At 48.5% G+C, this 487587-nt stretch overlaps 3 protein-coding genes, 2 long non-coding RNA genes, 4 other non-coding genes and 3 pseudogenes across 11 annotated transcripts; 6 read left to right on the plus strand and 6 right to left on the minus strand.

Annotated features, from left to right (window-relative positions):
• Nucleotides 1–15898: 15898 nt before the first annotated feature.
• UTP6 (UTP6 small subunit processome component) lies at nt 15899–60780 on the plus strand. The gene is made up of 19 exons (XM_039476395.2): nt 15899–16089; nt 18275–18359; nt 24953–24994; nt 25568–25660; nt 27862–27909; nt 29331–29394; nt 32593–32711; nt 34671–34748; nt 36605–36686; nt 39102–39183; nt 41194–41375; nt 43912–43991; nt 44378–44455; nt 47196–47375; nt 50300–50380; nt 50576–50685; nt 56493–56559; nt 58309–58381; nt 60428–60780. The coding sequence occupies exons 1-19, from the start codon at nt 15998–16000 to the stop codon at nt 60583–60585; spliced, it is 1794 nt and encodes a 597-aa protein (XP_039332329.1). The 5' UTR covers nt 15899–15997; the 3' UTR covers nt 60586–60780.
• A 6152-nt stretch (nt 60781–66932) lies between these two features.
• On the plus strand, nt 66933–77993 carry COPRS (coordinator of PRMT5 and differentiation stimulator). The gene is made up of 4 exons (XM_039476396.2): nt 66933–67174; nt 69707–69773; nt 76361–76579; nt 77577–77993. Exons 1-4 carry the CDS (start codon nt 67076–67078, stop codon nt 77744–77746), a joined length of 555 nt encoding a protein of 184 aa, XP_039332330.1. The 5' UTR covers nt 66933–67075; the 3' UTR covers nt 77747–77993.
• A 5538-nt stretch (nt 77994–83531) lies between these two features.
• On the minus strand, nt 83532–83718 carry LOC120367092 (U2 spliceosomal RNA). Its single transcript, XR_005581580.1, has one exon. It is a non-coding gene; the product is annotated as a U2 spliceosomal RNA (small nuclear RNA).
• A 2050-nt stretch (nt 83719–85768) lies between these two features.
• Nucleotides 85769–85909, plus strand: LOC120366942 (U4 spliceosomal RNA). The gene has a single exon (XR_005581455.1). It is a non-coding gene; the product is annotated as a U4 spliceosomal RNA (small nuclear RNA).
• A 159468-nt stretch (nt 85910–245377) lies between these two features.
• Nucleotides 245378–245497, plus strand: LOC120366941 (5S ribosomal RNA; annotated as a pseudogene).
• Nucleotides 245498–254661: 9164 nt separating this feature from the next.
• On the minus strand, nt 254662–255047 carry LOC101038352 (large ribosomal subunit protein eL38 pseudogene; annotated as a pseudogene).
• A 6281-nt stretch (nt 255048–261328) lies between these two features.
• On the minus strand, nt 261329–281037 carry LOC141581828 (uncharacterized). Its single transcript, XR_012514597.1, has 3 exons — nt 280033–281037; nt 264027–264197; nt 261329–262859 (listed from the first exon to the last, which is right to left on the minus strand). It is a non-coding gene; the product is annotated as an uncharacterized LOC141581828 (long non-coding RNA).
• A 10915-nt stretch (nt 281038–291952) lies between these two features.
• LOC141581829 (uncharacterized) lies at nt 291953–318504 on the minus strand. Its single transcript, XR_012514598.1, has 2 exons — nt 295292–318504; nt 291953–292848 (listed from the first exon to the last, which is right to left on the minus strand). It is a non-coding gene; the product is annotated as an uncharacterized LOC141581829 (long non-coding RNA).
• Nucleotides 314089–314214, plus strand: LOC120367051 (U6atac minor spliceosomal RNA). Its single transcript, XR_005581551.1, has one exon. It is a non-coding gene; the product is annotated as a U6atac minor spliceosomal RNA (small nuclear RNA).
• A 9961-nt stretch (nt 318505–328465) lies between the features above and the next one.
• On the minus strand, nt 328466–328537 carry TRNAT-CGU (transfer RNA threonine (anticodon CGU)). Its single transcript has one exon. It is a non-coding gene; the product is annotated as a tRNA-Thr (tRNA).
• Nucleotides 328538–334291: 5754 nt separating this feature from the next.
• Nucleotides 334292–334370, plus strand: LOC120366934 (small nucleolar RNA U3; annotated as a pseudogene).
• Nucleotides 334371–339391: 5021 nt separating this feature from the next.
• On the minus strand, nt 339392–475267 carry RAB11FIP4 (RAB11 family interacting protein 4). 3 transcript variants are annotated; one of them, XM_010342141.3, is made up of 15 exons: nt 475053–475267; nt 439336–439423; nt 437188–437276; nt 360538–360764; nt 356752–356946; nt 356079–356213; nt 355750–355785; nt 354492–354591; nt 354115–354218; nt 352917–353057; nt 350276–350357; nt 349652–349789; nt 349417–349575; nt 347352–347495; nt 339392–346202 (listed from the first exon to the last, which is right to left on the minus strand). In XM_010342141.3, the coding sequence occupies exons 1-15, from the start codon at nt 475209–475211 to the stop codon at nt 346086–346088; spliced, it is 1914 nt and encodes a 637-aa protein (XP_010340443.2). In that variant the 5' UTR covers nt 475212–475267; the 3' UTR covers nt 339392–346085. The 3 variants fall into 3 exon arrangements, with proteins under 3 accessions (XP_010340443.2, XP_039332372.1, XP_039332373.1); XM_039476438.2 differs by lacking the exons at nt 437188–437276; nt 439336–439423; nt 475053–475267 and adding an exon at nt 381730–382004; XM_039476439.2 differs by lacking the exons at nt 437188–437276; nt 439336–439423; nt 475053–475267 and adding an exon at nt 373946–374936.
• Between the last annotated feature and the right edge of the window lie 12320 nt (nt 475268–487587).

A 487587-nucleotide genomic window follows, 5' to 3' on the forward strand; every position in this document is an offset into this window, starting at 1 on the left:
CCACCCGCCTCGGCCTCCCAAAGTGCTGGGATTACAGGCTTGAGCCACCGCGCCCGGCTCCTTTGTGCTTTTTAATAAATGTTCAAAGCTTAAAGGGCGAATCACCTTATGCTTCGAAGAGTATCACGAATGTATCATTTGGCAGAAAATATGAAAAAGAAATACTCTCACTCTTCTAGATGTGACAGCAATTATATAAACTAAAAATGGCCTTTTCATTAGGTTTTGGGAGTTGTAAAGAACAGAGACACTCCCTTAAGACACCTCAAGCAATTTGGCATGATTGTAAATTGACACGGAGAATAGTAACAAGAAACACAAGGCTTCAAGAGAATTGGATTCAAAACAGCTCAAATGAGAGCTTAACTGCAGTTTGTGGATCCTCACTCCAGGGTGCTCTTATTAATGTGATTCATTGACTCTCCATTTTCTCTTAAGTACTGTATTCTTTTTTCCTGCACTTGCCCTGTTTTTATAAGCTATAGTTTCTGCTTACTCACACTACTGCTTCCTTACAACTTAGCCTTGTCAAACTCCTCAATCTCCTATCTCTAACGGTAATTCAGAGTCCAGAGAGGGAGGGTTAGATTAGTTCAGTTCATCTTTTTACCAGGTACATTGTAGAATTTTCGCTAACAAGTGGATTGGTTGCCCTTGAGCCAAGAGAGTACTTGTGATCCGATCAGTAGTGGCAAATTGCCCAGGATCACGTGGTCAGAATAAAGTAGCTGTGGGTTGATCAGTTTCCTGTAGGAAGAGTTTTGGGCATATTAGACACTGGAATTCTTATAATAGGTGGCATGCTAAATGTCCAGTAGCTTTTTATCAGAAAATGTTTATTGAGTACATATCTAATGTTTTCCATGCTAGGTTTCAGGGAATTCAAAGATAAATAAAGTACCCATGGAACTCACAGTATCACTAAGTATAGACATATGGATTCAAGAAATGTTATTATTTTTTTTTTTTTGAGACGGAGTTTCGCCCTTGTTACCCAGGCTGGAGTGCAATGGCGCGATCTCGGCTCACCGCAACCTCCGCCTCCTGGGCTCAGGCAATTCTCCTGCCTCAGCCTCCTGAGTAGCTGGGATTACAGGCACGTGCCACCATGCCCAGCTAATTTTTTGCATCAAGAAATGTTATAATCAGCCTGGCCAACATGGTGAAATCCCATCTTTACTAAAAATACAAAAATTAGCTGGGTGTAGTGGCAGGTGCCTGTAATCCTAACTACTCGGGAGACTGAGACAGCAGAATGGCTTGAACCCAGGAGACAGAGGTTGCAGTGAGCCGATATCACACCACTGCACCCCAGCCTGGGCTACTGAGTGAGAGTCCATATCAAAACAAACAAACAAACCACAAATATTATAATAGGCCAGGTGCAGTGACTCATGCCTATAATCCCAGCACTTTGGGAGGCAGAGGCAGGCGGATCACCTCAGGTCAGGAGTTCGAGACTAGCCTGGCCAACATGGTGAAAACTTATATCTATAAAAATACAAAAATTGACAGGCATGGTGGTGCATGCCTATAACCCAGCTACTCAGATGGCTGAGGCAGGAGAATCGCTTGAACCTGGGAGGCAGAGGCTGCAGTGAGCTGAGATCATGCCACTGTACTCCAGCCTGGGCAACAGATAAAGACACCTTCTCAAAACAAACAAAAAGAAATGTTATAATATAAGCTAAGTAGTACTGCACAATTATACAAATGTTTATTCAAAAATTTCAGTTCTGGCCAGGCTTGGTAGCTCAGACTATAATCTCAGCACTTTGGAAGGCTGTGGTGGGTGGATCACCTGAGCTCAGGAGTTTGAGACCAGCCTGGCCAACATGGTGAAACCCTGTTTCTACTAAAAATACAAAAATTAGCCAGGTGTGGTGGCAGGTGCCTGTAATCCCAGCTACTCAGGAGGCTGAGGCAGGAGAATTGCTAGAACCCAGGAGGCGGAGGTTGGAGTGAGCTGAGATCAGGCCATTGCACTCCAGTCAAGATCAGGCCATTGCACTCCAGTCTGGGTGACAGAGCAAGACTCCGTCTCAAAAAAAAAAAAAAAAAAAAATCAGTTCCGTGGAGCTTGTGCTTTAGTGTACCCAGGGAGAGACAATTAACAAACACTATTATAGTATGTTAGATGATCAGTGATATGGAGAAACAAAAAGTAAGAATGTAGAATAAGAATTATTGAGGGGATAGGCCGGGCGCGGTGGCTCAAGCCTGTAATCCCAGCACTTTGGGAGGCCGAGGCGGGTGGATCACGAGGTCGAGAGATTGAGACCAACCTGGTCAACAGGGTGAAACCCCGTCTCTACTAAAAATACCAAAAATTAGCTGGGCATGGTAGCGCGTGCCTGTAATCCCAGCTACTCAGGAGGCTGAGGCAGGAGAATTGCTTGAACCCAGGAGGCGGAGGTTGCGGTGAGCCGAGATCGCGCCGTTGCACTCCAGCCTGGGTAACAAGAGCGACTCCGTCTCAAAAAAAAAAAAAAAAAAAAGAATTATTGAGGGGAGGGGCTGCAATTGGGAATAGCAGAGCCTCCCTGAGAGAGTGACATTGAGAAAAATCTGAAGAAGGTGTGGGAATGTGCCATGAATTTACCTGGGGAAGAGAATTCCAAGCAGGGAACAGCCAGGGCAAAGGCCCTGCATTGCCATGTTGAAGGGATATCAGAGAGGCTAGTGGATCTGGAGTGGAGGGAGTAAGGGAACAGAGTGGGAAATAAGGTCAGATATGGCAGGAGTGTGGTGCTGGGGACCAGATCATATGAGAACCTGTATCCAAACGAAAGGGTTTTAGTTTGGCCAGGCACGGTGGCTCACACCTGTAATCTCAGCACTTTGGGAGGCCGAGGCAGGTGGATCACCTGAGGTCAGTTGTTCAAGACCAGCCTGGCATGGTGAAACTCCACCTCAACTAAAAATACAAAAAAATTAGCTGGGCATGGTGGTGGGTGCCTGTAATCCCAGCTACTTCAGGAGGTGGAGACAGGAGAAGTCTAGAACCTGGGAGGCTGAGGTTTCAGTGAGCCAAGATTGCACCATTGCACTCCAGCCTATGCAATAGGAGCAAAACTCTGTCTCAAAAAAAAAAAAGGAAAAAATGTTTTAGTTTTTGCTTTGAGTGAGTCAACCACAGCAAGGCTTTAAGCAAGAGAATGCTGTCCTCTGACATATTTAATAAAATAATTTTGGCTGCTGTGCTAAGAATAGACTAAAAGGGGCCAGAGCCAAAGCAGGGAGACTGGTTGGAGACTACTGGAATAATTCAGGTGAAAGATAATGGTGGTTTGAACTAGGGTGACAGCAGTAGCTATAATGAGGAGTGATCATATATTGGATATATTTTGTAGAGCAGACAGGATCTCTAAGGAATTAAATATAGAGCCAAGAAAACTCCAAAGGCTTTTGGGCTGAGAAACTGGAAGAACAGAGTTGTCTTTAACTGAGATAAGGAAGATTATGGAACAAGCAGGTTTAGGGGAGAGCATCAGGCACTAGTTTTTAGACATACTAATTTTGGAATGCCTGTAAGATCTCCAAGTGCAGATGTTGAGTGGGCAGTTGGATATACTGGCATGAGTCTGCAGTTCAGGGGACAGTTATGGGTTGGTACTGTTAATAGATTTGGAAGTTATATAGGTCAGTGTTGTCTAACATGGCAGCCATTAGCTCCACGTGACAATTTAAATTCATTAAATGAGGCTGGGCGTGGTGGCTCATGCCTGTAATCCCAGCACTCTGGGAGGCAGAGGTGGGTGTATCAAGAAGTCAGGAGTTCGAGACTAGCCTGACCAATATGGTAAAACCCTGTCTCTATTAAAAACACAAAAATTAGCCGGGCACGGTGGCAGGCTCCTGTAGTCCCAGCTACTTGGGAAGCTGAAGCAAGAGAATCACTTCAACTGGGAGGCAGAGGTGGGTGTATCAAGAAGTCAGGAGTTCGAGACTAGCCTGACCAATATGGTAAAACCCTGTCTCTATTAAAAACACAAAAATTAGCCGGGCACGGTGGCAGGCTCCTGTAGTCCCAGCTACTTGGGAAGCTGAAGCAAGAGAATCACTTCAACTCGGGAGGTAGAGGGTGCTGTGAGCCAAGATCATGTCACTGACTCCAACTTGGGTGACAGAGTAAGGCTCCATCTCCAGTCATAGACTGTGTGGTCACAGTGGAAACAAAAACATAGAGTTTAAAAATAAATAAATAAATTCATTAAATGAAATTAAAAATTCAGTTCTCAGTTGGGTGCAGTGGCTCACACCTGCAATCCTAGGAGGCTGAGGTGAGATTATCACTTGAGGTCAAGAGTTTGAGACAAGCCCAGCCAACATGGTCATGGAAACCCCATCTCCACTAAAATTACAAAAATTAGCTCCTGGTGGTGGTGCGTGACTATAATTCGAGCTACTCAGGAGGCTGGGGCTGGAGAATAGCTTGAACCCTGGAGACAGAGGTTGTAGTAAGAGCCCGGCACTGTACTCCAGCTTAGGCAACAGAGTGAGATTCTGTCTCAAAAAAAAAAAAAAAAAAAAAAGGCAGAGTGCAGTTGCTCAAGCCTTTAATCCCAGCACTTTGGGAGGCCAAGGCAGGCAGTCTACCTGAGGTTGGGAGTTCAAGACCAGCCTGACCAACATAGAGAAATCCCATCTCTACTAAAAATAGAAAAATTAGCTGGCCTTGGTGGCACGCCTGTAGTCCCAGCCAGTTAGGAGGCTGAGGCAGGAGAATTGTTTGAACCCGGGAGTGGGAGGGTGTAGTGAGCCAAGATCGTGCCACCGCACTCCAGCCTGGGCAACAGAGCAAGACTCTGTTTCAAAAAAAAAAAATTAATAAGGGGAAAATGATATTCAAAGACTGAAAGACTGAACCCTTTATGTTCCTGTACTTAAATATACAAATTGGTGGTGAGGATGGAATGATGAGGTGGTAAGGGGATTCTTCCTTTTTCATTTTTGTTTTTTTATTTTTTATTTATTTATTTTTTTTTTTGAGACGGAGTTTCGCTCTTGTTACCCAGGCTGGAGTGCAATGGCGCGATCTCGGCTCACCGCAACCTCCGCCTCCTGGGCTCAGGCAATTCTCCTGCCTCAGCCTCCTAAGTAGCTGGGATTACAGGCACGCACCACCATGCCCAGCTAACTTTTTGTATTTTTAGTAGAGACGGGGTTTCACCTTGTTGACCAGGATGGTCTTGATCTCTCGACCTCGTGATCCACCCGCCTTGGCCTCCCAAAGTGCTGGGATTACAGGCTTGAGCCACTGCGCCCGGCCCATTTTTGTTTTTTTAAATGAACTGTGCTTGCTAAGTGGATAAGGGAGCAAAAGACATTTCAGGCAAAAGGAATAGTGTGTGTTAATAGAGGTATAAAATAGTATGGTTGGGGAACTGTAAGAAAGCTGGCATTTCTGGAGCAAGGCCATATTATTTTAGTATAGTTGTGCGCGCGCGCGCACACACACACACACACACACACACACACACACCCAGCTCCAAACCTCTTCTTTGCTTCAACACTTTGGGATTGAGCATGTGGTGCTGAGGCTAATCAGTTTAGGTCTAATTGGAAGGCAGAATGAGAAGGGGGAAAAGAATTTTCCTTGTCAGTTGTAAATTGTGAATGGAAACAGATGTAAGAATTAAGTTTAGAGAAACGAGTACTGCCTCCTAACAAGTTTTTTCAGTGATAGAAATAAAATGTGATAGTCATTTTTAATTTTAGGAAGTCCTGGTCAAATAAGATCTAAAAGTTATTTAAGCTGGAACTGGATTTCTATCTGGACTGGGGCAAACTGAAGATAAGTTGATGTAGCTAATCAGCTATGGCTTTGATGAGAGGTATTCACACACAAACAATCGCCAGGCCCCATTCTGGAAGGCCAATCATTTCAGAACATGTTTCTTCAAGATGTCACTTTGTTTTAATAGTAGGTTGTTATACCCAAACTACCATATTCTTAGTTTTCTTTTTGTATTTTTTTTCAAGTTTGCAGAACGCAGTAACGTAAGCCACAGGGAAGAAAAGCACAAAACTGCTTCTTTTCACCAATTAGAAGAAACCCTTTCTATTTACGTATGTTTTAAACTACAATAGGCTTTAAAAAGGTAAAGATTTCATTAGAATAAAAAAAATTAAAAGTAGAATCTATTAAAATCCTGCGTTATCATTCAGTGCTCTTTACAGTTAAAGATCATGCCATTATTTCCATTATACTTACCTCCTATTTTTCTGGGCTTATTAGCCTGGCTGTAAAAACTTGCTCCAGTTGAAATTTGGCAAGCTGACAAGGCTGTGTGCCAGAAGTAATTTACTATCCAGTGCGGTTTGCAAAGTAAAAGACGCTATAAATAATATAAAAAGAAATGAAAAGTTACTGGTTCCAAATATTTTAATGTGTGTAATGTGTGTCACTTCAAACTTTTCAGCTTTTGTTGTTGGCAATGCGAGATAACATGAAAGGTTTGAAAAGTACAGATGCTTTGCATTCGCATCAAACTGAGGGCTCTGATGTTCTTAGGCATCAAAGACGGCTCTGTGCCTATCACTTCTGCTCTGACTTTGAAGTCTACCAGGGCTCTCTGTATGGGAGAATCAGGCAGGGGACTTGGAACAAGGCAGCGGGATGGGATTCCAGGTGCCTTGCCTCTTATTATGGCTCAGACTAGGTACTTCCCTTTATCAAATAATAATAATGAAAAAAAAAAAAAGATGATCATCTTTTTCTCTGCTGTTTTTAACCACAGAGCTGTCTGAGAACTTCAAATGTGACAATGTGAATATTCCAAGGAAAAGTTCACATTTATTTTGAAGTGTACATTTAAGAACTTTGAAGTCGGCCGGGCGTGGTGGCTCAAGCCTGTAATCCCAGCACTTTGGGAGGCCGAGGCGGGTGGATCACGAGGTCGAGAGATCGAGACCATTCTGGTCAACATGGTGAAACCCCGTCTCTACTAAAAATACAAAAAACTAGCTGGGCATGGTGGCGCGTGCCTGTAATCCCAGCTACTTAAGAGGCTGAGGCAGGAGAATTGCCTGAGCCCAGGAGGCGGAGGTTGCGGTGAGCCGAGATCGCGCCACTGCACTCCAGCCTGGGTAACAAGAGCGAAACTCCGTCTCAAAAAAAAAAAAAAAAAAAGAACTTTGAAGGCAAGAACTGAAATTTTAACTTAATTTGCAAACATCTGGCTAGTGTTCATCCGGCAAACTTCTTTTTTTTTTTTTTTTTTTTTTTTTAGACAGAGTTTCGCTCTTGTTACCCAGGCTGGAGTGCAATGGCGCGATCTCGGCTCACCGCAACCTCCGCCTCCTGGGTTCAGGCAATTCTCCTGCCTCAGCCTCCTGAGTAGCTGGGATTACAGGCACGCGCCACCATGCCCAGCTGATTTTTTGTATTTTTAGTAGAGATGGGGTTTCACCATGTCGACCAGGATGGTCTCGAACTCTCGACCTCGTGATCCACCCACCTCGGCCTCCCAAAGTGCTGGGATTACAGGCTTGAGCCACCGTGCCCGGCTTTTTTTTTTTTTTTTTTTTTTGAGACGGAATTTTGCCCTTGTTGCCCAGGCTGGAGTGCAATGGCGTGATTTTGGCTCCTTGCAACCTCCACCTCCCAGGTTCAAGCAATTCTGTCTCAGCTTCCTGAGTAGCTGGGACTATAGGCACGTGCCACTGCGCCCAGCCAATTTTTGTATTTTTTTAAATTTTAACATATTATTTTATTGCAGATTTAATTCATAGCCAGTTCAAATAGATGCAGTGTATTATTAAAACCTTTCTCCTTAAGATAATGTTGGTAAGTTGGGTGTTTTTCCTTCTGATAGCTTTTTTGAAAAATTTGAGAATCATTTTATACAGCTTCTTTGCCTTTAGGTTCTTTTTTTTTTTTTTTTTTTTTTTTTTGAGACGGAGTTTCGATCTTGTTACCCAGGCTGGAGTGCAATGGCGCGATCTCGGCTCACCGCAACCTCCGTCTCCTGGGCTCAGGCAATTCTCCTGCCTCAGCCTCCTGAGTAGCTGGGATTACAGGCACGCGCCACCATGCCCAGCTAGTTTTTTGTATTTTTAGTAGAGACGGGGTTTCACCATGTTGACCAGGATGGTCTCGATCTCTTGACCTCGTGATCCACCCGCCTCAGCCTCCCAAAGTGCTGGGATTACAGGCTTGAGCCACTGCGCCCGGCTTGCCTTTAGGTTCTTACTGTCAATTTAACTCTTGATTGGTTGAATTATGCTTTCACTAGATATTTCAACAAAGGACATAGCTATATTCTTTTCTTTTTTTTTTTTTTGAGTCTACCCTAAAATATTTTTTTTTATTGCATTTTAAGTTTTGGGGTTCGTGTGAAGAATATGCAAGATTGTTGCATAGGTACACACATGGCAGTGTGATTTGCTGCCTACCTCCCCATCACCTATATCTGGCATTTCTCCCTGTGCTATCTCTCCCCAACTCCCGACTCCCCGCTGTCCCTTCCCTATTTCCCCTCAACAGACCCCAGTGTGTGATGCTCCCCTCCCCATGTCCATGTGTTCTCATTGTTCAAAACCCACCTATGAGTGAGAACATGCAGTGTTTGATTTTCTGTTTTTAAATTTTTGTATTTTTAGTAGAAACGGGGTTTCACCATGTTGACCAGGATGGTATCGATCAATTGACCTCGTGATCTGCCCATCTTGGCTTCCCAAAGTGCTGAGAGTACAGGCATGAGCCACCGTGTCTGGCCCATCTGGCAAACTTCTTAAACGATTGTCTTAGCATCCTGAGACCCCTCTCATTTTCCAGACTGGCTGGTGAGCACCACAGTGGGGACCAAGTGTTTCTCCAGACCACTGGGTTATCAGGGTACATCTTTCTGTGATTAGTCTTACGATCTTGAAAAAAATCATAATAATTTATATTAAAGCAAATATTAATATATCACAGGCTAGAATGCAAAATTATCATGAACTCTTTTGGAAAGGGAAAAAGACATTGATAATTTGAGTTTCAATATTTCTGGTCTGCCACACACATAAAAATAACAACTGAAGCTCTTGAAGAGAATATGTTCAAAGAGAGAGTGGTAAGTAATTTTTTCTTAAAGTGTAACTTCCATAAAGTGTAGATTTTTATTTATTTATTTATTTTTTATTTTCACCCTCTCAACCCAGCTTTTCCCGACTCCGGGAAGAACCGGGAAGAGAAGGCCGATCCTTTTTTTTTTTTTTTGAGATGGAGTCTCACTCGGTCACCCAGGCTGGAGTACAGTGGTTCAATCTCACCGTTTACTGCAACTTCCTAGGTTCAAGCAATTCTCCAGCCTCAGCCTCCCAAATAGCTGAGATTACAGGTGCCTGCCACCACACTGGGCTAATTTTTGTATTTTTAGTAGAGACAGGGTTTTGCCATGTTGACCAGGCTGGTCTCAAACTTGTGACCTTGGGTGATCTGCCTGCCTCAACCTCCCAAAGTGCTGGGATTATAGGTGTAAGCCACCATGCCTGGCCTAAAGTATAGATCTTAAGTGTATACCTCAGTGAGTGGATTTCAACATATGTATACTCCCATATGGTGTCTACCCAGATTAAATCTAGAATATTTACAGGACCCAGGAGTCTTCCTTGCCTTTGCTGCCAGTTAGCACCTCCTTACTAATCTGGCATCTATGGTGAATTTTAAAGATAAAGTACAATATTTTGAAAAGTCAACTTTTCCAAGGTGCTCTAGAGGTCCAGACTCAAGAACACTTTTCCTCTGACCCTAGGGTTCCTTAATTAGAATGGTAGGCTCAGCTAAGGATTTTGAGACATTGTAGGCTTTACGCAAACAGTTTCTTCTGTCTCAGGCTTTCTCCAGCAGGAACTTTTTTTTTTCTGAAGGGAAGTCTTGCCCTGTTGCCTAGGCAGGAGTACAGTGGTACAATCTCAGCTCACTACAACCTCTGCCTCCTGGGTTCAAGCTATTCTTGTGCCTCAGCCTTCCAAGTAGCTGGGATTACAGGAGCCTGCCACCATGTCTGGCTAATTTTTATATTTTTAGTAGAAAAGGGTTTTCATTATGTTGCCCAGGCTAGCCTTGAAGTCCTGTCTTCTGATGCTCCACTCGCCTCGGCCTCCCAAAATGCTGGGATTACAGGCCTGAGCCGCCGTGCCTGGCCTCCAGTAGGTACTTTATTTTATTTTTTAATTTATTTTTTTTTTTTTTGAGACGGAGTTTCACTCTTGTTACCCAGGCTGGAGTGCCATGGCACGATCTCGGCTCACCGCAACCTCCGCCTCCTGGGCTCAGGCAATTCTCCTGCCTCAGCCTCCTGAGTAGCTGGGATTACAGGCACGCGCCACCACGCCCAGCTAGTGTTTTGTATTTTTAGTAGAGACGGGGTTTCACCATGTTGACCAGGATGGTCTCGATCTCTCGACCTCGTGATCCGCTCACCTCGGCCTCCCAAAGTGCTGGGATTATAGGCTTGAGCCACCGTGCCCAGCCTTATTTTTTAATTTTTTTAAAAATTTAATCCCTGTGCTTTAGGAAAACGTTTTTTGTGTGTATGTGTGTGTGTGTATAGTTTTTGGTGAGACACAGTCTTGCTCCATCACCCAGGCCGGAGTGCAGTGGAGCCATCTCAGCTCACTGCAATCTCTCCCTCCTGGGTTCAAGCAATTCTCCTGCCTCAGCCTCCTGAGTAGTTGGGATTACAGGTGTGTGCACCACCACGCCTGGCTAAATTTTGTATTTTTATTAGAGGTGGGATTTCACTTTGTTGGTTAGGCTGGTGTCGAACTCCTGACCTCCAACGATTCACCCACCTCGGCCTCCCAAAGTGCTGGGATTACAGGCGTAAGCCACCATGCCTGGCCTGGTACTTTCTATCTCTTCAAGGGCTCCTTCTTGAGTTGATATTTCAAAATATTTATGTGATGCTATTTGGTGATTTAATACATAAAGGACTTAGAACAGTGCACAAGTAGCTGGGCACGCAATAAGCTCTACATAATGTCAGCTATTATGATGAAATGAAGTGAAAAAAAGGCTTTGCCATTTCCATCATAATAATTCTTTTTCAGGTCGGGCGCGGTGGCTCACGCCTGTAATCCCAGCATTTTGGGAGGCCGTGGCAGGTGGATCACGAGGTCAAGAGATTGAGACCATCCTGGGTAACATGGTGAAACCCTGTCTCTATTAAAAAAAAAAAAAAGAAAGAAAAATTAAAAAAATAATAATTCTTTTTTCTTTCTTTCTTTCTTTTTTTTTTTTTTTTTGAGACGGAGTTTCGCTCTTGTTACCCAGGCTGGAGTGCAATGGCGCGATCTTGGCTCATCGCAACCTCCGCCTCCTGGGCTCAGGCAATTCTCCTGCCTCAGCCTCCAGAGTAGCTGGGATTACAGGCACGCGCCACCATGCCCAGCTAATTTTTTGTATTTTTAGTAGAGACGGGGTTTCACTATGTTGACCCGGATGGTCTCGATCTCTTGACCTCGTGATCCACCCGCCTCGGCCTCCCAAAGTGCTGGGATTACAGGCTTGAGCCACCGCGCCCGGCCTCTTTTTTTTTTTTTTTTTTTTTGAGATAGATTCTCATTCTGTTGCCCAGGCTGGAATGCAGTGGCATGATCTCAACTCAAAGCAGTCTCAACCTCCTGGGTTCAAGCGGTTCTTGTGCCTCAGCCTCTCAAGTAGATGGGATTACAGGGGGTGCCACCATGCCCGGCTAGTTTTGTTTTGTTTTTTTGAAATGGAGTTTTGCTCTGTCTCCCAGGCTGAAGTGTACTGGCTCAATCTCGGTTCACTGCAACCTCTGCCTCCCAAGTTCAAGCGATTCTCCTACCTCAGCCTCCCGAGCAGCTGGGAATCTCAACACTGTTGTGTATCAGGAAACACCTCACCAAGGGGCAAAAGTGGCTTCAATTATAAGAGTGGACAGCGGGGATCTTCCAAGTCTGGAAAGTTAAAAGGAGATGACCTTCAGGCCATTAAGAAGGCGTTGACCCGGCCAGGTGTGGTGGCTCACGCCTGTAATTCAAGCACTTTGGAGACCAAGGCAGGCGGATCACCTGAGGCTGGGAGTTCAAGACCAGCCCAAACAACATGATGAAACCCCATCTTAAAAAAAAAAAAAAAAAAAAAAAAAGGCCGGGCGCGGTGGCTCAAGCCTGTAATCCCAGCACTTTGGGAGGCCGAGGCGGGTGGATCACTGGGTCAAGAGATAGAGACCATCCTGGTCAACACGGTGAAACCCCGTCTCTACTAAAAATACAAAAAATTAGCTGGGCATGGTGGCGCGTGCCTATAATCCCAGCTACTCAGGAGGCTGAGGCAGGAGAATTGCCTGAACCCAGGAGGCGGAGGTTGTGGTGAGCCGAGATCGTGCCATTGCACTCCAGCCTGGGTAACAAGAGCGAAACTCTGTCTCAAAAAAAAAAAAAAAAAAAAAAAAGAAGGCATTGACCCAGATAAAACAAAAAGCAAATTCTCTCTTGGAAAACCTGGAAAAAATTGAAAAGGAACAGAGCAAACAAGCAGAGATGAAGAATGGTAAGTCAGAAGAGAAGCAGAGCAGCAGCTCCGTGAAGAAAGATGAGACCAATGTGAAGACAGAGTCTGAGGGGGCTGCAGATGACTCTGCTGAGGAGGGGGACCTACTGGATGATGATGATAATGAAGATCAGGGGGATGACCAGCAGGAGTTGATCAAGGATGATGAAAAAGAGGCTGAGGAAGGAGAGGATGACAGAGACAGTGCCAATAGCAAGGATGACTCTAAAGCACATAGTGGGGTTTAGAAATCTTATCCCATTATTTCTTTACCTAGGTGCTTGCCTAAGATCACATTTTTCACCAGATCCTCTCCCCTAGTATCTTCAGCACGTTCTCACTGTCCTCCCCATCCTTGTCCTTCCCATAGTCATCAGTTTCTATTGCCTTGCGCCTAGTCCCATTTTCACTTCCTTTGACGCTCCTAGTGGTTTTAAGTCTTACCCTGTAATTTTTGCTTTTAATTTTGATACCTCTTTATGACTTAATAAAAAGTATGGATGGTTTTTATCAGCTGTCTCCAAAATAATCTCTTGTTATGCAGGGAGAACAGTTCTTTTCACTCATAGTTCAGTAGTTGCTTCCCTAACTGGCAATCTCATTTAGTTAGAGTAGCTCCTAAAAGCAGCTTTGAGTCAGAACTATGTGTGTTACACCCCAAACATTAGTGTGCTGTGTTCAACAAAAATGTAACAATGTATTTTTGTGAATGAGAGTTGGCATGTCAAATGTATCCTCTAGAAAAATAGTGTTGTCTTAAGATTTGTTTTCTTTTTTTTTTTTTTTTTTTTTTTTGAGACAGAGTTTCGCTCTTGTTACCCAGGCTGGAGTGCAATGGCGCGATCTCGGCTCACTGCAACCTCCGCCTCCTGGGTTCAGGCAATTTTCCTGCCTCAGCCTCCTGAGTAGCTGGGATTACAGGCACGCGCCACCATGCCCAGCTAATTTTTTGTATTTTTAGTAGAGACGGGGTTTCACCATGTTGACCAGGATGGTCTCGATCTCTTGACCTCGTGATCCACCCGCCTCGGCCTCCCAAAGTGCTGGGATTACAGGCTTGAGCCACCGCGCCCAGCCGTTAAGATTTGTTTTCTAAAGTTGATACTGTGGGTTATTTTTGTGAACAGCCTGATATTTGGGACCTTTTTTCCTCAAAATAAACAAGTCCTTATTAAACCAGGAATTTGGAGAAAAATTAAAAAAAAAAAAAAAAAGAAAGTTAGCAAGTGCCTTTTGCTAGTGTCATGCGTTTATTAACTGAGTACTTATTATATGGTAGGCACTGGTATAAGCTATCTAGCGAACTAAATGGGAAAAAATTCTCTGCCCATATGGAGTTTACTATTTAGTAACTTACTCTCCACTCTTACTGTTAACATAGCCCAGAGATTTAACTTTTACAGTGAAATTCTATCCTTGTTTTTACATTCATGATTTCCTTCCACTTCTTTCATGTCTTACAGCTGAGGAATTCAAATGAAGCCCAAGCCAACCTTTGTCTCAGTTCTGAGATGAGTGGGGTAAAATGTGAAAGGAAAGAAAGAAACGAAAGGCACAGAGGTGGAACATGGTTAATTGCTGAGCCCATTCTCATTTCATACATGACACACATTATTAAGGAGCTAATGTGAATGTTGAAATAAACAGGTCTAGGCCAGGTGTGGTGGCTCACGCCTGTAATCACAGGACTTTGGAAGACCGAGGCAGGTAGATCACGAAGTCAGGAGATCGAGACCATCCTGGCCAACATGGTGAAACTCTGTCTCTACTAAAATACAAACAATTAGCCAGACGTGGCGGTGTGCGCCTGTAGTCCCAGCTACTCGGGACTCAAAAAAAAAAAAAAAAAAAAAAAAAAAAAAACCAAACAGGTCTAGCAAGAACTGTTGCTTTGGCTTTATGTCATCATCCAGAAATAAAAAAGAACTGAACCATGTAGATATCATGTGAGGTTTAGTAACTATACCAGCAATATTACCTCCAAGCTGGGTTGCCTGGTGGTTCTCTTAGAAATGCTAAGTTGCAATGGTTTAAGGAGGGTGTCTATACCTTAGTGATTTATTTTCATAATTTCCAAACTTTTTAATACAAAAATCTCCTTTTCTAAAAAGAAATTATAGTGTCTGATATTCACCTAGGGACATAAATTTTGAAAGCTCTTGCTTACAAAGCCAGGATATTTATTCAAATAATAATTCTATTTTAAAATTATTCAGCTAATCAGAGATGCTAATCGGCATGTGAAAATTCAGTGTTGTGATACTGGTTTACTAAATGTAATGAAAAGCAAAGACTGTTTTGGGTAGCCTGGTCTGTTTTAGCGCCTCTGTTTTTTTTTTTTTTTTTTTTGAGACAGAGTCGTGCTCTTGCTGCCCAGGCTGGAGAGCAGTGGTGCATTTTTGTTCACTGCAGCCTCTGCCTTCTGGGTTTAAGTGATTCTCCTGCCTCAGCCTCCCAAGTAGCTGGGACTACAGGAACACACCACTATTCCTGGCTAATTTTGTATTTTTAATAGAGGGAGGGTTTCACCATGTTGCCCAGGCTAGTCTCGAACTCCTGAGTTTAGGTACTCCACCTGCCTTATCCTCTCAAAAGTGCTGAGATTACAGGTGTTATCCACCGTGCCCGGGCCCTTTATGAGTTTCATGACTGGCTTTCAAACACATTTTTTTTTTTTTTTTTTTTTTGAGAAGCTGTCTCGCTCTGTCGCCTAGGCTGGAGTGCAGTGGCGCCATCAGAGCTCACTACAACCTCCACCTCACATATTCAAGTGATTCTCCTGGCTTAGCCTCCTGAGTAGCTGGGACTACAGGCACGTGCTACCACGCCCAGGTAATTTTTGTACTTTTAGTAGAGACGGTTTCGCTTTTTGGCTAGGCTGGTCTCGAACTCCTGACTTTAGGCGATCTGTCAGCCTCGGTTTCCCAAAGTGCTGGGATTATAAGCGTGAGCCACCGCGCCTGGCCTTCAAAATGTTTAATTGTACAATATCCTCCTTCGCTTTTTTTGGTTGTTGTTGTTCTTGGTGTTGGGAAGTGAGGACGTGGGATTGGAAGCACAATGGAAGTAAACAATATTCTGCGGAAAATGCATCTCATACCCCTTTTAGGCTCAGGTAGCCCGCCTCACTGTACCTGGAGGCGCCTTTCATGTTCGGGGTCCAATTCCAGCTGCTCGAGCGGACGTAGCCCCCGCCCCGCGTCTAGCCCGGGCTCTCAAATTCAGTCGGCTTAAGTCTCGTCCAGCCCAAGACCAGGAGTGGTTCTCGTTGCAACCCCGCAGTCGGCCACAGGGAGGGAACGGCGGCTGTAGAAGCCAAAGGGGCTTCCCCAGCGGCGGAGGCGGCGGAAGCGGAAGAGGCGGGACCTAGGGCGCATGTTACGTCGGCGCGCCGGGTAGGGCTGGATCTCCGGACTGGAAGCTGGGCACTTCCTGTGGGTGTTCGCTGTTGAGAATCTCTCCACCTGGTTATAGAGTTCGGACCTCATGGCAGAGATAATTCAGGAACGCATAGAAGATCGGCTCCCGGAATTGGAACAGCTGGAGCGCATCGGACTGTTCAGTCATGCGGAGATTAAGTGAGAGAGGGTTGGGGAGAGGGGAAGAGCTGAGGCGAGGCGGGCTGAGGGGAGGTTGGGAGTTTGTAGCAGGGGCCAGGTGTGGGGACGCTCGACCTGTGTTTATTTTTCCTAACGTGGTGGAAGCCCATTTCCTGGTTTCGATGATGTCCAGAATTAATTTCTCATCCGTCGCGAGGTTATACGTCCGTCTACTTACCCATCAGACATACTGACAGCCCTTCATGGAGCCGGGTCTTGGGGCTGTAAAGGTGATAAACTCAGGATTTCTGCTCATTAGGAGCTAATTGGGCAGTGTGTCGTTAGGGAGACAGACAAATATTTTGATGACAGTGTACTGTAAGTTGATTGGAGTAGCGTGTACTGCTCTAGGGATGGGAATAAAGTGCCGTGGGAGCCCGGGGGGAGTGGATAAATTTTCCTAACTACAGTTGAAGGTGAGCACCCTTGAAGTTAGTTTCATATGCTACCCCAGAGCCTAACCACAGCGCCTGGCACAGAGTAGGCATTCAGTAGCCTGGTAAAATTATGTTAAATAGTTTTTAAATGGTTTTCTGTGACTGTTGCTTTGTTTTGCACCCTCTGTGAATCTAATAATGTGACTCCGAGCCTCAATGTAAGCATTCGTTAATAAAGCAGAACATAGCAGTGTGGACCCTTAGAAGGTGCTCAGTAAATCTTATTGTTACTAAAGACACTTTTGCACATCTTGCATTAAAATCTCCTAATATACCCATGTCATGTGTTCACTCCTTAGATAAGGATGCTGAATCTTCTCCCTAAGTCCTTTGTAGTAATAAGCCTTTTTTTTTTTTTTTTTTTTTTTTTTTTTGAGACGGAGTTTCGCTCTTGTTACCCAGGCTGGAGTGCAATGGCGCGATCTCGGCTCACTGCAACCTCCGCCTCCTGGGTTCAGGCAATTTTCCTGCCTCAGCCTCCTGAGTAGCTGGGATTACAGGCACGTGCCACCATGCCCAGCTAATTTTTTGTATTTTTAGTAGAGACGGGGTTTCACCATGTTGACCAGGATGGTCTCTTGATCTCTCGACCTCGTGATCCACCTGCCTCGGCCTCCCAAAGTGCTGGGATTACAGGGTTGAGCCACCGCGCCCAGCCTAGTAATAAGCCTTTTAAGGCAGAGATAATTCAGATTATTTTAGAAAATTTGACATGTTGAGAACTCAGAAATAAGGAGAATTTAGGAAAGAGATTTTTATTTTCTTTTAGAATTGAGAGATTTGTTATTAAAACCTAAGTGAACTGATCTTGGAGTAAAAGAAGTCTTTATTAATACCATACATAAATAAATAGTACTAATTCTTAATTGTATTTGGTTTGCTGGTGAGAATGTCACTGGTTTTGGGAGTTGATTAAGATGATTTTCCTGAAAGTTTAAAAATACATCCTGCCGGGTGCAGTGGCTCACGCCTGTAATCCCAGCACTTTGGGAGGCCGAGGCGAGTGGATCACGAGGTCAAGAGATCGAGACCATTCTGGTCAACATGGTGAAACCCCGTCTCTGCTAAAAATACAAAAATTAGCTGGGTATGGTGGCGCAGGCCTGTAGTCCCAGCTACTCGGGAGGCTGAGGCAGGAGAATTGCCTGAACCCAGGAGGCGGAGGTTGCGGTGAGCCGAGATCGCGCCATTGCACTCCAGCCTGGGTAACAAGAGCGAAACTCTGTCTCAAAAAAAAAAATACATCCTGATACTGGGCCAGGTGAGGCGTCTCATGCCTGTAATCCCAGCACTTTGGGAGGCTGAGAAGGGAGGATCACAAAATCAGGAGATCAAGACCATCCTGGTCAACATGGTGAAACCCCATCTTTACTAAATACAAAAAAATTAGCCAGGTGTGGTGGTGTGGGCATGTAGTCTCAGCTACTCAGCACGCTGAGGCAGGAGAATTGCTTGAACCAGGGCGGCGGAGGTTGCAGTGAGCCAAGATCCTGCTACTTTACTCCAGCCAGGCAACAGAGCAAGACTCCGTCTCAAAAAAAAAAAAAAACAAAAAACATCTAGATATCGTTAAGAACACAAAAGTAATGGTGTAAAATTATGTTTCTTATGAAACATAATTCTAGAAATTTTGTGTTTTGAATAGTATGTTGTAAATATATTAAAAATAAACTCAAACATTTAATTTTTACTGTTTTCAAGTGAAGTTTAAATGGCTTTCTCCTCAGGGCTATCATTAAGAAGGCTGCCGATCTAGAGTACAGAATCCAGCGAAGAACCCTTTTCAAGGAAGACTTTATCAATTATGTTCAAGTAAGTGTGTAATTAATAATTTTCTTTCTTTCTTTCTTTTTTTTTTTTGGTGAGATGGGGGTCTCACTCTTGTCACCCAGGTTGGAGTGCAGTGGTGTGAATGGTGTGATCTCTATATTTTCTACTCATTGCCACCTCTGCCTTCCTGGGTAGCTGGGACTACAGGTGCATGCCACCATGCATGGCTAATTTTTTGTACTTTTTGGTAGAGACTGGGTTTTGCTATGTTGCCCAGGTTGGTCTCGAACTCCTGAGCTCAAGGGATCCACCCACCTTGGCCTCTGAAAGTGCTGGGCTTACAGGTGTGAACCACAATGCCTGGCCAATAATTAATAATTTCATTACTTTGTTTTGAGACAGTGTCTCACCTTTCACACAGACTGAAGTGCAGTGAGGCCATCATGGCTCACTGTAGCTTCCACCTCCTGGGCTGATGCGATCGTTCTACCTCAGTAACTGGGACTATAGATGTTTGCCACCATGGCTGGCTAGTTTTTGTGTTTTTTGTAGAGACAGGGTTTCGCCATGTTGCCCATGCCCAAAATGCTGGGATACAAGTGTTTGTGAGCCACTGGGCACAGCCTTAGTTGATTTTTTTCTTGCTCTGTCACCTGGGATGAAGTGCAGTGGCATGATCTTGGCTCACTGCCATCTCCGCCTCTTGGGTTCTAGTGATTCTTTTGTTACCCAGGCTGGAGTCCAGTGGTGCAATCTTCGCTCATTGCAACCTCCACCTCCTGGGTTCAAGCAATTCTCCTGCCTCAGCCTCCCCAGTAGCTGGGATTATAGGCATGTACCTCCACGCCCAGCTAATTTTAGTAGAGACTGGGTTTTGCCCTGTTGGCCAGGCTGGTATCCAACTCCCGGCCTCAGACAATCCACCTTCATCGACCTTCAAATTGAGTACTATGATTACAGGTGTGAGCCATCATGTCCGGCCTCAGGCTTACTTTTTTTTTTTTTTTTTTTGAGACGAAGTTTCGCTCTTGTTACCCAGGCTGGAGTGCAATGGCGCGATCTCGGCTCACCGCAACCTCCGCCTCCTGGGTTCAAGCAATTCTCCTGCCTCAGCCTCCTGAGTAGATGGAATTACAGGCACGCGCCACCATGCCCAGCTAATTTTTTGTAGTTTTTTTTTTTTTTTAGTAGAGACGGGGTTTCACCATGTTGACCAGGATGGTCTCGATCTCTCGACCTTGTGATCCACCCGCCTCGGCTTCCCAAAGTGCTGGGATTACAGGCTTGAGCCACCGCGCCCGGCCCTCAGCCTTACTTTTTAATCTTTTCACAAACTGATGGATTGATTGAGATGGAGTCTCTCTGTGTAACTCAGGCTGGAGTACTGTGGTGTAGTCTCTGCTCACTGTAACCTCCACCTCCCAGATTCAAGTGATTCTCCTGCCTCAGCCTCCTATCCCTTCACAAATTTAAAATCAGTTTTAGAATGATGAGCTTAACATCAATTTTTTTCAAAATTCCGGAAGTGTTTATTAGATAGATATTTCTGAACAGGAGTACAGATGATCATTGGGAGTAGATTTACTCCACTGAAACTTCAGTTCTTGCCAAACTGAACTTACTTTCCCCCTCCTCTTTCTTTCTTTCTTTCTTTCTTTTTTTTGAGACAGAGTTTCGCTCTTGTTACCCAGGCTGGAGTGCAATGGCGCGATCTCGGCTCACCGCAACCTCCGCCTCCTGGGTTCAGGCAATTCTCCTGCCTCAGCCTCCCGAGTAGCTGGGATTACAGGCACACGCCACCATGCCCAGCTAATTTTTATTTTTAGTAGAGACAGGGTTTCACCATGTTGACCAGGATGGTCTTGATCTCTTGACCTTGTGATCCACCCGCCTCGGCCTCCCAAAGTGCTGGGATTACAGGCTTGAGCCACCACGCCCGGCACTCTTTCTTTTTTTTTTTTTTTTAAATAGAGATGGGGTTTCACCATGTTGGCCAGGCTGATCTCGAACTCCCGACCTCAGGTGATCCACCCGCCTCAGCCTCCCAAAGTGCTGGGATGACAGGTGTGAGCCACTGTGCCCGGCCCTTCTTTCTTTTTGTTTTCTTTTTTTTTCCACTGGGTTAGTAGATCAGAGATTGTCAGAGACACAGTTTGTATCAGGACATCAGCAAGAGATTTGCCTCTTGGTGAACAAGATGAAGGAGAGTGAATTTGATGATAAGAGATAATTGAAAAGTTGCTGCTTGTTTATCTGTTGTCTATCCACTTGCAAAGAGGTGTGCTGCAAAGAGTTTTTCATCTTGTAAATGCATGGATGGTTTGAATAAAGATAAAACTTGGCAGACCAATTTTCTGATAGAGGAAAATAGCTAATATGTTGGATGATGGAATCAGGATTCAAAAAGAACCAATAGGCCGGGCGCGGTGGCTCAAGCCTGTAATCCCAGCACTTTGGGAGGCCGAGGCGGGTGGATCACGAGGTCAAGAGATCGAGACCATCCTGGTCAACATGGTGAAACCCCGTCTCTACTAAAAATACAAAAAATTAGCTGGGCATGGTGGCGTGTGCCTGTAATCCCAGCTACTCAGGAGGCTGAGGTAGGAGAATTGCCTGAACCCAGGAGGCGGAGATCGCGCCATTGCACTCCAGCCTGGGTAACAAGAGTGAAACTCCGTCCCAAAAAAAAAGAACCAATAAGAAGATGAAATGTCTGTAAGACTAGAAGTTTTGGCTGGATGTGGTAGCTCACGCCTGTAATCCCAGCATTTTGGGAGGCTGAGGTGGGCAGATCACCTGAAGTCAGGAGTTCGAGACCAGCCTGGCCAACATGGGGAAACCCTGTCTCTACTAAAAATACAAAAATTAGCTGGGTGTGGTGGTGGGCACCTGTCATCCCAGCTACTGAGGAGGCTGAGGCAGGAGAGTCACTGGAACCTGGGAGGTGGAGGTTGCAGTGAGCCAAGGTCGTGCCATTGCACTCCAGCCTAGGCAACAAGAGCAAAACTCCGTCTCAAAAAATAAAAATAAAAAAAGACTAGAAATTTTGAGCTTAGATTTAAAAAGATAGCTGAATAAACAATATGTGAACCTTGGCTAAGATACTGTTTTTCGAAGAAGTCCTATGAGTAGATTGCTCACTCAAAATGAGCAAAGACCATATTATATATAAATATATATATATATATATTTTTTTTTTTTTCAGATAAAACACTCTTGCCCAGGCTGGAGTGCAATGGTATGACCATCACTCATTGCAGCCTTCAACTTCTCGGCTCAGGTGATCCTCCTGCCTCAACCCCCAAGTAGCTAGGACTACAGGCTTGTGCCAGCACGCCTGGCTAATTTTCTTATTTTTGTAGAGATGGGGTCTTCTTATGTTGCCCAGGCTGGTCTTGAACTTCTGGGCTCAAGCGATCCTCGTGCCGTGACCTACCAGAGTGTTGGGATTATAAGGTTGAGCCACTGTGTTCAGCCCAAAGATTTCTTAAAACTAAATGAGACTATGAAAGCCATGAGAGAAAAGATTGATTTATTTGATTATATTCAAAATACACATTTCTGGAGGGGCGTGGCAGCTCATGCCCATAATCCTAGCACTTTGGTATCTAAGACAGGCAGATCGCTTGAGCCCAGGAGTTTTTTTTTTTGACATGGAGTTTCGCTCTTGTTACCCAGGCTGGAGTGCAATGGCGTGATCTCGGCTCACCGCAACCTCCACATCCTGGGTTCAAGCAATTCTCCTGCCTTAGCCTCCTGAGTAACTGGGATTACAAGCGTGCGCCACCATGCCCAGCTAATGTTTTTTTGTATTTTTAATAGAGACGGGGTTTCACCATGTTGACCAGGATGGTCTTGCTCTCTTGATCTCGTGATCCACCCGCCTCAGTCTCCCAAAGTGCTGGGATTACACGTGTGAGCCACTGCACCCAGCTTGAGCCCAGGAGTTTGAGACTAGTCTAGGCAACGTGGCAAACCCCATCTCTACAAAAAATAAAAAAATTACCTAGGCATGATGGTGCACATCTGTAGTCCCAGCTCTTCAGGAGGCTGAGATGGGAAGATCAGTTGAACCTGGGAGGTGGAAGCTGTAGTGAGCCATGATGGCGCCATTGCACTTTATTTAGTCTTGGTGCTGGAATGAGACCCTGTCTCAAAAAAAAAAAAAAAAAAAAAATTTGTGTGCAAAACAGACACCACAAATAATATGAAAATATAAGCCACAAAATGTGAGAAAATATTTGCAACACATGTAATTAGAACTACATATACACACATATAAAGAACTGTAAGTCGAGAAGAAAATGACAACTGAAAAATGACAGACAACTGAAAAGAAAAATGGGCAAATCATGAGAACATGAAAGTCACAAAGGGGAAACATCACTCATTAAATTTATGAAAAGATGTCAGTAATTAAGTAAAGATTAAAACCAGGTGTACAGGCTGGGCGTGGTGTAATCCCAGCACTTTGGGAGGCCGAGATGGGTGGGTCACTTGAGGTCAGGAGTTGGAGACCAGCTTGGCCAATGTGGTGAAATCTCATCTTTACTAAAAATATAAGAATTAGCCAAGCATGGTAGCACATGCCTGTAATTCCAGCTACTGGGGAGGCTGAGGCAGGAGAATTGCCTGAACCTGGGAGGCAGAGGTTGCAGTGAGCCAAGATTATGCCACTGCACTCCATCTCAAACAAACAAAAAACAAACCAGGTGTAGGACTGCTTTATATTCATCATAAGAGTAACCTTTTATTTATTTATATATTTTTTGACATGGAGTCTTGCTCTGTCACCCAGGCTGGAGTGTATAGTGGCATGATCTTGGCTTACTGCAACCCCCACCTCTGATCAGCCTCCCAAGTAGCTGGGACTGTAGGCACCTACCACCACGTCTGGTTAATAGGGATATAGCTAAAGGGATAATCTTGAGTAAAAATATGGATTGATGGGCCAGGCGTGGTGGCTCAGGCCTATATTCCCAGCACTTTGGGAGGCCATGGCAGGTGGATCACTTTAGGTCAGGAGTTCAAGACCAGCCGGCTAACATGGTGAAACGCTGTCTCTACTAAAAATAATAAAATTAGCTGGATGTGGTGGCAGATGCCTGTAATCCAAGCTACTTGGGAATCTGAGGCAGGAGAATCGCTTAAACCCATGAGGCAGAGGTTGCATTGAGTTGAGATTGCGCCACTGCACTCTAGCCTGGACGACAGCAAGACTCTTTATCTCAAAAAAAAAAAAAAAGAAAAAAAAACAACCAAAAATATGGATTGATGGATGCAGCATGGTACCATTTATGTAAAATTTAAAAGCATTCAAGACATTATTATTTTTTTAGATTTTTAGAAAGAAAGATGGGGTTTCACCATGATGGCCAGGCTGGTCTTGAACTCCTGACCTCAGGTGATCCACCCACTTTAGCCTCCCAAAGTGCTAGGATTACAGGTGTGAGCCACAGCTCCCGGCCTCAAGACATTATTATAACATCCAAAGTCATGTTTGGGAATGATAACAAAGTCCAGGTAATTGCTGTGTCTGGAAGGGAAAAAGAGTAGAATCAGAGATGGATACATAGGAAGCTTCATTCTTGTAAGAACTGTTGTATGGCCAGTTGTGGTGGCTCACGCCTGTAATTCCAGCACTTTGGGAGGCCGAGGTGGGCAGATCACGAGGTCAAGAGATTGAGACCATCCTGGCTAACATGGTGAAACCCTGTCTCTATTTAAAAAAAAACAAAACTTTTATTTCTAAAAAAGATCTGAAGCTAATGTAGTACAGTGTAGGTTTAGATGTAGCTGTATTGTAGCTCTATGGGGTATTCTGTATGCTTAAAATATTTCATGGATTATGTAATCCCAACACTTTGGGAGGCTGAGACGGGTGGATCACTTGAGGTCAGGAGTTCAAGACCAGCCTGACCAACATGGAGAAACCCTGTCTCTACTAAAAATATAAAATTAGCTGGGCGTCGTGGCACATGCCTGTAATCCCAGCTACCTGGGAGGTGGAGGTTTCAGTGAGCTGAAATTGTGCCATTGTACTCCAGTCTGGGCAACAAGAACGAAACTCCATCTCAATTTCATGGGATAATTTTTTTTTTTTTTTTTTTTTGAGATGGAATCTCGCGCTGTCACCCGGGCTGGAGTATAGTGGCGTGATCTCGCCTCACGGCAACCTCTGCCTCCCAGGTTCAAGTGATTCTCCTTGCCTCAGCCTCCCGGGTAGCTGGGATTACAGGGGCTCGACACCACATCTTGCTAATTTTTTTGTATTTTTAGTAGAGATGGTGTTTCACTATGTTGCTTAGGCTAGTCTTGAACTTCTGACTTCATGATCCACCTGCCTTGGCCTCCCAAAGTGCTGAGATTACAGTTGTGAGCCACTGTGCCCAGCCTCATGGAATAATTTTTAAATGAAGCATATAATTTTAAGCTTGTTAATGATTCTGTGTAAGATTTATAGCTAAGTGAATTTTAAGTGAATTCTAGATATTTATTGTAAATTGTACTTATGATAGCATTTTTATTTTATATTCTCAATTTTTGCTTTATGATTTTAACTAAATGTATGTCCTGTATTTACAAGGTTTTAGTTTTTCTATCTTCTTATTTTTTTGTGTGTTTTTCTTTCATAGTATGAAATTAATCTTTTGGAGCTGATCCAGAGAAGAAGAACAGTAAGTAGTAGAAGATTTTCTTTTTTTTTTTTTTTTTTTTTTTTTTTTGAGGCAGAGTTTCGCTCTTGTTGCCCAGTCTGGAGTGCAATGGCGTGATCTCGGCTCACCGCAACCTCCGCCTCCTGGGTTCAGGCGATTCTCCTGCCTCAGCCTTCTGAGTAGCTGGGATTACAGGCACACGCCACCATGCCCAACTAATTTTTAGTATTTTTAGTAGAGACGGGGTTTCACCATGTTGACCAGGATGGTCTCGATCTCTTGACCTCGTGATCCACCCGCCTCAGCCTCCCAAAGTGCTGGGATTACAGGCTTGAGCCACCACGCCTGGCTAAGTAGAAGATTTTCTAGAAGTTGGAAAAAAGTCCACTGCACTAAGAACTAAGCAGTATGGCTGTATAGATAGGACTTGTGTTTGGGAGACATTTAGTGTTGAGAAAACTATGTGGTGATATGCCTGCAATGGATATTTGTAATTATTTGTTTGCTTCATCAGTACTGTTAAGTGGTCAAGTAGGAATGCTGTTTTGGACAAATGTGATTCAGCTGAGGCTTTGTTTTTTTATCCCCCTTTAGCGCATTGGATATTCATTTAAGAAGGATGAGATTGAGAATTCTATTGTACACCGGGTACAAGGTGTTTTCCGACGTGCCTCAGCAAAATGGAAAGTGAGTGATCAAGGAATCTTTAAGAGATGTGAAATATGTATTTATCTTACTGTGTTAGGTATTCAAATGCAATTTTTAATTTTTATCTTGGCTATCTTTATACTTATTCTAATGATTGTATCATTGCTCAAAACATTTTTGAGCCACTTAACAAACCAGTAAGAAAATTAATCTTAATACCCTATAGTTATTCTGTGAAGACAGTGCTGAAAACAGTGTATTTGATACACTTATGGGACATTTGGGAGATATTTATATATATCAGTAAGTACACTGAAGACTTAAAGCTAGAAGATAAATGGTTATGTAGGGGCAATACCTCAGAAACTTGATTTTTCTTCTTTTCTCTTCTTTGAGATGGAGTCTCACTGTGTTGCCCAGGCTAGAGTGATATTGGTTCACTGCAACCACTGCCTCCCAGGCTGAATCGATTCTCTCACCTCAGCCTCCCAAGTAGCTGGGATCACAGGCGTGTGCCACCATGCCTGGCTAATTTTTTTTTTTTTTTTTTTTTTTTTGAGACAGAGCGTCGCTCTTGTTACCCAGGCTGGAGTGCAATGGCGCCATCTCGGCTCACCGCAACTTCCGCCTCCTGGGTTCAAGCAATTCTCCTGCCTCAGCCTCCTGAGTAGCTGGGACTACAGGCACGCGCCACCATGCCCAGCTAATTTTTGTATTTTTAGTAGAGACGGGGTTTCACCACGTTGACCAGGATGGTCTCGATCTATTGACCTCGTGATCCACCCGCCTCGGCCTCCCAAAGTGCTGGGATTACAGGCTTGAGCCACTGCGCCCGGCCTATGCCTGGCTAATTTTTATATTTTTGATAGACATAGGGTTTCGCCATGCTGCTCAGGCTGGTCTCCAACTCCTGGGCTCAAGTGATCTGCCTATCTCAGCCTCCCAAAGTGCTGGAATTACAGGAGTCTTTGGGATTGGATATATTATATGAGAAGTGTTTTGGATTCTTGGGAATGACAAATTTTATATTGATATCCCAGATTGAGATAATTAAGAACTGCATTGAATGAAACTGGATAGATAACAGTTTTTTTGGAGCATTGTGAGTAGAAGTTTGGGGAAAGGTTGAATTATCATAGTTAAAAGACCTGAGGCCTCTGTGAGGAAGAGCCAGATAGGCTGAAGGTTATGGTAACACACTGAATCTTCTGAAATCTGCTTTTTGTTTGTTTGTTTGTTTGTTTTGGGACAGAATCTCTCTCTGTCCCCCAGGCTAGAGTGCAGTGGTGTGATCTTGGCTCACTGCAACCTTTGCCTCCCGGGTTGAAGCAATTCTGCCTCAGCCTCCCCAGTAGTTGGGACTACAGGCGCAAGCCATCACACCTGGCTAATTTTTGTATTTTTAGTAGAGGCAGGGTTTCGATATGTTGGCCAGGCTGGTCTCAAACTCCTGCCCTCAAGTGATCCACCTGCCTCAGCCTCCAAAAGTGCTGGGATTATTGGCCCAAGCCACTGTTCCCGCCTTTTTTTTTTTTTTTTTTTTGAGATGGAGTCTTGCTCTGTCACCCAGGCTGGAGTGCAGTGGCATGATCTTGGCGGCTCACTGCAACCTTTGCCTCCTAGGTTCAAGTGATTCTCCTGCCTCTGTCTCCCTAGTAGCTGGGATTATAGGCACATATCAGCACGCCTCGCTAATTTTTTTTTTTTTGAGATGGAGGCTCACTCTGTTGCCCAGACTGGAGTGCAGTGGCGTGATCTCAGCTCATTGCAACCTCCATCTCCTGGTTTCAAGTGATTCTCCTGTCTCAGCTTTCCAAGTAGCTGGAGTTACTGGCGTCTGCCACCACGCCTGGCTAATTTTTTTATATTTTTAGTAGAGACAGGGTTTCAGTATATTGACCAGGCTGGTTTTGAATTCCTGACCTCAAGTGATCCACCCACCTCGACCTCCCAATAATTTTTGTATTTTTATCAGAGGTGGGGTTTCACTGTGTTGGCCAGGCTGGTCTTGATCTCCTGACCTTAGGTGATCTGCCCACTTCAGCCTCCCAAAGTGCTGGGACTGCAGGTGTGAGCCACTGCACCCAGCTTGAAATCTTTTTTTTCCCTTTTTTCTTTTTTTTTCTTTCCACAGTACTCTGTCATCAAGAAATCTGGGTTTTATCAAAATTAATTAATATAAAGGTATATTATATATAAAGGTCAAATTCAACTAGCTTACTACATTGCTTTTCTTGCAGGATGATGTTCAACTTTGGCTCTCCTATGTGGTTTTTTGTAAGAAGTGGGTGAGTAAAGCCACGTCTTGCTTCCTCTTACCGTCTTTTTGTTAAAGCTTCATGCCAGATTACTGAACCCCATGCTTTTTCCTGAAGTGTAGGGTTAAAATATGAGAAAAGAACCCAAGAAGGCTGAAGGTCAATATAACATTGGATATCTGAATGACTACAAATAGTTTCCAAGTCTTTGGTTCAATTCATTCGCTTCAAAGAACAGAAAAAGAAAAGAAAAGAAACGAAAAAGTTTCCAAGTCAATTGAAAAGAATATAATTATGGCCGGGCGCGGTGGCTCAAGCCTGTAATCCCAGCACTTTGGGAGGCCGAGGTGGGTGGATCACGAGGTCAAGAGATTGAGACCATCCTGGTCAACATGGTGAAACCCCGTCTCTACTAAAAATACAAAACATTAGCTGGGCATGGTGGCACGTGCCTATAATCCCAGCTACTCAGGAGGCTGAGGCAGGAGAATGGCCTGAACCCAGGAGGCGGAGGTTGTGGTGAGCCGAGATCGTGCCATTGCCCTCCAGCCTGGGTAACAAGAGCGAAACTCCGTCTCAAAAAAAAAAAAAAAAAAAAACAACGAAAAGAATATAATTTTTACATATATTTGTTCAATTGAATCTTTTTAAAAATGATATTTATTTATTTTTGAGACGGAGTTTCACTCTTGTTACCCAGGCTGGAGTGCAATGGCGCAGTCTCGGCTCACTGTAACCTCCGCCTCCTGGGTTCAGGCAATTCTCCTGCCTCAACCTCCTGAGTAGCTGGGATTACAGGCATGCGCCACCATGCCCAGCTAATGTTTTGTATTTTTAGTAGAGACGGGGTTTCACCATGTTAACCAGGATGGTCTCGATCTCTTGACCTTGTGATCCACCCACCTCGGCCTCCCAAAGTGCTGGGATTACAGGCTTGAGCCACCGCACCCGGCTAAAATGATATTTAAAGTATTTAGTGGGTTAGTTGAGGTAGAAAATTAGGAGGGTCTGTGTTTTTTTTTTTTTTTTGAGACGGAGTTTCGCTCTTGTTACCCAGGCTGGAGTGCAATGGCACGATCTCGGCTCACCGCAACCTCCGCCTCCTGGGTTCAGGCAATTCTCCTGCCTCAGCCTCCTGAGTAGCTGGGATTACAGGCAAGCACCACCATGCCCAGCTAATTTTTTGTATTTTTAGTAGAGACGGGGTTTCACCATGTTGACCAGGATGGTCTCGATCTCTCGACCTCGTGATCCACCCGCCTCGGCCTCCCAAAGTGCTGGGATTACAGGCATGAGCCACCGCGCCCGGCTGGGTCTGTGTTTATTGATATGTCCCTAGCAATAGCATGTCATGCTCCATTGGATTTTACAGTTCGTAAAGTTAGGCTACATAGAGAGTAAGATCAATGATTTCTCTGTGCTGGAAGTATAAATATTTTCCTTTTTTCCAGGCTACTAAAACTCAACTTAGCAAGGTATTCTCTGCCATGTTGGCCATTCATTCCAACAAGCCAGGTATGGTGAAATCTTTGTCAATTTTTCTGCATTTTATTTAGACTCAAGCCATTTTGGATTTTATTTTGCTTGGTGAACCTAAGATAAATTATTTTGAGGACTTGAGGTTAGGCAGTTGGCCTCAGCAGTTTTTCTTAACTGAGTAACTGCCTAGTAGTTCACCCCTGCCTACTATATACTAGTTACTGTCCTAGGTGTTGTATCTGCAGGCAAGAAGGACTGTATTTCTTTTTAGATGATGACAAAATAAACTTTTGAATCTTTTGAGGGACATATTATTTGGACACAGTTAAATCTGAGGAATTTTAGAAACTTAAAAGGGAAAATATCAATATAAATTTTGGAAGAATGCACTGCAGAGTAGATTCATGTTTTGTAAGAGAAAGACTTTTGTCTCATGAATAATATATAAATGGTCCATTTTATAGTGGAAGGGCTTCAGTACCTATTCTCAGGATATTAGGCTTAATCAGACATCTTATACCACACCAGGCTTAAATAGACTACATTTGGCACCAGTTTACTCAGGAAGATACAGCAGGATAGGATTAGCTATGTTTTTTTCCCTAGAATGCTCTTTGCAGAATGGAAGCAGTTTCTGGTTCCTGAGGTGACTGTTCAGGTGTGAGGGGATGAGATCATATCAGTAGGTAGGAGATCCAATCTGGCTTAGAAGCCCCGTGGATGGCCGTGGCTTCTACAAATCCTAGAAAGGTCATGCTCACTTTTAGGAGTCTCATACTCAGGAAAGCCCAGAGCAATTGCTTGCCACCATTGCTGACCCTCCTATTCCAGGTGTGGTTACCAACCAGGTGTAATTTGTTTTTTTTTGTTTGTTTTTTTTTTGAGTCAGAGTTTCACTCTTGTTGCCCAGGCTGGAGTGCAGTGGTGCGATATCGGCTCACTGCAACCTCTGCCTCCCTGGTTCAAGCGGTTCTCCTTCGTCAGCTTCCTGAGTAGCTGGAATTATAGGCACGTGCTGCCACACCCAGCTAATTTTGTATTTTTAGTAGAGACAGGGTTTCTCCATTGTTGGTCAGGTTGGTCTCGAATTCTCAACCTCAGGTGATCCGCACATCTTGGCCTTCCAAAGTGCTGAGATTACAAGCGTGAGCCACTGTGCCAGGCCCCAGGTGTCATTTTTGACAAAAGCAATGTTGCTTGTTTTGTAAGATAGCTGACATATTTAAAGTTTCTAGGGAAATAGTTAGAATGTTAACTTAGAGTTAATTTCTCATGTAGAAGGGCAGAGTTTTAGAGAAAATTATAAATTAGAATTTAATTTTTAATTTTTTTTTTAGACAAAGTTTGCCCCTGTTGCTTAGGCTGGAGTGCAGTGGTGTGATCTTGGCTCACTGCAACCTCCGTCTCCTGGGTTCAAGTGATTCTCATGCCTCAGCCTCCTGAGTATCTGGGATTACAGACGTGTATCACCATGCTTGGATAATTTTTGTATTTTTTGTAGAGATGGGGTTTTGCCATGTTGGCCAGACTGGTCTTGAACACCTGGCCTGAAACAATCTGCCCACCTCAGCCTCCCAAAGTCCTGGGATTACACGCGTGAGCCACTGTGCCTGGCCCTAGAATTTCTCTAAATATTGAGAAAAGAGCAAAAAATAATTTTATTGTAAGATAAGCAGTTTTTTCTGGCTTTTTTTTTTTTTTTTTTAAATTTTGAAACAGAGAGTCTCACTCTGTCACCAGACACCAGGCTGGAGTGCAGTGGAGCAACCTCAGCTTACCGCAACCTCCGCCTCCTGGGTTCAAGCAATTCTCCTGCCTCAGCCTCCCAAGTAGCTGGTACTACAGGAGCGTGCCACCACGCCCAGCTAATTTTTTTGTATTTTTAGTAGAGACAGAGTTTCACCATGTTGGCCAGGATGCTCTTGATCTCTTGACCTTGTGATCCAGCTGCCTTGGCCTCCCAAAGTGCTGGGATTACAGGCGTGAGCCACCACACCTGGCTTTTTTTTTTTTTTCAGGTGGAGTCTTGCTCTGTCGCCGAGGCTGGGGTGCAGTGGTGCGATCTCAGCTCACTGCAACCTCCACCTCCCAGGTTCAAGCAGTCTCCTGCCTCAGCCTCCCTAATAGCTGGGACTACAGGGAGGTGCCACCATGCCAGGCTAATTTTTTTGTATTTTACAAGTAGAAATGAGGTTTCACCATGTTGGACAGGCTGGTCTCAAACTCCTGACTTCTAGTGATCTGCCTACTTTGGCCTCCCAAAGTGCTAGGATTGCAGGTGTGAGCCACTGTGCCTGGCGTTTTTCTGGCATTTTGCTATCTTTAAAATTTGTATTTAAGCCAAGTGCAGTGACTCATGTGTGTAATACCAGCACTTTGGGAAGCTGAGGCAGGCAGATCACTTGAGGTCAGGAGTTTGAGACCAGCCTGGGCTACATGGTGAAAACCTGTTTCTACAAAAACTACAAAAATCAGCTGGGAGTAATGGCCTGTTCCTGTGGTCCCAGCTAGTTGAGGGGCTAAAGTGGGATCCTGGGAGGTGAAGACTGCAGTGAGTTGTTTATGCCACTGTACTCTAGTCTGGGCAACAGAGCGAGACCATGTCTCAAAAAAAAAAATTTATGTGACTTAAAATAATGTTGTCCTTAGATCAGATTAAATATAGACTGGGTGTGATGGCTCACACCTCTAATCCCAGCACTTTGGGAGGCTGAAGTGGGTGGATCACGAGGTCAGAAGTTCAAGACCAGCCTGGCCAAATGGTGAAACCTCATCTCTACTAAAAATATAAAAATTATCTGGGCACGGTGGCAGGCGCCTGTAATCCCAGCTACTCGGAGGGAGGCTGAGGCAGGAGAATTGATTGAACCCAGGCATCAGAGGTTGCAGTGAGCTGAGATGCGCCACTGCACTCTAGCTGGGGCGGGTGATAGAGTGAGACTCCATCTCAAAAAGAAAAAAAAAAGATCTGATGAAATATAGTTACAGATACTTATGTACTCATCATCTAGATTGAACATTTGCTATCATTTACTCTATTGCTTCAGAATACTGTTTCTAATTTTAGATAATGTAACCAAGCTTTGTAGTTAGAAACTCTCTGTCCGAACCCCTTCCCCTTTTAGTAAGGTTTTAAAAAAAAATTCTTTGAGTATTAAAATTGGTTCATTCGTTCTTTTCTTGCCTGACTTGATAAATTTATTGAAGTGAAATCTGATGTTTTTTCACTTACAGCTTTGTGGATTATGGCAGCCAAATGGGAAATGGAAGATCGATTGTCTTCAGAAAGTGCAAGGCAACTGTTTCTTCGGGCACTGCGCTTTCATCCAGAGTGCTCAAAACTTTATCAAGAAGTGAGTGTGTTTACACATAGGATGAGAGAGTGATGTCTCAGTTTGGTCCTCTGGAGACATATGTTCTTTTTTTTTCCCCCGGGTTCAAGCAATTCTCATGCCTCAGCCTCCCAGGTAACTGGGATTATAGACACCTGCTACCACACCTGGCTGTTTTTTGTATTTTAGTAGAAACAGGGTTTTACCATGTTGGCCAGGCTGGTCTTGCATATAATTCTTTTCTTTTGTATGTGACAGAATTGCGCTTTTGTTGCCTAGAACCTCTGCCTCCCAGGTTCAAGTGATTCTCCTGCCTCAGCCTCCTGAGTAGCTGGGATTACAGGCATGCATCACCACTCCTTGCTATTGTTTTTTGTATTTTTAGTAAGATGGGGTTTTTCCATATTGGTCAGGCTGGTCTCGAACTCCTGACCGCAGGTGATCCGCCTACCTCAGCCTCCCAAAGTGCAGGGATTACAGGCGTGAGCCACTGTACCCGGTCATATATTATTTATTAAATAAAAAAAGGCAGGGCCAGGCATGATGGCTTACGCCTGTAATCCCAGCACTTTGGGAAGCCGAGCTGGGTGGATCATGAGGTCAGGAGTTCGAGACCAGCCTAGGCAATGTGGTAAAACCCCGCTTCTACTTAAAATACAAAAATTAGCTGGGCATGGTGGTGCATGCCTGTAATCCTAGCTACTCAAGAGGCTGAGGCAGGAGAATTGCTTGCACTCGGGATGTGGAGGTTGCAGTGAGCCAAGATTGCACCACTGCACTCTAATCTGGGTGACAGAGGAAGAGTCTGTCTCAAAAAAAAAAAAAGGTTTCAATTTCTGTAGGCTAGGAATAAGTGTGGAGGTATAAGGAGGGAAAGACACTTTTTTTTTGAGACGGAGTTTCTCTCTTGTGGCTGGAATTAGAGGTATGTGCCACCACGTGCTGCTAATTTTTTTTATTTTTTTTTATTTTTGTATTTTTAGTAGAGTCAAGGTTTCACCATGTTGGCCAGGCTGGTCTCAAACTCCTGACCTCAAGAGATCTGCCTGCCTCTGCCTCCCATGGGGTTGGGATTACAGGCATGAGCCACCGAGCCTGGCTTGCTGTTTAATTCTTTAATTCTTTTTTTTCCCCACCCCCTCCCCAACCCTGCCCTGCTATTGAATTTTTTTTTTTTTTTTTTTTTTTTAAAGATGGGGTTTCACCATGATGGCCAGGCTGGTCTTGAACTCCTGACCTCAGGTGATCCACCCACCTCAGCCTCCCAAAGTGCTAGCATTACAGGTGTGAGCCACCGCAAATTCTTTTTTTTTTTTTTTTTTTTTTTTTGAGACAGAGTTTCACTCTTGTTACCCAGGCTGGAGTGCAATGGCACGATCTCGGCTCACCGCAACCTCCGCCTCCTGGGTTCAGGCAATTCTCCTGCCTCAGCCTCCTGAGTAGCTGGGATTACAGGCACGCGCCACCATGCCCAGCTAATTTTTTGTATTTTTAGTAGAGACGGGGTTTCACCATGTTGACCAGGTTGGTCTCGATCTCTCGACCTCGTGATCCACCCGCCCCGGCCTCCCAAAGTGCTGGGATTACAGGCTTGAGCCACCGCGCCCGGCGAGCCACCGCAAATTCTTAAGTGAAAATTAAGGTTGGGAGCATTGACTCATGCCTTTAATCCCAGCACATTCGGAGGCTGAGGCAGGAGGATCACTTGAGGTCAGTTGTTTGAGACCAGGCTAAGTGACATAGCATGCTTCTTTCTCTATTTAAAAAAAAAAAAAAAATTATCTGAGTGTAATGGCATACAACTCTAATCCTAGCTACTCAGGAGGCTGAGGGCAAGGGGATCACTTGAGCCCAGGAATTTGTGGCCGAAATGAGCTGTGATCACCACTGCACTCCAGCCTGGGTGACTGAGGAAGACCCTGTCTTAACGAAATTCAAAAAAGCATCTCCAAAGATTTTCAGTTTATTTCCCTTCTGTAGTACTTTAGGATGGAGCTGATGAATGCTGAAAAAATGAGGAAGGAAAAGGAAGAATTTGAAAAAGCCAGCATGGACATGGTAAGGTCCTAATTATTTTATTCTCACTTGCCAACAATGTATAGCATTTTGAGTCTGCTTAGGAGTAAGATAAAATGTTTGGAATATACTTTTTCTTTTTCTTTTTTTTTGAGACAGAGTCTTGCTCTGTCTCCAGGCTGGAGTGCAGTGACGTGATCTTGGCCCACTGCAACCTCTGACTCCCTGGTTCAAGCAATTCTCCTGCTTCAGCCTCCAGAGTAGCTTTGATTACAGGCATGAGCCACCACACCCAGCTAATTTTATATTTTTAGTAGAAATGGGGTTTCACCATGTTGATCAGGATGGTCTCGATCTCCTGACCTCATAATCTGCCTGCCTCAGCCTTCCAAAGTGCTGGGATTACAGGCGTGAGCCACCTCGCCCAGGACTATATTTTTCTTTTCTTTTTTTTTTTTTTTTTTTTTTGAGATGGAGTTTCGCTCTTGTTACCCAGGCTGGAGTGCAATGGCGCGATCTTGGCTCACCGTAACCTCCGCCTCCTGGGTTCAGGCAATTCTCCTGCCTCAGCCTCCGGAGTAGCTGGGATTACAGGCACGCGCCACCATGCTCAGCTAATTTTTTGCACCATTAGTAGAGACGGGGTTTCACCATGTTGACCAGGATGGTCTCGATCTCTTGACCTTGTGATTCACCCACCTCGGCCTCCCAAAGTGCTGGGATTACAGGCTTGAGCCACTGTGCCCGGCTCTTTTTTTTTTTTTTTTTTTGAGGCAAGTTTCACTCTGTCACCCAGGCTGGAGTGCAGTGGCACAATCTCAGCTCACTGCGACTTCTGCCTCCCGGGTTCAAACTTTAATGTTGTTACATTTCAAAACTTCCAGATGAGTCTAGTGTTAATTATAAATGGACTTAGTTAGGAAAATGAAGTTTTTTTTTAAATTTAATTTAATTTTTTTTTATTTTTGAGACGGAGTTTCACTCTTGTTACCCAGGCTGGAGTGCAATGGCACGATCTCGGCTCACTGCAACCTCTGCCTCCTGGGTTCAGGCAATTCTCCTGCCTTAGCCTCCTGAGTAGCTGGGATTACAGGCACGGGCCACCATGCCTAGCTAATTTTTTGTATTTTTAGTAGAGACGGGGTTTCACCGTGTTGACCAGGATGGTCTCGATCTCTTGACCTTGTGATCCACCCACCTCGGCCTCCCAAAGTGCTGAGATTACAGGCTTGAGCCACGGCGCCCGGTGGAAAATGAAGTTTTAAGCTTTAAAAATAGATATTTGGACTAATTAATGTGGTCCTCAAAATTAGTTACAGAATAACCAGCTGCTATTCTGTAACACTATATGATCATCTCATAAAGTGATATATTAATGAACTGAAGGAGCTGGAGAAAGGTTGTGAAATGTGTGGTTTCCTGGCCTTCTTTCTTTCCCTTTTTACATAATTTTGTATGTGACAGAATAATTAAAAAAGGATTTAGATATTTTTCAAAGATTGAATAAAAATAAAATAAAAGATTTAGAATGTTAGAGCTGAGACGAAGCTTTGCCGTTGTCTGTTACTGTGGCTTCCAGCTTAGAACTTTTTTATTCAAATAAAATGTTACACAGAAGCATGAATAAGACTGCAAAATCTGACCTGTTTTGGTTCAAATGGGGAGTGAGGCCTTAAGCTGTGTGATCTTGCCACCACTCCAGGAGCCTGAGAGAACACAGTTGGAAGATCAGTGATCTTATTCAAGCTGCACACTTTACAAGTGAGGGAACTGGCCCAGAGAGAGACATGCTTTACTGGTAGTCATATGGCACAGGTAGTCTAGGATTGTTAATTTTCATCTTAGTGCTTTTCCTCCTTGTACTCCTGTTAAGTTGCATTTGATATAACACTGTTTAGGAGAATCCTGATTATTCTGAAGAAATTCTTAAGGGCGAATTGGCACGGATCATCTACAAAAATTCTGTAAGCATAATTAAAGGTAGGTATCTTTTGAACATTATTTTTGATAAGAAAGATAAACATTCTTTTCCTAATGAAGAAGGTCTTTAGCTAATTTTGAAATTTTCCATTAGAATGTATATAAAACTCTGTAGGATTAGTGTCCTGTTTTTTCAGAAAATACTTATTTTCTTAGGCTATACTTGAATATTTCAGTTATTTCTTTTTAAAATTTATATTCTACTACCATTTTTTTTGAGATGGAGTCTCACTGTATCGCCCAGGCTGGAGTGCAGCGGCACGATCTCGGCTCACTGCAACCTCTGTCCCCAGGTTCAGGTGATTCTCCTGCCTCAGCCTCCCAAGAAGCTGGTACTCCCATTTTTTCCCCCCTTACATTTCAATAGGTTTGGTTTGGACTTGGTGGATCATGCCTGTCACCCCAGCACTTTGGGAGGCCAAGAGGTGGGTGGATGACCTGAGGTCAGGAGTTCAAGACCAGCCTGGCCAACATGGTGAAACCTGTCTCAATTAAAAATACAAAAATTAGCTGGGTGTGGTGGTAGGCATCTGTAATCCCAACTACTTGGGAGGCTGAGGCAGGAGAATCACTTGAACCAGGGAGGTGGAGGTTGCGGTGACTTGAGATTGTGCCTGGGCAACAGAGCAAGACTCTCAAAAAGAAAAAAATTTCAGTAGATTTTTGGGGAACAGATTTAGTGATGATTTCTGAGATTTTGGTGCACCCATCAACGAGCAGTGTACACTGTACTTAGTATGTAGTCATTTATCCTTCAATTTATTTATTATTTTTTTTGAGACAGAGTCTCACTCTGTTACTCACATAAGAGTGCATTGCTCACTGTAGCCTCAACTGCATGGGCTCAGGTGATTCCCCTACCTTAGCCTCCTGAGTAGCTGGGCATGGACCTCTATGCCTGGCTAGTTTTTGTACTTTTAGTAGAGATGAGGTTTCACCATGTTGCCTAGGCTAGTCTTTAACTCCTGATCTCAAGTGATCCTCCTGTCTTGGCCTCCTAAAGTGCTGGCATTACTGGTATGAGCCATTGCACCCAGCCTCAGTAAGTTCTTTTTTTTTTTTAATGGAGATGGGGTTTCACCATGTTGGTCAGGATGGTCTTGATCTCCTGACCTCGTGATCCACCCACCTTGGCCTCCCAAAGTACTGGGAGGCATTAGCCAACGCACGTGGCCAGTAAGTTTTTTGTTTTTTTAACCCTTCCACTACCAGTAAGTTCTTTTCTTTAGACAGAGTCTAACTCTGTTGCCCAGGCTGGAGTGCAGTGGCTTGATCTCGGCTCACTGCAACCTCTGCCTCCCAGATTCAGGCGATTCTTCTGCCTCAGCCTCCCGGGTAGCTGGGATTATAGGCGCCCACCACCATGCCCAGCTAATTTTTGTATTTTTAGTAGAGACAGGGTTTTATTGTGTTGGCCGTGCTGGTCTTCAACTCCTGACCTCGTGATCTACCCCCCTTGGTCTCCCAAAGTACTGGGATTACAAGCATGAGCTGCTGCACGCAGTCCTCAGTAAGTTCTTATGGAGTAGTTAAATCATGTGGGCAGTTGAAAATTAGTGTTTTTTTTTTTTTTGAGATAGAGTCTTGCTTTGTTGCCAGGCCTGAGGTACAGTGGTACGATTTTGGCTCACTGCAGCCTCCACCTCCCAGTTTCAAGCGATTCTCCTGCCTCAGCCTCCTGAGTAGCTGGGAATACAGCCGTGCGCTACCGTACCCAACTAATTTTTGTATTTTTAGTAGAGATGAGGTTTCACCATGTTGGCCAGGATGGTCTCGGTCTCTTGACCTCATGATCCTACCGCCTCAGCCTCCCAAAGTGCTGGGATTACAGGTGTGAGCCACCACACCCAGCTGAAAATTAGTTTTTTTTTTTTTTTTTGTTTGTTTTTTGAGACGGAGTTTCGCTCTTGTTACCCAGGCTGGAGTGCAATGGCGCGATCTCGGCTCACCGCAACCTCTGCCTCCTGGGTTCAAGCAATTCTCCTGCCTCAGCCTCCTGAGTAGCTGGGATTACAGGCACGCACCACCATGCCCAGCTAATGCTTTGTATTTTTAGTAGAGACGGGGTTTCACCATGTTGACCAGGATGGTCTCGATCTCTCGACCTCGTGATCCGCCCGCCTCAGCCTCCCAAAGTGCTGGGATTACAGGCTTGAGCCACCATGCCCGGCGAAAATTAGTTGTTTTTTAATGAAACTCCAAAAATATTAACAATAGCTTTGCTTGAGTAGGGGGGCGATGGTATGAGAGGACTATGGAATGACTTCTTCTATTTTGTCCTATTTCTCATTTAAAAAAAAACAAAAAACAAAAAGATTAACTCCAGTACATGAAGAGAACGCTACTTTTAAAGTAAAGTGATTCTTAAGAGTCTTATTGGCAATAAACTTCCTCTCCCTTACTTTTTAAATTTAGGTGCAGAATTTCACGTGTCACTGCTTTCAATTGCACAGCTATTTGACTTTGCCAAAGATCTACAAAAAGAAATTTATGATGAGTAAGTAAAGTTAGTAGAAAGGTGAATATATCCATTTCTCATCTTGAGATTAAGGGTTTGATGTTCGATATTTAGTAGAAAAGAGAGAAGATACTACACTAAATCCCTAGAATAAAAGCTAATATCGGTCAGTTGTGGTGGCTCATGCCAGTAATCCCAGCACTTTGGGAGGCAGAGGTGGGTGGATCACGAGGTCGAGAGATTGAGACCATCCTGGTCAACATGGTGAAACCCTGTCTCTACTAAAAATACAAAATTAGCTGGGTGTGGTGGTACGTGCCTGTAATCCCAGGTACTTGGGAGGCTGAGGCAGAAGATTCATTCGAACCTGGGAAGCGGAGCAGTGAGCCAGGATCGCGCCATTGCACTCCAGATTTGGCAACAAGAGCGAAACTCCATCTCAAAAAAAAACACACAAAAAACCTAATTTCATATTATGTTAAATTTTTTTTTTTTTTTCTGGCCAGGTGTGGTAGCTCACACCTGTAATCCCAGCACTTTGAGAGGCCAAGGCAGGTGGATCATTTCAGCTCAGGAGTTTGAGACCAGCCTGGGCAACATAGTAAAACCCTGTCTCTACAAAAAATAAGCTAGGTGTGGTGATGCATGCCTGTGGTCCTAGCTACTCTGGAGGCTGAGGTGGGAACATCACCTGAGTTCGTGAGGCTGAGACTGCAGTGGCATAATCCTGGCTCTCTACAACCTCTGCCTCCTGGATTCAAGCGATTTTCCTGTCTCAGCCTCTCTGGTAGCTCAGACTATAGTCACACCCCACCATGCCTGGCTTATTTTTGTATTTTTAGTAGAGATTTGGTTTCACCATATTGGTCAGGCTGGTCTTGCACTCCTGACCTCAGGTGATCCACCCGCCTTGGCCTCCCAAAGTGCTGGGATTACAGGTGTGAGCCACTGGGCCCGGCCTGGGAAATAGTTTTTTTTTTTGTTTATTTATTTTTTTTTGAGACGGCATTTCGCTCTTGTTACCCAGGCTGGAGTGCAATGGCGCGATCTCGGCTCACTGCAACCTCTGCCTCCTGGGTTCAGGCAATTCTCCTGCCTCAGCCTCCTGAGTAGCTGGGACTACAGGCGTGCGCCACCATGCCTAGCTAATTTTTTTTTTTTTTTTTTTTTTTTTTTGAGACGGCGTTTCGCTCTTGTTACCCAGGCTGGAGTGAGTGCAATGGCGCGATCTCGGCTCACCACAACCTTCGCCTCCTGGGTTCAGGCAATTCTCCTGTTTCAGCCTCCTGAGTAGCTGGGATTACAGGCACGCACCACCATGCCCAGCTAACTTTTTGTATTTTTAGTAGAGATGAGGTTTCACCGTGTTGACCAGGATGGTCTCGATCTCTTGACCTGTGATCCACCTGCCTCGGCCTCCCAAAGTGCTGGGATTACAGGCTTGAGCCAACGCACCCGGCCAATTTTTGTATTTTTAGTAGAGATGGGGTTTCACCATGTTGACCAGAATGGTCTTGATCTCTTGACCTCATGATCCACCCGCCTCGGCCTCCCAGAGTGCTGGGATTACAGGCGTGAGCCACTGCGCCCGGCCTGGGAAATAGTTTTTATGGTACTGCAGTTGTTACAGATATGTCCTGTGTCGATTTTTTTTTTTTTTTTTTTTTGAGACGGAATTTCGCTCTTGTTACCCAGGCTGGAGTGCAATGGCGCGATCTCGGCTCACCGCAACCTCCGCCTCCTGGGTTCAGGCAATTCTCCTGCCTCAGCCTCCTGAGCAGCTGGGATTACAGGCACACACCACCATGCCCAGCTAATTTTTTTTTGTATTTTTAGTAGAGACGGGGTTTCACCATGTTGACCGGGATGGTCTCAATCTCTTGACCTCATGATCCACCTGCCTCGGCCTCCCAAAGTGCTGGGATTAGAGGCTTGAGCCACTGCGTCCGGCCTCCTGTATAGATTTTTAAAGCATAGGTAACTGTTTCTTTGATATTCTGAGTTAGTTTCTTGTTGTTGGGATAGATACCAGTAAGTCGTATTTTTCAGCCTTCAGGCTCTACACACTGATGATCCTCTCACTTGGGATTATGTGGCGAGGCGAGAATTAGAGATTGAGTCACAGACAGAAGAGCAGCCTACGACGAAACAAGCCAAAGCAGTAGAGGTTGGCCAGAAGGAGGAGAGGTGCTGTGCTGTATATGAAGAGGCAGTAAAGACTCTGCCAACAGGTGAACTTCACTGAACCATGGTGTGATATTAGAAGGAATAGTATCCTGAGTGTGAAACTTAAGCTTTTGTTCTCATTGCCAAAATCAATATTGGGGATCTCTCTGTAGTATAGTTTACGATGTGCCTGTTCCTGGCTTGCTTTTTTTTTTGAGACAGAGTCTCACTCTGTCACCCAGACTGGAATGCAATGGTGCGATCTCGGCTCACTGCAACTTTTGCCTCCTGGGTTCAAGTGATTCTCTTGCCTCAGCCTCCCAAATAGCTGGGATTACAGGTTTGTGCCATGACGCCCAGCTAACTTTTGTATTTTTTTTTTTTTTTTTTTTTTTTTTTTTTTTTTTTGAGACGGAGTTTCGCCCTTGTTACCCAGGCTGGAGTGCAATGGCGCGATCTCGGCTCACCGCAACCTCCGCCTCCTGGGTTCAGGCAATTCTCCTGCCTCAGCCTCCTGAGTAGCTGGGATTACAGGCACGTGCCACCATGCCCAGCTAATTTTTTGCACTTTTAGTAGAGACGGGGTTTCACCATGTTGACCAGGATGGTCTCGATCTCTCGACCTCGTGATCCACCCGCCTCGGCCTCCCAAAGTGCTGGGATTACAGGCTTGAGCCACCGCGCCCGGCATCTTTTGTATTTTTAGTAGAGACAGAGTTTCACCATGTTGGCCAGGCTGGTCTCGAACTCCTGACGTCAGGTAGTTCACACATGTTGGCCTTCCAAAATGCTGGGATTATAGGCGTGAGCCACCATGCCTGGCCATGCCTGGTTTTCTAACTTGGACTTTCTCTGATGGTAATGGAGCATTTATGACCTTCCATAGTAGTGGTATGTATATTCATTTATTTAGAGAAAATGATACTTAGGAAATAATTCCTAAGATTCTTTAATTATTATTCCTTAATTATCTTATTATTGTTATTATTTGTTTTTTGAGACAGGGTCCTGCTGTTTCACCCAGGCTGGAGTGCAGTGGTGTGATTGCGGGTCACTGCAACCTCTGCTTCCTGGGTTCAAGTGATCCTCCCGCCTCAGCTCCCTAAGTAGTAGTCATAGTAATAGTAGTAGTAGTAGTAGTAGTAGTAGTAGTAGTAGTAGTAGTAGTGTGTAGTAGTACTGCCACCACGCCAGGTCAATTTTAATATATTTTTTGTAAAGATGGAGTTTCACCATTTTGCCTTGGCTGGTCTTGAACTCCTGGAATCAAGTGATCTTTATGCCTTGGCCTCCCAAAGTGCTGGGATTACAGACATCCTTAATTGTCTTTTTTTTTTTTTTTTTTGAGACGGAGTTTTGCTCTTGTTACCCAGGCTGGAGTGCAATGGCACGATCTCGGCCCACCGCAACCTCCACCTCCTGGGTTCAGGCAATTCTCCTGCCTCAGCCTCCTGAGTAGCTGGGATTACAGGCACGCGCCACCACTCCCAACTAGTTTTTTGTATTTTTAGTAGAGACGGGGTTTCACCATGTTGACCAGGATGGTCTCGATTTCTCGACCTCGTGATCCACCCGCCTCGGCCTCCCAAAGTGCTGGGATTACAGGCTTGAGCCACCGCGCCCGGCCTGTCTTTTTTTTTTTTTTTTTTTTTTTTTTTTTTTTTTGAGGCAGAGTGTCGCTCTGTTGCTTAGGCTGGAGTGCAGTGATATGATCTTGGGTCACTGTAACCTCTGCTTCCCGGGTTTAAGCAATTTTCCTGCCTCAGCATAATGAGTAGCTGGGATTACAGGTGCATGCCACCATGCCCTACTGATTTTTGTCTTTTTATTAGAGATGAAGTTTTACTATGTGGCCAGAATAGTTTTGAACTCCTGACCTCAGGTGAGCCATCTGCCTCAGCTTCCCAAAGTGATGGGATTACAGGCGTGAACCACTGTGCCAGGCCCTTAATTCTCTTTTGATAGAGATTTAACTTTTATTCGGTAATAATGTAGAATAAAGGCAGAGGGTATACATTACCTGGACAAGGCTTTCAATTTTTTTTTTTTTTTTTTTTGAGACGGGAGTTTCGCTCTTGTTACCCAGGCTGGAGTTTCGCTCTTGTTACCCAGGCTGGAGTGCAATGGTGCGATCTCGGCTCATGGCAATCTCCGCCTCCTGGGTTCAGGCAGTTCTCCTGCCTCAGCCTCCTGAGTAGCTGGGATTACAGGCACGTGCCACCATACCCAGCTAATTTTTTGTATTTTTAGTAGAGACAGGGTTTCACCATGTTGACCAGGATGGTTTCGATCTCTTGACCTCGTGATCCACCTGCCTCAGCCTCCCAAAGTGGTGGGATTACAGGCTTGAGCCACCGCGCCCGGCTAAGTCTTTCAATTTTTATATTTAAACTGTTACCCCGTTGTTTTCCCCCAATATTTGAGGTGTTTGATTGGCTGTAATCAGAGTAACACTTTTTAAAATCAGGCTGATTTAAGCTCTTCTTCAGATGAGAGTTTTTCCCCTTGAAGTATGATGATTGTTGTTTTTCCTTCTCTAAAACTTTGATGCGATGAATGTTGAACTAAGTGATCTGATCAACATAATCCTGACTTTTCCAGAGGCCATGTGGAAGTGTTACATCACCTTTTGCTTGGAACGATTTACTAAGAAGACAAATAGTGGATTCCTCAGAGGGAAGGTGAGGATGTTACAAGGTTACATGGTTACATGGTTACAGTGGTTGACTAGATAGTGACTGTCTTCTGAAAGAAGAACAGAAGCACAGGTCTTTGGGTGTCTGGGACAGCTTCTGAGAACTTTTTGCTTAGCCACTCTCTCCTTGTGGGCGACGTGTCATTCTAAAGGTCTGAGTTTGATTTGCCGCCAGGTTAGGAGGGGCTCTCATGTAACTGGGCTCTTTTGGTGCAGCTGCCCAATGCATCTATTCATAAGTGAAACCACCATGCAGGAGCAAGTTAGCTTCTTTGAGTTCTCAGAAATGCGTAAAACTGCTTTTGTTCATGTCAGAGGCCAGAGGCCCCTGCCGGGATCTCTGTAAGAACTGAGGGATTTCTCTGTTTTCAGAGGCTGGAAAGAACCATGACTGCATTCAGAAAGGCACATGAACTCAAGCTTCTGCCAGAATTCCAATACAAGCAGTTGGTAAGGACATGGAAAATATATTATCTGCCACTTACAAATACCTTATTCCAGTTGTTTTGTTTTAAATATTTTTAAATGTTTTAAATATATATAGTCTTATGACAAAGGCCTTTCGGGAGTTTGATATGTAAAGTGTGTTTATATTCGTTTGCCAGTATTTGGCGTATGCTAAAAATGAAATCTGTACTAGCAAAGGGAGGAATATTATATAGTGAAAAAACTCTCAAAACAAGAGTAATGATTTGGGTTTATTTTTTTTGTCTACCCATTCCTTTTTTTATTTTTTGAGATGGAGTCGCCCAGGATGGAGTACAGTGGTGCAATTTCAGCATACTACAACCTCTGCCTCTTGGGTTCAAGTGATTCTCCTGCCTCAGCCTCCCAGGTAGCTGGGATCACAGGCGCATGCCACCATATCCGGCTAATTTTTATATTTTTGGTAGAGATGGGGTTTCACCATCTTGGTCAGGCTGGTTTCTAACTCCTGACCTCAAGTGATTTCACCTGCCTCGTCCTCGCAAAGTATTGGAACTACAGGTGTGAGCCAGCATGGCTGGCCAAATTTTTTACTTTTAGTAGTAACGAAGTTTCACCATGTTGGCCAGGTTGGTCTCAAACTCCTGACCTTAAGTGATCTGCCTGCCTCGTCCTCCCAAAATGCTGGGATTATGAGCATGAGCCACTGTGCCCGGCCTAGATAATCCATCTTTTGTCAGAAGAAACATATCAAACCCTTTCTTCTGTTAGACTGAAGGCTCTATGGGTGGTAGGGAATGCACCCGATTTGTTCACTATCGAATCTAGCATATATAGTGTGCAGGAAGAACACTTTTCTGAATGTACTGATTATATATTGCCATTTACTTTTTCACAAATTTGTACAATTGAAGTGGTTTTAGGATTTTTTTTTTCCTTTTGTTAAAATAAGGTGGGTATAAACATACAAAGTAAGATTTCCTTTCAGTCATGTACTTTTTGGGCCATATTTGTTGAAGTAAAAATCCCAAATTGAAGCGTTTACGTACTTTCATGACTCTTGTTACAAATTGTCAAATTGGCCAGGCGTGTTGGCTCACGCCTGTAATTCTAGCACTTTGGGAGGCTGAGGTGGGAGGATCATAAGATCAGGAGTTCGAGACCAGCCTGGCCAACATGGTGAAACCCCATCTCTACTGAAAATACAAACAAAATTAGCTGGGCATAGTGGCAGGCACCTGTAATCCTAGCTACTTCGGCGGCTGAGGCAGGAGAATCACTTGAACCTGGGAGGTGGAGGTTGCAGTGAGCCAAGATCGCACCACTGCACTTCAGCCTGGGCAACAGAGTGAGGCTACATCTCAAAAAAAAAAATTGTCAAATTGAATTTCAGAAAAATTACATTAGTTTATGTTACGTCCAATTCTGTTTGAATGAGTACACCTATTTCCTTGACACCCCACAAATACTGATTGATTTTTTTTTCTTTTTTGGTGACAGTCTCCTTGCTCTGTCACCAGCCTGGAGAGCAGTGGCGCAATCTCTGCCCACTGCAACTTCCACCTCCCAGGTTTAAGTGGTTCTCCCACCTCATCATCCTGAGTAGCTGGGATAACAGGCGCATGCACCACCATGCTTAGCTAACTTTTTTTTTCGAGACATTTTTGACTCTGTTGCCCAAGCTGGAGTGCAGTGGCATGATCTGGGCTCACTGCAACCTCCACTCCTCAGTTCAAATGATTCTCCTGCTTTAGCCTCCCCAGTAGCTGGGACTACAGGTATGCACCACCACGCCCAGCTTATTTTTTTATTTTTAGTAGAGATGGGGTTTTACCGTATTGGCCAGGCTGGTCTTGAACTCCTGACCTTGGATGATCCACTTGCCTTGGCCTCCCAAAATTTTGGGATTACAGGCGTGAGCCACTGCACCCGGCCTAATTTTTGTACTTTTAGTAGAAATGAGCTTTCACCATGTTGGCCAATCTGGTCTCGAGCTCTTGACTTCAGAGGATCCGCCCCCTTCACCTCCCAAAGTGTTGGGATTTCAGGTGTGAGCCACCACGCCGAGCCTATTTATTGATTTTTCATCTTCTGTTTGGTGAGCATGTGTTCTGGCATAGTGAACTGTTTTATTAAAAACTTAACTTACGGCCGGGCGCGGTGGCTCAAGCCGGTAATCCCAGCACTTTGGAAGGCCGAGGCAGGTGGATCACGAGGTCAAGAGATCGAGACCATCCTGGTCAACATGGTGAAACCCTGTCTCTACTAAAAATACAAAAAATTAGCTGGGCACGGTGGCACGTGCCTGTAAGCCCAGCTACTCAGGAGGCTGAGGCAGGAGAATTGCCTGAACCCAGGAGGCGGAGGTTGCAGTGAGCCGAGATCGCGCCATTGCACTCCAGCCTGGGTAACAAGAGCGAAACTCCCTCTCAAAAAACAAAAAACAAAAAACAAAACTTAACTTACAGCCTAAATTCTTTAGGCTCTCTAGTTTATACCTCTTCTCTGTTTTTGGATAGCCTTCATGGGTAGGAGCAGTGAAAAGAGGAGGAATTCCAAATTGTTCACTTTGCGCCTGTTTAACAGCCATGGAAAATTTGTTTTGATACCTATGATTTATCAAATAGCTCATATCTTTTTTATTTTAAATTGTAATGGAAAGGTTGGTGAAATTCTTTCTTCAAATGAGGTTTTAATTGTCTACATTTACTAGGTTGTTTAGGTTTCAGTAATTAATTTTCCAGTGATCCTTCATCTTATCTAGATTAAGTCCTTGCTGAGTCATAACTTCCTGAGAGAAGCTCTGGAGGTGGCAGTAGCTGGAACTGAATCGTTTAGAGACTCTGGGACAATGTGGCAGATGAAGCTGCAGGTGCTAATTGACTCAAAGAGCCCTGACGTAGCCATGCAATTTGAAGAATCCTTTGTGCACCTGAAACCCCAGGTCTGTGAGTAGGGTCTTTTGTATTCATTATATATGGGAACCCTTTTAAGACTTTAGCCAAAGCTCATTTAGAATGTACTTGTCTATTGAAAGCCAACTCTAGAGAGGCATTTTTAATTAAGTGGTGACGGTTCATAGGTCAAGAGTGGAAGAATTTGCTTCTATTTAATATCTTTTATTTGGAAGTTGACCAAATTATATAAAACTTCCTATTCTATTTAGATATTTTATAAAGTTAGAAATACCAGGCCGGGTGCGGTGGCTCAAGCCTGTAATCCCAGCACTTTGGGAGGCCGAGGCGGATGGATCACGAGGTCAAGAGATCGAGACCATCCTGGTCAACATGGTGAAACCCCGTCTCTACTAAAAATACAAAACATTTAGCTGGGCATGGTGGCGCGTGCCTGTAATCCCAGCTACTCAGGAGGCTGAGGCAGGAGAATTGCCTGAGCCCAGGAGGCGGAGGTTGCGGTGAGCCGAGATCGTGCCATTGCACTCCAGCCTGGGTAACAAGAGCAAAACTCCGTCTCAAAAAAAAAAAAAAAAGGAAATACCAGTAGAATATGTCACTTACTGAACATAAACCCAACTTTTTTTTTTAATTTTCTTTTCTTTTTTTTAAAGATGGGGTTTCACCATGATGGCCAGGCTGGTCTTGAACTCCTGACCTCAGGTGATCCACCCACCTCAGCTTCCCAAAGTGCTAGCATTACAGGCATGAGCCACCACGCCCAGCCAAGCCCAACTTTTAAACACAAACATATTTGTAACTTAAAGTTTTGAATTTTCTCGTTTGTTTGTTTTGAGACAGAGTCTCACTCTGTGGCCCAGGCTGGACTGCAGTGGCACGATCTTGGGTCATTGCAGCCTCTACCTCTGGAGTTCAAGCAATTCTTGCGCCTCAGCCTCCTGAGTAGCTGGGATTACAAGCATGAGCCATGGCACCCAGCCTAATTTTTGTATTTTTAGTAGAGACAGGATTTCTCCTTTTTGGCCAGACTGGTCTGGAACTCCTGGACTCAAGGGATCTGCCCGCCTTGGCCTCCCGAAGTGCTGAGATTACAGGTGTGAGCCACCGTGTATGGCCAGATTTATTTTGCAGTGAATTTTTTATATTAGTAGGAAAAAATGTATTCCAGAAGTTGACGCAGGAAAAAAAACTACTGCTCATTTGGTGGTGTTGCTGTTGTTTTTATTTTTAGACGAAGAATTATTCTGTTGCCGAGGCTGGAGTGCAGTGGCGCAATCTCGGCTCACTGCAACCTCCACCTCCTGGGTTCAAGTGATTCTCCTTGCCTCAGCCTCCCAAGTAGCTGGAATTATAGGCATTCATCACCACACCAGTTAATTTTTGTGTTTTTAGTAGAGATTGGCTTTCATCATGTTGGCCAGGCTGGTCTCAAACTCCTGACCTGAGGTGATCTGCTTGCCTCAGCCTCCCAAATTGCTGGGATTTCAGGCGTGAGCCACCGTGCTGGGCCTTTTTTTTTTTTTTTTCCTTAAAAAAAAGTCTTACTCTTTCACTCAGGCTGGAGTGCAGTGGCACAATCTCAGCTCACTGGAACCTCTGCCTCCTGGGTTCAAGCAGTTCTCATTCTTCAGCTTACGGAGTAGCTGGGATTATAGAGGTATGCCCGAACATGCTTGGCTCATTTTTTGCATTTTTTTTTTTTTTTTTTTTGAGATGGAGTTTCGCTCTCATTGCCTAAGCTGGAGTGCAATGGCATTATCTCGGCGTACCACAATCCCTGCCTCCTGGGTTCAAGCAATTCTCTTGTCTCAGCCTCCCAAGTAGCCAGGATTACAGGCATGTGCCACCATGCCTGGCTACTTTTTTTTTTTTTGGATTTTTTTTTTTTAGTAGAGACAGGGTTTCACCATGTTGGTCAGGCTGGTATCCAACTCCTGACCCCGTGATCCACCTGTCTCGGCCTCTCAAAGTGGTGGGATTACAGGCCTGAGTCACTGTGCCCGGCCCATTTTTTGCATTTTTAGCAGAGATGGGGTTTTGCCATGTTGGTCAGGCTGGTATCGAACTCCTGGCCTCAAGCGGTCCATCTGCCTCCACCTTCAAAGTACTGGGATTACAGGCGTGTGCCACCTGCCTCGCCTTTGCTGCTCATTTGTAGGTACCTCTGGAACATGAATGAAGATCAGATAGTTCAGCCTAGATTAATTAGTTCTTGTGTTATGGGTCTTAGACAGCAAAGACATGACCCGGGTAGTTGTGGGTCTAATTGTGTAGGCTGTTAATTGCTTACTTAACTAAAAGATGATTGATGATGATAACTACAGGAAACATTTTCCAGTAGAAAGGAACTAAAATGGCCAGGCGCAGTGGCTCACTCCTGTAATCCTAGCACTTTGGGAGGCCAAGGTTGGTGGATCACGAGGTCAAGAGATTGAGACCATCCTGGCCAACATGGTGAGACCCTGTCTCTACTAAAAATACAAAAATTAGCCAGGTGTGATGGCATGTGCCTGTAGTCCCAGCTACTCAGGAGGCTGAGGCAGAATTGCTTGAACCCGGGAATCAAAGGTTGCGGTGAGCCAAGATCATGCCACTGCACTCCAGCCTGGGGGTACGAAGTGAGACCCTGTCTCAAGCAAACAAACAAAAAGAACTAAAATTCACAGAAGAGTTAGTGACTTGGTCAGAAGGTTGGCTGTGTTCTCGTGTGCTACTCCTGCTGGGCAATGAGAATTCTGTTAACAATGAGGACAGTTTGGGAATAAATCCATATTTTACATGTTGATTATCTTAGGAGGAACCTACCTTTTTATTTACTTTTCAGAGAATAGGACTAAGCTGTCATTTTATAACATTTAAAAAATTGATACATAATAATTTACGTATTTTTAGGGTATATGCAATGTTTTGTTACATGCTATTTTCTAACTAATATTTTTTAAACTGGGAGTAGGTTTGTCTGTCATTGTGGATTTCTTGGGCAGAGTGGAGTGAAGGTGCTAAAAGCCAAGAAGACACTGAGGCAGTCTTTAAGGTATAGGCTCCGTGTTCTAAGTCTTGTGTCGTGGGGAATGGCAGATGGGTTCCCTGGCTGGCCAGCTCTAGTGTTGTTTCAGCAGCAGGTATGCCTAAAGCACTATGGAGTGGCCTCAGGTGGTTCTGGGAAAATCTGTTTCGATATCTGTAAGTTTTCTCACGTAGCTTATTTCTTTTTTCTTTTAAATTGTAGAAAGCTCTGTTAGCTGTCATTGGTGCCGACTCAGTAACCTTGAAGGATAAGTACCTGGATTGGGCTTATCGAAGTGGTGGCTACAAAAAGGCCAGAGCTGTGTTTAAAAGGTACTCACAAATGTTCACAGTTACTAGTCTCTTCTCCCCATACTCAGCCCTTCATACCCAGATTATTTGTGTCACAAATACTCTCTGAGGGAGTCATCCAATATACACTTTTTCTTTCTTTTTTTTTTTAAAGATGGAGTCTGGCCTTGACCTGGGCTCAAGCAATCCTTCCATCTCAGCCTCCCAAGTGTCTGGGACTACAGGCATTTACCACCATGTCCAGCTAACTTAGAATTTTTTTTTCTTTGTAGATGGTGAGTTTCACTGTGTCGTTCACTCTAGTCTCAAACTCCTGGGCTCTAGCAGTCCTCCTGCCTCAGCCTCTCAAAGTGCTAAGATTATAAGTATGAGCCACCATGCCTGGCCTTCTTTTTATTTTTTTGAACAATAAAAGTGGTTCATTGTGGTGGGGGGAAACATAACAATGATAATTTATTATACCATCAATTATATATTATCATATAGCATAAAATTATGTTAACATATAATTTTAAAATGTGTTTTTATGTAGTTTAGTTGAGATGGTAGTACAATTGTATTTCTCTTTTTGAGATGCTTTTGTTGCCTAGGCTGGAGTGTAATAGTACAATCTCAGCTCACTGCAACCTGTCTCCTGGGTTCAAGAGATTCTACTGCCTCAGCCTCCCGAGTATCTGGGATTACAGGGATGTGCCACCATGCCAGGCTAATTTTGTATTTTTAGTAGAGATGGGGTTTCTCCATTTTGGTCAGGCTAGTCTCGAACTCCCGACCTCAGGTGATCCACCCGCCTTGGCCTCCCAAAGTGCTGGGATTACAGGCGTGAGCCACTGTGCCCGGCCTGTAAGTATAATTATAATTTTATTTATGGTTTAAAAAATTTTTTCTTTCTTTTTTTTTTTTTTTCCTGAAACGGAGTCTTGCTCTGTTGCCCAGGCTGGAGTGGAGTGTTGCAATCTCGGCTCACTGGAACCTCCACCTCCCGGGTTCAAGTGATTCTCCAGCCTCAGCCTCTTGAGTAGCTGGAATTATAGGCTTCTGCCACCACACCTGGCTAATTTTTTACATTTTTGGTAGATATGGAGTTCTGCCGTGTTTTCCAGTCTGGTCTCGAACTCCTGACCTAAGGTGATCAGCCTGCTTCAGCCTCCCAAAGTGTTGGGATTACAGGTGAGAGCCACTGTGCTGGGCCTAAATTTTTTTTTCTCACTCTGTTGCCCAGGCTGAGTGTAGTGGCACCATCTTGGCTCACTGTAATCTTTGCGTCCCTGGTATAAGCGATTCTTGTGCCTTAGTTTCCCATGTAGTTGGGACTACTAGTGTGTGCCACCACACTCAGGTAATTTTTAAATTTTTGGTAGAGATGGGGTTTCACCGTGTTACCCAGGCTGGTCTCCAGCTTCTGGGCTCAAGTGATCTGCCCAGCTCAGCCTTCCAAAGTGCTGGGATTACAGGTGTGAGACACCCCACGCCTGGCCGTGCCCAGATAATTCTTAAATTTTTTGTGTAATTGGGAGTCTTGCTTTGTTGCTTAAACTGATCTTGACCTTGTGGGTTCCAGTGATCTTCCTGCCTTGGCCTCCCAAAGTTCTGGGATTGTAGGTGTGAGACATTGTGCCCAGCCAAAAATTCTTTATAAACATCATTTATTAAACAAAGCTATATGAGCTGGGCACAGTGGGTCAAGATGTGTAATCGTAGCACTTTGGGAGACTGAGCAAGAGGATCGCTTGAGCTCAAGCATTTGAGACCAGCCTAGGCAACACAGCAGGACTTCATTTCTACTAAAAATGCTTAAAACAGCCGGGCGCGGTGGCTCAAGCCTGTAATCCCAGCACTTTGGGAGGCCGAGACGGGTGGATCACGAGGTCGAGAGATCGAGACCATCCTGGTCAACTTGGTGAAACCCCGTCTCTACTAAAAATAAAAAAATTAGCTGGGCATGGTGGCGTGTGCCTGTAATCCCAGCTACTCAGGAGGCTGAGGCAGGAGAATTGCCTGAACCCAGGAGGCGGAGGTTGCGGTGAGCCGAGAACGCGCCATTGCACTCCAGCCTGGGTAACAAGAGTGAAACTCCGTCTCAAAAAAAAAAAAAAAAAAAAAAAAAAAAATGTTGCGTGTCGTAACATGTGCCTGTGATTTCAACTGCTTGGGAGGCTGAAGTGGGAGGATCACTTGAGTCCAGGTGGTTGAGACTGTAGTGAGCTGTGTTTGTACTGCTACACTCCAGCCTTGGTGACAAAGCGAGACCCTATCTCAAAACAAAAACAAAACCCAAAACAAAGCAAACATAATAGCTGTATTAAAGGCAGCCAACATACATATGAAAAAATGCTCAACATGACTAACCCTTAGAGAAATGCAGATCAAAACCTCAATAAGATACCGTCTCACCAGTCAGAATGGCTATTATCAAAAAATCAAAAAATTATAGTTATTGGCAAGGCTGCAGGGAAAATCTTATACATTGTTGGTGGGAATGTAAATTATTCAGCCATGTGGAGATCAGTCTGGAGATTTCTGGTAGAACTTGAACAAATCTGCCATTCATCTCAACAATCCCATTACTAGGTATTTACTCAAAGTAAAATAAACAGTTCTATCAAAGAGACATGTTCTTGTATGTTCATCACAGCACTATGCACAATAGTAAGGGCATGGAATCAACCTAGGTGCTTATCACCAGTTAATTGGATAAATAAAATGCAGTATATATACTCTATGGAATACTATGCAGCCATTAAAAAGAACAAAATCATGTTCTTGGCAGTAGCACGGATGCAGCTAGAGGCCATTGTCCTAAGCAAGTTATCACAGGAATAGAAAACCAAATATCACATGTTCTTACTTATAATTTGGAGGTAAACACTGGGTACACATGAACATCAAGACAGAAATAGTAGACACTGCAGGGTAGGGGAAGGAGGAAAGAGCTGAAAAGCTACCCAACAATTACTATGCTCATTTCCTACGTTACAGGGTCAATCTACCCCAAACCTCAGTGTCACAAAATATACTCGCCTGAATCGAAAATAAAAGTTGAGGCCGGGCGCGGTGGCTCACGCCTATAATCCCAGCACTTTGGGAGGCCTAGGCGGGTGGATCACGAGGTCAAGAGATCGAGACCATCTTGGTCAGCAAGGTGAAACCGCATCTCTACTAAAAATACAAAAATTAGCCGGGCATGGTGGTGCACGCCTGTAGTCCCAGCTACTCGGGAGACTGAGGCAGGAGAATTGCTTGAACCCAGGAGGCGGAGGTTGCGGTGAGCCGAGATTGTGCCATTGCACTCCAGCCTGGGTAACAACAGTGAAACTCCATCTCAAAAAAAAAAAAAAAAAAAAAAGAAAATAAAAGTTGAAATTAAAATAATACATGGCTGCCAGGTGTGGTGGCTCCCACCTGTAATCCCAGCACTTTGGGAGGCTGAGGTGGGAGGATCACGAGGTCAGGAGTTCGAGACCAGCCTGTCCAACATGGCAAAACCCCATCTCTACTAAAAATACAAAAATTAGCTGAGTGTGGTGAAGGGTGCCTGTAATCCAGCTACTCAGGAGGCTGAGGCAGGAAAATTGCTTGAACCAGGGAGGCGGAAGTTGCAGTGAGCTGAGATCACGCCATTGCACTCCAGCCTGGGTGACAAGAGCAAGACTCAAAAAAAAAAAAAAATACCGATGGGTACAGTGGCTCACACCTGTAATCCCAGTGCTTTAGGACGCCAAGGTGGGAGAATTGCTTGAGCCCAGGAGTTGGAGGCTACAGTGAGCTATGATTATGCCTCTACACTCTAACCTGGACAACAAAGGGAGAGCCTGTCTCAAAAAATAAAAACATTAAAAAAATAAAGAGGCCAGGTATGGTGGCTCATGCAATTCCTATAATCCCAGCACTTTAGGTGGCCAGGGCTGAGGTGGGACGATCGCTTGAACCCAGGAGTGGAACACCACCTTGGGCAACATAGCCAGACCCTTTCTCTACTAAAAATGAGAAACAATTAGCCAGACGTGATGGTTTACCCTGTGGTCCCAGCTATTCAGGAGGCTGAGGCAGGAGTATTGCTTGAGCCCAGGAATTCTAGGCCGCAGGGAGTCAGGATCTCAGCACTGTACTCCAGCCTGGGTAATGGGGAGACTTTGCCTAAACGGAAAAAGAAAAAAAAAAGAGAAAACTGTGTGATATATCACTCTGGGGATGCATGCAGTATCACTTTTTTTTTTTTTTTTTGAGACAGTCTTACTCTGTTGCCCAGGCTGGATCTTTGCTCACTGCAACCTCCGTCTCTCGGGTTCAAGGGATTCTCCTGCCTCAGCCTCCTGAGTAGCTGGGATTACAGGCCCCTGCCACCACACCCAGCTAATTTTTGTATTTTTAGTAGAGATGGAGTTTCACTATGTTGGTCAGGCTGGTCTCGAACTTCTGACCTCAGGTGATCCACCCGTCTTGGCTCCCTAAAGTGCTGGGATTATAGATGTAAGCCACCGCACCCGGCAGTGGATGCAGTATAACTTGTTTGACCACAGTGATACTGTTTTGATGAATATTTCAGCACAATTATTTGTCCATATTAGAAATCATTTCCTTAGAACATATTCCTTGAAGTGGAATTACTGATTTTCCAAAAGACTTTGACATGTAGTTGAGGGAACTTGAAAACTCTGCAATTGAGAAAGAAGAGCACAGTAAGAAAATTGAACCAGGTATGGTGGCTCACGCCTGTAATTCTTTTTTTTTTTTTGAGACGGAGTTTCGCTCTTGTTACCCAGGCTGGAGTGCAATGGCGCGATCTCGGCTCACCGCAACCTCCGCCTCCTGGGTTCAGGCAATTCTCCTGCCTCAGCCTCCTGAGTAGCTGGGATTACAGGCACGCGCCACCGTGCCCAGCTGATTTTTTGTATTTTTTTTTTTTTTTTTTTTTAGTAGAAACGGGGTTTCACCATGTTGACCAGGATGGTCTCGATCTCTTGACCTCGCGATCCACCTGCCTCAGCCTCCCAAAGTGCTGGGATTACAGGCTTGAGCCACCGCGCCCGGCTCACGCCTGTAATTCTAACACTTCGGAAGGCCAAAGTGGGAGGATTGCTTGAGCCCAGGAGTTCGAGACTAGCCTGGGTAATCTACTGAGACCTCTTCTCTATAAAAAAATTGAAAAATTAGCCATGTGTGGTTGCGTATGCCTACAGTCACAGCGACTCTAGAGAATAAGGCAGGAGTATTTCTTGAGCCTGGGAATTCAAAACTGCAGTGAGCTATGATTGCAATACTGCCTTCCAGCCTGGGTGACAAAGTGAGACCCTGTCTCAAGAAAAAAAAAGAAGGCCGGTCAAAGTGGCTTATGCCTATAATCCCAGCAATTTGGGAGGCCAAGGTCAAGAGATTGAGACCATCCTTGCCAACATGGCGAAACCTCGTTTCTGCTAAAAAATACAAAAAATTAGCTGGGTGTGGTGGTGAGCGCCTGCAGTCCCAGCTACTCAGGAGGCTGAGGCAGAAGAATTGCTTGAACCTGGGAGGTGGAGGTTGTAGTGAGCTGAGATCGCGCCACTGTACTCCAGCCTGGTGCCTGGCGACAGAGCAAGACTCTGTCTCAAAAAAAAAAAAAAAAAAAAAAAAAAAAAAGAAAGAAAGTAAAAACGGTTATGAAGAGAAAGTCATTAGTGGTCATTGAGTCGTGAGAGTGACTGGCCATCAGGTCAAATCCTTGCATTGATTTGAAGTCAAATCTTTATTAAGCCATGTATTGTGGAGGCACTAGTCTGGGTATTTACATTTATGGGATGTAAAAGGCTTTTTGTCATTGTGGCAGATAACATTTTCTTCTTCCTTTTTAGTTTACAGGAGAGTCGTCCATTTTCAGTTGACTTTTTCAGGAAAATGATTCAGTTTGAAAAGGAGCAAGTAAGTTTTCTGTTTCAGCATTTCTTGTCTGGAAATGGATTAGTGGTTACTAATCTGTGGGAGTGTTTTTTTTTTTTTTTTTTTTTTTAAGACTTGAGTCTTGCTCTGTTGCCAGGCTAGTGTGCAGTGGTGAGATCTTGGTTCACTGCATCCTCCGCCTCCCAGGTTCAAGCCATTTTTCTGCCTCAGCCTCCCAAGTAGCTGGGAATACAGGCACGAGCCACCATACCCAGCTAATTTTTTTAGTTTTAGTAGAGACGGGGTTTCACCATGTTGGCCAGGCTGGTCTCAAACTTCTGACCTCATGATATACCCGCCTTGGCCTCCCAAAGTGGTGGGATCACACGTGTGAGCCACTGTGCCTGGCACGAATACATTTTTTTTTTTTTTTTTTTTGAGACGGAGTTTCGCTCTTGTTACCCAGGCTGGAGTGCAATGGCGCAATCTCGGCTCACCGCAACCTCCGTCTCCTGGGTTCAGGCAATTCTCTTGCCTCAGCCTCCTGAGTAGCTGGGATTACAGGCACGTGCCACCATGCCCAGCTAATTTTTTGTATTTTTAGTAGAGACGGGGTTTCACCATGTTGACCAGGATGGTCTCGATCTCTCGACCTCGTGATCCACCCGCCTCGGCCTCCCAAAGTGCTGGGATTACAGGCTTGAGCCACCGCGCCCGGCCATTTTTTTTTTTTTAAGATGGGGTTTCACCATGTTGGTTTTACCATGTTGGCCAGGCTGGCCTTGAACTCCTGACCTTATGATCCACCTGCCTCAGCCTCCCAAAGTGCTGGGATTACAGGTGTGAGCCACTGAGCCCAGCATGAATATATTTTTAAAAAATAGGTGGAGAATGAGCAGTTATTGGTTGTAACGTTAGTTATAGCTATTCTGCTAGGTACATAATTCATCAGCATTTTAATCTAATACTTGTAGTTGTGTTAAGAGATACTATCCTTGTTTTATAGGTGAGGAAATGTTTAAGGTCAGAGGGTTTAAAAACTTGCTGAAGGTCATATAACTAGTATTTACTTTAAGGTGGATATAACAAGAATCAGGGCCCAGATATTCAAAAGGAAGAAATCCTTACTCAAAACGAGTAGAACCTTCAATGTTTATTTAAATCCCACTAATTCCTCAATGCCTTCAAATACTGTTTTCTGTGAAGCTGTCCATGTCCCCCACTTTTTTCTAATAGCACCTTTCTCCATGTTACTACAGCTTTTGTGTTTGACACTTAATTCACTCTGTTGAGTGGCTTTGATTTTTTTCCTGGAAAAGTTGAGATCCAGGTTGTGTTCATGTTAAACTCTGACTGACCCACCTTCTCCTTCAAATACCTGACAGACAATAGCTGCTTAACAATATGGTTGGAAGCCGGGCACGGTGGCTCAAGCCTGTAATCCCAGCACTTTGGGAGGCCGAGGCAGGTGGATCACAAGGTCAAGAGATCGAGACCATCCTGGTCAACATGGTGAAACCCCGTCTCTACTAAAAATACAAAAAATTAGCTGGGCACGGTGGCACGTGCCTGTAATCCCAGCTACTCGGGAGGCTGAGGCAGGAGAATTGCCTGAACCCAGGAGGCAGAGGTTGCAGTGCGCCGAGACCGTGCCATTGCACTCCAGCCTGGGTAACAAGAGCAAAACTCCATCTCAAAAAAAAAAAAAAACTATTAAAAAAAAATATGGTTGGAATGAATTTGTTATGTTATAAATCAGGCTTTTCAGGTAAGATTGTCTGTCTTTGTCAGGAATCCTGCAATATGGCGAACATAAGAGAATATTATGAGAGAGCTTTGAGAGAGTTTGGATCTGCAGATTCCGGTAAGTAAACCTTAATTTGTGACCAATTAGGATGGTCAGAACAGTGTTTCTTGGCTGGGTGCAGTGGCTGGCACCTGTAATTCCAGCACTTGGGGAGGCTGAGGCAGGCAGATCACCTGAGGTCAGGAGTTCGAGACCAGACTGGCCAAAATGGTGAAAACCCATCTCTACTAAAAACAGAAATTAGCTGGGTGTGGTGGCATGTGCCTGTAATCTCACCTACTCTTGAAGCTGAGGCAGGAGAATTGCTTGAACCTGGGAGGTGGAGGTTGTAGTGAGCTGAGAATTGTGCCATTGCACTCCAGCCTGGACGACAGAACAAAACTCTGTCTCAAAAAAACAGAAAAACTACTTCTTTTTTTTTTTCATCCTAACCCCCTTTTAAAACAAAACATATCCTTCCCCTGCCTCCTCAGTTGCTTTGTGCGTAAATACTTGAGCATATAATTTTGTTTATTATTTCAAGATCATAAGCTCAGGGGTCCATAGGCCTTCTGTTAAGAACTCTGGATTTCTCAGGAATATGAGACAAGCCTGGGCAAGATAGTAAGACCCCTATCTCTACAAACATTAAAAAAAATTAGCTGGGTGTTGTGGTACTTAACTGTGGTCCCAGCTACTCAGGAGGCTGAAGTAGGAGGATTGTTTGGCCCCAGGAAGTTGAGGCTGCAGTGCATTTAGCCTGGGCGATAGAGTGAGACCCTGTTCCAAACACAAAAACCAAAAACACCCCTTCTGGATTAGAGAAAGGTTTGCACGGTTTTGTTCTCTTAAAAAAATGTATTTAGGAAAAAAACAAAACAAAACCAAAAACCACACACACACACACACACACACACACACACACACACAAAAACAAAAAAATGTATTTAAATAAAAAAACAAAAACAAAAATGTATTTAATGCTATATCAAAGGGGTAAATATGAGAGGCTAATTGAGAAAGCATTAGAGAAAGATTTTCATGGTTTTATTCTCTTAAAAAAAATGTATTTGGAGTTACATCAGAGGGGTAAACGTGAGATGCTAATTGACATCTGTTGTTGGCTGTCTCCACATTGCCCTCATTTGTAGGACTTATACAACATACTTCTGGGTATAGGTATGTCATGTAAAATCTGTGGATTTTATTTATGAACTCATAAACATTGATTTGTTTATTTTTATTTTGTTTTGAGATGGAGTCTTACTCTGTTACCCAGGCTGGAGTGCAGTGGCGCAATCTTGGCTCACTGCAACGTCGGTCTCCCAGGTTCAAGCGATTCTTGTGCCTCAGCCTCTCAAGTAGCTGGGATTACAGGCATGCATACCACCATGTCTGGCAAATTTTTGTATTTTCAGTAGAGATGGGGTTTTGCTATGTTGGCTAGGCTGGCCTTGAACTCCTGACCTCAGGTGATCTGCCTGCCTCAGCCTCCCAAAGTGCTGGGATTATAGGTATGAGCCACTGTGCCTAACCAAAACATTTAGTATTTTTGAGTTTATTAATTAATACAGACTCTTATGATTGATGTGAAGGTTTTCTACTGAAAAAGAAAAAAACTGGTAAGGCACAGTGACTCACACTTGTAATCCCAGCACTTTGGAAAGTCAAGGCAGAAGGATTGCTTGATCCCAGGAGTTAAAGACTAGCCTGGGCAATATGGTGAGACCCTGTTTCTATAAAAAATAAAAAGGTAGCCAAACATGGTGGTGTACTGTGGTCCCAGCTGCCCTGGAGGCTGAGGCAGGAGGGTTGCTTGAACCCAGGAGGTTGAGGCTGTAGTAAGTTGTGGTCCCACCACCACACTCCAGCCTGGGCAACACAGTGAGACCCTGTCTCAAAAAACAAAACAAAAAACATACAACCCCAAAACCTGCCACTATGCTTTAACGTTTAAAGAAGCTAAGAGAAGTATTGTTAAACAAAATATTTTAGGGAAATAACAGTGAGAAGTTAAATTTCTTAGAAATCTTGATTTGAATTGATATTTAATAAGGTTACCTAATAATACTCTGTCAGTTATATAATTGTGTGTGGTTTGTTTTTTTGGTTTTTTTTTTAAAGATCTTTGGATGGATTATATCAAAGAAGAATTGAACCACCCCCTTGGTAGACCTGAGAACTGTGGACAGATCTACTGGCGAGCGATGAAAATGTTGCAGGGAGAGTCAGCAGAGGCATTTGTAGCTAAACATGCTATGCATCAGACTGGCCATTTGTGAAGAGGAAGAATACAGCCAGCTTTGTGAAATAGTATTGCAAGCAAGCCCTGTGGGCAAATTTGTATTATAAGTCCATCTGTAATTTGCTCAGTGATGGCAGACAAGATGGCTGTCTGGTTTCGAGATACACTTTAATTTTATGTTAGCTTGTTGGTCTTTTTTAAAAAGTAAAAAAAAAAAAATTTGTGATTGAGACGGGGTCTTGTTCTTTTGTCCCGGCTGGTCTTGAACTCCTGAACTCAAGTGACCCTCTTGCCTCAGACTCCTGAGTAGCTGGGCTTATGGATGCATGACACTGTGCTCAGCTTGATGTGCTAATCTCTAATTCCAGGAAAGAGAACTGCTGATTTAATGTTGAGGCCAGATTTACCACAGGTCCTAAATGTTTTCCAAAATACATGAAAGCATATTACTAGCTTTTATTTATTATCCCAGGTCAAGCATGAGTATCTCTAATCTCAATCTAGGAGCCAGTTAAAATGAAGGAAAGTGTCCAGGCGCAGTGGCTTATGCCTTTAATTCCAGCACTTTAGGAGGCCAGGGTGGGTGGATCACTTGAGGGTAGGAGTTTGAGACCAGCCTGGCCAAAATGGTGAAACCCAGTCTCTGCTAGAAATACGAAAATTAGCTGGGCATGGTGGTGAGTGCCTGTGATACCAGCTAATTGGGAGGCTGAGGCAGGAGAATTGCTTGTACCTGGGAGGTGGAGGTTGCAGTGAGCTGAGGTCACAAAGTGCACTCCAGCCTGGGAAGCAAGAGCAAAACTCCTCAAAAAACAAACAAACAAACAAGAAAAACAACAACCAAAGAAATGAAGGATAAATTACAGTTTTGCTGGTTTATTCTCATTATAAAAGATACATCGTATGCATTTGTTCTGGAAAATAATGGAGGAAATAGAATAGTGTGGTGATAAAAGCAAAAGCATCCTGTACTCTATCTTGAGTTAAACTCAGTAATTTGATTTTCTTTATCGAAATTGGATTTATACTTATTTACCCATTCAAGAACTATTTGAGTGCCCGTGTGTGCAGGAAAGGAGGGAGGCCTTTGGGGATAGAAGTATGGGTTGCAAAACCAGCTGAACGTCCTAAGAAAGCTGATTGGATCAGCAGAAAAGGAAGTGCTGGATATTGCGAAAAGTCCGTCAAGAAGGTTAAAACCATATAAAAGTGTCTTCTGTCTTCTGGGACTGATGATCAGAAAAGTGTTTGCATTGAGGCAACCCAGCAACAAAAGAAGGGAATGGGGTAGGGAATAGATTCAAGTGCAGAGAAGGCTTAGCAGTGAAGAGTGGAAGGCAGGCTTGGAGCAAAAAAATAAGAGAGCATTCCAGGAGCAGGAGGCAACTGTCTGAATTGGACCCTTTAGTTTAACATGATGTCACTGAGAGAAGCATTCAGTGTAGCTTAATGTTACATTTCACTTAATGTTGCTTTTCTGTATCATTAAATAGCCTTAAAAACATTTACTAAATTCTTAACATTACATTGTAAAAATGAGCCATAATTTATTTTGCTAATCTCTGGTTGGACTCCATCATTTCTAATTTTTTTTTTTTTTTTTTTTTTTTGAGACAGAGCGTCGCTCTTGTTACCCAGGCTGGAGTGCAATGGCGCGATCTCGGCTCACCGCAACCTCCGCCTCCTGGGTTCAGGCAATTCTCCTGCCTCAGCCTCCTGAGTAGCTGGGATTACAGGCACGCGCCACCATGCCCAGCTAATGTTTTGTATTTTTAGTAGAGACGGGGTTTCACCATGTTGACCAGGATGGTCTCGATCTCTTGACCTCGTGATCCACCCGCCTCGGCCTCCCAAAGTGCTGGGATTACAGGCGTGAGCCACCGCGCCCGGCATCATTTCTAATTTTTAAAAAAATTATAACTATGCTGTTGATGAAGATTCTTGCCAGTCTTCATTCACATCCCTGGCTATTTCCTTTGGAGACTGACATTTGACAGTGGAATTACTGGATTAAAGGATATCACTTTTAGAGAATATTGATATATATTGCCAATTTGCTCCTTCTTTCAAGCAATAGATGAAAGTATTAATACCATAACCTGTACTGTTATAATTATAGTTTTTATTTTTACCATTTTATAGATGAAATGTGATGTGTCATTGTTTTAACATACTTTTCTTTAATATTAGTAAAGTTAGTATATTTCGTGTTCCTCATCTTTTCGCATCCTTTTTTTTTTTTCTTTGCGATGGAGTCTGTCATTCAGGCTGGAGTGCAGTGGCGAAATCTGGGCTCACTGCAACCTCTGCCTCCTGGGTTCAAGCAGTTCTCTGCCTCAGCTTCCCAAAGTAGCTGGAATTACAGGTGCCACGCTTGGGTAATTTTTGTATTTTTAGTAGAGACCGGGTTTTACCATCTTCGCCAGTCTGGTCTTGAACTCCTGATTTTGTGATCCACCTGCCTCAACTTCCCAAAGTGCTGGGATTACAGGTGTGAACCAACATGCCCAGCTAGCCTATTTTTTTTTGTTTTTTTTTTTTGTTTTTTTTTTTTTGAGACGGAGTTCCGCTCTTGTTACCCAGGCTGGAGTGCAATGGCGCGATCTCGGCTCACCGCAACCTCCGCCTCCTGGGCTCAGGCAGTTCTCCTGCCTCAGCCTCCTAAGTAGCTGGGATTACAGGCACGCGCCACCACGCCCAGCTAGTTTTTTTGTATCTTTAGTAGAGACGGGGTTTCACATGTTGACCAGGATGGTCTCGATCTCTCGACCTCGTGATCCACCCGCCTCGGCCTCCCAAAGTGCTGGGATTACAGGCTTGAGCCACCGTGCCCGGCCGCTAGCCTATTTTTAAAACTTTTTCTTACTAATTTATTTAGAAGAGTTAATTTTTTTTTGTTTTGTTTTTTTAAATGGCAGGGTCTTGCTATATTACCTAGGCTGGAGTGCAGTGGTGTGATCATGGCTCACTAAAGCCTTAACTTCTGGGCTCAAGTGATCCTTCTGCCTCAGCCTCCTGAGTAGTTGGGACTACAGGTACACACCACCATACCTGGTTAATTTTACATTTTTTTGTAGAGACGGGTCTTGCTGAGTTGCTAGGGCTGGTCTCTTAAACTGTTGGACTCAGGCAATCCTACCTCAACCTCCTAGTGCTGGTATTACAGGCATGAGCCATTGTGCCTGGCCAGAGTTTTGGAGATGGAGTCTCACTCTGTCGCCCAGGCTGGAGTGCAGTGGCATCTCGGCTCACTGCAACAACCTCCACCTCCTGGATTCAATTGATTCTCCATCCTCAGGCTCCCAAGTAGCTGGGATTACAGGTGCCTATCACCACGCCTGTCTTAATTTTTTGTATTTTTAGTAGGGTTTCATCATGTTGGCCATACTGGCCTTGAACACCTGACCTTGGAATCTACCCGCCTTGGCCTCCCAAAAGTGCTGGGATTACAGGCAAGAGCCACTGCACCCGACCCAAAGTTAAAAAAAATACTAAGTATATGAATGTCTTATTTTTCATTTGTTGCAAATAATTTTACTCCCAGCTTTTTTTGTGGTCATTTTTTTGTTTTTGAGATGGAGTCTCACCCTGTGGGCTAGGCTGGAGTGCAGTGGATCCAGTGGAGTGCATCTCACTGCAACCTCTGCTTTCGGGGTTCAGGCAGTTCTCCCTCCCTCAGCCTCCCAAGTAGCTGGGATTACAGGTGCCCGCCTTTTGTGGCAATTTTTGATGCCCTGGGGAATTGTGTGTGTGTGTGTGCATATGCGTATGTGCATATGTCTGTGTGCGTGTGCGTGTGGTATCTGTTTTTAAAATGCTCGAAAGTTCTTTTTATTTTTTTAATTTTTATTTATTTATTTATTTTTTGAGATGGAGTTCCACTCGTTACCCAGGCTGGAGTGCAATGGCGCGACCTCAGCTCACCGCAACCTCCGCCTCCTCGGTTCAAGCAATTCTCCTGCCTCAGCCTCCCAAGTAGCTGGGACTACAGGCGCACGCCAGCATACCCAGCTAATTTTTGTATTTTTACTAGAGACGGGGTTTCACCATGTTGACCAGGATGGTCTCGATTTCTTGACCTCGTGATCCACCCGCCTTGGCCTCCAAAAGTGCTGGGATTATAGGTGTGAGCCACTGCGCCTGGCCTCAAAAGTTCTTTCTGGTGCTGATAACAACTGTCTTTTTCGCCAAGCAGTTAATTAATTTTTCCAACACTGGCTGGTTATTTTTCTCTCTGCTGATTTGTAATGTTACCTTTATTTTATTTGTGTGTTTATTTATTTATTTTATTTTATTTTATTTTATTTTATTTTATTTTTTTGAGACGGAGTTTCACTCTTGTTACCCAGGCTGGAGTGCAATGGCGCAATCTCGGCTCACCGCAACCTCCGCCTCCCGGGTTCAGGCAATTCTCCTGTCTCAGCCTCCTGAGTAGCTGGGATTACAGGCACGCACCACCATGCCCAGCTAATATTTATTTATTTATTGAGACGAGAGTCTCTCTCTGTCACCCAGGCTGGCATGCAGGGGCGCCATTTCAGCTTACTGCAACCTCCATCTCCTGGATTCAAGCAGTTCTCTGCCTCAGCCTCCCAAGTAGCTGAGATTACAGGCATGCACTGCCATGCCTGGCTAATTTTTTTGTATTTTTAGTAGACATGAGGTTTCACCATGTTGGCCAGGCTGGTCTTGAACTCCTGACCTTGTGATTCACCTGCCTCGGCCTCCCAAAGTGCTGGGACTACAGGTGTGAACCGACGTGCCCAGCCTACCTTTTTTATAGATTACATTTCTTTGAATATTAGAGTCTATTTTAGAACATTTGTATTTTGAACTTTTGTACTGTTGCCATTTGTTTTAAAATAAGAAAAAAAAAATCCTCTTTTTCCTCTCCCTTAAGTCTTTGGAAGTTTAACATTATAAATCTTTTTTTTTTTTTTTTTTTTTTTTTTTTTTTTTTGGAGACGGAGTTTCGCTCTTGTTGCCCAGGCTGGAGTGCAATGGTGCGATCTCGGCACACCGCAACCTCCGCCTCCTGGGTTCAGGCAATTCTCCTGCCTCAGCCTCCTGAGTAGCTGGGATTACAGGCATGCGCCACCGTGCCCAGCTGATTTTTTGTATTTTTTTTTTTTTTTTTTTTTTTTTAAGTAGAAACGGGATTTCACCATGTTGACCAGGATGGTCTCGATCTCTTGACCTTGTGATCCACCCGCCTCGGCCTCCCAAAGTGCTGGGATTACAGGCTTGAGCCACCGCGCCCGGCCGGCAACATTCTAAATCTTATTCGGCACTTTAATTTTACAAAAGAGATACGTGTTGTACATAGAGGATGTACATAGAGGAGCAAAGAGGATGGTGGTAGTCTCCTTAACACAAGGCTATAAAGGTGGCCACCTGGTGTAATCACATCCCGTTATCTGATTCTAACTATTGCAGGTTATGAAAATACATCTAGTTGGTATACCTAGAGTTGCACTGTTAGAAACAGTAGCTCCTAGGCACATGTAGCAATTTATTAGAATTACTCAGTTTATCATTCACACTAGTCACATTTCAAGTGCTCAGCAGGTATATGGTTACCATATTGGACAGCACAGATAGTATAACTTTTATTTCCACCATTAAAGAGGGTTCTACTGGACATTACTGACCTAGAGGCAGTTAACCTTGGGGACGCTGACTCCTGTGTAGGAACATCTGCATAGAGGAAAAAAAAATAAAATTGAACATTGTGTGTTAGTTTTATGCTAAATTTTTCCAGATGCCGTTTGTGTTGTACAAACATAGTCTTTAAGGGGGAAAAGGAAGAGGGTCTCTCATGTGTTGATGTGATGAGCACACTTTAAGTTGGTTTGTTAGAGGTTAGGCACTGTGGGGAAGGCAGGGAAGGCTGTCTTTCCATTTGGGTTCCCAGCTCAGGCTTTGCCTATCCCCAGAAGCCACCTTTCAAGGCAAAAAGGAAAATAATTAGGTTGTCGTATCAGGCGTTGAGCGTCGAAATACAGGATCCCCGAATGTTCAGGGTTATGAGAAGAGTCGTGGCCTGTATTCTGTGTCCACCGCACATTGTAGTTTGTGTTTTAATCTATCATGGTTTCTGATGGATTAACTTCAAAGACGATCATTAGCTCAAGGCGGAGGTCACTAGGTTGCTGATGTGTCTTATCCACACGGGGTTTTAAAGCTGGAGCACACCCCGAGTGGCCGCGCAGGGCACGCTTGGCGTTTCACTCCCAGCTAGTCGTCCAGCCTTAGGATCTGCACCCGGAGGAGTTGACAAAATCAGTCCCCGAGATTGTTTCACATTTCGCGCGGGAGAGGGAGGGGCAGGCTCTACGAGGCCGCGCGCCCCGCCCCCTGCGCCGCCCCGCCCCCGCTTCCTCTTGACCCTCCCCCCGCGCCCCGCCTTCTCGGCCGGGACCCCCCAGGCTGATTGGCCCCTCTAAGGCGGATCCAACGGGCGGCAGCCGGGGCGGTGCGTCACGTGGCCCACGGTGTCCAGGGCGCCGACCCGTGGCCAGCCGGGCATGGACCCTCAGGCTGCCGGGGCCCAGGCGCAGGGGGCTGCGGAGCCGTCACGGGGCTCGCCGCAGCAGAGCGCGCGGAAGGTGCCCCCGAGCCCGGGGGTGAGCATCGCGTGGGGGCCGGGCGCTACAGCCAGCCGCAGCCTGGGGCTGGGAGTCGCGGGGCTCGCGGGGCCGGGCTGGGCGGGGGCCGCCGGGCGGGGGAACAGCCTCTGGCCGGCCTCGGGCCGCCCCGCGACACCGAGCGCCGTTTGGGCTCGCGCTGGAGCTGAAAACGGCCAGGCCTAGGGGCCGCGGTGTTGCGGGACTGGGAACCCAGAGGCCGTGGGTGGGCGCGCCGGGTCGGGAGGGAAGGCTGTCCGCCCGCTGGGCGCCGCTGCGGATTTAGTAAATGGGAGGGGACGCTAGTGACCGAGAGCCGGAGCCGGCTGCCAGGAGCCTGGGCGAGGGCCAGGTGAGGGCGGTGAGGAGAGGGACTTGAGTTGACGGACCTGTGGACCTCTGTCTGTTGGTGGGAATGCCCGCTAACCCTGAGCCCCAGATGATATCACCTGCGCGCTCGCCCTTCTGCTTACTGAAACCAAAAAGGCCCTGTTTGACGCAGGGTTTCCAGAAACTTGTTTTCATGTACGTTAGACAGCTCTCGGTTTTCCCGAGACCGTTATTACAGTCATCACCTGCCCTTGTTTACAGTCAGTCCCCGGCTAGGTGGTGAGCTTCTGAACAGTAGGAACGCTCTGTTAGGGCTGTTTGTCCAGCCTAGCATAGTGCCTGGCACAGGAGATAGACATACTGACTGGATGAATGATGCCTCAAAGATGGTACTCAGCCAAAGTAAGATATGATAAATGCAGCGACACTTATAAATCAGATTACTTTGGAGTGCGGAACAGAATGGGACTAATTTTGTCGGGCGCAGCAGGAAGGGATAAAGGTGAGAGGCTGGTGGTGTTTGCAGAGACGTGGAGATGAAAAAGTGCAGGGCACATGGCTTGGAGTTGGGTCCCAGAGCATGCAGAGAACTATGCTCAACAGGTTGATGGGAGTGGGGGAGGAGGGGACGTGTGAATGCCATGGCTAATTTTGTGCTCCCTCAGTGGAGGGCTGTTGAAGGTTTTGAGTAGAGTAGTGATTAATTTTGTAACACTAGGCCAGATGGCTGGATGAAAAGATGGTTAGAAGGCCGTGGCAGTGATTTAGGTGAGAGCTCTGACTTCTCCTTGGGCTGCAGTGACCAGCGGTTGTCACTGACTACAGGGGGTGGAATTGAATGATTAAACCCAGACATGACTAGATAATGAATGCTGATTGGAGCAGGTGCCAAGTGCAGTTCAGATGTAGCAGAAAAGGTGAATTTAAATTCAAGAAATGTTACACTCTTGCTACATGCCATATTTTCCTAAACGGTGCCTCATCAGCCCCCTGCAGGGTTACAACAGTCACCCCCAGTTTCTGGAGAAGCAAACTGAGGCACGGTAATTGAAGTCATGTGTTCAAGGCCACACTCTGAATGGGTGGCAGAGCTGTGATCAAAATCAGGTCTTTCTTTCTTTCTTTCTTTCTTTTTTTTTTTTTTTTTGAAACGGAGTCTCACTCTGTTGCCAGGCTGGAGTGCAATGGCACGATCTGGGCTCACTGCAACCTCCGCCTCCCTGGTTCAAGTGATTCCCCTGCCTCAGCCTCCTGAGTAGCTGGGACTACAGGCGTGCACCACCACCCCTGGCTAATTTTTTGTGTTTTAGTAGCGATGGGGTTTCACCACCGTGTAGTCAGGATGGTCTCCATCTTGTGACCTTGGCCTCCCAATGTGCTGGGATTACAGGTGTGAGCCACTGCCCCTGGCTAGAATCAGGTCTTTTTATGCAGGCAGGAATATTTCGTTTTTCTTTAGAAAGAGGTCTTGGAGGTCATCGGGTTTCAAGAACTTCTGAGTGATGGGAGCAGAGAAGCGTTTGGTTGGCTGTGTGGGAAGGTCTTCAATTATATTAGAAATACTGCCTTCAGTGCTCAGCATTGCAGAGGAACTAAAGCTTGCCCCACCTCAATGTGTCAGTGAGGAAGCAGAATTTGATAGAGTTGCTATAAAGTTATTAAGTAACTGAAAAGGTAAAACATGTACATGGAGGTGGCAACTGCAGGGAACAGCTACCAACCCTATGGCTGAAGGAACAAAGAGATGAAGTTGATTAAAATTTAAAAGCTTAGAGTAAAGGCTCTGCAGAGCTGAAATTCCAACCTTTAAGGAGGAGGCACTGCCGCAGCTGGTGTAGGGGTCTCTGAGCTTGGAGGAGAGTCCTGGGACACAGACCTTTAAAGAAAAGGCTCAGTGCTGAGGCTGGCTCTGCAAGAGTTCTCAGAACTGTCTACTGGATTCTGTGGCTGCTATAGGAAGGCATCCCTGCCACCATGGTGAAGTGTCATGAGGTGATGCCTACATGAATAGGAAGCAACAAGGCCCCTCTCCCTCCAGCCTTGCCCAGTTTAACAGGGCAAAGCAGAAAAGTGGGTGGCAGAGTCCCAGCCCTGCATTACCAAGGGGAGTGTGGAAGAGTGGTTGAGGTTGAGAGGCAATAGTGGAATACTGGTCATATCCCAGATACCCAAGTCCTTGATAATCGTTTCTTCTTCCTGCAGGCTGGCTTTGCTACGGTTGACCACTCCAGTCAGGAGAGAGAGACTGAGAAGGCTATGGATCGACTAGGCAAGTAGATGACAGAGACGGTGGAAGTTGGGGAGACCAAGGACGTGAGGAGAGGGATAGTCCTTTGTCTCATTTACCTTCTCTTTTAGCCTGTCTTCTCTGCTGCTTAGTGGCCTTCTCTGCCCTTGTTGAACAGTACCCTCCTTTGGAAGCCTTGCTTGGCACTTCCTTAAGGGAAGTCCTGGACTTTCCTTATGTTCAAACCCATCCTTCTACCGAGAGAAACAGCTTGAAATGGTGAAAATGGTACACCAATTTCCCCTTTTTCCTGGGGGGTACATTCTAAGAACCCCCCCCAGTGGATGCCTGAAACTGCTTTATTTCCCTATATATACTATCTCTGATAAAATTTAACTTATAAATTTTGCATATGTGATTAATAACAATATGAATGTAGAACAATTATGCCAATATACTGTAATATAAGTTAGCTGAGCCGGGCGCGGTGGCTCAAGCCTGTAATCCCAGCACTTTGGGAGGCTGAGGCGGGTGGATCACAAGGTCAAGAGATCGAGACCATCCTGGTCAACGTGGTGAAACCCCGTCTCTACTAAAAATACAAAAAGTTAGCTGGGCATGGTGGTGCGTGCCTGTAATCCCAGCTACTCAGGAGGCTTAGACAGGAGAATTGCCTGAACCCAGGAGGCGGAGGTTGCGGTGAGCCGAGATCGCGCCATTGCACTCCAGCCTGGGTAACAAGAGCGAAACTCCGTCTCAAAAAAAAAAAAAAAAAAAGCTAGCTGAATGTGTTCTCTCTCAAAATATCGTAATTGTACCTTACCGTGGATAATTGAAACCATGGAAAGCAAAACTGAATAAATGGGGGAGATGACTTTATAGGCTTTGGAGCCAGGCAAATTGTTTTTGGTTTCCCTGCTGGGTCAGAGAGTCATGGGCTTGATTTTTATGGCCTGAGATAACTCATTTAGCCTTTTCCCATCTTTAAAATAGGGCTAATATGTGTGCTTCATTGGGGTCATTATGAGGTTTGGGTGAAAGTATCTAGAGCGATACTATCTAATAGAATAGCCACTAGCCACCACTGATGCTATGTTAATTATAACTTAATAAAATGAGAAATTCACTTCTTTTTTTTTTTTTGAGACAGAGTTTCGCTCTTGCTACCCAGGGCGTGATCTCGGCTCATCGCAACCTCCGCCTCCTGGGTTCAGGCAATTCTCCTGCCTCAGCCTCCTGAGTAGCTGGGATTACAGGCACGCGCCACCATGCCCAGCTAATTTTTTGTATTTTTAGTAGAGACGGGGTTTCACCATGTTGACCGGGATGGTCTCGATCTCTCGACCTCGTGATCCGCCCGCCTCAGCCTCCCAAAGTACTGGGATTACAGGCTTGAGCCACCGCGTCCGGCTGAGAAATTCACTTCTTGTTTGCACTATCCACATTTCTGGTGCTCAGTAGCCACATGTGGCTAGCACTGGCCTGCTGGACAGCACAGCTTCTAGAATACTTCCCTCATTGCAGATAGTGCTGGTCTAGATCAAGCACATAATATAGTCACGGGAAATAATGCTTATACAGGACTCACTATGTGCCAGGCATAGTTCTCAGTCTCTCTTTCTTTCTCCTTTTTTTGGAGACAGTCTGTCTCTGTCACCCAGGCTGGAGTGCAGTGGTGTGATCTTGGCTCACTGTAACCTCCACCTCCTGGGTTCAAGTGATTCTCCTGCTTCAGCCTTCTGAGTAGTTGGGACTGCAGGCATGCACCACCATGCCTGGCTAATTTTTGTGTTTTTAGTAGAGACTGGGTTTCACCATGTTGACTTAGGCTGGTCTCAAACTCCTAATCTCGTTATCTGCCCACCTGGGCCTCCCAAAGTATGAGGTTGCAGGCATGAGCCACCATGCCCAGCCCCCTCCCCGGTTTTTTCTTTCTTTCTTTCTTTCTTTTCTTTTTTCTTTTTTTTTTCACCATATTGGTCAGGCTGGTCTTGAACTCCTGACCTCAGGTGATCTGCCCGCCTCAGCCTCCCAGAGTGCTAGGATTACAGGCGTGAGCCACCATGCCCGGTGTTCTTTCTTTTCTTTCTTTCTTTTTTCCTTTTTTTTGTATGGAGTTTTGCTCTTGTTGCCCAGGCTGGAGTGCAGTGGTGCGATCTCGACTGACTGCAACCTCCACCTCCTGGGTTCAAGCATTCTCCTACCTCAGCCTACCAAGTAGCTGGGATTATAGGCATGTGCCACCATGCCCAGCTAATTTTTGTATTTTTAGTAGAAATGGGATTTCACCATGTTGGCGAGGCTGGTTTCGAACTCCTGATCTCACATGATCCTTCTGCCTCAGCCTCCCAAATTGTTAGGATTACAATCGTGAACACCCGGCACCCCACACTTTGTTTTTCTTTTTTTTTTTTGAGATGGAGTCTTACTCTGTCGCCCAAGCTGGAGTGCAGTGGTGTGATCTCGGCTCACTGCAACCTCTGTCTCTTGGGTTCAGGTGATTCTTGTGCCTCAGCCTCCTGAGTAGCTGTGATTACAGGTGTGTAACATGGCACCTGGCTAATTTTTGTATTTTTAGTGGAGAGGGAGTTTCACCATGTTGGCCAGGCTGCTCTCAAAATCCTGACCTCAGGTGATCTGCCTGCCTCGGCCTCCCACCTGTAAAACTCGGCTGGTTTTACAGGTGTGAGCCACTGTGCCCGGCCCTTTTTTTCTTTTAAAGTAACTCTCACAGCAACCAGAATGGTGGCTTATGACTGTAATCCCAGCACTTGGGAAGGCCAAGTCACGAGGTCAAGAGATCGTGATGATCCTGGCCAACATGGTAAAACCCTGTTTCTAATGAAATACAAAAAATTAGCTGGGCGTGGTGGCAGGCACCTGTAGTTCCAGCTACTTGGGAGGCTGAGGCAGAGGAATCACTTGAACCCAGGAGGTGGAGATTGCAGTGAGCGGAGATCGTGTCATTGTACTCCAGCCTGGGCGACAGAGCAAGACTGCTTGTCAAAAAAAAAAAAAAAATTGTGGTAAAAGATACATAGCATACATTTGCCATTTAACCATTTTACAGCATGTAATTCAGTGGCCTTTTAGCACAATGGCAGTGTTGTGCAACCACCACCACTGTCTAGTTCCAGAATCTTCGTCACCCTGAAAGGAAACCCTGTGCTCATCAAGTAGTCATTCTCCATTTCTTCCTTCCCTGAGCTCCCGGCAACCACTAATTTGCTTTCTGTCTCTATGGATTTATCTATTCTGGATAGGCAAATGTGAGTTGCCTGTAAATGGAATCATAACCATATGTGACTTTTTGTGTCTGGCTTCTTTCACTTAGTGTATTTTCAAGGTGCATTATCAGCACTGCATTCCTTTTTATGGCTGAATCATTCCATTGTTCGGATATACCACATTTTGTTTATCTGTTCATCCATTGATGGACATTTGTGTTTTGGTTACTTTTTGGTAATTGTAAATAGTGCTGCCGTGAGTATCCTTGTTTTATTTGAACACCTGTTTTCAGTTCCTTTGGGTATATGTTTAGGACTGGGATTGCTGGGTCATATGGTAATTCTTTTTTTTTTTTTTTTTTTTTTTGAGACAGAGTTTCGCTCTTGTTACCCAGGCTGGAGTGCAATGGCGCAATCTCGGCTCACCGCAACCTCTGCCTCCTGGGTTCAGGCAATTCTCCTGCCTCAGCCTCCTGAGTAGCTGGGACTACAGGCACGTGCCACCATGCCCAGCTAATGATTTGTATTTTTAGTAGAGACGGGGTTTCACCATATTGACCAGGATGGTCTCGATCTCTTGAACTCGTGATCCACCCGCCTCAACCTTCCAAAGTGCTGGGATTACAGGCTTGAGCCACCGCGCCAGGCTGGTAATTCTATATTTATGTTATGGAACTAGTTAAGTAAATTTCAGCTCAGTCACACATTTTTTTTTTTTTTTTGAGACAGGATCTCACTGTCATCCACGCTGGAGTACAGTGGCACGATCTTGGCTCTCTGCAGCCTCTGCCTCCCAGGCTGTGATCCTCCCACTTCAGCCTCTTGAGTAGTTAGGATTACAGGTGTGTGCCACTGCACCCAGCTAATTTTTTTGAATTTTTTGTAGAGACAGGGTTTTGCCGTGTTGTTCAGGCTGGTCTTGAACTCCTGAGCTCAAGCAATCCACTCTCCTCTGCCTCCCAAAGTGCTGGGTTTACCGGTGTGAGCCACTGCACCTGCCCAGTCACATGTTTAGTAATTGACAAAACGGGGATTTGAAACCAGGCAGTCTGTCTCTAGACCCCTTGCTCTGAATGATCACTTTATCGTTTATCACAGTTACTGTTGTTTCAGTATTAAGAGCATGGCCGTTTTCAGGCTGATTGCCTTTTCTCGTGGGACCTGGCATCACCATAGCACTAAGTGCTTAGAAATCCATTATCTTTTCCCAGTCTTTCTTCCATTTTTATTTATTTTATTTTATTTTATTTTATTTATTTTTTTTTTTTTGAGATGGAGTTTCGCTCTTGTTACCCAGGCTGGAGTGCAATGGCGCGATCTCGGCTCATGGCAACCTCCGCCTCCTGGGTTCAGGCAATTGTCCTGCCTCAGCCTCCTGAGTAGCTGGAATTACAGGCACGTGCCACCATGCCCAGCTAATTTTTTGTATTTTTAGTAGAGACGGGGTTTCACCATGTTGACCAGGATGGTCTCGATCTCTTGACCTTGTGATCCACCCGCCTCGGCCTCCCAAAGTGCTGGGACTACAGGCTTGAGCCACCGCGCCCGGCCCTTATTTTATTTTATTTTATTTTATTTTTATTTATTTATTTATTTTTTTTGAGACGGGGTTTCGCTCTTGTTACCCAGGCTGGAGTGCAATGGCACGATCTCGGCTCACCGCAACCTCCACCCCCTGGGTTCAAGCAATTCTCCTGCCTCAGCCTCCCTAGTAGCTGGGACTACAGGCGTGCACCACCATGCCCAGCTAATTTTTTGTATTTTTAGTAGAGACGGGGTTTCACCATGTTGACCAGGATGGTCTCGATCTCTTGACCTTGTGATCCACCCGCCTCGGCCTCCCAAAGTGCTGGGACTACAGGCTTGAGCCACCGCGCCCGGCCCTTATTTTATTTTATTTTTGAGATGGAGTTCCACTTTTGTTATCCAGGCTGGAGTGCAATGGTGTGATGCTCGGCTCACCGCAACCTTCTCCTCCTGGGTTCAGGCAATTCTCCTGCCTCAGCCTCCCGAGTAGCTGGGACTACAGGCACATGCCACCATGCCCAGCTAATTTTTGTACTTTTAGTAGAGACGAGGTTTCACCATATTGACCAGGATGGTCTCGATCTCTTGACCTCGTGATCCACCCGCCTCGGCCTCCCAAAGTGCTGGGATTACAGGCTTGAGCCACCGCGCCCGGCTGGCCTCTTCCATTTTTGTGAGGCCTTTTGAAAATGTACCTTCTGGCCTCCCCAGTGTCAGAAGGAGCCACTAGGTACTGCCATTGTGACTAGATGGTCTCTGGTCTTCTGTCTGCAGTGCCCCTGTTCCCCTTTGTCCCTGTGCTCACCTCTAACATGCTCTTTGTAGCAGAAGGGAAGAATAAAAGAGCAAAAGTTCAATTCAAGCTTGTATTTTGAAAGTGTGTTATTTATCAGAGGCCCTTTGCCCCAGTGACATGCAAACCACTTGAAAACATAAACTGTCCCTGGCTTTCTTTGTAAATTAAAGGACTTGACAATTAATGACCTTGTATAAGACAAAACATCTTTTTTTTTTTTTTTTGAGACAGAGTTTCACTCTTGTTACCCAGGCTGGAGTGCAATGGCGCGATCTCGGCTCACCGCAACCTCCGCCTCCTGGGTTCAGGCAATTCTCCTGCCTCAGCCTCCTGAGTAGCTGGGATTACAGGCACACGCCACCATGCCCAGCTAATTTTTTGTATTTTTAGTAGAGACGGGATTTCACCAAGTTGACCAGGATGGTCTCGATCTCTCGACCTTGTGATCCACCCGCCTCGGCCTCCCAAAGTGCTGGGATTACAAGCTTGAGCCACCGCGCCCGGCCGACAAAACATCTTATTGAAAATAAATTATCAGCTCTTCTAAAAATATATATAGAACAGAATTTTTTTGGGGGGGCGGACAGAATCTGTCCCTGTCACCAGGCTGGAGTGCAGTGGCGCGATCTCGGCTCACTGCAACCTTTGCCTCCTGGGTTCAAGCAATTCTCCTGCCTCAGCCTCCCAAGTAGCTAGGATTACAGGCTCCTGCCACCATGCTCAGCTAATTTTTATATCTTTAGTAGAGATGACGTTTTACTGTGTTGGCCATTCTGGTCTCAAACTCCTGACCTCAGGTGATTCGCCTGCCTTGGCCTCCCAAAGTGCTGGTATCACAGGCATGAGCCACCGTGCCCAGCCCAGAACAGCATTTTTTAAAAAGTGCTCATTCCCGTTGCATTCTAAAGAATTAAAAAAAAAAAACAAAAACCCAACCAAACAAAAGGTACTCATGTGACTAAAGAACACTCTGTACACCTGTTTACTACCTTCTTAGTAAGTTTGCCAAAAATTTACTGAGCACACAGCAGGTCCTCTTTGGTTTGTCACTAAGGCTATCTTCTCTGTGGATTTCTTAGCCCGAGGAGCACAGAGCATCCCTAATGACAGTCCTGCCCAGGGTGAGGGCACCCATTCTGAAGAGGAAGGCTTTGCTGTGGATGAGGAGGACTCTGATGGAGAACTGAGCACCTGGGAGCTGTCAGGAGGAACAAACTGTCCACCCAAGGAACCGCCTGGTGGTCTTTTTCATGAGGACTGGGACTTGGAGTTGAAAGCAGATCAAGGGAATCCATATGGTAGGTGTGGAGTCTCTGGGGTCCTGAAGTGGTCTTCTTAGACACACCTATCAGACTAGCCCTGAAGGCAGACGGTTTGGAACAGGGATCTGTGAGCTTAGGCTGGTATCTGTTACAGGTCTGCAATTTCTGTGAGATCTTATCTTTTGTTTTGAAAACAAACATATATGCAAATTTTGCAATTGATTCTGTGATGTATCGCTGGTTTTTCTTTTCTTTTTTTTTTTTTCTGGATGACATCATTTACTGAGTGAGTTTCTGAATGTAGATATAAAAGGAATCAAGTGGATGATTGGATCAAGTATATAAGATTATTACAGATTTTTTTTTTTTTTTTTATTGCATTTTAGGTTTTGGGGTACATGTGATGAACATGCAAGATTGTTGCATAGGTACACACATGGCAGTGTGCTTTGCTGCCTTCCGTCCCCTCACCTGTATCTGTCATTTCTCCCCTGGTTTTTCTTTTTTGGAGATGGTGTCTCATTCTGTTGCCCAGGCTAGAGTGCAGTGGTGTGATCTCAGGTCACTGTAACCTCTGCATCCCAGGTTCAAGTGATTCTCCTGCTTCAGCTTCCCGAGTAGCTGGGACTACAGGTGTGTGCCACCACGCCCGGCTAACTTTTTGTATTTTTAGTAGAGACGGGGTTTCACCATGTTCGCCAGGATGGTCTCAATCTCCCGGCCTTGTGATCGCTCGCCTCAGTCTCCCAAAGTGCTGGGATTACAGGCATGAGCTACCGCGCCCGGCCATGTATCTCCAAAAATCTCTGCTGTGACTTGAGCAGCTGCAGACAGAAGTGCTGTGTTATCCAGTTTACTTCCTCTCCACTGCTAAGAACCCTTGGCTGAGAAGCACAGCTTCTCAGCTGTTCAGAATGAACGCATTTACAATTCTTCAGGAAAGGAGGACTCTGTGTTTTTAAACAAAGTCTAAGGTTTCGGCTGTCTGTTTTTACCTTCCTTCCCTTAATCTGTCTTTTAAAACTGCCTGCAGATGCGGATGACATCCAGGAGGGCATTTCTCAAGAGCTCAAACCTTGGGTGTGCTGTGCCCCACAAGGAGACATGATCTATGACCCCAGCTGGCACCATCCGCCTCCATTGATACCCCATTATTCCAAGATGGTCTTTGAAACAGGACAGTTTGACGATGCCGAAGACTGAGTGTGGAGCTTTCTGCCTTGTAGATGGGTGGGCCTCCATGTCAGGATCTCTTTTCCTGTCTTGGAGGTGAACAGCTGTATCTGAGAAAATGTTCACGGTGATCCCTAGTCTGGGGTACACAGACCAGTGTTCAGTAAGGCCCATTGTTCTCCTCAGTCTGTTGTTCTTAGTGGGCTCCTTCTTGGAATGTGTGTGTGTTTGTGTCAGAGGAGTTGTGTTCTTTGTAAATAAATGTTAAAAAAAACAACCAGTATGCTTCGTCTGCATTTTTCATTTATTTATTTATGGAGACAGTCTCACTGTGTCTCCCAGTAGCATAATCTTGGCTCACTGTCACCTCTACTTCGTAGGTTTAAGCAATTCTTGTACGTTAGCCTCCCGAGTAGCTGGGACTATAGGTATGTGCCACCATGCCCGGGTAATCTTTTGTATTTTTAGTAGAGACAGGGTTTCACCATGTTGGCCAGGCTGGTCTTAAGCTCCTGGCCTAAAGTGATCCACCCACCTTGACCTCCTAAAGTGCTGGGATCACAGGTGTGAGCTGCTGAGCCTGGCCTGCCTTTTTCCCTTTTAATTAGGTACTTCTGAGTAGTCCCTCCATCCCTCCCCTCCTCCCTTTCTTTCTTCCTCCCTTCTGTCTTGCTCTGTTGCCCAGGCTGGAGTAGTGGTGCAATCTTGGCTCACTGCACCCTCTACTTCCCGGGTTCAAGCAATTCTCCTGCCTCGCCTCCCGAGTAGCTGGGATTACAGGTGCCCACCACCGTGCCTGCCTAATTTTTGTATTTTTAGTGGAGACTGGGTTTTATCATGTTGGCTGTGTTGATCTCGAACTCCTGACCTCAGGTGATCCAGCTGCCTTGGCCTCCTGAAATGCTGGGAGTACAGTGTTAGCCACCTTACCCGGCCTTCACTCCTTCACTTAAAGTCCCTGAATGACATTTTTTTTTTTTTGAGATGGAGTCTCTTATCTTGCCCAGGCTGGAGTGCAGTGGTGTGATCTGGGCTCAATGCAACCTCTGCCTCCTCAGTTCAAGGGATTCTCTTGCCTAAGCCTCCCAAGTAGCTGGGACTACAGGCTCGTGCCACCAGGCCTGGCTTATTTTTTGTATTTTTAGTAGAGATGGGGTTTTACCGTGTTAGCCAGGATGGTCTCAGCCTTCAAAGTGCTGGGATTACAGGTATGCCCTGAATGACATATTAAGAATTCAAATGTTTGGATGCTTAAAACTACTCTGTGAAAGAAAAAATTTTAGTTTTGCTTCTGTAGATCTAGCACTGTTGATCAAGGATTGGAATCTAGGAGACACTGGTGATGTAGCTGGTTTACTTTCCTGTTCATAGAAAATGGAACATATACTTAGTTAACAGGCTTTCCGTAGGCCGATAAACTAAATGGGAAATTAGTTAAACCAGTGGTTGCATAATCCTTAGTTGACATGAAACTCGGTTTTTCATTTAATCTTTTTTTTTTTTTTTTTTTTGAGATGAAGTCTTGCTCTGTCGCCCAGGCTGGAGTACAGTGGTGTGATCTTTGCTCACTGCAACCTCCGCCTCCTGGGTTGAAACAATTATTCTGCCTCAGCCTCCCCAATAGCTGGGACTAAAGGCGTGTGCCACTACACCCAGCTAACTTTTGTATTTTTAGTAGAGATGGGGTTTCACAATTACTTACATGCAGTCCCTCTTAAAAATTTACCTCATTTTAGAGATGGGAATGAAGACAAAATGTTTTGCCAAGGCCAGGCGTGGTGGCTCACACCTGTAATCCCAGCACACTGGGAGGCTGAGGCAGGTGGATCACCTGAGGTCAGGAGATCGAGACCATCCTGGCTAACATAGTGAAACCTTGTCTCTACTAAAACTACCAAAAATTATATGGATGTGGTGGCACGTGCCTGTAGTCCCAGCTACTTAAGAGGCTGAGGCAGGAGAATCGCTTGAACCTGAGATCATGCCACTGCATTCCAGCAGGGGCAACAGAGCAAGACTCTATCTCAAAAAAAAAAAAAAAAAAAAAAAAAAAAAAAGATCACACAGTGAGCAGCAGAAATAGGACCTAGATGCACATGTGACTCAGACTCAGGTCCATTCTTTTTTTTTTTTTTGAGATGGAGTTTCGCTCTTGTTACCCAGGCTGGAGTGCAATGGCGCCATCTTGGCTCACCGCAACCTCCGCCTCCTGGGTTCAGGCAATTCTGCCTTAGCCTCCTGAGTAGCTGGGATTACAGGTATGCGCCACCATGCCCAGCTAATTTTTGTATTTTTAGTAGAGACGGAGTTTCACCATGTTGACCAGGATGGTTTCGATCTTTTGACCTCGTGATCCACCCGCCTCGGCCTCCCAAAGTGCTGGGATTACAGGCATGAGCCACCGCGCCCGGCCTCGGGTCCATTCTTGACACTGCATGTGTGCGAAGATAGCAGCACGGTCTGGGTCACGCCCTGGCTGGTCTGCGATTAAAGTGACTTACTAAAGTAAGTCACTTTTGTGTCTGACGGGCTCAGGAATTGTTTCATATCTTCCTGCCTCCTTATTGACACTGACTCAATAAAAGCTTTCAGATATGAAATTTTAGTATACTCCATAGCATTTAATTGAGCATTTAACCATTTAAACTGTTTTTTCTTTCTTTCTTTCTTTCTTTCTTTTTTTTGAGATAGAGTCTCACTCTTGCCCAGGCTGGAGTGCAAAGGTATAGTCTCAGCTCACTGCAACCTCCATCTCTAGGTTCAAGCGATTCTCCTGCCTCGGCCTCCCAAGTAACTGGGATTACAGGCATCTGCCACCACACCCAGCTAATTTTTTGTATTTTTAGTAGAGATGGGGTTTTACCATGTTGGCGAGGCTGGTCTCGAACTCCTGACCTCGTGATCCGCCCATCTGGGCCTCCCAAAGTGCTGGGATTGCAGGCGTGAGCCACTGCACCCAGCTTCCTTAAACTGTTTTTCAAAGGTCCTACAAGGGGTATGAACAAGGTGGAACCTTGTGAGGGAAGGCAGTGGCTTTGGCGGTGAGGGGAGTCATGGCCAAAGCTGTCCTAGGGAGGAAAAAAAATGTCCCTTCCACTGTCTTTGCTAAAAGGGCAGTTGTAGAACATATCACCATACCTCCCTTTCCTCCTCCTCTCAAGGTCCTAGATGATGAGACCATGAGCATGTCTGGCATGAAAAGGTAAACTTGAGAAATGGAGCCAGGCGATATTAGGGGCTTGAGGAGGATGGCAGAACTGCTGAAATGGAAAGGTAGTGTTGGTCCACGTGTGAGCAGGAGCTGTGAGACGGCTGAAACTGTAAGTAAAGGCGCAAGTTGTGAGTTGGGGTATTACATATATAGGTGGGCGGGAGGGAGAGGAAAAAAATAGTATGAGAAGCATATGTGCATGAGTAGCTAAGCAAAGAAAATTCACACAGTGTTAACTGCTGTGATCCATGGAAGAGTTGTGAATCTAGGACTCTCTTTTGCTTTTTATTTTTTATTTTTATTTACTTTTTTTGAGGAAGCTTCTCTCTTATTGCCCAGGCTGGAGCGCAGTGGTGTGATCTTGGCTCACTACAGCCTCCGCCTCCCAGGTTCAAGCAATTCTCCTGACTCAGCCTCTCTAGTAGCTGGGATTACAGGCATATGCCACTACGCCTGGCTAATTTTTGTATTTTTACTAGAGACAGGGTTTCACCATGCTGGTCAGTCTGGTCTCAAACTCCTGACCTTGTGATCCTCCCATCTTGGCCTCCCAAAGTGCTGGGATTGAAGGCATGAGCCGCCACTCCTGGCCTGTTTTGCTTTTTAAAACTTAATCTTTGCTCTTCCTCCTTCTGGTAGTTTCTGTCAGGGTGGGTAGGAGGGAAATAGGGTTTACTGGAGTAAGAAGGTAGAATTTTTTTTTTTTTAAGATGTAGTCTTGTTCTGTCACCCAGGCTGGAGTGCAGTGGTGCGATCTTGGCTCACTGCAGCCTCTGCCTTCCGGGTTTAAGCTATTTTTCTGCCTCAGCCTCCTGAGTAGCTGGAATTACAGGTGTGTATTACCACACCTGGTTAATTTTTATAATTTTAGTGGAGACGGGGTTTTGCCACATTGGCCAGGCTGTTCTCAAACTCCTGACCTCGAGTGATCCACCTGCCTTGGCCTCCCAAAGTGCTGTGATTACAGGCGTGAGTCGTCAAAAAATTTTCTTAAAAAGGACATTAAGGCTGGACATGGTGGCTCACGCCTGTAATCCCAGCACTTTGGGAGGCCGAGGCAGGTGAATAACCTTAGGTTGGGAGTTAGAGACCAGCCTGACCAACATGGAGAAGCCCCGTCTTTAAAAAAAAAGAAAGACATGTTTTTATGGCTGAAAGTTAAGTATGTTAGGAGAACAAGAAAAGAGGAAAGGAACTAACCAATTGTTCTTTTTTTTTTTTTAGATAGAATCTCACACTGTCACCCAGACTAGAGTGCAGTGGCACCATCTTGGCTCACTGCAACCTCCATCTCCTGGGTTCAAGCAATCCTCCTGCCTCAGCCTCCTAAGTAGTTGGAACTACAGGTGCACACCACCATGCCCAGCTATTTTTTTTTTTTTTTTTTTTTTTTTTGAGACGGAGTTTCGCTCTTGTTACCCAGGCTGGAGTGCAATGGCGCGATCTCGGCTCACCGCAACCTCCGCCTCCTGGGTTCAGGCAATTCTCCTGCCTCAGCCTCCTGAGTAGCTGGGATTACAGGCATGCGCCACCATGCCCAGCTAATTTTTTGTATTTTTAGTAGAGACGGGGTTTCACCATGTTGACCAGGATGGTCTTGATCTCTCGACCTCGTGATCCACCTGCCTCGGCCTCCCAAAGTGCTGGGATTACAGGCTTGAGCCACCGCGCCCGGCTTATTATTATTATTTTTTAAATATTTTTAGTAGGGACAGGGTTTCACTATATTGCCCAAGATGGTCTTGAACTCCTTACCTGAATTGATCTGGCCACCTCAGCCTTCCAAATTGCTGGGATTACAGGCACGATCCACCACGCCTGGCCCAATTGTTCTAATTTGAATATTGTTCTGGTGCCCTACCATTGGGTGACTCAACCAAGAGAAAAATGTAGAGTATGGTTATCTCAAGGGGATGACGTGGGAGTAAGAAAAAAAAGTAGTGAAATGAAAAAATACTAATGATATAAGACATGAAAAGGTGACTATCAAACTATTCTCATAGTATTGCATGTATGAATTAATTGCATGTATATGTATAAAGATTAGAAGTTAAGATGGACGGGTGGAAAAAATTTGATTTGATGAAATTGTGACAAGTTTGCTTTTACCTTTTTGTTATCTTAAAATTTTGCAGCTCAGGCACAGTGGCTCACGACTGTAATCCCACTTTGAGAGGCCGAGCTAGGCAGATCATGAGGTCAGGAGTTCAAGACCAGCCTGGCCAACATGGTGAAACCCCGTCTCTACTAAAAATATAAGAAAAAAATAGGTGTGTGTGGTGGTGCGCACCTGTAATCCCACTGCTCAAAAGGCCGAGGCAGGAGAATTGTCTCAACCCAGAAGGTGGAGGTTGCAGTGAGTTGAGATCACACCACTGCATTCAAGCCTGAGTGACAGGGCGAGACTCCATCTCAAAAAAAAAAAAAAAAAAAAAAAAAAGATTTCGCAATTAAGTATTGTTTTTAAAATTTTCAGTAGTTTTTGGGTGACAGGTGGTTTTCGGTTACATAGATCTTTAGTGGTGATTTCTGAGATTCTGGTGCACCCATCACTGAGCAGTCACTGCACCCAATATGTAGTCTTTTTTTTTTTTTTGTCCCCTGAGGGGTTTCACCATTCCTAGAAGTACTGCAATACGGGGTCGATGCGTGGATTGGACAGAGCAAGCTCCTATTCCATCTCCCTGCTCCAAAAATCCATTTAATAGATTGTCCTCAGATGGAGATATTAGATATTATCTGATAAGAACAAATACTACGCTTGATCTCAGTCAAAAGGCTGAGAAGCGATCATGTCTTTTATTCCTCACCTCTCTGTGCTTAGGTATTTAAACAAGACCTTCTTCTTCTTCTTCTTTTTTTTTTTTTTTGTCTGAGACAGGGTCTTACTCTGTCTCCTAGGCTGGAGTGCAATGATATTAGCTTGGTGGCTCACTGCAACCTCTGCCTCCCGGGTTCAAGTGATTATCATGCCTTAGCCTCCTAAGTAGTTGGGATTACAGACATGTGCCACCACATCCGGCTCATTTTTGAATTTTTTTTTCGAGATGGACTTTCGCTCATGTTGCCCAGGCTGGAGTGCAGTGGCGTGATCTTGGCTCACCACAACCTCTGCCTCCTGGGTTCCAGTGATTCTCCTGCCTCAGCCTCCCAAGTAGCTGGGATTACGGGAGCTCACCACCATGTCTGGCTAATTTTTATATTTTTAGTAGAGACAAGGTTTCTCTATGTTGGTCAGGCTGGTCTGGAACTCCTGACTTCAGATGATCTGCCCGCCTCGACTTCCCAAGGTGCTGGGATTACAGGAGTGAGCCACCACGCTCAGCCAAGACCTTATTCATAAGTGTCCTCTGTCTAGGTTTCCCCGTTCTCGCTGACAAACATTACAATGGTTATCTTACTCTACTGTGATCATTGGCTCATGGGTCTGCCTCCCTCTTTAGGCCAAGAGCTCTTTGAGGACGGACTATGACTTACTCAACATCAGTGTTTCATAGCATGGGGCCCAGCATGAAAATGTTCAGTAAATATTGCCACAAATTCATTTGCCTTCGGTAATGGTGCAGTATTTGCCTTGACTATATTCAGGGTTGCCTGATAACATCCCAGGCTGTTGATGAAAAAAGGGGCCGGGTGCAATGGCTCATGCCTGTAATCTCAGCACTTTGGGAGGCCAAGGAGGGTAGATCACGTGGTCAGGAGATCAAGATCATCCTGGCCAACATGGTGAAACCCTGTCTCTACTAAAAATGCAAAATTAGCTGGATGTGGTGGCTTGTACCTGTAGTCCCAGCTACTTGGGAGGCTGAAGCAGGAGAATTGCTTGAAGCTGGGAAATAGAGGCTGTAGTGAGCCGAGATCACACCACTGCACTCCAGCCTATCGACAGAGTGAGACTCTGTCTCAAAAAAAAAGAACAAGATATTTGAAGAACCTTTAAAAAGTCCTTGTGTTGGCCTGGGGTGGTGGCTCATGCCTGTAATCTCAGCACTTTGGGAGGCCAAGGTGGACAGATCACCTGAGGTCGAGAATTTGAGACCAGCCTGACCCTGACCAACACAGAGAAACTCCATCTCTAAAAAAAATATGAAATTAGCTGGACGTGGTGGCACATGCCTCTAATCCCAGCTGTTTGGGAGGCTGAGGCAGAGGAATTGCTTGAACTCGGAAGGCAGAGGTTGTGGTGAGCCGAGATTGTGCCATTGCACGCCAGTCTGGGCAAGAAGAGCGAAACTTCATCTCAAAAAAAAAAAAAAAAAAAAAAAGTCTTTGTGTTAAATCAGATTTGGATTTAATTAGAATTCCTTATCTGTTACCTCCTTACTATTTTTAAAAACAGTGTTTGGGAATAGAATGGAGAGAAATGTCCAGAAGCAGTTGGTGTGTTTGTAACTGTGCTTTAATCTGAAAGCCTTCAATCAGTGACCAAATAAATTTTGTTCTGTAAAAACTGGGTGTATATATAAGACGAATGAGTTTGTAATGCAAAGTATGGCTGGGTTTGGTGGCTCACGCCTGTAATCTCAGCATTTTGGGAGACGGGGGCAGGTGGATCTCCTGAGCCCGGGAGTTTGAGACCAGCCTGGGCAACATGGTGAAACCCTATCTCTACCAAAAATACAAAAAAAAAAAAAAAAAAATCAGCTGGGTGTGGTGGCACATGCCTGTAGTCCCAGCTACTTGGGAGGCTGAGGTGGGAGGATCGCTTGAGCCCAGGAGGCAGAGGTTGCAGTGACCTATGGTCGTGCCACTGGATTCCAGCCTAGGGGACAGAATGAGACCCCATCTCAAAACAAAACAAAACAAAAGACCCAAAAAACAAAGTATTTGATAAATAAATCAGCTTTGCACATTGGCAGTATTGTAGCCAATGAGGTTTATCCAAGGTGTGATTATTGCTAATTGAAAACTTTTTCTAATACCCCACCATGACGACGTGAAATATAGTTGGCCTTGGCAATTTTTGACAGTCTCTACAAAGACTGAAAAAAAAAAAGACGCATAAATCATGATTATTTTAAAAAATTGAATAAAAAGGAAATACCACAATGATTTCTAACCAGTGTCCTATATTGAAGAATTATAATTTTAGGTGCTCAATGAAATGAAAAAAAAAAATCTTTCAATTATCTGAATCTCTACTGAGCTGAGAAGTCTCAATCTGAGAATAGGGGAAAACATAGATGTTTAATTTGGGCTTGTGCCATCTGCAGAAATCCGCCATGCCTACTTCTAGTTGCAGGGATCTCACTGCTTCAGAAGGAGCCCCTGTGTTGCTGGCTAGCGCTGTTTGTTAGAAAAGTCTTCAGTGGAGGCTGGGCACGGTGGCTCATGCCTGTAATCCCAGCACTTTGGGAGACCGATGTGGATGGATCACCTGAGGTCAGGAGTTCAGGAGCAGCCTGGCCAACACAGCAAAACCCCATCTGTACCAAAAATACAAAAATTAGCTGGGTATGGTGATGTGCACCTGTAATCCCAGGTACTCGGAAGGCTGAGACACGAGAATCGCTAGAACCCGGGAGGCAGAGATTACGCCACTGCACTCCAGGCTAGGTGACAGAACAAGACTCCGTCTCAAAAAGAAAAGTCTTTAGTGTGCTGAGCTGAAATCTACTCATTTGGGCCTGTCTGCTCTGTGGTCCTGACACTCTTTCAAATATTGAAAATTATCCATCTTATCCTCTCCTTGGCTTTTTGTTTTCCAGGCTAAACAGTCAACAGGCATATATGTGTATAGAGTCAGAAAGACAGAGAGATGCTGGTGGTGCGAATTTGGGAATTGTTGAGGTCTCAGTAGGCGTTACAGTATTGAGAGAGGTTGAGGGTGCTCAGTGAGCGCACGTGGTGAGAGAAGGGGCCTGAGGACAGAAACTTGAGGAGCAATGGCAGTGAATGGGTAGCTGGAAGGATCTGGCCACAAAGGCAGGCTGTGGCAGCAGAGGAGGAGCAAGACCAGGTGGGTGGAGGTGCCTTTCAAGCCAAATCTATCAAGAGTAAGATTTTTAAGGAAGCGGGAGTGGCCATCTTTGATAGAGAGAGGCCAAGTAAGATGAAGGCTAAAAGGGGTATTTTGGGATGTGGAAATAAGGAAGTGCTCACATGATGTCATGATTGGGAGTGGGGACAGGGATATTGTGGGCTGAAACATGGGGATGTGTGTGGCCACCTGAGCTGCTGCCTTTGTCATCATTTCTTCTCTGTTTTTTGAGACAGAGTCTTGCTCTGTCACCCAGGCAGGAGTGCAGTGACCCAATATTCGGCTCACTGCAACCTCCACCTCTGGGGTTCAAGTGATTCTCAGTAAATTACTTACTGTAATCCCACCTCCTGAGTAGGTGGGATTACAAGTGTTTGCCACCATGCCCGGCTAATATTTTGTATTTTTAGTAGAGACAGCATTTCACATGTTGGCCAAGCTGGTCTCGAACTCCTGACATCAGGTGGTCCACCTGCCTCGGGTGCTGGGATTACGGGAGTGAACCACCGTGCCAGGCCCATTTCTTTTCTTGACTGGGGCAATGGTGACTTCTGGCCAGCTCCTCTTAGAATGTCAGCCTGAGAAGAGACAGTGATGGGAGAGAAAGGGAAGGAATGGGGAGAAGGTCAAAGGTCGCCAGAGGTGGCTGAGAAATATAGGTACTAGGGGCCTGTTAAGAGGAACAAAAGAGTAACTTTTACTCTAACTTTTCTTTCAAACAATGTTTATCAAGAAAGAAACCACAGCTGACCACCGCCAAAATCTTGAGTGACGGGAGAGGAAATGTGTGCGGATCAAGCGTCTGGGTTGTCATCCGAGATGTATATTTGTTTTCTCTCCCTCATTCCCCTCTCCATGCAAACAGGCAGTTGGCTCTCTGTCATTGCCTGTGTGGAGGCATGTGGCAGAGTTGAAGGCAGCTAAGAAATCTTTCTGGCTTTTGTTTTACAAAATGGATTTACTTATTTGTTTTTTGGTAAGGAGGCAAAGGGGTTTTGGGCTAACAGATTGCATCTTGAAGAAATTTGGAAGGAAACAGTTTTCTCCAGCCCTCCTGCTGCAAAAACAAAAACAAAAACATATCTTGGGTTATGAGATACGGTAGAGAAGACAGAAGAGAGAAGATCGGGCAATGCTAAGGGCAGATGGAACAGAAGCCCTGCTTCTTGGCATGTCCCGGGGGAGCCAGATCCTCAGAGAGTGATAGATGTTAGTGCTTGTAGGCAGTCGGGACTGTCTTGCAAAAGATGCCCCCAGGCCTTGGCTGGGGACAGTGGCTCATGCCTGTAATCCTAGCACTTTGGGAGGCTAAGGCAGGCGGATCACTTGAGGTCAGGAGTTCAAGACCAGCCTGGCCAGCATGGTGAAACCCCCGTCTTTACGAAAAATACAAAAATTAGCTTGGCATGCTGGTGGGTGCCTATAATCCTAGCTACTCAGGAGGCTGAGGCAGGAGAATTGCTTGAACTTGGGAGGCGGAGGTTGCAGTGAGCCGAGATCGCGCCATTGCACTCCAGCCTGGGTAACAAGAGCGAAACTCCGTCTCAAAAAAAAAAAAAAAAAAAAAAAAAAGCCAAGGCCTGAGAAACTGATGGACCGGAAGGGCCCAGGGAAGACCTCTGAAGATGGTTGGCAGATGACCTGATGTCCACCCCCGATTACCTCCCTGGCACAACTTCAGTTGTGAGGAGAACCCAGAAGGCCTGGATGGAAGCCCAGGGTCAGAAATTAGGATAGTTAGGAGGACAGAGTTGCTCCTTGTGGACCCCTAGGATGCAAGAGATGCCAGGTCACAGAAGCGTGGACATGAGTGTTACAGCTGGGGTCCTGGGGGCAGTCCTGGGGGCATCATCAGCTAGGTTGAGATGATGTTATTGAGGTATCATCATTGGTTGATTAATACCAGAATGCTAATACTTTTTCTTTGTTTTTATTTTCTATCTTGATGAAAAGCTTGCAATTTTTGTACTGTAGTGGAACCAACAGAATTGTGCTGTTCACAATTTTTATATGTAGTTTTATGGCTTTTTTTTTTTTTGAAACAGAGTCTCACTCTGTTGCCCAGGCTGGAGTGCAGTGCTGTGATCTCAGCTCAATGCAACCTCTGCCTCCTGGGTTCAAGCAATTCTCCTGCCTCAGCCTCCTAAGTAGCTGGGACTATGGATGCCTGCCATCACACCCGGCTAATTTTTTGTATTTTTAGTAGAGACGGGGTTTTACCACGTTGGCCAGGCTGATCTCGAACTCCTGACCTCAAGTGATCCAGTAGCCTCAGCCTACCAAAGTGCAAGGATTACAGGCGTGAGCCACCATGTTGGACCTTTATTTTTTATTTTACTTTTATTTTTGAGTCGGAGTCTTGCTCTGTCACCCAGGCTGGAGTGCAGTGGCCCAATCTCTCAGCTCATTGCAACCTCTACCTCCTGGATTCAAGCAATTCTCTTGCCTCAGCCTCCCAAGTAGCTGGGATAACAGGTGCCCACCAGCATGCCGTGCTAATTTTTGTATTTTTAGTAGAGACAGACTTTAACCATATTGGCTAGGCTGGTCTTGAACTCCTGAACTCAGCCGATCTGCAGCCTCGGCCTCCCAAAGTGCTGACATTACAGGTGTGAGCCACTGCTCCAAGCCAATTTTTGTATTTTTAGTAGAGACTGGGTTTTACCATGTTGGCCAGGCTGGCCTCGAACATCTGGCCTTAGGTGATCTGCCCACCTTGGCCTCCCAAAGTGCTGGGATTATAGGCGTGAGGCACCTGTTTTATGTATGTCTGATGGCTCCTACTTGTTTCTGTTTTATGGCTTTTTTCCTTTTGGGAAATTCTGGGGTGACACAGCCCTTCATCATGCCCCTAACTGAGCTTGGTGCTGCATTTCCAGTGGGGCTGGTGGTCATGAGAGCCCCGGAGGGTATGGTGAGTGGTGCTTCCTCAAGCTTTACTCTCCACACTTGTGTGCCTGCTAAGACAGGCCTTTCCAGAAAGGTTTTCTTCTTTTTTTTTTTTTCTTTCTTTTTTGAGACAGAGTCTAGTTCTGTCGCCCAGGCTGGAGTGCAGTGGTGTGGTCTCGGCTCACTGCAACCTCCGCCCCCTGTTCAACTCCGCCTGATTCTCCTGCCTCAGCCTCCCGAGTAGCTGGGACCACAGGCACATGCCCCCATACCTGGCTAATTTTTTGTATTTCTAGTAGAGACGGTGTTTCACCGTGTTAGCCAGGATGGTCTCAATCTCCTGACCTCGTGATCCGCCCACCTCAGCCTCCCAAAGTGCTGGGATTACAGGTGTGAGCCACTGTGCCCGGCCTCCAGAGAGGCTTTCTTTGCTTTCTCAGAAGCAGACAGTGTAGAGGCTGCATAGACCACGCTGCGTCCAGAAGCAACTGGCTGGATTCATCAATGCGCTGCTGCCCTGAGGAAATCTGAGACTGCCTTCTCGGGAGATGGAAGTAAACTCACGGGCTAAGTAAATATCTTGGCGCTGCACTGCCCTAGGTTTTCCGGAGTTCGCATTCTTGGGCCCAACTTTTCACAGGATGGTTGGAATATGGAGAAAGAGAAAAAATAACCCTGGTGGTGGCCCATCTGGATTCTGCCTCCCAGTTTTCCCAGAACAGATTTTCCACCCAAATGACTGAAATGGAGGAGTGTGTGTGTGTGTGTGTGTGTGTGTGTTTCTACGTGCAGGCCAAGAAGAACCACCAGGTGGAGGGAAGAGAAGTTGGAGGGTGGAACAGGAAGGCAGGAGGCTGGGCTGGCTCCCACTTTGTTGACTTAGCAAGTCTGGCTGCAAAGCCAAGGCCTTTGGAAAGAAGGGCCTCCCTGCTTCAGGCAGTTTTCCAGGACTGAGCTAGATCCCGCCTTGTTTATGGGCAGGACAGTTCTGTTGGGTTCCTGCGAACCAAGGTTTGGAGAATGTCACCAGGATTTGCCCTTTGTGATGGCCCATGGAGTAAAGCACCACCATGGTTTTAAAAGATGTTCTTCCCACCTCACAGGGTTTTCCAGTCCTTCCAGCCTTTGAATCAGGAAGAGAATTTCCCCTGGAGGCACGCTCCACGTTGTAACCTTTGCAAGGTGCAGTTGGTTTTCTTTCTTTCTTTTTTTTTTTTTCTGATGAGGTAGGCTTGATTTCAAAGGCGATCCCCTCTGACACCCTGTCATTAGCTGTTGAACAAATGTGGCAGATGTAATATTAGAGCCGTGCATTGGGCAGCTCCGGGCAGGCGCCTGAATTTCTCTGGGCTACAGCCTGTGGCTTTATCCTATTTGTCCACCAGGTGGCAGTAAAGACCCACTGACTCCGCTGTCTCCGTGCGAAACACCGACTCCGCAGTCTCCCGGACATCCAAGGGCTTCGGAGGGGAGGCTGAGGCTGACTCATCGTTACCTTCCTGTCAGTTGGCGTCCTGCTGATTGGCAAACCCACCTGTGAATCCTCAGGATTTACTCCGGATTTACAGCTGAGTTTTCTCAGAAGTGGTTACTGTGAAATCTAGGGTCAGGGTCATCATCATTACTCCCAGCACCTGCCTGAATCTGGCACGTGGTGAGCGCTTTACAAGTGCCTGCTGACATCAGCCAAAGTGTGTGCACATGGGAAGGAAGGTGGACGGCATTGTGCCGCGTCCCAGCTGCCAGGTGATTGTTCTTATGAAGTAGGGTTTATCATTCCCACTTCAAAAAGAGAAATCGAAGCTCAGGGAGGTGAAATAACTGACCAAAGGTCACAAAGATAGGATGTGACCCAAGTCATCTGATTCCACGTTTTCAGCCTTATATGCTGGCTGTACTGAGGTGGGAAACGTTTCGATTCAGCAAGGGTGTAGGATAAACTTAGTTTCAGAAAAACAAGGGAGTCTAGTGCAGGTGTGATCTTTATTCATTAACGTTTTTCTCAGCACCTGTCATATGCTGTGTACTCAGGAGGAAGAGGTAGAAGCCGTAGTTCCTGCTTTCACGGAGCTCAGAGTGGAGCGGGAGGCGATGGGACACGGATAGGTCATTACAACACCATCCATCCATGGAAAGGGTAAGCCCGGGGCGTGGGGGGATCCCAGAAGGGGTGGGGGATAAAGGAGACCCCTCAAAGGAAGTGGCCTCTCAGCTGAATTCTTTTTTTTTTTTTTAATTTGATATGGAGTCTTACTCTGTTGCCTAGGCTGGAGTGCAGTGACATTACCTCAGCTCGCTGCGACCTCCGCCTCCCTGGTTCAAGAAATTCTCCTGCCTCAGCCTCCCAAGTAGCTGGGATGACAGGCGTCTGCCCCCATGCTTGGCTAATCTATGTAGTTTTAGTAGAAACAGGGTTTCACCATGTTGGCCAGACTGGTCTCAAACTCCTGATCTCAAGTAATCCGCCTGCCTCGGCCTCCCAAAGTGCTGGGATTACAGGCTTAAGCCACTGCGTCGGCCTCAGCTGAATTCTTTAGGACTTGCTAGACACGTAGCGGTGGGGGTAATCTAGGCAGAGAGCTGTGTGTGCAAAGATCCCAGGAGTGGGAGGACTTGAAGTGTCTGGAGGAGCTGGCAAGGGAGCGGGTGAGCGATGACATCCGGTAATCACGGGGCCTTGGAAGTCATGCTGAGGGGCTTGAAAAGTTTTTTAATAGGCATGTGACATGGGCAGATTTTCATTTTTGGAAGATTCTTCCAGTTTCTGGTAGGGAGTGGCAGGAAAAGGCTGATACTGAAGGTAGGCAGGCCAGGCTGGGGGCTGTAGTCTAGCGAGAGGATGGTGACCTCAACTAGGGTAATGGCTATGGAGATGGAAGGAGGTGGACAGACTGGAACTATTGATAGAAGGCAGAGCTGACAGGAGTAGGGATAGATTGCCTGTGAGGGGAGAGTGAGGGAGAGAGAAGAATTTGGGATGACCTTGAGGTCCTGGGTTGGGCAACCAGGTGGATGGAATAAGCTTTTTTTGTGGCCGGGCGCGGTGGCTCAAGCCTGTAATCCCAGCACTTTGGGAGGCCGAGGCGGGTGAATCACGAGGTCAAGAGATCGAGACCATCTGGTCAACATGGTGAAACCCCGTCTCTACTAAAAATACAAAAAATTAGCTGGGCATGGTGGCGCGTGCCTGTAATCCCAGCTACTCGGGAGGCGGAGGCAGGAGAATTGCCTGAACCCAGGAGGCGGAGGTTGCGGTGAGCCGAGATTGCGCCATTGCACTCCAGCCTGGGTAACAAGAGCGAAACTCCGTCTCAAAAAAAAAAAAAAGCATTTTTGGTTTGTTTTTTATTATTTTATTTTATTTTTTTAAGATGGGGTTTCACCATGATGGCCAGGCTGTTCTTGAACTCCTGACTTCAGGTGATCCACCCACTTCAGCATCCCAAAGTGCTAGGATTACAGGCTTGAGCCACAGCACCTGGCCTGTTTGTTTTTTGAGATGGAGTTTCACTCCTGTTGTCCAGGCTGGAGTACAGTGGCACAATCTTGGCTCACTGCAACCTCTGCTTCCTGGGTTCAAGTGATTTTCCTGCCTCAGTTTCCCGAGTAGCTGGGATCACAGGCATCTGCCACCATACCTGGCTAATTTTTTTGTCTTTTAGTAGAGACGGGGTTTCTCCATGTTGGTCAGGCTGGTCTTGAACTCCTGATCTCAGGTGATCTGCCCGGCTTGGCCTCCCAAAGTGCTGGGATTACGAGCATGAGCTACCACACCCAGCTGGAATAACCTCTTAAGTGTGAATAATCTTTATAATTTATATGCATTTTCATATCCACTTTTTCAAGAGGATGGCACTCCATGTTCCTGCATTCTCAGGGTTTGGAAGACCCGCCCCCACCCTCAGGATGGTGTAGGCCTGCGCTTTGACCTCATGCAAGTCTTGCCTCTAGGGTACTGTTTTTCCTATGCTCTCCTCTCTCTCAGAGCAGAGGCTCAGGGAGTGGCACTTTTCTTGCACAGGGTGCCTGGAGTGGACACTCTGCTTGCCTCTCCCACATCCGTTCCCCTCTCTTTGTGACCATACGTTTCCCATGCAGTCTATGAGCTTTGGGGAAAGTTAATTCCCCCGCCCCCGCACATAGGGGCAGGGCATAGGGCTCAGGACTCAGCTAACTCTCATAATTGTGTCCCTGTCTTCTGCGTTCATTTCCTAGGCCTGCCATAACAAATTGCCACAAATTTAGTGGCTTAAAACAACAGAAATGTATTCCCCATGGTTCTGAAGGGCAAAAATCTGAAATCAGAGTATGGGCAGGGCTGTGCTCCCTCCAGAGGTTCTAGGGGACTTTGTTTCTTGCCTCTTCCAGCTCCTGATGGCTGCTGGCCTCCTTGGCTTATGGCTGCTTCCAATCACTGCTTCCTATTTACATGGCTTTCTCCCCTCTCTTCTCCTCTTCTCTTCTAAGGATACTTGTCACTGGATTTAGGGACCACTTGGGTAATCCAGGACGATCTCATCTTAAGACTCTTAATTATACCTGGAAAGACCATTTTTCCAAATCGGGTCACATTCACAGGTTCCAGGGGTTAGGAAGAAAACATAATTTTGCAAGGGTGTTGTATTAGTCTGTTCTCACACTGCTAAGAACTGTCAGAGACTGGATAGTTTATAAAGGAAAGAGGTTTCATTGATTCCCTGTTCTGCAGGGCTGGGGAGGCCTCAGGAAACTTACAGTCATGGTGGAAGGGGACGCACACATTCCTCCACATGGTGGCAGGGAGGAGAAGTGCCGAGCAAAATGGGGGCAAAGGCCCTTAGAAGACCATCACCAGATCTGGTGAGAACTCACTATCATGAGAACAGCGTGAGGGTAACTGGTGCCCCCATGATTATATCACCTCCCACCGGGCCCCTTTCATGGCATGTGGGGATTATGGGATTTACAATTCCAGATGAGATCCGGGTGGGGACACAGCCAAACCGTATGAGTGCCATCCCACCTACTACAGCCTTTGTGGATGGCAAGATAGGACAAAATTGGGACTGTGATGACACTATTGAGCTCCTGTCAACCAATCCAGAAGACTGCCTGCTTCAGGGCTTCAAGTTAGTTACCAACAAATCCTCCTTAATGCTTTAAGCCACTTTGACACAATCTGCCACACCCCATCACTGGCTGCTGAATGAGCCCCAGTGAAACACAGCGCCCCTCTGGAGTCCTGCTTGCAGGCAGTGGCGTGTGGTGGAGATTGAAATTCTTCTTGGTTGGGCTCTATTATGGACACTCTGTGTGACCTTGGGCAGACCACAGCTTTGCTGACCATCAGTTTGAATATACAAATGGGCCCTTGTCCCTGCAAAAGGCTCTTCAAAATGGAAGCCGCTGTGGTTTCTGTTGTTATAGCTTCTGCATTCCGAGAAAGACGTAATAGGACTGGAGAAGGGCCAGACAATGGAGTGATGAAGGGCTTTTACCGTGAGGGCGAGCTCCACAATTAGAATTCTCCAGCCGGGAAAGAGGGAGGCCGAGCAGGGAGCATAATTAAATCCTTTTCTATGGTACAGCATATCCACAAGGCAGGCCAGACTCATCCAATTCCGGAATCCTTATCATATATATGTATATATATATGTATAGTAGCCAAATACAGCAGCCCAGCCTATATATAGAGAGTGTGTGTGTATGTTTGTATAATCTACATAAGAAGAGGCACTTCAGAAAGTTTGAGGAGTTGTTTCAGGGCACACAATAGAAAGCGTTGTGTTCCATGGTGGGGCTGAAATCTAGGCACCTGGACAGCTTGGTGGAGTGCACCTGGAATCGGGGAGACCTCAGCTCCACTTCTGGCTTCAGCTGTGTGACTGTGAGCAAACCCTTTTCTCCCCGAGTCTGAGATTGTGCGTTGGTAAAATGGGGGTAATAATTCTGGCAACAAACAAGAAGCGAGCTGCCACAGATGTCCACTGTTCTACCCGCCTACCAGCACGGGCAGCCCTGTGCCTCCGCCTCCTGCTGGTCCTCTCGATGCCAGCTGAGGATCTCCCCACTCAGGCGTGAGGTCTCATCCCCTCTCCCTTGCTCCAGGACCACTCAGGCGATCTCCCGTCCTTCCTACACCATCCATTTCCCCCTCTCTGCTAGATTACTTTCACATTTACAAAAACACGATTACTTCTTCCATCTTAAAACCACCCTCCTGGCTGGCCACGGTGGCTCACACATATAATCCCTGCACTTTGGGAGGCCAAGGTGGATGGATCACAAGGTCAGGAGTTTGAGACCAGCCTGGCCAACATAGTGAGACCACGTCTCTACTAAAAATACAAAAATTAGCTGGGTGTGGTGGCAGGTGCCTGTCTGTAATCCAAGCTACTCGGGAGGCTGAGGCAGGAGAATCGCTTGAACCCAGAAGGTGAAGGTTGCAGTAAGCCGAGATCATGCCACTGCACTCCAGCCTGGGTGACAGAGCGAGACTCTGTCTCAAACAAACAAACAAACGAACAAACCACTCTCCCTTGATTCCACTCTCCCTCTAGCTACTGCCCACATTCTCAGCTCCACTCTGCAGCAAAACTCCTTTAATGAATTGTCTCTACTTGTTGTCTCTTACAGCTCAATGAATCTTTACAAAATGAATGTGCCCATGTAAGGCCCACCCAGATTAAAAAAAATGTTACCGGTTCCCCAGAAATCCAGCCCCCTCTCCGTCACTTAAACCTCTTTATACTCTAAGGTAAGAACTATCCTGATTTATTACATTATCCTGATTTATTCATTTTATCTTACTTTATTGTAAAATACACATAAAAGTTACCATTTTAACCATTTTAAAATGCACAACTCAGCAGCATTTAGTACATTCACAGTGTAGTGCACCCGTTACCGTAACTCCCCAGTCGCAGAACATTTTCATCGCTTCAGAAGGGAAGCCCATATCCATTAGCAGTCATGCTCCGTTCCCCATCGGCCTCAGCCCTGGCAACCACTCAACTGCTTTTTATCTCTGTGGACCTGCCGATTCTGAGTATTTCATATAAAAAGAAGCATCTTTTGTGTCTGGCTTCTTTCACTCCACATGATATCTTCAAGGTTCATTCATGTTGTAGCATGCATCAATACTTCATTGTTTTTTTTTTTTTTTTGAGATGGACTCTTGGTCCGTCGCCCAGGCTGGATGGAGTGCGGTGGCGCAATCTCAGCCCACTGTAGCCTCCACCTCCTGGGTTCAAGCAATTCTCTTGCCTCAGCTTCCCCAAGTAGCTGGGATTAAAGGTGCCTGCCACCATGCCTGGTTAATTTTTTTTTTTTTTTATAGTAGAGATGGGGTTTCATCATGTTGGCCAGGCTGCTCTTGAACTCCTGATCTCAAGTGATCCGCCTGCCTTGGCCTCCCAAAGTATTGGGATTACAGGTGTGAACCACTGTGTCCAGCTTCAGTATTTCATTCTTTTTTAATGGCTGAATAATATTCCATCACATGGCTATACCACATTTTGTTTTGTTATTCATTTATTTTTATTTTTTGTAGAGATGGGTTTTTGCCATGATGCTCAGGCTGGTTTCAAACTCCTGAGCTTAAGTGATCCATCTGCCTTGGCCTCCCAAAATGCTGGGATACAGGTGTGAGCCACCATACCTGGCCTCTATTGTGTATTTCAAAGTAGCTAGAAGAGAGGACAATATTATACTCCCAAATATGAGATCATGAGGTCAGGAGTTCGAGGCCAGCCCAGGGCAACATGGCAAAAACTCATCTCTACAAAAAAAAAAAAAAAAATAGCTGGGCGTGGTGGTGCATGCCTGTAGTCCCCATTACTCAGGAGACTGAGGTGGGAGTATTGCTCAAGCCTCGGAGGTTGAGGCTGCAGTGAGCTGTGATCCTGCCACAGTACTCCAGCCTGGATGACAGAGCAAGACCCTGTCTCAAAGAAAAAAAATAGACAATAGATAGTTGTTAACTATAGTCAGGCTACTTCGCTGCCGAACAATAGAACTTACACCTTTTGCCGGGCGCGGTGGCTCAAGCCTGTAATCCCAGCACTTTGGGAGGCCGAGGCAGGTGGATCACGAGGTCGAGAGATCGAGACCATCCTGGTCAACGTGGTGAAACCCTGTCTCTACTAAAAATACAAAAAATTAGCTGGGCATGGTGGCGCGTGCCTGTAGTCCCAGCCACTCAGGAGGTTGAGGCAGGAGAATTGCTTGAACCCAGGAGGCGGAGGTTGCGGTGAGCCAAGATCGCGCCATTGCACTCCAGCCTGGGTAACAAGAGCGACACTCTGTCTCAAAAAAAAAAAAAAAAAAAAGAACTTACACCTTTTACTTAACTGTATGTTTGTACCCATGAGCCTGCTTCTCTTCTCCCCACTTCGATGTTACACTCTCTAATGTGCGACTCATCCACGTTATTGCAGGTAGCAGTAGTTTTCTCACTTTCATTGCAGGGTAATAGGTCATTATGTGAATATATTACCATTTACTAATCTATTTTTGATGGGTTATTTCCAGTTTGCGGTTATTATGAAGAATGCTACGAATGTCTTTGTTCATGTCTTCTGGTGAACATATGTACAGATTGCTATTAGTATATACCTAGGAAGGGAATTGCTGAGTCATAGATTATAAACATGTTCGGCTTTAGTAGGTACTGCCAAAGGGTTCTCTTAAGATTGAGCCAGTTTTCACTCCCATAGTAAGTGTATGGGCAGCCGGGCACGGTGGCTCACGCCTGTAATCCCAGCACTTTGGGAGGCTGAGGAGGGCAGATCACGAGATCAGGAGATCGAGACTGTCCTGGCTAACACGGTGAAACACCGTCTCTACTAAAAATACAAAAAATTAGCCAGGCGTGGTGGCATGTGCCAGCTACTTGAGAGTCCCAGCTACTTGAGAGGCCGAGGCAGGAGAATTGCTTGAACCCAGGAGGCAGAGGTTGCATTGAGCCGAGACCACACCACTGCACTCCAGCCTGGGCAAGAGAGCTAGACTCTGTCTCAAAAAAGAAAGAAAGAAAAAAAAAGAAAGCCTTTCTGGAAAGGCCTGTCATAACAGGCACATAAGTGTGGAGAGTAAAGCTTGAGGAAGCACCGCTCACCATATTCTCTGGGGGTCTGCATCTAAATGAGAGACTCCATCTAAAAAAAAAAATCTGATGGCTGGTAGTTTACTTGAGGCAAACTCTCAACTCTGCCATTCCACTAAGCCTGCTCTTGCCAATGGTCAGTGCTCAGTCGTCGTCTTGTGTGGACCACCACCTTGAGAGTTTCGAGGAGTGCTGGTTAGGTATTTTTTAGGGTAGTCCACTATTGGGATTTCCTCTGCTTTTCTCACGGCACGACTGCATACTTGATGTCTATTACTATGTGCTAAGTAAGATGCTCAGTCCTGATTCACAGATAAAGTCTAGATTCTTTTCTTTCTTTCTTTTTTTTTTAGCTGGAGTCTCGCTCTGTTGCCCAGGCTGGAGTGCAGTGGCACCATCTGGGCTCCTGGGCTCACTGGACTCCCAGTTCCAAGCGATTCTCCTGCCTCAACCTCCTGAGCAGCCAGGACCACAGGTGTGCGCCACCATGGCTGGCTAATTTATATATATATATACATTTTTTTTTTTTTTTTTTTTTTTTTTAGTAGAAACAGGGTTTCACCATGTTGGCCCCATTGGTCTTGAACTCCTGACCCCTCAGGTGATCTGCCTGCTTAGCCTCCCAAAGTGCTGAGCCTATTTCTTTTTCTTTCTTTTTTTTTTTTGAGAGGGAGTTTCACTCTTGTTGCCCAGGCTGGAGTGCAATGGCGCGATCTCGGCTCACCACAACCTCCGCCTCCTGGGTTCAGGCAATTCTCCTGCCTCAGCCTCCTGAGTAGCTGGGATTACAGGCACGAGCCACCATGCCCAGCTAATTTTTTGTATTTTTAGTAGAGACGGGGTTTCACCATGTTGACCAGGATGGTCTCGATCTCTTGACCTCGTGATCCACCCACCTTGGCCTCCCAAAGTGCTGGGATTACAGGCTTGAGCCACCGTGCCCGGCCCGCTGAGCCTAGTTTCTTAGCTTGTGCTCACCCAACAGCCTTGGATACCCACTCCTTGTCTCAATTCCCTCAGTGTGGCTTCCAGGGCCCCAAACTCTCTTGTTTTTCATTTAACCATAGTGGCTGCCCCTCTTCACCCCTGCATTCTGGTTTCTCTTCTCTCTGACCTCAGACTGTTGGTTGTGCTTCAGGACTTAGCCTTTAATTCTCTTCTCTGTATTCACTCTGCTGGTGAGCTCATGCAGCCTCATGGCTTCAAATACCATATGTGTGCTGACATCTCCCAAATTTATATCTATAGCCTGGAATTCTCTCCTTAATTCCTTTTCTTCCTCTCTCTCTCTCTTTCTCTCTCTCTCTATTTTTTTTTGAGACTGGGTTTCAGTGTGTCACCCAGGTTGGAGAGCAGTGTGTTGATCACAGCTCACTGAAGCCTTGACTTCTTAGGCTCAAGCAATCCTCTCACCTCAGCCTTCTGGGTAGCTGGGACTACAGACTCATGTCATCACGCCCTGTTAATTTCTGTATTTTTTTGTAGAGACCCGGTTTTGCCTTGTGGCCCACACTGGTCTTGAACTCCTGAGCTCTAATAATCCTCCTGTCTTGGCCTCCCAAAGTGCTGGCATTACAGGCATATGCCACAGTGCCCAGTCAATCCATATATCTAACTGCTGACTTGGCATTTCCCCTTGTATGTTTAATAGCTTAAATTTGACCGGGTGCGGTGGCTCACGCCTGTAATCGCAGCACTTTGGGAGACCCACGTGGGAGATCAGGAGTTCAAGACCAGCCTGGCCAGGATGGTGAAACCCCATCTTTACTAAAAATACAAAAATTAGCCAGGTGTGGTGGCAGGGGCCTGTAATCCCAGCTACTTGGGAGGCTGAGGCAGGAGAATCACTTGAACCTGGGGTCTGGAGGTTGCAGTGAGCCAGGATCACACCACTGAACTCCAGCCTGAGTAAGACTCTGTCTCAAAAAACAAAACAAAACAAAAACACAAAAAATAGCTCAAATTCAGCAACTCTAAAACGTACCTTCTTTTTTTTTTTGGAGACAGAGTTTTACTCTGTCACCCAGCCTGGAGTGCAGTGGTGCAGTCTCAGCTCACTGTAACCTCCACGTCGTGGGTTCAAGCAATTCTCCTGACTCAGCCTCCAGAGTAGCTGGGACTACAGGTGGCTGCCACCGTGCCTGGCTAATTTTTGTATTTTTAGTAGAGATGGGTTTTCACCATGTTGGCCAGGCTGGTCTCGAATGCCTGACCTGTGATCCACCTGCCTCAGCCTCCCAAAGTGCTGTGCTTACAGGCGTGAGCCGCTGTGCCCAGCCTCCCTTTTTTTATACCTTGCATCCAGTGTCGAGAACCTATTTGGTTTTGCCTTTAACACAGCCAAATATAATCTCATTTTTCTCTTGCTACCATCCTTGCCAGAGCCACTATTAATATTCACCTGGATTACTGGAACAGTTTCCTATTTGGTCTTCTTGCTTCCATTCATGTATTCTTTTTTATTTTGAGTCGGAGTTTTGTTTTTGTTGCCCAGGCTGGAGTGCAATGGTGAAATCTCGGCTCACCGCAACCTCTGCCTCCCTGCTTCAAGATATTCTCCTGCCTCATTCTCCTGAGTAGCTGGGATTACAGGTGCCCGCCACCATGCGTGGCTAATTTTTTGTGCTTTTAGTAGAGATGGGGTTTCTCCATATTGGTTAGGCTGGTCTTGAACTCCCGACCTCAGGTGATCCACCCGCTTTGGCCTCCCCAAGTGCTGGGATTACAGGCATGAGCCACCATGCCCGGCCATTCATTTATTCGTAGCGGAGAAGCCAGGGTGATCATTTTACTATATACGATTGTACCAATGTTCACTCCCACAGGAAGTGTGTGAAAGTTCTTCGTTAGATCTTCTTCCCCTGCTCAGACTCCTCCAGTGGCTTCATATTGCTGAGGAGGATCCACATTTTTACGATGGCACACCAGGCCTTGTACGACCTCTTGTTACGTATGTGACTTCAACTCTTTTGCTTGGCTCGCCACACTCCACACCTTTCTCGTGTTCCTGGAGCAAGCCAGGCATGGCCCTGCTTTGGGGCCTCCTTGTCGGCTGTTGCTGCTGCCTGCCTGAAATGCGCCCCCACAGGCAGTCTTACGGCTGACTCCCTTGCCGCCGTAAAGCCTTGCTCAGCTGGCTCAAGGGTTTCTGCCTGGTGTCTGTGAATTTAAACATAAGGGCTGGCTTGTGGTTTACATAAGGGTAAACATGTTGTTCTTTCTGTATACTTTTTCTTTTTCCTTTTTTTTTTTGAGACGGAGCCTTGCTCTGTTGCCTGGGCTGGAGTACAGTGGTGCAATCTTGGCTCACGACAACCTCCACCTCCTGGGTTCAAGTGATTCTCCTGCCTCAGCCTCCAGAGTAGTTGGGACTACAGGCGCGTGCCACTACACTTGGATAATTTTTTTGTATTTTTAATAGAGACGGTGTTTCATCGTGTTAGCCAGCAAGGTCTCGATCTCCTGACCTGCTGATCCACCCTCCTCAGCCTCCCAAAGTGTTGGGATTACAGGCGTGAGCCACCACACCCAGCCTTTCTATACACTTTCAAAGTTTGACATGGGTCATTTTCCTTGCTCTTTTGTGGGACATGTGTCTATTTCGAGCCTGCCCTTCTATATATTGGAGATGCAGCCCAGCTTTACAAGCAGGCTCTCTTGTTCCATCTCCAGCTCGATAGGCTGGAGTTTGTTTTCTCTTTCGTGCATTCTATGGGGGGATTAAGAATTGAAGCTCATGATCTGCCCTCCTCGGCCTCCCAAAGTGCTGGGATTACAGGTGTGAGCCACTGCGCCCAGCCTCCCCATAGTTCTGTAGCCCTTAATCTCTTTTAGCTTTCATTTGAAATATATGTATATATAAAATACTAATATATATATAAAATGTATGCATTAAAATTATACTCTCATGTAATTTTAATGAATGTGAATATATTTTTAATGAATGAATGAATTATAAAATTATAAAATTATATATATTTTAAATAATTTTTTTCTGAAACTCTAAAATAAAATATATTCATTAAAATTATATATATTAGGCCAGGTATGGTGGCTCGTGCCTGTAATCCCAGCACTTTGGGAGGCTGAGGCAGGCAGATCACTTGAGGTCAGAAGTGTGAGACCAGCCTGGCCAACATGGTGAAACTCCATCTCTACTAAAAATAGAAAAATTACAGGTGCCGCTCGCCTGTAATCTCAGCTGCTTAGGAGGCTGAGGCGGAGATCACCTGCGCCTAGGAGGCGGAGGTTGCAGTGAGCTGAGATTGCGCCACTGCACTCCAGCCTGAGCAACAGAGTGAGACTTTGTTTCCAAAAAAAAATTATATATATCCACATATAATTTTAATGAATAGATTTTATTTTAGATTTTCAGAAAAATTGAGAACATAGCTCCACAACAATGTGAATATGTGAAATGCCACAGAACTGCAGACTGGAAAGTGCTTAAAATAAAAAATTGCATGTTACTTATGTTTTACCATGGTTTTCAAAAATCAAACAAAAAGCCAGGCACAGTGGCTCATGCCTTTAATCCTAACACTTTGGGAGGCTGAGGCAGGAGGATTGCTTGAGCCCAAGAGTTTGAGACTGGCCAGGGCGACATAGTGAGACTCTGTCTCTATAAGAAATAAAAACATTAGCTGGGTGTGATGGCACATACCTGTAGTCCCAGCTACTTGGGAGGCTGTTGTGGGAGGATTGCTTGAGCCTGAGGCTGTAGTGAGCCGTGATTGCTTCCTGCATTCCAGCCTGGGCAACAGACCAAGAGCCTGTCTGAAAAAAACATTGAACAAAACAATGAAGAAAAGTCTGAGAAACTACAGCACAGAGTTCCCATATGCCCTATACCAATTTCCCCTATCATTAGCATCCACATTTGTTATAATTAATGCACCAAGAATGATACACTATGATTAACTGGAGGCCATGGTTTATTTAGATTTCCTTATATCCAATCTGGTCTCTTTTCACTTTCAGGATCCTGTCAGGGATACCTCCTCACAATTAGTTGTTGTACCTCTTTAGGCTCCTGTGGTGGTTTGTCAGACTTTTTTGACTGGTTATTTTGTTTTGTTTGATTTTTAAAATTTAGGCTGGGTGCAGTGGCTCATACCTGTAATCCCAGCACTTTGGGAGGCCGAGGTGGGTGGATCACCTGAGGTCCAGGAGTTAGAGACTAGCCTGACCAACAGGGTGAAACCTCGTTTAATAAAAATACAGGGCCGGGCACGGTGGCTCATGCCTGTAATCCCAGCACTTTGGGAGGCCGAGGCGGGTGGATCACAAGGTCAAGAGATCGAGACCATCCTGGTCAACATGGTGAAACCCCATCTGTACTAAAAATACAAAAAATTAGCTGGGCATGGTGGCGCGTGCCTGTAATCCCAGCTACTCAGGAGGCTGAGGCAGGAGAATTGCCTGAACCCAGGAGGCGGAGGTTGCGGTAAGCCAAGATCGCGCCATTGCACTCCAGCCTGGGTAACAAGAGTGAAACTCCGTCTCAAAAAAAAAAAAAAAAAAAAAAAAAATACAAAAATTAGCCAGGCATGGTGGTGCAGGCTTGTAATCCCAGCTACTTGGGAGGCTGAGACAGGAAAATCGCTTGAACCCAGGAGGCAGAGGTTGCAGTGAGCTGAGATGGCTCCACTGTACTCCAGCCTGGTCAACAGAGTGAGACCCTGTCTCATACAACATAAAATTTACCATTTTAACACTTTTTAAGTGTAGAGTTCGGCAGCATTAATCACATTCACATTGCGTAGAGCCATCACCACATCCATCTCCAGAACTTTTTCATCACTCCCACTGAAGCTCGGTACCCATCAGACACTCCTGGTTCCTCCTGCCCCTCCTGTGGTAAGCACGCCTCTGCTTTCTCTCTCTACAACTCCGACTATTCTAGGTATCCTACAGAGGTGGACTCATTTCAGATTTGTTCCTTTCTTCTTGTGTTTGTTGACCTTGACAGTTTTGAGGAGCGCTGGTCAGGTATTTTGTAGGATTTCCCACTATTGGGATTTGTCTATCTTTCTTGTGACAAGACTGGATGCTCGATGTCTGTTTATTACTGTCTGCCAAGTAAGATGCTAGGTGCTGGGGATTCAGAGGTACAGCCTAGGTTCTTAGCTTGTGCTCGTTTCGCAGATGTGGACTTGACTGTCAGAGAGTTTTCGTTATGTGCTCAGGGTCACACAGCCAATAATGGCAAAGATGAGATTTGAATTTGCCCTTCCAGTTTAGACCTGCACCTTCACTCCCTTTATGCAGGCCAACCAGAGCCAGCATCCCTACCCTCCTCCTGGGCCATTTATAATCAGTGGGGCTGGTTGGAGCTAGCCAGGTGCTGGGTGCCGGGCCACCTCCATGTAGCAGGCAGTAGCTCTCCACTCAGATTTTTCTAATTTTTAAAATACGTATTTATTTATAAGACAGGGTCTACCTCTGTCACCCAGGTTGGAATGCAGTGGCACAATCATGGCTCAATGCAGCCTCAACTTCCTTGGCTCAAGTGATCCTCCTGAGTAGCTGGGACTACAGACACCCACCACCACAGCCAGTTAATTTCTGTATACTTCGTAGAGATGGTGTTTTGTCATGCTGCCCAGGCTGGTCTTTAACTCTTGAGCTCAAGCAATCCTCCCACCTAGGTCTCCCAAAGTGCGGGGATTATAGGCATGAGCCATTGTGCCGGGTCTTCCTTAAAAAAATTAAAAAAAAATTTTTTTCTTATTTTTTTGGTTTGTTTTTTTGAGAAGAGTGTTGCTCTGTCACCAGGTTGGAGTGTGGTGGCGTGATCTCAGCTCACTGCAACCTCTGCCTCCCAGCATCAAGCAATTCTCCTGCCTCAGCCTCCTGAGTAGCTGGGACTACAGCCTTGTGCCACCACGCCCATCTAATTTTTTGTATTTTTAGTAGAGATGGGGTTTCACCATGTTGGTTGGGATGGTCTTGATCTCTTGACTTTGTGATCTGCCTGCCTTGGCCTCCCAAAGTGCCGGGATTACAGGTGTGAGCCACTGTGCCTGGCCAATTTTGTCTTATTTTTAAAAAATTTGAAACATTTTATACATATATGTGTGTGTGTAATGCATGGGGTCAGTTTAAATGATGATAATAAACATAAATGCCCATGTTCTCAGCACCTAACTGAACCATTCTGTTTCCAGGACTTTCTAAGCCTGCCTGGTGCTCCCCTCCCCTTAGGTCCCACCTTTTTCCCTTGCCCCGGCAGGTCGTCACCATCCTGAATTTTGTGTCTGTCATTCTGTTGCTTTTCTCTATGGTTTTACGACACAGGCATACACCCCATATGTCGATATGTCGTCTAGTCTGGAGACATTGTTGGGCGTCTGTTGAATGAGGTCACACTGCATACATTATGTTATGATTTGTCCTTTTCAGTCAACATCGTGTTTGTGAGAGTCACTCATTCAGTTGTAGTTTATTCATTTTCACCACTATATAGTATTTCATTGTATGAATACGATATATATATTTTAATCCATTCTCATGGCCGTGGGGGTTTGGGCTGTTTGTGGTTTTTGTCTTTCTAAGCAGTGCTGCTGAGAACATTCTGCTGCAGCCCATGTGGTGGGAGAATTTCTCCAGCTGTCCTATGAAGAACGGATTTGCTGGCTCGTAGAGCATGTGTGTTCCAGATGACACCAAACTATTTTCCAAAGGCCTGGGTCCACCTCCACTCCCGCCAGCCGTGTATCAGGGTCCTCACCCCTCCATATCCGCAGAGCTGTCTTTGGTGCTGGTCTGTCTTTCACCTCAGCTAAGTCCACATCTCAGAGGCCTTTGGCTATACTCAGCACTGAGGCCTTACTTGGCCTCTGGCCTCTGGTTTAGTCACTTGGACTCCCTGCTTCCCTGAGCGTTTAAGCTCGTGCTTGTACTGTTGGCTCCTGCCCCAGGTCCAGGCACACAGCTCTAGCCCTGGCTCCAGATTCTGGGTCCCGGTAGGGCTCTCTGTCTCCAGAGTGGTCAAGGAGGCTAGATCTCTCCTTCTCTTGCCAAGCAAGGTGGCACTGGAATTTTCCACCATGCAGGAGACAGTGTCTCCCCAACCCCTGGCCTTCTTCCCACCCTGAGAACCAGGAATCCTTAAGAGGGCTTTAATGGTTTTTCTTGAGGCCTTTTGGCAGGTGAACATCAGAACTGTCAGTACTGGCAGGAGGACGTGACATCTGTGCTGGCCCTAGGCCAGGCCACATGGACGTCTCTGCGCACAGAGCCAGATCATCCAGCCCCAGGCCTCAGGTGCGTGGGCATGCACAGAGCCAGGCCCCACCCAGTTCAGGACAGCCCCAGAGCCCACTCCTATTGCCTTCACCTTCCTACCAGATGCTCCTGTTTTGTTTTGTTTTTTTTAAAGACAGGGTTTCAGGCCGGGCGCAGTGGCTCAAACCTGTAATCCCAGCACTTTGGGAGGCCGAGGCGGGTGGATCACGAGGTCGAGAGATCGAGACCATCCTGGTCAACATGGTGAAACCCTGTCTCTACTAAAAATACAAAAATTAGCTGGGCATGGTGGCGCGTGCCTGTAATCCCAGCTACTCAGGAGGTTGAGGCAGGAGAATAGCCTGAACTCAGGAGGCGGAGGTTGTGGTGAGCCGAGATCGCGCCATTGCACTCCAGCCTGGGTAACAAGAGTGAAACTCCGTCTCAAAAAAAAAAAAAAAAAAAAGACAGGGTTTCACCATATTTGTCAGGCTGGTCTTGAACTCCCGACCTCAGGTGATCCGCCCGCCTTAGCCTCCAAAGTGCTTGAATTACAGGCGTGAGCCACCACACCCGGCCTGATGCTCCTGTTTTTTTTAAAAATTATTTATTTATTTGTAGAGCTGAAGGCCTCACTGTGTTTCCTAGGCTGGTCTCAAATTCCTGGCCTTAAGCAATCTCTCCACTTCAACCTTCCAAAGTGCTGGGTTGATAGGTGTGAGCCACTGTGGCTGGCCTAGATGCTCCTTTCCTTAATGGTGGCTGCACCAGGGATGGTGGCTTGTGTCCCAGACTTGTAGTTTCTGGGTTTTCCTTGTCTTGGTAACCGTGACGGCATAGTGGCTACCAGCACAGACCAACCCAGGTTCTAATCCCAGTTCTACTTCTGACTAACTTTGGTATCTAGTACTAGTGACAAGACTTGCCTTAGCTGCCGTTTCCCAATTGTAAAACGAGGATACTATCTAAATCTCCAGGATTATTGAAGGAGGAAATGTGCATGGAGTGTTAGCACCCTTCCTGGCATGCCTGGGACCCCAAGAACCGTTTTGGGTGGTTATTGTGATGTGGTGGACTTGGGTTTCAGTCCTGATGCTATTACCTCTGAGTTGTGTCATTTAGCCTGCCTGAACCTCAGTTTTCCCGTTTGCAAAATGGTAGTAAGGATTTTTACTTCATTTGGCTCATTGATCTAAAATATGTAAAGGGTACAAAGTTGCTCAATAAATATTAGTGACTGTTACTATTATATGAGATGCAAGATCTTACTTTTTTTTCTCAAAGGAAATAGAGGCAGAGTGACATAGGGAAGACTCATTTCCTGTGGAACAGTCCGGACTTCAAATTTTCAAGTATTTATAAACATTATTCTTTTTGAAAAGAATATATGATAAACATTTTGGAAAAGAGAAAAGCGGGGGAGAAGACTCGCTCGTGATCCCACCACCTGAATGCAAGCACTGTTGCAAGTTGCTGTACTTCCTTCCAGGGTTTTCACGTGCATTTTATTAAGTGGTTGTAATTACAGGATCTACGCAGTTTTGTATTCTTTTTCTTCTACTTAGCGGCATATCATAAACATTACCCCATGTGGCTACATGTTATTTGCAATTGTGTGTGTGTGTGTTTTTTTTTTATGGCTGCATACCATCCTTAATTAAGACCTTTATGAATAAAGTTTCCAGTGTTTCACATTTTTCTTTTTCCTGAGGATGGATTCCAGAAGTCAAGTTACTGGGTCAGACGGATGTAAACACTTTTTATAGCTTCAGATTCATATAGCCAAATTGCTTTCCAGAAGGGTGGTATCAATTTGCAATGTAGTAATGCCTGTTAATGCTCATCCAACTGCATGTTTATTGGTATTGGGTACTATAAATCCAGTTTTTTTGGGTGGGGGCTGACTTATATGCTATGTCTTAGCAGCAGCAGTTGCCAAACTGGAAAAAAGTTAAAAGGAGTTAAGAAACTGCAGCAAACTTCATGAGTGCAGAATCATGGCGTTGAAAAAGACCTTGAGCTGTGTATTAATATTTTGTTCCCCCTGACTTTTACTATCTGCAGTTGAACTATGAAGATGTTTGGATATTATATTTTAACTTAACACAATTTTTAAAAGTTTTTTTTTTTTTTTCTATTACAAGAGTAAAATGTGCAAACCTGAGCAATATGGCAAAACTCCTTCTCTACAAAAAATTCAAAAATTAGCTGGGTGTGGTGGCGTGTGCCTGTAGTTTTAGATACTTGGGAGGCTGAGGTGGGAGGTCAGCTTGAGCCCAGGAAGCAGGGGTTGCAGTTCTGTGACTGTACCACTGCACCCCAGCCTGGGTGACAGAGTGAGACCCTGACTCAAAAAAAAAAAAAAAAAAAAAAAAAGAATAAATGTGATTAGTAAAGACGTGTTGGAAACTATAGAAAAAGTTGAAAGATATGTAATCACTGATCATCGCAAGGCTAACATTTTGGTGCATATCCTCATTTTCTTCCAATTTTTTTTTCTTGTTTGTTTTTTGAAACAGAGCCTTGCTCTGTTGCCCAGGCGGGAGTGCAGTGGCTCAATCTCGGCTCACTGCAACCTCCACCTCCTGAGTTCAAGTGATTCTCCTGCCTCAGCCTCCTGAGTAGCTGGGATTACAGGTGCGCCACTACCATGCCTGGCTAACTTTTGTCTTTTTAGTAGAGATGGGGTTTCACCATGTTGGCCAGACTGGTCTCAAACTCCTGGCCTCAATCCGCCCACCTTGGCCTCCCAAAGTGCTGGGATTATAGGTGTGAGCCACCTCATCTAGCTCTCTTCCAACGTTTTTTCTCCAAACATTTTTCTCCTTTTATATAACTGTGACTGTACTACATAAACAATTTAAAATTTATCTTTTTTTTCATTTAACATAACTATACAGGTATTTGTGTAATTATAAGCGTATATAGATATCTTTTTGACAGCCCATGTATTTTGTTATTTTTATTTTCTTTTTAGAAAGAAAATGCCCATGATTTTAAAAAATTCAAATAGTGCCGAGTGAACAATGAAAAGTCTCCTTCCCACCCTTGGCTTCAGTAGTCCTCCCCTAAGGGACCGTTGCCATCATTTCCTTGTGGATCTGGAGGTGTTCCATGCAAATACAAGCAGGAGTGAGCTCTTCTACACGCATAAATACGGGAATACCATTCATCCTGCTTGGCACCTTGCTTTCTTGTCTTTCTCACTGAACATGTTTTGGACACCATCCCACAACCACACATATGGTTTTAACATGGACTTTCTTCTTAATAGTCAATAGTATACATTGTGTGGATATACCATAACGCATCATCCAGTCCTTTCTTTCATTTCTGCAGACCACGTTGCAAGCAACAGTCCTGCCCTTTAGGCACATGTGTGAGTAGTCTCTGTAGGATAAATTCCTAGCCGCGAAATTTTGCTAGGTCAGCAAATGCATTTTTAGATATACCTTTTGTATTTTGGAAGTCACTGTCGGATTGCCTTCTGTAGAAGTGGTACTGATTTAAACTCTACCCAGCAATACGTAAAAGTGCCTGTTTCTCCATACCAACAGAGAGTTAACGTCTTTGATCTTTGACAAAATAAAAGGTAAAAATGGCATTTCCATTTTGTTTTAATATAAGTTTTTCTGATAAGAAAGACTGAATAGGTGGCTCACGCCTGTAATCCCAGCACTTTGGGAGGCCGATGTGGGTGGATCATGAGGTCAGGAGTTCGAGACTAGCCTGGCCAACACTGTGAAACCCCATATCTACAAAAATACAAAAAACTAGCTGAGTGTGGTGGCACATGCCTGTAATCTCAGCTACTTGGGAGGCTGAGGCTGGAGAATTGCTTGAACTCAGGAGGCAGAGGTTGCAGTGAGCTGAGATGGCACCACTGCACTCCAGCCTGGGCGACAGGGCGAGGCTCCGTCTTGAGGCGGGGGAAGATTGAATAATCTTTCAAAGCCACTTACATTTTGTTTCCTGTGAACTCACTAGACATCATTTTTAACTGCTGAAGAATAGCTGTATAGATTTATCAAAATGTATCTAATAATTCTTTTATGTTGTTTCAAAACTTTCACTGTTATCAATAACACCTGGTGTCATCTTTTTTGCATGTATCTTCCATCTTCTTCAGTTTTTTTTTTCTTTTTTTTTTTTAGATGGAGTCTCACTTTGTCTCACTTGAGCTGGAATGCAGTGGCACAATCTCGGCTCAATGCAACCTCTGCCTCCCGGGTTTAAGTGATTCTCCTGTTTCACCCTCCCAAGTAGCTGGGACTCCAGGCATGCACCACCACACCTGGCTAATTTTGTATTTTTAGTAGATACAGGGTTTCACCATGTTTGCCAGGCTGATCTCAAACTCCTGACCTCAGGTGATCCACCCACTTTGGCCTGGATTGTTTTCTTTTTTCTTTTATTATTATTATTATTATTATTATTATTATTATTATTATTATTGGAAATGGAGTCTCACTCTGTCACCAGGCTGGAGTGGAGCGGCACCATCTCAGCTCACTGCAACCTCCATCTCCCAGGTTCAAGCGATTCTCTTGCCTCAGCCTCCCGAGTAGCTGGGACTACAGGCATGTGACACCACACACGGCTCATTTTTGTATTTTTAGTAGAGACAGGGTTTTACTGTGTTAGCCAGGCTGGTCTCAAACTCCTGACCTCAGGCAATCCACCTGCCTTGGCCTCCCAAAGTGCTGGAATTACAGGCGGGAGCCACCATGCCTGGCCCATTTTCTTAGAACAGATTCTTAGAAATGAAATTTGTCCATCAGGTGGTATTGGAATTTTAAAGAGATGATTGCCAGATTGCTGTTGGAAAGGCTTATACTTTTGCAACTCCACCAACGATGTCCATGTCTACTCAATTCTCTTTCCATTGCCAGCATTAACTTACCATATTTAAAAAAAAATCTCCCAAGATGCAGCTTCTATAGATTTATTCTGTCCTCTAATCCAGTATTAATCTAACCTTTAAAGCCAGGAGACTTTTTCCCCTTTGTGTTGCAAACCAAATCCTTCCTGTCAAATCGAGGCCTGACTTGATTCTGGAAGAATTTAAGAGTTCTGCATCAGAGATGCTGATGTCTATTTTCCTTCCTTTGTGAAGTCCCATGGCCAAGTTTGTATGAATCATTACAGAAAAAAAAGATTGCCATTGTTCCAAGAAGTGTTCAAAGGCTTCTCAGCTGCATTACCAATTGGAATAAATAATCCGTGGCCCCGGAGGTGTGGGGGGGTGCAGGGGGCAGGCTCTGCCTATTGTCTGATTCACTCTCCCTGGGATATGGCAAAGTCAGCGAGGGTGACACTGGAGAAGGGTCTTGTGTGTGGGGCTACATCAGAACAGGTGTCACCTGAGAGTAGACACTGTTTACATCTGCTTGACATCTCTTTCCTCCTCTCACAAGAGGGGCTTCTCTCTTCCTTGCAAACCCAAGAATGGCCAGTCACAGTCCTTCCTGACATTCAACATATGAATGCTAGAGAAAGAAACTCAGTTTTCCCAGAAAGCTTGGTAATGGGGGATGATTTAGGCCTAAGCTGTTGGTGGTCTCTCTCTCTCTCTTTTTTTTTTTTTTTGAACCAGGGTCTGGCTCTGCTGCCCAGGCTGGAGTGCGGTGGCACAATCACAGCTCACTGCAACCTCCACCTCCCAGGCTCAAGTGATCCTCCCACCTCAGCCTCCTGAGCAGCTAGGACTACAGGTGTGCACCACCATGCCTGGCTAATTTTTTTTTGTTTTTGTTTTTGTTTTTTTTTTGGTAGAGATGGGGTTTTACCATGTTGTCCAGGCTGATCTCGAACTCCTGAACTCAAGCCATCCACCCACCTTGGCCTCTCAGTGTTGGGATTACAGGCATGAGCCACTGTGCCTGGCTGGTCTCTTTTCCTTTATATGGAAAAAGCTGCCTGCAATAGAAGCCTGGAAATATGAAACTAAAAAAAGGCACAAGGTGAGGCAGGATAGGGGAAACAGGTAGTCTTCACGCCAGTCATTTGAGTGCTCACCGGCCTGGAATTCCTTCTGCACTTACAATGGGAGAATGCTGGTGCACCAGGGGAGGCCAGAGCACTCACGTCTGAGACAAGCACAGTGAGTTCTAGTCACAGGGAACCAACAGTTGGTACTAGGAGAAAATATCCCTTGTCAGATTCAAACATCTCAGATACCTGAGATGACAGGATGAGGCAAGGTAAGAACTGGTGCTGGGACTATGAGAAGCAAGTCAGGAAGTATAAAGGCAGGGAAGAGAAAGGAGTCCATTGTGTTCGTCTGGGCACAAAATGATCTTGAGCCAGGTTGGCAGTGGAACGGTGCGGAATGGTGCGAATACTGCGGAATGGCTGCAAGGAGAATTGCAACGGAAGAACTGATAGGACTTGGTGACTGGTTGGCTAGCTGTATTAGTCTGCTTAGCCTGCCATCACAAAATACCACAGACCGGGTGGCTTAAATCATGGAAATTTACTTTCTCATGGTTCTGGAGGCTTGGAAAGTCCAAGATTAAGGTGCCAGCAGGGCTGGTTTTTGCCAATGCCTCAGCGTGCACACAGTGCCTTCCCACTGTGTCCTCTCATGGCCTTTTCTTTGTGTTTGTGTGGAGAGAGATCTCTGAGGTCTCTTCTTCTTCTTATAAGGACACCAGCTCTGTGGGGTTAGGGTCCCACCCCTATGGCCTCATTTACCCTCATGTACCTCCTTAAAGGCTGTCTCTCCAAATGCAGTTACGTTGGTGGTTGGGGCTTCAACATATAAATTGGTGGGGAGACACAATTCAACCCGACACTAAAAAAGTAGAAATAAATTTTGGGGATAGAATGATTAATTTGTTTTAGTTTATTTTTCCTTGTATCCTTAAAAAGATATTTGTAATCATAGGTACATGAGATTTTAAAAATTCTCTTCTTTTCATTTATCAGTATAAGCATTTCTCCATATTGCTATGTAGTATTTTTATTATTAATTAATTTTTTTTTTGAGATGGAGTCTCGCTTTGTTACCAGGCTGGAGTGCAGTGGCACGATCTTGGCTCACTGCAGCCTCCACCTCCCAGGTTCAAGCGATTCTCCTGCCTCAGCCTCCCAAGTAACTGAGACTGCGGGCGCACGCCACCATGCCCTGCTAATTTTTTTTTGTATTTTTAGTGAAGATGGGGTTTTATCATATTGGCCAGTATGGTCTTGATCTCTTGACCTTGTGATCTGCCCACCTTGGCCTCCCAAAGTGTTGGGATTACAGGCTTGAGCCACTGTGCCTGGCCTGTTTTCTTTCTTTTTTTTTTTTTTTTGAGATGCAGTCTCAAGTCTGTTGCCCAGGCTAGAGTGCAGTGGCATGATTTTGGCTCACTGCAACCTCTGCCTCCCAAATTCAGGTGATTTGCCTGCCTCAGCCTCCCAAGCAGTTGAGATTACAGGTGCACACCACCATGCTTGCTAATTTTTGTATTTTTAGTAGAGATGGGTTTTTACCATGTTGGCCAGGCTGGTCTCGAACTCCTGACCTCAAGTGATCCACCTGCCTCGGCCTCCCAAAGGGCTGGGATTACAGGCATGAGCCACTGTGCCCGGCCATATTGCTATGTAGTTTTTATAACTATCTTTTTTTTTTTTTTTTTTTTTTTTTTTTTTTTTTTTTTTAATAACTGCTCCTTCTGGAGCAGGGCTACCCCATAGGCATTGTGCCCAGGGTAGCCTATAACAATCATCTGTAAAGGCTACAATGCCTTTGTGATGGTGCCCTACATTATTCCTAGTCTCTCTTTCTTTCTTCCCTTCTTTCTTGCTTTTCTTCCTTCCTTCATTTCTCTTTCTTTCTTTTTCTTTCTTTCTTTCTCTTTCTTTCTTCTTTCTTTTTCTTTCTCTTTCTTCCTTTTTCTCTTTCTTCATTTTTTTCTCCTTTCTTTTCTTCTTTTTTCTTTCTCTCTTTCTTCTCTTCCTTCCTTCCTTTCTCTTCTTTCTTTCTTCTCTCTCTCTCTCTCTCTCTCTCTCTCTCTCTCTCTCTCTCTCTCTCTCTCTCTTTCATTTTGAGACAGAGTCTTGCTCTGCCACTCAGGCTGGAGTACAGTGGCACGATCTTGGCTCACTGCAACCTCTGCCTCCTGGTTCAAGTGGTTCTCATGTCTTAGCCTTCCGAGTAGCTGAAATTACAGGTGTGCGCCACCACATCTGGCTAATTTTTGTATTTTTAGTAGAGACAGGGTTTCATCATGTTGGCTGGGCTGGTCTTAAACTCTTGACCTCAAGTGATCTGCCTGCCTCAGCCTCCCAAAGTGCTGGGATTACAGGTGTGAGATACCGTGCTTAGCCTCTAGTCTTTATCTTAACTAGTTTCCCTAGACTAGGTATCCAGCTGTGAGCCCATTCCATCCATCTTTGCCCAGCTCCTGTAACCAGCTTCCCTACCTGACTGCTAGCAGCCTGCCTTAAGGCCAGATCCTTGCATACTGGACCCTTCCTCGCTGGCCCACTGTCAGCCTGCCTTTAGTTGTACCTCCTCCATTCACCTGGCACAGAGGAGCCGAAGGATGCTTAAGGCTGTGCTTTTCATGCTGCTCCTCTGCCCTTAACATGAATGGGATGACGAAGCCCAAGCTCATTAGCTAGGTAGGGTGTAGTGGTGCATGCCTGTAATCCCAGCACTCTGGGAGGCCAATGTAGGCAGATCGCTTTAGCCCAGGAGTTTGAGGCCTGGGCAACATAGTGAGATGAGACCTCATCTCTGCAAAAAATTGAAAAATTAGTTGGGCATGGTGGTGTGCACTTGTGGTCCCAGCTCTTCAGGAGGCGGAGGTGGGAGGACTGCTCGAGCCCAGGAGGTAAGGCTGCAGTGAGCTTTGATCACACCACTGCACTCTATCTAGCCTCTCAGGTCAACTTTTAAGAAATAATGAAGCGTGGCCGGGCGCGGTGGCTCAAGCCTGTAATCCCAGCACTTTGGGAGGCCGAGGCGGGTGGATCACGAGGTCAAGAGATCGAGACCATCCTGGTCAACATGGTGAAACCCCGTCTCTACTAAAAATACAAAAAATTAGCTGGGCATGGTGGTGCGTGCCTGTAATCCCAGCTACTCAGGAGTCTGAGGCAGGAGAATTGCCTGAACCCGGGAGGCGGAGGTTGCGGTGAACCAAGATCGAGCCATTGCACTCCAGCCTGGGTAACAAGAGCGAAACTCCGTCTAAAAAAAAAAAAAAAAAAAAAAAAAAAAAAAAAAAAAGAAAGAAAGAAATAATGAAGCTTTTCCACTCTTTTGTTATCTTTACATTGGCTATAAAGGGGCCCCAGGGAACAGCAGAGCCACAGGAAGGAGCCTATGTCCCTTAAACCCCACATGGAAAAAAGCTGCCTGTCCACCAGGACCACTGAAATTAACAGTAGTGAGAAATACATTTCTATTGTGTTAAGACACTGACATTATGGAGTCTATGTGGAGTCTACGTGGAAACTAAAAACAAATTTCTAGGCTGAGGGCACAATGGCTCAAGCCTGTAATCCCAGCACTTGGGGAGGTTGAGGTGGGTGGATCACTTGAGGCCAGGAGTTCAAAACCAGCCTGGCCAACATGGTGAAACCCCCATCTCTACTAAAAATACAAAAAAAAAAAAAAATAGCTGCGCATGGTGGTGCGTGACTGTAATTCCACCTACTTGGGAGGCTGAGGCAGGAGAAACACTTGAACTCAGGAGGCAGACGTTGCAGTGAGCTAAGATCATGCCACTGCACTCCAGCCTGAGTGGCAGCGTGAGACTCTGTCTCTAAATAAATAAATAAATTTCTAATCACACTGATATATGTGACTTCTGTTCAATACATTTTTGTTTCAAGAGGCCATCTGAAACAATTTCCAGAATTTGTTCTTCTAACCAGGTCAATTTATTTGTTAAGGAATGATGATAATCTGGTTTGGGGAAAGATATATTTAAACATGTTATTAAGTCTTTCAAGTGTTTCTTTGTAAATTTTTTTTTTTTGAGACAGGGTCTTGCTCTGTCATCCAGGCTGGAGTGCAGTAGCATGAACATGGCTTATGGCAGCCTCCACCTCCCGGGCTCAAGTGATTCTCCAGCCTCAGTCTCCTGTGTAGGTGGGACCACAGACATACCACCATGTCTGGCTAATTTTTTTTTTTTTTTTTTTTTTTGAGACGGAGTTTCGCTCTTGTTACCCAGGCTGGAGTGCAATGGCGCGATCTCGGCTCACCGCAACCTCCGCCTCCTGGGTTCAGGCAATTCTCCTGCCTCAGCCTCCTGAGTAGCTGGGATTACAGGCACGTGCCACCATGCCCAGCTAATTTTTTTGTATTTTTTTAGTAGAGACGGGGTTTCACCATGTTGACCAGGATGGTCTCGATCTCTCGACCTCGTGATCCACCCGCCTCGGCCTCCCAAAGTGCTGGGATTACAGGCTTGAGCCACCGCGCCCGGCTGGCTAATTTTTTGATTTTTTCTTTGTAGGTATAGGGTCCCCCTGTGTTGCCCAGGCTGGTCTCGAACTCTTAGGCTCAAGTGATCCTCCTGCTTTGCCTCCCAAAGTGTTAGGATTACAGGTGTGAACCACTGCACCTGCCCTCCTTCATAATGTTAAAATAATTTCAATGAATTCTTTTTCTGTTTTTCTTTTTTTTTTTTTTTTGAGATAAAGTCTTGCTCTGTCACCCAAGCTGGAGTGCAGCGGTGCCATTGCTGCTCACTGCAACCTCCACCTCCCAGGTTCAAGGACTTCTCCTGCCTCAGCCTCCTGAGCAGCTGGGATTACAGGTGCCTCCACAATGCGTGGCTAATTTTTGTATTTTTAGTAGGGATAGGGTTTCACCATGTTGGCCAGGCTGGTCTTGAACTCCTGACCTCAAGCGATCCACCCACCTCGGTCTCCCAAAGTGCTGGGATTACAGGCGTGAGCCACTGCGCCTGGCCCATTTCTGTGAGTTCTTCAAATGAGTTCACAATCAGGTTCACAGTGGAAATGTTTTCAGTATTTGATCATTAGTTGATTCAATGAAGTTGCTTCTGGAGCCTCAGGAGGGTGAGGCTGGTAGAGCCTCCATCTAGTGAGCACACACTCTGTGTTAAGCATTTCATCTAGATTTCTCTTTCTGCTCTTGTCATACCATCAAGAGATAGGAAATAGAATTCCCATTGTAAAGCTAGGGAAATGGAGGCCTAAGAGAACTGAAGTCACTTGCATGAGGCTGTACCAAGACTCAAACCTGGGTGTGTCCCATTCCAGACTTGCCCTCTGCTATCCTGGTGGGAGTGAAACTGAGCTAGAGGCCATAGTTCTGTCTCATTTTCCCTCAGGTACCTGGTTCTGGGCTCCTCGCAGATGGCCTCAGCCATCAGCCAGATGCTTCTCAGGCCATGGGCCTGGAGCTGCCTCAACAATCAGTTCCTTCTTGTGGACTCCAAAGAGCCATAGGGAGGTGTTAGAGCCTCAGCATGGAGGGGCTGTGTATGCGCGCAGGGGTGCACCAATGTCCCCATGCCAGCATAAAGGAAACATAGACAGCCCTTAGCTTTCTCTCTTCCGAGGCTCCTCTCGTGTCACCACCATGCCACGTCTGCTCTGCCTTCACATCTACCAGAGGGTTGGAGGCTTCCCACCCTGGGGGAAGCACAGCTGAGTGTCTGGAGAAGAATCACAGTGTCCATTTTGCTCCTGTGCATTGCCAAGGAGGCGTCTGGATTTTGGGCACTTGTCTTCAGAAGGGATATGGGTCATACGAGATGATTACAAGTAGGTTAAAAAATCTTGTAAGGAAGAAATGAGGTTATGAGGGTCTTCATTCATTTTCAAAAATTTCTGTCATGTGACTTGTATGAGTCAATTTTCATGCTGCTGATAAAGACATACCTGAAACTGAGCAATTTACAAAAGAAAGAGGTTTATTAGCCTTACAGTTCCATGTGGGCTGGGGAAGCCTCAGAGTGATGGCAGAAGGTGAAAGGCACATCTCACACGGCTGCAGATGAGAGAAGAGAACTTGTTCAGGGAAACTCCTTTTTTTATTTTTTTCTTTTTTGAGACAGTCTTGCTCTGTCACCCAGGCTGGAGTGTGGTGGTATGATCTTGGCTCACCAAAACCTCCACCTCCTGGGTTCAAATGATTCTCCTGCCTCAGTCTCCCAAGTAGCTGGGACTACAGGTGTGTGCCACCACACCCTGCTAATTTTAATATTTTTAGTAGAGTTGGGGTTTCACCATATTGGCCAGGCTGGTCTCGAACTCCTGACCTCAGGTGATATGCTCGCCTCGGCCTCCCAAAGTGCTGGGATTATAGGCGTGAGCCACCATGCCCAGCCAATTTTAATGAGTTTTAAGTGTATAGTTCAGTGGCATGAAGTACATTCACATGGTTGTACAACCAACAGCACTGTCCATCTCCAGAAGTTTCTTTCTTTTTTTTTTTTTGAGACGGAGTTTCGCTCTTGTTACCCAGGCTGGAGTGCAATGGCACGATCTCGGCTCACCGCAACCTCCGCCTCCTGGGTTCAGGCAATTCTCCTGCCTCAGCCTCCCGAGTAGCTGGGACTACAGGCACGCGCTGCCATGCCCAGCTAATTTTTTGTATTTTTAGTAGAGACGGGGTTTCACCATGTTGACCAGGATGGCCTCGATCTCTTGACCTCGTGATCCACCCGCCTCGGCCTCCCAAAGTGCTGGGATTACAGGCGTGAGCCACCGCGCCCGGCCTCCAGAAGTTTCTTAATCATCCCAAACTGAAACTTTATACCCATCAGACACTAACTTCCCTTTTCCTCCTCCCCCAGCCCTTGGCAATCTCTATTCTACTGTCTCTATGAATTTGAGTACGCGAGGTCCCTCATGTAAGTGGAATCATACCATTTGTCCTTTTTTGTCTGGCTTATTTCACTTGGCCAGTGTCCTCAAGCTCCATCTATGTTGTAGTGTGTGTCAACATGTGTCCTTTCTTAGCCCAAATCCGATTTCACTGTATGTACAGATCATATTTTGTTTATCCATTCATTTGTCAATGACCATTTGGGTTGTTTCAACCTTTTGGCTACTGGGAATAACGCTGCTAAGAACATGGACACGTGGACATACAAGCATGTTTGAGTCCTTGCTTTAGATTATTTTGGGCATATACCTGCAAGAGGAATTGCTGCCAAAGAGCTTCTTAGAACTCATTTTGGGGACTTTTCCAGGTCATTATTTTGAATTTCCTCAGCTATAGCCACTCTGTCTTTTTTTTTTTTTTTTTTTTTGAGACGGAGTTTCGCTCTTGTTACCCAGGCTGGAGTGCAACGGCGCGATCTCGGCTCACCGCAACCTCCGCCTCCTGGGTTCAGGCAGTTCTCCTGCCTCAGCCTCCTGAGTAGCTGGGATTACAGGCACGCGCCGCCATGCCCAGCTAATTTTTTGTATTTTTAGTAGAGACAGGGTTTCACCTTGTTGACCAGGATGGTCTCGATCTCTTGACCTCGTGATCCACCCGCCTCGGCCTCCCAAAGTGCTGGGATTACAGGCTTGAGCCACCGCGCCCAGCTAGCCACTCTGTCTTTTAAATGTAGATTTGATTCTTAGAAACTCCCAGCACAAAGTGGAATGAGAGGTACGATCCTGGCTCACTGCAACCTCTGCCTCCTGGGTTCAAGTGATTCTCCTGCCTCAGCCTCCTGAGTGGCTGAGATTATAGGCACCCACCATCACGTCTGGCTATCTTTTTTTCTCTTTTTATGGAGACGGTGTTTCACCATGTTGGCCGGGCTGATCTTTCCAAAGACTGCTTTGGATCTTTCCCTCCTAATTCCATCTCAGCTTGACTAAAGCAGTGTGAAGAAGGGAGATCACGTAACTTCCTTTCCAGATGAAGAAACTGAGGCAGAGAGAGGGTCAGGGCCTGCTCAGTGAGCAGGGTTGGAGTAACAGGGCTGGGGTTCAAGCTCAGGTCTGTCTGAACTCAAAGCCTATGCTTGGTCCTTGGCCATGTTCTTTTTTTTTTTTTTTTTTTTTTTTTGAGACAGAGTTTCGCTCTTGTTACCCAGGCTGGAGTGCAATGGCGCGATCTCAGCTCACCGCAACCTCCGCCTCCTGGGTTCAGGCAATTCTCCTGCCTCAGCCTCCTGAGTAGCTGGGATTACAGGCACACGTCACCATGCCCAGCTAATTTTTTTGTATTTTTAGTAGAGACGGGGTTTCACCATGTTGACCAGGATGGTCTCGATCTCTTGACCTTGTGATCCACCCGCCTCAGCCTCCCAAAGTGCTGGGATTACAGGTGTGAGCCACCGCGCCCAGCCTACCTGATTCTTTTTACTTTTTTACTGTGGCTACTAGAAAATTTGCAGTTTTGGAGGTTGCTTGTATTATATTTCTTCTGGACAGTGCTGTTGTAAAGAGGGCATGAGCCTAGCCACCCAGTTGCCAGCCAGCTCTCCGGAGGGTCATAGTCAGTCACCACATGTTAGGACTTAAATGTTCGAGACCTGGGCCTTGCCTTTGAGGGGAATCCAAGTCTCTAGCCCCTGTTGAAGGAGTACCTGCTGGATGCCCAGTTTGCATTCTTTTTTTTTTTTTTTTTTTTCTCTAAATCCCTTTTGCCATCTACCCAGTTTGTATCTTTTTTTTTTTTTGAGATGGAGTCTTACATTGTCACCCAGGCTGGAGTGCAGTGGTGCAACCTCCACCTCCCGGGTTCAAGGAACTCTCCTGCCTCAGCCTCCCAAGTAGCCGGGATTACAGGCTTCCACCACCACACTCGGCTAATTTTTTGTATTTTTAGTAGAGACAGGGTTTCACCATGTTGGTCAAGCTAGTCTTGAACACCTGACCTCAAGTGATTCACCTGCCTCAGCTTCCCAAAGTGCTGGGATTAAAGGCATTGAGCCACTGCACTGGCCTGTATCTTATCTTTATTTGATGACACCCCCTGATTCCTGCTCTTGCCTGTTTACATTTTTGTTGTTTTGGTGGCTGTGATCATTAGCTACTGTCAGACCTCTGACCTCTGCTCTATGGCCTGGTTATTGTTCCTGCCTCCCACTCTCTTGGCTGGGGATTTCACGAACAGACTTCTGGTTCCTTCTCCCAGGCTCTCCTGGGCCCAGGGCTGCCTAATAGGCTCATACCTCACTCCCCCTAGTCTGTCTCTACTAGACTCCATCCAGGACCCCAGGGAGCCAGACCCAGGTCACCTGGGGCTCATTGAGCTCTCGTTCAGGATACGAGATGTTGGCCTCAGCCTGTGGGACTGGGAGAGAAAGCCAGGAAAAAAAGGCAGCTTCCTTCCTTGAAGAAACCTGTGACGTATTTTGAACTAATCCCATAAATAAATGCAGGATCCAGCATCTCCAACAAGACTCTAGTTAGCCACCTCCTGACCCTGCGTACGTAGCCATGTCAAGCTGCTGTTCAACACAGAGAACTCAACTTTCATGTGATGAATTCCTGAGGCCCAGGGGAAATGTTGTAAGTACTGGGAATGTGTGAATTGAGGAAATTGAATTAAGAAATATAATTTGGACTGGTCATGATGGCTCCTTCCTGTAATCCCAGCACTTTGGTAGGCCAAGGCGGATGGATCGCTTGAGGTCAGGAGTTTGAGAGCAGCCCGGCCAAAATGCTGAAACCTTGTCTCTACAAAAATTAGCCAGGTATGGTGGTGGGTGCCTATAGTCCCAGCTACTCAGGAGGCTGAGGCATGAGAATCACTTGAAACTGGGAGGTGGAGGTTGCAGTGAGCCGAGATTGTGCCACCGCACTCCAGCCTGAGCAACAGAGCGAGACTTCATCTTAAAAAGAAAATCAAGACCATGTCTGCTCGTTAAAATATACACATCCTCCCTTTAAGTCCAAGTTCAAACATTACTTCTTGAAGCAGCCCCTGATTAATAACCAGCAATTATGTGCCGGTTATAGGGGACGCCTCGTTTCTGCTTCCCTGGCGTCGGCTCCCTTCCGCTCTTTGGCCTTGTATTGTGGTTGCTGCCCTCCTACTCTCCTCCTAGACGGGATGACTTAGCCTGCGGCAGGTTGGTGCTTGATCCTTGTCTCTGTCCTCGAAGGCAGTGTCTGACCCCAGCGCCTGCACATTCACTGTCAACACTTACCTCTATTATGGCACTTTTCGATCTGCGTATCTGCTTACACGTCTTTCTTTTTTTTCCTTTCTCAGCGGAGAAGGAAGTTAAATCATGAGGCTGCCAAATAAGGAGACAGGAGGAAACCTCAAATCTGCCTGTCCGAGCAATTTAGGTCTCGGTATTTTAAGGGGTTTGCAGTGACCGAGGTGGGAGATCATTGGTTGAAGAATGCAGGATGAAATCACAGGATGGGGAGAGGAAGAAACTACATTTTCATGCTGATTCAGTTCCTCTTGGGGGGAGGGTCTTCAAACTGGTTGGCATTAGCCCTTTTGATGGAATTCAGGATCTGAAAAACATTTGTGTCACTGAAAGTAGACCCGCAGAGCGGCGGCTTCTGCTGCCATTTCCTCCTCCGTTCTCCAAGAGGCCCGGGGTTCCTCCTCTTCCCCGTCATGTTTCTGGAGAGTGCCACACGGCTGTGGAGACCTCACAATCATAGCAGAAGGTAAAAGGCATGTTTTACATGGTGGCAGGCAACAGTGAATGAGCGTATTTGCCCTGATAAACCACAGCCTCCACTGAGGACCTACCAGGTGCTAGTGACTAGGATTGCAAAGATAAACTAACCACAGTCCAGACCTCCGGGACACCTCCGACTGGACGACCAAAGAATTGCCAGCATTATTATAAATGGGCCAGAAGCTGCATGTCCGGGGACAATGAGGAACAAAGGGCAGAGTCAGCTCAGAGCAGGGTCTTGAAAGATGAGTAGAGCTGAGGGCCCAGGGGTTCTTGGGGAGGAACTAGAGATTGTCTGTGGTCAAGTGGACCTGCCCACGTAGTTGGAAAATGCAGGGACTTGTGTCTCACCAACTTCCATCCCAGGTATTAGCAATCTTTGCTGTGGAACAGATGTGCAGAAAATGTTTGTTGACTGACGATGTGACTGACAGAATGAACTCTTTAATTTTTTAAGGGTGGAGAATCATGACTCATTTTACTCCTGGTTAATTTTATTTATTTATTTGAGATGGAGTCTTACTCTGTCACCCAGGCTGGAGTGCAATGGTGCAATCTCGGCTCACTGCAACCTTCGCCTCCTGGGTTCAAGTCATTTTCCAGCCTCAGCTTCTCAAGTAGCTGGGACTACAGGCATGTGCCACCATGTCCTGTATTTTTGTATTTTTAGTAGAGGCCAATTTTTGTATTTTTAGTAGAGACCAGGTTTCACCATTTGGCCAGGCTGGTCTTGAACTCCTGATATCAAGTGATCCACCTGCCTTGGCCTCCAAAAGTGTTGGGATTACAGGCGGGAGCCACCATGCCCGGCCTCTCTGGTTAATTTTAGATGGACTCCCAGGTTTCACAATACCTTAGCTCAATTTTCCCATACGTGCCTTGTCCTAGAATCAACTGGAGAGCTTGTTGGATACGAGGTTCTTAGGTCTCTTTCATACAGATTCAGGTTCAATGGGTCTGGGATGGGATCCAGAATCTCTCTGTTTAACAAATGTCCTAGAAAGTCCTTATGATTGGGCAAGTTTGGGTGACTGCTGCCAGCAGGAAGGTAAGCAGGACCTGGTTGCTTATTAAAAACACAGACTCTTGCCAGGCACAGTGGCTCATGCCTGCCATCCTAGCACATTGGGAGGCTGAGGTGGGAGGATCGTTTGAGCCTAGGAATTCAAGACCAGCTTGGGCAACATAGGGAGATCCCGTTTCTACAAATAATAACAATAAAAACAGCCAGGCGTGGTGGTGTGCCCCTGTGGTCCCAGCTACTCGGGAGGCTGAGGTGGGAGGATCTCCTCAGCCTGGGTAGTCAGGGTTGCAGTGAGCTGCGACTGTGCCACCGCACTCCAGCCTGAGCAACGGAGTGAGACCCTGTCTCAAAAACCCAAACAGAACAAAACAAAACCCCCAAAACAACAACAACAACAAACCCAGTTCTTAAAATTAGCAGAATGTGGTGACTTGCACCTGTAATCTCAGCTACTCAGGAGGCTGAGGTGAGAGGATGGTTTGAACCCGGGAGTTCAAAGCTGCAGTGAGCTGTGATTGTGCACTCTAGCCTGGGTAACATGGCAAGGCCCCGTCTCTTAAAAAAAAAAAAAATGCTCCTGAGATCCACTCAAACCTGTTGAGGACTCTTTAGAGCAGGAGCTGTTGTGTTTAATGGGCTCTCCGTCACACTGGTTGGGTGACGCATTGCTTCAGCCCAGTGAGTTTCAACCCTGGCTGCTCAGATAATTACAGGCTCTCCAGATAATTCTGTGATGTGCTCAGGGCTGAGGACTACTGCGAGTACCTAGGACTCTGGCCCTTCTGGCAGAGGGGCGGGCATTTTAGCCCAGGGATTCCCAGCACCCCACAAGTCGCATGCTGTGGATTACTGCTCCTCACAGCTACCTGTATATGAGAGCCACCTGGGAGCACCTTTAAACTCCCAATACGCAAGTTCCCACCTAGACCAATTAAATTAGAACCTACCTGGGGGATGAAGGGACAGAATGGAGAGGCCTGGCCTCATTCTCTTTAAAAAGCTTCCGTGGTTGGCTGCACATGGTGGTGCGTGCCTGTAATCCCAGCTACTCGGAGGCTGAGGCAGGAGAATTGCTTGAACCTGGGAGGCGGAGGTTGCAGTGAGCCGAGATCACACCATTGCACTCCAGCCTGGGGAACAAGAGCAAAACTCCTTCTCAACAACAAAAAAGTTTCCTAGGTGTCTCTGGAAGGTGGCCAGGGTGGGGTCCCTGGACCATGGCTGCGTGTGGTAGGTAGGATGTTGCAGAAGCGGCCACAGTTGAAATGTGCATAAACCTCACGTGGCAGGCGGGCACAGCCTTTTTCACAGCCCCGGTTCTAAGAGTCAGGATTTAGCACTCCTGCCAGATTCAATAAACCTGCACTTCCGCTTTTAAAAAAGGCTACAAGAGCCCTCCTTGTCAGAGGCCCTCTCCAGGCCATCATTTCATTATTTATTCAGCGTTTCCATAACTGGTCCAGCAGCCCATTGGTAAAAATGCCGAGAAGAAAACTTTGTTTAATGATCGTGCATCTCCATGGCTTCGTTGCCATAATTTCTGGGGAGCGACCATTACCCTTGTGTCTGGCTGTTCTTCCTCTGAGTGCAGCATCCTTCCAGCTGGTTTAGAGGGAACATCAGTCTCCCTCTCTCCTTCCCCAGGACCGTCACTTACTGCATGCTGATGTCCAGCCTCCATGTGGGCTTTGGGACCACAGCCGGAGAGTCAGATTTAGGAATTTGCTCATTCATGCGTTTGTTCATTCAACAAATCTGTCAGCGCCTCCTTTGTGCTGGACGCTGCACCGGGTGTTAAAGTGTAACAGCTGCCACTCTAGAGATATGCACAAAACCCTAAAGGAGAACTGAGAAGTGAGGACTTAATTCTGGGATGTGCGTGTGTGTCTTGGGAAGCCTTCTCCAAGGAGTGACATTTGTCCTGGGTTTTGAAGGGCGAATAGGAGCTGCGCTGAAAACGGAGCATAACTCTCAAGACAACGTTTCTCAGCCTTGCTGAATGAGTAGAAGCACCCAGAGGGCCCAGGCCACACTCCAGCCCATCCAGTAAGGACCTCTGGGGGTGAGACGCAGGCATCAGTGTTTTCTACAGCTTTCCAGGTGATTCCTAAGAGCAGCCATGTTTGGAAACCACGCATTAGGGTAATGGAAGTAGAGGTTCCCGAAGAGTGCACACACACGCATGGTTAGGATAGGCTTGAAGGTCAACTCCCAAAGACTGTCAGTCCATAGCCGTCTCTCCAGCCCCTCCCATGTGTTCCCAGGGAATAAAAGGACATAGGTTTTGGAGGCAGATGGATCTTGTGCTGACTGTGTGTGACCATTCAGGCAGTTGATAATTTGACAAGTGTTTATTGAGTGCCTACTATGTGCTAGGTGCTGGGAACCCAGAAAGGAATATCATCAAGTTCTCGCTCTCTGGGAGCTCACTCTTGACGGCAGGAGACAAACAGACACACGTATCTCAGGCAGTGTTAGAAGGAGGGACATGGCGCTTCGGGAGCTGCAGGAGGAGTGTCTGGGGCAGTCTTGCGGGGTTAGGGAGACTTCCTCCCGGAGGAAGTGACCGGAAGGAGATACTGCCAAGGAGTGGAGGGAAGAGATGGAAACATAGGTAGAGGAAACTGCACGTGCAAAGCCCAGAGGCAGGAGTGGGCATGACGAACTCAGGGATAGCAAGTATTGACTCTATGTGAAATGTGATGGGGGAGAGGGATAAGAGAAGCTGAAACAAACAGGCAGGGCCAGATCATAAGAGGCCTTAAAAGCTGAGGTGTGGAGTCTGTACTTGATCCCGATGACAGTGGGGAGCTTCGGCAGTAGAGCAGTGCCTTCGGGGATGTGTTTATCTGTGCAGTGTGATTAGGCGGAAGGGATGCTGCAGGAATCTGCATGAGAGGTGATGATGGTCTGGGATCAGGTAGTGACAGTGGGGATGGAGAGAAGCAGAGGGAGTCAAGAGATTTCAAGAGATGTAACATCTCTGGAGTTCTCCCTCGCACAGTTCTCTCCCGTCTGGTACTCTGCCCTGTGAAATCCAGCTGCCTTAGTCTCCCTGGACTCTCAGCTCTGACTCCTCAACTTGGGGCTCTGCCTGGGTTTCCTTTGCTCTTGTGGCCTGAAAACCCGAGCTGTAAACTGGACAACTCGGGGGCTTGTCTGCTCTGTTTCCCCCTACTCAGGAATCACTGTCCTTTGTTAAACATGTCCAATGCCTTGGAAACTCTCGTTTCATGTATTTTTGTCTGTTTTTTGGTTGCTTCAGTCAGGAGTGTAAATCTGGTCTCTACTATTTCATCGATTGGAAGCAAAAGTCCTTCTATTTCACTTTTGTATGCTAAGAATTATTTAAGAAAGTTGTGGCTGGACACAGTGGCTCACGCCTGTAATCCCAGCACTTTTGGAGGCTGAAACAGGAGGATTGCTTGAGGCCAGGAGTTTGAGACCAGCCTGGTCAAGGTGATGAAACCCCATCTCCACTAAAAATACAAAAATTAGGCTGGGTGCAGTGGTTCATGCCTGTAATCCCAGCACTTTGGGAGGCTGAGGTGGGCGGATCACCCAAGGTCAGGAGTTCGAGACCAACCTGGCCAACATGGTGAAACCCCATTTCTACTAAAAATACAAAAAATTAGCCAGGCTTTGCTTGGTGGCGTGAGCCTGTAATTCCAGTTACTTGGGAGGCTAAGACAGGAGAATCACTTGAACACAGGAGGAAGAGGTTGGAGTGAGCTGAGATCACACCATTGCACTCTAGCCTGGGCAACTGAGTGAAACTCTGTCTCAGAAAAAAATCAAAACCAAAAGCAAAAAAATACCAACAATTAGCTGGGCATGGTGGCATGCACTTGCAGTTCCAGCTACTCGGGAGGCTGGGCAGGAGAATCGCTTGAACCTAGGAGGCGGACATTACAGTGAGCCAAGATCACTCTCACTGCACTCCAGCCTGGGCGACAGAGCAAGACTCTGTCTAAAAATAAAAATAAAAATAAAGAACTAGGGAAAGAATTCTAGATGGTAGGAACCGGGTAACCAAAGGCTCAGAATCAGAGACGAGAAAATGTAGGCCTTTTTCAGAGAGGTGTATGCTGTCTGATATTGTGGAGGCTTGGCATTCTCAGAAGGGCTAGCAGAGAAGAGTGGAAAGCTACACTGGAACGGATCATGGCAGGTCTCGAAGGAGAGGCAAAAGATACTGTGTTGTAAAGGCAATGGGGAGCCATGGAAGGTTCTAGAGCAGGGGGAACAGCATGGTTTTTTTTTTTGGCTTGCCAGGTAGGTAGTTTTGACAGAAGAGCTAGCCTCAGTGTACTTCAAAGGTCCAGTTTTAAGCCTGGTTCCAGAGGTTGAGAGCTACTGGATACCTTAAAAGAACTGGTATGACAACTTTTTATTATAGGCCAGGTGCAGTGACTCACACCTATAATTCCAATGCTTGGGAAGGCAAAGGTAGGAGGACTGCTTGAGGCAGGAGTTTGAGACCAGTCTGGGCAACCTAGTAAGACCCGTCCTCTACAAGAAACAAAAACAAAACTAACCAGGTGTGGTGGTACACACCTGTAGTCCTAGCTACTCAGGAGGCTGAGGAGGGAGGATTGCATGAGCTCTGGAGGTCTAGGGTTCAGTGAACTATGACTGCACCACTGCACTCCAGCCTGGGCAACAGAGTAAGACCCCGCCTCAAAGAAACAAACAAAACCAAACATAACCACATTATCACACCCGCAAAATATGAACATAGTCTTGAATATCATGAACTCTCTATTAAGATGTTCACATTTTAATTGTGTTATAATTGTGATGACTTTTACACATAAAATTGGTTTGGAAATACTTACGTTTCCTTCTTCCATCTCAGAAGATGTCACACTCATCTAGACCCCAGCTCAAGTTCGGCTCAGGGAATGTGTAGCTCTTCCTACTGTGTGGCAGCTCACTGACTTTGGCAGTTTCACTGACGATGGTGGAAGGAATGAGTTACAGCGCTGGTCCCATCTCCCACTGAGTTGGATTCAAGCACATCTGCTGAACTGGTCGGGGCACCTGGGCACAGCGAATCCATCAAAGGAAGTGTCAGGAACCAGCCTTGACAGCTTGGCCTAGCAAGCGGAGCAAGGAATGATGCTGGGTGCCATGTGGCCGCTGTCCCTCTGATTTGTCCCCTGGCTTTGTCTCATTTTGAGTGAAAGCTGTGAGGACAGATTCTCCTAAAACTTGGGGGGTTTGGCTGGGCACGGTGGCCCACACTTATAATCCCGGCACTTTGGGAGGCTGAAGCATGTGGATCACAAGGTCAAGAGATTGAGATCATTCTGACCAACATGGTGAAACCCTATCTCTACTAAAAATACAAAAATTAGCTGGGCGTGGTGGTGAGCACCTGTAGTCCCAGGTACTTGGGAGGCTGAGGCAGGAGAATTGCTTGAACCTGGGAGGTGGAGGTTGCGGTGAGCTGAGATCACGCCACTGTACTCCAGCCTGGTGACAGAGTGAGATTCTGTCTCAAAAAAAAAAAAAAAAAAAAAAGATCTTGGGGATATGAGCTGAGCAGAGTTGGTACCCCCATAACAGAGAAGCGGAGAGCGGTGTGGTGCTCTCCACCAGACTCCCTTGATCGGAAGCTGGTGAGTTGGGCAGAGGAGGCGCGGGGCTTCTGCAGGTGCAGTGCCATCACAGGGGAATCCCTGCAGCCAGAGGAGGGGAGAGCCCTTCAAACACCCCCCCAGACACTACCCCACTTGTTTGTGAGCACATCTGACATCCGAGATGGCCCCTGGGGACTGCAAGCTCCTTGATGAGGGTAGGGAAGTATAGCACATGACTTAATGTCACAAGCACCCTTGCAAAGCTTCTTGTTATCCCATCTTCCTGTGTGAGAACTGAGTTCAAGTGGAGGAAGGGTCGCACAACCAGGAAGTGAGGTGTCTTTTCCTTTTTCCTTATTTCCTTATTTATCTGTTGAGACAGGGTCTTGCTCTGTTGTCCAGGCTGCAGTGCAATGGCACAGCCTAGGTTCACTGCAACCTCTGCCTCTGGGTTCAAGTGATTCTTGTGCTTCAGCCTCCCAAGTAGCTGGGATTACAGGTGTGCACCACCGCGCCCAGCTTATTTTTGTATTTTTATTGATTGGTTGATTGAGACAGGGTCTTGCTCTGCTGCCCAGGTTGGAGTGCAGTGGTGTAATCTCAGCTCCCTGCAACCTCTGCCTCCCCTGCTCAAGTGATCCACTTACCTCAGCCTCCTTAGTAGCTGGGATTACAGGCATACTCCAACACACCTGGCTAATTTTTTGTATTTTTAGTAGAGATGGGGTTTCACCATGTTGCCCAATGTGGTCTTAAACTGGTGAGCCAGAGGGATCCAAGATGGCTGATCACTAGCAGCTCGGGATTGTAGCCCCCAGTGAAAGTGCAAAGAACGAGAGGATGCCACACCTTCACATGAATTCTTGTTGCTCACGCACCAGGAGATTCCCAGCGGAGGAGCCCCACGGGTCGCCAGCACGACTCTTGTGACCGGTGAGGCGGTTTTGCCGGCACCTCGGAGCTTCGGTTCTTGGTGCAGAGTCAGAAAAGCACCATCAATCTTAACGCCGCTGATTTAGTCCGCGCAGCGGGCTGCTCAGATTTCGGCGCTGAGAATCAGTAAGTTGGACGTCCACTCAGAAACCCAGTTACAAAGATGGTAATTATAAAGACCACAGATGGATAAATCTACAACGAAGGGAAGAAAACAGCCAAAAAAGGCTGAGAATACCCAAGATCAGAACGCCTCTCCCTCAGCAGGGGATCCCAGTTCCTCATCAGCAACGGAACGAGGCTTGATGGAGAACGAGTGTGTTCCAATTACAGAAGCAGGCTTCAAAATGTGGATAATAAGAAACTTCTGTGAATTAAAAGAACTTGTTCTAACCCAATCCAAAGAAACTAAGAACTTTGAAAAAAGATTAGAGAAAAAAGGATAGAAAGGAATGAGCAAAGTCTCCAAGAAATACGGGACTATGTGAAAAGACCTAATCTACGCTTGATAGGTGTACCTCAATGTGACAAATAGAATGAATCCAAGCTGGAAAATATGCTTCAGGATATTATTCAGGAAAATTTTCCCAACCTAGCAAGGCAGGATAATATTCAACTCCAGGTAATACAGAGAACACCACAGAGATATTACTCAAGAAGGGCAACTCCAAGGCACATAATCATCAGATTCACCAGGGTTGAAATGAAGGAGAAAATACTAAGGGCAACCAGAGAGAAAGGTCAGGTTACCCACAAAGGGAAGCCTATCAGACTTGCAGCAGATCTCTCAGCAGAAATCTTACAAGCCAGAAGAGAGTGGGGACCAATATTCAACATCCTTAAAGAAAAGAACTTTCAACCAAGAATTTCACATCCAGCCAAACTAAGCTTCATAAGTGAAGGAAAAATAAAGTTTTTTGTGAACAAGCAAGCACTCAGAGATTTCATCACCACCAGGCTTGCTTTACAAGATCTTCTGAAAGAACCACTACACATAGAAAGGAACAAACAGTATCAGCCTTTCTAAAAAATACCAAAAAGTAAAGAGCATCAATATAATGAAGAATTTACATCAACTAAACGGCAAAATAACCAGCTAATATTAAATGGCAGTATTAAACTCACATATATCATTGTTAATTCTAAATTTAAATTGACTAAATCCCCCAATCCAAAGACAGACAGGCAATTTGGTTAAAAAACTAAAACCCATCAGTATGCTGCATCCAGACCCATCTCACATTCAAGGATACACAAAGACTCAAAACAAGGGATGGAGAAAGATTTACCAACCAAACAGAGAGCTAAAATAAATAAAAAGCAGAAGTTACAATTTTTGCCTTTGATAAAATAGTCATTAAAGCAACAATGATCAAAAGAAGCAAAGAAGGATATTATATAATGATAAAAGGATCAATGCAACAACAAGAAAAGCTAAAGATCCTAAATATATATGCACCCAATACAGGAATACCCAGACATACAAGACTAATAAAGAGACTTAGACTCCTACACAATAATAGTGGGAGACTTTAATATTAATATTAGATCAATGAGACAGAAAATTAACAATGATATCCAGGACTTGAACTCAGATCTGGAACAAGTAAGCATAATTAACATTTATAGAACTCTCCACTTTAAATACACAGAATATACTCTTATCGGTACCACATCATATCAACTTAGAAGTTTAAACGAAATGTTGGTTGGCTCCTTGTTTGTTATTCTCTTCCCTCATTTTCTTTTATGTCTCCATTATTAAGCACAATTATAGGCATACCCATATTTAGACTGCATTCTAGCCCGGGCAATAAAGCAATACCCCCATTCTCTCTCCCTCTTCCTCTTTCTCTTTCTTCCTCCTTTATTCTTTTTCTTAAAAAAAAAAAAAAAAAAAAAAAAAAGTGAAAGCGCCTGTCTGCAATCACCTTGTAATTACCAAAAAAACCAAAAAAACAAACAAAAAAAAAAACTGGTGAGCTTAAGTAATCTGCCTGCCTCGGCCTCCCACAGTGTTGGGATTACAGGCATGAGCCACTGTGCCCGGCCAATTTTTGTATTTTAGGTAAAGACAGGGCTTCTTCATGTTGGCTAGGCTGGTCCTGATCTCCTGGCTTCAAGTGATCCACCTGTCTCAGCCTCCCAAAGTGCTGGGATTACAGGCAGGAGCCACTGTGCCTGGCTACCAGATGTGTTTAAATTCAAAGCCATCCCCTTCTCACTCTAATACTGCCTCCCACACACAAGGGGAATGCTGTTTTTTTTTTTTTTTTTTTTTTGAGACGGAGTTTCGCTCTTGTTACCCAGGCTGGAGTGCAATGGCGCAATCTCGGCTCACCGCAACCTCCGCCTCCTGGGTTCAGGCAGTTCTCCTGCCTCAGCCTCCTGAGTAGCTGGGATTACAGGCACGCGCCACCATGCCCAGCTAATTTTTTGTATTTTTAGTAGAGACGGGGTTTCACCATGTTGACCAGGATGGTCTCGATCTCTTGACCTTGTGATCCACCCACCTCGGCCTCCCAAAGTGCTGGGATTACAGGCGTGAGCCACCGCGCCCGGCCTGGAACCACTTTTTATCAGGTGACTTTCCACGCAGGATGATGTTTCACACACAGGCGACCTGGGTCTGAGCTGGGGCGGGGCTGGGGCGGATGTGCTGTGTCTTCTCTGCCCCTTCCAGTTCCAGGGTGAGGGCTGTGCCAGGAAGTACTTTCTGGCCAGTCTCCCTTAGGCACCTTTAAAGGAACCTTTCCCCACCCTGGTCTGACTCAGAAAGTAGGGAAAAACACAGAGGTGGATGGAGCCAGGCGCAGGCCATGGCAAATGTGGGAGGCTGAGTGTTTCCAACAGCAAGAAACTGACAGTGATGCAAGTGCCCATCAGTCAAGGAGGAGAGGATGAAAACATTCCAGCACCCAGCCTGTGCCTCCACTGGTGTAATTGTGACTCCCTGCCTCCAGTCTGGCAACCCCCCCAGCCATCATTTAGTCATTCAACAAGTATCTATCAAGTACTTATTCTCTGCTGGGAGGGCATGTTGACTACTACTTGCTCAGCCCCCTGCTTCATTCCTCTGAGACCCTCCAAGATTCCTTTAAGTGACCAGGTAAGCCGTCCATGCCACCACTGCCTAAAAGTAGGCTCCATCTTGGGCTGCTGCAGTGTGCAACCTACCCAACTGTACACAGCAGCCCTGCCTCAGGCACCCATATCAATCACAGTCTTACTGCACATATAAGTACTCTGTAAACTGCATGAATGTTAGATTATTCCTCTTCTTACTATGATTGTGTGAGTCGTCTGGGATCCTGTTCTAGAAATGTCCCTGTCATATCTCAACAGACCCCAAGAGTTCTCTCTCCATCTGAAATCTTCTGCAATCAGCAAGCGTTCTCTCTAGGGTTCCAGGAGCTTATAATCCCTCTCTTCCCCAGCCTCTGCCTTCACTTCTTCTATCCACACAGGGAAGGTAAGGGAACCTATGCCCTTTTATATATCAGGCCCATGCTGAGAAATTTACAGAATACTCTATTTAATTTTCAACAACTTCTAGAGAAGTAGATATTACCACCTCCATTGTAGGAGAAATTGAGACTTCTTCTTTTTTTTTTTTTTCTAGGGAGAAACTGAAGCTCAAAGATATGAAATCATTTTCTCTAGGTCATGTGTGTGTGAGGTGTCAGGCCCCGGATTTGAACTTGAATTCCATAAGACTCCAAACCCTAAAAGTGTGTAGCTTCATATCCTGGCTCTTCTGCCTACTCTTGTGTGTACCTGGGGAAATTACTAAATCTCCTGATGCTTCTCTTTCATCCTTGGTAAAATGGGGATGATAATAATTCTTGCCTCTCTGGGCAGTTAAGAGGATCAAAGGAGTTAAAACAAGTAAAACGCTATGTGACCGGCACACTCAATAAATATTGGCTCTTGTTATTATCATCATCATCATAATGATTACTCTTACTTCTCTAAGATACTTATATGACTTGAGATAATTGTTTACATTTATAGAAACAGCCCCAGGATTAAATGCGTCTTTGTCTTAAAAGCTTTGGGCCAGTTTGATAAAAAACCGCCTTTGCATTTTCTTTTTTCTTTTTCTTTTCTTTTCTTTTTTTTTTTTTTTTTTTTTTTTTTGAGATGGAGTTTCACTCTTGTAGCCCAGGCTGGAGTGCAGTGGTGCCATCTTGGCTCACTGCAACCTGTGCCTTCCCGTTTTAAGCAATTCTTCTGCCTCAGCCTCCTGAGTAGCTGAGATTACGGGCATGCGCCACCACACCCAGCTAATTTTTTTTTTTTTTTTTTTTTTTTTTTTTTGAGACAGAGTCTTGCTCTGTCACCTGGACTGGAGTGCAGTGGCATGATCTTGGCTCACTGCAACCTCTACCTCCCGGGTTCAAGCAATTCCCTGCCTCAGCCTTCTGAGTAGCTGAGATTACAGGCACGTGCCACCATGCCCAGCTAACTTTTTTGGTGTATTTTTAGTAGAGATGGGGTTTCACCATCTTGGCCAGGCTGGTCTTGAACTCCTGATCCACCCACCTCAGCCTCCCAAAGTGCTAGGATTACAGGCATGATCCACCACACTCAGCCGCCAATTATTTTATATTATTAGTAGAGACAGGTTTTACCATGTTGGGCAGGGTAATCTCAAACTCCTGACCTCATGTGATCCAACTGCCTTGGCCTCCCAAAGTGCTGGGATTATAGGTATATAATTGCACCCGGCCTGCATTTTCAAATATGAGAAATATCTAGAATAAACCCCCAAATGTCACAGTAGAGACTATTTATCCAGGCCAGTGATGACTTCCAGAGCAGCTCAAGGGGAGATGAGGGTGTTTGCCGGAGATGTGATTGGGTTTTCAAGTCATCTCTGAAAGAAATGAAAGGGAACTTGGATTTCAAAGGACATGGTGAGTCTTAAGAGACCTCTGCTTGTGGTTTAAACATTGTGTCCCGTTTTCATTGCTCCATTGGTTTGTGCTCCTTGGGATTGGCTGGATGAAGTCCTCCTTAGAGGCAGGGGAATGGATTGGATGTTTGGTCCCTGTGACTGCTCTCCTGTATTTTCTTCACACTTTGAAATAATAACCCATTTCATGGCATTGTAGGTTCGGATGGCAGATCCCAAACTCAGGTATTGTGGACAGACCAATCAGGGTGTCCACGGCTTGACCTTGGTGAACGGCTGTAACCCTGATGGCAAAGCCCTGAGTCTCCCAAACCAGTCAGAGGTCCCTGCCTCTTCCCAACTTCTAAAACTTCCCTGGTGACAGGGAATCAGCATCTGTGTAGACACTACAAATGGGCACCAGCGTCCAGCTTTTCTCCCCTTTGGGTTCCCAGAGTACATAATTCAGGATGGTTCTGGCTAATGGGCTGGAAGCAGAAATGACGTGTGTCACTTCTAGGCTGAAATGTACAAGAGCAGGTGCACCACCCTTGGGCTGTGTCTTCTCCAGCCGCAGCAGCTGTGTTAACTGTGGTGCAGCTCCAAGACAGTGCAGCCTCCACCACTCTGGTCTCTGAGTGCTTGAGGGTGGCGAGGCATGTTATTCCCCTAGCCCTCATAAGAAGAATGTGAATGAGAAAGAAATTTGTGTTGCATTAAAGCCACTCAAGTTTTGGGGTTGTTTCCTCAGCATGACCCAGCCTACCCTGAGGGTGGGGTCCTTCCCTACCCCTCTCCTGGGGTTCATCCTAACATGCCTCCAGCTATGCCTGGCCTAAGCATGCCTCTCCCAGGCGTGGCAAGAATTGGGGAGACCATGTGCACTTTGCTAGGCCTGTGTCTCTGGGTTTCTGTTCCACTACCTGTCAGAGCTGATGTTTGTCCTTGACCTTTGCTTGACAGAGAAGCAATGAAATTACTTTCTTTGTTTTTCCGTTTTAAAAAAATGGCTTTTTTTTTTTTAAGGTAAAATGATACCTGGTTGAAAAATTAAAGTATTTCAGTAGTACACCCTACTCCTGATTCCAATTCCCTGGAGTCAACATCTTGAACTCTTCTAAGGTCTCCTTCTGTCATTTTCTGCCACTTTTCTAAATAACCTGTTTATACTGCTGTTTCTTTGTTTAAAATTTTTGTACATTATCTACTGACCTATGAAAAAAGATTTAGCTCTCTTACCCCAACCCTAGCAATCCCCCCCCGCATTCTCTTCATGCTACACAAATAATCATGTCATAACTTTTGGTTGAATCACTATCTAGTGTTGACCTTATTATGACCATGAAAATGTTGTTCATGGTTGGATCACATAATGGGCAATGATTACATTTCATTTCTTATACAGTAAGTTAGAAACAATGCTATATGTTCACCCCACTCTTTTGTAATCCTGGGAACACAGGTGGATGACATTTTTCAGCCTCCTTTGCAGTTCAGCTGGGACCATGTGACTAAGTTCTGGCTAATAGAAATGTAAGTGGAAGGCTGGGCATGGTGGCTCACACGTGTAATCCCAGCACTTTAGGAGGCTGAGGTGGGCAAATTGCAAGGCCAGGAGTTCAAGACCAGCCTGACCAATATGGTAAAACCCCATCTCTACTAAAAATACAAAAATAGCTGGGCTTGGTGGCATGCGCCTGTAATCTGTTATTTGTGAGGCTGAGGCAGGAGAATTGCTTGAACCATGGAGGAGGAGGATGCAGTGAGCTGAGATTGTGCCACTGCATTCCAGCCTGGGTGACAGAGGGAGACTCCATCTCAAAAAAAAAAAAGGAAAAAAGAAATGTAAGTGGAAGTGATATGGTCTTTTCAGTCAAGGCAGTCTTTCATTCCACTCACCTGCAGAGAAGCATTCTTTCTGGTTTTCCCTGCAGGTGAGAGGAATGAAGGACTCTTAAGACGGTGGGATTGCAAGATAGAAGCAGCCTGACAAGGCACAGTGGCTCATGCCTGTAACCCCAGCACTTTGGGAGGCCGAGGCGGGTGAATCACTTGAGACCAGGAGTTCAAGACCAGCCTGGCAACATGGTGAAACCCTTTCTTTACTACAAAGACAAAAAATTAGCTGGATGTGGTAGTGCACACTTGTAATCCCAGCTACTCAGAAGTCTGAGGCATGAAAATCGCTTGAACCCAGGAGGTGGAGGTGGCAGTGAGCTGATATTGTGCCACTGTACTCCAACCTGGGTGACAGGGTGAGACTCTCTCTCTCTCTCTAAAAAAAAAAAAAAAGAAGAAGTAGCCTGGTTTCTGAGTCACCATGTGGAGGAGAGGTGCCAACTAGCATCAGCCTGTGAATGAGACGTGAATGGGACAGAAACCTTTCTGTGTTAAGCTACAGAGATTTCAAGATGTATCTGTTGTGGCAGCTAGCATTAATTACCTAATACCTTCAGCATTTAAAAAACTATTTTTCAGTTTGCTTAATATTCTTTTAATCACCATAGTTCATCCCCAAACTTGCCCATAAAATTATAAACCTCCTGTCAGTCAGCGCAAATACCCAGGATCTTTATCTGTGCTCTCCACCCTTTTCCCTCACTAATCCTTGTGGCTGGTGATAGGACCTTGGGTTTTCTCTGCTTGACAGGGAGGCAGGAAGCTGGTCAGGAGGGGAAATAGGTTATATTTAAGGAAAAGCAGTATAACTTAATGGTTAAGAGCTTAAGCTTTTCAAATGTAGTGACTGGTTGCCTCTGGGCAATTTTTTCAACCTCTCCAAGCCTTAATATCCTCATCTGAAAAAGGAGAATAAGAATAATCCCACCTTTGTAGGGCTGTTGTGAGGATCAAACGGGATGACACAGAATGCTGAGCACGCATTCTGGCATGGAGGATGTGGTGATAAATGTCAGTTCTTGTCATCATTAAGATGACAAAGATGCTCTGGGAATTTAACCTGGGAGTGAGTTCTGCTTTGTTTCCCACTATAAGCAGCCACTCCTCAGTGCTATTGACCAACTAAGTGGGGGCTATGATGGAGGGGTCCGCCATAATGTGACAGCAGGAGCCTCGTCAGAGCCTGGGGCCACATGCCAGGAATCTTCTTTTATCTCTTCAGCTGGGCTGAGCAAGCTGAGTTGGGGCTCCCTGCAGGTCCTGGGGTACCCCCACCCCACTGTTCCCTTCCCCACCTGATATGGTTTGGCTAAGTCCCCACCCAAATCTCATCTTGAATTGTAGGTCCCATAATCCCCATGTGTTGTGGGAGGGACCCAGCGGGAGGTAATTTAATCAAGGGGGCGGTTACCCCCATGCTGCTATTCTCATGATAGTGAGTGAGTTCCCGTGAGACCTGATGGTTTTTTAAGGGGCTTTCTCCCTTTTGCTCAGCACTTCCGCTTCTTGCCACCACGTGAAGAAGGATATGTTTGTTTCTCCTTCCACCATGATTCTAAGTTTCCTGAGGCCTTCCCAGCCCTGTGGAACAGTGAGTCAATTAAACCTCTTTTCTTTATAAATTACCCAGTCTCGTGTATTTTTTTCCCTAGCAGTGTGAGAGCAGAATAATACACTCACCCTTGGGTTACGAGGTGGTGCTGTGTGATCCCCTTCTGACTGGGCTGCCAATTCATTCCATACAAATATTTATTTAGCACATACTCTACTCCCTTCCAGGCACTGTGCTAGGCAATGGGTTATAAAGAGAACAAACAGAAAGACTTTGCCTTTGAAGAGTCCACAATGAAGTGAGAGAGGCAGATGGTAAACAAATATCTAATTATACACTGCCGTGAGTGCCAGAAAGGAAAGCAATCCAGTCCTAGGAGAAGTACCTGGGGTGACTTACTTCATATGGGATGGTCAAGGTGGTCTCCCAGGAGAAGATGAGTCACTTAAGCTGGATACCTAGGATAGTGAGGCACCCGAGGAACAGCACATGCAGACTGTCCTGAGGCGGGAGAGCCCTTGGCTGAATGAAGCACCTGACCAAAGCCAGGGGGATGGTAAATGGTCTCAGCCAACAGGGCAGGTCACGCAGGGCCCAGCAGGCCACCATCAGGATTTTATTTTAAATGGAATGTAGAGGAGCCCCTGCCTGATTTAGAGCAGAGGACTGATGTTACCAGATTTGTGGTTGTTTTTGTTGTTTTGTTTTTGAGACAGTCGCCCAGGCAGGAGGGCAGTGGCATGATCTTGGCTCACTGCAACCCCTGCCTCCTGGCTTCAAGCAATACTTGTGCCTCAGCCCTGTGAGTAGCTGGGATTACAGGCATGAGCCAACATGCCTGGCTAATTTTTTTTTTTTTTTTTTTTTTTTTTGAGACAGAGTTTCGCTCTTGTTACCCAGGCTGGAGTGCAATGGCACGATCTCGGCTCACCGCAACCTCCGCCTCCTGGGTTCAGGCAATTCTCCTGCCTCAGCCTCCTGAGTAGCTGGGATTACAGGCACGCGCCACCATGCCCAGATAATTTTTAGTATTTTTAGTAGAGACGGGGTTTCACCATGTTGACCAGGTTGGTCTCGATCTCTCGACCTTGTGATCCACCCGCCTCGGCCTCCCAAAGTGCTGGGATTACAGGCTTGAGCCACTGCGCCCGGCCCGCCTGGCTAATTTTTATATCTTTAGTAGAGATGAGGTTTCACAATGTTGGCCAGGCTGGTCTAGAACTCTGACCTCAGGTGATCCACCTGCCTGGGCCTTCCAAAGTGCTGGGATTACACTTGTGAGCCACTGTGCTGGCCATTTATTTATTTTTTTGAGATAGAGTCTCACTCTGTGGCCCAGGCTGGGGTGCAGTGGCACAATTTAGGCTCGCTGCAACCTCCATCTCCTGAGTTCAAGCAATTCTTGTGCCTCAGCCTCCCAAGTAGCTGGGACTATAGGCATGTACTACCACACCAGGCTAATTTTTATATTTTTAGTAAAGATGGGGTTTTGCCATGTTGGCCAGGCTGGTCTCGAACTTCTGACCTCAAGTGATCTATCCATCTTGGCCTCCCAAGGGCTGGGACTGCAGGCGGTGAACCACTGTGCCCTGCCCAGATTTGTGTTTTCAAAAGGTCACTTTGGTTACTAACTACTTCCCCTGTGTCTTGTTTATATGAGAAACTAAGGCTGAAGAAGGGGCGGGGGGAAAGGGAAGGACCGCGAGGGAGGATGAGACCTTAGCCACCTGGCTGTGGCCTGTTTTAGCTGCTACATCTTTGGGGCCAATTCTGGATGGTGGGTGTCACTATGGCGACATAAGTGAACAAATGTTTCAGGCTTTAGAGAAAGGTCTATCTATGCCTCACCTGCCATCTATGCAGATCCTTGTTAATGCAGATACAAATGTCTTCCCATCACGCCCCTTCTCCCCACACACCTGGAGGCATTTCTGACTTTGAAGCTTAGCTGGTTTCTATTCATAGGAGAACTATGTTGTCAGAGGGCCAGCAATAATGAAGCCTCACAACTCGTTTTCCACTTCATGCCTGGGAGGATGTCTGCATCGGACTGAGCCACATTGAACACGGTCCATGGATAATAAACAGAGGCACAAGTACAAAGCCAAAGACCCCTTTTCTGCTCACCTGTTCTTCTCTTTTATCAGCGTGACACACACATAGATTGTCAGTAAGAAAAGCCTTCACAGTCCACATCCCAGCGCCTGCAGAGTCCATGCTCCTTCGAGTTCCATGACACTTTGAGCATATCTCATTTATGGCATTTGTTACCCTTTATTCACTTGTTGGTTCATTTACCAAACATCCAGGTGAGGCACAGTGGCTCACACCTGTAATCCCGGCACTTTGGGAGGCCAAGGCGGGCGGATCACTTGAGGTCAGGAGTCCGAGCAACCCGGCCAACATGGTGAAACCCCGTCTCTACTAAAAATACAAAAATTAGATGCACATAGTGGCACATGCCTGTAGTCCCAGCTACTCGGGAGGCTGAAGCAGGAGAATCACTTGAACCCAGGAGGTGGAGGTTGCAGCGAGCCGAGATTGTGCCACTGCACTCCAGCCTGAGCGACAGAGTGAGACTCCATCTCAATTAAAACAAACAAACCCAAACATCTAGTAGCCAGGTATGATGCCAGGCACTGGGGACAGAATGTTGAACAAGACAAGCCTCTGCTCTCATGGAGAGCATGGTAATATGGACAATAATCCAGTGAACATACAGCAGAGCAAGGTAACTGAAGACAGTAATAGGTTCTCCAAGTAAGAGCAGTGACTGGGCCTAGCGGTGGGTTGGTGGTGGAGTGGGCTGCGCCAGCTTGGTTAGTAGGGAAGACTTCTGGCTATTTCTTGAACATGCCACCTTTATTCCCAAATCAGGGCCCTTCAACATGCTGTTCCTTCTGCCTGGAAAACTCTTCTCCTGGATTTTCTCACGGCTGTCTCCTTCGTATCATTTAGGTCTCAGATCAGAAGTCAAACCTTCTCAGCCGGGGCCCTCTGACTACCCTAGCCCAGGTAGCCTTTCTTTATTCCTTTAGAGATACAAACACGAGGACAGGGACTTTGCTTTGCGGGCTGCTGGTTTCAGTCACGGTTTGGTCGGGGGGATAGAAACGACACTATATAACTAACACTCCATACATAAAGGGTTTTCATCTGTGCAATTGGAGGCTTACACAGTTGTCGGGAGGGCTGGGGAGTGCAGATCGGTGCCCTCAGCTTGCTTCAGTGACATGGGGGTTCTCAAGAGCTCATCTGGAGGCCACTGCGGATTTTGAGAAACATGAACTTGTTATCAATTATCTTAACCTGTATCAACAAGAGAGAGCCCCCGCTGAAGCATTGCAAATCTTAAAGAATTTCCAAGAAGCTGAGTTGCTGCAAATGTCACGTCCACCATCTGCCCATGAGTCACCCCACAGCCTCTTGGAGAAAAATGGCTTCTCCTCTTTCGCCTTCCCGAACTTGTTTGAATACTTCTCATTAACAGCCTTTAGCCCGGAAACAAAGGAGGAGGTCCCGGGAATGTGCTCCTCGGCGTTCCTTCGACAGGGAAGGCAGTAGAAGGGGTGGCAACCATACTGAGTTGGTGACACATAATCCAAGAAGCTGCTGTGTCACCATCATCTGTGACGGCGCCTGCCACACAGCAGGTGCTTGAGTAATGGTTGAATAATTGAAAGAGTATGTCCCTGGTTCTTGGTGAGGCCAAGATTTGAACCCTCAGCTGTCTGACTTCAAAGCCCAGGCAATCTCATTCCAACACCAGCTGAACAAGCCATGATCTTAACCCAGGGGCCCAGGCTGGAACAGCTGACCAATGAATCCCAGACAGGGTCTGTGCTGCAAATATGCCAATGCAGCTATGCATACTGGGGACAGACGATATGAGTGAGGCAGGAGTTTTGATAAAAAATCCAAGGAGTTTTGATCTAGAGAGAGTGGGCTGGAGTAGGGGCACCAACCCCCTGTGACCAATTCTCAGAAGCTTCCTGGAGATGGCACTGTGAGAGCACTGGGTGGAGAGAGACAAATGCTGTGGCTGCTCCAGGGTGGCCATGCCAATGGCCAAGGAGGATGATGCCTCCCCCTGTGGGCCTGGGCATTTGACCAGAAGTAACATTTCTTTTTTTTTTTTTTTTGAGACAGAATCTTGCTCTGTCATCCAGGCTGGAGTGCAGTGGCGTGATCTTGGCTCACTGCAACCTCTACCTCCCAGGTTCAAGCAATTCTCTGCCTTAGCCTCTCCTAAATAGCTGGGATTATAGGCACCCACCACCATGCCTGGCTAATTTTTGTACTTTTAGTAGAGCCAGGGTTTCACTGTCTTGGCCAGGCTGGTCTTGAATTCCTGACCTCGTGATCCACCCACCTCAGCCTCCCAAAGTGCTGGAATTACAGGCGAGAGCCACCGCACCTGGCCAGAAGTCAGGGAGAGACCTCCGAGGTGACTGGGGAAGAGGCCTGGGTTTGCTAATCTTTATTTATTTGTTTTTGAGACAGCGTTTTGCTCTTGTTACCCAGGCTGGAGTGCAGTGGCATGATCTCAGCTCACTGCAACCTCCACCTCCTGGGTTCAAGCAATTGTCCTGCCTCAGTCTCCCGAGTAGCTGGGATTACAGACATGTGCCACCAGGCTCAGCTAATTTTGTATTTTTTAGTAGAGACGGGGTTTCCTCCATGTTGGTCAGGCTGGTCTTGAACTCCTGACCTCAGGTGATCCACCCACCTCGGCCCCCAAAGTGCTGGGTTTATGGGCATGAGCTGCCATGCCTGGCCTGGGTTTGCTGATCTTAAGGACAACACCACTCCTTTAAAAGTAGTGCAAAACATTTCCTAGGTATTTGCTAACCGTCCTCCACCCCCCACAAAGATGGGCGGTCCTCCAGCGCTGGGGACTGTGAGCCTTGAGTCATTGTGTGGCCCTCCAAGGGTGGAAAGGCAGCTCCTAAGTGCAGGATGCCAGGCTCTGGGAATAAACACCATGTTTGACTTCCTCTGCAAACACCGCGCATCTGAGAAACTAATTTCCTTTTCTAGCTATATCTTGCCCAGCTGTGCAGGCTCTTGATGGGCTAGGGTTGGACTTAATAGAGGCAGTCAGGGCAGCAGGCCAAGTTAACGGCCCCCAGCGTTGCCCGCCCCCGTCAGAATATCCCTGTGTTCTGTGTAGATGCAGAGCCGAGGGTGTGTGCAAGTTTACTTTCCTGAGATGGACCACAGAGAAACAGACTAAATGGTTCTTGTTCTCCTATTTACAGTATTGCAGAGATTCCAAGATGTCATATAATTGTAAGAAGCATTGTTTTTTCATGTGCCAGCAGCAACAACAAAATGCTGCCAACTGTGATATATTAATTATAAGATGTATCCCAATTTCAGAATTGTTGAATTGTGAAAGGATGGACATCTTACAGCCAATGAAATATGGTATTATTTTCTTTTCTTTTCAGAGTCTCACTCTGCTGCCCAGGCTGGAGTGCAATGGTGCGATCTCGGCTCACTGCAACCTCTACCTCCCAGGTTCAAGCAATTCTCGTGCCTCAGCCTCCCAAGTAGCTGGGACTACAGGCACCTGCCACCACTCCTAGCTAATTTTTGTATTTTTAGTAGAGACAGGGTTTCACTATATTGGCCATGCTGGTCTCAAACTTCTGACCTTGTGATCTGCCCGCCTAAGCCTCCCAAAGGAGAAATTATAGGTGTGAGCCATTGCGCCCAGGCTATTTTCTTTTCTTCTTTCTTTCTTTTTCCTCCTTCTTTCTTTCTTTTCTCTTTCTTTCTCTCTCTTTCTTTCTTCTTTCTTTCTTTCTTTTCTTTTCTTTTTCTTTTTTTTTTTGAGACACAGTCTTTCTCTGTTGCCCAGGCTGGAGTGCAGTGGCCTGATCTTGGCTCACTACAACCTCCGCCTCCCAGCTCAAGTGATTTTCCTGCCTCAGCCGCCTGAGTAGCTGAGATTACAGGTGCCTGCCACCACACCCAGTTAATTTTTGTATTTTTTTGTGGAGACAGGGTTTCGCCATGTGGGCCAGGCTGGTCTCAAACTCCTGACCTCAGGTGATCCGCCTGCCTCAGCCTCCCAAGCTGCTGGGATTATAGGTGTGAGCCACCATGCCCAGTGAAAATTTACCATTTTAAAGTGTATAATTAGGTGGCATTTAGTACATTTCCAATGACTGTAAGGCAATGCGGGGATCTGGCCTTTGACCAAGCACATAATCAGTCCCAGGCCATCTTATGTGTCCTTCCAACTTAATTTTCTGAAACCATGGAGGGTGGAAAATGCTCCCTGAGTAAAGCAATCTGCTTTATTCATTCTACCCATTTAAATGTTAATATCATCCCCAAACACCCAGAATAACGTCTGATTAAATATCTGGGCATCTTGTGGCCCAGTCAAGTTGACACATAAACTTGACTCACAGCCCCTTAGTGAAAAGTTGAGGAGATGGTAAGCTGGTGGCAGGTGAGCTTCTCCTGGCCTGGCACACAGCAGTCTTGGGAGAATAACAGGCACAGTTAGTTATTCACAGCTGTAAGTCATTTGAGCTTCTTGCTGGCCATGCCTGTTCTCACAGGCATCATTAACCACCTTGCCACTCTGTGCTCTGCTTGGCTTATTCTGAGTGGCCCCAGGAGTGAAACGACGCTCAGGCAAAGCTGTCCAGTCAGGGAGGTAAGTGACATTCTCTACTTGCTCCTGGCTTCCCTTCCCGGGTGAGTGTGGTGGGGACACAGCTTGGGAACCAGATCTGAATCTGCCTTTAGAGCTTCTGGGCCAGAGGAGGGTCTTGCTGTGTTCCTGGGTTCTAACTCTCCCACAAAAGGCTGCCCAGGAACAAGGGACTGGAGCCCAGTGTGTGCAGAGGATAGGAGGAGGCCAGGTCCTGCCTGGGCATTGTCTAGAGGGGCACCTCTGCTGTCCAGGGTGATGCAGTGCGGGGAGGATTAGAGCGCACAGGACCCCACTGGCTCCTTCTGTGTTGGGTGTCCCAACTTGCTGACCCCCACCCAGCCATCCCCAGCCCTTAGGCTCTGACTCTGGCCCTGCCACATCTTGCCTCTTGCTGCTACCATCCTGTTGTACTTTTCTGATCATCCGTATGTGACACACTGACATTCAAACTTCCCAGCAAAATCGTTCCTTCTGCCAAAGCAGGGTTGTGTGTCTCTTATGCTTGCTCCCACACTGTTTACCTGGGATTGCAGGCATAGGCCATCGTGCCCAGCCACGCCAAGCTCCTAGATCTTGGTTTCTAAACACTGTTCTCCATTAAAATGAGCCAGGGCCCCTTGGAGAAGCAGCTGCTTCCCGAGATGGAGCAGGAAAAGGACAAGATGAACCTGAAACATCTTGTGCCAGAAAGTGAGGGAGTGCTCAGAAGGATGAAGACTTATGGAAAGGATATAGGGGTCACCTGGAAAGGACTTCCATTGGCCGAATCTGGGCAATTTGAGAATCAATATAAATAATGATAGTAACGGATAAAACACATTGAATAAAATAGGAATCCGTGAGTCCATGTTGAAATAATTAAATTAATGAGTAAGTAAGTGGGGAGAGAAGGGAAAGATTTTTCTTGCAATAGATTGCCAACTAATAAATGTAGAAGGAATGGTGGAAATAAGAAAAAGCAACATGAGGCAGCCATCATGGTGGTGGTTGATTCAGGCTGGAGTTGTCAACCAATGCTGAGACTTGCGGGTGAAGGTTTGAAGAACGAGATATTGCTATAGTACTGTCATATTTCCCCAGATTATACTAATTACAAAGAGAAATAGGGTAACTTTTTGGTAGAGAAATTTGGCAGACAACAGCTTGAGCAGGTGATCAAAGTTAACCTCACTGACAGTGGCATGAGTTGACATCATGTACCTCCTGATAAGCATTGGGTGTGTGTGTGTGCGTGTGTGTTTGTGTGTGTGTGTGTGCGCGTGTTTGTGTGTGTGTGCGCGCACGCGCGTGTGTGTGTGCGTGTGCGTGTGTGTTTGTGTGTGTGCGCGTGTGTGCGTGTGTGTGTGTGCGTGTGTGTGTGTGTGTGTGCGTGTGTGTTTGTGTGTGTGTGTGTGTGTGTGTGTGTGCTATTCCTGCCAAGAATGCATGACCTGGGTCTTCTCATTAGGACATTGAGCAGTTGTCGCCAGTTGAGAGTTATCCTATAAAATTAAAGACCTGTACACTTAAAAATAATAAAGTAAAATCGTGAAAGACACAGAGGGAGAAACTGTTCCAGTTTGAAGTAGGTGTGAGGGCTGTGGCAGCTAAATGCAGTGTGTTCCTAAATGATCAGATCCTGGACCAGAAATGAAAGAAAGACCTGCTGGTAAAATCTGCCTGGGGACTGTGGATTGGATGGTGAGATTGCATCAGTGTTGATTTCCTGATTTCGAAGGCTTGGTCATGTGCCCATGTTTATAGGAAATATGGTTGGGGGATTTAGGCACAATGGGCATCGTATCTGCAGCTTTCTCTCAGAAAAAGACCAGTGATTCCATCCACTGTGTGTCTACGGAGGGAGAGCACACGTGGAAGCAAATGTGCAAAGATACAGCAGTTGGGAAACGTGGGTGACAGAAGTATGACAGTTCTTTGTATTATTCCTTCTTTTTCTGTAAATCTGAAATCATTTCAAAATAAATTATTTTTTATTTTCTTTTTTCTTTTTCTTTCTTTCTTTCTTTTTTTTTTTTTTTTTTTTTTGAGGTAGTCTTGCTCCGTCACCCAGGCTGTAGTACAGTGGTGCGATCTCGGCTCACTGCAAACTGCTTCTTGGGTTCAACCAATTCTCCTGCTTCAGCCTCCCCAGTAGCTGGGATTATAGGTGCACACCACCACACCTGGCTAATTTTGTATTTTCAGGAGAGATGGGATTTCACCATGTTGGCCAGGCTGGTCTGAAACCCCTGACCTTGTGATCTGCTGCCTTGGCCTCCCAAAGTACTGGAATTACAGGCATGAACACCATGCCCGGTCCAATGATCTTTTAAAAGCTACAAAAAGCCCACTCATAATTTGACCAATCCATGGGTAACTGTATAACATTTTAGAGCATTTCTTTGCCGTCATGTATGTGAATTTATATGTAGTTAAAACTGTGCTCTTCATATAATTTTATATGCTACTATATCATTTAACATGGTAAAATACACATTCTCCTGAGTGTTATAACAAACGCTCTATAAATGTTCTTAATGGCTACGTAATGCTCCACAGACAGGCTCTATTAAAACTTACCATCCCAACTATTGTTGGACAGTTTTCAGGTTATTTCATTAAAAAAATTATAAATCATACCGCAGTGAGTATCTTTGATAATAGTTTTATGTTTCTCTGCCTTAGATTTCTAGAAATGGAATTTTAAAAGGATATGAATATCTTAAAGCAGGCGTCCCCAAACTTTTTACACAGGGGGCCAGTTCACTGTCCCTCAGACCGTTGGAGGGCCGCCACATACTGTGCTCCTCTCACTGACCACCAATGAAAGAGATGCCCCTTCCTGAAGTGCGGCGGGGGGCCGGATAAATGGCCTCAGGGGGCCGCATGCGGCCCGCGGCCTGTAGTTTGGGGACGCCTGTCTTAAAGCAATCAGCATAAAAGCACCATGCTGCTTTTCTTTTATTTTCTTTTTCTGAGATGGAGTCTCGCTCTGTCGCCCAGGCTGGAGTGCAGCGGTGCAATCTCGGCTCACTGTAACCTCCACCTCCCGTGTTCAAGCTATTCTTCTGCCTCAGCGTCCCAAGTAGCTAGAATTACGGGAGTGCACCACCATGTCCAGCTAATTTTGTATTTTTAGTAGAGGTGGGGTTTCACTATGTTGGTCAGGCTGGTCTCAAACTTATGACCTCAGGTGATCCACCTGCCTTGGCCTCCCAAAGTGCTGGGATATCAGGTGAGAGCCACTGCGCCCAGCCACCATGCTGCTTTTCAAAAGCACGTTAGCAATGCAATAATTTCCAACAGCGTTGAATAAGCACTAATTCCAGCACACCTTCACCAGCATTTAAAAATTCTTCACCCTTTTTTTTGTTTTGAGATGGAGTCTCTTTTTTTGTTTTGAGATGGAGTCCTGGGCTCTGTTGCCCAGGCTGGAGTGTGGTGGCGTGGCCTTGGCTCACTGCAACCTCTGCCTCCCAGGTTCAAGCAGTTCTCTGCCTCAGCCTCCTGAGTAGCTGGGATTACAGGCACCCACCACCACACCCAGCTAAATTTTTTTTCCTCATTTTTAGTAGAGATGAGCTTTCACTATCTTAGCCAGGCTGGTCTTGAACTCCTGCCCTTTTGATCCAGCCGCCTCAGCCTCCTAAAGTGCTGGGATTACAGGTGGGAGCCACCATGCCCGGCCAATTCTTTACTGTTTTGATAGGTGAATAGGGATGACATTGTTTTATTGTGTGTTCCTTCGATTTCTGGAACTTCAACATTTCACTAGTGGTTTGTGAAACCAGCTGTGGCTCTCTGTTGACATCACCATGGTTTTCATTAGCTTGTCTAGACTGGATACTTCTCCTAGGACTGGGGCCATGTGACCTTTGTGTCTAGTGCAGAGCTCTCCTCTGAGGACCACCAGCATCTGGTGCCCACGCCTGGTTCTTTCTGGAATCATCTGACTTCAAAGTTGCTCATGTGCCTGGCTGCCTTTCCTCCTGTTAGAGACTGTTTAGGGAGCTGGTACCTCACTCAGCCTGGGCCATTTCCCAACTAGTCCTTCTGGTTAGTTCCAGCTCCCTGGCCTGGGAGTAATTCTCATCTACTTTCATTCTCTTAGGCTTTTCCCTCCTTTATTTTCTCTTTTGAAAAATAAAAAATAGGATTATTGATTTTTTCCCTTCGACTATAAAAGAAGTCTATGTTCATGTAAAAAATTCAGATATTATAGAAAGGTGTAAAAAAAGAAAACTCTCTGGCAGTAAAATGAATTTGGCAAAACAATTACATAAAATATTAACAACAGGAGGACCCAGGGGCTCATGCCTGCAATCCCAGCACTTTGGGAGGTCAAGGCAGTTTGAGACCAGACTGGGTAACATGGCAAAACCCTGTCTCTAATACAAATACAAAAATTAGTCAGGTGTGGTGGTGCAAACTTGTAATCCCAGCTACTCAGGAGGCTGAGGCAGGAGAATTGCTTGAACCTGAGAGGCAGAGATTGTGATGAGCCGAGACTGTGCCATTGCACCCCAGCCTGGTCAACAGGGCGAGACTCAGTCTCAAAAACAAAAAAAAATTAACAACAAAAAATAAAACTCGCTCTATAATTATATAATCCAGAGCTATTTGATATTAATATTTGGACTATTTTCTTTCAGATTTTTTCTATGCATACATGTATATATTAATTTTTATAAAAATGGACTTATTTTTAAATTTTTGATTTAAAAGAACTTTTTAAAGTTCATTTTTAAGCATTCACATTAGATCTCAGATTTATATATACAGTTTGCATCCAGTACTTTTTTGGGTAACACAAATATTAATATGGCCAAGTATCAACCGCATTCCACTGCTGTGTTAAAAACAAGTTTCTATTTGTAATGCACCACATTCCTGAACTGTTACAAAAACCTTCTTGGAATTAGTGTGTGCATGTTTTTTAAAAAAACATTGCCTAGGCCAGGCCCGGTGGCTCACGCCTGTAATCGCAGCACTTTGGGAGGCTGAGGAGGGCAGATCACCTGAGGTCAGGAGTTCAAGACCAGCCTGACCAACATGGTAAAAAGCCGTCTTTACTAAAAACACACACACACACACACACACACAAAAATCAGGTTTGGTGGCATGAGCCTGTAATCCCAGCTACTCGAGATGCTGAGGCAGAAGAATCTCTTGAACCCAGGAGGCAGAGGTTGCAGTGAACCCAGATCGCACCACTGCACTCCAGCCTGCGTGACAGAGTGAGACTTTGTCACAAACAAACAAAGAACCTTTGCTTAATAAATAATACTATAGCCCCAAAGACAATTCTGAAAAGGTAAGAAAGCTGCTGATGGAAAACTTCAGTTTATATCTAGTCCTTAAAATCTTTGAGAATCAAGCTTTGAGTCACCACTAGGCTATATCAATATATCAATCCAATCACCTAACTCAGCATTTGCATAAAGCCTGAGCTTTCCTTCTTATCTGCAAAATTATTTTGACTATAATTGTAAGTTTTGATTATTATTGTCATTATTATCATTTTGAGACAGGGTCTCACTCTGTCGCCCAGGCTGGGGTGCAACTGCATAATCATCGCTCACTGTTACCTCAACGACCGGGGTCAGGTGATCCTCCCACCTCAGCCTCTCAGGTAGCTGGGACTACAGGCATGTGCCACCATGCCTGACTAATTTTTTGTAGAGACAGGGTTTTACCATGCTGCCCAGTCTAGTCTTTAACTCCTGGGCTCAAGCGATCTGCCTGCCAACCTCCCAAAGTTTGTGGGTTACAGCTTGAGCCACTGTGCCTGACAAGTTTTGATTAATTTAGCATGGCAACATATGGACAAATCATTACTAATTGATACAGGTTTTTCAGTCGGCTAGATATTACAAATTGTAAGTGGAATGAAGCTGCATTTCATGAACGTCATGTGACCCAGGGACAAATGAATCCATTGGCCACACGATGTCTCTTAAAGTACGCTTGTGATACTTGAACCAGGGAACTGTGGCAATCAGGAAACTGTGGACCATGGCAACCAGTGAAGATCCATCTCAGTACAGGATAGAATCTGTACTTAAGTAAGTGGGTGATTAGTTGAAGGAATACAAATTGTAACCAAGTAAGGATGTTTCCTCAGAGCTCACAGCATAATTAGAATCAGAGTCAGATGAAAAAAGAAGGCATAGAATAGCCTCATTCATGTAGGAAGTTATCCTAATTGCCAGTACCAATGTACTGGTTGAATCACAAAATTACCATTTTCCTAGATCAAAGTTCCAAATTGGAAATTTCGTAGAGTTCAACTTAATATTGAATATTGTCTAACTTCTGAATCTAAATGTATTTCTTCTTATTCTATGCAAGTATCACACTATGACGCGCCCAAGCATTTATATGTTGAAATAATACTTTATTATATCTCTTTTATTTTTCATTTAAGTTGCAGGTAGATCATTATATTGATCATTTTGTGTTGTAAATAAGGTCAAGGAGGCATTTAAAATGCTTATGAGGCTGGGTGTGCTGGCTCATGCCTGTAATCCCAGCATTTTGGAAGGCTGAAGTGGGCAGATCACTTGAGGCTAGGAGTTTGAATACAGCCTGGTCAACATGGTGAAACCCCATCTCTACTAAAAATACAAAAATTTGCCAGGTGTGGTGGTGGGGTGGTTGGTGCCTGTAATCCCAGCTACTTGGGAGGCTGAGGTGGGAGGCTGCTTGGAGCCTGGGAAGTCAAGGGCGCAGTGAGCAGAGATTGCACCACAGCACTCCAGCCTTGGCCACAGAATGAGACTCTGTCTCAAAAAAAAAAAAAAAAAAGCTTATGAAAAGGAAAAGGAAGTTTGGGTCTGAAAAGTTTGCCTTCTTAAGGCAGCACTCACAATACTCTATTCTATATGCTAGAATGCTGGTTGGAAGAACTCGATCACGGTAGTTACCATATTGTCCTACAATTGGCAAGTCACGCTCCCCGGAGCTCCCTAAGGGCCTCTAAAACCAGGGAGGGAAACCTATATAGGGAGTGTCTATCTGCTGTGTGTCCGATACTTAAGAGGTATAATCACGAATCCTTACAGCCACTCAGTGAAGAAGGTGGGGCTGTCCTTCATTTGCAGATGAGAAAAATGAGGGTTACAGTACGTCTTAGTCCATTTGGGCTGCTGTAACAAAATATCATAGATGGAGTAGCTTGTAAGCAACAGAGATTTCTTTCTTACAGTTCTGGGGGCTGGGAAGTCCAAGATCAAAGCATCAGCAGATTTGGTGTCTGGTGAAGACCTGTGATGGTGCCTCCTCACTGTGTCCCCACGTGGTGGAAGGGGCCAGGGAGCTCTCTGGGGTCTCTTTTATAAGGGCACTAATCCCATTCACAAGGGCTCTGTTCTCACGATCCAATCCCTTTTCAAAAGCTCCATCTCTGAATACCATCACGCTGGTGACTGGATTTTCAACATGCGCATTTGAAAACATTCAGACTATGGCAAAGTGGTTAGGATATTTGTCCAAGATTACACAGTAAATAGCAGAGCAGGAATTTGATCTAATTTCTGTGGAACTCCAAAGCAGAGTTTTCAGCTGACATATAAGATGCTCAGTTAAGTTTGAATTTCAGATAAATAATGAATAATGTTTTAGTAAGTATGTGCCCAAGATTGCATGGGATACACTAACACAAAAATATTAATTTGTTTATCTAAATTTCAAAATTAACTTGTGGTCCTGTATTGTTGTTAAGCCTGGCAATCTCTCTGCAAGGTCTACACTCTACTATTTTCCTTGCTGTTCTTTTTTTTGAAACAGAGTCTCACTCTATCACCTAGGCTGGAGTGTGGTGGTCCGATCTCGGCTCACTGCAACCCTGACCTCCCAAGCTCAAGCGATTCTTGTGCCTCAGCCTCCCAAGTAGCTGGGATTACAGGCACCCGCCACCACACCCAGCTAATTTTTTTTTTTTTTTTTGTATTTTTGTGTTTTTGATTGAGACAGGGTTTCACCATGTTGGCCAGGCTGATATCAAACTCCTGGCCTCAAGTGATCTGCCCACCTTGGCTTCCCAAATGCTGGGATTATAGGTGTGAGCCATTGTACCTGGCCTTATTTATTTATTTTTCAAGACAGTCTCACTCTGTCACTCAGGCTGGAGTGCAGTGGCATGATCTCAGCTCACTGCAACCTCTACCTCCCAGGCTCAAGTGATCTCACCTCAGCCTCCTGAGTAGCTGGGACTATGGATGCGCACTACTATGCCTGGCTAATTTTTGTATTTTTAGTAGAGACAGGGTCTTGCTATGTTTCTCAGGCTGATCTCGAACTCCTGGGCTCAAGTGATCCTCCCACCTCAGCCTTCCAAAGTTCTGGGGTTACAGGTGTGAGCTACCATGCCTGGCCTTCTCTTGCTATTCTTATTTAGAACACTGATCCCTTCTCAGGCTGGCGTTGCTGTAAGTGGGGTGGGGGGTGGGGGGGCAGGAAGAAAAACAAGTAGAACATTGATCCCTTAATTTTTTCTTTCTTTTTAAAAATTATTATTATTATTTTTTTTTCAAGACAGAGTCTCACCCTGTTGCCCAGGCTGCAGTGCAGTAGTGAGATCTTGGCTCACTGCAACCTCTGCCTCCTGGATTCAAGTGATTCTCCTACCTCAGCCCCCCGAGTAGCTGGGACTACAGGTGGCTGTCACCACCACACCCAGCTAATTTTTGTATTTTTGTAGAGACAGAGGTTTCACCATGTTGACCAGGCTGGTCTTGAATTCCTGACCTCAGGTGATTTACCTATGTTGGCCTCCCAAAGTACTGGGATTACAGGTGTGAGCCACCATACCTGGCCTGATCTCTTGATTTTTTTACTTCAAAAATCTCTCTTGGGCCCTAGTGTGAATCACCAAAGGAGGCAGCAGGAAGTAGGAGAGAGCTTTCCTCAGGGCTGTTGGGGCCTGGGCCTGTTCAGCACAGTGAGACTGTGGGAAAGACACACCTGTCCAGGTCAGTTTCCTTACCTGTGAATTGATGAGTTAAACAAAACCATCTCAAGGGTCAGAAAATATCTTCCTGGCTCTTACCATATGCCAGGAACCGTTCTTGGCTCTTGGGCTACAGTAAAGAACAAAACTGAAAGAATGCTCTATCCTTGGGGAGCTTACATTTTAATGGGAAAGAGACAGACTATAAGTAATAACGCCAGCTACCATTTATTCAGCACCTACTCTGAGTCAGGAGTCAAGTCCGAGGCAGAGATTTTTTTTTTCCCTGAGAGAAGGTCTCACTCTGTCCACCCAGGTTGGAGTACAGCGGTGTGATTATGGCTCACTATAGCCTCGACCTCCTGGGCTCAAGTGATCCTCCCACCTCAGCTTCTTGCATAACTGGGACTATAGGCATGCGCCACCATGCCTGGCTAATTTTTGTATATTTTGTAGAGACAGGGTTTTGCCATGTTTCCCAGGCTGGTCTCAAACTCCTGGACTCTTGTCTCAGCCTCTCAGAGTTCTGGGATCACAGGTGTGAGCCACCGCACCAGGCCAGGAAACTCCCCTGGCTGTTTTGTTCCTATCTTGTCCTATATCCAGAGCTTGGCATGGCACTGATATACCATTTAGCAGGGGCAGGCCCAGGTTTTATGAGTCGGGGAACTTCTTTAAAGAAAAGAGAGAAGATTGGCTCACGCCTGTAATCCCAGCACTTTGGGAGGCTGAGGTGGGTGGATAATGAAGTCAAGAGACTGAGACCACCCTGGCCAACCTGGTGAAACCCCGTCTCTACTAAAAATACGAAAAAAGTAGTTGGACATGGTGGTGCATGCCTGTAATCTCAGCTACTCGGGAGGCTGAAGCAGGAGAACAGCTTGAACCCAGGAGGTGGTGACAAAGCAGGACTCTGTCTCAAAAAAAAGAAAAAAAAGGGAAAGAAAATCGAGATGATCACTAGGCCCTTTCCTGTGTGGGGGACAGGCCCTGAAACTGAAGCTTCAATAGTTTCACTGTAAGTATGGCTCTGGGCTCAGTCAATGATTGTTGAATGAACAAACAGCCTGGTATGGTAGTTTTCGTGTTTTACAACTGTGGATATGGAGGTTCAGAGAGGTGAAGGCACTCACACAAGTTCGTGTGACCAGTAAGTGACAGAGCTGATGGTGATGTGGTTCAGTAGTGAGGGGGAGAATGTGCAACGGCCAGCTGCTGGGTTGTCACGACTGTTGTTATTTTTGAGACAGAGTCTTGCTCTGTCACCCAGGCTGGAGTGCAGTGACACGATCTCTTCTCACTGCAACCTCTGCCTCCTTGGTTCAAGTGATTCTCATGACTCAGCTTCCCGAGTATGAGATTACAGGCATGCGCCACCATGTCCAACTACTTTTTTTGTATGTTTGGTAGAGACAGGGTTTTGCCATGTTGGCCAGGCTGGTCTCAAACTCGTGACCTCAAGTGATCCGCCCGCCTTAGCCTCCCAAAGTGCTGGGATTACAGGTGTGAGCCACCACAGGCAGCCTAGAAAGACCATGATTTACATTTTTACCCTTGCATTGACTTGCTGGTTAACTTTGGCCAATTGTCTTAACCTCTCTGTGCTTTTGTGTCTTGTAAAATGGGGAAAGTCAATCAATACTGCTCCTGTACGGCGGCTGGAGATGATTAAGTAATGCTCATTTGGAGTAAGGGTCTCTCCCTATTATGTCAGCTCCTCCCTGCCCAGAGGCAAGCTTGGAGGCTCCTCCAGCGCTCTGAGGTTGCTCAGGACCTGGGAACACAGGCTGAGGACAGATGGGGTGGGTTTGGCACAGGCACCCGAGAGGCTGCACGTTGTTGGAGGGACTGTGCTGCAGCCTCTTTTCTGGAGGATGTGGCTTCCTTCTCACTCCTCGGAAGCACCTGCTGGTATCTGGGAGAACGGAAGGGCAGGAAAGGCAAGGGGCTCCTGCCAGCGCTGGCTGTGTCCAACCTGGATATTTAGGGAAAAATCCAGGACAAACACCATTAACAGCTTCTCTGAGCCTCATACAGGAGGAAACAGGTGGCAGGAAAGGAAGGCGGAACTACCCTTTGTGAGTCCCCTACTATGTGCCGGGGTTTATAGATATTTCATCATAGCATAATTTCACGCATATGTATGTATATACATGTGTACACACACACACACACACAGAGTATACTTTCTTGTGTGCATACTTTCTTGTGTGCCAGGCACTGTGCTTGGCATGTTACCTGTATTAACTCAGCCTCCCAAGTAGCTGGGACTACAGTTTCATGCCAGCACAGTTGGCTATTTTTAAAGTTTTTTTTTTTTTTTTTTTTTTAATAGAGATGGAATCTTACCAGTTTGCCCAGGCTGGTCTTGAACTCCTGGACTCAAGTGAACCTCATACTTGGGCCTCCCAAAGTGCTGGCATTATAGGCACACGGCATGATGCCTAGCCAGGATATTTTAGCAAGAAATCAAATCTCTTCTGGGAATTGGGTAAATAGGACCCTCCCCTGTTGCAGCACTCAGTCTCCGTCTCTACCCGAGGACAGCAGGGGACACTCCCCCACAGTGGGGGACAGGCATCTCAGGGCCTCTGGAAGGGCTGCCTGCTGCCTTTTGAGTGTTTTCCAACCCCTGATGCTCACACACACCTGGCTCTGTGTGTGGTGTGTGTGTGTGTGTGTGTGTGTGTGCACGTGCGCAGAGATGCAGAGATGGTGGCAGTGGCTTACCCATCTGTTTTTCATTTTAAGCCCTGCTTTTGTCTTTTTTTTTTTTTTTGGAGACAGAGTCTCGCTCTATTCACCGGCTGGAGTGCAGTGGGGTTATCTTGGCTCATTGCAACCTCTGCCTCCTGGGTTCAAGAGATTGTCTTGCCTCACCTTCCCAAGTAGCTGGGATTACTGGTGCCTGGCACCATGCCTGGCTAATTTTTGTATTTTTAGTAGACAAGGTTTTACCATGTTGGCCAGGCTGGTCTTGAACTCCTGACCTCAGGTGATGACCCCACCTCAGCCTCCCAAAGTGCTGGGTTTACAGGCTTGAGCCACTGTGCCTGGCCATCCACTTTTTCTTGCCAGGGAGTCAGAGATCTCTCTTGGAAAGCATTTCAAGTATAGCGGCTGTTTCAGAAAAGGATCGTGGGTGGAGGGCCAGGGCTGCAGGAGGGTTAACAGTGCCACAAGGCTCCAGAGCACCGGCAGTGCTCCTCAAACTGGAGTGTGCCACATATCACCTGGGATCCCTTACAATGCAGGCTCTAATTCAGTGGGTCTGGGGTGGGGCCTGAGAGTCTAATTTCTGACTAGCTCCCAGGAGGTGCCCGTGCTGCTGGTCTGGGGGCCGCACTTCGGGCAGCAAGGCCAGATCTCCTTGTCCCTCAAAGCGCTGTGACCCCTGGGGTTTGCCATGGGCTGCTTCGCTCGGCCTGGTGCCCACCTCACGCCAGCCCTGGCTCCTTGTTCTGCATTTCCTTCCTGCCCTCGGCCCTTTCCTTCAGGTTAATGTGCAGCCTGATTCAAACTTCTGCAGTAACGACTCCCAAAGCCTGGCCCTGGCCCTCAGCTGTGTTTCTGAACTCAATTACTACATGAGAAATAAGAATTTTAACTTGAATGATAATAGGAGCAATAATCCTCCTTTGCAGGAAACTTGGAAATTATTAAAAAGCATATGGGAGAAAAATGAAAATTATCCAGAGCCCCATAGCCCAGGGAGAACAGCTGAGATTTTGATTCATTCCTTTGTCTTCTTGTATCTTGCATATCTGCATTTTAAAACATAATTGAAATAACAGAATAAAAATGGACATGGCTTCTTCCTATAAAAGAAGCATGTCGCCTCTTGTATCTGCTGTACTATATCCTGCTTTCCTGTTTTATTACTGGATCTTTGAAAACATGAGAAAATGACCATTCCATAGGCAATAATAATTACAAATGTTTATTGAATCCTTAAGATTTGAAGTCCTGGGGTAAACCCATGTTCACTATATCAATTTAACCTCATTCCATCATTTGTTTAACTGGCCTTCTAGATAAATAACCCAGTAATAAACATCTTTTTACAAGCATTTTTATTTTCTTTCTAATTAGTTATTAGACCAGGGGTTGGCAAACGTTTTGTAAAGAGCTAGATAAGGAATATTTTGTTTAGTGGGCCACACAGCCTCTGTCACTACTTGTCTACTCTGCCATAGAAGCACAAAAGCAGCGCAAAACTCTGTCAACAAATGCATGTGGTGAGTTCCAATAAAACTTTATTCGCAAAGACAGGTGGCTGGTTAGATTTGGTCTGTGGGCCATAGTTTGCTGACCCTGCTTTAGCCTAGAATGAGTTCAGGACTGGCAGATTTTTTTCAGTAAAAGACAGGTAGAAAATACTTTAGGCTGTGCCAAATACGACCTCTGCCATTGCGGTGAATGTTCCCTTCGCTCCCCACTCCTTTTCCTCGCCCTCCTTCATCTACCTCTTCCATTTCTTCCCCCTCCTCTTCCATTTCTTCACCCTTATTCCTTTCCTTCCTCCTCCTTTTTAATTTTCCAACCTTTAAAAAATGTAAAAACTGGCCAGGCGCAGTAATCCCAGCACTTTAGGAGGCCGAAGCAGGCGGATCACCTGAGGTCAAAAGTTCGAGACCATTCTGGCCAACATGGCGAAACCACATCTCTACTGAGAAAACAAAAATTAGCCAAGTGTGGTGGTGGGCACCTGTAACTCCAGCTACTCGGGAGGCTGAGGCAGGAGAATCACTTGAACCCGGGAGGCGGAGGCTGCAGTGAGCTGAGATCATGCCACTGCACTCCAACCTGAGTGACAGAGTGAGACTTCGTCTAAAAAAAAAAAAAAAATTAAAAACCATTCTTTGCTTGTAGACCATACAAAAACAGGCCTTTGCTGACCTCTAGATAGGAAAATATGGATTGAATTCCTGATTAAGTCAGTATGAAGTTGTTTAAGTCTCTCCATCCATACGGCTTGATCGTTTTCCTGGAATGGTGATAGTTCAATTCACAGCCCCATCCACAGTGCAGGAAAGTGCCAGCCCTATTCTGTTCTCACCACATGGAGAAGTTTCTTTCTACTCTGTTAATTCAATAGGTGTAAATATTTCTTTTAAGGTCACCTTGCTGGCCTGGCATGGTGGCATATGCCTGTAATCCCAGCACTTTGGGAGATCGAGGCAGGCAGATCATCTGAGGTCAGGAGTTCAAGACCAGCCTGGCCAACAGGGTGAAAACTCATTTCTACTAAAAATACAAAAATTAGCCAGGCGTGATGGTGTGCGTCTGTCGTCTTAGTTACTTGGGAGGCAGAGGCAGGAGAATTGCTTGAACCTGGGAGGTGGAGGTTGCAGTGGGCCGAGATTGTGCCATTCATTGCACTTCATGCTGGGCAACAGAGTGAGACTCCATCTCAAAAAAAAATAAACAAATTCACATTGCTTTGATTACTAACAAGCTGGCCATCATTCTTATTATCCATTTGTATTTCCTATTCTGGATTTTTTGGTGTGTATGTTCTTTGTCTTTTTCTTTGAGATCTTGTTTTATTCTTATTGGTTTTGTATGGCCTTTTAACAAAGAAAGGATTTTATTTTTATTTTTTATTTATTTATTTTTTGAGATGGGGTTTCATTCTTGTTGCCCAGGCTGGAGTGCAATGGCACAATCTCGGCTCACTGCAACCTCCACCTCCCGGATACAAGCGATTCTCCTGTCTCAGTCTCCTGAGTAGCTGGGATTACAGGCATGCACCACCATGCCAAGCTAATTTTGTATTTTTGTAGACATGGGGTTTCTCCATGTTGATCAGGCTGGTCTCAAACTCCCGACCTCAGGTGATCTGCCTGCCTCAGCCTCCCAAAGTGCTAGGATTACAGGTGTGAATCACTGTGCCTGGCCAGCAAAGAAAGGATTTTAAATGTTGTCACATTTGTTGCAATTATTTTCTCTGTCTTTTATTTTGCTATTTGATTGTATTTATGGTTATTCTGATGGATAGAGTTGCTTACTTTATATTTATCTTTTCCTTTGTGGGTTTCATTTCCTCCTTGAACCATTGCTATTTGGGTTTGTGAAGACTGGCTTATTCTGCTTTGCTCTCAGCCTCTTGATATTTCATAAACAGTTCAGAGATACAGTGGAGAAAGGTATAAATTAGAAGTGCTTTCAGCTGCACCTCACAGAAAATCTGATAAAATAGTGGTTTAAGTCAGTGGTTCTCAAACTTAGCACACGTCAGAATTACTTGGGGGCACTTGGTAGAACTCAGTTTTCAGGGTCCCACTTTTTTTTTTTTTTTGAGACAGAGTCTTGCTCTGTCACTCAGGCTGGGGTGCAGTGGCATGATCTCGGCTCACTGAAACCTCTGCCTCAGGGTCCCACCTTAAAGAGTCAAGTTCTATTGGTCTGGGTGGGGCCTGAGAATGTGCATTTCTATTTTTTTTTTTTTTTTGAGTTGGAGCCTTGCTCTGTTGACCAGGCTGGAGTGCAGTGGCATGATCTCAGCTCACTGCAACCTCTGCCTCCCAGGTTCAAACGATGCCTCAGCCTCTTGAGTAGCTGGGATTACAGGTGCCCACCACCACAACTGGCTAATTTTTTTTTTTTTTTTGTATTTTCCGTAGAGACGGGGTTTCACCATATTAACCAGGCTAGTCTCAAACTCCTGACCTCATGATCTGCCCACCTCGGCCTCCCAAAGTGCTGGGATTATAGGCGTGAGCCACTGCGTCCAGCCGAGAATGTGCATTTCTAACTCCCAGATGGTACTGAAGCTGCCGGTCTGAAGATGCACTTGGAGAACCACTGGCTTAAGCAGCTGAAACATTAAATTACCTCATAAGACCAGGTATGGTGGCTCACACCTATAATCCCAGCACTTTGGGAGGCCAAGAGGCCAAGACAGGAGGATTGCTTGAGGCCAGGAATTTGAGACCAGCCTGGGCAACAAAGCAAGCCTTGGTCTCTCCAAAAAAAAAAAAAAAAAAAAAAAAAAAAGCCAGATATGGTGGCACCTGCCTGTAGTCTTGGCCACATGGGAGGCTGAGGTGGGAGGATCGCTTGAGCCCAGGAATTCAAGGTTGCAATGAACTGTGACTGTGTCTCTGCACTCCGGCCGGATATGATATCCTGTCTCAAAAAAAGTACGTACATAAAAATAAATTTCTTCATAGAAGAAGTCCAGATGAGAGCAGTCTCAGGCCTGGTTTAAGAGCTCAGTAATATCAGGATCTGGGTCAAGTCTTTACTGTTCTCTTGGCTTTTTTCCTCAGGACGGCAAGATGGCTGCCATAGCTCTAAGCATTTATAGTTACACCAACACTCCAAGCAGGAAGAAGGGGGATGGTGAAAGAGGCTTATCTTTTAACAGGATTGGGCACATTGCTGCTTTGATGAAAACTTATAAGCAAACATCTGATAAAGAAGAGAGGGTGGGTTTTGGTTCCAGACGGTCTCTGCCCTCAGGGCTTTCCTGCATTATGTGGAAAGGCCGGTGCAGGCCCCGGACTCCCAATGCAGGCCCAGTGATGTCCTCTGTCAGGATGTCCTTCAGAAGAACCCAATATCGAGGTAGCCTGGCCTCCGAGCTGGTTCTGATCTTGGCTCCACTGAAGTGATTGGAGTTCTGCCGTGTTTCCGATACTGAGGCTGGACCGGCCCCCTGTTTTGGTATTTGGACACTTTCTCGCCTGAATTCCCAATGAAGTAATTGGCCGAAGTCTCTCTAAGTTGGGAACTCTGCTTGCTTCTGCCAGTTCTTCTAGTCAGGAGTCCTATCCTCAGAAGTCTAGAGCTGTGGAAACTTCCCACACATTAGCAGCCACGCTGAGTGCCACCTGGCTTCCCTGAGATGTCCCTTGGCTGCTGCCAAAGCCCCCTGAGAGCGGGGCAGGTGAGATGGGGAACCTTTGCAGGGTTGCCTGGGTCAATGGGGTGCTGTACTTTGCCTGCTGATCCAACTTTCTCTTATTGTTTAGATCTGGTGTTTGAATGGCTTACAACCTTCCCCAGAGGCCGGGCTGGCTCAGCTGGCACCATCTGGAGCGGGAGTTGGGAGAAGGAAGTTCCTATCTTGGAAGACAGGAAATACCAAAGGCACAGAAGAACTGGCTAAGGCAGTGCTTGTAATAAAGTTCTGGCATGCGGGTGCAGGGCAGGGTGGGTAACCTAACTCCAGAGGGGTCGAAGGTGCCTTATCTGGTGGGATGCTAGCAGTCCCACGTGAAGAAAACTGGACACAAATAAAAGTGTGAACTGGGCAGTTCAGGGGTAAGCCTGGCTTTATGCATGGCTCATTGCGTTGGTTCAGACGGTTTCGCAAGAATCCAGTGCCTTTCATCTCTCAGTCTGGTGTCCTCTGTGTTCAATTCTTTCTCAAACTGGCTCTGCCCTCATGGCCACAGGATGACTGCCAGCGGCTCTAGGGGCTACATCCTTGTTAGATTCTTTCCAGGGGAGAAAAAGAAAATCCACTTCCCTGATGCCACAAAGCAAAGTCCGACAATTGAGATGCGTTAGCCCTGACCCGGGGGCTCATTGCCCTTCCCTGAAACCAACCACAAGGGCTGGGGAAATGTGAGGTGTGGCTTGGTGAAAGGTTGGGTTACAGGATTCCATCCTAGACTTGGGGGTAGCATCATTCCCCCCGAAACCACGTGGCTGAAAATGAGAAGTGTGCTTCTAAAGGATATTCAGGGGCACTGCCAATGGGAGAAGGAGAGAGTGGCTGTGGGAGGCAGCCCACAAATGTTCATCCCTATTGGAGTTGAACTTGGGAGGCACAGCTGGACATGTATGACAATGGCAGGATCTTACAATCAGGAAAAAGCAAGCAAGGAGCAATGCATGGAGAGGAAGGGGAGCTGATCATTGCCTTGGCCACCAAGGATGTGGCGTGTGACTGGTTGGGCTGACTTAAAAGGCCAGGGACAGCAGGTACCTCGCTCTGGTCCCTTTCCCCTCCTAGCATCTGCCCCAGCCGAGTTTGCAGGTCTAGTTCTAGGTCTCAGGGCCTCCCAGGCCGCCAATCCTGCTGCAGTTAACTCCTCCAGACCTGAGATGAGACTGACATCCTCCTACTCAAGGAACACAGGATTTAATCAACCAGTGTGTTTATTCTCTTGGCAATAAAAATGCTGTTTAGAACATTCATTGCCATTCAGGACAATGCCTCCTTGAAAAGTCCTTTGGGCTGACTGCCCTTGTTATTCTCTGCAACTCAAATATAACTTGTCAGCCCCATGTGATATATTTCAGCTTGAGTTTAGTCCCAGAAAAAAAAAAGCGTGTGGCCACAGCTGCATGCGAATGCTTTCTGTCACCACAGGACAAAACCAATGTAAAGTGAACATTTTTCCACATAGGGCCAAATACAGCATCCAAGATAGAAACTGGCATTCCTCAGGTGTCTGCAGGTGTCCACTCTCTCTGCTACCTTTATGGTCTTTGTTCCTTTTTATCCCTAATAGTCATTGTCACCGTTGTGTTTAGTCTTGCGAGCCTCCTAAATGTTTTTAGAATCAGAGTAAATGCAAGGGAAGCAAGTAAATAACATGTGATTTGTTGATTTGTTTTCCCTTATGTGTTCATTTTCTCAGAATGGAGGAGAAAAATGCATAATTGAAACATAAACTTTGTCTGATTAAGATCAAATGAGATCAAATGAGATTCTCTTACGTGTCCTCCTTTTTTCTCTTCGCTTTCTTTTCTGTCTTTTCTGTGCTCCTCCCTTCCGCCTCCCTCTCCTCTTTCCATTGTGAGAAAGCGTTTGATCCCTTTTCTGAAGGAGAAAGAGAAATGTTGGGAGCTCAGAAGTGGCTGCTGCAACATGCCTGCTTCTCAACTTCCTCTGGGGTGGAAATTCATTTAAAACTTGCAGTTTGCAAAGTGGCTGCCAAAGCCACAGCATTGGGAGGGAGGAGGGGACTCAGGATCTGGGAGGACAAGCTGGAGCCTGGCAGGGGGATGGGGGTGGGCACATCCTGCAGAGCCCATCCCTTGGGAATACGCTGGAGGTCTAAAAGGGAGTGTCCGTCTGAATGGTAAGAGTCTAGACCCTTCGACTGCAGCCTCCAGTGGGTCTTAGCTTCCATCCCATTCCTTTCTCTGTGAAAACCCACAGAGGTTCCCCGCTTCCTTCTTCATTAAGCTCAACCTCTTCCTGGCTTGCAAAACTCTCCATAATCTAGGCGCATGGTGCCAAGAACACCTTTATCATCATTGACACCCAATACAGCACTTAGCTTTCATCCTCCTCTTCCACTCCCCACACAGACACACACACACTCTGTTTCGTGGGGTCTGAGCAGAAGGTCTGAATGTCTCAGCCCACTTCCCATTGCTCTAGATTTAGGGCAAGTCGCATAACCATGCTGAGCCTTGGGTTTTCTTCAGGCAAAGGAACAAGTGGGTATTTACTGACTTCTAGAAGCAGGGCATCTATTTCCATCCATATTCTCTCTTTGGTAACTAGACTCTAATTGTTCTCTGAGAACATCCCCATCTGACTTTTGGTCCATGGACCTCTGGGTGGAGTTAGTCCATTCTCAGCTTCAAGAATAGAATCTGTGATCCGGTCTGAAGCTAAACAGTGCATCCCAAGCCTCCATTCCCCCTGATGGGTTGGTTGGTAGGCAGGTGACCTAAGCTGGTGAGTCTCAGGGCTTGTGGTGGAAAAGCCGGACACAGACACTTGCTCTTTGCAGCAGGATTTGAACCTGGAAGGACGTGGCTGCAGCAGCTGAACTGTAGTGTGGGGTCAGGCCTGAGAAGGCACCATTCCGAGGGAGCAGAGCTGAGCTGGGGAGAAAGAATCAGGTCCCAGCCAGTGTTGGAGCACTGTTTCCCCCAGCTAGAAGGCAGCTGCTGTCTGGCTTCCTTCTCTCCTCCCTCTGTCCAAATCCTTCCTGACCAGCGCAAAGTTGTCCTCTGGGACTCTGATCACTGATCTCCCCAGCCCTTATTGGTACCCATCACCCAGGACACCAGTGACACCATCCAAATCAACTCTTGGTTATATGTGGGCCTCTGTGGCTTCTAGCGGGCTATTTAGGTGTTTTCAGTAGAATGAGTGCTTTCTTGAGGGTAGGCCTCTGTGAATCCTGGGTGTCTGGCATGGTCTAAGGACTCTGGAGGTGCACAATCAATATTTCCTGTTCGATGTCCTTATGGGACTGTTTTTGGCAGAGATTGTGTTTTTGAAGCATCTAACACTGTCTGGCACACAGAAGGCAGGTAGGGCCATGAGAACAGAGTGGGCTTTAGATTCAAATCCCTGTGTTGCCCTATAGAGTTGTGTGACCTTGGGTAAGTCACCTAAGTTCTATCAGCTTCTGTTTCTTCAGTGCAACGTGAAACTACAATATTTCCCGCACAGGCCTTGCATTTTTCGAAATAATTGGTGCAGAGGTGCTAGGTAGATGTGTGTTTCTTCCCCTGCCTTCCCAATGCTGGTGGAGGCAGCTATTCCGCAGATGAGATGCAGAGACAGTTGAGAGACTGACACATTGGGGTTTGGAATATTTGGGGGTAACTGACATTCCTAGACAATCTCCAAGCTTGCTTTGGTCAATGGTACTGACCCAGAGCCCTCCCTACCCAAAGGGGAGCCAGGCTACTAGTAAATGAGTAATGACTAAAGAATAATTCAGCCAGGTTTTGTTAAACACCCACTCTGAATGAAGAGATACCCCAAACAAGCGTTGTGTGAGCAACATGGCTGTTTATTCACCTGGGTGCAGGCGGGCTGTGTCTGAGAAGAGTCAGCACAGGGCAGTGGGGTAGGAGTTGGTTTTACAGGTTTGGGGTAGGCAGTGGAAAGTTACCGAAGTTACAGTTCAGGGTGGTTTTTGCAAGCTGGGAGGGGGTCGTAGGGTCTGGAGTCATGAGGTTGACCAAGGTCGGTTACGAAGTCCAGTTGCCTCATCAGCTGAGGAGGGAATAAAGAACAATAGAAGAATGTGTCACAGTTAATTAGGGGTTGATCATGTCTTCTCCTTTTGTGGTTTTCCAGTTACTTCAGACTTTCTGGTTCCAGGAACTCATCTGGAGTATACGTGCAGGTCACAGAGGTTACCATGCCGTCCATGGCACAGTCAGTTGGCCTAAAAGACCCTACAGTTTTAATTGGACACAATTGATATGCCTAAATCCAACTCAAGTCTCACTTCAAATACTGCCTCTTCCAGGAAGCTCTTCTTAATCCCACAGGACCTGGACATATCTTTCTGTTTAGTTTGATCGCTGTCTTTCCTTGACGGGAAGTGTCAGCCAGCACATAGTAAACTCGTATAATCATTTGTTGAGCAGCTGAATGAATACATTTTCATCCAGTATAGGGAGTCTAAGGAAACAGTGAAGTGCCCTGTAAGACTGCAGCAGGAAACAGACCCAGAGGGGATCACGAAGAGTCCGCAGCAGGCCCTCTGGATAGTGGAAAGAGGTCCTGATTTTGCCATTTTTCTTCCAGCTCCCAATTTTACATAGCATAACCAGTGAGCACTTAAGTTTGCACTTAGATCGGGGTTAAATTCCTAACTCTGCCACTTACTGGCTGAAGGGACATTAAGTAAGTTACTTGTCCTCTCTCAGCCATCGGGATGCAGCCCAGTTAGCTTTCATGATGGCTTTGCAGAAGCAGCTCTCCTTCAAGGCCCCACCTTCCCCTTGTGCCCCTTTGGGGCCGTTCCCTTCCCTCCAGGCTGCCTGCCATTTACACATCTGAGAAATATGCAGGCCAGTGGAAATACACATCCTCCAATCTGCCTGCTCCTCACGCAGGGGATTAAAATCTGTCTCATCTTCCCAGTTTGGAATGCTGAGTATTTGGTCAAGGATTCAGCTTCCCTTTTTTATGAGGCTTTAAGAAAACCCAAATTAAACCCTGATTTGTTTTTAAATATCAGAATTCTTAATCTTTCAGCATTTGGCTCGTTTTCTTTACAGGCTTAGAAAGCAGCATTAAACAGATTCCGTTTCTTAGTACACTCTGCTTTTTCTCTGGTGTGTGCTGGGAGGTGGCGCATGGGGTAACATTTTGTCTCATAAGAGAAACCTTTAGAGACTGCTGTGTGTCTTGCTGTACTATTGTAGCTTGCTCTGTGACCTTAGCCAAGCCCCTTGACTGCTCCGAGACTTCATGTCCTCATCTGTAGAATGAGGAGACTGAGCATCAAGGCCTGTGCACTCCTCAAGGGCAGGAGATCATGTAGTACTCCATATTTCAAGCTGGGGCTCAGAGAGGGGAAGAGTCTTACCTAAGGGCACACAGCCATCTAACGGGCAGAACCAGCTAAGGGCTTCTGGCTTCTAGGAGAGTCCTCTATTCGCTAGAAACCCTACTTTCTCTGAGAAAGAGATACGGGGTCAATATACAATGATTCCTGTATAACTTTCTTTTCTTTCTTTCTTCCCCCACTCTTTTCTCCCAGGCTGGAATGCAATGGCACAATCTCAGCTCACTGCAACCTCCACCTCCGGGGTTCAAGTGATTCTCCTGCCTCAGCCTCCCGAGTTTCTGGGATTACAGGTAGGTACCACCACACATAACTAATTTTTGTATTTTTAGTAGAGATGGAGTTTCACCATGTTAGCCAGGCTGGTCTTGAACTCCTGACCTCAGGTGATCCATCTGCCTCAACCTCCCAAAGTGCTGGGATTACAGGCATAAGCCACCATGCCTGGCTTGATTCCTATATAATTTTCAAACCCTCTTCCTTCATGAGTGGAGTTCAGTAGGACTTCAAGATGAGGTTTGTGTTTTAGATGCTTTTAAAAAGATGGAAGAGAAGGAGAATTAAGAAAATCTAGAAATGGGGAATTAAGCCGTGTTGCCACTATTCTGTGGTGCATTGTTGGATATACCCAGAAGAAAAATCTTTGATTCAAACCAAAATGATGCAAGACGCAGCAGACCTCATGGCATCTTCTCCAGCCTCTGATAATGGCCTATCAGGTAACCAACTATCCCAGTTTGCCCAGAACAATAGTTTCCGGGGACATGGGACTTTCAGTGCTAAAATCTGGAAAGTCCTGGAAAGCCTATGTAAGCTGGGATGAGTTGGTCATTCCCATGGCCAGCTGGTAACTGAAGAGAAATGCCTTCTAGCAGGGTGAGCTTTGACTGGTGTGATTACTGGCTCTGCTACTTATACACCAGCTTTGAGAGGGCCAAGCTGTCTGAACCTTAGTATTCTCATCTGGCCATTGGATTTAAATGAGGTAATTCACTAAAGATGCCTCCTTCAGTGCCTGGCACAGATTAATCATGCAACGAATAAGTATCTTTCCTTCTGGGGAAAAAAAAAATATTTAAAAATTCCAAGCACGTGGAAGAAGAAGTATAGATAATGTGTTTAAAGAAGGATTTTATAAATCATGCAATATTTTTCTCTGGGCTAGGTATGTTGGGATTACCATGTCTTTTTTGTTGTTGAATTCTTTAGGCAAAGCAACCATATTGTCACTACTGTCTCTTTTTCTTAAAAAGTTTAGAGAAGTCATGGGTCAGCTTTGGGGTATGAGAGGGAGGGTGGGGTCCAGCCCTAAGCGGTGTAGCTGGGCGAGTGGAAAAGGAGGGTCATTGTCATGAGACCTCGTTTAAAATCTCCTCTCTGCCACATTCTGACTGTCACTGTGATGTCCGCCTGTAGCAGGTAAATGATCAGACAGAGTCTGTGAGGTTTTCATGTGGCCTAGGTCAGAGTTGATGCTTGGTATCTCATGGGAGCTCAATTTATGTTTTAGTCTTGCCTGTTTGGGTTCATGTCTCAGAGACCTTGGAGGGACTCAGAGTCTTCCCTGTGACATTCAAGGCTGCATTAAAACAGGGTTTGGAGACAGTGTGTTGGCTGGGATGGGAAGCCAGCTTCTTGCTAGGGAACAGATGATTTCCCCACAGAGACCTGGAAATAAAGCCCCAAGCCCTTGGCCCCAGAAACTCAGAACTACCACGCCACTCTGTTGGCAGCTGGGCTCTGTGTTCTTGCCAACCTCCGTAAAGAAAAGGTCAAAGTCCTTCAACCCTGAAGATCAAAGTCCCACCCCACAGACCTCCCTGGCAAGTTAGTCCTGGGATCGTTGCACATTTTAGAGGTCTTTATTTTCATCTCTTCCCTAGTCTGCACTTGGGAGCTGCAGCTGGAATCTGTAGAGCTCTGCAGGCTCTTAGGAGGGCTGAGGGGCTGAAGTTCCAGCCTCCTGTCTTTTCCCAGGGATTTGAGCAGCAGCAGGAAAGCTGATACATGACCCTCATTTACTGAGCAGGTACTATGTGCCTTATCTTGTTTAACTCTCACATAACTCTGGGAAGAAATCAGAACACTTACCACCAGTCGGTGCACTGTATATTTACATGGCAGTGTGGTTGCGTGTTTTTTTCTGTCTCTCTGCCCTGTTTGTAAGCTTCAGGAGGACAGTGACTTTGTCTGTTTCATTTAAGGCTGTATCCTAGCACTTGGGTGTCTGGCATTTACCAGGTACTCAGTAAATATTTGTTGGCTGACTGACCAGAGCTCCAAGGGGTGGAGGAACCTGATTAATTTCACACAGCTGGAGAGGTGGGAGAACCCAGCGTCTCTAACACCAGAATCTTAAACCCTGTCCTATACTCATGATTAACCCAGCAATAAGGCTGAGGCAAGCTAAGGTGTATCTGTTTCTTTCAAAACATTTTGCATAAATCATCCTAAAAATATAGAACATTTGCAAAATGCGAAAAGGTGGAAAACTCACCCATATACTATCACCACCCTAACAGACTACAAATATAATTTTGTTGTAGGTCCTTTTATTTTTTTCTAAATATGTATTTTTAAAACTAATGAGTAATCTTAACAAACACAAATTCACTTCCTACTCTTAATGCTTTATCACGTCACTCCCTGGTCTTCATTATTTTCTTTCTAAATGACTGCATAATAATAAATAGTTCATAGGCAACTATGTCCCTGTTAACGTAGCGGTTCCCTATTGCTGGGGACTTAGGTGGCTTCCATAATAAGTAACATTGTGATGAATATCTTTGATATAAACTTAATCATGTGCGTGTGTGTTTAAATTATTTCTTAAGATAGTTTCTTAAAATGAAATTATTAGGTTAAAAGGGATGTCAGAGAGCCCTGAAATTTCTGGAAGGGTCTTCAGTTCTTGGACATTTATTCTCAGGAATGGGAGCAATAGTCTGTTAAAAGATATATTATGTTCTGAAAATCCCCAGTGAAACTCTCACCCACATGCTGGAATGTCACTATGGCAACGGAGGAGCCTGGGTTTCACTGACAACAGGCTCAAGTAACCTTTAGGGAAGCTGCGCTGTGCCTGCTCTACAGGTGAGGTTTCCTGAGAAGGAACGTTGAGCAACTGAAAGAAAATTTGAAAACCTTTTGAGTAGGTCTTCCTAAAATTTATCCTGCCCTTCTTGGCCTTGGCAAATAGCCTCCTGATTGGACAGACCCCTCCTCGACCATCAGGATCAATTAAACCATGAGTTATTGCCCTACAGTGCCATAATTGCTGCCATTTTTGATATTGAAACAACTTCTGGAGCCAGGGCCAATGACAGAGAAGCAAACAGAACCTTCTGACCTTACCAAGAGGGTGGGGGTGGCATGTCTCACGTAGTTCAGCTGGAGACAGAAATACGTTTCAGCTCTGGCTGGGTGTCAGCTTCCTTACGCAGACCAGGGCGGGACAGGCTACGGTCGGTGCTGGTGGCAGTGTCAGGCCTTCTCCTGGTTGTACTTTCAGCGTAGGAAATTTGGTTATTCCACCAGGTTCTTTTTCAAATCTGCTACATGGCCCATTTTTTCAGGTTTTGACTTTTCCCTCTTTGAAGTAGGCATAGCTGTTTTAGAGTCCTGTCTGACAGTGCCAGGAGCCAGAGTCCCTGTTCGTTTGGGTCTTTTGCCCATTTTTTATGCTGGTTTTCACTCATGATGTCTTGTTTCCTTGTGTACTTGGTAATCTTTGAGTGCAGGATGTTGTGTCTGAAAAAATCTGTGTAGAAATTTGATGTGAGGCCTGGGATGATAATGTCTTCCTTTTTTTTTTTTTTTTGAGACAGAGTCTCACTCTGTGGCTCAGGCTGGAGTGCAGTGGTGCAATCTCGGCTCACTGCAACCTCTGCCTTCTGGGTTCAAGCAATTCTCCTGCCTCAGCCTCCTGAGTAGCTGGGATTACAGGCGTGCGCCACTGCATCCGGCCTGATTTTTCTTTTTTTTTTTAATGAACAAGTATTACTTTTATACTTGGATAATATAATAAAGACATTTTCATTTTGAAAAAATAAGCCTGTTTTAGCAACTGGTTATGGATCCTGTCTTGATATTCCTATGCTCCTCTTCTTCCTTTCTCATCTGTTATTACCCACACACACATACACGTACACACACATACACACACATACACATACATGCACACATGCACACACACATACACATACACACATACACATACATACACACATACACACACATACACACATATACATACACACATATACATACACATACACATACATGCACATACACATACACACATACACACATACACATACATACACATACACACACATACACACATACACATACACGCATACACATACATACACATACACACACATACACACACACACATACACAGATACACACATACATGCACACACATACACAAACACACACACATACACACACAAACACACATACACACATACATACACATACACATACACACATACACACATACACATACACATACATACACATACACATACACACATACATACACATACAAACATACACATACATACACACACATACGCATACATACACACATACACATACACATACACATATACACAACACACATACACACACATATACACACACATACACGTACACACACATATGCATACACACGCATACACACACACACACACACACACACACACACACACACACACATACTCACTTTAAACTCCCAGCCTCTATAGAAAAAGCACCACTTCAGGCATTGATGTCTCTGCGTTGTGTGGCTCCTGGGGATGACAGTGGCATTTAACCCACAACTTCCCTGCAGGTCGGTTGGGAGTGGTTTCGTCTACCCAAGCTGTGTCTCTAATTTTGAAAATAGCTTCTAGATGGGCCTGGGGGAGAAAGCCAGTATATACTGAAGCTCAATTACCCTCATAAGTGTGTAAGGTAGGCATTCTTGATTTGGTATTTTAAGGGGAAACTAATTCTCCAGGGGTCGAATTAACATGGCCAGCAGGGCTCAGAAGCCGTCAGCCCCCAGAGCTGTCAGCTTCACTTCGCAGGAAACTCCAGCAGGGGAAATGAGGCTCCAAGATCCTTCTCTCTGGAGCCACTGTGTATGGAGAAGCGTGGCCTGGTTCTGGCAGGCCCCCTGTGGTTACAAAGCCTACAGACAGTCCAGTCTCCTTCTGTAGTGGAGGGGTATTGTGAATGCATATGCAGAGGGCCCGTGAGCTCCAAGGACTTTACCGTGGGGTTTTGTGGGACTCAGGCCTCCAGCTGCTCTCATGCGTCTTGCTGTTCCTGGCTCCCTGACCTATCCCACTGGCTATGAAAGTGTGGACACTGAGTCCCCTGCATCAGACTCTCCTGGGGTGGGGGGTTTAGACCCATCCCTGGCCACTCTTCTGAATCAGATTTTCTAAGGGTGTGACCCTGGAATCTGCATTTTCAACAAATACCCCTGATGAGTCTTACATCTGTCATTTCAGAATCCCTGCTCCACTTCTCACCTTTTCTTTATCTCAAAGTTTCTTTTTCCTCAGAGCTTGATATAGCCGAGTGGCTTTTTACATTTGGTTTTTCACTGTTTCTCGCTTCAGTCCTTCTGGAAAACATTTCAGTCTTTCTGGAAGGTTCAGATTTTCAGAGAGAAAATCTGACTGGCTCAGTTTACCCCAGGCTTGCCAGCCTATAGATCGGTGGCCAGTCTCTGCACCAATTAGCAGCAGCAGGTAGGGGAGGGGGAGGGGGACAGGGTCACACAGCATAAAACTCACTGCCCACTGGGGTAGACACTGTGATTGACATCTGAGTGTCAGCCTATAGGCTTGAGGTATGTAGGAATGTAATGTTGATTTTCCATTGCACAGCTAGCCCCATGCTGCTGGTACCAGATAGCGAAGGGTATGCACATGCTGCAGGCTCCACATGCAGAGGTCATGCATGCATGGGGCGGGAGCTGAGGTAGGTGGAGGCTGGGGGGAATTGGAGGCTTGGCTGTCCTGGGGGCTCTGGAGGCCGGTCAGCTGGGCTACATCTCCTTAGCCCAACCTACTCACTGGCTCTGGGTCCCCAGATGGCTGTTAACCAAAACTTCCTGAGGGCAGCTTCTCCTTGGCCACATCATTTCCTTTGAATCACTTTTTACCCTGAACTTATGTCTCAGAGCCCTGCCTGAGGGGCTGTGGCATGGCCTGGCCTCTCATGGGCTGCTCTGGGCCCCCACAACCTACTCTCCTGGTAGATGGCTGTTTGGTAGCTGCCTTGGAACCAAAGAAGTTCCAGAAAGTTTCGGTGATTGGTCCCATCCAGGCTCTGGAGCCCAAGCTCTCCTGTCACCCGGGAGTCTGGCTGCCTCAGATCTCGGGCTACAGGGGACAGCCAGAGGCAGCCTGGGAAAGTGGGAAGGACTCCAGTTTTGGCATCAGAAGGCTGAGGTTTGAGCCCTGGCTCTGAATTCCTGGCTGTGTAGGAAAGAGCAGGCTTTGGAGGTGAGCCTGGGACCTGTGGGCTCTACTCTACTCTTTGCCAAGCCAGGGTGCCCCTAACACCTCCCAGGCCATCTCCAGCATGCTTGGCCACCTCCTGCCAGTGGTAGCAGGAGGTCCGGAAGGGCAACTCATTGCAGCCAAGGCTCCAGTCCCCATCCGGTTATGTGTGCAGGAGTCGCTGGTGTGTAGGAGTCCCTGGGTGACGGACCAGCTTAGTTGGTCTTGTTATAGGCTGCAGCTGTTGCTAAGGGGCTGGGTGGATGTTATCCTGGGTGAATTATGCCCCAAGTGTGGGATGCTGGGCACAGTTCCCAGCTCCTGAAGTAGCTGCAGGTGCTGGGGGTGTTAGATGGTCTCCCCAGAAGCCACTCACAGCCCCCTGCTTTCTTGCATTCTTTTTCTTTTTTGAGACAGAATTTCACTCTTGTCACCCAGGCTGGAATGCAGTGGTGCTATCTCAGCTCACTGCAGCCTCTGCTTCCTGGGTTCAAGTGATTCTCTTGCCTCAGCCTCCCATGTAGCTGGAATTACAGGCACTCACCACCACGCCTGGCTTTTTGTATTTTCAGTAGAGATGGGGTTTTACCACATTGGCCAGGCTGCTTACAAACTCCTGACCTCAGGTGATCTGCCCACATTGGCCTCCCAGAGTGCTGGGATTCCAGGCATGAGCCACCGCACCGGCCCTTTCTTGCTTCGTATACACCTTGCTATTCTACGTGTGATAGAAAAACCAGCAGCATTGGTTAGAAATGACGAATTTGGGTCCCCAATCTGTATTTTAACAAGATTCCCCAGACAATTTATTGTCCTCAGGTTAAAGTAGCACTGCTTTACCACAGAAGCAGAAAAGTAAAAATACTGACTTTCCCGGACCCCCTTGCAGCCAGGAGTAGACACGGACCTGGTTCTGGCCAATGAGATGCAACCAAAAGGCATGAGGTGGGAATTCCAAGACGGCTTTTTTTTTTGGGATGGAGTCTCACTATGTCACCCAGACTAGAATGCAGTGGCACGATCTTGGCTCACTGCAACCTCCCCCTCCCGGGTTCAAGTGATTCTCCTGTTTCAGCCTCCTGAGTAGCTGGGACTATAGGCACGAGCCACCATGCTTGACTAATTTTTTGTACTTTTAGTAGAGACGGGGTTTCACTGTGTTAGCCAGGATGGTCTTGATCTCCTGACTTCATGATCCGCTCACCTCAGTCTCCAAAGTGCTGGGATTGAAGGCATGAGCCACTGTGCCCGGCCTGAGCTCTGCCTTTAATTCCGGCCTCAGGTCAATATTGGCTCTAGCTCAGGGTAGTGTAGACTGGCAGATTTGGCCAAGGGGCCCCAGCAGTGGGTGGGGGAAGAGCATGGAATGGTCATAGACTAATTAGGACAGAGGTTCAGAGGAGTGAGATTGCGACCTTTGTATCAAAGAAGGCTTCCTGTAGGAGTCAGACTTGGTCAGGGCCTTGAAGGATGCACCTGGTTTGGTTGGGAGGCGAACACAGCAGCCACCTCACTTTGACACCTCACTTTGGCTTATTCCTCTTTGTGTGCATAGTGAATTCAGCTCAGCTTCCACAGCTTAGTGGGACTCTCTCTACCCCTGTGAAAGCTTCTCTGAGCTTCTCTGCTGTGCTATCCCCAGCCCCGAAAGGCTTTTCTCCTGCTACATTCTGGTTATCCGTTTGTCTGTCTCCTAGCCAGCCTGTGAGCTCTGGGAGGGTAGAGACCGTGCCTTCATCTCTGTAGCCCGGGGTGCAACAGGCGTTTGCTGAATCACTGCTGGGGGAAAGGACAAGACCATAGGGAATGTGAGTCTCCAGGTGCAGAATTGGTGTCTCCAGGCCAGTGGGGAGGCGGTAAGCTGATGTGTCGAGGGGTACAGCCATGTAGAAGGGCCTAGGGGGGCAGGTTGGAAAGGAACGTGCTTCAAGCCCTGCTTCCTGATGACATTTCAGGGAAATTCCAGGGTAAGGTCTCTCCCAAGGCTGAGCCACTGAGAATATCCTGGGGTATTTTCTTTTCCTTTTGGTGCTGGTAGTGACATGCAGGAATGGGGCTTCCACCGACACAAGCCCCCTGCACTTGACCTTGAGCTAGAGCATTTTGGAATGAATTTGCATACTGTTTCCCATTTCCAAGGAGCTCATATCCCCTGATTACAGAGATGCGTAAGCTTGTTCTTCTGAACTTGGCCTCTGGGACTAGAGGAAGCACAGGTGCTAGAGTGGGAAAAACGGCCTGCACGCAGAAGGCCAGAGTTCCTGTCCTGCCTCTGCCGCTGACCACCTGGGCTGCTCGGGGCTGATCTCCGTTCTTCTTGTGGTCCAGTTTCCCTCCTGGTGCTGGATGATCTTCTAGCTCCAACATTCTCACTATGGTGCTCCTGTGATTCCTAATGCTGGCCACCAGAATGGAGGGCCCTGGGGCCATGGGAGTTGCCATCTTACATAGGAGCTTTCAAGGTTCCCACCTCCAGAGATGCTGAAGAGGATGATGGTGTTAATAATCGCTGGATATTGACTGGACACAAGCATTGTGCTTAAGGGTGTTACATACATTACCTCATTTAATTGCCACAAAACCCCACAAAGAAGGGGCTATTACTGTCCCATTTTGCAGATGAGGAAAGAGAAGCAAAGAGTGATGGCCAAGGTCCAGGCAGTCTGTACACAGAGGGACTATCCTATTTGCAGTTATGTGTGTGTCTGTGTTTAATCTTTTTTTGTTTTGTTTTGTTTTGTTTTTAGATAGAGTCTCTCTCTGTCACCCAGGCTGGAGTGCAGTGGCATGATCTCAGCTCTCTGCAACCTCTACCTCCCAGGCTCAGGGAATTCTTCTGCCTCAGAAGAATTAGCTGGGATTACAGGTGTGTGCCACCACACCCAGCTAATTTTTGTATTTTTAGTAGAGTCAGTGTTTCACCATGTTAGCCAGGCTGGTCTCAAACTTCCAACCTCAAGTGATCTGCCAGCCTCAGCCTCCCAAAGTGCTGGGATTATAGGCATGAATCACCACGCCCAGCCTGCAGTATTATAAATTGATTGTCCCCCGACTTTTTGGTTAGGGTGGATGGTTTTGCAGTGACAGGAAGAATAAAGGTCTGGTAAAAGGAGAATGAATTCAAACAGAAGGAGGTGCCTTGAGTGTGTGGGATGAGGAGAGCATGGGTTGTGGGGGGAGTTCTGGAATTGCTGGGTCTCTCGTATCAGGGCATACATACCTAGGTTTCCACCCAGCCTGGGCCCTCAGGTAGATAACCAAGGCCTCTGAGCACATTTCAGGTTTGGGTTTTCCTCCAGGCTGGCTTCCACTGTCCCAGGCCCTGCTGGGGAAACCAGTGGATACTGAACTCAGCCTTAAGGACTGATTTTGGGTCTAGCTTGTGGATGAGCTGTAATTATGTCCATTATACCTGTCTCAGAATGATTCATAGATGGCAAGAGCTTACGTAGGAGCAATGTTCCACTTAGTTGTTTTTTTTTTTTTAATTTACATTTTCCGGTGACTCACTAGATTTGAGAGTAGTCTCATTGACTGGAAAAGAAAAAAGGGAGGAGAAAAAAAAAAAAAAGAAAATGTGATCAGGTACATTGAAGACAAATGATATTGTCTAAATCATGCACAGGTGATTCTGGGTTCATGTTCTTTGGGTTCAAACCTACCTCCTACTCTCTGGACCTCTCGACTCCCCCTCTTCCTGGAAGTGAGAGGCAGCTCTGTAGCTCCATGAAGGCAGTGGAGGGACAACCTCATGCTGGGAAGTTTGTGCTTTAGAAGGAGCTGAGTTCAGGCCAGGTGCAGTGGCTCATAGCTCCATGAAGGCAGTGGAGGGACAACCTCATGCTGGGAAGTTTGTGCTTTAGAAGGAGCTGAGTTCAGGCCAGGTGCAGTGGCTCATCTGTAATCCTAGCACCTTGGGAGGCCAAGGTGGGTGGATCACCTGAAGTCAGGAATTTGAGACCATCCTGGCCAACATGGTGAAACCCTGTCTCTACTAAAAATACAACAATTAGCAGGGCGTCGTGGCGGATGCCTGTAATCCCAGTAACTCAAGAGGCTGAGGCTGGAGAATTGCTTGAACTCAGAAGGTGGAGGTTGCAGTGAGCCCAGATGGTGCCATTCCACTCCAGTCTGGGCGACAGAGTGAGACTCCGTTTCAAAAAAGAAGAAGAAGGATCTGAGTTTAAATTCCTACCCAGATTCCCATCCTTGCTGTGTGACCCTAAGCAATTTCTTTAACCTCTCTGAATCTTCAGTTTTTTCATCTGCAAATTGGGGAAAAAAAACCCAAAACCCAAAACAAAACAGTGCCTGCTTTACAGGTTTCTGGGAGGATTAAATGAGGTGATAATGTATTAAGCATTTTCTTTTTGAAAGAAAGAAAAGAAAAGAAGAAGAAAAGAATAAAGAGGAGGAAGAAAGAGAAAGAGGAAGACGGAGAGAGAACGGGGGTGTTGCTTTATTGCCCGGGCTAGAATGCAGTCTAAAAATGGGTATGCCTATAATTGTGCTTAATAATGGAGACATGAAGAAAATGAGGGAAGAAAATAATAAACAAGCAGCCAACCAATACTTCATTTAAACCTGTAAGTAGATATGATGTGGTACTGATAAGAGTGTATTTTGTGTATTTAAAGTGGAGAGTTCTATAAATGTTAATTAAGTTTACTTGCTCCAGATCTGAGTTCAAATCCTGGATATCGTTGTTAATTTTCTGCCTCATTGATCTGTCTAATATTAATGTTGAAGTCTCCCACTATTATTGTGTGGGAATCTAGGTCTCTTTATAAGTCTTATATATCTGGGTATTTGTGTATGGGGTGCGTATGTATTTAGGATCTTTAGCTCTTCTTGTTGCATTGATCCTTTTATCATTATACAATGTCTTTCTTTGCTTCTTTTGATCTTTGTTGCTTTAAAGACTATTTTCTCAGAGGCAAAAATTGCAACTCCTGCTTTTTGTTTATTTAGTTATTTTTGCTCTCTGTTTGGTTGGTAAATCTTTCTCCATCCCTTTGTTTTGAGTCTTTGTGTATCCTTGCATGTGAGATGGGTCTGGATGCAGCATACTGATGGGTTTTGGCTTTTTATCCAATTTGCCTGTCTGCGTCTTTGGTTTGGAAGATTTAGTTGATTTAAATTTAGAATTAATAATAATATATGTGAGTTTAATACTGCCATTTAATGTTAGCTGGCTGTTTTGCCCATTAGTTAATGTAAATTCTTCATTATGTTGATGCTCTTTACTTTTTGGTATTTTTTAGAAAGGCTGATACTGTTTGTTCCTTTCTATGTGTAGTGGTTCTTTCAGAAGCTCTTGTAAAGCAGGCCTGGTGGTGATGAAATCTCTGAGTGCTTGCTTGTTCACAAAAGATTTTATTTTTCCTTCGCTTATGAAGCTTAGTTTGGCTGGATGTGAAATTCTGGGTTGAAAGTTCTTTTCCTAAAGGATATTTAATATTGGCCCCCACTCTCTTCTGGCTTGTAGGGTTTCTGCTGAGAGATCTGCTGTGAGTCTGATAGGCTTCCCTTTGTGGGTAACCTGACCTTTCTCTCTGGCTGCCCTTAGGATTTTCTCCTTCATTTCAACCCTGGTGAATCTGACGATTATGTGCCTTGAGGTTGGTCTTCTTGAGGAATATCTTTGTGGTGTTCTCTGTATTACCTGGAGTTGAATATTGTCCTGCCTTGCTAGGTTGGGAAAATTTTCCTGAATAATATCCTGAAGCATATTTTCCAACTTGGATTCATTCTCTTCGTCACATTCAGGTACACCTATCAAACGTAGATTAGGTCTTTTCACATAGTCCCATATTTCTTGGAGACTTTGCTCATTCCTTTGTATCCTTTTTTCTCTAATCTTGTCTTCTTGTTTTATTTCATTAAGTTGGTCTTTGACCTCTGATATCCTTTCTTCTGCTTAATCAATTTGGCTGTTAAAACTTGTACATACTTGGTGAAGTTCTCGTGTTGTGTTTTTCAGCTCCATCAATTCACTTATATTCCTCTCTAAATTGTGTATTCTTGTTAACATTTTGTCAAACCTTTTTTCAAAGTTCTTAGTTTCTTTGCATTGGGTTAGAAGAAGTTCTTTTAATTCCCAGAAGTTTCTTATCATCCACCTTTTAAAGCCTGCTTCTGTTAATGGAACACACTCGTTCTCCATCAGGCCTTGATCCGTTGCTGATGAGGAACTGGGATCCCCTGTAGAGGGAGAGGCGTTCTGATTTTGGGTATTCTCAGCCTTTTTAGGCTGGTTTCTTCCTTTCATTTTAGATTTATCCATCTGTGGTGTTTATAATTACCGTCTTTGTAATTGGGTTTCTGAGTGGACGTCTAACTTGTTGATTTGCAGTGTCGGAATCTGAGCAACCCACTGCGCCGGCTAAAACAGCGGTGTTAAGATGGATGGTGCTTTTCTGACTCTGCACCAAGAACCGCCACACCAAGGCAGCGGCAAAACCACCTCGCCGACCACAAGAGTCATGCTGGCGACCCGTGGGGCTCCTCTGCTGGGAATCCCCAGGTACGTGAACAACAAGAACTCATCTGAAAGTGTGGCGTCCTCTCATTCTCTGCGCTTTCGGGAGTTACAATCCTGAGCTGCTAGTGATCAGCCATCTTGGATCTCTCTCCTCTATATTAAGCATTTGGCATAGACTAAGGAAAGCGACAATAAATATTTATTAGTGCTTGTAACACCCTATCTTGGTCATTATGACAACCCTATGGGGGAGTGCAATGATTCCCTACAGTTTACAGGTGAGGAAACTGAGCTTAGAGAGGCTAATGATTTGACTGAGGTTACACAGTGAGTGAATGGCAGAGCCTGGGAAACTAGAGCTCAACTCTAGCTGACTTCAAAGCCCCGTGTAGAACACTGGACCTTACCCCCCAACTGTTCTCCTTTCCATGGGAAATGGGCTTGTGCTTCCCGTCCCTCAAAAGGATCTGCCTGAATTTGAAACCCCTCAACTTGTCTATTTCTGGTAATGACACTGCCAGCCACCCAGTCACCCCGGTAAGAAACTAGGGGTCATCTTTGGCCCCTCCCCTCAGCAGGCCCCACCCTTCCGTGTCAACACTGTTGATACCACCCGCAATCTCTCTCTGCTACTTCAGTGCAGATCTGTTTCCGCCTCTCCTTCCTCCGGGTTCCCCACATGAGTTCTTGCCATATCTCCCCACCATGTAGCCAGTTGGAGCCACCCTGTCGCTGGGGCCTCACCGCTTCCCTGAAACCTTCATGTCAATCATTGCCTCCCTGAAACCTTCAGTGGCTCCCCTGCCTGCCGCGCTTAGCACCCATCCTTTAGTGCAACGGTGATTCCCTGTGTCAGCTTGGCCGGGTCCTTCTGCTCTCTGGTCCTGGTGTTCCCAGCTGTGGAATGAGACGTGGGTGGTGCTGCCTTCTGTCTGGGATGCCTGAGGGGCTGGTGGCTTAAGAGCTCCTTCCCTTCACCCCCACCTGCTTTGGGGCAGTGTTAGAAGGACGTTGGCTGGGAAAGCCCTGCGAGTCAGTGGGTCAGCCAACAGCCTTCGCAAGCTCCAGCCTCTTAGTCATCTGTCCAGGCCAGGGGCCCACTCCCAGGGACTGCCACCTGCTTCTTCCTCTTCCTGCCAAAACAGACTCACCTGGGCTTGGGCTTGTCTGGGCGGCTGGGAGGGATGTGCTTTCCTGCGGACTCATCCGTGATAGCCTCAGGCTGGTGGCCTTTAAAGGGGGCTCCCTCCCTATCCAAGCACTGCACACCCTGGACCCCACACCACAAAAGGAAAGAGGGGCAACCCTGAGCCACAAGCTCCCAGGCAGAGGAGTCTCCCCAAAGGCAAGCTGCACTGAGACCCACAGCCCCAAGATGGGGGAGAACCCTGTGGTTGGTCCTGGTGTGGATGTGGCTGCTTCCGGTTCTGAGGGGCTGCCTTGTCCCGCAGAAAAGCAATACAAGGCATAGCCAAGGCGCCCCCTCTACTGAGAACAGAGGCCTCTGGGTATTGACACTAAGCCTTACTGTGACTGACGCCACTGCAGGCACCAGGGACAGAGGGGATGACATCTCTACCCCTCAAGGAGTTCACAGGCCTCGTGGTGGGAGCAGATACAATAATCCCGTGATCTGTGGTTTATTGCGGAATGTCCATTCGTGGGAGTCTAAACAGGAAATGGTTTTATTTTTCACGTTGCTTTCCATGATGCGATGAGAGTCCTCCCTTTCCTGTACTCTGACACAGTTGGGGCAGATTCCACAGCATCCTGGTCCCTCTCAGGGTGATAGTTTGTGGTGGCTGGGCAGGCCCAGCCTCATCTTTGGGGCACAGAGGTGTCCTTTCGCCCTCGGCTTTGGGCCTTCACTCAGTTCTGGGCAGCTAAGTCCTTTATGGGACCTGTAAGATGGAGTGCAGGGGCCTGTGGGAGCTGAGACAGGACACTCAGCCTGGCTGGGGGCAGGAAAGGCTCTGGGCAACCTCTCTCACCCCAGGTGTGGCTGGACTCAGATTCTCTTGGGGGATAGTGCTTGATGTCTGTGATGTTCTCCTCTTCCAGAAGTTTCCTAAGAGCTCAGGGCCCCTATTTCAAAATCATGATGAATTTAAAGGCAAGGACCTTCTGTGCCCCCAGTGTTCATCAGTGCCTGCACGTGCATGGTGGTGAATAAATGAATGAACGAATGAGCTGATGCCGGTTGGGAATTATATTTTCTTATGCTTTGGTTAATGGAGTTTCTTGAGATCCTAGAAGAGCCGAAATTCTTTGGAAGAATTTCTAGAAGGTGAGTGTTATAGATTGAATTCTGCCCCCCGCCCAAATTCATCTGCTGAAGCCCTAACTTCCCATGGGACTACATCTGCAGACAGGGGCTTTTAGGAGGTAACGAAGGTTAAATGAAGTCATAAGGCTGGGGCCCTCGTCCTATCAGACTGGTGTCCTTCTAAGAAAAGGAAAAGACACCAGAGAACTCTGTTTTCACACGAAGAGATGAGGCCAGGTGGGGACACAGCAAGAAGGTGGCCCACCTGCTAGCCACACACAGAACAGCCCTTGCCAGATACCAACCCTGCCGGCGTCTTCACCCGGGACTGCCTGCCCCCAGAACTGTGAGAAACCAATTTCTGCTGTGGAAGCCCCCAGGTCTCTGGTATTCTGTTACAGCAGCTCAAGTAGATGGAGAAAGTGAGATGGCCCAGCCTGAGCCAGCAGCTGGGCAGCTGAGAGCTGGGCTCCACTGAGCTGTGCAGGAAGCGTGCTCCTGGCCAGTGCTCTGCACTGGCCCCTGCTAGAGCTGGAAGCCCCTTCTTCAGCGTCTGCTTCCTCTCCAGGACAGCCCTCCCAAGCTCTCCCTCTTCCCTCTTGTTGGAACGGGCTCTCCATCCATGCAGCGCCATTTGCTCCCTCCAAGGTTATGCTCGTGGGACCGTGTCCTTTCCGATGACATTCAGTTAGCTGGTCTATTTATAACAATGACTCACACACCGCCGTAACTTCTGCAGGAAGAGTTCGGCTTGGGAGCCAACTCTGCTGGAATGTAAAACAATTTGCCCTTGTAAATTATCACCATTTCATTTCCACAAGATCGTTTATCCTTGGCCTCCTCTTGACCCTCATGCCAAATCACTTCACGAAACCCCTGCACCCACCCACCCCCGGTGCCACCATCCTCTCCTGTTTATCAAGAATCTTGGCCCCATGACCTGCACCACCAAGCAAGTTCCTCCTCAGAGCTGACCTCGGGACCGAGACTTCCTTGCTCTGCAGATGGGAAGACCTCTGCTACATGTTCTCTTGTTTTCATGTGGATAGCTTGGAGTGAGCTCAGGTTGGGACTGGGACAGGGAGTGGAAGAATCTGGAAGAGAGCTCTGAGCCCCCATCCTTGGCCTGAGGCTGCCTTCTTCAACCCCATGTCCCAGCCTTTGACATGTAGTGCCCACAGGACTGCAGGCTGGCTTCTGCATCCACCCCGCCTCGTTCCACCACAACTCTTCCTATCTCCTACGTGACACAAGGAGGCAATCCTTTAAGTCCCAAGCTTCAGTGGTCTCTCTGCGGCTTTTGACACGGTTGAGCTCCATCCTCCCTGGCTTCTGACACGCCACCCTCTCCTGGTTCTGGAACAGTCCTAGGCTCCATAACCTTCTCTTTATACCTCGCTTCAGCTCCATCTCTTCTCCTTTCCGTCACTGCACAGCCACCAGCTGGATGCCCTGCCTTCGGGCTCTCCCTCTTCAATCCACTCCCTGTCATTCAGACGATGTCACGCCCCAGCTTAAGTCCCCACCTTAGTAGAACACAGGCCCCCGTGACCAGATCTGGCTGGCTCTTGGCCTCATATCCCGCCCCTTATTCCCACCAACCCCACTCCACCCGACCGCATTTTCCAGCCTCCTGGATTACTCAGAGGCCTCCAGATTGACTTTCGCTTCTCACATCTCTTTGCCTTAGCACATGGTGCCCTCATTGCACAGAACACGCTCGTCGCCTTCTTCCTTTGTCTAAGCCCTGGCATTTGGAATTCTGCTAGGTCATCCCCTTCAGCAGAAGGCTTCAGGGAGCAGCCCTTCCTCTCCTCTCCCAGCACCTTCCTCACCACCCACTGCTGAACCATCTGTGTGTCTGCTTACCCCACTGGCCCCAACTCCCACTCTCCCTACCGACCTGACACTCCAGCCTGGGTCTAATTCCTTTATTTTAGGCTCCCCTAAAGTGTTTCCATCTTCTTTAGAACACATCTTAGTACTTATATTTCATAAGAACCATTATTTAATTATTGTCTTAATCTCTCTGCACCAGGCTAGAAACTAATGAGAATAGATAAATGTTATTTATTTGTTTGAGACAGAGTCTCGCTCTGTCGCCCGGGCTGGAGTGCAGTGGCACGATCTAACTCACTTCAACCTCCGCCTCCTGGGTTCAAGCAATTCTCCTGCCTCAGCCTCCTGAGTAGCTGGGATTACAGGTGCACGCCACCATGCCCGGCTAATTTTTGTGTTTTTAGTAGAGAAGGGGTTTCTCCATGTTGGTCAGGCTGGTCTCAAACTCCTGACCTCATGATCCGCCCACCTCGGCCTCCCAAAGTGCTGGGATTACAAGAATGAGCCATCATGCCCAGCCTATCTTTATTTATTTTGAGATGGAGTTTCACTCTTGTTGCCCAGGCTGGATTGCAATGGCACGATCTCGGCTCACGGCTACCTCTGCTTCCCAGGTTCAAGCAATTCTCCTGCCTCAGCCTCCAGAGCAGCTGGGACTACAGGCATGCACCACCATGCCCAGCTAATTTTGTATTTTTAGTAGAGATGGGGTTTCACCATGTTAGCCAGGCTGATCTCTCACTCCTGACCTCAGGTGATCAGCCTGCCTCACCCTCCCAAAATGCTGGGATTACAGGCGTGAGCCACCTTGCCTGGCCTCTAGTATATATTTAAAAAGACTAATGAACACCTGTTACTCTCAACCCGACTTTGTCCAACCTTACCACTTGCCATATTTGCTTCAGATGCTTTTTTTAAAGATATGATTATAAACATGATTGAAGGCCTTTAAGTTTCAAGGCACGTCTATAAACCTTGCTGTTATTACATGTTTAAATGTTTAGATATATTCATGAAATATGCTCAGTGTCTATGGATGACCACCACTCAATTTAGGAAAAAGAATATGACCATTCACTTGAAAGTCCCCTTTGGGCCCTCCTCAGCCCCTCCCCTTTCCTCAGTAACCGTTATCCTGAATCGCGTGTGTGATTTTCATGCTTGCTTTATACTTATACCAAATATATTTGTATCCCTAAACAACAGGTTGCTTAGTTTTGCCGTGTTTTCAAACTTTATATAAATGGAAACATACAGTTTGTATTCTGTTGTGACCTGCTTTTCGAAACACTTTGTTCTGACATTGTGTGTACCCTGTAATTCATTCGTCTTCACTGATAATTTTTATCCTGTTACGTGGACACACCATACTGTATCCATTCCCCTGTTGATAGACATGATAGACATTTAGTTTGTCTTTCCCCTAGACCCATCTGTCTTTTCTTTTGTTTTTCTTTTCTTTCTTTCTTTTTTTTTTAGATGGAGTCTCTCTGTTGCCCAGGCTGGAGTATAGTGGTGTGATCTCTGCTCACTGCAACGTCCGCCTGCAGGATTCAAGTGATTCTCCTGCCTCAGCCTCCCAAATAGCTGGGATTACAGGGGCCTGCCACCATGCCTGGCTAATTTTTCTTTTCCCCCTGAGATGGAGTCTTGTTTTGTCACCCAGAGCTGGAGTGCAATGGCGCGATTTTGGTTTACTGCAACCTCTGCCTCCCAGGTTCAAGCAATTCTCCTGCCTCAGCCTCCCGAGCAGCTGGAATTACAGGCACGTGCCACCACACCTGGCCTCTGTCTTTTCTTTTCTGTGTTTCTGTCCATGCTCCATCTTTCTGTTACAAACAATGGTGAAGTGTGGGTTTCCCTTGTGCACATACGAGAGATACAAATGCCCCCCCAGCTAAAGACACACCTTCCAAGAATGGCTGGATCGCAAGCGAGGGGCCTCTTCACTTCTCCTAGGCACTGTCTGTCCGCATTCCCACAACAGAGTATGCTATCTGAATTCCGGTTGCTGCACAGTCTCACCAGTGTTGAGTATCCTCAGATTCCCACAACTTTGTGACTCCAATGGGTACGAAGTGCTATTGTGTTATCTTCCTGATGACTGGTGAGCTTGAGCATCTTTCCAAATGTTTTCTCTTCTGTAAATTGCCTGTTTGTATTCTTTTGCCTATTCTATTTGATGGTTTTTTTTTTTTTTTTCTCAGAATCGATTCGTGGCAGTTCTTTACGGATTTTGCACATGAATCTCTTATGGCAAATGTCTTTTCCCAGGCCATGTTTTTCTTTTGGCGGTGGGTTGGGGTGGGCAACAATTTGAGAGATTTTTAAAATATAGTTCAATACACCAATCTTAATTGCTACAGTTTGATGGCTTTTGACAGATACATACAGCTATGAACCCACTCCTCTGTCATGTTATAGAACTTTCCACCATCCTAGCAAGACCTTTCGTGCTCTTCCCCTGACAACTACTGGCTTGACTTCTTTTACTATTAATATATAGTAATCTTCCCTGATTTAGAACTTAATGTAATAGAGAGCATACAGTAAGTGTGTCTGGCTTCTTGTGCTCAGCATAATGTTTTTAAGATTCATCTATGTTGTTATGTAGATTTCATTTTTATTGTTAAGAAGATGTCCATTGTATAAATATACCCGAATGTGTTTATCCATTCTACTGTTGCTGGACACGTAGGATGTTTCAGGTTTGGGCCACCGTGAAGAAAATAGCTATAAACATCCTTGTACCTGTCTTTTTGCGGACAGTGTTTTCATTTCTCTTGGGTAAATACCTCAAAGTGGAACTGCTGGGTCATAGAGATGGCACATATTTAACTTTATGAGAAACACCGTGCTTCATTGTTTCACCCCCTTAAGGCCACTGTCTCTCATCAGATTTAACAATCTTTCCCTTTCTGCTTTTTTTTTTTTTTTTTTTTTTTTTGAGGCAATGTCTCACTCTGTCACCAGGCACCAGTCTGGAGTGCAGTGGCGTGATCTCGGCTCACTGCAACCTCCACCTCCTGGGTTTAAGCAGTTCTCCTGCCTCAGCCTCCCGAGTAGCTGGGATTACAGGTACACCCCACCACGCCCAGGTAATTTTTGTATTTTTAGTAGAGATGGGGTTTCACCATGTTGGCCAGGATGGTTTTAATCTCTTGACCTCCTGATCCGCCCGCCTCGGCCTCCCAAAGTGCTGGGATTCAGGCATGAGCCACTGCACCCAACCTCCCTTTCTGCTTTATGCTTACTTAAAAAATCTTTTTCTGGCCAGGATCACTTGAGGTCAAGAGTTAGAGAGCAGCCTGGCCCACATGGCAAAATCCCATCTCTACAAAAATTAAACAGCGTAGCAGCGTGTGCCTGTAGTCCCAGCTACTCAGGAGGCTGAGGGAAGAAAATTGCTTGAGTCAGGGAGGTGGAGGTTGTAGTGCAACAAGATTGCACCACTGCACTCCATGGTGGGCGACAGAGTGAGATTCTGTCTCAAAAAAAAAAAAAATCTTTTTCTGAAGTCATACAGACTTTTTTTCCCTATAATTTCTTCTGAAAGTTTTAACCTTTGCTTTTTACATTTGGGTCTTTAATTCACCTGAAATTGCTTTTTGTCTCTTGTACGACATAAGAATCTATTTTTTCCCTCCATTTCTCATTTGAGGAACCAATATTCCCAGTACCATCATTGGCTATCCTATCACTCCTTCCCAGCCTCGATCGTAGTACCGTCTCTGCCATGGATGAGGTTTCCTCAAAGACTTAGACCTGTTTCTGGGCTCAGTCCTGTGCCATCAGTTTATTTTTCTATCCCTACGTGAAGCCACACTGTGCTAATTACTATAATTTATAAAATGTCCTGCTCACTCATAGGGTAAGTCATCCTACTTTCTTCTCCAAAATTGGCTTGTCTATCTAGAGCCTGAGCTCTTTCATCTACATTTAAGATCAGTTTGTGAGATTGTACGCACGCACACACAGAGCGGAAATTTGGTTTGCATTTGCGTCACATTAATCCACTATTTGGAGACAGGATTGCCGTCTTTATGAATCTGGAACTTCCCATGCATAAATATCATTTCTCTATTTTTAATTTTTTTAGTTTTTTAAAAGTCTTAATAAAGTTATGCATCTTTTTCTCTGGAAATATTTTGCATAACTTCTGTCAAATTTATTTTTAGGTATCTTATTGGTTTTCAGCTACATAAATGAAATTTGTTTAAAATTACATTTTAAAATCACTTACATGCTGATGATAGGAGCAGAGTTGATTTTTGTACACTAATAGTTTATCCAGCACTTTTCTCCCTGTGTTTTTGTTTTTGTTTTGAGACAGAGTCTCATTCTGTTTGTAGTTGCACGATCTCCACTCAGTGCAATGTCTGCCTCCCAGGTTCAAGCGATTCTCCTGCCTCAGCCTCCTGAGTAGCTGGGACTACAGCCACATGCCAAGACGCCTGGCTAATTTTTTTTATTTTTAGTAGAGACAGGGTTTCACCAGTTGGCCAGGTTGCTTTCAAACTTTTGGCCTCAAGCCAAATGTGCTCGCCTGACCTCAAGTGATCCACCTGCCTGGGCCTCCCAAAGTGCTAGGATTAGAGACGTGAGTCCCCACACCCAGCCGTGACTCTTTATTTCTAATAATGCTTTGGACTTAAAGTATACTTTGTCAGAGACTGGTTATAACAGCTTTCTTTTGATTAATATTTGCCTAGTTTATCTTTTATCATTAAATAAAAGTTTCAGCTCTTTTGAATCTTTGTGTTTTAGGTGTGTGTCTTTTTTTTTTTTTTTTTTTTTTTGAGACGGAGTTTCGCTCTTGTTACCCAGGCTAGAGTGCAATGGCGCGATCTCGGCTCACCGCAACCTCCGCCTCCTGGGTTCAGGCAATTCTCCTGCCTCAGCCTCCTGAGTAGCTGGGATTACAGGCACGCGCCACCATGCCCAGCTAATTTTTTGTATTTTTAGTAGAGACGGGGTTTCACTATGTTGACCGGGATGGTCTCGATCTCTTGACCTCGTGATCCACCCGCCTCGGCCTCCCAAAGTGCTAGGATTACAGGCTTGAGCCACCGCGCCCGGCTAGGTGTGTGTCTTTTATAAACAGCATAGATCCAGCTTTTATTCCTTAATCTAGTCAAAGAATCCCTATCTTCTGAGTAAATCCTTTAGCATTTTTAAATGTACTGTGATTACTGATATGTTGTATTGATTATCTCATTTTGGTTAATATACATGACATGTAGATCTAATTTATATTACTTTTATTTTGTTCTTTCTAGTGCTCTGTTTTTCCTCTTTTTTTTTTTTTTTGAGATGGAGTTTTGCTCTTGTCACCCAGGCTGGAGTGCAGTGGCACCATCTTGGCTCACTGTAATCTCTGCCTCCCAGGTTCAATGATTCTCCTGCCTCAGCCTCCCAAGCAGCTGGGACCACAGGCACAAGCCACCACACCTGGCTGATTTTGTATTTTTAGTAGAGACAGGGTTTCACCATGCTGGCCAGGCTGGTCTTGAACTCCTGACCTCAGGTGATCCTCCCACCTTGGCCTCCCAAAGTGCTGGGATTACAGGCGTGAGCCACCGCATCCAGCCGGCTTTTCCTCTTTTTTCTCTCAACTTCTTGTCTCCTATTGGATCGATCCAGTTGTTTTTGTTTCTTTTTTCACCTCTACTAATTTGAAAGCTGTGAATTCTATTTCTATTCTTTTATTGTTGTTCTTAAATTTTTAACATATATATATATATATATATATATATATATATATATATATATATTTTTTTTTTTTTTTTTTTTTTTTTTTTTTTTGAGACGGAGTTTTCGCTCTTGTTACCCAGGCTGGAATGCAATGGCGCGATCTCGGCTCACCGCAACCTCTGCTTCCTGGGTTCAGGCAATTCTCCTGCCTCAGCCTCCTGAGTAGCTGGGATTACAGGCACATGCCACCATGCCCAGCTAATTTTTTTGTATTTTTAGTAGAGACGGGGTTTCACCATGTTGACCAGGATGGTCTCGATCTCTCGACCACGTGATCCACCCGCCTCGGCCTCCCAAAGTGCTGGGATTACAGGCTTGAGCCACCACGCCTGCCTACTTATGTATTCTTAACAAGGTAACAATTATTCAGTATCTTTATATTTTTCCCAAATAATGTAAGTACTATTTGATACTTGAGGTATGATCATTTTCTTCCTAGTTTACATATTGTTTTTCAAATTTTTTATGTACCTTATTTCAATATCTTTAAATTATTTATTATAAAAATTCATATTGTTTTATGATGGCACGGCTTATTTAGATTCATCCTTAACTTTATCAGTTTGTTCACTCCTTGTTGTTTATTGCTTCTTGTTTCTATTCTATGTTCTTGTTCCTTTTTCTATATGTTACCGTTGAAAAGTCTACTGTCAGCCAGTATTGGTAATCAGTGTTTTCTCTGTGACTGCTGTTAGTCTGTCTGTCTCTTTCTTTCTTTCTCTTTTCCTTCTTTTGCCTTCTTTTCTTCTTTCTTTTCGTTTTCTTTCTTTTCTTTTTCTTCCCTTCTTTCTTTTCTTTCTTTCTAAAAAAGTTTTAAAACATTTTCTTAATGGCGAAAGTTTCGGGAAAGTAGAAACTTTTTTGGAGGGCATTTTGGCACGATCTGTCAAAATTTTAAAGCTAGCATTCTTGTTTCTAGGAATAGATCCTTAAGATCTGGTTGCACCAGACCTGGAGCTGTGTGCTGAAGAAAGTTCTCCTGGCGTTCTTTGTAACCGTCAACCCTGGATAGGACACGGGGCGGCAGGCACACTCACTGGCACACTCACTGGCAAAGGAGCACACTCACACTCAAAGGAGCACACTCACTGGCAAAGGTGAGGTGGCTGCACGACACCATGGGGTTCCGAGCACCTAAGGAGGAATGCCCCCGCCTGCTGGGCCCTGGGGGGTCCTGGTAGCAGCCAAGGCCCTTGTCTTCACGCAGGGTTCCGGGAGACGCTGGGATCCATGTGTATACACAGGGGTGCTTTTCTGTCCCAGAGAAGTCAGGAACTGCCTGCGGTGTGTGAGGAAGCTGCCCCTGACGTGGCCCGAGCCGTCGCACCCCGGCGTGGGGCAGGACATGCCTTCCGTCTTGACCCACTTCCAGGAGAACTGGGAGCCATTCACGGACCCGTGGAGCCATTCTGCCGCGTGGCCGCCAAGTGGCACCCGGGTGCTCTGCGCTGGGACGCGAACTCCTGGTGATGTGGCCCTAGCCGTTGCACCTGGGGACCACACCTGATGGGCTTTTGATCTTATCTTCTTCGCTCTATGCTATCTTGATACCGCTTTTCTTTGCTCTCCGGCCACCTGAAAGACCCAGTGCCGTCCCGGCCTGGAAGTCTCCAGACCACTGCCCTGAGCCTGCGTCCTCCTGGGAGTCCATCTCCGTTTCCCTTGAATGCGCAGGAACAAGTTCTGTGACTATTTCTCCAGAGGATGCCATGTTCTGATTTTTCCCTGGACACTCCTCGTTTATACCTGGCATCCTTGCAGAATTATTAATAGTGTTCTATTTACTCTAAAAAATATCCTAGTTAGAATGATACATTTTGTGGCCACCCTAGGTGGAATTTCATTTTTACTTCTTCTTCTAAGGATTAATTGTGCATTCTGTATCTGATGATTCATCAATTCTGCATATTTTAAGCCAAGTTCCCTTTATAATAAGCCTACAAATAAAAACTTGTAATTTAAAATTGTATATTGAGAAAATAAGTAAATAGCACATGATTAGATTAATGTATCCTTTTTTTTCTCTTCTAATTGTGTGGCCTGTCAATACCCTTTAGAGCTGTCATAGTTACTGTTAAAACACACCAGTGTAATGGAACTTTTCTGGGCCCTCAGTCTCTGACACATGCCTCAACACTTTCTGTGTTTGCTTTTATTGTGTGTGACACATAAATAATACGTAAAACATATGTTAGCTGGACATGTGGTGGCTCACGCCTATAATTCCAGCACTTTGGGAGGCCAAGGCAGGAGGATTGCTTAAACTCAGGAATTTGAGACCAGCTTGGGGAACTAAAATTAATTTTTTTACTAAAAAAGAAAAAATTAGCTGGGTGTGGTAGTGTGTTCCTGTAGTTGAAGCTACTTGGGGTGACTGAGGAGGGAGGATCACCTGAGTCCGGGAGGTTGAGGCTGCAGTGAGTCCATGCCACTGCATTCCAGCCTAGCAACAGTGGGAAACTTTGTCTCAAAACAAAACAAAACAAAACAAAACAACATATGTTAAAGAAAACTGTGCCCAGCACTCCAGCTACCAATTTGAATGTTATCTCATGCCTGAGATGCTCCCTTTGGCTGCTATTTCAGTGCATTCTGTTGCAGTCCCCCTGTAACCACTATTCTGAATTTTATGTTGATTATTCAATTACTTTTCCATATCGTTTTTACCACATCTATTTTAAAACAATTTATTATTATTTCTTCTGCTTTTAGAATGTATACAAAAGGGCCAGGTGCAGTGGCTCTCCCCTGTAATCCCAGAACTTTGAGAGGCCGAGGCGAGCGGATCATGAGGTCAGGAGTTCAAGACCAGCCTGGCCAACAAAGTGAAACCCCGTCTCTACTAAAAAATACAAAAATTAATTGGGCATGGTGGCATATGCCTGTAGTCCCAGCTTCTTGGGAGGCTGAGGCAGGAGAATCACTTGAATTCAGGAGGTGGAGGTTGCAGTGAGCTGAGATCGAGCCACTGTACTCCAGCTTGGGTAACAGAGTGAGACTTCATCTCAAAAAAAAAGAGAATGTATACAAAGGGAATCACACCCTATTATATGTATTCTTCAGTGAATACATATAATAGGGTGTGATTTTTTTTTTACTCCTTCAAATTTATATTTTTGAAGTTAATTAATGTTGATAGATATCACTGTCGTTCATTTATTTCAGCTATTGTATAGTAGCCCAGTGTTTGAATATATCACAATATGTAAATTGACTCTACTTATTATGGACACAGAGAATGTTTCTACTTTTTTGGTAATTATATACCTGTCATGGGGACTGGGGGTCATAGAGTACATGCATGTTCAACATTATTCATTAGTGCCTTACAACTAATGCTGATGTCAATTTCATTCCCATTTGCAATATTTGAGTTTCACATGCTCACTAGCACTTGGGACTGTCCGTGTTCTCATTGTTGCCCAACTGGTAATCGTGGAATGGTAGGGCATTGCGTCTGTGCATTTAAACTTTTAATTTTGGCTTTGTGATTTTAATTTGCGTTTCCTTAATTCTCAATTGTGTTGAGCATATTCTCATGTTTATTACACATTTGCCTTTGATCTTCAGTGGAATTCCGGGTTTTCATCTATTTCCTTTGGGGCTGTTTTTCCCTTTCTTATTGATTTATAAGCATTCTTTCCATGTTCTGGAAATTAATCCTTTGTAATATGTGTTGCAATTGTCATCTTCAAGTTTATGGCTTGTTTTTTTCTCATTCTTTACAAAGTCTCTTGAAAACCAGAAGTTCTTAATTAATTAATGTACTTTCTTTCTTTCTTTCTTTCTTTTTTTTTTTTTTTTTGAGACGGAGTTTTGCTCTTGTTACCCAGGCTGGAGTGCAATGGCGCGATCTCAGCTCACCGCAACCTCTGCCTCCTGGGTTCAGGCAATTCTCCTGCCTCAGCCTCCTGAGTAGCTGGGATTATAGGCACACGCCACCATGCCCAGCTAATTTTTTGTATTTTTAGTAGAGACGGGGTTTCACCATATTGACCAGGTTGGTCTCGATCTCTCAACCTTGTGATCCACCCGCCTCGGACTCCCAAAGTGCTGGGATTACAGGCTTGATCTTTCTTTTTTTAAAAGTTGAGGTTTCACTCTGTCACTCAGGTTGGAGTGTAGTGGTGTGATCATAGCTCACTGCAGCCTCGAACTTTTAGGTTTAATTGATCCTTTTATCTCAGCCTAATGAGTGGCTGAGATTATATGTGAGCCACTGTGCTCATCTGATCTTTTTTTTTTTTTTCTTTTTTTTAAAGGTAGGTGCCTTTTTGGCCCTTATTTAAGAAGACTCTCTCTACCCTGAGGACCTAAATTATTAAATTATTTTCTATATTATTCCATATGATGTCCTAATTTTTGTTATAGTTTCACCTTTCACATTTGTGTTTAATCTGCCTTAAATGGATTTTTATATAAGGCATGCAGGAGGAATTAATTTTAGATTTTTTTCCATATGGACAACCAATTGTGCTGGTATCATTTGCTGTGGTCCATCCTTTTCCTATTAAACTACAACATCTGTTCTATATCATAAATCCAGTTTCTGTATGTTTTAGTTCATTTGGGCTGCTATCACAAAATATCATAAACTGGGTGGCTTAAAAACAACAGAAATGTATTTCCTATGGTTCTGGAGGCTGGGAAGTCCAAAATCAAGGCTAGTTTGGGATCTGGTGAGGCCCTGCTTTCTGGCTCTCAGATGGCAACTTCTTGCTGTGTCTTCACTTGGTGAAAGGGGCGAGGGTTGTCTCAGCCTCGTCTTATAAAAGCACTGATCCCATTCATGAGAGTGCCACCTCCTTGACCTCATCACTTCCCAAAGGCCCCACTTCCCATCACCCTTGGGAAGACGTTGTCAACGTATGAATTTTAGGGGATATAAACATTCAGACCACAGCACTGTATCTGCCTACATGTGTTTCTGGGCTCTTTCTTCTATTTCATCAGTCTACTCTTGCACCAATACCATATTATTTTTTATTACTGTCACTTTGTCTTGATAGCTGGGAGGGGAGCCTTTATTTCGATATCTAGTAGGGCAAATCTTCCCCTCTTGTTCTTCTTCAAGAGTGACTTAGGATTTTATGGCCCTGTCATCTTTCCTACAGATTTTATGTATGTATATAATGTATGTATGTATGTATGTATTTATTGAGATGGAGACTCTCTCTGTTGCCCAGGTTGGAGTGCAGTGGTGTGATCTTGGCTCACTAACAACCTCTGCCTCCCAGTTTCAAGTGAGTCAAATGCCTCAGGCTCCTGAGTAGCTGGAATTACAGATGTGTACCATCATACCTGGGTCATTTTGGTATTTTTTAGTAGAGATGGGGCTTTGCCACGTTGGCCAGGCTGGTCTTGAACTCCTGGCCTCATGTGACCTGCCCACCTTGGCCTCCCAAAATGTTGGCATTATAGGTGTGAGCCACGATACCCGGAAGTAATCTTATTCTTTCAAAGTCCCTGTCCTTCTGGCTAAACCATTATCCCTGTCTCCATACATCCATACCTCTAGCCTGGGGGTGGGGCTGGGAGAAGCCACTGATTATAGAGCAAACTAAGAAACTACCATATCTTGCTATTATGAGTGTGAAGTAAGAGTCTGTGGAAAGGCTATGAACTGTGGTTTCTGTACAACCTCAGAGTGGGAGCTTGTAGAAAATATTGCAAATCCATTTCTGACTGTCAAACCCTGAAAAAAAAAAAAGGCTATTATTTTATCTTACATCTACCAATCTTGTTCAAGTTTTCTTATTGACTAACTCTACCTTGGAGTCATACCAGTAAATGCAATTATCTGACCAAAAAAAGTGATGATGGTACCAAGTTGACAATGGACTATCTAGCCCGGTGCTAGATACTTATGTTACTCTCATTCCCATGTATAGGTAAGGCTAGCCACCTAGTTTCAGAATGACTTCCAGGAATAATACTACCGCCCACCCTGTTAGTTCACCCGAGATTGTGGCATAAGGTACAGGGATCAGATGTTGTGCTACTATAACAGGTCTATAATGTTCAGCATTAGATGCATATGGTTATTAAAGGAGAAATATGGGTTGAGATGTATGATGCCCAAAGCTAGTCTGTTCAAATGTAAGCTACAGACATGTCTTAAAGGTAATGTTAAAAAGCTCATTATGGCCGGGCGCCATGGCTCACGCCTGTAATCCCAGCACTTTGGGAGGCCAAGGTGGGTGGATCATAAGGTCAAGAGATCAAGACCATCCTGGCCAACATGGTGAAACCCTGTCTCTACGAAAAAAATACAAAAATTAGCTGGGCATGGTGGTGTGCCCCTGTAGTCCCAGCTACTCAGGAGGCTGAGGCAGGAGAATTGCTTGAACCTGGGAGGTGGAGGTTGCAGTGAGCCAAGATTGTGCCACTGCACTCCAGCCTGGTGCCTGGTGACAGAGCAAGAGTCTGTCTCAAAAAAAGAAAAAAAAAAAGCTCGTTATATCTGTGATTAAAATAAACAATTTATCTTTCTTTATCCTTTGAATGATTGGTCTCAAAATAACACTGCAACTTATAACAACATAACACTATTCATAAAATGTTCTATTTTAGGCAATTAGGCAAGAAAAAGAAATAAAAGACATCCTAATAGGAAAGGAGCAAGTGAAATTGTCTGTTTTATGGTGACACAGTCTTATATAGAGACGACCTTAAAAACTCCACCAAAAAGCCTGTTTGAGCTGATAAACAGACTCAGTGAAGTTGTAGTAGACAAAATCAACATTAAAAAATCAGTAGCATTTATATACACTAATAGCAGACTATCTGGAAAGAAAATTAAGAAAACAATCCCACTTACAATAGAAACATACACAAAATAAAATACTTATGTGTAAATTTATCAAAGGAGGTGAAAGACCTAAAGACTGAAAACTTACATAAAACACTGATGAAATAAATTGAAGAAAACACAAATAAATGGAAAAATATCCTATGTTTGCGGATTGGAATAATCAATACTATTAAAATGTCTATACAACTCAAAATGATCTACACATTCAGTGCACTCTCTACCAAAATTTGTCAGTTTTTTAAGTGAAAATAGAAAAAAAGATTCATAAATTCATATGGAACCACAAGAAACCCCAAATAGCCAAAACAATCTTGAGCAAAAAGAACAAAACTGGAAGCATCACACTGCTAATTTTTAAATATATTATGAAGCAACTGTGATCAAAAGAGCATGGTACTGGCATAAAAACAGACAGCAGTGAAACAGGATAGAAAGCCTAGAAATAAATCCAGGAATTACGGTCTGTTGATTTTTGACAAAGGCACAAAAGAACACACAGTGGGGAAAGAACAGTCTCTTCAATAAATGGATTTGGGAAACTGGAAATAATCAATTACGCACAGGCTGAAGAATGAAATTGGATCCTTATCTTACATCATAAACAAAAATCAACACAAAATGGATTAAAGACTTATTAAAAGAACTACAACTGTAAAACTACTAGAAGCAAACATGGGGGAAAATCTCCATGGCATTGGTCCGGGTGATATTTTGGATATGATCCCAAAATCACAGGCAGTAAAAGCAAACGTAGGTGAATGGGATTGCATCAAACTGAAAAGCCTCTGCACAACAAAGAAAACAATTAACAAAATGAAGAGGCAATCCTCAGAGTGGGAGGAAATATTTGTGAACCATACATCTGATAAGTGGTTAATATCAAACATATATAAGGAACTCAACCCATAGCAATAAGATAAATAACCTGCTTTTAGAATGGACAAAAGACCTGAACAGCCATTTCTCAAAAGAAGGCATAGCAATGGTCAACAGGTTCATGAAAAAAATGCTCACCGTCACTGATCGTTAGAGAAATACAAATCAAAACCACAGTGAGCTATCCCTTCCCACCTGTTAGGATGACTATTGTCAAAAAGATAAAAGATTATAAGTGTTGGTGAGAATGCAGAGAAAAGGGAACCTTTGTACACTATGGGTGAGAATGTAAATTAATACAGCAACTATAGAAAACGGTACGGATGGTTCTCAAAAAACTAAAACTAGAACGACCATATTATCCAGCAGTCCTACTACTGGGATATATTCAAAGGAAATGAAATCAGTATGTTGGAGGGACATCTACACTCTCTTGTTTATTGTAGCGTTATTCACAATAGCCAAGATATGGAATCAACCTAAGTGTCCATCAACAAATGAATGGATAAAGAAAATGTGGTACATATACACGATGAAGTACTTCTCAGCCTTAAAAAAGGAAAGCCTGTCATTTGTGACAATGTGGATGAACCTGGAAGATCTTATGCTAAGTGAAATAAACCTGACACAGAAAGAGGAATACCAAATAATTTCACTTACACAAGCATATCTTGCTTCAGTGTGTTTTGCAGATAATGCTTTTTTAAAAAAAATTAATTGAAGGTTGGTGGCAGTCTTGTGTTGAGCAAGTCTATCACCACCATGTTCCCAACAGCATAATCTCACTTTGTATCTCCATGTTAGCATGTTAGCCGTAAAATATTTTAAAATTAAGATATGTACATTTTTAGACATAAATGTGATTACATGTTTAATAGATCACACTGTGATGTAAACATAACCTACATGCACTGGAAAACCCCAAATTTTGTGTGATTTGCTTTATTGTGATACTTGCTTTTTTGTGACAGTTTAGAATCAAGCCTACAATATCTCTGAGATATGACTGTGAAATTTTAAAAAGCTGAACTTAAAGAAATAGAGAGTAGAATGATGGTTATCAGAGGCTGAGAGTTGGGGCAGTGAAGGGGGAGTCGTTGGTCAAATTGTACAATCTGAGTTGAACAGTAGATAAATGCAACCAAAGCAATAACTGGTGAGCTGGAATTCCTCAGGAGGAATAAGTTTGAGGTCTGTTGCATAGATGGGTGACTAAAGTCAATTGTAAGGTATTGTGTATTTCAAAATAACTAAGGGTAGGCTGGGTGTGGTGGCTCACGCCTGTAATCCTAGCACTTTGGGAGGCTGTGGTGGGTGGATTGCTTGAGCTCAGATGTTCGAGACCAGCCTGGGCAACATGGCGAAACCCTATCTGTATCAAAAAAACCCATCTGTCCCAGCTACTTGGGGGATTGAGGCAGGATGATTGCTTGAATCCACGAAGTTGAGGCTGCAGTGAGCCGAGATCATGCCATTGCACTCCAGCCTGGGGGGACAAAGTGAGACCCTGTCTCAAAAAACAAAAAAACAAAAACTAAGAGTAAATTTCTAAGGTCTTACAACTCAAATTAAGTTAGATGATATAATGGGTACGTTAATTATCTTGATTTAATCATTCCACATTGTATACACATATCAAAACATCGCATTGTACCCCACAAATATATACAACTATGATTTTTCAATTTAAAATATTAATTTTTTAAAAATAAAATACACAAAGAAAATTAAATTTAGAAAACATTCTGTTGTGTAAGAAGCAATGAAGTAACATTAATAGAGCTATCTTCCAGCTCACCAGTTACCTCTTCAGTTGCAGTTAATCTGCTATTTAATTCATCTATTGGGTTTTTCATCTCAGTGACTTTCTGTATTTTTCTGCTAGTTCAAGTTAGACATTTTCCAAATATGCTTGTTTTTTGTAATGGCATCTTTCTTTTTCTTGATTTTTTTTTTGAGCCCTTCCTTTATGTTGTTAATTATTTAAGGTGTACTTATTTTGAAGTTTCTATGTTTGTTCTAATGGTTGCATTCTTGGCAGAGTTCATCAAATCTATTGCTTATTCTGTCTGATTCTTGCTCACATACATAACCTGTAATTTTGGACTATGAGCTCATCTATGGCAGCCCTCTCTCCGTGAGAATCATACGAAGCCTTGGTTGAGAGCATGCCCTCCAGAGTAGTTTGTGTTTGTTATTGTCAGGCATCTTAGGGATGTCACTGTCTTGACGCCAGTCACTAGGTTACATGGCCAGTTTGGGAGTTCCGAGACTGCAGGCGTACAATCGAACTTTCTCAACTGATGTGAGGTGAAGCCCCACCGTTCCAGCCCTTGCGGGAGAGTTTTTCCCACTCAGAGACTAGAATACAGCGGAAAAGCTTCCTTATAACCTCTTCGCTCCCCTCTACCTTCTGCCCCAACCCCATACAACTACAGCGTAACTCAAAAGCTTATTCCTTTGATATTTCCTCCCCTCTCCATTTTTGGTCCTTGGGAATTTCCTTACTTAAGCTCTTAGCTCTGCTTTTCAGAGGCCATCTATTATATTTTATCCATAATTTCAAGGTGTCTATTAGTGGGAGGGTTTTCAGATTATCTAGTGAATCATATTTCCAAGACCATGAACCTTACTATTTGTTTTTGTTAATTATTGTGTCCCTTTTGCCTATCATAATGCCTGAAGAAAAGCATTTAATTAATATTCTCTCTCTCCCCGCTGACCTTTTTTTTTTTTTTTTTTTTTTTTTTGAGACAGTCTCACTCTGTCACCAAGGCTGGAGTGCAGTGGCATGATCTCAGCTCACTGCAACTTCTGCCTCCTGAGTTCAAGTGATTCTCCTGCCTCAGCCTCCTGAGTAGCTGGGATTACAGGCACGTGCCACCTTGCTTGGCTAATTTTTGTATTTTTATTAGAGACAGGGTTTTGCCATATTGGCCAGGCTGGTTTCAAACACCTGACCTCAAGTGTTCCACCAGCCTCAGCCTCCCGAAGTGCTGGGATTACAGGTGTGAGCCACTGTGCCCTGCCTTTCTTCTTGTGTCGTTAGTGCCTCTTGGTAACAGATCCTTAAACCTCTTGGCTTTCCCCCAGTGCCCAGCAGAGCTTGGCCCACAGCAGGCACTCAAGAAATGTTTGTGGAATAAATTGAAAGAATAAATTTGACAGATGAGGACTCTAATACCAAAGACGTGAAGCAACTTAAGTCTCTGGAAGTTCCGTGCTGGTAAAGGGGATTTCTAGATGACATTGTTCACTCACATTTCTGTTTTCCGCAAATTAACGCATCCGGCAGTCATATGAAGACTTTCCCCCTCTAGTCCTGCTCTGTGGATCCGATTTCACTGGAGAGTGTGGGCCTGTGCTCCCACTATCTTCTCCAGGTGTCAGAATGTCAGTACCTTGTACCTAAGGGCTGCAAGTCCAATGACCCCAGAGGGGTTGTTGGTGGCAGCCGCTGATAGGTAGGAGAAAGGAAGAAGGAAAGCGAGAGAAAGTGGCCATCGAAGAGAATGGAAATGCCCCGTGTGCTTCCAAATCGCCTCATCTGTGGTTCTGCTGCCCCATTGCTGATTTCCATTCCCTCTTTTTCTTTATTATTATTAAATTTGAACTCTTGGTAAGAGGTCAGTTGTTTTAGCTAAGAATGACTTGACTGATAGGCCGGGAGCGGTGGCTCATGCTGTAATCCCAGCACTTTGGTAGTCCGACACGGGTGGATCACAAGGTCAGGAGTGCAAGACCAACCTGGCCAGCATGGTGAAACCCTGTCACTACTAAAAAAAATACAAAAATTAGCTGGGCATGGTGGTGTGCACCTGTAGTCCCAGCTACTTGGGAGGCTGAGGCAGGAGAATTGCTTGAACCCAGGAGGTGGAGGTTGCAGTGAGCTGAGATTATGCCACTGCACTCCAGTCTGGGCAACAGAGTGAGACTCTGCCTAAAAAAGAGAAAAAAAGAATGACTTGATTGATTTATTTCTCTTAGTGTCAAAGAATAATAAACCTTGCCCTAACTTGAGCTCTCCCTGGCTGTCTGGGAGTATATTCACTGTGGGCCATGTGCATGGCAGTAGAGAGAGCCCTGAGCTAGGAGCTGGGAGCCCTTGGCTCCTGGCCAGGCGGTGCCACTGTGACCATGGGCAAGTCACTTGCCCTCTGATCGTTAAGAGCATGATCGTTAAGAGTCTTTCCAGCTGTGATATCCTGTGGTTCTATTTTATCTTCATTTATTCCTTTTCTAGTGCTTTTCCTTTCTTTATGGAGATACAAGTTTCTGACATACGATTTTCCTTCTCTTTGAAACACTTCTTTTAACATTTCTCTCAAGGCAGGTCTACCAGCAATAAATTCCCTCAGTTTTTGTTTGTATGATTCTCTGCTAGAAATCAGAAACACAGTAACAGAAATGAAGAGTGCTTTTTCTTTTTCTTCTTTTTTTTTTTGAGACGGAGTTTCACTCCTGTTACCCAGGCTGGAGTGCAATGGCGCGATCTCGGCTCACGGCAACCTCCGCCTCCTGGGTTCAGGCAATTCTCCTGCCTCAGCCTCCTGAGTAGCCAGGATTACAGGCACGCGCCACCATGCCCAGCTAATTTTTTGTATTTTTAGTAGAGACGGGCTTTCACCATGTTGACCAGGATGGTCTCGATCTTTTGACCTCGTGATCCACCCGCCTCGGCCTCCCAAAGTGCTGGGATTACAGGCTTGAGCCACCGCGCCCGGCCAAGAGTGCTTTTTCTTAGAATTTTTGTCTCTGTGCTTACATAACCCACCTGTCCTTATGCTGTCTACTTTCCCATTTCAGTCCTTAGTGTTTCTTTTGAGACATTGTTTCACTCTTGTTGCCAGGCTAGAGCGCAACAGTACAATCTCAGCTCACTGCAACATCTACTTCCCATATTCAAGCAATTCTCCACCTCAACCTCCTAAGTAGTTGAAATTATTAGGCCCAGCTAATTCTTCTTTTTTTTTTTTGAGATGGAGTTTCATTCTTGTTGCCCAGTCTAGAGTGGAATGGTATGATCTTGGCTCACTGCAACCTCTGCTTCCCAGGTTCAAGTGATTCTCCTGCCTCAGCCTCCCAAGTAGCTGGGATTATAGGCATGTGCCACCATGCCTGGCTAATTATGTGTTTTTAGTAGAGACAGGGTTTCTCCATTTTGGTCAGGCTGGTCTTGAACTCCCCGCCTCAGGTGATCTGCCTGCCTCGGCCTCCCAAAGTGCTGGGATTATAGGCATGAGCCACCATGCCGGACCTAAGTTTTGTATTTTCAGTAGAAACAGGGTTTTACCATGTTGGCCAGGCTGATCTTGAACTCCTGACCTCGGGTGATCCACCCACCTTGGCCTCCCAAAGTGCTAGGATTACAGGCGTGAGCCACTGCACCTGGCCTTTTTTTTTTTTTTTTGAGTCAGGGTCTTGCTCTGTCACCTAGGATGGAATGCAGTGATGCATGATCAGGGCTCACAGCAGCCTTGACCTCCCAGGCTCAAGCAATCCTCCACCTCCGGCATAGCTGGGACTACAGGCACGTACCACCATGCTGAGCTAATTTTAAAATATTTTGTAGAGTCAAGGGTGTCACTATGTTGCCAGAGCTAGTCTCAAACTCCAGGTCTCAAGCGATCCTCGCACCTTGGCCTCCCAAAGTGCTGGAATTACAGGTATGAGCCACCATCCCTGGTTGCCCTTAGCATCTTACTTACAGTTTTGTAAGCATTTCTTGTCTGATTTAATTCCAGCGTTCCTGCCATGTCTGAGTCTAGTTCTGATGCTTGCTCAGTCTCTTCAAACTGTGTTTTTTGTCTTTTAGAATGCCTCGTAATTTTTTCTTGATGGCCAGATATGATGTACTGAGTAAAAGGAACTACTCAACAGGCCTTCAGTAATGTGTGGTCAGGGGCTTCGGGGAAAGAAAGTGTTCTGTAGTCCTGTGATTAGGTCTCAGTCTGCCCTTGGGCTGCGACCTTCAAGTGTGCCCTTCACGAGTGATTCTCAGTCCCCCCTCTTTAGGGGGAAAAGGGTGGCTGTAGGGGCCTGGACTTGGCTATTTCCCTTCCCCTAGTTACTGGGCTCCGATAAAACCCCAACAGTTTAGGCTATGATAAAATTGTTTGTATGGAGCCCAGTCCTTCTTACAAAGAACGAAGTGCTCTGGTGTATTTCAAAGTGGCTACTTTTCACCTTCCCTGCCGGAAGCACTAGATTTTTCTCTGATTATCACTGTGAGAAGCTGTTAGCGCTCCTGTAGATAAAACTCACACACGTGTGAGGGTTCGCCTGGGACTGGGCTCCCTGGGGTTTTTACTCCAGCAATCGCCAGTTACTGGTCAGGTTTTCCTGCTCTAGGACTAGTTCCCAAAGGGGTTTCTGCTCAGGATTTCTGTCCTGCTAAGTTGTGATCCTCTGTGTACGCCTGTCTGTCTCTCCAGTTTTGGGGTAGGATGTAGAAGTGTAGCTACAGAATAAACGAAGCAAGGTTAAAAATGAAGTGTAGCGCAAAAGGCTGGAGGTGGAACCATGGGTGATTTTCCTTCTCTGGGAAGGCAGTTTTTGCTCTGCTCGCTGCATTTTCTATGTTTCCTTTAGTGAGAATGTAGCTTTCTTGTAATGGCAAACAAACCATATTAAAATAATATTTTAAAGACTGTTCCATTTTGTGCTGCCGGGAACTAGGAGACCTGGTTGACCCTCACGTCCAGGCCCGGGCCCAACCAGGGACATCGATGGGTTGGAAAGTGTCAGGGGAATGTGCTGGTGATGAGATGGGAGCCCCACAGCTGCCCGTGCTGGCAGCAGCTGCTCAAACAGAGGCTATTCTGCTTCAAAAAATAAAGATGGGGTCATCCTTATGCCCTGGAATGGTCCTAGGGAAAAGGAGCTGGTCACCTTCTGAGGGGATCTGGAGGGCAGAAGCTGCACTGCTGGGGGAAGCCTCAAGCTTGCAGGGACCCAGCTTTTGGCTTAACAGAAAGAATGGCCGACCTTGCGAACCACCCAAGATTAGAGCCAGCAGCCTTGAGAGGCAGTGAGCCCCTTGTCATTGAGAGAGTATGACTGAGGCTGCTGACCGCTGTCAGGGACACTGTAGTGACCTTTTCTGCAGTGCTGTGAGGCTGCAGTAGAGGAGATCAAAGCTGACCTTTCACTTGTTAAGGGAGAAGGAAAGAATTGGAGGAAGAGGAGTGAAAACCATCATGGTCAAGAGAGAGGGGTCTCTCAAGTCAGACAGCTGGCTTCAAGCACTGGATCTGCTACTTACTAGCCATGCAATTACAGGCAAGCTGCTGGACCGCTCAGTTTTCACATCTGCAAAATGGGTGGAATAACAAGGTGGCTGTGATCAACAATGAGATAGCACATGAGGGTAATTGCAGAGCCCTGAACACAAGAGCTCTGTGAATGAGGCTGGCGATGGGGACGTCATTATCCAAGGCACCAGAAACCCCAGGCCTCCTGCAACCTGCACAGCTCCCAAGTCACTCATTTTATCTGCTGGCCTTGTTGCATTTGGAACTTTAGCATCTGTTGGTCAAAAGTCATATTCTGTATTTGGGTGAACTAATGTGATCCCGGATTACTTCTAACAGAGTCAACGTTCTTCCCCCTCCTGCCTCTGAATCTTCTCAAAGGTAGACATTCTCCAGACAGGCTGCTCTCTGAGCTTGGTTCCCTTGGCCTCCCTCCCCGTGTCGGTGCCCAGAATGTAATAACAAATCGCGTCTCCCAGCCAGGAGCTGGGTGCCCAGGAATTCCGGCCCGGCTCAGCCAGCTCTGTTTGCCAACGCATCTGTTTCTAATCAGTGCAGCGGGATGCATTCTTTCTGCCGGGTGTGCAGGCCCGGAGACTGGGGACTGTGCTAATTGATTGCTAAATGGATCTTGTCATTTGCAAAAGAGGCCTCTAGGCCTGCCCTTTGCTCTGCCTCCGCTCTCTGCGGGCTGAAGAGCTTAAGAATTAACTCGTCCACTGCCTTTGATGGGAGGTGAGGACTGTCTCAAACTTCAGTGTTGGGAAAGCCTCTGCTCTTTGTAAAGAGACTCATGGCTGAAAAAGCCCTGCCATGGACGGGATCCCATTTCATTCTCCTGGTGGCTTATAGGGGTAGGCCTGACCCCACTGGACAGATGAAGAAATCAAGGCTCGGGGTGTGAGTGGAGTGGCCCAGGTCACGCAGAGCTACTGGCAGGGATGAGACTGTCTTGAGCTTGACTCATGCTGGGTCCAGGTTCTATCCCCAGACCTCAGCCCATCGGCAGTGTCTGGCCAGGGCTTGCCACTGAGATCGCACGAGGTCTGCTGACAGGGCCGCCTGGGTTGTCAGGACACCCACAGGTGTCTTGCTGTCCGGCCCCCCTGTCATGATGACAGCACCAGGATGGGGAAGAGGCTGCTTGCATTCTGGACTGTAGCGCTGCTACCTCAACCTCCCTTTCCTAGGAGTACAGCTCCTCCCATGCCAGCATCCTTGCAGCAGGGCCCCTGGGCTTACCTGGCACTTACAGAAGTATTGAGTCACCATCTGTTTTCTCGTCTGTCTCCCCAGCTTGAAGCCAGGGATTGTTGTCTTTCTGTCTCTCAATCTCTGCCTGGAACAGGGACTGCTCATGGTAGGTGGTCAGCGTATAAATGCACAGTAAATGAATGAATGACTCGTCCTGGGCTGTTTTCTCTGTTATTTCCTCCTTCTTGGTCTTTTGGCAGGGTTGGTCAGAGAATAAGATTTGCATTTACTCTCAGCAGAACCCTTTAGCATTCAGACGGCTCAGTTCCTGACAAAATCTCTCAGCTTCAGTTTTCACATATGTCAGATGGGATGATTCCGTGTGTGCACCCCAGACCGGTTGGAGGGCCAGTTGAGATAATGCAAGTTTGAACATTATGCTCATGTGAATGCTGTGTGTGTGTGTGTGTGTGTGTGTGTGTTGGTGGTGGTTTGTTTTGTGTGTGTGTGTGAGAGAGAGTCTCCCTTTGTCACCCAGGCTGGAGTGTAGTCGTATGATCTCAGCTCACTGCCAGCTCCACCTCCGAGGCTCAAGTGATCCTCCGGCCTCAGCCTCCTGGGTAGCTGGGACTACAGCTGTGTGCCACCATGCCTGGCTAATTTTTTTATTTTTCACAAAGTTGCGGTCCCTATGTTGCCCAGGCTGGTCTCAAACTCCTGGCCTCAAACATTCCTCCCACCTCGGCCTCCCAAAGTGCTGAGATTACAGGTGTGAGCCACTGCACTCTGCCTGTTTTAATCTTTAATGGATTCTGGGCTCAACTCTTTTCCAGAAGCTTCTTCATTGACTCACACTGCCAAAAGGGCTTATTGTGGAATCAGGGGTGCAGAGAAGTTCCTTCAGCCTGTAAAACTATATGTGGTATCAAAGTAACTCTTGGTTCAGAGTAAGTGGCTCAGATACACAGAACCCAGAAGAAGGGGGCGTCCTCAGCCTCCTGAGCCCCAGATCCTGGGTCCCCGCCACCTTGGGGCCCTTGTTCCTCTATTCTTCCCCTCTTCCCTACATTGATTAAGACTCAAGTTAAGGCTGGGCACAGTGGCTCACATCTGTAATCCCAGCACTTTGGGAGGGGCAGGCGGATCACGTGGTCAAGAGATCGAGACCATTCTGGCCAACATGGTGAAACCCCGTCTCTACTAAAAATACAAAAATTAGCTGGGCATGGTGGCATGCACCTGTAGTTCCAGCTACTGGGGAGGATGAGGCAGGAGAATTACTTGAACCAGGGAGGCAGAGGTTGCAGTGAGCCGAGATCGTGCCACTTGCACTCCAGCCTGGCGACAGTACGAGATTCTATCTCAAAAAAAAAAAAAAAAGGACTCAAGTTAAGAAATCAAAGAGAACTGCGCTTAACTCCTGGATCTCCTTCTTCCTAGCTGTGTGACTTTGGGGAAATTATCTAACCCATCTGACTTTACCATATTAGGGTGGGGACAATAGCACGCCTTGCAGGGTGTTGCCAGGAGTTACTGAAATAATGTACAAAAGATGCTTCACAGCGGGCGGGCACGTGCTAAATGCTCCATCGGTGCTAGTTGTTCTGGTTGTGCTGGAAGGAGCCCCCTAATTCTCTGTCTCTTCTCTCTTGGCCGTGGAGTCCTCTGCCATCGGATTGCCCCACTGGTACTTTTGCAAAGGCCTCCCGTGCTCTTAATTGCAAAACCCAAAGGAAAAAACTTCATTCTTACCCTCTGTAGCCTCTTGGCAGCATTTGCCACTGTGACCTTTTCCTTCCCGAGCATTCTGTCCTCCCTTAATTTCTAGGCTGAAATACCCGCTTGGTTCTCCTGCTTCACTGACTGTTCTCTGTCTCTTTCATGTGTTCTTTCTTGGCCACAGTCCTCATGCCTGCTCTTCCCCAGGGCCCTGTACCAGAGTTCACAGGCTCAAAACACAGAATCCCGGCCCATGAGCGCTTATAACCTGGCAGTACTCAAGCTAACTGCTGCCTGTTGAGGATTTGAGAGAAGCCAAGTGCTGTGCTTAGTGCTTTTAATGTATCATGCCATCTGACACTTGCAGACCGACCAGGGCTCACATCCAGCCCCATCACGTCAGTCCCTGGGGGCAGCCGCAGGTATTCCCCAGCTCCCTCACTGGTGTGGAAGGAGCTGATAAGCAATACCAGGACCAAGAATGGTGTGGGGGTGATCCTGCCCACCAGTCTATACAGCCCCAAGCTCTGGGGCAAACAGGCGTAGAGAGAAAGGGCTGGGAATTTACCATTGCAAAACTAGTGGCTTATCTCCTGTTTTGCCACTCACTTGCTGTGTGACCCTGGGTAGATCACTTTACCTCTCTGAACCTCAGAGATATCAGTGGGGCCCAATATATAAGAGTGCTGAGTGGGTGCAGTGGCTCACACCTGTAGTCCCAGCACTTTGGGAGGCTGAGGCAGGCAGATCATGAGGTCAGGAGATTGAGACCATTCTGGCCAACATGGTGAAACCCTGTCTCTACTAAAAATGCAAAAATTAGCTGGGCGTGGTGGTGCACGCCTGTAGTCCCAGCTACTCGGGAGGCTGAGGCAGGAGAATCGCTTGAAGCCAGGAAGCAGAGCTTGCAGTAAGCTGAGATTGCGCCACTGCACTCCAGCCTGGTTACAGAGTGAGACTTCATCTCAAAAAAAAAAAAAAAAAAAAAAAAATAGTGCTGAGTAAACAAGATGCCAGTAATTACCATCATCAAAGCACTTTCAAGTCCATGATCCAGTCGGATCCTGACAAATAAATGACTTGCTCGAGGTTCTGGCTGAGCTGGAAATCCCTACTGGATCTCCTGACTTGTGGGACGCCATTCAGTCAGTCCACAGTGTGGGGGCCTTTATATGTATGACTCCATTTGCTTCTCTCAGCAATCCTGGTGACAGTATGAGCATGCCCATTTTATGGATGAGAAAACTGAAGCCCCAGGAAGATAAGCAATGTGTCCAAGGCCCACACTAGTGGTGGGAATCAGGCTCTGTTCCGGGGCTGTGCTCCTTCAGCTGCTGGTCCCCACCTTCACCAGCCGCCACGTGATCCGTGATTGGGTTTCACATGTACCAGCCTCCCAGGAGCACCATTAACTGTTTTGGGCCAGGTATTCACCCTCCACCTTACACAACAAATAGCTTTAAACAAATTAATGTTTTATGGCAGCCTGTTCCCTGAACCTAATCGTCTTTGGGAGAACTGCGGAGGGGGAGCATTAATGAAAGGAATCTGGGAGATAATCATTCTCTCGAGAGGGACTGGATTGTGGGATGTCCCTGGGGCTTCTCAGAGCCCCCAGAGCCTTGTGTGTAAGATCAGGTCAGGTATGATTATTGAGTACCTGAGCTAAGTGACTTGATGCGTATTATCTCATTTAATGCTGATACAGGCCCTGTGTGACAGATGCTATTTTTTTTTCCTTTATTTTTTTTGAGATGGAGTTTCACTCTTGTTGCCCAGGCTGGAGTGCAATGGTACAATCTTGGCTCACCACAACCTCTGCCTCCTGAGTTCAAGTGATTATCCTGCCCCAGCCTCCCAAGTATCTGGGATTACAGGCATGTGCCACCATGCCCGGCTACTTTTGTGTATATATATATATTTTAGTAACGATGGGGTTGACCATGTTGGTCAGGGTGTTCTGAAACTCCTGACCTCAGGTGATCGCCTGTCTCAGCCTCCCAAAGTGTGAGCAACCGTACCTGGAATTACAGGCCTGAGCAACCACACCTGTCCGACGGATGCTATTTTTATCCGCAAGTTACAGATTCAGAAAGTCAGACCAGAGAGTGCACAGCTAGTGAGTGGTGGAGCCAGGATTTGAACCTGGACAGTCAGAGTCCTTAGCCCAAGCCCCTCAGTGCCACATCACAGTGGGGGAGGACCAGAGGGTCTCTGAGGTGCCTCACCACTCTGTGATTGGCTGAGCCTTTTCTCTCTTTCTCTCTCTCACTCCAGCCAGCCTTCTTCTCTAGTTCTAGTTCTGGAAGCTTCCTTCCCTCTCTACTGAGCGACGCTGCTGGAGATGCTGGCAGAGCCCCGATGGCCGCCTCTGTGGCTGGTCTGTGCGCTGTCTCAGTCTGTGCCCTAAGCTCCTCCTTGGCAGTCCAAGACGGAGTTGGCCAGAGCTTATGTTAACATTTTAAAGATTTAGTCTGCTCTTTGAATCTTCTCTTCCTTTGCCTTGCACTGTTTATTGAAATAGTTCATAGGATACTGTTAAAGACCAAAACAAAAGTCAACAGAAGCGTATTTATGGGTGCTGGCGGGATTGCTGCCACATCATGAGGGTGGAAAACGCTTCTCCTGGGCTTGTGTCGAGCTTTAGAATGGCCAGCAGGGGTCGGGGGGGCAGGGACTCGCTTCCTGGCTCAGCTCTGCAGGCTGACACACCCAGCTTCCCAGGGATCCATTCGGATTATTCTTCCCTGTTTTGGAAAGCTGTTGCTTTAGTGAGTTCGCCTGTCCCAGGTGAAGCGGCTTGGGGGCTGGTCCCAAAGGTCCTTCTCTAACCTGGTCCTGCGGGCTCTGTACGTCACATAAAGTCCTTGTCGTTTCGGCATGTGAAGGACTCTTCTTGGCTTCCAATGTCAATGTGAGGTTTTCCTCTAATAGTTTATTTCTGTCCTAAGCCGTGAAGAGGGATCAAAAGTATATATACCTTCATAGCATCTTCCCATACTCCAAACTGCTGGCTTCTCAAAGGCACTGCAGTTAATATTATTAATATGATTTTCCTCCAGGGCATGGCCCGGAGAGGCCCCAAGGGGCTGGGAGGGCATAGGCGCGTTCAGAGCACAGACTGGGCACCAGCACAGAAATTCCAAGCAAGCACAGGCCAAGGCCTAAGCAGGGGCCAGGCAACAGCTGGGGGTCCGAGGTGGGGGGGCCCAGTTCAGGAAGGAGCCACGGGCAGGAGGGCAGCACCTAGCCTGAGCTGGGAAGACAGCTCCAAATTGGGGACGCTGAATTAGCAGAGTTGGAATTGTGGGCCCACTGCGATGTCATGAAGTCCAAACAAGTGACCCCCTGCCAGGGTGGGAGGTAGGTCCCAAAGCCAGACGGAATGTGAGCCCTGTACCTGGGCTGCGGGCAGCCTTTCTGGGAGGAAGAGATGGTGGGAGAGATGTTCATTATACTGTCCCCCAATGACAGCCAGGCTCTGCCAGGACAGGTGACTGCAGTCAGGGGCCAGGCCAACTACCTCATTAAGTTTGCTAACTGGGAACCAGGTGGGACGAGGTGTGCAGTGCAGAGGTAAAAACATGGTTTTGTGATCTGGGAGGGTGACGTGGTCTGGGAGGATGAGGTGATCTGGGAAGACGGGGAGCTTCCAGGTCAAGGGAGGGGAGAAATGTTCTACCCGGTTTAGTTACAACGTTGCGTTCAGCTCTTGACAATACATTTGTAATATTCAATTAAATGTTTAATTTAATTTTAGAAATAAGAATTGCATTCACATGGTTCAAATGTAAAAATTAAATATATAAACAGGGAAATATCAAAAAAACCTCTTTATATAACCCCACTTCCCACCCACACTTCTTGCCCCCCACCAATCTCTTCTATAAATATTGTTATTAATTTCCTGAATATTCTCTGGAATTATTTTAAGCTTAAATAAGAAACTATAAATATATGATTTAAAAAATTTATTCTCCTTACAGTAAAAGTACAGTAGACTGGGCGTGGTGGCTCACACCTGTAATCCCAGTACTTTGGGAGGCGGAGGCGGGTAGGTCACCTGAGGTCAGGAGTTTGAGACCAGCCTGACCAACAGGCAGAAACCCGTCTCTACTAAAAATACAAAATTAGTCTCGTGGTGGTGCGGGCCTGTAATCCCAGCTACTTGGGAGGCTGAGGCAGGAGAATTGCTTGAACCTGGGAGGCGGAGGTTACAGTGAGCCGAGATTGCGCCATTGCACTCCAGCCTGGGCAACAGAGTGAAACTCCATCTCAAAAAAGAAAAAAAAGGTAGAATACTGTACACATTTTTCTGCAATTTGCATCCTTATTCCTTTTTACTGCCGGGTCACATATTTTAATAACATCTTCATCCATGGCATCAGCTAACATTTTGCATCTGTGACAGAAGTGTAAATTCCTTCCTTACAGTATTTCAGTCTCACTGAATCCTATAGCAGCCTTACATGGTAGGTACTGTAGCTGTGCACCACGCAATGACATTACAATCAGTGATGGACCGCTAATACCATGGTGGCTCAATGCAGTTACAATGGACCTGGAAAATTCCTATTGCCTAGTGACCTAGTAGCCGCCAGAATGTCACAGTGTAACGCATTACTCAAATGTTTCCAGTGATGCTGGTGTCAACAAACCTCGTCCACTGTCAGTCAAATGAGTACAACAAGTACAGGCTGGGCGTGGTGGCTCATGCCTGTAATCAACAGCACTTTGGGAGGCTAAGGTGGGTGGATCACTGAAGGCCAGGAGTTTTAAGACCAGCCTGGGCAATGTGGTGAAACCCTGTCTCTACAAAAAATACAAAAACGAGACTGGCATGGCGGTGTGTACCTGTAGTCCCACTACCTGGGAAGCTGGCTTGGGAGGGTGGCTTTAGCCCACGAGGTCCAGGCTGCAGTGAGCCATGATCCTGCCACTGCACTCCAGCCTAAGTGACAAGGTGACAGAGTGCAGAGTGAGACACTGTCTCAAAAAAAAAAAAAAAAAAGAAAAAACAATTAGGTAGAGTACCTAATACTCGATAATGATAATAAACTACTATGTTACTAGTTTATGTATTTGCTATGCTACTTATTATTTTAAAGTGTATCCTCTCTACTTACATAACAAATGTTAACTGTAAAGACTATTTTAGATGACTAAACATACTCTGTTGGCCGGGCGCAGTGGCTCACCCCTGTAATCCCAGCACTTTGGAAGGTCAAGGCAGGCGGATCAGGACGTCAAGAGATCAAGACCAGCCTGGCCAACATGGTGAAACCCTGTCTCTATTAAAAATACAAAAATTAGCTGGGTGTGGTGACTCGCGCCTGCAGTCTCAGCTACTCAGGAGGCTGAGGCAGGAGAATTGCTTGAAGCAGGTAGGTGTAGGTTGCAGTGAATGGAGATCACGATCACGGTGCTGCACTCTAGCTTGGCGACAGAGCAAGACTCCATCTCAAAAAAAAGAGAGAGAGAGAGAGAAAATAAACAAACAAATAAATAAACTGTTGATGGGCCAGTAGTATTTGAATGAGCAATAATGCAAAAGCATACATAAATCACTATTTTTCTTCTTCATAAAGTTTGTTTCTTGCCTTATTTATTTAGAGACACAGTCTTGCTCTGTCACTCAGATTGGAGTACCGTGGCATGATCACGGCTCACTGCTACCTCCGTCCCTTTAGCTCAAGCAGTCCTCCCACCTCAGCCTCCCAAGCAGCTGGGACTACAGGCATGTGCCCACCATGCCCAGCTAATTTTTGCATTTTTTGTAGAGATGGGGTTGCGTCATGTTGCCCACTCTGGTCTCGGACTCTTGGACTCAAGTGATCTGCCCACCTCAGCCTCCCAAAGTGCTGGGATTACAGATGTGAGGCACTGCACCTGGCCCTTTTTGCCTTACTTTAAAAAAAAATCACTAATTATGCTTATAATTAATATTTTTACATAATTTATGTTCTATTGATAGCAGCAATCTGCTTTATCATTATTAATATGATTATTTTTAGAGATGGGTCTCGCTCTGTTGCCAAAGCTTGAGTGAAGTAGTGTGATCACAGCTCACTGCAGCCTCAAGTTTCTTGGCTCAGCCTCAAATTCCTTCCACCTCAGCTTCCTGAGTCGGCGGGTGGTGCACACACACACCTCACCCCACCCCGCTCCCATTCAGCAAACTTAGTGAGGGAGTTGGCCTGGCCCCTGGCTGTAGTCACCTGCCCTGGCAGGGCCTGGCTGTTGTTGGGGGACAGTGTAATGAACATCTCTTCCTCCGTCTCTTCCTCCCAGAAAGGCTGCCCACAGGCTAATTTTTAAAGAAAATTTTACAGAAATGGAGTCTTTCTTTGTTGCCCAGGCTGGTCTCAAACTCCTGGTTTCAAGTGATCCTCCCACCTTGACCTCCCAAAGTAGTAATGAGCTTTAAAGAGTATTCAAATGTATTTTATGTACAGGTAACAAATTTTCTCATGCACCCCATAAACATGCACGAATAAAATAAATTTTTTAAAGTATTTTCATCAGGGCGGGTGTGGTGGCTCACGCCTGTAATCCCAACATTTTGGTAGGCCAAGGCTAGTGGATCATTTGAAGTTAGGAGTTTGAGACCAGCCTGGCCAGCATGGTGAAACCTTGTCTCTACTAAAAATACAAGAAAATGAGCCGGGCGTGGTAATGCACACCTGTAATCTGAGCTGCTCAGGAGGCTGAGGCAGGAGAATCGCTTGAACCCAGGAGGTGGAGTTGCAGTGAGCAGAGATCGTGCCACTGCACTCCAGCCTGGGTGACAGAGTGAGATCCTGTCTCAAAAAAAAAAAAAAAAAAAAAAGCATTTTTCATCAAATGTGTAAATAAAGGTGAATGTAAAAATTTAAAAATGCTTTTGTTTTTTAAAAAAGTTCTTATCTTCTAAGCAAGGATGAGCAAAATAAGGTGTGTGGTTTTAGGCCTGTTTTTGTAAACAAGTATTTATTGGAACACAGCCACATCGATTCCTTTACATACTGTCTATAGCTGCTTTTTTGCTGCAACACCAGGGTTGAGTGGTGATAGCAGAGGTCATATGTCCTGCAAAGTAAAAAATGTTTAATCTTTGGCCCTGTGAGAAAAAGTTTGTTGATCCCTATTCCAAATTATCAATTAAAATTAAAGGTGAAATATAAATTGTAATTAATATGAAGCTAATAAATTTATTTAATAAAATCATTTTTAATAATTTAATTAAATGTTATTAAATATTTTTATTAAAAGGCTGTTTGCAATTCTGCAGTTCAAGGTCTGACAATACAAAGAATTAGTATCATGCTTCAGTATATCAGGGGTCCCCAGTCCCCAGGCCATGGCCTGTTAGGAACCGGGCAGCATAGTCGAAGGTGAGGGGCAGGCAAGTGAGTGAGATTTAATCTGTATTTACAGGCACTCCCCATTGTCACATTACCGCACAAGCTCCATCTCTTATTAGATCAGTGATGGCATTAGATTCTCACAGGCACGCAAATGTGAACTGCGCATGTGAGGGATCTAGGGTGTGTGCTCCCTTTTCTTTATTTTTTTTGAGACGGAATTTTGCTCTTGCCCAAGCTGGGCAGTGGCGCAGCCTCGGCTCACTGCAATCTCCGCCTCCCAGGTTCAGGCAATTCTCCTGCCTCTGCCTCCCGAGTAGCGGGGATTACAGGTGCTCGCCACCATGGCCTGGTAATTTTTGTATTTTTAGTAGAGACGGGGTTTCACCATGTTGGCCAGGCTGCTCTGGAACTCCTGACCTAAAGCGATACCCCTGCCTCAGCCTCCCAAAATGCTGGGATTACAGGCATGAGCCCTGCGCTCGGCCAAGGGATCTAAGTTGGGTTCTCTTTATGAGACCCTAATGCCTGATGATCCGAGGTGGAACAGTTTCATCTGGAAACCATTTCCTCACCGTGTCTGTGGAAAAATTGTCTTCCATGAAATTAGCCCCTGGTGCCAAAAAGGTAGGGGACCGCGATGCCTATTATGTCTAGACCTAGTCGTATGCAAATCTGAGACTAATATGAATTATTAAAGATTGCAAAGTGTGCCTCAGCCACTCCTGTGTAACTCTTGAGAATAACGTATTAATTTATGAATAGTTCTAGAACAATTAATTGCAACGTCAAAGAAGACAACGCCCCTAGAAAATGTGATAGGTTTAATGCAGGGATCTGTACATTCCTGCTACGCGAGAGGAAAGATTTCTCAAGTTATTTCATTTGTCTTTTCTTTCACTCAAGTGTTTCTGCTCCTTGCACCCTCTCTGCTCAGTGTCCAACCTTGGCATTGGCAAAACTCACAAATCTTCATGATATTTAAGGGTAAAGCTTTGGACAGTAGCGGCGTTGAAGCAGTTCCTGGGGTCTGGATGGTCTTAGCCGTGAGAGCAGCTGTTTAGGGCTGGGGCTGTGCTGTGCCAGGGTGGAGGGCAGGATCCCTAGTTACAGACAGTCCAGTGCTTGTTAATTGATTGATTGGTTTTTGTGTATTTGCGTTATGCACGGCCCACTAGAGCTCAGAGCCCACGTGTTAAGGTTAATTCTGGTCTGGAGAGCAGCTTTCAGGACTTGGAATTTTATCTTGAAGAAGAAAATCTTTTTTCTCTGCCTTGTCCTTACCCCTGTATCTCTTCATCCCAATCCTCTTCTTCCCTCTTCTCTCTGAAGGAATGTCTCAGAGACACTTAGCCCCCACACAAGGCCAGAACTGGACCAGGATATGGACCTTACGTGGAAGGACATTTTGACTTGATGGAAGTCAGGGGTTCTAACAATGAGGCCACTTAACACTCGAAAAGGCAGCTGGCAGAGGAGGTGGGCGCCTGCCCCGAGAGGTGCTCAGTCATGGGTTCACAGTGCTAGAGGATTTCTGTGTAGGGTAATGGGTTGGTTTGGAGGAAGACTTTTTGATTCTGATCACCCTAGGGAGCCCTAATCCCAATCCTTGGAATATCATCCCTTTTAGTCTTTATCTGTATACTGAGTTATGGGTGGGGCTGAGGATGGTGGTTCTGGATGGGTTGGACTTGCAGGTTAGCCAAGTGCAGACCAAAATAGGCAACCGTTAACCAGGAGGGACCAGCCTCCTGAGAACTCAAGTTTCCAGGAAGGTCCTGGGCAGACTGTGACCCAGCCTTCCATCTCTGAGGCATTTCCTGAGAAACCACTTGCTCTCCCAGTGAAACCTGCTCCCATTATTAATAATCTGAAGCTCATTAATAGGAGGCAGCCTGAGGCTGTGGGCAGAGGATCAGCTTCAGAGTCAAAGAGGTAGATATAAGTTTAAGTTCTGCCAGTTATTAACTGTGTGAACTTGATCAAGATTTTTTTTTGTTTGTTTTGTTGTTGTTGTTGTTGTTGTTTGAGACAGAGTTTCACTCTTGTTGCCCAGGCTGGAGTGCAATGGCGTGATCTCAGCTCACCACAACCTCCACCTCCCAGGTTCAAGCGATTCTCCTGCTTCAGCCTGCTGGGTAGCTGGTATTACAGGCATGCACCATGACGCCCTGCAAACTTTGTATTTTTTAGTAGAGAGGGGATTTCTCCATGTTGGTCAGGCTGGTCTCGAACTGCTGACCTCAGGTAATCCACCCACCTCAGCCTCCCAAAGTGCTGGGATTACAGGCATGAGCCACCATGGCTGGCCAGTCAAGGTATTCACATTGACTCAGTTTCCTCATCTGCCAATGGCAATAGTGACACCCATATCTACCATACAAGGTTGTTGGTGGGGCGAAGGGAGAAACGGATCTAGACAGGGTTTGTCAATCAGAGGTTGTTTTCCCTTCTTCCCCAGCTCCCACTGACTACCAGGCATTTGAATGCATCTCCTATTTCAGGGGGATCCCAGAACAGATGGGAAGCAAGACCCTCTTCAAATAAGAGCAATAAATAAGGGAAGATGTTCCTCTTCTCTACTTCCTGACACATAGGGTGTGCCAATGACTGTGTCCAGGCTCTTGCCTGGGCCCTGCAGTCCTGAGGGAGTAACACAGAGACCCATGGCCTGTGGTGGGGTGGTATAAGAGGGTTCTAGGGTCCAGTGTGGGTGGTGCCAGGAGTGGTAACTGTGAATATTTAATCACAGCAGCCGAATGATGGTTATGGTTGATGTGGCTGGGTACCTTCTCAGCATTCATTTCTTCCTTCTTCTTAAAAGAACTATGATTTTATTCAAATATCCGCTCCTTCCCTTCCCGAAGTGGTCTATGTACCTTGGGAGAAGCCCATTTCCCCATAGTTTTAGGGATGGACCGGGATTAACCTAAATTTAAATAATTTAATTGTTCTTGCCAGGGATTGGTTCAGCACTCTAGTTTTAAGCCAATCAGCTGAAGGAGTTCCCCTATCCATAGTTATTGGCCAAGGGTAGGCATGTGACTTAGGTTGGACCAATCAGACTAAAGGGAAAGACTTCAAATCCATGATTAAGGAAGAGGCTCGTTGGTCTTGAACACTTAGAATACGTATTGCCTGCACTCCAAGACGCCCCCATGTGTACCTTTTCCATTGACAACCCCTCCCTGTTCCCAGAAGTAGCTACTATCCTGACTTTCAAGATAATATTTTTCTTGCTTTTTATTTGCTTATTATCTCTCCTATGTATTTACCTGTAAATAAGATATGTTTATTTTGCATATCTGACATATATTTTTTTCAAGAAATTGAATTGTTCTAAATGTATCCTTCTGTATTGTTTGTTCGACACAATATGTAAGCGTCATTTATGTTGTTGCATATAGCTATAGTTTGTTGATTTCCATGGCTGAATGGCATTCCATTTATGAATGTACTACAATTCGTTTATCGGATCTACTATTTCTGGAGATCTGGGCTGTTTCTAGTATTCTGGTTTAACAAGGAAACTGCTACAGACATTCATTGTTCACCACTTCTGGTGCAGATACACTGCATGAGTTTGTCTAAGTATGCTTCTGTTTATTCAACTTTATCAGAAAGTGCCGAACAGTTACCTAAGTGGTTGCACCAATTTCTTGTTCATACAAGCAGTGCCTAAGAGTTCCTGCAGCTCTATGTCCTCACTAAGCACTTGGTCGTGTCAGAATTTGACTGTCCTTCTGGCGTGTATGTGGTAATATGTCTTTGTGGTTTCAATTTACATTTTTCTGATTATTAATGAGATCGAGCACATGTTTGTATGCTTATTAGCCATGTGGATTTCCTCTTTAATAAAGTGCCTAGAAAGAATTTTGCCAATTTTTTTATTTTTTGAGATGAGATCTCACCCTGCTGCCCCGGCTGGAGTGCAGTGGCATGATCACAGCTCACTGCAGCCTCAACCTCCTGTGTTCAGGTGATCCTCCCACCTCAGCCCCAGGTAGTTGGGACTACACGTGTGCACCACCATGCCTGGCTAATTTTTATGTTTTTTGTAGAGACAAGGTTTTGCCATGTTGCCCAGGATGTCCTGGACCTTCTGGGCTCCAGTGATTTGCCTTGCCTCGGTCTCCCGAAGTCCTAGGGTTACAGGAGTGTATCACTGTGTCTAGCCTTTAGTTTGCTATTGGGTTGTATTTATATCGTTTTGTTATTACTTTTTTGGTCAGTTCTTTGAGTTGCAACTATCTTCCCTCACTCTGTGAATTGTTTTATCCCTTTTAAGAGCAGCAGTTTTAAATTTTAATGTAGTAGACTTTATTAATGTGTTCCTTTGTGATTTGTACTTTTTGCAAATGTGTTTAAGAATTTCCTTGCTGCCAGGTGTGGTGGCTCGTGCCTGTAATCCCAGCACTTTGGGAGACCGAGGCGAGTGGATTGCTTGAGGTCAAGAGTTCAAGACCACCCTGGCTAACATGATGAAACCTTATCTCTACTAAAAGTACAAAATTAGCCAGGTGTGGTGGTAGGCGCCTGCAACGCCAGCTACTCAGGAGGCTGGAGTGGGAGGATCACTTGAGCCCAAGAATTTGAGACTGCAGTAAACTATGATCACACTACTGCACTCCAGCCTGAGCAACAACAACAACAACAACAATGGATAAGATAAATAAAAAATATGCCTCTGATGTATATCATGGTTCTTATTCCATCTGGAATTGATTTTTGTGTATGGTATGAGATAAAGGTAAATGTTCATCCCCTGTCCCCAATATAAATACTCTGCTACTCTAGACCCATTTATTTATTGCAAAGTCTGCCCTTTTTCCTCTCTCTGCAATCCATCTCTATCATACACTGTGTGCATATTAGCATGAATCTATTTCTGGACTCTCTCTTCTGTTCCATTGGTCTATTGGTCCATCCCCGAGCCAACACCACATCGTCTTAGTTACTACAGATTTAAAATAATCTTTTTTTTTTTTTCTTTTTTTGAGATGGAGTTTCACTCTTGTTGCCCAGGCTGGAGTGCAGTGGCATAATCTCAGCTCACGGCAACCTCCACCTCCCGGATTCAAGCAATTCTTCTGCCTCAGCCTCCCAAGTAGCTAATTGGGAGGCTGAGACATGGGCAGTGCTCCCCGCCCTTCCCTTCATAATGATATTGAACTGTTTTTCCTTTTTTTCTTTTTCTTGAGACGGAGTTTTGTTCTTGTTGCCCAGGCTGGGTGCAATGGCACGATCTCAGCTCATCTCAACCTCTGCCTCCTGGGTTCAAGCGATTCTCCTGCCTCAGCCTTCCGAGTAGCTGGGATTACAGGTATGCACCACCATGCCCAGCTAATTTTGTACTTTTAGTAGAGATGGGGTTTCTCCATGTTGGTCAGGCTGGTCTGGAACTCCCGACCTCGAGTGATCTGCCCACCTTGGCCTCCTAAAGTGTTGGGATTACAGATGTGAGCCATCACCCAGACTTTTTTTTGAGACAGAGTCTCACTCTGTTGCCCATGCTGGAGTACAGTGATGCAATCTCAACTCACTGCTACCTCTGCCTCCCGGGCTCAAGTGATTCTCCTGCCTCAGCCTCCTGAGTGTCCAGGGTTACAGGTACCCGCCACCATGCCAGCTAATTTTCGTATTTTTAGAGATGGGGTTTCACCATATTGGCCAGGTTGGTCTTGAATTCCTGGTCTCAAGTGATCCACCCACCTTGGCCTCCCACAGTGTGAACTTGTCTGTATATATCTTCTTTGGTGAAATGTCTTTTCAAATCTTTTGCTTCTTTTAACTGGGTGGTTTTCTTATTACTGAGTTTTGAGAATTCTTTATATTCTGGATAGAACTCCTTCGTTAGGTACTTGCTTTGCAAAGACTTTTTCCCCCTAGTTTGGGTTCATCCTTTTATTCTCTCGTATGCCTTCTGAAGAGCAAGTGTTTTAATTTTCATGAGGTTCATTTTACCAATTTGTTCATTTAGGATTGTGCTTTTCTTGTCATATTCCAGAAATCTTTGTGGCCGGGCATGGTGGCTCATACCTGTAATCCCAGCACTTTGGGAGGCCGAGGTGGGCAGTGGGAGGCCGAGGTGGGCGGGATCACCTGAGGTCAGGAGTTCAAGACCAGCCTGGCCAACATGGCGAAACCCCCATCTCTACTAAAAATACAAAAATTAGCTTGGCGAGGTGGCGCATGCCTGTAGTCCCAGCTACTAGGGAGGCTGAGGCAAGAGAATGGCATGAATTCTGGGAGGCAGAGGTTGCAGTGAGCTGAGATGGCGCCACTGCACTCCAGCCTGGACAATAAAGCGAGACTATCTCAAAAAAAAAAAAGAAAAAGAGAAATCTTTGCATAATCCCAGTCACAAGAGCATTGTGCTGTTTTCTTTGTATAATTTTAGTATTTACATTTAGTTTTGGGACGTATTTAGAGTTCATTTTGTATGTAGTGAGAGGTGTGTTTCTGCTTTTTTGAAATCTTTTTAAATGTCTCTCAGTACATATTAATAATTATACTACAAACAGACTGCACACCTTTTGTGAGTTTTATTCCTAGTAATTTAATATCCTTGATGATCCTGCAAATGGCTTTTTAAAAAACATTTTTTTTTTTTACTTTTGGTTGCTGATATGCAGAAATGTGAATGATTTGATATGTATTGGATTTATATCTACAATATTGTCAAGCTTTCTTATTAATTCTAATAATTCACCTATAGATCCTTTTAGATTGTCTATATACAAAATTTATATCATCTGCAAATGACGACAGTTTTGTTCTTCCTTTCCAATTCTTTTATTTCTTTTTCTTTTCTGCACATGACTTATAATTGTTTTCTGGGTGAATTGACCCTTTTACCATTATGCAGTGACCCTCTTTTCTTTTGTAACTTCTTTTAACATAGTGCCTACTTTGTCAGCTATTAGTAACATGGATACTTATAGTAATTAACATAATATACAGAGGTTTTCTTTTGGTTAGTATTTGTACTTTTTTTTTTCTGTCCCTCTGCATTTACCCCTTATATATTTTTATGTATCTTTTGTAAAAAGCACATAGTTGGATTTTTATTTTTAAACCATGTTGATAATCTTTATCCTTTAGCGTAATTATATAATCAATATATGACGTATCTTTGGGTTTCAATTTACCACATTATTTTGTTTTGTTTGTCCTGCCTGCCCCGTCTTGCTTTTCGTCTCCATTCTTGCCCTTTTTTGGGAAGTAACTGACTCTTGAAAAACAATTAATTTCAATTTGTAAAAACATCTTTTCCCATTTGTTTTAGTGATTACTTCAGAAGGTAACAGCATGCATTCTTTTTTATTTTGAGAGACAGGGTTTCGAACTCCTGGGCTCAGGTGATCCTTCCACCTCATCCTCCTGAGAAGCTGGGGCTCCAAGTGTCTCGCACACCCAGCAACACGCATTATCAATCTACCAAAGCCAGAAATTGATCAAAACCTGCACCTTCCTCCCAAACAACGTTAAGAGCCTGAAATCAGTTTGACTCCATTAACTCCCTCTCAGTGTAGATGCTATTTTTGCATTTAATGTATGTTTATTAATTCCATGTGTACGTGTATATATATTCATATATATATAGCATGTGAGTGTGTTCAAACTTGTCTAACAGTAAGAGTTTAGTCAGTAAAACAGAAATGACTGTAGACACGGCAGGCTGAAGCCACAGGACTGGGGACTTTTCCCTGACTCCATACGTGTCGTACTCCTGCTCGAGTGTATCATTTTCTACTCAATCTAATGAATTCCCTTTTCTCTCACAAGAGGAAGTCGCGGTTGTCACTTCCGTTTCTAGCAGTGGAGGGGAGTTGGCCCACACTGCCCGAGGTGAGGGATCGGGGTGGTAAGTCAGGGAGGACCAGGATGTTCTCAGCAGCTGAGTGGGGACTGAGAAGGAGCCCACAGTCTTTAGAAAACAACTGTCTACGAGTTCTGTAATCAGGAAGTGGCCCGAAGGATGACAGTGCCTTCCCCGTGCTATGTGAATGTGACAGTTCAGCTAGGGTGGGCTGCCCCCTCAAATCCTCCGCAGGGGACACCATTACTAACAGGACTCCTGTTGTGGGGTCTGCTTCCTGGGGAGAAAACATTGAATTTGAAGCCTGGAGGTGTGAGCCTGAATTGGCATGACCCTAAGTAATATTTCCTTAAAACCTCTCCAAACCTCAGTTTCCGCATCTGTAAAATGGGGAGAGCAATACTTACCCCAAAAGCATTGCTGGACAGTCAAATTAAATCACTGATGTTAAAAAAAGAAATCAAAAAAGCCTGGCAGAGTGTCTCTGTGTCGTATAATGGAGGCAGAATCAAATCATCTGCAACAGCCCACACGAGGGACTGCTGGAAGAATGGGAGGAGCAGGGGACTTGTAAGAAATACTTAAGAAGGCCAGGCGTGGCGGTTCACGCCTGTAATCCCAGCACTTTAGGAGGCCGAGGTGGAAGGATTGCTTGAGCTCAGGAGTTTGAGACCAGCTTGGGCAACATGGCAAAACCTCATCTCTACCAAATATAGGTAAATTAGCCTGGCACGGTGGTGTACACCTGTAGCCCCAGCTACTTGAGAGGCTGAGACGGGAGGATCACTTGAGCCTGGAAGGTGGAGGCTACAGTGAGCCGTGACTGCACCATTGCACTCCAGTAGGGTGACAGAGTGAGACCCTGTCTCAGAAAAAAAAAAATAAATAAAAATAAATAAATAAAGAAATAAAATACTGAAGAAGGAGCAGCAGAGAGAAAGAGAAAGAGAGGGAGGGAAGGGCCCCAGTCCAGGGCTTGGGTGAAAACAGTCCTGGGTTTATCCAACTCCTTTTACTCTAATTCCAGGCTCACCGGGCAGCCTCTGGTTGCTAAATTGTTTTCTTGTTGACCTTGGTCTGGCCTGAGGACAGGAGTGACCTACCGGGTATTAGGCAAAGTTCACATGTTGGTTGTTTGTTGTTCATCTTAACTCTGCAGAGAGGTGTGATTAGCCTCTTTTTTCCAATGAGAATGTAAAGCTCAGAGATACTGGGGGGTTTGCTCAAGGTCACTGTGCTGGGAAGCAGGAAATCCAGGGTCTGTCCAGCCCCAGCCTCCCCTTTCCCACCACAGCACACTTCCTCGCAGCTGCAGGTCCGGGGCCCCCAGCGTGGGTACCTTTGACCCTGAAAAGCCATGCCCTCATTGCAGGCTTGTGAATCTGCATTCGGCTTTTGCAATGGAGTCTTGGCTTTGGGATCTAATTCCTCTCTGTTCTCCTTCCAGCCTGAGCCCCACCTCTGCTCACCCCTAGTGACTTGAGAGACATCGAGCTCTGGAATCACCCAGACCTTGAACCAGTGTGACTCAGCAGCCCCAGTGCAGAGGGCGGTCCTCTCCAGCAGCCCCCAAGCGCCAGCTGTCACCACCGACATTGCTTCACTTGGAGAATCTTTTGTAACGGAGACGAGCCTCAGCCAGCTGAAGGCGTTAGGATGCCTGCCAAGTTGCCTGAGGCTGGAGGGTAGGCAGCAACCCCGCCCACTGCTGGGTTTGTACAGCTGCCTACAGGTAGGGTGACCAACATGTCCCAGTTTTCCTACCAAATTCCGAGGAAAATGGGGATGGTTGGCAATCCTACCTCCAAGTCCAAAGCACTGTCTTTGCACCGATAGCCATGGAGGGCAAGCCAAGGGGTGGCTCCATTTGCCCTGTGGGCCCATCACTGGGCCAGACACTGGGCAGGAATGGGTTCCTGTCACCCAGCTTGCCTCCAAAAGTCATTAATAGACTCAGAATATGTGACCACCCGGCCAGTCAGCTCAGCTCATCCCACTGCGTCAGGGCCTATGGGGTTAAGGGAATAACTGTTTTAGGAAAAAGTCAGGCTGGGTTTTTGTTGTTGTTTGTTGGTTTTTTGACAGAGTCTCGCTTTGTCGCCAGGCTGGACTGCAGTGGCACCATCTTGACTCACTGCAACCTTCGCCTCTCAGGTTCAAACGATTCTCCTGTCTCAGCCTCCCAAGTAGCTGGTATTACAGGCACTCACCACTATGCCCAGCTCATTTTTGTATTTTTAGTTGAGACAGGGTTTCACTATGTTGGCCAGGACGGTCTTGATTTCTTGACCACGAGATCCGCCTGCCTCGGCCTCCCAAAGTGCTGGGATTACAGGCGTGAGCCACGGAGCCCGGCTGGGTTTTTTCAACTTCCTTTTCCTTGTCAACGCCCAAGTATCTCTGGCCTCTTAGCAATGCTCTGTCCATCTTCTGGCTGGTCTGCCTGTCAATTTTCTCCTGATGGATTTGCTGCTGGAGAGGTCACCTTTGGCCTGGCTCTCGTGGGCAGGGTGCTTTATGCCAAGCATGTGATCCGGGTTCCAGGGACAGCATGACCTTGGCCCTGCTCCTTCAATCTCTGACCCTTGCAAGATCAATGCAGGGAGCATCCGCGCTAAGGAAGGAGTCCCTCTCACGGCTACTGCTTCAGCTCAGAGCCTGGACTGCAAAGGGATCGTGATGGGAGATTTCCTCCAGGGAGAGGATGCACGTCCTAAGATCTGTGGTCAGGGTTGGCCTGGGAGGTTCTGATGAGAGATCTGGACAGTTGTAGTTGGCAGAACAATGGCCTCCTAAGATATCCACTCGCTGACCCCCAACAGCAGGGACTGCATTGCCTGACATGGTAAAATGGACTTTGCCTATGAGAAAGTTAAGGCTCTGACATGGGGAGATTCCCTGGTTATCCAGGCAGACTTGATGTAATCACAGCGCTCCTTCTAAGAAGGAGCCAGGAGGTCAGAGAGAGGAGAATGAGGCAATGTGACAACAGAAGCAGAGATCCAAGCCATTCGGAACGCCAGCAGCCGCTAGGAGAGTCAGGGAGCGGCCTCCCCCCAGAACCTTCGGAAGGAACCAGCCCTATGGACACCTTGATTTGAGCCCCTAAAGCTCATTTCATACTTTTGGCCTCCAGAACCATAAGAGAATAAATGTGCTTTTTAAGCCACCGAGTTTATGAAAACTTGTTACAGCTGAAATAGAAAACTCAGTGTGGTTTGAACAATGCACAATCATTATTGTTCAAGTTTGGAGAAAATGGGGGCCTCCCAGCTCAGTGAGTGGGGTGTGGTAGGGCTGAGCACCACGTTTGGCACACAAAATGCTCTGTGAAGGGACACTCCTGGGCTTGTTCCCAGCCTGTTGGAGAGAATCGGGTAAGTTCCCTGAGAGGGAAGATCTGACTTCCGATCTGCAGCCTCACTACTCAAAGTTGGTCCGCAGACCGGCCGCACAGACGCCTCCTGGAGTGCTGTTTGCACTGTGGAATCCCAGGCTCCGGCCCAACATAAATGAGTCAGAACCTAGATTTCCACAAAATCCCCCGCTGCTTCTCGCGCGTGCAAATGCTTGAAAGGTGCTGATCCTAAGAGCTTGCTAAATCCTGAGACCATTGTGGTGAGGCAGGTGGAGAAAACAGAGAGGTCGAGCGACTTGCCAAGGCACACACAGCTGGTGAGCAGCAGAACCAGGACTCAGACCCTGGCACGTCTAACTCTAGAAGTGGCGTCTTTGCCAAGAAGGAGTAAGGTAGAATAGCCTAAGGGCATCACACCCGAGACTCTCCTGCCTGCCCCTTTCTGCTCAGCCCTGGATCATACCCATTTTCATCCTCCCTCCTCCCCACTCCCTCCCTCCTCCCCACTCCCTCCCTCCTCCCCACTCCCTCCCTCCTCCTCCCTCCCTCCCTCCTCCCCACTCCCTCCCTCCTCCCCCCTCCCTCCCTCCTCCTCCCTCCCTCCCTCCTCCCCACTCCCTCCCTCCTCCCCACTCCCTCCCTCCTCCCTCCTTCTCCTTCCTTCCATTTTTTTCTTTCTTTCTTTTTTTTATTTTATTTTTAGACAGGTTCTCACTCTGTTGCCTAGGCTGGAGTACAGCGGCACGATCTCAGCTCACTTAAACCTCTGCCTTCTGGTTTCAAGTGATTCTCCTGCCTCAGCCTCCCGAGTAGCTGGGATTATAGGTGTCCGCCACCATGCCCGGGTGGTTTTTGTATTTTTAGTATTTTTGTATTTTGTATTTCACCATGTTGGCCAGGCTGGTTTCGAACTCCTGACTGCCTGATCCACCCGCCTTAGCCTCCCAAAGTGCTGAGATTACAGGCATGAGCCACCGTGGCTGGCCACATTTTTCTTTCAGTCAATTTTTTCATTCTCTCTCCTTCCTATCCTCCCCGTCCTCCCTCCTGCCCTCCCTCTCTTCCTTCTTTCCACACTCACTGAGCCAGGCCCTGGTATGGAGGAGAAGGCCCGACTTCCCAGGAGTGTGCCATGGTGCACCCCACACCTGGCTAAGCATCACAAGCACTTGGGGCGTCTACTCACATTTCTGACAGCTGGGCCTACTCCAGACTCTCTGAGTCAGATTCTCCCAGAGCGGGGCCTGGGCTTGACTATCTCGAAATCACTCCTGAGGTGATTCTGACGCAGCAAGCAGATCCGCACGTGGGGGTGGAGAACCACCACTGTTTTGGAAGAAGTCTTAGTTGTGCTGATGGACAAAGAAAAAGACGCAATTGACCCTAGGGTATGGGGCAGGAAGGGTCCACTGCTAAGAAACAGGAGGACTTCACAGAGGAGGACTGAAATGGGTTTTGAGGGATGTATAGGAGTTTTGTAGGAGGGCAGGGTTGGGTTGGGAGTAGAAAAGGTGTTTTAGGTAAAGGAAGCAGTTTCTACAAAGGCATGGAGGCAGAAAACAGCGACATATTCAGGAAACTGTGAATAATTTAGGGTAGTTGGAAGGTCAGGCAGAGATAGGGCTGGAGAAGTGCCAGAGCCGGCTCACCAGCAACGCAACAGCCCAGTTTGTGTAAACGTTTTCTCAGAAAACCCTTTCTGCCCCTTGAGCAGCATTTTTAGTTTCTCTGCACCCTTTCCCTGCAGTTTTCCAAATGCCACAACCCCCAGAGGGACCTGTACTCTGCTGGCATCTAAGACCAGAAGAAACGGAGGGAGGGAGCGTCATCCAATCCTGAGTCTGTCCAACAGCGGGAGCCACTTCCCGAGGGGCCTGGGCACACAGCTGCCGTGGTGAGGAATGCACAGAACCTGCAACTGCGGTTTGAATTCCAGCCCTGCCTCTAAGCCGCGGAGTCTGGGATTGAGCATGGAACCACTCTGAACCTCATTTTCTTCTCTTTTCAAAACAGGGTGGACACTAGAGGCCTGGTTCTCCCGTAATAACCGGCCAGTGCCCGGCACATTGTAGGCGTGAAGCAAACACAGCCTTCTTCCCTCCTCGCCTGCCCAGCTGCACTCACCCACACCCAGCTGCTTTCCTCTAAGCTTGCAGAGCTGCCAACTATCTCAGGTTTGTTTGTTTTGAGACGAGGTCTCACCCTGTCACCCAGGCTGGAGTGCAGTGGTGCAGTCACGGCTCACTGCAGCCTTAAACTCCTAAACTCAAGTGATCCTCCTGCCTCGCCTCTCCAGAAGCTAGCACTACAGGCAAGCACCACCACACCCAGCTAATTAAAAAAAAATTTTCTCATGTCCGTAATTCCAGCACTTTGGGAAGCCAAGGCAGGCGGATTATCTGAGGCCAGGAGTTCGAGACCAGCCTGGACAACATGGTGAAACCCCGTCTCTACCAAAAAAATACAAACATCAGCCAGGTGTGGCAGTGTGTGCCTGTAATCCCAGCTACTCAGGAGGCTGAGGCACAAAAATCGCTTGAATCTGAGAGGCGTAGTGGGCAGTGAACTGAGTCACGCCATTGCACTCCAGCCTGGGTGAGACCCTGTCTGAAAAAAAAAATTGTTTTTTGTAGAGATGGGTTCTTGTTTTGTTGTTCAGGTTGGTCTTGAACTCCTGGCTTCAAGTGACTCTCCTGCCTCAGCCTCCCAAAGTGCTGGGATTACAGGTGTGTGTCAACGTGCCCAGCTAATAACCTGGTTTTTAATGACATAATGTCTGGTATTCTTATTTAGATGAAAGCCACATGGCTGTGGTCAAGCCCCTCCTTCTCTGCACCTCAGCTTCCTTATCTGTGAAATGGGAAGAGTTATGTGGGCCGGGCTGTAATCCCACCACTTTGGGAGGCCGAGGTGGGTGGATTACCTGAGATCAGGAGTTCGAGACCAGCCTAGTTAATATGGTGAAACTCCATCTCTACTAAAAATATACCAGATCAGCTGGATATGGTGGCACATGCCTGTAGTCCCAGCTGCTTGGGAGGTTGAGGCAGGAGAATTGCTTGAACCTGGGAGGCAGAGGTTGCAGTGATCCGAGATTGTGCTGCTGTACTCTAGCCTGGGCAACAGAGTGAGATTCCATAAAAAAAAAAAAAAAAAAAAAAGAGTCATGTGGCAATGCTTGAGTTTTTGCAAGACCTAGGCGTGTCGTAGCTGACTGGCAGCTCTTATCCCTTATGTGACCCTGCTCCCAGGTCACGGTGTGTGTGCAGGGCTGAACTCATAACCTCCCTGGCCAATTGAGCCTTTCCCTGGACACTACTGAGTTGGGCCTGACCAGGAGGAGCGGTTTCTTCTGTGGGCAAAGCTGTGAGGGCAAGTCTGGACAGGGAGAGGGGCTGTCTTCCTCCACCACATGGAGAAGATGCTCTGTGATAGGAATTGGGTCCACAAACTGGGAGGCAGATCTGAGGGGCAGAGAGTTCCTGATTCCAGTTCTAGGAGAGGTGAGCCAGACCCCTGCCTTGTTGCCGTTTCGCGCTTGATGGTTGCTTTTCTGGAAACTTTCCAGCTAATTTCATCCTTTTGCCTAGCTAGTTCAAATTGTTTTGTTGTTGTTGTTTTGTCTATTGTACCAAAGACGAATCAGGTGTGTGTTATCAGCCCTATTTTCAGGTGTGTTAGAATTCACCGATTCCCAGTGACCTTGTTTCCCTACCCCTGTCCTGACAGCAGCCCCCTCCCCCGGGGATGCTGGGGTCCTTGCTGTGGATCTCCTGGGCCCAGTACCACAAGAAGCTCTCTCGACGGGAACACACAGTCCCTGTGCCAAGCATATTCATGGAAGAGCTGAAAAGAAAACAGCCAAGCTCTTCCTGGCCCGACCTTTCCTGGAGGGACTCTGGCGACTGAGGATGCATCTCCCCACCCCTATCTCGAGCAAAAAGCCCTGGGACTTCGAAAGAACCTTAGTGACAGAAGGAATTTTGAGGTTTCACTGAAGCTTCTCATTTTCCAGGTAAGGCCAGTGACTTGCCCCGTGCCACACTGCTGGTCTGGGTGGGAATTCTGGTCATCAAGGAAGCTTCTTGAAGGTCAGTGCTATGGACTGAATTGTGTCCCCCCCAAAATGTACATGAAGCTCTAACCCTTAATGTCACTTTATTTAGAAATACAGTTTTTAGGAGGGAATTAAGGTTAAACCAGCTTGTGAGGGTGGGGCCCTAATCCATTTGGACTGTGGCCTTATAAAAAGAGGAAATGATCTCTTACTGGATCTCTCTCTTCCTTTTCTTCTCTCTTTTCTTTTCTTTTCTTTTTTTTTTTTCTTTTTTTGAGACAGACTCTTGCTCCATCATCCAGGCTGGAGTGCAATGGCACGATCTCAGCTCACTGCAACCTCCACCTCCTGTGTTCAAGTGATTCTCCTGCCTCAGCCTCCTGAGTAGCTGGGGCTACAGGCACACACCACCACACCCGGCTAATTTTTATATTTTTAGTAGAAACGGGGTTTCACCATGTTGGCCAGGATGGTCTCAATCTCCTGACCTCGTGATCTGCCTGCCTTGGCCTCCCAAAGGGCTGGGATTACAGGCATGAGCCATTGTGCCTGGCCCCTCCCGCTCCCCCTCTCTCTCCCCAGTTCCATGTGAGCACACAGTAAGAAGGCAGTGATCTGGAAACCAGGAAGAGAGCTCTCACCCGGCTGGCACTCTGATCTTCAACTTCCAGCCTCCAGAACTATGAGAAATAAGTATCTGTTATTTAAGGCATCCAGTCCATGGTATTTTGATATGACTGCCGGAGCAGATGAAGACGGTCTGGCTTTGAGTCCATCTCACTCTCATTCAGCATCTCTGGAGGATCTCGCATCTGATGTCCTCACATGGTGCTGCCGTAATTTGTTTTAAGAAAAACACCTCTTCTCTCTGGACTGCTGGGGGCGAATTGGCTTTCTCCACTCTCAAGAATGGATTGATTTGGCTTGACTCTGTGTCTGGTGATCTGGGGCTGGTGAAAGTAGCTGTGCTGGGTGCAGATGAGAGCAGGGAGGGCATGGAGCGGAACTCTCGGGGACAGCGGGGTGAGAATGGGAGCCTCAGCTTCTCACTCGCCTCCCAGCGGCTGCCACTGACTTATAGCTGCCCCGCTGCCGTTGTCACCTTCCCACAACCCCAGCCTCCCTGAATGCCTCATAATGTCCTGAGTGTGCCATGTAGACCATTCCTCCACGCCTCCTCCACCCTCTGTCCACCCTGCCCGGAACACTCCTAACTTGTACCCTGGCAAACCTTCAGCCATCCATCAAGATCCAGCACAGCGACTTCCCCCTCTGTGAAGCTTCCTCACCAACTCTCCTTAACCCCCCGTTACTTGTAGAGAAACACAGAAATAACAACTAAATCCACACATACCTACAGGTGCATGCACACACACGTATACTAGGTTCTTGGTTGCAAACAGTAGAAACCAACTCTAACGCATTTAGACACAGAAAGACTTCGTTAGAAGGATATTGGGTCACCCAAGGATGACCGGAGAACTGGGGAACCAGGCTCCAGGCTGTGCAGCCAGAAACAGTGCCTGGCAGCCCCCTGAGAGCCCGTGTAGGGCATGATGGGCGCCTCAGCTTGCACTGGCTTGCACCTCCAATCCTGCTAGCACTGACCCTAGAGAACGCCCTGGCGCTGGAGCCACCATCTCCACCACCAGAGAGGTTCCAGGTCGTCTCTCAAACGCCTCCCCTCTGCGTAGCACTAGCCGTGATGTGACTTGGTCTGATTGGCAGGGCCCAGGTCTATACCCTGCCCTGGCTCTAGAGTGGAAGGTAGGTCCTTGCCTCTCCAAGACCCAGAGTGTGGGGAATTCCTCAAATATAGAAGGGGATCTATATGTTGTATGAAGTCATCTCAAACGCTGAATTAACAAATACTGAAGTATTGCTCCTAGGGGAATACGGGAATACAGGCTTAGGTCTCCGCAAGCCTCTGGTCACAACATTTTCATCAACTGTCGGCAGATAACCTTGTTTTTTGCATGTTTCCGGTTTTTTTTTTTCTTTTTTGGTTATATATTTTTTTCGGACAGGGTCTCCCTCTGTCACCTGGGCGGGAGTGCAGTGGCGGATCTTGGCTCACTGCAACTTTGGTCTCCCAGGGTTTAAGGGCGATTCTCATGCTTCAAACCGATTCTCATGCTTCGTGGAATCTGTGAATGATGAGAATTGACTATATCTCTGTCTACGTATACACATACACATATGTCAATGTAACTTTATTGTATATAAATTTGCCCTATGTATTTCCATGCCTATAAATCATATTACTGTGAGGTTTCTCACTCATGGAGGGTTCCCGGTTTCAGAGGCAAGTATAGCATCTCCCAGAACAACAGCCCCTGCAATCATGTTGTGAGGTTTTTATTTGCACTTATAGCAAGATAATAAGCTGGAGAGCAAGGCGTGGTGGAGAACAAGGAGTCTTTCTCTGTCCCTTCGGCCTCCAGCCAGAGCAATCCATTTGCACAGGTCCCTGCCCTGCCCAGAATGCCTGCTCACCCCTGGGAGAGGGGCCAGGCAAAGTCTTCCATCCTCAGGGATGGAAAACGCGCAAAACAGAGAAAAATGTCAAGAATGACACAGTGGCCAGGCGCGGTGGCTCACATCCAAAATCCCAGCCTTGAACATATCTCATTTACGGCATTTGTCATGCTTTATTCACTTGTTGGTTCATTTACCAAACATTTATCCAGTCCAGGCGAGGCGGCTCACACCTGTAATCCCAGTACTTAGGAAGGCCAAGGTAGGAGGATCACCTGAGGTCAGGAGTTCAAGACCAGCCTGGCCAACATGATGAAACCCCGTCTCTACTAAAAATACAAAAATTAGCCAGGCGTGGTGACATGCGCCTGTAGTCTCAGCTACTTAGGACGCTGAGGCAGGAGAATTGCTTGAACCTGGGAGGCAGAGGTTGCAGTGAACTGAGATAGCACCACTATACTCCAGCCTGGGCGACAAGAGCAAAATTCCGTCTCAAAAAGAAAGAAAGAAAAAAAAAAGAATGACACAGTGAAAGGAAAGAAAAATTGATTTTGTGCAGCCAAGAGAAAGAAACCTCTTGTTGAAGGAAATCAGATCATTAAATAAGTGAATGAATAAATGTGCATTTCCAAAAGCCTTGAGAGTCACTGAAGTCAGGGAGCTGTACTCACGGAGGGGCTGACGAGGAAGGGACTGGAAGCCTTGCTCATCTCCTGGACCATCACGTCAGACTTCCAGGCCGGAGATGGGGTGGGGAAGATGGGAAAGTGTGCTGGCTGTGAATTTTGCACAAATACTTCCACGACGGCTCCTGTGAAGTAGGAAGGTCAGCGACCGTTGTTCTGTTGATTTGACAACTAAATGGGTGCTCACATTCACCCCAAATCCTGTGGCTAGTAAAATACCCAAGCAAGGACTGAGGACTTTCTTCTTTTTTTTTTTTTCGAGACGGAGTCTCTGTCACCCAGGCTGGTGCGATCTTGGCTCACCGCAACCTCCACTTCCTGGGTTCAAGCAATTCTTGTGCCTCAGTCTCCTGAGTAGCTGGAACTACAGGTGACCACCACGCCTGGCTAATTTTTCTAGTATTTTTAGTAGAAGCAGGGTTTTACCATGTTGGCCAGGCTGGTCTTGAACTCCTTAAGTCAGGGTTTTTCTGATGCAGCAGGCGGTCTCTTGGTTAAGAAGGGAGTAGTTGTGGCATCCCTGTAGTATATTTTCTGGCTATACTACGTGATTTCAGAGGGAGTGTGATGATTCTTACTGACAGGTTTGGGAAGCAGGCTCAGACGGGAGCAGCCCGCTGCCCAAGGGGCCACTGCCTGTGTTAAGGGCATTCCCAGAAGCTGGGAGAGCCCCCAAGGAGTCTGCTCTTTTGGGTAAAGCTGAGCCAGGAGCACACGGACTAATTGGATGGCTGCGAGAGCGCAGGCCCTGTGTGCCTGGAGTCGGGCAGGTCTGACTGGAAGTGCCCTGTCACTCTGCCCTGAAGGCGCTGTGGTTCACCCTGGGTTCTGGCACATCTTCCCTGACACCTCACCCCACCGCAGGGCTTGGTTGGCCAAGCCTGCTGCTCTGAGCTCCAGGACTTATAAGGTGGTACAGTCTGTCACCCCTGGTTGCTGCTGGGCCCTTCCACTCTCTGTGGCCACAGCCTGGCAGCCACCGGGGCAAGAGCCGTGAGTGCTACACCGTATGTGCATGAGTGCACCCTAATCCCACAGCTGCTCAGTGGGGATTTTTAAAAATCATTGTTCTTGGCCGGGCGCGGTGGCTCAAGCCTGTAATCCCAGCACTTTGGGAGGCCGAGATGGGTGGATCATGAGGTCGAGAGATCGAGACCATCCTGGTCAACATGGTGAAACCCCGTCTCTACTAAAAATACAAAAAAGTAGCTGGGCATGGTGGCGCGTGCCTGTAATCCCAGCTACTCAGGAGGCTGAGGCAGGAGAATTGCCTGAAACCAGGAGGCGGAGGTTGCGGTGAGCCGAGATCGCGCCATTGCACTCCAGCCTGGGTAACGAGAGCGAAACTCCGTCTCAAAAAAAAAAAAAAAAAAAAAAAAAAAAAAAATCATTGTTCTTAAAACTCCATGAGAGGGTCAAAGGCAATGGCTCACGCCTGTAATCCCAACACTTTGGGAGGCCAAGGCAGGCAGATCATGAGGTCAGGAGTTGAGACCAGCCTGGCCAACATGGTGAAACCCTGTCTCTACCGAAAATACAAAAATTAGCTGGGTATGGTGGTGTGCGCCTGTAATCCCAGCTACTCAGGAGGCTGAGGAAGAATCACTTGAACCCGGGAGGCAGAGGTTGCAGTGAGCTGAGATGGCACCATTGCACTCCAGCCTAGGTGACAGAGGGGGACTCCATCTCAAAAAAAAAAAAAAAAAAAAAAAAAAAATGTCCATGAGAGGTGCAAACTCATATTGAGCCGCTACTGGGCACCTGGCTTTGTCAACACGAAGATGTGGTCCCTGCCTTCGAGAAGTGTAGTTTCTTGATTGGGAGATTGCCAGCTCAGGGAGCACTTAGAAATGCCTGGGGTGTCTGGGATGTCTCAGTGACTGGGGCACTGCTAGTGCGAGCCAGCATTGCCGGGGATGTTAATTACCCCATAACACGTGGGATACCCCTTCATAACAGCGACACAGCCTGCCCCAGTCACCCCAGCATCCTCGGTGAGAAACACTGGCAGGAGATGAGTCTGGTCCTCCCGGTCGTCTCTTAGGGAGGTTCAGCATCGTCACCTCATTTTGCAGATGTAGACCCTGAGGCTCAGAAGGTTAAGGTACTAGAACCCAAACTGGCTGTGATGGACTCCAGAGTCCGTGTTCTTCCTCGGTCTTCAAGGCCGCCTCTTCCAAACCTCCAGGGAAAACGGGGAGACGCCTGAGTCCGCCTCTTCAGAGGTTCACTGGGTGGTTGGGTGACCAAGCTTAAGAGAGCCACTCCCCAAACAAACAGGAGAAAGAAGAAATGGCCTCAGGAAACTTGGGAAGGCTCTGGGATGAAACTGTCTGGGAGAGGCAAGCAGGCAGGTGAAGAGCAGAGGGAGGGAGGAAAGGAGGGAAATTGGTGTCTTTGGACGTTTTCCATGTTTCTGAAAGTGAAGCTCTTCGAGAGTCTTAGCGGAACTCGCTGCGGCAGATGGGAGCCCCTGCAGTCCACCCGCCCCGTCACAGCCCATCTCCAAAAGAACAACAGAAACCATCAGGATTCGTTCCACGCTGACCCCTCTCCTAGGGCGCCTTGGACAATTGCTGCCTTAAGGGTTTTGGCTGCTGTTCCTGGTTCCAGGGTAGGGAAGAGAGAGGGTGGAGTGGAAGGGAGAGAGGAAGGGCTCCCAACCCCTGCTCCACTGACCGGCCCTGTCCCGGGAGGACTAACGCATCTCCCTGCAGGTGCCCAGGCTTCCCCAGGAGCCTAAATGTGAACAGCATGTAAAAGTACCGTTTTAGTCCGATAGGGCAGGGGAGCTTAGAAACAACAGACATTTCTTTCTCACAGTTCTGGAGGCTGGGAAGTTTAAGATCAAGGCACCAACAGACCTGGCGCCTATTTCACAGATGGCACCTTTTAACTGTGTTCTCACGTGGTGGAAGGGGTGAGGGGTCTCTTGACAGAGTTTGGATATTTGTCTGCTACAAGTCTCATGCTGAAATGTGAAAGCCAGGGTTGGAGGTGAGGCTAGGGGAAGGGGTGTGAGTCTCCCCTCATGAATGCCCTGGTGCCCTCTCCTTGGTGATGAGTGAGTTCTGTTAGTTCACACGAGAACTCGTTATTTAAAAGAGCCTGGCACCTCTCTCTCTCTCTCTCTCTCTCTCTCTCTCTCTGTCTGTCTCTTGCCCTTTCTCTTGCCATGGGACACGTCTGCTTCCCCTCTTCCCCTCCACCTTCTGTTCCACAATTTATTTACACATGTTCCTATTGATGGACATTTGGTCGTTTCTAATTTTTGCCATCACAGTCAATGCTTCATTAAAAATTATACACCTGTGTCATTGTGCCCATGTGAAGGATTTTTTTTAAGAGTGTACACCTAGGAGAAGAATTTCTGTGTTTCTGTTACCTATTGCTGTGTAACAAATCGCCTCAAAACCTGTAGCTCGGCCGGGCGTGGTGGCTCACGGCTGTAATCCCAGCACTTTGGGAGGCCGAAAGGGGTGGATAACAAGGTCAAGAGATGAAGACCATCCTGGCCAATATGGCAAAACCCCGTCTCTACTAAAAAATACAAAAATTAGCTGGGTGTGGTGGCGTGCACCTGTAGTCCCAGCTGCTTGGGAGGCTAAAGCAGGAGAATTTCTTGAACCCTGGAGGTGGAGGTTGCAGTGAGCCGAGATCGCGCCATTGCACTCCAGCCTGGCGCCTGGAGACAGAGTGACACTGTCTCAAAAAAAACAAAACAAACAAACAAACAAACAAAAACCTGTAGCTCACAGTAATCATAATTCATTACTGTGGGTGGGTCTTCTGTTCCACGTGGTGTCAGCTGGAGCAGGGCTGGTGCCTCGGTGCGCCTCTCTGGTCTTTTCATACGGCTAACTTGGACTTCCTCACAGCATGACGTCGAGTTCCAAGAAGAAGGAGCATCTCAAACAAAGCGGGAGGCTGCAGATCTCTTAGGGCTTGGCCTCAAAATTAAAGCTCCTGAAAGCTTTAACTCAGGGAACTAGATGCGCATCTTGGCCCACAAGAGAAAACAAATTCTAAACAATTCTAGCACAAAACTTTTCTCCTAGGGGCTTTTTCAACTTTAGGCAATTAATCATTCATCTTACAATAGGTGACATTATTAGCTCCCAACCTAGGATTATCCTAGATTTAAAGAGAGAGGGACTCAGTGACACAGCATCATTACATTTGCTGCTTTCTTTTGGTCAGAACAAGTTATAGGCCAACCCAGCTTCAAGGAGGATGAAAATAGACTCTACCTCTCACCGGGAAGAGAGGCAAAGAATTTACATTCACCTTTAACTGCAGTTGGGTCATTGCCCTGAACATTTTAAACTTTACTAAATAATGCCAAATTGCTTCCAAAAGAGATGTTCCAATTTACAGTCCTATCATCTGTGTATAAAAGTATAAAGTAAAAACTTTTGTCTGTGTATGAAAGTTTCTGTCTTTCCATAATCCTCCCCTGGTACTTGGTATTCTCAAATTAAAACATGTTTGCCAACCTGGTGGGTGTGAAATGGTATCTCAGTAGTGTTTAAAATTTCATTTCTCAGGTGAAATTAAGCATCCTTTTATATTATTGACATTTATTGGGTTTTCTTTTCTGTGGCCTACATTTCATATTCTTTGCCCTGCAGTTCATATTATTTTCTCATTTCAATTCTTTTTTTTTTTTTTTTGAGACAGAGTCTTGCTCTCTTGCCCAGTCTGGAGTGCAGTGGCTTGATCTCAGCTCACTGCAACCTCCACCTCCTGGCTTCAAGTGATTCTCCTGCCTCAGCCTCCCACGTAGCTGGGATTACAGGCTTATACCACCACACCAGGCTACTCATTTCAAAATCAATATGTTCTTCTCTTTTTAATTTGTTGGAGTTCTTTATATAATCTGGGAGCTACTCCTTTGTCAATTTCATGTATTAGAAATACCAAAGTCCCTGGAGAAGGCTGGGGTAGGGGCTGAGACAGAGAGTGTAAGTGGAGTCAGCCAGGGGGCTGGGAAGTGGTTGGCAGCAAGACCAGGGAATCAAGGAGGTGGGCAGTGACTGGGGCCTGGACATGCAGGCCCCAGAAGGCTCCGGGGAGGGATGTACTTGAAGGAGGGTAGCTGATCGTGAGGCTTCTTGTCTTTTCTTTCTCTTTCTCTCTCTCTCTCTCTTTTTTTCTTTGACAGAAGCTCACTCTGTTGCCCAGGCTGGAGTACAATGGCTTGATTTTGGCTCACCACAACCTCTGCTCCCCAGGTTCAAGCAATTCTCCTGTCTTAGCCTCCTAAGTAGCTGGGACTACAGGCGTGTACCACCATGTATTTTTAGTAGAGATGGAGTTTCCATGATGGCCAGCTACTTAGGAGGCGGGCGGATCACTTGAGATCTGATGTGCCACCACGCCTCCAAAAAAGTTCACTATTTAAAAAAAAAAAAAAAAAAAAGGCTGGGCGCGTTGGCTTACGCCTGTAATCCCAGCACTCTGGGAGGCTGAGGCAGGCGGATCACCTGAGGTTGGTAGTTCAAGACCAGCCTACCAACATGGTAAAACCTGTCTTTTTATATATATATATATTTAAAATAAAAATAAAAATGTAAAAGGCCAGCCGCTGTGGCTTACACCTGTAATCCCAGCACTCTGGGAGGCCAAAGTGGGTCAATCACTTGAGGCCAGGAGTTCAAGACCAGCCTGGCCACACATGGTAAAATCCCATCTCTACTAAAAATACAAAAATTAGCTAGGCATGATGGTGTATGCCTATAATCCCAGCTACTCAGAGGCAGGAGAATCACTTGAACCCAGGAGGCAGCGGTTGCAGTGAGCCAAGACCGTGCAACTATACTCCAGCCTGGGCAGAAAGAGTGAGACTCCATCAAAAAAAAAAGAAAAGAAAAGAAACACTTCACTGTGTATTTCCTACATAGCCACAGTCCTACTGGCAAAATCAGGAAATGAACATTGATATTTGCGACAGATTATAGTGTCCAAAGATAGCTGCAGCAGTATCTTACACCACGCGTTCTTTTTCAGTGTGACCTCAACACTCCTTCCATGGAGAGACGGAAGTCTGTCTCCTTCCTCTTTAATTTTTGACAGGGTTTTTAAATTGTTTTTTGGGTTTTTTTTGAGATGGAGTTTCGCTCTTGTTGCCCAGGCTGGAGTACAGTGGTGCCATCTCAGCTCACTGCAACTGCTGCCTCCCGGGTTCAAGCGATTCTCCTACTTCAGCCTCCCAAGTAGCTGGGATTACAGGTGTGTGCCACCACCACATCCACCTGATTTTGTATTTTTACTAGGGACAGGGTTTCTCCATGCTGGTCAGGCTAGTCTCGAACTTGCGACCTCAGGTGATACCTGCCTCGGACTCCCAAAGTGCTGAGATTACAGGCATGAGCCACCATGCCCAGTCCAATTTGGGCAGGTTTTTGACTTGCTTGTAACCAACAGAATGTAGCAGGAATTACATTGTGTGGCTTCAATGGCCAAGTCAGGAAAGGTGATGCAAATTCTGTCTTGTTTGCTAGAATGATTGTTCTTGGAGCCCACAGCCTCCATATAAGAAACCTGACTGAGGCCACCATGTTGCAAGGAAGCTGGATATATGGAGAGGGCACCTGTGGGTGCTTCCATCAGCAATCTTGGGTCAAGTTTTCCCAACCCAGGCACCAGGCATGTGAGTTCATCATACAGAAAGCTAATCACTGAGACATGAAGTGTTGCCAAGCAAGAAGGCTTTAATCTTGGCTGCAGCTGAGGAGATGGGAGCTCAGCCTCAAATCCATGTCCCTGACTAACTAAAAATAGGGGTTTATATAGCGGGGAAGAAATGCAGCAATGTGCAAGAAAACAAGAAGCAGGGAGGAGCAAGGAGGCATCTGGTGCGTGAACAAGACTGCAGATGATTCCAGAGACCCTAGCCGTAGAGTTACCCCCAGGCTCAAGTTCTCCCAGCTGAGGCCCCAGACCTCCTGAGGCAAGGACAAGCTGTCCCTGTTGAGCCCTTTCCAAATTCCCGACCTACAGAATGGCTGGTGCTAAATACTGCTAAGTGGTCTGTTACTCAGCTACGATGGCTTGAGTGATAGGCTGCTTCCGTGGAATCCTCAGACCTCATTCGCGTTTGACCTCCTGTCCTCAAAATATCCTTTATAGCAGAAGGATCCACTTCAGGACCAACCTCAGTCTTCTCCAGTCTGAACCAGTTTCTCAGTCTTGGCAAAACTCATATCACCGAAACTTGCCCAGTAGGCCCATAGACAGTTGCTTTTAGATAAACACAGAAATGGACGCTTCTGCTGTTTTTTGTTTGTTTGTTTGTTTGTTTGAGACGGAGTTTCACTCTTGTTACCCAGCCTGGAGTGCAATGGCGCGATCTCGGCTCACCGCAACCTCCGCCTCCTGGGTTCAGGCAACTCTCCTGCCTCAGCCTCCTGAGTAGCTGGGATTACAGGCAGGCGCCACCATGCCCAGCTAATTTTTTGTATTTTTAGTAGAGACAGGGTTTCACCATGTTGACCAGGATGGTCTCGATCCCTCGACCTCGTGATCCACCCGCCTCGGCCTCCCAAAGTGCTGGGATTACAGGCTTGAGCCACTGCACCCGGCCCTCTTCTGCTGTTAAAGCTTGAAAGTCCTATCTGTTTTATCCAACTTCCTTCCTCAGGAAAGGACCTTCAGGCCTCTCAAGAAAAGGATCAAAGAACTGAAACTGACCAGATCACCACCAGATTCCTCTTAGGCCCTCCCTAGTTCTTGTTTTCTTACACATTGTTACATTCTTCCCCACTATATAAACTCAATCAGGAAGCTGGATTTGAGGCTGCTGCTCCCATTTCTTCTGCTGCAGCTTGGATTAAAGCTTCCTTCCTTGATGACACTTAGTGTCTCAGTGATTGGCTTTCTCTGCAGTGAGCAACCCAGTGTTTTGGTTAAATTACCTTGATGCTTTTGAAGATTGTAGACCAGCTATTTTGCAGCATGTGCCTCACTTTGGGTTTGTTTTTCCTTCATGTTGGGATTCAGTTCTGCATCTTTGGCGGGGGTGCCACAAATGTACTAATGTGTTCTTATTGCATCCTATCAAGTGGCTTTCAGTGTACTCATTTCTATACTTACAAATGCATAGTTTCTTATTTTATCTAATGATTTATAATCTGTTGCTCTCATTATTTGTTTTGCTGCTTAAATTGTCGCAGATTTTGCTAGCGGAGGCTCTTGAAGGTGAATACTATGCCCTGTTGACATCTCTCTCTCATTCTAAAGTACTTTTTTTCACTTTCAGGCTCATCTTGTACTTTCCCCACCAGTCTTAGAATCAGCCACTTTTCCAGAGAGATCTGGTTCCTTTTTTGGAGAATGGTATGTAGAAGCCAAAATCTGGGCATTACATGTGCTCATTGTTCTTAGGGCATTACTGCTCCCAGTCCTGAGCTAGGGACTATATGTATTTATATATCATATATGTACACACACTTATATCTGTATTTCTATATCTATCAACGTGTGTTGAAAAATCATGAATTTACACTAATACCTCCAATTCCAATGGAGTGCCCCAGGATTCATTCAAGTTTTCTTTATTTCATGTTTGTAACTCCCTTCTCTGACTTTGCTGTCAGAGAGTAAGCAGGTTCCTCCCTGTTACCCTTACTTGATCATGTCTCCTGTTTGCAGTCAATCGTCCATCACCAGTGCTGCCTCCTTCCCCTTCACTCTTCTTGGGCTCTAAAACCTCCTGTCAAGGTGCCAGTGACCCCGCCCCACACAAACACTCTTCTATCACCTGTGTTTCAACATCACTCACTAGGACACTGGGACAGGCGCTCTCCTCACCCCACCAGGCTCCAGCATCCTGTGTTTAGCCTCCCACTGCCTGGCATGCTCCTCACCCCACTCAGTCACTGAGCTCCCATGCTGGGCTTCTCCCTGCCCCACCCCTACATGGAAGCATCCCTTACTAGGCTTGGGATCTGATACCACATGCTGGACTGCTTCCTTGTGTGGATGCCTTCCCCACCCTGCTAGCCTGTCTTCCCCACACCATCCCTCTCAAGCCTGACTCCTCGAACTAGGCACGCTCTGGGGGAACATCCTCCTAACTCCATGTGGGTTCCCACACCCATGCTGCACGGGCCCCCTATATGGGCCCCCTCCTCGCCCTGCTCTGCCTCTAGCACCCCATGAGGGCAGTTCTCTGTGGATGCCCTCTTCACCCTGTTTGGGATCTGACAGTCTGCTCTGGGCCACTGGGGCTCTCCACCACCCCCACCATTGGCAGGGATGTGTACTTTGCTTTGCCCCGCCCAATGAATTTAGGACCAAATTGTTCAGGAGGGAAGGGGAAGAGAAGGAAAAGGAAGGAAAAAAGCAGAGAAACAAGAGTAAGGGCACAAGGGAGAATTTCTTATTGATTTTTAAGAACTCTTCTTTATATATTAAGGGCACTGTATTAGTTAGGATCCTCTAGAATATATATATATATATATATATATATATATATACACACACACACACACACACATATATATAAAGATAAATATAGATATGTGTGTGTGTGTATATATATATATATATACATATATAATCTGGGCATTCCAAGGCCCAGTCAAGTTGACATGTAAAATTAACCATCACTGGCTGTAATCCTTTGTCAATTACATATACTATATTGCATTTATTTTTCCTAGATTGTTGTTTGCCTTTTAATTCTGCTAATTTGTTCATTTTTAGTTAAAAATTACTTATGTTCAACCTGTAAATGTTTATTATAGAAAAATGATGAAATACAGAGAAGCAAAGGAAATCCAATCATAACTGAATTGTCCAAAGATAAGCAATATTAGTGTTATTTTCCAGATACTTACTTTTTTTTTTTTTTTTTTTGAGACAGAGTCTTCTCTGTTGCCTAGACTGGAGTGCAGTAGTGTGATCTCAGCTCACTACAACCTTCACCTCCCAGGCTCAAGTGATTCTCCTGCCTCAGCCTCCCTTGTGGCTCGGACTACAGGCATGCGCCAACATGCCTGGCTATTTTTTTGTATTTTTAGTAGAGACAGGATTTTGCCATGTTACACAGGACTTAGCCTCCCAAAGTGCTGCAGTTATAGGGATGAGCCACCACACTTGGCCTCAGATACTTTTTTTTTTTTTTTTTTTTTTGAGATAGAGTCTAGTTCTGTCGCCAGGCTGGAGTGCAGTGGCTGGATCTCGGCTCACTGCAACCTCTGCCTCCCGGGTTCAAGCAATTCTGCCTCAGCCTCCCGAGTAGCTGGGACTACAGGCACATGCCACCATGTTCAGCTAATTTTTTGTATTTTTAGTAGAGATGGAGTTTCGCCATGTTAGCCAGAATGGTCTTGATCTCCTGACCTTGTGATCCGTCCGCCTCAGTCTCTCAAAGTACTGGGATTACAGGCATGAGCCAACATGCCTGGTCTAGATATTTTTTTATACTTTTTTTTTGCATTGTTTGTATTTTCTTTAAGGTTAAAAGTATTCATTAAGTATTTACAATATGCTGGTTGAGAATGGAGAATGTAGCCTATGGCCATACCACCCTGAACGTGCCCAGATCTTGTATGATCTCGGAAGCTAACCAGGGTTGGGCCTGGTTAGTACTTGGATGGGAGACCGCCTGGGACTACTGGGTGCTGTAAGCCTTTTTTTTTTTTTTTTTTTTTTTGAGACAGAGTCTTGCTCTGTCTCCAGGCTGGAGCGCAGTGGTGCAGTCTCGGCTCGCTGAAACCTATGTCTCCCGGGTTCAAGTGATCCTTCCACCTCAGCCCTCCCGTGTAGCTGGGACTACAAGCACCTGCCACCATGCCTGGATAATTTTTGTATTTTTAGTAGAGATGGGGTTTCACCATCTTGGCCAGGATGGTCTCGATCTCTTGACCTCGTGATCTGTCCGCCTTGGCCTCCCAAAGTGCTGGGATTACAGGTGTGAACCACCATGCCCGGCTGCCGTAGGCTTTTTAAAAAAATAAAAATAAATAAGAGAATGTAGATACATACACTAGTCTTCATGTATTATAGGAAACCTTTAAAATAAAAACCATCATAGTAAAATGCAAAACAACAGTAATTATGACAATCAGTGAAAATATAAAGGGATTTCTGGATTATAGGCAGGACCTCTGTACTATCTCCTGAATGCCTATAGGCAACATTAATAAATAATATGGTACTGGTAATGATCATTTCAACAATTTATCTACTGACAGTTTACCCTTGGAAAAAAATCTTGGAGTTTTTCTACGCATCTTTAAACAAACATTAGATCAACATTTTAGAACCTGTTCTTTCTTTTGAGAATGTATCACACACTTCATCATGACAGTGTTGCTGGAAAGTGTCCTGATCCAAATTCCAGGAGGGTTCTTGGCCCTCAAGCAAGCAAGCAAGAATTCAAGGTGAGTCCATAGAGTAAAGTGAAAGCAAATTTATTAAGAAAGTAAGGGAATAAAAGAATGGCTACTCCAAAGTCAGAGCAGCCCCAAGAGCTACTGGCTGTCCACTTTTATGGTCATTTCCTGATTATATGCAAAACAAGGGGCAGATTACTCATGAGTATTCCAGGAAAGCGGTGGACAATTCCTGGAATTGAGGGTTCCTCTCCTTTTTAGACAGTATAGGATAACTTCGTGACATTGTGATGACATTTGTAAACTATCGTGGCACTGGTGGGAGTCTCTTGGCATGCTAATGTATTATAAATAGTGTATAATGAGCATTGAGGATCATCAGGTCGCTTTCATTGTCGTCTTAGTTTTGGTGGATTTCGGTTGGTTTCTTTACTGCAAACTGTTTTAACAGTAGGGTCCTTGGGACCTGTATTTTGTTCTGACTTTCTCTCTCATCCTGTGACTAAGAATGCCTAACCTCCTGGGAATGCAGCCTAGTAGGTCTCAGCCTTATTTTACCCACCCCTTATTCAAGATGGAATGATGGCTGGGCATGGTGGCTCACATTTGTAATCTCAGCACTTTGGGAGGCTGAGGCAGGTGGATCACGAGATCAGGAGTTCGAGACCAGCCTGGCCAACATGGTGAAACCTGTCTCTACTAAAAATACAAAAATTAGGCGCCCATCCAGGCTGGGATGATGGGGTGTACTTGTAATTCCAGCTACTCTGGAGGCTGAGGCAGGAGAATTGCTTGAACCAGAACCCGTGAGGCAGAGGTTGTAGTGAGCAGAGATCATGCCACTGCACTCCAGCCTGGGCTACAGAGCGAGACTCTGTCTCAAAAAAAAAAAAAAGATGGAGTTGCTGTGGTTCAAACGCCTCTGACAATGGTACATATTAATTTTAAAAACCATTTTAAAAGGCAAGACATGGCCAGGCATGGTGGCTCACACTTCTAATCTCAGCACTTTGGGAGGCCTAGGCGGGTGGATTACCTGAGGTCAGGAGTTCAAGACCAGCCTGACCAACATAGTGAATTTTTAGTGTCTGCTAAAAATACAAAAATCAGCTGGGTGGGTAGTGGGCACCTGCAGTCCCAGCTACTCCAGAGGCTGAGGCAGGAGAATCGCTTGAATTCGGCAGGTGGAGGTTGCAGTGAGTCAAGATCCTGTCATTGCACTCCGGCCTGGGCAACAAGGGCGAAACTCAAAAAAAAAAAACACACACAAAAAAAACAAAAAAACACAAGCAGGGCATGTTGAAGCGCGCTTCATTGTCTGGGGTAATAAAGGAGGTTTGTTGTACCTGGGCCAAGGAAAACTAGGATGCCGACACAAACCATCAGTTTAATAGGAGAAAAAGGAAGACCTCTCTGCGCAGAGAGGGGTTCCAGAGAAAACGGGTTGGGCTTCCGTGGTGAAATGCAGATTTTATAGATGAGCTTGAGGAGGCGGTGTCCGATTTACATAGGGCACAAGAGATTGGTCGGACCAGGTGTGTCATTCGCATAGTGCAGAACAAGTGGTTAGGACCAGGTGTGCTGTTTGCAGAGCACCTGAAGAAGCTGGCCGCCCCACCCTCATATTTTATTATGCAGATGGATTCTCTCCCCGGCCAGCGCCATGTTGCCTGCTTTTCTATTGCACACATGGTGACAAAGAAAAGGGAGGATGGAGCCTGCACGTTGAACGTGTCAGGCCCTCAAGTAGCCCTTTTCTATAGGCACAGCTGCCAGCATTCACCCGTGCAAGCTCCAGCTTGCTCGTCTGTATCTGCAGTTTGATTTTTCGGGCCGCTGTTTGTTAGAAAAGAAATGATTTGGGCCGGGCGCCATGGCTCACGCCTGTAATCCCAGCAGTTTGGAAGGCTGAGGCGGGTGGATCACGAGGTCAAGAGATCGAGACCATCCTGGTCAACATGGTGAAACCCCGTCTCTACTAAAAATACAAAATTAGCTGGGCATGGTGGCACGTGCCTGTAATCCCAGCTACTCAGGAGGCTGAGGCAGGAGAATTGACTGAACCCAGGAGGCGGAGGTTGCGGTGAGCCCGAGATAGCGCCATTGCACTCCAGCCTGGGTAACAAGAGCGAAACTCCGTCTCAAAAAAAAAAAAAAAAAAAAAAAAATGACTTGGGGGCTGCTTTTTGTTAAAAGAGAAACGTTACTGAGGACTCTTGCCCTCACTATCTGCCTAAATCTTTTTAGCTCCTGTACCAGTGTTTATTGTATCGATAGGCAATCACTTATTTTATTGACCTCTTACTGTTAGAGATTCAGTTGTTTCTGTTTTGTGATTGTAGTTTGGAAATTTTATTCTTTTACATAGGCAAACTTACCAGTATATTCTTTTGTGTTTTCTTTCTCTGATATTAAGCTTGGAAAGGCTTTCCCTAGCCCAAGGTGCATTAATGTGACAAATATTTATAAAGCACCTTCCCGGTGCCAGGTTCTGTTCCAGGTGCTTTGGGTCTGTCCGTGAACAAAACAGAAAATTACCTGTTCTTCTAGAGCTTACAGTTTGCTGGGGGTGAGATGTAGGGGAGGAAAAATTGCTTCTTCTACCCTTCTAGTTTTTTTGGTCTGGTCTATGAATTAAATTTATATAAGTTAGATTGACAGGAGTAAAACAGTTGATTTTTTTTTGAGATGTAGTCTTGCTCTGTTGCCCAGGCTGGAGTAAGTTGCATAATCTTGACTCACTGCAACCTCCGCCTCCCAGGTTCAAGCAATTCTCCTACCTCAGCCCGATGAGTAGCTGGGACTACAGGCGTCTGCCACCACACCTGGCTAATTTTTGTATTTTTAGTAGAGACGGGGTTTCACCATATTGGCCAGGCTGGCCTCAAACTCCTGACCTAGTGCTCCACCCGCCTTGGCCTCCCAAAGTGTTGGGATTATAGGCATTAGCCACCGCGCCTGGCCCAGAAAAACCATTTTAATTAGATATACAGATACAGGAGTCCCACAGAAATATGAGATTCAAGAAGGTAGCCAGGGCCAAACACAGTGGCTCACGCCTGTAATCCAAGCACTTTCGGAGGCTGAGGCAGGTGGATCACATGAGGTCAGGAGTTTGAGACCAGCATGGTGGCAGCCACCCGTAATCCCAGCTACTCAGGGGGCTGAGGCAGGAAAATTGCTTGCACCCAGGAGGCAAAGGTTGCAGTGACCAGAGATCATGCCACTGCACTCTAGCTTAGGGGACAGGGAGAGACTCTGTCTCAAAAAAAATTCTTTTAACTTTATAAAAGTTAATTTCACCAGGTGTGGTGGCTAATGCCTGTAATCCCTATACTTTGGTAGGCTGAGGCAGGTGGATCACCTGAGGTCAGGAGTTTGAGACCAGCCTGGCCAACACGGAGAAACCCCTTCTCTACTAAAAATACAAAAATTATCAGGGCATGGCAGCGGGCACCTGTAATCCCAGCTACGCCCAACTACTTGGGAGGCTGAGACAGGAGAATCACTTGAACCTGGGAGGCGGAGGTTGCAATTAGCCAAGATCTCACCACCGCACTCTAGCCTGGGCAGCAGAGTAAGACTCCATCTCAGAAAAAAAAAAAAAAAAAAAGTGTTAATTTCCTTTACTAAAAGGGAAATGTCTGCTTTATTTTAGGCAGCTTAGTGATCTGAGTGGAGTGGGCAGTAAAGAGCTTTGTCTGCAATGGCTGATTCTCAATTTCCTTTTGCTCAAAATAATCAATATGCCAAAGTGGTGTATTTTGGGTTGACATGTTCTGAACCCTACAGGGAGCAGATAATAAACAATAAACTTAATAAGTAAATTAGACAACATGGTGGGAAGTGACAAATAATATTGAGAAAAAAAAAGTAAGAGCAGAATAGGGGAGAAAAGGGCTGCTGCGGAGGAGTGGGAGGAGTGGGAATGTCAGCCAGATACCAGGTGCTGCATCCCTTAGGATTTTTAGCCAAAAGGTGAGCCGAAACCCATACACAGAAGGGCCCTACTGTTGCTGGACACATTGTCTGGTGTTTGGTACAACACGGCCAGTTTTTCCTCAGTTACTGAAATGGATCATGGTTTCTTGGTTAGGCTCTGGGGTAAGTGGGTGGCTTGCATTGAGGCCACACTGTGTGAAATGTAATCTGTCTTTTTCTTTTTGAGACAGTTTCACTCTTGTTGCCCAGGCTGGAGTACAATGGTATGATCTCAGCTCACTGCAAACTCCGCCTCCCAGGCTCAAGCAATTCTCCTGTCTCAGCCTCTGGAGTAGCTGGTATTGCAGGCATGTGTCACCACGCCCAGCTAATTTTGTATTTTTAGTAGAGACGGAGTTTCTACATATTGGTCAGGCTGGTCTCAAACTCCTAACCTCAGGTGATCCGCCCGCCTTGGCCTCTCAAAGTGCTGTGCCCAGCCATGATCTGTCTTTTAATGTTAGAATCACTCTCGGCTCAGCAAGATGCTAACTCCGTGACACTCACTCAGGGTGTGAGAGCTGCTGAGGGGACACAGTGGTTCCCAACTCCCCATCGTAAACTATCAATAGTTCACTGAGTGGAAGAGGAATCAAAAAGCCTTATACAATTTAAAATTGTTTCTGTGTCCCTATGTGTACCCCTATCTTCTTGTAGACCTCAATTTGTGTTTCACATTTAACTCCTCAATTGCTGAGGAATTCATTTTGGAATATGATACTATGGTGAAGTTCTAACTTTACTTTTTTCCCTAAAGTGTTCACAGAATTGAGTCTTTTTTCCTCTTAATCTGAAGCATCATTTTATTGTGTTCTGAATTGAATAAGGGCGCACCACCAAACACCTGCTTTGAAAGTTGACACTAGTCCCTTAATCATTCCTCTTTACAGGTGTACTGCCTCCCTTGACCTCACATGATTTTACGATTAACCAGTCACATTAGTCCATTAGCCTATAAAGATACCCTGAGTGACTTGCAAAATCTTAGCTGAAATTCAGAGGCAGTGATATGTTAAATTAAACTAAATTTAGCCGGAGGATGCCTCTGTACCTTAAGCCCGTAATGCACTGCGACCTAACTTAGTATGCAAGCAAATCAAAAGCCTAACTTATTAGTAAATATTTTGTGTAACGATTGGCAGAGTCTCAGCCAATCACAGCAGCCAAGCTTCTGCCAGTCTCAGGCTGCCAACAGCTCGAACCACGTTCAAACAAGGCCAACTCAGAGCTGTAACCAGTCAAGCTGTTTCTGTATCTCAATTCTGTTTTCTGTATGTAAATGCTCCCTGACCACATTGCAGAGTAGACCATTCTGAACTCCCTGTTGGTTCTGAGGGCTGCCCAATTCACAAAGCATTCTTTGGTCCATTAAACGCTGTTAAAATTAATTCATCTAAAGTTTTGTGTGGCTGGGCACGGTGGCTCACACCTGTAATCCAGCACTTTAGGAGGCCAAGGCCGGCAGATCAGTTGAGTTCAGGAGTTCAAGACCAGCCTGGCCAAGATGGTGAAACCCTGTCTCTACTAAAACTACAGAAATTAGCCAGACATGCACACCAGTAGTCGCAGCTACTCGGGAGGATGAGGCAGGAGAGTCACTTGAGTCCAAGAGGCAGAGGTTGTAGTGAGCCAAGATCCTGCCTCTGCAGTCCAGCCTGGGCAACAACTACACCTCAAAAAACACATATAAGTAAAAGTTTTTCCTTTAACAGGTATAATAATATATATATTTTTTGAGGCAGAGTTTTTCTCTTTCACCCAGGCTGGAGTGAAGTGGTGCGATCTCAGCTCATTGCAACCTCAGCCCCACAGGTTCAAGCGATTCTTCTGCCTCAGCCTCCCGAGTAGCTGGGATTACAGGCGTCTGCTACCACATCCGGCTAGTGTTTTGTATTTTTAGTAGAGATGAGGTTTCACCATGTTAGCCAGGCTGGTCTCGAACTCCTGACCTCAAGTGATCCGTCCACCTTGGCCTCCCAAATTGCTGGGATTACAGGCTGAGCCACTGCGCCTGGCTCTCGGTGGTGTTTTTGAGGTATAGAGGCTTCCAAAGGCAATACTAAGTAAAAACAGTATATATCATTTCAGAGCCTTAAATCCATGAGGGCTGGGAAAGCAGAGAATGAGAAGTGAGGAGAAGCAGAGGCAGCGAGGACGAGGAAGGACAGGCATGGAGAAAGGGGGAGCGAAGAAAAATACTGCCCTCGCTCTTTATCCCTAGCCATGGGCTAGTCTAGTTCAAGCTTCTGACTTGTCCCTACTCCGGGGACCCCGCTCCGGTGCTGAATCGGTGCCAACATTCTTCTTGCCCAAAGCCTGCTTGGGTAAGGTTGCGCTGCCACCCAAGATGGCTGGCCGCCTAGGCCTGCGGAGGCCATTAGTTCTGGTCACCACCCATTCCTGGCTCCTTGTTCTTCCTAAGCATGGGAGGATTGTACTTGCTCACTATTGTTGAAGTTAAGCGTGGCCATGAGACTTGCTCTCTCACTCCTGGGTGACGTTTTCTGAGCCAGCATGTGGCTCGCCGTACTCTGTTTCCTCCTGCCAGTGCGACCAGCCATGCTGCAGGTGAGGGGTTGTTCTCTCATCCTGGGTCCCAGAAGGAGGAAGATACATGCTATGCAGTAGGTAGACAGCAGGAGTGGGACATCAGCATTGTTGCTTGAAGGCACTGCAATTTGGAGTTATATTGTTATTGCAGCATTACTTATCCTATCCTCACTGATCCTATGTCTTCCCAGTCAAAATTTCGGACCCCAAATTAAGCTAACTTCCCATTGACAATATCTCCCCATTCTTCTAGATTTACTTTGTAACATATTTCATTAGATTTATTCTTAGGCATTTTATATTTTTATGCTATTGTATATGGCAACTATTTTATTTCATGTTTTTTCTTGGAATATAGAAATGGAATTAATGTATATTGAGCTTGTTTCTAATACCTTACTAAACTTATTTAAAACTGGACAGGGTGCAGTGGCTCACACCTGTAATTCCAGCATTTTGGCAGGCGAAGGCAAGTGGACCACTTGAGGTCAGGAGTTCAAGACCAGCCTGACCAACATGGAGAAACTCCATCTCTACTAAAAAGTACAAAATTAGTCAGGCATAGTGGCACATGCCTGTAATCTCAGCTACTTGGGAGGCTGAGACAGAAGAATTGACTGAACCCAGGAGGCAGAGGTTGCAGTGAGCTGAGATAGGGCCATTGCACTCCAGCCTGGGCAACAAGAGCAAAACTCTATCTCAAAACAAAAAAAACCCAAAAACTTACCTTGCTTTTCTTTATGGATTTTACTGTGTTGAATTTTCCATACATCATGTATTATATGCAAATAATGACAGTTTTATTTCTTTATTTTCAACGATTTCTTGTCTTACTGCACGAGGCCAACACAATGTTAAACCAAATTGGTGATAACAAACATCTTTATTTTGTTCCTGATCTCAAAGGGAAAGTTTTCAACATTTTACCATTACATACCAAAATTACTATAAGTTTTATTAAGATGCCCTTCTGAAGTTAAGGAAGTTATTTTCCAACCCTGGTTTGCTAAGAGTCATGAAAGATGCCAGGTACAGTTGTTGACATTGGGAGGCCAAGGCAGGAGAATTGCTTGAGGCTGGGAGTTTGAGACCAGCTTGGGGAAGATAGTGAGACCCTGTCTCTCCAAAAAAAAAAAAAAAAAAAAAAAAAAAGACTCATGAATGAATGTTAAATTTTATCAAAACAACTCTCTTCCCTCTATGTATTGAGATACTAATATGGCGGCTTGTATCCTTTATGCTGTTGATGTGATAAGTTATGTTGATTAATTTTCAGATGTTAAACCTGTAAGGGTTATTGCCGAGTTTAAAATGAGGAAACTGAGACCAGCATAAGAAGATTAAATGCCAATTTATTTACCTCCCGGGCGAGGTTCCATGGTCCTGGGGGAAGGGGCCAGGGAAGTCGCACCAACTTCCTGGGGCGTGGGGTTTTTATGGCTAGGAGGAAGGAGCAACAGCTGGGTGGTCTGATTGACTCCAGGGGAGCGGGATTGGCTATTGGTTGGCAGGTTTTCTGGTGGGAGAGCTGGCCAGGAGCCTTGCATCATCTGGAACTTTCCAGGGGAGCCGTGCGGCAGAGCTAGGTGCCGAGTGCAGCCGGGTGCAGAGACGGGTGTGTCCAACCTCCCAGCGAGGCAACCGGCCTTACAAAACCAACTTTGCATTCCTGGAAGAAATCCAACTTGGTCATTCATAAATAAGCTTGGAAATATTTTGTTTGGAATTTTTACACTTATATTCATGATTGGGATTGACCTATAATTTTCCTTTCTCCAAATGTTCAGGTGGATGTTGTAAAATTCTTGCTGGCTTCACAAAATAAGTTGGGAAATAATATCTCTTAATTTATTCTCTGGAATAATTTTCTTTTTGGCTGGGGGAGGGATTTTTAGTATTTTAACACAGTTCAAATCAGTGTGTCTGGTTCATTTCAGTTCCTTCATGGCCAAACCAGGGGTCAGGGACCGCTTCAGTTTCTCTGCCTTCTCTCTGTCAGTGATGACCAGGGTGTAGCGGTATCTGCTGCATCAAACTTTAAACTTCACCTTGTCCTTATATTTCTTGATCTTGACAGATTTGACATCCTTTTGTCGGGCTGTGAGCAGAAAGTCCTTGATTTCCTCAATTTTCTGAGGCATGGTGACAAGATGCGCTGGGAGCAGGCACGGACCTGGACAGTGAGCAGCAACCAGGAAAGAGGACAAAGAAGAAAGAGACTTCCGCTTCCAGGCAGTTAAAACCCTCTGGAAGAATTTTCAAGATCGGCGTTGTTTCTTCCTTAGGTGTTTGGCAGAATTTGCTAGTAAAGTTATCTAGGCCTGCAGTTTTTTTGGTCAGTTGACTTTAAATTATGCATTAAATGTGTTTTATAGTTATATGACTATTCAGATTTTCTATTTCTTGTGTTTTCTACTAACTTGTGTTTTCCAAGGAATTTGTGCATTTAATTTTTTTTTTTTTTTTTTTTTTTGAGACAGAGTTTCACTCTTGTTGCCTAGGCTGGAGTGCAATGGCACCATCTCAACTCACCACACAACCTCTGCCTCCCAGGTCAAGCGATTCTCCTGTCTCAGCCTCCTGAGTAGCTGGGATTACAGGCATGCACCACCACACCTGAATAATTTTGTATTTTTAGTAGAGATGGGATTTCTCCCTGTTGGTCAGGCTGGTCTCAAACTCCCAACCTCAGGTGATCCGCCCACCTCGGCTTCCCAAAGTGCTAGGATTACAGGTGTGAGCCGCCACTCCCGGCCCATTTCGTTTAATTTTTCAAGTTTATTGGTATAAAGTTGTTCACATCTTTTTTTCTTATCTTTTTAATGTCTGTGAAATCTATGGTGAGATTTCCATTTTCATTGCTGCCATTCATTATTTATGCCTTTTTCTGTATTTCTGTCTCTTTCTTGTCAATGTTACTTGGGATATATCAGTCCCTTCCATTCTTTCTTTCTTTTTTTGTTTGAGACAAGGTCTTGTTCTGCTGCCCAGCCTAGAGTATAGTGGCATGATCATGGCTCACTACAGCCTCAACTTCCTGGGCTCAGGTGACCCTCCTGCCTCAGCCACCTGAATAGATGGGACGACAGGCAGTCACCACCATGCCCAGCTGATTTTTTTATTTTTTGTAGAGAAGTGGGTCTCACGAAGTTGCCCAGGCTGGTCTCAAGCTCCTGGCCTCATGCAATCCTCTTGCTGTGGCCTCCTGAAGCGCTGTTATTACATGCAGTGAGTCATCATGCCTGGCCTCATTCTTTCAAAGATATAACCCTTTAGTTTATTGATACTCTAGTACAGGCGTCCCCAAACTTTTTACACAGGGGCCAGTTTACTGTCCCTCAGACCGTTGGAGGGTCGCCACATACTGTGCTCCTCTCACTGACCACCAATGAAAGAGGTGCCCCTTCCTGAAGTGCGACGGGGGGCCGGATAAATGGCCTCAGGGAGCCGTAGTTTGGGAACACCTGCTCTAGCATGTTTGTTTTTTAAATTTCATTTAGCTTCCGCTTTTCATTACTTTCTTCTTTCTACTTTCTTTGCGTTCAATTCGTTGTTCTGCTGTTGACATCTCGAGATGAACGCTTAACATTTTGGGTTTTTTCAGTTGTTTTTCTTTTCTAATACAGATGGTTCCCAACTTACAATGGTTTTACTTACGATTTTTCAACCTTACAAGGGTGAAAAGCAATATGCATTCAGTAGAAACCGTGCTTCAAATTTTGCATTTGGTCTTTTCCCAGGCTGGAAACATGCCCTACAATACTCTTGTGAGGCAGTAAACTGCAGCTTCCAGTCAGCCACATAATCCTGAGGGTGAACACGGGTTATTCTACATGGTGCTCTGCTGCTGGATGATTTTGCCCAATTGTAGGCTAATCTAAGTGTTCTGAATACGCATAAAATACACTAGGCTAAGCTATGATGTTCAGTAGTTTAGGGGTATTAAATGTATTTTTGATTTACAATATTTTCAACTTATGATGAGTTTATGAGAATGTAACCTTATAATCCAAGAGCATTCGTATATTCATTTAAAGTTATAAATTTTTCTTTAAGAGTGTCTTTGTGTCCCACAACTTTTGATATGCAGTATTTTTGTCTTACTCAGTTTAAAATCGTTTCTAATTCCTACTGTGATCTCTTTTTTATTTATTTCCTTTTTCTTTTTCGAATAAAGACAAAGTCTTCATATATAATTAACTTATAAATTCAGTGCAAATTAAATAAAAACACAAACAGTATTTTTTTCAGCCAGACAAGTTGATTCCGAAAGCTCGTACAGAGAAATAGACAAGCAAGGACAACCAGGAAAACTGTGCGAAAGGAAAACAATGAGAGAGTAATATTCTTACTGGCTGTTTTAATATAATTCAAAGCCTTCATAATTAAAACAAGATGGTGCTGGCATATGAACAGATAGACAAACTTAGAGAACAAACCAGGAAGTCCGAAAGGAGAACTTAATTCATATGATAATTTAGTACAGTACATAAGTAAGCATTGTGCAAATTGAGGGAGACAGGTGGGAAGGCAGATTTTGCAATAAATACTATTTGGACAATGAATAGACATGTGGAAAAAAATAAGTTGGGTATTGTGCTATTCCCATTCTCTTCTCCCCAGCTTCATGGTGACCTTGGAAACTAACAGCCTATAAACATGGTAAAAGTCAGCACCCTTCCAGCTACTGGAGGTGTTAGAACAGGGAATGGCACCCTTTTAAAGCCCCATTCCCAGAAAATGGTCCTATTTGAATTGTTCGTCAGTGCTCTGGAAAACCCCACTTGAAAGGCTCTCTCTATTTGTCCTGATGTAGAAATTGCTCAGTACCAGAAGCCTTTTTCCTCAGGGAATTTGTAAAAATAATCAGTCGCTATTTTTTGTTATTATTATTATTATTATTATTATTATTATTATTATTTTGAGACAGAGTCTCACACTGTAGCCCAGGCTGGAGTGCAGTGGCATCATCTTGGTTTAGTGCAACCTCTGGCTCCTACGTTCAGCTGATTCTCCTGCCTCAGCCTCCCAAGTAGCTGGGATTACAGGTGCGAACCATCACTCCCAGCTAATTTTTTTTTTTTTTTTTTTTTTTGAGATGGAGTCTCGCTCTGTTGCCAGGCTGAAGTGCAGTGGTACGATCTCAGCTCACTGCAACCTCTACCTCCCGGGTTCAAGCAATTCTCCTGCCTCAGCCTCCTGAGTAGCTGGGACTACAGGCATGTACCACTGCACCAGGCTAATTTTTGTATTTTTTGTAGAGGGGGGGTTTCACCATGTTGGCCAGGATGGTCTTGATCTCCTGATGTCATGATCCACCCACCTCAGCCTCCCAAAGTGTCAGGATTACAGGCATGAGCCACTGCGCCTGGCCCAGTAGCTATTGCTTAATATCACAGCTGTCTGAGGCAGTGATTACAGGGCAAACAATGAAGTAACTAAAAAACTTAAAAGGAAAAATTGAGGAATGAGATATTCTTAGGGGGCTGGGAGGAGCTCTGATATATTCCTGGGACTCTAAACGACCACGCATGCGCCCAGGCTATGACCATGCTCACGGAAGTCCTCAGAAGGCTCTCAGCCCTCACCTCTGGCTGGCCTCGAACTGCAAGCACAAAGTAAAGATTAAGCTAGGATTTGAAGCTGTTAGGCTGAGCATTGAAGCATGCCCCAAACTCACACAGAGTCCTTGGCAAAGATTGGGAGACTTTCTGGTTCCAGGCATTTAAGGAAATGTCTGTCCAGTCATTAGCTGGCCAGTAAGTTAAATGATCAGAAACTTCTGTGGCCACATGTGAGAAGAAATGTAGGCAGACTTTATAGAATTAGGTCAAGAAATTCATTAAACAAATAGCAATGATAACAAACCCTGGAAAGGAGAATCTGATTTCCAGCGTCGCCACGTTATATTATTTAAAATGTCCATTTTCAACAAAAATCATGAGACATGAAAAAATAAAGTATGGCCTATACACACGAGAGATGTCATTAATGGAAATTTTCACTGAGGAGGCCCACATATTGCACTTACTAGATAAAAACTTTAAGTCAGTTATTTTATTTTAATTTAATTATTTTTTGAGACAAGGTCTTGCTCTGTTGCCCAGGCTGGAGTGCAGTGGTGCAATCACAGCTCCTGACAGCCTCTACCTCCTGGGCTCAAGCAATCCTCCCACCTCAGCCTCCTGAGCAGTTGGGACTACAGATGTGTACCACCATGCCTGGCTAATTATTATATATATATATACATATATTTTTTTTGTAGAGACAGGGTCCCACTATGTTGCCAAGGCTGGTCTTAAACTCCTGGGCTCAAACGATCTACCCACCTCTGCCTCCCAAAGTGCTTGGATTACAGGTGTAAGCTACCATGCCTGGCCTAAATCAGATATTCTAAATATGCTCAAGAACTAAAGGAAACCACAACTAAAGAACTAAAGGAAATTATGAGACAATGCTTAACAGAGAATTTCAATAAAGAAACAAATTATATATTAAAAATAACTAAATGCTGGAGTTGAAAATTGCAACTGAATATTGGTCATATTGGCCAGGCTGGTCTCAGACTCTTGACCTTGTGATCCACCCACTTTGGCCTCCCAAAGTGCTGGGATTACAGGCATGAGCCACTGCCTCTGACTTTTTTAGTCTATTATGTATATATTTTTTAATATTCATGACACAGCAACCAAAGTCAATTCTAAACAAGTAAAAATAGAGTGAAAGACCTGATAGCATAAAACCATCAATTCTTCCAGATTAATTTATACATTTAATGCAATTTCAATGATATCGTCAACAGTCTTTTGAAGAGGGAAGGAGTGATTTTTAAAGGAAATATAAAGAATAAATGTTTCAGAATAACCAACCAAGTTATGAAGATGAAGAGTAGTAAAAGGAGACTTGTCTTATTACATGTGAAAAACTACTGTAATCAAGCTAGGTGTGGTGGCTTATTCCTGTAATGCCAGCACTTTGGGTGGCTGAGGTGGGTGAACTACTGAAGCCAAGAGTTCGAGACCAGCCTGGCCAGCATGGTAAAGCCCCGTCTCTACTAAAAAATCACTTGTATTTTTAGTGATTAAAATACAAGTGATTAAACCAAATTATTCTATTAAACCAAATTATTCTAGCATATCTGTTAAACCAAGCTTATCAGTCAGAACACTCATATTCTATAAGTCTTTGCTCATATTTTAACTGCTTGACTTGTCAGATTCTTAAAGGGACACTTAAAAATTTTCTACCATACATAAATTTTTATTAAGGTCTCTTAGTATTATTAGGAGTATTTGCCTTAAATATTTTATTTACCTGCTATATTATTTGGTTCGCTAGGCTTTATGTTTACTACGTCTTCTTTTTAAAGAATATTGGCCTGGCACAGTGGCTCATGCCTGTAAATCCTAGCACTCTGGGAGGCCTAGGAGGATGGAACACATGAGGTCAGGAGTTCAAGACCAGCCTGGCCAACGTGGTGACACCCATCTCTACTAAAAATACAAAAATGAGCCAGGTGTGATGGTGGGTGCCTGTATTCCCAGCTACTCAGGAGGCTGAGGCAGGAGAATGGCTTGAGCCTGGGAGGCAGAGGTTGTGGTTAGCCAAGATCACACCACTGCACTGCAGCCTAGGCAGCTAAGCGAGACTCTGTGAGTCCGGTGACAGCAGTGCCTGCTTTCCATCTTGTTTCCAGATCATCTGGAGGAGCCAAGCAAGGGGTGGGTACTGACTTTAGAGCTACCTCTTTTATCTCTCTAGGGCAACTCCACTTGGCCTGGGGTGGGGAACAAGACGAGCAGACCAGGCAGGCAGACAGCAGAGCTGAAGTCTGAGGAAGAAAACAGGATGTTTAAGGGTGCATTTGTCATCTTGACAAGGCATCAGCAAACTCCCGCTGAAGGGCCACCCTAGTCTACCACCTGTTTTCATAAAGGTTTTTTTTTTTTCTTTTTGAGATAGAGTCTCACTCTGTCCCCCAGGCTGGAGTGCAGTGGCACGATCTTGGCTCACTGCAACCTCCACCTCCCAGGTTTAAGCGATTCTCCTGCCTCAGCTTCCTGAGTAGCTGAGATTACAGGTACCCGCCACCATACCCATTTAATTTTTAAGATTTTATTTTTATTTTTGAGATGGAGTCTTGTTCTGCTGCCCAGGCTGGAGTGCAGTGGCAGGATCTTGGCTCACTGCAACCTCCACCTCCCGGGCTGAAGCCATTCCTGCCTCAGCCTCCCGAGCAGCTGGGACTATAGGTGCGCTCCACCATGCCCAGCTAATTTTTTTTTGTATTGTTAGTAGAGACGGGTTTTACCATTTTGGCCAGGTGTCTCTAACTTGTGATCACCTGCCTCGGCCTCCCAAAGTCCTGGGATTACAGGTGTGAGGTGCTACGCCCTTATTTTTCCTTTTTCTCATTTTCTTCCTAGTTGCACAGGTGGCTCCTATTTAACCAATGAAATTACACCAGAAAATTACCTGAAAAGCGGGGGTGGGGGTGTGGGGGTTGGGGGTTGGGGGGGGGGCTGGGGGAGGGAAACATGAGTAGATAAACTTAGAGCATTTAAAAAGTTTCTGGGTGTAAAAGAAACTGTACAAATTTAAATATTCAAAATATGCTGACTACTGAAAGGTGGATTGGTTATGTAGAAAATCAAATTAGGCCGGGCGCGGTGGCTCAAGCCTGTAATCCTAGCACTTTGGGAGGCCGAGGCGGGTGGATCATGAGGTCAAGAGATCGAGACCATCCTGGTCAACATGGTGAAACCCCGTCTCTACTAAAGGTGCAAAAAATTAGCTGGGCATGGTGGCGTGTGCCTGTAATCCCAGCTACTCAGGAGGCTGAGGCAGGAGAATTGCCTGAACCCAGGAGGCGGAGGTTGCGGTGAGCCGAGATCGCGCCATTGCACTCCAGCCTGGGTAACAAGAGTGAAACTCCGTCTCAAAAAAAAAAAAAAAGAAAAAGAAAATCAAATTAGTGGTTTGAAAGATGAAGGAGCCAAAATAGCTCTCCCCACAAGAGAAAAATGTAACGACACAGAATATCCCATAATTCTTTCCTGCACACCACTTAGGAATATGCCTTTCCTCCTGACTTTTGTCTTTATCCATAAAATATCTGAATTCACTGGAAAGGTCCCAAGATGGTCACACTGTGTTACCTTTGCCTCTGGGAATATCTGTGCTCACACGTGAAGGCTATTTCCCACATTCCTCCACACGTTTTGTCATCCTTCCTAAAGTTAGGGCAGGGGTGCCTTTCCTAGTCTCTACTGTAGTAATAAATTTTGATACCTTCAGAAGTGGGGAGGAGAAGAGAGGGCGATTATAACTGCTGCCCCAAAGAAGACACCTGGAGGGCATGCCTGCCTTCACCAAGCACTGCCTTCTTGAAAGTCATTATATGTTCCCAAATCAAGTGTTCCTTTTAAGACATAGTAAAGTATAAAGGAAAGAGCATTACAGTTGAAATCAGCCTGACAAGGGTTCTTTTTTTTTTCTTTTTTTTTTTTTTGAGACAGGGTTTCACTCTTGTTGCCCAGGCTGGAGTGTAATGGCACAGTCTCAGCTCACTGCAACCTCTGCCTGCCGGGTTCAAGCGATTCTTCTGCCTCGGCCTCCCAAGTAGCTGGAATTACAGGCCCCTGCCACCACGCCTGGCTAATTTTGTATTTTTAGTAGAGACGGGGTTTCTCCATGTTGGTCAGCCTGGTTCTCAAACTCCTGACCTCAGGTGATCTGCCCGCCTCAGCCTCCCAAAGTGCTGGGATTACAGGCGTGAGCCATCCCACCTGGCCCCAACCAGGGTTCTAACTCGCCTCCTACTCATCTGTAAAACGTCAGGTAAGCCACTTGGCTTCTCTGGGCCTTGGTTTTGTCAGCTGTTAGGATGGACTATGTTACTATTTCTAAATATTCCTTGCCCTTCCCCTTGAGGGGATTCTGTATCCCCACCCCATTGCCATAAGATGTGGCCACGAGACTTGCTTTGGTCAACACGATGTGAGCAGAGTCGACACGTTTACTTCTGGGTAGAAGTTCTAAGATTCAGCACAGTTCACAATAACCAGCTGATTCTCCTTAGGCCAGAATGTAGTCTGGGGCCCTGTAGAGAGGCGTTCCTGAGCTGCTGTTGGGAAGTAAAGACATCAATTAGGACAGATTAAACTGCTTTTTTAAAAAATCATAAAATAACAACAGCGTAAACAGATAAAAGTTCATTTCTTTCACATTATCACATCTTTTATTTTTATTTATTTATTTTCTGGAGTTGGAGTCTGTTGCCTATGCTGAAGTGCAGTCAGTGGCATGATCTCAGCTCACTTCAGCCTCCACCTCCCCCATTCAGGTGATTCTTCTGCCTCAGCCTTCAAGAACCTGGGATTACAGGCGTACACCATCACGCCTGGCTAATTTTTTTTTTTTTTTTTTTTTTTTTTTTGAGACAGAGTCTTGCTCTGTTGCCAGGCTGGAGTACAGTAGTGAAATCTCAGCTCACTGCAACCTTCGCTTCCTGGGTTCAAGCGAGTCTCCTGCCTCAGCCTCCCAAGTAGCTGGGACCACAGGCGTGTGCCACCACACCCAGCTAATTTCTGTATTTTCAGTAGAGACGAGGTTTCACCATGTTGGCCAGGATGGTCTCGATCTCTTGACCTGGTGATCCACCTGCCTTGGCCTCTCAAAGTGCTGGGATTACAGGCGTGAGCCACTGCGCCTGGCCTATATTTTTAGCAGAGAAGGGGTTAAACGGGGTTTCAACATATTGGTCAGGCTGGTCTCGAACTCCTGACCTCAGGTGATCTGCCCACCTTGGCCTCCCAAAGTGCTGGGATTACAGGCACAAGCCACTGCACCCGGCCACACTAGCACATCTTTTATGAAGTTCAGAAGTACGTGGCCTGAAGCTGGTGTGGTGTGATGTTGCCACAGAATTATCAGGGCTTCGGGCTTCCCCCAGCTCTCTGCTCTGTCACTTCTAGATGCAACTCTTGTCCTCAGGGTCCAAAATGGCTACTAGAGGTCCAACCACTGCGGACACATTTCAGGCCGTGGATGAGGGCAGGGGAAAAGGAGGAAATCCTGCCTTCCTTTTAGGGAGACTTATTAGAAGTCACATACAACAGCAGGGTGGGAAGGCAAGAGGGTAAGGAGGGGAGGGAGGTGCCAGGAGGAAGGAGAGGAGGAGGAGGAGGAGGGAAAGGAGTAGAAGGAACATAGTGAAAACCACTGGGCCAAAATGAGTGTCTCCTTGCTTATAGAACAAGTAGACAGCAACAATAGAGAGCTGCCAGTGTACCTCCAACTCCTTTGTGAGCCTGGGAGTGGAGCCAAGGAAGAGGCCTGACGCTTGGCTTCTGTCTCCTTGAGAGCGGATTGTAAAAGAAGGACTTGAGGTTAAGCTGGAGGTTGCTCAGCTGTGAGGCGAACCCACACGTTTTGAGCCAGGAAGGAAAGGCCAAGGTAAGACCTAGAAGAGAAATGGTGGGATTGCATATTAGTTAGGGTGGGCTAAGCTGCAGAACAATTAGATATCATCCAGTCATTGAAACAAGGAAAGGCTTGCTGCTTCTCACAGAAAAGTCCGGGGTAAGGCTTTAGGTTGGTGGTGGCTCTGATCCGTGCCATGGGTCCACTGGCCAGTGTAATAAGGAAGGAAAATCATTTAAAAATAAAAAGTTGCATTATGAGAGATTCCAAATATTTACACAAACAGAGGGAAGGGCATTGTGAACCACGTTCAGAGAAATCTAGACTCTATCTTTTCCCTTCTACCTTATTGTCTACCCCCACTTCCTTATAGGTAACCAGCTACAAATATCCTCCCAATTCAAAAGTTCTGGGGGGTGTGTGAACGTGTGTGTGTGTGTGTGTGTGTGTGTGTGTGTGCGTGTGTGTGTATACATGCTCCTTCCCCCCTTTCTTGGATAAATGGCTGTATACTGAACATATTTTTCCCATCTTTTTCCATATAACACTGTATCCTGGTGATCACCCCAAAGCAACACATAGAAATAATCCTTGTTCCTTTTAGCAGCTGCATAGTATTCCATTGTATAGATGGATCATAGCTTATTCAACCAGCCTGACTGATGGATGTTTGAGTTGTTTCCAGCCTTTTTTCTTTTTTCTTTTTTTTTTTTTTTTTTTTTTGAGACAGGGTCTTACTCTGCTGCCCAGGCTGGAGTGCAGTGGTGTGATCTCAGCTCACTGCAACCTGTACCTCCTGGGTTCAAGTGATTCCCCTCCCACAGCCTCCCTAGTAGCTGGGATTACAGGTGCCCACCACCGTGCCTGGCTAATTTTTGTATTTTAGGAGGGAAGGGGTTTTACCATGTTGGCCAGGCTGGTCTTGAACTCTTGACCTCAGGTGATCCACCTGCCTTGGCCTCCCAAAGTGCTAGGATTATAGGCTTGAGCCACCACGCCCAGCCCAGCCTTTTCCTAGTATAGATCATGCTGTATCAAATAGACTGATGTATATATGTCGTGTGTTTTTGCCCCTGTGATTTTGGGATAGATTCTTAGAGGGTAGGCATGTCAGACACATTTTGAGCTACAGCAAGTTCATCTTGAATAGGGGCTAGGTAAAATAAGGCTAAGACCTGCTGGGCTGCATTCCTAGTAAGTTAAGGCATTTTTGGGTGTGTGCGGCTTAAACAAATTGTTTCATTTTCTCCCATAATGAGAAGTCCAGAGGTAGGGAATCAGGGCTTGTGTGACAGCTCTATGTTGTCATCAGGCACCTAGACTCTATCTTCCTTCATCCTTAGCATATCACGTGGCTTAAGGTTGCTTTATTGTCATAAGATGATTACTAGAACTCACAGGACTCCAGCCATCTCGTCCATGTTCTATTTTGTCCTTCTTTTTTAAAGATGAAGTTCTGCTGTTATCCAGGCTGGACTCAAACTCCTGGGCCCAAAGGATCCTCCTGCCTCAGCCTCCTGAGCAGCTGAAAGGCGCCACTGTATTCCACCATCCCTGGCTGAAATTAACTATTCTCGTTTCATGATAAACTGTGGCAACATGAAATTAACCAGCTGAGCTATCTGGACCACAAGTTTCTGCATTTAACGGTGCTTCGTCTTTCAAATTGTATGGCTCTCTCAAGTCCCAGACTTCCTCCAAATTAAGGCAAGCCTCATCACCCATTCCCTGGTTGGTGTCTTTCCGACTTGCGCCCGCCCCCTGCCATGCCTTCCCAGCTATGCACCGCACATTGCAAGGTATTCTTCATCATAGAACGAGATAGGAGGTCGGCACAAGATACAGGTCATAAAGACCTTGCTCATAAAACAGGCTGTAGTAAAGAAGCTGGCCAAAAGCCACCAAAACCGATGGCGACGATTGACCTTAGGTCATCCTCACTGCTACACTCCCCCCAGCACCATGACAGTTCACAAACGCCATGGCAACAACAGGAAGTTACCCTATATGCTCTAAAAACGGGAGGCATGAATAATCCACCTCTTGTTAAAATGAGCAGCCAGCAGCCTTTGGGACAGCTCTGTCTATGGAATCGCCATTCATTTATTCCTTTACTTGCCTAGTAAACTTTCTTTTTACTCTATGGAATTGCCCTGAATTCCTTCTTGTGCGAGAGCCAAGAACACTCTTGGGGTCTAGATCAAGACCCCTTTCTGGTAACAGGATTGCCGGGTCAAAGTGCAAATACATATTTTACTAGAAATGACTACATTTTCCTCAATAGAAGTTAGGCCATTTGCCTTCCCCCATCAGGATATGAGTATATCTGGAGCAGCCATGACTCTCATGATTTTATTTTATGGATAGAAAAAGTACAAGGGTATTAAATCCATTGCCCAGGTCAGAAAGTTAGTGAGAGGCAGAGCTGACACTTGGACCCAGCCAAGAAATGCGTCCTTCATAGATAACAGGAAGACTCATGCCAGAGGCCTGGCAGGACCTCACGATCTGCCCTTTCGGGAGACGAGTTACGCAGGCTTCACTCATCCATAATCAGCATCCCGGCCCCCTGGGACTGCCTTGTCTCCAGGAATTACCTTCCAGTCCAGCAAAAGCTCTGTGTGTCTCCCACCTTCAGGGCTGCCCCTCAGCGATCTCTCAGGGTGTGGTGCCATCCCACTGGTCATCCTGTCCCTGTGTTAGAAGCATCCCTTCCTCCCTGTCCCATGTGAGTCATCACTTAGCAGTCAGCAGATGGGAGCTGATGCTCCTTTCTCCCCTAATTAGAGAATCTATTTTCACGCTAAAATGTGATCCATGCATGAAAAGGAGGGACAAATGTGCTTGGCTATCAACTGCTTCTCTGGAGACAGTGATTTGAGGGAGCACTTAGCATTTTTAGTTTTATAAAATGACTCAGCGTCCCTCAATACGCTCTGAGAGAGAGAGGAGCTTACCACCACCAAGCAGAGGGCAGAAGAGAGGGGCAGAAAGTCAGCCCCCCACCCCACAGCCTTTACACAGCATAACCTTCACACAACCCCGTGATGTGGCTACTGTGACCTCCTTTGAATGGGGGAAGGAACTGAGGCTCAGAGAGGTTCAGCAAGTTGCCAAAAGGCCCCGATGAGCAAATGGCAGAGGCTGTGCAAATCTAGCTTGTCTGGCACAAAGACCTGAGGTTTTTCCAGTGCATTCACTTCCTCTTCACTAGAAGAGACCCAGACTCCACACAGGAAAATTTCCAGGATAGCTGCGTCCAGGGATCCCAGAGCTCTTTCTTTGGAAAACTTTCAGTAGCCTTCCTCCTGGTCCACACGCAGGTCTGTCCACACTCCCTAGGCGACGTCGTCTAACCCATGGCTCGTAGCAGTTGGGCTGTGTTCAGCTTCGAAGATCAGAGATTTCACCCCAACAACCTAGTTTTGAGTGAATTTTGCATCTCACAAAACTCTGAGGCAGAGTGGGCATCGGTGACTCAATGTCAGGACTTTTCCCTTTCGTTTTCCATATTCCCTGGTTCTGCCTTCTACTGAATCAATTTTACTGTAATCCTGACCACCCTCGCGGTTGCAAGAGAGCTGTGAACAGCTTCCAGGGCGATGTGATTCTTCACGTTCAGGGAGAGAGAGGCCTCTTCCAGAGTGCTCTTGAAAGAATCAGAAAACCCTCACACTCGTCTTCTGTAGTTGCATTGCTCCAAATAGGGTCAAGCGCCCACTCCAGAGACACTTACAAGGCCAGAAGATGGGATTACTGATTGGCCTGGGCTTGAGTTCTATGCTCCACCCCTAGTGCAGGGGTGGAGTCACAGGAACATAAATTAGGGCAGTTATCATGAAAAGGGGGATGGATATTGGGCAAAAAACCCCATGTCTGCCACAGCTCCCAAATCCATACCTCCAACCCGACCTCTGAGTTCCGAACTACAAGCCTGAATTGCCTGTTCAGTATCTCCACATGAATATCTAACATGCACCTCAAGGCAACATAGCCAGCGTAGATCTGAGTCACTTCTGAACTCATCTGTTCCTCCTTCAGTCTTCCCTTCTCAGGAAAGGGCATCGCCATTCTCTCAGTTGCCTAAGCCAAAAGTTCCTCCATCTCATATCATTCTCTTCATACACTGAGCCCCAGCTGTCAGAGGGGTTCCAACCAGAGCGACTCCATCTTGAATTGGGGCTGGGTAAAATAAGGCTGAAACCTATTAGGCTGCATTTCCAGGAGGTCAGGCATTCTTACTCACAGGATGAGACAGGAGGTCGGCACAAGATACAGGTCACAAAGACCCTGCTGATGAAACGGGATGAAGCTGGCCAAACCCACCAAAACCAAGATGGCGATGACAGTGCCCTCTGGTCATGCTCACGGCTCACTGTATGCTACTTATAATGTATGAGCATGCAGAAAGACACTCCCACCAGCACCATGACAGTTTACAAACGTCATGGCAATGTTAGGAAGTTACCCTGTATGGTCTAAAAGGGGAGGAACCCTCAGTTCTGGGTATAATCAAGAAATAACAGGCTGGGCATGAGGTCTCATACCTGTAATCCCAGCACTTTGGGAAGCCGAGGTGGGCAGATCAGTTGAGATCAAGAGTTTAAGACCAGCTTGGCCAACCAACATGGAGAAACCTCTTCTCTGCTGAAAATACAAAGATTAGCCAGGCGTGGTGGTGCATGCCTGTAATCCCAGCTACTCGGGAGGCTGAGGCAGGAGAATCCCTTAAACCCGGGAGATGAAGGTTGCAGCAAGCCGAGATCATGCCAATGCACTCCAGCCTGGGCAACAAGAGCAAAACTCCGTCAAGAAAGAAAGCAAGCAAGAAGGAAAGAACGAACGAACTATTCATATACTCAGTTGAGCAACCTATGCCGATGCCCTGCCTATAGAGTTATCATTGTTTTGTTTCTCTACTTTTTTTTTTTCCTGAGATGGAGTCTCGCTGTGTCAGTGGTGCAATCTCGGCTCACTGCAACCTCCGCCTCCTGGGTTCAAGTGATTCTCCTGCCTCAGCCTCCTGAGTAGCTGGAACTACAGGCACCTGCCACCATGCCCAGTTAATTTTTTGAATTTTTAGTAAAGACAGGATTTTGCAGTGTTAGCTTGGATGGTCTCGATCTCCCGACCTCGTGATCTGCCTGCCTCCTCCTCCCAGAGTGCTGGGATTACAGGCGTGAGCCACCGCGCCCTGCCTATGTCTCTACTTCTGTAATAAACTTGCTTTCATTCTATTCTATGGACTTGCCCTGAATTCTTTCTTGTCTGAGGTCCAATAACCCTTTCTTGGGGTTCTGATGGGGCCCCTTTTTAGTAACACAGCCGCACTGGCCTTCTTTTGGCTCCCAGCACCGTTCCCACCGCAGGGCCTTTGCACTTGGAGCTCCCCCTGCCTGATACGCTCGATCCTCAGAACTTCACTTGGAAAACTCCTTCTGATTATTTAGATTTTTACTCCAATATCACCTTTCCTGGGCATCCCCTTCAAACTAGGGTCCCAGCCTATCCCCCAGCTGTTACTGTGTATCATATCCTATCACCCTGTTTCGGTTTCTTCTTAGAACTTATCTCTATGTGAAATGATCTTGCTGATTCACTTTGTTTGCTTGTTTATTTTCTGTCCCCGCTTTAGCGTGAAAGATCGATGCCAGCAAAGACCTTGTCTGTCTTATTCACTCTGTGTCCAGTGGACCTATGCAAAGACCACAGTGGAAATGCTGCCCCTGGGGTTGTGAAACACAGCAGCCCTGACTATCTTTTAGCACCTAGGTAGGCCAGGTACATGGAAAATGCTCAGTAAATGGATAAATGGATGAACGCCTGGGTGGATGAGTAGAGGGGTGGGTGGGTGGATGGGTAGGTAGACGGATGGACGGATGGACGGAGGGATGGATGGATGGTGTCCTTAAGTATAATCCTGCCTGAGAGTAGAAAGACTCAGGGCTGTAGGCTGGTTGGGGCGGAGATGTACTAGAACTGGAACTAGAACTCCATATGTTGTCTTCCCTCGATCATTTCCCTCTCAGTTAGGTTGAAAGAAAGAGTTCTAGCTTTAAAATCTCTAATATTTTCAACTATTAATTCCTGCAATCCCCTGTGATTACCCATTCAATGATGCTTTTTTTTTTTTTTTTTTTTTTTTTTTTAAGATAGAATCTTGCTCACTTTGATGCACAGGCCGGAATGCAGTGCCAGGATCTCAGCTCACGGCAACCTCTGGCCCCCGGGTTCCAGTGATTCTCTTGCCTCAGTCTGCCAGATAACTGGGATTACAGGTGCACACCACCACACCCAACTCACTTGTTATTATTATTATTATTTTGAGTAGAAACAGTGTTTTGCCATGTTGGCCAGGCTGGTCTTGAACTCCTGACCTCAAGTGATCCGCCCACCTCAGTCTCGCAAAGTGCTGGGATTACAGGTGTGAGCCACCATGCCTGGCCTCTAATGGTGCATTCTGACCTCAACACCTTATCCCTACCCTAACCCAGACAGGCCACTTGCTACTCATGACCCTGCCTTAAAAGGTGTTGAAGAAATATCATTCAAGGGCCGGGCGCGGTGGCTCAAGCCTGTAATCCCAGCACTTTGGGAGGCCGAGGCGGTTAGATCACGAGGTCAAGAGATCGAGACCATCCTGGTCAACATGGTGAAGCCCCGTCTCTACTAAAAATACAAAAAATTAGCTGGGCGTGGTGGCGCGTGCCTGTAATCCCAGCTACTCAGGAGGCTGAGGCAGGAGAATTGCCTGAACCCAGGAGGCGGAGGTTGCGGTGAGCCGAGATCGCGCCATTGCACTCCAGCCTGGGTAACAAGAGCAAAACTCCGTCTCAAAAAAAAAAAAAAAAAAAAAAGAAATATCATTCAATAACTAAAATAGTAACTGTTATTGTAATAGCCAATACCTGTACAGCACTTCACAGGTTACAAGGTGTTATTTGCATAGATTATCTGAGCTATACATCACGATGAATCTGGTGCTATGTTCATGATTATTATGTCACAGAGGCTCAACAGAACCGTGCAGATGACCAGGGAGGCCTGGCTCTTGCACATTCATATGTGAGCCAACACCTCTCCTGCGCACGCATGGCAGACATCATTAATCCATCACGACACTTTCCTGTTTAGCCCAGTCCTAGCTTCAGAGTTCTCAGTACTGTAACCCAGGCAGTAGCTACCCACCAACCAGACTGCCACACAGGACAGTGAGCATTTTCCCACTGCACTAGTCCATGTCCCTCATTTTGTATGTGTGGAAACTGGGGCCTGGAGATGCTACCCAGTGAATTAGTGACAAAGCCAGGGCTTTCTCTTTCAGAACCCTGGACTCTTGGTCCATGTCAGAGGTTTTTCAACTGACTCCTTGAATGTGGTTCGAGATGATTGGGATTCTGATGTAACTGGGCGTCGGAGCTTTTTTTTGAGACAGAGTTTCGCTCTTGTTACCCAGGCTGGAGTGCAATGGCGCGATCTCGGCTCACTGCAACCTCTGCCTCCTGGGTTCAGGCAGTTCTCCTGCCTCAGCCTCCTGAGTATCTGGGATTACAGGCATGCACCACCATACCCAGCTAATTATTTTTCTATTTTTAGTAGAGACGGGGTTTCACCATGTTGACCAGGATGGTCTTGATCTCTTGACCTTGTGATCCACCCGCCTTGGCCTCCCAAAGTGTTGGGATTACAGGCGTGAGCCACCGCGCCCGGCCCCATTGGAGCTTTTAAAGCTTCCCAGGAGACCCTAATGTGCAGCTACGGTTGAAAACTACTGAGGTTTTCTCCCTCTATGAACAATGTCAACCATATTTTCCTGAAGTTAAGAATCATCCAGGGCCACTCATTAAATGCAATGCACATTTGTAAATGTATAGACCTAAATACAATGTTCACTTGTAAATGTGCAGACCTCTGCCCTGAAAACTCTGAGTCAGAAGGTCTAGACTGGAGCCCACGAAGCTGCAAATGTCATAAACATCCCAGGTGATTCTGATCATCAGGGAAGTTGGGCAACACAGTTCTGAACAGGCCCAGCTGGGACTCTCTCTGCAACACCCAAGAATAAGGGCAATCAGCTACTACTGAGTACTGGAAGGCAAGGATGAGCTGGGTTTTTATCTTTTTAAATAGCTGCAAAGACTCGTGTCCATTTACCAAGCAGTTGCCTGTTCTTTTTTCAGTCTAGATTATTATGTAATCCATCTCAAGAATTTATAAGAATAATATCGCCTTCGTGCCTGGCTTATGTAGAAAAAGGGACAGCAAGGAGACAGATAAAGTGGAGCACAGAGAGAAGGATGGAATGAAAATTATTTGTCTATTTTAGACAAGCAATTTTCTCTAATGTTCTGTTCTCTTGTTTGGTTGTCCTAGTGAGAGCTCAAGGACTTTTTAAGTTGGAACGAATCTGGGGGTTGTTCTTGGAGGAGGCAATTAGCCCTGGGTACCTGGAATTACAGGTAGGAAAAGCTGGAAACAGAGGACAGGAGGAACGAAGTGTCCAGTGACAACACCCGGGCCAAGAGACCCCACTGCACACACCACCTGACCCTGGAAAGGAAAGGACAGAGTTAAAGATCTGAGATCTCACCATGAGTCAAATCTGGAGTTGGGTTCTTTTCACCTGCATGAAAATCCTGCAAAGTACTGATAATATCTCCATTTGACAGATGAGCAAACTGAGGCTCAGAGAAACTATACTGTCTTTGGCTTCATCTAGGGACTTCTCACTCTAGAAGGAAAAAAAAAAAACCCAGCATTTAATCCAAAACTCTCAAAACTACCAGGAAGAGCCAGGTGCACAGGAACACTGGGGTGAGAATATGCTTGGCATTTTAAAAATGGAAACTCAAGTCATTTTTTCATGCATGCATATTAATGGACAGAAGCAGCCTGGGGAATTGTAAATAGATTTACCACTTAAATTTATTTGTCCTTGAGCTAATGCTAAAGTAGATAACAAATCCAAAGCATGAAAGAAATAGGTCTGGATTTAGGAGGGGGCCAGTAATATGCACCAAAAGCCTTAAAAATGTGCACAACCTCTGGCCAAACAATTTCACCTCTAGGAATTTCTCCTCCCGAAATAGCTGGGTAAGTGGGCAAAGAAGTCTTCACAAGGCAACATTGTTTATGGCTTTGAAACACTGGAAACAACATAGTTGTCCAACAATCGACTTAATAAAATATAGCATATTCACACCGGCAAACACCACAGAACCATGAAGAATGATGTAACTTAGGTCTGCTGACACAGAAAATGTTAACGATGTAACTTAGGTCTGCTGACACAGAAAGTGTTAATGATGTAACTTAGGTCTCCTGACACATTTGCTGCGTAAGAAAAGCCTGTGCTGGAGAAGCATATGTGACATGATCGTGGCTGGCTGTGTTAAAAACAAACAATATTCCAGTAGTGATCAATGATCTTCTCTCCGATTATTAGAAATAGATCAGACACATAGCAAGATGTCAGCAGTAGCTTATCGGATTATTATTTCTATGTAGATATAGGTAGGATGAGAGATCACTTCTGTTTGTTCCTTTTTTTTTGCCTGTTTTTTTTTTCCTTTAGGGAACACGTTTCACTTGCATAATTGAAGGAAAGCTTACAAAGTCTTTCAAAGGAAAATGTTCCCAAGATCCTGCACAACTGTTGTCAGTGGTTTCTCTGGAAAGAAACTGCTGAACTGGCCACAGGAAGGGGGCTTGCTTATGCCACTAGTGAGGGGGAGGCCCAGGAAAAACAAACCTGCAGGATGAGAAGGGGCTGGGGCCATCAATAGCAGGGGTCCAGGCCAGAAAATGATCAGGGAGGCGTGGGGGCTCATCCACAACCATCACCCACCTCCCTCCCACACCCAGGTTACAAGCCACACGGGCGTGGTAGGTCCTGCCTGGGACACTGGTCCCTGGCTGGCTCCTGGCAGGAGGAGTTCCGCACCTGCCACACCCCATCCCTAGCGTGACAGTAAGTCCTCAGTTAACATCCTCAATATAAGTTCTTGGAAACTGTGACTTTGAGCGAAATGATGTATAATGAAATGCAATTATTAAGGAAACGACATGTAACGAAACGACATTACTGAGAACCTGCTGTATGTCATTTTGCTTAAAGTCGCAGTTTCCAAGAGCCCATCAAGAGGACATTAAGTGAGGACCTACTGCGTGTGGATCTACCGGCTGAGGCCTCTCGGTAAGAAATCGCAAACCTTGAAGCACATCCACAGCTGGGGGCATTCCTACGGAGAATGTCTGGCCACCTTGAGGGGGGTGGGTGGAGAATGGGGGTCCCCGGGAAGAAGTGACGAGGTAAGGGACATTCAGCATAGGGAGCCCCCCTCAGAAACCGGCCTGGCTGCTGTTGGTGAGGGTGGTCTGTTGTCTGTGGTTACTGTTCTTTAAGGCGAAGAACAAAATCCAAAATCATGGGACAGCTGGCTCTAGCCTGGCAGTGGGTCTGCACTCAGGGGACAGAGTGCGCGCGTGTGTGTGTGTGTGTGTGTGTGTGTGTGTGTGTGTGTGTGTATGTGTGAGCCATATGCATTCGCATTTATGTGTGACACCCAGGACGCAGAAAAAGCCCAAGCCACTGCTACCACTGCCCCTTAAAGATTGCAAACACTTGTTGCTAGGGCGATCAGGCAGCAACCCACAGACTTTGGTGGCCCTTGCAGAAGCCCACGTGGAGAGTGAGGCCAACAGAGGTAGCTGTGTCTCAGAGTCACCAAGGAAGCGGCAGTGACCCAGCAGATGGGGCAGAGGAGGCCAGGCAGGTGGTCTGGGATGAGCAGGAGTGGCGTCTGTCCTACCCTTGAGCCAGCCACATTCTATTCTCGAGTCATCCAGTATCCAATCGCTGATGTCACAAACAACCAGAAACTTCATAAGGTAACACACGCTTACTCTCCTACAGTTCTGGAGAAGACGTCCTCACGCCAAGGTGCTGGCCGTGCTGCGTTCCTTGTGGACACTCTAGGGGAGAATCTGTTTCCTTGACTTTTCCAGTTTCTAGACGCCACCTGCTGCCTTGGCTCCTGGCCCTTTCCTTGCATCTCACTGACCCTTGCCTTCTCTCCCTGTTTCTGCCACCATGTCACTGCCTCTGACTCTGACCCTCCTGCCTCCCTCTTATAAAGGCCCTGGGAGCAGAAGTAGGGGCCTAGGGTGAGCAAGCTTTGGTCATTGATATTAACTGGTCATTCAAACTCACAGCTTAGTGAAGGTTAAGAATGCTTAGGGGCCAATATCAGTGGGGAAACTGAGGCCCAAGGGGAGTTTGGGATCTGTCCAAGGCTGTAGGGCTAGTTTTCCAGCTTTCCTCTGTGCTGCCTATCTGTTACACTCAACTGACAATAGAAAAAGAGGAATACTGGCCAGGCGCAGTGGCTCATATCTGTAACCCCAGCACTTTGGGAGGCCGAGGTGGGCAGATCACGAAGTCAGGAGATCAAGACCATCCTGGCCAACACGGTGAAACCCCGTTTCTACAAAAAATACCATTAGCTGGGTGTGGTGGTGCACGCCTGTAATCTCGCTACTTGGGAGGCTGAGGCAGGAGAATCGCTTGAACATGGGAGGTGGAGATTGCAGTGAGCCAAGATTTCTCTACTGCACTCCAGCCTGGCAACAGATCAAGACTCTGTCTCAAAAAAAAAAAAGAAAAAAAAAAAAAAAAAGAGAGAGAGAGGAATATTGTTGTCTGTGGTTGCTGTTCTTTAAGGCAGAGGAAAAAAAATCTACCAGATGATTTTTCAGGGTCTGCTTTGCCAGTGAAGGTCCGAGAGTCCCTGAGTGTCATTAGTGCAGGAACTGCTGTGCCTCTGGGCTCTTTGGAAGGTTCTTGCCTTGCTGGGGCCTCCAACCAGGGAAGGCTGAGGCAGGAGGAGGGAGGGTGGACTGGGGCCAGAGGTACCCAGTGCTGCCACACAGAGCAGTGGCAAACAATCAGTCCTCTGAAGCTGCCTGGCAGCTGCTGGCTGTTGGTCACCCTTCAGCTATTTTTTTTTTTTTTTTTTAGATGAAGTCTTGCTCTGTCACCAGATGAAGCTGGAGTGCAGCAGCGCGATCTTAACTCACTGCAACCTCTGCCCCCTGGGCTCAAGCGATCCTCCTGCCTCAGCCTCCCAAGTAGCTGGGATTAAAGCGTGTGCCCACATGCCCAGAAACTTTTGTATTTTTAGTAGTGACGGGGTTTCACCATGTTGGCAAGGCTGGTTTTGAACTCTTGAACTCAAGTGATTCACCCGCGTCAGCCTCCCAAAGTGCTGGGATTACAGGTGTGAGTCACTGCACCTGACCGTCCTTTGGCTGTTTCTGCTCAAAGGAACATCGTCCTCTGGCCTCAATTGGGGGTGGGTTCTGGGAGTGAAGGAAAGCACTTGGAACCTACCCACTAAGAAGGAATTTCTCACAAGATCATTGACCTTTGCAGAACCCACATGTGTGCATGCTTGGGTGGTGAGTGGAAATGGGGAGGCGGACTAAATGTTTAAATTTGCTTTTCTTTCTATTCTTGAGCCAGCCAATTTCTCGCTGACATCAGAACACCTGGGTTTTAGTCCTGCCCCTGGTTCTTCTCCAGTATGACTCTGAGTCATGCGACTCCCCTGGGCCTCAGTTTACCCATCCATAGAATCAAATGGCAAAGTGGGCTGGCCACGGTGGGCTCACCATGAGATCACCTGAGAGCGAGAGTTTGAGACCAGCCTGGCCAACATGGTGAAATGCCATCTCTAAAATACAAAATATCCCGACTAAAAATACAAAAATTAGCTGGGTGTGGTGATGCATGTTTGTCATTTCAGATACTCTGGAGGCTGAGGCAGGAGAATCACCTGAACCTGGGAGGCAGAGGTTGCAGTGAGCTGAAATCATGCCACTGCACTCTACCCTGGGTGACAAAGTGACACTGTGTCTCAGAAAAAAAAACGTGGATAATCTCCAAGGTGCCCTCTGGGATTCTAGGACTCAGCCAACTCTTGCTTGGGTGCTTACCACAACCTACCTCCCTGCTGGGCTCCCACTGCCCTACTCTGCTCCTGGGGTCTCAAACCCACCTGCTCCCTAAAACCAAATCCTCCTGACCACATTTGGCCTTTGCTCTCCATCATGCTCCAACGTCCAGCCTGGTGTCTGGCTCTCAGCAGGCCCAGCCCCATGAACTGGTAGGGAATGACTCCCAGAAGGAAGAGGTCAGCGAGCCCCCAGCACAGGGACCGGGCAAGGCTTCTCTGTGCACAGAGCCAAGCCTGTCGGTTCTGGCTCCATTCTGCCCGAGAACTGCAGAATCCCAGGAAACTAGTTGTTAAGGAGCCAGCAGCGGCCACTAAGTCAGATAATAAGCACTTGGCTTTTTCCAGCCCTGTTTACCTTGTGTTAAGTACACAACATGATGTCATGTGTGGCACAGCTGACGGGGTCTCTCTGGGCCTGGACTCTGGCCTCATCAGGGGCTCTCCCTCTCCCCACTCCAGTCACCCCAATCCTCCCCAGTACCGGTGGGCCTTGGGGAGGAGGGCATCAAGGCCACATCAGAGCTCTCCCCTGGCCTCCCATTTACTCCACCGCCCCACCTCCCCAAGTGCAGCCGCTATCAACTCTCAGCAGGAACACTGCCCTAGCCCCAGCTGGCCCTCCTGCCACCAGTCTATCTCCTCTTCACATTTACCCCAGCCTGCAAAGCAGCACCCTGCCCGAAACCCTTGACTGACTCTAACTTTGTGCTCAGAAGGAAGCTCGGCCTGCCCTGAGGCCCTGGAGCTCTGCCCCCGTCTCCTGCCTTGGAATACTTCCTCCACACCCCGAGGCTCCACGCTTCACCCCCTCCATCCACCAGAGCGCCTTGCACATCCTCAGAGCTTTACCTCCCCTCCCCAAGATCTTCACCCCTTGGGACCCCTTTTCTGCTCACACTGACCGTACTCCTACTCATCCTCCCCTCCTTAGGGGAGCCCTTCAGAGCCAACCCCTCCCCTACTACGTTACTTCCTATGTGCTCTCAGTGGGTCCTGCCCACAAGAGGAAAGCCGCTGACACGTAGAGACTGTCAGACCTGCAAAGTTTGCAAGACTCAGGAAGGGCCCTGAGGTTTGCTGATCGCCTTAGAATGAGATCCGGTGGGGTTGGAAGGAAGGGTGAGAACTTTGGTTGGGGAGGTAGGGAAGGCTTCCTGGAGGAGGAGGTGACAGGGATGAGCAAGGACTGCAGGAGGGGCCAGAAAGGGTCCTCTGGAGCTCCAGGCAGTGATATCCCATCTCAAATCCACCCTGATTCCCTCCCCTACTCTATTCTTCCCTCCCATTTGCCTGTCTTTGAAACAATGGCCAGTCCTTCAGTCAAGGCCTACCAAGTACTCCAGCTTCCTCAGGGTCAGTGAGGATGGGTGAACGGGGTCAGGTTGGGCAGGAGGGGTAACCTGCCCCTTGGTAGCAGCATGAATGGTGGACCAGCGGGCAGTCACAGCAGCCCTGGAGAGTGGGCAGATCTGGACCTCGGGAGGGAACGCAGGGTTGGGGAGGCTGTCCTGTGGAATACAAAGGCAGGCATGAGGGCTACCCCCCTGTCCTGGTGCAGAGCGCAGGTCTGCCGTATCCAGTGTGGCCACAGGCTGGTCTCCTCTGAACTGGCCCCAGTGGACTCAGTAGGAAAAGCCTTCTGTTCAGGAAATTGGTTCCAACCTGACACTAGGACTGAAGGCCTGGGGCTCCCTGTTGGGCAGCCTCTCGGGAAGCAGTGTCCCTCCTGTCCTCATTCTCTGAGCACCTGGCCCTTGTGCAGACCCAGTGCAGCAAAGCACCCGGAAGGGCTGCTGCCTGCAGAAGCCAAGTGTGAGGATGGCGAGCCTCTGCGGGCCCACGAGGTAGGTGGTCTACTGAGCACCTGGCCGGTGCCAAGCTCCATCCAAGCTGGGGTCTTGGGGTCTCAGGAGGAGCCAGACTCCCTTCCTGACCTCAAGGGACACCTTGTCCAGTGCAGGAGACAAACACAAGACTCTTTCACGCTTCATGTACCCGTCAGCTGAGGACAGAGGTCGACCATGTAAACGAGCACTCCTAGAGATGGCATCAGATTCACAATGGCCAAGGCCGCGGGGCGCAGTGACTCACGCCTGTAATCCCAGCACTTTGGGAGGCCAAGGCAGGCAGATCACAAGGTCAAGAGAATGAGATCAGCCTGGCCAAGATGGTGAAACCCCATCTCTATTAAAAATACAAAACTTAGCCAGGTGTGGTGGTGCACACCTGCAATCCCAGCCACTTGGAAAGCTGAGGCAGGAGAATCGCTTGAACCTGGGAAGCAGAGGTTGCAGTGAGCCAAGATGGTGCCACTGCACTCCAGCCTGGCAACAGAGCAAGACTCCATCTCAAATAAATAAATAAAAGCCAAGGCCAAGGCCATCTCAGTTACCCCTCACAGGTCCTCTGTGACAGGAAGGTAGCTGACATTTTACAACACTTACACATAGAGGGCACATTTGTGCACACACCCAAAGCCAGGCAAGTGCCTTGACCTCAGTTTTGATTTCTGTTAAGTGGGCGGGCTTATGTTATGAAACTGCTGTGAGGCTGGGTGCAGGAATGGACGTGACAGGGCTCACCTCTTAGTAGGTATTCAATGTTCACTTCCTAAGCACACACCGCTATCCTGGTGTGGGGCAAGACGGCAAGGGGGAGTGAGGGTCTCTGACAGATGAAGTTGGGACCCTGATAAAGGAAGGGTGGGGTGAGTTGTCTGGAGCCAGACTTCAGAATGCCAGGCCTCCGGGCACTGCCTTTACCTAACCTCTTCCCCCACCCTCGCAGGGTCATGGGGGGTCCCCATCTTGCCCTCCCTTCTAGGCTCATGACACACCAAGCCACCCCATATCCACCAACCTGTTGCCCAATGGATGGGTCATGAAGCCACATGAGCTCCTTGTCCCGGCTTGTCCCAGACTTGACCGTTCTGCAGTGGAAGAGCCTGTCTTAACCTGGAAATCCCCCCTGCCCCAGGCAGGCAGAGGAGGCAGAGCAATGCCTCCCTCATCCTGGCTCCTGACTCGCTGGCAGCAGCAGCCACTTCCTCTGGCCAGGCTGGGCCAGCAGTTGCGCTGCCTATAAATAGAAGAGTGAGATTCCTTGTGGCCCAGTGAATGGCGCTGACATCCTGCGCCGCCTGACTGAGCCCTGAGTCACAGGCCCCTGCCGGAGGCCCCGCTGCTCCGGGCGGACCAGGCCTGCACCACTGACAAGGCCTAGGAGGAAGCTTTAGGGCGATGGAGAGTCCCTGGGGAGGCTGACTGAGGCTTAAAGAAACGCGGCTGGCATTTCCTCCCGCGGCGAGGCTGGCCAGGGCCCCGCATTCGCACTCGGGCTGGCTGGTGAAGGAGTGTGCGCTCTGGGGGACCCGTGCGCGCAGGCACCGCGTTAAGGTGGCCGGCTCCAGGAAACGCAGCGGCCTCTACGCTCCCTTCCGAGAGTGCAATGGAAGGAGGACGTATCCTGAGAGTCTCATCTGTGCTCACGGCACCTTCATTCTGCCTTTGCTCGTTTAAAAGCCAAAATCAAAGCCACACAGAGATAGACACCCCCACAAAAGCTCAGAAAATCGGTGGGGAGGCTGGAAAACCAGCTCTGAGTCAGGGCAGGACCCAGACAGCTCCTGAGGGCCACGTGGTGGGAAGGGCAAGCGTCTGGATCTGGGGGCAGGAATGTGTGGCAGGATGCAACTGGGAGACTGTCCTTGTCCTTCTGCACAGGAATGGGAGAGGTGGACAATCTTACTGGCTGGCTGGGGTCACATGTTCACCCTGTGGCAGGGCAGGGCAGGGCAGGGCAGAGGGAGCCTGATAGATTCTGTCCAGCAGAGAACGGGCAATCCTCCCCAAAAGAAACTGAAGGCCGGTGAGGCAGTGGTCCCAGCCCAGCAGATGCCCACCATCTGCTGGTGAGAGGGCCCTCTGACACCCACCTATCTAGCAGGCTCTTCTCCACTGGCCCTCATTCCCCACTCCCGCCCTAGCTGCCTCGCACTCTAGCTTTGGGATGTATTTTGTTTTGTTTTCTTGTTTCTTTCTCCTTTACTGGATCCACTGGATTCCATGCTCCATGAGTACCAGGACCAGGTCAGGGTGTGTTCATCTCTCGCTGTGCAATTGGCACTTACATATGAAATGAATGAATGAGCAGCCTGCATGCGTAGGGCACACACACTCATGAGCACACTCCTGCTCACACACACACTCCACAGGCACACTCACCCCCCATGGTGCTCTCCTCTAGTTTAGGAAGCGTGCACAGTGGCTTATGCCTGCAATCCCAGCACTTTGGGAGGCTGAGGATGATGGATTGCTTGAGCCCAGAAGTTTGAGACCAGCTTGGACAACATAGTGAGACCTCGTCTCTACAAAAAATTTGCCGGTGTGGTGGTGTGTGCCTGTCGTCCCCCACATGTGGGAGGACCACTTGAACCTGGAAGGCTGAGGCTATAGCAACCTATGATTTTGCCACTGCACTCCAGCAGCCCAGGTGTCAGAGGGAGACAAAAAAAAAAAGAAAGAAGAAAGAAAGAAGGAAGGAAGGAAGGAAAAGAAAAGAAAAGAAAAAAAGGCTAGGCGCGGTGGCTCACACCTGTAATCCCAGCACTTTGGGAGGCGAGGCAGGTGGATCGCGAGGTCAGGTGTTCGAGGCCAGCCTGGCCAACATAGTGAAACCCTATCTCTACTAAAAACAAAAAAAAAAAAACAAAAAATTAGCCAGGTGTGGTGGTGGGTGCCTGTAATTCCAGCTACTCGAGAGGCTGAAGCAGGAGAATCGCTTGAACGTGGGAGGTGGAGGTTGCAGTGAGCCAAGATTGCGCCACTGCACTCCAGTCTGGGTGACAGTGCGAGACTCTGTCTCAAAAAAAAAAAAAAAAAAAAAGAGCAGCCCACTCTCTGTCACCTCTAAATGTCTCCCAAAATCCCAGCTGTGCGGTTGCATTCTTTGCAGTCCTGAGCTATGAGGAGTGAGACATTCTCCTGATTCACACTCAGGCGTCAGTCCAGAGGGACTGGGGTGGAGAAACCTGCTCCTGCTCAGGAGGAGGGGAAATAAGTTTCTGCCCCATTTAAAAAGCTTTGCTGGGCCAGGCGTGGTGGGTGGATCACCTGATATCAGGAATTCGATACCAGCCTGGCCAACATGGTGAAAACCTGTCTCTACTAAAATTACACAAATTAGTGGGGTGTGGTGGCAGGCGCCTGTAACCCCAGCTACTCGGGAGGCTGAGGCAGGAGAATCATTTGAACCCGGGAGGCAGAGGTTGCAGTGAGCTGAGATCACGCTACTGTACTCCAGCCTGGTGACAGAGCAAACAAACAAAAACAGCAACAAAAGCCTTGCTGGTTCTCTGTTATCTACAAGTTGAAGCCGCACCTCTACTGCCTGGCTTCTCAGCCCAGACCACGCCTGGGGACCACAGGGAATATCTGTACTTTTCCAAATACCCCATGTTCTTTCCTATCTCCATGCCTGCCCACAAGCTGATCCTTCCCGCTACAATGTGTTACACTCCCCTCACCCAGTCCCCATCCCTTGCTTACCTTGCAAACTCCTAGTTATGCTTCAAGGCTCATCCCAATTTCATCCCCTTGCAAGCCTGTGAGCAATAGTAACGGTTTCTACTCCTCCCCTCCCCAATTTGTCCTAAACGCTCAAGAAGCACAGAAATACAGAACGGCAGGCTTGGCAAGGCCCTTCAAGACCAGGGTGGTTGGAAACGTGTAGGGTATTTTTTGGCTGCCACAGTGACAGGGGCTGCTGCTGGCACTTAATGCACTGGGGACCGGGAATGCTCACTAGGAAAAACTGTCCCTCACAAAGGTCAATAGCATCCCAATGAGAAATGCTGAGCTGCCTCCTGTCGAATGGGGAACCCACGGCCAGCGAGGGGAGACGTCCTGCCAAGGTCACACAGCACCAAGGTGGCTGGTACTCACTCCCTTCGTGGAGCACTGCTGGGCTGTGGGCCTGACAGTGGCCTCTGATCCTCCAGGTCCTTAGATCTTGGCCTGGCACTGGCCATGCTACCAGTGCCAAAGATGTCATGGGAAATGTGTCTGGGAAAGCCCTGTGGCTCTCACCAGCTGCCGCACCTTCCCCACCCGTGCTGGAGGCCAGATGGCCTGGTGTAGGCGAGGATGTGCCTGGAATGTCGAGCCAGCCTGCCTGGGCAGGGGATAGCCCCGCTTGTGGCTCACACATACTCACCAGAGTGAAGGCCAGAGTTCTACGATTAGTGTCCAGCTCCATGAGTTTATCCAAACACAAGGAAAGCCACCTTCTTGATATGAGCCTCAGTGCTCATTAGCGTAGCACTCCAGGGACCCCTGGCCAAGGCAGGTGGGGAGAGAGAGGCAAGGCCTGGCATGCCCAAAGTCATGCCCTCACCCCTGCTCTGAGATGGCATGGCTAGCTTTCCCCAGAACGCCCACCCCTAGACCCTTACAATGGGCTGCAAACTGCAAATTGTACACACACAAAAAGAGACAATGGTAAAACAAATCCTGATATCCGCACCACACAGCTGTGACGATCATCAACCTATGGTCCATCCTACCTCATCCAGACCCATCCACCTTCCCATCCACATCCCTCCTCTGTGTGTGTGTGTGTGTGTGTGTGTGTTTTGAGACGAAGTCTCACTGTGTCACCCAGGCTGAAGTACAGTGGTGTGATCTCGGCTCACTGCAACTTCCGCCTCCAGGGTTCAAGTGATTCTCCTGCCTCAGCTTCCTGAGTAGGTGGGACTACAGACGCACACCACCGCACACCCAGCTAATTTTGTATTTTTAGTAGAGATAGGGTTTTCTCATGTTGTCCAGGCTGGTCTCAAACTCCTGACCTCAAGTGATCCAAACACCTCAGCCTCCCAAAGTGCTGGGATTCCAGGCATGAGCCACCACTCAGCCAATTTTGAAGCAAATCCCAGGCATTACATCATTTCATCTATAAACATTTCAGCGTGTATCTCCAAAAGAACTTTTCCTTCCAAAAAACAAACTGCCATAATCACAACAAAAGAATTAACAATAGTTGCTATTATTATCAAAGAGCAGGTCAGTTTTCCAATTTCTAATTGTCACACGGTTGCTTTTTGACAGTTTGTTTAGATTTTGATCCAAATAAAGTCTACGTGTTGCAACTGGTCAGTATATGTTCTGAGTCTTTTTTGATCTAGAGATTCTTTTTGTTTTTGTTTTTTTGAGACAGAGCTTAGCTCTTGTTGCCCACGCTGGAGTACAAGGCACGATCTCAGCTCACTGCAACCTCCGCCCCCCAGGTTCAAGCAATTCTCCTGCCTCAACCTCCTGAGCAGCTGGGATTACAGGTGCCTACCACCACACCCGGCTTTTTAAAATTTTTAGTAGAGACGGGGTTTCACCATGTTGGCCAGGCTGGTCTCAAATGCCTGACCTGAGGTAATCTACCCGCCTTGGCCTCCCAAAGTGCTGGGATTACAGGCGTGAGCCACCATGCCCGGCAAGGTTTTTTGTTTTATTTTTGCTTGCAGTTTATTTATTGGAGGGTCTTGTGGCATTTTCCTCCACCTGGATTTTGTGGATTGCTGCCCTGTGGTGTCGTTCAACACATTCTTGTACCCTCAGTTTTTCCTAAAAGTTGGTAGTTGGAAGTAAAGGCTTGATCAGATTCAAGTTATATATATATGTATATTTGCAAGATTATGTCCTTAGATGGCATTGAATTCTTCTATTAGGAGGCATATAATGTTATTTGTTCCTGATGTTAGCAGCCATTGAAGCTTCGAGCAATTAATTCATTAAGGACTTCAGAATGATCTATTTCAACCCTTCAGCATTTACTAGCTGGAATCCATCTATAAAAGAGACTTCCCCTCCTCTATGATTTGGTTACATACTGATTCTGTTTGAAAGGGGCTGTTGGAGTTGATCCGCTCCCTCAAAGGACTTCGAGGTAAGTGGGCTAGAGAGGGCGAGTCCACAGCAAATTGGGAGCATGGCTAGAACTCAACCCCAGGTCTGCTGCTTCATGCGCAGCACTGATCTGAAGTGGTAGAGCAGGAGTCAGAGGCCCGGACTTGAATCTAGGAGCTGCCATTTATAAGCAGAAGCCCCAGTGCTTCTCTGTAAATGCAGGGACAATCCCATCTCCTCCACACAGCCCAAGGTTCACCAAGGTTGGTTTTCTCTTTGTAAGACGGAGTTGGAGAAGCCCCATCCAACCTCCCAGTGTGAGGTCTGTTCACCAAGCCAACCCTCAGGGTCACAGCCTCTCCCTCTGACTTTCTATGGCTGCTTCTGGACCTGCCTAGGGACCCTCCCAGGAGCATAGCCAGTGGCTGACGAGAGAGACTGTTCCTCAGAAAGCACAGTCCTCTCCCAGCAAAATGGTGAACTCAGAACCAGCTATATATCTGATGGGAAACTTTTTTCAAGATTATTAAGAATTTTACCGCATGTTCTCATTCATAGGTGGGTGTTGAACAATGAGAACACATGAACACAGGGAGGGTAGCATCACACACTGGGGTCTGTTTAGGGGGACTAGGGGAGGGACAGTGGGGGGTAGGGAGGTTGGGGAGGGATAACATGGGAAGAAATGCCAGATAGAGGTGACGGGGGGATGGAGGCAGCAAACCACATTGCCATGTATGTACCTGTGCAACAATCCTGCATGATCTGCACATGTACCCCAGAATCGAAAGTATAATTAAAAATATATATATATATATTATATATATATAAACAAAAGAATTTCAAGATGGTGAAAGCACAGAAGCCTTCTAGTGCAGGGCTCTGTGGTGACTGCACAAGTCACAGGTCCGTGGAGGTGGCCTGGGGTGAGTGCCATCCTAGCTTCCATTTGAAGGCATGTGGACACGGCTCATCCGATTCAACAAAACTTGAGTGTGTAAGTCAGGACACATCAGCCATAACCAGCACAAACCCAAATCAAACTAGCTTTAGCTAAAGGAGAGTTTACAGTCAGCAGCGTTTCACAATCGAAGTCCTGTAAATGTTGCTTCTTGGTAATCTTTTGAGTCAACCTGTTGACAAAGCTGTAATCAATTTTGTGGAAGGCTGGGCATAGTGGCTCATCCCTGTAATCCCAGTGCTTTGGGAGGCTGAGGCAAGGGACAGCTTGAGGCCAAATAATTTTGCCAGCCTGGCAACACAGTAAAACCCCAGTCTCTACAGAAAATTTAAAAACTAGCAGGCATGATGGTGAACACCTGTAGTCTCAGTTACTCGAGGTGCTAAGGTGGGAGGATCGCTTGAGCCTGGGACGTCAAGGCAGCAGTGAGCTATGATTCTATCACTGCACTCCAGCCTGGGAAACAGAGCAAGACCCTGTCTCAATAAATAAATAAAATAACTAGGCTGGGCTCAGTGGCTCACACCTGTAATCCCAGCACTTTGGGAGGATGAGGTGGGTGGGTTAGTTGAGCCCAGGAGTTAGAGACCAGCCTGGGCAACATAGGGAGATGCCATCTCTACAAAAAATGCAAAAATCAGCCCACCTGTCATCTCAGCTACTCAGGAGGCCGAGATGAGAGGATCGCTTGAGCCCAGAAGGCTTGCAGTGAACCAAGATCATACCATTGCACTCCAGCCTGGGTGACAGAGCAAGACCCTGTCTCAAAAAATACGTAAATAATAAATAAATAAACAAATACGACACTGTAGAGCAAAAGAGAATGTGAATGTCAATACCATGAACAATGTAAAAATCATAGCTGACAAAGATAGGGTGTGAATAAGCAGAGAAAATGGTAAGGGCATCATATTTCTTCTTTTTAGTTACTGTACTTTAAGTTCTGGGGTAAACGTGCAGATCTTACAGGATCATTACATAGGTACACACATGCCATGGTGGTTTGCTGCCTCCAGCCCTCCGTCACCTATTAGATATTTCTCCCAATGTTGTCCCTCCCCAATCTCCCCACCCCCCCCATATTCCTCCCCTAGCTCCCAGGCAGATGCTAGTGTGTGATGTTCCCCTTGCTGTGTCCATGTGTTCTCACTGTTCAACACCCACCTATGAGTGAGAGCATGCAGTGTTTGGTTTTCTGTTCATGTCAGATGGCTGAGAATGATGGGTGGGGAAGATAAAAAATACTGCCTAAAGTTGAATAAAAGAAACTTTTTTTTTTTTTTTTTTTTTTTTTTGAGACGGAGTTTCGCTCTTGTTACCCAGGCTGGAGTGCAATGGCGCGATCTCGGCTCACCGCAACCTCCGCCTCCCGGGTTCAAGCAATTCTCCTGCCTCAGCCTCCTGAGTAGCTGGGATTACAGGCAAGCGCCACCATGCCCAGCTAATTTTTTGTATTTTTAATAGAGACGGGGTTTCACCATGTTGACCAGGATGGTCTCGATCTCTCGACCTCGTGATCCACCCGCCTCAGCCTCCCAAAGTGCTGGGATTACAGGCTTGAGCCACCGCGCCCGGCTAAAAAGAAACTTAAAAAAAATTTTTTTTTATTTTTTCAAGCCAGAGTCTCATTCTGTCTTTTCGGACCAAGTCTCCGTACCTACTGAGTAAATGGTCCTATCTTCTCCAACCCATTCCTGGAGTCTCTTCCATCCCAGCCTGGAGTGAAGTTGTATGCTCTTAGCTCACAAAAAGCTCCACCTCCCAAGTTCAAGTGATTCTCCTGCCTCCGCCTCTTGAGTAACTGGGACCTATACCATGCCCGGCTAATTTTTGTATTTTTAGTAGAGATGAAGTTTCGCCATGTTGGCCAGGCTGGTCTTGAGCTTAAGTGATCTGCCTGTCTCAGCCTTCCAAAGTGCTGGGATGACAGGTGTGAGTCACTGTGCCTGGCCAGAAATAGACATTTAGATATAGGTCATCAGTAGATGACCTACATGTACCTATATTTCAAAGTTGAGAAGGAGGTTAAATAAGCTAAATCCTCATGTACCTTACAGAAAAGTCAATGGATATTGGTTTAAAGTTATAAAGCAAGAAATAGGTGTGTAAGCATATAATCTAGTAACTGGGGTAACTATCAGAAAAAAAAATAAAAGGAAATGTGTGAAATAGCTTGTGGCTGGAGTGCAGCTGGGGTAAAGAGGGGAGAAGGGGGCAGGGGGCTGGGGATTTTCTTTATAAGCTCTTTTGCGTTATAGGTGCAGCATCCCAAATCCACAAATCTGAAATCCAAAATGCTCCAAAACCCGAAACATCATGAGCGCCAACATGATGCTCAAAGGAAATACTCACTAGAGCATTTTAAATTTTGGATTCTGGGTTTGCAATGTTCAATCAGTAAGTATAATACAAATATTCCAAGTTTAAAAAAAAAATCCAATATCTGAAACACTTCTACTCCTAAGCATTTTGGGTAAGAGATATTCAATCTGTATTTGATTTGCTACCACGTTCCTGTATATTTTGATAATAAGGTAAAAAAGGGATAGAGTTCATTGCCTCATATTTTGCCAGACACAGAAAAACAGAGGGGCTGATCATCTTAGCTGACTGCTTCAGGGCCTCATTCTCTCAGGCACCACTGTACAGTCACCAGTAGCTCTGGGATCCGAGTCTTTTTTTTTTCTTTATATGGAGTTTTGCTCTTGTCACCCAGGCTGGAGTGCAATGGGGCAATCTCAGCTCACTGCAACCTCCACCTCCTGGGTTCAAGCAATTCTCCTGCCTCAGCCTCCCAAGTAGCTAGGATTACAGGCACCCACCACCATGCCCAGCTATTTCTTAGGTTTTTAGTAGAGCCAGGGTTTCACCATATTGGCCAGGATGGTCTCAAACTCTTGACCTCAGGTGATCTGCCTTGGCCTCCCAAAGTACTGGGATTACAGGCGAGCAACCGTGCCTGGCTGGAGTCAGATTCTTAATAGCTCATGATTCAAGGGGGAAAATTCCAAATATTCCAGAAAAGGACTCTGATTGGGTGTCATGTGCAGCCCCTGGGCATGATTGGCTCACCAAGATCATGTGACCACCACGTTACCAGGATGGCTAAAATGCTCTGGGACCAGATAGATAGGGGAACAGTTCTCTGAGGAAAGGGGGTGCTACTACTAGAAAAAAGGGAGCACAGACGCTGGGGACAAAACCAACAGAAGCTCATGACACTGAGACTCTACCACAGGCATGTCTCCGGTACAAGGTACAAGTATGACAGCTGTGGAGATGATTGCAATCGGGAGCTCTTACAGGGAGTTGGGATGGGAGAGGTAGAAAGGAAATGAATCACTTATCTGAAGGCGAATGTGGAAAGAGCTACAACATCCACAGGAGGTCCTACCTGTGGGAGCTAATAGACAATAAGCCACTGCCCACTGGGGACCTGAGGTATCTTCTGAATTCCAAGGACCAGAGGCTCCCTGCTACAGCACAATGATGGATTCATATTCCATTTCTGCTCAGGGAACTTAGTTCACCTCTCTGAGCCTATTTCTCCATCAGTAGGATGCAACTGTCATTCCAAGTCAGCAGTTGTTATAGATCGGCTTAGGAAGCTGAGTAGGAGCTTGGCAGGAGGTAGACACCTGCCTCTCAGGGTCCCAGGGCCTCCCATCCACGTTGCCAGCTTTCTCTTCAACGCTAGATAAGGTGCATTAATATCAATTTAGCTTATGGCCACATCCTTAGAGTTGTTTCATTATCTGGTCTGTAGGATACTAGAAAATTATCCAAATGCCTAAAATAACCTAATTACACCAAAACTGTCAATGTAATCCCCATTAGAGCAGGTGCTCCCTGAAGGCAGGCAAAACAGTATTCCTGTTTGCATCTTTCTCTAGTACCTAGCAAAATGGACACTCGTTCATCAAGATTTTTTAAATCAAATATATGAATAAAGGGATGAATGAGGTCCTAGAAAGGACACTTTCTAGGAAAATTGTGAAATTGAGAAAACAAGAGATCAGTTTGCCAAGACAGACTCCCGGCAGCTCCTCCTCCTGGCTTCAGAGGTCAGCTAAGGATAAGGGGAGAGCAAGTGTGTACCCTGGCATGGGGACTGGGAGGCAGGGCGCATAGGACCAGACAATGGACAATGGGCCCACTGCATGTGTTCATTCAACAGATGTTTACCAATCACCTGCCATCTGCCAGGCACCTGGGATACATCCGCAGCAAAGAGAAAACCCACCCTCTGGGACCTGATATCCCGAGCATGAAGTGTGAAGAGCCGCGGTGGCCCCTGAAGGTCCCTGGTCTATGCATCCCCACAGCTGCATCTTCCCAGCGACGTGTTTCTAATATTAGTTGCAATAACCGCAGTGATCATCCATAGGGAACCTGCTGTATTAGTCAGGACCATTTCAGTTTTAAGTAACAGAAACAGCTCAAACTGACTTAAGAAAATAAAAAGGAGGCCGGGCGTGGTGGTTCATGTTTGTAATCCAAGCACTTTGGAGGCCAAGGTGGGCGGATCACCTGAGGTCGGGAGTTTAAGACCAGCCTGACCAACATGGTGAAACCCTGTCTTTAAAAAAAAAAAAGAAAAGAAAAGAAAAAGGGAAATGTTGGTTAATGTCTTAATTCCTAAAAGTACCAGAGATGAACTAGCTTCTGGCCTGGCTGGATCCAGGAGCTATGAAGACATCATCAGGACTCTGTGTCCTGTGCTGGCACTTGGCGCTTGGCTTCACTTCCTTCTGACTTCATTCTACTGACTTCATTCTCAAACAGCCGAATAGTAAAAATGGCCTGTGGCAGCTGCAAGCTAATGATCTCAGCAAAGAGCAAGTACCTCTTTCCTGATCGTTCCAGCAAAACTTTGGGGCACCGTTACACCGACTGGCTGGACTTGGGTCCCATGCCCAGGCCTGAGCCAATTTTTGGAGTCAGAGAACAGGATGTGGTGTCTGAACCTGGAGCTGGTGGCAGGCCTGGGAATGGGGTGGAGAAGACAGCACCATTTACTTGGTAGGGACTAAAACTGGGCCTCAAAAGTGGGGCTGTTATTGGCAGATGTGAAGAGGCACAGGCAGCCTCAACAACGCCTGCTACACTCAAACACCAGGCACAAACCAAGTTAAGCTCCGCAGAGGTCCTCTGCAGTGAGAACATTCTTAATCCTATCTTACCGACTGGGAGACCTGCTCAGGGAGGCAGAGGGCCTTGCCAGCATCTCATACCTCAGTGGAGCGTCACAGAGCATGGATTCTTTTGTACCAGGCAGAGAGGTTAGTGGCGAGGCCACAGCCTCTGAAATACAGATCAGAGAGGATTTGACTGATTACATGTAGTGGAGGGGAAGAGAACAATGGGAATAACCTCCGACGAATTTGACGACATTCTGGCCCCCTATCAACTCTCCCATCCCCACAGTAATGATACATAAATCACAGATAAACCTGGTGGGGTGGCTCATGCCTGTAATCCCAGCACTTTGGGAGGCCAAGGCAGGAGGTTCACTTGGGCCCAGAACTTGCAGACCAGCCTGAGCAACATACAGAGACCTTGTCTCTATTTCTATTTTTAAAAACAATAAGAAGGCTAGGCGCAGAGGCTCATGCCTGTAATCCCAGCACTTTGGGAGGGCAAGTCGGCAGATCACTTGAAGTCAGGAGTTTGAGACCAGCCTGGTCAACATGGGGAAACCCCATCTCTACTAAAAATACAAAATTAGCAGGGTGTGGCAACACACACCTATAATCCCAGCGTCTCAGGAGCCTGAGTAAGGAGAATCACTTGAACTTGGGAGGCGGAGGTTGCAGTGAGCCGAGATTGCGCCACTGCACTCTAGCCTGTGCAACAGAGCAAGGCTCCATCTCAAAAGAAAAAAAAAGAAAAAACCCAATAATAAAAATAAAATAAAAAATTTAAAAATCACAGATAGTTATTCATTTATTCATATCCCACACATCTATCCTCCAGTTCAATGTTTGCTGAGTACAGTAGTTCAGATCCTGGAGCCAGACTGCCTGGGTTCGATAGAAAATAGCCTTGGGCAAGGGATTAATTGCCAATGCTTTGATTCGGAGGTTGAATCCCCACACAGCAGGAGTGAGGGAACAGAGGAGAGAAGTAGGGAAGGATGGGAAGCAGGGCAAGATGATGGATAACCACACTGCCGCCACTTCACAGCAAGCAAACCCTGGCCTCAGGGTGACAGAAAGAAGGAATTTACCCTCCCATTTCCTATTGCTCAAAGGTCATCCCAGAGAACTCCCCCACCCCCACCCACTTCTGGGTTGCATTCTCCAGCCCCTGTGGTAGCCATCTGGGAGCCACGTCCCATGCCCTGGGATGTGGTCTCAGGGGAGTCAGACTGGAAAAGCAGCTGGTCAGCTTTCGCTGTGGAAGGAACTACAGGGACCCCATGGAGTCCTTCACCCCCGGCTGTGGCTGTGGCCAAGGCCCAGCAAGGAGCCTAGAGTCTGGTGGGTGAGGGAGCTGCAAGATGCATGTGACACACCCACATTCCAGCTGGGCCTTAACTTCTCCACGCCTCAGTTTCCTTAACCGAAGCATCTGTGAAACAGACAGCTGGACTAAACTGAGGTTGCCAACTTGACATCCTCCACACACCTGGGAGGAGCCCAGATTTGTTGGTGCCATGCTCATCATCATCATCGTCGTCCCCTTTCCTTATGGCTGGAATGGTTTCAACGCCAGGTCTTTCCACAGACTTGTGCAGTGATGGAGCAGTCAGCTAAGACAGGGAGATCTGGACACGTCCTGAAGAATACATTTGGGGAAGTGGAGTCTGGCTTCCTGTAGGGGGGTTAGTAGATATTATCATTCAAGCCTTGGAATCCACAGGGGAAAATAACACTGGTCTAGGTAGGTGAAAAGGATAATGGCGGCACATGATCATTGGCACATGGTAGGCACCTACCCCTCAGGGTCCCAGGGTCTCACACCCACATTTCCAGCTTTTTCTTCAACACTAGGTAACGTGCATTAATTTCAACGTAAGCCTAAGGCCCAAATATCCTCCTTAGAGTTGTTTCAGGGAGAAAATTCCAAACATTCCAGGGAGGGACTCTGATTGGATCTCATGTCTGGCCCCTGAACCAATCCAGGGCGTGACTGGCTCACCAAGGTCAAGTAAGCCCCAGGTTACCAGGAAGGCTAAGATGCTCCAGGACCAGACAGAGCGCTAGGGGAGCAGTTCTCCAAGGAAAGGGGGTGCTACTATTAGAAGAAAGGGAAAACAGACACTGGGGGACATCTTAAGAGTCTCTCCCAGCAATAATGTTCTTGGGTACCAGGATTCCATGAGCTCCTTCCAAGCAGTCCCAAGCCCCCTTTATCAAGGGACACCCAGATACCCAAAAGGAGAAAGGTGCCATTCCTCCAACTACCTCACTGGCCCAGCTGTGTTCCCTGCGCCAGCCCTAGGATCATCAGCCTTGGAACTGGACCCTGGATAGGTCATTCCATCTCTGAACCTGTTTCAACAGTAAAATGAGGCTGATGTCTAGATAGAAAAATTGAAACATACACCCATACAAAGAATGTGAAAGAAACCTACGTGAATGTTCAAAATAGCCTTAGTCATAACAGGCAATATCTGGAAACAGCTCAAATATCTGTCATCTGATAAATGGCTAAACAAATGGTGACACATCTACACAATAGAATAATAGAATGCCTCCCAGCAATAAAAAGGAATGAACTACTGAGATGCATGCAACATGTGGATGGGTCTCAAAAACACACCGAGTAAAAGAAACCAGACACAAAAGAGTACATACTATGGGATGATCTTTACAAGAAATTCTAGAAAAGGCAAAATGAATCTGCAAAACAAAGGCAGATCTGAGGTTGTCTGAGGTCAGGGGAATTGGTCATAAAGGGGATGAAGAAATTTTGGGGGCAAATAAGAAATGTTCCATGTCATGATTGTGGCAGTAGTTAGAAGGGTGCACGCATTTGACAAAGCTTACCAATTACACACCTGCTGGGTGGGTTTTGTTACAATGTAAAGTATACCACAATAAAGTTTATTTAAAAAAAAAAAAAAAAGACCAAAGAAAAACACTGCCTGTATTAAGATCCTTTCTGTGACAGAAACCCAACTCAGAAAAAAAGAGGCCAGGCGCACTGGCTTGCTTGCACCTGTAATCCCAGTGCTTTGGGAGGCTGGGCCGGGAGGACCACTTGAGGCCAGGAGTTTGAGACCAGCCTCAGCAACACAGCAAGACCTCATCTCTAGAAAAAAAAAATTTAATTAGCAGGGTATGGTGGCACAGCCTGTGCTCCCAGTCACTCAGGAGGCTAAGACAGGGGGATTGCTTGAGCCCAGGAGTTTGAGGCTGCAGTGAGCTGAGATTGCACCACTGTACTCCAGGTTGAATGACAGAGCAAGATCCTGTCTTTTAAAAAGAAGAAAAGCAAAGCAAAGCACTGGCTCACAAAATCAAGTTAGTCCAGGCTGCAGTTGGTTTCAGGCATGGCTGGCTCCAAAACTCACTGATGTCTGGACAGCATACTCTCCAACTCTTAGTTTCCTTTTGTCCTCGAGTTGAGGACAGGATGGCCACCAGCAATTCCCAGCCTACATCCTATCAACACAGCAACTCCCTCAGAAAAAGTATGCCTCTTTCCCCATAACTGCTGCACATGTCCCATGCCAGAGCCTCAGGACTGGCCTCCAGGCCTGGATCACATGCCTGTGTCTGAAGCCAGGGTTTGGGGTTGGCCACACCAGAACCCAGAGATACAGGGTCAGGGAGAGGTGACCTCCTGAAGGTATCATCAGAAAAAAGAGCTATTAAGAGAGATTATCAGAAGGTGGCATGGAAAGCCAAGAGACGGCCACCTTGTACCCAGGGGGTAGTGTCAGCACCCATCCCTACCTCCAGACAATTCCACAACGGCCAGGCTATCAGGGATAGACCCCAAGCCCCATGGGCCCAAGGCTGCTTTTCTGTGACATCACAGACTCTGCCTGGTTAGTCTGATACAAGAATCAAAACAGAAAGCAAGCACTAATTGCTTCCCCACCAGTTGAGCCAAACAGAAAGCCCTTCCTGCCTGTGCTGGGCTGTCTACACCCCAAGGAAGCTGGCAGGGGAGGGAGCAGTTCCGCAGCAGCCACTCTGGCCCAGGCCCAGCAGGAATGCCTTGGAGCTGACGTGTCTGGGCTTATAGGACAACCCTCCCAGAGGGGAAGATGCTTCTGTGGGGACTGGGCCTCAGCAGTACAGACCTGATGGGAATCCAGAGCAGAGGTGAGGACCTCACTTTCCAATCCACAGCCACTGTCTCAACACTTCAGCCAGGGAGGAGACTGTCAGGAAAGGTCGTCCTCGCAGGGTCGAGCATGGAAGGCACCATCCTCAGGCTGTGACCCGAACCTCACTTCCTGAACCATGTGGTGCAGCCACCATTCACTGCGCAGCTTCTCGATGCCAGGCACCGCTGAGTTCTCTGCTGAAGTGTACTCCTGGCCGGGAAGGGAAAGGCAGCCACAGCCTCTTATCTCTATTCGGAAGAAGCCTAGAAAGTACACACATTCCTACAGGGAACTATGGTGCCCATCAAACAAATGAGGCAACGGGCTCAGAAAGCGGGGAGCTTTACCCCAGGTTCTCAGCTCAGTGACCACCTGGATCAGATTCCCTGGCAAAGGCTTGTTCCAGCCCAACGCCAGCAGCTCCAAGTGGCTTGTCTAGTGGCTAGGCTGCTGACTGAGCTGAAGGTACTTCTGACCCAGAAAGCCAAGGCAGCTTAGGGCTATCTCCCAACCCAGATCCCCAGGGAACCTGGGCAAGAAAAGCCTCAGCTGATGCCCACTGCCCCATCTCCCACTAAGGTGCTGGCTGAATCTGCCTGTACAGCCATGTTGCTTTCTGGGAAGCGGGTTTAACGGACAGCACTGCCAAGAGTGTACACTCCGCTGCAAAGGGCTGGGTGGGGAGATGGCGAGAGCCAGACTGAGGAGGGAGAGGGCCAATGCCAAGCAAGGAAGGAGCAGCCGAGTACAGGGGGCCCTCCCTTCCAAAGGAAGCCCGAGGGCTGGCCCAGAGCCACTGGGCTCCGGGAAAGTGGTGTTCTGGGCTCCCAGATCCTATCTCTACTCTCCGTGAGTGAGGCAGGCTGGCCCTCTGGCTCTGCAGACCTGCCAGGGAACAGCTGACCGCTTCCTGGAGCCGACAATGCACCCATCGTTAGCTCCCTGCACTGGCTGCCTGCCCAGCCGGCCCACAGGCCAGGCCTCTGGAGCTGAGCTCGGCAGGAAGGAGAGGGGCAGGGGCAGTCTGCTAGAGGGGCAGGGGCAGTCTGCTGGGCACCCCCTGTAGGGCTCTGTCCCTGAGGGCTCAGACAAGCAAATCCCACACAGGGCTGTGTTCCTTCCTAGACGCCTCTGTCCAGGCAAGGAGCAGAGAACTAGGAGGCAGAGGTTTTACCACTGCCACCTACCAGCTGGGTGCCGTGGGTCAAGCCTCTTGAGTGTTCTGAGCCTACTCCTCATCTGTAAAATGGGGCCAAATTCCACCGTGCCCACAGTTGGTGTTGGTGATAGCAGGGCAGGCTAGGGGAAGCTGTGGGTCCAGGCTGGCTGGCAGGGGGCACAGAGCATCAGGAAACTAAGGGACAATTACTCACCCTGCTGGGCAGCCCCTACCCATGCCTCAACATACTATGATTCCCAAGCGCCCAATTATTAGTAAGCACAAGAATATGCTTCTGATTGCTTAAGAGACTCACCTGAGGAACATAAAAAAAAAAAAAAACAAGACAACTGGTCGGGTGTGGTGGCTCACACCTATAATCCCAACATTTTGGGAAGCTGAGGCAGGAGAATTGCTTGAGCCCAGGAGTTCACTATGTCTGGGCAACATAGTGAGACCCTATCTGTACAAAAAAATTTTTTTAAACGGCCAGTGCGGTGGCTCATGCCTGTAATCCCAGCACTTTGGGAGGCTCAGGCAGGCGGATCACTTGAGCCCAGGAGTGTGAGACCAGTGTGGCCAACATGGTGAAGCCCCATCTCTACTAAAAATACAAAAGTTAGCCGCACAAGGTGGTGGGCACCTGTAATCCCAGCTACTCGGGAGGCTGAGATGCAGGAATTGCTTGAATCCAGGAAGCAGACAGAGATTGCCATGAGCCAAGATCACACCACTGCATTCTAGCCTGCACCACAGAGCAAGACTCTGTCCCCAAAGAAAACACAAAAAACCAGCCAGGTGTGGTGGCACGCACCTGTGGTCCCAGGTACTTAGGAGGCTGAGGTGTGAGGATCATTTGCACCCGACACTGGGGCTGCGGTGAGCTCAGATGGAGCCACTGCGTTCCAACCTGGGTGACAGAGAAAGACCCTGTGTTGAAAAAAACAAACAAAAAAACGACAACAAACAAAAACAAAGATACCAGTCCTTGGGCCCTTTCATTCCTCAGCAATTCAGATCCAGTGGGTCTTTGGTGAGGCCAGGCATTGGCATGTTTTTAATGTTCCCAAGTGATTCTCACGTGCAGCCAGGTCAAGAGCAGTGCAGCTAGCCACCCACTTAGAAATCAGACAGGATAAAGCCCTCGTGTCCAGCATCCTCACTGACAACTTCATCAATCCTGGTTTAGAGAGACCTGGTGCTGCTCAAACACCCTCCAGCAAGATCGCTGTGCTTCCTGGCCAGAGGCCAGCAGCAGCCCACAGCACATCCTGCCTGGTAAAAAAAAATAAAATAAAAGCTTTCTGGCCCGAGGACACAGGGCCATTCTCAAATGGGTTACGAGCCTGACCCTTTTAAAAGTCCCAATCCTGCTAACTGGGTGGAGAAGTAGTACAGGCATCAATAAAAAAGGCTGGAAGGATAGATTTCATTAGCAGCCATTATCTCTAGGTATGGGCATTTATAATATAAGCCCTTTCCATCTTTTCTCTTTTTTTTTTGGAGGCAGGGTCTGGCTCTGTCACCGTGGCTCAGCTCACTGCAACCTCCACCTTCTCCACCTTGCTGGCTCAAACAATCCTCTCACCTCAGTCTCCTGAGAAGCTGGGACTACCCGTATTTTTCGTAGAGACAGGGTTTCGCCATATTGCCCAAGCTGGTCGCAAACTCCTGAGCTCAAGTGATCTGCCTACCTAGGCCTCCCAAAGTCCTGGGATTACAGGTGTGAGCCACCGAGCCCGGCCCCTTTGTATTTTTCAAATGCCCTGTAGTAGAGGGCAGTTATCTTATAATTGGGAAAAAGCAGTAATCAGTTTTATATTTGATATATTGCCTCTTTTAAAAAGTTGATGTATTATCTTTTGCAAACGTTTTGTGGTAAAGAATGAGGAACTGGCCAGGTGCAGTGGCTTGAACCTATAATCCCAACACTTTGGAAGGCTGAGGTGGGAGAACTGCTTGGGCCAGGGAGTTTAAGACCAGCCTCGGCAACATGGCAAAACCCTATCCCTACAAAAAAACAGAAAAATTAGCCAGGCATGGTGGTGTGTGCCTGTAGTCCCAACTACTCGCGAGCCTGAGGTGGGAGGATCGCTTGAGCCCAGGAGGTGGAGGCTGCAGTGGGCCCAGTTCAGGCCACTGACTCCAGCCTGGATGGCAGAATAAGACCCTGTATCAAGAAGAAGGAAAAAAAAAAAAGAAGAATAAAGAACACATGCAGGAACAAGGAGGTTCAGGGGGATGGAAGGGCAGGGCAAAGGAGCCCCATGGGAGGGGACGGCTGAGGGTAGCAAATGACAGGGAGGCTGATCAGGGATGAAGGAACCTTTGCAATACCCCTTTGTCCCTTCCAGGCGGTGAGAATAGGATTTCATGGGAGCCCCACCCATCCCTTACCAAGAAAGGATAAGTGCTATTGTGTTTAAACTTTACCTTGGAGCTGTCCTTCCACCTGTGCAGAAAAAAGCCAAGGCGCCTGCGCAAACCCAGCCCCTTGAAAACTGTCTCTGGGATAGCTGGTGTTGAGGTATAGCCACAGCAGCACCGCTCAGGGCCCACCAGAGCCAGGGCTGGGCTGCAGGGAAGATCGCGGCAGCTGGAGCCCTGCAAATGCTGAGCACTCGTGGTCACCTCCTCCAGTGACAAGAGCTTTGGAGCTGTACCTGGGGACCCTGGAAATACGTCGAGGGTAAATTTCCCCTGCTGACCCATGAGGGCAGTGAGACATAGTGTGGAACCACTGGGGCAGGCAAAGTCCTGCTCGTCACTTCATCCATCTCCCTACCTGTCCATCATCGCAAGCCACCAGCCCAGCCTCTGCTGGGGAGCAGAATTCTGTTCCTTTGGGTTTGGTGACATTCTCGTGGCTTCATGTTGCTGGTGAAGGCAGGCATGTTACAAATTGATTTGTTTAAAGAGAGTATTTCTGGCTGGGCACAGTGGTTCACGTCTGTAATTCCAGCACTTTGGGAGGCCGAGGCAGTGGATCACCTGAGGTCAGGAGTTCCAAGACCAGCTTGGCCAACATGGTAAAACTCGATCTCTACTAAAAATCCAAAAATTAGCTGGGCATGGTGGCACGCTCCTGTAATCCCAGCTACTTTGGAGGCTGAGGCAGGAGAATCACTTGAACCTGGGAGGCAGAAGCTGCAAGGAGCTGAGATGGCGCCACTACACTCCAGTCTAGGCCACAGAGTGAGACTCGGTCTCAACAACAACAACAAAAGTATTTCTGCTTGGTGCAGTGGCTCACACCTATAATCCTAACACTTTGGCAGGCTAAGGCAGGCAAACTGCTTGAACCCAGGAGTTTGAGACCAGCCTGGGCAACACGGTGGTAAAACCTCATCTCTACAAAAAAATGCAAAGAATTAGCAGGGCATGGGAGTGCATGCCTGTAGTCCCAGCTACTAGGGAGGCTGAGGTGGGGGGATTGCTTGAGTCCTGGAGGTCAAGGCTATAGTGAGCTATGATGAAGCTACTGCACTCAAGGCTGGGTGACAGAGTGAGACTGTCTCAAAACAATAAAAAATAAAAATATAGATCTTAGAAAAATTTGGAATCAGCCAAGCACAGTGGCTCAACACCTGTAATCCCAGCACTTTGGGAGGCTGAGGTGGGTGGATAACCTGAGGTCAAACGTTCAAGACCAGCCTGGCCAACATGCTGAAACTCCATCACTACAAAAAATACAAAAATTAGCCAGGTGTGATGGTGCGCACCTGTAATCCCGGCTACTCAGGAGGTTGAGGCAGGAGAATCCTCTGAACCTGGGAGGCGGAGGTTGCAATGAGTCGAGATCCTACCACTGCACTCCAGCCTGGGCGACAGAGGGAGACTCCATCTCAAAATAAATAAATAAACAAAAATAAATAAAAAGGTATTTCTGCTTCTCAACAACCCCCAAGGAACTCCAAAAGCCAAAATACAGTCATGTGTCACTTAACAATGGGGATCTGCCCTGAGAAAGGCATTGTTAGGTGACTTTGTTACTGTGTGAACCTCACAGAGTGTGCTTATATAAACCTGTTGCACACCTAGGCTAGATGGGGTAGCCCACTGCTCCTAGGCTACACACCTGTACAGCACGTTCCTGTCTTGAATGCTATAGACAATTAGAATACAACGTAAGTATTTGTGTAGCTAAACATAGGAAAGGTCCAGTAACAACACAGTATTATAATCTTACGAGACCACCGTCCTACATGCGGTCCCTCGTTGACAAAACACCATTAGGCAGTGCATGACTGTATCTGTGGGGTGGGGCGGGACAGTGCGGGCGAAGGGGGACCTGCTGAGAATGGAGGCGATCCATGAACTGAAGGAAAGATGGAGAACGTTCAGTCAAGGAAAAGCAAGCTCCAGGGTCACAGCAGAGAGGAAAGACCCTCAATCCACTGCAGTTCTAGTTTCTTTTTTTTTTTTTTCTTGAGACAGAGTCTTGGCTCACCGCAACCTTTGCCTCCTAGATTCAAGCAATTCTCCTGCCTCAGCTTCGTGAGTAGCCGGGATTACAGGCATGCGCCGCCGCATCCGGCTAACTCCTGTGTTTTTGGTAGAGATGGGGTTTCGCCATGTTGGCCAGGCTGCCTTCTATTTAAAACACAATGCAGATTCCTGCCCAGATAGATGCCTCCTCCCCTCCTGCCCCGACTTCCCAGCAAAGGTTGTGGGGCATCTTGTCCAGCCCAACAATGTTGCCTTTAACATCACTGACCCGGAAGATGACCTTCCCTGGGCACTGCACTGGAAGGCTAGGTTCCTCCAGGCCTTCACTGCACACAAACCAGGGAGCCCCTGTACTCTCCTGGGCTCCGACCTGCACAGGAGTATCTTGATGTCCAGCCCTCCCGACTTAGCCACTCCAATCCTCCACCAGAAGAGAAGATGCTAAAAATGCACGCAAACAAAATTATTTTAATAATCAGCAAGCCCCCATTCACTCTTACTTTGGAGGTACATTCCAGTCTCACCCCAGGAAGTCCCAGTCTTCCCACAGGGGCCAGGTGGGTGAGGGGCGCGTTGCTGGCCACTGCCCGATGCACACTGCAAGAACAATAAGGATTTTTAGGGGCATTATGACTGAGTCAGAAAACACAGCTGCCCCTGAAAGTCCCTCATTTTTCTTGCTGTCCTTGAGCACCCTCCAGGTGAGGAAACAGTCGTCTGGCACACCCAGGTGAGCCGAAGTGAAGCTGGTGTCCTCTCACCCGACACCGACCCCCTCCGCACAGCCCAGGGAAGCTCCCCAGTGGGTGGGACGGCTGCAGGGTTTCCGGAGAGGCACAATTCTCTCCAACGCTGGGCCCAGCTGCAGCCAGCCTTGCTGCCCTCCCAAGGCATGCCCAGGAATGACCTGTGTTCCACCCAAAGCCAACTCAGAACCCAGTACCTTCTGCCTGCAGGGAGTCACAGACCAGCATCCTGGTGGAATCCCAATACAGAGGGCAGCCCCCAAAACTTGGGAACGTGGCAAGAACTATAGCCTATAGCCCCCGCGTTCACCGGAAGGGTGTGGACCATCTCAGAGCGACAGTGATGGTCTCAGGCCTGGTGTGACACATGAACACAAGAGAGCAGCCTCCAACCCTCTCTCCTTCAGGAAAAGAGATGAAAACAACAGGAAGTGCCTGGAAGAGCCACCCAGGACTGAAAACCTGGGAGAAGAGCTGCCCCGACTCTCTCCAAACTGTCTTCAACAACACACACAGAGATTCCGACAGGAATGGGCACAGGAGCTCCGGGTTCCACTTCTCTCCAGCAGTCACGGCCTTGGGTACCCTGTCTGTAAAATGGGCCTGGAAGGAGCTAAGCCCCCACCACCCTCTCTCCCATTTCACAGGGAAAGCCAAAGAGGAAATGAGACTTTCGGCTCGGTCACAGAAAGCAAAGGGGCTGGAGGAGGCTGCAACCTGTGAGAAACCTCGTGCCCTGGGGTGCTGCCGAATGGATCTCGGGCCAGCCCTCCAACTCTCTGCCTGCCATATCCCAGCCCTCCCCGCTCGGCAGAAGGGCAACAGCTTCACACTGGCCCGAGTGGGAAGGCAGGTCCTTCAATACCCTTCTAAGAAAACGGCCTACGGTGGGCAGCAAAGACAAGTGTGAAGGCCTCTGGAATCTCCTAGGTGGTTTTCGGGTTCAAATCAACAAGCTGACAGGTTCTGCTGGGAAGTACAGGCTGGAAGAAACCAAGGTTGGGAGGCAGCGATGGTGAGAACACAGCCAAAAAGTTGGGAAGAGGCTGGTGGCCAATTTGTTTTTCTTGTGGGATGATTTTTAAAAAAAGCTTCCAGAATCAGAGACTTGTAGAGGATTCTCCTTAATGGGACAACAATCCCTTCTGCGCCCAGGCCCAGGTGAGCCTCCAGGGCAGCAGAGGATCAACCCCAGCACCAGGGCCCAGACCGGGAAATCTCCTAGGGAATAAGCCCCTGCATGAGCCTCCCACCTGTGGAATGTCACCCATCAACAGGAAGCGTATCCCGTGAGGCCAGGCCACTTTGCCCAAGGCCCCAGCACAGCTGGGATCTGTCCAGCCTGGCACTGCACCTGCTCTTTGGGGGTCTGATCATCGGTCCCACTGTCCATGCAGGAAACTCAGCCTCTCAGAACACAGGTGGCCCCCGCTGTGGTGAAAACACATCCCCACGAAAGACAGCCAGCCTGCCTTGGCACCACTACCTGCTAACTTGCTGTGTGACCTGAGCCTGTGTAAATTACTTGGCTTCTCAGCCCCAGCTCTCTTGTCGGTAAGTAAGAATAGTAAGCCCCACTTGGAAGGGCAACGTAGGGATCGAAAGAAAGCCAAGTGTGTGCCAGGCTCCTACCAAAGCACATCCCATCAGACCCCAAGGACAGAGGCTGGGCTATACAGAATTCTTCCCCTCTGGGAAGTGGGCCGGGTCAGGGTGCCAGCCCACGCCTGGCTGCACCCTGAGCACTGACACTGCACCTTCTCCCCCACGTGTCACGTTCCTTCCAGTTCCAACTGCAAGGAAATGTGCCTGCTACCCCAACTGCCCAGCTCCAGCCTCGGCCTTCTCAAACTGCCATTCTGGAACCTGTCATCCACCTGGAGCTTTCTGCCCTAACCAAGACCACAGACATAGTCTCCACCAACAAAGCGAAACCCAAGCAGTCCCCCCACGCCAGGCTCTGCGTCATCTGAACCACTGAATAACACACCCACATCACGTTTTGCCCGCTAAGCAGCCCCGGTCCCCACTGCCTTCACCGCCACGCTGAGCTGCTCCTGCTGCCTGGCACACCTTACCCCACGCAGTGCCACGCAGTCAGTGGACAAGAGCTAGCTCACCACTCACTAGTCTTGGGCCAGCAAGTTAACGCTCAAGGGCTTTGGTCTGCTCCTGTGTGAGTCTGGGGTTACTACCTATTTCACGGGGTTGTCTGGAGGACTGAATGGGTTCATTCACAGAAAAGGCTTAGAATTGTGCCTGGCACAAAGCGTTCAATCAAGATTAGCTATTATTACCATTCCTGCTTTGTTCTTGAAGACTCAGCTCACCTCTTCTGAGTGACCTTCTTTGACCCCAGCCTCTCCCTGGGTCACAGCGCCTTCTTTCTTCCCATTCCCCCAACCCAAAGCTCATCACACCGTGCTTTACATACTGGTCCAGCCCACCAGAGCACACCCTTGGGACCACCTGCATCACAATCACATACACTTATGAACACACCCCACTTCCCAGGTCTACCAACAGGCCCTGGAATCTGCATTGTTAACAGGCTCCTCCTGTAATTATCCCCAGTTTAAGAACCACTGCTCTGGCACCTGTCACCTACCTGGAGCTTTCTGCCCTAACCCAGATCACAGCCCTATTTTCCACAAGCAAAGCAAAACCCAAGTCCCCACACCCAATGGTACAGGCAGTGTTTGGCCCAGAAACAAAAGAGCTTGGTCCAAAAACAAGGAGGTGGGGTCAGGAGAGCTGCCCTGACAGTGCTGGCAGATCCCCTCGCACATGCTGGGTACGTGACAGGGACCCATCTGGTCTTGGCTTTGACAGCATAGCTAACCCCTCACCAATCACACCAGCCACTTAGTCCAGTTCCATGTGCCTTCCCCAAGTGCTCACTCTGCGTGGGCCTGGGTTGGGCACACACCGACGACTGAGGCGCATCACGTGCCACGTGGCAATGAGGGCCGGTCAGGGTGATGTCCCAGCAAGACCGAAGGGATGAAGTTACCACCCAGCTTTGCATTTTTTAACTGTGGTTGATACAGACCCACCACCCTTGATTCAAAATTCTCAACTCAGAAAAAAACTCTGGATACCCAAAGTTGTTTTTGATTTCCCACTAACTGAGTGGGAAAATCGGACCCTAACTGACTTGACTCTTAGAGTCTATATTTATCCTGGGGAGCGTGAACGATCATACTCACCCGAGTGAGTGCCCCCTTCTTCTGCGGGCTGCCACCAGGCCTTACCAGGGAGCTGCAGAGTGAGGAGGCTCCACTCAGAACAGAGTCCCTGAAGTACCAACAACCCACAAAACCATGAGAGAAAAAAAAGTAAAGCCAACTAGATAGCAGCCCTTGTTTGGAATCTGCTTTAGGAAAAAAAAAAAAAAAAAAACAACTCAAACATCCACCAGCCCTAGGAAAGAAGGCAAAGGGCAAAAGTCCCAAAATGTCTTGGGAGAGAAACCGCCTACAGAGAGAAGGTGCTGGGCACATACAGGGACCCACTGCCTCTCTCGGATGTGGGGCCCTGTGGCAGGGGCTGGCCTTGAAGCTTAGAAAGCCCAGGCCTTCTTTGAGTCGGGGCCAAACATCCCTGATGAGGATTGAGGGGTTGGAGGTGGGGAAGGACAGGGCGTTCCAGCATACAGACTAGAGGAGTGGGCTCTGCAGGGTCCCGCCCACCCCAGCCAGTCTTGCCCAGTCCAGCCCACTACAGAAGTGGGAGTCAGAGGGCCTGGCTGGATTTAAGCTTCTGATGCAGTGAGAAGCCGTCTTGGCCCCGCTGGCCAGCCCCGCCCTTGCTGGACATTCCGGGGCTGGGATGAACAAGCCAGGAGACCTGAAATTCATCCATCAGAGCTGCTGGGTTTACGATAACCAACGTCTCTCTGCCAGAAATTCTTTTGCTAAGAACACATCGGCTCTGAAACGCTCATTCTCAGCCCCTTACTCCCCTTATACCTCACAAACCCACCTGACACTGGGCTCCCTAGCAGCAGCCCTGCCTGGCCCAAGGCTACCAGCCAGCACGCCCCGGGGCTTGGCTCTGCCCCCAAAACTCTGGGTGGAGGCCTGAGTGAGTAGCCCTCAGCAAGGCTGGACCTGGGCCCGACTGGAGATGTCCACACAAAAAAACAGTCCTACCGAGGCCAGTCTGGTGACAGCAGTGCCTGCTTTCCATCTTGTTTCCAGACCATCTGGAGGAGTCAAGCAAGGGGTGGGTACTGACTTTAGAGCTACCTCTTTTATCTCTCTAAGGCAACTCCACTTGGCCTGGGGTGGGGAACAAGACGAGCAGACCAGGCAGGCAGACAGCAGAGCTAAAGTCTGAAGAAGAAAGCAGGATGTTTAAGGGTGCATTTGTCATCTTGACAAAGCATCAGCAAACTCCCGCCAAAGGGCCACCCTAGTCTACCACCTGTTTTCATAAAGGTTTTTTTGTTTGTTTGTTTTTGAGGTGGAGTCTCACGCTGTCCCCCAGGCTGGAGTGCAGTGGCAAGATCTCAGCTCACTGCAACCTCCACCTCCCAGGTTTAAATGATTCTCCTGCCTCAGCCTCCCGAGTAGCTGAGACTACAGGTACCCGCCACCACGCCCAGCTAATTTTTGTATTTTTAGTAGAGACGGGGTTTCACCATGTTAGCCAGGATGGTCTTGATCTCCTGACCTCATGATCCAATCGCCTCTGCCTCCCAAAGTGCTGAGATTATAGGCATGAGCCACTAGACTGGCCTTGAACTCCTGACCTTTGGTGATCTGGCTGTCTCGACTTCCCAAACTGTTGGGATTATAGGTCTGAGCCACCTCACCTGGCTCTCATAAAGTTTTATTAGAACATAGATATACTCATTCATTGATGTATTCATAACAACAGAACAAAATCTGCTGCTGAACGATCTTTGCTTGGCACCTGGTGAAGGAAAGCCTCTGAGGGTCATGGGGACAGCCAAGTCACCTGCCCTGGTTGAGGTGCAGCTGTTTGGGCATCGTACCCACTGGTCAGCTGGACCCTCATTCAGCTTACAGGCTCCTCCTGTAGCTAAAGGGAACATGGGCCCTGGCCGGGCGGCACTCTGAGCACACAGCTGCTGTCGCCTTAAGTAAATGCTCCTCCAGGGCTACAGTCTCTTACTCCAAACCTTCAGGCCAGATGTGTTCCAGAACTTTTCAGGCTTTAGAAAGGGAATGTGGTACCTATGACACATATCATGTAACACCCCAGCAGGGCAGCACCCATAATCAAACATATTAATATCTCTGCAGAGAAACTCATGAATATTCACAGTCCACAGGATAAATATGGACTCCAACAGTCTCAAGTCAGTTTGGGTCAGGTTTTCACACTCAATTAGTGACAAAAACAACTTTCAGTATCCAGTTTTCTTGTGTTCAGAATTTTGAACAAAGGATGGTGGGCCTGCATCAACCACAGTTACAAAACCCAAAAGCTGGGTCCTAACTTCATCCTCTTGGTCTTTTTTTTTTTTTTTTTTTTTTTTTTGAGATGGAGTTTCGCTCTTGTTGCCCAGGCCGGAGTGCAATGGTGAGACCTTGGCTCACTGCAACCTCCGCTTGCAGGGTTCAAGTGATTCTCCTGCCTCAGCCTCCCAAGTAGCTGGGATTACAGGCATATGCCACCATGCCTGGCTAATTTTTTTTTTTAAAGTAGAGACAGGGTTTCTCCACGTTGGTCAGGCTGGGTTCGAACTCCCAACCTCAGGTGATCTTCCCGCCTCTGCCTCCCAAAGTGCTGGCATTACAGGCATGAGCCACTGCGCCCAGCCATCCCCTTGGTCTTAGTGGGACATTACCCTGGTCCCCCTGCCAGACAGTCCTCATTGCCACCTGGCACATAGAAAGCACACAAAAGGCACGTTGTCAATGTGTTCTGAATGAATTCAGATCACCAGAATTTTTTTTCCACTAAAGAACAGCTACTAATATGACTGATGAAAATGTAGAAAAAATAGTATTTAATGCCAACCACTGTCTGCCTGCTTCATTACCAAGAACAGAGAAAAACCAATATAAATGAATAATTCTTCCAACTCCACTTGTCCAGAACAAGGAAAAGAAACTGCTTTCTGGTCACTGTTGCTGCCTGATGGGCAGGCACACTAGGTTTTAGGGGGAGCAGGTGAGTGGGTGGAGCTGAAACTTAGAAGACCCATTATTTTTCTCCCCTGTGTACTTCCTTAGAGCCTCCCTATGGCCAAAGCTCCATTTGGAAATCTAAAATAATTTATCTCATCACGAATTCCTAACAGCTAATTAGAAAAATGTACTAATTGGATAATCTGGTTTCAGATGTTCTAATTATACTCCTTTGGGGGGAAAGGCAACATACACATATATATAACTTAATATCACTTCTTCTGAAAAGAGTAAAGTAACTTCCAAAAAGCCTAAGGTAGGCCGCACATGGTGGCTCTCGCCTGTAATCCCAGCACTTTGGGAGGCTGAGGTGGAAGGACTGCTTGAGCCCAGGAGTTCAAGACCCGCCTGGGAAACACAGACTCCCATCTCTATACTTTTTTTTTTTTTTAATCTACAGTATAAAGGTCAAAAAGCATCATCTTAAGATATTAGTGACACTGCAAACGTATTTTAATACATGTTATTTATAAACAGATAAACCATGCCCTATAAAATACACAGTTTTTCTGCATTAGAGGATATCTGAAAAGATATTTTGGTGATAACTCCCACCAGATGTTTGGGAATTAAACAGATTTTCCCCTTTTTTAATGCAACAGAGTTTTTGCATTCTGAAATGTCATGCCCTCCATTTTTTTTCTTTTTTTTGAAATGGAGTTTCGCTCTTGTTACCCAGGCTGGAGTGCAATGGCGCGATCTCGGCTCACCGCAACCTCTGCCTCCTGGGTTCAGGCAATTCTCCTGTCTCAGCCTCCTGAGTAGCTGGGATTACAGGCACGTGCCACCATGCCCAGCTAATTTTTTGTATTTTTAGTAGAGACGGGGTTTCACCATGTTGACCAGGACGGTCTCGATCTCTTGACCTTGTGATCCACCCGCCTCAGCCTCCCAAAGTGCTGGGATTACAGGCTTGAGCCACCGAGCCCGGCGCCCTCCATTTCTTAATAGAGTAACTCTTACAAACAACTACCAGAAATTTCCTTATTGCCAGAGATTTCTAAACCCCAAATTGGGAAAGAGGTTCTTGATTCCATTGGCGATTTCGACCTCTCCTGGGCATGGAGCAGATTTCTGGGACAGATCTGACTCCGTGATTGGGAAACGCTTTTGGCCTGCCTAACGACACGGTCTTGGGGTAAGAAGGCAAGAGGGCAGCTGGTGGGAGGGGGCGTCCCTGTGAGAGCATCCCAGGCCGGTCATCCCTCTCATGCCTGGAAGAACTGTCAGTCAGCATCTTGGGCCCAGCACACCTTCCCAATGAGCTGAAAGCTGCCCGTGAGATCCAGGGCTCTATGTAGTCAGGGTTGACCGCACCACAAAGGGAGGCGATGAGGAGGAGGCCGAGAACTGCCACCTGCAAACACCAGCGCCTGCAGCCCTGCCACCCTGGTGGAGACCCCAGTGCTGACCACAACTCCTTTCGGAGAGGACGAAGGCATCCTCTGGGGGCACTTTCTCCCGCCCTCGGCTGGACACGTGCTACCCATCTGACGAATTATCAACCATGCTGGGCACACGTGGCCTGGGACGACACAGAACTGCAGAGGACACCAGGGGCTGCCGCTGCCATTGGCCAGTCAAGTTAGTTTCACTTTCTGGTTTCTTTTCCCCTGGGTCACTTCTCACTCTGAAGGAGAAAATGTCCTTTAAATGACAAGAGAGAACATCTTTAGCAGTGTTCCTTGTCATTTTCTTTTTTTCGGAAGACACCATTTTTCTCTGAAGACCGTGTAAAAGGCTTTACTCCACGGGGCTGAGAACACGATACCCCAAACCCCGGAGCTTTGGCACACTGAGTACCTGAACTAACGGAGAGAGCAAGGTCTCTCTGACCTTCTCCCACCCTCCTATCTCTCGCCTCTCTTTCTCCCCAGTAGCCAGGCACAGAAATCAGAATTCCTCTTCTCCAAGGTGGGTCATAGGAAGCAGAAGGACTGCTTGAGCCCAGAGTTCAAGACCAGTCTGGGCAATACAGTGAGACTCTCATCTCCATATTTTTTTTTTAAAAAAAAGTCTACAGTGTAAAGATCAAAGAGAGTCATCTTAAGATATCAGTGATTAATGCAACAAATGCAAGCAAGGGGTCTGTGTGGCTATGGGGCAAAAGTACTTTAATTTATATAAATATTATTTATCACACATACTATCTAGAAAGGTCACTTTCTCCTTTGTCAACCCTCATCCCAGAGGGGTCCTGCCCCATACACCCAAGATCTGCTACACAGTGAGGCCAAAAAGAACCTGGATAGGCCTTGCTGGGTGAGCCTTCTATGACACCAGGCTATGTCCTTTTTGTCCAATCACATTCCTAGATGGCTGTCCATTCTTCCTCCAATCTGAGCATAAAAACAGTTTCCCTGGGTCTCTGGGCTTATTTCTGAAGGCTCACATGTCATGCAAAACACGGATTAAATAAGTGTGTCATGCTTTTCTCCTGTTAACCTGTCTTTGTGACAGAAGTGTCAGCCGTGGCCCTTACGGGGAGGAAAGGGGTTGCACCTTTCTGCCCCTCCAGCCCCAGCTACGCAACTTCAGTCCCCTGGGCTGCTTAGCTCTAATATGATTACACATCTAAATGCAATACATGGAGCAAAGTGGTATTATTTTTCTGGGAAAAACCAACATCATAAAAGGGTCTTTATTGAATCAAAGGGCTCATGAACTGTTCTCTTGCCTAATTATGGCTCCCAAGTGAACAAGGCTGGGTTTCCAGGCAGGACTCGGCACAATTCTCCGGCCCAAAGACCAATGGGCTATTTGTCACAACTTGTCTAATTACAACAAAATCTACCCCAAGGACGAAAGGGAGAATGCCAAGATAGGTTGGCAGCAGCCCCCTCCCCCCTCCGGCTCTGGAAGTGGGGAGCTGGTCCTCAGGCCTCTCTATGGTAAGCAGCTGCCCCCTGCTCCTGCCCCACCCCTTACATTCAGAGTCAGGATCCTGGACCCGGCCCCTTCCCACAGTCAAAGCTTAAGTGGTTTCCCAGCATCCCAGTACTGCCCCCTGTAACCTCATCTCTACAGAGAAGGCCTATTGTCGAAATGTGATATTTTGCCAGATGTTTGAACGTTCAGAGATTTGGCCAAGGTTTAGCGTGCACCCAGACCTGAGTAAAGATAAACGCTTGCCATCACCAGACACAGGAGGAGGAGAGAGGGTGTGTGCCTCGGGCCAGGGGAGGGTTCACCCTCCACACCAACCAGACCAACCAGCTGGAACAAGCGGTCTGGTTGACTTTTCCCAGATATACGGTGGTCTGGCTAGGCAAGTTGAAGACTAACATTTTGCTTATACTTAAGTATCTGTTTAATCGCCCTTGAAATTCCAAGAGCAAAGACACTTTTTTTTTTTAAGAGACATAGAGTCTTCCTCTATTGGCCAGGCTGGAGTGCAGTGGCCCAATCAATCACAGCTCATTGTAACCCTGAACTTCTGGGTTCAAGCAATCCTCCCACCTTAGCCTCCTGAGTAGCTGGGACTACAGGCACATGCCATCATGCCTGGCTAATGTTTCCTTTTATTTTTTCAGAGACAGGGTCTTACTCTGTTGCCCAGGCTGGAGTGCAGTGGTGTGATCATAGCTCACTGCAGCCTCCAACTCCTGGCTCAAGCAATCCTGTCTTGCCTCTGCCTCCCGAGTACCCAAAACTATTAGTGCAAGCCACCACATCCAGCTAATTTATCTTTTATACATTAAATAAATTAAAGATTTATCTTTTATATTGGCCAGGCTGGTCTGAACTCCTGGCCACAACTGATCCTCCCACCTCAGCCTCCTAACGTGTTGGGATTATAGGCATGAGCCACGACATCCAGCCTTTCTTATTTAAGATATGGCCCCCTTCCCCTTCCCATGTTCTTAAACTGATAACAGCAAGCTTGACAAGAAGGAATTCAGCACAAACTCACCCTGACTCTCCCACTAACCTCTCCCCTCAGACAGGCTCCAGTGGTGGTCAAATGAACCCAACCCCTGGAAAAGGCTGTGACTCCTGGCCCCCATCTCCACCCCACACCCGTCCCAAGTGGTGGGTGTGTTTCACTGAAGAAGCAGAACCCACACAACTCACCCCACACCCCACCAGCAAGGATTTGGTCTTCTTCCAGTGTTTTTGCCCCAGATACTAAGCCAGCAAGCAGGCACACCAGCCTCAGGCAGTCCTTCCTTGACCTCAGTGTCCCATGGGCCCTGGGATATGGTGTCTGTCACTCAGGAAGAATGACCATGTACCACCCTCGACCACACGCCTGTGTTTCACACACACATTGCTGTTCAGTCCTTATAATGCCCTGCAAACTAGGCACGTATTATCACAGACAGGGAAAGTGAGTCTTGGGAAGGCACTCCTGGCCCGACCCAGCTAGTCTACAGGAGAGCCATGTTTCTGATCCCAAAGTCCACACCCTTTCCCTGTCTTAAGCAGAGAAGAATTTTCTGTTTTCAACCAGCCTGCTGGAAAGCCAGGTGCCACCAGCTAGTAAGCAGCAATGCCATCTAATTCTTTTTAGGGGGGTGGGAGGCATGGGGGGGAAAAGAGGGTTTATTTTACAATGGACATGGAGGGAAAAAGAGGTTTATTTCTTACATGTTTGCTTGGGAGACCAGAATTTAAGCCTCAGTCACTAAGAAGGGAAAGTTAGTGTTTTCTCTTGAATCCCACAGCCCCCAGGGCAGAAATCCAGTGAAAGGAAGCGAGATTCATGAGAATGAACCGCAAAGTCTTCATAGGCGATCCAAATTTCCCAGCTGCAATCTCCAAATCCATCCCCTACCCCTCCCATCCTCCAAACCACAGCCCCAGCCTCCACCCTGTGCCTTCCTCCTTAGGATCTCAGAAGAATGCCAAGGGGTGTCTGGTGTATTCGGTCCAGTCACCCACTTGACAGCGAAGGGGGTTCTCAGGCTGCAGTGAGGAGCTCAGAGGAAAATCAGACAGCAGGCTTTCCACATGGCACCTCCCTGCCTGGTTCTCCTGGGCAACAAACGCAAGCAAGGGGTCCGTCTGGCTGTGGGACGATTACAAAATTCCCCAGACCGTGCCAAAGGGAGGAGGGAGGAAGCACCCACAGTGGGTAAGAAGTCACCTGTTCTGGGTCCTGTAAGCCCTGCCCTCTGCCCAGAGCCAGCGAGGCCTGCTGAAGGCTCTTGAGCACTGAAAAGATTATGGTCTATCCCTACCTCCAGTTCGAAATTGTAAATAAAAACACCACTGAGTCATAAAAAAAGTCTAAGTCCCAAGAAATTCTGACATTTTCCCCCGACAATGATTACTCTGCAGCCTATTTCTGGAAAGTCTCATTATTTCCCCCCAGCCCCCTTCCATTTTGTCCCCTGCTTGACTGGCCCTACTAGAGGATGTTTAGCTTGACCACGGCATGAGTGAGGGAGCAAGCCCAAAGCAGCCGTGGCAACTCAAATGCCTTCCCTGGGACCTTTTCTGAAATGGGCTCAGTGTCAAGACCGGATGAGTCTGTGGGTCTTTAGGAGTGATGCACTGTTGAGCAGATGTGCAAGGCGGCCACATCTGCTACCCAGGGTTCTTTTAAGGACTCGGTGCCAGCAAACCCAGGCCCAGTTACGCCCTGTTCTACAGCCCCAGCTTGCTGGCTCCCAACCTGGGTGGCTGTACCTAGAAGGCTGGGGTCCTGCTCCTATGGTACTGAGGCAATCTGGGAGATTCTGGGAGGGTCTCTTCCCCTCTGAGTCTCAACTTCAACTATACAATGAGGACTTACACCCTTCATCTGCTCTCAAAGCTGGGGCAAAAATCAGAGCAGGCAGCGAGAGATCATGCCCATCTTACTAACGAACACCCCAGCCTCCGCCTGGCCCAGTCCCTGCCACGTAGCTTTTAGACCACAGAAACTGAGAGGACTGAGACTCAGATGCAAGACGGGGCTCCCAGACAGTATCCCCGTGTCATGATTACAAAGCCCCTGTTCTCAGTGGATGAAGTAACTTGCCCAAGGCCACATGCTCCCAAGCAATAGCGTTAGTCTTCGAAGCTACCAGACCCACAAGCCTGAGTCTCAGTCACTCTGCACTGGTCTCAACCAACATGTATATACACTCAGATTGAAAACAAGAGAGACAGGTTGTATGAAAGGAGAGAAGGGGCGGGGCGTGGTGGCTCACGCTTGTAATCCAAGCACTTTGGAGGCCAAGGCGGGCGGATCACCTGAGGTCGGGAGTTCAAGACAAGCCTGACCAACATGGTGAAACCCTGTCTTAAAAAATTTTTTTTAAATTAAAGAAAGAAAGGAGAGAAGGTTAGCACTCCCTTTGATACAGATGGAGGAGGCCCTTGGGCCTGACAACACGCATACAGTTAAGGCACTGCCGCCTACATCACGGCACCTAAACATCTTTTCTTAAAAAATTTTAAAATAATAATTTAAGGCAGGGCATGGTATCTCAGGCCTGTAATCTCAGTCCTTTGGGAGGTCAAGTTGGGGGATCACTTGAGGCCAAGAGTTCAAGACCAGCCTGGCAACATGGTGAAACCTCGTCCCTACTAAAGATATCAAAAAGTTAGCCAGGTATGGTAATAGCCCTGAGGCAAGAGAATCACTTGAACCCCGGAGGCAGAGGTTTCACCATTGCACTCCAGCCTGGATGACAAAGTGAGACTCTATCTCAAAAAAAAAAAAAAAAAAAGAAAGAAAGAAAGAAAGAAAGAAGAAAAGAAAAATAAATAGGCTGGCGCGGTGGCTCACACCTGTAATCCCAGTACTTTGGGAGGCCGAGGCAGGCAGATCATTTGAGGTCAGGAGTTCGAGACCAGCCTGGCCAACACGGCAAAACTCTGCCCCTACTAAAAATACAAAACTTAGGCAGGTGTGGTTGCATTTGGCTGTAATCCCAGCCACTCTCAGGAGGCTGAGGCAGGAGAATCGCTTGACCCCGGGGAGGCAGAGATGGAGTGAGCGGAGATCGCACCACTGCACTCCAGCCTGGGCAACAGAGTGAGACTCAATCTCGAAAAAGAAAAAAGAAAAGAAAAGAACAAGAAATAGGTAAAATAATAATATCAAAAATTTTATTTAAAAGAGAGCCAGGGCCGGGCGCGGTGGCTCAAGCCTGTAATCCCAGCACTTTGAGAGGCCGAGGCGGGTGGATCAGGAGGTCGAGAGATCGAGACCATCCTGGTCAACACGGTGAAACCCCATCTCTACTAAAAATACAAAAAATTAGCTGGGCATGGTGGCGCGTGCCTGTAATCCCAGCTACTCAGGAGGCTGAGGCAGGAGAATTGCCTGAACCCAGGAGGCGGAGGTTGCGGTGAGCCGAGATCGCGCCATTGCACTCCAGCCTGGGTAACAAGAGCGAAACTCCGTCTCAAAAAAAAAAAAAAGAGAGCCAGGGGACGAAGACTACCAGTTGGAGATCTACTGGTTTATGCCAGACATCATCACATACATTTTTCGTAATCTTCACCACACACTTAAAAGGTAGATATCATAACCCTCATCTCACTGGGAAGAACCTGGGGCATGAAGAAGTCACTTGACCAAAGCCGTGCAGCTGGCAAGCCGCAGCTGGAACCCAAGCGCTCATCTGGACGCAAAGTGCACCTCCACGGTCCTCATGCTGGGCTGCTTCGAGAGAAAAACCCTTCACAGAAACCAAAATGATCCCTTGCTTCTGAGACAACTCTCTTTCAGGGACTTATCACGGATTAGGAGCGCTGCTCTTTTGTGTAAAAAGAACGGAGACTGGCCAAATATTTACCAGCCTGCGCAGAGGGCTGTGGACTGGCCCAGCAGCAGAATTAACTCCTCGCGTAGTATCATGCGCCAAGCTGTTGCTAGACAAAGTGGAGGCCAGAATCCTCACCATTCAGACAGCTCGGCTTTGGGCAAAGAGGGACTGAAGGAAACCCAGGGAAGCAGCCAGAGGCACGGCCGGGATGGCCACCAACAAAACCCTGGAGAGATTCCTTCTAAGGTTCAAGACTTCCAGGGTTGCTAGGACTGGGAGGGGTGCGGACGAGAGGGCTGGCTTCTCCCAGTACTGGCTTTGTCATTCCAATCCTGCTGGACAAAAACTGATCTTTAATCTTTCATAGGTTGGGATTTTTATTTTTCTTAAAAAAAAAAAAAAAAAAAAAAAAAAGCCAAAAAGGTGAGGTTAATCATTCACCAGGCTGCAATTTACCTAAGAGTTGCGGGAATGCCGGTTTCCTCCCAGTAGGCAGGACCTGGAGTCCAGCTGGATTTTTAGGAGGCTTCCATGGGTCTCCCTGGGTGTCTGGCTAAAACCCTCCCCCTCCTACCAGCTTTGTACCTTGCATTTAGCTGCTTCCTGAACAAGGCTCCAGGGCACGTCAGTCTATGTTCAAGCCACTTCCCCTTGAAACCTTCAGGTACCCATCTTTGAAGGATGGACTGGGGGTGGGGGTAGGAGACAGGAAGGAGGCCTCTGCTCCAGCAAACTATGAATTCGAGAGACAGCAAAATCAGAAAGCTCTCCACTGCAACACAATTCCTTAATACAAGGGCCTACACTGAAGCATACATCAGTTTCGGGAGGCCAGACTTAGCCCAGCCCACTGCATAGCTCATTCAATCACATTTTGCAAAGGAAAAAAACCCAACAAGGAAAAACCTAATCACTCACTTCCCCCAAAGAAACGAAGCACCAAGTCATTTCCTAAAAATCCCTAAAGCCCTGGCCAGACCCAGAAAGAATGGGGCACAGCCTGAGGGAAACTGCCAGGGGCGCTGCCATGCTCCTCAGGCCCCACTCCCAGCCCATCCCCTCCAGGGTGGGTGCAGGGCAGCCAGCCGGGCCTGCTTTTCGGCATCTCACTGCTCCAGCCCACTTCTGGGATGTTTTATGACCACGCACTATTCTGGAGATTTCCACTTCATTTACTTTTAGACACTGATCCCCAGGGCAGGGAGAGGCATTGGTTCAAAGGGAGAACTTTGTTTTCCCAAGCTGATTCAGCGCTCCAAAGAGCATTTTTCTTAATCAGGGGTGAGGTCTCCAGTGGAAGCTCCCACCAGTTCCATTCCTAGACGATTTTGCCTTCCAACTGAGAATTTATCAAGATGCTCAGAAATCGACCCCGTGGCCAAAGAAACGCTTTTCTCCCATAATTCTGACATCTGCACGTTCCACTGACTGTCTCCAGAACAAAAGTCAAGCCAACTGCCAGAGGGGCTTATGCCCCTGCCCAGCCTTCCAGGCCCAAACCTGCCTCCGTGACCCCAAAGCACACCTGACTGCCCGCCACACACCTGGCTCCCCTATGTTGGCCCCTACATGCCACCAAAATAGGGACAGCAGCATGGGCAGGACGCCTGCAAGGACGACTCTACACGTGGCCTGCAGAGGCAGGGAGCCTGTGGGAAATGCCTCTTGAATGGGTTTTTGCAAGACCTGGCAAGGGATGAGCCAACCTGGCCGAGATGGTTCCTCCCTCTCACCCTCCCTTCTCCCGGCTCCTAAAAACCTCTCCTGTTTTCCTAAGCCAAATAAGACAGGGACCAGACGTTCCCTATTTTGTCAATCAGCGCTTCACATAGTTCAAGTCACCTCACTGCATGTCCCCAAATGTTTTTCCACGGCCCCCACAGCCAACAGCCAAAACCAACACAAACAAAAGGACAAATAACCAAAGTTCCAATAGCGGGCAAACCCGAGGTTTCAGGGGTTGGTGGGTTTTTCTTTTCGTGGAGTAGAAGCAAACATACTAGAGGAATAGATAGAGACTTTAGTGGAGAGTTTAAAGAATTCCAGCATGAAACTCGGGATGGAGTGAGTCAACAGTATGTTGCATTTGTCAGGGAACAAAAGACCAGCCATTGGGAACACAGACACGAAGATCCATCTTTAAAGAAACGGTGTTTGGGAGAGGGACAGGGTCTTCCCGCTCCAGCAGGCCAAACCTCCGCTTCCCACCTCCCCAGGGGCAACTCTAGAAGTCAGCCCGGTCCTCCCCACTCCCAAGCTCAAGGTGGCCGCACTAGAAAGCACAGCAGGGCAGGCCACGGTAAATGGCTGGGCTTGGCCCATGGGTAAGCCGGGTCCTGTCTGTCCGCTCAACTCAGATCGCCGGGGTGGGGCCCACGTCTGCCCGGAGGGTACGGACCGCAAGCAGTGACCCCTTCACACTTCCGAGCGCGTCGCTAATTCTCCCGCACGCAGCCGGTGGCTAGCGCACCTCGCTACTCCTTTTCCAGCGTGAACCTGAGAGGCGGCGGCCCGGCTGGAGCGCACGCGGTCCTGGGAGGAAGCCGGCCTGGGGCGAGGACCGTGGAGAAGACGCTGGTCCCGGGGGCCGAGGACTGGGACTTTGTAGGCCAGTTGATCCGACACCCTCATCTCGCCCGCAAAGACCCAGCCCTCAGCTCCCGTCCGTCTCAGAGTTCGGGCTGCCGCGCGTCCCCGACGGGTTCCCGGGGCTGGGTCCGGCCGTCGGCTCCGTGCACTGCGCTCCGCTGGGCGGAAGCTCTGGGTGTCCCTCAGGCAGCAGCCCCCAGGGAGGTCCACCCCGCGCCCGACCTCCGGCCGCAGGCTCCGAACCCAGCCCTCCAAGGGTTACACGACGCTCCGCACGCGCGGCGGCCTCCAGGCCACCCCCAGGCCGCCTCGCGCAGGCCGAGGGACAGCGCTGGGGGAGGGGGAGATGCGGGGACCAAAGCCTCCCCGCCGCAGCCCCACCCGCGAGTGGGGCGCAAGAGTTCCGCGCCGAGAAACTTCGCCAGGCTCTCACGCCGCGCCCGCGAGGCCCATCTCCGCTCCGCCTCGGTTACCTGCGCTCAGCTCGGCGGGCGCGGGGCGCGGGGCGCGGGGCGCGGGGCGGGGGTGGGGGCAGGGGCGGGGGCCGGGGCCGACCTCTCGCCGCAGGCCGCGCCCTCCCGCACGGCCAAGCCCGCGCCGCCGCCACAGCACTGGGGGTGTAGCCGCGAGCCGGGACCCGTGCCCCGACGTTCCGGGAGCCCCGCGCGCTCCTGGCCTTGAGCCGTGGCCTCGCTCGACCTGCCCGGGACCTGGGGGCCGCCGCCGCCCCCTCCCCAAGCAGAGCGAGCCCGGCGAAGCCGGGAGAGGAGCGGGGCGGCGAGACCCCTCGAAAGTTGGGGGGTCCGCTCGCTCGCGCGGCCCGACCTGGCTCCACGTGCTGGTGACACATCAGAAAGGCTGCGCGCCCCGCGGCTCCCGGCGGGCGGACGCGACCAGCGCCCGCCCGCACCGCCTCCCGGAGCCAAGCGGACGGCGCCCCGCCCCGGCCCGCCCTCCGCCCGCCCCTAGGCGGCACCGCCCCCGGCCGCTACGCCCGCTCCAGCCTGCGGCACCGGCGGCAGAGACCCGGGTGGCGGTGGGGGGCAGTCCGGGATCCCCGGTCCCGGGTGGCCCGTGCCGCCCCGGGGAAGGGGTCCCGACGCTGGCGGCCCGACTCGACAGTCTCGAGTGCCTTCCTCCCAGTCACGCAGCCCTTCCCGCCCCCGAGCCCAGTAATTTTCCCTTTTCCTCCTTTGACCGGTCCGAGCAGCTGCCAGCGCTTCCTCCCGCGGAGACCGGCGCGGAGAGCCCCCTGCCGGCCGCTCCGCTCCCGGGCTGCGCCCCCGCCCGGTGGAGCGCGCCTCCGCCGGCCTCAACCTCCCCATCTGGAACCTGGAGCCAGCGGGCACTTCTGTCAGGGCTTTGGTGGCACACCGGAGAGATTATAAATTAAAGCGCCAAACATAGTACCCGGCAGCATGCTTTCTTGAGATGTTAATTTCGTGCTTTCAACTCCTAGTTCCAGCGGCCTGCAGACAACCTCTCTTCCTGGCTGTGCTGTTTGAAAACCTGAGTTCGTTTAGGGGGACTGTGGAAGCGGAGTGCGACAGAGAAACTTCGAGGCTGAGGGACAGCTGTCCCAAGATTAGCGAGGGGTGGGAGGTCAGTGGAATCTCATTGGTGGAGACCTGCTGCCCCACTCTCCGGAGACGCCAGGATGTGAGGGATTAACTGCGTGTCTCCTCTGGGACCTGGACCATCCATAGACCTCCACCACGATCCCCAGCCTCAAGATGGCCAGGATTCCAGCCCAAATAACCACTGAGGTTCAGTTTCCCGACCTCTCTTCAGGTGGAGACTTGGAGCCACTCAAAGAAAATCACATGACATATCTGGACATATCTGTCTGTGTCCCGACATAGATATTAGCTATGTTCCTGCCTTCCCTTTCCTGGCCTTACCAAACCCAGATCATGTCTTCAAACCTCACTGTGAGGCTGGGCACAGTGGCGCACACCTGTAATCCCAGTGCTTTGGGGGGGCCAAGGCAGGAGGATTGCTTGAGCTCAGGAATTTGAGACTAGCTTGGGAACATAGCAAGACTCTGTCTCTACAAAAAGTTAAAAAAAAAAAATTAGCTGGGTGTGGTAGCATACACCTGAGGTGGGAGGATCGCTGAAACCCAGGAGGTGGAGGATATAGTGAGTTATGATCGCACCACTGCACTCCAGCTTGCATGACAGAGCGAGACCCTGTCTAAAACAAAAAAATCCTCACTGTGGTAAGAGTTGAGTGGTGTATCTGCTCCTCAAATTGCTGGTCCCCCTGTCCTCACATCGGGGTCCCTGGATGGGACACGTCCAGAAGCTGGTGCTGCCAGGAGAGCACAGCTGGGGGAGGGATCACGGCCGAGCGCTGGCAAAGACGCCCACAGTGCTGGGGCATGGACAGCGCTGGCCCAGGCTTTGGTAATCCCCGTTTTGTGGGAGCCAGGATTAGAAGGGAAGAAAGAAGATGCCCTGACGTTGCTGGAGTTGCAGCCGGGGCTGGAGGGGGTCTGGAGTTAGTGCTCTGCTTTCTCTTCCCCTTTTATTGCTCACTCCAAATTTGACAAACCCTTAGGATCTCTGAGACCCAGGAGCTGGGAGGAGCCCGTGTCCTGGGGGGATGAAAGGGCAGGGTTGTAATGGGTTTACCCCGGTGCTGATCCCAGAGAAGCTCGAAGGAGATTAAGATTTGCTCCCTGGGCCTGAAATCTCCATGCTACCCCTGACCACATCAAAGGACACGGCCGTGGGGTGCACCTAATCCCATCAATGGAATCAAAGCTGGACAAGAAAGGAAATTCTTCGATCTTGGGGCAGCAGCAGGAAGCAGCTCACTACAGAAAGGCAGATACGAGGGCCTGGCCTTCTCCACTGGCGGGAACATCCCAAGAAAGATCCAGTCCACAGGCACACAGGCCTGCCCTTTTCTTCTTGAGGTGGCCACTGCGGGAAGGTCAACCACAAGAACTTGGGACACCCAGCAGCAGGACTGGGCCTGCCTCCAGAGGCAGAGAAGGGCCTCGGGCGTGGGGTGGCGGAGGGGGTTAACCCACATTGCACAGCTTTTCTGGCTCCCAGCTTGACTTCCGGAAAGGGCTTTTGCACGTGACACTCCATGCCACCAGCGTTTCCCAAAAGGTGGTGCTCATATAAGAGATGGTTTTAGATGGGAAAAAAGGTAATATGTGGTATTAAATGTAAATTTTATAAACATTGCTGTTACAATGAGGCTAAAATGGTTAAAGTGAGCCAACTCAAAGACAATAATTTAGTAAATAATGGTTTAGGTGGTATTCTGATATGGCAACAATAGTGGCATTGGTATGCAAATGACTACATTTAGAAAAATAGACCAGATGCGGTGGCTCAGGCTTTTAAGCCACAAGCACTTTGGGAGGCTGAGGGAGGCAGATCGCTTGAGCTCAGGAGTTCAAGACCAGCCTGGGCAACCTGACAAAACCTTGCCTCTACAAAAACAAAATTAAAAAACAGAAAAACTAGCCAGGCATGGTGGGGCCACCTGTAGTCCCAGCTACTAGGGAGGCTGAGGTGGGAGGATCATTTGAGCCCAGAAGACTGAGGCTGCAGTGAGCTGTGATTATGTCACTGTACCCTAGCTTGGGCAACAAAGTAGACCCTGTCTCAAAAAAAAAAAAAAAAAAAAAAGAAGAAGCCGGGCACAGTGGCTCCCGCCTGTAATCCCGGCACTTTGGGAGGCTGAGGTGGGTGGATCACCGGAGGTCGGGAGTTTGAGACCAGCCTGAGCAACATAGAGAAACCCCATCTCTACTAAAAATACAAAATTAGCTGAGTGTGGTGCTGCATGCTTGTAATCTCAGCTACTTGGGAGGCTAAAGGAGAATCACTTGAACCCTGGAGATGGAGGTCACAGTGAGCCGAGATCAGGCCATTGCACTCCAGCCTGGGTAACAAGAGGGAAACTCCATCTCAAAAAAAAAAAAAAAAAAAAAAAAAAAAAGGAAAGAAAGAAAAACACTCTTTTCCGTCATCTTTAGAGAGAAATGTTGCCTTAGATCAATAGCTTTCTTTTTTTTTTTTTTTTTTTTTTGAGACGGAGTTTCACTCTTGTTACCCAGGCTGGAGTGCAATGGCGCGATCTCGGCTCACCGCAACCTCCGCCTCCTGGGTTCAGGCAATTCTCCTGCCTCAGCCTCCTGAGTAGCTGGGATTACAGGCACGTGCCACCATGCCCAGCTAATTTTTTGTATCTTTAGAAGAGACGGGGTTTCACCAGGTTGATCAGGATGGTCTCGATCTCTCGACCTCGTGATCCACCCGCCTCAGCCTCCCAAAGTGCTGGGATTACAGGCTTGAGCCACCGCGCCCGGCCAATCAATAGCTTTCAAACTCACTCATGCCCCAGGACAGGAAATATCTGTGTTATGTGTGTGCCTGTGTGTGTGTATATGTATGCATATATGTGTATGTATCTATGTACATATGTAAAACAAATGTTTTATGAAACAATTCTTATGCGCTCAAATATATATTCTCTGTTACCACTTCATTTTTAAAATACTGCTTACGGCAAAGAACAGAAGTCACTGGAACAACAGGAAAAAAATACTGCTTACAAGCTGTTAAATTGGTTTCACTTAACAGGGTTACCTCCTGCTGTTTGAGAATTACTGCTTTTGAGAACATACTGTGATGATGATGATGGTATTGACAGCTCTCAGTTATTTTTATTTATTTATTTATTTATTTTGAGACAGAGTCTCACTGTGTCGCCCAGGCTGGAGTGCAGTGGCATGATCTTGGCTCACTGCAACCTCCACTGGCCAGGTTCAAGAAATTCTCCTGCCTTAGGCTCCCTAGTAGCTGGAATTACAGGCATCCGCCACCCTGGCCGGCTAATTTTTGTATTTTTAGTAGAGACGGGGTTTCACCATGTTGACCAGGCTGGTCTTGAACTCGTGACCTCACGTGATCCGCCTGCCTTGGTCTCCCTCAATGCTAGGATTACAGGTATGAGCCACTGCAGAGAGCCACCAGCCCAGAGAGTTCTGACAGAAGACACAGGCATCCTGGAGACCGGAGGGAAAAAAGGGCTGGTGATAAACTGAAGTACTTTGTAGGTGACTATGGAATTTGTGAGGCTTATTTTCTCAGCGTATTCTGCTCAGATGACAATGTACCTGGGTTTTGTTTCTCTCAGCTCAAATGGTCTGGACTAAAGGAGAGCCCAAAACCCAGGGGAAAGGCAAGCAGGAAGTGAAATCTTTACTGCAGAAAAACCACTTTGTCAGTGCTGGGGGCCTGTTTCAATTCCTCACCTCCTGCGCAACCTTCAGTGTTATTTCCTGCCTCTGAAGTTCAGTTTCCTCATCGGCAAAATTGGGATGTGATTTTTTTTATCTGTGATTTCTCCCAGCTTGACTATTCCATTACTGGAGGAAGAGAAGTTGAGTTTTCTTTTGCTGACCTTCGTTCATTCAGCCAGCAAATGAAGAGCCTCTTTATCTACCAGGAGAAGACAGGATAGGACACTTGCCCTCCAGCAGCAGCAGAGGGGTAAATTCCCAGGAAGGAATCAGTTCTCTCCAGCTGTTGTCGTATTTCAGCAATGCCATGGGCTGTGCTTTCAGCTGAATTCAGTTCTCTTGGATGACGGGGAGGAGGCAGGTGTCTGAGGCTCCCTACCAGGGCTGGCCCTCTGCATGTGACGCTGAGGATGGCTCCTGGGAAGTGAGGTCACACAATGATCCCTACTGACCCCAGGTCCCAGCCGCCTTAGGGTTTTCTGAAATGCTTTCAGTGGCCAAGGCACCCATCTGGAAAACGTTAGAGCCCTTGGTGCAGAAGTTAAGCCTTTGGCCTTTGAGCTTTATCTTTGCCCTCACCTGCTGTGATTGAACTGATTCTTGTCTTTAGGCTCCCTCTCTCAGTGTGTGATGGTCACTGTGCCATGTTACCCCTTCAAGGAAGGGCGTGTCTCAGCTGCTTGAGCACTGTCAACAGACTGCCTTCTGCCTTCAGAGCAGCCTAGTCTAAGGTCTCTGGACAGCCCACGTCCAGTGAGTGGTGGGGGAGGGAGGATCTCCTTCATTTTACACCTGCTTCCCATACTTCCCCAGGTGAAATAAGCATTCTGCACATTAAGCTATATCTAGGGGTCTGCCTCCTGGGGAATCCAACCTTTGATAGCGTACGTCTGTGTCCCACCCTTGCCCCTAAAGCCTTAATACCATAATCAAGTATAGTGATTTTGGTGACTATCTGCTGTTCCTATTGATCAGGCATGAGTGATTGACAAGTAAGGTGCCAGCTTGGCCTACAGGCTGGCAAAGAGAGAGACCATTTCATGGATGCATGTCAAGTTAATGATGAAGATGACTCTTCCAAGAAGATTTGAGCTCATGCTGTAGATGAGCACAAAAGTAGAGCTTTCTGGGTGACCTACAACGAATCACTTCCCTTCTCTTTGCCTGTTTCTGCGCTGTGAAATGAGAGGGTTGGCTGGTTTCACTCCCACCAGCCTATGATTCCAAATTGGTAACTTTTGTCCCCAAGGATGGGGTTAGACCCTTAGGGTTTGCTAATAAAACCATCTACAGAGAATGAGAATTTGTTTCTTAATTCAAAACTCAATTTTACCTGTAGGGTAGAGGGGCCGCAGGGGAAAGAAAAGAACCCCTGCCTGCTTGCATGCGACCTAGATCATAATATCCGAGTGCCAAAGATGACTGAATAAGGGCAGAGATCCCCAAGATCTAGTCGTGCTTTGGTGAGTTCTTGTTCATCCTGCAGAGCCCAGCCACAATGTCACCTCCTCAGGGAAGTCTTCGCTAACCCTTCAGGTCGGAACCTTCCTTGTGCCAGGGCTCTATCTCTGTTCCAGCTGCTGGAAACACAGCCTCCAGCAACTAAGGGGCTTCCCACTATGGTGTGAGACATACAGAGGGGTCCCAGACAAGACACTGAGTGACTCCTTACCTGGGGGAGTCTTCTCAGAGGAAGTAATACCAGAGTCTTGTCACAGGCATCCAATCTGACTCTGATCCAGTGTCTGGATCTAGCTGCTAATTTGCAGGAAGTACTGAGGACAGAGGAGCTTACTGGATTGCACTGAGAGTTTGCACTAAGTGAAATCTAGACTGTGAGAAACTTTCCAGGTCCAGTGGCCCAGGGTCCTCAACAGACACACTGCAAGGAAATGAAAGGGCGGGAAGAGACACCTACTGATAGAAAAAAAGCTTCTGGGCCGGGCGCAGTGGCTCAAGCCTGTAATCCCAGCACTTTGGGAGGCCGAGGCGGGTGGATCAACAGGTCAAGAGATCGAGACCATCCTGGTCAACATCGTGAAACCCCGTCTCTACTAAAAACACTAAAAATTAGCTGGGCATGGTGGCGTGTGCCTGTAATCCCAGCTACTCAGGAGGCTGAGGCAGGAGAATTGCCTGAACCCAGGAGGCGGAGGTTGCGGTGAGCCGAGATCGCGCCATTGCACTCCAGCCTGGGTAACAAGAGCGAAACTCCGTCTCAAAAAAAAAAAAAAAAAAAAAAAAAAAAAAAAAAAAAAAGATCGAGACTATCCTGGTCAACATAGTGAAACCCCATCTCTACTAAAAATACAAGAAATTAGCTGGGCATGGTGGCGCGTGCCTGTAATCCCAGCTACTCAGGAGGCTGAGGCAGGAGAATTGTCTGAACCCAGGAGGCGGAGGTTGCGGTGAGCCGAGATCGCGCCATTGCACTCCAGCCTGGGTAACAAGAGCGAAACTCCGTCTCAAAAAAAAAAAAAAAAAAAAAAAAAAAGCTTCTATCCATTTTTTTTTTTTTTAAATGAGCAAGGTTAAACCACAGTATATAAAGATGAATTCGGTGATAAACTAAAATGCAAGGAAGTGATTAGAGAGTAAGGATACTTCCAGCCCCTGGGGGGTTGTGATTGGGAGGGGCGCATAAAAAAGGTTTCTATATCTGGCAAAATTCTCTGACTTGGATGGTGTTCCCCTTATAATTCATTAAGGCATTCACTTGATTTGTGTGGTTTTCAAATATGTGTTTTATTGTAGAGTAAAAGATTTAAAAACATATTTCTCCAGGCTGGAATATTGAGCTTAAACTCATAGCATGAGGCATAATATATAGAATTGCCAAATTCTTGTCGATGTTTTAAAAAATATCCTGTAGTTTTAGCTGCCCACAAATGACTGTGTCTGCCTGCATGGCTCTCAAAGTGCAGTACCAGAGGCCCTGTGTTTTGCCCTGGACACTAGGGAGGAGCAAAAGGGAGGACTCTACCAGGGGCAACCAGCAGGGGCGGAGCCTTTGCAGCTTCAGCCCTTCCCATTAGGGAGGACTGCTTATAACTCTCTGGATGGAGGAACCCCGGTCACACAGATCTCATCATGAGGTCGCAAGGGTCAAGTACCATTGTAGAAGGGGCCAGTATGATGGTGGGTGGCCTGTGATCCCCTTGCTTCTGCAAGATCCAGGCTCTGAGATAGAAACCTAGAATTTTAGGACACAAGGCATTTAGGACACAGCTCTTTCAACTGCAGAACTTTACAATGAAGGAAGCTAAAGTCCAGGGAGTATAAGTGATTTAATGGAGGCCATGCAACAAACTCAACATATGTGTCCCTTTCTGCCCCTGCCTTCACTTCTGTCCTCATTACTCAAGACAATGACCTACCTCTGGCTCCACGGGGGTGCATGTAGATACCTGCTGGCCTTCAAGGTAATTATAAGATTTCTGTTCCCCAGGCTCATCCTGGTGCTTCTATATGACTTGTCTTCACTTCTAGTTCCTCTCACCAACCTTGACCTGCTTCCAGTCCTTCATCTTTGAATGCCCATGTTTCCCAAACATCTTTGCATTGACTTCTTCTGTACCTTGCACTTTTTTTTTTTTTAGACGGTTTTTCACTCTGCCTCCCAGGCTGGAGTGTAGTGGCACCATCTCAGCTTACTACAACCTCTACCCTCTGGGCTCAAGCAATTCTCCCACCTCAGCCTCCCCAGTAGCTGGGACTACAGGCATGTGCCACCATGATTAGTTTTTTTTCTGGTATTTTCAATAGAGACAGGGTTTCACCATGTTGGGCAGGCTGGTCTCAAACTGCCGACCTCAAATGATCCGCCTGCCTCGGCCTCCCAAAGTGCTGGGATTACAAGAGTGAGCCATGGCGCCCAGCCCCTTGCACTTCTCCTGTATTGACTTTGGCTTGGCTCATCCCCCTGCCCTCCACTGGTGTGGAATTCTCTGCTCTAGCTCCTTCGGAAAACCCCATGTTCAAGCTCCTTCTCATCAGGAATTTGAAGGGACAGGATTCAAGGCAATATCCAGTAGAACAGGATTTTTCATCTTCCTACCCTCATCCCTGAATATCTGGACTCTGTCTAGGTTAAGGCACTTGCCAGAAAAGGCCTCAATTTGTATTTCTTAACACTTTCATGATAACACTGACACCCTAGCTCAGCATTACCTTCAAAAGCCAAGAACATCGCTTTCATTTCTTGGGATCTTAAAGAAAAGGTCAACATTTCTTTGCTGCCTGGGCCCTACACATTGTCTGGGATAACCTATGACTCTGCTGACATTCGATCTACCTAAAGCTCCTCATGGTCAACTGTGCAACAGGCCTCAGGGAAAGCATTGTGGTTTTTGAAGGCTACATTAACAGAAACATGGGGTATAGAATGACGGAGGTGAAGTTCCATTTGTGATACTCTATCTGGAGTAGTAAGTTCAATACTGAGTGTCAAAATTGAAGAGGACAGACAGAAGAGTGTGTCAAAAACAGGGTCCAGGAATGAGAGGAGGCGCTCAGTGTCATGTTAGTAATACATTAAATCGACTGTTTATCCTCGAGATGATATGGGGAGCGTCATAACTGGCTTCGGGGAAGGTTCAAAGGGTCCGTTCACCAAAGCTGGGCAAGAAGCGCCCACCAGTTGAACAATATGGTTTGCTTTGTAGACAGGAAGGTAGGTGGTGCGCACGGCCTGTATAACTCACCTTCCAAGGAACAATCCAGAAACCATCGTCCCGGAAACTCAAGCACTCTCTCTGGAAAGTTGCCTCGCCATAACACGAGCAAATCGGGCGGGACCCGAGACTCAGTGAAGACTCCGCTCCGCGAAGTACGCTTGGAGGAAAGGAAACGCGGGGACCTGCGGCTAAGCGCTTCGCAGCGGGGGCCGAGCTCATCTGCAAGGTGGACCCCGGCGTCTCGAAGCCCGACTGCGGAGCCCGGGGTAGGAGAGGAACTGGAGGGCGTCCAAACAGAATCAGAAAATGGAAAAAATGCCACGTAGAAGGGACGGCGTACGGGGAGAAAACCGACTTCCCACAGCCACACCCCAACCTCAGGCCTCAGGCACGGACGGGGTTCGAACCCGCGATCTTCGGTTTACGAGACCGACGCCTTACCACTTGGCCACCGCGCCTGACAGCCCAGGGAGCGCTAGAAGCTCTCAGTGGAGGGGAGGTGGTGCCGGCTGGGAGCGGCGGCCTCGGCCCCGCCCCGCCCCGGCCCGGCCCCGCCCCGGCCCCGCCCCCCGTTCCACCCGCAAGCCCGGGCCCAGCTCAGCGAGCACCGCTTCCGCCCGCTGAGGGCCACGTCCCGCGCCCGCTGTCTGCGAGACCCGAACACACATCTTGAAAGAGCCCGGCCCTCCTCCAACCCTCCTCGTCCGCCGTGAGCGCTGCCCCAGGACCCACCCCGCGCCCAGAGCAGGCGGCGGCTAGGAAGCGGGGCCAAAAGCGACGGCACAGAGCCGGCCCGAGTCGGAGAGAAAACCGGGCTGAGGCGGAAGCGGAAGCGGAAGCGGAGACGGCGGCTGCGGAGCGGGCCAGGCCGGGTGTGGTCCTGGCCGGGTCGTTTCCGTCAGGCGGGACAGGATCCGTGGGCGGTTCAGGCCGGGTCGGTGGGGACCAGCGCGCGAGAAGAAGGGCGGCGCGGGCCGCGCTGGGAGGAAGACGCGGGGAGTCCGGGAAGTGGGGTCAGGCTCCGGAGCGCCGGGAGGCGACTTCCCTTGCTGGCCCTGCACGAAGCACGATCCTCCCCGGGTTCAGCGCTCTCCCCCTGCTGCAGCCCCTGGCAGACGGGACTCTGAGCGTCTGTGCAGCGTGCATGACCTTGCCCCGGAGGAGCCGAGGTGGGCATGCCAGTAGGGGCCCCCAGGGATGTCTTGGCGACCCGAATGGCGGAATCATACAGCCTGTCCTACCGCGGAACAGTGAGTGGGTCACTATGAAGCATCCGGATTCCAAGCGCTGATTGTCAGCATAGGCAGAGCGCAGAAACTAACGGGAAGATTGGCCGGAAAAACAAAGCCTGGGACTGGGGATGGGGGACAAAGGGGACTTTAACTTAATTGGCAATGTTGTGTTTCTATTCTACGGAAGAGGCAGAGGTGAGGGGCTGGGAACATGAGTGCTTATTAGGCTACTGTATTTTTTTTTTGGTAAATCTTCTATTTTCTTATTTTAAAAAGGGGGATTAGATCCGTCTGTCCTTGTTTGGCCTGTGGCCACCAGCATCGGTTCCAGGAGATAGGTGAGTGTGCATGGGTAGGGGAAGAGAAGCCCTTCTCTCAGGCAGGGCTCCTGCTCGCTGGGGACAGCCACCCTGCCACCACCACTGCCAAATTAAACAGTATTTGTGTGTAGAGCTTTGTCTTTTTTTTCTTTTCTTTTTTTTTTTTTTTGAGACAGAGCTGTTGTCGCCCAGGCTGGAGTGCAATGGGGCGATCTCGGCCCACTGCAACCTCCCCTTCCCGGGTTCAAGCAATTCTGCTTCAGCCTCCCAAGCAGCTGGGATTACAGGCGTCCACCCCCATGCCCGGCTAATTGTTTGTATTTTTAGTAGAGATGGGGTTTCATCATGTTGGCCAGGCTGCTCTCAAACTCCCGACCTCAGGTATCACCCGCCTCAGTCTCCGAAAGTGCTGGGATTACAGGCGTGAGCCATCATGCCCAGCAAGAACTTTAATAAATATATATATATTGTTATTAAATATATAGTTATTTCATAACTATATATATATAGAGAGAGAGAGAGAGGAGATTTGAGAAAATCCAGGAATGCTTTTTTTTGTGTGGTAAAAATAAAATTTACCTTTTTTTTTTTTGAGACGGAGTTTTCGCTCTTGTTACCCAGGCTGGAGTGCAATGGCGCGATCTCGGCTCACTGCAACCTCCGCCTCCTGGGTTCAGGCAATTCTCCTGCCTCAGCCTCCTGAGTAGCTGGGATTACAGGCACACGCCACCATGCCCAGCTAATTTTTTGTATTTTTTTTTTTTTTTTTTTTTTTTTTTTATTTTTGAGACCGAGTTTCGCTCTTGTTACCCAGGCTGGAGTGCAATGGCTCGATCTCGGCTCACCGCAACCTCTGCCTCCTGGGTTCAGGCAATTCTCCTGCCTCAGCCTCCTGAGTAGCTGGGATTATAGGCACGCGCCACCATGCCCGGCTAATTTTTTGTATTTTTAGTAGAGACGGGGTTTCACCATGTTGACCAGGTTGGTCTCGATCTCTTGACCTCGTGATCCACCCGCCTCGGCCTCCCAAAGTGCTGGGATTACAGGCGTGAGCCACCGCGCCCGGCCAATTTTTTGTATTTTTAGTAGAGATGGGGTTTCACCATGTTGACCAGGATGGTCTTGATCTCTTGACCTCGTGATCTACCCGCCTTGGCCTCCCAAAGTGCTGGGATTACAGGCTTGAGCCACCTCGCCCGGCCCTAAAATTTACCTTTTTAACCATTTTTAAGTTCAGTAGTAAGTACACTCACATTTTTGTATCACCAATCTACACAGTTCTTTTCGTCTTGCAAAGCTGAAACCCAATAGATAATGCACAGCAATTCCCCTTTTCTTCATCACCCCAGCCCCTGGCAACCACCATTCTAGTCTCTGTTTCTGAGTTTGACTACTCCAGGTACCCCATGTAAGTGGAAACATACAGTATTTCTCTTTTTGTGAATTAGCATAATGTTTTCCATTTTTGCTGTGGCATAGTATATGATGGGATTTCCTTAAGACTGAATGGTATTCCATTGTATGTATATGCTACGTTTTCTTCATCCATTCATTAGTTGGTGGACAGATGCCTCCACCTCTTGGCTATTATGAATAATGTGTCCATGAACATGTGTGCAAATAGTTTTGAGATAGTTTTCCATTCTTATGGATATATGCCCGGAAGTGGGACTCTTAGATCATATAATTCTATTTTTAATTTTTTGAGGAATCTCCGTACCATTTACCATAATGGCTGTACATTCCTGCCAGTGTTGCATAAGGGTTCTGATTTCTCTGCATCCTTGTCAACACTTGTTATTTTCTGTTTTGTTTTTTATAGTGGCCATCCTAACAGATGTGAGGTGATATCTCACTGTAATTTTGATTTACATGTCCCTGATGATTTGTGATGTTGAATCTCTTTAAATGCTTGTTGGCCATTTATATATCTTCTTTAGTAAAATATCTGTTCAAGTCTTTTGCCCCCTGCCCCCACAAATAGAGATAGGGTCTTACTCTGTCACCCAGTCGGGAGTGCAATGGTGTCATCATAGCTCACTATAACTTTCAATTCCCAGGCTCAAGCGATCCTCCCACCTGAACCTCCCAAATAGCTAGGAATATAGGCATGCACCACCAGGCCCACTGTGTGTGTGTGTGTGTGTGTGTGTGTGTGTGTGTGTGTCTAGGTGTCTAGGAGCCTGGCTTATTTTTTGTAGAGACTGGAACTCAGGCTTAAATGATCTGCCTGCCTCAGCCTTCCAAATTGTTGGGTTTACAGGCATGAGTTACTGTGCTTAGCCAAGGTACACTTTTAAGGTCATGGGAAATGTCCATGAATTCCTTTTCCTACAGTCATAAGTGAGAGGACACTATAAAATAGTGTCAGAACACTGTGAAATACAGTATGAGTCAGATTCTCCTATTATATAAACTGTATTTCATTAAATTCAGTAAACTGATTTTTTAAAACTGTTGTTTTATATGCCACTAAGAAAAAAAATCAGTTAATTTTAAGACTCCACAGTCTCAACAGCTGTCATTTAATTTCAAATTTATTAAAACATGAAAAAGCCATGTGTCTCAGAATAAATGAATTACATTGTTTTATACATACATAAACACACACAAAGTGCTTCTCTCTTGTGGTATGACTTCCGGCCCTTTGAATGTTCCTCTTTATGCTTTTTTTTTTTTTTTTTTTTTAGACTGAGTGTCAGTCTGTTGCCCAGGCTGGAGTGCAGTGGCACTATCTCAGCTCACTGCAACCTCCGCCTCCCAGGTTTAAGCAATTCTCCTGCCTCAGCTTCCCCAGTAGCTCATATTACAGGCATGTGCCACCACATCCGACTGATTTTTGTATTTTACTAGAGACAGGATTTTACCATGTTGGCCAGGCTGGTCTCAAACTCCTGACCTCAAGTGATCTGCCTACTTTGGCCTCCCAAAGTATTAGGAATACAGGTGTGAGCCACCATGTCTGGCCTCCTCTTTATGCTTTTAAAAACTGTTCTCTCTGGACTCTTCAACTAATGATGCTAGAAAAATTGGATATCCACATGCAAAAGAATGAAGTTGGACCCTAACCTAGTGCCATATACAAAAATTACCTCAAAATGGATTCAAGACGGGCTGGGCGTGGTGGCTCATGCCTGTAATCCCAGCACTTTTGGAGGCCGAGGTGGGCAGATCACGAGGTCGAGAGATTGTGACCATCCTGGCCAACATGGTGAAACCCCGTCTCTACTTTAAAAAATACAAAAATTAGTTGTGTGTGGTGGCGCACACCTGTAGTCCCAGCTACTTGGGAGGCTGAGACAGGAGAACTGCTTGAACCTGGGAACTGGAGATTGCAGTGAGCCAGGATCATGCCACTGCACTCCAGCCTGGTGACAGAATGAGAATCAGTCTCAGTCTCAAAAAAAAAAAAAAAAAAAAAAAAAAATGGATTCAGGACGTAAACATAAGACGTGTAACTATAAAAGTCCTGAAAGAAAACATAGTCGGAAAGGTCTATGACATTAGATGTGGCAATGATTTTTTTTGGATATGACACCAAAAGCAAGAATAGACTAATGGGACTACATCAGACTTAAAAACTGCTCAGCAAAGGACACAACTGAATGAAAGACAACCTGTGGAATGGCAAAAATTGCTGCAAACCAGACATCTAATAAGGGATTAATATCCAAGATAAAATCTAGACTCCTACCACTCAACAAAAACTCAAACATGGACAAAAGGCTGGGTATGGTTGCTCATGCCTGTAAACCCAGGCTTCCCTTGGGAGGCCAAGGTGGGAGGATCACTTGAGGCTGGTAGTTTGAACATAGCCTGGGCAATATTGTGAGACCTTATCTCTACACAAAAGAACCTAAAAAAACATGGTGAAACCCCGTCTCTACTAAAAATACAAAAAATTAGCTGGGCATCGTGGCGCGTGCCTGTAATCCCAGCTGCTCAGGAGGCTGAGGCAGGAGAATTGCCTGAACCCAGGAGGCGGAGGTTGCGGTGAGCCGAGATCGCGCCGTTGCACTCCAGCCTGGGTAACACTAGTGAAACTCTGTCTCAAAAAAAAAAAAAAAAAAGAAACTAAAACAAATAAGGCAGGCATGATAGCACCTGTAGTCCTAGCTACTTGGTAGGCTGAGGCAAGAGGATCACTTGAGCCCAGGAGTTCAAGGTTACAGTGAGCTATATGATTGTGCTACTGTATCCTAGTTTGGCCAACACAGCACAAGAAAAAAAAAATAAAGTGTATCTTTTCATCAGTTATAACAGGTGCACAACTCTTGTGCAGGGGAAGCTGTGCAGTTGGGAGGGCAGAGAGTATGTGGGAACTCTTTGTACTTTGTGCTCAGTTTTGCTGTGAATCTAAAACTGCTCTGAAAAATTCAGTCTGTGAAAAGAAAGAAATGAATTACCAAGTCATGAAACCACACAAAAGAACCTTAAATGTGTATTACTAAGTGAAAATGCATATTACTGCTATGGTTTGAATGTGTCCCCTGAAGTTCATGGGTTGGAAACTCGATCCCCAATGTCGTGGTCTTGGAGATGGGAACTAGTGGGAAGTGTTTGGGTCATGGGGCCACCACCCTGATAAATGCATTAATGCCCTTCTCCAGGGAGTGGGTTCATTATGGAGCAAGTAGTTTTCTTATAAAATAAGTTTGCCAAGACTATATTTCCAGGGATCATTTCTATAGTTCGTTACTAGAAAAGTTTCTCTGAATGTGTAGAGCACAAAATTTAAAAAAAAAAAAAAAAAAAAAAAGTTTGCCTTCCCACCCTCTCTTTGCCCTGCTCCATGGGTTGATGCAGCAGGAAGGTCCTCACCAGATGCCAGCTCCTCAATCTTTGACTTCCCAGCCTCCAGTGCCATGAGCCAATACATTTCTGTATGTTATAAATTACCTAGTGTGTAACATTCAAAAAAAGGCACAACTATGGAGACAGGAAAAACATCAATGGTTGCCAGGGGCTGAGGGGTGGGAAGGATGAATAGATAGGGCACAGAGGGTTTTTAGGGCAGCCAAACTATTCTGCGTGATATAATGGTGAGTACATGCCATTATATACTTGTCAAAACCCGTAGAGGGGTTCTGGGTTGGGAAAAATAAAGAAAAAAATCCCATAGAATGTACAACACCAAGAGTGAACCATAGTGTAAACTATGGACTTTGATGTGTCAATGCAGGGTCATCAGTTGTAATAGATGTACCACTCTAGTGGGGGATGTTGATGGTAAGGGAAACTAGGGAGATCCGGGGGCCGTGGGTATATGGGGAACTCTGCTTTCTGCTCAATTCGGCTGTGAACCTAAACTGCTCTTTAAAAGTATATTTTACAAGGCTGGGCACAGTGGCTTATGCCTGTAATCCTAGCACATTGGGAGGCCGAGGTAGGTGAATTGCATGAGTTCAGGAGTTTGAGACTAGCCTGGGCAACATGGTGAAACTCTGTCTCTACTAAAATACAAAAAATTAGCTGGGCATGGCGGTGTGTGCCTGTAATCCCAGCTACTTGGGAGGCTGAGATAGGAGAATCACTTGAACCCAAGAGGCAGAGGTTACAGTGAACTGAGATCGTGCCACTATACTCCAGCCTGGGCGACAGAGCGAGACTCTCAAAAAAAAAAAAAAAAAAAAAAGTCCCAGAATGTCTCTTTTGCCTCAAGTGATGCATTTTTGCATCTGTTCATCAAAGGAGTCGCAGAGTTAGCCCAGATTAAAAGAGATGAAGAATAAACTTCATTCACTGGCTCTATGACTTTGGGCACAGACACGAATTGGACTCAGTCCTGGGGCGGGCTGGGTTCAATCTTTACAAAGATGTAAAGAGATACGAAGTGGGTCTCCTTTGTCTCTGCCCCACCTCAAAAAGTGGGCTCATCTTGAGGCCTCGCTAGCAGGACAGTTCGGACCAGATACTCTTCCACGCTCCTTCCAGCCCCGATGGCCCTCAGAGCCCACACTCATAGCCCCTCAACCACAAAACTCAGGTCCGAGGGTCTGGCCCAGACTCTGCCAGTTTGGCAAAGTCCAACTTTTGGTCAGGGGCTGACCTGGGAAAGCTGAGAAAGCCAACCCTGAAACCATGGCCAAGTGGTGGCAGAGCTGGAAAAGGCATTTCTCCCCGGAGGGGCCAGTTGGGCTAGAAAGCAAGGGCCGAGCGTCCACAAGCTCTTGTGGGCTTGGTGCCGTCTATCAGGCTGTAGGAAACAGACTCATAATGTCAGCACCTCTGTGCCCCCGGTTTGCACCTTTCAGAAACTCCAGCACCTTTTTAAACCCAGAGGCCACGCCAATACGGAGCCCGACAAAGCCTGATATCAAAGTCACAGCATGGAGCTTGGGGTTTGAAGTGAGAGCCGGACCTGAACCAGGGGTGGCAGGAGAGTAAGGGAAACTTCCTGCAGCCCAATTCCAGCCACCTCCTTAGTTCCAGGAAGGGCTGGCTTCAAGCCTGCTCCGGAGGTCCGGGGCCCCAGAGCCCACAAGCGCCCCTAGTGGACTTGGTGCAGCATTGACCCCCTCAGCCCACTTTAAGGCACAGTCCAGCCAGCCCGGCTGAGTCAGAGTGAAGCGCCCCCTGTTCCTGGTCCTCTCTTCTGCCCCACGCAGTAGTGAGCAGGGCTGCAGGTCCCGCCTCCTGGCTCTGCTCCAGTCCTGCCCGAGTGACAACCCCTTGTTCCTGGAGAGGAGACCCACGCTCCAGGGCTCAGCATGCATCCTGCCTGTTCCCTCAACCTTCCCAGTCTGCAGTGACCCCACCCCATCTGAGCAGTCCACTCTCTGACCAAGTCAGTCAAGTCCTGCTCTGAGATGATCCTTCTCCCCTGCTGCCTGGGTTTGAATCGCAGGTGACATGTGGCCAGTGAGGCCGGGGAGAGAGGCCTCACAGAACCCAGCCCTGTTGGCACCTCGAGATTGGACTGCCAGCTCCCAGAACTGTGGGAAAATAAGTGTCTGTGTAAGCCTCCCAACCTGTGTGTTCTCTCAGGTCAGGCCCAGCTAAGGCACACCCCAATCCAGGCTGCCCTCACCCTCTTGCCACCCCACTCTGAAACTGACCTGACCAGGCTACCTCCTGGCTTAAAATCCTTCAGTGTAGTCCCCACAGCCCCGCTCGCCGTGGAGCTAGCTGGCCTTGGCACCTGGTGTTCCCTCTCCTGCTTCCGCCCTGCCCTCCTATCTCCCTTACCAGCCTCTCCTCCTCCAAGCCTCAGTTGAAGTCTCTTCAGGTGAGTCTAGATGCCCTTTTTACACCTCGTGATTCTCACCATTGGCTACATATTAGAATCACCTGGGAGCTTTAAAACACATCCCAGTGTCCGAGCCCCACTCTCCACCAATGGAATCAGAATTGCTGGGGTGGGGTGGTTTTCAGAACCTCTCTTGTACATTCTAGAGGCTCCCTAGAGTGCCATGAGCCCAGCACTCCCCTGCAGCCAGCATCTGATAGGTGCTGGTGAAACATGTGCTTAGTGGGTGAATGCAATAGATCCACCCTTGGCCCCCAGATTCTTTATCCCGCCTGGCTAGACTCCAGCCCTCCCCAGTCCCTCTCTCTGCCCACCTCCCAGCCATAGTACCCTGACAGGGCTGTGCTTCCTTCAGGTCTCCTCCCCATGGCAATTTAGATCCTACAGTCCTTCGGGGCTCTGCTGAAAGGCCCCTTCCTTGGGAGGAGCCATACCTGATGCCCGAGTGGGTTCAATCCACTTGCCCCCAGCTCCCGAAGCTCCCCATACCCTCCTCTTGGTACTACTCATCACCCTGGAGATCAGTTGTCTCTCCCCTCCCCCAGGAGCGTGGGGACCTCACAGGGCAGAGGCCTTGCCTGTGCCAGTTCCCAGTTGGCACACACAGTGTTGCTCGGTAGACGACGCTGGTGGGTTGTGATTTCTGTGCTTTGGCTTGGGCCTAGCAGATGACCCTCAAGGGCCCTCTAACTGAGGGCCTGGTGAGTCGATGGAACCCAACAATGAGACACCTTTGCAGGTGCTATGACCTCAAGGGGGCACGGGGATGACATCATTTTTTAATAGGATCGTAAGGAAATGTTCTCCAAAATGAGTGGATGGGGAACACACCTGTGCAGAGGGTGCAGCCTGTACATACAGCAGTGCTCACTCCCCCTCTCCAAGGTGGTAAACTGAGGCAATCCTAAGGACCTCCTTCGATAGGTGTTATGAGTTGAATTGTGTCCCCCCCAAAAGATACGTGGAAGTCCTAATTCCCAGTGCCTTGGCAAGCTTATTTTGGAAATAGGATCTTTGCAATGTAAAAACCCCGTTTGTAATCAAGTAAAGATGCTCATTGGATTACTTACCTGAAACTCAAGTTTAACTGGGCATCCTGTATTCTTTTTTTTTTTTTTTTTTTTTTTGAGATGGAGTTTCACTCTTGTTGCCCAGGCTGGAGTGCAATGTCGCGATCTCGGCTCACCACAACCTCCACCTCCTGGGTTCAAGTGATCCTCCTGCCCTAGCCTCCCAAGTAGCTGGGATTACAGGCACCTGCCACCATGCCCAGCTGATTTTTTGTATTTTTAGTAGAGATGGGGTTTCATCATGTTGGCCAGGCTGGTCCCAAACTCCTGACCTCAGGTAATCCACCCACCTCAGCCTCCCAAAGTGCTGAGATTACAGGCGTGAGCCACTGTAATGGGCATGATGCATGCCCGGCTGCATCCCATATTTTTACTTGCCAAATCTGGCAGCCTAGTTAGGAAGGAGAGAAGGCATATTAGGAGGAAGGAGGGAACTGGCTAGGTACAGTAGCTCACACCTGTAATCCCAGCACTTTGGGAGGCCAAGGTGGGCAGATCACTTGAGCTCAAGAGTTCGAAACCAGTCTGGCCAACATGGTGAAACCCCGTCTCTACTAAAAATAGAAAACTTAGCCGGGTGTGGTGGTGCGTGCCTGTAATCCCAGCTACTTGGGAGGCTGAGACAGGAGAATCTCTTGATCCTGGGAGGCAGAGGTTTCAGTCAGCCGGGATTGTGCGACTGCACTCCAGTCTGGACAGTAGAGCATGACTCCATCTTAAAAAAAAAAAAGGAAGGAGGCAATAAACAGCTAAGATGATGCAACACTCCCAGAATTTGGAGGTGGTGCCCCCTGAGCCAGGAGGCTGTGTAAGTCCAGTGAGTGGGAAGCTGTCTCCCCTCCCTGGGGGACACATGGCACCAGGGCCTGCATTGGGAGGTGGACAGCCTGGGCCACCTGTGAAGCCGCTTCCATGCCTGGAATCCCATAATAGAGGAAGGGGCAGACAGAGGTCAGGAATCCAGGGGTCTGGGTGACTCAACTGGGGACCACTTTGGGACTTGACGGTGTGGCAGAGACCAGCACTGGCCAGTCCAAAGCCAGGCCTGAGCGGAGGCACCGGGCCGTCACCCTAGGGAGCCACAGTGGCGGACATGGAGGAAGCATGGCACCGGGACCCCACTGGACCCCTAGGAAGACCTCAGTGGGAAAGAACATGGTCACACAGAGGACACAGTTTCCAAACATTATAGCCCTGTGGCTAGAATGGTGGCATTACAGAGGCTGCTGGGATCCACGTCTTCTCCCCAGGGACTGGAGGATGACACCACCCCCACTCCACCCTGCCCCTGGGGCTGGCACCAGACACCCTGGGAACCACAAACTTGGTTGGGGATGGGGGGCTGCTCTTTGTATGGGACACCATCTGTCCCTGTGAGCCCTGGAACCAGTTCTCCTCTGCCCACCCTCCCCTAACCACACAAACTCACGGTTCAGTCGGGTGAGAAGAGTCAACTGTTTATTTACACCTTGGTCTGTACAGTACAGCTCCCTGGGAGGAGCCTGCCACCTAGAGCCTGTTCCTTTTAGGGTAGAAGCAGGCTGGGCAAAAAGCCTGGACCCTGGCCAGCCTCAGGGCCTCACCCCCCACTGTCCCCACCCTGGGGCCCACAGGGCAGGTCCCATCCCAGCCCTAAAGCTAAGCCTGTTTCCAGACAGAGTCTCCTGGGGCAAAAAACTCAAGTTGAATCCCACAGAATCAGAGCCATCCAACAAACCCTTGGGCATGAGGCCACGTGTGGCGTTCATTCCACAAAGGCCCCAGAAGACCAGCCAAGAAAGTGGGAGGAGCTGGAAGGGGGCCCCTTCCGCAACGCATCGTCTGCTCCCTGACATCTGTTGGGTATTTAATGGCACTCTGGTCTGAGCACCTCAGTAGACAAGGGTGGGGCAGGTGTTCACAGCAGGCAGGGGTAGCAGCTAAACACCTCTTCCTTCTGCCCAATTGGGGCCCACAGCTGTTCTAGACCCAGATGTGGTGGCCTCAACACAGAACCAAGGCTGTACACCAGGAACCACTGACAGGGCTTCCTTCAGGGGCAGAGACAGTGCACGCACAGAGCAGCCACAGGCCTGTGACATCCCTGCTGAGACCAGAGCCCCAGGTTAATGAGTGACGCTCAGCCCGACATCACTATCAGTGTAGGAAGAGCTTTGTGGGAGAAGCTGCTTTACATAAACTTGCACTTTTCTGGAATGCAAGCCTCCTAAACTAGCTGCAGGCTGGAGGAGGGACTCAGTGGGTCCAAGCCCCTCATGCTTAAGACGGTAATGAAAGATTCTGCACGAAGTTACCCAGTCTACAGGCTGAGTGAGGGTAAGCGGGGCCTGATCCTTGCGGATAAACCTGCCGGGGACAGCTGGCCTCACAGAGGGGAGGCACGTGGATAAAGTACACATTTACAGGGCCCAGGGAAGGCCAGGGAGACGAGACGATGTAGGAAGGAGGCAGTGGGCGATGTGGAAAATCCTGTACAGTGGCGACGGGGAAGAAAAGGCACAAGGACAAAGACCCCAAACCATGCAGAGGAAAACAGGCTGTGCAGCACAGCAAAGCAGGTGTGCCCCGGCAGGGGGCAGGGTCTCCCTGGGACAACAGCACTTGGATTCTGCAGGAGACATGGCCTGGGTGACATCCGCAGCTGGTGGCCCCAGAGCAGACATCTCTACCTTAACAGATGGGAAGAGGAGCAACCTACGAGGTCGGGGCATGAAGGTCCTACGGGAAACCTCGCCTGGTGAGCATGGTGGCATTATGCTTCCCCTGGGTCTACACTTTTAGAAACAAATCTTTCTAGAAAGCAGCCTATTTTCTCCGGTGGGCAGCAGAGAATATGGCAGAGGGCCTTGGTGCGGTCCTGCCGTGCAGGGAGGGCAGGCTCTTGGTTCCAGCCTCTGCTGCTTCCTCCCTTCATGTGTGTGCTCAGGGCAGGAAGTCAGGACCCAGCGGGTCCCTAGGATCAGGGCTCAGTCATCCACTGAAGGCACAGCCCTTCTAACTTGAGGCCCCTTGGCACAGCAGGCCTCAGTCTTAACAGCCAGCAACATCACCCTGGAGGGGATTCCCTAGGTTCCAAAAGGAGGGCCAGAGTCTGGGAGAAAGGACTGTGGCGAATACAAGAGCTGAGTCCTAGGTGGTCCCTTTCCTCAATCTAGAATCCACGACGGCAGTCCTTAAGAAAGTGTCACTGTGGATCTACCAGGCAACCAAAGTCATTTTCTTGGCATGGTGACCATGCAGGACTTTCCTGGTACGATTTTTTTTTTTCACTTCACAGCCTTCGGCTTCATAATCATATTTTTAAAAATAAACAGAGTTTCACCATGTTGTCCAGGCTGGTCTTGAACTCCTGAGCTCAGGCAATCCACCCACCTTGGCCTCTCAAAGAGCTGGGATTACAGGCATGAGCCACCGTTCCCAGCCTAGAGTTAGTTTTAAGTTTAAATTTGCTAATGCGTTAACCTCACACACATACATATAGCGCACAGAAAGAGGGCTTCATTTCTCCCAATTTCACCCGGCCCCTGGAGGCTTCTGCTAAGTCCTCATTGGAAGCAAGATCCTGTGCTTGTGCCCCTCGGGACCACCAGCACCAGTGGACTAGCACCTGGGGTGTCCGCTGTGTGAGTGGGATGCTGGTTTGGCTAACAGGGAAAGAGCTGGGGCTCCCTCACCAACCCAGTCAGGAAGCAGACCACAGGCAAGACCCGCAAAGACAGCATCTCCTCCTGCTCAGCTATGTAAGTAGGTGGCAGCTGTTTCGGAGGCTGCTTTCCGGGGGACACACCCACCTGTCAGTTTCCTGCTGACTCTGTTCTACCTGCTCTTTGGAATGAGTCTGTAGCCAGTATATCCCAACGCGTGCCACCCACTGACTTCAGAGGCACCAGGCTGAGGTCCTGCCCACACACTCTGGTCTGTTAACCTCCAGGCTGGTGAGAACAGCTGGATCCACCAGCCCTTGAAGGCATCTGGCCTCCCATCCTGCAGGCCAGGACCATTCAACAACATAACAGGAAAAGGTACCCTCCCAGCAGGAGAGCTCGCTGTCATTCAGCCCTGGCTTGACAAGCCCAGCAGCCACTTCGACCAGTTTCCTCTACCTCTGGCCAATGAACTTCCAGGATGGGGGAGTCTCAACCTCGGGCTGCGTATCACCACCACCTGGGGAGGTCTTTACACATCCGGATGCCTGGACCACACCCCACACCAATTCAATGGGAACCTCTGGGGGTTCAGCCCAGGCATCAGCAGCTTAAACATCTCCCCAGGTGATTCCAATGCACAGCTAAAGCTGAGCCCACTGCTTCAGGCTTTCATGCAGGTTCTTGAGCTTGGTGTTTTATTTTTTATTTTTGATAGAGACGAGGTATCACAATGTTGCTCAGGCTGGTTTCGGACTCCTGAGCTCGAGCGATGCGCCTGCCGCTGCCTCCCAAGTGCTAGGACTACAGGAGTGAGCCATCACACCTGTCCTGTTCGTGTTTCAATAGGTCAGAAATAAAGTCACAAAAAGGAATTTCCCTGTGACAGTTCTCAAAGAAATCTACCAATTTAAAATAAAATAACCTAAGGTTAACTCTGGCCAATTCAAAGTTGAAAGAGAAAAACTTTTTTTTTTTTTTTGAGACAGTTTCTCTCTTATTGCCCAGGCTGGATTGCAATGGCACGATCTCGGCTCACCACAACCTCCACTTCCCAGGTTCAAGCGATTCTCCTGCTTCAGCTTCCTGATTAGCTACAATTACAGGCACACGCCAGCACGCCTGGCTAATTTTGTATTTTTAGTAGAGACAGGGTTTCTCCATGTTGGTGAGGCTGGTCTGGAACTCCCAACCTCAGGTGATCCGCCTGCCTCGGCCCCCCAAGGTGCTGGGATTTCAGGTGTGAGCCACCGCGCCCAGCCTGAAAAAATTTTTTTACTAGAAATTTCTTAAAGCCTCTTACCGCAGAGACTAGCTGAACCAGAAGGCACTTCATTTCCTACTAGATACTGTATACAAAGCTCACTCCTGGTTCAGCTAATTTTGTGTGGCTTCCAACTGAATGCAAGGGCAGCTCAGGGCCATGTAAAATCTGAGTCTACTACAGAAACCCTTGCCCTACCCAAAAAACACCTCTAAATTTCAGGTAAATTGCTGCTAATCCCTACTTAGTAGGATTGCCACGTTTAGCAACAACCAACCAAGAAAACAAAACCAAAACCCACGTGGGACACCCAATTAAATTGGAACCACCTGAGTAGCTCTTGAAACACTTCCATGCCTGGGCTACACTCACAACTAAACCAGGACATCTGAGGATTCAGTCTAATCATGAGAAGTTTTTAAATTCTCCATTTAAAACATGTCCTGGCCAGGCATGGTGGCTCATGCCCATAATCCCAGTGCTTTGGGAGGCTGAGGCGGAAGGATCACTTGAGGCCAGCTGCTTTAGTGAGACAACACAGTGAGATCCTGTCTCTACAAAAAAAATAAGAAAAATTAGCTGGGTGTGGCGGTACCCGCCTGTAGTCCCAGATACTCGGGCATTTAAGGCAGGAGGATCTCTTGAGCCTGGGAATTCAAGGTTATCGTGAGCTGCGATCATACTGCTACTACACTCCTGCCTGGGCAACAGAGCAAGACCCTCTCTCTAAAAATAACATCATCCCAAGTACTGGGTGGAACATATTCTAAAATTATTTGTCCATCTGAAATTCAAACTTAACTGGGCATCCTGTCTACTACTTTGCAGCCCCACTACTGAGGGGTAAGGGCAGAAACAGATCAGGCTCTCCATCTCTACCACCAAGGGCTCTGGGATCTGCCAGGGGCTGTGGAGCTGGGACCCCGAGGGCATCTGCCCCCTCAAGCTAGCTTTTGAGCCCATAAGGGTATTTTTACAAACATACATGATCTTTAAAAGCCAAGCCAACAGGCCAGGCTTTACAAGAAATGTATTCTGGCTGAAGAAAGTAAGGTTGGACTTGAGGTGTGTGTGAGCTGGAATTCAGCCCCTCGTTTAAAAGCCAGCCCTGTTCCAGAGGCCCCTCTGGTGCTGCACCAGGTTGGGGTGCGGGGTGGAGGGGGACTTTCGGACTCAGGCTGCCTCCCGGAGCCTGTTCCCACGGCGCCCCCTAGAGGGAGGAGCCGGAAGCACGCTGCAGGCTGCCAGCTGCTTCCTCCCGCCTTCCTGGGGCAGAGATTCTTTCCAGGCTGTGTAGCTCAGGCTGTGCAGCCTTCTCTGAAATTCCAAGCAGCCAAAGAGCAGATAACAGTTTACAAATAAAACAGTCATCCCTGGGGGAAGGTCCCCACGGACCAATACTCCCTCCGACCTAACACCCAGACCAAAGCCATCTCAGGATCTGTCTTGTTCCTTCCCTCAGTGGCCATTCCTTCCTATCAGCAAATTCTCAAGAGACCCCCTCCTCCTGCCTTCTTCCACTGCCTCTTCGCAGACCCTCGGGGGAGCCCAAGGAGACCCCGTCTTAAGGGGCCGAGAGACTCCTAGAAGACCGACTGCCTAGCCGTCTTCTCAGTGTGGGTGGCTCCAAAGTCCTGGGTCAGACCAATGCGACCCCATTATTTGCAGCATGAAACTAATCCCCAACATAGGATTAAAAAGAAGCCGCAGGATCGAACAAATGCAAACATTGAATGGAATGGGATGAAGGCTGGTCCTGGCCGCAGCCCTGCCTTTGTCATGCAGGGGTCACACCCAAGCCCCCAGATCCCCTCCTCACCCTCACTGCCTTCTCTTCTCTGTATCTCCTCCTCCACTGACCATCCCAACATGCCCAAACCTTCCTTCTCATACCATAAGATGTGCTGAAGAAAACATGAAACTGCAGGGGAAAGAATAAGACCACACACGTTTATATATATTTGGGTTAAGAAAATGAATCACAAGCCATATAAAATCGAGAGAGATTGGAAAACTCTAAGTACCATGTCTACTCCCAGCTGCCTAGAACAAAAGATCCATTAAAAATCCATGGTGTGAATTTCTACCACGGGTTGGAGGATGGAAGACTAAGGTTTTCCCGCAACTTTCCCACCTGCCTCCTGTCAGTGCTGAGAACCAAATACAGGTGTGTTCCTACACGCTGGAGCGAAGCAGTGTTGCTGCCACACAAGTGGAACCCGGAGCTCGGATTCTGAAATCCAAACCCAAGGCCTGTCATCACCAGGCTGCGTGGAGAATCAAGACAGGGAGCCAGGCAGACGGCCTCTCCACGCATCCATCTTAAGATGCAGCTGTGGGAAGGAAACTGACCAGGATGGGAGCTGCGTTCCTTCCCAAAAAACCATTTCTTTGGTTGCCGGATGTCAACTCCTGCCTTAGACACTCCATCCCAAACGCTCTTTTTCTCCTTCGTTTTTATCCCTTCTTGTTACACCCAGTGAATACTGCTTCATTGTCTTAAAAACCAAACCAAAACAGCAAGTGGGAGGTAGGTAGCACGGGCGAGGGGTGCATGAACTCTGCAGGATGAGGATGCCCGCACCACCTCCTCTGACACCTGAGTCCTGTTCACTCTGTGCACACATCACAGAGGGCTGCCGGCTGGGGGCCATGGTGTTTGGTGGGGATCCCATCTCGTGGACCCTCCAGATGCCCCTTCATCCTCTCTTTGCTTGAACAGTGGGGTCTGAAAGGTGGCCAAAGAGCTGGCGAGGACACAAATATGGGGAATTTAAACTCCCGGGAAAGATCATGATTTTGCTCCCACTCCCAGCGGGACGAGGAGTGCGGCGAAAGAGCCCATCGCACGAGAGCGAACGTGAATCCTCATCCCCAGAGGTAGAATCATTTTACCCAGTACCGGAAACACGAGCTTCCAGTTCTTGTTTTTACAGTAACTCCTGATAGTAGACCTCACCCCCTCCCACTTCCAGTACCCTCTGCCCCTTGAAAAGGGGCCACAAAGTGCATGCACAGCTAACCGTGTGGACACTGCCCACGGCCACGGCCACTCACCCCTCGCTCACGCGCACAGCCTCCCCACATATACACGGGTACACGTAACGCATGGTGGCCAGAGACACATTTACAGTGTGAGTGTGAGGCCTGGCTGAGGCCTGCATCCTCAAGCAGGGTCCGCCCCTTGTCCCAGGGTCCTGAGGCTGCTCTGCAGCCAGCCCCATGCCTTAGTGTTTGATCTCGAGGATGGAGGGGTTGTGGTCCAGGATGGCGAGGATGATCTTGTCCATGTACTGCCTCAGCCGGAAGTTGATCTCCTCCTGCTCCTTCAGGGCTTCCATTAGCTGAAGGGAATGGGAAAGACAGGTCAGTGGACGGGCCTGGGATGGGGTGCAGGCAGAGTTCGGATTCCCAGGCCTGGAGCAGGCCAGTGCCTGACGACAGAGGGCATCAGAGACCCTGGGCAAGGCGGGCCCCAGGACAGCCTCAGCATTTGGATGCCAGGACGAGAGGCGAAGTGGCTCAGCCCCACCTGGGGAGTATGACAGATGCCGGTGGCCAGGCCTCACCCCTGGAGATTCCAGTGTGATCAGGTTGTAGAGGGGGCCAGGTGTGGGTAATTTTTGTAAAAGCAGACAGCACTGGCCAAAGTCATTTAAAATCAAGACTGACAAAGTCCCAGGGCCCCCTAAGACTCCAAAGGGCAGCTATCTCCTGCCTGGAACACCCTCCCACCCGCAGCCCCACGCTGCTCTTCTCCAGGGCGGTGTCCTTTAGAACACTGCTGACATGCTGCTCTGTCCTGGGGCTGGGCCCAGCTCACCTGGGAGCTCCTTGAGGCCAGAGGTCAGCTCTTCGCCCTGTGTCCCAGGCCAGGGGGTAAGTCTCAGTGACAGAGTGTCTCATAATTCACATTAAAATGCAGCTGGGGCATTTTGGAGGCCTGACTCTTCCTAACCACCCTCTGGTGTGGCAGGAAGGGCAGGCTTTGGCTCTGGAGAGAGCTGGGTCCCTCTCCTTCCCTAGCCAGGAGGTACCGGGCCCACCTTCCTGGCTTGGAAAACGGAGCTGTTCCTAACGCTTCAGATTCGTCGGGAGAAGTGAAAACACACCGCGGAAGCAGGTGCCGGGGTAATGCTCAGGTCCTGCCCCTCTGGGTCCGGAAGAGGGGATGACCGGCAGCCTAACCTGGGGTCACAGGTGATACACTCAGCTGGTGGTGTCGGCGCTTTTCCGGCAGACCTAAGACCCACACTCCACTCTCGTCCAAACCTGCACGCCTTCCAGCACAGGCAGAACTCGGAGCTGACTCAACTTCCCTGGCAGCCCCCTGCCCTGCTCACAGCGTTGCCCTCTGTCACCTGGGGTAGTTGTCGATGGGACTCTCTGCCAGGCCCTGGTCGGGTTTTCTCACCCTGGACAAGTGGGGGCTGGGAGGAGGAATCACAGAGGAGGGGCCAGGCCCCAGAGCAGGAGCCGGTGGACGAGGTTACCTCATCGCGTGAGGCGGTGTCTATCTCTGCAGCCAGAGACTGGGCTTTGGTCTGGGCGGCAAAGAGGTTTTTTGCTTCGTAGAGGCTGAGACTCAAGATCTGTCCATTCAAGTCATCGTTCTGATCCCGCAGCTTATAATTCTCCTACAGAGAGAAGGACGAAATCGACAATCAACCCTAAGAGGCACCCACAGCCCACTGGAACCCACTTCTCCACATCCACCGTCCCCGACCTGCCGCCAGCGACATCCTCACAGGAGCGCATCGCTCACGGCCAGTTCCAGAGACCAGGGAGGCTGTGGCCTTTGCCAGGTGCTGGGGAGTAGGAGGGCTGGGTCCGGGTCCGGGTCCAGGGACCCGGCGTCCTGAGAGTTCACAGGGTTTGCAGAGGAGTTATAGCCCCGCTCAGGGCAGCCATGGCTCCTGGCCACCCCTTCCTCCTGGGGCCCTGCACTGGGACACAACCCACCCAACAGCCCAGCCTCCAACACTGGCCCTTGCTGAAGGAAAGTGACGCTCGGGGCTCTCTGGGCAGGCAGAACAGCTCCCTGTGCAGCCACGCTCCGAATCCTGCTTGCTTGGAGTTATCCCAGGGACTCCCTCTCCTCTGAGCACAGGTGGCACCGCCTAGATCCCACGTACCAGCCCCACATTCTGGCTTTTGCCTAAAGAGCCCTAATACTCACACCTGGGACCCTGGGTACCGGCCCCAAGACAGAGTAAGGCTGGGGTTTTAGGGCTTCTGTGGGGACACAGGCACCAGCACCTTTGCCCAGTGGAACTATTCGGAAAAAAAATTTATGCTGCATACCCTACCACCTGCAGGGTCAGGCAGAGCTGACACTTCACCCAGCACCACTCCCATGGCTGCCACCAGATCCGCTCCCTCGCCTGCTCACTCCCCCTCCTCAGATCCGCTCCCTCACCTGCTCACTCCCCCTCCTCGGATCCACTCCCTCGCCTGTTCACTCCCTCGCCTGCTCACTCCCCCGCCTCCTCGGATCCGCTCCCTCACCTGCTCACTTCCTCACCTGCTCACTCCTCGGATCCGCTCCCTCGCCTGCTCACTCCCGCTCCTTGGATCCACTCCCTCACCTGCTCACTCCCTCTCCTCGGATCCACTCCCTCGCCTGCTCACTCCCCCTTCTCCTCCAGATCCACTCCCTCACCTGCTCACTCCCCCCTCCTCCTGATCCCACTCCCCCACCAGGGGGTCTCCAGGTAAGGGAGTGCTCCTTGAAATGCAATCTTCTGGCTAGGCACAGAGGCTCATGCCTGTAATACCAACACTTTGGAAGGCTCAAGTGGGAGATCCCTTGAGCCCAGGAGTTCAAGCCTGGGCAATACAGGGAGACTCCATCTCTACAAGAAAATAATAAATTAGCCAGGTGTGGTGGTACTCTCCTGTGGTCCTAGCTACTTTAGAGGCTCAAGTAGGAGAACTGCTTGAGCCCAGGAATTTGAGGCCACAGTGAGACAGGATCACACCACTGCCCTCCAGCCTGGGCAACACAGTAAGACCCTGCCTCAAAAAAAAAAAAAAAAAAAAAAAAAAAAAAAAAAAAGCTGGGCATGGCGATGCATGCCTGTAGTCATAGGTACTCAGGAGACTGAGGCAGGAGGGTCACCTGAGCCCAGGAATTCAAGGCTGCAGTGATCTACGATTGTGCCAAAGCACTCCAGTCTGGGTATCAGAGTAAAATCCTGTCTCAAAAAAAAAAAAAAAAAAAAAAAAAAAAAAAAAGGATCCTTGGCCCAGGGTCTACTCCTGGGAGAACGCAGTGCCTCCGAGCACGACACTCCAGCTGGGTAGAGGCTCATTCTCCACCCCAAGCACCAAGGCAGAGAGCAGTGTGTGTTTCTTTATATGGACGTAAAGAAGAGATCTTCCGATCGATATTCCTAAGCTGTGAAATGGGACAGCCAGACCTGACAGATGGGTTGTCAAGAAGTAGACAGGCAGTGCTGCTACAGCTCCGGGGTCCCCTGCCACGGACCCTGCACAGGAAACCCATGTGGTTGACCCGGCCACCCCACCCCACCGGACACAGACCGCTAGACCCACCTGCTTGAGCCGCTTAACCTCGTGCTCGAGCTCCACCTCGCGGGCCCTGGCACTGAACTCGCCCAGGCCAGAGGAGGCACTCCGCCCCCGGCCCAGCCGCTCGCAGTCCAGCTTGTCCATCTGCAGGTGCTCCAGCTCCTTCCGCAGGTCCTCGATGAGCTGTGAGGGATAGAGGCAGGTTGGCGGGAGCAGGGACGCTGGAAGGAGCGCCGGGGCCTGCTGGCCTGGGACCCACCTCCTGCGTTGCCTCCCGCTCCTTCTGGAACTCGAGGCGGTTCTGCCGCAGCTTGTCCATCATGCGCTTGTATAGGTCCATCTCGTCTTTGAGCCGCAGGCTGGTGTCCTCTAGACGGTCAGACATGCGCTGCCGCTCCTGGAGAAGGGAGACCCGGTCAGGGGAGGAGAGTTCCCAGAGAGGGCTGCCCATGCCCTGGGGGCTGGTCAGCCATGCTCATGAGGCAGATGCACAGTGAAACCAGCTCCCTTAGAGGGAGGCCTGAGTCCTGGTTTACAGAAAGGGCCAGAGCCCTAAAGATTCTACACAGCTAAAAACCTCAGCCCTCTGAAGTCCTTCAACAATGCTAGATGCAACCTGAATTGAAGATGTTTGCCCAAAGAGAAACTAAGCTCTTTCTCTTTTAAGACTAATTTTTCTCCATTGTATAAATAAATACATTTGCCGTAGAAAATCTGGAAAATCAGAAATACAGAAACACAAGTCGTTATTCACTTTTTTTTTCCCCTAATCTCTTAGTGGGTACGGGCATTTGTTTAGAATTTCAGAAGCTATGAACTGAAGGCCCCCGATGGCCAGCACTGCCCCTGTGGGTTCGGCTCCAAGCCTGGACCTGCTGCTCACCTCATCCAGTTTCTCTGTTTGAGACTTGAGCCGAGCCACTGTTGTTCTAAGCTCTGTATTTTCTTCCTCCAACTGCTGCACCCTGGGGAAAGGAGAAAGATAGAGCTCAGAGACCTGGAATGGAGACCATCTCACAAGGGCTTGCCAGGCTGCAGCAATTCTCTGCTCCCTGCAAGAGGGAAGATACCAGAAACCAACTGAAAGAAAGAATACGAATAATTATGTGAAAAAACAATATAGCCTTGAGCTTCCCATCAGCCAAAGCAAAACAATAAAGACGCTAAGTTATCATTCTTACTTTTTCTTTTTTTTGAGACAGAGTCCTGCTCTGTCGCCAGGTCTGGAGTAAAGTGGCACAATCCCGGCTCACTGCAACCTCTCTGCCTCCCTGGCACAAGCGATGCTCATGCCTCAGCCTCCTGAACAGCTAGGATTACAGGCATGCATCACCACACCTAACTAACTTTGTTTATTTTTAATAGAGACAGGGTTTCGCCATGTTGGCCAGGGTAGTCTCAAACTCCTGGCCTCACGTGATCTGCCCATCTTGGCCTCCCAAAGTGTTGGGATTACATGAGTGAGCTGCCACACATGGCCGTCATTTCAAGCGGAAACACTCATTACAGAGTAAGAACACCAGATTCTTTTTGGATGCGTATCTTTCAGATCCTGAAACCACATGCGATGTTATTCTGCTAGATGGAGACACAGTCTTCCTGTGGCTGTCTGTGATGGGGCCCCTCCTTTTAGACGCTGTAATTGAAGGCAATGACCATCCTGGCTTTTCATTCTCCACCAACAGCATCTCTTCCAGGGCTCTGCTCTGAGTGCTCACTGCACATGCCTCTGATGACCACAGGCAAGGGCTCTGACAGTAACAGTCCTCTGTGTTAGTGTTCACACAGGAACTCCGCAAGAAGACAGAGCTGGCTGCCCAGGTCAGTTTTTTGTTTGTTTTTTTCTGAGACAGAGTCTCAGTGGTGCAATCTTGGCTCACTGCAACCTCTGCCTCCTGGGTTCAAGCGATTCTCCTTCCTCAGCCTCCCAAGCAGGTGGGATAACAGGCACCTGCCAACATGCCTGACTAATTTTTGTATTTTTAGTAGAGATGGGGTTTTACCAGGATGGTCTTGAACTCCTGACCTTGTGATTCACCTGCCTGAGCCTCCCAAAGTGCTGGGTCTACAGGCATGAGCCACCGTGCCCGGCCTCAGATCAGTTTTAAATGATCTGAGAGGGGGCGCAGGTGAGTTGGGCTGGCGGCGGCACCAGAACTGAGCAGGGTCACCTCAGAACTGAGCCGGGTTACTTCTGCCACCGATTCTTGCAGACCACCCTGTTCCCGACCTACCACCTCTCCATCACTTCCGCCTCCACTGCCCTCCGGGCTCCCTTGGACCAGAGAGGAATTCAGCCCCACCACCCGGAGGTGGCCCTGCGCTGGTGGAGGTGGTAGGGAACCAAGCATGCGGCGTGACTCTGGGAAGACCACCTGGGTATTTTTCATGAGTGGCGCCCCCTGAGCTCTGCTAGGGGCATGTGTTAAGAGATGGTTCCTGAGGGCTCGCTTTCTGCTCTTTGGCCCAGATTCACACTGTCTTTTACCACCTCCCATGCCCCCGCCACCTCTCTTGGGCCAGATGCCAGAGACGAGCTGAGTGAGAGCAGTCACCCTTAACTAGGCACCAGCCTCTGCAGCTTCTAGAACAGAGTCAAAATGTAAAATGAACCCCTGCTGGGTAGCTTAGCAAAGCAGCTCTCAGCACCGGGAAGTTGGGAAGTCCCCTCGCCAAACCGCACAGGGTAGGGAGGTACCTGCCTGAGAGCCCAAGTCCCGGCCATTTGCTCAGCAGCCTACCGGCCACCAGGGGTGTCTCAGCAACTCCGGGAAGCCTCAGCATGGGGACTGGGGCCTCGGGGGGCCTCAGGAGTGCCAGGGGCAGCTGTCCTCTCCGACGGAAGCCCAGGCGGCCTCCCTGGAGTCGGGCAAGGGCCACAAAGGGGCTTCACCACAGGGGCATCATCACAGCCCTCACCCGTGGGCAGGGTCCTGACGAATATCGGCTCACCCTCCCACCCTGCCCCTGTCTGTGGGGCAGACAGGGAGGTGACCCACTACGTCCAAGGCCATGGAGCCAATGGGAAACCAACCCAGATCCCTAGCCCCGGGCTGCTCCTCGTCCTGCCTGCCTCACGTTCCAATGACGAAACCACACGTACACCCAAGGCACAGGAGCCCCGTTTTCTATTTACCTTGGTTGGCCCTGGGACTCCGGCTCAGTCCACCGGGGCTCAGGGCAGAACCTGACAGCAGGGGGCGCTCCAAGCCTGGACAGTAGACCCAGCCCAGGTGCCGCCTCCCCCTCTTATTTTTTTTTATATTAATACCTCGTTTCTGGCTGACAGGCATTTGTGTAGTTCGCATTAGCAAATGCGAGCAATGCTCCTGGGAACATTCTTTAGCGAACTTCCTGAAGCGCATGCCTCGTACAACTGTTACTACCGGGAAGGCTCCAGAGGCTGCCCCTTGGTCAGCCTCAGCTTCCCACCTGTAAAAATGGGGACAGCACCTGTCCCACAGGGCTGCCCCGGGGCGGCACGGAGGGGTCCCCTGAGGGAGGGGCTCGGTGGAAGGGCCCACCTGGCATTGAGCAGCTCCACCTCGGTGGCCTTCTCCCTCTCCAGCTTGCCGTAGGCCTCGCGGTGGCGCCGCGCCTCCTCCTCCAGCGCCTGCTCGGCCGTAGTCTCCTGATCCTTCACCATCTCCTCCAGCTCGTGCACCCTGAGGACAGCACAAGGGAGAAGCTTTTGGGGCTAGCACCATTTCACCCCAACCCAGGCTACGGCACGGGGGACCCTGGGACCTGAGACCCTGAGTCGCTTGGGCCAGCAGCTTTCGGACAGATGAACAGGGACACCACACATCTAGGGGGGTATCGGTCATACATGCTGTGTTGGGGCAGGCCTGGCATTCGGAAGGCGAGGCGCTCCGGGCAGCACAGGGAGGGCCAGCCCCCGCCAGTCCCTGCGGCCACACCTGGACGGAACCGCCTCGGGCCTCAACTCCTTTCTGCACTCTTCCTTCCTAGCCACCCCTCTGATCAATAATTCAGCTTATTGTACTGGGCACCTTGACTCCCAAAATAGGGACATCCTGGCTGATGGCCTGAAGTCTGCCCCAGACCTGGAAAAGGGCCAGTGGCATGTAGATGGGAGCACCCCCACGGCTGACAGCCTGGGTGGTATTTCGGTCTGGGGTACATCTCACTGGCAATAGCACCTCCGCCAGGCTAATCATCTGGGGTGATATGGCCAGCCATATTTGGGCCCTGTGACAAGATGGAGGACCGGACCCCAAGTCAGGATATGTCCCCTAAGGGTCATATCATCTGCTGACAACTAGACCCTGCAACTGCCACTGAAGACAGCATCAGAAACATCAGGCTCAGGGGTCTCCATTGGCATCAATGCTGGACCCTTCCTACTGCCCAGCTCACGCTGGCCTGTCCCGGGCAGAGCTTGTCCCTAGGAAGGGACGCAGGCTCCCATCACTGTGAGTGAGAGACGGCAGACCCCCACTCCCATCTTGGACCCGCCCTGGGGCTGCAGACCTCAGCGGGTGGAATCCTTTGGCCCCGGAGCCAAGGTGGGGCTCCAACCTGTCTCCCTGTCCTTAAGGTCCTGTCTTGGGCACCCCATGTGGGCAGGGCCACGTGACAAGAGGAACTCAAAGCTGCAAAGGCGTGAGGCTGCCTCCTCCCGGAGGCCTCAGCAAGAAGGATCCCCCACTTTATTCCCCAGAGTCACAACCGAGCCCCCAGCACTGCCGCCCGCCTGACCTGTGCACCAGCTGCGTGTTCTCCTGCTTCAGCTTGCTCTTCAGGTCCCCGTTGGTCAGGCTGTCATTCTCCAGCTCTGTCACTTTCTTTTCCAGGAAGCTCACCTGCAGCAGGGAGCCACAATGGGGTGGAGAAGAACTCTGAGGCCACAGAACTGAGAACCTCGACGCCATGAGGTTCCTGAGCAGGACCTCGAAACCACCACGTATCAGAGAACGGTCGTGTGGAGGGGGAGAGAGCACGTGACCAGGGCCACCTACCCCCAATTTCTGGGCAGGAACAAGGTCTCCCGAGTCCCCAGACAGTAGCCAGAGTGCTCCCCACCTCCCCTGGGAGCATGCACACATTTCGTCCCTTCTCCAGCCACCCGGGCCCACCTTCTCTGTGATGTCATTATCGCAGGAGTCAATGCTGTCCCGGAACAGGTCTTCGGTGCTGCCGTTGCTGCTGCTGAAATTGCTGCTGTGCATGAGCTGCCTGCAGGGGTGGAGGGAGGGCAATTGGCTGCTGGAGCCTTCCAGAGACAGAGGCCCACTCAGGCTACATGCTAGGTGAGCATCCAGTACCCTAGGGGGTCTGCCCCTTTAAGGGCACCCTCACTCAGCCCGAGAGGGAGAGCATTTCGAACCCAGTGGATCATCCAGCCCTGAGGACGGCCGACGGGCTGTACAGACCCCCATGTGCCCTGGCAGACGGCCAGTGCGGCACAGCTTCTCCTGCGGCCTCAGAGCCCTCTTCACACCAGATGCCGGCCTGCAGCTACCCAGTGACCTGAGCTGGCACAGGAGGCCCCTCCTCTTCCAGTGGGGAAGCCCCTGAGGAGGTAGCCCAGCTCCGTGGTCCTGGCAGAGGGTCTGGGCCTCCTGAGGCTTGAGCCCCTCCACCAAGCTGGCTCCTGCATGGAACATCCCTGGGAACTCTGGGGATGGCAAAGGCAGAGAATTCACCAGGCCTTGCAGGGCAGTCAGCTGGGGTGGGGCTGGGCCCAGGCAGGTGCCTGCTGAGCTAACCCGTGCCTGAGGCAAAATCCAGCTGCTACCCCCAGTTACATCCCTTTCCTATTCCCTGATAGGCAATAGCCGGGGTCTACACCAAGAGGCTGATCCACTCAGCTCCTGGGCCAGGGCCTGGGCCCTCGCTGCCAGCTTCCAAAGCCCCAAGTGTGCACCTGGGACCAGTCCACAGGGGACCAGAGTGGGACCCTAGCAGTCCCCAGAAGTCAGCTGCTGCAGAACTTAACTGGAGCAAAGTGACCAGCCCCAGTGGCACACACTTACACCCAGATCCCCGCCTGCAGGAAACCCGGGGTCTCTTTACTGAGTACGGCTGCCCACTCCAAGAGGAGGGAGGGCACTGACAGCTGGGGGGTGTCCTGTCTCTCTCGGGGCATCCCTGGCCTGCCTGCCTGAGGTCAAGGTGACCCAAGATTTGAAGAAGGGACAAAGAGTGGGGAGAGGGCAGGGAGGAGCTGCCCCTCTGTTTTGGAAGTGGACGCTGCCCTGGCTGCACTGCCCTGGGATGGCCTCGTTCCCCTCTGCCCTCGGCCACACGCAGGCACCAGCCGGCATGGAGCCCTGGCCAGTGGGCAGCACGGGGACAGCACTCAAGGTGCCTTCCCCCAAGGCGGGGCCTTACCGTCCAAAGGCCGTGCTGGAGATCTTTCGGTTGGGGCTGGAGAGAGAGGAAACAGTTATTGAACAGAGGGGCTCTAGTCCACTCCCTTACCCTGTCCCTGCTGTAAGACACCAAAATGTAGGACAAGGCTCTTCCCTCCCACTGAAAGGAGCTCACTAGTCAGCTTGGTCCTGAGAGAAAACAGACTGATACCCAGTGGCAGAAAAAGCCCCTGGATTAACCCCCTCTGAGAGCTCACACCTGCCCAGATAGCAGGGGCTGCCTTGCCTGTAGCTTCTCCCTGAAGGCTCTGCCTGGGCCTCCCGCTCCCCTACTGGGTTGGGCCTCACCTGTTGGCCTTGAGGTTTTTCAGCCGGGCTTCCAAGTCATTGAGCAGGTTGATTTTCTTGCAGCATTGAGAGCAGTAAACGTCCAGCAATTCGCTGTTGTACACGTGCCGCATTTTCCTAGGCGTCTGCCCCGCACTGATTCATGAGGGAAAGGAATCACCACCTCAGCTGCTGTCCAGTCTGCTGCCCCACGCCACCCTGCTGAGCTGACCTTACTTCAGTCCCCAGGACCTTCTTAGGGGGAGGGGCAGGGAGTGGAAACACAGCAACAGGTCATCCCTTCTCTGACACACTCAAAGAGAAGCCAGTGAAGCATACCCATTTAACAGCTAAGGGAAACTGAGAACTCATTTCAGGGAAAGTGGTGGCTCTGCTGGGTGAGAAGTTATCACAGAAGGTCACTTGGAAGGACCCTTCAGCACTGAGGTTCTAGGACACAAGACAGCACAGAGCCCCGTGGCCCCCAGTGTGCAGCCACCTAGGTCAGCAAATTCAGGAGGAACTCCTGACCCCCAATCAGGGTGCAAAGGCAGCAACCCCAGCCCCCAGGAGCAGAACTTAGGACAAAGGAAATGGGGCCAGCTCAGGACCCGGCCCGCCCAACCCCTCAGGATGTGCTTAGGTTGGTTCTACCACTTGTGACCCCAAATGCTATCCTAGACCAAGGGGCCACCTGGAGGACACCGAAGACCCCAGGTCGGAGTAGACGTTGGTCCTGGTCTCGTCGTCGGGGCAAGGGCTGCTAGGGGCGCAGTCCACGTCGTCACCCTCCCCATAGTCTTCGAACTGCTCCTCGTTGCTGATGAGCGAGGCGGTGGAGTGTGTAGAAAGGTCCGAAGTTGTCATGGACGGAGTGAGGACCAGGGACCTGAGGGTCAGAGAGTGCCCGGGTCAGAGGAGGACTCTTGGGTCCCCATCCACAGCCACGGTGGGGAGGCTGACCAGGCATTTCCCTTTAACTGGCACTACCAATTAAGTCTGTACCTCTTGACCTGTTTTTTTGTTTTTTTGTTTTTTTGTTTTTGAGATGGAGTCTTGCTCCGTTGCCAGGCTGGAGTGCAGTGGTGCAATCTCGGCTCACTGCAACCTCTGCCTCCTGTGTTCAAGCGATTCTTCCGCCTCAGCCTCCTGAGTAGCTGTGACACCACACCTGGCTAATTTTTGTATTTTTAGTAGAGACGGGGTTTCACGATGTTGGCCAGGATGGTCTCGATCTCTTGACCTTGTGATCCGCTCACCTCGGCCTCCCAAAGTGCTGGGATTACAGGTATGAGCCACAGTACCTGGCCCTCTTGACCCGTTAAGTACATTTTGGGGACCCTATCTAAAGGGAAACATCTTGCCACATAAACCGTTACTGCAGTTGAAATCAATTCTACCCATGCTACCCTAGAGTAGCAAAACATTGCTTATGACCTAATTGACTTGCTACAGCTAAACCAAATTATAATTATTAAATTATAATGCTAGTAAATTATTAGATTGTGGAATATCAAATCGTTGTTGAAAGATTTGTTAAAACATTGGGAGTAATACAGAAAATGAATATAAATATAAATAGATCTAAACTTTTAGCTACTGTAAGACTGAGTATGGTTGTCCCTTGGTATCCAAGAGGGATTTGTTCCAGGACCCCCTGTAGACACCAAACTCCGAGGATGCTCAAGTCCCAGGTATGAAATGGCACAGTATTCACATACAACCTGTACACATCCTCCTGCACCCTCTAAATCCTCTCTAAATTACTTATAATACCTAATACAATGTCAATGCTATGGAAATAGTTGTTATACTGTATTATTTTTTAAATGTATCTTTTTTTTTTTTTTTTGAGACACAGTCTCACTTTGTCGCCCAGCTAGAGTGCAGTGGCGCAATCTCAGCTCACTGCAGTTTCTGCCTTCCAGGTTTTAGTGCTTCACCTGCCTCAGCCTCCTGAGTAGCTGTGAGTAGCTTCCCAAGTAGCCTCCTGCCACCGCATCTGGCGAATTTTGTAATTTTAGTAGAGACGGGATTTTTGTCACGTTGGCCAGGCTGGTCTCAAACTTCTGGCCTCAGGTGATCTGCCCACCTCGGCCTCCCAAAGTGCTGGGATTACAGGCTACTCCCAGAAAGCAGCACGGCCCCTCTCTCCATCCACAGCTCCAAAGGGCCCCATCAAGAACATCAGGACTCTGACAATCACTTGAGTTTGAGAAATCCTACACTGAGACGTACTAGGTTGACCTACATGAAATTACCTTTTTTTGAAGATGGAAATGATTAAAAGCTGCCAATTTTATGTGGTTCAACCAACACTGGAACCCCTCTCTTCCCTCTCTCCAAGTCCCTGCAGCAGCCGTAACCATCACCTTCTTCTGGCAAGGGGCTGCCACCTGGAATCCCCTCGGCTTCCTCAGCCACAGTGGTGGTGGCTTCCCATCACCCACAGCTCTGTATCCCTCAAGAGTGTTGGCGAGGGCTGAAAATGGAAAGGAATCCTTTCTGCCAATGACACTGCTTCCCTGGGAAGTCACTTAGGTCTTAATATTGCTTTTAAATAACATTTCTGATTATGGGAATACATGCTCGATGTAGAAAATATAACAGAGTAGATGGGAGGTAATTAAAATGATCATTCTACCATACAGAAATAACTGCTTAGTTTTCTAGATTAATTTTTTCAAGGCATTTCCTAACATATACGTCTGTGTTTGGTTTTTCAGAGATGGGGTATTGCTATACTGCCCAGGTTGGAGTGTGGTGGCTATTCACAGGTGTGATCTCACTACTCATCAGCACGCAAGTTTTGACCTGCTCTGTTTCCGACCTGGGCCAGTTCATCCCTCCTTAGGCAACCTGGTGGTGCCACACTCCGGGGAGGTCATCATACTGATGCTAAACTTAGTGCAGACACACACCTGGTCAGCATTGTGCACTAGAGCCTAGAACTCCTGGGCTTAAGTGATTCTCCTGCCTCAGCCTCCCAAGTATCTGGAACTACAGGCACGTGCCACTTGCCTGGCATAGGTTTGTGTCTTTAACAAAGCTGATCTTGGCCGGGCGCGGTGGCTCAAGCTTGTAATCCCAGCACTTTGGGAGGCCGAGGCAGGTGGATCACGAGGTCGAGAGATCTAGACCGTCCCGGTCAACATGGTGAAACCCTGTCTCTACTAAAAAAATACAAAAACTTAGCTGGGCATGGTGGCGCGTGCCTGTAATCCCAGCTACTCAGGAGGCTGAGGCAGGAGAATTGCCTGAACCCAGGAGGCGGAGGTTGCGGTGAGCCGAGATCGCGCCATTGCACTCCAGCCTGGGTAACAAGAGCGAAACTCCGTCTCAAAAAAAAAAAAAAAAACAAAGCTGATCTTATGGATATCTTGCATATCTTTGCAACCTGCCTTTTTTTAAGACAGGGTCTTGCTCTGTTGCCAGGCTGGAATGCAGTGATGTGATCACAGCTCACTGTAACCTTACACTCATGGGCTCTAGTGATCCTCCTGCCTTGGCCTCCCGAAGTCCTGGGGTTACAGGTATAAGCCACCATGCCTAGCCACAACCTGCTTCTTAAAACAATGAGATCATATATCTCATATCATTAACTAGTCATTTAAAACTTGACTTTGGCCGGGTGCGGTGGCTCACGCCTGTAATCCCAGCACTTTGGGAGGCCGAGGCGAGTGGATCATGAGGTCAAGAGATCAAGACCATCCTGGTCAACATAGTGAAACCCCGTCTCTACTAAAAAATAAAAAAAATTAGCTGGGCATGGCGGTGTGTGCCTGTAATCCCAACTACTCAGGAGGCTGAGGCAGGAGAATTGCCTGAACCCAGGAGGCGGAGGTTGTGGTGAGCCAAGATCGCGCCACTGCACTCCAGCCTGGGTAACAAGAACGAAACTCCGTCTCAAAAAAACAAACAAAAAAAAACAAAGAAAAAAACTTGACTTTGGCCAGGCATGGTGGCACTTTGGGAGGCCAAGGTGGGTGAATTGTGAGGTCAGGAGTTTGAGACCAGCTTGACCAACATGGTGAAACCCAGTCTCCACTAAAAATACAAAAATTAGCTGGGTGTGGTGACACGCATCTGTAATTCCAGCTAATCAGGAGGCTGAGGCAGGAGAATCACTTGAACCCAGGAAGCAGAGGTTGCAGTGTGCCAAGACTGCACCACTGCACTCCAGCCTGGGCAACAGAGCAAGACTGTGTCTCAATAATAAATAAATAAATAAATAAATCTTGACTTTGTCTACAGGACTAGGACTGAAAATAAAGTAAAATTAAATTTAAAAACATAGGGTGTACACCAAGTAACCAATGGGAAACCTCTAGATGGTATTTAAACCCCAGAATACCCATGATGCTAATGCATCTGACACACATTTTGAGGACGTTTCACATTTACTTCCTGGAGAAACTTTCTAAGAGCCACATTTCTGGGCCAAGAGGCAAATACTGAGCTTCAGGTGGTTTTAACTCACTTGTCCTCTGGCAGAAACAGGCCCCCGAGTCCCCCGTCCTTCTCGGCGGGACTCCCGACAGACCCCTCCAGGCTCTGAGTGCTCTCCATGGGGCTGTCTGTGTCCAACTCCTGGGGGCCCTCAGATGGGGCCAGCGTCATAGCCTCCTCCTCGTCCTCGGGAAAAAAGCCGGGCTCCCTGGGGATGAGCTCGCCATCAGCAAAGGTGGGGCCTGTGACATCGATGCCCTGGGAAAGACAGAGGGACAAGATGAGTGAGGCCAGCTGACCCAGGGGTCAGAGTTCCAATCGGACTGCAAGGGCATCAGCCAGGCCCAAACAGCAGGGATTGGGTACAGGAGGCCCAGACCCCAAGACCCTAAGTGTGGGAACACCTGGCAGGTGATTAGTCCCAAGGACCTCTCATACTGGCTGACTCATGAGCATCTAGTGAGCAGCTGGAACTCCCAGAAATGGCCACCCACAAAGAAGGGCCACAGTCAGGTCAGCCACATCATTCGGGGCACCCTGGTTGGCACATCAGAGCCCCAACAGAGGCAGAATAGAGTCTGGAGGCAGGGAACACAAGGTTGATTCACACTGATTTCCTACAGCTAAATCAAAAGGAAAACCCCAACTTTCCACACCCAACTAACTACTTCCTTTGCATTCCTTGCCACCCCTCACCCTCCACCCCTTACCCTCACACTCTGCCTTTTCTGTCTGGCAGATGAAAAACCGAAAGTATCTCTGATTGGTCCCCTCCTGCAACCAATCAGGCTGGTCAGAGGTTGTCTTCATTTGCATAGGAGTATAATTTTATAACTTCACTTTAACCTCTGATTGCTTTCCTCAACCAGTCAGATGTCCACATCGGGTGTAACTTTGTAACTTCACTTCAGCCTCTGATTGGTCCCCTCCTGCAATAAATCAAACTGATTGTGGGCCACTGCTTCATTTACATGGGGTGTATACCAAGTAACCAATGGGAAACCTCTAGATGGTATTTAAACCCCAGAAAATTCTGCAGCCAGACTGTTGAGCCCCTATGCTTGGGTCTGCTCCCAACCTGTGGAGTGTACTTTTGTTTTCAATCAATCTCTGCTTTTATTGCTTCATTCTTTTGTGTATGTGTGTGGTGTGTGTGTGTGTGTGTGTGTGTGTGTGTGTACGCGCGCACACGTGCACGCATTTTGTCTAATTCTTTGTTCAAGACACTAAGAACCTGGACACCCTCCACTGGTAACACCACCACAAGTCTGCAGAGGAAGCCAGATGGCTTTGAGGCGGCTTATTGGTGCTCCGTTTAAGGACACAGCCACAGTGAATAGCTTTTAGGAGCAACAACCCTGGCCTAGTAGAGTTTGCTGCAATGTGGTACAGTGAAAGCTGCACAACTTGGGATCCACCCTCCATGACTCTGGGCATGTCACGAAATGTGTCTGAACCTCAGTTTTCCTCTGTAAATCAGAAACGGCAAGAGAAACTTACAGGATCACTATGCTGATTAAATGAGGCTCTTCACATTAGCATCAAACACACAGTAGGGCCTCAATGAATAAACTCCAGTCAGAAGATGTGATGTCCAGTCCAGGAGGCAACCATCTGTCTGGGCCCCACCGCAGCCTTGCTGGGAGCAAGAATGCCAGGCCTCCCTTCTGAGCACTGCCTGTGCTGGGTCCAGGGCCCAGCATGATGTTGGCATTATGATAAAGACATCGCACCTTTGGCTAAACACATCAGATGGAAGAGCTTTGGCTTGGTTCAGAGTTAACCCTAGACCAGGCGTCCCCAAACTACTGCCCGCGGGCCGCATGCGGCCCCCTGAGGCCATTTATCCGGCCCCCTGCCGCACTTCAGGAAGGGGCACCTTTTTCATTGGTGGTCAGTGAGAGGAGCACGGTATGTGGCGGCTCTCCAACGGTCTGAGGGACAGTGAACTGGCCCCCTGTGTAAAAAGTTTGGGGACGCCTGCCCTAGACCCTCGGCAAACCATTTGTTGGGGCTACTTCACCTCTGAGCAGGTAGGTACTTACCAGGTAGCACCACTTCTACCTGACCCATCAGAGGTATCACCCTGTTGCCAAGGTTCCTTGGTGTGCTCCTCAGCCAGGGCTGGCAGGGCACCGCATTAAAGGACCCTGCAGCCCCAAGACTGCAAGAAGGGCAACAGAAACAGGCTGTGCAAAGCCTCCTGGAGTCTCGGACAAACACAGGTTCGGGGACAGCTGAAGAAGCTGCTTGGCGACAGGCCTGGATGTGCCCGCCCAGACATGTGCAGCCATCTGCTGCCACCAGTGAGCTGGCAGCCCTCCTGGGGCGGCGGGGGTCTGTTCCCACCAGGAGACCCCTGGGCTAAGAATAGATGGCAATTAATGAGCCTGGTTCCTGCCTGGGCTGTGATAGGCTGAGCACCAGATGGACCAATAATATCAGCACCAGCGGGCCAGGCATGCCAACAGTGGAGACCAGGCATCCCCAAACTTTTTACACGGGGGCCAGTTCACTGTCCCTCAGACCGTTGGAGGGCCGCCACATACTGTGCTCCTCTCACTGACCACCAATGAAAGAGGTGCCCCTTCCTGAAGTGCGGCGGGGGGTGGGGGGGGGGTGGATAAATGGCCTCAGGGGGCCGCAGGTAGCCCTCGGGCCGTAGTTTGGGAACGCCTGGTAGAGACTGTGGAGACTGAGGCTGTGTAATGAGAATCCCCCCAGGGTTCCCAGGGCTTTCCACCTACTTGTCACTAATCTGGTCACATGGTTCCCAACCTATCAGATCTTGTACCCAAAGCAAACTCTTCATCTCCAAGCCTGAAGCTGCATCCCAATAGAAACAAAAGGAAACCAGCATCACTGAGCAGCCATCAGGCTCCAGAGGCCGAGCTGGACATTCACGAGCTTCATGACAGCTCTTCACAGTGGTGATCATTAGCCCCATTTTACTGATGAGAAACAGAGGCTCAAAGAGTAGCTCATCAACAGTCCTCTGGCCAGGGGCCAGGGGGCAAGGGGCAAGGGGCAAGGGGCCCCACCTGCCTTCGCAGCCACACACTTGATTCCATTTATCCTTGATGCCTCACACACTTTGTGGATGTTCAAACCTCATGGTGACAACGAGGAGAACACATTTTATAGGAACACGTGACTAATTATGACTCCTTAGCACGCCTCCTAATGCAGCAACTTCCACGACTGTCCACCTCGCACCCTCACAGTACACAGCGGATTAGTGCAGGGACACCTAATTGAAACCTTGGCAGGAGGGAGACCTGGGAAGAACCAGGGCTCAGAGGACAATGCACCTGGTCTGTTCTTTCACCTGGCCTCGAAGAACTGCAAACTCTTCACCTTCCTGGACACATGGGTAGGGAGTTTCCCTTTGCTGGGAATCCCTGCCTTGCGGCTCACACGTGAGCTTGGCAATGTGGCAATGGCGTTTCTTCTGGTCTTCACCCCAGCCCTATGAGCTGACCCTCCCTTCCCCTTTCTGTAGGTGAGGGGCCGTGCCTGGGGCCATGTAGGAGTTCATAGCAGGGTTGGTACAGGGATGGGACTGTCTGTTCCCAACACCCACCTTTTCCCTCCAGCCAGGTCCTGAAGAAGCTGCGGCCCACCAGCTCCCAGAGGCAGGCAGAGGGCCCAGAGCAGACCAGTGTCCGTGCTGCTCAGGTGTCCGACGTGGCTTCTGGCCAACTTGGGTTTAGCTCACAGACACAAGGACACAGAGGCTGAGTGTGTGCTGGGCACTGCCCACTAACACCTGGCTCTCGGCATGCAGATGGGACCACCAGGCCCTCTCACCCAACGTCCACAGCAGCATCCTGCTACTCAAACAGATGGCACAAGCCCCTGACCGAGTGGAGGGAGGAGCCTCAAATGGCTTGGCTCAGGCACAGGCAGGGCAGAAGCAGGGGCACCAGCGGCCCACCTTCCCAAGAAGACCACCACCTCCTCAGGCAGGCTTTCCGCCTCGGACTGAGCGGAAGCCACATCTGCCCAGCCCTTCAGCAAGCTCCTTGCCGGTCTCACACACCTTATCCTTCACAACAGCCCCGTGAGAGCGGCCTGGGGTGGACAGGGCAGAGATCCGGGACTCATCAGCTCCATCTGACACCTGGGGAAGATGAGGCTCAGAGTGGTAGAGCGGCTGCCCTGAAACCTCCAAGTTCCAAGAGGGCCTGACACGCCAAGCCCTCACCTGCCTGGCCACACACGCGCACATACACTCTACAGCTTCTCTTAAAAATAGCTGCTTCCAACGTGCAACGCCTTTTCGTTCAACCCACAGTTGTTTGTTCAAGGCAATCGGAAATTTTAATTATAACTTTAAAACCATATCTAGTAGTTTGCCCCCTAAATTCAAAGACTATAAAGACAGCTTACTGCACACTTTGGTTTAGTCCAGGACAGTACTGGTTTGTACCTGTCCCAAGATCCCCCTGCCCCGGTGTGATATTTGCCGTGGTCACCCTTGCTCCTCCCTGAGGGCTGAGGTCCCCTGCCCCAGCTCTTGTTTCCCTGGCCCTCTGGGAAAGGGTCCGGTGGAAGCCCCCGCTCCTCCTCCCGCTAGCCTGGAGGGAGATGCTGGAAGGTGCCAGAATGCAGCCTCTTCTCTCCTCCTTGAGCCACCATTCATGGTCTGGGAGAACTTACAGTGAAACATGTTAGAACTCTTGGTCAATTTCCCTGGTGTGTTTCAGATAAAGTTGCAGAGGAAAAGGAAGAACTCATCCATAATAAAAACATCACCCTCATAAGGTTTCCAGGCGGCCTGGGGTCATGGGCTTCTGCAGGCGGTGGGTTCCTCTCCCGCCAGGCCACCTTCAGGTCAGGGTCATGTGGAGCCCCCTGTTAAGTACACTTCCGAGTAGACTGGGAATCATGGGAGAGGCCACCGTCACCCCACCTCACCGCACTATGCTGCTCAGGACTCCCGGAGAGCTGCCCGCTCGCCCTGGCTGCACTGTCTGCTGTCTCACTACAGTGGCGCCCACACAAGGCCAGCTCTGCAGGGCTGGCAGAAGTGGTGGGGCAGGGACGGGGCCTCCCCAGAGCTCGGCGGGCACATGTGCAGCGCTGCCACTAGATGGCCAGGGGGTCAGCAAGTAAGGTCTGTGCCCAGGGCAGCTTCCAAGACTCTGCCTCTCAGAGCCCCCGTTTCCTGCCCATTCCCTGCTGTGTGAAAAAGGCGTCCACACACGGCCGTCCAGTCACCACCCAGGGACCCTAGCATCGGCAACACGTCCCAGCCTGGAGCGTGGCATGGTGTTCCCAGGGTTTGCACAGAAAGGCTGTGTCTGCTCTTTGGGAGCCTTTGCAGAAGGGACAGTGTGATGTCCTCAGGAGCAGCAGCTGGCATCCTCTGTAGCATAGTCTGACTCCCCAGGGCTCCGTCCCTCAGGACCCAGTGCTAGCCCTGAGCTCACAGCTCCCTGTCCCCTGGGGCACAGGGCCAGCCACCGCAGGCAGGCCCACAGGCTTGGTTGGTACATAGCCATACCACCCAGGCTCACTTTCTTCCACCTGCTGGGGGCCCTGAGGTGAAGGGGGGCAGCAGGCACAGCATGTTCCTTCACAAGCCCCAGAAGGTCCCTGGGGGTGGGCCTGGGTGAAGGCTCAGCTCTGGGGTCTGGTGAACTGGGTTTCAGTCCCTGCTGGCCCAGCCACTTACAAGCCCTGTGACCTTGGACAAGTGAGCGCGTTTGTGAGCCCCTGGTTCCTCACCTACAGAATGGGGCCAGTCAACTCCACCTCAGCAGCAGCTTGAGAGGCCACAAGTAACAATTTACAATGGAGAGTCAGCCGTGGTGGGGGCCTTAAATTCCGACCTGGGCTCATGAGGTGCTACAAGCAACAGAGGCTGAGCTGCTCCTACAGCCACGTGTCCCTGGCTGGCCAGCCAGTAAAATACTGGACAGACGGGCAGCCAGGAGAGACGCCCTCCCTTCTCAGAGAAGCCAAGCCGGTAGTAGTCCATGCTTTATATGTAGAAAAGAAAAAAAAGAATAAAGAAAAAAAAAGAAAAAAGAAAAAAAGAAAAACAAAAATAGAGAAGCCAAGCTGGGGAATCACCTGAGGCCAGGGCGTTCTGGAGAGAGCTGGAGAACAGGATCCTGCCAGCCACTCTGGCAGGGCAGGTCTGTGCCCCTGCGGCCCTCGCTGTCCCACCCTGTCCCCAGCTGGGAGTGGGAAGCTGGAGGCACATAGCCTGCTGTGGGACCCTCTCCACCTTCAGAGTCACACTCGCCTGCCAGCGGGCCCCAAGTCACCCCCCTTCCTTTGTAGGAAGTTGGCAAGGACTGAATTCAGGGCAGCTGAAAAGGCCAAGTATCAACACACGTGGGGGCCGCGCCAGCCTCAGAGTGGCCAACGCCACGCTGTCCACACTCTCAGAGGGGCTGCAGCATCTGGACCCCTCCCTCCCCACCTCCCCCACAGCGAACCACCTCACAGGCACACTCGCCAGCACTCTGCGTTTCCCTGAGCCGACGCACAGAGGCCATGTCCCCCTTCCCTGTGAGGGGGGCATCCTAAGTGGGTAACTATGGGGATTTACACATCTGAACTCCAGTGGTTAGCATTGTAGGTGGTTAACGAGCGCTGGTTGAACCGCACTGTACTGCGGTTATGATGAGCTGGGAACAGCCCAGCCACACCACCAGCCAGTCGGCCTGGCTGCTGACGCTGGCGTGGTCACTGCCTGGCTGTGTGATGCTGGATCAGCTGTTTAATTTCTGGGCCTCATCTAAACACAGTGGGAACCACCTTCCTGGCAGGACAGCCGCAGGGAACTGAGGGTGTGGAACACACGTGCGGGGCGACACGCTCTGGAGTAGACGGCTAGGCCTGAGCCCTGCTCCACCATTCATGAGCTCTGCAGCCTCAGTTTACTGAACTGCTCAGTGCCTCAGTTTCCCCATCTATAAAATGGAGTTAACTGTGCTTAGGATTATATGAGCGGGCACACGTCCTAAGCACTTTATGGTCTTAGCATACATAAAAAGCACTCAACAAACAAACAAAAAACCACCTTGGAATGCAGTGGCGCGATCACAGCTCACTGTAGCTTCAAACTCCCAGGGCTCAAGTGACCCTCCCACCTCAGCCTCCCAAGCAGCTAGGACTACAGGTGCACACCACCACACCCCAAAGCTGAACTACTATTGTCATCATCACGTTGAAGGAAAACAATCTGGGGTGCCTCCTGGCTCCCATACATTCCCTGGCACCCTCTTCTCCTCCTCCCGGCGGCACTCCGGGCTGCAGCTCAGTTGGGTTTGGCTTCAGGAAGCCAGACCTGCAGGGTTCAGAGCCTACCCTCCAAACATCGGTGCCCCTTTCTCCCCACCAGGGTCCTCTCCTGCCCACTCTTCTGCGACTGCACACTAGTCACACCCTTTAATAAGTGGTAAGATGAGATGCTGCCTGGGAAAGGGAGTCTAAGAAGCTCGAGGTTCCAGCTCATCCACCCCCAGCCCTGGCAACAGCTGCACTCCCCAGGCACTAACTCAAGCCAAAGAACAGCTCTGTGGGGACCAGGCAGGATAAAAATAGCCTGGGCGGGCACATGCCCCCTTCCCTGGCAGCAAGGCGCTGGCAGGCACATGTGCAGTGCTGCCACTGGGAAGGTGTGCATGTGTGTGGTGGGGGTGGACACACGGCAAGCCGAATGTGGGGGAGCCCCAAGCTGCCCGAGCTAGGCCTGTGAAGAATCTCTCACCTCACTCTCAGCCAGCCAACAGCCCCAGAACGAGACGGGTCAGATCAAGGTCTCATGGGTCCTTCCCACCGGCAGCAGGAAGTTCAGCTTACTGAGCTAACTCACAGGTGCCAATGCCCCCAGATCCACAGGGAAGGGATGTGATTGCTGGGGCTGGGGTCCTCCATACCCTATAGTGGCTTGACTGCTCTCGTCATGGAAAGGTGGTGGCCGCAGAGATCCACCCGCCTTGGTCTCCCAACGTGCTGGGACTACAGGCATGAGCCACCATGTCTGGGCTGACTACAATTTTTCAACTGTGTGATGGTACAAAGTGATCCACAGTCAGTGGAAACCACACTTCAAGTATCCATAAAGGACGGAGCTTTTCACTTTCAGCACAGTACTTAACAAACTGCATAGGACATAAAACACTTCATTGTAAAGCAGGCTCTGTGTTAGATGATTTTGCTCAACAGTGGGCTAAAGCAAGCATTCTGGGCACATTTCAGGTAGCCTAGGCTAAGCTATGGTGTTTGGTAGGTGAGGTGTATCAAACACATTTTTTAAAAACTCATGAAACTTTCAATATACAATGGGTTTATCGGTATGTAACTCCATCAAGAAGCATCCGTAACTGGATCTCCAGAACCTCCTCAAGAGACTTAGGGATTTATTTATTTTTGGTCTGTCCTAAAAAAAAAAAAGAAAGAAAGAAAAAGAAAAGAAAAAGAAAATGAAAAGGCTGGCTGGGCATGGTGGCTCAAGCCTCTAATCCAAGCACTTTGGAGGCCAAGGCGGGTGGATCACCTGAGGTCAGGAGTTCAAGACCAGCCTGACCAACATGGTGAAACCCAGTCTTTAAAAAAAGAAAAGAAAAAGAAAAGGCTGTATTCTCTTACTCTCTTTCATGATTAGTTTGAAATACTGCTGCTTCTTAAGAGATGATATTTTATTGAAACCAAAACTTGGTGCATCTATGATGATCAGGATAACATTCTGTAAACACTATTTATATGCCAATCTAAGGAAGTTCTTTCCATTTTCTTGTGTGTTCTCTCAGTAGTATAAGTATTATATTTTAATTTTAAAGAAGTACATGCATAGTTCAGAGACAAGAGAATTGCAAAGGCAATTTGTTTGCCCAAAACTATTTAGTATAGTAATAAGACAAATGTAAAAGGTATTTTACCTACACAGCGATTGGTTTACAAGAAAAGAAATCAGCAGTTAGCCCTGGAGCCACAGGCCCTCGAACACCAAGCCTTTAATCCTGGGTCAGGTCGCCTCTGTGACCAGCAGCGCTCAGTAACTGAGCAAGATATGACCAGTTTCGCCGTGCCAGACATTATTTCTGGCTACTTGAAATCTGGAGCATTTTCCTCCCTCTGTTGTGGTCAGTGTGGGAAGGAGCGCCGCTACTGCGCCCGGGACACGTGGGCACCCTGCTCAGAGGGATGCCAGCTGGCCTGTGACATGGCCCAAACCCAAGCCCCAGCCCCGTCACTCCACGGCAGTCTAGAGCTGGTTTGTAACCAAGGTGCAGCTGAATTTAGCTCAGTGAATCATCTCCAAGGAAAACCGACAGAGAAAGTGAACTCACCTTTTGACCAAGTCCTGGATGGGGTGTGACTGTCCCAACAAAGCCCTGGGTCCCAGATCTGAGTGCCCGAGTAAGCCCATTTCCTAAACAAAAAGGATTTGAAGAGGCGATCCAGCCTACCCTCTGCCCTGCAAACAGAGCCAACGGCCTTGATTTTCAAATGAGAATGTGGACTTTGGAGGCAAACTGTTGGGGATTATGAAAATACAACTTAAATTGCTTCCACATCTGGAAAACAAACCCAGCAGCCAGCCCCAAGAATTCCAGGCATGCCAGCTCAGAGAGAAGCTGCAGGTCAGGGGCGGTGTTTCCTGTTAGCTCTCAGTCTCCCATCACCTACCTGAAGCCACAAAGATCTCCTGTCTACAAATGGTTGGTGAAGCCACAGCTAAGAAAATGAAATTGACATACTAGGGCACCTACCACGTGGCCAGTCTGCTCTGTGCTTTACAGAGGTGGTAAAATCCCTGCAAGTGATTATCATCTTCCTCCTTAGAGATGGGGAAATGGTGTCCAGAGAGTCTCAACCACTTTCCCCTGAAGTTACTCTGCAATTTTTCTCTTAACTCCCCTTTTGGAGTCACAAAAAAAGTTGGGGCTGTGCAAACCTGAGTCAGGAGCCCCTAATTTCGATCGCTCCCTCGAATTCTCACAAAAGATTTCCCAAGTGCCTACTGGAAGCTCCAGTTCCCAGGCAGCCGCTGCGTCTCCGGTACCCCTGAGGAAAGCATGGACCAGGTGTCCCAGCAACTCGAGTGTCAAGAGCAAAAGAACACGCATTTCGTGAATGGGGCACGTATCAAGGGCTCTCCTGGTTCTTGGAACAGGCAGCTATTTTTTGCTACAAATTACAGCTTTTAAAGATGTGGCTGTTTGAAGAGAGGACTTAATTACTCACACAGCCAAGAGTCTGTGGGGCTTTCTTTGGGGCTCCATACTTTATCATCGTGATAAGAGGAGTGATGATAAAAACACTTCATTCAACATGAAGGTTTGAGAGAGAAAGCGGTGGCCCAGGCCAGCTCTTTCCCCTGGGAGAGTCCACCAGGTAGCTCAGGCGACATTTTCAGGGGAGCGCCCTCCAAAGAGGTGACATGAAACTTTCTCCAGAAGAGAGGCCACTATCCAACTCCAGGAGAGCATACTTGGATGGAGCCGACCCACAGTCCAAAACCAGGGCGGGCTCCCCCCAACTCTTCTTCCGCCACAGAACCCTCAGGCCTTAGACAGCCAGCAGAGCGCCGATGTCTACCCAGAGCCAATGGCCAATGCTCCAAGTGACCTGCCCTTCTGGAGCAGGCAGGCGCGTCAGGATCAGCAAGTGACTCTCCTCCTCCCCACCCTGCACCGCCTCCTGGCAGAGCCCTTGGTTTTTTAACCCTCGCCTCCTCCCTGCCCCATCTTCTGGTACCTCCCATCAGCACAGAGCCCCCTGGTCTTCCCAGCAAGCTCGGTTAGGGTCCCTCTTTGTCCTGTGGGCTTTGCTAGACCCACTCAAGCTTCGTGTTCCAGAAGGTCCGGTCTTGTGTGGGGGTTTAGGGGGTGTCACTCAAGCATAGCTGGCCAGAGCTCAGCTTAGGGGCCTCGGGCCAGGGCAGGCTCTCCCGCAGTGGGGACAGGTAAGATGGCATTATGTCTGGGGCTCACAGGGTAGAGACCCTCCCTCCCAGGGAGTCCACTGGCAACCCCCTATAAGAGCTTGTGAGCTCCCCACTTCCCACAGAACCAGGCCTGGCTCCAGAGAGCAGTTGCACAGCCCCTTCCAGCAGGTCTCGGCCTCAGGACATGCTCTGCCCTCCCCTTCCCTGGCACCCCAGGTTCCTGGGCACCTTTACCCACCCCCATGCCTCAGCACATGCTGCTTCTTACAACGGGGTGGTGGTGGTGGGGGGGTGTTACGAGCACCACTTCATCAAAGAGAGGCCTTCGAATCTCTGACACCTCATACAAAATTGAGGCAGTCGGGCTACTGGCTTTCACTGGGGAGAGGGGCAGAGAGAAGATCTCTGAGGAAAATGAGGAAAACAAGGTTTAAAACCATCACCTGCTCTTAAAGCCTCCCTCCAGCCAGCAGCTCACACGCAGCCCCTGTGTGGCCACATCACCTAGGCATCCCGATGCAGCTGTCTCCTGGTGCCTCCCCAACTCAGCTCCAACCTCCCTGAGCACCCACGCCTGACCCTCTGCACTGCTCCAGCCAGACCCTGTGCAGCCTCGTCAGCTGCACCCCTGCAGGTGCCGACCGGGCACCCACCCCACCGCTCTTCCTCCTCTCTCTCCGTCCTGCTCCACCCCACTGCAGCCCAGCCATCCTGAAGAACGGGGCCGACACATCCTGCTCACACAGGTCCCTGTGCCTTTGCCACTGCCCCCTGCCCAGAACTCCTGTCTGTCTCAGATGAAGGAGTGCCATTGGCAGCACTCCCTGAGATCTTTGGCACCTAAAGAAGCACAAAGTGGTCTTTTTTTTTTTTTTTTTTTGAGATGGAGTATTGCTCTGTCACCCAGGCTATAGTGCAGTGATGCAATCTTGACTCACTGTAGTCTCTGCCTTCCGGGTTCCAGCGATTCTCCTGCCTCAGCCTTCTGGGTAGCTGAGATTACAGGCTCCTGCTACCACGCCCGGCTAATTTTTGTATTTTTAGTAGAGATAGGGTAGAGATGGGGTTTCACCATGTTGGTCAGGCTGGTCTCGAACTCCTGACCTCAGGTGATCTCTACCCACCCTGGCCTCCCAAAGTGCTAGGATTACAGGCGTGAAGCATCGTGCCTGGCCATAAAGTGGTCTTATACATTTGAGAACAGGGAAAGATGCATGCATCTGTTAAGCCCCTATCATGTGTCAGGTATTTTTGTGCATCAGCCACTGTTTAGATGAGAATACACAGGCTCAAGGAGGTTAAGTAATTAGTGAAAGGTCGCAGGGCTGGGATGTGAACCAGGTCTGATTTTAATGCAGCAAGGAGGGCACAGAGAATACCAGAAGGTATTCCCAGCGATGCGACATCCAGCACCCCACGGTTAACACTGAGTGCTGGAGTGGACTCAGTCTGACGCTGCAGCCACGGGAAGAGAAGTTAGCAATGCTGATGGCACCAGAACTTGGATTTGAGCTGAAGCTTGCAGGGACCACAGCACACTGGGCTTCTGAGGTCTATGCCATCCGGGCCATCGGGCAGAGCCTTCCTCCCCTTACCCACCACAGGGAGCTTCAAACAGGCTACATGTGGGAAGACTTCATAGAAAGGGAGAGGAGAGATTTGAAAGAAAATTGCTAAAAAGAAACACATGTGAAAACGAAAACTCAGGCAAAGTAGGAGAAGGACGAGGGAGGAAGAGTGATGTTCAAGGATTATAAACTGAGTCAAGAAGCCCTTGGAACACGTTTCCCTCTGTTCCCATGGGAAGGTCAGTGACCCACTCCCTTCTCTCATTTTCCCTCTTAACCCAGATAGAATGGGGCAGTGTGACCTTCCGATGATACCCATCAAGAGAGGCGGGAAAAGTTGCCTTGCACACAATCGCAACAACTGTGGAACCACAATTCATAGGTGGTGGGAGAAAAATCTAAGGCTCAGAGAGGTCGCTCTACTTTGCCAAGGCCACACAGCTGGTGAGCCATAAAGTTGGAATCTAAGCCTAATCGAAGCTTGTCCCCTTGAACCACAGCGTCCCCTCACATAATCTGCCACCACTTTACGGTGGCTCCACCTGCTTCCTTGAAGGAACTGGGCATGTTATGTAAGCTCCCCAGAGGTTACCTAGTTTCTGTTTAAGTCTGAGACACCTGATTTTACAATGCACTGTTATTTCAAGTATGCTGAGAAAAAGGCTCTGTCAAATTATAACACATCTGCAAATGTGCAACACATTCCAGTGTAAGACGTTAAATAGGAAAAAAAAGGAAAGAAAAAAAAAAAAACGTGCCTTAGAATCCCAGAAAATAGCATGTGAGTGTGAGTGGGGAACGGGGGCGCAGTCACAGTTCCGTGGACTGTGTGTGCAGCGAAGGGCTGGCAACAACTCCACGCAAGCACACGAGTACATACACCTGCTGCTGTAAAATCCTTCTTTGCTAACGACTGATGCAATCGCGCAGATAATCACACAAACATGTGTTGGCCGTACCTGCCTTGTCAACAAGAACCCGCATTTCGCCAGGAGGCCATCAATTCAAGGTTGCCCAACATCAGTCCGACGGGTCAGGCGTGGTGGCTCATGCCTGTAACTCCAGCACTTTGAGAGGCCAAGGTGGGAGGATCACTTGTACCTAGATGTTTGAGACCAGCATGGATGACACAGTGAGACCTCATCTCTACCAAATGAATAAATACACAGGTGACAGTGGTGGTGCACCCAGCTACTCAGGCAGCTACTCAGGATTACCTGAGCCCAGGAGTTCACGGCTGCAGTGAGCCAAGGTCACACCACTGTACTCTTTCCTGGGCAGAAATGCGAGACACTGTCTCAGGGGGGAAAAAAAAAAAAAATCAGTCAAGCAGAGGCTGTCTTGCCCACCCAACCAGCCAGGCCAGGCTAGGCCAGGCCAGCCAGCTTCACCTGTATGGAGCTGCAGACCTGTGGGCGGCCAAGCTGGATGAGCGGGTAGGTTTGTTCCTTGGTTAACTACCAAGGGCAGTCACCCAGTATGGCCGTGCGGCTGCACAGCCTGTACCTTTCTGTCTGGCCTTACTCCAAATCTCCCGGGGCGTGTGGCCAGCCAGAGCCTCAGCATTTTAATAAGGCAGATGCAGTGGGCTGGCAGTGGCAGACGGCAGCACTGCTCCAAGCCAGCTTTTCCAATTGGGCACAGGTGGATGGACAGGCAGGCCCTGGCTGGAGGTGAAGGGCAAGTGGGCAGAGGTGTGGAGAGTCATCCTCCCCTTGGCAGGCCAGCCACAGCCTGGCAGTGAGCAGCCTCTGGGAGGACGGGCTAGATACAGCGCCCGCCCCCCAACCTCGCACCGAACCTGGGGAGGAGGCTGTCACCTCGGAAGCTGCTGTGCATCTCACTCACAGGTTGCCACGCAGATGCTGGGCACTTCACCCCAGCTTCAGAATCTGCATCTGCAGAGCCCGAGCAGGTCTGTTAAAAACACAGAAGCGCCGGGCGCGGTGGCTCAAGCCTGTAATCCCAGCACTTTGGGAGGTCGAGGCGGGTGGATCACGAGGTCAAGAGATCGAGACCATCCTGGTCAACATAGTGAAACCCCGTCTCTACTAAAAATACAAAAAATTAGCTGGGCATGGTGGCGCATGCCTGTAATCCCAGCTACTCGGGAGGCTGAGGCGGGAGAATTGCCTGAACCCAGGAGGCGGAGGTTGCGGTGAGCCGAGATCGCGCCATTGCACTCCAGCCTGGGTAACAAGAGCGAAACTCCGTCTCAAAAAAAAAAAAAAAAAAAAACACAGAAGCTGGCTGGGCGCAGTGGCTCACGCCTGTAATCCCAGCACTTTGGGAGGCCGAGGTGGGAGCATCGCCTGAGGTCAGGAATTTGAGATCAGCCTGGGTAACATAGTAACAAGTAACACCTCGTTTCTACTTTTTTTTTTAATTAAAATTTAAATTTAAAACAAAGATTTAAAACCCCACAGAAGCTGAGGAAGTAGAGCTGCTCCTTTTGCAAAGGCCCTACCTAGAGTAGTGGAACTTTCCCCTGCTACCTTCCTGTTGCAGCCTGACACCTCCCTGCAAGACACTGGGTTAGGTGCTACGGTTATCAGTCACCACGAGCAAGCCAGCAGAAGCCTGCAGGAAGTAAGAACAACAGCTCACTCCAAGGCACCACTCCAAGTGCTCGGCATACATTCACATATTTGAGCCTTACAATGAATCCTGTGGGGGAGGTACAAGCCTCATCCTCATTTTACAGGTGGAGAAGTTGCGGCACAGAGAAGTTAAATAACTTGTCTAAGCGTCCACAAATAGCAAGGGGCAGAGCCAGCATTGGAGACAAGAGACAGCCTGACTCTGAAGTCACGGCACTTTGGAACTAAACTGCCTGCCTCTCTAACCATCTGACCGCCCATGAGTGCCACCTAAGTAAGAGCCAGAAACGAGACGGGGCATTTTAAATCACCATGGCTCATTTTATTTTCACCATCACCCTGCCAGCCAGGTGCTATTATCAACCCCGTTCTACAGGTGGGGAAAGTGAAACGAGAAAGGCGAGGTCGCTTGCCCGAAGTTCCACAACTAGCGAGCCGCAGAGCCAGGATCTAGACCCAGATGTCTGCTGGCACCCATTTTTTTCTCCTTAAGGAAACAGGCACTGGGTGACCGAGCGTGAGATGAAGGTGCCTGTGTCTTAGGTAGGCATTTCTCCCAGGAAAACCAGGGAGCAGGGACTTGCTCCTATTCTCGCTGCTCTTGTAGGAGAGACCGGCGTGTGGCACAGAGCACCGATGCCCCTCAGCTCCCTTACCCCAGGTTCGCTGGCCACCGCACGGCTATTTGAAATGCGGGTTCCCTTTTGATGGTATCAGGCTTGCAGAGAGCAGAGGAGGGTGGGGGTGGCCACAGATGATTCAAGGAGAGTGCCCGCCCACTCTCTCGCACTGCAGTTCTGTTTAGGCCTTCCTCTTTCTGGTCCCTCAAAAGAGAAAGCAGAGCCACAGCTATTAATAACTTCTACAGAGCTTTGTTTTCATCTGAATTAATGTTTACGTTGTTGGGAAAGAACCCACTTGTCTAGGAAGATGAAGCAGGTTAAATCAATTAAAAATATGTCCAACAGTTGGAAAACTTCCCATTTCTTAAAGGAAGTCAAGAAGTGGGTTTGGAAATGCTGGCATGACTAGCACTGGCCTGCCAGGCAGATCTGCGGCTGGAGGTCACCCAGCAGCTCTAGACCACCACAGCTGCCCCCTCTGACCTTCATGAGACCCTTGGGAGCTGCACAGCTTGCTGGCTGCCTGTGTTCATGTCATCTCCTGCTCAGGTCACGGAAAAAGTGGAGAAGTAAACACCCAGGCTCTCTGGGTGCTCAGGAAGGTTCTGAGAATGTGAGCTCTTGGTCATCAATGCTCTTGCTGAGGGGGGCAGGGGCTCAGCTCCTGAAGCACCAAGCCACTCGGGACCCCTCTGAGCAATGCCAGCTGGGCGCCCCCAGCATCCACTCAGCCTTGACTGGGGTCCGCGGAAACTGGCCAATGCCAAATTCCATTCAATTGACAGTATTATGTGGAGGCTGCAAACACTCAGTGAAGGACTGCCGTGTGTACTCAGACACCCGGCATGAGAAAATGACAGCTCCATATGAAAACAGGTAAAGGTGCTGTCCAGGCTTCCGGGGGCACATTCTCTGTAGCCTGCCACTCAGTGTGGGCTCCAGACCATGCTGCTTGGAACCGTGGTCAGGCCCAAAGCTGGCAAATCCTCCCAAGAGGACAAGTGCTGGCCAGGAGAGGTAGCCAAGACACCCTGGTGAAGTCCCGCCCAGCAGAAACTGAGAGGGCACCCCAACCCTCAGCCACCCCATAGCAGGGGGTGGAGAGTTGGGATGCCCCACCTGGATGCTGCCTGACATGCAAATACACATGTGTGTGCACATACATGTATCATCTGGGGCCCTAAACTGGACAGACTAAACCAAAGCCGCTACCCAAGTGTGGGAGTCACTCCCTGGGGTCCTTATGGCCCCACAGAACCATGCTGCTGCCTGCACAGGCAGAGGGAGCGAAGAGGGAGGCCAGGGAGCCCTTAAAAATCGGAAAAGAGATGAGACAGCCCTGGGTGGCCTGGACCAGAGTGTGGGAAAAAGTGCTGGCCACTTTATGGGCCTTGAGAGCAGGACCTGTCCCTACCCTACAGGAGCTGAGCCGTGGAAAGAGGCAGACAGGCCCAGACAGCTGTGGGACACAGCTGTATGCACATCGCCAGCATGCTCTTTGCCGGGTTTGATTCATGTGGTGGCAACAGCATAGTCTGGAAAGAAATGTTTCCATGTTCATGTGGACAGGCTCGTCTCACCCAACTCAAGGTGAGGGCAGGCAAGTCCATGGCAGCAGCGGCCACAGATGCCTGTCAACCAGAAATGCCTCAATGCCCAAATCCCCTCGACACGCAGGCTGAGGAGGGCAGAGCAATGGAAGGCAGTGTGTGCCTGTGGATTTCCAGTCTCACTTGTACTGCCAGTCCTCCCTCCTCCTCCTCCCTCCTCCTCCTCCTCCTGGGATCTGGGTTGTCACAGGATCGGGCACTCCCCTGTCTGAGCTTGTCCCCCACCCGGCTGCCCATCCATTCCTGGCTTGCTCTCCAGTTACTGCAGTTCTGTAGACAGATACAGCCCGCCAGCCTTAGTCCCACTTCAGTGCCCTTGTGGTTGCTCTTTTCTCTTCCTGTGCCTCTTTTTTTTTCTTTTCTTTTCTTTTTTTTTTTTTTTGAGACGGAGTTTCGCTCTTGTTACCCAGGCTGGAGTGCAATGGCGCGATCTCGGCTCACCGCAACCTCCGCCTCCCGGGTTCAGGCAATTCTCCTGCCTCAGCCTCCTGAGTAGCTGGGATTACAGGCACACGCCACCATGCCCAGCTAATGTTTTGTATTTTTAGTAGAGATGGGGTTTCACCATGTTGACCAGGACGGTCTCGATCTCTTGACCTCGTGATCCACCCGCCTCGGCCTCCCAAAGTGCTGGGATTACAGGCTTGAGCCACTGCGCCCGGCTCTGCCTGTGCCTCTTTTGTCCAGCTGTCACCTTCTCAGTGAGGACTTCCCTGTCTGACTCCGAAACCCAGCACTCCCTCCCCTTCCCTGCTCCCCCTCCTGCCAACTTCCATGCTCCCTGTTTTACTAGTCTACTGCCTCATGACCATCCTGTTAGCTCCTTGAAGGCAGGGGGTCTCATCTGCTTTGTTCACTGCTGTATCTCCAGTGACCAGCACAGAATCTAGCACAAAGTAGACACCCAAGTATCTGGTGAATGAATGAATTCAGTACCACTTGCCCTGTACTGGGCAACATCTTGGGGGCTGAGCAAACAAGAGATGGGGAAAGCTCTATGTCCTGAAACACCTCCTGGTGAAGGAGATTGTGGTACCAGGGGCAAAGATTGTACAAGGTCCAGTAAGGCAGCTGGCAGGGCCACCAAATCGTTGTGCCCATCTTGTGGCACCTAACTGGTATGAACGAGACCACCCAATAATCCAATCATGAGATCTGAGGCAAAGTAACTGGCCATTCATTTTCAAGGCCAGTGTTTGATGCCATAAATGCCCAGTTCCTGAGTCAAGAGCCAGCAGAGCTAATAACCCAGAGGAAAACTGAGCCCAACCTGGGGGATTCTGCATGCCTGGCAAGGCCAGGGCATCATGCCCCACTGCTAACACCAGGCAGCAGGCACCAGCAGATGAAGATGCTTCAGCGGGGCATGGTGGCTCATGCCTGTAGTCCCAGCACTTTGGGAGACCAAGGCAGGTGGATCCCTTGAGCCCAGGAGTGTGATACCAGCCTAGACAACATGGCAAAACCCCATCTCTACAAAAACAAATTAGCCAGGTGCAGGGTGGCACACACCTGTCGTCCCAGCTGAGGCTGAGGTGGGAAGACTGCTTAAGGCTGGGAGGCTGCAGTGAGCCCTGATCACACCACTTCACTCCAGCCTGGGCCATAGAGCAAGGCCCTGTCTCAAATTTAAAAAAAAAAAAAAAAAGGACACTTCCTTTCTTCCTTTTCAAATACAATGAGCCCTGTTCCAGGAGACAGCACACCCTTTCGCGTTCGGAGATGCCTGCCTTCCGGAACTGCTCACCTGCTATTTCAATGGGAGCTTCTCCTACCCCCTTCACTCTCTCCTTGCCCATACCTAAAACATACAAAGTGAAATTGAGAACTCGCCTCACAACAGAATCAGTTGTGAAAAATCTCAGACTAACAGGCTGCCCAGAGTGGGAACTGCCAGCCACCTGAGGGTGGGGGTGAAGGAGGAAGTAGAGAGGGTCCCGGTGAACGGTCAAAGAGGAAACCTCACGTCTGAGCAGCCTGTCCGGCCAGGAAGGGAAGGGGCTAGGGAGGCACCGCATGCTTTAGGGTGGGCACAGATGGGAGGGAGGGAGAGAGGGGGCCGGTGGAATAGCTCAAGCTGCAGTCCAGAGCCTTCCCAGTGCAGGCTGCCCCTGGAACAGCCCCGAAGAAGGTGGCTTAGAATCCAACGAGCCCTCTAATTTCTTCTGCTTTTCCTCCCTCACTTGGCTAAAAGTCCCTTCCAAGGGCAGGCTCCAGGCAGTCGATCCTACAGACCTCCCTTAGGGCAAAGGTCATGCCTTCCAGCTGGCTCACCTGGCCTGGTTAGTCCCGCCCCTCGCCTCGGGCGCTCAGTCTTATCTCTCCTACGGGCCTTAGTCATTTACTCCACCCCCTTCACCTAATCCAGCGCCCCCCACCCCCACCCCGCGAAATTCCGAAGCTGTTCTCCAAGAGGTATTTGCCCAAGCTGTGCTTCCTCTGACAGTGAGAAACCCAACCGGCTTCCTCACCAGGCCAGGCCACACTCTCCCCTGTGAATCACAGGGACCTCAAAGACAGCAGGCAACTTGCAATCAACTTAGAAGAGCCGGGCAGGGCCAGAGCAGACCCCACTATTCAGACTCCCCGAGCTTGCAAACACCTTGAGGGCAGGGAAGGGTACCGTGTGTAATGTTCCCTGGGCACATAATCAACAGTCCACGAAAGCCAGAAAGCAGGGTAAGGTTTGGGCCAGTGCCAGGGTGCCAGCACTTGGGGAGATCCCAGTCAAAGGCAGCGACTCAGGCACTCCACCAAGGCAGGGCTAGTTGGTGGGGGTAGGAGAAAGAGGGGGAGTGAGAGCTCCTACTGCAGAGGTCTAGTACTGCCTCCGACCCCAGGAGTCTCCTTTTCCCCATCCCAGCAACCGCGGTTACCACCTTTCAGCTGGGGCAGGGCCTGGGGATGTTCCAAGAGATCTGTCCGCCCCATTACTTTTCAGCGCCCCAGGAGCCCAAGCCACTGCCACCTGCTGCCTGCTCTGGGAGGGCAGAGCAGAGGTTTGGTGGATCAGCAGGAGCCAACCCAGGGTGCCGCCACTCCAAGACCTGCAGGCTAAGTGCAGGCGACAGGACCCAGACCCCTCACACTGCTTTGAGAAGGAAGCTATTAGTCAAGGAAAACTGGCATGGCCCTCATGGCGAGTGAGGTGTCATTTCCAGCCCTCCTGGGAGAGCAGGGTGAGGGGAAAGGAAAAGAGGCACTGGAGAGTTTGCATGGATGGGCGAGGAGTGGGGATCCGCGGCTGTGTCGGAACCCGGTTCCCCACAGCACAGACACGCTCTCCAGACTGCGCCGCCAGGACCTCGGAGCGGCTGTGCTAACAGCTCCTACCTCCCGAGCCAGGGGAACCAGTCGACTCGCGGGGCCGCAGACACACCTCCCCCCAGCTTCTCGGCTGGGGAGGGGCAGGCCCTGTCCCCACATCACGACCTGGGCTGGCCTCGAGGACTCCCCCCTCCACCCGCCCAGAGGGACGAGGGAAGCCGGAAAACAGGCTCTGTGCCGCTGCCAAGAGCTAAAGAAAAACTTCGCGGCGCTCAGCCCCCTCGGGGACCCGGCCAAGGGTTCGGCGCTGGGGACCACGACGGTCCCGCAAGGGCAGGAGAACAGGGGCGCTGCGGGCGGAGGCGGGGCGCGCAGCCGGGTCCCCAATGGAGGCACGCCCGCAAACGAGCCCCCTTCCCAGCCCACCAGAAGCACTTTCTGGAACTGCGCTGGGGAAGGAGCTGCGGCCCGCGCACCTGGCACCGGCTTCTCCCCGCGGCCGAGAGAGCCGGCGCAGGTAACCCGACCTCCCAGGCCAAGTCCGCGCTCCGCCAACTTCCTGGGCCCCGGGGCCGCGGGCCGGGCCGGGCCAGGTGCGCTCCGCCGGAGCCCCGCGAGCCCCAGCAGCCCCGCCGCCGCTTACCTGGCTCCCGGCAGCCGGCGGGGTGCGCATCCGCGGGCCGGTCTCCGCCTCCGCCAAAGGCGCGGAAGCCGGCGGGCACGGGGACGTGGCGGGCAGCCTCGAGGCGCAGGAACAATCCCGGCCGCGCCGCCGCCGCCGCTCGCACGCCTGGGCACCAGTGGAAGGCGCGGCCCCGCCCCCGCCCGTTGCCGGGAGACCTGCGTGGGCCGAAGGGCTCTTTGTATCAAAGCGGCGCTGACATCACGAGGCGCCAGGGCCCCAGGACTCGGGGGCGGGGCCTCGCGCCGGGCCGGGGCGGGGCGTAGGACGGGGGCGGGGTCCTGGAACCCGAACCACGGGGCGGGGCCCAGGTAACCCCGCCCCCAAGGTAGGGGCAGGTGGCTCCGGGGCTCCGACCAATGGCCGCGCGGCCGGCCCCGCCTCGGAGGTGGAGCTTGCCCGCGCCCGCCCGGCCCCGTGCCGCCCGGCCGGACTCCAGGAGGTGGCGTGAGCTCGCTCCCCGGCCAGGTGGGCGCGGTGGTCGCCTGCCCTTTCCGCGCCACCCTCACGGTTTGTGGTCACCGCACTGCGAGATTCCGGCCGGCGTTCCGGCCCCGCACGGCCCGCCGCCGTCTCCACCCCGTAACGAGTCCGGGGGCGCCCAGGCTGACTTCCATCCTGAGTCCTACCCACAACTTTCCCCGCCTTTTCATGTGAAGTCGGAACATCTCCATAACCAGCCCAGGAACACAAAGGCCCAGGCAGTAACGCGAACTAAAGAACCAAAAAAGGCCCCTTGCTGTTAAATCCTAGTAAATATTATTATTTATGTCAAACACGTGCCCTCAGGCCGGGCACAGTGGCTCGGACAAAGTGGCTAGGCGGGAGGATCTTTGAGGACAGCAGTTTGAGACCAGCCTGGGAAACATAGCGACACCTCGTCTCTACAAACAAATGAATAAAATGTTTAAAAATGGGCCGGGCGCGGTGGCTCAAGCCTGTAATCCCAGCACTTTGGGAGGCCGAGGCGGGTGGATCACGAGGTCAAGAGATCGAGAGCATCCTGGTCAACATGGTGAAACCCCGTCTCTACTAAAAATACAAAAAATTACGGGCTGGGCGCGGTGGCTCAAGCCTATAATCCCAGCACTTTGGAAGGCCGAGGCGGGCGGATCACAAGGTCAAGAGATCGAGAGCATCCTGGTCAACATGGTGAAACCCCGTCTCCACTAAAAATACAAAAAAATAGCTGGGCATGGTGGGGCGTGCCTGTAATCCCAGCTACTCGGGAGGCTGAGGCAGGAGAATTGCCTGAACCCAGGAGGCGGGGGTTGCGATGAGCCGAGATCCCGCCATTGCACTCCAGCCTGGGTAACAATAGCAAAACTCCGTCTCAAAAAAAAAAAAAAAAAAAAAAAAAAAAAAAAAATTAGCTGGGCATGGTGGCGCATGCCTGTAATCCCAGCTACTCAGGAGGCTGAGACAGGAGAATTGCCTGAACCCAGGAGGCGGAGGTTGTGGTGAGCCGAGATCGCGCCATTGCACTCCAGCCTGGGTAACAAGAGTGAAACTCCGGCCGGGCGCGGTGGCTCAAGCCTGTAATCCCAGCACTTTGGGAGGTCAAGGCGGGTGGATCACGAGGTCAAGAGATCGAGACCATCCTGGTCAACATGGTGAAACCCCGTCTCTACTAAAAATACAAAAATTAGCTGGGCATGGTGGCGTGTGCCTGTAATCCCAGCTACTCAGGAGGCTGAGGCAGGAGAATTGCCTGAACCCAGGAGGCGGAGGTTGCAGTGAGCCGAGATCGCGCCATTGCACTCCAGCCTGGGTAACAAGAGTGAAACTCCTCCTCAAAAAAAAAAAAAAAAAAAAAAAAAAAAAAAGAGTGAAACTCCGTCTCAAAAACAAAACAAAACAAAACAAAACAAAAGTTTAAAAATGTACTCCCCATTCCCCCATCACTCTTAACCATGCTCTGCACTTTAAAAAGGCAAAAATGAGGAGATGAATGTAAAGCGACAAATACTGCAAATGTGGTTGCCCTTCGACTTGATGTTCCATTGTATCACTTGAGTAAGGGGAAGGATTTATCTTCCTGCCTGGCTCAAGGCCACACCTTTGCCTTCCCTGAGTCTCTTCGGGCCAACAAATTGGCACCGTCACTTAGGTACGGGCAGGACCAGTGGGGCATCTGGGTGCTTTGGTCCTGCACCACCCTATACACCCACCCACACATGTACACACACGTGCAGACACACACGTACGCACTCACATGCACACACGCAGCTTCTTTGCCCCCTTCTCTGCCTCTTTGCTCTCAACTTCCTTATCCTCAGTCTCTCCTGCCAGCAAATTCTCAGCGGCCCCTCTGTTGACCAGGGCTTGTCTCTGAGGCAAAGCAGCCACTGGAGCTCCCAGAACTGCTGGGGACTTTCCAAACGGGACAGCATTAGCTAGAGAAGGGCCTCCTGGACAGAGCCGCCTGAGAGAGGAGCTAAAGCTGTGGCCCAAGGTGGAAACTCCTCTGCCGTAGCCCTGTCCTCAGAAGGTATGCCTTGCTGCTCAGAAATCTGTGTGCACAAGCCAGACTGTTTCTCTTGTGTCGGCTTCCATAGTCTCTAACACACAGGAGCACTGTGGTGTATCATAAAGAACACATATTGGCTGGATGCAGTGGCTCATGCCTGTAATCCCCATGCCTATGGGAGGCCGAAGCAGGAGCATTACCTGGGGCTAGGTATTTGAGGCCAACTTGGACAACATAGCAAGACCCCATCTCTACCAAAAAATTAAAAATAAAAAAATTAGCCAGGGGTGGTGGCATGTGCCTGTAGTCCCAGCTACTTGGGAGGCTGAGGAGGGAGGATCATTTGAATCCAGGAGTTTGATGCTGCAGTGAGCCATGATGGCATCACTGTACTCCAGCCTGGGTAACAGAGCAAAACTCTGTCTCTATTTTAAAAAATAAATAAGAAGCCGGGCACAGTGGCTCACGCCTGTAATCCCAGCACTTTGGGAGGCCGAGGCGGGTGGATCACCAGGTCAAGAGATCGAGACCATCCTGGTCAACATAGTGAAACCCTGTCTCTATTAAAAATACAAAAATTAGCTGGGCATGGTGGCATGTGCCTGTAATCCCAGCTACTCAGGAGACTGAGGCAGGAGAATTGCCTGAACCCAGGAGGTGGAGGTTGCAGTGAGCCGAGATCACGCCATTGCACTCCAGCCTGGGTAACAAGAGTGAAACTCCGTCTCAAAAATAAATAAATAAATAAATAAATAAATACAAATAAGAGTACATATGTGGTGTATCATACCACTGGCTTTGAAGTCAAACAGACATGAGTTTGAATTGAGTCTTTTTCCTAGATGTCCTGGGACAAGCTCTGTTACTTCTCTGAGACTCAGTGTCTTCATCTGTAAAATGGGAATGGTTCCTCATGGGATGTTGTGCACCCTGGCACAGTGGGTACTCTTAATTCTAGGCACTCCTCAAAGGTGTGGTACATGATTGAGCCCATGCACCCTGGGCCCATGCTACCTGCCTTCCCAGCTCCACCCTGAGACCTTAGCTCAGCAGTCTCCCGTGAGGCTTTGGGATGTGGCTGAGTAGGGGTTCTATCTTGGCTTCCCTTCTTCCTTTCCAAGGCCTATGCTGCCCCTCAGGATTACTGAGCGCCAGAAAGCAGGTCACGTGACAGGATCGCCCAGAACCGGGAAAGAGAAGCAGAAACAAAGGGTGATCATCCCTTCTCTGGGTCCTGGCTCTCTCCCAGTGAAGGTCAATGGAGAAAGTCAGGCCCGTCAAGCCCCCTCCCCACACTCACCATCGGCAGCCTGAGCGACATTCTCAAGAGCTCTATGGAACAGGTGGTGTCAGTGGGTCCCTCCTTATTTTTCTCAAAGGTAATGGAGTGAGGAATGTCTCCGGGTATTTGTCCTTAAAAGCAGAGTGACAGAGGAAGGCCACAGACGCACTGAACGCTCCTGGGTTCGAAGCCTGCCCGGTTCCACTTACCAAGGGAAGATAATGTTTTGGAGCCTGTCTCCATCTCTAGAAAATGGAAATAAGACATTTCCTCTTGCAGTTGTGAAGTTTCAATGAAGTGATAAAATAAGTGCGTAGGGTCACACCTAAGGTGCTGCAGGAGTTCAATGAATGGCGGCTCCTAGTTAACGCCCAGCAGCAGGAGTGAGCTGCAGTCTGACTCACTGGTTCTGTGCATGGGTGCCGGGATCAAGGGCCATATCTTGGCTTTACCACCTTCATGTTAAATGACGGTAGGCAAGTTTAAGTCCCAGTGTCTCAATGTCCTCATCTTTAAATTGGAGATAATAATATTATGTATTTCAGGACTATTGTGAGGATCAAAATAATCAGGATCAGTAAAATACATAGAATAGAGCCTGGCACAGAGCAGGCAGCCAATAAACAATAGCTATTCCTAACGATCATTATGGCAAGAAGCTAAGGGGAATAGAGGTGAGGATTAGAAGCCGCACGTGGGAAAATTTAGGATCCTGAAGTTCAAGAGAGGAGCTAACACTTTCCAACTGGTTTCAAAGAAGCAGTGATAGTCCAGTGGGGTGGGGGGGAATGGTGGCTGTATCTGATGGGTAAGATCAGACACAGGATGAATATGGCATCTGAGGGCTCCAGCACAGGCTAGGTCTCAGTCAAATGGGGGCTAGGAGTGAGTTAGTGGGAAATACAGTCCTGCCTTCTGAGCACAGCACCACCTAGGAGGATGTGGGGAAGGAGGGTTTTGAGTTAGGCATCCTGGTCTCTTAGCATAGCTGTGTGAGTTCTTTTTTTTTTCTTTTTTTTTTTTTTTTAGAGATAGGGTCAGGCTGGGCAAGGTGGCTCACGCCTGTAATCCCAGCACTTTGGGAATCTGAGGTGGGCAGATCAGCTGAGGTCAGAAGTTCGAGAGCAGCCTGGCCAACATGGTGAAACCCTGGTCTCTACTAAAAATACAAAAATTAGCCAGGCATGGTGGTGGGTGCCTGTAATCTCAGCTACTCAGGAAGCTGAGGCAGGAGAATCACTTGAACCCAGAAGGCAGAGGTTGCAGTGAGCTGAGATCGCACCACTTTACTCCAGCCTGGGTGACAGAGGGAAACTGTCTCAAAAAAAGCAATAATAAGACAGAGTGTTGCTCTGTTGCCTAGGCTGAGGTGCAGTGGCACAATCATCCTCTAGATGAGGAGTCATTCTCACTGCAGCCTCGAACTCCTGGGCTTAATCACTTCTCCCACCTCAGCCTCCCAAAATGCTGGAATTACAGGCGTGAGCCACCATGCCTAGCCTCTCTATGTCTGTTGTCTTTTTTTCTTTTTTGTGATACCATCACAGAATGTCTGTTTTCTTTCTGCTGCCACCATGCAAGAGTTAGCTCAACATTAGATGGTGTAAAGAAGCCACATTCGGCACATGGTTGGTGCCACGTGGAAGGACTGGCTAAATATATATGTGATTTCATGATCATTATTTTGAGAAAAGAACCCTTCTGAACATTACCTAATGTTAACATTAGCCAAGCAACTGATGCCAACCAGTACTAGCCAAGTGAACAAACTACAGCTGACACAAATAATATTGGAGGTAAAATAAAAGTCTGGCAAGTCGTTCTCAAACTGAGTCCCTTGGAACCCTCAGGGTTCTGTGGAGACCTTGCAAAAGGGAAGGTGTGCTCCAGGAGAACAGCAAAAATACCTCCACTTCTGTCTGCTGTTCATGTCGTCTTCTGCAGAAGACTTCATGTGAACAAAGGGTTCTATGGCTTTAAAAACGTTTAAAATCTCTGGCATAGTATAACCATTTCGGTGGGAAATGGCGTCTCCCTTCACTAGCAGCACAGTCAGTTAGTGGCAGAGCCAGGATTAGAGCCAGGTCTCATGACTCTCAGTCTAGTGCTCTCCAAGGTGGACACCAGTCATTAATCAGGACCGTGAGTATCGGTCAAAGCTGGTCAATCTTAGCAGGGTTTGATTCTGTCAACACATACAGAGGACATTCTTTCCCTTTTTTTTTTTCTTTTATATATATATATATATATTTTTTTTTTTTTTTTTTTTAAGATGGGGTTTCACCATGATGGCCAGGCTGGTCTTGAACTCCTGACCTCAGGTGATCCACCCACCTTGGCCTCCCAAAGTGGTAGGATTGCAGGTGTGAGCCACTACACCCGGCCTGGTTTTTTTTTTTTTTTTTTTTGAGGCGGAGTCTGTCGCCAGGCTAGAGGGCAGAGGTGCAATCTCGGCTCACTGCAACCTCCCCCTCCTAGGTACAAGCGATTCTCCTGCCTCAGCCTCCTGAATAGCTGGGATTACAGGCACGTGCCACCACGCCCAGCTAATTTTTGTATTTTTAGTAGAGACCGGGTTTCACCATGTTGGTCAGGCTCGTCTTGAACTCCTGACCTCGTGATCCACCCACCTCAGCCTCCCAAAGTGTTGGGATTACAGGAGTGAGCCACCACGCCCGGCCAGAGGATGTCATTTCTGCCCAAGCACAGCCCCTAGCTACTGCTCTATGTGTGGGAAAGCCTCCCCGCAGCTGGCTAGGACTTGACCACAAGCACTTGTCTTCTCTCAGCTTTCTCTCAGAGGTCCCTTGACTCCACACTCAGGAAGTTCAGCTGCAACTCTCAAACCTCAGCTTTCATCCCAGGTGATAAATTCAGTATCTGATGAGTTAAGCAGTGGCTTAGGGAAGGGACTACCCAGCAAATAGGCAGGACTCCGAGACTGCAGAGGCCTCTTGACCCCAAAGGAAAGACGTTCCCAATATATATATATTTTTGAGACAGAGCCTCCCTCTGTCACTCAGGCTGGAGTGCAGTGGTGCAATCTTGGCTCACTGCAACCTCTGCCTCCTGTGTTTAAGTGATTCTTGGGCCTCAACCTCCCGAGTAGCTGGGATTACAGGCATGTGCCACCACACCCAGCTAATTTTTTGTATTTTTAGTAGAGATGGGGTTTCGCTATGTTGGCCAGACTAGTCTTGAACTCCTGGCCTCAAGTGATCTTCCTGCCTTGGCCTCCCAAAGTGCTGGAATTACAGGCATGAGCCACCACACCTAGCCCCCAATTTTTTATTTAGAAAGAAGTGAGAGTGACTCCTGGATCCAGACCCTCTCTCTCCAGGGAGGGTGTGTCTAGGGGCCTGCACTAAGCTGACATCTTCTCATGTCCACTCCTTCCTCTTCCTCTTCCCACCAAACCCCAAGAAGATGCAGGAGACCTGGGTTCTGGGCTCTCCCTAACTTTTCGGGCCTCAGACTCTTCCCTGGAAAAGCTGTCAGCTGGACAGCACATCTTTAGGTACTTTCCAACTCTGCACCTCTCTGCCAGCCCAGGAGAGGATCTTGGACTGTGGAAACAAGGTGTTTCCCTTGGCAGACACCCCGGTGTTGGTGACTGTCCACTGGCTGGGATGATTTCACCAGGCTGCCCCTGGGCTGGCTTCCCTGTAACATCTGGCTGGACGCTGTGCAGACGGGGTGGGACCTGATCTTATTGACTCTGGAGCCCAGGTTGAGTCTTCAGAAGCTCCAAGCTCTATTTTTGTCAACATGTGCATGTATAAACAGTGGGTTTTCTTACTCATTCAAGCCCAGCGAAAGGGGGAAAATGGTGAAAAAACCAGTGTTTCCTCCCTAACAGACGTCCCCTCTGACTCATTCAATCATCCAAGAAGAGGAGGTGGCGGGGGAGGGGGAAGCCCAGCAAGGTCTTCTTTTGACTTGGACTGGGTGAGGACAAGGAGAAAAACTTCCTTTTCCTTTACTCTCGGTAACCTCAGATGACTGCAAACCCAGACAGCAAAAGCAATTCTCCTCTTCCAAACACCTCACCCCACCCTCCACCTGCTCCCAGACTGGGACAGCCCAGGGGTCGCACCCAGGTGTCACACCCATGTCTCTGATTGGCCATTAACTCAGCTGAAAGCTTTGTAGGAGTGAACTGCCCTTTTTTAGGTGGGGACAACCCTTTAAAGCAGTGGTGCCTCAACTGCGCCGCACATTAGGATCATTTGAAGAATTTAAAAAACAACTGGAATCACTTGAATCTAAAAAAAATGTCAACATCATACCCCACATCAACCTAATCTGAATGTCATGGTGGAAGCCAGGTGTTGGCTTTTTTTTCTTTCTTTTTTTCTTTTTTAGATGCAGTCTTGCTCTGTCGCCAGGAGGCTGGAGTGCAGTGGTGCAATCTCAGCTCACTGCAACCTCTGACTACCTGGTTCAAGTGATTCTCCTGCCTCAGCCTCCCGAGTAGCTGGGATCACAGGTGTGTGCCACCACACCTGGCTAATTTTGTGTATTTTTAGTAGAGATGGGGTTTCACCATGCTAGCCAGGATGGTCTCAATCTGCTGATCTCGTGATCCACCCACCTCGGCCTCCCATAGTGCTGGGATTACAGGTGTAAGCCACTGCACCTGGCCAGAGAACTTTTCTTCCCCCCTCGAGACAGAGTTTTGCTCTTATTGCCCAGGCTGGAGCGCAATGGCACAATCTCAGCTCACCACAATCACTGGGTTCAAGCGATTCTCCTGCTTCAGCCTCCTGGGTAGCTGGGATTACAGGTACCTGCCACCATGCCCAGCTAATTTTTTGTATTCTTAGTAGAGATGGGGTTTCATCATGTTGGCCAGGCTGGTTTCGAACTCCTGACCTCAGGTGATCCACCCGCCTCAGCCTCCCAAAGTGCTGGGATTACAGGCAGGAAACACTGCACCCGGCTCCCTGCAGCCTGTAATTAATAACAACTATGAAATATGTGCCAGCCACTTCATTTCTCATTTTAATCCAACAATCTTGTAGAGTAGATGTTACTGTACCAATGATACAGATAAGGAAACTGAGGCTCATGAGGATTAAGTGACATGGCCAGGCTGGCAGAGCCAAGATTTGCACCCAGATCTGGCCCCTGTTCAGGACTCCCTTCTGCCTCTCTTGTGGCATCACTGGCTTACTTACAGCAACTGGAATTCCCCGGGAAGCAGCAGAAACTAATTAATAAGGATGATTGACGACTGTGAGCAGTAAGGCCTCAAGTTCCCCTTCATCATCCTCGGGTGCAGGTGTCCGCTGTCCAGTTCAGCAATGTCTCAATCAGCTGTAGCCCACACCAGGCATCTATGATTCGCCCACACGGCCCCTCTGCAATCCTACCTGCTGGCTTAGAGCAGAGGACTGGCCACTACCTGATGTTGACTTGGCTGCTGCCTCCTGCCCCAGCTGTAAGCCCAGGGAGGCGCATCCTGCCATTTCCCCGGCTGCCACCAGATAAGCTAAGCAGGATGAGGACACGGCTCCAGAGAGGGCGAGAAGGAAGCAGTATTTGTTGTTTTCAAAGATGTGTTTTGCGGAAACCCCATCCCGCTCTGAAAGCGGGAAAGTGATCTGTGGTCAAATCAGCCAGTGAAATTCTTCACTCTCTCTTGGAGATGTCACAGGGCTCCTCTGCAGGAGAGAAGCCTCTCTAGCTTTTAACCCTGGGCTTCCTTCAGGCAACTGGGCTTGGACAGGACCCTTCTCGACATTTAACAACACAAGGGATCAGTGTTCTGAGAAGAGCACACTTGGGAAAACAATGCACCAGGCTCCCAACACACAGAGAAGGCAGATCTTATCTTCATCTAAAAGGTGTTCATCTACACAGCACTTCATATACACACTTCATCTACACTTCATCTACATAGCACTTCATATGTACAAGCTCCATTCTAGTGCTTCACATGACAGGAGCTCATTTAATCCTCCTGACCACCCTGCGAGGCAGGTATTATCCCCATTTTACAGCTGGGGAAACTGAGGCTCAGAGCGATTACTCAAGGACATACAGCTAGTAAGTTGAGAGCCAGGATTCCAACCCAGGCAGCCTGGCTCCAGAGACTGTGCACCTAGCCATTATCCTATGAAAACAGAGAGACTCAGGTTTGCATAATAAAATAACTTCCCCAAAGTAATCATCATAGAACCAAGGCCATTCATTCATTCACCAAGTCGTTCATTTACTCAAATGAGAACCACTGAGCAGAAACCACAGGCCAGGCCTAGTGCTCAAGGAGGGCCAAGGTGTAGCCTTGCTGCGGACTTGCTGGCCGCCTGTGAGGGCCCGTCCGACGCCGGCACTGCTCTTCTCCCCGCAGCTTGCCTGGGGCCCTGGGGCTCTGCTGTCAGCTTTCTGCCCTCCCAACCATGGCTTCTCGTCTGTAACTGATGGGTCAAGGAGGGTGGGTTGGGGGTACCCAGCTCCTCTCCAAGCCCAGGCTCCTTCCTCGGCCCCACTGGGGAGCCCTGGGCCCCCCACCAGTTTAGTGGCCCTCCCCACAGTCGTGCGGGTGCTCCCTGCCTCCCTGTTCTCAGCCACCGGGAGCCTCGAGGACCACCCTAGGTGGCAGCCGTGAGTCTCCGATTTAGCTGCCTCCAAGAGAAGAATAACTGTTAGGCCAGGATGACAGTGGACGGTGACTCTAGCGTGTTCTGGGGTTGGAAGGACACGCACTGAAGGGCTTGTAATTCCACTTCAAAAGCAAACACAGCCCCCCCACAATTGTCTCCTAAATTATCTCAGTGATGCTGAGATGAAAAAACATCCCAAACCGCACCAAGCAAGCCGCCCCACAAGAGACAGAAGTAGGGCGGCAGGCTGCGCCCTGTGGAGGAGGCAGCAGGGCTGGGGAGAGGCGGCTCCCTGGGGCCTGCCCAAGTTTATCCGCTAAATAAACAGGAGGCCGCAGCCGACGGGATGGGCTGGTGTCCGGAGACTGGCTGGCCGTTGCGCTCAGCACAGATGCCTCCTTTGTGCCTCCCCTGGCCGGGGCTGGGTTGGGCAAAGGAAAGCCAAGGGCGCCCGGCCTCGGGACACCGAGCCACTGTTCCACCGGCTTAGGGGAAAACCACAGCCCGGCAATAGCTCTGTGGCTGCAGCCCAGGCGGCTGAAGGAGCTGCTGTGTTCAGGGAGAAACTGGAGAGGCCAGCGCAGCGGGGACACAGGCTGCTCCCGGGGTGCCCTAAAAAACCTTTCTCCCAGGCCAGGTCCCCTGTGGTCCCCACTAGATCACAAGGCCACATTCATGGAGTGAAGCCCCCCTAGTGCCCCACCAGCCCAGGTTTCAGCCCCAGCTCTGCTATTACTACCTGCAGGTTGTCTAGTTTCTTAGCCTTGGTTTCTTTGTTGTCGTTGTTGAGACGGAGTCTCGCTTCCCCCAGGCTGGAGTGCAGTGGCGCGATTTCAGCTCACTGCAAACTCTGCCTCCAAGGTTCAAGCCATTTTCTGCCTCAGCTTCCTGAGTAGCTAGAATTACAGGCGCCTGTTACCACGCCTGGATAATTTTTATGTTTTAGTAAAGACAGGGTTTCACCATCTTGGCCAGGCTGGTCTTGAACTCCTGACCTCGTGATCCACCTGCCTCAGCCTCCCAAAGTGCTGGGATTACAGGCGTGAGACACCACGCACAGCCGTAGATTTGGTTTCTCATGTGAACAACAGAGTTAATAATACAGTCAAGGCGAGGTGTGTTGGCTCACGCCTGTAATCCCAGCAATTTCGGAGCCTGAGGTGGATGGATCACTTGAGGTCAGGAGTTCGAGACCAGACTGGTCAACAAGGCGAAACCCTGTTTCTACTAAAAGTACAAAAATTAGCCAGGAGTGATGGCATGCGCCTGTAGTCCCAGTTACTTGGGAGGCTGAGGCAGGAGAATCGCTTGAACCCGGCAAGCAGAGGTTGCAGCAAGCCGAAATCACACCACTGCACTCCAGCCTGGGCAACAGAGCAAGACTCCGTACCAAAAAAAAAAAAAAAAAAAAAAAAAATAGTAGTCAATTCTCATTATTTGCAGTAGTTATGCTCTATGAAACCACCACGAACACTGAATCGTGAATACTGAACCACTGCCCCTAGAGGAAATACTGGTTCAATTTCTGCGAGTCTCTGATCACAGCATTTTCATCAAACGATCAATGCACAACCTTGTTTTAAGCACGTCCCTGTTTAAAGATACTGTATTTAATACATATTGTTGATTCATTAACATTGAATTCACTGTGGCTCACGCCTGGGCAAAGCTCATCTAACACTCGCTCGTTATTTTCTCTGCAAGGCACGTCCCAGCCTTCTTGCATTTAGGAACACTAGACAGCCTTTGGGGGCCATTTCAGATAGCAAAATCGCCAATAAAAAAACACAACAATGCAGAAAACGTGGCACTAACTAGACCGTGAAGAGGACACTTGTTTACAGTGTGAGAGCTGAAACAAGAAGGCTGCTTGTCGCCTTGTTTGACCTCAGCTGGGAACACGCGCATTGGGCATCTCACATCTTCACCAGCCTAAGAATGTTTGCAAATAACCACAAAGGCCCCACGAGTATTGATTTTGGTGTTACAAATGAATGTCAGCAAGCAGGCAAATTTGCGAATACAGAATGTATAACTAATAAGGACCAACTGTATCTGTGTCACAGGGGTTTCGAGGGACGGGCTGTTAAATGACATAATGCACGACAAATGCTTAGCGTAGCAATAGCTCAAATCGTTTTACTGTTAACTAGTATTACTTGCTGAGCCTATCGCGTCTTGACAGGTTAGAACCTCTTTCTTTGTGCTTCTTCCAGCGAATGAAGCCCAGTCAGGTTTGCAGCACACCTGTGCCCTTTGCAGCTGGGAGACTTGCAGGTTAAGCTGGCTGGCCTTTCTTCTTGTCTTCTCACCTCCAGCACTGCTTCCCACCACTCACTCACAGCCAGTGGCTGTACCTAACGACCTCCCCACCAGGTGCAGGCAACCAACTGGCACAGGTGCCTCGACTCTGCCTTCCTCCTGGTACAAAGCGTTATTCACAGATGGACCCTTCCATGTGGGCCCTGAGCCCTATCCCCTCCCAGGTTTCTGCTCCTGCCGTCGCCCTTCTGAATCATCCATTTCTTCTTTTCTATGAGTTTCTCTCCTCACCGCATTATGCCCCTGGCTTTCAAAGTTCCTCCAGGTTCCTCCCTGAACACCACAGCAGTTGAAATGAACTAACTAGAGTGGTATGGGCCTTCACCCTACCTGCTTGCAGCACCTGGCGAGGTGGATCGCTCCTTTTTGCTTTGTTCTGTTTTGAGACAGAGTCTTGCTCTGTCATGCCCAGGCTAGAGTGCAGTGGCACGATCTTGGCTCACTGCAACCTCCACCACCCAGGTTCAAGCGATTCTCCTGCCTTAGCCTCCCAAATAGGTGGGATTACAGGTATGCACCACAATGCCCGGCTAATTTTGTATTTTTAGTAGAGACGGGGTTTCACCATGTTGGACAGGCTGGTTTTGAACTCCTGACCTCAAGTGATCCACCCACCTCGGCCTCCCAAAGTGCTGGGATTACAGGTGTGAGCCACCATGGCCGGCCCCCGCCTTTTTTTTTTTTTTTTTTTCCTTTTTTTGAGTTGGAGTCTAGCTCTGTCCCCCAGGCTGGAGTGCAGTGGTACAGTCTGGGCTCACTGAAACCTCCGCCTCCCGGGTTCAAGTGATTCTCCTGCCTCAGCCTCCCGAGTAGCTGGGACTACAGGTGCCTGCCCACCACCACACCTGTCTAATTTTTGTACTTTTCATAGAGACGGGGTTTCACCACATTGGCCAGGCTGGTCTGGAACTCCTGACCTTGTGGTCCGTCCTCCTCAGCCTCCCAAAGTACTGGGATCATAGGCATGAGCCACAGCGCCTGGCCTCCGTCCCTCACTTCTGTTAGGTGTCACCTCCCGCCTGGGGCCCTCTTCCTATAGAGAAACACCTCCACCATGGCCATCACACTCTTCCCTCCTGCTTCAGCTTCTTCACGCACTTTCTCCAGCAGCATGGGCGCTACTGACTTATTTCCCTGTTTATGGTCTTGCCTTCTCCCTGTGGACCGCAGTTCTTTGAGGGAAGGAACCGTGTCTTCCTGTGCGCAGGTATGTCCCTGGTGCACGGCTGGGGCTCATCTGGGCCGGTTGTGAGGACCTGGGACGGTGAGCGCTGGGGACGCCTGGCCACGTCTCTGAATGAAGCCTTTATGATGAATGCCATGACTCGGCGCTTAAGGCCCAGTTTGGCTGTCAGCTCCCGGCAGCTGGCCCCGACCCCCAGGGCAGAACCAGCCGCTTTCTCGCCAGGTTCCCCGAGCTGGGTACGGCAGGAGCTCTCATCACACTCATCATGCAGCACTGCACAGTGGTTCTTTATGAGCCCAGGGCGGCGCTCAGCTGAGGTCTAGGAGCCTGACCTCAGGAGAGCAGCCCCTTTCCTGCATTTGAGGGCTTCAGTCAAGGGGCCTCCCCACCTAACAAGGCTCCCTGTTTTTAGACACAGGGCCCGGCCCAGCCTGCAAGGCTCACTGCCAACTTGAGCATCAGGCTCTCCCCTGGGCAGCAGCAGAGGGGGGGCCTTTCATACTCACACTGGCACCGAGAGCTCAGGAGCTGCTTCTGTGCAACCAGACCATCCCCAGCACCTCTAGGCTGTGCACGGCTGGACACACAGCCATCCCTCTCCCCTTCAGCAGCCTGACTTTGCAGCTGGGCTCTGCCATTTCCCAGCTGGGTGACCCTGGGCAACCTGCTTGACAGCTGAGCCTGTTATCTGTGAAATGGGGATAAGAACAGCATCTCTCATGAGGTTGCTGGGGGCTTGACTGGGGTAACATCTCTAAAGCACTCAGCTCCTGTGACCTCAGTATGTTTATACGTCTATGAGTACTCCGGTACTGACCTCAGTATGTTTATACGTCTATGAGTACTCCAGTACTGACCAAATATTATAAACCTGGACACTTAAAAAACTCCCATTTCCAGCTGGGTGCAGTGACTCACGTCTGTAATCCCAGCACTTTAGAAGGCTGAGGCAGGAGGATCGCTTAAGGCCATGAGTTTGAGACCAGCCTTGACAACAGAGTAAGGCCTTATCTCTAAAAAAAAAAAAAAAATAGCTGGGCATGGTGATGTGTGCCTGTGCTCCCACATACTCAGGAGGCTGAGGTGGAGGATTGTTTGAGGTCAGGAGGCCAAATCTGCAGTGAGCCACGACTGTACCACTGCACTCCAGCCAAGGTGACAGTGAAACCACATCTCAAAAAAAACACAACCTCCCATTTCCCAGACATACCTTTATCACATATGATTTTTTTTTTTTTTTTTTTTTTTTTTTTTTTTGAGACGGAGTTTCGCTCTTGTTACCCAGGCTGGAGTGCAATGGCACGATCTCGGCTCACCGCAACCTCCGCCTCCTGGGCTCAGGCAATTCTCCTGCCTCAGCCTCCTAAGTAGCTGGGATTACAGGCATGCACCACCATGCCCAGCTAGTTTTTTGTATTTTTAGTAGAGACGGGGTTTCACCATGTTGGCCAGGATGGTCTCGATCTTTCGACCTCGTGATCCACCCGCCTCGGCCTCCCAAAGTGCTGGGATTACAGGCTTGAGCCACCGCGCCCGGCCTATCACATATGATTTTAAAACATTTGCCTCAGCTGTGCACGGTGGCTCACGCCTGTAATCCCAGCACTTTGGGAGGATAAGGCAGGCAGATCACGAGGTCAGACGTTTGAGACCAGCCTGACCAACATGGTGAAACCCTGTCTCTACTAAAAATACAAAAAATTAGCCGGGCGTGATGGTGGGCACCTGTAATCCCGGTTATTTGGGAGACTGAGGCAGGAGAATCGCTTGAACCCGGGAGGCAGAGGTTGCAGTGAGGGGAGATAGAGCCACTGCCCTCCAGCCTGGGTGACAGAGCGAGACTCTATCTCAAAAAAAAAAAAAAAAAAGCCGGGCGCGGTGGCTCAAGCCTGTAATCCCAGCAGTTTGGGAGGCTGAGCTGAGGCGGGTGGATCACGAGGTCGAGAGATCGAGACCATCCTGGTCAACATGGTGAAACCCCGTCTTTACTAAAGATACAAAAAATAGGCTGGGCATGGTGGCACGTGCCTGTAATCCCAGCTACTCGGGAGGCTGAGGCAGGAGAATTGCCTGAACCCAGGAGGCGGAGGTTGCGGTGAGCCGAGATCGTGCCATTGCACTCCAGCCTGGGTAACAAGAGCGAAACTCCGTCTCAAAAAAAAAAAAAAAAGAGGGGAAGGACATTAGACCGTGTGGCCTGAGAAGGTCATGAGGTCACATGAGTCTGCAGGGGCACCCCTGCTCTGTGTCAGCCACATGGTGTGACAGAAGGCCCCGTGAGGCAATCAGATGGAGATTTCAATCCCAGCTCCTCCGTTTAGTGCCTGTGTCGGCTCAGGTAGAGCCACTCCTGCCTGGGTCTCCGCTTACCCATCTCAGAGTTGGTGACGGGCTCAGACAAGATAATATCTGCTTAGATTTTAGTTGGACCTCGAAACGGTTTAGTTGCTTTAATGAATGTCACCACCATGTCAGATTGCCTTACGGATAGACATGCAGAAACCGCAAGCAAAGCAGAAATGAGAATAAGAATTCTTCCCTGCTCTTTTGTAATTCTCAAAGAGGCCTTTCGTTATACCCCAAATCAAAATCATTTCCTCACTTTTCTTTCTCTTAGATATTCTGTCGCTTTTTTTTTTTCTTGAGATAGGGTCTCACTCTGTTGCCGAGGCTGGAGCGCAATGACATGACCATGGATCACCGCAGCGTCAACCTCCTGAGCTCAAGTGATCCTCCTGCCTTAGCCTCCTGAGTAGCTGGGACTACAGGCACACACCACCATGCCTAGCTAATTTTTAATTTTTTGTGTGTGGAGACAAGGTCTCACTGTATTGCACAGGCTAGTCTCAAACTCCTGGGCTCAAGCAATCCTCCTCCCAAAGCTCTGGGGTGGTAGGCATGGGCCACCATGCCTTGCCTTGCCTTGCCTTGCATTCTCATAGCACCTGTCCTCATTCCATTTGGACTTGCCTATGTGTGTGGTGAACTGATTGCCCGATTACCCCTCCCAGACCAAAAGCTTTAAGAGGGGCCATTTATTGGTTCCCCAGTGCTCGGAACGGCACCTGACCCTTCGTGAACGCTACACATCAGATGAGCTAAGGAATGCACATGTGTCAGGCACACAGCATCTGCCCACACCATGTTTGATGTTACCTGGGCAATCTGCAAATGTCTAATGCTCACAGCAACCCTGAGAGGCAATAAGAATGAGCGTCAACACTTACAAGGGGCTTACTCTGTGCCAGGCACTGTTCTAGGAGCTCAAATGTGAGCTCATTTCATCCTTCACAGTCCTACCAGGTAGGCCTGCACACATCTGGATTTATTGTGAAGCTAACAGAGCTTAAGCTTCTAGGATCCTCATGTGCTCTGGAGTCACCCCGTGAGTGTGCGTTCACATGGTTAAGTGTTTTGTAAACTTTGTACAAGATGTTGAGATTCCTTTTTTTTTTTTTTTTTTTTTTTTTGAGGCAGAGTCTTGCACTGTCACCAGGCTGGAGTGCAGTGGCATGATCTCGGCTCACTGCAACCTCTGCCTCCCGGATTCAAGCAATTCTCCTGCTTCAGCCTCCTGAGTACAGGCGTGCGCCACCATGCCCAGCTAATTTTTTGTATTTTTAGTAGAGATGGGGTTTCACCATGTTGGCCAGGCTGGTCTCGGTCTTTTGACCTCGTGATCCGCCCGACTCGACATCCCAAAGTGCTGGGATTACAGGCGTGAGCCACCGCGCCTGGTCAGAGATTCTTTACCTTAAAAAGGGATCCACACATGTAAGAGCTTCAGGCCCCACAAAACCCGGATCCGCCAGCGTATGCGTTGCTCTTCCCATTTCGCAGGTAAGGCTGAGGCTCAGAAATAACCTGCACAAGGACATTCAGAGCCAGGATTTGGATGCAGGACCAAAGCCCTCTCCACTCTGCCCCAGGCCTCTCAAATCTAGGGAAAGGAGCCCAGGACAGTGGTGGCATGTGTCTGCCCAAGGCCAGCTTTGCACGTGTGTGGGGGAGTCTGAGCAGAGGAAGGGAGGAAGGGAGAGAGAGGCTCCGATCAGAAAGGTCCCAAGTTCACAGCCCAGAGCCCTGTACACCAGCTACTTGGCACCAGAATCCTGCTAAATCTGACCGTCTCCTCCCCCAACTGCCTCGTGACCCAAATCTATTGTTTGCCTTTCCAGCTCCTGGAAGCACCCAGTGCAAACTGCAATGGACCAGCGCAGCTCACCCCGAATAAACCTGCTCTCTGTCCCCTTCCCCTTCCCGGGCCCCTCCTTCGCTGGGGCTGCAGGGCCCAGTCATCTCCAGGCAAGGCAGAACAGGAGCGGGCAGGCTGGGCCTCGCGGGCAGGCCCTCCCCTTGCTGTTTTGCAAGGGGCCGGTTTCAGCCGCCTGGGCATTCAGTTACCTTCATTAGAATAGGCCCTGAGCTTGGGGCAGATTCTATCACAGCAGGGATGGGAGAAGAGAAAAAGAGCAGTAATGGAGCTGCCCTCCTCCCGGCCGGCACTGAGATAGAGAGCAGTGGGTGGTGACAGAGCAGGGCAGTGTGTGCCTGGGTCCTCCACACGCCTGAACGGGCTCACTCAGCCCTTTCGTCCTCAGAGCGCCCTGGGGAGAGAGGTCCCACAAAGCCCGTTCTGAGGCTGAGATCAGTGGGGACGTAGATTTCAGTCACGTCCCTGGACCCAACTTAGCACCACTCAGAGAAGGGAATTAAGTCAGAGAGAAAGACTGGGGGCAGGGATGAAGAAGGGGAGAACCAAGAAGATAGCACTTACTGCTGCTTCTGGAAATACTAGGAAGTGGCCAGGCACTTTGGGAGGCCGAGGCAAGTGGATCACCCGAGGTCAGGCGTTCGAGACCAGCCTGGCCAACATGGTGACACCTCCATTTTAGTCTCTACTAAAAATACAAAAATTATCTGGGCATGGTAGTCCCAGCTACTCAGGAGGCTGAAGCAGGAGAGCTGCTTGAACCCAGGAGGCAGAGGCTGCAGTGAGCCGAGATCACACCACTGCACTCCAGCCTGGATGACAAAGCAGGACTCGGTCTGAAAAAAAAAAAAAAAAAAAAAAAAAGAGAGAAATACTAAGAAGCTAGATGCAGGAGGTATGGACACTAGGCCTTAACTCCATTGTCTTCTCCAGACAGGAAAGGAAGTGGTCTTGTTGCCACCACGAGCCAGGAGGAGCGATGGGTGTTTGAGGGCATTCCCCTCAACCAAAATGCACTGATTCGAAGTGTAAATTTTTCCAGAAAAATGGAAATAAGCTTTAAGTATAAATGAGCATTGACATCATAAAGCTTGAGCTTTTGAGATTCAAGGTGGTAGCATCCCCAGCGGCCCTGGGTCCCCATTAGGGACTTCGAGGGCCAAGGGAAGCTCAGCTGCACTCTGTATGGCCACTGGTTTGCACAGACTCTGCCTTCTTGGCTAGTGGGACTGGGGAAATCCCCCCAACCCCAGAGTGTGAAGGAAGGTACATGAGTGAATGGAGGAGTGAGGAGGGTCTTTTCATGCCAAGCTATACTCTACCAGCGGAGCCACGGCTGGCGCTGGCATCAGCAGGCACCCAGGCAGGAACTATATGAGACGAGGGTAGAAGCGCCAACCAACTTCGCTACTCAGAGTCTGCATAACCTTGGCAAAGTCTCACCATCTCTCTGCATAACATTCTCAGCCTGTAAAACAGTGGAACAGCGGCTAACACTTAGCACTTAACTATGCGATAGACACTAACCTAAGTACTTTGTATGAATTCATTTAATCCTCACAACATCCTCAGAGGAAGGCATCACCAGCTACGGGCGAGGAAACAAAGGCACGGACGGGGGAGAAACACATTGAGGCCACAGGACTAGAAGTGGCGGATTCGGGAATGGATCCCAGGCTGCCTGGGTCCAGGGTGCATGTCCTTAACCACAACACGACACTGTCTCTGCCTCCTTCCCCTGGGACCCACTGTCCTCAAGTGCAGCAGATAAGCAATGCTGTAAATGGAGTAGATTAGTCAGGGGCTGGGATTCTTTTCCGATTTTTTAGAGACAGGGTCTTGCCATGATGCTGCCCAGGCTAGAGTGCAGTGGCCGCTCGTTGGCGTGGGAGATTTCACGTGCTCTGTTTCTGACCTGGGCTTGTTCACCCCTCCTCAGGTAATGCTGTAGGCCCCTGCTCACAGGAGGTCACCATATTGATGCCAAACTCAGTGCAGACACCCAATCAACATAGAGCATCACAGCCTAGAACTCCTGGGCTCAAGCGATCCTCCTGCCTCAGCCTCCCCATTAGCTGGGACTACAGGCACAACACTGCATGCAGCAGGGGCTGGGATTTTTTTTTTTAAAAAAACTAATGGAGTGCTATCCCTATAAGGGGCTGCAATTCTTGAATGGTGAGTTTTGATGAGGGATTGAAGCAGAGTCTCGGAGCATAGGTGTGGAATTTTGGGGCCAATGGCAAGAGTCCACAACAGTGATTCTAGAACTTTCGTTACGGGATGGTAAAGATGCAGATTCCCAGGTCCACCTCCATCCTGAGCCAGTCAGTGGGGCCTAGGAATCTGCATCTAATATGGACACACTGGTTGAGGAGTGAGGACTCTGGAGTCCTAACCCCGATTTCTTCCTGACTACAGGGCAAAGACCTCAGACCTGGAGCCAGGAGAACCAGGTTCTAGTCTGGCCTCAATACAGCCTTGGGAAGTCCCTGGCTCTCTGCAACCTGTTTCCCCATCTGTAAGATGAATATGTCACCCCAAACGGTCTCCACTGACTGCCCTCATGCCCTGGATGAGAATATCCAGGCCAGGCGCTGTGGTTCATGCTTGTAATCCCAGGACTTTGGGAGGCCAAGGCAGGCGGATCACCTAAGGTGGGAGTTTGAGAGCAGCCTATGGAGAAATCCCATCGCTACTAAAAATACAAAAATTAGCCAGGTATGGTGGTGCGCGCCTGTAGTCCCAGCTACTCGGGAGGCTGAGGCAGAAGAATTGCTTGAACCTGGGGGGTGGAGGTTGCGGTGAGCTGAGATTGCACCATTGCACTCCAGCCTGGGCAATAAGAGGGAAACTCTGTCTCAAAAAAAAGAAAAAAGAGAATATCCATACCCCAATTTTCTTTGCTCTGTATAATGAGACAGCAGTGCTGATGTTTCCCTTTGATTCTGGGCTCCCAGAGGGAGGAATAAAAATAAAATAACCATGACAGTAACAGCTGCTCTGTCATGAGTGGGCCCATGCGATGGGAAGAGTGCCACCAACTGTTGGCCGGCATGGCCAACTTCTGGTTGATCAGCCTGAGAAAGCTGGGGGGTCCCCCACACTGACAGCACAGGTGTCCTGGAGCCATGTTCAAACACAGGCACGTACGGTCCTTGAACCTGCGGGTCTGGCGCAGAAGAAACAAATGGGGAAGAGGCCAGGTGCAGTGACTCACCCTTGTAATCCCAGGACTTTGGGAGGCTGAGACGGGCAGATCACCTGAGGTCAGGAGTTCGAGATCAGCCTGGCCAACACGGCGAAATCCCATCTCTACTAAAAATACATCTGTAGTGAATTTTTATGCACTGTAGTGTCGTGTATTTATACACACCCGTAGCCCCAGCTACTCGTTAGGCTGAGGTGGGCAGATTACCTGAGGTCAGGAGTTTGAGACCAGCCTGGCCAACATGGTGAAACCCTGTCTCTACTAAAAATACAAAAAAAAAATAGCTGGGTGTGGTGGCAGACATATGTAGTCACAGCTACTCTGGAGGCTGAGGCAGGAGAATCACTTGAACCCGGGAGGCAAAGTTTGCAATGAGCCGAGGAGAAGAGAAAGTCACGCACTGGCTGCCTCTGGCCTAGTGGAGGGAGGTTCCAGGTGCTCTTGCTATGTGGAAATTTGAGGTGTTGGGGCCAGTGGAGAACCCCAGGCCTCCTGTATCAGTGCCAAAAGTGAGAGCTCTCAACGACCCCAGTTAATGCTGATCTGTGCCCATCACATGCCAGGGCACTGCGGGACTCATCATCTTCTGTGTCTTATGTGTTCTGCACACCACCTGTAGCAGGGGATTGCCACTGTGCCCAGTTTACAGGTGGGGAAAACGAGGCTCAGAGGGACTAAAGGGGCCATGGTGGCAGCACAGCTGCCAAGTGCCAGGTCTGGGGCTCAAACCCATGCCTGCCTGGAGCCTCGTGTTCTCTGTTAAGCTGAGCGGCCTCGAAGCAGAGCTCCTTACATAATGGGACTATGCTCTGGTGGTTACAATCTGTAAACGCCTCCCCACGCTGGTGGCTTAAGCTTGACTGGCTTTGGGACTGTTTGCTGGAGCCCTGGGCCAGCAGCCAGCAAAGTAAGTGCAGAGGTGGCCCCTTGATCAGAACCCAACCAAGGCTTTTGTTTGAGGACTGAAGCTGAGGCTCAGGATCAGGAAGGAGAATTTTCAAGAAGATGGTGTGAGGCTAGGCGTGGTGGCTCATGCCTATAATCCTAGCAGTTTGGGAGGCTGAGGCAGGTGGATTGTTTGAGATCAGGAGTTTGAGACCAGTCTGACCAATACGGTGAAACCCTGTCTCTACTAAAACACAAAAATTAGCTGGGTGTGCTGGCGGGCACCTGTAATCCCAGCTACTTGGAAGGCTGAGGCAGGAGAATCACTTGAACCTGGAGGGCAGAGATTGCAATGAGCCAAGATTGCGCCATTGCACTCCAGCCCGGGTGACAGAGCAAGACTCCTCAAAAAATAAAAAAATAAAATAAAAAATAAAAGAGGATAGTGTGGAGGTAGTGACGCTAAGACCCCAGACCCGGGCTGGTGCTGGGAAACAGAGTGCTGGTTGAGGCTTCGCAACCAGACAGCTACGAGACCTTGGGACAGTCCCTTGTTCTCCCTATGCCTTGCTGGGGCTGTTCCAAGACTTTAAATGCTTCCCTGCAAATTTCCAGATGGATATTCCAGACGCTTTCTAATGTTCACTCATCCGTGCAGCTGGCCACACATCAGAATCACCTGGGGAGATTTTCAAACTCCCAATGACCAAGCCAAACTCAGACCAATTAAATCAGAATCTGGAGGTAGAACCTAGGCCCCAGTATTTTTTTTTTTTTTGAGATAGAGTCTTCCTTTGTCGCCCACGCTAGAGGGCAGTGGGGCATTCTCAGCTCACTGCAACCTCCACCTCCAAGGTTCAAGTGACCCTCCTGTCTCAGCATCCCGAGTAGCTGGGACTACAGGGACCTGCCACCACCTACCACACCCAGCTAATTTTTGTATTTTTAGTAGAGACAGAGTTTCACCATATTTGTCAGGCTGGTCTCGAACTCCTGACCTCAGGTGATCCACCCACCTGGGCCTCCCAAAGCACTGGGATTACAGGCATGAGCCACCAGTACCCAGCTAGCCCCATTATTATTATTATTATTATTATTATTATTATTATTATTATTTTGAGACGGAGTTTCGCTCTTGTTACCCAGGCTGGAGTGCAATGGCGCGATCTCGGCTCACCGCAACCTCCGCCTCCTGGGTTCAGGCAATTCTCCTGCCTCAGCTTCCTGAGTAGCTGGGATTACAGGCACACGCCACCATGCCCAGCTGATTTTTTGTATTTTTAGTAGAGACGGGGTTTCACCATGTCAACCAGGATGGTCTCGAACTCTCGACCTCGTGATCCACCCGCCTCGGCCTCCCAAAGTGCTGGGATTACAGGCTTGAGCCACCGCGCCCGGCCGCCCCATTATTTTTTAAAGCTCCCCAGGTGATTCCAATATGTGGCCGAAGTCCAGACCTATGACCAACAAAAGTGTGTCTCAAACTTTAACGAGCATATGAATAATGCACATTCCGATTCAGTAGAAATGGGTTTCAATTCTGCATCTCTAACCAGCCCCCAGGTGATTTGCAGGTGATACACACATGAGTCCATGGACCACACTAGCAATGGCAAGAACCCAGAATGTTCCTAAGGTGTGCTCCAGAGCTGAGGAAAGGTTGTCCTGGCCAAGTCTGCAAACGCTGCATCTGCTCATCTCCCTCTTTGGCAGTCCAGAGGGGCGCTGGCACATTAAAGCACTGAGAAGTCCTGCATCGAGGAAATCCACGCATTTTTATGTGAGCTCCAGGGCTTCCAGTGCTCAGTGCCAAGCTAAGTGCTCAGAAAGTGCCTGGCATCGTGGTGATGGTTCTTAGTTGTGCACTTCAGGGACCAGTGAGGGCTTTGTCGGGTGGATGGAGGTGTGGACAGTAGATGATGTCTGAGACCAAGGCCAGCCCCAGGCTTGTGTGTGCAGAGGGGTTTTTCTGCCTTATCTGCACACCTGCACCTCTACTGCAGATGGCCTCGAAGTGTTTATCAGACAGGTGGGGCTGTGAGGGTGGCAGGAAAGCTATGGGTGGAGTCAAGGGGGTTGTTGGCAGCAGGGGCTATGAGTAGTGGTCCATGGTTACAGGGGGCATCATGGCATTGTATGCGGGGGCTGTGGAGGTTTATGGGTGGTGAGAGTCGCTGGATAAGAGAGGCTGTGAGTGGTAAGGGGCTTGGCACGTGACCCAGCCAGTGTTTATAGCACAGGGCTGCTCCTCACTAGCTGTGTGTGGTAACTCCTGTGAAGTGATGAGAAGTACACGCTGGCTGGGCACAGTGGCTCACACCCGTAATCCCAACACTGGGAGGCTGAGGAGGGCGGATCACCAGGTCAGATCACGAGGTCAGGAGTTCGAGACCAGCCTGACCAACATGGTGAAACCCCATCTCTACAAAAAAGGGAGAGAGAGAGAGAGAGAGAGAGAGCGAGAGAGCGGGAGTGGTGGTGCACACCTGTAGTCCTGGCTACTCAGGAGGCCAAGGTGGGAGGACAGCTTAAGCCCAGGAGTTGGAGGATGCAGTCAGCTAGGATACCACCATTGCATGCCAGCCTGGGCGATAGAGTCTTGAAGAAATGTATATATGTCTCTCTCTATACACCCACTCAACTTTGTGTCTGTGAAAAAATGGTCCCAGAGAGAAAGCCACCTGCTACCAACAGTCTTGGAGGGAGAGAGAAAATGAGGAGGTCCAAGAAAGTAATGGTTCTTTGCCAGAAATAGAAGCAAAGAAGTAATATTTATAGCCACTGTCTTGCTGCCAGGCCCTAACACATCCTAACTGATGCCAGCAGCTTCTACTTGACCTCCCGAATCCTCTCAACAACCATGCCCATTTCATAGGCAAAGAAACCGAGGTTCAGAGACGACACAACCTGCACAAAGTCTCCTGAGGAAGGGCCCAGCTGTGATTCAGACGTGGGTCCTTCTGATTCCGCCATCCAGGCTCTGAGGTGAGTCTACACCACCTGCTCCCAGGACAGCAGACACTGATCCAGTACTTACTTTGGGTTAGGTGGTGAGTTAGGCATTTGAAAAGCACTTTATTTTTTAAACAACAGCCTAGTAAGCCAAGGCATCAAGCTTGGGTCTCCGACGTGCTCGCTCCTCCACCAGACCCAAAGACACATTTTTCAGTGGACCCCAAAACCTGGCTATGAAGTGCCACCCCACTCCATTCCAGCCAGGTTTTTGTTTGTTTGTTTTTGTTTTGAAATGGAGTCTTGCTCTGTTGCCCAGGCTGGAGTGCACGGGCAAAATCTTGGCTCACTGCTGCCTCTACCTCCTGGGTTCAAGCGATTCTCCTGCCTCAGCCTCCCGAGTAGCTGGGATTACACGTGTCCACCACTGTGCCTGGCTAATTTTTGTATTTTTAGTAGAGACGGGGTTTTGCCATGTTGGCCAGGCTGGTCTCGAACTCCTGACCTCAGGTGATCTGCCTGCCTTGGCCTCCCAAAGTGCTGAGATTACAGGCGTGAGCCACTGCACCCAGCCCCAGCCAGGCTTTTAGCAGTCTGGCCTGTCCCAGCCCAGAGTGGGCTGGTGTCTGGGGAGGCAGCAGGACTTTTTCCTCAAGGGGTACCTGAGAGGACCGGGAGAGACCGCAAGGCAGGCAGGAGCACTGTGGCCGCCACCAATTTCCAAAGCACTCTGTGTACTTCTGTCCTGAGCCAATCTGAGGCTCCACTGAAGCCCTGGAACCCCAGGAGGGTCAAGTCTCAGCCACTGCTGTGTCCAGATCAACAGAGGAGCCCCTCTAGGGCACAACCCACTGTCTGGGGCCGTGAGGAGGGGCAGGTGCGGGAGAAGGAGGCTGCTTCGGGTTGGGGGAGGGGCTGGAAAAGCTTCTGGGTGGCAGCGGAGCTGTGTCAAAGATGCTGCAGAAACAAATTCTAGGAGAGGAAGCAGTGTGGGCAAAGGCCCAGGAGTAGAAAAGACGGCAGTGCCTGGGAAGTCCTGAATGAACCCATCAGGCATGGGAAGTGAAGCTGCAGAAAGGTCTTGGTCAAAGTGCCATGCACTCATTCATTCAACAAATGTTTCATGGTACCATTCGTGTTAATAATAATAGTAATAATAATCATAATAAATGCTCACCTGGACTGAGGATGTGTCAGATGCAGGTACAGAGAGGAATGAGGGTATCTGGCCTCCTGAGGTTAAGAATCTAGTGACCAAGAAAACTACAACCTGTTGGGTATTTTAGCCCCCATTATTATTATTATTGAGACGGAGTCTCACATTGTCGCCGGGGCTAGAGTAAATGGCATGATCTTGGCTCACGGCAACCCTGCCTCCCAGGTTCACATGATTCTCCTGCCTCAGTCTCCTGAGTAGCTAGGATTATAGGCACACACCACCACACCAGGCTAATTTGTTGCTGTTGTTGTTGTATTTTTAGTAGAGATGGGTTTTCACTATGTTGGCCAGACTGGTCTCGAACTCCTGACTTCGTGATCTGCCTGCCTCGGCCTCCCAAAGTGCTGGGATGACAGGCGTGAGTAACCAGAAACGGCCTACCCCCACTTTATAAATGAGAATAAGTGATACCAGTGTGGGGTTACTCAGAGAGGTTAAGTGCTTTGCCCAAGACCACACAGCGCATTCATCTCAGAGGGAGGAGTCTACTCCTGGGGTCCCTGAACAGCTGAAGGTACTCATACCTGTCTGACACGTGGCTGAGGAGAGAAGGGACTTGGAGGTGGGTAGGACTGGGGAAGTGACATGGGGCAGTGGGTGTAGGCAACACTAGAGGGAACAGACTAGAGGCAGAAAGTCAGCAGAGAGGTCATTGCAACTTGTCAGACATGAGTAAGGGTTGGGACCAGGACTACCATGTTCAGCTGCACAGGTTGGGTACTGCACAATTCCCATAGACTACAATGATAATAGTGCCCCTTGGAGCCGTGTAACAGTGACCCTGGCTAATAGAGGGACCAGACCCACACACATGACTGTGCATGTAGCCTCAAGCCTTTAATTCCTGGGCTAACAGCTGCCAGCTCACCCCCACACTGCTATCAAGGGCCACATTCTGCTTCCTCCTGGGGAGGAAGTGGCAGCTTCGCCCCAAATGTGTTTCACACTCCGGGTGACCCTCCGGGCCGGTCCATCCTTCACTAATGTGACAAAGGGGCTGGTGCATGAAGGGTTCCAAGAAGAAAGAACTGCCTTCACCTCTCTGCTGGGAGACCCAGAGGTGCACACGAGCGTTTGGAAGACCCAGAAGTCCCGCAGCCAGGGAGCCAGCACCTCTTTCCTCGATGCAGCTCCCCAGCTCCCGTGCAGAGAAGGCCCTTTCTGAGGAGCCCCTCCGAACACCCCTGGCACAGCCCAGCCCCATGCTGGCAGGCTCCGTGCCACCTGCCTCTTCCACCGAACCAAAGGGCTTTCATTTTAGGACCCCCTATCTCCAGGTCAGAGCCACTGTCAGGCCTTCAAATGCAGCAGGGCCGGGCTTGGGGAACTGGCCTCCTGCAATGCCCTGCGGGGCTCCTGTGACACTTGGCTTCATGCCTCTGGGTAAAAGGAGGTCCTGCAGCAGAGCAGAGGCTCCGGATGAGCAGCCCCCGAGCTCTGCAACTCCTCAAAGGAGCCCTCGGGTCCTGCCTCCCGGGATGAGGTAGAGGGAGTGATGAGAGGCTTGGGACACCTGAGGAGCCTAAGGAAAGCTGGACTCAGAGCCCAAAATCTGAGGCATCTGGGTCAGATGCAGCTCAAAATCCTGGCCCTGCACACCGTGGCCCCGAGACCACACGCGACTCAACTGCGGCTTGAGCCTCAACTTCCGCATCAGCGAAATGAGTACTACAGTACCTACTTGGCAGGGTTGGTCTCAGTAAACAAGAGGGGCCTGGGGGTGGTTAAAGGAGGTTAGCGTGAGGACACTCTATCTGTCCCTTCCCTCGAGGTCTTTTGTCTGGCTCCTGCTGAGACCTGGGTCACACTGGAAGGTCCCCTTGTCTTGAGACTGCAGACGTCAGGACAGAGAGAGATGGGGTGCAGAGAGAGAAGAGACAGAGTTGGGAGGGGAAAGAGGGAGAGAGAGGAAGGGAGGATAGGCAGGCCCGGGGATGGAGGCACAGAGGCCGACAGAGACACACAGACACAGGAAGAGAGCAGAACTAGAAAGAGCAAGTTGAGAGACAGAGGGTGGGGTGGGGCAGCAGGAGGGGGTGGCCTGGGGGACCGTGGTGTGGTTCAGGCCTGCTCCCACCCCCAGGCCGTAGCAGCCTTCAAAGCTCCCTCTGGGTCTCTTATCAGTGCTAGGGGGCAGCTGGGTGACTTCTCTGTTTCCCACCCTCCCTCCACCCTGTCCTGCCCTGGGGAAAGGGGAAGAAGCAGGTGGGGAAGCCGGTTCTGGGGTGGGGGTGGGGGTGGAAGGAATGGACGGTGCTTTTCCAAGTTAGGCTTGGGGACCCCTTCAAGGAGCCGGAGAAGGCACAGGGCATGGCCAGGAGCTGGGGACCCCGGGGAGAGGTGAGAGGTGAGAGTGTGACCTGCTAGTTCTCGGAATCTCTGGGTCAGCTCCTGACTCTAGAAAAGCCCTCAGTCAGCAGTCAGTCAACAAACAGGGACTGAGTAACTTGGTCAGGTCCAGCGCAGGGCAGAGCAGGTCATAAGGCTGGTCTCCACCCCGCCAGAGAACACAGCCGAGATCCTGCAAGGAAGGTCCTCCAAATGCCCATCTTCCACCTAGAACACGATGCTTCTTAGGCAAACTCGAAGTTTCTCTTTCCCCTAGTTCTGAGAACTTTGGCAACCCTCACCTGAGCGACTCACTATCCTTCCTGACAGGCCTCCAGAGGACAGGCCCCCAGGACCATGCCACCCTCTTATCCCACCTCCTGGCACCAGTTCTTTCCAGCCTGGTTTACTCTTGCCTAGAAAAGAACAAGGCTTTCTGCTTAACTCTGGAGGTGCTGGAGGATCTTAGGGCCAGTGCTCTCTCCTACCGCAGTGCCCCGCCCGCGCTGGAATAGGCCCCTCCCCACCACCCCCTGGCAATCATCCCTTAATAGGTCTCTCCTTAGTAAATCAGGATTCCTCGTTTTTTTCTCTTCCTGACAGTGATGACATTATTTACAATAAAAGACATATTCATAGCTAGACTAGTAAAATAAAAATAAACCATAGAGAAAAAGGAGGTAAATAATTAAATGGAAAGGCAGATTTTACTGATTCACCAGTCTCATTAGCTTGAAGTTTTCTGACTACCGAAACCAAAGAGACAGCAAGGGATTAGCTATGCTATAATTCTTGTCATCTGATGTAAAAAGCTATCATTTCCTCAGGAAAGACTTCTTTTCTGGTGCAAAATTCTAAAAAGAATTATTGGGGGCCAGCAGCGTGGCTCACGCCTGTAATCCCAGCACTTTGGGAGGCCAAAGGGGGCAGACCACTTAAGCTCAGGAGTTCGAGGCCAGCCTGGGCAACGTGGTGAAGCCCTGTTAACCGAGCGTGGTGCCGCATGCCTGTAGTCCCTGCTACCTGGGAAGCTGAAGTGGGAGGACTGCTTTAGCCCAGAAGGCTGAGCCAAGGTTACGTCACTGCACTCCAGCCTGGGTGACAATGAGACCCAGTCTCCAAAAAAGAACGTATTGGATCAGAGAGTACACAGGATGACAAATCGGTTATAGTTTCCTGTAGCAATGCCAACGAAATTGAAGCAATATCCTACTTAGGGTTACCTTACACTGAGCCATGGGAATAAAAACAAAATGTCCAACAGTGAAGAGGTATTTGCAAGGAGGTAAGAGTAAACAGTGCTTTCTGACATGGAAATTGATATTAGGATGGAGAATGGAAAATCTAAAGGAATGGGGGTTAACATGACCTGCAGATGAGTGACTTTCTCCGATATCACATGTCAGAGCTGAGCCTCGGCCTGTAAGCCCAGGACAGCGCTCTCAGGGGAGGTGAGCGCAGCTGCCTCCGGAGCACCAGCCTGAAGGCAGCAAGGCTGACATTCACTGCAGCAGGTAAGGGTCCTGACATGCCTCCTGCCTGGTACCCATCTCAGAGGTCCCTTCAGCCTAGATTCAAGTTTCCCTTGAGGAGAAGGTGTCTGAACAAGAACAATGCAAGTCACAGCACAAGGCAGAAGCCCCAGGCTGGGCCTCATGAGGCAGTTGTTTTGAAATCTTGGTGGTAAAGTCACATGATCAGAGCAGAGGATGCTCAGCTTCCCACTCCCTGTGGTCAAAGGAGACGTAGTTTGCATAGGTACAGTGAGGTGCCCATGGGTACAAGGCAGAGGACCAGGAAAGGGACTGATGCCGGAACTGGAAGGGGATCAGAACATGCCACCCTACAATATGCCACTTTGGCATAAGGGTTCTTTTGAGCTGAAGGCAAATGAGAAACAGCAGACACAGGATGAGCTCTCTGCCCTCCACTTAGGTGACTGAGAGTAGGGCACAAATTTCCATTTGTAAAGGTGTCCCCCCCTCTCCCGTCCCAGGAAAAGGAGAATGAATCCAACGGGAAGGATACATGTCTGCATAACACATCTAAGCCCCACCATCTAACACACATTTCCTAGCTACCTTCCCAGAATACCCTGCCCTTAGGAGCCCAGTCCCCCTCCTCCTTGTTTAGTTACTTGCCCAAACTTATCCTCCTTTGTCAAAATTGTATATAAGCCCCGGGTCTAACCATTTCTTTGGCTTTTAACTTCTTTTTTTGTGAAGTCCTCATGCATGGAAAATCAAAAACAATACAAGTCATATGCCTTTTTTCTGTTAATCTGTCTTTGCAGGCCGGGCGCGGTGGCTCAAGCCTGTAATCCCAGCACTTTGGGAGGCCGAGGCGAGTGGATCACGAGGTTGAGAGATCGAGACCATCCTGGTCAACCTGGTGAAACCCCGTCTCTACTAAAAATACTAAAAATTAGCTGGGCATGGCGGCACATGCCTGTAATCCCAGCTACTCAGGAGGCTGAGGCAGGAGAATTGCCTGAACCCAGGAGGCGGAGGTTGCGGTGAGCCGAGATCGTGCCATTGCACTCCAGCCTGGGTAACAAGAGCGAAACTCCGTCTCAAAAAAAAAAAAAAAAAAAAAAAAATCTGTCTTTGCTCAGTTTTATTTGCAGACCCCAGGTATATAACATAAAAGAATGGAGGAAAAGTTTTTTCTGACAGACTTGTTCAGACAGGAGATCAGAGACCAGAGCCCAGTCCTCCTCCTGTCTGTTCCCACTGTGGTGCTAATCGTCAACTCACTGGGACCTCCACTGCCTTCCTAGAGACTACACACAGTTTCTATCTTTTTTTTTTTTTTTGAAAAGGAGTCTCGCTCAGTTGCCCAGGCTGGAGTGCAGTGGTGCAATCTCTCCTCACTGCAACCTCTGACTCCCAGGTTCAAGCGATTCTCCTGCCTCAGCCTCCCAAGTAACTGGGATTACAGGTGGGCACCACCACACCCGGCTAATTTTTGTACTTTTAGTAGAGACAGCATTTCACCATGTTGGCCAGGCTGGTCTCGAACTCCTGACCTCAAGTGATCCACCCACCTCAGCCTCCGAAACTGCTGAAATGAGACGTGAGCCACTGCTGCCTGGCCGAGTTTCCATCTTAAGAATAAGATTTAGGCCGGGTGCGGTGGCTCATGCCTGCAATCCCAGCACTTTGGGAGGCCGAGGTGGGTGGATGAACAGCTGCTTATCTCTCTAATACAATGTTGGAGCATTTGTCCTCGGGCTTGGTGGGTGTGGTCTTCATCTGATTAGGCCAGTCTCTGCCCTGGGAGAATGGTCTGACAAAGGGGTGGGCTCAATTCTTGAGAATGCCCAGGGGCTGAATTTTCTAGCTAGTGCTGGAACAGCAAGTGACTGTGGTTGGGCTGGGTGCCAGGGCAGGGGAACGCAGCTGTGGGAGGAGGCCTGGGATCCAGGCCTTGCTATTGGTACCTGCTCACCACCCGGGTCAAAAGATCTGCCTCACAATCTATACACTGAGAGTTGAGAAATGCCCGCATTTTCCACACACTGTGCTGAGTGCCTTCCAGGCGCTTTCCTTTTTTTTTTTTTTTTTTGAGATGGAGTCTTAGTGATGTGATCTCAGCTTGCTGCAACCTCCCCCTCCTGGGTTCGATTGATTCTCCTGCCTCAGCCTCCCGAGTAGCTGGGACTACAGGCGTGTGCCACCATGCCTGTAGTGGAGACAGTGTTTTATCATGTTTATTTTTATTTATTTATTTATTTTTTATGAGACAGAGTTTCGCTCTTGTTACCCAGGCTGGAGTGCAATGGCGCGATCTCGGCTCACCGCAACCTCCGCCTCCTGGGTTCAGGCAATTCTCCTGCCTCAGCCTCCTGAGTAGCTGGGATTACAGGCACGTGCCACCATGCCCAGCTAATTTTTTGTATTTTTAGTAGAGACGGGGTTTCACTATGTTGACCAGGACGGTCTCGATCTCTTGACCTCGTGATCCACCCGCCTCGGCCTCCCAAAGTGCTGGGATTACAGGCTTGAGCCACCGCACCCGGCCTATCATGTTTATTTTTAGTGGAGACAGTGTTTCATCATGTTAGCCAGGCTGGTCTCGAACTTCTAACCTCATGTAATCCAACTGCCTTGGCCTCCCACTTCCACGCACTTTGGTGTTTCATTTTGACAATGACCCTGCGAGGAAGATACCAGTTACAACTTCCATCTAGCAAGTGAAAAAAGTGAGGTTCAGGGAGATTAAGTTCCTTGCTCGATGTGGCCCAAGTAGTATGTGACAGCATCAGGATTCAAACTCAGAACACTTAGACCCCAAAGGTCCCCAACTCTCCGCAAGTTTTTTTTTTTTTTTTTTTTTTGAGACAGGGTCTCTCTCTCTGTCACACAGGCTGGAGTGCAGTGGTGTGATAATGTAATAGCTCACTGCAGTCTCAACCTCCTAGGCTCAAGTGATCCACCTCAGCCTACTGAGTAGCTAAGACCAGAGGTACACGCCACCATGCCTGGCTACTTTTTAAATTTTTTGTAGATATGGGGGTCTCTCTATGTTGCTTAGGCTATTGAACTCCTGGGCTCAAACAATCCTTCTGTCTTGGGTTCCCAAAGTGTTGGAATTACAGGCATGAGCCCCTGCACCCAGCTTCTCCTCAAGTATTTTTTTTTTTTTTAAACAGAGTTTCTCTCTTGTTGCCCAGACCGGAGTGCAATGGCGCGATCTCGGCTCACTGCAACCTCCATCTCCCAGGTTGTAGCCATTCTCCTGCTTCAGCTCCTTAGTAGCTGGGATTACAGGCGCCCGCCACCACACCTAGCTAATTTTTTTGTATTTTTAGTAGAGACAGAGTTTCAATATGTTGGCCAGACTGGTCTCGAACTCCTAACCTCAGGCGATCCACGTGCCTCAGCCTCCCAAAGTACTGGGATTACAGGCGTGAGCCACTTGCGCCTGGCTGCCTCTTCCCAAGTTTAAAGGAACCCTTTGCCCCCAGGGCCAGTCAGGTAGGCTTATACCTGTACTCTGGAAACCAGAGCTTGGAAACCTCTTGGTTACCCAGTTCCCAGCGGGGTCAGCTGTCCCGTCCTGCACTAGGGCAGTGAACTGAGCCTGATTCCAGCAGGGGCCAAATGCCCCTGGAGTCTGCCCGAGCAAAAGGTGCACAGAGAGAAAACAGCGATGCCAGAAGCAAGTGGCTGAGCGCAGTTCCTGGCAGAGAATGTGTCTTGTCTGTCACAGTAGCAGAAATGTGGAGACAGAAACCTTGCGAGCCTCACCACATACGGAGGTGACAGTGACTGCTACAAATAACACCTGCTGCTGGATGGAGGGAGGAGGGGCAGAGCAGCCAATGAAGGGACCCCTCCAGCTCTTTCCACATTTTGGGGGAAGATGGGACAGGGCCCGCAAGTTACCAAAGCACTGCTAGGGTGACCGAGGCCGGCAGCTCCGCCAGTGCTGAGGAGGGACTAGGAACGCAGACTCTCAGGCCGACCCAGCCCTGTGGACCAGAATCTGTATTTTCTTTTTAAATGGAGTCTCACTCAGTCACCCAGCCTGAAGTGCAGTGGTGTGACCTTGGCTCACTGCAACCTCTGCCTCCCAGGTTCCAGCAATTCTCCTGCCTCAGTCTCCCAAGTAGGTGGGACTACAGGTGTCCGCCACCACAACTAATTTTGGTAATTTTGGTAGAGATGGGATTTCACCATATTGGTCAGGCTGGTCTCGAACTCCTAACTTCAGGTGATCCACCCACCTTGGCCTCCCACAGTGCTGGGATTATAGGCGTGAGTCACTGCGCCCAGCCCAGAATCTGCGTTTTCTTAAGACCCCAAGTGATTCACACGCACAGCAAAGTATGAGAGCCCAGCTGCAGAGTCTCTGAGGATCCAGGCACCTCCTTTCTAATCCCCCAGGGCACTGAGGCAGGGTGTAATTTTTACAGCCTTTGAGCTGCTCCTCCCAGGATGCTCCCAGATTCTAGGTGGGAGCCCATCCCTCCCTGACAAAGAGTCAGCATTCTGCATCTGAGATTAAGCCATCTGCTTGTGCAATAAATATGTGCCGACGGCTTCTCTGTGCCAGGCACTTTGGGGCAGTGAATGACACAGGCGAAGCCCTGGACCCACGAAGCTGACAGACCAGTAGGGGAAGACACGTAGATGATCAAGACTGTGACTAACAAGATACAGCTGGCGAGAAGGAGGGAGATCTAGTATTGGATAGCACAGCAGGGAAATTACGGTTAATAATTTGTTGTATCTTCCAAAATAGCTAGAAGAACTGTAATGTTCCCAATACAAAGACAAAGGTTTGAGGTAATGGATATCCCAATTACCCCGATTTGATCACGACACATTGTACGCAGTTATCAAAATAGCACATGTACCCCAAAAACATGTATCACTATTACACAGCCGTTAAAAAAGCATGCAGCAAACAGTGAAACACTCGAGGAAGTAAGCAGGGTGCTCCAACAGTGATGGGGGGCGTGGAGGGGAGGGTGGGGAGGGGGTTCCTTGAGAGGGTGGTCAGGGAAGGTTTCTCGAGGAGGTGACATTTGTGCTGAAACCTGAAGGGCACAAGGGCAGCTGTGCAAAGATTTGGGGGACAGGGGTTCTAGGTGGAGGGGAAGCCAGGCAAAGGACCTGCGTGGAACTCGCTTGGGCAGTTTGAGGAACAGAAAACAGGCTAGTGTGGCTGAACATGGAGACTCACCGGGAATCTGGGAGGGGCAAGGTCAAAGATTCAGGCAAAAGTGAAACCTGCGGGGCCACAGTGGGAAGTTAGGGTTTCAGATTTTGTAACTGGAGGCTCTTATGCAAGGAAGAGGAGGATGGGACTTAACAAGTTTTTCTTCTTATTTTTTGAGATGGAGTCTCTCTCTGTCCCCCAAGCTGGAGGAGATTGGCGCCATCTTGGCTCACTGCAACCTCCACCTCCCAGGTTCAATCGATTCTTCTGACTCAGCCTCCCGAGTAGCTGGGATTACAGGTGTGCACCACCATAAACAGCTAATTTTTGTATTTTTATTACAGACGGAGTTTCACTATGTTGGCCAGGCTGGTCTCGAACTCCTGCCCTCAGGTTATCCACCTGCCTTGGCCTCCCAAAGTGCTGGGACTACAGGTATGTGCCACCGCGCCTGGCCACTAGGACTGACAAGGTTTAAAGAACACTCTGCTGTCATACGGAGAACGGACCACAAAAGACGAGAGAGAATCCAGGCCATTGGCACACACGGAAGGCTCTGCCGGGACTGGAGTGTAACCTCCAAGGGTAGAGAGAAGTGGACGGCTCAGGACATATTTTGGAGGTTAAACCATCAGGCCGTGGTGATGGGTTGGATGTGGAAGAAGGAAAGAAATTAAGGATAACTTGATCCTTGGTCAGAGCGACCAGGTGGGGGAGGTGGTGTCATTTACCGAGATGGGGAGCCTGCGGAAGCATTCTTGGGGCTGAGGGAATGGAGTTGGATCAAAGGGTTTAGCCTGGAATATGTCGGAAACACAGAGGGGGTGAAACTGGTTTGATAGAAAGTCAAATCTTTGGCAGCGCCAAAGGCAGTGTCAGAGGGGAAAATACTATCTTGGGAGCTGTCAGGGTAATGATGCATTTAGAGTCCTGGGACCAACCAGCTCCCCTGTGGAGTGGGCAGACAGAATGCAGAGGGCTGAGGACGAGGCCTGAGACCCAGCGCCATTTAAAGGGACCCAGGAGGAGGGCGGGCAAGGCTGAGGTGGACAGGTCACTCGAGGCCAGGAGTTTGAGACCAGCCTGGGCAAGATGGTGAAACCTCGTCTCTACCAAAAATACGAAAATTAGCTGGGCATGATGGTGTGGTCCTATAATCCCAGCTATTTGGGAGGCTGAGGCAGGAGAATCACTTGAACCCCGGAGGTGGAGGTTGCAGTGAGCTGAGATCATATCACTGCACTCCAGCCAGCCTGGGTGACAGAGCGAGACTCCATCTCAAAAAAAAAAAAAAAAAGGCAGGGGAGAGAAAAGCAGCCTGAGAGGTAGGAGGAAGCCTAGAGCTAAAAGGACTGTCTGAGAAGGGAGAGGTTGGCTGTGCCAGGCCCTGCCCAGGGTCCCAGTAAAATGTGAATGGAGCAGAGGATACCAGAGGCTGAGAATGGCAGAGCAGGGAGACATTTGGGGTTTTTTCTTTTTTTTTTTTTTGAGACGGAGTTTCCCTCTGTCACCAGGGCTGGAGTGCAGTGGCATGATTTTGGCTCACTGCGACCTCCTCCTCCCGAGTACAAATGATTCTCCTGCCTCAGCCTCCCAAGTAGCTGGGATTACAGGCGCCCACTGCTACGTCCAGCTAATTTTTTGTATTTTTAGTAGAGACAGGGTTTCACCATGTTGGCCAGGCTGGTCTCAAACTCCTGACCTGGTGATTCATCCCGCCTCGGCCTCCCAAAGTGCTGGGATTACAGGCATGAGCCGCCACACCTGGCTGAGTAGGGAGACATTTGTTAAAGGTACAGAATTACAGTTTGAGAGGAGAGATAAGTTCCATTGTTCCATATCACCGTGAGATGACGATTGTTAACAATCGTACAGAGTTTTCAGTAGCTAGAAGACTCCTGAGTGTTCCCCAAACAAAGAAATGATAAATGCCCATGATGATGGATATGCTAATGACCCTGATCTGTTCACCACACACCATCACTATGTCAAAACGTGACTAGAGAACCGATGCTTGGATTTGGCAGATGAGAAGTTCCTGGTGGCCAGGGGAGGTGGCTCGCGCCTGTAATCCCCACACTTTGGGGGGCCGAGATTGGAGGATTGAGTAAGGCCAGGAGTTTCAGGCTGCAGCAAGCTAGGACTGCATGACTGCACCCCAGCCTCAGGGACAGAACAAGACTCCCATCTCTACAAAACTAAAAATAGCTGGGGATGGTGGCACATGCCTGAGGTCCCAGCTACTTGGGAGACTGAGGTGGGAGGATTGCTTGAACTCAGGTGTGTGAGGCGGCAGTGAGTTAGGATTGCACCACTGAACTCCAGCCTGGGTGACACAGTGAGACCCGTGTCTCAAAAAGAAGTTCCTGGTGACCATGAGGAGTGTTTCAGCAGAACAGAGGGGCCAAGACGTGATTGGGAGTGGCAGCAGAGAGAAAGGGAGGCAAGAAAGGGTGTTCAGACCAGGCTTTGGAGGAAATAGATGCCAAAGGAAAGAAAGCCAGGGTATGGGGTTGAACGGGTTCTTCCCTGCCTCGTGGTCTTTATTTATTTATTTTGAGCTGGAGTCTCACTCTGTTGCCCAGGCTGGAGTGCAATGGCGCAATCTCAGCTCATTACGACCTCCACCTGCTGGGTTCAAGCAATTCTCCTGCCTCAGCCTCCAGAGTAGCTGGGATTACAGACATGCACCACCACACCTGGCTAATTTTTGTATTTTTAGTGGAGACGGGATTTCACCATACTGGCCAGGCTGGTTTCAAACTCCTGAGCTCAGGCAATCTGCTGGGTTATAGGTGTGAGCCACCGCTCCCGGCCTTCCATGGGCATTATCATGTCAGTTCCAAAAGGGAGTGGAAAGGACTCAGCAGCGGGGTGGTGCGGGTGTGGGGTTGTTTATGGAGGCGAGTGCTGGGGTTGGCAAGAGGGTCTGGGATCCAGGGCTGGGGCGGGGTGCGGGTGAGGAGGTGGGTTGGAGGGATGGCCTCTGTCAGAGTGGGGTCATGACACCCACCATCCCAGCAGCAAGCTGAGAGTGAGGGTGCAGCCCGAGGCAGGCTGGTGACTTTGGGAATGGGAAGGGGAGGGAATTCTGCCCCCTGTGTCCAAATGATTCCCCTGAGGCTTCTGAGTGGTACTGAGAATGCAGTCGTAGCTACTACTGACCGGGGACCTGTCTCCTCGGGAACCTGTAGAAACATGAATCCACTGCATCCTCACCACAACACTGAAAATCAGGCTGACGACTCCGATTTTACACAGGCAGACATGAAGAAGGCTCAGAGAGGTGAAGCGACTTGCCAAATGACACACAGGAAGTGGTCAAGCAGAACCCACACTCAGCACATTTGACTCGAACCTGAGCTCTTTCCAGGATTCTGAGTGACCTGGGTGAGGATTTGCTGTGCCTGGTGAGGATCAGGTTGGAAGGATTCCTACAGGTTCAGGGCAGCCCCGGACAAAGAAGGCTGGAATCAGGCCTTCTTGAGCCAGCCTTGAGAGGAGGCAAAATTACATCACCCCCGGAGCCTGCCCATGAAGCCTATCCCAAGCCTCGGCCACCTGGGGTCAAATTTCCTCATTTTCCTCCCTCCCCAGCCAAGACTTGTTTTGTTGCTAAAATGAACATTGCATTTATTTTATTACAAGAAAACAGGGCTAGGAGAGGTGGCTCATGACTGTAATCCCAGTGCCTTGGGAGGCCCAACTGGGAGACTTGCTTGAGGCCAGGAGTTTGAGACCAGCCTGGGCAACATAATTAGACCCTGTCTCTGCAAAAAAAAAAAAAAAAAAAAAATTAGCTAGATGTGGTGGTGTGCGCCTGTGGTCCCAGCACTTTTGGAGGCTGAGGCGTTTGGATCACCTGAGGTCAGGAGTTTGAGACTAGCCTGGCCAACATGGTGAAACCCCATCTCTATCAAAAATACAAAAATGTAGGCCAGGCGCGGTGGCTCACGCCTGTAATCCCAGCACTTTGGGAGGCCGAGGGAGGCGGGTGGATCACGAGGTCAAGAGATCGAGACCATCCTGGTCAACACGGTGAAACCCTGTCTCTACTAAAAATACAAAAAATTAGCTGGGCATGGTGGAGAGTGCCTGTAATCCCAGCAACTCAGGAGGCTGAGGCAGGAGAGTTGCTTGAACCCAGGAGGCGGAGGTTGTGGTGAGCCGAGATCACGCCATTGCACTCCAGCCTGGATAACAAGAGTGAAACTCCGTCTCAAAAAAAAAAAAAAAAAAAAAGTGCTGGGTGTGGTGGGGCACATCTGTAATCTCAGCTACTTGGGAGGCTGAGGCAGGAGAATCACTTGAACCCAGGATGCGGAGGTTGCAGTGAGCCGAGATTGTACATCTTGCCTGAGCGGCAAGAGCAAAACTCCGTCTCAAAAAAAAATAATAAAATAAAGTAGATTTTGATCTTTCTGATTATCTTTATTTTGCTTTATTTTTTGAAATGAGATCTTGCTCTATTGCCCAGGCTGGAGTGCTGTGGCACAAATGGCTCAAAGCAGTCTCAACCTCCTGGACTCAAACAATCCTCCTGCCTCAGCCTCCCATGTAGCTGGGACACATAGGTGCTTTCTACCACGCCCAGCTAATTTTTGTCTTTTCTGTATTAATAGATATGGGGTCTCACATTGCTGCCCAGGCCTCTCAAAGTGCTGGGATACAGGCTTCCTTCTTATCTTAAAGTATGTTTATTATGTTCCATGTTTGTTTTAATGTTAGACAATGTTTCCTTTTCCCCAATTCTTTCAGGTAATCTGCTGCTTCAGAAAGATGGTCCCTGGTGTCCCAGCAAGCAGCTGGGATCTCCCTCGGGCATGGGTACCCGGAGAAGCACCATCCAGCGTATCTTAGGGGCTTAGACTTCTTCCCCACATTTTAATTTAATTTAATTTTTTATTTTTTTAAAGATGGAGTCTTGCTCTGTTGCCCAGGCTGCAGTGCAGTGGCATGGTCTCAGCTCACTGCAACCTCTGCCTCCTGGGTTCAAGCTATTCTCCTGCCTCAGCCTCCCAAGTAGTTGGAATTATAGGTGCCTGCCACCACGCCCTGCTAATTTTTCCTATTTTTAGAGAGACGGGGTTTCACCATGTTGGCCAGGCTGTTTTTGAACTCCTGACCTCGTGATCCACCCTCCTTGGCTTCCCAAACTGCTGGGATTACAGGCGTGAGCCACCATGCCTGGCCCTTCCCCACATTATCTCAGAGAATCCTCCCAAAGACTGGGGGGGTTTTCTTTTAGTTTCCTCTTGAGCTTGGCCCTCTCAGGAGAGAAAGAACGTACTCCTGTCCTAATCTCAGCCCAAAGAGGATGGAGATGTGGCCTGGTCACGTGTGAGAGTCCACACCTCCTCACACTGTACCCAGCTGCCGGGGTTTGGTGTGTACCACACAGAGGTTCGACACCCGTGGCATGCTCCTGGAGCCACAAAGTACCAAGGCTGCTGCCTCCTCCCACTTCAAGAGATGCCAAGGGGTGGATGCTTGGCCGTACGTACACACGTAGGCATTTATTTTTCCCCAAATGCTAGAATGGACCCAAGCTGGAAGGGGTATTTCGATCATGTTTCAGCTGGGAAAACTGAGGCCCACTGAGTGGTGCCAGCAATACACACTTTAAGTGTGTTTTAGACCTGAAAAACAAACACAGGAGAACTCCCCTCCCGACCCCTCCTTGCCACCCCATTTTATTTTTGGATTTAAGGTTAAGTTGCTCTACCCCAAAGGACTGGAAAATCAATAAAGGCAAGTCTAAATTGAGGGGCATTCTTCGAAGCCAGTGGCCTGAAGTTTTTAAAAAGGTCAATGTCATTAGGAGTGAAAAAAAAAAAATAGAAAGAAAGAAAAGTAAAAAAGAGGAAGGAACTCTTCCAGATTAAAGGAAATTAAAGAAACATGGCAACTAAACACAACTATGTGATCCTGGATTAGATTTGAGATAAAAACAAAAACTATAAAAATATTATTGGGAGGGGCCAGGCTTGATGGCTCACGTGTGTAATCCCAGCACTTTGGGAGGCTGAGGTGGGCAGATTACAAGGTCAGGAGTTCAAGACCAGCCTGGCCAACATGGTAAAACCCCATCGACTAAAAATACCAAATTAGTCGGATGTGGTGGCGCATACCTGTAATCTCAGCTACTTGGGAAGCGGAGGTTTCGGTGAGCAGAGATGACACCATTACACTCCAGCCTGGGGGACAGAGCAAGAATCAATATAAAAAAAAAACCCAAAAAATTATTGGGGGCCGGGCGCGGTGGCTCAAGCCTGTAATTCCAGCACTTTGGGAGGCCGAGGTGGGTGGATCACGAGGTCAAGATATTGAGACCATCCCGGTCAACATGGTGAAACCCCGTCTCTACTAAAAAAATACAAAAAAATTAGCTGGGCATGGTGGCACGTGCCTGTAATCCCAGCTACTCAGGAGGCTGAGGCAGGAGAATTGCCTGAACCCAGGAGGCGGAGGTTGCGGTGAGCCGAGATCGCGCCATTGCACTCCAGCCTGGGCAACAAGAGCGAAACTCCGTCTCAAAAAAAAAAAAAAAAAAAAGAATCTCCACTGAGAATTCCAGTTCAGCCTCTGACACATGAAGCGCCCTAGGCCCCGATGACCCGATGACCTGGAGTCCCCAGGGGCTCTTGTGGGGCCTCTGCCTGGAAAAGCAAAGCCACAGCTCACTGGACTCCTGTGACCGAGCACCCAGGCAGCGTGTTCCGTGGGGGATGAAGGACACTTTGGGTCAGGGCCCTGAAATCCCAAACCACTCTCCCCAGAGGACATCCTCCAAGACCACTTAAGAAGGGCAGCTGACACACATGCTCTCCCAGGCATTGGCAATCTTCAAGGTAGAAGATGCCCCTGCCTCAACCCCAGCCTCTGCATTCTATGCTTAGGGGAAGAGGTGTCGATGTAAACTGGCCGGAGTGCAGCAGTGTGTATGGGATCACCTAGGGGGCTTAAAAAATGCTGATGCCCAGGGCCCACCCCTAGGGGTTCCCAGCTGAGGGATGTCCAATCCTATAAGCCTGCAGTTAATTCTCATATGCAGCAAGGTTTCAGAATTCCTGGTTTAGAATCTACTTTTCAAATTTAGACGTGCATTAGAATTACCTGGGGAGCTTTTAAAAATAGACCACTGGGCCAGGCACAAAGGCTCATGCCTGCAATCCTAGCACTTTGGGAAGCTGAAGTGAGTGGATCATTTGAGGTAGGAATTCCAGACCAGCTTGGACAACACAGTGAAACCCCGTCTCTACCAAAAATACAAAAATTAGCTGGGCGTGGTGGCGCGCGCCGAGGCAGGAGAATCACTTGAACCGGGAGGCAGAGGTTGCAGTGAACCGAGATAGCACCACTGCACTCCAGCCTGGGTGACAGCAAAACTCTGTCTCAAACAGTGACAACAACAAGATCATTGGAACCCTCCCCAGCCTAAACTAGACTCTCTGGGAGATGGACTCAGGCATCAGCATCAGTATTTTTGGAAAGCTCCTTCCATGATTCCAATGTGCAGCCAGGGGTGAGAACCACTGGTTTTGGCCACACTATCGCGGAGCACATCTGCCCTCATGTGATTCCCATGGTTTCCCATGGTTATGGTTTCAAAAATGCACTAGACTCATTAATGAGGGAAGCAGCAGGTAGGGATAGCTGGTCCAAAGGAGAAGGGGAAGGATTAAAGTATGTGTAATCAGGGAAAGAAAAGATGCTGAGATGAGACTAGAAAGGTACATACAGAAGTGGTTAATGTCCTATGGGTTATAAAACCCAAACTTCTCCCTCCTGCTCAGCTTTAAAAAGACGGGATAGGCCGGGCGCGGTGGCTCAAGCCTGTAATCCCAGCACTTTGGGAGGCTGAGGCGGGTGGATCATGAGGTCAAGAGATCGAGATCATCCTGGTCAACATGGTGAAACCCCGTCTCTACTAAAAATACTAAAAATTAGCTGGGCATGGTGGCGTGTGCCTGTAATCCCAGCTACTCAGGAGGCTGAGGCAGGAGAATTGCCAGAACCCAGGAGGCGGAGGTTGCGGTGAGCCGAGATCACGCCATTGCACTCCAGCCTGGGCAACAAGAGCAAAACTCCATCTCAAAAAAAAAAAAAAGAGATCAAGACCATCCTGGTCAACATGGTGAAACCCCATCTCTACTAAAAATACAAAAAATTAGCTGGGCATGGTGGCACATGCCTGTAATCCCAGCTACTCAGGAGGCTGAGGCAGGGGAATTGCCTGAACCCAGGAGGCGGAGGTTGCAGTGAGCCGAGATCGCACCATTGCACTCCGGCCTGGGTAACAAGAGCGAAACTCTGTCTCAAAAAAAAAAAAAAAAAAAAAAAAAGGGATATAGGAGCCACTCCAATGTTTTGTCAAGCTCTAACTTGGTTAGTAGGTTTTTTTTTTGGTGTTTTTTGTTTTTTTTTTTATGGAGTCCTGCTCTGTCACCAGGCTGGAGTGCAGTGGCATGATCTTGGCTCACTGCAACCTCTGCCTCCTGGGTTCAACCAATTCTCCTGCCTCAGTCTCCCATGTAGCTGGAATACAGGCACGCGCCACCATGCCCAGCTAAATTTTATATTTTTAGGAGAGACGGGGTTTCACCTTGTTGGCCAGGATCTCGCTCTTGACCTTGTGATTCACCAGCCTCAGTTTCCCAAAGTGCTGGGATTACAGGCATGAGCCACCGCGCCCGGCCTTGTTGAGTAGGTTCTAAAGATACATGTGGACTTGGGCGTCGGGGTTGGGTTAGCCAGGAGGTAGAATGTGGGAAGTGGCATAAGCTCAGCTTAGCCTCTCAAGGGTAGCAATGGTCAGGGGCAGGAGGTAGGGGACAGGTGGTCCAGGGCAGACCAGGCCGAGGCGACAGACAACAGGGGCTTCCATATCTGCACTGCCTCTGTCCCAGCCACCTTTGGCTTAATCGAAGTTGAGTTATTTCCCAAAGATACAAATTGAGGATCTTGCAGAAGCTCTGAGGCTTGGGATAGGTAGATTATTTTTTTCTCTTTGGAAGGTGGCAGGGGGTGGTGTTGAAACACAGAAAAATATACTGGGGCCAGATATAAGTAGAAAGGTTCCTTTCCTGAGCTGTGAAACCCCCTCCTGCCACCACACCATGGCGCCCCACCCACACCTCCACCAGCAGAGTGAATCACAGCGCTGCTTGTCAGAAAAAGTATTTTTAGAACCTATAAGTGCCATTGTCATGAGTGGTTTTAGAAATGCTTGTTTCAGGATGGATGAAATGAAGCAAGGTGGGCTTAGATGTTCTGGTGGCAGGCTCCCTTCCCAGCAAGTTCTAGAGAGAGGCACAGGGTATCATCATTTTTAAAACTTCCAGGAAGAGGAGGGTTTGGCAAAGCCCCTTCTGAATGGGAGAGGGAGAGCCATTTTGGGATCAGGCTCAGGTCTGGGTTCCCAGCAAACTCCATTCTGTTTTTTTGGCCAGGTCTCGCTCCGTTGCCTGGGCTGGAGTGCAGTGGCATGATCTCGGTTCCCTTCAACCTCCACCTCCCGGGTTCAAGCAATTCTTGTGCTTCAGCCTCCCAAGTAGCTGGCATTACAGGTATGGGCCACCATGCCAGGCTAATTTTTTTTTTTTTTTCAGTAAAGATGGAGTTTCACCGTGTTGGCCAAGCTGGTCTCGAACCGCTGACCTCAAGTGATCTGCCCGCCTCAGCCTCCTAAAGTGCTGGGATTCCAGGCGTGAGCAACCACACCTGCCCCAACCTCATTTCCTTTGCCATCAGAGGACTGCGTTCATAAGCATAGCCTTGCAAGAAGCTGCTGGTTCCAGCCCAGTCAGGGATGGCAAGAGGAACGGGCGGGAAAAAGGAAAACTGGATCCCTACCTCACTCTTCACATCACAGTCAACTCTAAGTATCATAGCTTTAAAGAGAAAAATCAAATACACAAAAATAAAACAACAGTTTCAAAATCTTGAGTTAGTTTCAAAATCTTGGATAGGAAAACATTTATAAGCATTACACCAAAGGCTGAAGCCATAAAGGAAAAGAATGATAAATTGGCTATAAATGACAAGCTGGAAAAAATGTATGTAAAAAAGTTATATTTCTAGTTCTTTTTTTTTTTTTTTTTTCTCAGACAGAGTCTCGCTCTTGTCATCCAGGCTGGAGTGCAATGGCACTATCTTGGCTCACTGCAACCTCCGCCTCCTGGCTCAAGTGATTCTCCTGCCTCAGCTACCCGAGTAGCTGGGATTACAGGTGCTCACCACCATGCCCAGCTAATTTTTGTATTTTTGGTAGAAACAGGGTTTTGCCGTATTGGCCAGGCTGGTCTCAAACTCCTGAACTTATGATATGCCTGCCTCGGCCTCTCAAAGTTCTGGGGTTACAGGTGTGAGCAACTGCGCCCAGCCTATTTCTAGTTCTTAAAAAAAATTCAGTATAAGTAAACATAGTCAGCGTGGAGAATGTGGACAGGCAATTCATGAAGAAAGCCCTCTTAGTGATCAAAAAATGTACTTTAAGAAGTTAAACCATATTATAATTCAAAAGAGGGGGTTCTAATTTTAGCCTCTCAAATGTAAAGGATCTGAAAACTCAGCAACACCAGTATCAAAAGGGTAGCAGGAATCTGATGCAATCCTGATGGGATTACCGCAGAAGAATTTGGCAGATGTATTAGAAGTTTTTTTTTTTTTTTTTTTTTTTGAGACAGAGTTTTGCTCTTGTTACCCAGGCTGGAGTGCAATGGCGTGATCTCGGCTCACCGCAACCTCCGCCTCCTGGGTTCAGGCAATCCTCCTGCCTCAGCCTCCTGAGTAGCTGGGATTACAGGCACGTGCCACCATGCCCAGCTAATTTTTTGTATTTTTAGTAGGGACGGGGTTTCACCATGTTGACCAGGATGGTCTCGATCTCTCGACCTCGTGATTCACCCGCCTCGGCCTCCCAAAGTGCTGGGATTACAAGCTTGAGCCACCGCGCCCGGCCGTATTAGAAGTTTTAATATTTTTTATGCTTTTCCTTTTTCGTGTTTTTTTTTTTTTTTTGAGACAGACTCTTTCTCTGCCACGCAGGCTGGAGCGCAATGACATGATCTCAGCTCACTGCAACCTCCGCCTCTTGGATTCAAGTGATTTTCCTGCCTCAGTCTCCCAAGTAGCTGGGATTATAAGCATGCACTACCATGCCCAGCTAATTTTTTAATTTTTAATTTTTTTTTAAAGGCGCGGTTTCACCATGTTGGTCAGGCTGGTCTTGAACTCCCGATCTCAGGTGATCCACCCGCCTTGGCCTCCAAAGTGCTTGGATTACAGGCGTGAGCCACCACGCCCAGCAATTTTTGTATTTTTAATAGAGATGTGTTTTCACCATGTTGGTCAGGCTGGTCTCGAACTCCTGACCTCAGGTTACCACCTGCCTCGGCCTCACAGAGTGTTGGGATTACAGGCGTGAGCCACCATGCCTGGCCTTTGCATTCTTTTCATAAAACAGTTTGCATTGCCTGAATTTACTATATGGGTTGGCAAACTTTTTCTGTAAAGGGCAGACAGTAAATATTCTAGGCTTTGCAGTCCATTTGGCCTCCATGGCAAGTTTTCAGCTCTGCCATTGTAGTGTGAAAACAGCCACAGATAAGGTGTGAACAAATGGGCATGGCTATGTTCCAGTAAAACTTTATTTACAATAACAGGCTCCCAGATTTGGCTCCTGGGGACTATGATTTGCCAACCTCTCATTTACTTTAAAGCAATGATTGCTGCTGTGGGGAAAGACTTGTCTATAAGAATGATTATTACACTGCTTTTGTTAATTCCACAAATTACATTAAAAATATACATATGCCCAGAGGGGTGCGGTGGCTCATGCCTGTAATCCCAGCACTTTGGGAGGCCAACCAAGGTGGGCGGATCACGAGTTCAGGAGATCAAGACATGGTAAAATCCCATCTCTACTAAAACAGGCAAAAATCAGCTGGGTGTGGTGGCATGCGCCTGTAATCCCAGCTACTCAGGAGGCTGAGGCAGGAGAATTGCTTGAACCCAGGAGGCAGAGATTGCAGTGAGCTCAGGTTGTGCCACTGCACTCCAGCCTGGGGCCTGGCAACAGAGCGAGACTCTGCCTCAGAAAAAAAAAAAAAAAAAAAAAGTATACACACACACACACACACACACACACACACACACACGCCCAACAATAAGGGACTGGTATATAAATTTGGTTGTCTTCATGTGATGAAATGTCATATTGCCATTTAAAATTATGCTGAAAATAACATGGCTAGTGGTATAGAATTTAGCATGATAAATTTAGCACGATAGAAAATAGCATATAAATACTATTAAAATATAAAAAGAGTTTAATGGGCCAGGCATGGTGGCTCACGCCTGTAATCCTAGTACTTTGGGAAGCCGAAGCAGGCAGATCACCTCAGATCAGGAGTTTGAGGCCAGCCTGGCCAACGCGGTGAAATCCCGTCTCTTCTAAAAATACAAAAAATTAGCCAGGCATGGTGATGTGCACCTGTAATCCCAGCTACTCAGGAGGCTGAGGCAGGAGAATCACTTGAACCTGGGAAGCGGAGGTTGCAGTGAGCTGAGATCACACCACTGCACTGCACTGCCCTCCAGCCTGCGCAATAAGTGTGAAACTTCATCTAAAAAAAAAAAAAAAAGACTTTCCTAGAGGGCATAAAAGACCAGAATAAATGAAGAGATATTCCTGGATGAGAGAATGCAATATCGTAAAGAAGCCAATTTCCTTCACTTAATGCACAAATTTGACTTCAGACATGATCTCCAGCAGGATTTGTAATAGAGCTTGACAAAGAGGCTGTTCTGGAAGTGAAAATATGTAAGAATAACAACCAAAAAAAAGGTGTTAAAAAAAAAAACAAACGAAGAAGGATGAGGGAGCCTTTCCCTATCAGATATCAAACTATAAAGCAAGAGTAACTGAAACTATGGTTTTGGCTTAAATTAGGTAGACAAACAGATCAATATAACAGACCAGAGTCTAGAAAGAGACTTGCATTTATAAGGCAAGTTAGCTCACAATAAAGGTAAAATTTCAAATCGATTGAGAAAGGAGGACTATTCAACAGCAGGAACTCAAAGCGCTGACCATATTGAGGAAGGAAGAATGCCAGAATCTACTCCCACCGAAAGCAAAAATAGGCTTCAGGTGGATCAAAGAGCTAAGCATAAATACTTTTTTTGTCAAAAGTATCTGAAAACTGTATAGAGGAGGAGGACGCCTGGAAGTAGAGAAGGCACAAAAGGACACAAAATGTAAATGGCATAAAAGGATTGATAAGTGATGACATCAGAATTAACATTCTGTGTAATAAAACACTCCCAAAACAAGATTAAAACACAAGCAAAATGCATAAAGATTGATAATCAGGATATACAGAGATTTCAACCCGGTACAGTGGCTCCTGCTTGTAATCCCAGCACTCTGGGAGGTCCAGGTGGGCAGATCACCTGAGCTCAGGAGTTCAAGGCCAGCCTGGGCAACATAGCAAAACCCTGTCTCTACTGAAAAAGAAACCCCAAAATTACTTGGACATGGTGGCATGTGCCTGTGGTGCCAGCTACTTGGGGGTCTGAAGGATCGCTTGAGCCTGGGAGGCAGAGGTTGCAGTGAGCGGAGATTGTGGCATTGCACTCCAGCCCGGGCAACAGAGTGAGACTGTCTCAAAAACAAACAAACAAACATACAAACAATCGAAAAACAGAATACAGAGATTTCTTATAACTCAATAAGGAAACAACAAACAACCCTATGGAAATGGGCAAAGAATGTGAATAGAGAATTCACATTCCAGTGAATAGATAAGAGCAGAAATCCAGAGGGTGTGGGAAGATATGAAAAAGACAGCCTGCCTCCCTAGGAAGCAGGGCAACACAGAGGACAGCAGCAAAGGGGTTCCTCCCCTCAGGCTGCCCAGCCAGAGACCAGCAGGTGGATGGCCAGCTTCCGGGGCTGGCGAAGGCCCTGGAGTAAAGAGCACTCTCATATATGGCTTGGGTGATATGAACGGTACAGGCTTTGTGGAAGAAAATTTTATCTGTATCTATCAAAAAACAAAATCTACATACCCTTTGACACAGCAATTCCACTTCCAGATATCTACTCCTAGAAATACTTAGACACACACTCAAGGAACATGGATAAGGATGCTTGCCGGGGGTGCTGTCCTGGGAGGAGAGCTCAGCCTGAGCCCTGCAGCCACTGGGCGAACATGGGGCCATCATGAAGGGTGAGGTTTGGGCAATGATAGAGGGTACAGGGCCCCCAGGAAGCTCAGCCCAGGTCCTTCTCCTTTGGGCTGGAGTAGAGGGAGGCAGGGAAGCTTCCTGGAGGAGGTGGCACCTAAGTAAATTTGTATTTTTAGTTTCTTGTTTTTTGAGACAGAGTCTTGCTCTGTCGCTCAGGCTGGTGTGCAGTGGTGCAATCTTGGCTCACTACAACCTCTGCCTCCCGAGTTCAAGCAATTCTCCTACCTCAGCTTCCTGAGTAGCTGGGATTACAGGTGCGTGCCACCATGCCCAGCTAATTTCTTTTTGTATTTTTATTAAAGACGGGGTTTCACCTTGGTGGTCAGACTGGTCTCGAACTCCTGACCTCATGATCCACCTCGGCCTCCCAAACTGCTGAGATTACAGCATGAGCCACTGCGCCTGATGGTTTCTGTTTTTGTTTTAAGAGAAGGGGTCTCATTATATTGTCCAGGCTGGTCTCAAACCCCTGGGCTCAAGAAATCCTCCCACTCAGCCTCCCAAAGTGCTGGGATTATGGGCGTGAGCCCGCAGGCCTGTAATCTCAGTCTTAAAAAATGAGTCTTAAAAAAAGGAGTAGACCTTAGCTCCTGACAAGAAAGCGGAAAGGATATCCTAGGAGAACGGCAAAATTCGTGCAAAGGCTGGGAGGCAAGAGAGAACATGGCCTTCTCAGAAAACGGGCAGCGGTGGCCTGGTGTGGTGGCTCACACCTGTAATCCCAGCACTTTGGGAAGCTGAGGCGGGTGAATCATGAGGTCAGGAGATCGAGACCATCCTGGCCATAGTGAAACCCTGTCTCTACTAAAATATAAAAACTTAGCCGGGTGTGGTGGCATGCGCCTGTAGTCCCTACTCAGGAGCTACTCTGTAGCTACTCAGGAGGCTGAGGCAGGAGAATCACTTGAACCCGGGAGACGGAGGTTGCAGTGAGCCGAGATCATGCCACAGCACTCCCAAGACTCCGTCTCAAAAAAAAAAAAAAAAAAACAACAGGGAGCAGTTTGGCCTCACCAGTTTTAGGTGTGAGACGAGCCATGGTGAGAGATGAGGCTGGAGCAGTGGGTAGGAGCCGATGCTGGTTTTTATCCAGGTAAAGACGGGTCCCAGGAGTAGGGTGACAAATCAGAGCAGCAACTTAGGGACAGCCTGGCAAACTGGGATGGGGATGTGGAGAGAGGAAGGCCGGGGACAGGAGGATGCCCAGTCAGTGGGTGGCCGTGGCTGCAATGGGCAGGGGAGGCGGGGGTGAGTGGGGAACGGAGGACTCGAGGCAGCTGTGCGAGGGGCGCTGAGGATGACTCTGGGTTGGAGGCGACGGACATCTCTTGCTGGCGTGGTGGCCACACAGGAGGGGCAGGTGGCCAGACGCCCTCTCCATTTAATGGGGTTCCCTGTTAATCCACCATAGGGTGGACGACCAGGGCCCAGGGCCTTACAGCACTTGTAGGATTAGGATTCACATCACCACCTGCCGAGGGGCAACCACCGGCCCCTAGCAACCATCCCATTGCCTTCAGCACCCAAGGGTGGGGCTCTCCACATATTTCCTTGTCCCCTTGAGAGGGGAGACCCCCTAGCTTCCTTCAATTTCATCTCCTCCCTCCCCCACTTCCAGATGGGAAGGAGGGTGAAGAAGAAAAAAATAAAATAAAATACCAAAGAGCTGGAAAAATGACTCCCTCTTTAGTTCCCAGCGTCTCTGCTATCTGTTAACCTTGAAAGAGCTGCAAATGAATGCTATCCCCTCCGGCTGGGGCCCGGCACTGGGTCACGCCCCCACTTCTCCACGGACCAGGCTCCCTCCTGGAAACACCTCTGCCAACAAACAGCCTGTTGCTTTTGCCGTGTCTCTGTAAGCCCCCTTCCCTGCTGGTCCCCGCTCACACTGCATGTAAACTAGCAAATCAATGAAGCCAAAAGATTGTAAGGTCGAACGTCCAACAAACGGACAATGACATAGTTCTGCCTCAGTTTCCCCTTTATTGTTGTAAGTCTATAAAAGGGAAGAGAAGCTGCAGCTCAGAGAGCTCGGTGAATGAGGCTGTAGCCCCCCGCAGCTCCTGGCTGAATAAAACGCCACTTCCGTCTTCTTCAATGTTCGAGAGGTTTGTTCCCCACCGCTCCTGCTTCACCGTCCCTATGGGGGCCCCTACAGCATGTAGACTGAGGGCTGATGGGCAGCCTGAGCAGGACCGTCTCAGAGGGACTCCCAGGGCTATTCCAGGGACCCTATGCTGGGACCCAGGGACCCTGGGGAGTCCTTGAGGACACACCTAGCATTCCCTTTGACCAGAAGCAAATTTCCCTGGATCAGGAAACTCAACAGCCTGCCCAACAGTTGGGGTTCCCAAGCCTCAAAGTGTCCCTATGCCAGGGTCCCTCAAGCTCTGGGGATGCAGGTGGAGCCACATGCAGTAAGGTCAGGAACTGGTGCATCCAGGCATCAACTGCCCGGGATAGACTTGCACAGGCAGCCTCAGGGCTCCTGTCTGATGCCTAATGCGGGGGGGAGGGGGGTTCTTGGGGCCTGGGAGGGGGACAAAAAGGACAGGGTGCTCTCAGGGGCCAGGTGGCAGCTGCTCGCCTGCCAGACAGCAATCAAGCATTCGCTGCTTTGACTACGACCCACATCCGGTGGTGACGACAAGCTTCATCTCCCAACATACACACACGGCACAGGGGTCACTCATCTCCGTCCCATCTGTGTGCCATCCCCACAGCCCCTCAAATCGTGCCTCAGGTGTGCATTCCCGCTGGGAAACCTGCTTAGTGAGCCAGGCACCCACTTCTTCTCTGTCTCAGGCTGACCCCTAGGGGACAATTAAGACACAGCAGGGTGCCGAGGGCAGGCCTGAGACATTCAGACCTGCACAGCTCGGCCCACTCTCTGTGGTCTTGACCCTGCTATGACAGGAGCCTGAGCCAGGAAGGGGACTCACTCACCACCCGTCACTGCAGAAGCTGTCCGTCCCGCAGGCTGGCCTTTGGACGGTGCCCCTGCCTCCTCCTCCCAACAAGCAGGAGCCCATCGTAGGGAACGGAGCCCAGATCAACCAAGTGGCTCCAGTGAATGTAACGAACAAGGCTGTCACTGTGTCCCCCACCACCGCCATCTCACTAGGCTCTGGCCAACCAAGCCGGGCCAGACCTCCATGGAGGGCAGAAAAAAGTTCACCCATGAGACGCTTAAAATCCAAAGCAACGAACACCTATAGGATCGCAAAGTCCCAAGAAGAAATGAGGAGAAGCACCAGGCTTGCTGAGATAGGCTGTCGTGGTCTTTCTTTCTGCTTTCCTGTAACCTCTAGACTTTGGAGGAAAACAGTATCAGTTTACAAAAAAGAGTACCTGGGTGGAATCCAGCTCTTCCACATCCCCTGCTCACCTTTTCTCCACGTGCCATCTTTTCCGGGGGCGTGGATGGCAGAACATGGGAGGTCTCAAAAGCAGCCAAAGACTACAGGGAACAGGCCATCCCCCCCAGCCCCCACCCCACGCCTGAGCTCCACTCTACCCTCCAGTTACCGGGGTAGGGCTTTACTTTGACATAATTTTGCAACACCAGCATCCAAGGGTAAACGGAAAAATGCACACGGTAACTTCAGCACCATTTTCTTAACATGCATCTCCAAGACAGCAGCAGGCAGTGAGGAATTCGCACGTATCAGGGGTCTGTTAGTTCCCACTGAACTTTCACAGCAGACCCTCCAGACTGGAACGGCAGGCCCTGTTTTACAGCTGAGGACATGGAGGCTCAGAGGGGTTTAGAGGAACGTGCCCGGGTTGCGTGGCCTGTCCTGGGTGGCCCACGTGGGTACGGACCCAGTCCTGCACACCTCTGCACCCTGCTTCCTGCTTAGCAATCCAGGAAGAGGCCCCTCCACAGATGGGGCACTCAGTATTTGTCCCATGGTGGGGGTCCTCTGCCCTAATCCCGGTTCCATTAGCTGGCTCCAAACACATATTCAACCCCCGCGTGCTGGACCCATGAAGACAGACCTGGAGCCATCACTGCTGGCGTGGGCACAGGCCTGGAGCCATCACTGCTGGCATGGGCACGGGCCTGGAGCCTGGTATCTTCAGGCATCCCTGCAGGCTCTTGCTCTGAGCACAGCAGCCTGAGGTCCAGCCACCTGACCCCCAGCCTGAGGGCCCCGGCCCTCAGTTGGTGCCTGGCTTTGGTCTCTGCCACCATGGAGTCCTTAGCACTGTGTCCCTCTCTATGGACTGTCCTTCCTCCAGTCCGGCCCAGGGAACCCAACCCTGACCCCATGACCCAGCTGGATTCCAAGAGGCCCACCGTCGGCCAAAGCGGCCTCTGGGTCCTGGATCTCCCTCAGCTATAAACATGCTCACGCTCTGGGGTCCGGATGAGGCACCCATCAGAGCTAGAGAAAAGGTTAGGGGGTTAGACTAGATGAGAAGTCCAAATCACCCTCTTCTAGTTCTGGGTGTTGCCACCAGGAGGGACCTCGGCGGGTGTCAACTGTGCACCTTAAACTGTTTCTCTGCAGGATGAAGTGACACTGTTTGGAAAACTAGCTCAAAGTTTTATAAGAAACACCCGCTAGGCAATGACAACAGTAAAAGAGAGGTCTTTGTCCCGCTTCCTGGTACAGAGCTTCAGGATGGGGCTGGTCACCAGAAAGACCGAGCACACAATGAGGTGGAACTTCCTCACGGCACCATCCCACCTACCCCCAGCCTCCAGGGAGAGGAGAGAGGCTGAAGATGGGGTCGGAAAAACTTTTTTGGAGACGCGTGTGGCTGTGTCTCCTAGGCTGGCTGGAGTGCAGTGGCACAGGCACAACTCACTGAAATCTCAAACTGCTGGGCTCAATGCCCCTCCCACCTCAGTCTCCCCAGTAGCTGGGACTACAGGTGTGCACCACCACATCCAGCTAATTTTTAATTTTTTTTGTATAGATGGGGTCTCACCATCTTGCCCAGGCTGGTCTCAAACTCCTGAGCTCAAGCTGTCCTTCTGCCTCAGCCTCCCAAAGTGCTGGGTTACCAGTATACAGCCACCATGCCAGGCTTACAAATTGTTGAACAATGAGATGCAGAGAGCCTGGGTGCTGGCAGCACAGTGATATGCTGGAGGCAGTGCCCCTAAGTGAAGGTGTGGGTGCTCTGCACCCTGCTCCCCATACCCTGTCCTGTACATCTCTTCCATGGGGCTATTCCTGAGTTGTATCCTTTGTAATATGCTGATCATCATAAGTATAACCATTTCCTGGGTGTTTCGAGTGAATTACCCAGCCTGAGGGAGGTGGTCTTGGGATCCCTGTGTTTGTAGTGGGCCAGGAAGACCTGCAGCTGGCGTGGGAGGTGGGGCAGTCTCATGAGGTTGACCTTGACTCGTGGAGCCTGTGCTAACTCTGGGTAGTTAGTGGCAGGTGAAACTGATTGCTGGACAACAGTTAGTGTCAGAGAATTGGGGAATCGTTGTTGTTTGAAATAAACAAACAGGAACTGTTCAGCTCACAGAGCGATGGTGCAGGAGAAAAGGAAACAATTCCAGTCCTGCCTGCCCTTGACTTGTCACTTTTCGTGTCTGTAACTGATTTCTCCTCTGTGCTACAGATGGGGGATAAAGTTGATGGGTGAGGACCCCCAGCTGTTACTCACTCTGCTGGGGCTTCCCAAGGGGCCCCAGGCCTCCTGTTTAAATAACTATTTCTTGACTTTGATGCTCAAGAAGGGTCCTGAGAGGGAGGTTCTGGGTCCTCCAAGATACTGAAAATGGAGCAAAGGCAAGACCAAGAAGGAGGAAGTAGAGCCATGGAGGACCCCGAGGTCGCCCAAGCCTTACCTGCTCCACGCAGTCCGGGATCTCCGGCGCGCAGGGCAGTGTCCCCGCACTCTCCACCGACAGCACATCCTTCAGAAGTTCCTCACACCCTGCGCAGACAGGCACACGAACGGTGAAGGGTCAGACCTCAGCCTTGCATGGCTGTTCTGCTTCTGACTAACGGGCATGGGGCGGGAAGGGCTGAGGTGCGGGCCTGAGGCTTCAGGAGGCCAGCTGAGCACTGGAAGGCAGGGCTGGAGCCCAGGCGGTGTGGAACGCGGCTCTGGGCACTGTGGAGGGGGCTGTGACAGGCCCTTGCTCTCTGGGATTGACTCCCACACACAGAGGGCAGGCTGGGCCACAGGAGGGCAGGAGGCCTTCCTGGGGGAGGAGACCTAAGGCAGTGCTGCCCGCCTGGCTTGCAGGGACTCCAAACACACCCGTCCCTCTGAGGCTGGGTGCCCCCCACGTCCTGCAGACCCTGGGACGTCCAGGACAGGGCTGCCCGCAGGACAACTCCAGTTCCTGCTGACTCTGTACACGTCTGGCCTTGCTCCTGGGTGCCCCAGCAAATGCCCCAAGGTTGTTCTGAACCCGGGAGGGGGACCTGGCAAAGCGCCAGGCATAGGCACACGGAGGGTGCAGCCTGCAGTGGCCCACTGTCCACCGAATCCTTCCCGGGCGCCTTCTGCGTTCCGCGCCCCCTGCGCTGTGCATCCGTTTCCCTTCTCCCCTCACATCCCTGCATCCTTCCGCCCTCCCTGGACTCACAGGCACCCCACAGAAAACGGCCCACCTTGATCTGAGCCACAGACAGGAAGCCACGGCTTCCTTCACAGATAACCAGACACGCTGGGACTCCAGAAGTGACTGCATTCTCTACGCAGCTAGTGGGGAGGCCTTAGCAAGCCCACCCAGCTGGTGACCTGTGCCACTGTCTCAGATTTTTTTCTTTCTTGAGATAGCGTCTTACTCTGTCACCCAGGCTAGAGTGAAGTGGCGTGCACTCAGCTCACTGCAACCTCGACTTCCTGGGCTCAGGTGATCCTCCTGCCTCAGCCTCCCAAGTAGCTGGGACCACAGGTACACACCAGCATGCCCAGCTAATCTTTTGTATTTTTTGTAGAGATGGAGTTTTGCCATGTTGGCCAGGCTGGTCTTGAACTCCTGGACTCAAGCGATCGCTCGCCTCAGCCTCCCAAATTGCTGGGATTACAAGTGTGAGTCCCCATGCTCAGCCCCCACTGTCTCAGATAAACAGCTTAGTGGTAAGTGAGTGGCCATATTCTAATTCCTGCAAGTTTCTCACATAGGCCTTTTAATTTGGGACAAGACAGAGGGATTTATATTGTCCCCCTTAAAGCTGGAAGGGGGAGCAGGGAAGAAAGGCAGGAATTAGGAATAATTAAGAAGAGAGGGCAGGGCACGGAGGCTGATGCCTATAATCCCAGTACTTTGGGAGGCTGAGGCAGGAGGATCACTTGATCTCAGGAGTTCAAGACTAACATGGGCAATGTGACAAAATTCCATCTCTACTTAAAATACAAAAAACAGCCAGACATGGTGGTGTACCTCCTGTAGTCCCAGCTACTAGAAGGCTGAGGCAGGAGGATTGCTTGAGCCCAGGAGGTAGAGGCTGCAGGGAGCCATGATAGTGCCACTGCACTCCAGTAGCCTTGGCGACAGAGCCAGATCCTGTCTCAAAGGAAAAAGAAAAAGGGAGGCGGGAGGCGGGAGGCGGGAGGACACAAAAGCAGCTCAGAGGGAGGCGGCGGTCAGGTGACCAGCACTCTGTCTAGGTTTGCCTGGGACTGCCCTGGTATTAAAACTGGAGTCCCTCCCACATCCCAGGAGACTCCTTGGGTTTGATCACCCCAGAGCGGAAGAGACAGGAAGAGGCCAGAAAAGCAGGGAGGGAGGCTTTCTCCAGAGGCAGGCAGACAAGGGGAAGGGCAGAAGTGACTTCCACAGGTGACACCACAGCCCCCACGGCTGGGGCAACTGCATCCTTCCCTTCTGTCCCCCAGGGAGCCAGGGCAGAGCCTCCTTCCGGCCCATCCTGGGCTCTGGGACCCCTCCGGGGAGGAATCCAGGCTGGGACCCCAGTCACAGCAGCTTCCCCAGCTGGGCAGGACCTGAGAGCGCCTGGGAGAGCGCAGAAGACCTCACCTTTCATGGCGAACACCCCCCGGCAAAAGTCCTTGAAGTTGATTCTCCCCAGGTCGTTGGGATCCAAATATTTCACAAGTTTTTCCACCTGTGGGAAGGAAGCAGGGACAGGTGTGAGGCGCCCAAGGATCCCCTGAGGACTCAGGGAGCTGGGATGGGGAGGCTGGGAGTAGAGGAGGGACACCATGTCTCCGCCCAGTCCTCTCCCCCTCACCCTGGGGTCAGCATCAGCTGTGGAGCCACATTATTCTCCTCACTGCGACAGACAACTGGGGTGAGAAAAAGCAGAGCCAACACCGGCTCCTCCCCCAGCACACGGCTTCAGGGGCCAAACCGGCTTCCCACAGAGGCCGCACACCAAAAGCCAAGGCTCTGCCCATGTTTTAAAATTGGTTTCTTTTCTTTTTTTGAAGATGGGGTTTCACCATGATGGCCAGGCTGGTCTTGAACTCCTGACCTCAGGTGATCCACCCACCTGGGCCTCCCAAAGTGCTAGGATTGCAGCCGTGAGCCACTGCGCCCAGCTAAAATTGGTTTCTTTCACACGAAACGAACACAAACTCATTGCAAAAGACCTGGAAACCCCACCGTTTCTCATGTTCTATTTCTTGTTCTAGGCACTGGCTAGATGGGGAAAACTCACTAAGCTGGACGCTTGTGGCTATTGCACTTTTCTGTTCGATTTGTATCTTGCATGTCAATAAACGGTGCTAAATGAATAAGGAAGTAAGTTTCCCCCTGGCAGAGTCAGCCATCCCTGAGGTTGGGGAGTTTCTCTCCCATGTAACAAGTACAACAGAAACAGTTTTCCATGCTGCTTGGTGTGTACCACCCTCATTGTTAGTGGCTGTAACATATTCTGCCCAGTGGATTCATCATGATTTACCTAACCATCCCTAATAGTTGGGCATTTTGGTTATTTCCAGCTTTTTGCTTTTACAACTCGTCTTTTGGGGTTCTGGCAGCTGTGTGGATGACCCATCAACCCCGGCCTCTCAGATCCTTAATTTTCTTGTTGCCTCATATCCCACTTCAGGGGCCAAGTCCCTTGTTCAACCCAGTCATCACCCCTCCAATACCACCCACCTGAATGTCCTACTCCCTGACCCCATCTTCCCTTGCTGCCACTGCAGCGTTGCTCAACATCACTGGGTCTGCTCCCTGTCACTCACATCCAGTCCACGCACCTACTGCATCCCACAGCTCCCTCATTTTCCACACCACCCCAGGGACCCCACTGGTCATAGCCATCATCCTCTATCTCCTGGACCTCATGCAAGTCTAACTGGATCAAGTTATCCACTCCTCTGCTGAAAACCTTCCAGTATCATTCCACCACACTTAGGATGAAAATCCCAACTCCACAACATGGCCCACGAGGCCCCGTGTGATCTGACCCCCTCCACTCCCTCTCCTCCCATGCTCTTCATCACTCACCGTACTCTAGCCACACTAGCTTTTGGCCAGCTCCTCAAGCAAACCACCACATTCTTCTCTGCCACAGGGCCTTTGCACATGCTATTCTCGGTATCTTGAATAGCTGTCCTCCCCATTCATCATCTGGCAATGTCTGTCCATCCTTCAGTTCTCCCTTTGTACCTCTATTAAATGTCCCTCCCCCAGACAGGCCTGTCCTGACCACCCCCATCCAATCAGGGCCCACCCTGCTGCTACCCTGTCTTGTAGCACCCCTTTTTTTTTTTTTTTTTTTTGAGACGGAGTTTCGCTCTTGTTACCCAGGCTGGAGTGCAATGGCGCGATCTCGGGTCACCGCAACCTCCGCCTCCCGGGTTCAGACAATTCTCCTGCCTCAGTCTCCTGAGTAGCTAGAATTACAGGCACATGCCACCATGCCCAGCTAATTTTTTGTATTTTTAGTAGAGACAGGGTTTCACCATGTTGACCAGGATGGTCTCGATCTCTTGACCTCGTGATCCACCCGCCTCGGCCTCCCAAAGTGCTGGGATTACAGGCTTGAGCCACCGCGCCCGGCCAACATCCTATACTTTCCCTTCAAACTATTTGTTATAACTTGCTATCATTAGCTAAAAAGAGATTGACATGGAGGTCAAAGGAAATAGCGTTTATTTGGGAAAGAAAAAATTGCAATCCAGGTAACTGGATCAGGACAGCCCAGAAGAGCATCCCAGGAGGGAAGTGCAGGAGAAAATGCTTTTTTTTTTTTTTTGAGATGGAGTCTCGCTCTCTTGCCCAGGCTTTGAGTACAGTGGCGTGATCTCAGCTTACTGCAATCTCCACGAGCTTCGATTACAGGTGGGCGCCACCAGGCCTGGCTAACTTTTGTATTTTTAGTAGACAGGAGGTTTCACTCTGTTGACCAGGCTGGTCTCCAACTCCTGACCTCAGGTGATACACCCACCTCGGCCTTCCAAAGTGCTTGGATTACAGGTGCCAGCCATCACACCCGGCCAGGAGAGGATTTTTTACGTGGGATTTCCACAAAAAGTTGTTTTCAGAGGCAGCTCACTGGCTGGGAAGAAATCCTAAATTGCAAAGCCTTTCTGCCTGGTTAGCTAATTAGGGTACTCCCAGCTGAGAAGTGTTGGAGCTGGCAGATCGTGACTTCAGTTGTGTATCCAAGTCTATTGGGATAGGGTGTGTTTTGAACTGCAGCCGGCGTAAATGCAGTCTTCCTGCCACCTCTCTGTCTCACTGCAGAAAGCCTTAGCCTTAGTGACTCCATTTTCTTTCATATAGTTGTATGCTTGTGTGATAATTTGAATAATTTATATCTTCTCTCTACAAAGGAAGCTCTGTAAGGGCAAGGGCCTGTCTGTTCTGATCACCACTACATACCTGGTTGCTTACACCATGACTGGTACATGGTAGAGGCTTCATAATCTTTGCTGACTAAATGAATATAAATGGTTGTATAAAACATCTACTTTTTTTTTTTTTTTTTTTTTGAGACAGAGTCTTACTCTGTCACCAGGCTGGAGTGCAATAGTGTGATTACAGCTCACTTCAACCTCCGCCTCCCAGGTTCTAGCGCTTCTCCTGCCTCAGCCTCCCAAATAGCTGCTACTACAGGCACACGCCATCACGCCCAGCTAAATTTTGTAGTTTTAGTAGAGACGGAGTCTCGCGATGTTGGCCAGGATGGTCTCGAGCTCTCAACCTCGTGATCTGCCTGCCTCAGCCTCTCAAAGTGCTGGGATTATAGGAGTGAATCGCCATGCCCAGCCCCTATCTATCTTCTTAAGGCTCTTGATAACAGTTGCCAAATTGTCTTCTGTAAAGGTGTCTCAATTTAGTCTTCAATCAGAGGGACAGACTTCAAACTTGCCAGCCCTGGTTATTTTTCCCTTGTTTTTAGTAATGGTCAATTTTGTAAGAAGGATCTTTTGTAATTAATTGGAGCCATTTTTTTCCCCTTGAAATTTCCAACACATGCATTTCAGCTTCTTGACATTTCTTCCAGAAGCTGCTTGTTTTCTTTTATTAAAAGACTTTTTTTTTTTTTTTTCCAGGCGCATGGCCCAGGACTTTGGGAGGCCAAGGCGGGTGGATCACTGGAGGTCAGGAGTTGAGACCAGCCTGGCCAACATGGCAAAAACCCCATCTCTACTAAAAATACAAAAATTAGCTGAGTGTGGTGGTAGGCGCCTGGAATCCCAGCTACTTGGTAGGCTGAGGCAAGAAAATCACTTGAACCCAGGAGGTGGAGGTTTCAGTAAGCCAAGATGGCACCACTGCACTCCAGCCTGGGCAACAGAGGGAGATTGAGGGAGAGCGAGATTTATTATTCTAAAAAGATAATTTGGCTGGGTGTGGTGGCTCACACCTGTGATCCCAGCACTTTGAAAGGTCAAGGCAGGCAGATCACCTGAGGTCAGAAGTTTGAGACCAGCCTGGGCAACATGTCAAAACCCCATCTCTACTAAAACAAAAAATTAGTGGGACATGGTGGCGCATGCCTGTAATCCCAGTTACTTGGGAGGCTGAGGCAGGAGAATTGCTCGTACCTGGGAGGCAGAGGTTGCAGTGAGCTGAGATCGCGTTACTGCACTCCGACATGGGTGACAGAGCAATGGTCTGTCTCAAAAAATAATAATTGACTGGGCATGGTGGGTCACACCTGTAATCTCAGCACTTGGGGAGGCTGAGGTGGGTGGATCACCTGAGGTCAGGAGTTCAAGACCAGCCTGGTCAACGTGATGAAACTCTGTCTCTACTAAAAATACAAAAATTAGCCAGCTGTGGTGGCGTGCACCTGTAGTCCCAGCTACTTGGGAGGCTGAGGCAAGAGAATTGCTTGAACTCGGGAGGCAGAGGTTGCAGTGATCCGAGATTGTGCCACTGCACTCCAGCCTGGGTGACAAGAGTGAAACTACGTCTCCAATAATAATAATATATGTATATTTTAGAGCCAGGTCCCCACGCTGTTGCCCAGTCTGGAGTGCAGTGCATGATCACAGATCACTGCAGCCTCAAATGCCCGGACCCAAGGGACCCGCCCACCTCAGCCTCCCAGTACCTGAGACTACAGGTGCACCACCACGCTTGGCTCAGAAGCCCGCTTCTAAATCTGAAACTGCTTCTACAACTTAGTGGCAGCCCTCCCACAGCACCCCTGCATTCATTCATGTATTCACATATTCATTCGTGCATTCATTCACTTATTCAACAAGTGATGACTGAGCACCTCTTACATGCCGAGCACTCTGTCAGGGGCTGATGGTGGTAGCTGCTGGTTCCGCTGGCTAGCCACACATACACAATAGCACATACACTTGCGTACACGCTTACACTCCTCATCAGGCACCTTGCCGATCCCCCTAATAACTGCCATTAGTATCTATAGCACAGCCAGGCCAGGATGAGTTCTTTCCAGGATCCGCTCAGGCTGGGCTGCAGATGATGGATCTGAGGGCACCCGGGACCTGCAGAGCACAGCGTGCAGGAAGCAGTCCGTCAACTGTTGTGAGTGTTCACGCTGTTACGGGCAGACTTGCCAGCACACCACACCAAAGCCAAACCACGCTGGGGATTCATCTATTCATGGGGACCATGTTTTTCTTGCATGCCCACAGCATGGCAGCTGCAGCAGCGGTCTGAAGCCCTGGTCACTGCTGCTGGCCTGGCACCATGGGGCTGTGCCCAGTGGGCTTTGGAAGGCGGCACTGGACAAAGAGGGCCCCCACCCTAACCACCTTCTCCCTGCCTGGAACTTGGTGGCTCTGTGTTCACTTCTTGATTCTAGCTGACCCTGCTTTTCCACTCTGGTGTCATCTGGGCTGAGGGAGGGGCAGAGGGCCATGCAACATCCTGTCTGTGAAGCCCCCTGAACCTGGTGCCTAGTGGGCTCTCAAGAAAGACCTGCAAAATTTCAGTGAAGGAGGCTCTTTGATAGCCTCCTCAGCACTGCAGCTGCCCCTCCCCCAAGCCGTGCCAGCCTCTGACACTGCCAGGCAATGACGTGGCTTCTGAGAATAGCGATGCCCAGATGCCACCTGCAGGGCTGCAGGGGAGCCCACCCACCATCCCGCTGGCATTCCACCTCCTCTCCTCCTGCCCTTGCATTGCTGGCATTATAGGGGGTATGTGAATGTGGGCATGGGCCGGGGTACCCTCTACCCCCTAGCCTCCCATGTTCACACCTACAGTCCTCTCCAAGTTCAGGGATCTGCCTTCGTCATTTCTGAAGCAAGTCAAGGGTGGAGTCTGCCACAGAGTGCCAACTGACTGAGGAGAACCCTGACCTCGGGTCCACCTAAGAGGCAGCAGCGCATGGATCTGGATTCTGTAATCCTTGCGTCCACCACTCCCTGAGGCTGGGGGACTCTGGTGGGGCGAGCTGTCCATTCCTCTGCAGCAAAAGCCTCCCTAGGATGGAGGTGAGGGTGGGGTCGTTTGATGACAGGCAGAGAGATGGGGTACTGGGGGGCAGATGGGGTACTGAGGGCCATAGCATGGCCCCCAGAGCACCCCGAGCCATGGTCCAGGCTTCAACCGGGGCCACGCCACAGGCTGTGACTTCTCAGCAGCTGCTCCCACAGGGCTCTTCAAAGAATGGCAGCCCCAGAGTAGTGGTCACAAAAGTGGCAGGCCAGCCGGGTGCTGTGGCTCACACCTGTAATTCCAGCACTTCAGAAGGCCAAGGCAGGTCGGTCACCTGAGGTCACGAGTTGGAGACCAGCTTGGCCAACAGGGCGAAACCCCATCTCTACTAAAAATACAAAAATTAGCCAGACGTAGTGGCAGGAGCTTGTAATCCCAGCTACTCAGGGAGGCTAAGGCAGGAAAATTGTTTGAACCAAAGAGGTGGAGGTTGCAGTGAGCCGAGATCTTGCCACTGCACTCCAGCCTGGGCAACAGAGCAAGATTCCATCTCAAAAAAAAAAAAAAAAGGACCAGGCACACTGATGTTCTGCCCTTTAGAAAAACAAGTGTGAAATTATTAGAATAATAGTAATAGTAATAATGCTGGTTATTACCAATACATACCATTGCCACAGGCTCAATGAGTTTTGAAATAAATAACAGCATCATTTATGTGGAGAGGTAATGAGAATTCTTGGAGTCCATGGAGGGTGCATAGAGTCTCATTTAATCCTCACAGCAACCTTAACCTTAACAGTAGCTATTATTATAGTCCCCCATTTTAAGTTGAGGCTTAAATATCTTTTTTTTTTTTTTTTTTTTTTTTGAGACGGAGTTTCGCTCTTGTTACCCAGGCTGGACTGCAATGGCGCGATCTCGGCTCACCGCAACCTCCGCCTCCTGGGTTCAGGCAATTCTCCTGCCTCAGCCTCCTGAGTAGCTGGGATTACAGGCACGCGCCACCATGCCCAGATAATTTTTTGTATCTTTAGTAGAGACCGGGTTTCACCATGTTGACCAGGATGGTCTCGATCTCTTGACCTCGTGATCCACCCGCCTCGGCCTCCCAAAGTGCTGGGATTACAGGCTTGAGCCACCGCGCCCGGCTGAGGCTTAAATATCTAAATGTCTTAAGCTCTCTGAGCCTGACTCAGAGAGCTTAAGACATTTAGATAAAGTCACTGCAGTGGTAACTCTTTTTTTTTTTTTTTTTTTTTAAGACGGGGTTTCACCATGTTGGCCAGGCTAGTCTTGAACTCCTGACTTCAGGTGATCCACCCACCTCGGCCTCCCAAAGTGCTAGGATTACAGGCATGAGCCACCGTGCCCGGCTTTTTTTATTTTTTATTTTTTTTTAGACAGAGTCTCGCTCTCCTGCCAGGCTGGAGTGCAGTGGTGTGATCTTGGCTCACTGCAACTTCTGCCTCCTGGGTTCAAGCAATTCTCTGCCTCAGCCTCCAAAGTAGCTGGGATTACAGGCGCACACCACCATGCCCAGCTAATTTTTTGGTTTCTTTTGTATTTTTAGTAGAGGCAGGTTTCACTATATTGGCCAGGCTGGTCTTGAACTCCTGAAAACATGATCCACCCACCTTGGCCTCCCAAAGTGCTGGGATTACAGGCTTAGGCCACTGTGCCCCACTTTTTACCCCACTTTTTTTTTTTTAACATTTACAATGTTTGCCCAGCTGTAGTGGTAACTCTTGAACCTGGCCAGGTCTTACTGACCCCCGACAGTCAGCCACTGCTCCCTGCTGCCTTCCTGGGCCAGCGGCTCTCACCAGGCTGTCTGCACAGAAGTGCTGTTTTCATCCCTGGGCGCCCTGATATCAAAGAAGCTTTACCCACATGGTGGGGACCCCTGGCCTTTGATCACAAAGAATCTCCAGCTTCCTGGACATCGGGTGACCTTTGCTACAGACAGTTCTTCTGCCAGACACATTGCATTGACCCAGCCTGTCATTTCACGGTTGGTGACGCCAGGTTCCAGGGAGGGGAGGGGGACTTGCTCGAGGTCATACGGGGAGTACAGCAAATAGCCACCCCATGTGAGCTTCGTGGGGAGCCTGAGCCCCAGGCAGGGAGCTGGGGGGCCGCGCCCCACCCAGGGGCACACATCATGTGTGGCTGGGCAGCCCTGGGCTTCCCGCTCTGGCTCCCGGGCCTTGAGAGACAGGCTCACCAGGGCTGGCAGGCGCTGCAGGAGCAGCTGTGGTCGCTGAAGCACACACAGCTGGGCCCCAGCTTGCTGCCAGGGAAACTGGTTGTTCACTGGCAGTAAAACACTGATCTTTCCTTTTTGGGGCCAATTACCAGGCTTCCCCTTCTATTTCTGTTGCCTTTCTCTTCAGGCTGATTCTTTTCCCTGACTCAGTCCCCTGGGTCACATCTCTTCTAGCTCAGACCAGATGATGTTAAAAAGCTTCGCAGCCGCTGCTGTCTGATTGATTACCAGCCAGATACTCCCTAAGCCCGGGCCCAGCCACCCGAGCCTCCCTAATTTCAAGGTCTGAAGGCCAGATGGACTCAAGCAAGCCATTTGCCTTCTGAAATCTCAGCTGCCTCATCTGAGGAAGGGAGATAAGCCGGCTTATCTTGCCACTGTGAAGCTGTCTACACGGCAAGGTGTCTAATAAACATTAGCCATTACCCACAGGAATCAAAGCCAATGCTTAGTGAGCCTTCCTTTGCACCAGGCACCATCAGGGGCACTCTATCCATATGAATTTGTATAATCCTCGCACCCACCTGGGAAGTAGATACTATTATTATTCCCATTTTACAGGTGAGGAAACTGAGACATAGAAAGGCAAAGTCATTCAGAGTTAAGGTCTCACTGTTCATAGGAGACGACTGAAAACAAGACGCCTGGTTCCAGAGTTCATGTTCTTAGCCAGTAATTATTATTTCTGCTAAAATAATTGCAATTATGGCTGGACATGGTGGCTTATGCCTATAATCCCAGCACTTTAGGAGGCCAAGGCAGGTGGATCACGAGGTCAAGAGATCGAGACCATCCTAGCCAACATGGTGAAACCCCATCTCTACTAAGAATACAAAAAATAGCAAGACTCTGTCTTAAAAAAAAAAAATTGCAATCACTATTATTATGCTGACAGGTTTAGGGGCTTGCTCTGACCAGAGAAAGAATAAATCTGTATTCTGCTCTCTTTTCACCTAGAAAAACTGGCATTGGTATAGACAAGTCTTGCTTAAGAACTTAAGTATCAAAAGAAAAATTAGGCCAGGCACAGTGGCTCACACCTGTAATCCCAGCACTCTGGTAGGCCAAGGTGGGCAGATCACTTGAGGTCAGGAGTTCAAGACCAGCCTGGCCAACATGGTGAAACCCCATCTCTACTAAAAATACAAAAATTAGGCCGGGTGTGGTGGTGTGAGCCTGTAATCCCAGCTACTCGGGAGGCTGAGGTGGAAGAATTGCTTGAACCTGGGAGGCAGAGGCTGAAGTGAGCTGACATAGTACCACTGCACTCCAGGCTGGGTGACAGAGTGACACTCCATCTCAAAAAAAAAAAAAAAAAAAAAAAGTCCAGGCACAGTGGGTCTTGTCTGTAATCCCAACACTTTGGGAGGCTGAACCAGGTGGATCACAAGATCAGGAGTTCAAGACCAGCCTGAACACGATGGTGAAAACTTGTCTCTAATAAACACACAAAAATTAGCCGAATGTGGTGTCGGATGCCTGTAATCCCAGCTACTTGGGAGGCTGAGTCAGAGAATTGCTTGAACCCGGGTGGCAGGGATTATAGTGAGCCAAGATTGTGCCACCATACTCCAGCCTGGGCGATAGAGCAAGACTCCATCTCAAAAAAACAAAATAGCCAGGGATGGTGGTGTATGCCTGTAGTCTCAGCTACTGGGGAGGCTGAGGCAGAAGAAATACTTGAACCCAGGAGATAGGAGGTTGCAATGAGCCAAGGTCGTGACTCCATCTCAAAAGAAAAAAAAAAGGAAAAATAAATTTTGATACACTGTGCCACTAAATAATAAAGATAAGAGCAGAGGACAGGCACAGTGGCTCACGCCTGTACGCCTAGCACTTTGGGAAGCCAAGGAAGGCAGGTCACAAGGTCAGGCATTTCAGACCAGCTGGCCAATATGGTGGAACCCTGTCTCTACGAAAAATACAAAAACCTAGCCGGGCGTGGTGGTGAGCTAAGATTTGGGCTACTGCACTCCAGCCTGGGCAATAGACAAGACTTCATCTCAAAAAAACAACAACAACAACAACAAAGAGCAGAAATTAATAAAATTAAGACTGGTAGAAAAAAATCAACAAAACCCAAATCTGTTTTTTTTTTTTTGAAATTAACAAAAATGATGCATTTCTAACCAGAATGACAGAGAGAGAGAAGATAAAAATTACCCATATCAAAAATGAGACTGGGCACAGTGGCTCACACATGTAATCCCAGCACTTTGGGAGGCCAGGATGGGAGGATTACTTGACACCAGGCATTCAAGATCAGCCTGGGCAACATAGAAAGATCCTATCTCTACAAAAGATTAAAAAAAAAAAAATTAGCCGAGCATGATGGCAGATGCCTCTGGTTCCAGCTACTGGGGTTGGCTGAGGCAAGAGGATTGCTTGAGCTAGGGAGGTCAAGGCTACAGACAGCTTTGACTGCACCACTACATTCCAGCCTGGATGATAGAGTGTGACCTTGTCTGAAAAAAAAAAAGAAAGAAAGAAAAAGAAAACAGATATCACTACAGTCTTACATTCTTTAAAAGGCTAATAAGGAAACAGTAGGAACACTTCTACACACATAGTTTCTATAACTTAGATGAACTAGTGGACCAATTCTTTGAAAAACACAAAGTACCAAAGCTCATGCAAGAAGAAACAGATAATCTGAACAGTCCTTGAGCTATTAAAGAAATTAATTTCCACCAGGTACCATGGCTCACACCTGTAATCCTAGCACTTTGGGAGGCTGAGGCAGGTGGATCACCTGAAGTCGGGAGTTGGAGACCAGCCTGATCAACATGGAGAAACCTCATCTCTACTAAAAACACATAATTAGCCAGGCATGGTGGAGCATGCCTATAATCCCAGGTACTCTGGAGGCTGAGGCAGGAGAATCGCTTGAAGCCGGGAGGTGGAGGTTGTGGTGAGCAGAGATCACATCATTGCACTCTAGCCTGGGCAACAAAGGTGAAACTCAGTCTTAAAACATAATTATTATTAATTTCTTAATTTATACCCTTCCAAAAAGAAAAATCTCAGGCCCAGATAATTCCGCTAAGTACTTAAGGAAAATATACATGAATTCTACACAACCTCTTCCAGAGAATACATGAGACACTTCCCAACTCATTTTATGGGGCCAGTAATATACCCTGATACCCAAATCAAACAAAAGCTATATAAGAAAACTACAAACCAATATCCCTCATGAACACAGATGCAATGAACTTCAGCAAAATATTAGCAAATCAAATCCAGGAGATATGTATGAATAATATAACAAGACCAGCAGGCGAATGGGGTTTATCCAGCAAAACTGGCCCAACATTTGCAAACTAATTGATGTAATCTATACATGACTAAAGAAGAAAAACCCGGCCGGGCACGGTGGCTCAAGCCTGTAATCCCAGCACTTTGGGAGACCGAGGCGGGTAGATCATGAGGTCAAGAGATCGAGACCATCCTGGTCAACATGGTGAAACCCCGTCTCTACTAAAAATAAAAATAAAATTAGCTGGGCATGGTGGCGCGTGCCTGTAATCCCAGCTACTCAGGAGGCTGAGGCAGGAGAATTGCCTGAACCCAGGAGGCGGAGGTTGCAGTGAGCCAAGATCGCGCCATTGCACTCCAGCCTGGGTAACAAGAGCGAAACTCCGTCTCAAAAAAGAAGAAAAACCCATTGAAAGATGCAGAGAAATCAAATGGCAAAATTCAACATCCATTCATGATATAAGCCCCCCAAAAAAAACACCTCTCTACAATGTAGAAATAGGGCACTTCCTTACTTTTCCCTTATCTTAGAGAAATGAAAACTTATATTCACACACACACATACACAAAACTGCACACAATGTCCACAGCAGCATTACACATAATCGCCCAAACCTGGGAACATCCCCAGTGTCTTTCAACAACTGAATGGACAAGCAAGTATTCTTTAATCAAAAGGAACAAATGATTGACACACAAAAACACAGATGAATCTCGGATGCGTTATGCTACGGGAAAGAAACCACATCCCCAAAAGTTACAAACTATTTGATTCCATTTATGTGCAAAAGGCAAAACCATAGTGACAAAGGACAGATCAGTGGATGCCAAGAGTGAGGAGGAGGGACTGAGGACAAAGGAACGGCCAGAGGGAATTTGAGGATGAACGGTTCTATCCCTGATGGCGGTGGGAGTTACAGGAATCTATGTAAGTAGTGACACTTCTTCCCCTAAGCCCCCAAAAGCAAATTTTACTATGGAATACTATGCAGCCATCAAAAACGATGAGTTCGTGTCCTTTGTAGGGACATGGATGAACCTGGAAACCATCATTCTCAGCAAACTCACACAAGAGCAGAAAATCAAACACCACATGTTCTGACTCATAGGCGGGTGTTGAACAATGAGAACACATGGACACATGGAGGGGAGCACTACACACTGGGGTCTGTTGGGGAGAAATAGGGGAGGGACAGCAGACGGAGGGTGGTGAGTTGGGGAGAGATAGCAAGGGGAGAAATGCCAGATATAGGTGATGGGGAGGAAGGCAGCAAATCACACTGCCACGTGTGTACCTATGCAACAATCTTGCATGTTCTTCACATGTACCCCAAAACCTAAAATGCAATAAAAAAGTATTTAAGATTTTTTCTTTAAAAATCAAGGGAACTGGCTGGGCACAGTAGCTCACACCTGTAACCTCAGCACTTTGGGAGTGGGTCAAGGAAGGAGGAACACTGAAGCTCAGGAGTTCGAGACCAGCCCAGGCAAGATGGCGAAACCCCGTCTCTACAAAAAAATAAACAATATTCGCCAGGTGTGGTGGTGCACACCTGTAGTCCCAGCTACTTGGGAGGTTGAGGTGGGAGAAGCACCTGAGCCTGGGAAGTCAAGGCTGTGGTGCGCTGTGATTGTGCCACTGCACTACAGCCTGAGTCACACAGTGAGACACTATCTTGAAAAAAAAAAAAAATCAGGAGAACTGCACATATAAACTTGGATATCTGGCTTTAAAATTTTATTTCTATCTTTTTTATAGACAGGGTCTCACTGTCACCCAGGCTGGAGTGCAGTGGCATGATCACAGCTCACTGCAGCTTTGACCTCCCAGGTGCAAGGGACCCTCCCAACTCAGCCTCCTAAGCAGCTGGGACTACAGACGTACACCACCACACCTGGCTAATTTTTTATTTTTTGTAGAGATGGTTGCCCAAATGGTCTTGAATTCCTGGCCTCAAGTGATCCTCCTGCCTTGACTTCCCAAAGTGTTGGGATTACAGGTGTGAGCCGCCATCCCCAGCCCCTGGCTTTTCTTGAAAAATCAGATCTGGCAACACAAGTCCCATATTCTCCCACAGCAACAATGAGCAACAGCTGAATTCAAGCATACTGTTTAGAAAGGGAAGGCGCTCTGCTCCCCAGCTGACCATGGGAAACCCAAATACCAAGTAGTTTCCCACCCCAGCCCCACCCCCACCACAGCTCCACCTCCTACCTAGGCTGCTTCCCTTCCTGGCCCCCATGGGCATCAGAGCGGCAATTCCTGCTACTTTTGGCAGTAACCCGGGCTTGGCTGGGCACCTGAAGTCACCTATACCCACAAAAGGTGTTTCAGGGCTTGGCTTGGGGTGGGGTGAAGTTGAAGCGCCCCAGCATAAAAAAGCAGCCACAATAGAAGGCAGACAGGAAAAGAGGGGAGCGGACAGTGACCAGAGGGCGAGAAGGGCACGTCTGGGTACCTGGAGACTCCCTGCAGCCGCTGGGCTGGGAAGTGCCTTCCAGCACTGAAAGTCGTGGCCCCAAGTGGAGCCTAGGTTGAACCGGAAGTGCTTCTGGGGAGGGGACCCTCTGGAGGAGGTGAGGCAGCTGCTGAAGCCAGATCCTTGCTCAGGGGTGGCTATTCTGAGGGCCTTATATTCAGGGGACACCTGTGGGGACCCTGGGGTACCGGAGGCATCACAAATCCCAGGACCAGCTGCAGGGTTTTCTGCTGGGGGCTGGCCAAGTGAGACGGACGATGGGGAAGGACGTGAAGGGCAGCAAGAGGGAACAGGAGAGGGAGAGGGAGCCGTGCTGGCAAAGGCAGGGCGTCTGGGGTAGATGGAGGGAGTGTGGGGAGGAGAAGTCCTCAAGAGATGGGGCCGAAGAGAGAACAAGCCTGAAAGACAAGGGTTTCCGAGCCAGGCGAAGGGCTTGCATGCGCCTTATCCTGAATATGAGCCACAGTGAGAACAGGGAGGAGCTGGCTGGTGTCAGGCAGCCTTCGAAGCACTCAAGTGCACCACTCCCAGCAGCTCCGTGAAGCGGCCGAACAGCCCATCATTCCCCTGGCACAGCAGTGGACCTGATGCGTCCCAGCCTCCACACACAGCAGGCAGGGCTGGAATCCAGCTCCCCCTGGCTCGGTCCCTCTCCAGGACGGCCCCTCCTCCTGGGCTCCAGCCTCTCCTGGGGCTTCAGGCGAGATGCTCCAGCTGCTTGTTGAGGCTCACTCCCTGCAGTCCAGCTGCCTGATGTCAGGGCACACAATAGGACCCTGTACTCTGGAACCGCCACCCCCAGGCCTGCTGGTGCGACAAAGGGCAAGGCGGCCACTGGCCCTCTCCATCAATTCTGAGGCAGGGATGGGAGAGGAGCCAGACAAGAGCTTCAGCAACACCAGCCAGAGACAAGGGATGAGGGAGGGATTTCCAAAGTGGGTCCTGCCAGTTCCTGCACCCTGGGGGGAAAAAGGTGGTGATGGGAGGGAAGGTGGAAGGGGCTGTGTGGCTTTGGAGTGCCTCTGGCCAGGGTGGCCAGACATCCAGAGGGCCGGCCAGCACCATGGCCCCGTGACATGGTACCCAGGCCACCTCCTGGGAGTGCTGTCTCACCAGCCACAGCTGGAGACGCCCTCCTTTATGGGACCACCAACATGTCCGTGTCCATCCGTCTGAGTGTCATCAGGAGGCCCCTCATTCACAGCCTGAGCCTGGGCTGACAGAATCCCTCAGGCCACCCACGAGGGCTTTGTTTGGGGTCTGAATAGGAGTGAAAGTGACAGAAGCCTGGGTGGTCTCTGAAGCAGGCTGGCCTCCACATGCATCTGTCCATCTGTCCGTTCCTTCCGCAAATGTTTCCACCGCTCTTCAGCCAGACTGGCCTGTGCGGAGACAGAGAGGCTCCTAGGAAGCTCCCAGGGAAGGAACAGATGTCCTGGAGTTATTTTTGAGAGAAATAAAAATAGCCTGGGGAATAGCAGCATAAAAGTGCGTAGGTGACCGTTAACACTGCGACGTGCCCAGGGCCAGCGTAGCGGGGCTCCCAGGCTGCGCTGGAATCCCACCTCCTCCATTTCCGAGCTGTGTGACCAGCCGCGATGACTCAACCTCCCTGAGCAGCAGTACCGCGTCATGTGTCAGGGCTGAAGGGAATGGCCTATCGAGACGGCCTGGCGGCTGACACACAGCAGCCTCGGGATAAAGGAGGCTTTCACAGGCAGAGCAGGGCCGGACACTGGTCAGGAGGCTGCTGACACCGTGAACTTCAGGAGCTGGGACAGCCAGTCCTTGCACCTCTCCTTCCAACAATCTGTAACTGACTGAATTTACAAAATGATCCGGATCATTTTTAAACATAGGGGAAAAAACTCAGCAAAGCTCTTTTCGTTCTTTTGAAAAACTGCTCACTGCATTGTGGGGGAAGACGAGATAGGCTCCATCACAATGTAACCCCCTCGAAGGTGCTACCTCAAGTCCTCGAAGTTTTAGGGGGGCTGACCCAGCAGGTGTGGGGAATGGGGACTCAGGAGGGGGGGCTTTGGTGTGAGCAAAGGCTGGGAGGAGGGAGAGGGTAGCTTAAGGCCAGGCCCTAGAGGTGCCCGAAGGGTCTGAGGAGGCACAGCTGCTCTGAGTGGCTGGAGGGCAGGGGAAGAGGGAGGGCACTCTCTTCTGGTGGGGACAAGGGAGGGCAGCTCCCTGGCTGCGCCCTCAGTGTGAAGCCCTCCGCTGAGATCTCCGGCTCTCATGGAAGTTTGAAAGGCTCTGCTCCCTGGGGGCTTTTGTTGGCTTCTGACCCGTTATTTAAGGTTACACGGGAATGTCTGCTCACGAAATGGGGGTACTGGCCTGCACGAGCTGGGCTGCTCCGAGCTGTGTCCCTAGACGCTGCCTCCTCTAATCCATCTATACTGCCCTGTCCAAAACAGGCCCTGCCCACCGAGCCCTGACACTTCAACTAGACTCAAAATGAAAAACTCCCACCAGCCCTCCTTCCATTCCCCAGAAAATGGAGTTAACCAGGACACCTCGTGGCCTTTCAGTGAATTGAGGTTTAGCTACAGAAACAAAGCAAAGCACAGTGGCTCCAGCTAGAAATCCCACTGCTGTTGCTGTCAGTACAACACAAGATGGCAAGTGAGAAGGGCGACTTGCTCTGGGAACCCCAAACGGAATTTCAAACCTACCATGAGGCCCTGGCAGACCCCAACCCCCCTGAGCCTCAGTTTTTTCACCTGCGAAATGGGGCAGATACCACTCCTCACCTTATACTGTCACCATGGGGATCAGAGGGGATCTGGATTTGAGAGCTCTTGCCATAGGTGAAATACTGCTCAGGGGTGTAATGACCCCTTGCTGCCTCCTCCAAGTGTCCCTCCCTGCTGCCCACCAGGGCCCAGGCAGACACCTATGGTGGCTGCGGGACCACAGTAGCGGTGGTGGCAGCAAGATCCTGCCCACTGGTCAATCTCTCCCTCCAGAAACCCCACCGGGATCCCAGGGGCAGGCAGCCTGCAGTCCTGGCAGAGGCCCTGAAACCTACCTGGACTGGTACCTGCCTGCTTCTGGGACTCACTGGTGCTCACGTACATTTTCTGGGCCAGGCCTAGCCAGGAACTGGGAACAAGAGGAGCTCCCAAGCCAATGTGGGCGGCAGAGACTAAGGTGGCCCGGCCCCTTCCTGTCCGTGGTCCCTGTGGTGGGACAGGGCACAATGGAGATTATGGTTCCAGTTTCGCTGATGAAGTGAGTGGGACCCAGAGAGGTTGAGTCCCTTGCCCAAAGATGCCAGGATGTCCTTTCACATTGGCAGTGCCAATGTGTTACATGTAGGAAGCTTTCTGAAATCTGTAAGTTTGAGCGAGGCTGGGCCAGAGTCAGTGTTTTTACCTGAGGCTTTCCTGGGCTAAGGGGAAGGGGAAGCAGGCTCCGTTTCCACATCGCTGGACCGACTGCTGGCCTGGAATACCCTTTCCTTCTTCTGCCGGACACGGGGTGGGGCCCCTGCTCTGGAGGCCTGGAGCTTTTCTCCCTTACACAGGACATTAAATGGGCCATTTCCACAGCAAAACTGGCATCTGGGTGACAGGAGGGTGGTGGTGTACGTGGTCACCCCTAGAGGGTGAAATGTCTCGGTTCCCTCGCCCCACACCCCTGCCTGTAGCTCCTGGGTGCAGCTGCCAGCATTGATGCACTAACGTGGGGAGGGAAATCCTGGTGGGATTTCCCTGGGTCCTCCAGGGACCAAGCTGCTCCCCAGGTGGAGGAGAAGCTGGGCAGCTGGGGCGCTCCCAGAGCCCCAACCGAGGCGAGGATGATGGCCAGAGGGGCTGCCTGTGTCTCAGACTTTCTAGCCCTCACTTCTCTGCTGCAACTGCGCCCTCTCCTCAGAAAGACGCCCTAACAGTCTGAGGAGCTGGGCCCATGGGAGGCACCCCTGGGCAGCGGGGCAAATTTCTTAGGGCACAGCTGGCAGGGCCAAGAGGCACATGGGAGGTTTTGAGTCTACTCATTTTTTGGACTCTCTGTGCAAAGTTCTTTTCCAGCAAGCACAGCGGAAGGCGAGAGGCTCCATCCATGATTGAAGCCCTTATTTATAATTTAGACCTCTTTCCCAAGAGAAAGTGGCTGGGAGGCCTGGGGTGGAGGCAGAGGACCAGTATAATGGGGTTCTGGGCATCAGAAAGGACCAGGTGTGTGGCACATATACACCCGCCCCCTGGTTTACCCTCAAGCCAGCCCTTGGAGGGAAGTTACTGGCCTCACTTAATAAACCAGAAAACCAAGACTCCACAGAGTCAGAAACTTGGCCAGGATCTCCTGGGTAGGAGAGAGGAAAGCGAGGTTTGAGCCTGGCATTCAGATCTGGGGCCTGCGTGTCCTGCATTAAACCGTGTGCCATCCAGGGTGGAAGGATGGGGGGATTCTCATCCTGTCATCTCAACGCAGCTCTGCAGAGCCTGTTCACCAGGGTGGGGCCCTGGAAGCTGCATTTTCCAAGGCTTCCGCTGGAGATTCTGAAGACGAGACCCTGAGAGGGGGATCCAGATTGGACGGCTGGCAGACCTCACCCAGGCAGGCAGTGGCAGGGGGCTGATCCTCAATCTGGGCCCTGGTCTTGGAGCTGGCAATGCCCTCCGAGGCTGGCACAAAGGTGGTAGGTGGTGGCGGTGGGGATATTCCCAGCAGCAACAGTGGAAACAGAGGGACTGCCATCACCCCTTCCCAGGCAGACCCAGCCCACAGCAGTCACAGCCCCTCCAAGAGTGTGATACCATGCCCCGCCCCCTTCAGCCACTTCGGAGCAGCGCTGGGATTACAGGCGCGCACCACTATGCCTGGCTAATTTTTGTATTTCTAGCAGAGATAGGGTTTCATCATGTTGGCCAGGCTGTTCTCCAACTCCTGGCCTCCAGTGATCTGCCTGCCTCAGCCTCCCAAAGTGCTGGGATTACAGGCATGAGCCACCACACCCAGTCCAGCTTACACTCTTTTCTGCTATGCAATACCCCCTTTTCAATTTACTCCTTTATCTGCAGCCACAGGTGCAGGAATATGTTTCTCCATCATCATCGTCATCATCATCATCATCCTGGGACCACGTGGTGGCGGCAGCAAGCACACAATCCCAGTGGCTTCTGGACTTGGATGCTTATCCCTATCCCCCCAAGAGCCCCAGATAGTCTATAACTTGTGCAGAACTTCCTCTTCTAAATATCCCCAAGGGCAGAGTCCACCCTAGTAACTCCCCTGGGTACAGGGCTTAGGACGCACGGGTGCTGTGCTAAGTGCTTCACCCTCCTTCTCTCATCGGCATCACCCTAACCCTCTCAGGGGAACCGCACTGCATCCCCATTTCACAGGTGAGGCACAAGGAAGTAGAGAGGCCATCCCAGGTCACTCCCAGGTCCAGCACACTGGAAAGCTGGGAGTTGACCTCTGACCTGTTCAGACCCTGAGTCCTTGACCACAAAGCCCTCCTGCCTCCTAAACCATCTAGTGGCCTCAAGAAGCAGAGAGGAACTTGCTTCCACATCACAAGATTTCGGGGGCAGGGCTCAGGAGGTGCTGGGGCTCCTGGGGTCCTGGCTGGTCCCCTTGCGCTCTGTTTGTTCACTCACTCAGTTGGTCAAGTATCACTGTGCCCTGTTATGCACTATAAACCCAGCACTGTGTACCAGTACAACCGGTGTTGGAGACAGAGGGCTGCAGAAACCCAGCGCCTGTCCTCACGGTCACTTTGCCAGCAGAACCACAGAAATCAGCGCTCCTCCAGGGCAGGGTCGGAACTAAGAGTACTTGGGCTGAGAGGCGAGGTTTTCCTGCATCTCTGTAGTTTCTTTCTACCCAATGTCAAGCTGCCCCTTGCCTGGTAGGTGCACCCTGATTTTCCTCCTGGGAGCTGCTCCTCCCTGATTCCCTGTGATTTGGATGGGCTGCCCCTGAGGGGTGGGTGCCTGACCAGGCCTGGTCAAGTGGAGACTCACCCACTCCAAGCATAATTCTTTGCATCGACTGGGAAAACAGCAAGCGTCGCTGAAACATTTAATAGATGTTGGGAAGACATTTGGTACAATTTACCATCTGGTCTTGAATAAAACTCCAACAAAAGGAGAACGGGAAAGACAGGCTGGTCTTAATTAACATGCAAAAGAATATTAACCTAAACCCGAGTACTGACAAGCTACTTAACGGTAGGAAGCTATGTCCCTCCACTGTAACAAATCACGAGGAAAGGATGACGGGGTCCTGCCTCCGCCAGCCCTCACCAACCCTCATCCCTACTGGCTCCACCACAATCCGAGACCATACAGGGGCCAGGGAACGGCCTCAGCCCCACCAGCTGCGTCTGTCTGCTCAGATCAACTCTGCAGCCATCTGTGTGCGCGCTTCACCTGGTCTGTCATTCCTGCTCTGCTGCGTGTGACTTGGTTTTTCTGCCCACCAGGCTGGGGTCCTCCCCTGATCCGTAGCAGGAGGCCTGACTACCTCGTTCTGGCCCCCTTCCTTCTCTATTAGGCCGCCTCTCGTGCCAACGCCAGCCTCGGCCTCTTCAGGATTCACCACTTGCTTTGGGACCCTGTCTGTAAGACCACAGCCCCTGCCCCGGCCTTTCTCCTTGACTCACAGCTGGGCCTGTAGCCAATGTTCCAGTGCATGCCAGTCGGGGCGATGTCTCCTGTGCCCACCCGGCTTAGCTCTAGAGAGGCTGGTGGCTCCCATCTCGGAAGGAGAAGTAATTGAACTCAAAAGAAGACATAACCAAATAATGACTTTCAAAGTGGATGGGATGACTTACCTAAAAATGCAAAGACCTCAACCAGAAAACTACTAGAAGTAATAAATGAATTCATACCAGTGCTGGGAGCAGAGATAAATTTACAAAAAAATCAGTTGCATTCCTGTATGCTAGTGACATGCAGCTAGGAAAAAAAAAAAAAAACAATGGAAAAAAAGTACTTCATCCTCAGCAGTAATAAAACACATTAAATATTAAACATTCGTGCAGCCCAATTGTAAAACATTTATTTTTAATGTTAATATTTTGCTCCTATTGGGAGCACTAAATATAGTATGTAAAGATGGCAGCACTCTAGTAGATCGAACACAATGCCAATTACAGACCCTGAAAAGTGTGTTACATTCTCCAAAATCCATAAATAATGAAGACTATCAGAGGGTTTTGTTTGTTTTTTTTTCCCCTGAGACAGAGTTTTGCTCTTGTTGTCCGGGCTGGAGTGCAATGGCGCAATCTCAGCTCACTGCAATCTCTACCTCCTAGGTTCAAGCGATTCTCCTGCCTCAGGCTCCTGAGTTCTGGGGTAACAGGCACGCGCCACCATGCCCGGCTAATTTTGTATTTTTAGTAGAGACAGGGTTTCTCCATGTTGGTCAGGCTGGTCTCGAACTCCTGACCTCAGGTGATCCACAAGCCTCCCAAAGTGCTGGGATCACAGGCATGAGCCACCACGCCCGGCCCAGAGGGATTTTTAAAAGATGATAATGGTTGGCTCGTTTCAATTAAAAAATATATTATTCAAGTAATAATGATCAAAATGTTATAATGTTGCATTAAAAACAAAACAAAAAATTGTTGAGCATTAAAAAGAATGATGGGGATGAGGTGTGACAGGCTGGGGAGGTAAAGTGCTATGAATCCATAGGGATGCTCAGAAAAGACCTTTTTTTTTTTAACAGAACTCTGTGGAAAGAATGAAAAATCACTATTTTGCAACCACCAGTGTAATTTACTCAGACCAGGAGCATCAGTGGATGTTAAAACCATTGTGTGAATCAAATGCTGACACTGTCTCAAGGTATGGCCCCACAGATTACATATTTATTATAAGAGGAAGAGTACCATTATGTTGAATAGATGAGACACCACCTTAATCAAGTGATCAAACTCAGCACCGTCAAAATGGGATAAATGAACATCACGTGCCCCCTTAGGAGATGCTCTGAAGACACACCACCACCTGTCCTTGCCAAAAATGCTCACCGTGTATCTAACCTTGAGGAAACAGACACATCCAGACGATGGGACAGTCTACAGGACAACTGGCCTGGACTCGTCAGAAACGTCAATGTTATCACAACTGGGGAAATGTGATTACGAACTGAAGGCGAGGCGACATTGCTGAATTAATGTGAAATCCCCGGGTGTGATGACGGTGCTGCACTTGGGCAGGAAACTGTCGCGTATTTATGGGAGAAAGGTCAAGATGTCTTCCATGGAGATAGATGATACACAGATAGACAGATAGACAGACAGATAAGAGATAGAGTGAAAGTCAGGCGTGATGGCTCATACCTAGAATCCCAGCACTTTGGGAGGCTGAGGCAGGAGGACTGCTTGAGCCCAGGAGTTCCAAGACCAGCCTGAGAAACATAGCAAGAACCCCAACTCTACAAAAAATAAAAATAAATTAGGTGGGCATGGTGGCACACACCTGTTAGTCCCAGCTACTCAAGAGGCTGGGGATTGCTTGAGCCTAGGAAGTGAAGGTTGCAGTGAGCCGGGATCGCACCATTGTACTCCAGCCTCTGTAACAGAGTGAGACCTTGTCTCAAAAAAAAAAAAAAAAGAAAAAGAGTGAAAGAAAAAACAAATGTAGCAAAACACTAAACAGCCGGTGAGTTGGGGTGCAGGCTCTCTGGGTGTTCATCACACTGTTTTTCAACTTTTTGTCAAATATTTTCAAAATAAAGAATGTGGGGAAAAAAAAAAAAACAGAAAAACAAACCTGACTTATGGAATTTAGTTCTAGTTTAGAAACAAATTCAAATTATTAACAGAACTAAATGTTGAGGCCAGGCGAGGTGGCTCACACCTGTAGCCCCAGCACTTTGGGAGGCTGAGGCGAGCAGATCTCTTGAGGTCAGGAGTTTGAGACCAGTCTGGCCAACATGGTGGTGGTAGTGGGCGCCTGTAATCCCAGCTACTTGGGAGGCTGAGACAGGAGAATCACTTGAACCCGGGAGGCAGAGGTTGCAGTGAGCTGAGATAATGCCAGTTTACTCTCAAAAAAAAAAAAAAAAAAAAAAAGAACTAAATGTTGAACGAATCTTATAATAAATTCCAAATGGGTAAAATAAATATTTTTATAACTGGTATAAACAAAATAGTTTATTTGTTCTTGCTAGAGATGGAAAATAAGTGTCTACTAAAGAAGTGATGAATATAATCAGAAACAAAACAGATGTGATATAATTAAAAGAAAACATTCACACTTAGGAAAGCTTTTGAGCAATAAGATATGATTAACAGAGAGAAAAAAGAAAGCAACAGAGCAAGAAAAAAAATGACAAACAGTGTTGAAATACATAACAGTGACTTTAAAATAGGCTGGGCGCGGTAGCTCACGCCCGTAATCTCAGCACTTTGGGAGGCTGAGGCAGCCGGATCACCTGAGGTCAGGAGTTCAAGACCAGCCTGGCCAACATGGTAAAACCCTGTCTTAAAAAAAAAAAAAAGAAAAAAAAAAAGACTTTAAAATAAAGGGAAAACCAAATATTCCCCTTGATAAATGCTCAAAAATGATCGATAGGGCAGTTTACGCAGAAAGAAATACCAAGAGTAAACAGCAACATGGAAAAAATGCCGAGTCTCATGAGCAATTAGAAATGAGAGCGTCAACAAAATCTGGAATACCATTACACACCTATCAAACTGGCAGAAACAAATATATTAAAATAATAGTGCTGATGGGGGCATGGAGAAACAGGCACCCTCATGCCAGGGGCAAGGCTTACATTGAGGCAGGGGAGAGAGAAGGAGGAGACATGACCATTTTTAGAAAAGGTGACCAGGAGCCCAAAGCCGGTGCCTCTGGCCAGACAAGTGAGCCAACAGGCCCTGGATTCCACCCACCCAGTGTCTAGGACGTGCCCTCTGGGGGTCGGGGGCTCTGAGATGCCCACACCTCTGGTTGACAGCTGAGCGCCTGGGCGGGGAGCAGAGCCAGTGGTACTGAGGGAGGTGTGGCTCAGCCCAGGGTACCTAGAACTCCTCCAGGCCTTCAGCAGGGAGCCTGGCTCCAGACCCCTGCCCCTTCCACCCTCTTGAGGGCATCACCTGGGCAGCAAAATGCCCCGTGGACACACCAGAGCAGAGGCTGAGCCCAGGGGTTGACCAGCTGGCCCAGGTGCCCAGCCAGGTGGGCTGGACTCAGTGAGCTGGGCCAGGCAGAACAGAGCCCTGCGAAGACAGTAATAGTGATGGGTGCTGTGCCAGTCCCACCTGGGATGAGGCAGGGGTGGGAGAGGGAGGAGACACGATCCTCTCCAGGACGGATTCAGGCACAGGAAAAAGCTTGAGGTGGAAGAAGGTCGTGATAGCTCACACTAGGCAGTCACAACCAGTTGTGGGTCACCGCCAAGGTCAGGACACGGGTCTTCAGGTACAGAAATTCAATTCAGTACTAGTTAGCTTTCTTTTTCCTATAAAGTAGTTTAAATTTCTATATCAAGAATAATATGGCCGGGCCAGATATGATGGCTCATGTCTGTAATCCCAGCATTTTGGGAGGCCAAGGCGGGCAGATCACGAGGTCAGGGGTTCGAGACCAGCTTGGCCAATATGGTAGAACTCTGTCTCTACTAAAAATACAAAAAATTAGCCGGGCAGCTACTTGGGAGGCTGAGGCAGGAGAATCACTTGAACCCGGGAGGCGGAGATTGCAGTGAGCCAAGATCTCACCACTGTATTCTAGCACTGATACCAGAGTAAGACTCTGTCTCAAAAAAAAAAAAAAAAAAACCCACAATATTTGATAATATTTTTGTTTTAAAATAAAGAGCAGGCTGGGCATGGGGGCTCACATCTGTAATCCAAGCACTTTGGGAGGCCGAGACAGGTGGATCGCCTGAGGTCGGAATTTCGAGACCAGCCTGGCCAAGAAGGTGAACCCCGTCTCTACTAAAAATACAAAAACTTAGCTGGGCGTGGTGGCAGGCGCCGGTAATCCCAGCTACTTGGGAGGCTGAGGCAGGAAAATCACTTGAACCAGGGAGGCGGAGGTTGCAGTGAGCCGAGATTGCACCACTGCACTCCAGCCCGGATAGCAGAGCAAGACTCCGTCCCCACCATACAAAAAAAAAGTCAGTTGGTGGTGCCTCACACCTGTAATCTCAGCACTTTGGGAGGCTGAGGTGGGTGAATCACCTGAGGTTAGGAGTTCGAGGCCTGGCCAACGTGGAGAAACGCTGTCTCTACTAAGAATACAAAAATTAGCCAGGCGTGGTGGTGCGTGCCTGTAATCTCAGCTACTGGTTGGGAGGGCTGAAGCAGGAGAATCGCTTGAACTGGGGAGGTGGAGGTTGCAGTGAGCCGAGATTGTGCCACTGCACTGCAGCCTGGGCAACAGGGCGATACTCCATCTCAAAAAAGAAAAAAAAGAGCAGCTGCCCTTGGAAAGATTCCTGAGAGCGAGGGCAGGCCCTGGAGCCACGTGAGCTCGGCAGGCGTGTGCCACCCTCACTGGGCTCAGGGCTCCAGTACCCGGTCAGGTCACTGAGATGGGGATCACGGGGGACTCACGTGAACGCCTCCAGACTGCCGGGGAGCCTCCCTCTGGCCCTCCCCTTCTCTCCATCCTCAGGTTCCCCTCTCCTCGCCCCTGAACTGGGACAGAAACCTCCCACCTTGGCCCCTTCTCTCCCACCCACGCTACTTTTAAGCAGGTTTGTCTGAAGGTACCAGAGCTGTGTGGCCCTCTGCTTAAACCTCTTCAACATTCTATTCCGACACCTTTGGGGTCAAATCAAGCCCTGCCACCTCCTGCCTCCAGCCTGCCTGCTTGGCCCCTGCCCCCCACCCCTGCAGGCGGGCCTCTGCACAGGTAGGTCTCGCCTTTGGTATACCCCTTCCCTCCCAACTCAGCCCTGCCAGCCATTTCTGGAGCCCCACTCCAGAGAGCCTCCCTCACCTCCCAGGCAGAGCGACTGTCCTGGCTTCCTGCCTCAGCCGCACCTGTACAAGCCTCCGGCCCCAGCCTTCCCGCAGCTCTGACCAAGGTTTCTACATCTCACGCCTCCCCCCCCGCAGGCAAGGAATCCCATCTTACTCATCTATATACCCTTTGGCCCCAAACACGACACAGAGTTGGCCCTCAAAAAAATCTGTAAAAGAGTAGATCAGACAGCTGACTCAGAAAACCTAGAGTTGGTGGTGGTAATGGTCACTTTAACAAACATGTGTGGCACTTACTATGTCCTGTGTCATTCTGAGGGTTTCACATGCATTGCTAATATTATCCTCACTATACAGATGAGGAGACTGAGGCACAGAGAGGTTAAGTGACGTCTCAGAGTCACACAGCGAGTAAGTAGCAGAGCTGGGTCTCAAACCAGGTGTGCCTGACACCAGGGCCCAGCCCCCTGCCACTTCCCCAGGGCAGGGAGAGGACGTGAGAGCCGGCCTGGCCTGCACTGAGCGCTGGAGAAGAGTGGACGTGGGGAAGGGGCAACAGAGCAGGGTGAGGCCGGGGCCGTCGAGGGCACCAGGGCCTCTTGACTGGGGAGGATCTGCTGTGCAGGCCGAGGAGGGTGCAGGAGCAGAGCGTGTGGTCCAGGTGCTGATGGGGTGGCCAACTGGAGACACAGAAGAATCGGCCCCACACAGCCTGGGCCTGCAGAGGACTACCCACAGTGCCTGGCAGGAAACTGGAGCAGTCAGAAACGCACGCCTCCCAGGGCCGTGGAATCACCATTTGAACAGGAAGTGGTGTGGATGCACGATGGCAGGCAGCCTCCTTCCCTCTGAAACCTCAGGTCCTGCTGGCACAGCCTCCTTTCCCCGCCTAGTGCTGGGGTGGCCCTGCCTGTGGTGCCCATGGGAGGGTCCCTGGCAGTGCCAGCCCGCCCTGCAGATCCCAGACCTACTTCTGATCTGTGCGTTCCCCAGTCAAGACCACCCCAGATTCAAATTCTCCAGCCAGAGGAAACCTCAAATTTCAGATTTCTCCACTGCTAGATTTCTGAAATTCAGATCAGGTCATTCTCTCCCTCCCCTGACCTTCTAAGACCATGAGACCCCCAACTGCAGGAAGCTAAGAAGGCAGCTTTAGAACCTGACAGACCCGGGTTCAAATCCCAGCTCCTCCAGTTACTCAAGACCCTGGACAAGTCACTTCACCTCCCGGAGCCTCCTGGTTACCTTGATGATGAAAGGGATTAAGAAATACAAAGGCAGCCAGCAAGTTGGGTGGGTCCTGGCCTCCTTGGGTCCCCATATCCTCCTGTCCATGGAAAATCACCAGTGGCTGCAGGAGACTTTGGTCATTGCACAAGAGCGCCTGTGCCTGGAGAGTGCGGGGCAGACAAAGGGGTCGGAGGCGCAGTCTTAGGACTGAGGGCAGCTCAGTGCCCGTGTGGGTCATGGGGGACGGGGGTGAAGAAATGATGCAATAGTCACCTCCCAAAGTGCTGGGATTACAGGTGTGAGCTACCACGTCTGGCCTAGGAATAAAAAACCTTTAAATCTGGACATGTATTAACGGTAAACGAAAGGCATATTTCCATAAAATCAACTCTATAAAAGTGTCAGCGCCTTTATGCAATAACTTGGGGCTGGGAGGACAGCCATGACTCGGGCATGCCATATGCCGTTTCCAGGCAGCTGCCATGGAAACGCCCCTCCGTCCTGCTCAGGTAGGTGTGGCTCAGCTCTAAGAGTCAATTCCAGGCTGGACGCAGTGGCTCACATCTGTTATCCCAGTACTTTGGGAGGCCGAGGCAGGTGGATCACAAGGTCAAGAGTTCAAGACCAGCCTGGCCAGCATGGTGAAACCCAATTTCTACTAAAAATACAAAAAATTAGCCAGGCGTGGTGGCGCGTGCCTGTAATCCCAGCTACTCGGGAGGCTGAGGCAGGAGAAGCGCTTGAATGCAGGAGGCAGAGGTTTCAGTGAGCCGAGATCACACCTCTCCCCTCCAGCCTGGGTAGCAGAGTGAGGCTTCGTCTCAAAAAAAAAAAAAAAAAAAAAAAAGACTCAATCCCAGCCAGCTGTCAGGTACCCCTTCTACACTGTTCCTGGTGGCACTGCTCAGGGCTGGGGTGGGGACAACTGCTGGGTGGGCCAAAGGGGTGCTGCAACAGGAGGGGAAGGAGCCCCCCACCCCAAGCTCCAGGGCTGAGGCAGAACCCCCTCTGCCACATAGACCTGTGAACACCCTATACCTGCTGGCAGCAGGTTGCCCAGGCCGGGGGGCCGTGTCCAGGAGCCTGCTGCCCACCCCAGCTCCGCAATGCCCTCCAAGGCAATGCTGCCAGGCACCGGCCTTCTCAGGCAGCCCGGCCCTCACTGCAGCCATCCACCCCCATCCTGGGTTCCTGGGCTCCCTAGTCCCCACCCACCAGCCAGGGCGGCTTGCAGGAATCTTCTGGCCCAGCCTGTCCTCCCTCTGCCTGGTCGTTTCTCCTCCTCTGCCTCTTTGGTTTTCTTCCTGGTGCTGGGGAAGGTTCCTGGCCCTCAGAGCCAGGGCCAAGTCTGAAAGCCACGCTGCTCATCCAGCCTCGTGGCCCACCTATACAGGGGGAGTGTCCCACTTCATGGGCTGGATGCCCCTAAGGGAAGCTTGTGGCTGCTTCAAGGTTCTCTACCCAGTGAAACCCCTCCGAGGGCACGTCCTGCTGACGTGAAGGGCTGACTCTTGCCCCACTCGCGACGACACGTTCCCCATTCAGGTCTCACCAATGGAAGCAGGGATGACACCCACCATAGCATGGCCCCCTCAGCACCGGTGCTCTCTCCTTCTCCAGAACTCCAGTGTCTTGAGAATCACGCTGGAACTCAGCAAGTTTTGCCAGTGAATTCAGGCTTCATCAGGAGTGTCTGACAGGCCAGGGGTGGTGGCTCACGCCTGTAATCCCAGCACTTTGGGAAGGCCAAGGTGGGCAGATCACTTGAGGTCAAGAGTCTGAGACCAGCCTGGCCACATGGCGAAATCCCGCCTCTACTAAAAATACAAAAAATTAGCTGGGCGTGGTGGCACACACCTGTAACCCAGCTACGTGGGAGGCTGAGGTGAGAGAATCACTTGAACCCAGGAGGTAGAGCTTGCAGTGAGCCAAGATGGTGCCACTGCACTCCAGCCTGGGTAACAGAGTGAGAGTCCATCTCAAAAAAAAAAAAAAAGAGTGTCTGACAAAAAATTAGCTGAGTATGGTGGCCTATACTTGCAGTGCCAACTATTTGGGAGGCTGGGGCGGGAGGATGGCGTGAGCTCAAGAGCTCAAGGCTGCAGTGAGCCATGAGACACCCCTGCACTCCAGCCTGAGCTACAAAGCCAGAGTCTGACTCAATTAAAAAAAAAAAAAAGAGAAACCAAGGGGGTGGAGCGTCTCTGATAAGATGGATGAGTCCCAGAGGACTTTCCTTCTCATCTAGCCTCCTCCCAGCACAGCCAAACTGGTGGGGACCAGAGGCCAGAGGGTGCCCAGCTAGGCTTCGTCCTCCCACCGCAATGCAGAGTGTGGTGCCACGCGCCTATCCCCAGGCCCCAAGGGACGCCAGCCTTGGCCCCACTTCCGCGATGACCTCCAACCTCGGAGGCACAGTTCCCAGAAGCACAGGAAAGAGAAGGCGTCTCCGGGCCCACTCCTGTCCTGCTCTCGGCTCAGGTCCCAGGTGCCCCCACCTTGCCCACCAGGCTCAGGGCACCTGGGCCTTCCTTCTGACATGCCAGCCTTGTCTGCACAGTGGCCTCATTAGGGTGCGGCACATGGAGGGGCCCGGGTTTCAAAAGAGCACCTTTAACTACCCCTTTTTAGGAATGGCTCGTTGGGGCTTTGCCGGCCTTCCAGGCCCCTGTCGATTCTGCACCCCCTGCCACTGCCCAGGTCAGGCTGTTTTTCCTCTCTTGCCATGTGCCACAGTCCCCTGAGGCGGCCTCCTGCCTCCATGTCCTCACACACACATCTGCTCCTGGCCGCCCGAGTCGCCTCGCTGCCTACAGGGAAGCACTGATCTGGCCCTGCCTTCCCCTCCATCCCTTCCTCTGGCCACAGCTGCGGAGGACACAGCTGTATCTTCCCCATTATCCAATCCCCACTCCTGAGGCGAGGAGCTGAAGTTCCAGGTGCTCTTGTCCCTGGAAGCCCATGTATCTCAGAAGACATCGACCCCAGCCCCAGGGCTGGCTCCTGGCTGGTCTCAGCCCATCCTAGCACCCCAATTCCTTTGCCATTTTAAAGACCCAGACTTAAGGCAAGTGGCACCGGGAATTCCCCCACAGCAGGCACTAGCTCAGAGAGGACCTGAGGACCCAGGGAGCCCAATGGGGCCCGTCACTTCATCTCCAACAGGGCAGGACAGGCCCACGGCCCCGAGAAGATGGTGCTGTGTTCATGCATGGCAGAGGCCTACTTGATTATTCTTACTGCCATTTCTCTAGCAAGAAGGACGGTCTTCAAACCGGAAAAGGAAGAGGGCCTTGCTGCAGGGCAGTGTGGTCGGGGACATCTCTGGTTGCTTTCAACGTCTGCCATTCTCTGGCTGTTGAGAGGATGCGAGAGGGGCAGGAGCACCACAGCTGGCTCAGGAGGGTGGGTTGAGAACACAGAGGCTGGGGCCAGGTCTTGACCTCAATCCCTAGCAAATCCCCAGCCGGAACAGCCTCTCAAAGATGCTCGCAAGTGTTTAGAAAATAATAATAATCACAACAAGAGCACCAGCAATTCTGATGTTGTGCCCACTCTGTGCAGATACTGCACTGAGCCCTTTGTATGTATTAACTCAGCCAAACCCCACAATAACCCTATGGAATGGGGACTCTGATCAGCCCCATTTGATGGATGAGTAAACAGAGGCCTAAAGAGGTCAGAGAAGTAATGCAATACATGAGAAGGCGGCATGGGGTCAGGGCACTGAGCCATCATGTTACGTCCTTGTCCGAGTCCTGCTCCCCTGGCATTGTCGACTTTCAGGTCAGGGCAGTGGTGCGCCTCCATCCCTCAAAAACCTGCATTTCTTTCTTTTTTGTTGTTGTTGCCACAAAAAAAAAAAAAAAAAAAAGGGGAAAAAGAAAGAAATGCAGATATTTTGTTGTCTCACTCTGTCATCAGGCTGGAGTACAGTGATGCAATCTTGGCTTACTGCAACCTCTGCCTCCTGGGTTCAAGCCATGCTCCTGCCTCAGCCTCCCAAGTAGCTGGGACTACAAGTATGGGCCACCACACCCAGCTAATTTTTTTTTTTTTTTTTTGTATTTTTAGTAGAGATGGGTTTCACCGTGTTGGCCAGGATGGTCTCCATCTCCTGACCTCGAAACCCGCCTCGGCCTCCCAAAGTGCTGGGATTACAGGCGTGAGCCATCACGCCTGGCCTAATTTTTGTATTTTTTGTAGAGATGGGGTCTCCCCATGTTGCCCAGGCTGGCCTCAAACTTCCTGAGCTCCAGCGATCCTCCCACCTCAACCTCCCAAAGTGTTAGGATTACAGGCATGAGCCACTGCGCCTGGCCCTGGCCCATTGTCTCCTGTTTTCTGCTGTGATGCCGAGGTCAACATAGCAGGGAAATTTCAGGGACTAACTAATCCATAAATAACATTTTTTTTTTTTTTTTTTTTTTTTGAGACAGGGTTTCACTCTTGTTACCCAGGCTGGAGTGCAATGGCGCGATCTCGGCTCACCGCAACCTCCGCCTCCTGGGTTCAGGCAATTCTCCTGCCTCAGCCTCCTGAGTAGCTGGGATTACAGGCGTGCGCCACCATGCCCAGCTAATTTTTTTGTATTTTTAGTAGAGACGGGGTTTCACCATGTTGACCAGGATGGTCTCGATCTCTTGACCTCGTGATCCACCCGCCTCGGCCTCCCAAAGTGCTGGGATTACAAGCTTGAGCCACCGTGCCCGGCCCATAAATAACATTATTAATTAAAGTTCACACTTGGTCCAGACTTCCTGTTTTTACCTAATGTCCTCTTCCTGGTTCTAGGATCCCATCAATGATGCTATATTTAGTCATCCCGCCCCCTCAGTCTCCACTTGGCTGTGACAGTGTCTCAGCATTTCCTTGTTTTGGATGACCTGGACGATTCTGAGAGGTACTAATCAGGTATTTTGCAGAATGCCTCTCAGTTGGGATTCTTCTCATGACTACACTGAGATTACTGGTTTGGGAGGAAGACCACAAAGGAAAAGGTCTATTCTCACCACATCACACCAAGGGTATATGCCATCATCATAATTTGTCGCTATTGATGTTGGCCTTGATCACTTTCTGAGACAGTGTTTCTTGAGTTTTTCCACTGCACAGTTGCCCTTCCCCCCATTTTCCAAACTCTATCCTTTATAAGGAAACCACTATGATCATCTCATGCTTATAGATGGGAAGTTTTGCTTCACTTCCTCAATGGAGCAATTATCAACATATGTTATTTGGATTTCTTCTATATGAGAGATTTTCCTATTACTTACTTATTAATTATTCATTGTTCAATAATATATATATGTATATTTCATTATGGCCTCATGGATATTTATTTCATACCTATGACCTCGACCTAGTACATTTTGGTTTCTGCAAAGCATTTGATTCTGGTATCCCTGGTATTCTGGGGGTAGGTGGTAAACTGTGGACAATCAGCTCTAGGTTCACTGAACCCCATATCTAATAAATGATCATTATCCACCCCAGGGGCACCAAGCAGCTGGGAAATCAGGGTCGATGCCTGATTTTTAAACAAATGAAATAGAAACTGTCAGAGTACACTTTTTGTAAGGAAGCCCTCCCCCCGGCCGGAAAAATAACACTCCAATTTTGTAATGCATCAATGGATGTGATGGGTGGTGAGCAGAGATGCCAAATCTATTTCCATGGGTCTTGGTCAATACTGTGTGAGCCTCGGGGCCCTGTCCATGGTCCTGCCCTGCATTTTTAACCAGCCTTGTGGATTCAGACACACGAAACACTGCTTCTCCAGCCCACAGGCACCAGCACAGCTGAGAGTGACAGAGGTAGGATGTTAGATTCTTTCTCTTGACTGATACAATGTGATGAAATGAACAAGATGAAATTAAATGGGATTAAGGGTCAAGTAACAGGCTTAGATTCAAGAAATTATTGACACAGACAACAGGCCCAATTGCTTCCACAAGCCCGGATTATTAAAAGAAAAAGGAATTGTGGTACAGTAAGAGAGAACAAAAGGTGACAACAACCGCATACACTGCACAGTCCTGGAGAGGAAATGGCAAAAATGGACATTTTGGGGTCAAATAGGGGAATCTGAAAAAGGTCTGCATATTAAACGAGATGAAAATTTATTGAAGCAGAAAAGTGATGATCATTTACCAGAAATAAAAGTAGACTACAAAACAGTATGCACAGTATGATCTCATTTTCTGGAGAAAATTGACATATAAGCACGAAAACAGCTCTGGAAAGCTCTGATGGAAGCGTCGCCGAGGCGCTGCCTGACAGATAGGACACATACTTTTGTATTTTGCTTGTCTCTATTTCCAGTTTTCTGCCGGGCATATCCGCCGCCTCTGTAGTAATCTCAGAGTATGTTTTTAAAAGAAAGAAATCACTGACCCTCCCCCAAGGGTGGGGAATCCCTGGCTTGGCAGAGTTTTCTAAAACAGATCCCTGGAGGGTTCAGTGGCCAGAAACTTAATATGAGTGGAGTGTGCAGTGCCCCATTCAGAGGCAGCCCCACCCTGAGCTTCGTGCATATGTGTGAGGACTTGAGGCTAGAACAGTCTGCTGTGGGGGGCGGGGGGAGGTCTCCTGGTCCAGCCCTTTCGTGTTATTGCCAGGAAAACTGAGTCACAGAATTAGTTGATGGCAGCGTTAGGGCCAGAAGCCAGAGATCTGGCTACTGGGTCATATGGAAATGGCATAGGACTTCAGGATCCGGGGTATTTGCCTTGGAGAAGGGAAAATGGGAGTGGGGAGCTGGGAAGGAGAGAAGGGGCAGGAGTGCTTCTTTCAAATATTTAAAGGCTGCCCCGGAAAATCAAACACCGCATCTTCTCACTCATAGGCGGGTGTTGAACAATCAGAACACATGGACACGGGGAGGGGAGCACTACACACTGGGGTCCGTTGGGGGGAAATGGGGGAGGGACGGGGTGGTAGGGAGGTGGGGAGAGATAGCATGGGGAGAAATGACAGATATAGGTGAGGGGGAGGAAGGCAGCAAATCACACTGCCATGTGTGCACCTATGCAACAATCTTGCGTGTTCTTCACATGTACCCCAAAACCTAAAATGCAATAAAAAAATTAAAAAAAAAAAAAAAGGCTGCCCTGAAGAAGAGAGGCCCAGGTGAGTCCCTGTGCAGAACTGCGAAGACTGAGTGCCAAGCAGGTCTGTCTCTAGAGTGTATGAGGGAGAAGTTTCACGGCAGGAGCTGTCCAGCTTGGGGAGGAGTGGGTGAGGCTTGCCGGGCACGTGGCTGAAGCTGTGGGTGAAGCTCGCCGGGCACGTGGCTGAAGCTGGTGGCCCCTGCCAGAGGTTGCTCGGAGGCCCTTCCCACCACTAAGGCTCTGTGGTTCCAGAGCTCCAGGTTGCAGCCAGAGCTGGTGGCTTCTTTACCAGGCCTGCAGCCTGTGTCCTGGGAGGAAGGAGCAGGGCCATCCACATGCCAGAAGTGTGCTCAGCCTGCTCCAGATGGGAGCCACTGGGAAAAAGGCAGGGCCTGACTGGCCTTTGGGGAAGGAGAGGGGTCATGCTGGCAGCAGGCAGTGCCCCTCAGCAGAAACCTGCAGTGGGCAGTCTGGGCTCTCATAGGCACAGGAGTGGTGCTTCCTAGGGTGGGTACCTGAGTTCTCAAACGCCGAAGCTGCCTCGCTGTCTTCTGCCCACTGCTCTCAGCAACTCACAGGTCCTGGCCCATGCCCAGGTGTGGGTGGAGAGATGTTCTCCATCACCTCCCACTGTCTGGTGACACGGAGGCACAGGCCCAATATGGCCATCACCCAGCTTCCCCCATGTTCTAAAATGCCTGGCCTGACCTGGGAACACAATGCCAGTCAGTGCCCACTTGAGGCCCGTGGCCCCGGTCTCACCCCCCCCCACCCCCGCCCCATGAGGGAGCCGAGGCCTTAGGTGGCCTGGAAACCCACTTCTCAGGGCTTCTGTGTCCAGGGGAAACCCCTGACTATTCCAGCCAGGTGGGTGTCCTGTACTCCCCTTAAGACACAGTCCCCAGTGCCCATGCCGGCGGCACCAGAGGACACGGGTGTAGTGTGCGTTCAGTGACAGGACTCCATCCACCCAGCTGGCGGCACCAGCCCTCCGCTTCCAGACCTGTTAACAATCCACAGCAGTCCTGCTTTCCCCAGATAGACGCGGCCTCACCTCAGGAAAGCCCCTGCTCAGCCACCACTCCCTGAGCCTGGCTTTGCCTGGCCTGCCGCAGCCAACACAGCCAGCTGCGAACCCGGCTGCCCAGCAGAGCCTGAATGAGAGGTCACTCGGCACTGGGCCGGGAATCCTCCTTCCGCTCCTGGGCAGGGTGGGTGCCGCCGAGGAGCCATGGCTGCGGAGCGCCCCTACCTGTCCCTTTCACCCCCTGGCCCGGCCCAGCAGGGCGCACACAGATCCCTGCATCTCGGTCTCCGCAGCGGGTGGTGGGGTGGGGAGTCTGGGGCCGGGTTCTGACAGCGCTCTTCCCCAGACGCGGGGGGGATGTGCAGACGGCTCAGAAGGACCCGAACAGCAGCGGAGGGAAGGTGGGCGCAGAGGCCACCCTGGGCATGAGGCTGACGCTCCGGACTTGGGCGCCGGGGGAAAAGCGAGGGCACGGCTGGATTGGGGATGCCCGGGGAAGGGGGCCGAGGTCCTGGGCTCCGGCGGCGGAGGGGCGGGCAGGAGGGAGGCCGCCGCCTCGGGCCGCGCTGGTGACCCGGCGGGGAGTTGGGGGAGGGGTGGCGGGGCCGGGACCCGGCTGGGGCCCGCTTACCTCCTCGCCCTGACCGAAGCGCAGTCCCAGCGCCGCGACGCGCTCCACGCGCAGGAAGCCGTCGGGGTCGCGGCCGCACACCTCGAACACCTCGCGCAGGCGGCGCACGGAGCGCAGCAGAGCCGCGGGGGCGCCCGCCCAGCCCGCGCCGCCCGCCATCCGGGCCGGCCCGCAGCTCAGCCGGGGCCCTGCGCCCGCCGCGCCCGCCACCCGCCCGCCGCCGCCGCCGCCGCCGCCGCCGCCGCCGCCGCCATCGCCGCGCGCCCTCCCGGGCCGCCCGCCTGGGTCTGCGCCGCGCAGCCTCCGCCCGGTGGCGGCCGCGGCCGATCAGTGTCAGCAGCGACGCCGCAGCCCCCGCCGCTCCGGAGGGGAGGGGAGGGGAGGGGAGAGGAAGGGAGGGGAGGAAAGGGGAAGGGCGGGGGCCGCGGCGAGAGCGGGAGGGAGGGAGGGAGAGAGGCGGCGGCGGCGAGGACGCTGCAGACAAAAGGAGCCCGGGTCCTTTCGAGTGGGGCCGCCCACGCGGGGTCGGCAGGCGCAGCGCTCTGTCAACCGCCGCCTCCTCTGCGGCCTCAGTTTCCCTCCGCGTTCCCAAGCCCGCTCCTTCCCGTGGATCCCAGGAGCCTCCTGAAGGCCCCGCCCTGCCGGAGGATTCCGCGGGGTCGCGCCCTCCCCGCCGCCAGAGCTCTAGTCTCCCGAGAAGAGAGGAGATGCCCCGGGTGCCTCCTGCGTTGGCGCGTTCCGTGACTGCATTCATTTCGGAGGAAGCTGAGGCCCAGAGAGGTCGGACTCTTTACTGTAGGCCACACAGCTCGCGAGACGCAAGGCCGAGATTCGCTCCCAGCTCTGGGGGCTTTGTACTCAGTTCTTCAGCTCGGAGCTCTCCTCCACCACAGCACTAGTGGGGCCATCAGGCGGGGGAGGGCACGGAGAGGAGGAGCAGGGAACTGAACCCTAGCCTGGACGGAGACCTTGCGACAGGGAGTGAGGAGAAAACCAGGGAGGCCGGAGGGAGGAAAAGCGAGGCCCTTCCCGAGGCCTGCCTGCTGCCGGGCCCAGAGCTGCCCCGCGCCTGGAGGAGGCTTCCCCCCTTTCCCCGGGTTCCCACCCTCACACCTCCCTGGCAGCCCGACCTGCCCCAAGCTTAGAGCCCAGGACAGATTCTCTGTCCTGCTGGTGGCAGGCTCCAGGCCAGGATCTTGGCCTCCCACTATTAGTGCTCAGCGGAGCCTCCACCCCAGCTTGTGCTGACTTCCCAGCCCAGCTTCGGGGCCCTGCAGGACCTGGCTGGGCCCTCCTCTCCTCTCCACTTCCTTGCTCAGCCCATCAGGGCTTTGTGGCAACGATTGGCCCCCAACCCAAAAAGAGGCCTTGGCTGACCCTACTCCCACTTATGCTGACTTGCTCAGCACAGAGGTTTCCTCCTCCGGGAAGCCTTCCCTGATGGCACTCTATCTTGTCTCCTAGTCTGAGTTCTAGGCCCTTCTTCCAGATGCCCAGTTAGTTCCTAATTCTCTACTGGGGTGCCCATCTGCCCTACGATGCTGGGAAGCCCTCGGGGCAAGATATGTCTTAATTACCTTCAAGTCCCTGATCTCCAGCCAAGAGTGGGCCCAGAGGAAGCCCCACCCAGAGGTGATGGACCCGCCCAGCATGTGCAGGAGCCAGGAGCAATGTAGCTGCGCAGACAGGGAGTCCGGGGTGGACTGCGTGGCATCCCCTTGCTGAGCCTCGGTTTGTACCTCTGTGGTCTTCCTGCTCAACCCCGAAAATATCCTGCGCAGGGACTGCCATTTGGCTTCTGATAGTGGGCGGGACCCTCTTCTTTCCAGCCCTGGCTCCCAGGATGAACCTGGCTTTTAGCTACTCTCTCCTTTGACACTTCAGTTCCTCTGAGAGCCACATAAGGCAGCACCTCTTGGGAAGAGAGACCTGTGGTTCTGAGGACAGAGGAGTCAGAAATTTGGGAAAGCGGGAAAGGGGAGGCCGTGGGAGTGGAGTGGGGGTATTCTGCTGAGAGTGGGAGCGTCTTGCTGGCTGGAAGCCCCTCCGCAGGATACTAGCATATTTTAGCTGGTTTCCTCGCCTTTACAGTGGGGGGAATAGCACCTTCCTTTTAGGGCGACTGAAGAGGAGAGCGAATCTAAGCAATGCTGCTTTCCCCAACCTGCCCTGCAAAATGGAGGCGGAAGTGGAGAATAAGAACGGGCGGCTGGCAGGGAGAGACTGGCTGCTGGAGATCCAGCGAGCCCCCTTGGCAAGGAGGCAGGGAGTGGAAGCTGGGGGCTGCTGCCTGCCCCTGGGACCTCGATGTTAGTTTGTCCAAGGTCAGCTCGTGCCTCTTTCTCTCGCCCAAGGGACTCAGCACAGAAAGGAGACGGGTAGGAGTTGGGACTGCCCCCTAGTGGGGGCTGCAGAAACGGCTCTCAGCGCTCCGCCTGACATTGAAGTTCCCCTAACTGGGGACAGGGGAGCTGCGAGACTCACTTCAGCTGGCAGGGCGGGGGCCTCAGATCTGAGCATGAACAAATCCCAAGTGAGCCAAGCCAGAATCCTGCAACCGGATTAGACAGTTCTTGTCAAAGACAGGATCAGGCCAAATTCAAAATCCCTCAGGAGAGCCTTTCCTGCCCCGACTCTCCTTGCCCAGGTCTCTGCAGTTTTTGGGCGATGGTTTGAAGGATGCCTGTCTCCCTCGCCAGGTGGGGGCATGACACCGGGTCTCTTGCTCATCGCTGTGCTGCCGGGGCCAGCAAGGCACATCACAGGCATTCTTTCTGGGGTTGTCACATTTTTATATATGAGCGCCTATGTTGTGTCGGGAATGCCGGGGAGACAGTGAAAGGGGAGCAGCCACTTGCTGAACTTGATGGGGGCAGTCATTGCCCGGTTCGATCTACACTGAGGTCACAGGCTCTAGGAGCGCAGAGGGCCCGCTGAGTGCCTATCCAAAGGTGCCTCAGAGATGGTGCAATTTACGGAGTCCTTGGGTCCTTGGAAGTGGACCTGGGACCACTAGGGGTCCCAACACCTTGATCCAGGAGCTCAAAGTGCAGCCCCAATCAGAAGCAGCAAGAGAACACTCCTGTCAGGACCGGCTGCAGGCCTGGGAACCTCGGGGTGGAGGGGGTTGCTCCAGGAAAGCAAGAGGTCCCCATGGATAGAGCAGGAAGGCGGGGAGTCTCCCTTCTGTCCTCTGCTTCTCCAGGAGATTTCCTTGGCAGGCTGGAAATACAATGGGAAATATATATGGAAGGGACAGTTGGGATTCTAGCTCCTTCTCTAGGAGAAACAAGTTTGATCAGGTCCCTCCTCTGCTGAACCCTCAATGGCTGCCATTGCCTAAGCTGGCATCCTGCAGAGTCTTCACACTCTCCTGCCTCTCCTTAACGCTAGTCTGGGAGCAGCCAAGCTCTCTCTTGCCTCCCTCTGCTTAGGAGGTGGGAGGCCTCAATCCTACCCCCACCTTCTCTAATTCCTGTCCTTGTGTTGTGGAAGTGGCACTTCCTACAGGAAACCTTCCATGACCACCCCTTCCTTGCCCCGTTGATCACTTCTCCCCTGTGCTCCTGCAGAGAGGTGAAAAGTACAGACTGTGCAGCCCACTTACAGGTGGGGATAAAAGGCTGTGGTGAGAGTCAGTTAATACACACAGGTAAGTAAGTGTCAGAACAGTGCTGCTGGTTAGTGACCGCGATTGTCCTTGTGGCCGTCCTTACCATCTCTTACCCCTGTTGTCTATCACCAGAGTATCTGGGAACCTGTATGAAAGGTCACAGGAGTGATCATGAGGTTCTTGGGAGCAGGGACTGTGTCCATTTCTCTCTTGATTTCTGTAGCTCCTAAAGCCCATACACAATTAGGGTCTGTGTAGGATTAAATTAAGGAATGGACAAATATGGTGTGGTAGGCTGAAAAATGCCCCCTTAAATGGTATCTATGTCCCAGTCCCTGTACATCAGTTGTCCCCAACCTTTTTTGACACCAGGGACTAGTATTGGATGAGTGGGGGCAAGAGGGTCTCGGGATGAAACTTCCAACTTAGGTCATCCAGCTTCAGATTCCCATAAGGAGCGTGTAAACTAGATCCCTCGCATGTGCCATTCACAGAAGGATTCCCGCTGCTATGAGAATCTAATGCCACTGATCTGACGGGAGGTGGAGCTCAGGAGGTAATGCCCACTCACCCGCTGCTCACCTCCTGCTGTGCTTCCTAACAGGCGGTGGCCTGGTAACTGTCTGTGCTCTGGGGGTGGGTGACCCCTGCTGTGAATGTTACCTCATTGGAAAAAGGGTCTTTGCAGATGTGATTAAGAATCTGGAGGCTGGGCCTGGCGCGGTGGTTCACACCTGTAATCTCAGCACTTTGGGAGGCCGAGGTGGGTGGATCACGAGGTCAGGAGATCGAGACCATTCTGGTCAACATGGTGAAACCCCGTCTCTACTAAAAATACAAAAATTAGCTGGGCATGGTGGCGCACGCCTGTAGTCCCAGCTACTCAGGAGGCTGAGGCAGGAGAATTGCTTGAACCCAGGAGGTGGAGGTTGCGGTGAGCCGAGATCACGCCATTGCACTCCAGCCTGGGTAACAAGAGCGAAACTCCATCTCAAAAAAAAAAAAAAAAAAAAAGAATCTGGAGGCTGGGCGAGGTGCTCACGCCTGTAATCCCAGCACTTTGGGAGGCTGAGGCAGGCAGACTGCTTCAGCCCTGTAGTTCAAGACCAGCCTAGGCAGCATGATGAAACCCTGTCTCTACTAAAAAATACAAAAATTATCTGGGTATGGTAGCACGTACCTGCAGTCCCAGCTACTCGGGAGGCTGAGCTGGGAGGATGGCCTGAGCCCAGATCGTGCAACTGCACTCCAGCCTGGGCAACAAAGTGAAACCCTGTCTCAAAACAAAAAACAACAAAAACAGGATCTGGTGACAGGGAGGTTATTCTGGGTTAGCTGGGTGGACTCTTAGTGCAATCACACATATCTATAAGATGGACCAGAGGCAGATTTGACACAGAAAGAGAGGGTAATGTGACCACAGAGGCAGAGATTGGAGTGGTAGAGCCGTAAGCCAAGAAACATCGGCAGCCGTCAGAAGCTGGAAGAGGCAAGGAGCAGAATCCTCCCCAGAGCCTCTGGAGGCACACAGCCCTGCTGATGCCTAGATTTTGGCCTTCTGGCCTCCAGAACTGTTACAGAATAAATCTCTGGTGTTTTAAGACACCTAGTTTGTGGAAGCGCACACAGCAGCCGCGATAAATGAATACGGATGGTACAGATAGCATGTGGCAGTCATCAAAGATTATTAAGAGCCAGGCTTTGGAATCTAAAACGGTGGAGCCGGGCACCAACATCGCCGCTCTTTTAGCCCCATGACTCTGGACAGGCTAATTTCTCTAAGCCTCAGTTTTCCTACCTTGCAGCGGTCCTCCAGGTTTTTAATTTTAAATAGAAGGTGACATGCATTGCCCAGTGCTTGGCATGGTACCTGGAACCTGGGTGATTATGTGTCGGTATGGAGCAGTTTAGAACCGGTCTAAAAGGGGGAACATTTCTGTATTTCCATCTGTGAGCCTGGACTTCATTTTCCATGTTGTCTGGAAATGGACAGGGCAGGATTCGAAGGTACTTCCTGTTCACAACTGCTGGGTTTTTAAAAACCCATGAATAATTATCACTTTGAAGGGGAAGAAGGTGCTATGAACTTCTCTTCCTTCTTCACTGATCCCAAAATATGTTTGTGAGCAAAGACAGAGAGGCCCCGGCTTGGAGAAACAGCCAGCCCTGCCTGCAGAGTGCTGAGGACCCTGGCCAGACTGGGGCACACCTGGGGTGCAAGGGGGCATCTTGAGACCTCATCTTTCCTTTGCTGCAGGAGCTCTTGATGTGAGGGATATCCAGAATCTTGTCTGGCCCTTAGAAGCAGGACCAGCTGGCAGATCGCCGGGCGCGGTGGCTCAAGCCTGTAATCCCAGCACTTTGGGAGGCCGAGGCGGGTGGATCACAAGGTCAAGAGATCGAGACCATCCTGGTCAACAGGGTGAAACCCCGTCTCTACTAAAAATACAAAACACTAGCTGGGCATGGTGGTGCGTGCCTGTAATGCCAGCTACTCAGGAGGCTGAGGCAGGAGAATTGCGTGAACCCAGGAGGCAGAGGTTGCGGTGAGCCGAGATCGCGCCATTGCACTCCAGCCTGGGTAACAAGAGCGAAACTCCGTCTCCAAAAAAAAAAAAAAAAAAAAAAGCAGGGCCAGCTGATTGCTAAAATTCCTTCCAGGATTCTAAGAAGAAATGTCAAAATCTAACTTATTCTACCCAACTGGACTCCAGATCCTTCTGTCAGCTGCAGAAACGGCCCCTGCAATGCACTTCCAGGCAGGGCACCAGTATTTCCCTCCTGGCTTAGGAAGCAGTGTCCTGGGTGAGTCAAGTCCATTCACATTCCCTGGCTTCCAGCCTTCTCTACTGCCCCCTTCTGCCTAAAAGGAAAACTCAATCCTCAGGGTGAGCGGCAAGCAGGAAGGCCCTTTACAGCCTGATACTCTCTGTTCTGTAAAACATGGCCGAGCAGTAACATCATCTGCTACACTCAGTTTACATTTATTGAGCACTTACTATATCTCAGGCATTGTGTGGCACGGACTCCAAGACAGTGACTCAACATGGAATCGATCAGTGAAATGCCTGGCTTGCCTTGCATATGCCGTTCCCTCTGCCTGGATTGCCCTCCCTCCACCAACCCCACAGCCATCCTTCAAATGCAACCCCCTCCAAGAAGTGTTCCCTGAGTCAGCTGCTCTTACTGCTCTGCCCTCACAGAACTTTCTGCAGACTCTACAGCACACACAGGGATACCCTGCCCTTGGCTGTCTCCCCTGGCCAGGGCACCCAGCCCTCTTCTCAGGGATGATGGGGTCATTCCAAAATTAGGAAAAGAGATGCACGGTAAAGAGCTGAGAGTTAAGAGGCAGGTGAAGGAAGTGCTCTCAGAACCGTCAGAGGAGAGGGAACAGGTGCCTGGAAGCCCAAATTGGTGAGGGAAATAACTGAATTATGGTTAGGTGTGCACGTCCTTCACCATGTATTTCTATAGCTATACATATTTCTAGATTCCTTAGTAGCCTGAGAGTATTTTTTTAATGGAGTCTCATTCTTTTTTTCCAGGCTGGAGTGTAGTGGCACAATCTCGGCTCACTGCAACCTCCGCCTCCTGGGTTCAAGCAATTCTCCTGCCTCAGCCTCCTGAGTAGCTGGGATTACAGGCATGTGCCACCATGCCCAGCTAATTTTTTGTATTTTTAGTAGAGATGGGGTTTCTCCCTGTTGGTCAGGTTGGTCTCAAACTCCCGACCTCAGGTGATCTGCCCACTTCGGCCTCCCAAAGTGTTGGGATTACAGGCGTGAGCCATTGCAACGGGCCACCTGAGAGCTTCTTGAGAGCAAGGACCATTCCCCATCAACCTTGTTAACCTTGAAAGGTTGCAAGCTGTTGAGCAGAAGTTATAAAATAACAGTGAAGGTTTGGGGTTGGGCCTGTGGAGTTGACAGCAGTTCACCTGCCCCACTCTAAACGAGTGATGCTGATATTCCCCTAAGAAAGGAAAAGAAACCCAGCTCCATATAATCCAAATTAGGTAAAGAGCTACCTTTTGATAAAAGGAAAAAGGTAAAGGTAAAAACATCCAAGAGGTGGTAGTTAATGTAATACTAAATAAACTCTGCTATCCTAAACACTCTTTTCAGTACAATTAAGTCAGCATTATCCTCATCTCTTAAAACCCGTTTTGTTTTCAAAGCAATAATGATCATTGTAAAAAGCTTAGAAAGTAGACAGAAAAGGGAGTAAGTGAACCATACATATTAACATTGAATATATTTCCTTTTCTTTATCCTATGCAAAAACTATATATAGCCATATATTTGTATTTATATAGTTGAGAATTAGCCCTCTTATGTGGTTTTAAAGCTCTTGATTTTATTGGAAGTTGCCCCCCCAAAAATTTAAATATTATTATTTTTTTATACAGACAGGGTTTCTCCATGTTGGCCAGGCCAGACTGGTCTTGAACTCCTGACCTTAGGTGATCCACCCGCCTCAGCCTCCCAAAGTGCTGGGATTACAATCTTGAGCCACCACACCCGGCTAAATATTATTCTTGAAGCCCATTTTTTTTTTTTTTTTTTTTAAGATGGAGTTTCTCCATGATGGCCAGGCTGGTCTTGAACTCCTGATCTCAGGTGATCCACCGACCTCGGTGGATCTCAGGTGTGAGCCACCATGCCCCGCCTTCTTTAAGCCCATTTTTAAAGGCTGTGTAAGGAAGTGGTCAGCTTCCAGAAGGTGCTGGATTAATGTAGATCATTTCACCAATATTTTGGTTGTCTTCAGACTTTCCGATATTTGATGAAAGTCTTCACTCTTTTACCATTTGTTTCTCCAGGCTAGACTCCTAGATAGTTACTAGGGCAAATGGTATGGACATTTTTAAGGCTGGTAACACGGAGAGATGAGGCCAAGTGCAGGAAGAACTCTTTCGCCGCATTCTTGACCTGCACCGACTTTTAGTTAAGCATGTCTTTGCTAATGTGACAAATACAACTTGTATCAGGTATCCCACTGTTTCTGTTTGCATTTTTTATTTACTAATGAGTGTGATGACCTTTTCCATCATAAATAGCAGTTGGTAGAGTATTTCTGTGGATTGGTCATTCATGTTCTTTGCCTATTTTTTCTTTCTACTTAGGTCTTTTAAGTGGATTTTTATGAACTCTTTATAATGAGAGCAATTTCCCTATTGGTTGGGCTTTTAATTTTTTGTGTGACTTTTTTGGACATGGGGACATTTTAATGTTGGGCCATCAGTGCAGGACCCTTAGGATTTCTGCTTTTAAGCTTATGTTGCTTTAAAAAAATTTTTTTTTAATTTTTTGAGATGGAGTCCTGCTCTGTCACCCAGGCTTAAGTGCAATGGTGCAATCTCAGCTTACTGCAACCTCTGCCTCCCGGGTTCAAGCGATTCTCCTGCCTCAGTCTCCCGAGTAGCTGGGATTACAGATGCATGCTGCCATGCCTGATAGAGACGGGATTTCACCATGTTGTCCAGGCTGATCTCGAACTCCTGAGCTCAGGCAATCTACCCACCTCAGCCTCCTAAAGTGCTAGGATTACAGGTGTGAGCCACTGTGGCTGGCACTTACACTACATTTAAGCTTACAAAGTCCTTCCCTATTATAGGAGTCATTGGTGGACTTGGCCAACGTTTCCAGCTCTTTTCCTTTTGGACAGAGGAAGACAGTGATTTTTACCCTTATGACTTTGTGAAGCTGTGTGATAAGTTCTGGCAATGACTGTGAGAAGTGACTGTACATCTGGCCTCAAGCCTTTAATTGCTGATGCAAGAGCTTCCAGATGCTGCTTTGTCCAATCTAGTAGCCAGTAGCCACATGGAATGCTTCACATTTAATTAATATAAAAGTTCAGTTCCCCATTCTCACTAACCACATGTCAAGTGTTCAATGGCCACACGTAGCTAGCGGCCACTGTTCTGGACAGCACAGATATGGAACTGGTAATACAGAAGAGCTCCCTGCACCACACTCTGGACCTGCACCAGCATGTCTCTGCTAATGTGACACATGAAGATGGTATCCCTCTGTTTCAGCTTCCCTCGGAACATTTCCATCCTCACAGTAGTTGGACAGTGTGGCCCGAGTCCCTTCCCTCTGGCATGATTGCCATTTGTGGATCAAATGAGCGAGTGATCAGAGATGGCTGATCACTTACTATGGAGTCCTGAGAAATCGGGGAGAGCCTAGCCTGCTGATAACCAGCGATGGACATGTAGCAGAGGTGAGAAATAAGCTTTTGTGGCTTTGAAGCCAATACTTTGGGAGTTACTCATGCTTTTCTTTTTTTTTTTTTTTTTTTTTGAGACGGAGTTTCGCTCTTGTTACCCAGGCTGGAGTGCAATGGCGCGATCTCGGCTCACCGCAACCTCCGCCTTCCGGGTTCAGGCAATTCTCCTGCCTCAGCCTCCTGAGTAGCTGGGATTACAGGCACGTGCCACCATGCCCAGCTAATGTTTTGTATTTTTAGTAGAGACGGGGTTTCACCATGTTGACCAGGATGGTCTCGATCTCTCGACCTTGTGATCCACCCGCCTCGGCCTCCCAAAGTGCTGGGATTACAGGCTTGAGCCACCGCGCCCGGCTGAAACCCTATCTTTTTTTTTTTTAAAGCATAATCTGGAACTTCTAGCCTCTTCCATTCTATTTATTTACTCTAATTACCATTAGAATTTAAGCATTAAAAAGTTTGTTTTACTATCTAGTAAGGAAAGTTTTCAATTACCTGTTGTTAGCCATGCTTTGTTTATTCTAGAAGAATATTTTCCAAAGGTCATTTTGTCTGGATACACTCTCTTCTTGTTGGCATCTTGATCAGAATTGCGTTAAGGCAGTTCATTTATTCTGGAAGATCTGGCATTCAACGATATTCAGCTTTCCAACCCAGGCCTGTGGTCTGCCTCTCCATTTGCTGGAGTCTCCTGTCGGAGCAGCCCCTGACATGCCTGTGTGCTGAGCAGTGGCGTGGAGAGGACAATCAGCAGCAATGAGAGAAAATTGAGGGCAACATAGTGACTTTTATAAAGCAAAATTCATTCCTTTTTAGAGAACTGTATCCAGTTGATTCCCTCCCTCACTACTCAGAGTTGAAATGGAATATTACAAAAAAGATATATTTTTTGTTGTTTCTAAATGCATACGTTGATGAAATGTATTTTGGAAATGTTACTGATCTGTGAAATCTCAAAGTCTGGATTAGAATTTTCAATAGGTCTTTATTACACATATCACCTCTATTTTGTTACGGATTTTGTATTGGGGTTGCTATTGTGAATGGGGTCTTTTTTCCCATTATTCTATTTACATCATTTTTTATAACATAAAGACTTCAGTGTTATTCAGCAACTATCTATTGAGCACCTTTGAACAAAGTATGTTCCCCATACTGGGAGGCTCGTAGTCCTAACCAGGGACATAGGAAGATAGTTGATGATTACAGTGTTGTTGTATAGAGAAGCTGTCACAGAAGCAAGAGAAGGGCTCTCAGTGCAGCCAATGGGAGATCAGAAAGCATTTCCACCGGGCGCGGTGGCTCACGCTTGTAATCCCAGCACTTTGGGAGGCCGAGGCGGGTGGATCACGAGGTTGAGAGATCGAGACCATCCTGGTCAATATGGTGAAACCCCGTCTCTACTAAAAATACAAAAAATTAGCTGGGCATGGTGGCGCGTGCCTGTAATCGCAGCTACTCAGGAGGCTGAGACAGGAGAATTGCCTGAACCCAGGAGGCGGAGGTTGCAGTGAGCTGAGATCGTGCCATTGCACTCCAGCCTGGGTAACAAGAGCGAAACTCCATCTCAAAAAAAAAAAAAAAAAGCATTTCCAAGAGGTGCTGGTGCTCACATTGAGTGACAAGGCACGCAGCAAATGTTTGCTGAATGACTGACTGCTGCACACTCAAAAAGACTTGGTATTTTGATAATGATTTTTTTGGCTCCTGTAGAATCCTAGATATGAGCAAAGGTGGTATTGGTGGAGTCTTTTTTGTTTGTTTGTTTTAATGAAGGCACAGATCACCTAATTCCTTTCTGCCTTCCATTCACTAAGTACCAAATTGCAAAGAGAGTATCTCTTTACTATCCATTTCTTTCTACTTCAACTTTGGGCTAGACTCAAAACATTTATAATTGTTAGGACAGAAAGTGTTGTTATTTTTGTGGCCTGAGGCTAAGGCATATCTTAATGTACTTTATTTTTTTTTTTTTTGAGATGGAGTTTCACTCTTGTTGCCCAGACTGGAGTGCAATGGCATGATCTCAACTCACCACAACCTCCGCCTCCCGGGTTCAAGCAATTCTCCTGCCTCAGCCTCCTGAACAGCTGGGATTACAGGCACGCACCACCATGCCCAGCTAATTTTTTGTATTTTTAGTAGAGACAGGGTTTCACCGTGTTGACCAGGATGGTCTCGATCATTTGACCTCGTGATCCACCGCCTCGGCCTCCCAAAGTGCTAGGATTACAGGCGTGAGCCACCACGCCCGGCCCAAGAAGATAACTTTTAAAAAAGCCAAACCAACTGATTAAAATTATACCTCCGGCCGGGCGCGGTGGCTCAAGGCTGTAATCCCAGCACTTTGGGAGGCCGAGGCGGGTGGATCACGAGGTCAAGAGATCGAGACCATCCTGGTCAACACGGTGAAACCCCGTCTCTACTAAAAATACAAAAAATTAGCTGGGCATGGTGGTGCGTGCCTGTAATCCCAGCTACTCAGGAGGCTGAGGCAGGAGAATTGCTTGAACCCAGGAGGTGGAGGTTGTGGTGAGCCGAGATCACGCCATTGCACTCCAGCCTGGGTAACAAGAGCGAAACTCCGTCTCAAAAAAAAAAAAAAAAAAAAAAATTATACCTCCACATTACTTTATGAAACTTATGATTAGCCGGCACTTCTAAAATAAAATGTGAGAGATT

The sequence above is a fragment of the Saimiri boliviensis genome, chromosome 17 (genome assembly GCF_048565385.1).
Source record: "Saimiri boliviensis isolate mSaiBol1 chromosome 17, mSaiBol1.pri, whole genome shotgun sequence".
Taxonomy (NCBI): domain Eukaryota; kingdom Metazoa; phylum Chordata; class Mammalia; order Primates; family Cebidae; genus Saimiri; species Saimiri boliviensis.

Coding starts and splice junctions, on each gene's coding strand:
- COPRS (XM_039476396.2), top strand. CDS start 67,076: ATGGACCCTCAGGCTGCCGGGGCCCAGGCGCAGGGGGCTGCGGAGCCG. Junction 69,774..76,360: donor GAAGGCTATGGATCGACTAG/GCAAGTAGATGA, acceptor TGGATTTCTTAG/CCCGAGGAGCACAGAGCATC. Junction 76,580..77,576: donor AGATCAAGGGAATCCATATG/GTAGGTGTGGAG, acceptor AACTGCCTGCAG/ATGCGGATGACATCCAGGAG.
- UTP6 (XM_039476395.2), top strand. CDS start 15,998: ATGGCAGAGATAATTCAGGAACGCATAGAAGATCGGCTCCCGGAATTG. Junction 24,995..25,567: donor TGATCCAGAGAAGAAGAACA/GTAAGTAGTAGA, acceptor ATCCCCCTTTAG/CGCATTGGATATTCATTTAA. Junction 56,560..58,308: donor TTCAGTTTGAAAAGGAGCAA/GTAAGTTTTCTG, acceptor TGTCTTTGTCAG/GAATCCTGCAATATGGCGAA.
- RAB11FIP4 (XM_010342141.3), bottom strand. CDS start 475,211: ATGGCGGGCGGCGCGGGCTGGGCGGGCGCCCCCGCGGCTCTGCTGCGC. Junction 439,424..475,052: donor GCTTCGGTCAGGGCGAGGAG/GTAAGCGGGCCC, acceptor TCCTTCCCACAG/GTGGAAAAACTTGTGAAATA. Junction 350,358..352,916: donor GTGGAGCTGCTCAATGCCAG/GTGGGCCCTTCC, acceptor TCCTTTCCCCAG/GGTGCAGCAGTTGGAGGAAG.